This window comes from Schistocerca americana, chromosome 3 (genome assembly GCF_021461395.2).
Source record: "Schistocerca americana isolate TAMUIC-IGC-003095 chromosome 3, iqSchAmer2.1, whole genome shotgun sequence".
NCBI classification, from domain to species: domain Eukaryota; kingdom Metazoa; phylum Arthropoda; class Insecta; order Orthoptera; family Acrididae; genus Schistocerca; species Schistocerca americana.
The window spans coordinates 739997801-740493257 of record NC_060121.1 but is presented as its reverse complement, the minus strand read 5'-3'; the positions used below and the strand labels follow the sequence as shown (position 1 = coordinate 740493257).

Below are 495457 nucleotides of genomic sequence, written 5' to 3'. Positions count from 1 at the left end.
TTTTGGCACGCTGCGCTCTCCCCATACATAATACAAAAGTTTCGAGATGCATCTGCTGCCTGGCCGTCTATTAAACCTGAAAAGAACAAAGAAGCAGCAACACAAGTACTGCCGGTAATAAGTCTATTAGTTCGCAATCGGTATTATTTATTTAATGGATTGCAAAGAATAGCCAACCACCTTGACCATGGTTTCGACAGTTTTACAACTGCCATCTTCAGAATGTATTGCACCTATTAACAAATCTTACGACACAGCGTGTACAACATACGCATACGTGTGGTATCATAACAATAAACAAAACTACAGGAAATGTTTACAAATAATTTTAGTAAAGCATACTCACGTAGAATCACATATGATCTATATTCAATGTACAAATCGTTTACTCTGTCTAGTACATATGAGTATCATCCACTTAATCACCAATTAAAATACATGATTTAAAAGTAGTAGCTCTCTACTGTAGAGCACTGTCTTAAGACTTTTGAACGTAGCACACGTAGGACAACGGAATTCTACAAAGTGTAGAGTGCCACTTGAAAGATTTGTATATATCCGATATTTAAAAATAAAACGTGGAACTGGATAGTATAGATCGAAAGTATTCTCCGATATTAAAATATCTACAGCAGGTAATACAATCAGCTTTGATATTTTCCGTAAGCCAAAAAATTCGGATAACATTATTCCAGTCGATTCTGTTCATCAACGAGCGCAAAAAATGAGCATTTTTTAATCCCGCTATGAATTGTGCTGTAACAACGCCCCTTTCTCCAAGTAACCTACAAAACGAAGTTAATATAGTAGAATCCATTGCTACGAGCAACGGATATATCCGATAGATCGTATTCTCAATAACAGAACCCCCGAAAAGTTTACAGGAGGATAACAGATTCACACACAATAAAGACACAATAATAAATTCGTTTCCATCCAGCTTTTACTCAGTGTGCTCTATAGAATTAAACGCCTCTTGGTGAGTAAATGTAAATCGAAGGTAAATATTTCTACTAACAACAACCTAAAGAAACAGAAATGCTGAGGACACGTTCTCAAATAACCCATTTACAAAATGATCAGAATCAATTGTCCCTGATACCGTATTGGACAAACTGATATAGGAATCAAGGTGTCATATAAAGAACATATATTGGGAAAGAAAGGTAGTAACGTACCAATTCTATCTTTTCAGAAGATTTATTCGTTGCTTGTCATACTCCTAAAGATTTATAGGATACCGTAATCTTACACAAAAGAACGTAGATTACAGTTATGGGAAGAGCTGGAAATTTTCAAACGATAGCTACGTTTAAATGATCAGATTCAGTTGCAAGTATACATTTCCTGGTAGGCTTTATGCCTCTATTTCAGCCGAGTAGCCAAGTTTACCATTCGGTTCTGGCCCTTGGTACGGTGTTCATTTTCTTCAAAATTCTATGTTTAGTAAGAATACGTCTTTTATTTAGTTATTTTAAGTCATCCGCAGTAAAGTTGCTGTTCAACCTTTTAGTAATGAACCAGTTTTGACCCTTCCCCCCATCCCCCGGCCGGAGTGGCCGAGCGGAGAAGGCACTACAGTCTGGAACCGCGCAACCACTACGGTCGTAGGTTCGAGTCCTGCCTCGAGCATGGATGTGTGTGATGTCCTTAGTTAGGTTTAAGTAGTCCTAAGTTCTAAGGGACTGATGACCTCAGAAGTTAAGTCCCATAGTGCTCAGAGCCATTTGAACCATTTCCCTTTTTTATTTTCAGTGTGTCTTATTCTGCCTATAACATTGTGAATTCCAAATGTATACACACTGCCTTGTGTACTTAGATTTATTCTTTATTTTCCTGGGTTTTTTGTAACACCTCCCTTTCTATTATATTTGTTCATATAGTACGGTTTATTACTAAGACCACTTCCTTCAGCATGATGATTTAGAAGTGATGATCTACCTCCAGTTCATCCTACCCCTCCCTTCCTCTTTCCCCAAACTAGATTTGTCTTTTTAATATTTGCATTTTTTCCGTCACAGTATGTTCCTTTACAGTATCCCTTCGTGCCAGGGGTCAACTTAATACTTCGCGCACTGAGCCTTTTATACACTGATAATACGTCAATGCTTGAAGCGTTATTTCTTCGGTACTCAAGCCTGTTATACAATTGGACAATCAAGCACAAGTGCTTCTCGTCCGTTTTGAGATACAGTAAAGAATTTAATTTACCGGAGACTTCCGGTTCTGTGTCAGCTATATGATTTGAACGGCACAATTTTTCTCCCTCCCCCCTCTTCATTTCAACATTTTACTTAATATGTTAATTCTGGTAATGAATATATACCTTCAGCTCACTGCAGCCACTCTCTTGCAGCTTCTCTCTTGCAGGTCACGGAGGAGCGCCCCCAACCAGAGGCGACCTGAGGATAGTGCCTCTGCTCTTCATACTCTTCAGCCAGTCGGCACACGTCACTAGCACTGTACGTAGCGCACTTACGCTCTGTAGCATCCGATGCCACGTTTTATATTTGAGCGTCATATATTTAAAGTGGCACACTACACGTTGTTGCATCTGCTGACATACGTGTGATATTTTAAAAAGTTGTAAGACAAAGCTCTAAAGTAAAAAGTTACGACTTTTAAATGATGTAATTTAAATGGTGATTAAGTGGATGACAGAGTCTACTGCTCTTGTATTACATGTAATAATATGTGACTCTACGTGAGTATCCTTTACTAAAATTATTTGTACACATTTCTTGTTTAATAACACCGTATTTTACATGTGGTTGGCCGTTATTTCCAATCCACTGAAGCTCTTGCAGGAACAGTTGCTGAAGTTCAGTCATGTTAAAAACACAAAAATTACTCACATTGCCTTTATAGACATTCAAATAATTTTAGTATTATTTGACATATCAGAATTGTTGTTTCTTAAGTATCTATGATGGAAACTTAAGTGTGTACATAAATTTGAAAAGAAATATATATATATATATATACATATATATATATATATATATTTGTCAACTGAAATATATATATATATATATATATATATATATATATATATATATATATTTCTCAACGGAAATATATATATATATATATATATATATATATATATATATATATATTTCAGTTGAGAAATTCTGCACAAATTTCTCTGGAAAAATTTACTGTAGTCCATTAACACAGACCGTACTGATATTTATGTTGCACATTACAGTTATATTATATGAAAAACGAATGAAATGCTATTTTATTATGAAACAAAAATTAATTTTCCTCTTTGAACTTCCAGGCTGTGTATACACACTGTAGAAAACGCTGCCAACGGTGCGTTGTTACAGGACGCTAGCCATTTAGATAGTACCTACACTGACTGTCAATAAAGGTACTTTTACGCTGCTAATTATTGGTTTAATCCAGCAGTGAAAAGCGGCTAGTGAGCGAATGGAATCTAAAAAGAAAAGAGACCTAAAGTTACAACAAAATTAGATACTCCTAGTCTCAGTCTGCATGTTCTATGCAGCACATGAGTGACATCCACATGCTGATTATTGCCTCTCATGTAGTGCTGGAATTGCGTACGTAGCTGCGGAGTGCACGTAATGACGCTAAGCGCGCTGTGCAGCCCTCGTGAATGGAATGTCATTACGGCAATACGAGACGCGATACACACGTCACCCTGTTAATAGTTGCTGCATCCAAGCTATACGATCTTCAATTCTTATGCTCTCTTAACAAATTAACTGTCGTACAGGCTTATAAAACAACATGGTAAATAGCGCGCAGGAAATACCATCACTTAAATCCTTCCGTGCGAACTCTGGTTTCTCTTAATATTATTAAAATGGTCATTTCTCCCTATGTTGGTTGGTGTCAAATGGTTCAAATGGCTCTGAGAACTATGGGACTTAACATCTGAGGTCATCAGTCCCCTAGAACTTAGAGCTACTTAAACCTAATTAACCTAAGGACATCACACACATTCATGCCCGAGGCAGGATTCGAACCTGCGACCGTAGCAGTCGCGCGGTTCCGGACTGAAGCGCCTAGAACCGCTTGGCCACCGCGGCCGGCGGTTGGTGTCAAAAAAATATTTTCACATTCGGAGGAGAACTGAAATTTCCTGAAAATATGTCGCCGCAATTAAAAACGCATACGTTTTAATGATTCCCACACCAACGTGTATGCCATATACTTTTCACTCTCTTCCCTATTTCGCGATAGTACAAAACGAGCTGAGCCTCTCTGAATATTTTTGAACTCATCCGCCGTCCTGTCTGGTAACAATCCCAAGCTGCTCGGCAATACTATCACAGAGTATGGAAAAACTCAGTTCGGCAGTCTATTTGGTGGACCTGTTGCGACTTCTGCTATTCCAGTAAAACCCATAACGTATTTCGATAACATTTTGATACTTGTTATGGAATTACATTTCTAGTTTTACAGTCATTCTGCTGTATGTAGGTTCAAGCAATATACGAAATAAAACAAAGATTGAAGTGGAGAATCAAAATTTAGAATGAAAAATATCAATGGTAAGTTATGCCGATGACGTCGCTATCCTCAGGGAAAGTAAATATGAATTACAAGACCTGTCGAATGGAATGAAACGTTTTGGATTGAGAGTAATCCAAACAAGAAGAAAAAGTAATGGGAATAACAGAAATAAGATTAGCTACAAACTTAGCTTCTAAACTGGCCACAACAAAGTAGACGAAGTGAAGGAATAGTACCTTAAGTAACACATGGGCAAAGTAAGTAAGGCGTAAAGAGCAGACTTCCACAAGCAAAGAGGGCGTTCCTAGGAACAAGAAGTCTACTTGCATCAAATATTGGCCTTAATTTTAGGAAGAACGTACTGAGAATGTACGTTTGGAAAACAGCACTGCGCGGAAGTGACTTACGGACTGTGGCGAAAACCAAAACAAAAGAACCAGAGCGGTTGAGATAAGAACCATGGTAAGGTAATATATAAGGAGGTTCTTCGCAGATTCGACGAGGTAAGAAACTCACACAAAATAGTGACAAGAAGAAGGAGCGGAATGATTGGCCATGAGTCAAGATGACCCCTTCTGAATGTGCGGTGTAGGGGGTGACAACTGTAGGAGAAGGGCGAGACCGTAGAAATCCAACAAATTATCAAAGAGCGGACATGGAAAACGTTCCACGTGTCGTTAAAAACGCGTTTCTACTGCTAATGTGTTCTCGTTATTCTGTTGCACGACCCTATCTTTGGACCAGGTGCCAAACCGTGGCGACACTCTTTCAAAGAGGCACTAGTAGATTTCACATGGTCATTGTGCCAGGCTGCGTTTTCCTCTGGAGTTCCAAAATTTAGAAGACATAAGAATTGGTTATGGGCAACTACAGTTCTACTACTTAAGAAGCTAACGCCGTACATCTGTACTTGTATTATCACAAATCAATCGATGCGGCTCGTATTAATGGGACTTGGAAAAAAAAAATTCTTCCTGCCACTTCGGCGAAAACCGACATTCCTGAGTGCATGACTGTGTACAAAATAAAAGTTCGTTCTTTTAAAAAAGAAAAAGAAAAAGAAAAAAAGGAAACAAAAACTGACCACTGTCGATAGTGCTGTTTATTTAGACACATATCGCCATTACCGGTTACGAAGCGGCAGCTTCATCACCATAAGGCTGTTTCCATTTACAGGGTGGTTATAACTAAGCTTTCCTTACTTAATACATTATAACACGGAAAATAATTAACCATAAGAGGACCAAACTTGGTAGCATTAATATCAAAGACATGGGGAACAGAAATAATGGAAAATCAATTTAATTGAAACAGTTTTAATATGCTGCTACGGTACATCATACCATTAGATACTGATACAAAGGGGGCTCAATCTGGTAGCCATCAGTGTCCAGAGGCGTCTGAAAGCGCAGGACTGCATTCTGCACAGCAGAACGAAGCACGTCCGTAGGTATGCTGCCTTCCTCTCTTGATACGCTGCGCTTTCGATGAGCACATGCGTGAATGTTCCCCTGGTGAATCCTGTCCTTCATGTAACCCCACAGTTAGAAATCACAGGGAGTGAGATCAGGTGATCGTGCCTGCCAAGCATTTGGAAATAATCGCTGATAGTTCGATCGGTTTCAAATGTGTTTCGGAGAAGCAGGTGAACTGCACGAACGACGTGCGGTGGGGACCCATCTTGCGTGGAACCTGTTGAGTGCAATGCGTCTCTCGCCTGTAGGGCAGGTATGACGCGCTGGTGAAGCATATCGCAGTAACGCTGGCCAGTCACACTGTACGTCTTTGGTCCTTGAGCGCCCACCTGTTCAAAAACAATGGGCCAATTATGAACGTTGCCGTGAAGCCACATCATATGGTGACACGTTAACCCTACAGAGGAAATTCATCCACAGTGACTGGAGGAGAGGACACCCATATTCGGAAATTATGTATGTCAGGAAAAAATTAGCTTCATGTGTCCATAGGATGGGCCAGGGCCAGCCCTCGTCAGCTTCAATCCTCGCGAGAAATCGGAGAGTGAAGTTAAAACGTCGTTGTGCGTCCTCTGGTGCAAGCTTCTGTACGACATGGATCTTGTACGGATACCGTTTGAGAATGGTTCTAAGCATCTTCCACACAGTGGATCACGGGATGTTGAACTCTCGTGACGCAGTACGCGCACCGCCTGACGATCGGGAATTGCAGCAGAGATAAAACCTGCAGCACAACAGCACAGCTAACTCCTTCCCGGGGGGTGGCTGATCGCTCCCCGTGCGCACCGGCTGCCATCTGCCGTCGCCGGATGAGCGTCTCCGTACGATGGGCGTTAACCACTGTCATGCAGCCGGGCGTGGTCCAGGGCCATACACAACCGTCGGGAACACACCCTCTGGCGTGAAAGTCGCGTCGCCATTCACAAAGTGTACCAAGCAGCGGCAGCGCAGATGCGTCAATAAAAGAGCTTGTTACATCGGCAGCTGCCTCTCTCTGCAGCCTCCTTGCACCGCACCTCGCTCCACCACCCGCTTGCACCTTCTGGCTCATAGCTGCCCCACCCTGCACCGGGGACCGCTGTAGTTTGGCCTCATTATTTGCAGCACTGTCTTCACACTGCACGGAATTGGAACAACGACCTACGATTTGAAGACGACGCGCTGCATACTGAACCATTTGGTTTTGTTTTGGAGCGTGCAATGGATATGGACGCGAGACGTGACGTGAAGGCTTGAAGGTTATCATGTTTAGGCCTCAAGAGCCGGTTGACTATCCTCAGTTTAATGTTAATTATTGATTGCAGAATGTGTTGCCTGTAAGGCGTACGCATCGTAACTCACGTGAGTATATTGCGCTACGCATAACGTTGACGTGGTTATATTGAAAGCTGTGTAGGGAGTCCAGGTGGGTCATGATATGAACTAAAGACTAATTTGTGCTGATAGTTTGGAGCTGTAATTTATTTTTGTATTAATGCATGGAAAGAGTGTGAGACTATCGCAATGGCAGAGTCAGACACTCCGGAAGCAGTAAAGATATCGTTGAAAAATGTAGTGCAACTTGATAATACTCAGATTCATAGGTATTTAACAGGGCTTCAGGCATGGCAGCATGATGTGGACCTAGCAACCACAGGATTAGCTGTTCCCCTTTCTGGAGAATCAGAGCAGGATGGGCAGTCGTCGGTAAAGGATCTGAGGACGTCCGTGGAGATTGATGGTTGAGGCGATAGGAAATTTCTGCTGGTGGGGGAAGCAAAAACATTCGTTAGGTGTAAAGTAGCATTGAAGAATGCAGCAAGCTGTGAGCTGTTAAAGCAGAATAGTGCGAGGTATTTTCGGGAACAGTTGAGTACTATTGCGAAAAGGCATATATTGCAAACTTTGTTGCGATATACGTAGCTGTCTGAAGAAACACACTGGACGGTTTTTGAATTGTTAATAAAAGTGATGAGAGCATGCATAGTTTCCACGTTCGGCATTGATACACTCCTGGAAATGGAAAAAAGAACACATTGACACCGGTGTGTCAGACCCACCATACTTGCTCCGGACACTGCGAGAGGGCTGTACAAGCAATGATCACACGCACGGCACAGCGGACACACCAGGAACCGCGGCGTTGGCCGTCGAATGGCGCTAGCTGCGCAGCATTTGTGCACCGCCGCCGTCAGTGTCAGCCAGTTTGCCGTGGCATACGGAGCTCCATCGCAGTCTTTAACACTGGTAGCATGCCGCGACAGCGTGGACGTGAACCGTATGTGCAGTTGACGGACTTTGAGCGAGGGCGTATAGTGGGCATGCGGGAGGCCGGGTGGACGTACCGCCGAATTGCTCAACACGTGGGGCGTGAGGTCTCCACAGTGCATCGATGTTGTCGCCAGTGGTCGGCGGAAGGTGCACGTGCCCGTCGACCTGGGACCGGACAGCAGCGACGCATGGATGCACGCCAAGACCGTAGGATCCTACGCAGTGCCGTAGGGGACCGCACCGCCACTTCCCAGCAAATTAGGGACACTGTTGCTCCTGGGGTATCGGCGAGGACCATTCGCAACCGTCTCCATGAAGCTGGGCTACGGTCCCGCACACCGTTAGGCCGTCTTCCGGTCACGCCCCAACATCGTGCAGCCCGCCTCCAGTGGTGTCGCGTCAGGCGTGAATGGAGGGACGAATGGAGACGTGTCGTCTTCAGCGATGGGAGTCGCTTCTGCCTTGGTGCCAATGATGGTCGTATGCGTGTTTGGCGCCGTGCAGGTGAGCGCCACAATCAGGACTGCATACGACCGAGGCACACAGGGCCAACACCCGGCATCATGGTGTGGGGAGCGATCTCCTACACTGGCCGTACACCACTGGTGATCGTCGAGGGGACACTGAATAGTGCACGATACATCCAAACCGTCATCGAACCCATCGTTCTACCATTCCTAGACCGGCAAGGGAACTTGCTGTTCCAACAGGACAATGCACGTCCGCATGTATCCCGTGCCACCCAACGTGCTCTAGAAGGTGTAAGTCAACTACCCTCGCCAGCAAGATCTCCGGATCTGTCCCCCATTGAGCATGTTTGGGACTGGATGAAGCGTCGTCTCACGCGGTCTGCACGTCCAGCACGAACGCTGGTCCAACTGAGGCGCCAGGTGGAAATGGCATGGCAAGCCGTTCCACAGGACTACATCCAGCATCTCTACGATCGTCTCCATGGGAGAATAGCAGCCTGCATTGCTGCGAAAGGTGGATATACACTGTACTAGTGCCGACATTGTGCATGCTCTGTTGCCTGTGTCTATGTGCCTGTGGTTCTGTCAGTGTGATCATGTGATGTATCTGACCCCAGGAATGTGTCAATAAAGTTTCCCCTTCGTGGGACAATGAATTCACGGTGTTCTTATTTCAATTTCCAGGAGTGTATGATGCACTCCATAGCTTCCTTTCTTTCCCCTTGACAATAGCCACATTTTGGTGACGAAAAAATCACTATCACTGTCGTCAGACCATGTAGGTAACGTGTTTTACGCTTAATGCTGCTGCAGCTAATGCACTCTGCTAGCGATGTGAACACCTTCAAGCAAATATTTGTCCTTAAACGTTATCAGTGGTGAGGCTATATTCAAGAGTACGAACTTTATTCCAAAGTCTTGATTATTATTTGTGTTAATTTGAATGTCGTTCTTTTAAAAAATATGAACAGCGTATAGTCGCCTTTTTGCTACTTCTTCTTCGAGCCTTGCTACTAAAAGGTTGTAAAACTGCTATCCTGTAAATGATATTGTGAAATAATAACTTATATTTAAATTATTAATGTTCTTATTTATTGGTATTATGTTTTCCGCTGTTGCACAATAAGGGTAAAGGCATCTGCCAATTTTTCATTCATTTAAATTTGTTTGAAGTGGTCAGTTTGGTGATGCAACGATGGCGCGCCATAAGCGGCCTCTAGGTTTCTCATTACTCTTCATGTTGAGCCTGCAATCCATGTTCTTAACGAAGTCAGATCATTATAATTACTACTACGGAAATCATTTCCTTTTATTGAAACCTAAGAATATCACGGTCTTGGGTCAGCAACCTCGTGTTCTTCAACCGAAACATCTGGGCCTGTTGCTATCAATCGGTTAGGTAAAGGAAAAGGTATTTTCGAGAACTTATGTTACGAGAAGATGGTGAGAAAGAATTCACGCCTTCTTTAAAATTTTTAATCAAAATTTTTCTCTCTCTTCTTGTCGGCAACATAATGCGAAATTCCCTCGTCAACATTTTATCTCCTTTCTTAAATTTAAAAAATCAGCACTGAAAGGCGGGAGGAATCGTTATAAGCTGCAGGGTAATTACTCCCGCCGAGTTGCGAGAGGCGATGTGCCACCGGTGAGCAGTGAGCTGCCAGCAATTCGTCTGAGCATAAACGTACCCTTAGAGCAGAACGGGAAGAGAAAGACAAAGGGAAAAGATATAAAAATAGGTAAACTACAAATGGACGCAGGAGAACAGTTATTCCCTGTCCTTCTGCTGGTTACTGTTTCCTTAAAGATCCATTCAGCATCCCCGTGCCCCACAGCATAATCAGTAGATTGCTGCCAAGCCTGTCTGCCAAATCGTTTACGTATACAGGGTGGTCCACTGATAGCGACCGGGCCAAATATCTCACGAAATAAGCATCAAACGAAAAAACTACAACGAACGAAACTCCTATAGCTTGAAGGGGAAACCAGATGGCGCAATGGCTGCCCCGCTACATGGCGCTGCCATAGGTCAAACGGATATCAACAGCGTTTTTTTGAATTGGAATCCCCATTTTTTACTACATATTCGTGTAGTACGTAAAGAAATACGAATGTTTTAGTTGGCCCGCTTTTTTCGCTTTGTGATAGATGGTGCCGTAATAGTCACAAATGTATAAGTACGTGGTATCACGTAACATTCCGACAGTGCGGACGGTATTTGCTTCGTGATACATTACCCGTGTTAAGATTGACCGTTTACCAATTGCGGAAAGGTCGATATCGTGTTGATGTATGGCTATTGTGATCAAAATGCCCAACGGGCGTGTGCTATGTATGCTTCTCGGTATCCTGGACGGTCATCCAAGTGTCCGGACCCTTCGCCGGATAGTTACGTTATTTAAGGAAACAGGAAGTGTTCAGCCACGTGTGAAACGTCGACCAGGACCTGCAACAAATGATGATGCCCAAGTAGGTGTTTTAGCTGCTGTCGCGGCTAATCCGCACATCAGTAGCAGACAAATTGCGCGAGAATCGGGAATCTCAAAAACGTCAGTGTTGAGAATGCTACATCAACTTCGATTGCACCCGTACCATATTTCTATGCCCCAGGAATTGCATGGCGACGACTTTGAACGTCGTGTACAGTTCTGCCACCGGGCACAAGTGAAATTACTGGACGATGACAGATATTTTGCACGCGTCCTATTTAGCGGTAATAATATGCACTATTGGGCAACGGAAAATCCACGATGGCTGCGACAAGTGGAACATCAGTGCCCTTGGTGGGTTAATGTATGGTGCGGCATTATGGGAGGAAGGATAATTGGCCCTCATCTTATCGATGGCAATCTAAATAGTGCAATGTATGCTGATTTCCTACGCGATATTCTACCAATGTTACTACAAGATGTTTCACTGCATGACAGAATGGCGATGTACTTCCAACATGATGGATGTCCGGCACATAGCTCGCGTGTGGTTGAAGCGGTATTGAATAGCATGTTTCATGACAGGTGGACTGGTCGCCGAAGCACCGTACCATGACCCGCACGTTCACCGGATCTGACGTCCCCGCATTTCTTTCTGTGGGGAAAGTTGAAGGATATTTGCTATCGTGATCCACCGACAATGCCTGACAACATACGTCAGCACATTGTAAATGCATGCACGAACATTACTGAAGGCGAACTACTCGCTGTTGAGAGTAATGTCGTTACACATATTGCCAAATGCGTTGAGAATGACGGACATGATTTTGAGAATTTATTGCATTCATGTGTTATTTTCAGGCAATCACGCTGTAACAGCGCATGTTCTCAGAAATGGTAAGTTCACAAAGGCACATGTATCACATTGGAACAACCGAAATAAAATGTTCAAACGTACCTGCGTTCTGTATTTTAATTTCAAAAACCTACCTGTTACCAACTGTTCGTCTAAAATTTTGAGCCATATGTTTGTGACTACTACAGCTAAAGTGAAAAAAGTGGTCCAACTAAAACATTCATATTTCCTTACGTACTAAACCAATATGTAATAAAAAATGAGGGTTCCTTCTTTAAAAAACGCAGTTGATATCCGTTTGACCTATGGCAGCGCCATCTAGCGGGCCAACCATAGCGCCTTCTGGTTTCCCCCTTCAAGCCAGACAAGGTTCGTTCTTTGTAGTTTTTTCGTTTGACGCTTATTTCAGGAGATATTTGGCCCGCGCACGATCAATGGACCACCCTGTATAGAGAACAAAAGTGGACTTATCACACTTCCCTGGCGTACAACTGACGATACACTTGTCCCTGATGCGCAAAATGTAAAGACAGACAAAATACTCAAAGAGAAAACATTGGAGTTCATGTGGGGAAAAGGCCGTCCACTCCGTTATTGGACGTAATTATAGCCTCAGATTTTTCGCAAATGATGAAGTTACCTACAATGACGCACTAACAAAAAATAACCAGCACAGCTACTGTCGATCTCCATAAGATGTAAAAGTGATGAAAGACTGATAGCTCGCTTTTAAGGTTCCACAATATAAATTTGTGCACTTCAAAAAACGAAAACCGCTTAGTATCCAGTGGCTACAATATCAACGAGTCACAGATGGAATCCGCTAGCTATACAAACGCTATGTAGAGATTTTAAATGAAACGATCACTTCGGATCAGTCGAAGGTAAGACACGTGGCAGAATTCGGTTAATTGGCAGAGTACTAAGGAAATTCAATCAGCCTGCAAAGGGGATCACTTGCATATCGCCCGTGTGGTCCATCCTAGAATACTGCTCAAGTTTGGAGCCACTGCTAAACAGAGAAAATAGGGTATATTGAACGTATACAGAGAAGGGTAGCACTAGTCGCCACAGGTTCCTTTCTCCAGTGGGAAAGTGTCCTATGGAAGCTGAGTGAACTGAACTGGCAGACGAAGAAAGGTACAAAATATACAGAGAAAGCCTACTTACCAAGTTTCAAGGATCGGTTTTAAATAATGACTCGAGGAAGCCCTTATGTATTGCTCCTTTGGGGATTGTGAGAACAATATAACTCACAGCGGGCACTATGGCATGCGCTCGACAGATTGTAGGTGGAGATGTAGACGACGTGAGGAGGCGGGGTAGGAGCGTTGGTTTCCCCGACAACCTGCGTCCCGGGCCGGCCGCCTACCTGCTAGGCGCTACCTGGTGCGCATGAGCAGCAGCCACCGGCTCGCCCCTGGCGGGCTGCAAGCCGCGCAACAGCGGCACTCGGCAGTGAGCGCGCGCCTGCGGCAGCGGCAGCAGCACCATGAGCTAGCGCCCGGCTTGGCACACGCGGTCGCTCGGCAAGGTGAGTCGGGGGAACTCGCGGACACTCATATGAGACTAATACGGAAAGTAAGGTTACAAGAACTTTTTGAAGTACAAAAAATTAATTTATTTTAACAAAATTTACGTGCATTTTAGTATAGTTCTTGCATTATTTTTCCACATAATCACCATTTGCTTCGAAACATTTTGTTATATGTGGAACGAGTTTTTTTTTATTTCTGCGGCCTTAAATGTCTCCAACCGCCTTTTTCAGCCAGTTCTTCACTTTGATTTTCACCTCGTTGAGTCCGGAAAAGTGTTTTCCACGAAGGTGTTCCTTCATTTTACTTAACAGATGACAGTCATTAGGTGCGAGATTGGGGCTGTGAGAGGGTGGCTTGATACATCCCTACAACATGTAGTCAGCAACTCTCTTGTGTTGCATGAACGTGTGAGGACGCGCGTTGCCATGATGAAAACAGAACACCACGGTTTTTTTTTTTTTTTTTTTTTTTTTTTTTTTTTTTTTTTTTTTGTGTGGTTGGCTCTGAGAAGTCATATCTTGCAGCATTTATTGTTTCACCACTTTCCAAAGAGTAAACGAGCAGAATCCCTTCTCTGTTCCAAAACACTGACATCATGATTTTCCTCGCTGTTAGTTTTAACTTTTTGACTGAAGACGAATGAGTGTGGTGCCACTGCATTGATTGTCTCTGGAGTATGGTGATTAGCCGAAGTTTTACATCCTGTGGTTATAGAGTTGAGGAAAGCCTCGTCATTCAGTCTCAAAACGGTCAAGAAATTCTCTAGCGGCACTGACTGGATCATTTTGTGTGCTTCGGTAAGCATCTTGGGCACCCATCGCACACCCAACTTGCGATAGTGTAGTCGATCAGTTACGTTTCCATGAACAATAGTTCGTCAAATGATTGGACAAAATGCATGCGGGTGGTCAATTGTCGAACGTTTATGAGAGAGAAGATGATCTTCAATCTCCTGCACCACATCGTCAGTCTCAATAGACGGCCTTCCGCTTCTGTCTTCATCTTGAATTTCCGTTCTTCCAAAATTGAATTCCCGTATCCATTTTGTCACATGTCCCCTCGAAATTACCTCCCCTCCATAAATTGAAAAAATTTCGCGATTAATCGCAGCACGTTCATGCCCTTAGCATTTAGGTACCAAATAACAGCGAGCACTTCGCACGTGGTGGAATCCGGAATGTGAACACTCATTTCTAACAGTCACCATAACACTAATCGACGAGCTACTGATTGTTGGAAATGCTCATTCCTTCCGCTGGCTTCCCGCTACACGGCAGTGGTACCAACTTCTTCAACGGACATTCCATGCTAAAGCTACGTGCCTTGTATCCTAAATTTTCCGATAACCGTCGTATATCTACAACTCGCAAGTCTGCGGTTGTCAGGGCCCTCACGTACACCAAATACCTGTCCTCTCCACATTCACCCACTAACGAAGCTGCGCAGTCGTGATTACAACGGACAAAAAACGTTTCGTCTCATCAATTTGTAGACGCAATTCATACTGATAAATCGAAATCTTATTTAGCCCGTAGTGCATAGCTTTGATAATCAAGTTTTTTTTAAAGTGTAGCACCAAAAATGTGTTAAAATATGTATTACTCAACAAATAGTTTCCACAATTTTATGTCATCAGCTGTCAGAGTTTGAAAGTTTAAAATTACGTGGACCACTAGGCATATATTTAACTATCGCTGGGGAAACAAGAGAACTCAACATACGCCACATCCTCCAGCCCACATTACAACTTAAATGGGACTCCATACCCAGTAACGTTGTTGGCTCTATGATGCCGTGATGAGAATGAGGCCCACTTTCATTCATAGCGCAAACATATTTCATAATCATGGATCAGTGGTACAAGAAACTTGAAACTTTCAAAATCTGCAGTTGGTGACATAAATCTGTCGGAACTAGCGCAGCATAATACAGATATTAACATCTTTTTGGTGGTATACATAAAAATTTAAAAGCAGTCGCTCTCGGTTGTTATGCTTCCTGTAGCGTTTTTAATTTCTACACTTTTGTAGATAGCTTCTCGAGGCAACAACGTATTTTACCATCAGAAAGATTTCAGACATCTTTAACCTGCCCTTTACTGATGCGGATTATTGATACCAAGTATGCCGGCCGGGATGGCCGAGCTGTTCTAGGCGGTACAGTCTGGAACCACGCGACCGCTACGGTCGCAGGTTCGAATCCTGCCTCGGGAATGGATGTATGTGATGTCCGTACGTTAGTTAGGTTTAAGTAATACTAAGTTCTTGGGGACTGATGACCTCAGAAGTTACGTCCCATTGTGCTCAGAGCCATTTGAACCACACCAAGTCATTTTCCTGATGATGCGAACGTGTCTTCCCTAAACGTCTTGGTTTTAAAGTGAAAAGCCTTAACAAACAATGTTTTTGAATAGGAATATATTTTTTGTTTAATATGTCGGTTGCCAGTGATCGTAAAATACTTTGCTTCACTAATATGCTGGCTTGTAACGCTTGTAACACTGGAGAGATTTTTCTTTTGCGGTTTAACGGTATTGTTTATTTCATTTTAGACAATGTTTTTATTTCAAATACTCCGAAGTGTTTCAGTGTTGCTCTTTGTAAATAAGTATGCTTTACGCTATAGATTATTATATTCATCATTTAACCATAAAGGGATCGTCACGTCAACGCCATTTACATGGTATGTCATACATCCAGTCAACAACAGTTCAATTTACAAAACCGGCTCAGCTCTATCCGTATTTCTTTGCTGACATTTTTATATGTACGGTCAGATGATGAATATGATCCTCTTAACATGTGTTACGAATGCAATGTAAGTTATTTTGTAAGGATATGATGAATCACATGACAATAGATATAGGTTCTACAGTGCAATACTGTCCTACGGGACGTTAAAAAAACATTAAATGGCGAAATGGTTATCAGTTACCTACATGTCTGTTTTCACTTACATACATGACTGAAAGAACATACAGCTTTGAAGATCCGTAGCAGCAAGAAATACTTCGAGATTAATTCATCATCTGTATTAGGTACCGATCTACAAACTAACAGTGACACATGAAAACTTATGGTGGACCGGGATTCAAACCCGGGTTTCCTGCTTAAGCGAGCGGTTGTCTTAACCACTTCGTCTAATCTGTGCACACTTCCAGGACATATTCAAACTTCCATATATCACACTTTCTACTAATTTCGTCACCTAATGTTTTCAACATTGCTTGGATTCCCGCAACATGGAGGATGACGCAGCATGGGGTCGAGACCAGTAATATTACTGTCGTTTGCCCAAGTGGGTTTGTAACACTTATAGGCATGTCTGAAAGAACAGACACTGTTGATTATCCACAGCTGTACGAATTAAAAGCTGATGTTAAGGAATTCAGAGTCAGAAAATTAACGTTGAATTAAATGACTGTGCCTCCTAATAATGAGTAGATCGTAAAGTGGAAGAAATTCAATGGTATCAATTCAGAATTTTAATCGGGAATACGGCCTTTAGCAGTCCAAATATTATACGACGTAATTTATGATTATACGTCTACCTCATGTAGCCACAACATCAAATTAGGGTTATTTCTTTGTTATTGCGCCAGCCATACTCTGAAGAATTTTATCATAAGAGGCTTTGATAATGAAACATTCTGTGATATGACATAATTGTGATATGTACAGCTAATACGCTACTTGTCAGAAACAACTATCTGGGTAGTTAAGCGACACCTGTCAAAGAGTTTATGTATTACTGATTTATGTACAGCAGATATTGAATCGGTCCCTACACGTCAATGCTATAAGAATCGAAAATATTGTAACAACAGAAAACAATAATTCGTAAATGTTTATGACATTCGATGAGTCAGAACCTACACCTCTCGAATGTTATCTTCGGCATGTAAAGTCAAAGTCCTACTTGCGGTATGAATGCGTTCAGTATGAATCACTTCAGAAATTTTGTTATACTCTTCTCTCTTTAACGGAGGTTTTGACCAGTCATAAGTAATACTATTTCTGCATAAACACTTCATTTGACACTGTACAAAGTCGACATTATAAGTGATACAAGGCTTTGATAAAATTTCGGATAACCAAATTGAATCTCAAATTTCAGCTAAAGGACACAAAAGATATTTCGAAAATGATTCGTAAGGGCTGAGACTGCGATATGTAGGACACTGCTGCGACGACAATTCCTGCAACTGTTGCAGAGAAATTCATTTCCTTCTTCATTAAATTTCTTGTAGCTACTTCCGATTCCTAAACGCATTTCGTGACTTTTAATTCGGTGATGTTCAGTTTAAGTTCGATTCTAGTTGTATTTTCTAAGGCTCCAGAAATGAGGCTATGCGCTAGAAATGATGTTCGTATTCTTTTCTGATTATAATTATGTCACAATGACCAAAAATATTACTGTTGAGATTTCATGCCTTGGAATATGATTCACTTTGTGGGAATTCATAAGCAGAAAACCATAAACTTCAAATCAGATGACGTAAATCGAAGTCCTTCGGTACAAATATCCGAATCTTAAGTCAAGCGCATTTGTCTTTTATAAACCACCACCATTTATTAGTTGTACGTTGATAAGTTTTTTTTTTTAGTTAGAAAAGACCATCCGATAAAGTCTCACGACCTGATATTTCGCAGATGAGTACAGGGAACCGTGAATACTGTTGATGAACTGAAAAGCATTCAGTGTCAGTTGATTCTGGTTACCAGTTTCGAGCTGGTGCATAGATCATAGTCAGGTGTGTACCTAATTCTGCAAAGCGGAGTTTGTCCAAATAGGTTACGCCGTCTGAACTCTGTAGCGCTAAATTCAAATCTGAATGTGATCTGTGCGCCAGGAGGAAATCGGTAATCAAAAATAGACTACAGTGTGTAGCTCAGAAGCTCAGAAAATGTCTTTTCGTGACATTTTACGTACTCCATTCCCTCAGCTATTAAACACATATTATATTTCTTGGTATAGTAAGAAATAATGCTTTAAATATATTTCAGATAAGGAGAAATGTGTTCAAAGTATATAGTGCGTAACGATATTTCGTAATTTTATTTTCCATTGCCATATTTCTAATAAATATTGTCATTTCTTTACAGATAACGCATCGCGGTATTCGAAAATGAAGATCTGTGGCGTTAAAGCGTTTGAGTCCAAGATTTTGATATCTTCGTGGTCACATTATCTTGAGATAACTTAATGAGTTACTGTGAAATAAATGCCTCATCGATTTACGTGAAGATCTGAACCATTCAGATAATCTGGAAACGGTAAGCGGAAAAGGATGAACTTCCAACTTTTGTTATACAATGCAGTTCATTGACGATTCGAAAGAAACCATTTGATACGAACTATCGGCGCCAACTGCTTGTCAGCTAATGCGACAAGCCATGTGACTTTTTAGAGAGAATTTGATACAAATGGTGCAACAGGGTATTTTTACGTATCGTTGTTGTTACGTGAACGTTTAGATGTCGTTTTAAAGTAGGAGGTCATTTACTAAGAGTGGGAAGGTAGTTGGCATTCAGAAGCTTTAATTATCAGTATTACCGTTTCTATGACTCAGTTGTTATACTATAGTAACTAATTCCAAATGTATTGTGTTGGTTAACAGAAGAAGGAGCTTTGTCTGTCGGATGGAACTGAGAAGTGACTCTCGTGTTAGATAATGAAGTTCTCTTTGGTGTAAAGAGTGAAAAATGATTTACTGCGCTGTTACCTGTTCTAAGAGTTCGTGTGAAATACATATCCAAACAGTATCAAATATATATCGTTGAACTTGCAGTGACTAGGTCATCGCACTGATTCTGCCTGTTTAGACAGATTTAGATGTGTTAGGCAGCTGTAGGGATGGATAAGTTGATGTGGATGACGACGCCAGCAACGTCGACCACCGTGACGTCAGAGGAAGGGTCTCCGGAAACGTGGCAGCCGAATGTGACGGCGGCCTCTGACGGCAGACAGCCGGAGGGAAGCGGCGGCGGGTGGCAGCTGGTGCTGGCCATCGCGCTCAAGTCGTCCGCCATGGGCTTCATCATCGTGGCGGCGCTGTTCGGCAACCTGCTGGTGATCGTGAGCGTGATGCGCCACCGCAAGCTGCGCGTGCTCACCAACTACTTCGTGGTGTCGCTGGCGCTGGCCGACATGCTGGTAGCGCTGTGCGCCATGTGCTTCAACGCGAGCGTCGAGCTGACGGCCGGCACCTGGCTCTTCGGCTACTTCATGTGCGACGTGTGGAACTCGCTGGACGTGTACTTCTCGACGGCGTCCATCCTGCACCTGTGCTGCATCAGCGTGGACCGCTACTACGCCATCGTGCGGCCGCTCGACTACCCGCGCATCATGACGCCGGCGCGGCTCGCCGCCATGCTGGCCGTCGTGTGGTGCTCGCCGGCGCTCGTCTCGTTCGTGCCCATCTTCCTGGGCTGGTACACCACCGACGAGCACCTCGAGTTCCGCCGCCGGCACCCGGACCGCTGCGCCTTCACCGTCAACAAGGCGTACGCCGTCGTCTCGAGCAGCGTCAGCTTCTGGGTGCCCGGCGTCATCATGATCTTCATGTACTACCGCATCTACGTAGAGGCCGACCGCCAGGAGCGCATGCTCTACAGGTAGGCGCCACGCCCTCTGCCACTCACTCTGCACTAGCGGCCATATTACCGCGGGTTGTGTACGCCGCAGCAATATAAGGAGGCGCGCGCAAAAGCATTTGAAATAACAGTACCTTAAAGCAAACTATTTTACATTCTACATCTACATCTACATCCATACTCCACAAGCCACCTGACGGTGTGTGGCGGAGGGTACCTTGAGTTCCACTATCGGTTCTCCCTTCTGTTCCAGTCTCGTATTGTTCGTGGAAAGAAGGATTGTCGGTATGCTTCTGGGTGGGCTCTGATTTTATCCTCATGGTCTCTTCGCGAGATATACATAGGGGGGAGCAATATACTGCTTGACTCTTCGGTGAAGGTATGTTCTCGAAACTTCAACAAAAGCCCGTACCGAGCTACTGAGCGTCTCTCCTGCAGAGTCTTCCACTGGAGTGTATCTACAGTCTCCGTAACGCTTCCGCGATTACTAAATGATCCTGTAACGAAGCGCGCAGCTCTCCGTTAGATCTTCTCTCTCTCTTCTATCAACCCTATGTGGTACGGATCCCACACTGCTGAGCAGTACTCAAGCAGTGGGCGAACAAGCGTACTGTAACCTACTTCCTTTGTTTTCGGATTGCATTTCCTTAGGATTCTTCCAATGAATCTCAGTCTGGCATCTGCTTTACCGACGATCCACTTTATATGATCATTCCACTTTAAACCACTCCCAGATAATTTATGGAATTAACTGCTTCCAGTTGCTGACTGGCTATATTGTAGCTAAATGATAAGGGATCTATCTTTCTATGTATTCGCAGCACATTACACTTGTCCACATTGAGATTCAATTCTGGGCATCCGCAGCTGTTGAAAGGCATGATGTAAGGAAAATTTCCGCTAACAACTCGTAAAATTGTTGTTTTTTAATACGGTTTCGCGGCCTAAAGCCTCATCATCATGTACAACAACATTAAAAGATAACAGGCATATTCATCGCTCCTAGTTGAAATTTACTATTCAGTGATATCATCAGTACCATGGCCAGTGAAAGGTCTCTTCTCCATTCCTTGAGATCTGCATGCGTCGGTGTGACGCTGGGCAACTCGATGCTGGGCAAAGTAAAAGCGGCCCGCATGAAAAACAAAGAGAGACTAGTTGGCATGCCGAACATGTAGGCAGTTGAAAGGCACGATGTTAGGAAGATCATAGGGACGACGGGTATGCTTATGATCTTTTACCGTTGTTGCGCCCGCATCTCGTGGTCGTGCGGTAGTGGTCTCGCTTCCCACGCCCGGGTTCCCGGGTTCGATTCCCGGCGGGGTCAGGGATTTTCTCTGCCTCGTGATGGCTGGGTGTTGTGTGCTGTCCTTAGGTTAGTTAGGTTTAAGTAGTTCTAAGTTCTAGGGGACTGATGACCATAGATGTTAAGTCTCATAGTGCTCAGAGCCATTTGAACCGTTGTTGCACCTGATGATGCGGCCGTAGGTCGCGACTCCCCTGTCCCCTGTCACTGTTAGCGGTTTTCTTCCTACCATCTTATAAGAGGACCGCACCCACTCGCTATCGTCGATTTCGTCCATATATGTGGTATATACAGCGTCTGACTATTTATATATAGCCGAGTGGCTAGGGCCTCCCGTCGAGCAGACCATTCGCCTGGTGCAAGTCTTTCGAGTTGACGCCACTTCGGTGACTTGCGTGTCAATGGGTATAAACTGATGATTATAAGGACAACACAACACCCAGTCCCTGAGCGGAGAAAATTTCCGACCCAGCCGGGAATCGAACCCGGGCCGTTAGGTATGACATTCCGTCGCGCTGACCACTTTTTTTTATGTCTTTATTATGTTCAAAGTTCCAGTAGATTGGTAAATTAAACAGGCATCAGAATTAATTTTTCAAAATATTTAGCAGTAAATGCATTCGAACTCGCGACCTCTCATCAATAGTACACGACACTTACCGTTACGCAACTTTTTTTTTTTTTTGCCCCGACCCAGTCGGGAATTGAACCCAGGCCCCTTTGCGCGGCATTCCGTCGCGCTGACCATTTTTTTTTTAAGATCTCCTGCTTACATGGCAGGCGCTCTATCCACCTTTTTTGTTTTTTTTATTTTTTTATTTTTCTTTTTATTTTACTTTTTTTTAAATTTTCAGTCAAGGTAAGACCTGAACCAAGGACGTCTCGTTCCTTTTTTTTTGTTTTTTTTTTTTTTTTAAATTGGAAATTATTTTCGCTGCCAACCTTTATATATATATATATATATATATATATATATATATATATATATATATATATATGGACAAAAGGCGTCTTTCAGTTACGACAAACAAAATTAGAAAATTACAGCCGTAGCAACAACAGAACAAAAGTTCCTTCTAAACTATGAAAAAGAATTTGAAACTAATAGTGTGATGATAGATAATAAAGGAAGAAAAATGTAACCAAATCCCGCACGCCATTCCATGTGCATGGCCCCTCTGCGTACAGATTCCATGTTCCAAATTGGTACAACATTTCGCGGCGTGTGGAGCCCCACGTCGGCGGTCATCCTCTGCCCGGTACTCCCCAACTGTGAGGGAGTTTGTCGAAGACACTGCGCAAATAGTTCGCAAATAGTTGTCGATATCGGGGTGTACACTCAAGTGTGCTATGACTGTCCTGGAGAAATTGCCAGTAATCAAGCACCATCTTCTCATTATCTCGAAAGAGGTAGTATATGGACATGCCTTTAAACCATGTGAGAGCGTGAGTCTTCGCAGGTGGGAAATAAGTATCCTCCGGACAAAGGAGGAGCCGTGGCTCAATTGTGCGAGGCGCGATACGTAGGTAGCAGGCGAGGATCTTCTGCACTAGCAGCCATACATCTAACGCCGATCCACATGTTAAGCGGTGTTCGTCAGTATCCACGAGGTGACAACGTGGGCAAAGGGGGGAATCCGTCATCCCAATAGCGTGCAGCCTTTGTCGTGTTACAACCTTCCCGTTCACCACCTGGTACCACGCGGCTCGTACCCGCGTGGGGAGGTACGGCTTCTGGACCGCTCTCCACACTGCCGGCCATAGGGTCGTAGGGCTCTTCCTCTCAATCACATTCCCAGGTATGGACCTTAGCAGCAGTCTGTAAACGTCTCTCGCCTTGGGAGTGCGAGTGTTGGGAAGGTCTGGGTGCATGTAACTATACTCAAGAATAAATGCCGAGAGGTGCGAGAGAGAAGGTGTAATGTGCGCAACCGTGACAGGTGCCAGAAGAGACGCCGGCAGCAATTCCTCTAACAGATGTCCCGTAAGGGAAGCATCTTTGTGGGTCCACAATTTCATCATTGTGCACAAGCATAACGCTGTAGCTCTCGCTCGTACATTTATAAGTCCCAATCCGCCATCACGCGGAGGGAGGGTGAGTGTTTCGTAGCGGATTTTGAATAGGTGTCCGGCGGTAAGGTAATATCCAAACGCTGCTTGCAATCTGTGTGCCATCGCTGTCGATATCGGTAGGACCTGGGCCATGTGGATCATCTTAGTCGCCACGTGAAGGGTGAGGTATTCCACACGCTGTAGGAGGTCCATCCGTCGAAGTAAGTTCCGGTGAACTTCTGTGCGTATGGCCTGTAGTACTCGTGCATAGTTCATGGCAGCCGTGCGGCGCACATCCTGTGTAAATGTTATGCCCAAGAACCGGATCTTGTTAACTAGTGGGAGTGGGGCTAAAGCGTCCTCCTGTAGACCTCTCCCTATCGGCATCGCTGCCGACTTGGCCACATTCATGAGGTTTCCCGCTGCCAATCCATAGCGATTGATCCATTGTATACCCGATCGTACCTCGTCACCAGATCGGACAAGTAATAGAAGGTCATCAGCATATATCCTGCAGTGAAAGGTGTGATCCCTCAATGACATTCCCGAGAGCCTGTTTTTCAACCCTCCGACAAGTGGTTCGAGTGCGATCGCGTGAAGGATCATGGAGAGTGGGCATCCTTGGCGAACTGACCGTCGGATCGGAATGGGATCCGCAATCCGTCCATTCACCAGTACACGGGATGCAGCTCCACGGAAAAGGCGCTGAAAGATGTCGAGAAAGTCAGGCGGGAAGCCCATGCGGGCCATAACGGACAGAAGGAACTTGTGGTGAACTCTGTCAAAGGCTTGGTCGAAATCAATGGAGATCAGAGCAGCTCGAAGGCGACAGCATGTGGCGATGGCTATTAAATCCCTGCATTCGCTGGTTGCCGTTTGCATGTTGGTCACTCCGCCCAGTGTCGTTTGCTCCATTGAGAGGAGTAGGGGCAGAACCTTCTTTATGCGGCTGGCGAGTAGTCGGGCGAAGATTTTATAGTCCGAGTTGAGCATTGTAATGGGCCTGTAGTCCCCGACCGTCCGACCTCTGGAAGGCTTGTGTATCGGTATAAGGAGACTTTCCACGAATGCAGGTGGCACGTGGGAACCGGGGGTCATCAGTTCTTGGTACATGCTGATCCATCGGGGCATCATTAGATCGCGGAAAGTCCGATAAAACTCGAGCGGCAGTCCGTCTGGCCCGGGAGATTTGTTGAGTGCTCCCTTGTTAAGCGCGTCCTCGATGTCGTCCCGTGTAATTCCAACTAACAGCGTCGCCGCTGCTGCATTGTCGAGGGTGTGCGACAGGTGCTGCAGTATGTCGTGATCGTCCGCTTCCTCTTCCTCTGTATTCACCTCGTCGTAAAACCGGCGATAGTGATCTGCAAAGGCTTCTGTAACCGCGGCCTGAGTCAGTACGACCCTACCACCTGGCAATACGAGGTCCGTGATCAGCTGCTGTCGGCGTCGGCGGCTGTCGAGCACGATGTGATGCATAGACGGGTTTTCTCCTTCCGCTCGGTCTTGACCTCGCGGTCGCACGACGACCCCCTCCAAACGTTTCCTCGTAAGAGACAATATTTGACCTTTAATTCGGCGGCTTTCCATTTGTCGGTTTGGAGATGGTGGTTGGCTGTCGAGTTCGCGAAGCATCGTGTAATAAAAGTCCAGTGTGAGACGATGCCAAGCTGTGATATCTTTACCGAATTGAGTTAGCACACGCCGAAACGCTGGTTTTGCACAGTCCACCCACCACGCTAGAGTCGAAGGATATCGGGGAAGACGACGTTCGCAATCCAGCCATGTGTTGGCGATAATCCGACGGCATTCCGGGGCTTGAAGATGTGCCACATTCAGCTTCCAGGGTCCTCGGCTGCGCCATATCCGCTGCTGTTGTACACTGAGTGTGCATATGAAAGCGCTATGATCGGAGAAGGCAAGCGGCCAACGTTCGGCGTCCAATACTCCCGGCGCTAGAGCTCGTGATACATAAATGCGGTCTAGGCGACTGGCTGAGTGACTAGTAAAGTATGTCGGCCCGGGACGGTCACCGTGCACTGTTTCCCACGCGTCGGTGAGAAGCAGATCACGAACCAGGAGCCGAAGTTCTTGACAAGTCGAGAAGTGTGGGACTTGGTCTTTGGGGTGGAGCACACAGTTAAAGTCGCCGCCGAAGATATATTGAGCGTAGCGGCTGATAAAGAGGGGGGCGATATCCTCCGAGTAGAACAGAGATCGTTCGCGGCGTTGGTCAGTTCCTGATGGAGCGTAAATGTTAATGATGCGCGTGCCCAGTGCTGTGATCGCCAGCCCCCTTCCTGACGGAAGGTAAGTCACTCCTTCGATGGCAATTCCGTCGCGCACTAGTATTGCCGTACCGCTGCCATTCCGGTCCGCCGCTGACATATGTGTCACATAACCGTAGAAAACGGGGAGGGCCGCTATATACACTTCTTGCAACAGGGCAATGTCAACATCCGAAGAACGAAGCATCTCACGCAGCAACTGGATCTTCACTGCCGTTCGTATCGTGTTGAGGTTAAGCGTGGCGATACGATAAGCTTGATGCCGAAACGCAGGTGTTAAGTTATCCATTAAGACTGGAATTGCCTATGGCGCTTCTGACTCTATTGACACCTCCGCATCCCCACAAACCTCACCTGCCGGCGACAATGGCGTGGGCCCTGTTGGCGTAACTTGCATGGTTCCGTCGTCGTCGTGGTCATCCGCCCACGTCTGTGAACTCAAAGCAAGATCGGCTTCCCTAGCATCGTCAGGACTCTGCATGGGTGCTTGCACTCCAGAAGGTGGTGGGCAGCATCTGTCCTGCATATCGGCATCCGATGTTGCCACTGTAGGTATATGCGGTTTGTCCTCAGTTCCGTTCGGTGGTGCCACACTGCAGCAAATGGCGGCTGCCTCTGTGGTAGCGTCGTCATTGAAGGTGGAGTCTTCGTCCTCTGGAGGCTGCGTCGCATCCCGTTCGGAAGTTACTCTACGCCTCCGCTTCCGTCGCTTCGGGGAGCGTTGCCTCCTGGTGTGTCCTTCTGTGTCAGACGACGGCAAAGATTCCCGACGTTCCGGCACAAAGGCAACTGTAGGCACAATAAGCGAGTCTACGGCCATGCTATCGTCATGTATGTTGTTATCCGTCGACGGGGGCGGCGGCATCGGAATTGAATCCGTAGCTTGTGGAACGGGTGTTTCGTCATCGCCCTGTATTGGAGGATGGAGCCGCGACCCAACAGTGGATGTCGGCTGTCGTGGTGAAGTGGTAGCTGTCGTGAGGACTGCTGCATAGGTCACTGGAAGCAGCGTCGGCTGCGATGGCGGGTCTGCGTCAGCCGGCGGCAGTTGCGTGATTCGACGTTGCAGAAATTCTGATCTAAGGTGTCCCTCCTTCCCACAACCAGAGCAGGTCTTTGGTTGCCCATCGTAGATGACGATGGCACGGCAGCCACCGATAGTCAGATATGAAGGTACATGTCATTTAAGTTCTATTCGGACCTGGCGGACTCCATGCAGCACAGGATATGTCTGGAATTGCGTCCATTTTTCCGCAATATGATCATGGACCGTGCCGTAGGGGCGCAGCGCTGTCACGACGTCCTCCGCCGGTAATTCGAAAGGAAGTTCGAAAATTCTGATCGTGCGAAGTCCCATGCCAGAATAATCGACGTGTACAGTCCCCACATTGCCATCAGCATGGCAGAAACGGAGGCCCTGTTTCGTGTCCCGAAGGATAGGTTCACATGTTACGTCGTTGATGATCTTGACATAGACGATACTACTCACAATGGACAAGTGAATGCCGAGAATGTCGGTCGCCGGGATTTTAACTTCTTCTCGTAGAAATCGTTCGACTTCGAGTGCTTTGGGCCGTGCAAATTCGTTGCGGAACGTAAATTTGAGCGTCGATTTTCTGTATTGGTGCGCCATGGTGATCTATATGCTGAGTACGGCATGCGCGAAACGGCCGAGTACGATGTAAACAACACAAGCGCTCGCTCCGCGGCAGGAACACAAACAGCGCGTCCTCACCGCAGCACAGCCAAAGGCCAACCTCCACTCAGCTACCAGGGGCGGACGTCTGACTATAAGCAAAAGTTACAGAGGTGGAAGCTCCAGATGGCCAATCGTATAGAATAGTCATGGACTGTGTGGCTGGTCCCATCGGAGGTTCGAGAACTCCCTCGGGCATCGGTGTGCGTGTTTGTCCTTAGGATAATTTAGGTTAAGTAGTGTGTAAGCTTAGGGACTGATGACCTTAGCAGTAAAGTCCCATAAGATTTCACACACATTTGAACATTTTCATATAGAACAACACAGCAGCGTTGGCGCGGATCGGGTGAAGCACGATCCCTTTGCGTTACCTTCTACAGAGAGTTTCCGTGCACGGTAAAAACTGTAGAGCGAGACTGACGTCACACAAAAAAAGTTACTGGGCAGCGTTTGGTGCAATGAAAAGAGCACTGAACGGTAATCGAAGAGTCGTGGAGTCAAGTTTGTTTTCAAGTTTTACGTCACTTACGTTGCAAATAAGCAAAAAGATTCTCAGTACAGAATGAGTTAGGGGGAAAACTACATGCTTTCAGAGGTGGGAAGATAACAGTATTAATGATTCTGAACAAAACTTCCGAATGGTTTCCGTAATAGGAAACATTATGTTTCATTTTTGTAGGTTTTTCTTGAATAACTCGAAAACCGAAAGCCTCCGGTGAAAACGTGTCGCAGTAGAAAATTTAAGTACATTAAATTTCGTACATCCTATTCGTTTTCTCTCTAGGACTTATAGTTTCTGCGATTATTGAAAATCTCGCGCAACACGCATTTTCTCTAGCTTGGGATGGTTTTGTAAGCCATTTTCAGGTAGTTTCACGACATGATAGACCATAAATTTTCGGTGTTACCGGTCGGGGTAGCCGATCGGTTCTAGGCGCTACACTCTCGAACCGCGCGACCGTTACGGTCGCAGGTTCGAATCCTGCCTCGGGCATGGATGTGTGTGATGTCCTTAGGTTAGTTAGAATTAAGTAGTTTTAAGTTCTAGGGGACTGATGACCTCAGAAGTTAAGTCCCATAGTGCTCAGAGCCATTTGAACCATTTTTTTTTGTTCGGTACCAAATTGTTCGTCTCGACTTTCTCTGCACAACGGTGCTACGTTATAAAAATGATAATGTTTGAATAACACAAAAAGAGGCCGGCCGCGGTGGTCTCGCGGTTCTAGGCGCGCAGTCAGGAACCGTGCGACTGCTGCGGTCGCAGGTTCGAATCCTGCCTCGGGCATGGATGTGTGTGCTGTCCTTAGGTTAGTTAGGTTTAAGTAGTTCTAAGTTCTAGGGGACTGATGACCACAGCAGTTGAGTCCCATAGTGCTCAGAGCCATCTGAACCATCCAACACAGAAAGAAACAAACAATGTACGTTAAATGTACTGTATCTCAAAAAAACCATTCGGTATAGGACTCGTATGCCCACTCCTCGTTTAGAATAAACTCATGCTAACACCCCTCCTTCTAACTCACTCTGAACACTGTATTTATTAACATTTTCGTAAAAGTCAGGAAAGGAAAGAGAATCGAAAATTTCAGACCGCAAGTAAATTTTCTGGAAAGCATTGTAGAGCATACACAAGGACGTCGTAAATAAAATTAATTTTTTTTGATATTTTAAAGATAACGATTTACAGGAGCTAGGGTGATATTCATCATAAAACAAGAGAAACTTTAATTTTCTTGGTATCTTTCACATTTATTATTGTAGAGTTGATTTACACAAGCTAGGGTGAAATTCATCATAAAAACAAGAGAAGCCGTAGTTTTCTTGTCATCTTGCACAAGTTGTACGCTCCGAATTTTTACAATTACACGGTGGTTTTAAAGTTTCCACAGAAAAACGAATCTGGTTTACATTCATAACAAGTTATTTACATCGTGCAGTGTAGCAGCATGCCACGCGTGATGCATCATTTAACCAAATATTGGCAGTGAGATGTATTCTGATGCAATATTCTCGGGATGTGATTTCTTTTCTTCTCTCGATGAAATCAAATTTCTAACAAGACCATAGAAATAGACATTGCAAGGTTGCGCTAGCGACTGCATTTGTGGAAAGGGGGGGGGGGGGGGGGGGCTGGAGAAATCATTTTAATACTTCATGATGGCCTTTCTTCTTCGTATTTATACAGGGAAAAAATTTCCTATAGGAGTCCACAGTAACTGAGAATATTTTGTAAATTAAATCGTATAGGTAGCGTATTAAATTTCTTTCTTTATTTATTACGACGTTTCGGCTGCTGCCATCATCAGATAGCAAATACTTTAGAACTTGTAAAAGAAGATTCTGTGTTAGTACTAAAAACTATGCCTAATCATTGTGTATAGCTTTTAGTGCTCACACAAAACCTCCTTTTAAATGTTCTACGCTTCTTGATGTCTGATGACGGCAGTATGCATATGGTTTGTAGCACTGACACAGAAACTTCTTTTAATCCTGATACTTCTGATATCTAATGACGGTAGCAGCCGTAACCTTACCATAAAGAAATTTTAATACACGATCTAGACGGTTTTATTCAGAATATCTCTTCTTCATCTTGAAAAATTTCATCGTATAGTTGTGCTTTTGTTTTTCCTTCCAGAGATCAGTTAACAGGAAAAAAATGTTCTTAATTAAATCAGTCAAAATTTTTTTGTGTAAGTTTGTTGTACGTTTATCAGATTCTCATGCAGTAGTGACGGCATTCCTATAGTTTGCCGCGTACTCATCCGCCACTTTTCCTTTTCCTTTCCTTTTCTTGCCTTTTATGAGATTAGTAGTAAATATAATACACTGAGCATCACGTCGGCTTATTTGTAGTGTAGTAATTGCTGTTCTTCGCCAAGCGCGGCCTGGAAACTGTGCTAACATAAGAAGGCTCATGCTCCACACGTGGCCCGCGAAAGATGATACTTTTTTTTTCTAAACGACTTGGCCATCTGGAGCTTTTGCTTTCATTTCTGGTCGAGCCTTGCATATACCATAAATCTGGTTGACTTCGGTGGTCGGTGGTGACGATTAGGTGCTGTCCTCTGGTTAGTTTTAATATTGTGATGCTGTTCCCTCTTATAACCATAAAAGACATAGACGCAGTTAATTTGTGCTGGCCTTTTTGACAAAGTTTCTCAGTCAACGGTTGATATGTATTTTGTTAACATTCACCTCTCAAACCTTGTGCTTCCTCGTGTCACATTTACAATGGTACTCTAGCAAATGACAGGTTGCGGGTCTGTAATCTTGTTCATACGCTGGCTATGGTCGCCCGTTAATATCGTAGCACAAGGAGTACTTTGAATGGTACCCGCTCGTGACAGAGGGCCAAAGTTCCACTGTGAGCTGTGGGGAAAGACATTTGCAACAGTGAGGGACGTTGGCAGAGCTGTTGGCAAGTTTGTGATGTCAACAGCGAAGATCTACGCAGGGGCTGAAGGACTGTTAGCAATAGGTAAGTTACCATTCTTGCTGGGGCATAAATGATGTCTTCCGGGCAACTGCTAAGGTTCGGGCGCTGTATAGTGACGATGTCGTCATCCGAGTGGCCAGTTTGGTTATAACATCAGCCGCTAAGTGTAGATTATCGTATGACATTCCCTACCACGGGCGAAAGGCGGTAAAACCGCTAAGAGTGTTCAAGGACAGTTAACGTAATTCTTGCAGTTTGAAATGAGTTAGGTATCGCAAAATCGATTCCTTCCGTACCTCATTTCATGCATCCCATACAACGTTAAACAGGTAGTAGAAAAACGTCATATATCAAACATGGATCGTACTTGCATGTGAGATATGCTCAGCGTTGTGGTTTCACTCAGTACTGAAGACAATAGTTTGAAACAACTAAGTTACGAACAAACTGTAAATGAAGTGTGGTTGCAAAATAATTAGCCACTAAGATTACCTAAGACATTAATTTTCGGACTAATTATTTTGCGAAATATTGAATGAAGTTGAATGAAATGTAGGTAAAACATATTTTTGTTGATACATTACTACTGTCATTTTGCATTTTGTCTAACAAATATTTTTGCTCACGATTACAAACTGCTGTTTTTGAAACTGAAATAATGACTTTTATATGGACACGAATCTCAGCATTTTTATTACTTAAAAAAGTTGTTCATAGCTATTTTGGTTTCAGTTCTTGGGATTTGACCTATCATCTGTGTGCACCTGTGTACTGTATTCACCATTGTGATAGTGGGCGAAGGCAATATTTTGTTCATGCTGGAGATGATGGGCCAGTATTTCCACAATTCTCCTAAACAGGTTAAAGTTTAGCCTGGCTTGACTGTTACGACGAGCGAAGGGCGAGTCCAAGGATGGCTGACGCTTTACAGCACGTAATGGAAATAAAGTTTCGAACGTCCTGACAGAAAGCATCGTTTTATCGTTTTGCAGAGTAGTAGAGGAAATTGGACGAGTTGACGATAATGTTCAAGAACTTTTAATTAATTCATTTTGTAACCTTTATTTCTGTCTCGTGTGTTAACAGAATAGCTTTCTATACTACCTAGTTTCATAATTTTTGAATATAATGAACTATTTCCCAATTTTTACAAGCTAATAGTATGGAGCAAGATGACAAAGGCCAGGAGACAAGATAAGAAAACTGACAAGAGCTGAATACAGCTTTGTTCTCAGAATGTATAAAAGTGTACGTTAATTAATTGGGTATCGCTATATACAGAGTGGTCAGAAACATTCTCTGAAGTTTTTGAGTCCGTTTAAGGAAAGGTTGTGCTGAGAAATAATTGTTAAGAAGAAATTCAGTACATTGCGCCGTTTCCGAGTTAGTTAGCATTTAAGATAGCCAATCAAGTCGTTCCTTGCGGGAATCCAAGCGGCCCACCACAGACGGTCACCAACCGTGTTCTTCGTTTGGTTTCCTAAAACCGAGCAAGAGGGCGATACAAAAACTGGACATGAGACGGCAGTATAGATCGAACTCTTGCCAAAGGCTGCGCAGTCTCGTGCGTTATGAGAACAACTGACAAAAATTGAATCTGGTGGTCCAATTGAATTTGCGTGCGCAACGTCCTGATTGGCTGACTTCAATGTTAATTAACTCGGAAACGGCATAACATACCGAATCTTTTCTTAACTCTTGTTTCTCAGTACAACCTACCCTGCAATGCCATTACAAACTTTTCACTCTGTTTCTGACCACATTGTATTTTCTATGGAATAACGTATAATGAAAGGAGTACTGAACTGAAAATTAATACAACTCAAAATCAATGTTTCATTACCAAAAAAATTAAATCTTCCTTCTTAAATGTCTGAGCAGTCGAATACCCTGACCATTACTTTGGAGGAATTTCAAAGTAGGTCTCATTACAGGCTGGACACCACATTACACTTTCTACAGTCGTTTTCCTCTGTACCTGTAAATTTTCTTATCCCGCATTGTGTGCTCCGTTATCACCCAACATCTGTTCCATTAGTGGTCTTTTTAAGACATTTCCATTTTGCGTACTGTGTCGTTTCCGTGCAGTCTATCTCCACAGGCAATAGTATGAAATTAAAACGTTTAGTCGTTGCTTGGCAGCATCATTTGAGGGAGGGTTTTGAGTTCGCCGCAGCAGAATCATGTTCATCAGACACAAGAAGATCGTAAGACTCGACGTCGCAAATTTTATACCGGTTACCTGCTTTCCTGACTGTAGTTGCTTTGCGGTAATCAGTACTCAATAGATCCTCAATAGATGATGTCATCAACTTGTCCCAATCATCGTCCCCAATCGACTTTGATCTCTGCAATGAATTAACAAGAATAGGATGTGTATGAATGGTGGGTGCGAAACACTTACTTTACGAGGCAGTTATGTATAGCGAAGTATAATAAATCTTCCCTGTTATTCGATAAGCTTGTGCTGAATGCCTTCAAAGTTATAGCTCCATCGACAAGGTACTGTACATTTACCTACCACTCACTAAACGGGAGGCAGCAGTTTCACCGCGAAGCGTCGCTAGTACCCGACAATGGTGCTACACATATTATTAGATGAAAAGTATACGGAAATACTTCTGTAAAGCGCGGAATTGACGACCAGATGTCACGATATTGGATCTGCCAGTGTCAAAGGAGGCGAGATTATTGTGATGTCAGGAGGGAAGCAGCAATCGCAAAATAGCAAGCTCAGGAGAGCTGTGTGACTCAGAACGTAGACATTGGATATCACCTTATTAACAGATTCGCCAGGAGTATTTTCACCTTCAAAAACTGCCCGAATGTTAGTTATTCGAATGTGATGTGTAAATGCGAGGGAAAAAAAAGCATCTAAGCCAAGACAGACCTTCGTGATGTGATGGACAGCGACTGTCGAGCATTGCCGTGGGTGGTTGTAAGAAATCACTCGTGGTTTCGGAGATACTGCCAGCTGTCCAGCTTATTGCATTCTAATGTGTCCGGATGATTTTGTTCACTTAATGTATATGTCGGTCGCGTTGGAAAGAACATTACAAAAACAATATACACGCCGTGCAGTGCCAGAGACTGTGTTGGCAAATTTACATACGGTGAAGGTTTTCCACTGTTGTAATTGTGTTAACGATTCTGCATACTGTAGCAGGACTGGAGAGTTAAGTAATATTTGGTCTAAATAGAACCCAGGTATTTCATGTTAAGACAAAATACACGAACGGAAAAAATCTCAGCACCAAGCAGCAGTTTTTCATTATAAAGGAAAGTTGGTAGGCGTGTTTCTTCATCTGAAAAATGATGTGTCCTCAAATTTCGCACCAGTCGCATAAGATCGGTGCTAATAGCGCCACCATGGCGATGAAATTCAGGTTTCCTTTGATCACATGCTCTAACGTTTCTAGCGTTAGTTACCTCTGAGGTTGGACGTAGTGTGATGGTGTTAGTCAAGAAAGCCTTTACGCTACATACACGTATTATCAACATCTCTCTTAGCATGAAAGAGGTCGTTTAATAAGGCTAGGAGGAGCTGGGGGTTCCTTCTGCGATTCTGCCGAATGACTTGACAGGAATGTAATCACTGTACATGACTGTTGGCAGCCATGGTCACGAGAATATACAGTAGCAAGAAAAACGGACTTGGGACGTCCACGTGAAACAGCCGAGAGGGAAGACCATTGTATTTGGCGAGTGGCTCTGGCATAACATTCTGAGCAGCAGTTGGCACCAGAGTGACACATCGGTGACAAATACATTATTTTAAGGGCAGCTGCAATCCAGACTGGCGGCCGGAGTGGCCGAGCGGTTCTTGGAGCTACAGTCTGGAACCGCATGACCGCTACGGTCGCAGGTTCGAATCCTGTCTCGGTCATGGAGGTGTGTGATGTCCTTATATTAGTTAGGTTTAAGTAGTTCTAAGTTCTAGGTGACTGATGACCTTAGACTTTAAGTCCCATAGCGCTCAGAGCCATTTGAACCATCCAATCCAGACACCTTGCAGCGTGCGCTCTACTGACCCCAAAGCATCACCATTTCTATTCCACTGACCCCAAATTACCGCCAATTGTGACTTCAGTGGTGTCAAGCAAGACCTCATTGGAGGTCAGAATGGAGGTTTGTCTGGTGAAAGCTGGTTCTGCCTCAATACCCTTAATGGCTGTGTATTGGCTAGAAGAAGCCAGTTGAGGGTCTGCAACCAACCTGTGTGCGTGCTGGACACGCTGGACATGTAGCTGGGGCTATGGTATGAGGAGCGACTTCGTAAGACAGCAGGAGCACTGTCTTAGTTATCCCACGCACGCTGTCGCAAATTTGCACGCCAGTCTGGTGATTCGACCTGTTGTGCTACCATTCATTAACAGCATTCCAGGGCGTGTTTTACGTCAGGGTGACATGCGCTCACATACCACTGTTGTAACCCAACATGAAGTGCAGAGTGTCTACCTGTTTCCTTGGCTGCTCGATCACCAGATCTGTCTTCAATCAATCACGTATGGGACATCATCGGACGGCAATCCTAGATTCATCTTCATGCTGCAATGACAGACCAAGTGCAACAGGCGTGGAACTCAGTCCCGAAAAATTAGCGTCTGATACCTGCACAAAACAATGCATGCATGCTTGCACGCTTGCATTCTACAGTCTGCCCGTTACACCGGTTATTAATGTACCAGAATTTCACATTTGCAATGACTTACCTGGTGCTTGCATTAACCTGTGATCTTGCAATGTTAATCATTTACATGTGTTACCTAAACAAATGTATTCCCAAAATTTCATTATTCAACATTAATAACATTTTGGTGTTGTGATTTTTTTGTGTTAGTGTAAAATTAATGGTATGAATGCATGAGAATTTCCTTTACTCCTAGTGAAGTATTTCATATTATGATCGTCGGTGAGGACAGATTAAACTTATTACAAAGTCTTACGCGATATGGACTTATTGCCCTTCGATTTTACTTTAAGGCTACCTATTCCTTTTCTTCTTTTGAGTTTAAAGATGGATTTACGTCCATCTTTTTATAAAAATTGAAAAAAAGTATTTTCGCCGCATTAGTTCCGTCATTTGTGCTATTTTATTTACTGACATTACAAATTACACATTTACGATAAAATTTTGAATTAAAAACAGTTTTCCTCATGCATATTTCGTACATACAATGCTGCTAGCAACGAGAGGAAAAACCATCAACAGAAAAAAAAACATTCCAGGTGTTACAGTAAGCGTAAGTGCGTATGGAAAATATTATATTCCTAAGGAAAACATATTTTTGCTCTACGTGAATGATAATTTGATAGCAATTTATCCGTACTGAGATAACCAAATGTTGTTGATGCATTATTGAAAAAGTGAAACGCCTCTCGCATTACACGCTTCTAATGCTCAGTACGATTAATAGATTTTATTAAAAAAATTGTTCCTTTATGTTTGAGAAATGATGTTGATTCAACTTCTCGGAACTTTTAGAACAGCTGCTTAATAATACAGTAGAGACGCTGAATAATAAGTTTGGTGTTCAATGATGAACGCCTGAAGTGTGGTAATGCTGACGTTTTCTGTTCACTTGCCGCAAACAATAAGCGGGAGTGGTAGAAACGTGATGAATTCTGCCGAAAGGCCTTTTATTATTTACGACTCCATTACGAACAGATTGAAAGTCGTAGGGAGGTATCTACAAACTAATTTCAGTATACAGGCGTGTCTGTCCTAAAGGAAAGCGCTGATGAAGTTTCTACATTTCCGATGCGGTAACGTTCAGCAGCACCCGAGTTCGCGTCAAAGCTCAAGACAGTGTGTGCTAGAATGTAAGAGGGACCTAAACTACACAGCCATGCATAAAACTGAGCACATTTGCAGCGATCTTTTCGGTTCATAAACAGTTATTTATAGTTCAAAAAGATAAAGGAAAACTAAAGTCTTTTTCCAGTATTCATTACTTATCCGGAAAGTGTCAGACGCAAATCATCAAGAGATGGTTCAAATGGCTGTGAGCACGATGGGACTTAACATCTGAGGTCATCAGTCCCCTAGGACTTAGAACTACGTAAACCTAACTAACCTAAGGACATCACACACATCCATGCCCGAGGCAGGATTCGAACCTGCGACCGTAGCGGTCGCGCGGTTCCAGACTGAAGGGCCTAGAACCGCTCAACCACACCGGCCGGCGCAAATCATCAAACCTAAAAAATGGAATTTAAAAAATGGGTTACTTTCACAACAGTTTACTTTTCACCAATTACTTGTTTTAAAATGCAATTGGGTTCAGATTTACTTCGATATGTATTTCTTCTTGGCGCTGATAACATTACCATTGAGAGGCCGTGAACCCCAAAAATCACAACAAAAACATATTTCTTGTTCATTTATTGATTACTAAGGGTGTCTGGGGTTCATGTTGCAGCGGCTCTAAGCAGCCGTCTATATCGAAACCTATGCTTAGTTTCGTGAATTTTCCGCCCACTTGCTGGTTACATCTTCAGTGTATGGTTGATATATATTGAAGGTCTGTGTTTCCGACGTGTTCCAGTACATTTTTTTAAAACCTCCACTTCATCTCAAACATCTTTGAACAGTACTTTACGTTAAATTCCATGATACAAGTTAACTCTTGCAGATGAGACAAAAGGAACAGGCACTTTTTACAATGCTATTTATTGTTTTAAATAGCGCTATTTACACAAATAAATAGCATTGTCGAAAGTGGCTGCTTAGTGCTAACTTCTCTATAAGAGTCAACCCATATTTCACATTTTGTACATAGCCGCGGGACCAGTATATCAGTTTAAGACAAAATATCAAATTTCATAATGGCAGACTTTCTGGTTTTAATAGCACTAAAATTTTGTGAAATTTCGTCGTCTAACCAGATGTGTATTTCTGTTTTTTTGTAGTTGGATTTGAAGTTACTGCTTTTCCAAATATATCTCATCTTCTTCTCATTCTTAAATACAGTATTTGCTATTACTATCTAAAACTTATTGCAAAACTCAATTAATCTCCCACCTCTCTCATTCCTGCTGGCAAGTCTTCCTTCTTCCTTCGCTTCAATAATGCGGGAACGAATTTTCAAGGCGAGGAAACTGTCCATCTACATATGTATCTATGAAGTTGTACTCGAAGTATTTTCGTACATGTTGACGCACTGACTCTTGAGGTGTGTCCCTGATGATACAAACTGGTACCTGCAGTATTGTGAGGCCGCTCGGAGTGGCCGTGCGGTTCTAGGCGCTACAGTCTGGAACCGCGTGACCGCTGCGGTCGCAGGTACGAATCATGCCTCGGGCATGGATGTGAGTGATGTCCTTAGGTTAGTTAGGTTTAAGTAGTTCTAAGTTCTAGGGGACTGATTACCACAGCGGTTGAGTCCCATAGTGCTCAGAGCCATTTGCAGTATTGTGAATGTAGACGAAACACCATGGCATCGACAAGGATAGCGATAAATGCAGTAAAATTAATATTGGAGTAAAAAAACGAGAAGGAATATTACATATATTCCTCCTGGAAACAGTATGGTAATGTTATTGAGCGGTCAAATTGAAAGAAATGTTAATACAATTGTTCAAATAGCTATAGTTATCACTGTGAAATGCTGATAGCTGCTGAAAATAGTGTCCACTGGTGTAGTTCTAGGAGCTTATGCCACTGCGTAGTATGATAGCGTTTCCACTGTCTTCTTCATCACACTCCTATATTTTGGCCAGGGTGGCTGACTATCACGCAGATGACGGGTAGATATAGAATAAACAGTAGTGCAGCGACAGTGGAAGACCACGCGCCAAATAATGTGGCACCGTCGCAGAATCGCAGTCCCATCGTGAAAGCTGGACGAATCCATTCTGTTCTTCCGGGGGAATTGGCATTACAGTTGAGCAGCGCGTGCCGGTTAGAAAACCCCGAGCGTCCTCCTTGCTGTCTCTTTATTGTATGGCGTGGTACCACTGCCTACGCCTACTGTTTGTAACAGGAGTAGTTATAGGGTAGTTATTGAATGCTTTGATACCACTGAAGGTTTAGCAGATCGTACATTGCCCGATACACAATATGTAATGAACAATACTTAGAAAGTATTGTTTTTCTTAATTTCAATCACCAATTACAACTGTAGGGTTCATTTATATACCAAATCAACATCATTATTTCAGATCATTTAAGTGTAATTAACAGAAAGCTATAATTAGTTAAAAACCTGGTTTTTTTAACTAACATCCTGTCGTAAATTTTAGCAACATTTGTAATTTAAATCTCTTGATTGCATTATTACATTCCCATGTTAATAGACATATCTATGTTGTAATTAAACCACTGATTAATTAACAAAATTCGTAAATATCAACTCATCTCAAAACCGGCTTCTGGAAAATTTATCAGTCATCTGATGTATTTAACGTGACTTGTGCACTTTATGTATCACGTCAATTACTAAAAATCTCTTAGATCAGTTGTAATTAACTTTTTCATTAATGATTTCCTAACAGTCTGATGTAAAGACTATTGATTTTCAATCAGTTTGATGCTACGAAATTTTCATATGGAACTTTAACCCGAAATTGTATTTCGACATTTTGTCCTGTACTTAATTTAATGTCAGGAATAAAATCCAACGTTACATCAAGACAGGTTTTGTTATTGTAACTTCATAACCAAATTTCCACACAAAAGTCAAAAGAATAATATTTAGAAATGTATTTAGAATGAATCATCATTTATTGTCTTCCAAACAGTACTAACAGTTTGTTGTAAACCACTAACTTATAGTCATAACTCAGTAAATGTGATTGTTTTTGACAGTAGGCCAAAGAGCATACATTCATAAGATAGGGTACATACTGAGCGGTGCAAAGCACTTGAAGTCAGTCGCAATTTGGCCAGTGTAATGATGCAAAACAGCTGCTGTTTTGTCAGTGAATACCTTTTTAAAGACTTACGGAAAATAGATCTGCTGTGAAAAGGATTCATCAGTGTCTTGGATAAATTATTTTAACATCCTAAGTTTTCATCACGTCCGAAAACCAGACAAATCTGCAACGTACGTCTCTTAATGGACGTTTTTGGCAGAGGAAATTCGACGGTTCAAAGCTAAGGATTCCGCTGCAGAAACTACATCACCCTCATACTACGATGAATATCTTGTAAAGTAGTTGGAGTAACATTAGACGTTGATGGAGATAAAGTTCTTCAGAATCAGGTGTGAGTGTTTTGTGTGCAACATTTTCTCATAAGAATCCTGAAGGAAGGAAAATTTCATTAAAATATGTGCTAGAAAAGGTTGAAGGAACTATTATCTATTCCAACCGTTCAGTAAAGTGAATAAAGCATAGCTACGAGGGCTTCCCAAGGCTCCACTACTTTCGAAAGAGCCGGAAGAAGGAGTAAAATATTTTATTGTTACGTAACGTCACCCATATGCGTTAATGGGATTGACTCATAACTTCGACGTAACAGATCTTCTTTATTTTACGTTGTCGATATCGTAGCAAGTGACATTGTCAGCTGGAACATTTTTTTACCCCTTTTTGTACTATGAAATTTCCTTTCAACTTTCGAACTTGTTTTGCTTTGGTTGACGCTTTGTCAATATGTTTTTCGGTACTATAGCGAGAAAATATTGAAATCTATAGTTGTTGAATATTTAGTCGTACTGACATAACTTGTCAGTACGATCGATTGCAGACTCGCTAGCTGCAGTTTACAAACTATGCAGTATATACATTTGAACTGCACCTCCTGCAACGCACTGTGATGGTTCACAGCTGATCCGCCACCTCTATCGTTTTCCCTCTCCAAAGGCTACGTCTGTGCAGGTACGGCCCAAGATTGCGAATTCTACCGTATTGTATAGTACAGTATACACTAAAACGTGATACATAACCGTGAACACCTTTATGGCCGGTGTTTGCTGACGGCAGTGACGCATTTACAAATGTATTCAATGATTTTCCAACCTCTCTGAAAACCTAATTTCAGAAACAAATCTGGTAATTTTTACTGCTGAAGAAATGGCCCGAATTTGGGGAAGAAGCGCTACTACGCACCCTGTCCCATCAAAATAATATAACCACTTGTCACAAGCAAGAATGACCACTTTTCGCAACGTGGGCCGCTTCGAGAAGTGCAGGAAGAGGCTGTAGAACGTAAACGCTTGGATATGGAGCCATTCCGCCTCCTTAACAATCAATGGTGCCAGATACAGATCAAGATGGTCCCACAGATTCCCAATTGGGTTTGAATCTGGAGGAGTTTGGTGGCTAGGGAATAGGGTAAACTCGTCCTGGTGCTCTTAGACCCACGCACGTACATTGCGAGCTGTGTGACAAATTGCATTGTCCGTGTGGCAGATGACGTCATGGCGAGGAAAATGAAATTTCCTATATGGGTGGACTTGGTGCCCAAGGATACTTTATTCATGGAGCCTTCCAGAATGAATCAGGGTATACCACGAAAACATTCCACAGACCATCACACTCCCTCCTTCGGCCTGAACACTTCCGACGACTGCAGCAGGGGTTTGCTCTCAGACGATTCATACCGGACACGCCAACGGCCATCTATCCGATGGAGCATAAACGTCATACACCTGAAGAGGCCACTGTCGCTACTGACTGGACATTTTGTCGCAGTACTGGCGTGAAAACTCCAGCCTTCGTCTCCGATGAACTGCTGCCAGCAAGGGCCAATGATCCACGCAGACCCTTTCACTGAACGGCCTTTCAGAAGACCCTGATGATATCCCTTTGGTTCATCTTGGCTGGCTCTCAGCACTATAGGACTCAGCATCTATGGTCATAAGTCCCCTAAAACTTAGAACTACTTAAACCTAACTAACCTAAGGACATCACACAACACCCAGTCATCACGAGGCAGAGAAAATCCCTGACCCCGCCGGGAATCGAACCCGGGAACCCGGGCGCGGGAAGCGAGAACGCTACCGCACGACCACGAGCTGCTGACAGGTTCATCTTGGTGGTCTCTGCAACCCTCGTTTACCCCTGTCACCTACGGCCAATGTTGCACCACGGTTGCCTCGGCGCCGGTTTTTGATAGAGCCATTTTGCCATGTACGGTAGACTTTAGCCACGGCGGCAAGCGAACAGTTTACAGATGATCCCATCGTTGGCCCAAAGGCCTATGATCTTGCCGCTTCAGATGTCAGATACGTCGCTTCGTTTCCGCATCACGAGAACGACTGGACTGTTACCCTTGTGCCCCCCAACATACTTTATTATCTTGCAGTGCTAGGTCCACCACCTGCCGTCGAACGGAGGCAGTGGTCACGTTATTGTGAATCGACCGTGCAGTTTTTTACATTCATGACGGCAAACCAGCACGAAAATTGTAAGTGAAGGTACACAACTATTTCTTTACTCGTATTGTTACAAATATCGACCCCATTATCACCGTCTGGGATACCCGCCAGTGTAGCCGAGAGCGCTGACCCGTTGCATCCTGGACTCGGGTAGGCGCGCCGGCCACGGATCGAATCCGTCCGGCGGATTAACGACGAGGGGCGGTGTGCTGGCCAGTCTGGATGTGGTTTTTAGGCGGATTTACACATCCCGCTAGGTGAATACCGGGCTGGTCCCCATGTTCCGTCTCAGTTACACGGCTCGCAGACATTTGAACACATTCGCACTGTTCCATGGGTTACACTCAACGCAACTGGGGTACACTAATTCCGTCCCGGGGGTACAGGGTGGCGGCAGGAAGGGCATCCGGCCACCCCTTAAACATTAACATGCCAAATCCGATTAACGATGGTTGACCCTGGGTAACTGCGGGACAAGGCTCAAGCGATAGAATCGCAGTCTGGGATAGAAAACAGGAAAAACTCTGCAACAGGTGTAATGGGCCACCACAGCACAATGATTCGTCACATGGAATTACTCAGTAATAAGCACTGAAGAAATTATGGTCGTTTGTCACCGGGTTTCTGACAAGGGCTGCCTGTGGACTCACTGATTAAGTGAGCGTGACATTTGTGGAAAGTGCCTCTCTCTGTAGCGAGTGGGGCGTCCGCTATCGACAGCGCGCCGGTCTGTTTGCGCCGCAGTCATGTGGCGCGACAGTCAGAGACGTGTGACAGGGGAGGCTGCTGCGGCGCGGCGCGGCGCGGCGCGGCTGTGCGATGCGGCGGGTTTTGCGATTTGTTTACCGTGGCGCTCGGCGCCATCGACCGCGGCCGCGGCCCACCAGCTGGAGGGTGGCCGCTCGCCACTCGCCGCCGCCTCTTGAGCGGGGTGGCCGGGAAGCACCACGGCTCCAGCGGCGGGCGCCGCCCGCCGTATTACCGGTTACGGATGGTGGTTTTCGTTGAAACTATCGGATTTCGGTTCCACCGGTTCTTTTCGTCTCCAGCTCCACCTGACTGTTAAAATCGCTCAAATAACCCGTATCTAAGATAAACGATTTTCGACTTTTTTTTTACTGCTATTACTTCCAGCAATGATGCTTCCGACAATGATTGAAAAGTTCTAACGAAGATGAAGGAATAGAAGATCACGAGGGATATGGGGTTGAGGCTGTCGCAGAGATCGGTCTCCTCGTCTCCACCAAAGCCTGCTGTACACTTTTGTGCTGTAAGTGTCCTTTCCAGTTTCCACTTCATTATTACATCGGGAACAGTCGACCTAGGGATATTTAGGAGTATGAAAATCTCGCTTACAGACGTATGACACAAGTGACACCCAATCGCCTGACGACGTTCAAAGTCCGTGAGTTCGGCGGAGCATCCCATTCTGCTCTCTAACGAAGTATAGTGACTACTGAGGTCGCTGATATAGAGTGCCTGGCAGTAGGTGGCAGCACAAGGCACATAATATGAAAAACGTATGTTTTTGGGGATGTCCAGATACTTTTGAACATATAGCGTACATATTGTATATTACCCGTCTCTCCCTATAGCTTGCCACTATTTTTCTCAGATTTTCGAACGTATTGCACCATTTCACATTGTCGAATGCATTTTCCAGGTTAACAAAGTCTATGAAAGTGTCTAGATTTTTCTTTAATCTTGATTCCATTATCAACCGCAACGTCAGAGCTGCCTCTATGGTGCCTTCACCTTTCCTAAAGCCAAACTGATCGTCATGTATCTCAGCCTCAGTTTTCTTTTCTCTTTTCCTGTACATTATGTCAGCAACTGGGATGCATGAGTTCTTAAACAGGTTGTCCGATAAGTCTCTCACTTTTCAGTTGTTGCAGTACTCACAACTGTGGGGATGATGTTTTCCCCGAATTCTGATGGTACGTCGCCATACATTCTACCACTAACTGGAGTAGTCGTTTTGTCGCCACTCCCCCCAATGATTTTAGAAATTTCGATAGGATGTTATCTATCCTTTCATTCTTACTTGATGTTAAGTGGTCCATAGCTGTTTTAAATTCTGTTTCAAATACTGGATCCCCTATTCCTTCCTGTCTACTCTTGTTTCCTCTTCTATTACGTCATCAGCCAAGTTCAAAAATGGTTCAAATGGCTCTGAGCACTATGGGACTTAACATCTGAGGTCATCAGTCCCATAGACTTAGAACTACTGAAACTTACTTAACCTAAGGACATCACACACATACATGCAAGTGGCAGGATTCGAACGTGCGACCGTAGCAGCAGTGAGGTTCCGGACTGAAGCCCCTACAACCGCTCGGCTACAGCGGCCGGCATCAGGCAAGTGTTCTCCCTCGTAGAGGCATTCAGTGTACTTTTTGAAACTATGCTTTTGACAGTGTAATTCCCACTGCACACTTAACGTTATCACCCTTGCTTTTCATTTCACCGACTGTTGTTTTGACTTTTTTTTATATGCTGAGTCAGCCACTGCTAGAATCATTTATATTTTCGGTTTCTTTATATTTTACATGCAGGCATTATGTCTTACCTTCCCTGCACTTTCTAATTATTTCTTTCCTAAGTGATCTGTATTTCTGTATACGTTAATTTTTCTGAACATTTTTGTACCTCCTTCTTTCGTCGTTCTGCTGAAGCGTTTCTTCTGTTATCCATGGCTACTTAGCAGTTGCCTCCCGTTTACCTTCGGGTTTTTTTTTCCTCAACTTTAGCGACTGCCCTTTTTAGATGTTTCCATTCCTCTTCAACTGAACAGCCTACTGAACTATTCATTATCTCTTTATCCAAAGTCTCAGAGAATTTCAAGCGTGCCTCTTCATTGAATAGTACTTTCATATCCCACGTCCTTCCACATTGAGTCTTCCTGGCTAGGCTCTTAAACTTCGCCCCACTCTTCATCATTACTAAATTGTGATGTGAGTCTATATCCGCTTCCAGGTAAGCCTTACAATACAATATCTGATTTCGAAATCTCTACCTGTCCACCTAAGTGAAATCTCCCCTTTTTGTGATTTGCCGGCCGCGGTGGTCTAGCGGTTCTGGCGCTGCAGTCCGGAACCGCGGGACTGCTTCGGTCGCAGGTTCGAATCCAGCCTCGGGCATGGGTGTGTGTGATGTCCTTAGGTTAGTTAGGTTTAAGGTGTTCTAAGTTCTAGGGGACTTATGACCTAAGATGTTGAGTCCCATAGTGCTCAGAGCCATTATTTTTTTGTGATTTTTCAACAGAGTATTCGCTATTACTGGCTGAAATTTATTGTATAACTCTACAAGTCTGTCTCCTCTCTCGTTCCTGCCACTACCAAGCACATATTCTTTCGTCACCTTTTCTTCTACTCCTTTCCTTACAACCGCATTTCGATCCCCCATGACTATCAGATTACGCTATGAATTACCCGTTCAATATCCTCATGTACTTTCTCTATCACTTCATCCTCTGCTTGCGACGCGGCATATATACTGAACTGTTTCTGTCAGTGTTGCTTTGCTGTCGGTTCTGATGAGAACAGACATATAACTGAACTGTTCACAGTACCTTTCTTTCTGCCCTATCTGCCTTTACCTAACGGTTCTTGCTCCCGTTGCACTCCTGCTGCTGCATCTATCGATTTCGCTGTGTTGTGACGTAGTGTTTTGGAAGTACGTCAGGTGTGAGGATACTGGACAAGCGCAGCGCAAGTAATCAGTCATGCTCAAGCTCGAAACAATGCAATGCGCTGGAAGGGGTTCTCCGATCTGCGTTTGTCCTCTGAGGTGTGAATGGGAGACGCTAGCGTATAGTATGCTAGGAAGCTGGTTCCACACGCAACTGAGTAACGAAACTGGTGGTAGGGGCGCAAGGTAACGTTATCGACTGGTGTTGGACTAGCTTTGGGTCAGGGATCGTCAGACACACAAACATTAAAGACTTAGTTTCCTCATTCCAAACACCGCAGGTTCTCTGTTGATTCACCCGAGCTACTACAGGGAATACAGAGCCTATGCGTGTCAAATAAGATGTGAGTCAAAACACAGATTCAAAATCAGTCTTGCTGATCTCAGTATCCCTCCGTTCGTACTTAGAGAATGAGCTGTTTACTTTACGTCAGGGTAAAAATTGGACAGTTGTTGAGATAACTTTCTTTACCGCTTAAAAGGCATAAGTGACGAATTTGAATATCTAGGCTTTCCAACGCTAAAAGAGAGGAAAATGGTTGTGAACACTATGGGACTTAACATCTGCGGCCATCAGTCCCCTAGAACTTAGAACTACTTAAACCTAACTAACCTAAGGACATCACACACATCCATGCCCCAGGCAGGATTCGAACCCGCGACCGTAGTGGTCGTGCGGTTCCAGCCTGAAGCGCCTAGAACCGCTCGACCACTTCGGCCGGCTGCTAAAAGAGAGAAGTTTGGTTACTAAAACTTGTGTATTTTATGTCCTGAAAATATTGTTCCGTGGAGAACAAACCTTTTTCAGATAGTACCATTGTTTCCTGCTGCACAAATCTTATCACAATTTCTGTAATCTGGAATTAGTATCACAATGCAAGAACAATACTGCCATCAGAGTAATGCACGGCTGGCGGGCCAGTTAGGCGCTGAAGCCGGAGTGCTGTCTGAGCTCCGTCTGTGTTGAGCGTTGTGAGGCGCTGCTACTCGCTGTCACCAGCTGACGGGCTCTTTGTTGTGGACCCTATTGTGCATCGATAATTATTCACCGAGTACGTAGCTCTGTCGATGCTGTTCTTCTCGAAAGATATTTTTCTGGACCGCTGACAGCCTTTAGTTTAGTGCCCCTGGACCTGAATGTTGGCAGATTCTAATCTTTCCGAGAAAATCACATTTAACGAGGACCAAGAACTGCTGGAGAAGAAAGCTTATTCGAGACCTACATAAGGGACTGCAGAGCGAATAGCGGCTTGTTAGTGGCACTAGAGCAGAGATTCCCAATCGTTGTGAGACAATTAACCCTGCGTGCTATTGGATAGTAGCACGTAACTGAACTATAGTATGAAAAACAGTTTTCTTTGAAATCTTTCATTTCTAAAATGACAAAATAGAAATGATATTTAGTTTTAGTAAGAGTTTTATTGAACAACATACTAATTATGCAATCAGGCAGCTGGTTCTGGTTATTTCTAATAACCGTTTTCTACACTGTGATGAAGGAAATCTGAATGCGTTGCGAGTGCTAACTGGAATCATTCACAGAGAAAAAAGAACTAAGTGTCCGAATAGAGGACAGACACCTCTTAGAAAATATACTTCCTCTGCACTCCTCCCCTTAGTTACACTTGCCTCAACCTTAACCTGCACCCACATTTAAAATAAACCAGGTTGAAATCTGTGCACTAAAGCCTACTCTTTGTAAATAACATTAGTGCTGGACCCCTTACTGCTGAACTGACACAAATTGGAAGACTTTAGGCTACCAATGATTTTTCGCTGACCGCTACCAGTAATAATAATAATAATAATAATAATATTGTGTGGGCCCAACATCAATGCAGTACCTATTACGTAGTTAGTGGTGTGTTGCGCCGTCAAGTAGTTCATTTACTGTGGCGAAGTGAACAGTGAAGCAATTTATGGTCCATTCCATTGTGGGAACCACCTACAACTAATAGAAGACGTTCACAAGCTATAGTCTCTAACTCAATGGTTCACGTGTTAATGCTAATATCTAAAAAACAATGTAATTTTTGATAACTTATGAATCAGTATTACAGTCTCAGAAAACAGTGAAAACTGTAGCGATCTTTTAAAAATAATTAAGTTTAGTGACCGAAGCACAATCGGACACTTTTTCTACTACCTCCCAAAAAATTTAATTTTATCCCACAGGGGGTAATTACCCCAGGTTGTGAACCACTGTCCAAGAGTCACTAGCCTGGGTCCATGTTGCGTGCAGCGACAGTGTAGACACATTTGAAGAAGGATGCAGAACGATAGTTTGTATTGTAAGTTATCTTTGTGTGAAATGTGTATGAACAAAGATCGTTGTACGGTAGAGACTCGCCGAATGCGGGAATGCAGTGGTTAAGATACTGACCTCTTATTAAGGAGGATGAAGTTAGCTGTGTCCAACCAGTTTGATGAAAGTTTCCCGTGGCTTTTCTAATTTATTTCAGGCAAACGTCGGGATACTTTCTTCACCAAGGACACGGAGCGAACACCTGTTACATCCTCCGAAAAACTTCCTTATTCCGAGTGAAGCAAAATTCTCGCTCTCGGACTCCAGAGCACGATGCCTTGCATGCTAGCTATACAGATAAGTCTCCTACAAAATTTCGCCCCGTCCATATTTTTGGTAGAAAAGGAAGGGAATTTCGCGATACTACATTTACTTGCACGACAGTATCTTCATTCAATGATGTACAGTTACGCTGCTCAGTCCTTGAAGAATGTAGAGTTTAGAGCTAGAATACTCGAGTTCGCGGGAAATATTATTATTGGTCTATGCCTGATTCTTTTTAATCTCATAATCTTAGACTGCATTATGTGATATCTGGCTTCTTAATTGTTAAACAGTAATTAAGGAATATGTTATAGAAAAGACGGGCAACTAGGTAGCACTAACACAGAAATGGGAGTACAAACGTTTTCTTTACTTATTATTTAAGTGACGACTTAGAGAAACATGATCGAGCCAGTCGCCAAACCTTTGTAAATGCAGGAAGATGGACTCGAGCGTTGTTCTGAAGACTATGTATGTTTTTTGAAAGAGGTTCTGCTACTGATGGTGCACTTGTTGAATGTAGTAGGTATGTTCAACATCTCGATACTGATAAGTTTTATTCATATTTCTGTGCTATGGCTGATGATTTATATTTAGTTGGTTGTTACCCTCGTTGTATATGACATATCTGACCAATACCAGTTACATTCAATATTTAAAAAATGTATTTGGGTGGTACACTAAAACATTATTGGATAGATCAAAATTATAAAATAAAAAAATGCAACTACGCCTAGGATAGAACACCTTAACTAGTGTATTCTCTCGCAAAACTATAAAATGTCCTAACTCGCCAGCATGGATGCATTTATTCATAGAAGTTTCCTGTTGCCAAATTGCCGTGCGTTGAAGTCTGTATATCGGCCTGTGTCATCGTTCTTACTGTGGTGTAAGATAAAAAATATGAAAAACATACTGCGTTACTGAAACTGACGTCAACAGTAAAATGCATCAGTACAGTTAACTAATTATAGTACATTGTCGAAATTCCAGATAAAATTATCCTGTGCGGAGTGCACTTTACATGTAAAAATCAAGCCACAAGAAGTTACATTACCATAGTCGACATTACAGTCTTCCCTCTAAAGAATTTGTCAAAGTTAGCTTCTGTGGCGTAATTTTGAAACACAACGTGATAAGAGATGATTAGGCGATAGTAGTGAGTGAACGTCACCGACATCATCATCTCAACTTCACGATGATCTAAAAGAAGAGCTTTACCCTAGAAATCAACGAAGCCTATGTTTATTTTTCCATACTGGCTGTCCTGTGTTTCTCATCCACTTTTTGCAGTTATTATGGATATGTATTCTAAACTGCAAAATAGATGGATGCATTACCGCAGTTACATCGCAGGAAGTGAAAATTTGGTGTTATTGCAAGCACGATTTTAAAGTATAATTTACGATTAATTTCGTACCTCTGTCAATCCACTTCCTCGTTTTCTGCATATTAATGTAATTCAGTCTTCACGTGTCTTCAGTAGTTATGTGACAATGTACTTCTTTGCTTGAAGATCAAGATTTAAGCTATTATCCATACTAATATTGTAAATGCGAAAGTAACCCTGTCTGTTACGCTTTCACGACTAAGTCCCTGAACCGATTTTGATGAAATCTAGTGTGGAGACAGCTTAAACGCTGAGGAAGAACACAGGCTACCTTAGAAAGTGTTTAATACGAGATATTTATTGATTTGAAGAATATAACGCAAAATATGGAAAAATAATTACTCTCTGAAGAAGTTATTTACTATTTGACTTTAAGTCGTTTGTGAAACTGCTTTTATTGTTTGATATAAAACTAAACTCCGCCTGAACAGGGCATGAAGTCCCAACGGTACCGACAAGCCGCCATGTCATCCTCGGCCTACAGGTGTCACTGGATGGGGAAGTGGAGGGGCATGTGGTCAGCACACCACTCTCCCGTTCGTATGTCAGTTTACGACACCGGAGCCGATACTTCTCAGTCAAGTAGCTCTTCAGTTTGCCTCACAAGGGCTTCAGTGCACCGCACTTGACAACAGCTCTCGGCAGATCGAATGGTCACCCATCACCCATCCTAGTGCCGGCCCACCCCGAAACTGCTGAATCTGGATGATCTCACGGGAACCGGTGTTACCACTTAGGCAAGGCCGTGGGCTTATTGTTTGATAATTTTTTATATAATACGGTTCAGTGTAATAAACACAAAACTTACACAATCCTCAATGCGTTTAATTCATAGTTTTTCACTAATATAAGTCACTAGCCTGTCCCATCTTAATCACTGAGCGTCACGCGTCTCTTATGAGTCTCTGTCCACAGCTCGTGGTCTAGTGGCTAGCGTTGCTTCGTCTGGATCAAGGAGTCCCGCGTTCGATTCCCGGCCGGGGTGGGGATTTTCTCTACCTAGGAACTGGGTGTTTGTGTTATCTTCATCCTTTCATCATCATCATCATCATCATCATCATCTTCGTCCTCATTCGTGACAGTGGATAGATTTGGCTGTGTAAGAATTGGACTGTGAAAAAATTGAGACTTTATACTGGTGCTGATGACCGCGCAACAAACCAGACACCATCATTAAGAGCTTCTGAGACGCTTTAAGATGCAAAACAACGACGATCTTTAAATTATGCATGGCAAATAGAGAGATGTCGCACATTTACATGTAGTACGTGGAAGGCTATTAGTGAAGCTGTTTTTTATCATATATGCAAACGCAGATGCGTGTAACAGACAGAAACGTGAGGACAGCTGATAATAATGCACGTACAATTGATATAAGATTTGCGCTACACGGAACTAAAGATTATTTATTGTCGTTCCTCGTCAGTTTCGCGCTATTTGATAATTGTAGGAAGTCGACATTCTATTTCAGTGCCGTCACCATCACTTTTGATTAGCGTTGCTGGCCCTTGATCATGGAGTCCCGGGTTCGATTCCAACACGGGTAGGATTTCCTCCGCTCGTTATGAGTATGTGTGTTGTTTTTCTTTTATCATTAACGACGCGCAGCTCGCCCAAGTGGGGTCAAATAAAAAGACTTGCACCAATTCTCCAAACATCACGAACAGTGTCTCCTGGTCAATAAACGATACGCACATTTTATTTCATTTTGCTGATATGTGAGAGCAGCTGCGGCTTACAGACCGTCTTTTAGTAAAATCCCGGCAATCTTTGTAGCAGCTAGTACTGAATGTGGCTTCGGCCGCCGTTGTTGCCTTCTTTCCAGTGACAAGTACAAGGTCACTAGTGAGTTAGAAGTGAATTACGTAAAAGGAAGAGCAAGTAGAGTTCCAGTCCATGACGAGATCCAGTACCGCATTGGGTCTCAGCCTAGCAGGACAGAGCATAGCAACTCCCCTTTCACGTGTACTGTTTATTGCGGGATACAAGCGTCACGGTTATTACTGAAGCCACGTCAACAGGAAAGCAACCTTTAGTGTCACTGCTACATAAAAAAGAATCTGTGCTTACGTATTTGCCAGAAGTTTGATCGAGGAATATGACAGATATTTTATTTGTGGGAAGAACGTTTTCCCCTAAGTAGACATTTGAAGAAAATTAATCACCCGCAGAGGATACCTAAGTTGCTCTAGGCATCTACAGTATCAGCTTGTGCTCCTCTCCCTGTAATAATTGGAAGTGCTCACAGACGTTATTTTCAACTGGACTTTCGTTTACCTTTCTAGTGGGGCATTTATTTCGTACTATCTGTGCATCTTTTAAAATTCAGAGCATTGTAAAGTGCGGATGAAGTCGACGAAAACGATTCACCAGAATCATAGGGATTGTGAATCTTGTCGCTACTGCTTTGGACGCCAATTGAAATTACTTGCGCACAGGACTCGCACGTACAATCACTACAGTTATCCCAGCTATTTCAGATGCTATAAGAATACTCGTCAATATTTTATCTGTGTCTGTTCATAATGGAACAGAAGTATTGAAGTCCCTTAGAGACAACTTAATTACGCTCAGTAAATGTTTCGGACAAACTAACGTCCTGTTAACAGTAATATAATTTGAAGAAAGGTATACTTGTGAACTGGCCAAGAGATGCTGACTTGAGAAGTCATTACACAGTTGTTGTTTCAATCATTTGATCACCTTCAGGTAACATAAAAATATATGCAGCAACCTGTACAGCAGTTTGGCTTCAAATGAAATAAGACCATTCTAAGAAATAGGTGGAAGTGATGCACGATGGTTTTTATTTTATTTAAGGTTGCATAATAGGTACAATGTTTTTGTTTTGCTGATTTCTGTTTAAATTTTAATTAGTTTTCGGCTTATTAGGCCTTATTCAGGAAACAACTGACTCAAGTCTGGAAGTAACACTAGCCCTTAGGTAACCAAACTTAATAAGCAAAAATAGAATGGACTCTCACACAATGTTGTGTACCAAATTTGTTTCTCAACGTTGATATTACATTTTACGCAATGGGCAATATTAACCGTAATAGGTAATTAAACTATACACTATTATAGTATTACTGCTTCTATACAGGGTTATTCACGAAGATATGCAAATATTTTAGTATTTTATTCTACAAGTAAAACTGAAGAAAAAACTTCATATAAATATAGGTCCGCAAATGTTTAGTTACGGAGTTACGACTAATAAAAGATTTTGTCCGAAATTTAGCAAAACCGCTAATATGAAGCCTCGCGAAACTGTACGAGGTAAAAGTAAAGCTCGATTTCCATTTATTTTGTTGTTATTGGTCTGGTGAATCTAATAAAACATGTCACAGACGTGTATCTGCAGTAGGTTTTCAGAACATCGAAATTAAGAACAACCCTGTGAAACTGAAACGAGCAACAAAATCTGATCATGCTCGTGGAGCTAAATGCATAGCACTCGGTGGAGACATTTTTGAACGTTTATTGTGAATGTACTGTGAAATTGTGTGTACACTGTACAAAATCCTTAACACAGCTTTGTTTTTTCCGCTTTAACATGAATTCACGTGTGCTATAGTGTTAATAAAAGCAGATTATCTGACACATTCATACAGTTTCTGTTAACATTATTACCATCATTTTTACAACATTAAATTCTCTACAACTTCTGTTGAAAACTTTATGGAATTGTCTGCAGTTTAAAAAACAAATTGGACCAAGTAGCTAATAAATTAAAAATTTTACGAAATTATATCTTGCTTCTCTGGATGTTCCAGAAAACTACTGCAGATACGCATCGGGGACATGTTTTTTAGATTCACCAGAGCGATAACAACAAAATAAATGGAAATCCTGCTTTACTTTAACGTCATACAGTTTTGCGATGGCTTCATACGAAACCTTCCCGTCTCCTCTACATCTTTTTTGCTACGCAACCTTCCCTTCTAGAATAACCTATGAAACCTTCCCTTAGGATTTCTATCTCTTGCTTAATAATAACAAATGAAATCTTCCCTTTGAAATTAATTCTCTTTCTCAATAAGTGCAATCTACGCATACAAATTTAAATGTTGATTATTAAAAGTGATTTGCTGATTATTTCGACGAAACATAGAATGTGTCGTCGTCGTGGCCCTCAGTCGTTACCTGCAGTAACCCAAAACTGGTCCTCACCTTTTTTACTGTTACTGGATCGCCATCTGACCGCCACGTCGAACTGCGACGTGAATATACTTACTCTGTTTTACTATACTCTACTAGCAGCTGGTGGGCTGTCATAATAAGTGGCTGTATTTATTGCCAAAGCTGACGTTATTCTTTAATAGCAAAGTTGACGTTATCCTTAAATTAATTTGACTGAAGTTACGTAATTCATAGTTAAACTTTTTCTTGGCCACAATAAAATTTTACAAAGTTTTCGTTGATGGGTTTTTGGATGGATTATAATCAGTAATGCAATATTGCTGGCAAAAATTAATTATATTCTGAAAACGATTCTTCAAATATTTACTGTTGGTAATGAAATGATTTTACAAACGTTCAAATGGGACTTACTTTTTACAATAATCTTGCAACTAGCATTGCGCAAACATACCTTCAGTAGTCTTGAGTTTCTCCAAAAAAAAAAAAAAAAAAAAAAAAAAATATTAGTTCCTCTGATGACAATAGTTAGCTGATGTCTCTGTACATCCGTTTATAATCTCTTGTAAATCATAGCTGGTGGCTGGCAGGCACACCGCTCCTCTCAACCTCTCGCTTCAGACCTGCTACCTACTCGCTTCACATCTCGCTTACTACTGACTTCCTACGAACACTCCAAGTGCGGTCTCTACCGCCAACAATGCTTTCGGTGCAGACAATCCCTGCTACCATTACAAAATGTATCAATGCGCGGTCTTTCCCTCTCTTTTCTTAAAATGTATCCATACGCGGTCTCTCCTGCCCTTTTTAAAATTACTTCAATGTGCGGTCTCTCCCGCCAACAATACTTTGGTGCAGTCAGTCCCTGCTACCACAATTATTTCCAAAATGACAAATATTAATTATTCCTACTTCATCCTCTTAATAAAATATAAACATCTTTCATTAATTGTGGTTTGACAATAGACAATAGAAATATACACGTCTTACACGTATTAGCGAAGTTGCTAAATTTCAGGTAAAATCTTTTATTAGCCTTAACTAAACATTTTCGGACCTATGTATATATGAACTTTTTCTTTAGTTTTACTTGCAGAATAACATATTAAAGTATTTGCCTATCTCCGTGAATCACCCTGTAGTTATAATGCTAAAATTGGTAAGGTCTTGTCCTTGGCTGAGAAGCTGTCGCAGAGCATTCTTCGTTTATGTTGTACCCCAAACGTATTTAAGTTTACTTTACGCTTTGGTGAGTACAGTGCCATACAGGCTACTGTAAAGAAAACTGTCTGTATAGAAATGCGATTTTTGTTTCAGATACATATGATCCGTGCAGGATCACCAGCACAAAATAATATTCTTGTTCTTTGTTTTCATAATTGTTAATTACTTTTTCCACTGTCCTTGTGACTTTTGGCCTTGTCAGAAAAACGAAGCAAAGATACTGTACTGCAGTAAAGGCTGATCTCGAATCCCAAAATTAACTAATAGTGTGGCTATTAGGCAATTACGTATCCCGTGGACGTACCAATGAGCTGCAAAGTTCCGGAGCAATGTTTGTGTCTCTCGCTGTGGAGTCGGACTCCGAGTTGCGTACTGTGGAAGCCGCGAAGCCTTAGGAAGTGAGCCGCGCGGCCGCAACGCGGTCAGCCGCCTGAGTTTGCCGGCTGTGGTGTGAACCGCGGCGGCGGGCATCGATTGGCTGACCGGCAGGCAGCGGCTGCTTCCGCCCGTCTCGCAGGCCGTCCGCTGTAGGGACCGGCCGGGAGTTACCGCCGACCACATCAAGCGCTTCCGTGCCGACGCCGCTAAACAAGCAATTCGGCCTCTGGGTCTGCAGTGTCGCGGCACTATGCTAACATCTGTTGATTGCTACAATCGATGTCACAGGTTGCCCTCCTCATCCCGCTCATACCAGACTCCTTCGCCTTTTGGAGCACAATCACAGGTATATCTGAAGTACCCTGACGTTTTAAAATGAGCTTTAAGGCTTTGTGGCATTTACGACATTCAACTCACAACTATACCGGAAGCATAAAATGAAAGAGAAACTCACACAGCTTTGTTTTTGTACCTGTCCGCTTAGGGGAGGGTATGGAAAGAACAAGAGAGACTGAAGAACGTGTTGAACGTGTAAGAGTATGTCACGTGAAAAAAAAAAAAAAAAAAAATTCGGGAAGCTAGTCGTGAATTAGCAGTTCCAGTGACTTCAGTGTAGAGACTTTTAAGGAGACGGTTACAATGACGTTATTTCGTTTGCAGTGCAAGTATCGACATAACGTAACGTGCACATCTAGGGGTGTTCAAATCCACACGGTAGAGCACTTGCCCGAGAAAGGCAAAGGTCCCGAGTTCGAGTCTCGGCCGGGCACACAGTTTTAATCTGCCAGGAAGCAACTACAACCGGTGTTTCTTGACGTCCTAAAACTATGGCTATTTCCTCAATTGGAAGCAGCTGAACTACAGTGTTTTATTTGGCAGCAAGGTTTTGCGCCGCCTCTCTGGCGTTGCTCGAGTACGCAATTGGTTAAACCACGTACTACCCGACCACTGGATTGGCCGCAAGGGGCCGGATAACAGAGTCTGTTTTGCATGATCGCCACGTCATTTTTACCTTTGGGGGTTCATAAAGAATCATGTGTATGTGCTTCCGCTACCAGCTGATCTACATGACTATACAAATTCCAGTGTTGAAACAATTAATCCAGACATACTGACCAGGGTTTGGGAAGAACTAGCATATCGACTCGATGTGTGATGAACACATGTAAGAGAATCTCTTCGAGATTCCCTTTCATCTGTTGCGCTATTTATAATTTTAACTTCAATATAATAAATGTAACGGCAGCCTTCAGTTTACATATTCTGTACACGCCGAACAAAAATTTTTTTTGGTAAGATACTATAAGATCTTAGACCACTGCACTACTTCTTAAATTTCTTCCTACAGAAACGACGTTTCGACTCCTCTGCCGGGCTGTTCTTCAGGATGTTGTAGTGTTCCCGGTGAGCTATCCAAGACGCTACTTCCAACATTCTATGTGATCAAGTGATTTACTTTGAATCTTCATTGTGAGAGTAATGTGTAAATTTTCCACTCGCAAGATGACATCAGCCCTATTCATGAGATTGCACGCATACGTTTCTGCTTTGATGAACACACAGGTACACTATTTCTCCTGGACTTGCTCATTAGATCTCCCTACATTACAGTAGAAAATATTTGGGACTGTTTGGAACAACGAATCTTACACGGAGATTTAGTATCTCCATGGTCTCTTGAAGAAATTTGTGGCAATGTTACAGAACATTATGTGCTGCGTCCTCGGGTAGCTAAATATTTTATTTAAGTCGTTGTTCAAACTCCCGTCGCGTATTTCAACCTTCATTCTAGTTTCTGAGTTGAATCGCGATCCTCGTAGAAAGCTTTATAGCTGACGTATAGTATACCGATCAAGCATTCCCACTGGCGATTGCTCTAGTTAAGATAATCCTTTCCTGGATTACCTTAGTGAAACAATGTATAGGGTTCCCTCCTAGCTTTACTCCATGAAGCTCTCATAGATGATGTTCGCAAAAGCAGACATAGCAGTGCATTCGATTTTTCAGCAGATGTAAGCAGGCTACCAACGATTCTAATTAGTGCTGTAGGTAGCTACTTTCTACGAAGTAAGTCACGTTTATTTGCAAACACCGTAAAATATTAACGGTTTATTGTTAAAAAAAAACGACTGCTCTCACAAAGTTAATAACCTCAGACAGGATGGAAAAGCCGAATATTAGATGTGAACAGTATATTACATTGTAACATTTCCGAAGCCATTCCAACATCTTCAGTAAATTAATAATATTCGTCCGTTTATTGAATTTACGGGTTTACTGCATATCGTTTTTGCTATAGTGGAGCCCCGATGACCCATAGCCTTCTCCTACTACCAGTTATGTCAAAAGAGCAAATTAATGATTAATATTTAATAAAGTAAAACCGGCATTTCGTGCCAGAAAACGAGTGGTTCCACTGCATCTCTGCTGTCGATTAAGAGCCGTTTTCAAGGATCGCATTTCTGTCTCTACTCTCGTGATTCATCATCGTACCATATAGTCCAGTTGCTACCTCTGCCTTCGTAGGAACCGGCTAACTGCGCAGGGTCGGCTTATTCTGCAGCACAGCTTAATGTACTGAATTGACTTTGGATACCTGTCGTGTTTCAGTAAACCCAAAATTTGGAATAACAAATTCCTTCCTAAAGAAGGGACACCTCACAGTTATCACTGAAGGTAGAATCCTTATTAGGACGCATCATATCCCTCCTCAGTTTCTTTGTGTACAAACGATGTTTTGATACGTCTCTGGTGCTCCTGGTAATGTCTCCACGTCGACTATCTTACCGCCCTCATTTTATACAACCCACTGAGATATGGTGTTTTACATAGTCCATCTAAAGCGCTGAAAACTAGCACAGAACTCTTGTCAGTATGTGACCAATGTTTTGCCCAAGAAACTGCCTATTTTTGTTGAGCCTTTATCCCTCCGAAAACTACGGACTCGATAGTAGCTGGATTATGTTATTGGGAGAGGAGTACACAACAGGACCTGAATGTTAACGAGTTATTAAAAAATATTACAATAACATGCGAAAATAATACATGGAAACAGTAGTGTTAGAAGATCGGCGGATACAATATCGTACAGCATATAAGTAATATCAGAGCTACATTTCCCATGGTTGATTAGGTCACTACAGCAGAGCACAAGCTTCAGTTGGAGATGGATGGGACAAAAATTGGGAGCGCTCTTTCCAATGGAACATTATACAGCATTTGCCTTACGCTATTTATGGAAATCGGAGAAAATCTAAATGCGGTGGGCGAGGAATAAGATTTGAGCGGCCGTCCCCTGTTTGGAGTCCATTGTCTCACCACGGCGCCACGCGATGTCGCTTCCTTCAAGCTTGCTGACAACTTGGCGTGTAGACGACGCTAATGACTTGGGAAAAATCTTTTGCACTCACACGTTATGGAAACCCGATATACACTTTCACAAGTCCATTGAATAAAAGTTTTATTTTGTACGGAAGCTATTTTTCAATAGTTCGGGAGTATAATGATATGTGTCAGTACTTAACGATGTAATACTGCAGTGATTGCGGCGGTACGAAATGGGCATTAGCTTACCGATGCGGAGGCACCAAAGAGTGAAAATTCGAGTATGCCATATGTTTAATGCAAGGTGTGCCACATTTGTGATAAATACAAATTGTATATCTGATGTGGAAAATTGCAGTGAAGTTGTTTATGATGTTTCATAATCACCGCGAGATCAGTCAGCGTCCGTGGAAACATTTCAACGCTCTTCGGTATCCAAGAAAATCATACTGTTAACTTTGTAGAGTATTTCCTCCACAGTGGATACTGTGTCTTATGAAGTTGCTTCGATATATTCACAGTAAGATAAGTGTTCGTAATAGAAGAGCCTCAAGAGCAAAATTACGCTCATTTATTGCATTCGTTACCAAAAATTACTGCTTCATAATTGTTAAGATAAATTTTATCTTGACTATTCGTTTTAACTTTCAAAAGTTTCTTAAAATGCAGTCTAGTTTTCTTAACACCTGTATTATCTCCATTGTGACTTGGTACAGAGACACTCAGCACATAGTTCCTGGGTGGGAAGTAGACTGTGAAAAAGTCGAATGACGTGAGGTTGAAATGCCACAAGAAGGGCAGCACTGTGCGTGGATGGAGCATGAACATTGTACTGTTCATGGCAGTGCTGCCCTCAGTAAAACGGTATTTCATGTGCTGAAAGAGTGAATGACTACAACTATCAAGCTGCTGAGATATAGATCCAGTAAGTATTGGAGTGTTACTGGTAAGGCTTCTAGATGTAATTAACAGAATTACAGCGAGTCCTGTAAATGGATGGACGATCAGCTGAAGACTTCCGAAGCATGATGAAAATTTGGTGTGTGCTTTATATCAGTGTTAGTCCTTGTAGTAAGTAATACTCCTCGCACACATGATGACCTTCACCACTAGCCGCCCTCTCGCTGCCCACCCCCCACTCTTTGTGCATACCTCCTGCCCCTCTTTCTGTCTATCTCTTCCTCCCCCCTCTCTGTCCATCTGCTCCTACCCTGTCTGTCCATTTGCTTGTTCCCCGTCATGTTCCTCTACATCCAATTCCATCTCCTCCTCCCCATCTCTCTGTCAATCTCCTCCTCCTCGTCTTATCTGGGCATATGTTCTCTTTCCTTCAAGCCGTCTGTCCAACTCCTCATCCTCCCTTCTCCCTCCACGTTATCACACTGACCCCGAAAAGACGCTGGTGTTCTTACCTCTACAGAATATCTTTCCAGATATTAACTTATAAGTATCAAAGTCGTTCCAGGGGTTTAAGATGAGCATTCTACCTGTGCCTTTGCTTTTATACGAAAATGTAAAACACACTGAAGAGCCAAAGAAACTGGTACACCTGCCTAATATCGTCTTGGGTCCCCGCGAGCACACAAAATTGTCGCAGCACGACGTGGTATGGGCTCGACTAATGACTGAAGTAGTGCTGGAGGGAACTGCAACCATGAATTCTGCAGGGCTGTCCATAAATCCGAAAGAGTACAAGGGGGTGGAGATCTCTTCTGAACAGCACGTTGCAAGGCATCCCAAATATGCTCAATAATGTCGTGTCTGGGGAGTTTAGTGGCCAGCGGAAGTGTTTAAACTCAGAAGAGTGTTCCTGCAGGCACTCTGTACAAGTTCAAGACGTGTGGGGTGTCACATTGTCCCGCTGGAATTCCCCAAGTCCGTCGAAATGCACAACGGACATGAATGGTTGCAGGTGGTCAGACAGGATGTTTACGTATGTGTCACCTGTCAGAGTCGTATCTAGACGTATCACAGCACTCCAACTGCATCCGTCCGACACCATTACAGAGCCTCCACCAGTTTGAGCGGTATTCTGTTGACATGCAGGGTCCATGGATTGATGAGGTTGTCACTATACCCGCTCATCCGCTCAATACTATTTGAAACGAGATTTGGCCCACCAGGCAACATGTTTCCAGTCATCAAGAGTCCAGTATCGGTGTTGACGGTTCCAGCCGAGGCATAAAGCTTTGTGTCGTGCAGTCATCAAGAGTACACGAGCAGGCCTTCGGGTCCGAAAGCACATCTCGATGACGTTTCGTTGAATGATTCGCACGGTGACACTTTTTGATGGTCCAGCATTGGAATCAGCAGCAATTTGCGGAAGGATTGCACTTCTGTCCCGCTGAAGGTTTCTCTTCAGTCAAATGTTCAAATGTGTGTGAAATCTTATGGGACTTAACTGCTAAGGTCATCAGTTCCTAAGCTTACACACTACTTAACCTAAATAATGCTAAGGACAAACACACACACCCATGCTCGAAGGAGGACTCGAACCTCCGCCGGGACCAGCCGCACAGTTCTTGACTGCAGCGCCTGAGACCGCTCGGCTAATCCAGCGCGGCTCTGTTCAGTCGTCTTTGGTCCCGGTCTTGCAGCATCTCTTTCCTGCCGCAGCGATGTCGGAGACTTGATGTTTTACCGAATTCCTGATATTCATGGTACATTCGTCAAATTGTCGTACGGGAAAATCTCCACTTCATCGCTACCTCCGAGATACTGTGTCCCATCGCTCGTGCGCCGACTATAACAGCACGTTGAAACTCACTTAAATCTGGATAACCTGCCATTGTAGCAGTAGTAACCGATCTAACAACTGCGCAAAACACTTGTCTTATACAGGTGTTTCCGATCGGAGTACCGTATTATGCTTTACATATCTCTGTATTTGAATACGTATTTCTGTCAGTTTCTTTTACGTTTCATTGTAGATTTCACATATATTTAACATACTTCATGCGTATTTGTACACATATATATCACCAGTATTTCGAGCGAAATTCGCCCTGCATTTTATTTTTACGCAGCTTGATGTTTATAAGGTATCACCTGATCTATGTGCTGTACAGTCATATAATTTTGCATTTAGATCCTGTGTTATATGTGGCGACTGTGCGCGAAATGTGCTGCGAATAGATTTTTACTAGTAAAGAAGTAAAAATACGTCGTATTTAATGCGGTTGTTTCTCAGTATCTCACTGTTTATGATGTCTTATTTCCTTAACTATGTCTCATACAACGATATACTTTTCTAGGTACATTTACCATCATCTATGGGTGCTGCCAGCGAAATATGTTACGAAGAGAGTTAGTAGCAAATAAGTAAGAAATGAAAACGTCATACATGATATGGCAGTTCTTTGCGTATCTCAGTATTTGACGTCATATTCTTTTCTTTCTTTCTTTTGCTACTGCCTTTATTGGGCACAGGGTCGGCAGAGTTAAGTACGGAATTGGCTCAGTTAATTTTAACGGGTGGGCGGATGTCCTTCCTGCCGCCAAACCATAACCTCCAGGACCGAAGTAGTGTACCCCAGCTGTCTGTGTCTAGTGTAAATCGTGAAATAGTGTGATTGTGTTGCAAATGTCTGCGAGTCGTGTAACTGAGGCTTGACGTGGGGACCTGCCCAGTATTCCCCAAGTAGGATGTGAAAAACCGCCTAAAAACCACATCCAGGCTGGCTGGCACACCGGCCGTCGTTGTTAATTCGCCGGGTGGATTCTATCCGGGGCCGGCGCGCCTACCCGAGTCCAGGAAGCAGAGCGTTAGCGCTCTGGGCTACCCTGGCGGGTTAGTATTTGATATCATATATCCTAAACTATGTGTCATACAATGCTATATTTTTGTAGGTACATTCAGCGGCATGTGGGGTTACAGTCTGCGAAAAGTGTTGTGAGTGCAGTTAGTAATAAACAAGCAATAAACTAAAATGTCATGCTTGATGTGTGAATTTTAATGTATGAACAGGGAAAATGTAGTAACCGATAAAGATTTTTTCCTTTCATAATTTTGTGGGCGTCGTCAGCGATGGGAAGTTTCGTAAAGATTTGAAATTGTGTGCAAAGTTTTTCGTATCTCTCTCAGTGCTGTCACTCTCAAATACAGGATGAATAATGTATGGGCGTTTATGTGTCGCAGGATGTACCGCTTTTTCACTACCACCCTAACCCTTTTCGTAAGATGTCCTACCAACCGGTCCCTTCTTCTTGTCAAGTTGTGCCACAAACTCCTCTGCTCCCCAATTCTATTCAATACCTCCTCATCACCTATTTGATCTACCCATCTAATCTTCAGCATTCTTCTGTAGCATCACATTTCGAAAGACTCTATTCTCTTCTTGTCTAAACTATTTATCGTCCACGTTTCACTTCCATACGTGGCTACACTCCATACAAATACTTTCAGAAACGACTTCTTGACACTTAAATCTATACTCGCTGTTAGCAAATTTTTCTTCTTCAGAAACGCTTTCCTTGCCATTGCCAGTCTATATTTTGTATCTTCCCTACTTCGACCACAATCAGTTATTTTGCTCCCCAAATAGCAAAACTCCTTTACTACTTTAAGTGTCCCATTTCCTAATCTAATTCCCCCAGCATCACCCGACTTAATTCGACTACATTCCATTATCACCGTTTTGCTTTTGTTGTTGTTCATCTTAAATCCTCCTTTCAAGATACTGTCCATTCCGTTAAACTGCTCTTCCAAGTCCGTTGCTGTCTCTGACAAAATTACAATGTCATCGGTTAATCTCAAAGTTTTCATTTCTTCTCCATGGATTTTAATACCTAATCCGAATTTTTTTTTTGTTTCCTTTACTGCGTGCTCAATATACAGATTGAATAATATCGGGGAGAGGCTACAACCCTGTCTCACTCCCTTCTCAACCACTGCTTCTCTTTCATGCCCCTCGACTCTTATAACTGCTATCTGGTTTCTGTACAAATTGTAAATAGCCTTTCGCTCCCTGTATCTTACCCCTGCTACCTTTAGAATTTGAAAGATAGTATTCCTGTCCACATTGTCAAAAGCTTTCTCTAAGTCTACAATTGCTAGAAACGTAGGTTTGCCTTTCCTTAATCTTTCTTCTATGATAAGTCGTAAGGTCAGTATTGCCTTACGTATATATATATATATATATATATATATATATATATATATATATATATATATTCTCGTCTACAGGCAATATCACGTGATTTAGAGCTTAGTACAAGCAGTTTCCAACTTTATCGGGCCAGGTTTCAATTTCAGACCACCAGCTAAATTATCACTGTGATGTAATCATATCGATAGCTGAATAGCGAATATAGAAGCAGCGACATTGACCCGCAAACTGCTGACGTAGTGTTTCGTAGAAACGTTTTCTGTGCGCTATGAGATATTTTTTAATTTTTTATATTTACGATGCTCGCAAGACCATTCTGGATTCAGAACGACTTTTAGAAATGCGATACATCGAACGATTTTATAACTAGATCGAAGGTGCCTGAACGCTCGATGCATACTGTCCATACGGCAAGTCATCAACGCCTTCTATCACGGGTTGAGGGAGGGGGTGGGGCGTGGGGGGGGGGGGGGGGGTAGAGTTAGAAGGAAGGCAGTTCCGCCAGGGACGTGGTGCGGCGGAAGCAGATCGAGTAACGGGCGGAGGCGTGACAGCTATCGCGGAGGCAGACGCGCGTCCGTATTCGTCACGGCCGCCCCACGCCGGCATCGATCTCCTTGGCGGACGCAGCCTGCAGGCAGGCAGGCAGGCACCTGTGGCTCGCCTCAGCGAGTGCCGGCAGCGAGCAGGGAGGCACGCGAAGCCTTGGGCCGGACCGACCGCGGGAGCCAAGTCTGTGACCCACTAACCGACATCTGCGCCTCTGCTGTTAAGCCATAAGCTGTTCACGGAGCTAATTTCAATGTACTATCAAACGCAGATTACATGGAATGCATGCAACACTGTCATTCGACAGCTACCTTTAAAAACATCTGAAGATAAGCATTTTTATAGGCGTCAGTTGCACACGTACAACTTTATTCTTCATCGGTTTCGGTTCTTATTAGGTGTATGAGAAAAGTAATGAGACCGATTTTTTATGTACCAAAGTACTTTTTTTCAAACTAGTTTTTCGAACTAGTTCACTTCGGCAACCACACAACGGCGGAGACGTTATTTCTAGTTCTGGTAGCAGCGCTGCAAGGCTTCAATTGGTAGGTCCTTAAACACGTCGGTCACATTCTTTTGAATGTTCTCCAGAGCCCCAAAATGACGTCTTCAGACATTTTTCAATTTCTGGAAAGAAAACAGTAAGAAGAACTCACAAATGGTTCAAATGGTTCTGAGCACTATGGGACTTAACATCTAAGGTCATCAGTCCCCTAGAACTTAGAACTACTTAAACCTAATTAACCTAAGGATATCAAACACATCCACGCCCGAGGCAGGATTCGAACCTGCGGCCGTAGCGGTCGCGCGGTTCCAAACTGCAGTGCCTACAACCGTTTGGCCACCCCGGCCGGCAAGAACCCACAAGGGAAGTCCCCAAGGGTGGGATCGAGTTTTAGAAAGCAACTATACTATGTTGTAGGTTATGGTCCCAGGTATCACGCCAAGAGTCCATTCAGCTTGGTTGGCCCTCGTTTGCGACTAATCGATGAAATAAAGTTTCGTAACTTCGCGTGACGTTCTAGTACGCTACAATTGCCGACTAAATGATGGTGCTGTGGTAGTGTAGTGGTAAGCATACAAAACTGACGTCCTTAAAGATGAAGGTTCAAATCACAGCAGGTTTTTCAGAATTATTTTCATTTGTAAATTCTTACTGGAGTGACTGACAATTATTTTTATTCACTTATTTAATTTAAACGTAGTACTTTTAAAAATTCATAACCCTCTCCGCGACATTTTAATCATCGTGTTAACCTTTGCATTTACTCCTATTCTTTCTTCGTACCTTTCTTCTTCATTTGGAATCTTCGTGCATGTGATTTTAATGATTCTGTTTGTATTAATTTCGATTTAAATTCTTCTGTACGATCGTCTCACGTGTTCTTCCATGTTATTTCATTCATTATTTCTATTCTTCATTTTGCTCATTTATTTATAATCCCTTCTGTATTTTATATCATGAGCTACATTGATTGGTCCTTACTGGAACAAGAATTTCTATTTTCAGTGTTTGTGGGAGGATTACCATACAAAAAATACATCTTGTACATAACAAAATTACATTTTTGACACCACTGAACAGCCAACATAAATAACTTAATTCGTCATTCGTTTTTTAACTGACGTGTAGATATTGTTACAGACGAATAAAAACAATTAAAATCGTGTGAACGAAGATCCCAAATGGAATCAGAATGATAGGACCAAAAAATTATGATTAAAATGACGTCACAAATGATTAGAAATTTTTAAAAAGTTACATTTAAACCAATTTATTGAAGAAAAGTAGTGATCAAAGTCGTTTCGATAAGTATTTAAACGTAAATATTTTGAAGAACATAACGAGATATGAACTTCAACCTTTCCAACGTCAGTCTCGCATTCTAACCATAGGATACAGCAATATTAAAGCATAATCAGCATTTTTAATGCCCTAGAATATCACAAAAACGTGAATTATTTCGTTTAGTATTTGCAAACAAGGATGAAAGGCTGCAGGGCGAGATATTTGGGACACTAACCTACTTCACCGTTCAGAAGTCGTACCCACAACCGGAGATGTATCCTTGTCAGGTCAGATGAATAGGAGGACTATGGAATTGCAGGAATTCCTTTTGAGGTCAAGCATTCCGTAATGGAAGTGGTCGTGTGACACGGGGCTTTGCTATGACGCAACATCCACTTGTCTGCAATGTCCGATTTAATTCGATTCACCCTTTTCCCAAACTTTTCAAGGAAATCTGTAACACACTTGGTTGACAATTTGTCCTGGAGGTACAATTTCAATATGCACGGTACCCCTACTGTAAAAAGCGAATAAGTACTGTTTAGATCTTTGATTTGTTCATTCGAGCTTTTTTCGTTCAATGAGACTTCTCAGTACACCACTCCCCACTTTGCCGCCTTGCGTCAGGATCGTAGTGAAAAATCCTGGATTCATCACTTGTGATCACACTACTGGAACATTGCTGGTCGTTGGGAATCCTCTCAAGAAGATCAACCCAGACCATTCTTTGATTGTCCTTCTGATCAGTTGTGAAGGTTTCCGATAACATTTTGGCACGAAATCTTTCGCTAGTGCAAAATTTCAGTGAAAATTTGATGTACGGAGGAAGTGTTTAAGTTTAACAGGTCACCCATCACCCTTATTGTTAAACGCCGATCTGGTCTCACAAGCCTCGTGATGACTGGGTGTTCTGTGATGTCCTTAGGTTAGTTAGGTTTAAGTCTAGGGGACTAATGACCATAGATGTTAAGTCTCATAGTGCTCAGAGCTATTTGAACTTTTTTTTTCTGTTGCTCTCACAAGAGTACGTACAGGTTCAAAGTTATAGCCAGTTTTTGAAGTTGATGGTCTCTCTGAGCGAGATTCATCTTCAACGTGTTCTCGGCCTTCCAAAAATGATTTCTGGCAGCGAAAAACCTGCGCTATTTGTAAGGATTGTTCCCCATGGATCTGTTACAACTTTTCTAAGGTCATACTTGCATATTCCCCAAAATTAATAGGAAAACTGACGGCCTAGCTAACTCCGCTACTCCATTTTCGTAACACACAACAGAAACACAACTTCACTGTTGGCGTTCTCAAAGATCACGTGATGGCTGTAAGGAACGGAAACTCGGATTGAGAATCTGGAAGGGATAAACACACAGGTCTACCTTAGTACAAAGCAGATCACTTGAAGTGGAGTCAGTCTTATTATTTTCCTCCCGCACCATCAGTAGTGTAAGATTAAACAACAAAAACGAAAAACAAATGTCGTGTACACAGACTAAAATAGAGAAGTGTAGTTATGTACATCAAAATGGTTGTGAGTTGTCACAAAGCAGTACATCGGACAGGGCAAAGCTGAATACCGTTTATAAATGAGACATCAGCATTCCATAGTGGTGTGTAAAATACACGTAACTGGACTAGTGCAGGAATCACGGAAGTGGTTTAAAATCCGTCATCAAAAATGTCATCATAGACACCGTTAGGAAAACATCACCAAAGTGTACAGTATCAGAGATCAAAATAAATGAAGATCTGTAATACAGTCATTGTAGGAAGTCTGACAGTACTATTAATACAAGATCAGATTACTGTTGGTTAAATGTCGCCGATATTATCAACAAACTACATAGCATAAAGAGAACTGGCAGAACTAGCCTAGTTGACGCTACCTCGTAAAATATGGCAATCCATTTAATCGTACACTGAACTGACACAACTAATCCACTTTTACGGATCGCTGTAGAATCGCATGCACAAGGTACAGAAGGGCAGTGCATTGGTGGATCTGTCTTCTGTACTCAGGTGATTCACTTGAAAAGAGATTTCAAGCGTGATTGTGTCTGCAGGACGGGAATTAACAGACCTTAAACGTGGAATGGTAATTGGAACTAGACGCATGAAACATTCCATTTCGGAACTCGTCAGGGAATTCAATTCATATTTCGAGAGCCACTGTTTCAGGAGTGTGCAGAGAACATCAGATTTCAGGCATTTCCTCTCTTCATGGACAACATACTGGCCGACGGCCTTCACTTAACTATCGAGAGCAGCGGCGTTTACGTAGAGTTGCCAGTGCTAAGAGACATGCAAGACTGCATGAAATTATCGCAGAAATCAATGTGGGACCTGCGACAAACGTATTCGTTAGGACAGTGCAGCGAACTCTGGCGTTCACGCGCTACGGCAGCAGACGACCGACGCGAGTGCCTTTGCTAACAGCACATCGCTTGCAGCGCCTCTCCTACACTGGTGACCTTATCGGTTTGAACATATACTACTGGAAACAGAGGCAGATTTCTGCATCCACATTTACACGGATACTCTGAAAATCATATTTAAGTGTCTGGCAGGGGGTTCATCGAACCACCTTCACACTTCTCTATTATTCCAATTTCATAGGTCGCGCGGAAAGAGCGAACAAATATATCTGTCCGTAGGAGCTGTGATTTCCCTTATTTTATCATGGTGATCGTTCCTCCTTATGTAGGTCGACGTCGACAAAGTATTTTCGCATTCTTAGGAGAAAGTTGGTGATTGTAATTTCTTGAGAAGATTGCTCTGCAACTAAAAAACGTCTTTGTTTTAAGTATGTCCAACCCAAATCCTGTACCATTTCAGTGACGCTCTCCCCCCATTTCGAGATAATACAAAATCTCCTGTCCTTGTTTGAACTTTTTCGATGCACTCCGTCAGTCCTATCTGGTAAGGATCCCACGCTGCGCAGGAGTATTCTAAAAGAGGACGGAAAGAGTAGTGTAGGCAGGCTCCTTAGTAGATCTGTTATAAATTCTTAATGTCCTGACAATAAAATGCACTCTTTGTTTAGCCTTCCTCACAACATTTTCTATGTGTTCTTTCCGATTTACGTTGTCCGTAATTGTAATTCCTTCGTGTTTAGCTGAATTTGCGGCCGTTAGATTTAACTGATTTATTGTGTGACCGACGTATAGCGGATTCCTTTTAGCACTCGTGTGGATGACTTCACACTTTTCGTTATTTAGGGTCAATCGCCAATTTTCGCACCATACAGGTATCTTTTCTAAATCGCTATTCAATTTGTTTTGATATTCTGATGACTTTAGTAGTCGATAGTCGACAGCGTCATTTGAAAAGAACCTAAGACGGCTGCTCAAATTGCTTCACAAATCGTTTATATAGATAAGAAACAGCAAAGGGCCCATAACACTACCTTCGAGAACACCAAAAATCACTTCTGTCTTACTCGAAGACTTTCCGTCAATTACTACGAACTGTGACCTCTCCGACAGAAAATCACGAATCCAGTCACATAACTGAGACGATATCTCATATGCATGCAATTTCGCTACACGCTCTTTGTGTGATAAAGCGTCAAAAGCCTTCCGGAAATCCAGAAATATGGAATCAGTTTCAATTCCTTTATCTATAAAACTCTACACTTCATGCGAGTAAAGAGCTAGTTGTGTTTCACAAGAACGATGTCTTCTAAATCCGTGTCGACTCTGTGTCAATAGACCGTTTCCTTCGAGGAAGTTCTAAATGATCGAACACAGTAACACAGTAACACAGTACCTGGCAGTAGGTGGCAGCACAATGCAGCTAATATGAAAAACGTATGTTTTTGGGGGTGGCCGGATACTGTTGATCACGTAGTGTATGTTCCAAATTCGTTCTACATATCGAGGTTAATGATATACCTCTGTAATTTAGTGGATTACTCCTATTACCTTTCTTGAATATTGATGTGACCTGTGCAACTTACCAGTCTTTGTGTCCGGATCTTTAATAGAGCGAACGGTTCAATATGATTGTTAAGTATGGAGCTATTGCATCAGCATACTCTGAAAGGAACCTGACTGGTATACAGTCTGGACCAGAAGACTCGCTTTTATTAAGTGTTTTAAGTTGCTTCGCTACTCCGTTGATATCTACTTCTACGTTACTCATGTTAGCAGCTGTTCTTAATTCGAATTCTGGAATATTTACTTCTACTTCTTTTGTAAAGGCATTTCGGAAGGCTGTTTTTAGTAACTCTGTTTTGGCAGCAGTCCGCTGCTCGTGGTCGTGCGGTAGCGTTCTCGCTTCCCGCTCCCGGGTTCCCGGGTTTGATTCCCGGCGGGGTCAGGGATTTTCTCTGCCTCGTGATGACTGGGTGTTGTGTGATGCCCTTAGGCTAGTTAAGTTTAAGTAGTTCTAAGTTCTATGGGACTGATGACCATAGATGTTAAGTCCCATAGTGCTCAGAGCCATGTGAACAATTTTATTTGGCAGCATTGTCTTCGATAGTATCTCTATTGCTGTCTCGGATAGAAGGTATTGATGGTGTCTTGAGGCTAACATACTTCACATACGACCAGAATTTCTTTGGATTTTCTGCCAGTTTTCGAGACAAGGTTTCCTTCTGGAAACTAATATAAGCATCATGCACTTAAGTCCGTGCTAAATTTCGAGCTTCTGTAAAAGATCGCAAATCTTGGAGATTTTGCGTCTGCTTAAATTTGGTATGGTTTTTTCGTTGTACCTGCAACAGTGTTCTGATCCGTTTTGTGTGCCAAGGAGGATCAGCTCCGTCGTTTGTTAATTAATTTTGTACAAATCTCTCAATTGCTGCCGATCTATTTCTCTTAATTCATGCCATATCTGGTCTACACTTACATTAAATTGTAAGGAGTGGAGATTGTGTTTCAGGAAGACATGAAGTGAATTTTTACCTGCTTTTTTGAATAGGTATATTTTTCGTTTATTTTTGGAGGTTTTGGGGCTTACAGTATTCAATGTCGCTACGACAACCCTCTGTTCACTAATCCCTGTATCCGTTTTGATGCTGGTTATTAACTCAGGATTATTTGTTGCTAAGAGGTGAAGTTTGTCTTCACAACCTTCTACCATCGACGTGGGCTCATGAATTAACTGCTCGAAATAATTTTCAGAGAGTGATTTTAGCACAATTTCGGATGATGTTTTGTGCGTGCCTCTGAAATTAAACATGTATTATCACCAACATATCGAGGGTACATTAAAGTCACCACCAACTACAATTGTCTGAATTGGGTACTTGTTTGAAATCAAACTCAAGTTTTGTTTAAACCTTTCAGCAACTATGTCATCTGAGTTTGGAGGTCGGTAAAAGGATCCAATTATTATTTTATTCCGGTTTCCATCAATGACCTCTGCCCATACTAACTCACAGGAGCTTTCTATGTCAATTTCACGACAAGATAAACTACATGTAACAGCAACAAACACGCCACCGCCAACCGTGTTTAGCCTATCCTTTCGTAACACCGTTAGATTCTTCGCAAAGATTTCGGTTGAGCTTATCTCCAGCTTTAGCCAGCTTTCAGTGTCCATAAAGATTTGAGCATCAGTACTTTCTATTAGCGCATGGAAATCTGGCACTTTCCCAACACAGTTACAACGATATGCAACTGTTATAACGATGGTTCCTGTATCTACGTTCTTCTTGTGTTCGGCCTGCACCCTTTTTCACTGAAACCCTTTTTGTTTTTTCCCGAGTCCCTTTAACCTAAAACACTGCCCAGTCAACGTTAGACAGCCCCTGCTAACTGTGTAGTCGACTCCTGCGTCTAGTGGACTCATGACTTATTCAGCAGAACTCGAAACTCAATCACACTATGACGCATGTCGAGGAATCTGCAGCCTTCACGATCGTATAACCGTATGAGCGTCTGATTCAGACCCTCCACTCGACTCTGTACCGGAGGTTCGCAATCGGTCCTGTCCATCATGCTGAAAATGGTCTGCATTCATCTCGCAAGGAAGACGCAGCCTGCACCACTTCTGTTAGCCGCTCGAAACCAGAGACAATCTCCTCTGATCCAAATTGACACACACGTTTCTGTAGTCAATGCTGTGTGGCTCTTGATGTGGTGCAAAGAGAGAGAGACGCCACTGGGCGCATGTTTTGGAGTGATGAATTACGATAGACCCCGGGCAATGTGTGAAAAGGTTTTAGTTTGCCAAATGCCTTGAGAACGTTACCTGCGATCATGTGTGATATACAGGGCAGGTGGTGGTGCGGTACAAGGATATTTTCAATCGTTAAGGCATTGTCCCCTTGTCGCTTTTATGAAAGTGCTAAATGGGGAAGGAAATGATCACATTTTACAGTATAGCATTTATAGCATTTGCGTGCAGTAGAGGGACACTTCGAATACTATGATTGTATCAGCATGGAAATCCGACTTATCGTAAGGCAACATCTGTGAGGCAATGGTTTGCGGACAGTAAAGTTGCTGAAGTGTACTGTCCTGTCTAGAGCACCTACTTTAATCCAATGGTATATTTTTGAGATGCGTACGAACGTCGACTACATTCCAGACCACAGCGTCCAACATCGCTACCTCTTAGGCTTCTGCTCTTGAAGGATGGTTGGTCATTCCTCCAGAGACTTCAGATAACGCATTGAAAGTGTCCACAGCAAAAGTCAAGCGATCACAAATGTAAAGGTTGGACACACACCACATTAATGTCAACAAATTTGTGTCCGGATACTTTTAGTAACTCTTGCATACTGACGATATCCATTTGAACCTAAGCGCCAGCCACTTATGGCTGACAGTGTGTTCATTACCACGGGAAACTCAAAATCTGGCCCTTAAATTGAATTGTAAGCAGTCAACGGTCATCCTCACATCAGACCGATACTTTATCAGCGGACATTTTTGAGCGACATTTCCAGCAAGACTTCTTAATGCTATCCAGGCACTTTTTCAATAAAAAGAGTGAAACATCTTGGTCTAATCTTTTGAATGGAAATCTAAACTGGGAAGAACATACTGTGACAGCGTGCAGGAAATCTGTCTCCTGACTATATGCAGTCCAAAACCTCGCAAAAGTATTTCCACTTCAAATTTAATTAGTCCAGTCGCTAGCGCTAACAAATCGTACTCACTTCGATATGGCACAAATAGTGAAAACTCTAGAGGACTTGAGCTAGAGATGAACGCCGGTGTAAGAAATGTGTGCAGATTCGGTCGTTTGAGAATATTTTTCCTTCCTATACTCAGTTAGGTTCGATGCGACTGGATAGATGGCATGGTTTTCACACGCAAACCTTTTCTCGTTCCATAACTGCAATACGAGATAGGATACGTCCAGTATCTTAGGTCATCCCTTGCATACTACTATATCTCTCTCCACTTTCTTCTCCGTTTCAGCCATACGACTGTGGAAGAAGTTACCCTCCAACCTGCCTCTGGTCCAGAACCACTCGGCGTTCAAGAGGAGATTAAAGTTGTATCTTTCATCTTCGGCATAACTTTCCTCTCGGCGTAAACAAGATTTTTTTTATTTCTTTCACTGTGAACTATCTACGCTTTACTCACTCGTTATGCTCCTCCTATTTTCGTCTCATGTCATCCATTAACATTATCCTCCTATTTCTTGCTCCTCCTTAGGCCAGTCAACTTCTCCTCCACATTTATTCCTTCCATATCAATGTCATAGACTTCTTCTGGTCACCACACACATTCGACGAGAACTTAAAAACGAAATTAATGAACTTTAATAAGATCGACATTTCTTAAATTTCACGTATTCATTACTACAAATTTCGTTACTGTTATTACTAATTTTTATTAATAGTATTATATGTTGATCATGTGCTATATAAATTCTAATGTTTACTCACTGAGGAGGTCTGGTAAGATATTGGGATGGGCCTGGAGACCCTAATTTTGACAGCTGAAATAGCTCTACAAATAAATAAACAAAATGTACTGTGAGTTCTTCTAAAACGTACAACAAGAAAGTGGAAGGTACCAATTAAAATACATTTATTCGCCACCAAAATAACCTCCAGTGACCACAATAAAACGGTACGGAGATTTGCAAAGGTTCTGCAAACTTTCAGCAAAGACCTATGGATTAACGTAAAAATGTGGTGTTGGTAGATGTAAAACGCGGCAGTAACACTTGAATTCTCTACCTGGACAGTAGTGCTAATACCAGGCATCTCATGCGAATCACTACTGTAATATTCAAAGAACCGTGACTGACGCCAGAACAACAGGGAACTAACATGCATCAAGATTAAAAAATAGTACACTGACAATGGCTAGGAGCTAGCCGAAATCTGGATTTGGGTAATAAAACCTGCAATAAAAGGGTCGACTGTTTGCTGCACTCTATCGTTTTTGAGTTAGATAACAGTACCTGAGTGCATCCACTTCCCTAAGGAAAGGAAACCTGCGGAATAAAACTGAGCTGATGAGCAGAACGACGTGTTTCGCGAACGTGAGTAAATTAATCCACAAGTTTCGACAGCGAGAATCGAGGGGCGATTATCGGATTAGTCGGTAAGCCGATAAGCAGGCACGATCCGCAGTTCACATGTCAACATAATGAGGTAACCTTGAATCCGCTGTGTGTAGTAACTATGCAACCTAAAAATCGGTCGCAAAGTGTTTCATGGGAGAATTACACTTCCCTAGGAGTCTTTCAAAGTATCTCAGCCTGTTACCTGATTTTTAAATAATGTGTTCTATGTCGCTATTCCATTTTAGGTCGCTTCGGAGGCTTACTTCTTCGTATTTTCCAGTGATAACTGTTTCCGTTGATTAGTCACCAACAGTGTAATCTTAGCGTAGTGGGTTTCGTCGCCTATTTATGCACAATACTTTACATTTATTTACATTCAGGGCCATTCCCCGCACTAGTCAACCTCCCTGCAGTTCTGGGGCTGCTATACCTTATTGTAGATAACGACAACATATGCTTTATGAAGCTTCCGACTTGATACACTACATCATTTACACATGCGTATAGCAGTCAGTAACGTTCCTAAAGAACTACCTCGTGGTACTACTGAAATTAATTATACATCTGTCGATCATGTTCCGTTAAGAGCGATGTGTTAAGTTTGGTTAGTGCCAAAGTCGTGTACATAATTACAAATCCGGTCCGATGCTCGCTACACGACAGAGCGGAACTGTATCAGTTGGCTTCGAGAAACCAAGGAACACAGTATCAATGCAAATGTGAAGAGTATATCAGGGAATTAAAACTTCAAAGGTACTGTTTCTGGCGTGAAGGGAGTAAATGCCCATAATTAATTGCAGTACCTTATTATTAAGCATATCCTTCATTAACAGATCACGCTGCGTTTGGTATCGTAATACTAAAACACTAAATTGCTACAAAGCTACAGTAGAGTTTACTACTCCACATTTTATTCGAATGAAGTCATAATATACAGTTATGCATGACGTAACTACGATTACTAGATCACCAGTGGTGCGTTCATGCCAAATTAAGTACATAAAGTCCTGCTTCATACCCTACAGCAGTCGTAAATTTTGTGAGGGCTTAGTAATCTAGGATTACTGACATTTGTACATCATACTGATTATCAGTACTTCTTGGTAAATGGCGAAAATAACGATGTCGATGGTTTTAGGTTTCGCTTAAATCCGTTTTCATTGTACTACTGGGTGGTTGTAATTAGAGTGCAAGTAACTCATAGAGGTCCAGTGTGGGCTGTAATTATCGTATGGCAGTAAAAATTTGGTAGACATTGTAGTGCTTTGATGTGGAACCGATTTACGCTGAAAAAGTAAATTACTTCCAGTTTTAGCTACCAAATGTAAATCAGGCGCTGTACAGCGTATAGCCAACGACCCTGGAGCTCATACTGAACACACTGCGTAAGCGGCGGTTATGCCTTTATGCCTTGTTTGACCTTTTCTGCCCCCTGCCCCAGTAGCATTCCAAATCCATTACGTAAAGGAACTCTTTTATACTACTTTCGTTCACAGAGGCAGATTTGCACCTGGTGGCCGAAACTTGAACAAAGTTTTTTTGTGTCGTAAATCGCTTCCGCTTTAACGCATCAGAATATCTATCAAACTTAGCTTCCATATGATAACTATAGTCCACGCTGGACCTCTGTGAATAGCTGCACTTCAATACCACACTTGGAATTATATCATAGACAACAGGAACACGAAGGAGGAAAGAAAAATTAAAGTTTAACGTCTCATAGTCGACAGACGAAGATTACAGATGGAGCACAAGGTCGCACTGGACTACAGGTTTTGAAGAGTGTTTTAAAGTATTGAAATATGTGACATAAACGGCCCTATATTTTAATTACATTGTCTTAGAAACTTAAATTTTTGCAGTGCCAAGGGACAGTAGACCTCAGTACACCGTAGACCTTACTACCTGACATAAAGCTGAATTGGACAACTTAACATTTGGACAGACAGACAGACAGGCAGGCAGGCCGGCAGACGGGCAGCAAAGCCATCCTTTAGGGGTACCGGAAGCACGGAAACCTAAAAACGAGAGAGGAGGTGTAGTACTTAAATAGTTGGACTTAAATTTCGTACAACAAATTTTGGAATGAAAAATTGACTTCCAGGAAGAACCATTAAACAAGATAATTAGATATTCGGCCCCCAATTCAGACTTCACTAACATTCAAGAGTAATATATTGACGGCCCATGAAACAGCCTGAAAATACATCCACTTCTCCATCATCGCAGTAGTCTGACGTGTCTGAATCCTGCAAAGCATTACTAGCATAGTCCGTTTGTGAAATACTAGCAACACACTGTAATAACTCATCCGCAAATTTGCCAAATGCCCCGTAACCGACCTGACATCATAAATTTTTCCTGGCGCAGATTGAACGAATTCTGTAATAAAATTGCAATACGGGCAAGCGAATGATATACAAATCTGTTCGCATGCATCTCCGTAGATAATGCCGTGAACGATCTGGTTTGTACAATTAGCTGCTTGCGATTAATCTAAGCTTCTTCAGGTGTAAGATTCTTTCCTTTCCACATAGTTTGGAAAGAACAACGTTGCCCCTAACGTCAACGAGCCCTGGATATCTAAAGACAGTGGAAGTTTTAGGATACGGTCTGTAACGCAGGTTGTAGCTGCTCTTTATTCGGCATTTCCATTCTTAAAAGTCACGTCAAATGCGTAACGTCTCATCAGCAAAGAAAAGAAAAAAATGGTTCAAATGGCTCTGAGCACTATGGGACTCAACTGCTGAGGTCATTAGTCCCCTAGAACTTAGAACTCTTTAAACCTAACTAACCTAAGGACATCACAAACATCCATGCCCGAGGCAGGATTCGAACCTGCGACCGTAGCGGTCTTGCGGTTCCAGACTGCAGCGCCTTTAACCGCACGGCCACTTCGGCCGGCGAAAGAAAAGAAAAGTCTGAGAACTAAGAAACTCATTCAAGTATACATATACAAACCTTCATTTATGACAAAATAACAAAATATTTAATGACATGCCACATTTTACCATTTGCCATTACAAAGCTTAATAACATTATAGGGTTTTGAAAGATGGAAGAAATCGTGTCCAGCCCACGGAGATTTCCAGCGAGGACTGCCTGCACGGTATCAGAATGTATATTAATACAATTCATTGTGTGCCATCCTAAAACACATAATTGTTTCAAACAGAAATTACGGTAACTATGGCCTGTCATGGAATTTACGCCAACAACCGCTTTTGGAATTCAAATAAGAAAAGCTTGTTGACGTCATAATAGTATCTAAATGTCAAAATGTTATCTCAGAAATTGTATTTAGCAAATCAGGTATGTCCTTTTGTGTATTCTTTCCCTCAGTTCATGAGGAGAGAAACTCATGTATGCAGTTTTATGCTGAGCAAGAACCGAGTGCCAGGTCAGACTTCAGAACTACAGCTTTTCATTTCCACAAAATTATACCACGAGGAACAGGAAAATAAGGGAATTGACGCATTTGAAACGTGGCGTTAGACAAGGATGCGAAAATTAAAATGGGCTTATAATGAATGAAATGTTTCGTAGAATCTGTGTGAGAAACACTCAACAGTAAAATGAATAGGTAGGTAGGACGTGTGTTAAGATGTTAGGGAATAAGTTCCGTCATGGTAGTTGGAGCCATAGACACTAGAATCTACAGGAAAGAAGAGGTTATAATGTTTTCAGATGTTGGTGTAACCGCTCCTCTGAAATGGAAAGGTTAGCACAGGCTTTGGTCTATTCAAATGTAGTTTCTACTACTTATTATAACATGAATGATGTTCGCTGTCAGACACAAGAAGAAACTTTTTCAATGTATCTGTCGATATTTACAGCTTTAGTATATGACGCTAACTGTCTGGACGTAATGCTGCGCATTAGTATGTGCAGTCTTTTGTTATAATTGTCCTAATAGCCCACAAAACGGAATATGTTAATGTGCGTGTATGATACTGATCAGCACGTTGCCTTACAACAGGCTTCACACATTTAGGAAATTTTTTGCCAATTTTTCTTTCTTTCTCCTGTTGAACTACGGCATTCTGCTAGAAATGTCGACCGTTTATGTGTTTGAGCCCTGAGATTTCAGTCTTTCTTTTAAATTTTGGACGTTGGCACGCTTACACCATTTCATATTCCGTACTCCCCGCCTCCCGCCTCCTTATATCATGAGTTTATAATCGTCTACGAGTGAAGGAAGCCATATCATGTTAACAACGAAAGCGTCAGCCTCTAGCAATCGCCGTAACATGTACGCCATGTAGCACACTATTACACGCATTTAACATTCGACTTTCAATTTTTAAGGAACCGAACTAGGCAATCAACACCAAAATATATTCAACAAACTACGCACTGTACTCCAGAAAGTCAGTATCAGAGCTAAATCCCAGGACCACACAAGAATTTTTGACTGCTTTATCGAGTGGGCTGATTCGACAACTCCAAACGAAGCTCTTCCATTTTTCCTAGATCGAATAGTGATGTATTTCGTATTACGGTATTGGTGGTAATCGTTATGGAAATACGACCGATTACCTGGAGACTGACTTCAAAGATTCGCAAGCAAAAACAAGTGCAAACGAACCTCATAGAAGCATGCTATTAAGAGTCGACAGTCGTTCACCGCACTTTCTGTAGGTTATACTTGGCAACAACTTTGCTTGTCCTGTTCAAAGATGGTTCAATGTTGTAAGGAGTCTCATTCTACAACAAAAATAAAAAATAACGAACAACAGTCAGACTTATTTCGGTCACACACATCTTTTGTGACGCTTCGGTATAGACTGCTGCATTTAGTTTCCAGTTTGACCATGCGCGCACACCCTCACGACAGTCTTGAAATGTGAACATGATCTGTTACCTGCCGTTTCTTTCATTAATGCACCATTATATGATTCAGGTAATATCGTTGATTTAACACCACAACTAACTTCTCCTTTCAGGGAGCACCGTACTGAAACCTATCTGGGATGGATCTGATAAGGTAAATTATACCTTGTAACTCGAAATCACCGTCTGAATGTGTTGTATGTGAAAACCTGCACAGAGACCTCGGAAGGCCCCATGGAACCGACCGACCGCAGTGTCATTCTTAGCCAATAGGAGTCACTGGATGCGGATACGGAGAAGCATGTGGTTAGCACATCGCGCTCCCCGCCGTTGCCAGTTTTCGTGACCAGAGCCGCTATTTCTCAGTCAAGTACTCCTTAATTGGCCTCACATGGGGTGACTGCACCCTGCGTGTCAACAGAGCTCGGCAGAGACGGAAGGTCACCCATCCAAGTGATAGCCAAGCCCGGCAACGCTTAACTGACGGAAACCTGTGTTACGACTGCGGGAAGGCCAATGGTACCATAATGACTACACCGTCAGTAAATTTGATGGAGTTGAAATTATGCAACGGGCATAAGGCGAACTCCATATAGGCTACGTTACAAACATAAGATTCCTTAGAGATTATTGAAGCTGTACTTCGCTGTGTAATGATGAGCAACTACATACTTGGTAACAGCGCTGCTTTGCGGTCGTGAAGTGAATACCATCTGACACAAACCGGCTACTGTGTTACTGTCAGTCAGTGTCGTTATTTGATTTGAAGAGACATGGGATCAGCACATCTTCCAGTCGTTGTTAGCTTTCCAGCCCTTGAAGTCACTCTTCTCTTTGTAGTAGTTCCTCAATTGGAATTACGAGGTTGATGCATTTCATTTCATTCTTATCACCGAAGAGAGTCCTTAATAATACCAGACACTGAAACCGGATCAGTCACAATGACCACCTAACTTCAAACATTGGAGCTGACAAATACTTACTGTTAAATATGTGTTCAGTACGTTTGATCAGTCACTAGCGACATGTTTATGGCAGAAAAAATCGAACAAAAATAATAACAACTTTATTGAGATAACACATAATCATTATTCTTCATATTTGTGATGCATTTGCGAGTTGCGGTTTCCTCTAAAATTTATGTAGTGAGTGACGAACAAACCTCAGTTCGCTATTTTTTCGTCTACCACAGATTTCTAGCATTCAGGATGAACCGTCCATTTCAATAATTACAGTGACACTGAAAATGACTCTACTGGTGCGTATGCACCACGAATTGAAACTGTTCGTTTTGGCATCTGCTGCTGCGAAAAGATTCCTATAGTTCAAGAATGGATTCATTTCGACATCAGAAGACTATACCACCATTAGTCGCACTGACGCTCTAATCTGCTGGGAAGACATCTTTATGGTAGCTTGGTACAGCAGTTATATGAATCCTAATTGTGCAATAAACGGTACGAAAGTGGCTAAATCTGTTTAGCTGGATCTTTGTGTAGTATTCAAAGGTCTCGTTAGTACCTAAATTATTGCGAAAATAGTTTGATACGTGCTAAGGAAACTTAGCGCTAAGGTTTACTGATCTTAATTTTCCAGGCGCTGGGTGAGGCATTGTTATGTTTCCGTGAGTAAAGTACTTTCTCTCCTATATCTCTTCATTCACTAGTATAGCTATGGGTGACGTTTGATTCCTCGTCCCAATGCTTCTTGGCAGTTTTAGCTTCCAGTGTCCAGAGTAGGCGATGCGGCAACACCTGGGATCGCCATCAGTGATTTCCTGCACTATTTTTTAAATGCTGTAAAATAATTATGCAGAATCACGAGATTCCAAACAGTATATTCGGCATCAAAACTAGAAACTATAAGACACAAAGACAACAAATAGTACACGAATAGAACACAGGACTAAATAATTCCCAGTTAACATCGACAGTGTACACAAAATGCGTTAATTGTGTATGATTTCAAATTGGTTCGGCGTAAGTGTTCCGGAAGAGATGATAACATGAAACAGTAACCTGTCAAAACACTTATTGATGACATCCTCATCTGACATCACGTTGTTGCATTTCGAACCTTAGATACCACAGAATCCAGTAAATGAAACTATCGATAAAAGCAACAATTTCACAATATGTATGGTTCCTGCTTTCTTGTCTAAGACTTTTATCTTCGTCCCTCCCTCTCTCTCTCTCTCTCTCTCTCTCTCTATCTCTCTCCCCCCCCCCTCTCTCTCTCCGTGTCTCCCTCTCCCTCCATTCCCTTCCCACCTCTCCCTCACTTTATCTCCTTCTCTCCCCTCCCCCCTCTCTCTCGCCGTCTCTTTCTCTTTCTTTCTCCCTGTGTGTGTGTGTGTGTGTGTGTGTGTGTGTGTGTGTGTGTGAGGGGAATGGATGCGGGGCAGCGGCGTGCTTGCACGTTCCTGCGTACCCTCTGCAGAATCGTACTGGTTACGAGAAGGGTATAAAAATGGACAAAGTGCTAAATTTTCATATACCTGGCAAGCATATTTACGTTGCTCCGAAGAGATCATAGCAGAGACCGGAAAGTGCTACTGCAGCAATCGAACGAGGAATTGGACTCGAGAGACAGCGTTGGAAGTCACAGTGGTACAGTAATTTTGCCGTAACGTGGGAAGGGTATCAGGTATCGCTCTTTTACTACGCCTCTGTGAACTATATAAATGGAAATTTTGCGTGAATATGTTTCTCGTTGACACGGCTCTATTATGTGGAGCTAGGGTGGCCGCGGAATCGCACCTGAGAGCGGTATAACTCCTCTTATACCCATGAGTACTAGTTCATCTATCGTCCGTAGTCCCACTTTATTCATAAATTTGTAACTTTCACCCTTCTCTGAAACTAACAAAGGCCTAATTCGCTTTTGCTTTTACACTTTTTGTGTTGAGTTACATATGTACCGTGTACACAGAGACAGTACGTTCTTTTTAACGCATTGTGTAACATGAAGAACTTCATACAAAACTTTTTGGTCATGACGTGAAAGCAACTATTCATTTACGTTCGCAACGTTGTAAGTTTCTTTCACGCAAGCTACAGTACCTACCCAAAGTTAACTATTTAACTAACAGGCCACGAAGGCCCAACGGTACCGACCGGCCGCCGTGTCATCCTAAGCCCACATACGTCAGTGGATGCGGGTATGGAGGGATATGGGGTCAGCACACCGCTCTCCCGGCCGTATGTCAGTTTACGAGACCGCACTGATGAGGATAGGGACGGAAAATGAGAGAATGACAGCGGGAAAATTCACCGCAGAACTGAACGTCTCATTTGTAAATCCTGTGGGCGCCAAAACATGACAATGGCAATTCCATAATGGTGGAATTTAAGCTGGAATTCCAAAACCGTTCATGGGTGGTAGAAATGCTCGTAACAGGACAAGATGGTGCCGAAGCCATATAACAGTGACTATGAAACAATGGAAAAAATAATTTCATTGGATGAGTACTGTTGCATACTCATTGCGACTTCTGGCTGTTCAGTCCCGATAGTAGAACATGGCGGGTTTCGGTGATCATTTGACATCCATATCATGCTATTTTATGGGTCCCATATGTGCTCTGAAGCTGACGGTACTTCCAGGGATCAGGTGTCATTTTCGCTGATCTGGTACATCTGATGGTACAATTTGTTTTTGCCAGTGGTGATCTTGTGACCCAAGACATTAGAGGTCACTCCACACAGCTCATATGTCCGCAACAGGGTTTGTCAGGTCGAGGATGAATTATCACATCTACTTAGGCAACAACAGTCACCGGAAGTAAATATTATTGAGCTTATGTGGTGTACTTTGAAAAGAAGGGTACGTATTGCTGTCGCTCTCCATCATTCTTACCTTAACTTATCACTGTTTTCCAAGGAGAATGTATGGGTATTTACTTCAACACCATGCAGGATCTATATTTATCGATTCCAAGAAAAGTGGAAGCTGTTTTGAATGGCAAAACTACTACGGCATTAGGCATGGTTATATGTTGTTTCGCAATGCACGGAGAGGGGGTTGGATGGTGCTGTCTGCTGCTTCCTGGTGTGAAGTTAATGTGCTTTTAACAAGTCAGTTTTTAACCTGGTAAGTTTGGTCTATGATGTCCTGCTTGTTACGGGTATTTTATTTTGAGAAGGTAGATTCCCCCTCATTTCCGTATCATGAGTTTAATGTTTTGCTGACGTATATACAACTGAAGATGTGATTAGATCTCACGAAACCGGTCGTGCTCCTTTAAATATAAGTTCACATACAGCTGAAAAAAGTTTATTCCTGAAACGTCGATTACTTCAGCCGTGGTTACCCTCAACAAAAAACTGTTTGTAACATTATAGCGTACATCTCGCTGTGGAGTGTAACATTCATTCCGGCTACACTTTTTGTTAAAATATGAGGACTCACAGGACGTCCGGAGTCATACACAAGTGTTCACCCTGTAATTGATTTTTGCACACTGAACAAATTACTCTTAAATTCTGCAGTAACATTAATGCAAAGGCTCTTGCCAGTGACATCTGTCTTCATAATAGTGTATGGAGGAATCAAATTACGTATTAAAATATGACATACACTTATCATATATCGTATTCTCATACTGTCATTTTATTGTCTGCTAGCAATATCTAAGCAGATAACGTACAATTTAGAACAGAAAGCGTTTTTTTTAATCTCCCTACAGTCATTCCTTATACTCGTACTGTCACATGCGTAATCGTAATGAAATAGACGGTACTTATTTGAGACAGTGCTCTCGAGTAACGATTTTTCTGATTCTGCCATCAAGATGGGGAAGCAGTCTTCCTGTACCTCACATGCACCGATATAGAGCTGATAACGAATTAATATCGTTAGTTGGGACTCTTGGAAGAGAGTTATGAAAACCCGCTTGCCCTAGAACCAAAATAGCCTACGCGCCTGCATTACTCATTTGTTCAGAGTAATCAATAAGGTAGTTACATCGATCTCGACCTGCGACATGAAACTTGTAGTTTAGTTTCTGCTGGTATACCAGTCGATTAGCGAGAAGAATTCACCGGTACTACGTGGAAGAATTTACATGGTTTCAGATCAGTCTTCACAGTTTGCTTGCTATTGACGTATTCCTTATTTAGGGTTCAATACGGCAGAAAAATTCACTTCACAGACAGATCTGTCAGATTAAACATTTCATGAATGAGAGAGAGAATACTATTGTGAAAGAAAGAAAGAAAGAGAGAGAAAAAGAAACGAATAGATAGATGCAAGAAGATAAGAAGAGAAATAAACGAAACTCAATTGTAGATGAATATCGATGAGTTAAGCCGGCCAATGTGGCCGTGCGGTTAAAGGCGCTTCAGTCTGGAACCGCGTGACCGCTACGGTCGCAGGTTCGAATCCTGCCTCGGGCATGGATGTGTGTGATGTCCTTAGGTTAGTTAGGTTTAAGTAGTTCTAAGTTCTAGGCGACTGATGACCTCAGAAGTTAAGTCGCATAGTGCTCAGAGCCATTTGAACCATCGATGAGTTAGTGTGATACAGATTTGAGTTTCTACATTTAAGTTTTATTCCAGTACTTTTATAATATGTAGGAAGGTGAAAACAGAGCATTCTGAAACTAAAAGTCGGAAGTCGTTAAAGTATAATAGGAAGAAACGGGCACGAGAGTGACTCCTGCGGTTCCTTGTCTGAGTACCTCTAATTCCGATTTCCTACCAGCTTTTGATGCACATGTTTTCTGTCTTGTATCTAAGATGTGTACACTGTATCGGGTATGTTAATTATTCCATAGCATTCCTCTTTTTACTGGGGAATTGCTAGTTAAACAATAAAAACACGTACCAAAAATACAGTATAACAAATTATCTGCTTGCAATATGGGTAAGATAATATGTTCAGTGGTCACTTCCACATTAACTGTACACAGAATGTCTCTTAAACGGCTTTCTTTTATGTTCCTAAACCCTATTGTACACCAACTTGTAAGCATATCTTCAAGTAAGTGAGCTCGATAGCTATGTTCTACTTAACTCTCTTTCATTGTGAAGACAACAGTAAGTAGAATTACGTAAGACAAACAAAAGCAAAACCGATATTTATTTTATCCATTACTTCATGTGTAGCACATTATAGGTGAAAAAGATTTATGTATTATTGAACTCATAGCACAGAAGAAGAACCTCAGTTATAACGTATTTGATAATACTGAAAACTGTTTTTGACGACATGATGTGGTGACGAATTTTAACAGGCTTCTCTGAAGATATTACTTTTACAACCTATTCCCTATGGAAGTGATTAGTCGTAAATCATCTGTTACTGAGAGACCAAAGTGTTTGAAAGTGTTGATAAATTTAGCGCTTTAGTTGTCCAATTCATCATTTAGATGTAAAGCAGTTTCCTCATTCCTTTGACTTATTTGCAGTTCTTCCTTTTACTTCCTAGACAGATTTATTCCTGTTGTTAGAGGGTCCTACTTTTTCCTTTGAAATGTTAATTGTTATTCGTTCTGATCACAGGAAAGTCTGTAATATGGTTTAATCCTGAAGTCGTTCGTTTCCCTGTTCCTTTAATCACGATGATATCATGATGCTTTTTCGGGCCTCCATATAATGTCCAGTAGTCTACACACGTGAGACAACATTTTTAGACAATTGGCATAAGCGTTGCAGTATACAACAGATGTCTAATTTCTTACAGGCAAATCGTCCACTGTTTTTATGTATGTAAACCGGCATTCCTTAACAGCTTTTTTTGTTTATTACCTGTGCAATGTCGTCCTTCTTGTCATTACCGTACCAGCTGAACGTTATGACCTTAAATATCGTTAATAGCTGGGGTCATTGTGGAACTAAGAATGAAAACGTTACCATTAGCTGTTGCTCTCATTACCTTGGTTAAAGCTATATTTTATGAAATGGGATTATATGAGACGATTAGGAACTACAATAAAGCTCTGGAATATTGTTGTTCAGTAGAATATGGATTAAAATCTGTATTAGTTGGACATTAAAGAGGTTATTGAAGTAGGCGGGTAATTCATGGGCAGTTTGAAACGTGCAGGTACAACGGTGTATGCTGTATTTACCTCATCTTCCCTTAAATATTCTGTGGCGCAGGCCGAGTTTAAATCTATTAACCATGCTTGATAATATATGTGTGATTGTATAAATCACGGTAAATAAATCTGTAAATAGTTGATTAATGTTAAATTGGAAAATGTAATCAAAACCTGTGGCAAAGAAATAAAAGGAGCAAATATTGACGAATCGTGTGCAGATAACATTCATTCGGAGTGTTTGGTCTTTGCAGACGACCGACCATTTTTCATCCTCAACAGAATAAAAAGTCACCCCATAAATGACTCAAAAGTCCACCTTGTTTTTTGAGTCATCAGTCTTCTTCTGACTGGTTTTATGCGGCTCGTCACGAGTTCCTCTCCTGTGCCAGTTTTTTCATTTTAGCGTAGCACTTGTACCCTGCATCCACAATTTTTTGCCGGATGTATTCTAGCACCAGTCATCATTCTTTCGTCGTTTAATTGATATATTTTTTGTGTTACCTACCGTTTGTTCGCAGTAACCTTCTTTGTATCTACAGGGTGGTCCATTGATCGTGACCGGGTCAAATATCTCACGAAATATGCGTCAAACGAAAAAACTACAAAGAACAAAACTTGTCTAGCTTGAAGGGGGAAACCAGATGGTGCTATGGTTGGCCCGCTAAATGGCGCTGCCATAGTACAAACAGATATCAGTTGCGTTTTTTAATTTAGGGACCCCCATTTTTATTACATATTCGTGTAGTACGTAAAGAAATATGAATGTTTTAGTTGGACCACTTCTTCCCTTTGTGATAGATGGCTCTGTAATATTCACAAACATATGGCTCAAAATTTTAGAAAACAGGTGGTAACAGGTAGGATTTTTAAATTAAAATACAGAACGTAGGTACGTTTGAACATATTATTTAGGTTTCTGAGAACGTATGCTGTTACAGCGTGATTACCTGTAAATGCCACATTAATGCAATAAATGCTCAAAATAATGTCCGTCAACCTCAATGCATTTGGCAGTACGTGTAACGGCATTCCTCTCTACAGCGAGTAGTTCGCCTTCCATAATGTTGGTACATGCATTGACAATGCGCTGTCGCATGTTGTCAGGCGTTGTCGGTGGATCACGATAGCAAATATCCTACAACATTCCCCACAAAAAGAAATCCGGGTACGTCAGATCCGGTGAACGTGCGGGCCATGCTATGGTGCTTCGACTACCAATCCACCTGTCATTAAATATGCTAATCAATACCGCTTCAGCCGCACGCGAGCTATGTGCCGGACATCCATCATGTTGGAAGTACATCGCCATTCTGTCATGCAGTAAAACATATTGTAGTAACATCGGTAGAACGATACGTAGGAAATCAGCATACATTGCACAATTTAGAGTGCCATGGGTAAAATGGGGGCCAATTATCCTTCCACCCACAATGCCGCACCATACATTAACCGGCCAACGTCGCAGATATTCCACTTGTCGCAGCCATCGTGAATTTTCTGTTGCCCAGTAGTGCATATTATGCCGGTTTGCGTTACCGCTGTTGGTGAATGACGCTTCGTTGCTAAATAGAACGCGTGAAAAAAATCTATCCCGATTCCCGTGCAATTTGTTGGCTACTGATGCGCGGATTAGCCGCGACAGCAGCTAAAACACATACTTGGGCATCATCATTTCTTGTAGGTCGTGTTTGACGTTTCACATGTGGCTGAACACTTCCTGTTTCCTTAAATAACGTAAGTATCCGGCGAACGGTTTGTACACTAGGATGAAGTCGTCCAGGATACCCAGCAGCATACATAGCACACGCCCGTTGGGTATTTTGATCACAATAGGCGTACATCAACACGATATCGACCTTTTCCGAAATTGGTAAACGGTCCGTTTTAACACGGGTAATGTATCACGAAGCAAATACCGTTCGCACTGGCGGAATGTTACGTGATACCACGTACTTATACGTTTGTGACTATTACAGCGCCATCTATCCCAAAGCGAAAAAAGTGGTTCATTTAAAACTTTCATATTTATTTACGTACTACACGAATATGTAATAAAAATCGGGGTTCCTACTTAAAAAAAAAAAAAAAAACGCTGTTGATATCCGTTTGACCTATGGCAGCGCTATCTACCGGGCCAACCATAGTGCCGTCTGGTTTCCCCCTTCAAGCTAGACGAGTTTCTCTCTTTGTAGTTTTTTTGTTTGACGCTTATTTCGTGAGATATTTGGTCGCTATCAATGGAAAAACCCCCTCCCGTATGTTTTCTTTCCAAATTTTACTGCCGCTCGTTTTAGAGATGTCTTCCCCTCTTCAACTGAATACTGAAATATTGTTATCGTAGGATCTGTAGTCTCAGAGGTTTTCATGCGTGTCTCTTCATTTCTTAGCACCCGGTGCAGAGGGCGATGCGAAACCTTACACCACGCTCCCATAATCAACACAGGACTGTATGCAGCTGCTATGCAGCCTGCACTGGCACCTTACTGCTGTTCAATGTTCATCGCAGAGGACTGGCAGACGGACGCCACCCCTCCTGTCTTCCCTTCTCAGGGATGGAGTAAGCATTGCGATTGGGAGATGCCATGTTCTGACACAGTCCTGCGGCATTTCGGCATTTTGGTGGACGCTGTTTTCGTGCATGGCCTTTCGTGCTGGACGATTGCATTGACTGACGCTGTGCAACAACAAAGGCTTCGGTTGGTACGATAAATGAATCGACTGTCATCCTACTACCGGCGGTGCCTGCAGTTTTTGGTGGTAATGGTGGGATTGTACGGAGTTCTGCCACTGGCCAGGAAGACTGCTTGGACAGGTGTCGGTCCGCAGTGGCTTGTTCTGGTACAACAACGTAGGTCTGTTGCGTCTGAACGGTAGGAGACGTCGTAAGAGCCACCGTGTAAATCACTGGGATATGGGATGATCAAATGGTTCAAATGGCTCTGAGCACTATGGGACTTAACATCTATGGTCATCAGTCTCCTAGAACTTAGAACTACTTAAACCTAACTAATCTAAGGACATCACACAACACCCAGTCATCACGAGGCAGAGAGAAAATCCCTGACCCCACCGGGAATCGAACCCGGGAACCAGAGAGCGGTAGCGAGAACGCTACCTGGCATGATCGTCATCGTCGGTGGAAGTGCAACGTCCTCTGATGAAGGTTATGCGATCCGACGCTGGAGGCACTCAGAACGTACAGTAGGTGATTCTTGCCCATGAAGAACACGTTTTCTGTTGACCATCTTAAATATTATGGCCTCCTATCAGGAGCTATGATGATACGTGTCGTCTGAGTTCAATACGCACTTGGCCTACTCCATTGTCGACTGGATACGTCTTAAATTGGGTCCACTTCTCTGTCATGTGTTCTTGTACCGTGCCGTAGGAACGGCGCCGTGCCACGACGTCTGCTACAGTACGTGTATAGTCCGCTATGTCTTATCAGCGTGATTCACCTCGCGGAGCCCTTGTTTCATCTCTCACCGAATAGCCTTGTCACATGTGGCGTAGTTAATAAGTTTCACGTAGAGCATGTGACTGACGATGGAATAATGGATGCCGACGATGTCGGCAGCCGGATCGTGACCTCCTCCTTTTAAAAGCACTCGACTTCGTGTGCTTTTGACCTACCAAAGCCGTTTGCAAACACGAATTTCAGTGTGGCTTTTCTGTCTTGTGTCGCCATGATCTAGTCCCGATAAAGCATCACATTAGTATGGGCCGGAGGAAGTAAACAAGGCGAGTGTGCTGGAGCTGCAGGCGAAAACAGACGGGATTTCCGCTCCGCTTGGCTGGTGATGTCGGATAGCCTCTAGACCACCTGTGTTCGCTGGTACAAGCTCAACGTACGGAAGGATTAAATTGACAAAATTACTCGAGTACCTAAATTCAAAAGTTTAGGAGAAATCAACTAATCTTTAGGATTAAATCGTTAGACAACAAAATGGCACTTCAGTCTGGAACAGCGCGACTGCTGCGGTCGCAGGTTCGAATCCTGCCTCGCGCATGGATGTATGTGATGTCCTTAGGTTAGTTAGGTTTAAGTAGTTCTAAGTTCTGGGGGACTGATGACCTCAGACGTTAAGTCCCATAGTCTTCAGAGCCATTTTGCACAAAGTGGTCACCTGAAAATTATAAGAACTCTGCAGAATCATATGAAATAGATGTAACAAGAAAATTCAGCACCCAGAATGGAGACAGATGCGTAATCCAAGATATAAAAAAGTTAGAAAGGTAATTTTGTCACTGTCTGCCTGAATGGAAATTCGATGAAAAGCATTCTAAGAAAGTCTCATAAGCTTTCAAGAAGAATCTATTAAAATCTTACACATTGCCAGAATGAATGATGATAGGCTGACCAAATGAATTCTGAGTATTGTCGTCTCAGCGACAAAAATAACTGATAGCTAGAAATAGACCTTGAGAAAACCGGTATGACCGTTTACTTAGCCCAAAATCAACCAATATGGAACACTTATTAAGAATTTTCAGTTTCCAAACAAACTAACTGAGAACTAGAACCAACAGAGACTGGACAGAAAAAAGGGAAGGAAAACTTCAGCGGGAAGCAGAGTGTCAAGCGAGACAGAAGAGGATACCGTTTACTCGTTGCCCGCGAGTACCCGCCACGGCTAGCGTTATCGGTTAGGACTGAAAGAACGCTCCCGTCATCGTAGAGTGCACACGATATTCTGTGTCCTGCTCTCTCGATGCTATTACGTTATTAACAAGTGCTCAACAAACATAAAAGTACCTAAGCACAACCGTACACCTAGTAACACAATTACTTTCATGTATGTTAACGTTAAAAGTAGAGTAGGGGAGAAACACTGATTAACTGGGACGCTTTGTGGTGCATCCCTAATCGTCAGTCAAAAAAGAGTTTTGTTTTATATGTCATCACATGTATCATACATAGTACATTACTCCTCTTCTCATACTACATCTGACATTACACTTTATAAAAATATAATCCTTCTCCTTTGACAAAGCAATAAGCCGATCAACACCAGAACTTGTTTGGCAGGTGTTGTAATACCTTTAGAGCTATAAACAACAGACCAATATTTGCAGAGAAATCTTACATCCACTCAGTTCTCCAAAACAGTCAATCATTTCGCCGCAGAGTAAAGAAGCATCAACAATAGAAACACCAGAAACACTGTCTGGAATGGCAGCAACGCAGATTTTAGCTTATACAAATAAACTAACGAACCCCTCAGTGATTCGCAGTTGGTAAACACATATGGCAATTGAATATATATCCTAATCTCCATCTGTCCAACTCCTCCTCTCCTCCACATTTTTCCCATCTCCTTCTCAATCCCATCATATCTCTGTCCTCCTTCTTCCTCTCAGTGTCCTCATCTCGCCCCCACTCCTCAACCCGGACCCCACTCTTGCTGAACTTGAGCCTTCTTTGTTGTTATTGCCAATCAAACCTTGACTGAAGATGAAACCTCTTCAAATAATCAGTTGATAGTTTGATACCATTGACATACGGGATATGAAAGACGTCTAACGCTGCTGTATCTGTGTGGATAGTAGATTCAATGATATTATTTCGCATGGTTTTAATCCGCAAACTGTTAAGATTTACAGTTTCGAACGATTCATTCCTTAGTAATACTCGAATCATAAGCTAATGAACCATAAATGCAACTTTCCTATTATCTTTTAAAGCAAACTGCGAGAAAGAAAAAAGAGACAGCCCACAGTGTTGTAAGCAGTTTATGTTTACAATCATGTATAAGGAGAACGAACTGCTATAATATTTAAAAATGGCTCCAAGAAAGGAAAAAATCCACACATTTCCGCAGCGTTGCTTAGCCGAAATATTTGAACTTTTTTTAGCAACTTTCCAATGTAAAGTATTATGTATGTTTATATGTCACATATGTGACAGCCTATGGCTGCCCGAACATTATTAGAGTATCGGGTAAGAATCTGAAGTAAGTCGTTCAGGAACTTCCAGAGACTTTATCAGTCAATATTGTATAAAAATTTGAAGTAAATGGGTCAAGAGTTTTTCGAAACATTTGCTACCAACATTACCCCTTTATGTAGAGAATATACATTGAATCGCCATAGAAACTGGTATTGGAATGCTTATTCAAATGCACAGATACGTAAACAGGCAGAAGTCGGCGCTGCGGTCGGCAAAAAGTGTATGACGCAAGTTGTTAGATCGGTTATTGCTGCTACAGTGGCAGGTTATCAAGATTTAAGTGAGTTTCAACGTGGTGTTAGAGTCGGCGCACGAGCGATGGGAAGCAGAAGCTCCGAGATAGTGATGAAGCGGGGATTTACCGTACGACCATTTCACAACTGTATCGTGATTATCAGGAGTCCGGTAAAAAATCACATCTCCGACATCGCTGCGGACGGAAAAAGATCCTGCAAGAACGGTACCAACGGCGACTGAAGAGATTCGTTCAACGCGACAGAAGAACAACCCTTCAGCAAATTTCTGCAGATTTGCTGGTCCATCAACAAGTGTCATCGGGCGAACCATTAACGAAACATCATCGATGTGGGTGGTGGTGGTGGTGGTTAGTGTTTAACGTCCCGTCGACAACGAGGTCATTAGAGACGGAGCGCAAGCTCGGGTTAGGGAAGGATTGGGAAGGAAATCGGCCGTGCCCTTTCAAAGGAACCATCCCGGCATTTGCCTGAAACGATTTAGGGAAATCACGGAAAACCTAAATCAGGATGGCTGGAGACGGGATTGAACCGTCGTCCTCCCGAATGCGAGTCCAGTGTGCAAACCACTGCGCCACCTCGCTCGGTCTCATCGATGTGGGCTTTCGGAGACGAAGGCCCACTCTTGTACCCTTGATGACTGCACGACACAAAGATTTGCTCCTCGCCTGGGCCCGTCAACACCGAAATTCCACTTTTGATGACTGGAAACATGTTGTCTGATAGTACGACTCTCGTTTCAAATTGTATAGAGCAGATGGACGTGTACGGGTATGGAGACAAACTCATGAATCCATGGATCCTGCATGGCAGCAGGGATTGTTCAAGCTGGTGGAGGCTCTCTAATGGTGGGGGTGGGGGGGGGGGGGGGGCAGTAATATGTGACTGCTTATACGTACGTCTAGATACGACTCTGACAGGTGACACGTACGTAACCGTCCTGTCTGATCAACTGCATGCATTCATGTCCATTGTGCATTCCGATGGACTTGGGCAATTCCAGCAGGACAATGGCACACCCCACATGTCCAGAATTCCTACAGAGTGGCTCCAGGAACACTCTTCTGAGTTTAAACACTTCCGCTGGCCACCGAACTCTCCAGACATGAACATGATTGAGCATATCTGGGATATCCTGCAACGTGCTGTTCAGGAGAGACCTTCAGCCTCTCGTAATCTTACGGTTTTGTGGAAATCCCTGCAGGATTCATGGTGTCATACCCTCCACAACTACTTCTGACATTTGTCGACTCTGGGCCACGTCGTGTTGGAGCACTTCTGCGTCCTCGCGGGACTCTACCCTATATTAGGTAGGTGTACCAGTTTATTTGGGTCTTCAGTGTCTAAATACGTATCGCATGTTCGTTCGAACGTCCAGTAGCGTATCGTGTAAAAATTTGCATTAAATCAATAAAGAACGCTTAGAGACTTTTTATAACAAATCTAAATGTTGACTTGCCTTTTTATAGTATTATAGACACTAAATATATATTTGTACATCACATACATTAAAAAGATGTGTAGCTTATGTCCGTCTGAAGGTTTTTTAGAGCATCGTGCAAAAATTTGAAGTTAAGCGTTCAAGACGTTTCGAGATTTTTGATAACCACTTTTACGTTCATCACTAAAATAATTCCTCCGCTCGCTATGTGGGACAGCAACAGACAAGCTGCATCGGTAGCGACAGTGTTAGTAACAAGGTCGTGGCAGCCTTAGACACACACGTGCCTCTGTGTACGACAAAGCCCCTACATATGAAGAACATATCAGTAGGATAGTGATAACGAAGACAGAGTGCAAATAATTGAAGAAGATGGTAGCAAAATAAGGTACGCACGTGCTCACGCTGATCTGTGGGCATAATGACAGAAAAAGAGCACGCTTTTCTCAGTTGCAAGCTTACTCTGAAAACAATACTGATTTAGTGGTCACGATGCTGTAGGACATAGAAAGGCGTTACCTGCCTCCAGCGTGAACTGATATACCCAGCAACTAACTGCCGCGCTGCAGGTTGATCTACAGTCCAAAAGCAGTGGCAAACTATTCATTTTTCGTTTACATAAGGGATTTCCAGAGATGAAAGTCGAGTGCAGCAGAATATCTAAGTAGTTGCTGCGTTTTTATTTCCTTTATTGTTGTTCCCTGCCTCCTTCTCACTTAACGGGCAAGAGTGAACTGGCAGCAGTCCACCATACTGGTCTGCTGCCAGAAACGTTCAAAACATATCAGTATGAAGCCTTATTATTAACGGCTTTATTTGTTTATTTTTTTTAGTCAAAAGTGCTGTACACAAAATAGACAAAGTTCATGAAATATATAAAATTAATACATACAAATAAAATATAGATATGATGTGAGTCAGTTAGAGACATATAATAATAGTTATTGATAAACAAATGACAAACACTCGGCGGCATTCTCCCTGGTCCTCAATACGTCCTCCAGCGTGCAGGAAACTGAACACAGAGGATAGCTGAACAGGTGCCTGGCGGTTTGTTCTGTTCCACATTCGCATAAAGTTAATGGGTTTCATGTGGCCATATTATCCTTTCCTCTAACCAACCCATTCTTAGTCTGTTAAGGGGCTTTCCCGTTTTCCATTGCAGATTTTCGCCTAGGGGGAGTGCCTCAGGAGGTGGGATCCGTAATAAGATATCTGAATTTCTGTTTGTCCACAGGTTTTGTCACGCCATTGACGATGACGCACTATCATCGATGAAAGTTTTTAAAAACGCCTTTCTAGATTTCAGCCTGCTTACAGTAGGCTGGTGTCCATGAAACTGGTGAGCAACGTTTAGTTCTACTTTGAGTCTCTCCGTTTTCGCGTCAACTTCCCGTCTTATATCTGGTGAGGCTATCTCCGCAAGGCTACAGAGGTCGTAGTTTGGCCTTGCCCTCAAGCATCCTGATGTCATTCTACGTGCCTCGTTGAGGACAACATGCAGATGCCCGGCATGAACAGAACTGTACCAAACAGAGTACGCGTATTGATCAGCAGAGTAACATCATACTAGTGCCGATGTTCTGAGTACAGTCATTTGAGCACCCGATCCGGTACTTGTGAGATATCTGATGATGTTATTGAGGGCAGGTACTTTTTGCTTTGTGTTTAGGCAGTGCTTCCTAAATGTGAGGGCACGGTTCAGCGTGAGCCCAGATACTTTTTATCATGGCAGTGCTCCCGCGTTCTTGAGGTGTAGCCGGATTCAGTTTCGGGTAATTATTTTGGTAGTTTGCCGCGAGAGTGTGACGTCCATTTGTTAGACGCTTCTTTACTGTTTCGAAATCTTCGGCTTGAGATATTAACTCCAGATCGTCAGCATAGATGAGGCTTTTCGTTTTAAGACGCTGTGGCTAATCGTTACTATAGATGTTAGACAAGGCTGGTGCTAGGACACTACCTTGAGGCAGACCTTTTCTTTGTATCCTCCACCTACTTTTCTTACGATATTACAGTGCCTTTCTTATTCCGAATTACAATGCAATGATCATTCCGACATGCGTGCATGTCCTAAAAACAGGCACTGCAACGAATACAGCCCTTATGAAATACATGAAACGTATCTCGCTGTTGCCAATATGGACAACGATACTTTTCTTGCCGTCTAGTTTGACACAGTGCCTACTGTTCTCAAGGAGAGTACGTGTTGGGGTTCTTGGTGCGAAGCCAGGAGTGATGTAGACAGGATAGTAGTATGAACCTCTTCATACTACTATCCGATAGCGGAAGATGGGGCAGGCAAGCGTGATTCATAACGGAGATTATAGTTAACAGGAAGAGGTTATCATTGTCTGGAAGGGAGGATCAGCTGATGCGTTCGGATATGCTATGGAGAGCGTATAGGATTGGTGGAATGTGCCAGTATACGCGCAGTAGCATAATTTGTTTGTATTATAGAAGGGTGAAAACTGCACTGTTCAGGTGAAGTCTGCAGATGGTGTAGGATATACGGGGGTATTATAAGTGAGGAAAGGTGGGAATTCCTTGTGATGGTAAAGGTTCTGTGTGCCTGAAAGTTAGTGGATAAGGGAAGTACGCCACAGAGCGTGACGTTCGAGGATTTGACCGAGCGTGGTGGCGCAGTGGTTAGGACACTGGACTCGCATTCGGGAGGACGACGGTTCAATCCCGTCTCCGGCCATCCTGATTTAGGTTTTCCGTGATTTTCCTAAATCGCTTCAGGCAAATGCCGGGATGGTTCCTTTGAAAGGGCACGGCCGATTTCCTTCCCCATCCTTCCCTCACCCGAGCTTGCGCTCCGTCTCTAATGACCTCGTTGTCGACGGGACGTTAAACACTAAGCTCTTCCTCCTCCTCCTCGAGGATTTGAAGGGAGTTGATTGGCTGGGGAAGGGGACCAAACTCTGAGGTCATGGGTCACACCAGATTAGGGAACGCCAGGGAAGGAAGTCGGCTATGCGATTTAGGAAAACCATGGAAAATCTAAATCAAGATGGCCGAATGTGAATTCGAATCGTCGTCCTCGCGAATGCGAATCAAGTGTGGTAACCATTGCGCAACCTCGCTCTTTTTAAAGAGAGTGATGGAAAGTTGGTAGAGCGGATAACCAAGCAACATTCGCATACGAGAGGGAAGGTTGGATCAGTGGCATAGGAGAGGAAAGGTTGGATAAATGTTTTGTAGGTGTCGACAATAGTGAAGGGATGCAGTCCACATGTCTGGCCAGCTAATAGCTTCAGTCTATTAGAAGTTGGACCACTTTTTTTGCTTTGTGATAGATGGCGCTTTAATGGTCACAAACATAAGGCTAACAATTTTAGACGAACAGTTGGTAACAGGTAGGTTTTTTAAATTAAAATACAGAACGTAGGTACGATTGAACATTTTATTTCGGATGTTCCAATGTGATACATGTACCTTTGTGAACTTATCATTTCTGAGAACGCATGCTGTTACAGCGTGATTACCTGTAAATACCAAATTAATGCAATAAATGCTCAAAATGATGTCTGTCAGCCTAGATGCATTTGGCAATACGTGTAACGGCATTCCTCTCAACAGCGAGTAGTTCGCCTTCCGTAATGTTGGCACATGCTTTGACAATGCGCTGACGCCTGTGGATCACGATAGCAAATATCCTTCAACTTTTCCCACAGGAAGAAATCCGGGGATGTCAGATCCGGTGAACGTGCGGGCCATGGTAAGGTGCTTCGACGACCAATCCACCTGTCATGACATATGCTATTCCATACCGCTTCAACCGCAAGCGAGCTATGTGCCGGACATCTATCATGTTGGAAGTACATCGTCATTATGTCATGCAGTGAAACATCTTGTAGTAATATCGGTAGAACATTACGTAGGAAATCAGCATACATTGTACCATTTAGATTGCCATATATGGGGGCCAATTATCCTTCCTCCCATAATGCCGCACCATACATTAACCCGCCAAGGGCGCTGATGTTCCACTTGTCGCAGCCATCGTGGAGTTTCCGTTGTCCAATAGTGCATATTATGCCGGTTTACGTTACCGCTGTTGGTGAATGACGCTTCGTCGCTAAACTGAACGCGTGCAAAAAATCTGTCATCGTCCCGCAATTTCTCTTGTGCCAAGTGGCAGAACTGTACACGACGTTCAAAGTCGTCGCCATACAATTCCTGGTGCATAGAAATATGGTACTGGTGCAGTCGATGTTGGTGTAACATTTTCGACACCGACGTTTTTGAGATTCCCGAGTCTCGCGCAATTTGTTTGCTACTGATGTGCGGGGTCGCCGCGACAGCAGCTAAAGCCCCTACTTGGGCATCATCATTTGTTGCAAGTCGTGATTGACTTTTTTACATGTGGCTGAACACTTCCTGTTTCCTTAAATAACGTAATTATCCGGCGGACGGTCCGGACACTTGGATGTCGTCCAGGATATCGAGCAGCATACTTAGCACACGCCCGTTGGGCATTTTGATCACAATAGCCATACATCAACACGATATCGACCTTTTCCGCAATTGGTAAATGGTCCATTTTAACACGGGCATTGTATCACGAAGCAAATACCGTCCGCTTGGGCGGACTGTTTGGTGATACCACGTACTTATACGTTTGTGACTATTACAGCGCCATGTATCACAGAGCGAAAATAGTGGTCCAACTAAAACGTTCATATTTCTTTACGTACTACACGAATATGTGATAAAAAATTGGGGTTCCTATATTTAAAAAAAACGCTGTTGATATCCGTTTGACCTATGGCAGCGCCATGTAGCGGGCCAACCATAGCGCCATCTGGTTTCCCCCTTCATACTAGACGAGTTTCGTTCTTTGCAGGTTTTTCGTTTGACGCTTATTTCGTGAGATATTTTGCCCGGTCACTATCAATGGACCACCCTGAGTAATGATTGTTTCCATCGTACTTAACAAGCTTTCCACTGTAAAGTCTTCGAGCGCGAACAGAACACTAGAACGCCAGTCTGCGGGTGTCAATAAAACAGTTGAGCGCTGATATAGTAAAATAAAAGCGGCTGGGCTGCGAAGTCAGGAGGTGTGGTTTAGAGGGCGCCACAAAGGGCTGCCGTGCGTTTTTCCGCACACTTTAAATAACTCGTGTGGCCCGCCGGCCGGCGCGCCCCCTGTGCCTACCTCCCGGCGGCCACCCCTCCCCTACCACCACTCAGCCACTTCGCGATCCACTCCACTTTATGGAAGAATGAAGCTAATGCTTTGACGCTCGCGACTTCACCAGCAAAGCGATAAAAATAAATGCGCGCCGGGCAGGACCGACACCGACGCCGACGCCGGCGCCGAGGCGGGCACGGGCCGGTTCGGCCACCAGCCGTTCGATAACGCGCGCCACGCAAAATTATCCGCCGTCGCCCGAGAGCACGCACTCCCTGCCGCCGCGGCCGTCTGCTGCGGATCCCGGCTGTGAGGACTGCCATCACTGTAAACACTGGTCGCTTTGCTGCCGCTGACGAAACATCGACAAGTAAAAGCACCCGCTCTGTACACTGTATTCTACTCCACATTAGGTGGTTTCAAACCGCGATGAAGCAAATGTTACTGTTGTGTGTGTTAAAAAAAGAATGGTCAAATGCGAGTTGGACTCGTGCACTGAGGGCTCGGTAGAAACTTAACTACGTGTACAGGGTGAAAAGTGTTTAAACCGACAAACTCTGGTAGGTTGTACGGGACATCAAAACAAATATTTTCCCCTAATGTCATTTTTTCCTATGAGGAGTATTTAAACCGGTAGAGGAAGATTTCTCTGGCGGCAAATTATTTAAACCAACAAACACTTTTCCATTTTTTATGACCAAGAGACAACACATTAACAAAACCCAATTTCTATTACAGTAGATTTTCAGAAATGCCTCCATTAACATGTAAACAAAGGTTACACCGTCGGATCATGTTCTATCTGACACGGGCAAAATCCCCAGGAGTATCCTGAATTGTTCCTGCTGCTGTTACTATCCGGGAAACCAGATCCTCTTCTGATGCAACAGGAGTTGCGTAAACTAGGTTGCGCATCTCTCCCCACACAAAACAGTCCAGAGGGGACACATCTGGGGATCGAGCAGGCCATAGTACAGGACCACCTCTGCCAAACCACGTTTCTGGGAACCGTTGGTCCAGGAATCGACACATACCACGACTTAAATGTGCCGGCGCCCCGTCATATTGGAACCACATGCATTGTCTTGTACGGAGCTGGACGTCTTCCAGCAATTCTGGCAATGCTCTGACGAGAAAATTCTAATAGTGCCTGCCATTTAATGGCCTAGGTAGCAGATACTGCCCAATTAAACAGTCCCCAACAACACCGACCCACACATTAACGAAGAACCGCACTTGATGAGCGCTAGTAACTGTGGCATGTGGGTTATCCTCACTCCAAACAAGCGAATTCTGCACGTTGAAGGCTCCATCATGCCCGAACTTTGCTTCATCGGTAAAAAGCACAGAGGATGGAAATGTAGGATGCATTTCACACTGTTCCAGGTACCACTGCGAGAACTTTGCTCTGGGTGGATAACCAACTGGTTCCAGGTTGTGAACACGTTGTAAGTGAAATGGACGTAACAATTGCTCTCGAAGGACTGTTCTTACATTCGTCTGATTCGTCCCCATGTTACGTGCAATTGCACGAGTGCTGATAGAAGTGTTGCAAGACATCTTCCTCAAATTGGAGCGTTCTTACCGTGCGACGGCGTCCCTGTCCAGGTAATCTGATAAATGACCCGGTCTCACGCAGACGTTGGTACACAGCAGCATAGGTCGTATGATGCGGGATACGGTGATTAGGATATTGTTGTTGATAAACCCGCTGTGCAGCTCGTCCGTTGTGGTGCGCTACGTACTACGTAATCCGGCCCCCACCGGTTTAAGTAATTCTCATAGTAAAAAATGACTTTAGGGAAAAATATATGTTTTGATGTGCCCTACAACCTCCCAGAGTTTGTCGGTTTAAATACCTTTCACCCATAATAAACTGCCGGAAAAAATTAGATTATTGCAACAGTGCAAACGGAGTACATGAAATGATTACATTTAAAGATCAATAACACAGGTGGTTCTGAGGTACCCATGCTGAAACCGTATTAGTGCGTTGTGTACACTCCACGAGCGGCAATGCAGACGCTCGCTCTGGCATCTAGTAGATCATACAGACGGCGGATACTGTTCCTGGATACGTTGTGCCACGATTGATTGACCTGTTCAGGTAGTTCGACAAGAGTTGTCGGTTGACGAGTCGCACGAGTTACTTCTCTTACCATCATATCCGACACGTGTTCGTCTGCTGGAGACAAGTCTGGAGATGGTGCTGACCAGGGAAGCTGCTGCACGTCCTGCAGAGCACGGCGACTTTCAAGCGCAGTGTATGGGCGAGCATTACCTTTTGGAACAACACGTCACCTTCCTGTTAGGCCGGAAGAACAGGTCTAATGACGTCCTGCGCGTAACGAGCGCTTCTTAGCGTCCCCTCTTGAAACACAACAGGTGAAGGAGAGCTGCAGGTTATCGCACCCCATACCGCTAGACCTGGAGTGCCCTCAGTGGGTCTTGGATTATCGCACTCAGTGACTATCACTTGCGAGCCGGCAGAATCTGCATCCGTCTCTGAAGACTGTTCCATCTTGCAAGTGATCCCCTGACAGCACGAGTCGGACCGCGCACGTCCATGCTGTAGTTTGAGTGGAAGACAGGCTAGAGGTGTACGTGCCTGTAGTCCAACTGCTAATAACTTGTTCGCAACATTTCTTGTTGACACGTATGGACACACAAGCCCCTTATCTGTGATGCAGTAACTGTACGATCTGCCTCTGCTGCCCTTAAAATATGACGATCCTGGCGGACGTTTGTGCTGCGTGGATGTCTAGAAACTTATCTATGGATATTAGAATGGTCATGTGATGATGTTGATGATTTTGGGGCGCCCAACTGCACGGTCATCAGCGCCCATACAAAGACCCAACTTTTATACAGTCCAGTTTCCTTTTACACAATCCAATATAGCCACTCTCACGAATAATGATGATGATGATGATGATGATGATGATGATGATGACGATGATGAAATGATGAAGACACAGGAACACCCAGTACTCGGGCAGAGAAAATCCCCAACCTGGCTGGAAATCGACCCCGGGACCCCGTGATCCAGAGTCAGTAATGCTAGCCACTACACTGAGGACAATGTTCATGTGAGCAATGATACCAGCTCTCCAGATAATGATACTGAAGCGATCCAGATGTCTCACGTCCATGATCACTCGCGATTTGCATCTTCCCTGACGTGTGTATTCTGATAAATTACTATGCCATCTCTTGTAAATCCTGCCTCATATGTTAATAAAGTGCAAGTTGTTAACTACAGTCTATTGTAGAAGACATTAGCAAAAAGATAATATCGCATGGTTCTCTGCTGACCGTAAAGCCTATAAAGGCACATTTGCATGCCGTGCGTGAGTTTCCTCGGAAACGCGAAATCTTAATTAAATAATTAATCTGTGAGAAATAAATAAAGCCTATGGCACAGAACTGCAGCGCTGTGTCGCTGATAAAACAAAAACACAATTACGATACTCTTATGTTGGATTAAGGAGAGAGAGGACTTGGATAAGTGGTGCGGGAAGCACGTATATTTTATTGACTGGCACACCGCCATATTTAATGTTATATAAGATCACTGCGAGTTGCAATCTTACTAGGCACTCGAATCTGTAAGGAATTTATATTTATGAAAGTAAGTAGAATTATTTAACTGTAGGCTTATTCGTTGAATATATCTGATTTAACTAACTGTGTAAACTTTTTATGTTTAGTAGACAGTCACCTCTGTACGACGTATTGACATGGCTGGCAAATTATTCTAATATTGAGATTTAGATTTGAGTCCGCACCTACCGCAGCAGTCTTTGGAAACGATTTAAATACGAAGTCCGATTATTTGAGTCTTATTTCACGGTCAACTACGAATAACATTACATTTACGAAAAAGCCATTGTCAAGCGTCTGATACCGAATAATTAAACGTCACGTAAATATTAATTACAACCAATCACTATCATACAATAATACATAATTAATATTTTATTTTATTTTATTTATTTTATATTGGCGACTGCGTGTCGGACTTGTTATTTTGTCATTTGTTACATTGTTCTCTTTGTTTCATATGAAAACCTGGACGTGAATGTATGAGAAATAACAAAGATCTGAAGATATTTGCCAATTATAAAATTTTGCGGGAAGACGCAATGAAGCTTCCAGCAAAATAAGGTAAGACGCAGCATCTTTGCATTGGCAGGCTTGACCAGACGCATAATTCAGTGTATTAGCTCTTCAGTAGATTCTGTAGTATTTCTTTCGCGCGTAGCAGTTTTCAGTGATAAATTTCATTCTCAGTATTTTTCCTTAAACAATAACTTCTGCAACAATACCAATACACGAGTGTACAATATGGCCGATTTCTGTACGATACGTTGTAACATGGACAGCAGCCATTAACAATAATCCCATATTCAGTTTACATTTTTAAATTAACAAACAGCCATTGTTGCTACGAGCGATTCATGCTCAACTGCATTTTATTTTAAAACCAGTGTCAAACATTAATTTCTTGAAATATATATCACGTGTGGCATGGTCATAACTAGAAAACAATACGCAAAGATGGAACAGCAAAGACATACTATTCAGACGCAATCCGACTCGGACGAGAGACAAGTGTTAGAAAATGACTTTACGACAGCAACCGGTAGTGACGATTCATCAAATATTGACGCAAGTGTTAACGGAAGTTTTGACAATAGGCCGTCCACCACAAAAATTTCAAAGTCTCAGTCAGAGCCCATGTTAATACATGACGTCACGTCTAATGACGCGGCGGGGGCAGAGACCTTGCAAACAGTAAACATTGCCAACATGTTACAAATGCTAATGAAACAGAACGCGGAAAACATGGCAACCTTAAAGACACAAAATGACGAAATTAAATCTGACCTCATAACAATCAAGGCATGTAATGACACTTTGTGTAAACGTGTGGAACTTATAGACGCCACACTGACCAAACAGATGACTGAACTCAGTGCGAAATTTTCCAAGCTTAATACGAGACAAGAAAAGACTACAAATGACGTAGCACTTTTACAGACACAATTAAAAAACCTTAATGTCACGTGTGAAGCTCTTACTGAACAAATTCAAACATATCCTTCAGTACACGACAACCTTGAAAAACGAATTACTGACGTGCAGAATAAATTTGACGATGTTGAACAACACCTGACTGACATCTTACAATCTGATGCCACAGCTCATTTTCAAAATATTAATAAAGAATTTCATGATTGGGTAGAGAACAAAGACAAACATTTTGATAGATGCATACGTGAAAATTTACCAACAATTGTGCACGACTCCGTAGCGGAATACATCACTAATAACAAACAGCTGATTAGTGACGCAGTACAATCCGTCACTGCACCCATGAGACAATTCACCGATCAACCACAGTCTGAATGTAACGAAAATATCAGTCAAAATGTGCAGTTCAGAAATCAATATACATTCGAGTATGACGCACACATACCGCACACGACAAACACACAAGAACAAAACACACCACGACTACAACACATACCACGACGTGCAACCACAAACACAAGCTATTATCATGGTAAACCACAGCAACATTATCGTAATTACTCGCCAGCTGAGCATTGCAGTAATTACAGTGGAACAAATCCATATCATAATGCAAAGGAAGAAGAAAGCTTAATGAAACACAGGCAATTTCAGGCTTTTATCCCAGAAAAACGAACCATTCATCCGGTGATTTTTCTTAAATCTTTTAGTAACGCATTTCCACGCACTTGGAGTGACCGGAAAAAGATTTCATATATTGTCGGTTACATCCAAGGCGATGCAGCTGTCTGGGCATACAGTCAAGCTGACGTATGTACCACGTACAGTGAGTTTGAGCGTGCTTTTCTGAACAAATTCTGGTCGCAATCCGTCCAGGAGCGACTCAGAAGACAAATTTTAGAACCTGAAACTTTTAACAGTAAAAATGGTAACTTACGCAGATATTTTGAAAAATACTTGAACATGGGACATTTTTTAGACGGACCAGTCGCAACGCGTGATATACTCCGAGCGTTGAAGGCCAAATTGCCTTTCAACATTAAGGAAAAACTTCTACATATTCCGGATGACGATTCAGATTATTTTTTAACAGCTTTAGATTCGGTTGACATGTTACTTGAAGATCAGCGCTTCGCGCGGCAAAACAGCAGCCACAATGTTTACACTAGTGGTATGCAAAACATGCAGGCTTGCCAACACAATTCTGGCGCGCCCACAGTTGGATACGCGGTACAGCAAAAACAGCAAACTCACATGCCGTCTCAATACGGAAATCAAAATCAACACGCGTATTCCAATACAAACAACAATTACAACAGTAATAACACTTCATGCGGCAATCCATACAAAAGGCACCGCGGTAATAACAACAACGGTAACAACGGATACAAATGTAACAACAAAAACACAAACAGAAATAGAAATAATAATAACTACGAGCCAAGACAGCATCAAGGCTGGACTCGTAGCGATCAATACTTTCATTCAAATACTGCTTTACCACAGCAGCCACCAGGACAAAATTGGAGCATACCTTACGACCGACAGGTAAGTTATAATGCGCAACAGCAACAACAACCGCAAAAGTTTGGAGATCATAATAGGCAATATCCGAATGTGAATATAATAGAAATGACACCTGATGCACAACCCCAATCTGTGTCAGTACCTAGTACAAATGATAATCCAACAAACTAGAAACAGTCACTACTTTGCCCCAGGTCGTGGCTGAAGAATTCTTGGGGGGCGACTTCAATGTTAATCAGTTATTTGACACCACACTTGAACAACAGAATAATGATATGCCGAGTAATTCTAAACAAAAACTACCTGTTTTATTTATAAGATACAACCACAATAACAATATATCAGATGAACTTTTGCAAGACAGTACACAATGTCGTTTAAACACAAATGAAATTGTTTTAGCATCTACTACTGGTGTAGTAGGTGGGATTCCAACTACTATTATCCTAGATACAGGTGCAGCTGTGAGCGTTTTGTCTTTTAATTTCTATAAAAAGATGTGTGAATTGGAACCTGTGCCTGAGTTTCCTGCCCAAAACTGTAAAATAACTACTGCACTAGGTAATAAGTCATGTAGGGTTACGAAGCAAGTTTTTGTAAACGTTAAAATAGGTAATGGAACCGTACAATGGCCATTCCTGGTTGTACAAAACCTTGTGACAAATTGCATATTAGGAATAGATATTATGAGCGAGAAGGACTGCATTATAGACTTCTCCAAAGGTAAATGTATTTTAAATGATAAAGGCAGTGTAATTATTATTGATTTGGACAGGAGAACTCTAAAGCATGACAAACACTGTACAGGGTACAAGGTTCAGTTAGTACTTGACAAAGACATTCAAGACATGCAAACACACTCATCTGACACAGAGCTAATGGACTTGAAAACATTGCTTGATCATAAGATAAGTGAAGCTACAGCTCTCAGTGTACATGAACGTATAAAACTACAGGAAGTGTTATCCAAGTATTTACAAGTTTTTACCAAACGATTAGGTGTTATCAACACGTATGTGTACAAGATTGAAGTTAAGCCTCACAAGATCTTCTACCATAAGACATATAACGTACCGTTATCTCAACGACCTGCTGTGTGGCAAGAATTAAAACAAATGTTAGACTGGAAGGTCATTGAACCATCCACCTCACCTTATTGTAGTCCTCTACTTGTTGTCAAAAAATCAAATGGAAGCATTAGGTTAGTGTTAGACGCACGAGCTATTAATGAAATAATTTTACCGGTTCACACAAAACCTGAAAATTTAGAAGAGCAATTACAGAAATTTCTAGATGCAAAATATTTTTCCACAATAGATCTCGCTAATTCGTTTTGGCAGGTGGGTATCACTCCTGATTCTCGGAAATATACTGCATTTATGTTCGGGGGGCGAACCTATCAGTTTTGTGTTCTACCCTTCGGACTGAATGTCAGCTCTGGGGTATTCATTACAGCCCTGGATACCGTACTTGGCGACGATTTAGTTGAGACAGTCACACACTATGTAGATGATATACTGATAGCTACACAATCTTGGAATGAACACGTTGACACTCTTCAAAGAATTTTAAACAAATTTGCACAAGCTGGAGTCACAGCCAACCTAAGAAAATCAAAATTTGGTTGCAGTGAGATAAAGTATTTAGGACATATCATTAATTCACTGGGCATACGTCCGGATCCCAGTAAATTAGATGCTATCAGAAACTTTCCTAGCCCTCGAACTAAAAAGCAGTTAAAATCATTCCTTGGGCTATGTTCATTTTTCAGGCGTTTTTTGCCACAACCACTTTTGAACAGTAAACATCTGCTAAATCTACTCAGAAAGAATCAAGTTTGGATCTGGTCGGAACAGTGCCAGAATGACTTTAATACAATTAAACATGCTTTAGTGAATGCTAACATTTTGAGCCATCCAGATTTCAATTTAGATTTTTGTATGACTTGTGACGCTTCACGTACTGGCTTGGGCTGTTGCTTATTTCAAGTTGTAAAGAATAAAGAGGAGGAACAGATAAGAATTATTGGGTTTGCGAGTCGCACTCTAACTGAATGTGAGCGTACATACTCCACTACTGAGTTAGAAACACTTTCCATAGTATGGGCATTCAATAAATTCAATTATTATTTATTTGGAAAACATACGGTAATTTACACCGATCACCAGGCCCTGACATTTTTGTTAACTTGTAAACTTGTACATCCTAGACTATCACGATGGGCAGTTACACTTCAGAACTACTGCTTTGAAATTAAGTACATAAGAGGTAAGGACAACACCATTGCAGACACTTTGTCTAGACTTCCACAAGGTATGAATGATACCAACAGTGACTCAGAAAATATAAATGACTACAGGATTCTCTTAATGCAAGACAAGCAGTATCACCAATATTATATTGATATGTGCAGAAACATGGCTGAATTACAAAAATCTGATCCTCACTGGTATAAGATAATAACATTACTGGTAGAAAAACACAACCATCCTTTGACTAAGTATTACAAGTTACACAATGATGTGTTATTTTACCGCCGACATCCAAATGTTACTAACTGGTGTGTATGCATTCCTAAAGAGTCTGAACGTAATCTAATTTGGCACACACACTTAGTTTGGGGTCATTACGGGACGAAAAAGTGTTTGGCAAAGCTCAGTACATACTGTTATTTTAGCAATATGAGAAGAAAAATTTATAGGGAACTAAAAACATGTGTTATATGTCAAAAATCAAAACCTCAGAATTTATCCACAAAAACAGATTTACATTCTATTTTACCTAGTAAACCCCTGGAAATTCTGTGTACTGACATCAGTGGACCGCATCCAGCAAGCTCTGGAGGCGTCAAATATATCTTAGCTTTTTACGATATATTTTCTAAACATGTAAAACTTTATGCTTTAAAATCCGCCACTGCAAATGCTATAATACGAAGATTCTCAAGTGATTACCTGACGCACGTGGGAAAACCTAAAGCAATTCTGTCAGATAATGCAGCATACTACTCTGGGTACAAATGGAGAAATTTCTTGAAGGACAATAACATTAAAAGTATATTTATTTCAAAGTTTAGTCCACAATGTAACGCGACTGAGAGACTTTTCCGAGAACTAAACCGATTCATGAGGACCTATATTTCATCAAAACATACTAATTGGGTGTCCTACCTAAGTCTTTTCGAGGACGTACACAATAACTTAAATATTTACAATACAAATTACACACCTAACGAGATCATGTTCAGTTGCAAACAGAACGATCAATGGATAGAACCATTACCTAAGTTGTCAGACATGGAAATCACACCTGAACAGAAAATAAAAGAAGTATTGACTACACTGACACATCACGCACAGATACGAAACAAACATCACAGAAACATAATAAAAAGAAAACAAAAATTCGAGGTAGGAATGCTTGTACTACTTCGTACTCATCACAAATCTGTAGCACTCAAACGACGCAATGCTAAGTGGCGTCTGCTATATGAAGGACCTTATATAATTGTTAACATACCGCATCCTGGTGCGTATCTGTTACAACATCCTAGAACTAACAAAATTATTGGGCTATACGCACACTGAGATCTTAGAGCATTTCATGCCAAATAATGTCAAAGTCATACCCATGAAAACATTGCTAAGCAACTCGCAAAACTCTGTTTGCTACAACACAGATAATAAGCAGTATAGAAATTTTCATTTCAGCGGTTCCAGTGACGCAGTTGAAGACAGAAGAACTTTTCTTTCAACGCCGCGGCACCACCGAGAAGACTGAATATTAAAGTAAAATTTATGATTACGTAGCAGTGAATGATATATAAATTTTTCACGGAACATTTGTGACTGTAGGTACCACTGACTTGGTATGACACCTGACGAACCGACAGACGTCATCTGTGAAGCGATCTTTCACTTCGAGAAATAGATTAGACGCACATCTCTCAGCAAGAAAAGCATCTACCAGTAGCCAAGGCCACACAGACACTATACACACACGCACAAAACGCGAGGAATCTAACAGCTTTCCGTCTCTTATTATTTTGAATATTTATTGAGTAGTGAAAACGCCTGGTCTTGCCTACTGATGTAATGAATGTTGTGTCTAACCTATCTTAATTTCAGATGACATCACAAAAAAAAAAAAAAAAAAAACATCGATAAAATCCCAGCAAAACCGTTAAAGAGGACGTAAATATCTGCAATCCATGTAATCAAATGTGACACAATGTAATAATTTATAGCTATGTAATAATGATGAAAACATGTTTATGTGTAACTGTATTATGTTTATGCTAAGAAAATATGTGACGTGTATATGTATGATTACTTATGTTTTTTTTTAAACTGATGTATAATGTAACTGTTACTGTGTGAAAATTTGAACGATAACGAGTGCCAAAATGTGAAAAACTTTAAAAAAAAAAAAAAAAAACCCTCAATATGTGAAGTGCATAATTCGTGCATCGTCTAGTGACATTACTACAGTACCCAACTTCAAGATGTTAACTGGATTAAATGGACACAAAGTGCCAGTCCAGAAAACAACACGACGGGTGGAAGAATTTTGGTTGGAACTTCAGAGAATGAAATGTTCTCGAAATGTGACGGACACTCTTACCTGGACTGTCCAAGGATCGACGCCAGCTATGTGCCGTCCGAGGTTCTGCAACCAAGCTTCCACGGAATATCGAAAACGAACTGCATATGGACTAATTACTCGACGGGTCACGTCTGATCTGTAATAAACAATGCTTTTTGTCACAACGAACTGCATCACAACGACTATAATGGAAATAGGAAATGGACATGCTTATGTATCAATCACGTTGTTATACAGCGATGTTACTGTGATCAAAAAACTTTACCACGACGACACTAACCTGTGAAACAGTACTGCACAGTAGATGAATATGAACTGTAATAACGACACGATGTGTATAGGTCAACGCACATGAAACAACAGAACATTTTTCGTTGAACCATTTCATTGCAATGCTATGTAACTAAGAACATTCAACAATCTAAAGTTGTATTGTATTATAACAAATATTGTAATTTTAAAACTAAGTTACCTGTCATAGAATGTAGTCTTCATATGTAATCTTGGTGGAATATTTTCTTTGTGCAACGACTAAGAAATGCGCGCGCACACGAACAATATGAACTGCAATACTGTGCCGCGTGATCTAAATTTACGAAATAACGGCAGTGCCGCAGTTACACAGACGCTTCTGCGCATGCGCGCACTCTATCTGCCAACATAAGAACTTTTACGGCGCACCCGCGTCATTCAAATTTTGTATATAATGTGTATAATGTGTAATGTAAGTCATGTAAATAGTTGTAGATAACTTAGATTTTCTTGTGCCTTTAGGTGAATTGCTCGCCTGCAGGTGTGTCCTTTCGCCTCGCAATTCAGGGGGCAATATAAAGGCACATTTGCATGCCGTGCGTGAGTTTCCTCGGAAACGCGAAATCTTAATTAAATAATTAATCTGTGAGAAATAAATAAAGCCTATGGCACAGAACTGCAGCGCTGTGTCGCTGATAAAACAAAAACACAATTACGATACTCTTATGTTGGATTAAGGAGAGAGAGGACTTGGATAAGTGGTGCGGGAAGCACGTATATTTTATTGACTGGCACACCGCCATATTTAATGTTATATAAGATCACTGCGAGTTGCAATCTTACTAGGCACTCGAATCTGTAAAGAATTTATATTTATGAAAGTAAGTAGAATTATTTAACTGTAGGCTTATTCGTTGAATATATCTGATTTAACTAACTGTGTAAACTTTTTATGTTTAGTAGACAGTCACCTCTGTACGACGTATTGACATGGCTGGCAAATTATTCTAATATTGAGATTTAGATTTGAGTCCGCACCTACCGCAGCAGTCTTTGGAAACGATTTAAATACGAAGTCCGATTATTTGAGTCTTATTTCACGGTCAACTACGAATAACATTACATTTACGAAAAAGCCATTGTCAAGCGTCTGATACCGAATAATTAAACGTCACGTAAATATTAATTACAACCAATCACTATCATACAATAATACATAATTAATATTTTATTTTATTTTATTTTATTTATTTTATAAGCCTGCACTCATTGTGTATGATAGTGATTCTGCTCGTGCGGAACCGACCACACAAGAGTATGGCTGGTACCTATAGCAATTCCCATAATCCCCACACTTGTTTCAAGATAATCTTCTGCACGTCGCAATACCTGTTTCTCGTCTTCTAGCATGCGAACTGTGCAAGGCCTACTGCGGTCTATTGTTCTTGTTGCGACTGAGCAATCACCCAGGAGTCACTACAATACTGTCGGCCGGCATTAAGTTGCATAGATGCTATGAAACCAATGGCTAACTACGCAGATGCGTCTAAGTGGTCATAAAACCAGTTCAGTTTGCTTTAAAATGAACACTGCGCGTGTTCTGTGATTGTTCTTGCCATGGCATCGGAAGCCACGTGGTCACTGACCACTCTAGTTTCTTATGTAACCCTCTTGTCTGGAGCTACACTAGGCTTATGAGTCGTTAGAAACCCAAAGCCATGATATAAAGTAAATTATCTGCGGCTCCCAAGATTTTTTTGTAGTACAGAATGATAGGCTGCCAACTGTTTTTAACTTCTGTCTCTTTGGAATCGCCATGTGATTGCAACCCAGTAATTCTCCCAAACGTATGAAAATGTTTTCATTGCTGAATTCCCAAGCTAAATTAACGTGATCCATTCCTCCTTCCTGTGCACACATGGGATGTAGACGAGTAAAGCTGTGTCTCCACCTGCGTCACACTCGTAAGTAAACATTGTAATAAACGACCGATGCTCTGAATGGAGCCACCTTGTCATTTAAGAATGTCTCGCATCCTTTGCCTCAGGAATCTTTGAGTCACGAACCAGAAACTATCAAAGACAACACTCAGTAAATACACGTAAATAGCTCGTCGCTGCATCCTATGGACGAATCCTAGCTTCTCCGTTGAGTTATTTAGCTGTTTTGTGTTGCTTTGCTCTGAATCAGTTACTCAATGTAAGGCCTAGATGTGTTAGTTCATGAAACAAAATCCTGGACGACCCTTCCACATGCAGTGAGTGACGTACACGCGCTCTCCAATTTCTGGATAGCGAATCTGCTCGAGTTTGCGTATTAACTAAGCGCAAATAAAGCCTTTGCTTGTGCACACATCTTCACTATTTATCCTCTCTCGATGGGCACTGAGGTGGAAATTTTGCGTCCCCCACCCACGACGTATGACGTGGTGTAGAGGACGCAGCGTTACGGAACAGCAAACAAAGAAACGCGCTTCCCATTGACGCTAGTACTCGTTTAAACCGGACCAGAATCAAATACAAGAATTCATACTTTCACTCATCGCTCGACCTGTTCACTGCACCTATAGAACGAGCTAACGTCGTTTCATTCCACATTCACGAACTATGTATCTCCAAAGCATGGAGACAGCCACAGCAAGACGTCGGAAACTTTCAAGGAACCTAGGGGTTTAAGACGTGTAATTTAAGAAAGTTGTTCAAGAACATAATTGTCTCTTTCGAAGTTCGAACAAAACGGCGGATGAAACGTAACGTGAAATCGACGTGTAACCATCAAAGGGGAAAAAACAGATAATTTATGTCGTTCAGTATATACGATATTGATTCGAAGAAGGAAAAGGAAAAAAAAGCAAAACACCGTCCGAACAGATCTCGAAGGCCCAACTTTACCGATCGGCCGCCATGTCAACCCTAGCATTTGGGCATCACCTACATCTAAATTTACATTTATACTCCGCAGGCCACCCAAGGGTGTATGGCGGAGGGCACTTTACGTGCCACTGTCATTACCTTCCCTTCCTGTTCCACGCGCGTATGGTTCACGGGAAGAACGACTGCCGAAAAACCTCCGTGCGCGCTCGAATCTCTCTAATTTTACATTCGTGATTTCCTCTGGAGGTATAAGTAGGGGGAAGCAATATATTCAATACCTCATCCAGAAACGCACCCTCTCGAAACCTGAACAGCAAGCTACAACGCGATTGTCCAAATGGTTCAAATGGCTCTGAGCACTATGGGACTTAACTTCTGAGGTCATCAGTCCCTAAAACTTAGAACTACTTAAACCTAACAAAGCTAAGGACATCACATACATCCATGCCCGAGGCAGGATTCGAACCTGCGACCGTAGTGGTCGCGCGGTTCCAGACTGAAGCGCCTAGAACCACTCAGCCTCTCATGCCGGCACACCACGATGCAGAGCGCCTCTCTTGCAGTGTCTGCCCCTTGAGTTTGCTAAACATCTCAGTAACGCTATCACGCTTACCAAATAACCCTGTGACGAAACGCGCCGCTCTTCTTTGGATCTTCTCTGTCTCCTCTGTCACCCCGACCTGGTACGAATCCCATACTGCAATACTCAAGTATAGGTCGAACGAGTGTTTTGTAAGCCACCTCCTTTGTTGATGGACTACATTTTCTAAGCACTCTCCCAATGAATCTCAACCTGGTACCCGCCTTACCAACAATTAATTTTATATGATCATTCCACTTCAAATCGTTCCGCACGCGTACTCCCAGATATTTTACAGAAGTAACTGCTACCAGGGTTTGTTCCGCTATCATATACTCATACAATAAAGGATCCTTCTTTCTATGTATTCGCAATACATTGCATTTGTCTATGTTAAGGGTCAGTTGCCACTCCCGGCACCAACTGCCTATCCGCTGTAGATCTTCCTGCATTTCGCTGAAATTTTCTAATTCAAATTCTCTGTACACTACAGCATCATCCGCGAAATGCCGCATGGAACTTCCGACACTATCTACTAAGTCATTTATATATACTGTGAAAAGCAATAGTCCCATAACACTCCCCTGTGGCACGCCAGAGGTTACTTTAACGTCTGTAGACGTCTCTCCATTGAGAACAATATGCTGTGTTCTGTTTGCTAAAAACTCTTGAATCCAGCCACACAGCTGGTCTGATTTTCCATAGGCTCTTACTTTGTTTTTCAGGCGACAGTGCGGAACTGCATCGAGCCCCTTCCGGAATTCAAGGAAAATGGAATCTACCTGGGAGCCTGTATCTAATATTTTCTGGGTCTCATGAACAAGTAAAGCGAGTTGGGTCTCACACATCCCTGTTTCCGGAATCCATGTTGATTCCTACAGAGTAGATTCTGGGTTTCCAGAAATGACATGATACGCGAGCAAAAAAATGTTCTAAAATTCTACAACAGATCGATGTCAGAGATATAGGCCTACAGTTTTGCGCATCTGCTCGACGACCCTTCTTGAAAACTGGAACTACCTGTGCTCATTTCCAATCATTTGGAACCTTCTGTTCCTCTAGAGACTTGAGGTACACGGCTGTTAGAAGGGGGGCACGTTCTTTCGCGCATTCTGTGTAGAATAGAATTGGTATCCCGTCAGGTCCAGTGGACTTTCCTCTATTGAGTGATTTCAGTTACTTTTCTATTCCTTGGACACTTATTTCGATGTCAGCCATTTTTTCGTTCGTGCTAGTATTTAGAGAGGGAGTGCAGTGCGGTCTTCCTTTGTGAAACAGCTTTGGAAAAAGGTGTTTATATTTCAGCTTTACTCGTGTCATCCTCTGCTTCAATGACATTATCATCCCAGAGTGTCTGTATATGCTGTTTCGATCAAGTTTTTTGATTTAACATAGGACCAGAACATCCTAGAATTTTGTTTTCGAATTCACTGAACGCTTCACGCGTAGCCCTCCTAACGCTAACTTTGACATCGTTTAGCTTCTGTTTGTCTGAGAGGTTTTGGCTGCGTTTAAATTTGCAGTGAAGCTCTCTTTGCTTTCGCAATAATTTCCTAACTTTGTTGTTGAACCACGGTGGGTTTTTCCGGTGCCTCACAGTTTTAGTCGGCACATACCTGTCTAAAACGAATTTTTCGATTGCATTGAACTTTTTCACATAAACACTCAACATTGTCAGTGTCGGAACAGAAATTTTCGTTTTGATCTGTTAGGTAGTCTGAAATCTGCCTCCTATTATTCTTGCTAAAGAGATAAATCTTCCTCCCTTTTTTAATATTCCTATTTACTTCCATATTCAGGGATGATGCAACGGCCTTATGATCACTGATCCCTGTTCTGCTCTTATAGAGTCGAAAAGTTCGGGTCTGTTTGTTATCAGTAGGTCCAAAATGTTATCTCTGTTTAATTGCTCGAGGTAATTTTCGGATAGTGCACTCAGTATAATTTTAGTCGATGGTCTGTCCCTACCACCCGTTCTAAACATCTGAGTGTCCCAGTCTATATCTGGTAAATTGAAATCTCCACCTAAGACTATAACATACTGAGGAAATTTATGTGTAATGTATTCCAGATTTTCTCTCAGTTCTTCTGCCACTAATGCTGAATCACCGAGGGGCATGAGGGGAACGCACTGCTCTCCTGGCCGTTGTCAGCTTTGTGAATGGTGTCGCTGCTGAGGGCACCCCACTTACCAACAGCACTCGGCAGGACGATGAATCGTCCAAGTTGTAGCCAAGCCCGACAGCGCATAACTTCGGTGATCTGACGGGAATCGGTGTTACCACTTCGGTAAGGCCGTAGGCAAGAATCTGACATCAAAACGGAAATGTAACTTAGTGATGTACAAGGGTGTTCAAAGCTTGAGGACGAAAGTAACTTTCGCATGATGTGTCACCACCAAGTAGCATAGTTGGATGAAACTTGGACCACACGTAGAAACTGCTACAGTGTAGTACAGAAGGTAACTGAAAGAGTCATGCAATGGGACGACCATAAATAACACTTTTATTCAAAGACAATAATTACACTGAAGTCACCGCGGTTTATGGTGATCCCCTTAACATTGCAGAAGGTCGGACATGATTTTTAATAGGATGTGTGATTATCACTGACGGAAGTGTATTCTGTAACGCTCTCACATGTTAGCCGAATGGTTGGTAAAGAGTTTTTGTGGTCGGACGCTCCGTTCCTCCGCTAGCTAGACTGACATCCGCTGGATGGTCGTTGGTGCCTGTGGACGTGCTGCAATACGACTGCTCTGCGCATCCCGAATGATGGAATTTACGTCGGCGGAATGGGCAGGCCGGTACACTGTGGTTGTAATTACATCTTCCTTATTTATACCAGAGTAGACATACCACTGTTTGCCATATGGGTACCATACTTCGTGAGAATGATGTTCAAACAGTGCTCTGCAGGATCTGAGTTGTTAGTAGTGGCAGTGAGATTACTGTCGTTAGGCGCCAGTACTAATACGGTGATGTAGGTTTGGAACACTAGCATCAGAGTCCATTATAGTTGCAGACAGTCAACAAGTGTGGGGACAAGCTGAGCAGAGTTTTATTCAAACAGCTGTCTTATCAAAATAATAGCAGTAGTGCTTCTGCTCGTAACAAGTATCGACGCATTAAAGGAATAGGTAGAGGTACCTTTCCCACAACAAGGCTGAAGCTGTTACCAAGGTCGAGAATGCTGGACTCAATACGCGATCTTCAAATTTCGCACGAACTGTGTCAAGACAACTGAACATTCCATGTTCCACGCTCGATAAGTGTTGCTAACAATTGTGAAATGGTATCTACTGTGCGATGGCAGGCTATCGTGGATTCTGATGGTCGTCACACTGAGCAACGTTTATGACCTGGAACGAAAGCATGGTATACAATTAACAACTTTTACTCTCTCATCTGGAAACTGATGCTTTTCCTTGAATGGTGTACTTGTTACTTCTCTTCCTCATGTCCTTACAAATGTTTCCAGGAAGTTTCATTCACCTGCGATCACTCGTTTTTCATGGGGTCCCTCTTAAATAGCTAAAATTTAATTACAGCCCCCTGTACATTCGCCGAATGTCCTCCTGTATCAAGACCTCCTCCACTTGTGCTTTTCGATGCGCTTTGTCATCCGCAAATTGCGGTTACTTCAGTTACTTCCTGCACTATACTGCTTTCCATGTATGGTCCAATTTCCATCGAGCTCCATCGAGCTATGTTACTTTGCAGCGACAGATTATATGAAGTTTACATTTTTTCCTAAGTCTTGCACACCAGTGCACTATTTTTCATTGTGTCAGTGACACTGATGTCATATCGCATAAACTGAATCATATTAACCATACAAAGAGAAAGAAAATAAATGAACACAGTGTTGCTGTAAAGAGAGTCACAAGGAACCACTTGTCTGCAGCTTTTAGGCTGGAAGTAGAACCATTAGCAGTGAGGAATATAACACTGTACTTTTGTAAACTGAAGAATTAAAAACGCATCGCCAAAGCGTGTCACTACCACATTAAATACATTTTAAAGCTGCTAACTTTACTATCAAGTTAAAAGTCGTTTCAGAAAAGGCAGAACGGTGTGACATATTCAACTCCCTTCTAAGTGGCTTCTCTAAATCACTTTAGTCAGATGGCGAAATCTTTACATCGAAATGTATATCTTTAGTCACAGCTTTTTCTCCATCTTTTATGACGTCACTTGTTATGAGGACGTAGGGTTATAATAATCTTTCGGTTTCCTTTTTTATATACAAATGCGAATTTAACAATAAGAATAATAATCCCCTTGCGCCTCATAGAATCATCCTGCATACAAAAGAATGAGCTACTGCTAAAGATATATCAGAGTTTCAGCTTCAATACACCTGAAACCTGTTACGGCATGTGACACACATAAAAAGTCTTATAATTTCTGCACTGCACCCGAAATAAGATCGCCAAATTAAGTCCAACAAGAGTAAATTGTGTTAGTCTGCTCAATAGTTAAGGCGCTGGATTCACATTGTGAGGTGTTGGATTCGAGTATCCTTTTATTAAGATTGAGGATTCAAATTTTTCCAGGAAAATGCTAGGTTTGGATCTTTTGAAAAGCTGTAGGCCATTTTTTGTACTAGTCTTGTTCAATCCAATCACGCTGCACTTCTAACGACTTGTCACTAGCGAAGTATAATCATTTTCCCTCCCTCCTTTTTTAACAAGTATAAAAAAAATCACGAATGAAGTACAGATAGTGAGAAAGGACAATTTACATGCATGCCACTTAGTGGATAAATTCAGGAAAATTGTTTAACAGAAATTTCTTTTCATTCCGTTTTTTGGTTCTTTGCTAATGAATAGTGTATACGATATATATCACCCCCACGGGTGTTGCCCTCAGACTTGCCGAAGACGAATCAAGAAAGTAATTCACGTAATTTATAAATGTGGTAAGAAGCAAGAAGAGTACCGCTGGTCTTATGGACACTGTATGGAGTGCTTTAGTGCGTCTATTGGAGAGAAATTTTATTGTAAATTTAGCATTTATAATGTTATGAATAATGTTGCGACATGCTCCTCACGTATGTCCCTTTCGCGAGATGTTGTCTGTACCATCTTTCCTTAACGGTGTTGGGCTACAGTCTACCACTTGCGTATCGGTATTATTATAGACCGTCGTGTGCAGCTTATCTTCGCGGCTGTTATCGCAATAAACATCAGTTGGGGATGAAGTTGGTAAGCGGATGTTGGGGGACTTACAGGCTTAATCGATGTATTCTTAGAAAGCTATTAGGCCTAAGCTTCGGAGCCTTTACTGAGGTGTATTTTGTCCCATCCAAAAAGGAACGGTCCGAATTTTACGTACGCTTTCCAGTCGGTGCCTAATGAAATTACTCATACTTTTCCACGACCCCGGTCACAAATTACAGATAAAATGCTACTCGCTGCCTCGCATTTCTGCCGCTCAGCACCAGTAGTAACATGCAGATATGAGGAGGGAGCTCACGCAAGATAAAAAGTTAACAATATACACTGATTTTAGTGCAGTTTCATTGACAATGGATTCGTATAGCTACATTGTTCACATCTTTACGTAATATGAAACGCAGCCCCTAGACACACCTCGTCTCAAACGCACACACAAATTTTCAGTTGGTGATTCCCAGTCCGTCTGTGCATTGCTCCCCCTCAATCGTTACCCCCCACCCACCCTTCCTCTCCCCCTCCTATCACAGATATTGCTGCGAGCACTCCGTTCCCTAGGGGTGAGAAATCTATGCTTGCAAGTTGTCATCGATGTCAAAGTTGTAACAAGTGAGAATCGGAAGGTAACACAAATTCGTGTGACCGTTTCGGAGATAAAACTACTTACTACAGAAGGTGCACATTGTACACTGGCCAACTGCCCTCCATCGTTTAATGGCTTAGTACGTGACTATTTCCCGAATTTGCGCAGACACATTTTTATTCTGTAAAGAAGGAAATCATTCAAGCCACCAGTCACGAGATCCAATTACGAACGCCGGAGATGGAAAATTTTCTGCGGCCTAGGGCACTCCCGTCTGCCAGTCGCCAACGCCGCATGAAGTGAACTTTCTGCCTGGCGGACTAATATCTGTACTGCACCTGGGTCTTGCCATACCAGATCCAGGGCACGCGTATGTCACCAATTTGACAATTTAGTTTCGGTATATTTTTGTACAATGCAAGCAAGTCTCAGCCTTTCATTTTTCTGCTGTTCTCCACGTTCCACAGACGTGATTCTTGATAATTTATCAGTAATCATTCCGCTTGCTTCATTATAGGTCTTACCAATTAGTTTTCTCGGTTGTTGTTGCTTCTCTTGCCAAACGAAAATAACCGGTTAACACAATAAAAGTAGTATTGTAGAACAAAAGCAAACTGGTGCTTTTCATTTATTATAATGTTGTTCTACCAAGAGCCGACGGATGATTCTGTTAACACAAACAATAATACTGTAGTTGCGTTTATTAAACGCCTCAGGAACTTCAAGCAAAACTAACTTTAGAAATATCCATTCCATACTCCATTTTATTTAATTTTTTAAACATTTACCTGCTGCATTTTAAATGTTTCCCACTTGTATCCACTAAGCCTTATTCGGAATATCACTCTCGTCTTACCAAGGTCAGCGTTTCCTCTTTCAACTCTATATCAAGGCCTAAAAAAGTAAGCTTTCCTTTCTTCAATAACTCCTCTTTATCAACACAAGCCACTTTTGAATGAATGTGTGCATTCAATTGTCTTTTCCATTTATAGTTTAGGAAAAAGAAATTGAAACACATTTATATACATTTCCGCACGTTAGAACTGTAAATTACTATGGCTCAGAACATGAACACCGACGATTAATGGAATATTTGTGCAGTAGGGTCCTAGATATCATCAAATGGCTCAGTACTATTCTCATTCAAACAACTGGCGACAAGTCGATGCTATATGGTACACAATGATAGAATATATATTAAGACATCAGGAAATAACCTCCATGGTACTAGAGGGAATTGTAGAGGGTAAAACCTGCAGGAGAACATAGAGATTGTGGGCTTCAAGAAGAGGAAATCACCGCAAGAGAGGAAGACAAGCACAAGTCATGCGATTTTAAGCGTTGATTATTGCCTCCTAAGATAGATTTCCTACTCCTCGCCGTAAATAATGAAAAGCTGGGTCAATCATCAACGCACACGTTTTCTGCAGCAAAGTGTGATGCTTGATAATGAAAACACAGCAATGTATACCGGGGATTTCTTGGCTACTGTTCCATTTAATGAAATGTGCATCACACGAGCACCGGTGATGAGAGTAGCGGCCTAACCTTGTCTAAGTCCTATTATTTAACCGCTGGCGCCTGTTGTGGCATTTGGCCTTACACGCACTGTGGTACGACAAGGGAAAGACTGCCTGACCAGAGTGATATACGACGCTCTCCTATCCAGGTGGCTACAAACCATGCTACAATGCCGTCCCTCACGCTTTAGATTAAGCGCAGGTCGCTTTGTGCTACTATCCTATTCACCGACGTTCAAAGAGTTCTTGTGTTGCTGTTGACTTTGCTTCCAATAGTATGACACCCCCTTTATTCACTGATAACAAAAGTAAATTGCCCTCCGTCTGTCCGCTCAATGACGCTTTATCTCCCGCTAAGCGCTAGGTATCATCTTTCCGTGAATATATTCGTTCATCTTAGAGAGCTGAAATACTCGATCACGGCTGTTAGTTATAGACAATAAACTTTATATAACTGAATGTATTTGATACATATTTCAACTGTAATATTGCTGAAGAACAGTGTCACTAAAAAATGAAAGAAAATAGAGTGCCTATCGCGTGAGGCAAATGATTAATCAAGGATTCCTCGATATATATACCGCCATGTTATCACTGTCAGGCGTCACCTTTTGATGTACGGAATGATTGTGCTGCTTTTTGACATTATTTTCGGTAACGAGTTCATGTCCATGTTAGGAGGAAGCAATCAGCATTTAAGGACGTGGCGCTAGGGTGTGTGTCCTGTACACTTTATGCAGCGTCACTGACTTCCCACCTCGACAATAACAGCACATGCAGCCGCCATTAATAACTACTATACCTCACCCACGAGATTACACAGCACGATTTCAGACAAGTTCGTCGGCTTGTGCTGATTGTTAGACTACATTGTGATTTCCTTGACTGCACCTAACATTCTTTGTTCACCTCTTCGATCCTCCTGCCATGTTTCCTTTTGTAGCTGAAAGTAGCAAAGGAAACGTAGAAATTTTGAGCACCGTTTTCAAATGTTACTTTACAAAGGAGAATACAGGATTATTGCCCAACTCAGTCATCACATCACTGTAATGATACGGGAAGAAGGAAGATCAGTGTTTAATGTCCGGTCGATATCTAGGTAGTTAGAGACGAAGCACAAGCTCGGATTGATTTAAGGGTGGGGAAGGAAATCGGTCGTGCCCTGTCACAGAAACCATTCTGACATTTGCCTGGAGTGAATTGGGGAAATCACGGGGAACCTAATCAGGATTGCCGTATGTGGGTTTCAAACTGGACCTTACTAATGCAAAAAAATAAGGTAAGCGAAATAGATTTGAGCAGCAGCCAAGTTGAGAAACAGTTTAGATCGTTCAAACTGAACAAAGCTCACAGCTCGATGGAATATCTGCCTGATCCTATACGCGCAGTCAAATGAAAACAAGACAGAAGGAATAAAAAGTATCATTTCAAAAGCAATTCCCTTAACTTGTAGAGTATTTATCCCACTGTGAGACACGAAGGTGTGTCTACATAGGAAAATGTTTGCGATACCTACGGAACCATTACTTTACCCAGGGGTGCACCTCCTCGTCCGAAGTAAATCGACGATCGCGAATGCCTTTCATCAGGCTAGAAAACATGGAAGTAGTATGGGAACAGATTGGAAATGTATGGGCAGTGCGAAAGGCCTTCCAAGCGAAACTTGTGGTGTCGGTGGACCCACATGTAGACAAGGTTATTTTGACTACGCTGGAGAAGTTTCGCCAAGAAGCCCATACACAACCTCGACACACTGTCAATCACTCCACTTCCAATTTCCATAAATTTAGAGCCTTGGATAAAAAGATTCGTGGCCGCTGATTTGCTTCAGAGGAAGACCTACACGTTTGGACACAATCATCGTTCCTTAGGCAGTAGGAAACATTTTTCCATAAAGGCATTGAGTCATGTCTCACAGTGGAGTGATTGTATTAACAGTTATGACGATTACTTTTGGAATAATAAACAGTTTGCTTACTTTTCTTTCCCTCTGCCTCGTTTCCATTTGACTACCTCTTTTGTACTGACGAAAAAAACTGCAACACCAAAAAAATTATTGACGAAGAGTATTGAAATTTCGGGAATACTCAGTGGAATGCTGTTCATCGCTGCTGTCCATCGCTGAACCTCTGTAGCAGGTAGCGCACTCCAAGCAACCGAGATGAGATTTTTTTTAGTACAGTCTCGCGAATAATAAGAAGAAGCAGATTAAACGAGGGACCAGCCAACAGAATGTAGGAATTAACAACTTAAATGAAATGATTAAGGAATACGGAACAAAAAATGGAAAGATCATACAGAAATAATGGGTGACGAACGTGTACTCTAAAACAAATGACCGACGCACCACGAACCATCTAGCCGAATGGAACCGAAAGCGGTGTATGTGACCTACATTCACAATTTCAGAAAAATCGAATGATCTGTTCAAGAGGAAAAGTTGCACTAATGGAGACGTCAGATGCGCGTTGGTTCATCTCTGGCCTTTGTGCAAGTAGCTATTCTACAGTCTGCAGAGACGTCTTCGCTGGTTATAGGGTGATGTGTTGGATTCTGCCTACTTACCAAACGGTTCACGAGAGTCCGACGTTTAAAACCAAACCTATCCACAGTGACTTTTGTGATGGGATAATGTTGTCTACTTCTGTCTGACGAATCTGAAGCTCGCTTTGCGCTCGGTAACCTCTGGAGGAACTCGAGAGCACTCTGTCGCAAAGAGCATCACTTTCCTGTGTCGTCCATCTTTATCAGCGTGAGTGATTATACACTGTTGTTAGCTGCAGTGCGTTGATCCGCCTGGACAGCAAACGTGGAGAAACAATGATCTTTCTTTCTAAAATCTTACTGTTGTCACCGTCTTTAGTGAGTTCTCAGATTTATCATTCAAAGCAAAAATCCCATTTATCCTTCAACTGTGTCATTTTTGATGCACTCTACTCTTACAGATTTATGAAATTCCTTGTGAAATGACGTTTCACTAGTCTGGATTCCGATTTGCCTCTCGACGTTTCTTATCGAAAGTTCACAACCATAAAATGGGTTTTAGACTTTGATATTTGTGTTTTACTCATAGTGTAAACTTATTTGTTCTAACCGTTTCTAAAAGGTACTATTCGTTTCATCTACTTTTCCGTTTTGATTCTTCACAGTTGTATCGAACGGCGAGGTTACTCAATATCCACTCCCTCCCCCCACAAAACTGTAATGCACTACACATACTCATTGCAAGAATCTTCGCCAAAAAACGTTGTAACTGGACGAAAGGCTGCACTCAGCGTTAGAAAATTAAAGAAAGAAAGGTATGATTTTAAGACAAGTAGGGTCAACTTCCAGTTACTAATTATTTGGCTGCCGTGACTGTTACTATACAGCAATTACAAACGTTTCAAGAAACGGCTTCAAGTACATTCAGTTCATTTATTCCCCTTCTGGTTTCAGTGTCTCCAGTCATTTTGAAGATAATGCCTGAGTAAGTATTTACAAACAGAAATGTTGTTTATGCGTACCGAAAACAATTAGTATAGCTTGTAGTAAAACCCTATAAATATTTTTAGCGTGTGAAGTCGGGGATACAACGTCCACTGCCAAACGTAGGAAATATACAGAGAATCTGCGCAGCCAGGAGCTCATTTGAAGAAATCCAGCTCTGCTCTGGACGAAAAGTAATAGTTTCGTGGACTTTGACTATAAAACCCGAAAATTCACCAGTAGGTGAGACATCGGGTTGTGAAAGAATTCATTGTATGTGCAGAGATAGCTCAGTTCCTACTGGTAGGGAAAAAAATTCATCACCAGTATCAGACCGGCAAATAAACGAGAGTTATTTGCGTCAAGAGCCTAATCACCACACCCTACGCCAAGTTATTGGATAAAATTGCAAACCAATTACCAGTGTGTCTTGCAACACGGAAATGAGCAACTGTTGGTAGCAATCCATTCATTGGCCACCTTGTTACTGTTAGCAGGGAGTAAGCTACTTGCTGGCTGCGGGTTCGAATGCATATTCAACAAGAGCACAGCAAGAAGACGCTAAACGCCCTTATTGCAATCTACCCACAACGGGTTTATTTAGAAGACTTGTAGGTCGAGAAGGGAAGATATCATTAAACGAGACGAAAGAAACTTTCCTTTTGTAGACTCCCACTGCCTAATGCCTTATGTCTAAGTGCGTAACGTTGTTTGCAATGGGAAACAAAACGAAGTTTCTGTCGTCACTGGGCGTCACATGAACGACGTGATGAGCACTGTTTGTCTGGTCTGACTGCGGCTATGCAATTCAGAAACGAAACTGCAAATATCTGCCGAAGCACCCGAGAAAATGCACCTGACGACTCTTTAGGAGAATGATGTGCATAAAAGGGTGGTTAGAAACAGTCTGCAAAGCTTATGAGAATGTGTCAGGAGAGGTTGTGCTGAGAAATAATTTTTAAGACAAAATTCGTTACGTTGCGCATTTTCCGAGTCATTCAGCGTTGAAGTTAGCCAATTAGGTTGTCCCGCTCGCAATTTCAAGTAATTGCACGCTCTGAACAGTGGTAATGCACAGAAATATGTGTTACCACTTGTTGGAAAGTTTATTACTAGTTAAAAATGTGCCTTTCTAAGAAGTGATAAATTTAAGCTGCGTGAGCAGAAGTTACGTTGGTTCGGCTTGAGGAAACCAATCGACGAATACGGTTGGGGCACCACCTCTGGCAGGCTGCGTGAATACGCGTTCCCAGCGACCTGATTGGTTAACTTCAATGCTAAATAACTCGGAAACGCTGCAACGTATAGAATTATTTTCTTAACATTTGTTTCTGAGTACAACGTACCCTAAAACACGCATACAAACTTTTCAAATTGTTTTTTATCACCATGTACATACAGTATGTATTTTAATTCACATTTAGAAATTCTTCTATGGATTTGGTTCTTTGTGTTTTAAACTACTTACTTTATCAATTAAGATTTTACATCGCTCTGCAAACGGTCAAAGAATTTTATGGTTAAATACCTAACTCTTCTTTGTGTGACATTAAAACTCACCACAATCAAAGGTACTTCTGGAATTATATTTACGAGTATTGCCGCTGTTTTCGAACTGCGCTTGACTGTGGACAACAACTCTCTTAAGGGATTAAATGTAATGTACGGGGAAGCTAAGACAACATGAGAGTATTACAGAAATGGAGGAAAAAAAGAGTGCCAGAAGGGACACTGGGCACGCCAATCAGCGGAAGTATATATAGACCAATATATAATCTGAAGATGGAGAGTTTTGCATGACAAAATGTAGAGGTGTCGTATTTACTCGACGACCGTAGCTGATAGATGGTACATTCCATGATGAAGCTGAACTCTAAAAAGCAGCTGGTGCTACCTTAAAGAGATACGTGAAACATTATTCTTTGAAGAGTAGCGGATATATCATATTTCTCCAACGTGCAATTTTATTTGCTGAACACACACAATGGAAAATCAACATTTAGAAAGCATTCTCAAAATAACTGAATAAAAGATTTCCCCTCGCCGATAAATCAAAACATGTAGCGAAATTTATCTCTCTGCTGTTTTCGGGCCACTGTATCTGATCAGTCGCCATGCAATACGCATTTGTGTGAAAGGAAAGCCAATTTCGACTGAATTTTGGAATGCACGGTGCTGGAATCGTATTTGAAAGGAAAAGGGGAGCCAGATTCCGTCTGATAGCTTCTGGTACAGCGGCCTTAGCTCTCACGAAGTTAATAGAGAATAACATTTTTGGGATTCTGATTCCGGCAACTTTCTAGATCAATATTTTCAAGAATGGCCAGTGAATGCAACCTCTGTTTCTCCTACGGATAGTTGTAGATTTGAATTAAATGTCTTTTGAATAACTGGAAACCTTCGTATGTTTTTGAGCTTACTTTTTGGTTGCTAGTGCCATTGTCTGCTAGCGCGAAATGCAGTGGATAGAATGTGACATTCATGCATGTCATGATAATATAAATGACAATTGAATCAGCAACCCTTCATAAAAAAAAGTACAAAATCTTTCACAAGCAAAGTAAACAATCATAAAAGTAGTAAAAACTGCTTTTGATTATTTTGATTTTTTTTCATCATTGAAAAATTTCTCTTAAATTTAAGGAATGTATTGAAGTAATGTAAGAGCTTAAGCTGACTTGGATAAAGTCCGTTTTAATAAAATCTTTCCGGGTGTGACGGCGTCTAATGTAAAAGGACTACCAACGTTTTGGTGGCTGTTGCAGGTAGCCTTCATCAGATTAATTCTGATGAAATATGACGCATTCTGACACTCTGCGGGATTTTATTGAAATGACATAAAGCAGTTTTCAAAAAAACCGTTGTACAATATCACAACATACTATTCCCGTCCGCAACTCGTGGTCGTGCGGTAGCGTTCTCGCTTCCCGCGCCCGGGTTCCCGGGTTCGATTCCCATCGGGGTCAGGGATTTTCTCTGCCTCGTGATGACTGGGTGTTGTGTGATGTCCTTAAGTTAGTTAGGTTTAAGTAGTTCTAAGTTCTAGGGGCCTGATGACCGTAGATGTCAAGTCCCATAGTGCTCGGAGCCATTTGAACCATTTTTTACTATTTCCAGAACTTATTTTCAGAAACGATGACCATAGGGCTTTGCAATATGTGTTCTAAATGGTTTCCAAGGATAGAACGAATCCTGTCGGTATGATAAAATAACTTCGGAGTTTTCTAAATATAAAACATAGGCATTAATTTAATGAATAAATTTATGAGAATGTATGTATGGAGAGAAGCATTGTACGGTAGTGAAACATGGACCTTGGAAAACCTAGAAAAGAAGAGAATCGAAGCGGCAGAGATGTGGCGCTACAGAAGAATGTTAAAAATTATGTGGATTGATGAGGTAGGATATGAAGAGTTTCTCCGGAGAATTAGCGTGGAATTAAATACATGGAAAATACTGACAAGAAGAAGGAACAGGATAGTAAGGCATCTGCTAAGACATCACGTAATAACTTCCACGATACTAAAGGGGGCAGTTGAGGGTAAGAATTGTGGAGGAAAACAGAGATTGGAATAGCTCCAGCAAATAATCGAGGACATATATTCCCGGTACTACTCTGAGATGACGAGATTGGCACAGGAGAGTAATTCCTTGCGGGCTGCATCAGTCAGAAAACTGATGAATCAGAAAATAATTAAAAATTGTGTAAGCTTTTTGCAAACTGATACAAGCTCTTCAGTAACCATAGCTCATCTATAGGTTCTGATGCTTGGGTTTGCCAGTATCAAAACATGTGACGTAAATGGGCGTCTCTTTTCACTGCATTGACTTAGAAGCTTCTGTAGACCTCAGCACGTACACACATATTAACTTGGTACCTCCATCCGTTCCAGAGACCCTACAACAAAGTGATCCTGTAATGGTTTACTTTTTATCGATTAAGGTACCGAAATCTAATAAAGTCCGTTATTTACCATTATGGAATGGGAAGGAGATCAGTTGCTTGTTATGTGAAGAGTTACTAAACTATTATCGTCTTACAAATTTAACCTCGATAAGCCGTCACTTTCTTCCTGAATTTACTATACTTGTTTTTTAACGTTATTTGACTGCTGTTGTGTAGTTCCCTTGCTACACACTTTATAATTTCATGCACAACAAAGAGCCAACTTTAAAACAATAATCATGATCCGTTCTGTTCCATGACCACATACAAGAACGTACAAATAACAAAATATCCACGCTAGAACTTACAGTATGAAACCCTTCATCAACGTATATCAAGGGTACGTGATTAATTCTGGTGAAAAGTAAGAATCTGCAATAAAATAAATTTGCCGGCAAATGTATTCATATACATAGTAACACTAATTAATGTGATCACCGCCTATTTTCTACGTCGATGTGCAATAACCATTCACATACAGCAAGTGGCAGCACTAACATTGGTGGGTATGTGAAGCTCGTGGGGGGTGGGGGGGGGGGGGGGGAGGGAGGGGGGAGCTGTCCTTTTGCGGAAACGGAAGGATTTATCTTAGTCCAAAAGGGCGCGACGATTGCTTTCGGGCAAGGTGAAAGCATTCCCAAACGGCAAACTGCAAAGCATGTAAACTGTTCGCGCACCACCGTGATTAATGTATACCGCACGTGACAAATTGGTGCTATCCCAAAACCGGAGCCGACGGAACTGTAGTGCACAGCTGGCCGTAATGGCCTAGACGAACCAAGGACCTACCGACTGCGTCTCCTGAACGACCGTTCGATATAGCCTGTACACCTGTGAACACGTGTGCATTGAAATTTTAGGGAATAGCGAAAGGAAGAATAGCCTTACGAAACAAAGCAAAACAAAAACTATTTTCCTGTGCAGTGAAAACAGAAAATTATGATCAAAACAGGAACAGTCTGAAGGTGCGGAAATTCAATTTTTTCACAATTATCAAATCAAAATGTACTGCAAGCAATACTGAGTTACTCCGTACATTGCAGCACGCTTAGATTGACTTCTGCATGCAGCCCTCAAGGTTGTCGACATTTCTCTGCTCAAACCTGCCGCACTCTTCGACGGCGGTGCTGAGGTCATCCAGCGTGTGACGTCGGTCCCAGTGGCACGCACTAGGAGCTTCCGCCGTTGCCATGCGTAGTAAATCCGATTCTTGTCAGCAGATATCGCAAAACATTTCATGCAGCCGATTGAAAGAGCCGGAAAGACTCACCATCAGATACCTAAGAACAAAGTACAACTCTGCAAATGGATGCTTGCACATACTGCTACATATATAACACGACACCGAGCAGCAATGTAATCTAACTATTTATCTTACACTGAAAATGATCAAAAATGGTTCTAATGGCTCTGAGCACTATGGGGCTCAACTACTGTGGTCATCAGTCCCCTAGAACTTAGAACTACTTAAACCTAACTAACCTAAGGACATCACACACATCCATGCCCGAGGCAGCATTCGAACCTGCGACCGTAGTAGTCGCACGGTTCCAGACTACGCACCTAGAACCGCGAGACCACCGCGGGCGGCTGAAAATGATCACTGGAAAATCGTGACGTACGTGGAGTATATCGAATGCTTATCAACATGCTAACTATAATGAATACGCCACAAATACAAGAAGAAGGTAAAGAAGAGGTTGACTTGAAATTATTTTCAAGTGACGAAAAAAAAACTATTTTTTTTATTTAATTTGAATATATCTGTACACTGTATACAAATTGTACAACTGCTAAGCGTCGTATCGTGTGAAGTGCGAGGTCCCAGATTACAGTTGATAGGTCACAGCGGCACCGCAAGTTAAAGACAGTCGCTACCAGACGCAGCCAGGAATTCGAGTCGTCGATGAAGATACACCTTCAAGATACTCAACACGCCGCCGCTCGCCCCACTTTGTCATCGTCATTGAATACAGTATCATCAGCACATTCTAGATCCGGTAGAGCTTGTACTAATAGTAAAACTACACTACTGGCCATTAAAATTGCTACACCACGAAGACGCCAAATTTAACCGATAGGAAGAAGATGCTGTGATATGCAAATGATTAGCTTTTCAGAGCATTCACACAAGGTTGGCGCCGGTGGCGACACCTACAACGTGCAGACATGAGGAAAGTTTCCAACCGATTTCTCATACACAAACAGCAGCTGACCGTTATTGCCTGGTGAAGCGTTGTTGTGATACCTCGTGTAAGGAGGAGAAATGCTTACCATCACGTTTCCGACTTTGATAAAGGTCGGATTGCACCCTATCGCGATTGCGGTTTATCGTATCGCCACATTGCTGCTCGCGTTAGTCGAGATCCATTGACTGTTAGCAGAATATGGAGTTGCTGGGTTCAGGAGGGTAATACGGAACGCCGTGCTGGATCACAACGGCCTCGTATCACTAGCAGTCGAGATGACAGGCATCTTATCCGCCTGACTGTAACGGATCGTGTGGCCACGTCTCGATCCCTGAGTCAACAGATGGGGACGTTTGCAAGACAACAATCTTCTGCACGAACAGTTCGACGACGTTTACAACAGCAGGGACTATCAGCTCGGAGACCATGGATGCACTTACCCTTGACACTGCATCACAGACACGAGCGCCTGCGATGGTATACTCAACGACGAACCTGGTGTACGAATGGCAAAACGTCGTTTTTTTCGGATGAATCCAGGTTCTGTTTACAGCATCATGATGGTTGCATTCGTGTTTGGCGACATCGCGGTGAACGCACATTAGGAGCGTGTATTGGTCATCGCCAGACTGGCGTATCACCCGGCGTGATGGTATGGGGTGCCATTGGTTACAAGTCTCGGTCACCTCTTTATTCGCATTGCCGGTACTTTGAACAGTGGACGTTACATTTGAGATGTGGTACGTCCCGTGGCTCTACCCTTCATTCGATCCCTGCGGAACCCTACATTTCAGGAGGATAATGCACGACCGCATGTTGCAGTTTCTGTACGGGACTTTCTAGATACAGAAAATGTTCGACTGCTGCCCTGGCAAGCACATTCTCCAGATCTCTCACCTTCTGAAAACGTCTGGTCAATGATGACCGAGCAACTGGCTCGTCACAATACGCCAGTCACTACTCTTGATGAACTGTGGTATCGTGTTGAAGCTGCATGGGCAGCTGTACCTGTACACGCTCTGTTTGACTCAATGCCCAGGCGTATCAAGGCCGTTATTACGGGCAGAGGTGCTTCTGGGTACTGATTTCTCAGGATCTATGCACCTAAATTGCGTTAAAATGTAATCACATGGCAGTTCTAGCACAATATATTTGTCCAATAAATACCCTTTTACCATCTGCATTTCTTCTTGGTGTAGCAATTTTAATGGCCAGTAGCGTATTATCAAAGTGAGAAGTTAAATTAATGTGTGATAGTTCTCCAAGAGCATTACGGTATAAAAAGTATTCTTATTCTCGGCGACGGTTGTAAATAGATATTTTTCTATATTAAAGGGCTATCATGAAATGGACTAATATTTTATATGTATTGTGGTAATCATCAGACTTTAGCCATAAGGGAAAGGAACTTCATGGTTTAACGTTGACCAGATAATTTGTGAGTGAAAATTGAAGTACTCCTGCATGCTGAAGGAGGATATTCATGTGTTGGAAGCGGTGTGTTCGTGCTTTATGATGTTGAAAGACGACCGAATAACCTAAATGTTGACTGCAATATTGGGTAATATATTAGAGGATTCTGTCTTGATGCTGCACTGCTGCCAATCACTATCGATACCAATGAGGGGCGTTCAACATTTGTGAAGGATGCTATCCCACGCATGACTGACACATCTTTTACGCCGATCATCAGGCGTCAGTTAAATTCTGCGTTCGTCATGATGAGAACTCGACACCATTGGTCCGTGTTTCATTCCAGGTGTTCCCTTTGCCATCCTCGCCGCGCACCACGGTAGTGAGTGTTTGGACTTGCTCATAACGACCGCCTAGAGGTCAAATTGACAGTTGAAAAACCGTTACGTAGTATTTGGAGCGGTGCCGTTCTTATAAGTGCTTCCGAAGTGGCAGTGCACAGTTCCTTTGCCTTTTCTTCGGGACTCTAACGGGCAAAAAGTTTAGGTAGCGGTTACCAGTTGGTGTTATTGACTGCTGGCGACGGCTCTGCGCCTGACGACCGCGGTTGTGTTACCGAATGCAGTCGTTGTGGTGGATGTCAATTTGGCAGACGACTTCTTTTGCGTATAAATGACCTCAAGCACCCGATAATAACTGGAAGTGCCCCTTCGAGGCTTGTTTGCGCTTTGCCCTTCACGACTGGAAACACAACTCTATTTAATTTCACTGACAATACCGATTTACTTTTATCTCCATTACATGTGTGGCTGTAGGAAGCGATTACGGTCAAATGAGTTTTGAGAAAGAAGTTTCCGACAATAAAACTACAACTAGAGGCAAATTATTCCGTAGGTAAAATAGTCCTCCATTCGGAACTCAGAGCATGGACTACTCACGGGGACTTCATTATCAGGAGAAAGAAAACTGGCGCTCCACGAATCGGAGCGTGGAATGTCAGATCGCTTAATCGGGCAGGTAGGTTAGAAAATTTGAAAATGAATACACAAAGCAGATTCAGAATTATGTACATTGCAGTAGTTACTCGGAGATGAAGAAGGTTGCGCAGGATAGAGTAGCATGGAGAGCTGTATCAGACCAGTCTCTGGACTGAAGACCATATTACATATATAACGATAGCCATCACCAATAGAGATTAAGTACTGAAGCGCGTGGTTGTTTGACGATTAGGAATGAAGAGGGATGGATACATAAAGTTATAGAAGTCCTTCATCTGCTTCACATGAGGCCTCGTGATGATACAGAGTGTATCGTAAACTGACAATATTTTATGGCTGTTTCTTCTCAATAAAACACGGTGTATATCTTGTACTCGTACATCCTCTAATGTATCGCTTTGAATTATTGTTCAAAGATTATTTTACAACTTGACATAATATGTTTCAGTTATTATCTCATACGAATATCTCATCGGGTCAGTGAACCACAAAATGAAATGTTCAAAATGTCTTCCTCCACCCAGGTAAGCTGAAAATTGTATCTACAAGCTCTACTCATTGGTGGGATGGGAGACATTCACATACCTAGCGAGGCAGAAAAGGGTTACATGACATGCATTTACGCGAATTGTGATGATTGGTATTTACTTAAGATTTATTTACTTTCCAAGCGCTGCCTCATGTCTCTACCTACAAAGTCGTTTGTTAAAAAAGTGCTAAAGGTCAGTGGTCGTCAAACTGCGGCACGCGTGCCAAATGCGGCCCAAATAAAGTAATCGTGCGGCCCGTGTTTCTCAATTGTATTTTATAAAAAATGGCTCTAAGTACTATGGGACTTAACATCTGAGGTCATCAGTCCCCTGGATTTAGAACTACTTAAATCTAACTAACCTAAGGACAGCACACATATCCATGCCCGAGGCAGAATTCGAACCTGCGACCGTAGCAGCAGCGCAGTTCCTGACTGAAGCGCCTAGAACCGCTCGGCCACAGCGGACGGCTTCTATTTTATTATACCAGGGTAATCCCAAAAGCACGGTCTCCTATTTTTTATAAGTACAAAGACCTGTTTATTCCTACAATGGTTTACATCAGTTCACTGCTTGAACATTTAGCTGTTTTTCGACATAATCACCATTTCTGTCGACGCATTTTTGTAGACACTGTGGCAGTTTTTGTATGCCCATGTCATACCAGCTAGCCACCATGCTGTTCAGAAAGTTATGAACCTCTTCTTTTCCATTAAAATTCTGTGAGCGGTGCTTCCGGAAACCTCAGCAACCAACCTGCAGAGAACATCCAGGGCCATCAGCCGATCTTCATGCATGCTCAAACTTCAACATTGTCTCCTCACAATTGACGGTCTCCCGCTCCTTTGTGTATCGTGAATTTCGGTCCGACCAGCTGCAAACTCTCTACACCACTTAAGAACATTTTTGACATTCATGCACGACTCACCATACACTTCCGTCAATTGGCGATGGATTTCAATCGGCGCAGTGCCCTTTGCGTTCAAAAACCGAATAACTGCGCCCAATTCGCACTTGGCAGTAACATCCAACGGGAGCTCCATTCTCAACGGCTGACAAGCCAAGACTGAGCACCTCAGTGCGGAGTGCTCATGTTAACACACAGCGCGTGAAGCACTCTTCATAACAGTGTGACCAACTGCCACACAGACAGAGTTCTGTACTTACAAAAAAATAGGAGACATTACTTTTGGGATTACCCTCGTAACATGCATCTAGCAACTAGGGGCCGAATCTAAAAACGTCAACTAACGTTAAGAGCTTCCTAAGAGGGTAGTTTTCCCGCTCAGCGACAAACAACAATGTTAACAGAGGTAGTAATGTTTTACGATGTGCCTAGTTTTAGTCGGCGTTGCTGAATTTGGCTGTGAATTAAGTAAATTTGGGCGCTTACCTCAGGGGCAGAGGGGTAGGTATCGTTGCCACTGCGGAATTAATAGAAGGGAGTGCGGGAATTATTTTATTGTTTGTCTTCCAGTACCGACGACTAACAGACGCGAGCGACTCGCAACTATCAGCTTCATGGTGTATATTTTCACAGGGAAGTAACAAGGATTCCTGAATGCAATTTGCAGAGCTAGTCGTCTTCAAATACGGTGCATATTTGTAATAAAGAATATGAAATTAAATTAAGGATGTAATACAGCATAATGAGTAGAATATGTTAACACAGATGATCGTGTTTCATATTTTAGAATGCATTTTTTTATAAGTACAATACTGTTATTAATCAATCAGTCATTCGCTCACAAACACAACAAGACTTGGTGAGCCAAACACAGTGTAGCAGCTTCGGGGTCGCTCTGAAACAGCGGAAGTCGACGCGGAGTGTACCGAATGGTGCCATGGTGCCGATGTTTAATGGTCAGTTTTTGGGAGCCGGCGGCCAATTTATTGAGCGCTTTTGTATTACGCTGTTGGTACCTCTTAATATGCCTATTTATGCAGGTTACCAATTGACAGTTATAAGAGTCGAAGGGCATAAAAAGTAAGAAGCTGTTGACAGGGAAATGAGACAGTGTGCCTATCGCCGACATTATTACATCTGTACATTGATCAAGCAGCAAAGAAAACAAAAAAGAATTACAATAGGAATTTGAGTCCAGGAAGAACAAGTAAAAACTTTGAGGTTTGCCGATTACTTCGTATTTCTATTAGAGAGTGAAAAGAACTAGGAAGAGCAATTAAACGCAATGGACAGGATCTTGAAAGGAGAACGTAAGATGATCATCAGAAGCAAAACTAGGCTAATGGAATGTTACAGAATTAAATCAGGTGATGCTAAGAGAATCCGATTAGGAAACAAGGCACTAAAAGTATTAGAGTTTTCTATTTGGGGAAAAAAATAGCTGATGGTGGGCGAAGTAGAGTGGATATAAAACGTGGATTAGCAATTGCAAGAAAAGAGTTTCTAAAGAAGGGAGGTTTGTCAACATTGTATATAGATTAAGTGTCTGGAAGCTTATTCTGAAATATCTGTGAGGAGTGTAGCTAGGTATTGAAGATAAATATGGACGATAAACAGTTTAAACAAGAAGAGAAAAATGGTTCGAATGGCTCCGAGCACTATGGGACTTATCTTCTAAGGTCATCAGTCCCCTAGAACTAAGAACTACTTAAACGTAACTAACCTAAGGACATCACACACGTCCATGCCCGAGGCAGGATTCGAACCTGCGTCCGTTGTGGTCGCACGGTTCCAGACTGTAGCGCCTAGAACCTCTCGGTCACCCCGGCCTGCCAAGAAGAGGATAGAAGCTTTTGAAATGTTGTGCCCTACTGAATAGATTTGGTAAGGAAAGAAATTTTTGAATCAACTCGACTAGATCGCATAGGACACATTCTGAGACATCAAGGGATTGTCAATTAGTACTCTGGGCAGGGTGGGGTGGGAGGTTTGTGGAGGGGGACCAAGATAAGAATATAGTAAGCAGATTCAAAAAGACGTCGATTACAGTAGTTATTCGGTGATGAAGAGGCCTCCACAGGGCGAAGTAGCATGGAAAGCTGCATCAAGCCACAACAACAACCAAGTATATGTGCGGCGCGAGGTGAAACCCCACAATGCCAGTATTGGCTCTTGAGCAAAATACTCTGGCGACCACTGTACCAGATCGTCGGGAACAGATCGAAATGTTAATCTGAGAAATCTGATTCCTGTATGGTGCACCCTGAATTTATATTTACCGAAGAATATGGTTTTCTCTCTGCATCTCCTCCTCATAAATTCGTCGGCGAAGTAGGGTTTGCGCCTGGAAGCGCGAGCAGGTACGTGGCCGTCGCCGGGGACGAATCTGTCGCGGCCGGCGATTAGGGTCAATTAAGGGCGGCTAATCGAGTCAGCCCAGCAGGGGCGGTGGGTAGCCAGCAGCCGCGTCCCTATTCGGACGCCTTGGCCTCCATAGGCCCTGCCGCGCGTGTCGGCACGGCGTCCTGTGCGAACCGCCCTTTCACCGGCGCTGCCTTTTCTCTCTTCCAGGACGCGCAGCCCGTCTCCAGTAGAAGGCTTTCATGCGGCTGAAGCATCGAATCATTGTTATATCTATTCAGTACCATAATTAGTTACCAGGTCAGCAACGCACGTTGTAAAATTTATCTTCTACGGTGGTGAGCTGCTAGGACGGAGGCACTGCAGAATTTGCAAGCTGTCTGACTCCGTGCGGAGAAGCTGTCTGAATGATTTCTTTCTCTTTCTTTTCTCCTTAAGTCATGAGTCGTCTGACTTGTTGTTGCGGCCCTCTTCGATTTCCGCTCCTGTGCCATCATTTTCATCTCAGAGCAGCACTTGCAACCTATGGCCTCAATTATATGCAGCATGTGTCCCACTTGGTTCTTGTACTTATGCTATATTACCTGACTGTATAAAACAGGCAACCGGTTACCGCAAAATTTTCCCTTTCCTGTTTCCGATACCCATTATGGGTGACTTCACATTTTAATTAAGTAATTTATGTGACGAGAGCATTATTGGCTTTAAATTCTCCCCTCTACAGCTTTCTCTAGTACCACGCAAGTTATTCTCTGATGTCTTAGAAGATGTCCTATAATTCTGTCCCTTCTTCTTGTCAGTGTTTCTATACATTCTTTTCCTCACCGATTCTCCGAAAAACCTCCTCATTCCTTACCTTTTCAGACCACCTAACTTGAAACATTCTTCTGTAGCACCACATCTCAAAGACTTCGAGTCTCTTTTGCTCCAACTTTTTCACAACGTGCTGCCACACAACGCAGTTCTCCAAACTTACATTGGCAGATAATTCGTCCTCAAAGTAAGACATGTGTTTGATACGAATATACTTTTGTTGGCCAGGATTGCCCATGTTGCCATAGTTAGTCTGCATTTTACGTCCTCCTTGCTCCGTCCACGATGGATTATATTGCTGTCTAGGTAGCAAAATTTCTTAACTTCATGATTCAAAATTCTGATGTTAGGTTTCTCATTGTTGCAATTTCTGCTACTTCTCAATACTTTATCGTTCTTCCATTTAATTCTTCTTCATTTTCACTGACTACAGCACTGCCATCACCGAATCCTATCACTGGTATCCTTTCACCCTGTATTTTAATCTCAGACTTGAACCTTCCTTTCGTATCTCTCATTGCTTTTTCGGTATATAGAATGAACAGTAGGGGTGAAAGACAGCATCCCTGTCTTACACTCTTTCTAACCTGAGCACTTCGTTCTTCGTCTTCCAATATTATTATTCCCACTTGGTTCTTGTACTTATTCTGTATTACCTGACTGTTCTGATACGTATAAAACAGGCAGCCGGTTACCACAAAATATTCCCTTCCCTTTTTCCGACACCCAATAGCGGTGTCTTCACGTCTTAATAAAGTAAATTATGTGACGAGAGTATTATTGGCTTTAAATTCGTTCGTCAGTTACTACATGTAATCGTGATTTTTGTGATGAAGACACCCATAGTCGGTGTCGAAACCTGTTGAAAGTAAAATCTTGTTGTAGCCGGTTCGGTATTTTATACCCCCCATATTCTCGCATTGTTGCTGCCTCACAGCCACGTTTAAAATAGCTACCTGAGTCAGTGTGCTGAAGCATGTTTACCTCGCGGCTTGGTTCATGTGATGCTGCCAATGCCGGTCGATACCAACAGCATACTTAAGTGGCACTAATTTCACTGACACTCACGAAAATTCAGTGAAGGATGTGTGCTGGACCTCTGGCGTTTATGAATGACGAACTGTTATTTAACCATTTATGTAGCATATTAAGTGGGCGACCACTTGGTGAATCATACACTAATATGTTTAAAGAGGATATTTTGTTAGATTGCAGTACTTTTTGTACCATAGCTCTATAGTGAGGAAATCGTCCAAGATATGTAACATATAATAATAAGAAAATACATAAAGAGTGTTTACGAAAATGAAAGACTCATGCCTCTTCCACAGATCCTAAGCAAAAGGTCCGCATTGATGAGGAATAAGCAGCAAAAATCTTTAACATATCATCATGTAATAGTTAGTAACAAACTTGTCACAAAACATGAAAATATTCAGTACTCTGGTGTGCATATGATAATTCTTAAACTATTACAGTCATAATCAAATAGTCCATCTTTTTACGACACTTACTTACAGTGATACTCTGCAAAAGTCAAACACTCGGAAAAATCAAAGTGTTGGAAGCAGCCGACCAAGGACGATGCGCAGACCATTATATTGTGTGGACACGGCAGAGATGGTATCCCACAAGGCAAGTACCAACGGTATTAAATGAAGACAACTTGATGCTAATGTATTGCTAATGGACGTAGCGGACTATTCTGAACAATGGTCGTTAAAGAAATTTTCGTTTTACTCAAACAGACAATGCATTTCCTTTTACCACAGTCTGGTGCTATCCTCTGTGGTGAGACGCTAGGTACTGAGCTGTTTATATTTAAATGCCGCAACTGGCTGTGAGCAAAAATATAGCAAGTCTCTGGAAGAAAGTTTTAATTATTGACAATGGGCATCTTGCAATGACCAGAATTTTCCGTCGGGTATATTTTCTCCTTAATGTCGCATGGGTACAAATGCGACTGAGGAAAGTTGGGCTTTGCTTAAACAGACTTGTCAAGAAAGATCTTAAAGCAACTGTGTATAGAACTAAGATCAAGTTTACCACATACAGCTTTACTTATATAGTTATGAACGTTATTAGCGCCAACGCGTCATCCACGTTGCACCCAAAATTCGTAGAATTTCAGACCTAGTGTGATGGCGCAGTGAATAAGACGCATGACTTATATCCCGGAGCAGTGGTTCTCAGAGTCCAGCTCAGTCATGTTTAAGTTTGCTGTGCCTTTAATGAGCATACGTCATATTTTATGCAACAGTCACATTATTTGAAATTTTTAATAATATTTCCACATCAATCGATTCTTCTAAGAAGATATTGAAGGAGTTGGTCACCAATATATCACTAAGCCTCTTCTCACTCTGAATTTTATTAGTAGTTAAACATTAACAGCTGCCGACAACTTACTGTTTTTTTTTTTTTTTTGAGCAGTGGACACTTTTTTGAACCAAAGTACCTGACAGTAGCTCTTTGTGAAGATTATTCTTATTTCTTGTACTGATTCCACGATCTGAACTGAGCTGCTGATCTGAAAGAGAGAGATATTCACTACGGGAAACTTCATGAAGGAGTAAATAAAGAAAGAAGTAGTTAGCATAGCCAGCTCTTCGAATAGGCCGCTGCAGGACATTCCACACTACATACATAAATCGCTTTACACGCTTTTGGACTCCGAGGACCTCCGCTTGTCAAACAAGCAGTCAACTGCTCCCCGGAGTGTGAACACACTGCCTCTCTATAGCTGTATCCTTTCTCTAACAATCCCTACAAGCTTAAAGTATGACCCTGTAACTGAATAAGAGTCCTTAAAATGATCCCTAGCATTTCCTCTCGCTATGACGCCTAAAAGCGATCTGTGGTTCCCTCAAAAAGTGACTCGACTCAGATTCGTTTCCGCCCTGAGACCTACCCGGTCCAAAAAGAGTCTACATCCAGTACAAAGATACCTATGTGAATGTGATCAAATCGGAAACGCTATGATTCTGAATTAACTGATTCTGTGGCCAGACAGTGAACGGCAACACAAACACTTTACACAAACAAAAATAGATCCTAACTGGCATGGACTCCTTTCACCAGGAACGCCCCATAAACTTTACAGCCCAAATTCCTAAACTAAGAGTGCAACAACTGCAGTGTGTATGAAAAGCAATCGGGGAAACTACGTAGACTGGTCGTACATATCAAAACCAGGAAAAGAATATGCATCACACATCCAGTATTGCTTTTGTTTTGGAATAATCATCGAAAGAATTACCTTACAGATTGGTCAACCAATTAACTGTTCACAGTTTGCTTATGCAAGAGTCCTATGAGCAATAAAATGATGTAGTATATACATAATTGGACAGTATAGTGCTTCGTACATACATACCGATGACTTAAATAACATGTGGACAGGCAGGGAAACGTCAGTTCCAGGGCGTAACCTGAGTCATAAGCAACATCTCATAAAAAATTGTGTATCTTTTCCAGAACGACAGAGGATATTTTAAACTGCACCACAAAATTATTTCCTGTCTGCTGACAAGTATTTGGATGTTTTGAAAATTTTCTATGATATTTTATAAAGTAATGACACAATGGAAAATCTTCATGAGCCAGTTACTGGGAACAAAGAATAAGCACGGTGTAACGGGTGTAAGTGCAGATATTACTATTGGTAATTGAGGAGAGTGTGCTGAACAACATTGTGTCAGTATTTACATCATTTTCAGGCTAAAAATTAGAGATATTAGAAGTTGTATATTTTTACTTTGGTTAGAAACTCCAGGTACATGTGGTAAGAGCAAGCCATTGGTGCTTATTTTCCCCTGGGCAGCAGCTCAGGTGTTGAAATGTCGATGTGTTGATGCAAAACCGTTAGTCTATGCTGACAGATGCAGTCCATTTAATGGTGCAATACGACCGGGCAGAAAAATCAGGTCATAAGGTTTGTGACGTCTTTATGGGAGCACTGTTCTAAGCAGAGAAAAAGTAAGCAAGACACTCGTGAGTGTACATATCTGCACTTATACCCGTTAGATCCTGTACAAGATTCTCCGAATAGTAACTAAGGAACGATGTCTTTTGCAATGTGACTTCACAGTATACTCCTTATTTTGGTGAAAAGAAACAGCTGTTACAGTTATTCCAGGTATTTGTAATACACTCTGTATATTGCTGGCCGTTCATGAACATCAATAAATTAACCAGCGCTTTTCGTCCTCTGATATGGATAACTGAAATAAAAAGGATATTATAAACTAGTGTGGGACATTGTTGACGACATGTATTTGTAAAACTAACGTTTTAGAATTGCGTCGCGTCATTCAAAAACCATGAAAAGTGAGATGAGCTTTTGAATTGACTGACTACCTGATAATGACAGATACTGTCTCCACGTAGAGTGACAGTTGAAAAAGGAAGTATTCGATTTGCTTCTTTTAGATTTTTTCTTTATTTTGCTGCGCATACATCGGAGCAGCACCTGGTCAGGTGATAAGAGTGATTGGTGTGGAAATTCCTAGCAGGTTAAAATTGTGTGTCAGACCGAAACTCGAACACAGGACCTTTGCCTTTAGAAGGCAAGTGCTTTACCGACTGAGATACCCGAGCACGACTCAACACTTGTCCTCACACCTTCACTTCCGCCATCTTCACTTTCGCCATTTCCTCGCCCTCTACCTTCTAAACTTCACAAAGTTCTTCAGCGAAACTTTCAAGACCAGCACTCCCTTCTTCCAGGAGATCTTCTGACGGGTCGCGAGTCGTGCTTGTTTAGATAGCTTAGTAGAGCATTTGTCCACTACGGTCGCAGGTTCGAATCCTGCCTCGGGCGTGGATGTGTGTGATGTCCTTAGGTTAGTTAGGTTTAATTAGTTCTAAGTTCTAGGGGACTGATGACCACAGAAGTTAAATCCCATAGTGCTCAGAGCCATTTGAACCATTTTAACCAAGCATTTGTCCGCGAAAGGCAAAGGTCACCAGTTCGGTCTCGGTGCGGTACATAGTTTTAATTGACAAGAAGATTCATGTCAATGCACACTCCACTGCAAAGTGAAAAATTTCATTGTGGAGTGATTTATGCGTTTAGGAACATTAAGCTATAAAACAGAGTCTCATTCAGCTTCCAAAATCTGTTACGCAGTGTCAGGAAATGTATCGTCGCTTTCACTTAACAAATGGTTTCGATGAAAATAAAATAACGCAATACAATATGAGGTAGAAAGATAACGCATAACAATGTAATCTAAACCATAAATTACGCGCACTAACCCCGTCCCTGATGTGAATTCGCGTGAAAAACACCAGGTATGTTCATGTATCGTTCACCTGTAGGGTTAAACAATACTCTAACAATAATGTTACTGGTATCGGCATATTCAACGTTCATACGTAACTTCCTGCCTGGTATCTACCGATACATTCTATTCGTACATAAACTTAAAACAAACAATTATTTTAGGATAGATACAGACAGGATACCCCGGAGTGAAAGATCCTCTTTATGCTGCTTAAGATAGTTCATGTAAATATGCACTGTTACCAAAGATGTTAGTGTAACCTACGTGGAAATCAGCTGCAGGCTATCACCAAAATACACTTAGGGATGCATCTCAGAAACACACAAACGTGCACTTAGAGCTCCTTATTATTCGGTGACTTGTGACATCATAAAGCTTCCTTCCGTTGCTCCATAGCCTGATGTCGGCCTGATTTCTATCTCATCAAACAAGGTTTTGCATTGTTTGTAGTGACCAATAGCTTCCGGCCAACAGCGCTGCTGCAGAAAGCCATTCTCATTGCCTCTCCACGTATAGTTTTTTTTATTCTAGTTTGTAATCAAATTTCAACGGAAGCTCTGCGCATCAACCGATGCAGGAGGTTGGCCAAAAATTCGCACTGCACATAGAGTTCGTAATACTGGGAGACTTCGTAGAAAAAAAGGCCTGCCAGAGGGACTTCTCGAGTAAGCACTTCAAACTAACTTCGACAACATGGCCCCTAGGTAAATATGAGTACCACGAAATCTCTTTGACTCGATTTTCCAACTTCCGAGTCCAACAAATACGGCCCGTTCACATCGTCCAGGACTTCTCCGTGATTACGAGGTGCATTCAAGTTCTAAGGGCTCCGATTTTTTTTCTAATTAACTACTCACCCGAAATCGATGGAACTAGCGTTACTTCTCGACGTAATCGCCCTGCAGACGTACACATTTTTCACAAAGCTGACGCCATGATTCCATGGCAGCGGCGAAGGCTTCTTTAGGAGTCTGTTTTGACCACTGGAAAACCGCTGAGGCAATAGCAGCATGGCTGGTGAATGTGCGGCCACGGAGAGTGTCTTTCATTGTTGAAAAAAGCCGAAAGTCACTAGGAGCCAGGTCAGGTGAGTAGGGAGCATGAGGAATCACTTGATAGTTGTTATCACGAAGAAACTGTAGCGTAACGTTAGCTAGATGTGCGGGTGCGTTGTCTTGGTGAAACAGCACACGCGCAGCCCTTCCCGGACGCTTTGTTGCAGTGCAGGAAGGAATTTGTTGTTCAAAACATTTTCGTAGGATGCACCTGTTACCGTAGTGCCCTTTGGAGCGCAATGGGTAAGGATTACGCCCTCGCTGTCCCAGAACATGGACACCATCATTTTTTCAGCACTGGCGGTTACCCGAAATTTTTTTGGTGGCGGTGAATCTGTGTGCTTCCATTGATCTGATTGGCGCTTTGTTTCTGGATTGAAAAATGGCATCCAGGTCTCATCCATTGTCACATTCATGCTGTCGTTGCTCATCAACATTGCTTGGCAACATGCCACACGGGCAGCCATGTGGTCGTCCGTCAGCATTCGTGGCACCCACCTGGATGACACTTTTCGCATTTTCAGGTCGTCATGCAGGATTGTGTGCACCGAACCCACAGAAATGCCAACTCTGGAGGCGATCTGTTCAACAGTCATTCGGTGATCCCCCAAGACAATTCTCTCCACTTTCTCGATCATGTCGTCAGACCGGCTTGTGCGAGCTCGAGGTTGTTTCGGTTTGTTGTCACACGATGTTCTGCCTTCATTAAACTGTTGCACCCACGAACGCACTTTCGACGCATCCATAACTCCATCACCACATGTCTCCTTCAACTGTCGATGAATTTCAATTGGTTTCACACCACGCAAATTCAGAAAACGAATGATTGCACGCTGTTCAAGTAAGGAAAACGTCTCCATTTTAAGTATTTAAAACAGTTCTCATTCTCGCCGCTGGCGGTAAAATTCCATCTGCCATACGGTGCTACCATCTCTGGGACGTATTGACAATGATCGCGGCCTCATTTTAAAACAATGCGCATGTTTCTATCTCTTTCCAGTCCGGAGAACAAAAATCGGCGGCCTTAGAACTTGAATGCACCTCTTAATTCAGAGAGAATATCTGCTAGTAGTTACGTGCCTGACATATGGCCCATTATCATACAGCGAATTCAGTGGCCTGCATGTGGGGATTTGAACGTCCGTGTAGCCTGGTTGTAGTCAAGCGAAAAGACAAGTCGTGGATTTGTTCTACATCTACATGGATACGCTGCAAATCACATTTAAGTGCCTGGCAGGGATGCTGCGTGTCATTATTCTAGGAGGTAAATTCCCTGATACGAATCAACTGGGTTGTGATTGTTCATTGTTGGGCACCATTCTCGCGATATGTCATGTTGTATTTCGAAAACACTTTGGGACAACTTTATTTGATGCCATAGAGAACATCTAGTCCAATACGCCAATAGAAATTCAACCAGAAGCAGAGGAAATGAAACAAATTGATAGGAATATAAAAATTGAATGCTCTTAGGGAACGGATTAAAGTTGCATAAATGAAACATATTAATGAGGCTACGATAACTAAGCTTAGGGTACGAATTTTACTGAAATACAGCAGGAACGGGGTAATACCTAGCTTCTGGGCATTTTAAGCAGATGCTAAGATACACTGTGTGATATTTATTAAACGTTGTGAAGATATTCATCACATAACAGGTATTAGGTGAATAAACTTTCATTTTATTCGGAACTGTAGTCTGTTATCAACAACGGTATTAAATGTAACTCCCACAGGCACGTGTACACTCTTGTACACTTTATAGCTTCTAAAAGCCTCAGAATGTCACCTTAACGATCTTCTTTCCATTGAGGAAACAATCACTGTCAGTTAAAGAACTGGAGAGTGGTATGAAAGATTGCTTCTTCCCATCGCATGCAAGACGCTGTTCATCTTGTAAGGAAATTAAAGTAGATAGTGTGAGTACAGGCAATACTCGATAAAACAGCATGCCGGATTTCAAACAACACAAAATCTCCAAGATTAGGGACGTTTTACTGAATCTCGATACTTAGCACGAACTTGAATGAGAGATGCTATTAATAGTTTACACAGCGAAACTCTGTCTCTAAATCTGGCAAAAATTTCAAACAGTTTCTGATCGTATGCGAAGTATGCCAACGGCAAGGCACAATCAATATCTTCATTGCGTGATCGTAATGGCGTGATCGTAATAGCGACACAGAAGCAGAGTCAGTAAACACGGATTGCTGGAACTAGTTCACAAAAGGAAATACAGTAAATATGCCAGCACGCCTATCAAAAATAGCGGCCACAATGAGCAATTGAGAAACAGATACATCCAACTTAGCGAAGTAACTCAAGATAATAAAGCCACGTGTTCCAGTCTAGATTGCACATCAATTAGGTTGTTTTCGGAGTATGCTGATGAAACAGATCTAGTTGTAACGATCATATACAACCGCTAGCTAGACGATAGATTCGTACATGAAGAATGGAAAGTTGCAAATGTGACACCAGTACACAAGAAAGGAACTACTAGTAATCCGCTGACCTGGAGACCCATATCTCTGATTCCAGTTCGCAGTAGAATACCAGGACATGCAGAGTGCTCCAACATTACGAAATATCTCGACAAAAGTGATCTATTGATGCATAACCAGCACGGATTAAGAATATGTCATTCTTGTAAGACAGTACTACCTCTTATCTTATTTCTCTATTATCATAAAGGTCACAGTCGAAATAACTGACGGGAAGCTACCTAGTGAAAACGAGTGAGATCTGCCATTCCGCTAGGGAGTGTTATAGTTCCTCTGCTGTTCTTAATCAATATAAATAATTTAGGAGACAAAATGAGCAGCTCGCTTCAAGTGTTTTCGTCTGGTAAAAGCATCAGGAAATCAAAGCTAATAGCAAAATGATTTAGAAAAGGTGTCTAAATGGGGTCAAAAGTGGTCACTGACCGTAATCAATAAAAATTGTGTGGACATCCACATGGATACTAAAATAAATCCGTTAAATATCGATTACATAATAAATCACACCAAATTAAATTTATAGGTTCAGTTAAATACCTAAGGATTACAATTACAAATTTAAGTTCAAACCGCCACAGAGAAACTGATGTATGAAAGGTGAACCAAATACTGCGTGTTATTGCCTGAACACTTATAAGATGCAACGAACCTACTGTCTGCATACATTTGCCAGACAGAAATGACGGAACGCGTATAGAAAGTTCAAAGAAGGGCAAATCTTCGTGTATTATCGCCAAATAGGGGAGGGAGGTGACAGAGGCCTTTTTCCAATGTGGCGACGTCTTTTTACGAAATTTCAGTCATCGAGTTCCTGCCCCGAAGACCAAAATACAGGGTGTACCCCTATTTTGTTGACCACTACCTACATAGGGTGAAATAAGCATCTTAATAAAATAAGGGGAATCAGAACACGCAAGGGAAGATTTAGGTGGTCTCATTTAGGCTACCATATGTTGTCCCAGGGCGAAACAGTAGAAAAATAGTCTGAAAGCGGTTCTATGAACCCATTGCCAAACACATAAGTGTGAACAGCAGAGTAATCATGTATATGTAGATGCACTCTTTGGAGACAAGTCAGGAAACAAAGCAGACCAGTCGAAGATGCCTAACTACACACTGGCGAATATACAACTATTGATAAATCTGTCCTGTTGTTATTCCCAATCACTCCCCAAATCACGGAGAGGAGTGGGTCTGGAGCTGCGACCTTTCGCTAGGTCGTCTACGGACTCGTTGACGTCGAGCTGGTAGTCTCACCCAGCGTCCCAGTCGATTCTGGCTGTGCACTGTGCAAGTCTTCGTTGTCTATGGTATGGTGTCAGCAGTAAGTGACGCATTGTAACTCAAGATATCATCCTAGGTTCTAGTAGTATTTTCCATGCGTTTCGTCGGGAAACCGCCTGAAACATCTTCCCGTGCTTCAGCTGTTCTCATCTGTCTGTCAGTCTGTGGAACAGTAATACGGTGATGATGTCTTTCTGTAAGGATTCGTACCTAGTCTTGTTGCCACACAATCTCGTCACCACTAATTCTGCAAGCAAAGCCCCTCATGCCAATTGTTCTACCTTTCTAACAAAAAAATGACGTGAGCTGCTCATGTACGTTCTAACCATGCTGAGTTTCTTCACATGGAATGTTCCTATAACCCAGCACCCATCATATACTCTCGTAATTCTTCATCTTTAGGAATGCATTTCATGTACTGAAAATATGCTGGCACATGGATGTGATTTTAGTCAAGGCGTCCCACTGACAAGGAAATACTGGTGTATCAATTTAGTAGAGTTATGTGAAGGTGTTCACGGGGTAAGAATTCCCATTCCCGTTAGTGTAGTATTTTCTCAAATACAGGGCTACCGTTAGATATTGTAGGTATGTCTAGCTCATGGGAATACTAATGTCTATTAGAAGTTTTAGTTGGTAGCTTATCGGCTTCACCTTTTTTCTTACAAATGAAATAACGCTTTTGCTCTCATGAGGTCCTGGTTGTTGCTCAAGAACTATTGCCATCTTCACTGACATAAATAAAGATTCTGTTACCGGACTGAAACTGATACCCAAGAACCAACAGCCTATTATCTAGTTTCTTTCTATAGAAACTACCAGTACACTTTATAATATCTCTCCTTATTTGTCTGCCTTTACATATCTATACTTGTAACCACCCTCCTCATCTTTAAGTTCGTACCTTTTTACAACGGAAAGGCGTCAACATGTTACTTTGTATTGCTTCAAGAAGATGATGGAGTAGTCAGACAAGTGCTAAAGATTTATCTGTGGCTTTTCTTCTACAACAATAATTTATGTGTGGTTTGATTAACAAAAATAAAGGATGGGGAAGGTGGCAATTAAATTAAGAACTTGCCAATATATTCAGAATTAAAGTTACATCTTAGAATGTGGCGTAGTACTACCTTGAAAAACTATGTAAAACAATAGACTTGACAGACGAAAGAAGCAAGCGGTAACAGTGATACAACTGCTCAAATATAGCGTCCTACAAGAAAAATACCATCACGAGACAACATAATCTCCGGAGGAACTGCAGCTGACGCGAGAGGTGCGTATATCACAACTACCGAGCTGTCTGCAGTCCAGCTATTTTTATTACGACTCGACTAGTTTCTGAATTATTTTACCGGCACTGGGCGTTAAAAACACATACACTGAAGAGCCAAAGAAACTGGTACACCTGCCTAATATCGTGTAGGGCCCCCGCGAGCACGCAGAAGTGTCGCAGCACGGCGTAGGATGGATTGGACTAATGTCTGTAATTCTGGAGGAACTAATACCATGAATCCTGCAGGGCTGTCCATAAATCCGTAAGAGTACGAGACGGTGGAGATCTCTTCTCAACGGCACGTTGCAAGGCATCCCAGATATGCTCAATAATGTTATGTCAGGGGAGTCTGGCGGAAGTGTTTAAACTCAGAAGAGTGTTCCTGCAGCCACTCGGTAACAGTGCTGGACATGAGGGGTGTCGCATTGTCTTGCTGGAATGACCCGAGTCCGTCGGAACGCTCAATGGACATGATTGGATGCGGGTGATCAGATAGGATGCTTACTTACGTGTCACGTGTCAGAGTCGTATTTAGTCTTACCAAGGGTTCCATATCATTCTAGTTGCACACGCCCCACACCATTACACAGCCTCCACCAGCTTGAACAGTCCTCTGCTGACATGCAGGGCCAATGGATTCAGAAGGTTGGCTTAATACCCGAACACGTCCATCCACTCTACAGAAATTTAAACGAGACTCGTTCGACCGGGCAACTTGTTTGCAGTCATTAACAGTCCAATATCGGCGTTGACGGGCCCAGGCGAGGCGTAAAGATTTATGTTGTGCAGTTGTCAAGCGTACACGAGTGGGCCTTCAACTCCGAAAACTCATATCGATGATGTTTCGTTGACTGGTTCGCACAATGACACTTGTTGCTGGCCCAGAACTGAAATCTGCAGAAACTTGCGGAAGGGTTGCACTTGTGTCACACTGAACAATTCTCTTCTTGAGTCGTCGTTGGTCCGGTTCTTGCAGGATCATTTTCTGGCAACAGAGATGTGGTAGATTTCATGTTTCAACGGATTCCTGATATTCAAGGGACTCTCGTCAAATGATCGTACAGGAAAAACCACACTTTCATCGCTACCTTGGAGACACTGTGTCCCATCGCCCGTGCGCCGATTTTAACATCACATTCAGACTTACTTAAATCTTGGCAACAGGTCATTGTATCAGCAGTAACCGATCTAACAACTGCGCCAGTCACTTGTTATCTTACATAGGCGCTGCCGACCACAGCGCCGTATTCTGCCAGTTTACACATCTCTGTATTTGAATATGCGTGCCTATACGAGTTTCTCTGGCGCTTCAGCGTAGAACGATAAAGAACACTGCCCAATCGTAATCTTATAATTAGAAACCTCAAATGTCTTTGCTGTAAAAAACAGCATAAAAAATTACTCCAAGGACATGTTAACCATGATAATGATGTTAAAAAGTACGCAAGTTTATCTTGACTTATTACATACCCAGCTGGAACCACTCAGCTGTGATTAAATCTTATAGAGCTACCATACCGGAGGATGTTGACTGCTACGTTTTACATCATGATCCAAGTAATCCCAGATAGTTTCTTTGGGATTAAGATAGGGTAAGTTAACGAGGCAATCGACGTGCGATTGGAAGCGTGAATGTATGCTGCCCGGAAAGGACATAATTTCGTACACACGCCATACACACTCGAATCTCCTATGAGAACACCACTCACAATCATACGTGCACAGTCTCAACTTCTTTTTCAGCATTGTTTATTGACGAAGCGTAGGTGGATTCTAGTCGCACACTTCCGCTGCAGAATGATTGACATGGATCTGAACTGACTGGTAGCAGCGGTTCCTGTTATGTTTGACGCTGACTGCCACTGACAAGTCGTGATATTTGTCTCTTGTCCTTGTCGGTTACAACTTTTTAGAAAACTGTTCTTATAATGCATTACATGGCATTGAATAGTACACTGCCGGCCGGAGTGGCCGTGCGGTTCTGGGCGCTACAGTCTGGAGCCGAGCGACCGCTACGGTCGCAGGTTCGAATCCTGCCTCAGGCATTGATGTGTGTGATGTCCTTAGGTTAGTTAGGTTTAATTAGTTCTACGTTCTAGGCGACTGATGACCTCAGAAGTTAAGTCGCATAGTGCTCAGAGCCATTTGAACCATTTGAATAGTACACTATTCTTGTTGACAATTTGTACAGGCCAACTTCAATTACGGTTGCAGCTTATATGCAACAAATATGTAACGTAGCTAACGTCAATATTGCAGCAGCAGCGGCTAATATTGCCTATGGTTGTCTGTGAAACTGGACTTGATAAGCAACCTGAGCTATCAGTAAATGGAATGTAACCTGCATAACGCTGTGTATGAGTTGTATGAGTGTCAGTTTCATTGTCATTTCAGCCCTCAACAGATCGTTATATGAAAAACTTAAAACTAACATTTGCGTAAGCTATCTCACTGCGGTTTTGAACAAGAATTTTACGAGTGATACAGAATCTGAATTGTGCAACGGAATTTACTGGACTAGGGTACATGAATGTTGTGGTGTCTCAGTGTCTCCGTTTTGGCCCTACGTTTTTCACTCGCCTCTTTAGATGACTGCCTTTTTCCATGTGTTTTGCAGCAACGCGCAGCAGCATGCAGGAGCAGCGGCTAAAGCTTATTGTTACTAAGAATAAATTTAATAAAAAGGTGTTTGATTGGGTCCTGTTAACTACTAAAGAAATTCTGAGAAGGGATCTCATAAATTAAGTCTATTTAAAACTTCATATCCATCATGAACAATTACTAATAATGACAATGACAAATGACGTATGTATCAATAATGGCTGAGTGGCAGATTAACAAATTATTTCAATTTCAACATTGCATTAACATCTAGTAACTACAGTATATATTTAGATGTGGAGCGTAAATAGTGTTATTTGTTGGAAAAAGAGGATTCTTTCGGTGACAAGCAAAACATGGGATTATTACAAACTCATGCTAACATTCACGAGCCTAAGAATCCAATTGCTTTTGCGCTATGCTTGCGAATTTTACCTTGAATTCCATCTTCAAGCATAGTTAAGGGTAATTAGAGCGGAAAAGCTATTTTCGCGTTTTCAGATTTTTATCTCATTATAAAATTTGCAATTTTCCGAATAAAATTATATATATATATATATATATATATATATATATATATATATATATATATATATATATATATCACTTCTAAACTCACATAGGAAGTATTTTATCTTATTTTTTTAAACATAATCTGCACCAGTTGAAGCTGTTAAGATTTTTACGTGCATTACTTCAAAATATAATAAAATCGGTAATTTTTTGAATAGAAGGCTGTGGATTGCTGTGTTATAAAGGTTAAATTACGTGTTTGTATTGGCAGCACTGTCAAAAACAGTATCGTATCGTTTCATTGTATAAACATGCGTTTTTTTTTTCGTCATCAGTCTACTGACTGGTTTGATGCGGCCCGCCACGAATTCCTTTCCTGTGCTAACCTCTTCATCTCAGAGTAGCACTTGCAACCTACGTCCTCAATTATTTGCTTGATGTATTCCAATCTCTGTCTTCCTCTACAGTTTTTGCCCTCTACAGCTCCCTCTAGCACAATGGAAGTCATTCCCTCATGTCTTAGCAAATGTCCTATCATCCTGTCCCTTCTCCTTATCAGTGTTTTCCACATATTCCTTTCCTCTCCTTTCCTCTCCTCATTCCTTACCTTATCAGTCCACCTAATTTTCAACATTCATCTATAGCATCACATCTCAAATGCTTCGATCCACTTCTGTTCCGGTTTTCCCACAGTCCATGGTTCACTACCATACAATGCTGTACTCCAAACGTACATCCTCAGAAATTTCTTCCTCAAATTAAGGCCGGTATTTGATATTAGTAGACTTCTCTTGTCCAGAAATGCCTTTTTTGCCATAGCGAGTCTGCTTTTGATGTCCTCCTTGCTCCGTCCGTCATTGGTTATTTTACGGCCTAGGTAGCAGAATTCCTTAACTTCATTGACTTCGTGACCATGAATCCTGATGTTAAGTTTCTCGCTGTTCTCATTTCTACTACTTCTCATTACCTTGGTCTTTCTCCGATTTACTCTGAAACCATTCTGTGTACTCATTAGACTGTTCATTCCGTTCAGCAGATCATTTAATCCTTCTTCACTTTCACTCAGGATAGCAATGTCATCATTGAATCGCATCATTGATATCCCTTCACGTTGTATTTTAATTCCACTCCTGAATCCTTCTTTTATTTCCATCATTGCTTCCTCAATGTACTGATTGAAGAGTAGGGGCGAAAGGCTACAGCCTTGTCTTACACCTTTCTTAATACGAGCACTTCGTTCTTGATCGTTCACTCTTATTATTCCCTCTTGGTTGTTGTACATATTGTATATGATCCGTCTCTCCCTATAGCTTACCCCTACTTTTTTCAGAATCTCGAACAGCTTGCACCATTTTATATTGTCGAACGCTTTTTCCAGGTCGACAAATCCTATGAAAGTGTCTTGATTTTTCTTTAGCCTTGCTTCCATTATTAGCCGTAACGTCAGAATTGCCTCTCTCGTCCCTTTACTTTTCCTGAAGCCAAGCTGACCGTCACCTAGCGCATTCTCAATTGTCTTTTCCATTCTTCTGTATATTATTCTTGTAAGCAGCTTCGATGCATGAGCTGTTAAGCTGATTGTGCGATAATTCTCGCACTTGTCAGCTCTTGCCGTCTACGGAATTGTGTGGATGATGCTTTTCCGAAAGTCAGATGGTATATCGCCAGACTCATATATTCTACACACCAACGTGAATAGTCGTTTTGTTGCCATTTCCCCAATGATTTTAGAAATTCTGATGGAATGTTATCTATCCCTTCTGCCTTATTTGACCGCAATCCTCCAAAGCTCTTTTAAATTCCGATTCTAATACTGGATCCCCTATCTCTTCTAAATCGACTCCTGTTTCTTCTTCTATCGCATCAGACAAATCGTCACTCTCATAGAGGCTTTCAATGTATTCTTTCCACCTATCTGCTCTCTCCTCTGCATTTAACAGTGGAATTCCCATTGCACTCTTAATGTTACCACCGTTGCTTTAAATGTCACCAAAGGTTATTTTGACTTTCCTGTATGCTGAGTCTGTCCTTCCGACAATCATATTTTTTTCGATGTCTTCACATTTTTCCTGCAGCCATTTCGTCTTAGCTTCCCTGCACTTCCTATTTATTTCATTCCTCAGCGACTTGTACTTCTGTATTCCTGATTTTCCCGGAACATGTTTGTACTTCCTCTTTTCATCAATCAACTGAAGTATTTCTTCTGTTACCCACGTTTTTTTCGCAGCTACCTTCTTTGTACCTACGTTTTCCTTCCCAACTTCTGTGATGGCCCTTTTTAGAGATGTCAATTCCTCTTCAACTGTACTGCCTACTGCGCTATTCCTTATTGCTGTATCTATAGCGTTAGAGAACTTCAAACGTATCTCGTCATTCTTTAGTACTTCCGTATCCCAGTTCTTTGTGTATTGATTCTTCCTGACTAATGTCTTGAACATCAGCCTACTCTTCATCACTACTATATTGTGAACTGAGTCTATATCTGATCCTGGGTACACCTTACTATCCAGTATCTGATTTCGGAATCTCTGTCTGACCATGATGTAATCTAATTGAAATCTTCCCGTATCTCCCGGCCTTTTCCAAGTATACCTCCTCCTCTTGTGATTCTTGAACAGGGTATTCGCTATTACTAGCTGAAACTTGTTACAAAACTCAATTAGTCTTTCTCCTCTTTCATTCCTTGTCCCAGGCCCATATTCTCCTGTAACCTTTTCTTCTACTCCTTCCCCTACAACTGCATTCCAGTCGCCCATGACTATTAGATTTTCGTCCCCCTTTACATACTGCATTACCCTTTCAATATCCTCATACACTTTCTTTATCTGTTCATCTTCAGCTTGCGACGTCGGCATGTATACCTGAACGATCGTTGTCGGTGTTGGTCTGCTGTCGATTCTGATTAGAACAACCCGGTCACTGAACTGTTCACAGTAACACATCCTCTGCCCTACCTTCCTATTCATAACGAATCCTACACCTGTTATACCATTTTCTGCTGCTGTTGATATTACCCGATACTCATCTGACCAGAAATCCTTGTCTTCCTTCCACTTCACTTCACTGACCCCTACTATATCTAGATCGAGCCTTTGCATTTCCCTTTTCAGATTTTCTAGTTTCCCTACCACGTTCAAGCTTCTGACATTCCACACCCCGACTCGTAGAACGTTATCCTTTCGTAGATTATTCAGTCTTTTTCTCATTGTAAACTCCCCCTTGGCAGTCCCCTCCAGGAGATCCGAATGGGGGACTATTCCGGAATCTTTTGCCGGTGGAGAGATCATCATGACACTTCTTCAATTACAGGCCACATGTCCTGTGGATACACGTTACGTGTCTTTAATGCAGTGGTTTCCATTGCCCTCTGCATCCTCATGTCGTTGATCATTGCTGATTCTTCCGCCTTTAGGGGCAATTTCCCACCCCTAGGACAAGAGAGTGCCCTGAACCTCTATCCGCTTCTCCGCCCTCTTTGACAAGGCCGTTGGCAGAATGAGGGTGACTTCTTATGCCGGAAGTCTTCTGCCGCTAATGCTGATTATTTACCAAAATTTAGGCAGTGGCGGGGATCGAACCCGGGACCCAAGATGTTTTGATTATGGATCAAAGACGCCACACCTTTTTTTTTGTACATATTTTTCAACTGACATTTAAAAGTAATAAACCACGGGTACAGTTTACATGCGTTGTATATCAAAATGCTATCGTTTTTCCGAGGAAAAGTTACGAATAGATTGGCAAATTTCTCAAAAAGTACAGTATGACGCCAAAACGAAGTGTTTTTAAGTAACGTGGGTTTCATGGTAATAGATTTTCGAATAAAGGGAAACATTGTGTTCAAAATGTGGCGTGTGAAGTTACAGACAATGGAATACAGGCAAACTCATCAGTATCTAGAGAAACACCCGTTAGTGCTTCGAAGATTAAAATAAAACGCAGTTATACACAGATTACTCAGAACTGAAGTGATGTAAATGGTAGGTTAGGTTATATTGTGACAAATTTACACATCCTAATAAGGATGTTAGGTGAATGTGTGTGTTGTAAAATATGTGAAGGGGCAGTTAGTTTACATGAAGACGGTGAGGTATCAAATGGACTACCCAGAAAACTTATCATTAATTGTGTCAGTTGTACATATACTCATTCATTTTGGAATTCTGATAAGTGTAAAGATAATTATTTTGAAGTAAATGTTAGGTGGTTTTATGGATTGAGAGCTATTGGCAAAGGAGACACAGCAGCAGAAACAATGTGTGCTGTGATGAATATGCCACGCCCACCTGGTACAATCGACAAGTATGCAGGATTTATTGGAGCTACTGTGGAATCTGTTGCATGTGAGTCAATGAAGGATGCGGCAAACGAAGCTATTGAAATAAATGATGGTATGACTGATACACTCTAGCTTTTGATGGCACTTGGCAGAAGCGCAGCTACAGTTCTAAGAATTCTGTTGCTATGGTGACCAGTGTGCATATTGGAAAGGTAATAGATTTCCAGATTTTAACAAAACATTGTCATAAGTAATTTTTTTTAATAATCCGAGGCGACAGTCATAATATATTTCATTAAAGCCAGTACCGCCATGTTAGGCACTGTGTAACACTTAAAACACTTGATAATGACACTTTGAAGCGGAAATCATGTTCATGTAAGTGTAACTGTAACACTGCAAGTAAACAACAGTCTAATGGTGGTACTGACATTAAAAAAATTGTCATAAGTGTCAATCAGGGAATGAAGAAGGGCATATTTGTGACAGAAATTATGAAGGAACAAGTGGTTGTGCGGAGACCTCTGCAGCTATTGAAATTTTTAGTCGATCTGTGAACGAAGGGGAAGTGCGTTACTAGGTTCTCAGTTGACGGAGACTCAAAAGCATATAATAGTGGAGTAGGTGCTCAGCCGTATGGTGAAAAGATTATCACAAAACTGGAATGTGTTGGTCATGTACAGAAGAGGATTGGCACCAGGTTGAGGAAGATGACACAAGAAACTTTCTGATGGTAAAACAATAAGAGGCAGGCTGTCAGACAAAATGATTGATGACAAAACAGCAGTATTATAGGATGGCTATTGGAAATAATACTGAGGATTTGTTGAAAATGAAGCAGGCGGTATGGGCTACCCTATTCCATGTTTCTGCGTTTATTCCATACACACGGCACTGAAACATTAGCTCGCCGCCATGGCCTATGACAGCCGAGGAGAGTCGCACTTCTAACCTACAGAACTCCAAAGTGAAAAGTATTCACTTTTTGTGTGTGTATGTGTGGGGGCGGGGGGGGGGGGGGGGGGGGGGGGGGGGAGGGAGGGGACTCTTAGACAGCCTGACAAAAAAAGTTCGTACACGTACACAGAATCGGCGGGTATGTAAATGATTAGAGTTGCAACTCTTTGTGACAGGTTGAACGGTCGCCAGAGTGCGTTAGTATTGTTTGGGTTTAATGTTGTTACCAGACCTGCTAGGGTATATTAGGGAAGTGAACAGCTTCATATGTTGAGTGATAGTTCTCAAAGACACGCAGACGCTGGGTAACCGTGTGATACAGCTTTATTACCACCTGACAGAGTTCTAAAGGGGCCTCACAATGTGACTCCATCTGGTCGGCTGATCGAATCGTAATAATTGTGGGGTATTCGGTTATGACAGTGGTATAGTGTTGGACTACTTGGAGACGTGAGGGTACGCATAAACAGTCTGTCCCGCAGGAAAGGTGGCTGATATGAAATAAAATACAAGACGTTGTTTATTTTCTTGCCTACATTACTTTCTACTCAAAAGTGGCTCGTTCTGAGTAAATACGCAACTGGAAGCGTTGGAAAAACCGTTCGAAAGAATCTGATATTCGAGCTTTGAATCTGCTTGCTGTACCACGGTCGTAGCCTTCTGGATATTTGAAATCGTGTCGAAATGCTTTCTATTCGTTGCCATTTTCAGTTTTTGAAATGACCAGAAGTCTCGAGGAGACAAATCAGGCGTGGAAGGAGGGCATTTTGAGCCACGAAGTCGCGTAAGACCTTGTCGTAATGCAACAAACACCACGTTCTTTAACCCTTTCACCCCGGCGCCGTGATACGGCGCATTTTTCGCGCTGCCCGCGGCGCTACTCGGCCCTACTTTCACACTCGTTGTGTTATCGAAATTATTGTACTTAATGCTATATATTTATTCGGGAAAATATTTATACAAATCACACAGGTTTTTGATATGTGTATCGTGTCTGTGCACAAATCCAGGTCTGGGGATGTCAATGGAACACCTGGAATAGCACGTGTACTTCATGTAGATGCAGCTACAACAGGTGTTTCGTATTCATCGTCAGATTCGGACGATGAGTTGCTTTCAAGTCTCTATCCAGTATGAGAGAAAGAGCCACGGTATATCACTTATCACTTATAGTAGAAACTAATTCAGGCTAACAATATGCCACTTGAGTGACTCTGTTGTTGACTAAAGACTTTGAACAACGCCGCTAGATGGTGCATAGGAAAGACTTCCACACAATTCGTGCGTAGTGAAGCGGAGTAATATGGCGCGAGGCGGAACTGCTACAGCAGGCTGGGCGGCACATGCCGCACTCGACTGCTGCAGCGGCCCATAGGTTGAGCGACACATCGCTCCCGACTGCAGAAGTTCACCGTAGCGAAAGGGTTAGTTGCGGTATTCAGGAGTAACACAAATAGTAATCAGCAATCATAAATTGGAAATCTGTGCTAAGTTTCTATGGGACCAAACTGCTAAGGTCATCTATCTCTAGGTTTACACAAATCTAACTTAAACGAACGCTAAGGACAACTCGCGCGCATACACACACACACACACACACACACACACACACACACACACATGCCCGAGGGAGGGACCGAACCAGCGACGGGGGAAGCCGCGCGAACCGTGGCAAGTTGCTTGAGACCGCGCCGCTTCCCCGCGCGCCAATCTGCAGTTACCATATCACCTTCTGTAGAAAATTCCTTTTGAATCATAGAAAACAGTGAGTAGTGTTTTGTCACGACTCTAGTCCAACTGCAGTTTTCTCACTCTGAACTTCCCTTTCCGAGATTCGGCGCATTGTAAGCGACTCGTACTGAAAACACCATTTTTCACCACCTGTTGCGATGCAAGACACATAGTCTGGATCCCTAGCGGCTGATCTTTTCATGTCTCCGCAGTATTCCAATCTGTACTCTCTTTGCTCGTCAGTGAGTGAGTGAGGTCACAAAGCGACAGAAAATCTTTTTGCACAAATTTTCAATTATAATAAGATGCATAGTTGTTTTACGAATTCCTGTGAGCTCCTTAATTGACCTGGTACATGCACAGCGATCGTTTGGGAGAATTTCAGCTGCTATTTTAACATTTTCTACGACTCGAATTGTCGATGATGTTCCTGGACGTGAATCATCTTCAGTGTTCTCTCTACCGTGACGGGATTTTGCATACCACCTAGAAACGTTCTGTACGACTCAGTACTTTTCATAAACAGTCAGTACCATTTCAAAAATATCTTTAGAGTTTTTATCTAATTCAAAAGGAAACTTACTGTTCGTACATTGCTCGATTCACAACAGAAGTTTAAAACTTACTGCTAAAAATTCGGTTATTACAGCAGTCTCTGATACCTACTCTGTCAAATTTAAAACGGAAGAAAGTCGAAATAACACTCTAGTTAATTTATGTAGCCCTCCACATGTGGCATTAGTATTTACACAAACGTAAATTCAGTCACTTTTCCTGTGGGACGGACTGTGTACATGTCGTGAAGGTTGCAGTCGACCACGTCTGACCGCCATTGTCGTATTGTGAACGAAGCATATCGCATCTCCTTCATACATGCACCTTCCATCTTTGACCAAGCAGTGGACTCCATGAAACTTTGTGTGCCATCCCTCACCATTGCTCAGAGACAGCCGGCCTAGAGAATTAGAGTCCCGCACATAGACTGCCATCAACACCACAACAGAAACGGCTGCTATGGAGTAGTTCCGTGACTAGGAAGAATGGATTGCTGATAAACTACGTCGCACTGTGTTCAGCGATAACCGGCGGTTCTATGCAACCTCGGCTTACATTGTCGGTCAATATGTTGGCGATGTGAGGAGAGGTCGCACTCTTCCAGTGCTTTGAAGAGGCACAGCGCTGTTCCTCGTGGCGTCGTTGTGTGGGCAGCCATCGGGCATTACTGCACGGCACGGATGGAAGCGATTGAGGGAACTCTGACGGCGAGACGTATGTCACTAACACCCAGTGTCCTCCTGTCATGCACTCACTTGACGGTATCGCAGTATCATTTTTCAACAGGACAATGGCCGTCCGCACTTGCTCATGTGTCTACTAACTGTCTTCTTGATAATGAGGTACCCCCACAGCCGGCAAGATCTCCAGATTTTTCCTCAATAGAAGTGTGGGATCGGCTCGTACATCACCTCCGATCCATTCCAAATATCCAAGACACCATTGTTACAACAGCTGTGGGCCAGCTTGTCCCAGGATAGGATACAATGGCCATATGACACTCTTCCCAAACGAATCAGTGCATGCATCGGGGCCGAAGGTGGTACACCGTCATACGAGAAGTGAGCTTATACTACCTGTTCTTTGTAAATGTACCTCGGTTTTGTAATCACTGCAATAACTTTAGATACTCTCTCAACGCGTAAAGTTCCATTTCGTTTCCTCCTCCTCTTCCGAGTGCTTAATTTTCCTTGTCGTACAGTGTCAATAAGTATTGTTTTTTTCTGAAAGAAATTTATTTATTCGGGATTCCAGTGCACCATATTCTTGCTCACTCTTTTGGCTCCAAAATCCTACTTTTCAGCATAATCTTCTTTCAATACGATGGCCTTACAGCACCTTACTGGAAGGGCCTGTATGCCCGCACGGTACCACTCCACTGGTCGACGTCGGAACCAACGTCTTGCTGCATGACTAACCTCCCCGTCATCCACGTGGAGTGTACCTTCCATTGCACCAAACAGGTATATGTGGGAAAATGCGATATGCGGGTCGTATGGTGGACGAGGAAGAACAGTCCAATGAAGTTTTAGGAACTCCTCTCGGGTGCTCAAGCTTGTATGAGGTATTGAGTTGTCATGGAGAAGGAGAAGATCGTTTATATTTTTGTGGCGACGAACACGCTGAAGTCGTTTATTCAGTTTCGTGTGAGTAGCACAACGCATTTCAGAGTTGATCGTTGCACGATGAGGAAGGATATGAATGGAAATGAGCCTACAGAGTCCCAGAGGACCATCGCCATGATTTTACTGGCTGAGGGTGCAACTTTGAACTTTTTCTTCGAAGGACGGCGAAGAAGGGTGTGGCGCCATCCGTAGATTGCCGTTTTGTATTCTGAAGGTGGCAGAGGTAAAATACAAGGAGCGAAAGGCTATTTACAATTTGTACAGAAATCAGATAGCACTTATAAGAGTCGAGGGACATGAAAGGGAAGCGGTGGTTGGGAATGGAGTGAGACAGGGTTGTAGCCTATCCCCGATGTTATTCAATCTGTATATTGAGCAAGCAATAAGGGAAACAAAAGAAAAATTCGGAGTAGGTATTAAAATCCATGGAGAAGAAATAAAAGCTTTGAGGTTCGCCGATGACATTGTAATTCTGGCAGAGACAGCAAGGGACTTGAAAGAGCAGTTGAACGGAATGGACAGTGTCTTGAAAGGACGGTATAAGATGAACATCAACAAAAGCAAAACGAGGATAATGGAATGTAGTCGAATTAAGTCGGGTGATGCTGAGGGAATTAGATTAGGAAATGAGACACTTAAAGTAGTAAAGGAGTTTTGCTATTTGGGGAGCAAAATAACTGATGATGGTCGAAATAGAGAGGATATAAAATGTTGACTGGCAATGGCAAGGAAAGCGTTTCTGAAGAAGAAAAATTTGTTAACATCGAGTATGGATTTAAATGTCAGGAATTCGTTTCTGAAAGTATTTGTATGGAGTGTAGCCATGTATGGAAGTGAAACGTGGACGATAAATAGTTTAGACAACAAGAGAATAGAGGCATTCGAAATGTGGTGCTACAGAAGAATGCTGAAGATTAGATGGGTAGATCACATACCTAATGAGGAGGTATTGAATAGAATTGGGGAGAAGAGGAGCTTGTGGCACAACTTGACTCGAAGAAGGACCGGTTGGTAGGACATGTTCTGAGACATCGAGGGATCACCAATTTAGTATTGGAGGGCAACGTGGAAGGTAAAAATCGGAGAGGGAGACCAAGAGATGAATACACTAAGCAGATTCAGAAGGATGTAGGCTGCAGTAGGTACTGGGAGATGAAGAGGCTTGCACAGGATAAAGTAGCATGGAGACCTGCATCAAACCAGTCTCAGGACTGAAGACCAGAACAACAACAACAACAACATCCGGTTCGAATTGACGAGCACATGTTTCATCGCCTGTGATGATGTTCGACAAAAATTTGTAAGGGTGAGCGTCGTAACGCGTTAGAAATTCCGCACAGATCGTTCTTCATTACTCCTTACGGTCTTCTGCAGCGCACATCTCTGAGTATCCCAAGTGGTTGACGAGTATATTAACACAACAGAGGCGTCCAGTTGAGCAGCGAAGTGTTGGATTGTGAGCCGTTGATTACCTTGAATGAGTGTCTCCATAAGTGCAGAAGTCAGCTGTGAGCTGACAGCTGGCACGCTGCAGATCGGACAAGTTTGCACGACATTGTTGCAATCATGACAAGCGCCTCGCCCAACGACTCACCGTGCTTTGGTCCAGATCTCCTTAGACGTTCTGCGAGCGCCTATGTATACCTGCGATACTCTGGTTTTCGACCAAAAGAAAGCAAATGACAGATCCTGCTTGGAACGCACCTACATCTACATCTACATCTACATTTATACTCCGCAAGCAACCCAACGGTGTGTGATGGAGGGCACTTTACGTGCCACTGTCATTACCTCCCTTTCCTGTTCCAGTCGCGTATGGTTCGCGGGAAGAACGACTGTCTGAAAGCCTCCGTGCGCGCTCTAATCTCTCTAATTTTACATTCGTGATCTCCTCTGGAGGTATAAGTAGGGGGAAGCAATATATTCGATACCTCATCGAGAAACGCACCCTCTCGAAACCTGGACAGCAAGCTACAGCGTGATGCAGAGCACCTCTCTTGCAGAGTCTGCCACTTGAGTTTGTTCAATATCTCCGTAACGCTATCACGCATACCAAATAACCCTGTGACGAAACGCGCCGCTCTTCTTTCGATCTTCTCTATCTCCTCCGTCAACCCGATCTCGTACGGATCCCACACTGATGAGCAATACCCAAGTATAGGTCGAACCAGTGTTTTGTAAGCCACCTCCTTTGTTGATGGACTACATTTTCTAAGGACTCTCCCAATGAATCTCAACCTGGTACCCGCCTTACCAACAATTAATTTTATATGATCATTCCACTTCAAATCGTTCCGCACGCATACTCCCAGATATTTTACAGAAGTAATTGCTACCAGTGTTTGTTCCGCCATCATATAATCATACAATAAAGGATCCTTCTTTCTATGTATTCGCAATACATTACATTTGTCTATGTTAAGGGTCAGTTGCCACTCCCTGCACCAAGTGCCTATCCGCTACAGATCTTCCTGCATTTCGCTACAATTTTCTAATGCTGCAACTTCTCTGTATACTACAGCATCATCCGCGAAAAGCCGCATGGAACTTCCGACACTATCTAATAGGTCATTTATATATACTGTGAAAAGCAATGGTCCCATAACACTCCCCTGTGGCACGCCAGAGGTTACTTTAACGTCTGTAGACGTCTCTCCATTGATAACCTCCATTGATAACCTCCGTTACAGACGCCAATTTGAAGTCTACGAATAGCGTCACTAGCTATTGGAACCTCATGGAGCTATAGAGTCTGGAGCAGGAAACTTACACGATGCCCCACAACAAATTCGACATTTTTTCAACCTAAACTGGTGAGAAAAAAAAGTGTTGCATTACTTGCTGACGTTCCTCGTATTTTGTCGTGTGAGCTTATTGTGGTGTTGTTTCTCCGAGTCTGCTTCTGTATTATTCAGCACTGTAGAAATGAGCGACAGCATGAGGCATGACACCGTGGTAAAACACTATCTCTTCGGTCGCAGTTGGGAGCCACAAAACCAGTCCGGATTAAATCTGCGGCCAGGCAGATTATCGAATGAATACTGACGCCGGCGCCGCCCGCATATTGGCGTTCCGCTGGCCAGCCTCCCATAATTAAATAGCTACGCGCCGCAAAGTGGCGGCCGCGGTGCCACATCAAGCGAGCTGTGCGATCAGATAACGCCGCGGGCCTCGCCGGAGCACCCCGTGTGGATGCACATCAAATTTCCCATAAAGCACTCGCTGCTACCCCATTTGCTTCACTTAAAAGCGAGTTTGGTTTCACTTTCCCTTTATACTGCATTATCACTCTGTTTAGGAACGCTCACCTACTACTTACTTTCGTTGTGGATTTTAATATTCTGTATTTATTATTTTATTTGCTATTTTCTTTTAATCTCATACGAGAACAGACGAAATCTTGCATCAAACGGTAGATATGAATCTAAAGTATAATACACACATCAAAGAAAGTTTTGCATTACTCCTGTTCCCAGAACTCAAGAAGACAGACGTTGACTGTAGATATTGTATCACAGACACAGTCCATTTGACTGTTCAGAGACGTCACTAAACTCGCCCCAAGATCAGCAGCGCTTATTAGACGGAGGGGGTCCGACAGTCGATCAGTTCCAGTCATTCCAACAGGAAGCAGGTACACGGCTCGTGTTGTCTGTAGTTCAGCCGTGCCTAGACGGCCAATACCGCGGTTCGATCGCGACCGCATTGTAACTTTCTACCAGGAAAGATTCTCAACAAGGAAAGTGTCCAGGCATCTGAGAGTGAACCAAAGCTATGTTGTTCGGACATGGAGGAGATACAGAGAGAGAGGAACCGTCAATGACATGCCTCGCTCTGGCCGCCCAAGCGCTACTACCGCAGTGGATGGCCGCTACCTACGGATTGTGGATCGGAGGAACTCTGACAGCAACGGTATCACGTTGAATAACGCTTTTCGTGCAGCCACAGGAAGTCGTGTTACGACTCAAACTGTGCGCAACAGACTGCATGATGCGCAACTTCACTCTCAACGTGCATGGCGACGTCCATCTTTGCAACCACGACAACATGCAGCGCGGTACAGATTATATCTTCAACCAGACAATCGTCGGAGACGTGTTTGGAGGCAACCAGGTTAGGCTGAACGCCTTAGACACACTGTCCAGCGAGTGCAGCAAGGTGCAGCTTTCCTGATGTTTTGGGGTGGCTTTATGTGGAGCCGACTTACACCGCTGGTGGTCGTGGAAGGATCCGTAACGGCTGTACGATACATGAATTCCATCCTCCGATCGAGAGTGAAACCATATCGGCAGCATAATGGCTAGGCATTCGTCTTCATGGACGAAAGTTCGCGCCCTCATCGTGCACATCTTGTGAATGACTTCCTTCAAGATAGTGACATCGCTCGACTAGAGTGGCCAGCCATGAACCCTATCGAACATGCCTGGGACACATTGAAAACGGCTGTTTATGGACGACGTGACCCACCAACCAATCTGAGGGATCTATGCCGAATCGCCGTTGAGGAGTGGATCAATCTGGACCAACGATGCCTTAATGAACTTGCGGATAGTATGCCACGACGAGTACAGGCATGCATCAATGCAAGAGGACGTATACTGGGTATTAGAGGTACTGGTGTGTACAGCAATCTGGACCACCACCTCTGAAGGTCTCGCTGTGTGATGGTACAACATGCAACACGTGGTTTTCATGAGCAATAAAAAGGGTGGAGATGATGCGTAAGTTGCTCTCTATTCCAAATTTCTGTACAGGGTTCGGAACTCGCGGAAGCGGGGTGATGCAAAACGTTTCTTTATGTGTGTATTATAACATATTAACAGATCATGCTGATTAAGAAAAAAATCCACATAAAATATGTATAGTGAGCAGTCTGCTGACCACTTTGAAGCGGCCCATCCACTAATTCGTCTCCTATGCTAACCTTTTCATGTCAGGGTAGCACTCGCAACCTACCTCCTTGCCGCGCGGGGTTAGCCAAGCGCTCTCAGGCGCTACAGTTGTAGACTGTGCGGCTGGTCCCGGTGGAGGTTCGAGTCCTCCCTCGGGCATGGGTGTGTGTATTTGTCCTTAGCATAATTTAGGTTAAGTAGTGTGTAAGCTTAGGGACTGATGACCTTAGCAGTTAAGTCCCATAAGATTTCACACACATTTGAACATTTTGAACCTACCTTCTCAATTATGTGCAGGATGTACTCCGATCTCGATATTTCTCTACTGCTTTTGCCCTCTTCACCTCCCTCTAGTCTTAATATGTGTCCTACCATCCTGTCCCTTCTTCTCGCCAGTGTTTACCATATACTTCCTTCCTTGTCCATTCTGTGGAGCGCCTCCTCATTCCTTACATTAGTAGTTCACCTAATTTTCAACGCTCTTCTGTAGCAGCATGCCTCTAATGCTACTATTCTTCTCTGTTCCAATTTTCCCTCAGTCCTGACTGCTACACAGTGTTGGGCTCCTGGTATACACTCTCAGAAATTTCTTTCTCAAGTTTAGACCTACGTCTGATACTAGTAGACTTCCATAAGCCAGGAATGCCTTTCTTGCCACTGCTAGTTCGCTTTTCATGTCCTCCTTGCTCCATCCTACATGGGTTATTTGGTACCTAGGTAGCACAATGCTTGTGTTTAGTTTCTCGCTGAATTAATTTTTGCTACTTTCCATTACTTTTGCCTTTCTTCGATGTACTCTCAAACAATATTCTGTACTCATTGGAGTTTTCATTCCATTCAACGAATCCTGCCATTCTCCTTCACATTCACTGAAGATAGGAATGTCATCAGCAAATCTTAACATTAATATCCTCTTGCCTTGAATTTTACTCCCACTCTTGAACCTTTCTTTTATTTCTCTATAGATTGAACAGCAGGGGTGGAAGACTACATCCCTGTGTTAACTGCTCTCAATCTGTGCACTTCGTTCTTGTTCTTCCACTCTTATTGCTCCCTCTTGGTTCTTGACGTATGGTATATTACCCGTCTTCCCTATAGTTTACCCCTCTTTTCCTCAGGATTTCGAACAACTTGCACCATTCTGTGTTTTAGAATGCATTTTACAGGTCACCAGTGCTACTTTCGTTATCAATCGCAACGTCAGAACTGCGTTCTGGTGCCTTTACCTTGCCTAATGCCTAATTAATTGTCCCCTATTATCCAAGTTTTCTTTTTCATTCTTCCGTATGTTATTCTTGTCAGCAACTTGGATACTCGCCTTAACGACCAGCAGATTAGCTTCCAAGCATACTCGTAACCCCGTTTATCTTCGTCACATGTTACGAAAAATTGAGGTTTTTGCGCGAGCCAGAACGCGATATCCTCATTGCAAATCTGGCTAACTGGCTACAGCATCACGTGCTTGATTCAGGAGGGCCATACTTGATGTGTACACATCTAAAGCAACTAATTAATCACAACAGTATTTATTGTGTCAAAAAAAGGAGATCTCCAAAAACGGTTACAGAAAGCCGCAGATGACTGAACCCATTCGGATGGTGATTTGCTTATACAAAAAAAGGATAGAAAGTAAAATCGAGTATCTGTTAGATGACGATCAGTTTTACTGTGGACGCAAGAAGGAGCAGTAAATAAAAATTTAGACAAAAGATTTATCGCCCACTAAACAGCGTTGTACAATGTTATGAGATGCAAGTTTTTGTAAATCCTCAAACAAAGGGTACGCATGGAAAAAGTAATACAGAATATTTACAACAACCAAAAACTCCTAAGTCGGGTCTGTCCTCTGGCAAACATCATTTCATTGCTGATGGCCTTTATGGTTTCCTTGAGTCAAGGCAAGATGATAATATTAATACAATAAAAATTATTAATATGTAAATAACATTAATAAATGATTGCATATAAAGAAAGTGATGCAGGAAATACATAGTTTCTTGCCTTTATTCCAGTTGATTATCACAAAAATTTTCGCTAGACTACCGATTTCGGTCCATTCCTCTTTAGATCTGATGACAGGTAACAAGGCACAAACATCGAGTCTTATTACCTGTTACCTAAAACAGAGAAACAGACGCAGCCGATGTCGGTGCTAGAGAACGGAACAGAAGTCGTGAAAACTTGTTTAAGGTTGGAAAGTATTGATGGTACACAACCTTCATTGTTGGCGGTCGACAAGCTTAACAACAAAGAACACATAGTGGAACAATGTCGGCGACTACCTCTGCGTTTGACGTCCAACGAACTGTGGTTTAGCTGGGACACGGTTCATAAAATTTTATCTAAATGATTGATCTGTACCCAATTTGTGCACCATATACTGGTAGACGAGCATAAAGTGCCACATTTGGAAACTGATGGCGACATGACTGACAAGTGGGTTAGTGACCAATTCTCAGGTTACGCAATGTTACAGGGAATGAGACCTGCTGCTACCAGCTCCGTCGGGAGAGCGGCGAGCAATCACCACCTGTACAGTACAGAATTGTCCGTACTGCATTTGACGAATATCCAAGGATTACTTATCTGTTTCAGTACAATCGACCCAACTTCAGTAGTGGGTATATCAACCAGCGCAGACCTCTCTGAATGCAGACGAAGGTTTGTATATTCATATTTCTTACGCTTTTATGAGAGAGACGGCTGTTGCTGTTAACGAACTGAAATAATGACACTGAATTACAGTTCACAACCTATTAATTCCTCTATGTTAAACTTCTTTTAGTAACTCAGAAGTTCGATGTAACAATTTCTGTCCCGGCAGACCAAATACGATGATCTGGCTAAATTTATGACTAATTTCCTTCAATAGGATTCCGATAACTCCATAGCTCAGCAGACTACTCCCATCCCTCCCCCCCCCCCCGGATAACCCCACCCCCTCCCCCCTGGGCCGCAGTGCAGCACCGGCGAGGCCGGCTAGCCACGTGCCGCGCGGTTTGCGCTCTCGGGGCATGTTTATTTTGCTGCGCCAGGCTGCTATTCACTATGTACGGGTCCCGGGGCGCTATCAATCGCTAGCAATCTATTGCACAACGAAATTCAATTTTCAAGACCAAGCACCGCGCTCCATCAACATAAAGCGATTGGCGATTTGAAACGAGACAAGTATTAAACAACTGCAGTAGGGCGCCTGCTATTTAACTTCTCTCGTATGAGCCGGTATTCAGCCCCGATGTAACGAATGGAGAAAATCTAAAGCCAAATTTTTCATCTGAGAGTTCGATATATGTCTTTTAGGTGAGAAAAATCTGCAAAATTTCCTCACATAAAATTTATGTGATCGTATTCGGTACGGTGAGGATTCAGATCCAGGCCCAGCTAATCGAATCTCGGTTTCCCGCGATTTTCCAGAATGACTTAAGATGAATATCGAGATTACCGGTTTCCATCCTCATCCTTCCCCAAGCGCAGTAGATAGCGAACATCTACGTACACAATCAGTAATATACACATGAAGCATTAATTAAGCTGAGCCTTACTTACATGACTGGCCTGTAAGATACTGTGGAGCACAGTACAAAAGAGTTGTTCCCTCCAGGGACCGTGACCACATCACCTTTAACCGACGTTGCAGAAATATAAGGTCAGAGTATAAGTTCGTTGCCTTTATATAATAGTTTAATAAACACAACAGATAAACATAACACAGACTATAGCCATCAATAACATATTTTCCCTCCTATTTACAACAGTCTGCCAACAATCGTGTAACTTTAAGATTTCGCTACTGCACGCGGTTTTGAGGCGCAGAACTCATAGAGCCTCGTTACGAGGGCACTTTTCATCCGGGAAGGTAGTTCCTTGAAGAGTGCTCGAGAAAGAATGAAGAAGGTAAGAATCTGAGGGCGCCAAGTCAGGCGAACAAGGTGGGTGAGGCACGACTTCCCAACTCAGTTGCTACATAGTGTTTCTTGTCAGTCTAGCAGAATTCAGGCGGGAGTTATCATGGGGCAACATCGTGGTCGCTGTTCATGGACTGCGTTGCTAGGCGTCTCAGTTACTGACTGTGTCAGCCGTGGTCGTCACACCCCGGGGAAGCAATTCGTAATACACCACGCCGTCACTGTTCCACCAGATGCATAACATTGCCTTTTGTCCATGCGCGCAGTTCTTCATACGGGGAATTGAAATTTTTCTTTTTTTGGCTCAACCATTTCTTTCTTTTCATTATGTTAGCATAAATACACCATTTCTCGTCGCCAGTAACGATGCAGGATAAGAATGGTCGGTGTTGCTCACGAGCCAATTGATGATGAGTAAGCAGAGACGACACCTGCAGATTTTTCTGATTTTCGCTTACAGTATGCGGTAATCATATGCCCTACTTTTTAACCTTCCCCTAGCATTGAAATGTCGCACTATGGTTCAAAGTGGTTCAAATGGCTCTGAGCACTATGGGACTTAACAGCTGTGGTTATCAGTCCCCTAGAACTTAGAACTACTTAAACCTAACTAACCTAAGGACATCACACACATCCGTGCCCGAGGCAGGATTCGAACCTGCGACCGTAGCAGTCGCGCGGTTCCGGACTGCGCGCCTAGAACCGCGAGACCACCGCGGCCGGCTCGCACTATGGTGGTATTGATCGCAATTGATCACATTTGCCAGTTCTTGCGTACACTTATGTGGACCATTAAAAGAATTAATGCGTTTGAAAGATCTTCATCAAACCCCGAAGGTCTTCCTGAACGTTGACACTCACTAACATCAAGAAGATCCCCCTTAAAACGAGAAAACCGGTTTCTTGCCGTGCGCTGTCTAGTGGCATTATCCCCACACACGGCGAAAATATTCCTGGCTGCTCCCACTGCTGTCACGCCTCTACTGAACTCAAATAGAAGAATACGATAGAAATGTTTCTCCACTTGGCACTATATTTTCTAGCGCCAACAGCTCCACTCACTATCTCCAAATGACAAAATGGCCATACGTAAACGCAAATAGCAGCAAAGAACTGCAAACTAAAAATGACAATCGATAAGCAAACACATAGCAACAGGCATATCAACATGCAAAACGAAAAAGCAACAAACTTACGCACCAACCTAATGATTCAGAACTTAATATATGCATGTGACTCGACAATGATCAAGGCATGGAAGTACAAGGTTGACTGCAACAAGAAGACATCCGTGCATCGCAAAAGAAATGAAACGACTAAATGTTGCAGTCATTAATGATGTTATTATGACGTTCCTAGAAGTCACTTGAGGCCTCATCAACTACCCTATCCCGTCTCAGCTGGATTCAAATACCGGAACGAGGCACACTTACCGGTCTCAGCAGTGACATAGTCGGTCTCCGAAAATCGAAAAACTTCCTAGTGTCCTAGTTACGACAACGACCAATCATAGCTCATAGATATTTGTTGGTCTGTCAGAGAAGAGAAAATTGTCGTTTTGCACTAAGTTTTCTTCAATTTGATAAAAGTGTGCGTCTAAAATATCCGCAGCCAATGAAAGCCCTTGGCTCGTTGTTAACCTGTGAGACAAGATAAAACGCTTTCGCGATTCTCTTCTCTTCTGAGACTTTTGTAATATCTGACTAGACCAACCGCACACCAAATATGGCGCTTTAACGATTTACACTCTCAACGGCTAATTCTAGCTCCAAGGTATTGGGCAATAATTCTAACCCAAACTGATCGTTGCGGACCGCTGCTCGACGTGAAAGAGACGTACCAAAAAAGGCGTTGTGGAAGGAGTCTGCCAGTGTCTGTGGACACCAACAGTTCGGTTACCCGGAAAGCACGCGACTCAGGAAGAAAAGTGGAAACCGAATGGGCAGAAGTCACTTAAGATGGGAATACAGCACCTTTAATAAAATCTGAATTGAACATTTCTTGTATAATTAGAGGCTCCTCTCAACATTACATGAACGGCGAGTGAAGAAAATCCTTGTCAGAGATCTACTCTGCGTAATTTTGGCCGTGAATTTTGATTATGTAAACTCAATGAATGTCAAGAGCTCCGATGAAAACCCATTTCTAAGCAAAGAAGGGAAAGCAGAAAGGTGGAAGGAGTATATAGAGGGTCTATACAAGGGCGATGTACTTGAGGACTATATTATGGAAATGGAAGAGGGTGTAGATGAAGATGAAATGGGAGATACGATACTGCGTGAAGAGTTTGACAGAGCACTGAAAGACCTGCGTCGAAATAAGGCCCCGGGAGTAGACAACATTCAATTAGAACTACTGAGAGCCTTAGGAGAGCCGATCCTGACAAAACTCTACCATCTGGTGAGCAAGATGTATGAGACAGTCGAAATACCGTCAACTTCAAGAAGAATACAATAATTCCAATCACAAAGAAAGTAGATGTTGACAGATGTGAACATTACCGAACTATCAGTTTACTAAGTCACAGATGCAAAATACTAACGCGAATTCTGAACAGACGAATGGAAAAACTGGTAGAGGCCGACCTCGGGGAACATCAGTTTGGATTCCGCAGAAATGTTGGAACACGTGAGGAAATACTGACCTTACGACTTATTTTAGAAGAAATATTAACGAAAGGCAAACCTACATTTCTATCTTTTGACAATGTTGCCTGGAATACTCTCTTTCAAATTCTAAAAGTGTCAGGGGTAAAATACAGGGAGCGAAAGGCTATTTACAATTTGTACAGATACATGATGGCAGTTATAAGAGTCGAGGGGCATGAAAGGGAAGCAGTGATTGGGAAGGGATTGAGACCGTGTGGTAGCCTCTCCCCGATGTTATTCAGTCTGCATATTGAGCAAGCAGTAAAGGAAACAAAAGAAAAATTCGCAGTAGGTATTAAAATCCGCGGAGAAGAAATACAAACTTTGAGGTTCACCGATGACATTGTAATTCTGTCAGAGACAGCAAACGACTTGGAAGAGCAGTTGAACGGAATGGACAGTATCTTGAAAGGAGGATATAAGATGAACATCAACAAAAGCAAAATGAGCGTAATGGAATGTAGTCAGAGTAAGTCGGGTGATGCTGAAGGAATTAGATTAGGAAATGAGACACTTAAAGCTGTAAAGGAGTTTTGCTATTTGGGGAGCAAAATAACTGATGATGGTGGAAGTAGAGAGGATATAAAAGGTAGACTGGCAATTGCAAGGAAAGCGTTTCTGAAGAAGAGAAATTTGTTAACATCGAGTATAGATTGAAGTGTCAGGAAGTCGTTTCTGAAAGTATTTCTGTGGAGTGTAGCCATGTATGGAAGTGAAACACGGGCGATAAATAGTTTGGACAAGAAGAGAATAGAAGCTTTCGAAATGTGGTGCTACAGAAGAATGCTGAGGATTAGATGGGTAGATCACATAACTAATGAGGAGGTACTGAATGGAATTGGGGAGAATAGGAGTTTGAGGCACAACTTGACAAGAAGAAGGGACCGGTTGGTAAGACATGTTCTGAGGCATCAAGGGATCACAAATTTAGCATTGGAGGGCAGCGTGGAGAGTAAAAATCGTAGAGGGAGACCAAGAGATGAATACACTAAGCAGATTCAGAAGGATGTAGGTTGCAGTAAGTACTGGGAGATGATGAAGCTTGCACAGGATAGAGTAGCATGGAGAACTGCATCAAACTAGTCTCAGGACTGAAGTCCACAACAACAACAACAAACTCATTGAAAAACCCATTATACTTACCAAACTTAAGAAGTTTAACCACATCAGAGTTTGGCAACGAACATCAAAAGAACATATAAAATGAATTCGTGAGTAATTAAGGGAACGATTTTAATTTTGATTAGGTATAACTGAAACAGCTGAATAAACACGCATTTGGTAATGAGAATGCCGTAATTCCACATCTTATTGAATGGAAACACAGTTTACGTAGTTGCCAGCTGTCAAAATCGCACTTACCGCTGGCAGTCTTCTTTGTACTAATAGCGAGCAAGTAGTTTTGCTATTATTGGTCTGTGCCCCCGTTCTAATAGCTATTGCGGACGCCACAACTTAAGCGGACTGGAACATACCATAAGCAAAACACATGAAAATACACATTCCAAAAGTCAGTGGCAGTTCGTTAGTACTGACGGCTTAATTATTACGACTCCATTAGTCAAGAAGCTGCTATGGATACATCCTTTTGATTAGTATAGGATCCACCACGCAAAAAAATTATCCTCATTTGCGTTTCTGTTTTCAGAGGATGGTTGGACATAATTTCTGTTTTGTACACCCAGTTTCGTATTTGAGCGATTAGAATGTTCCATGCACACACATTTATGTTTCTAACGTCCCGTACACAGTTTTAAAACGGTATAGTGCTCAATTCCACTCGACGATCACGTTATTACAGTCCGCACACTTTTAGCAATCACGATCGCGAATTTACAGTTCTGGCGAAAACAGTGCCACACGTTACGATCAGTCGGCAAGTCGCCACGGCGACAGTTAATGTTTTTCCCCGTGCGATAGCTCATCAAGTTGCACAAGAAATAGTAACTGCAAAGTGTACTACTTCGCGTAGTTCGGTTAGCTGCGAATAATTCAGTTTTCACAACGGCAAACACAGTTCATTCGCGCAAGCATTGTCACTGCCGTTTATGGTACTCCTAGAAAGTCACTGCACTCACGAAGCGTAACATTTTGTTTCGCAACATCCATGTTTAAGTGTAGTTTAAGACGTGACCAAAAATATAAGAACGTGGCTATGAATTCTGTGTAGGACGATCACACAAAACAAACCGCTCATTCGCCACGACGCTGCGCACTTTCTGATTGTTGTCATCTCGGAAGACTGTAGAGAACATATCATCATGTAGTGAATCCTTCACAAGTCTCTGTGATATCACATAGCATGCAAGTTACCAATAAAATCGTCCTACATTAGGCTCCAAAAATGTAGTGAATCCTTCAATATCCCCTGTGTAATCATACAGCGTGCAAATAACCAATGAGATAGGCCAATATTCGGCGCCAAAATGTAATAAATTCAAAAATCTTGCCTTTTGCACGAAATGACATGCACATTACTAATGAGATCGCTCGACCCTGGGAGCCAATAATTGAAATTAATAATTAAGTGAAAACAAACATAAGAAGGTTATGAGATTAATGCACTGATAAGCGGATGAAACAGATTAATTGTATGGTTAGGACATGCATTTTTGCCTTTATTACACTGCCGTTTCTACAAAAAATTGCAAATGGACACGACACTGTTATTAAGAGGAAGGAGGATGGAACAGATCATCTCGCCATTCTTCGTAATCATTTGCCGTGTGGTGGTATACGCGGGTGGAACACATCATCTCAGCGTTCCTCGTAATCATTTGCCATACAGTGGTTCACGCGGCAGGCGGTGGTTAGGTCCCACACTTAGCTTAGGAGCTGTGCGGCGCGAGTCAGCAGCCTGCAACAGAGTTCCACGGCTGTGCGGGAGAGTCCTGGACCGGTCTCTGCATTGTCAGGTAGCCGTGGGTTTCGTCGTCGAAGTAGCGTTATCACGATGTCGGTGGGCAGATGTTAGCCAGTCAGATGCTTCATTGTCAGCCACAGGACTGTAAGATTTCTTCAATGAACATGGAACAAGAAAAGAATATGTCAAAAGGGACACCCATTCAGACGGGTGTAGCGAGCAGATTCTAAGTCCGCAGACTATGTAGGTGATTCGTGTAAGAGCCTCCACGCGCTCTCGTTTTCGCGCCTTCTCGCTCACTGTCCCCCTCTTTTGATCACTCTGCTTAGCTCACAGACTCCTCGATTTTTCCTCCTTGCCAACCAGTGACTGACAGCCGTCTCGTAACGACGCCTCCCAGTGCAGGGCCGAAATTTTCTCTCTTGCGTGTGCTGGTGCGTGACTCTAGAACTGGCTTCTTCGTCACGTGTATATAGTCGAGGCTATTCCCAGCATGGGTCGTACATTGCCCCGTTGTTTTTCATGAAACCTTAGTCGCTGCGAAAGCAGCCACGCTACACTTCCCTGCGTGAGGCCTGGACAGTCTTACGTCTTTGCTTTTTCTAAGAATTTTCTGGCCTTCGTGATTTATGTGCAACCTTCTTACTGTACAGCAAACATTTGGTTTAAGCAAGCTGATTTCTTCCGTAGCTCCAGAGTTTCGCAAGCCTCCCTGTGCGAATCCTTGGCGCTTTGTGTCTACGCTCCATCCCAGAGCCTGCAGGGTTTCACTATCAGCACGTTTCTCGCTTTTCAAGGCAGTTCTACACTGCGCTGCCACTCAGAAGTTTCATACGCTTCCACGAGTGCATTCTTTACGTTTTCGTGTCTGTGCTTTATCTGAGCACCTGTAGGGGTCCACGAACTACCAGAACGTTCCTCATTGACCGCCAGAACATTCGCAAGACGTCCGTTCTCAAGAGTGCCGAGAGCATCCACTATCCTGCCACTTGTGTAGCTGTAGAATGCCCCTCGTGCCCGCGCCTCTGGCTCTCGCTGTACCAGGTCCCATTTTCTCCTCGTCCCGGGGTGCTAGCGCTGAAGTTTCCACCGGCTGAGGTATCACAGCCCTCAATACGATGACGTAGAGGAATGAAGGTCATTTGTTCACCGCGTTTGTTGAAATAATCTTCGAAGCGGAACACTGAATGAGTAGATCCCCATCATGATATGAAGAACACTCTCAAAACATACAGCGCTACCTTTGACCTGTACTGCAGATACACTTTCCACATTAAATCTGTTCACAGTTCGCTGTGTGTTGGATTGACGGCAGCGAAAATCTGTTACGGAGCGGCATTCAGACTTGGATTTCCCGCTTATAGCGAGCTGCCTCCTTACCAGCTGTGTGGCTGGATTGAAGAGTTTTTAGCAAACAGAAGACAGCATATTGTTCTCAGTGGAGAGACGTCTACAGACGTTAAAGTAACCTCTGGCGTGCCACAGGGGAGTTTTATGGGGCCATTGTTTTTCACAATATATATAATTGACCTATTAGATAGTGTCGGTTGTTCCACGCGGCTTTTCGCAGGTGATGCTGTAGTGTACAGAGAAGTTGCAGCATTAGAAAATTGTAGCGAAATGCAAGAAGATCTGCAGCGGATAGGCAATTAGTACAGGGAGTGGAAACTGACCCTTAACATAGACAAATGTAATGTATTGCGAATACATAGAAAGAAGGATCCTTTATTGCATGATTATATGATAGCGGAACAAACACTGGTAGCAGTTACTACTGTAAAATATCAGGGAGTATGCGTGCGGAACGATTTGAAGTGGAATGATCATATAAAATTAGTTGTTGGTAAGGCGGGTACCAGGTTGAGATTCATTGGGAGAGTCCTTAGAAAATGTAGTCCATCAACAAAGGAGGTGGCTTACAAAACACTCGTTCGACCTATACTTGAGTATTGCTCATCAGTGTGGGATCCGTACCAGATCGGTTTGACGGAGGAGATAGAGAAGATCCAAAGAAGAGCGGCGCGTTTTGTCACAGCGTTATTTGGTAAGCGTGATGGCATTACGGAGATGTTTAGCAAACTCAAGTGGCAGACTCCGCAAGAGGCGCTCTGCATCGCGGTGTAGCTTGCTGTCCAGGTTTCGAGAGGGTGCGTTTCTGGATGAGGTATCGAATATATTGCTTCCCCCTACTTATACCTCCAGAGGAGATCACGAATGTAAAATTAGAGAGATTCGAGTGCGCTCGGAGGCTTTGCGGCAGTCGTTATTCCAGCGAACCATACGTGACTGGAACAGAAAAGAGAGGTAATGACAGTGGCACGTTAAGTGCCCTCCGCCACACACCGTTGGGTGGCTTGCGGAGTACAAATGTAGATGTAGATGTAGATGTACCACTGATTATCAGATCATGACTCACAGCCAGAACTAAAGTTCTGTATATCGTCAGCCAAGTCTCTACAACCTGCACTTGTGTGTTCCGTATGTACTTCCCTGTGCAGGCGAGATACTTTAATTGCAAATCGCTTGCCCGTTGTCGGCGGATAAATACGTTATTGCAGTGGCTGTGTCGTTCAGAAGTACGACGCGTGTTCTAAGGAACGTTGCGTCGTACTTCTGAACGACACAGGCACTGCAGTATCGTACATACACCACCCACAGACAGAGCTAAACGAGTCAGTAGACCTCGAGTTCTCTCGATGCCACGCATTATTTGATAACAGGCAAAATCGTGGCTTGTCGGATCAGAGTACAACCTTCAAGTCAGCTATTATTCAGTTCCTCTGTTGTTTGAAAAAGTGAATTTGTGCAGCTATTCACGGCAGTGGAAAATAGCCTTTTGCGGGGTACGCGATTCCGTTGCATGCAACTATCTTTGCAATGTTCGATCGGAAACTGGTTGGGATGAACCTTCATTCACAGGCACAAGACTGACACCGACTATCATTCTCAGAGCGAGGTAACAGTCTCCGGTCCCTGGCAGTTAAGTTCTTTTACCGCATCTCTCCTGAAGCAGTGTTACATGCCGGCAAATGGTAAACCCTCCCTAGTAGACACGTTGGAGAGTGTGCGTGGATATACCAACTATCGGGTACCTTCATTCATGAACACCCAGTCAATGTCAGCGGTTGAGTATCACATGGCCATCTTTTGCTGGTTCTACACCGTTTACATCGCTCCAAAGCGACCGGTGTGATCTTTTAAGAGGGGTACTAATATCTAGTACATTGAGTTTAATGTAGACAATACAAGGCTTACGAAGTAGTCTGTCTTCCTACCCTTACGAAAAGACTGCTTAATTTTGTAGAATAGCGTGTCAGCTGTAAATTCTGTACTTATGTGACTATGAATATATAATACGATGAGAAACGACTGACTCCACCTTTCAGTGGCATAGCGTATCATATGTACCGTGCATAAAACCTTATGAAAATAAATCTAGCACTTTTTCACTGTACGGACCTCTTTACACTAATGTATTTTTAATTTGCTTGAAATTCGCGGCCGGCCGGAGTGGCCGTGCGGTTCTAGGCGCTTCAGTCTGGAGCCGTGCGACCACTACGGTTGCAGGTTCGAATCCTGTCTCGGGCATGGATGTGTATGATGTCCTTATATTAGTTAGGTTTAATTAGTTCTAAGTTCTAGGCGACGGATGACCTCAGAAGTTAAGTCGCATAGTACTCAGAGCCATTTGAACCATTTGAAATTCGCGAAAATTAATATACTCACCCCCCCCCCCCTTTTCCCGGCCCCGCAGCACACACACCCCTCCTTCTTGTTTTTCTTCCGTATGGCGCAGTAGGTCGAAATAATCTACAACACATAATCATTGTTACCTATTACTAACGTATTCCAATAATCTGCAGATTCATTCCAGCAGCAACAGAAAATAAAATGATTTAAATAATTCACCACTTGACTCGTTATTTTTGTTTTCACAATATGTTCAGTTTCCTTCGTATAAGACAAATTTTATCTATTGTTCTTCTGCCAGTACGTTTAATAAGTTTTCAATGTTTAGCTTATTCAGTGTAAACTTGCAAATTTTAATCGTGTCGTACTTGTTTCTAGTTCTTTATGTATTCCCTGTACGTAACTTTGAATCAGCTGTTACGTTTTGACATTACACATTATCTTAAAAAATTTATATTTATGTTTATTGTCTTTGATGGTATTCTAATCGATTTGGGTTGGTGAAATATACACCGGATCACCTGTGAATGACAATGCCCTATAGAGTAAGTATAATTTTCCAAAAATCGTACATCAGAACATCTTTCAGATGGTGTTGGTCACTACGACAGCTAACCTCTCATTCACAGAAGTCGTGTTGCCGCTGGAGTTATTCCGAGGACATTTCAGTGACATCTACTTTTTTGTGTTCTTTTCACTTATATATTTATTTGTTTTTCACTTTTTGACACAGGTCGCGGCCTACTTCTTCAACAAAAGAAATAACGAACTCGAGTCTGATCTAGAACTGCGCACTTTGAGCAGCGCTCCTCGGGGACGGAACTCTTCAACATTCGCGAAATATTGCAGACGCGAGGAACTCTAGCGCAAAGTTGTGCTGTACAGAACGAAGAGCATTTCCTTTGTAATACCTCGAACCTTCCTCCTGCGGCATCTCTAGATTCGCAACTGCTTCAGGAGATCGGAAAAGAAAAAAGAATCACATGTGAAATTGCCTGTCGAGAAAGGCAGGCAGCTACCCAAGCGCAATCCCGGTCGCCGCCGCGGTTGAAAAGAAGCAGATCAGAGCCAAGATGGGGGGACGGGGGCTGTCCTACGGGAGTTCCGCCGCCGCTGCCGCCGCCGCCGCCGCCGTCAGGGCCGGACCCGAGGGATCAATGTGCTGCCGGTTACAGCAGCCGCCCTCTACAGGCGAACGAAGGAGGGCCTCCGGCGCTAGACACTCACCTCTTGCCTCAGCGCTAACTAATTATCCGTCCACCAGCGCGGCTGTGAGGTTTCAAAGTGCTCTATTACCTGCCAGATCTCGGAGGTTCTTCAGAGAGGTATACACGTAGCGGCGTCACAGCTACTGTAGTGATCGAAGCGGTTCCACAGAAGCATTGGCTGCGGGCAGGCGTATGCAGCTTCAAAATGGCTCTGAGCACTATGGGACTTAACTTCTAAGGTCATCAGTCCCCTAGAACTTAGAACTATCTAAACCCAACTAACCTAAAGACAACACACACATCCATGCCCGAGGCAGGATTCGAACCTGCGACCGTAGCGGTCGCGTGATTCCAGACTGTAGTGCCTAGAACCGCTCGGCCACCCCGGCTGGCTATGCAGCTACCAGATGTAGACAACCACATAATTCTTGGCAATGTTTGTTTGCGCACAATTATCGCTTTCGCACATAAAACGAAACACTAATAGGTTTATTGTCCAAGCTGCTACTCCAGGCGGGTGTAAAAATGAATGTCAGCAACGGAAAATAATAAACGCTAAAATTATGATTTGGCCCTGTCTGACTACTCACTGAAGCAGATCTTAGGATGTATTGATGCTCATTTTTACAAATAAATTACAATCTAAATATAAATGAATGCTGAAGGCAGCTAATACTACTAAATGATAAACTTTGTTGTTCAATAAATATATATTATAGATTAAATTCAAGCCTTTAAGTACAATTGTCTATATTTTTTAACTAAAATTATTAAGAAATTGCCCAACTCTGTCCCTTATTATGATTGCACGGCCTAACATCACTAACGCGAAATTACTGACATCATCTACGTACCAAACACTAGAAGACACTACTTTCGAAGATGATCTACGGTGATGTGGAACCTCAGTGGTAATAAACTAACGTGATCACAACTGTTTACCTTTATAGCCCTAATAAGCTGAAGCAATTTGCGATATCAATTTATGTACTGCGTCCGGTGCGTCGAAGTGCTGGTTCTCGTACTCGTCTGCGACGATGGAAGAACTCCAGCCACAAATAAACTCTTTCGAACACTAGGATGGCAAAAGGCGGTCCTCTGACTAACATACTCTAGTACTGTCTTCTCCTCTCTGAGTTCTACAGACGACGAACGCGAACTCCCAGCCACAAGGACAGAGTTCAGATAACGTCTCAACGTAAGTATAGGCAGAATAAGTGCTCTCAATCACTGAATGCTGCGTACTCAACGACGGCTTCCAACCCAGAGGTGAAGTCCAGAATCGTATAGGTTCGCAACAGTACAATGTCTAACTGTTCTAACTAAAAACTCTCCTGAAAGCAAAGACAGCAAGTCCGCCTGTACCAACAAAGCTGATACCGAGAGACCGTCACACATGGGCGCTCACAACGGAAGACCTCGTCTCTCCACTGCTGGCTACCCAGCAAGGCTCGGCTCCCACCCTCGTATTTCCGAAAACGAATCATATTCCCAAAACCATGGAATATCCTCCCTCTCTACAGATTCTTCCGAATGCCGACCAACCATATTTTAGTCTTTTGTCGTCCAGCGCAGAAAGTTTGCGAGGAAAAACCTATACTCGTACAATGGTAGACTTCTGAGTAAAAGTCCTTAGTAATAACCCAGTCTGCGTGGTTTCCGAGGTGACACTTCTTCGTTCCTCTCAGCTGCGTCCAAGCTTTCCAGAGTTCGGAAGTATTATCAGGTTGTCTCTCCGGCCCTACTACAATAGCGGCCGGCTGCCCCTGTATTGTGTCATCGCGCCCAGGTTTCCAGACCGTCCGTCTTGGCACTTCCTGTGTGGAGCTGGACCACCACACCACACCTTCCACCCAGGGCTTGAGTTCCTCCTGCCGTTTCATTTCCACTCTCGTTCCAACCTCTACTAGTACAGGCAATCATCATTCATTACGACGTTCTGATAATAAAGACACCCCGTCACCTTTCATGCAATAAGCGTTAACAATTATTTACAAGGCGTACGTGACAATGTCAGTCTTCTTTATATATTCATATATACGATCTATAACCTATCAAATGATACCTAATTGTGGTTGTAGTTCATGGCAAATTATGTGGATGAGTGCTTGTAAGGTGCGAAATTATAGCCACCTTACAACTTTGTTGTCCGTTGTCTGTCTGTCCGTCTATGTATCCATCCGTCCGATCGTTAAAAGCGCTTTATGTCAGGAACAGACAGACGTACAAGTCGAAATTTATGTCACAAAGGCCTACAGTCCCTTCACGATGAAATAAACTTCTAGGTTAATGGAATCAAAAGGAACGACCACATATGTCACATGCTTTGATACTCGCAAAATTAGTTATCAAATTCTATTGGATGCTTCCTGTTAACACAGAATCGCGAAATTTACCAAGAAGAAAGTTTTTCACTACAATCAAAGGAAAATAAACGAAAATTGTTAATTTCTAAATTCATCAGACGAAAACAATATTTCTCATGTCATTCGTCATCCGACTTCAGTCTTGAAAGTAAATCACACTCGCAAGTGCTAAAATCCCTGGCACCGATTTCTTGCCCGTGTCACTGTGGATAAAAGGCAAAAATCGTCAAGACCCTCGATTCCCGGAATGGATCAACAGTTAACATATACAATTAAAGCTGTACTGAAATCGCACCTTGCTAGGTTTTTGCAATTCCACTCCCTAGTCATGTTCTGGAAGAACGACTTTGGTAAGCATCTGTACGAGTTTGTATTTCTTTTTTTACCATCATGATGTTCTTGTAAGATGTGTGACAGAAGTAACAACATATGCTCGAAAAAATTTAACAGAAAGACCAGACCGCAATGCACAACACTTCACGCTGCCATTGGATGAGTATCTCCGCAACGCTGTTATGTCTGTTAAACGAACCTGTCAAGAATGGTGCTGCTTTTCTTTGGACCTTTTCTTTCACGATTTGTGATTGAGTTACAGTAAAAGCCCACAATGATCCACGATTCCAGTTACAGAGCGCAATATTTTGTATGAGGTAATTAATTTCGGTCTTATATGAGAATGTTCAGATCTGACTGCAAACAATTTTTCAATCACATCAAGCCGTTACATGTAAACATTGTACAATCAAAGTAATAACCAAATAAGCTTCGTGATTTCTCTTTCTATTAGCCTTTCCTACTAAGGATCACAGATGGAGCAGCATTACTGAATTATAAGTCGAATGATAGATTTGTAAGTTATCTTCTTTGGAAGGGAATATATTACCTGAGAACCCTTCCAGTGACTAGCAATCTGAGAATAATTCGAATGAATCACACTCTGACACCTTCCTACAGTAACGACACGAACTAAAGCCATCGTCCAGTGACGAGATAAACACTTATTGTCAGAGACAATGGCCTGCTGGCACAGCACCCGACTACAAGCAGATGCTCCAACCTCCTTTCCTGGGGCAACGACAGTCTAGTACATTGGTCACACCTTTGGGAAACTTCCGTATTTGCAAGTGGCTTCGATGATGCAGGGAGATGCGGCAGTGGTACCCCTTCCGCATGGTCAGCTGCCATACAACAATATTCATGCCATATTTATGCCCCCTGAGTGCACCAATTTCCAATGACTGGATGGCACCACGGGTTAGAGGGGGGGAGGGGGGGAGGATAATTACGTCTGTCCGGCGGCTGACCATACAGTTATTATCAAGACAGTAGTAACTGACCTATGCTGTAACGCCTAGCCAGTGCCAGTCAATGATGTACTGAAGATACAGCTGATACCACCCTCATCGGGCCTCAAAACTCCGACCACTGTCCTGGTTGGCGATGCAGTTACGTCAAGGTCCAAATGTGGCCATTCATCCTCCAGTACAAAGGACCTGGGTCGGCTGCCATTTTTTCTGTGCCAACAGCAGAAGCCTGGACGCCTAGGTAAGTGTCAGTAAATCGAGACATCAACTGACACACCAGCTGCAGCAGCACACGGAATTCGCTACCATTGGCCAGTCTGGCACGGAGACGCCGATGCACTGGGCGATGCTGCAACGGTGTACTCGCTGCATTCACCAGGAATCAACAACAAGTAGCACCAGAGGCTAAATCATTCCATATAGTAAACAATAATGAAAGTTTTCTATCCATGAGCCACTTCTTCTGCTCGTCCTCATATATTTCCGATAGAGAATCGCTTCCCCACACTAAGTCATGTCAACGCCCATTACATTTTGTGTCAAATGAAGTTACTGATGATGAAAATTAACAACCGACGGAATACACCACTGAAACTGCAACAGAGCTACGCAAAATGTAAATGCGACTTCAGAATTGTTTCGTTATGAATGATTGTTCTTCCTATCCTCTCTTCTTTCTTGTTGTTTTGGGTATACTAAGTATACTGGTAGTAAGTGAGCAAAAATTTCTTAAGAAGTTTCCGACCTGGATGAGATTCCGTATCTGCTGGATCAGGAAACTCAGTTACAAGCAGATAATTTAGAATTACCGCAGGAAATGGAAAGACTAAGGATGATAAGGAGGGAATGGTAACATCGTATCCTACGTGTACTCGGCACTAACACCGCTTTATTTGTAACCCCATTTTCCTTTAAGTATTCTTCTTGATAACTTTGATATAGCTACCAACTTGAGAAATTCGAATGATGAACAGTGACGAACAGCTATTAAGAGCAGCTACAGCAAAATTGGAAAGGGATGCCAGGTATCTTGCAATGTGCCGTTAAAAATTAAAGGATGCATAGTGATTTAACGACTTAAGAGAAGGGTTAGTAGAAAGATATAAACGAGTTTCTCGCGAGGATGTGAAAGCCAAAGGATTGTCTTTCGTAGACCGTGTTATTCCCTTCTTCACAGCATGGTAGGGATGCGGTATGGAGGAGTATATCGTCAGCATACCGCTCTCCCCGTCGTTTTGCAGGCTTCGCAGACAGTGGAGCCGCTATTGCTCTATCAAGCAGCTTCTCAATCGGCATCACGAGGCTGTCTGAATACTGTATCAGCGTTCCAACCACGGAAACAGCTGGGAATCGAGCTCGCTTCCTCCACATGGCAGCCGTTTACCCCGACCGCTCAGCTACGGAGACCAACAGTTAAAAGATGTAGGAGGACGTACATATATGAATACATTTCATTGCTTGTGTTACACTCAGTTCCCCAAGCAAGAATATGCTGATACCGATGTTTCCAAGGAGGGAGGAAATGTAACAGCACGAGCCAAGGCGCTAAGTTCTGCGCACTGACTCACACAGTTCATGAATTCCTGCCTCCCGACTCATGTTACGTGGCCAACTGCTTTGGGTTTCTCGGTTGAGGATCTATGGCGTGAACAGCACAGTCGGGATGTTCCCACAGATTCTCGGTAGGGTTTAAATCCGATGAGTCTGGTGGCTAGTGGTGTACGGTAAACTAATTCTGGTGCTCTTCGAACCACACACGTGTACTGTGAAGTGTATGAGACCTTGTATTGCTGGTAGATGGCATCGTGCCTCGGAAAACCAAACAAACTGTAGGGTTGGACATGGTCCCAAGTATAGATGCATATTTATATTGATACACTATGGCTTCCAAAATGAGGAGATCGCCCAGGGTATTCTATACTGCCCAGACCATTCTGTGAGTGTTGCAGCATGTTTGCTTTCAGACGTTTCAGGTCGTACACGCCAAGGGTCATCTGTCTGGTGGAGCATAAAATGTGATTCATATGAAATGAGCCCCTGTCGCCATTTAGTGGACGACTAGTTGCGTTATTGACGTGAAAACTCCAGCCTTCATCACCGATGAACACCAGGTGTATGAACCAGGCATCTGCTGCGGAGGTTCATTCGCAGCAACGTTTGAGGTACCGTCGTTGAGAAGACACTGTTGGTTCATTCGGGCACTCGGTTGTTCAACAGCGGCACGTCTGTTCGCCCGCATACATCCCCCACAGCCGTCGTTCAACCTCGTCATCTACGACCCGTGGTGCACTGCAGTTGCTTCGGTGCCGGTTCTAGATAGAGCCATTTTTCCTTGCACAATATAGGTACTTTAACCACGGCGGCACGCGAACAGTTTACATACTTAGACGTTTCGGAAATCCTTCCACACTTGGCCCTAAAGCTAACGGTTAAGCCATTTTGGACGTCACATAAATGTTTGCCCTTCCGCGTTACGACAACGACACGCTGTCTATACCTTCCAGTGCTAGTGCTCCCACCTGTGCCATTGTTGATTGGTTCTTGCACGTTGACGCCCAACGTTTATTTCACGTCTGTGTTTTTTCCTTTGTGCCATCAGTGTTCTGACTGGTTCGATGCGGCCCGCCATGAATTCCTCTCCTGTGCCAACCTTTTCGTCTCACAGTAGCGCTTCGGCCCTTCCTCCTTAATTATTTTCTGTATGTATTCTAAACTCTGTTTTTCTCTCCAGTTTGTACCCTCTACAGGTCCCTCTGGTATTCTCTGATACATTAACAGATGTCCTGTCATTCTGTCTCTTCGTCTTGTGAGTGTTTTCCGCACATTCATTCCCTCGCCTATTCTACGGGGGAATTGCTCATTTCTTACCTAATCAGTATACCTAATTTTAAACTTTCTTCTTTAGCACCACGTCTAAATGCTTAAAATTTCTTCTATCTCGCTTTTCCCCCAGTCTATGTTCCACTTCCATACAACAGTATGCTCAAAACATACATTCCCATAAATTTCTTCCTGAAGTTAAGGTTAATATTTCATGCTAGTAGATTTCTCTTGGCAGTACATGCTGACTCTTTCCGAAAGGAAATCTTGAGTTCTGTCGCGAAGTTAATTTGATGTTTGATATGCTAATATTTTGCTCATTCTGTGGAAGTGGGGTTGTAAATCGAATGTCATTCGGAAATGAATTCTGTAATTACTTGAGTGCTGGTATGTGTAGCCTTCTGGGGTTGGTGAGCAAGCAGAGCGACGTGGATTTACAAAAGTCGCTAATCGTTGAATGTTGATGGCCACCGATGAAAATTTCGGTCTCGAGAATGGTCAGATTTCGAGTATACATGACTAGAGACATTTTTTAAACTTTGACGGAAATAAGAAATATACCAGGAAATAATCAGTCTGCTATTTATCAAATTTTGTAAACGTCTTCGTCACTTAATGGTTAACAAGTGAGTATACTCTCACCCCATTGGAAACTTATGCCCGTCATCCACAAGAGACCCGTTGTGAACTCATAAATCTTGTTATTCGTTGTGGCACGGAAGCAAATAGCCTCAGAATGTCATGTTGAAGAATTTCGTATCATACGTCTGAAACGTAAACTGCTTCAGTTCGCGAAAGTTTTGGCTAGTGTCTGGTATGAAAATGTAAGACTTCCTATAGCGTCACAGATGTACTCTATGTGTGACTCATTGGGTAATCTGGAAGGCCAGTCAAGTGTCGTTGCACTTCTCTAGGTGTTTGTGGAGCGAACTGCTGTGGGCGTTGCATTACCTTTTTGGAAGATGGCATTTGTTACTCTCGTCGTGGAGAGTATGACAATAGAATTTACCATACTCATCACATACAGGCAGCATTCAGCCTCACTTCTGCTATTACCACATCAGTCTTGTTGGAATTGCCAATGAGTCGCCAACTTAAACAAACAGGAGCAAAAAGTCACTGAACACCACAAATTTATTGTACCAATTGAGATAGCTTGATGTATGTTGCATAAATGCTTTGTGAGAGGTAGCAGTGATTTAGTTGTTCTGTAGTAACACTTTTGTCTTGACCACAATTTTTACTTTGTTACACCTTATGCGTTTCGGAGTTAGCCATTTTCCAAGTATCGAATGTCGCGTGGACTAACAATATCTAGAACGAATTTGTGCAACATACCCTCTAAAACAAAAGGAACGACGTACCACGAAGAAGTAATTCAAATGGGACTGATATCGGTAAATGTGATATCCATGTACATATAGACTAATGATTTAAATTTCAGAGTAATTAGACAGTTTACTCGAGAGAAAGAGCTTCATAGACTGGGTCATTTGCGGGCAGGCATTACCTTGATGGAATGTTAGCTTCTGGAGAGTCGCCTTGAAGGAAACAAAACGGCGCGTAGAGTATCGTCGACAGGCCGCTGTACTGTAAGGATGATGCGGATGACAATCAAAGAGATTCTGCTTTGAAAAACAAAAAAAAAAAGACACCCCAGACCATAATTCCAGGCTGTTGGTCCATTGGTGGGCGTTAGTCATGTTCGTATGCCACCACTGTCAGGGCCGTCTACAAACACGTCGTTGTATTGGAGTCTCATTGACTGGAGTAGAACTGTCTTCACCGATGTATATCGCTTCTAACTGTGCCCCAGTGACCAACGAAGTCATAGCCAAGGAACTCATGATAGAACACGTTTACAATTTTAATGTTGCTCAGGTAAAGGAAATACGCAGTGATATTATTACGAGCAGTAGCGCTACACATTAAGACGAGTGAACCTCTTCTCAATGATGTCTACGCTCTCCCGAGAAAGCAATGTCTTGCAAAGTATGCCCTATTTCTCGCAGTAGGATTTGCAAACCAACAGTTTGAAAACCAGAATTCTTCCCTGATACTTCCTCAGAAATACAAGTAAAACAAACCGCACACTATTTAGGCCTCATTATGGACCCCACCCTCTCATGGAAACCACACATTGATGAGGTGATTACAAAAGCCAGGAGGATAGAAGGACTGCTTAAGTTGATCAAAGGCAGATTCAGCGGAGCCCCAAACGACACACTAGTATATACATATAAGTCACTCATCAGACCAGTACTAGAATACGCAGCACCAATATGGATAGCAAACGCATACCAAACCGATAGGATACTAAGTACAGAGAGGCGCATCCTAAGACTAGCCACAAGATCTGGCACCTATACAAGAAACAGTGAAGTCTATGACACAGCAAAAATCACAACGCTAAAAAGTCGACTTATCAAACTGGCAAGCAAGATTGGCCTGAATAGACTGCACTCCAGCACATTGACAACTTAGCTGCTACAAGAAAACATCATCACTTTCGACTTCCCCAAATATCAATATAAATATCCGTCACACACCATAATTCAATGCATTAGACACACACAAGAAGATTTTGACGAACTTAACTTACAGACAGGACCAGAAGATAATATTGGACACTTACTAGAAGAAGACAATCTAAACAGAAACCAATAATCCCAGGTGAGGTTTTAGAGGGGTTTCCCTTACCTGTAAGGCAAATGCCGGGATTATAAATCCACCCCCTCAGAGAGACAGAAAGAAAGAGCATATATAACATAAGGAAGTATGAATCAAATGAATCGATCATCTTCTTCTCCCAAATTACAAATAAATGGAGCCCCAACAGCAGAAATATCCCACGGCTGAAAAGAGCAAAGCTCTAACACCAGCCCTCTCTCTCTCATGAGAGAGAATGAAAGATGAAAAAAAAAGCCCAAATTAATATCCACTAAGAATATCGTAAACGAGCTTTTCCTATTAATATATTTGCGCTAATAGATACCGTCTTGTCTGCCAAATGCGCTCTCTGTAACAGAGCTTCAGTTAAAGTGAATATTACGAAGGCTGATTCGCAATTTTCGAACTTAAATTAACTTTGTCTGTGCTATTTATTGATGACTCACAAAAATTCGTGCCTGACCGCGACTCCAATATGGATCTCCCACTTTAGGCGAGCGACCTGCTTAATCGTTTCAGCTAGGCAATTCTGCCCTCACATGCATGCATGTCTGAAAGAATAGGCACTGCGAGGCGGTCCACGGATGGAAGCCCCTGTCGGTAGTGAGAGCAGAATTGGCTAGCTGCAGCGATTAAAGAGACCGCTCACCTAAAGAGGGAAATCCACATTGGAGTCCGGGTCCGGCACGAATTTTTGCGAGTCATCAATAAATAGCACAGATGAAGTTAATTTAGATTCGAAAATTGCGATTCAGCCTTCGTAATATTCACTTTAACTGAAACTCTGTCACAGAGAGCGCATTTGGCAGACAAGACAGTCACTCGTTGACCACGATGGCACCGAAACAGAGGACGACCGAAGAAAGGCAGAAATACTGAATTCAGTGTTCCGAAACTGTTTCACTGCGGAAAATCGTAACACGGTCCCTGACTTCAGCCGCCGTACGGACGCCAAAATGGAAAATATTGAAATAAACGATATCGGAATTGAAAAACAACTGCTATCACTTAGTAGCGGAAAAGCATCAGGACCAGACGAAATACCCTTAAGATTCTACAGTGATTATGCTAAAGAACTTGCCCCCTTTCTATCAGCAATTTATCGTAGATCGCTGGAAGAACGTAAAGTACCTAGCGACTGGAAGAAAGCGCAGGTCGTTCCCATTTTCAAGAAGGGTCATAAATCAGATGCGAATAATTATAGGCCTATTTCGCTTACGTCAATCTGTTGTAGAATAATGGAACATGTTTTGTGTTCTCGTATTATGACGTTCTTAGATAATACAAATCTCCTTCATCATAACCAACATGGATTCCGCAAACAGAGATCATGTGAAACTCAGCTCGCCCTATTTGCCCAAGAAATTCACAGTACCGTAGACACTGGCGAGCAGATTGATGCCGTATTCCTGGACTTCAGGAAGGCATTTGATACGGTTCCGCACTTACGTTTAGTGAAAAAAATACGAGCTTACGGAATATCGGACCAGGTTTGTGATTGGATTCAGGATTTCCTAGAAGAAAGAACACAACATGTCATTCTTAACGGTTCAAAATCTGCAGATGTAGAGGTAATTTCGGGAGTACCGCAGGGAAGCGTGATAGGACCTTTATTGTTTACAATATACATAAATGACTTAGTTGACAACATCGGTAGCTCCGTGAGGCTATTTGCAGATGACACGGTTGTCTACAAGAAAGTAGCAACATCAGAAGACTCGTACGTACTCCAGGAGGACCTGCAGAGGATTAATGCATGGTGCGACAGCTGGCAGCTTTCCCTAAACGTAGATAAATGTAATATAATGCGCATACATAGGGGCAGAAATCCATTCCAGTACGATTATGCCATAGGTGGTAAATCATTGGAAGCGGTAACGACCGTAAAATACTTAGGAGTTACTATCCGGAGCGATCTGAAGTGGAATGATCACATAAAACAAATAGTGGGAAAAGCAGGCGCCAGGTTGAGATTCATAGGAAGAATTCTAAGAAAATGTGACTCATCGACGAAAGAATTAGCTTACAAAACGCTTGTTCGTCCGATTCTTGAGTATTGCTCATCAGTATGGGACCCTTACCAGATTGGATTAATAGAAGAGATAGACATGATCCAGCGAAAAGCAGCGCGATTCGTCATGGGGACATTTAGTCAGCGCGAGAGCGTTACGGAGATGCTGAACAAGCTCCAGTGGCGGACACTTCAAGAAAGGCGTTACGCAATACGGAGAGGTTTATTATCGAAATTACGAGAGAGCACATTCCGGGAAGAGATGGGCAACATATTACTACCGCCCACATATATCTCGCGTAATGATCACAACGAAAAGATCCGAGAAATTAGAGCAAATACGGAGACTTACAAGCAGTCGTTCTTCCCACGCACAATTCGTGAATGGAACAGGGAAGGGGGGATCAGATAGTGGTACAATAAGTACCCTCCGCCACACACCGTAAGGTGGCTCGCGGAGTATAGATGTAGATGTAGATCTGAAACTTCCTGGCAGATCAAAACTGTGTGCCCGACCGAGACTCAAAATCGGGACCTTTGCCTTTCGCGGGCAAGTGCTCTACCATCTGAGCTTCCGAAGCACGACTCACGCCCGATACTCACAGCTTTACTTCTGCCAGTATCTCTTACCGCAAATATATTAATGGGCAGAGCTCTTGTGCGATATTTTAACTGGGTAATATGGATATTGTACAATTACATAATAAATTATTTAAACTGATTGGCGTGTGACGACGTTTAAGGTGAATCGTTGTGACGCTGTAACACAAAGCAGCTTGCAGACAGCCAAGACAGCGCTCCGGTTTTCACGGTGACGCCAGTGTTGCCACTGAACGCTCCACTGTCACCCTGCTGGAAATCTATGATGCCCTACACGCTGTCGCACTTTTCGTCTCTGTACTTGTCGGACTGCAGAAGAAGCCCACTTCCTGACTATGGGCACGTCGCGTTAGTGTACAACCCTACCCAGCTGAGCGAACAGTAAGTCCGTCGTCTCAGACACTAGTCGCAAACGCCCATTGAGATCCTTCTTGGCACTGAATATATCGTTTCTGAAGCCACTAATCACTCATTCGCTTGGTTGCCATGGAATTCCGACCACCAAGAACAGGAATATCGCGAACGCTAAACTGCAGCCCCGACACGCCACAATCCTGCCGCCGTAGACAGTTGTTGATTGACGACTATCCCTCTCGCATGAAGCATAACACGATACTCTCATATACCACCAACATTCAGATAAGATTTGTGAATGATAAAACTTCAGTGTAATGCTGCCTTGTATAGGGTGATTTTTTTTTTATATGGGAGAGCGAAATGTCTCAGAACTGCGCATCGAATTAAAAAAACCGCAAAAGATACTTATCCAACATTTTTAAAAATGGTATCCACCAACAACAATGTTGATCCCCTGCCCCACGTCCAGCGAGTGGCGTTTTTATTGTAGAATTGGATTCAACGGGAAAAACTCGTAACTTTTCTATGTAACACTTTTGATGTGGTGCGATAGACTGCGCTGTAATCGACGAAAAACGCACTTGAGAAACAGTATTTTCCCGAGAAAAAAGCACTGGACCAAAAACATAGAAACACAAGTGTCCCAAAGAACTCAGTATTTTGCAGTTCTCTTCGTGTAGCTGTTTTGAAACATTCATTATTTAACTTGATCTAGTTGCGTGCACAGCATTCCTCTTTTCTTAAATACGTTCTTTCATATACTGTTATTAGAATACAGGCTTTTACGACAGGAGAGCTGAAATGGTTTTCGTTTAGGAAGAAACTGGCACTAATGTCTATAATGCCGTAACCCTTTATGCCCAACATTTTCTATATTGCGATCAGGCGCTTCTCTTTTTCTGGTTATCGGAAATTACACTACTGCTTACCGAATTTTGAAATGTACAAAATATCATCCGTTTCCTTTCTCCTTCCATCAGAAACATGATTTCTGGAACCGAGTAACATTTTGTCATACAGAGAGTACCGATTTTCTTTTCCTGAGTGTTGTACTAAGACTACGGTGCGATTAATCGACCCAGCATGCGCTATAGCTATGTGACAGTGTGTTGTGGAATAATTGCTAGAAACCTCGTTGGTCCATTCTTCATCAAAGCCACCTTAAATGGTGAACAGTATCGAACTTTTCCCGGAGGTAGTACTTCCAGTATTGCTTGCAAACCTTCCCCGATTTGCGGTACGCAATGTGGTTTCAACTTGATGGCTATCGAGGATTTTATTCTGTAGCAGCATGGGAAGTCTTCTCCTTCTCGCTTTTGTCGAATCATTCCATGACCAAATTATTTCTCTTTCGCAATCTTTACTAACCTCACAAGATATTACCGTTTTTTTATAGCTACGAACACCTCTCGACCATCAGCGTTCAGTCTATCATATTGTATGTAGTCCAATCAGAATTTAGAATATTACTGCTGTTGACATCTGGTTTCAGCCAGCTTTTCTCCCTAGTGCTCTGCGGTCATAGTTACCTTTTATAAGCGAAATTAGCTCCGGGACATTTCCATACAGGCTCCTGCAGTTAGCTGTTACTATATTAACATTATCTTTTTACGATCTGCTATGACGAACGCTTCTCTGTCTGGAATCAGAAGGCATCTTATCGCGCATGTGGAGGGACTTCTCTATCCTAAAAAAAATCCACCTGTGTACGCTGCTCGTACTCCGCTACCCTAGTAGCCGCCTACTGCATGCGGTGCACGGCTCACCTGTTAGGTTGTAAATCTCCATTCGATAGCGGAGGACGAGAAACTTGCACCCGATCTCACTGCATCATCTTAGCCCCTGGTTTAGAACTCCCACTATGCTCCAAAAGAAACGACCATTTTCGGTTCTGGGAATGATGCCGCAAGACGATAACTCTGCCTCCACTCCACAGACTATCTTCATCAAATCAGCCACCTACCCTTAGGAATGGAAGATGATCTCTGAAACCAGGCACAGGCGCCGTGAAGAGCCAAGATTTGCAGCCAGGTGCACTCAGTGCTCTCAGTCGCTGCCGGCACCGCCTCTTCCTTATCTCTAGAGCCCTCAGCAGGCAAAGAAAGTGGATTCTGGCCTTCTTTCCCTACTTGCCTGCTATTTTACTCACAGGCGCCATCACAGACCTAACACTGGAGCTTCAAGTGACAAGTAATCCCACCCTCTGCATTTGTCCAGACCTCTCAAGAAGTTCGGCCAATGTCCCAACAGGCGAGGCGTCACATGATGGTTCATATCGTACTTTCAGCAGCAGGCAAAACATCAAACCTGATCTCAAGACGCGAGGCCGGTACCCCTTTCGCATTCCGACACCCAGATGTGCCATGACATTTATTTCAGGTTTCTCAAAGCTACCACAGGAGACGGTAGCAGCCTGAAGCCTGTCGACTGACCCAAAAAAGCTCCAACTGCTTACGGACAGTGCCTCTTTTCCCCTGCAATCAGTTCTTAACAGGTTCGGTTCCTATTCATCTTCAATTCTTTTTTGTCTCACCCACAGGTAATATCACACTAACCCAGGAAAACTGAACTCGCTCAGCACAAACGATTGAAAAATATGCAACCGATTTCACAGAAACACACAGACAAATAATAACCTATTGTTTACTTCCCTTCAGAAATAAGTATAAATACGTCTAAGCTAAAATATGTAAGCAATATGAACGCAAACGATAAACAGCTTCTGCTGCTCCTTCTGACTGCGCTCTGCCTCGAGGTTGCAGCTCCACCGAATATTTACCATTTGCAAAGCTCACCATATAAAGTGAATAAAGAGACACTAACGACTTCTACGCTGGGAAAATACACCAGTGTCGGTTTACCGTAAGTGAGAGTACGTCGCGAGTTCCTGATGCTAATAAGGCGAGTAGACCGTTCGTTTATGATATATTTTTACGAGCTTCAAACAGGAACGACTCAGTTATCTGTGTAGTTATTAGTTTAATTTTGTAATTTCTTGCATGTTTGAATGCTTACTAGACACAAATATTTTAATAACAGTGTAGCGTAGAGTACCTCCGTTGTTGTCGACCCTTGTATCGACCCTCGTATCTTACAGGCTTTTGTTTGTGTTGGTTAGAACACCTCAGAGTCGGTTAGACAGTCAGTGAGAGAGCACCGCGAGTTCCTGCTGATAATGAGGCAAGCACACCGTTCGTATATTACATATTTTTACGAGATTCAAACAGCAGCGACTTAAGTAATGGACAGGAACTATGACTGCAGTGTACAGATGCGAGTTGAGTTGTTGACCCTTCCCTCACAGCTCCAGGCTGTATTGGCTTTCTTCACACGGACTGAGGATGCTGCCAAGTGGCATCACTGTGGGGGTTCAGATGAGGGTATGCCAGGGGAAGTCGAGCACGTCCCACGTGTTCCCCGATCGGTCATCTGCCCCAGGTAGGGTCTGCACTAAGGCTGATCCCTCACCCGTGGTCAAGTGGGAGATCATTCGAAGGTCTGGCAGGCAGCCGATCGTAGGGCTTCTCCAGTTCGTTTGACGAACAGGTTTCAGGCTTGATCTATGGCTGACGTCGTGGTCGTGCGGTAGCGTTCTCGCTTCCCACGCCCGGATTCCTGGGTTCGATTCCCGGAGGGGTCAGGGATTTTCTCTGCCTCGTGATGACTGGGTGTTGTGTGCTGTCCTTAGGTTAGTTAGGTTTAAGTGGTTCTAATTTCTAGGGGACTGATGACCACAGATGTTATGTTCCATAGTACTCAGAGCCATTTGAACCATTTTTATGGCTGACGATGTCTCTGAGCCGGAAGCAGTCGTTCACCCTGTTCTGGAGGAAGCTTCCTGGTCCGCAAGGTCTGGCCATTCACAGAGGTGGGTTTGCTAGTAGTTGGGAGTTCAAACGTTAGTCACGTAATGGGGCCCCTTAGGGACACGGCTGCCAAGGAGGGGAAGGAAGGCAGTGTGCACTCCGTGTGCATAGTGGGGGGGGGGGGGGGGTAATTTGGGATGTGGAAAGGGTGCATCCGGATGCCATGAAGAGTACAGGGTGCAGCCAACTGAAGGTGGTGGCCCATGTCGGTACCAATGACTTGTGTCGCTTTGGATCGGAGGAGTTTCTCTCTGGTTTCGGGCGGTTAGTGAAAATGGTAAAGACTGCCAGTCTTACTTGCGAGATTAAGGCGGAGCTTACCATCTGCAGCATCGGCGACAGAGCCGACTGTGGTCCTTTGGTGCAGAGCCGAGTGGAGGGTGTGAATCAGAGGCTCAGGCGGTTCTGTGACCGTGTAGGCTGCAGATTCCTTGACTTGAGCCATCGGGTTGTGGGTTTCCGGGTTCCGCTTAATAGGTCAATAGTCCACTACACACAGGAAGCGGCTACACAGGTAGCTGGGGCAGTGTGGATGGGGCTGGGCGGTTTTTGTAGGTTAGAGGGTCTCAGGAAACCACAGAAAGGGCGTCCGTCTAAAAGGAGCAGGTAAAACACAGTAACGTAGTTGTAAAAACGATTGGTATTGTGGTTGTAAATTGTCGTAGCTACGTTGGGAAAGAACCAGAGTTCCAAGCCCCAAGTGGCAGGTACGGAAAGCTGGCTAAAGCCGGAAATAAGTTCAGCAGAAATTTTTTCAAACGACCTAACAGTGCTCAGAAAGGATAGATTAAATGTAGTTGGTGGTGGAGTATTTATTTCTGTCAGAATAAGTTTACCTTGTAGTGAAATTGAAGTACTTAGTAACTGAAAATAGTATCGGTAGAGGTTATACTTAACAATCGGACTGAACTATTAACTGGATCATTTTACCGAACCCCCGACTCAGGAGATGTAGTTGCTGTTCAGTTCAAAGAAAACTTGAGTGTTATCTCAAATAGGTACCCCACTCATACAATTGCAGTCGGTGGCGACTTCAACTACCCTCGATATGCTGAAAAAATTATATGTTTAAAGCCGACGGCGGGCATAAAGCGTCATCCGAAATAGTACTGAATGCTTTCTCAGAAAATTATTTTGAACGATTAGTTCATGAGTCCACTTGCAGCGAAAATGTATGCGAAAGCATACTTGACACAGCAACAAATAGTCGTGGACAAATAGGCAGTATCATGATGAATACAGGGATTAGCGCCCACAAGGCAGTTGCTGCTAGGCTGAATACCGTAACACCTACAACCATCAAAAAGAAACGCAGAGTACATCTATTTAAAAAAGCTGATAAATATGTTCTTAACGCTTTTCTAAGAGACACTCTTCACTCTTTCCAATCTGATCACGTAAGTGTAGAAAAGAAATGGAATGATTTCAAAGAGATAGTATGGACGGCAATTGAGAGCTACATACTACATAAAATAGTAAGTGATGGTACCGATCCCCCATGGTACACAAAACGGGTTACATCGCTGTTGCAGAAGCAACGAGAAAAGGATGCCGAATTTAAAATGACGCAAAATCCCACAGATTGGCAAAGTTTTGCAGAAGATCGAAAGATAGCGCTTACTTCAGTGCGAGATGCTTATAATAATTTCCATAACGAAACTCTGTCTGGGAATCTGGCAGGAAACCAAAGAGGTTCTGGTCATACATATTGCACACCAGTGGCAAGTGGCAATCAGTACCTCAACTGCGAGATAACAACGGTGAAGTCACTGATGACAGTGCGACTAAAGCAGAGTTATTAAACACGGTTTTCCGAAACTCCTTCATTATTGAAGACGAAGTAAATATGCCTGAATTCCAATAAAGAACAACTGCCAAGATGAGTAACACGGAAGTAGATGTCCTTGGTGTAGCAAAGCAGCTTAAATATCTTAATAAACGCAAGGCCTCCTGTCCAGGTTGTATGCCAGTCAGGTTCCTTTCAGAGTGCGCTGATACAATAGCCCCATATTTATCAGTTATATACAACCACTCGCACACAGGAAGATCCTTATCTAAAGACTGGAAAATTGCTCAAGTCGCACCGGTATCCAAAAGGGAATTAGGAGAAATCCGCTGAATTACAGGCCCATATCATTAACGTCGATTTTCAGTAGGGGTTTGGAACATACAACGTGTTCGAACATTATGAACTACCTAGAAGAAAACGATTTATTGAAAAACAGCCAGCACGGATTCAGAAAAATTCGTTCTTGTGAAACACAACTAGCTCTTTATACTCTTGAAGTAATGAGTTCTATCGACATGGGATGTCAAATTGATACCATATTTTCTGATTTCCAGAAGGCTTTTGACCAAACAGCGTGCCTATGGAATATCGATGTCGCTTCAATTGTGCGGCTGGATTCGTGATTTCCTGACAGGAAGGTCACAGTTCCTAGTAATAGACGGAAAGTCATCGATTAAAACAGAAATAATATCCTGTGTTCCCCAGGGAAGGGTCATAGGCCCTCTGTTGTTCCTGATCTATGTTAACGACATAGGAGGCTATCCTGAGTAGACCTATTAGATTGTTTGCAGATGATACTGTCGTTTACCGTCTTGTAAAGTCATCAGACGACCAAAACGAATTGAACGAATTGCAAAATGGTTTAAATAAAGTATCTGTATGTTGCGAAAAGTGGCATTGACTCTGAATAAAGAGAAGTGTGAAGTTATTAACATGAGTACTGAAAGAAACCCGCTAAATTTCGATTAGGCTATAACTCACACAAATTTTAAGGCTGTAAATTCTACTAAATACTTATGGATTAAAATTACAAATAACCTAAACTGGAACAATCATATAGATAATGCTGTGGGTAGAGCAAACCAAAGACTGCGATTCATTTGTAGAATACTTAGAAGGTGCAACAAGTCTACTAAAGAGACTGCTTGTCCGCCCTATTCTGGAGTGTTGCTCTGCGGTGTGGGATCCGCATCAGGTGGGACTGAAGGACAACACCGAAAAAGTTCAAAGAAGGGCGGCTTGTTTTGTACTATAGGCGAAATAAGGGAGATAGTGCCACAGACATGATACGTGAATTGGAGTGGTAATCATTAAAACAAAGGCATTTTTCGTTGCGACGTGATCTTCTCATGAAATTTCAGTCACCAGTTTTCTCCCCCGATTGCACCCTCCTACATTAGAAGAAATGATCATCATGATAAAATAAGAGAAATCAGGGCTCGCACAGAAAAATTTAAGTGCTCGTTTTTCCTGCGCGCCGTTCGAGGGTGGAGCGGTAGAGAGACCACTTGAAGGTGGTTCATTGAACCCTCTTCGAGGCACTTTATTGCGGATAGCAGAGTAATCACGTAGATGTAGATGTACATTGTAACACTTAGACACACCCTAGCAAATACCATTGAGATCGCACGAAACTTATCTTGAAAGTATCCTGGAGAGAAGAGTTTCTTCGTTGGCATATGGAGTTACATACAGCAGGCAGACAAAAATTTGGAAACACCAAAAAGATATCACAATACCAACCCTAATCAGCTGTAGGAATCCCACTGGCATTCAGAACAGCTTCTGTCGCCTAGGAATAAATAAGTATAGGAGCTGTATGTGTTTCAAGGGAAGCATATTGGCGCCTATCTAACCAGCAACCAACAATACATCCAAGGAAGATGATCACATATGTCGTAGGGGCCAGTCTTCTCATAGGCAGACGCAACTTGGCCATATCCGCCCTGTCACCAGACGGCGTCCCACGCGCCGATAGACGTCTATGGATCTATTCTCCTCCACGGGCTAGGTGACTGAACGTAGTACCTACAGTGTAGTAGTGTCCGAGCTGTAGTTAGTCTGGTGTCCGAGCCACGACGAGCTGTGGGCTAGGTGTCGAGTACAATCGCATTCCATCAATCAGGAATTCATTCTGGAGCCGCTGCAATGACCACGCTATGTTCTGTGTCAGTAATCAGTTAGAGGACTTAGTGATATTTCACTACTTGGGAAGAGACTTTCTATTCAGTTCTGTTTATTCGTTATTCAAGAAGTAATTTTTTTCTCAAGTGATTAATTCTGACATTGTAATAAAATGTATCTTGGAGAAAACGTATTCTCTCTTGTTACTAAATTTTTTTACACCAAATGTACGATAATATCTCTTGTCTGCCAAACCAGGCGGACAAAAATGGTTCAAATGGCTCTGAGCACGATGGGACTTAACATCTGAGGTCATCAGTCCCCTAGAACTTAGAACTACTTAATCCTATCTAACCTAAGGACATCACACACGGCCATGCCCGAGGCAGGATTCGTACCTGCGACCGTAGCGGTCTTGCGGTTCCAGACCGAAGCGCCTAGAACCGCTCGACCATAGCGGCCGGCCCAGGCAGACACAACAGATTGTCTGCAAACATTTCCCATGACTGTTGGTGTTGAAGTTTTCTACGCATGTCCTACGCTCACATTTGGCGTTTTCTTGTGTGACTGTTTCAGATTCATATGACATATCTTTTCATTTTCACGCTTTCTGCCGCTAGCTTCTCGTTACCGATCTGCAGCATTTTGTCCTACCATACCATTAGCCAGCAAGTATGTTCATCTTCGAAATAGAGGCAACTTCTCAGCCTCTAGCGCAACATGCATCAGGCGCAGGGACGCATTTTGGAGAAGCTGCCAGCATCGAAAAGACACCAGAGCTACCCAGCCGCCATCCTCGCCTCAAAAAACAGTTATGGATGACAAGCTATGTGAACGTTGCCAGTAATCATATCTTGCAGAGTAAACATGGGGCCCATTTAATACCACAATGTGGCTCCCCAAATAACTACCACATCGCATTTTAGTTCCCTAAGTATGGAACTCAATCCTTGCCTTTTGTGCTGATAAGTTTCACGAGTGCGACAATCAGCTGTGCAGTGGCTTTTACAATCCGTCCTCTTATTTTTAGTCGCGAACATCTTCAATGATTGTCTGTCACGATCACTGAACGCATTTTTAACACAATGTTTCTCCGCGTTGCGATATAGCGGATAATTTATTCCGCTTTCTCTGTATGTGATATATCTTCAATACGATGGCTCTCGAAACACCAAACATTTAGGTTCCCTTGGTTGCTGAGCACCTGCCATACGACCGCCACAATTTCCCACACTCGAATTCACTTAGTTCTGCACTCACCACTACACAAACACTGTTATGACCACGTCTAACACTAGAAACGTATCGAAAACATTGAGCAGTGTTGTTAAAATACAACAGTGCAGCCTGTAGGCTTAGCTATCATCTGCATTTATATCCGGGAATGAATTTCTCATGTTGTTCCCTTATTTTTGCCCAGCCCCTGCTGACGAGGCTTGGCGGCAGTACTCTAAAAAAGAAGGTGAACATGCGTATGGCCTTGCAGTTGGATCTTCATATGTGAGTCGACTCGTGCGACATAGGACGTTCAGTACGTCACGTATTTTCACGGGAATATTTACAGGTGCACTGTTTAGTTGCACACACAACTGATGAAGCACGTTAAATTGTACGTTCTCTACCAGTTCAGGAAGAAATTGTTAGATGAAGACTTTGTATTTCACTACATTAGAGCATGGTCACAGGAGCCATGTTCTAGTAACGTGATCGCCGATGATGCCTACCCAAACAACCTTTGCAAACGATTATTGATGGTGGTGGATTGTGTGTCCAACCCAGATGTGGCTGTTACGAGATTTAAAAAACCACCTCTGGTAAACTGTGCCTCACCAGTGAACAATGAATGGCTTAGATAATTTTGCTCATCTGACAATGCTGAACAGTCTATCCAAAACCGAACTCTTTGTTGAAAATCATCCACTCACTAGGCGTGACAACGGTGCAACTGGTTATGATGGGGGACAGGCCACACACTACTCTGAGACCTATCCAAGGTATGAGCGAAGGCACGCGTGCTCCTAGATAGTTGTTCTTCTTCCCTATCGACTGCTCAAGTACTCCATGGGCAGCCTTCATAACAAAATGGATCGAACGCCTCTGCCTATATGGGTGGGTGGTGAACAGTCTGAAACATTCCATTCTTTAGTTTAAGTCTGTTTCGATATTGAGAGCAGTAAAGCCGCCGAGCTCTATGTGCGATGCCAGTGGACCTACAGTACGTCAAATGTATGTTCTGCAAATTTGTACCATTTCATTCCCTAAACACAAACACGGCTGTTACCTTCGATAATGCCACAGTGTACACTACAAATTCGTAGCAGCACTACAAAACAAACAGCCCATTTGTCTGAGAGAGCACTGATGAAAAGCATATACACCCCTGGAAATGGAAAAAAGAACACATCGACACCGGTGTGTCAGACCCACCATACTTTCTCCGGACACTGCGAGAGGGCTGTACAAGCAATGATCACACGCACGGCACAGCGGACACACCAGGAACCGCGGTGTTCGCCGTCGAATGGCGCTAGCTGCGCAGCATTTGTGCACCGCCGCCGTCAGTGTCAGCCAGTTTGCCGTGGCATACGGAGCTCCATCGCAGTCTTTAACACTGGTAGCATGCCGCGACAGCGTGGACGTGAACCGTATGTGCAGTTGACGGACTTTGAGCGAGGGCGTATAGTGGGCATGCGGGAGGCCGGGTGGACGTACCGCCGAGTTGCTCAACACGTGGGGCGTAAGGTCTCCACAGTACATCGATGTTGTCGCCAGTGGTCGGCGGAAGGTGCACGTGCCCGTCGACCTGGGACCGGACCGCAGCGACGCACGGATGCACGCCAAGACCGTAGGATCCTACACAGTGCCGTAGGGGACCGCACCGCCACTGCCCAGCAAATTAGGGACACTGTTGCTCCTGGGGTATCGGCGAGGACCATTCGCAACCGTCTCCATGAAGCTGGGCTACGGTCCCGCACACCGTTAGGCCGTCTTCCGGTCACGCCCCAACATCGTGCAGCCCGCCTCCAGTGGTGTCGCGACAGGCGTGAATGGAGGGACGAATGGAGACGTGTCGTCTTCAGCGATGAGAGTCGCTTCTGCCTGGGTGCCAATGATGGTCGTATGCGTGTTTGGCGCCGTGCAGGTGAGCGCCACAATCAGGACTGCATACGACCGAGGCACACAGGGCCAACACCCGGCATCATGGTGAGAGGAGCGATCTCCTACACTGGCCGTACACCACTGGTGATCGTCGAGGGGACACTGAATAGTGCACGGTACATCCAAACCGTCATCGAACCCATCGTTCTACCATTCCTAGACCGGCAAGGGAACTTGCTGTTCCAACAGGACAATGTACGTCCGCATGTATCCCGTGCCACCCAACGTGCTCTAGAAGGTGTAAGTCAACTACCTTGGCCAGCAAGATCTCCGGATCTGTCCCCCATTGAGCATGTTTGGGACTGGATGAAGCGTCGTCTCACGCGGTCTGCACGTCCAGCACGAACGCTGGTCCAACTGAGGAGCCAGGTGGAAATGGCATGGCAAGCCGTTCCACAGGACTACATCCAGCATCTCTACGATCGTCTCCATGGGAGAATAGCAGCCTGCATTGCTGCGAAAGGTGGATATACACTGTACTAGTGTCGACATTGTGCATGCTCTGTTGCCTGTGTCTATGTGCCTGTGGTTCTGTCAGTGTGATCATGTGATGTATCTGACCCCAGGAATGTGTCAATAAAGTTTCCCCTTCCTGGGACAATGAATTCACGGTGTTCTTATTTCAATTTCCAGGAGTGTATATGTGCACATCAACTGATGAACAAGACCTTTACGTCATGACAACAGACGGAACGCGCTTTAATAACAAGCAGATGCGCGAACACGGTAACAGTACTTTGTCTTCGATGAAGTTACGATGCATGGAGTAGACGGTCTTTGTCATTCCAAATGTTGCATAGTTTCGTGATTACTTCGAAAAAGCCAACGTCCTGTCCCCGATTCCTCTACCAGTTCCTTCAATCAATGGACAACCTTTTGATCTATCCTATAACATACGCATAAAAGAGTAACCCAAATTTACTGTTGTCAGCTGCTTATTTGTTCGTTACGGGTACCATGGAGGAAATCCATACGTCGAGAGAACCTACATTTATAGATATATTGAATACTGTGGTAAAAGTCACGTTGATAAAATCGACCAAAGAATGTCTATTATCCTTAATTGAATCACCTAAGCATTCTTTCTGCTTATAATTTAAAGTGGGAAAGGCTCGCTGTACCGTACAGAAAAACACAATCACGTGAACATAATTCTTACTGATAGAAGTGTTGTACCACGCGCGAGGTGTAAACATGGAATACTTGCTTGATTTTTGTTTAGTGTTGGAATCATTACGTTTGAGTGCATGTCACTTTTAATCACGGTACGCAGAGCTGCGACGCTTAACAATTACTGCATTGCCAATACTTGTCTACGTTAGTAGGCCCACGTTAATTTTGCCAATGAAACAGTAAACTATCATCGACGCTAATATGTAGCAGCAGTTAATTACTGCAGTGAATGCAGCTTGTCAACAGAATTACGTCAGGTCAGACAGATGATCAATTCAGACGGCTTACAGCTTTCGGTTATCTATTACTGATCAGTGCAGGAGCGGATAGAATAAACGCCTGCAGCATCACACGTATTTAATAATTGGGAGTGCGAAACACGGGAACGTAATAGCTGTTAGTGCTTACCTGTAGTCCATGTAACGTTTGACGTATTATTCGGTTTCTTATATTCTAAATATTTTGGGCTAGTTCAATGTAGGATGAAAACTCTTTACACATATAAGCGATTATGTTGGCAGTTATAATTAATAGTCAGTCCGTATTATGATTTATTGGATCACCTTCTATAGTTAATGTGCATCGACAAACACCATGCTCAAAAATCTGTTACAGCAGAAAGTAAATTGCAATGAGAAATATCTAATATAATACGCCAACTACTTGAACAAAATATTACAGTTTCGTAACTGAAATAAATACAGTTGGGATTAGTACGTATACATACTAGCAATAAGTGCTGCTGTGATGCATGTATAATTCTAAGTATAAGCAAAACACATCACTTCCCACCAGATTACGCTAAAAGAAACATTCTAAGATGCGATATACTTTAAAATAAAAAATAAAAATTATATGTGCAGGTAAAATACTAATTCTAACCACTGCATTAAAAAAGGACAATAAATGACAATTCTTTTGATCGCTTACTATGCGATGAGTTTATATACGAATGAGAAATGTTGTCCTCAGTTTCGTTTTTTAACACTGTCGCCTTTGGAATACAAATGCAGATGACAAACAGAAAGATCATGGACATCAAAAGTAAGTTAATAAGAAACAATTATCTCAACACTGAAACTAGAAAAAATTCATCAAGACATTCATCTGAAACATTTTAGGCTATGGCCTTAAGAAAACAGGAAAAGATTAGGGGCAACAGAAATATAGGCATCGGGAACAGTCACAAAAAAGTCCTCGACTGAATGAAAATATAATGAAAAAATACTAAAGAAAATTATAGAGAAAAATACATAACTGAGAGAAAAAAATTAAGTAGTAGCACACCTCACTCAACGTTATAACTTAATAAAGAACGTCTTAGAAGGAGAAATAGTTTGATAACTCTAAGAGGTACGCTCAGAGCATCAGCATTAGAAAATGTTATCAGTAGAACATGGCAGCAACTACAACTAAACCGGAAAAATGTCGAGCAGCAGAGAAGGATGGCTACATCAACAAAGCGTTGCTGATGACGATATCTAATTTTTCTTATTGCTTTCCTATTTCATCGAATATTTATTTGCTTAAAGTTGAAAAACTTCTATTCTACATAAATCTAGAAGATATGAGGTTTAGCCTTATTTCTTTCTACCGAATTTATGGTTTTATTTTAGATTTACCTCACAGAGTATTAGGAGCTACGCCGTTCTCAGTTGCATTTCTGGTTGGTAGGTAAAAGTACTAGTTATCACATGATACCTTCTATCCATTGAATTAATATTTCTGGTACGTTTAGTCTTTCGTGAAGACAGTAATTTGTAATTAGAAATTAATCTTCACTCTAATGTGGTTTTTGCTATAACATATTCTGATCTAGGTGTTCACAGATAGGCGTTAATTTTATGAGATGATTCAATAAAGTTCTTTGTAAGTGTTGCAGCAGAGGTGAGATACGAACAAATTTAGTATCTATAAGAGACATTGACAAGAAATTGAGAATTGTGAGATTAGTAAACAGGCATCAATTAGTAGTGATCGTCATATGAGCTGACATTTCAACATACCAATTACGTACCCTTATATTTTAAGTAATATAGGTCTGTTACTTAATTTTTAATCCTAAGCTATTTTGTTTGGTGACGTATACTCTCCGAACGCTTGATATTGACTGTGTGTCGGAATTACAAACGTGATAAATAACAAATTTTAGGAGCGACATGAAAAACATCTGCGTTAACTAACTATACTAAAGCTTTGGACTCAGCCCTTTCGAAAATTCTGGATTCGTTATCCAGCAAGGTAATAGGTAAACACATTAAACAAATATTAATATGTTCATTAATTTACAAAAACAGTTCGTTGAAATTTGATACTAAAAATAGGCAGAGAAAAATGATTGAATAGATGATATTCTTTTTAGCTAATTAGGTATCAGAAATCTCTTCTGACTCCTCTGAGCTGAAACAATGTGTTTTAAGCTCTTTGTTTAAATTAGGTATTATTACACACAGACGTATCATTTTTTTATTTTCATATTCGTTGTAATTGTTTTCGATTACTCTGTACGTCATTAAAGCCACGAAGCCGTGAACATTTTTCACTGCGTAAAAATATTGACTTAAATTAAGCTCTGATTTTCGATCCTTTACCATATCTGATATTCACAGCATATTGGTGGTGCAGCGGCGACGAACATGAGACGATACTGCACTGTCGACTTTCTGTTCATAAACACGGTTCCCATCGACTTAACAAGGAAAAAACAGAGGTCACGTCAAGCGTTCCACGTGATTGACACACCGTGCAATTACCTTCTAGTTCCATCTGCATGGGCGTGATTTGGGAGTAATTGATCCAATAAGAACGGGGCGGCACTTCATAATTACTTGCGTAATTGAGAGGCTGTTAATGTCCTTACCCGACAGTGATTTATCTTTCTCGTCCATTTCTGTATATTAACGGAAAAGGGTTTTCTGTATTATACATTTTAAGCGTTGCTCGTGGTGAAATATAATGCTGTTGTTTTTAAATTCTCCTGCACTATAAATTAAAACTTCCAGGTAATATAAGGTAGATGTCCTAAGAAATGTGGGTCTCGTGCTTCGGAGATGATCGTGTAAAACAGTATCTCCCATTCTCCCGCAACTGCTAGATGAAGGAGGGACAGCAATTTACAGCGATTCTGGTAATTAGCGCAAGCTTAGTCCTCTGATTACAGTGATATCAATACGCAGTGCTGAATAACAAATGAAAGCCACAGCATATGCGAGACACATGACGTACTCCTCCTTCTCTGTTCTTTTACTGACAGTGAAACAGCAGCCATGTTGTTTTTCTATTTTCTGCGTATATTGTCATTTGCCTTTTACGCCCTCTTGATTGAAATTAGTGATTTTTCCATCCCCAATCTGTTCATTTTCGCGTTTCACTCCTAGTGCTTCCTGAATTCCTCCTGTTGTCGGTATGCACCCAGTTACTCTTCGAGACAACCCCGACAGCAATTAACAGCACGAAACGCTGCTATCTCGTGGAATACCTTTCTGCCTACGTCGTTGTTGTTTTTCTGGTCTTCAGTCCGAAAACTGGTTTAATACAGTTGACTATTCTAGGCTATCATGCACCAGCTTCTTCATCTCCGAACTAGTTTTGCAACCTACACCCATTTCATTCTGATGGCTCTATTCATTGCTTGGTCTTCAATTGTCCTCCCTCCGTCACCTCCCGTTCTTCCCTCTTCATACTTCCTTTACCAAACTAACGATTACATGGCTCAGGGCGTGTCACGTCAACCAATGCCTGCTTTTAGTGAAGTTGTGCCACAAATTTCTTTTCTCCTAACACCTATCTTTTGGGGATACTGGGACAAGAACTGGTTTTATATCTTATATGTAGTTAAAGTAATACGATCATTTATATTTAATGGTTGTATTCATAAGCAGCCGGCTTCAGTGTTACCGTACACCATTTTCAGGCGCTTCTGTGGCTGAAACGGGTGACGTCAATACTGGGAATCATGTATACGTCTTGTGGAAGGTCCCAAACATCAGTGTCCTCTAAACTTCTTATCACCTATCTTGTGTATTGTGACAATACATCAATTCAGCTGCAGTTTCAATCAACACTCAAACATCTTCAGGTGTAGAAAAAAAAACTCCCAGTGTCTACTTTCCACTGGTTTACAATAGGTAGAAAATTATTACAGATAACTATTCCATTTACTTTTGTAGTTGCTAGGCAATCTGTCGTCTCCGTACTGAGCTAGACATGAGAATACTGTGGCCTGCAGCTGTGGACTGTAGTGTCAATAAATAACTGGTGTAAGGGTAGAACAGCGAGGGAACAGAGTGGAGAATGAAGGGCAGAATGTAGGGGGAAAGGGTGTGGGGAAGGAGAGTAAGAGAGGTGACAGAAGACAGGGAGTAGGAGTTGGAGGGATAACATCAACGTACCGCATTTACATGAGTAAAAAGTTATATTAATGTGTAACTTGTGTTACCTAAAGATTCGGTTCGATTTTGTGGATACTTCAGATCATCTACAAGGAAACACAAAAGGTTGCTTCGTCTGTTATATGCTATCCGACTTCCGAGATAGAAATCGTTTACTCCGTCTACTTCGAGGTTCCAAGAGTTTGTTGGCAAGTTTTTCGCTACTCTCATTTCTGCTACTCCTGATTACTTTTGCTTTTGTCTTTCTTCAGTTTTCCCCCAATTCATATTCAGTCTTCAATGGACTATTCATTTATTTCAGAATGCCCTGTAAATCTTCCTCTCTTTGATAGATGCTAGCAATGTTATCAGCGAATTTTATCGTTGATATCCTTCCGATCACTACCGATACGTATATCACACAAAGTCTCATCCCCCACCCTATCTTTCAACTTTTTTACATATTGACGATATTTTCTACGTTTCCCTCCCTCAGATTGTGATGAACAACTACGAAAGCCAAATTTGCAATTTTCAGTTTCGTCTTCCATTCTTAGACGCTTGCGCTCTAAATGGACTGCTGCGTATCTGCGTGCCGACTTGCGCTGCTCTGTGGCGCGCGTTTGCGTGCGACGCGGCACGTCCGGCGTGGATGAAGCTTTGCGTCGCCGTCCAAGGTCATTTGATACCAATGCGCATTGAAGCAATCGACATAGCTCGCCGTGAAGTCACTGCTCTTGTGACATGAAGACCTCGGCAGTACGGTTATCAAATGGGTTCACGCTCAAGTTTTCAGCAACTTTGTTCGGAGGTATTGTGACAAGAATGGGATATCATTTGTTTTCACGACACCGACTCCTTCAGGTGAAACGTACGCTGAACGGATAGTACAGATATTTAAGAAGTGATCGAAGAAGTACGTGGCAGTGCATCCACTGAAAAACACTCGCCGGCCGCGGTGGCCGAGCGGTTCTAGGCGCTACAATCCGGAAACGCGCTGCTGCTACGGTCGCAGGTTCGAATCCTGCCTCGGGGATGGATGTGTGTGATGTCCTTAGGTTAGTTAGGTTTAAGTAGTTCTAAGTCTAGGGGACTGACGACCTCAGATGTTAAGTCCCACAGTGCTCAGAGCCATTTTTGAGCCATTTGAAAAACTCTCCAATACCTCTTGGGCGCATGGAAATGAATATTTTTCATGAGTAGGGTTGCCACCTTTGTTTGACCAAATAACCTGTACTGTTTGTTAAAGGTATGGAAAAAAGTACATGTATCAAAATAAAGCATTATTTGGTATGCTTAATTATTTTTTTAAAATAACAGTTTATTGCGTTTGACAATATTTAACAAAAAAGCTTTCACTGCTAAACATATTTGCAGTGTATGTTTAAGATATATAAATAATAATTTTTTTATCAATTTCAGACACTTTGTCTGTTTCGTTGCGTTCATCATAGGAAAAAGTTTCGCCATGAAAGCTGAATAGTTAGGACTCGACAACAGAAATGAAATTGATTTAACACATTTACAGAATCATAATCTGTCTTATTAAACACTTTATCCCACTTGTCTTCCGTGGCTAATCCTGCTAATCCTTCAGAAGTATACTTTCAATCGTACAATTTCTTAATAGCGTCATTTACCATAAAGATCACCGAACTTTAAATTTTTGCAGTTTTACATTTTCAGCTGCGTTAAAAAAATAATCTGCTTTTTAAATTTGTATTGGTGGGTGTAAATAACACGTTTGTCGCTAAAATCACACCATTTACGTACGCACTCTAATGCAGTGTCAACAAATAATAAATACTGCGCATTTTACTAGTCACTTCAAGTTAATACAACGTTTTTAATATTTTTGGCTGTTTCACATGCAAAGAAGAGATTTTGTCTTCTTTTTCTTAGTCCGTTTTTAAGATTATCCCATGTGCTACACACATCCAAAATTAATCTTAATTTTGTTAAACAAACTTAAAATATAGTTCATTGATCTAGGGGAACACAATTCCACCTTGTGCACAGAGCGTAAAGGTCATTAGTTTCTCGCCTGGTCATAGCGTCGTAAGCGTTTGGACAGCCTTTCCTAAGTCTTGTTTGTATCTTCGTGTGTATCGCGTCGTTGTTTGGTCCGTAGAGTTTGCTCCTGTGAGTAGTCCACTCATGTCCGCCATGGGGTACGAAGTGTGTTGCAAGAAAACGTACAGTCAGCCTTAGCTGCGAAGAATCTACGCATTCCGTGCAGCCCAGATCTTTGGAGATTCATGATTAGCTCGTTGATGCAATTCATGTAGCATCTGATCAGATTTATACTCTCCATTTTGATTCTGACAACTGTGTCTTTATCGTAAAGTTTTTGAATCCACTACAAGTAGGTTGCTTTTGCTTCATAGCCCACAAGTTCCCTTTAAGCATCATGATTGTCCCATAAGTATGGTGCTTCTTCCTAATAGATTATATCAATCTCTGAGTGTTCAGCCTCCCATTGGAAGTCGTCGACAGTTTACTTAAGGAGGTGTTGTTCCTTTCTGGCAGGAGAGCGCTGGTACTCTCAACACGGGTTGCAACGTTGTAGCTGAATTCCTTCAGTGAAGATGGTAGTTAAAAGAAACAATCACTTCCATATAGGGGTCTGAAGTTACTACGTTCATGTCGCGTATAGCGGGAAAATGGGGACATGCATTCTCGGCAACGCAAGTGGCTACGGTAGATGTAAATGCCTGCGGTGGGTACTTGTATTGAAGTCTACATTTGAACAGCGTAGAAAATTGACGTTATGTGATCTCTCACGAGGTCGATGTCATGTCTTCCCCGGGCACGATGGAACAACAGAGGCATAGGCAGTTTACTGCTCCCGACTTTCCGCCTTCACCCTCGTAACACAGTTCCTCCCCCATCCCTCCTTGAAGTAACTTCGTCGGTTTATGTGTCTTGTAGTGGTGAGTCGATAGTGTGAAAACGGCTACTGAGGTCTCTTGTGTTACTATTTCTCCTGGTATTCTTCCCGCAGTTTAGATAACTTCTCCGGTACCACCCATGGGTGGGGACGTCGTTGAGTCCTCTGATGTTCCAATGATCCAGCGTCAACAAATTGAGGCGTTCCTAAAATTAACTGTTCCCTTGATGTCAGCCATTCAGGTTACGTCGAAACGACAAACTGTTGTTACGCCAATGGGGGCGATAGGTGGCCATGAAATCGTTCCTTTCGATTCAGATATTGTGGTATCTGACCGCTTTCTCAATTGCAAGGATTCCATCCCACTGAGTGGACCTTTGCGACTCCTTGTCTGTCACCTGCTCTGGGTAATGTTCAAGATCCACCTAAGTCCCCGACTGCCGATGCAGCACTGCATCGCAGTCGTAAACAACGCATCCAACAGGAGCGGATCATGTGAAGAACATAAAGATTCCAGAGGTGTGACTGGGATCCTCTGATTCGTCAGTGGACTCGTCAATGGATCTTGATACTCACTGATGACGTAATTCATTTGATCACCACGTCGCCTTTCGTTTCTTGTTAAAATATGCATCCTTGTACGTACCTTTCCTTGACTGTTGATAGGTGGAATCGAATCGGTGGCTCGCTCCGTTGCGCCTGTTTATCTGTGATTCATGTGCGGATGTATTTTTAAAAGAAGTACAATTTACTCTTTTTCTCTCCCTGGTTTTTGCACTGTGTTTAATGTGGCTCCCGAATGTTCCTCAGGGACTGTGCTGCCTTGTTTTGTAGGGAGGGCATTCCCGTTGAAGGGACTGAAGTTCTTGATAATGTTAGAGGAATAGGATATATATTTTTTTCATTAGAATCTTTGGTAACCGGCGCACTTTGACCATTTCAGATTTTATAACGAAGAGATGGTCTATTTGTTACGGAAAAGTCCGCAGAACATTGTAGTATGTGGTGATTTTAACTGTGTGTTGCACGCTGTAGATCAGTCTCCCAATTTTAAATTAAATTCTTTCGGAAATTACATACTTGAGTTCTTTCCTTGAAACTGCAATATATTTGGGTCTGAAAATATCCGACTCTTGTCAGATATATCTATTTTACTGTTGCTCCTAGCAGTAGGCTTGACAGATTTCATTTATCTGATAGGATTTGCGATAGAATTGTGGCTGTCGATGCCATCTCCTCCAGCTTCACTGACCATTCTGCAGTGACTGTTACCATAAATCACACTCGACAATCGGCGAAATTGTTTCAATCGCCCTGCATGCTAAACGTGGAGCACTTGGAGAATCTCTCACTCAACGGTGTGATCCGGGAGGAGTGGGACAAGTCTCCGTTCAACTGCGCTATACGCCTCTATATTGGAATGGTGGGTTCAGCTGGCAAGGCTGAAGCTCAGACAAATGCCGATACGATTCTACGATGATAGAGCCCGGGAATTTCGGAGAGCGCAAGATTTTTACTACTCTTACACGGACGTTTATGAAATTGTTCATCAGGCTACGAAATGTATTGCAGATATCAGGCGCTTGAAGGCGCAATTGTTACGGTTGAAGCAGCGTCAAATCGAAGGGTTGAGGATGCGAGCCAAACCACGTACCGTGGCAGTAGATGAATTGACTTCTTTATATCATCTCATTCGACATCACATCTCTCAAGGAAAAGCACGGCGATGTGGTGACGATACAAAAGTCAAATGGCGTGCTCTGCATCAATTCTATGTTGGGCTGTATGAGATAACCGATCATCCGATTTATTTGTTCGGGCCCTGGATTGTACTCGTAGATTTATAGCTGCTCGTAATGCTACGTTCTTAGAAGCTTTTCAATGTGATCATGTCTATGACATTGTCAGATCACCTTCTCGCTAGCTGCCTAAGGAATTTTACGTGAGTTTTTGGCCGTTCTTGGGTACTACTTTTACATTGCTTTTGCGTCGAGAGGAGTATTTTTAACAGACTCATTTGAAGACGCCAAATTGTCTTAATTCCAAAATTTTCTCGTCAGGCGGCAACTCACTAATTTCGCTCGATAGCCTTATTAAATTTGGATTACGAGACTGTGAGGTTGGGGGAAAAGGGGGGGGGGCTGAATAGCCGGCTGTCTGTGTTGCTGGGTAAATTTGTCGCTGACCATCAAAGCCGTATTACTGGTTGTACTATTCTGACCCCGGCAGCAGAACGCCGTGATATTAAACTACTTGCCGCTGTTATTTTTGTTCCTGGTACGATGGTATTTTCGGACATTGACAAGGTGTTCGACCGGGTCAGCCTATCCTATTTCGGGTACTGTAAGCCGCTGGGTTCACAACTGATGTAGTTTGCTGACGGGTATCCAAGTTTCGAACTCTGCCAATTGCCAACTGATACCCGCTATTATCATCCGTAGGGGTTTTCCTCAGGGAAGTCCGCTTTCAATGTCATTGTGTGTTCTGTCACTTGAGCACCTTCTTCGGAGAACCGTCGAGCAGTTACAGGGATGGACACTTTTGGGCGAGACGATCTCGATGCGCGCATACGTGAATGATGTAGAGGTGGTACTGCGTTCTCCCGCTGAGATTCCATTGTTCAATGCTCATTTTCCTTGTATCTGGTGCTCGCATTAACGAAGGCAAATGCCGATCGATGAAATTACAGGCGTGGGATAATGCTGTCGTTTCGTACGTGACTGTGGTCGATAGACGTAAATGTCTGGGAGTCATAATTGTCCGCTCTTCACTTCAAATGGCTACACTTAATTGGATGTCGCTTATGGAGAAAATACAAGGAGCAGTTGTGGAACGCGAACGGCGTTCTCTTTACCTGCTTCAAAAGGTTCTGATTCTGGATACACACGTCTTGTGCAAATCATATTACAACGCTCAGATCTATATCCTCTTACCACGACGATGGCTAGGAAAGTGAAACAGCTGTTTTGTCGTTTTTTGTAGAATTATCACATTTTCCGATTGTGATATGAGGTGATCGCGCGAGCACGTTCTCTCGGCTGTTTGGCACTTCCCAATGTTCACAGGAAAGCGTCTGTGTCATTTGTTCGGCGCACCTATCTCTCAAGCAATCCAAACATTCACGTCTCGGTTATTTTACTGTCTGCGGTCGGGCAGTTTTGATGCGCCTGTCGATGTTTGTCGAGTGAATTTCCAGTTAAAACAAGTCCGTGAATTTTATATTGCTGTCAGTTATTTGGGGTCTGACATTCCACGGAGGCAGCATCTCACTACCACATTTCTGTTAATGCGCGGGAGAGAGATTGACTGTACGGCGCCGGCTGAACGGGCATGGCCGCAAACTTCTTGTAAGACTGCGTGGTGTCATCTGAGCCTTCCTGTTTTACCAATGACGACGGTGTCCTCATGGTACCACTTGGTATACCATTAGTTATCCACCAACGAGCACCTGTTTTGTACTGGACATAGTGTCACACTCTACAACATAAATTTACGTGCCGTGGTCATGAAGCGAACTGGAACTGGCTTAAAAAAACATTTAACGTTTCTAGCTCGATCCGTTAAGACTGCCTTTCAGCTAACATCTTATTGGGTCCAGACTCTTCCTACTTTCCATGAGCAAAGTCATATACCACTACATAGTTGTTAGACAACTACGTTCATTGTATTGAAGATGGAGGGCCCCTACGTACACACTCACCTTCCACCAGTCCATGGCCACTGCAAATGCGAAGTGTTTATGCCTGTCACGGCATCGTAACTTATTCGCCATTTTATTGAACCATGCATTTCGCCGTCGACGTATTGGTTGAGATAACCGAGCCTGGTGGTATTCTCATCATGGTCCGGTTCAGCAATATTTTTATGAAGTCCATTTCATTCTTGTGGCCCTGGTTGCCTTGGTTTTCTTCTTCAATTAATAAAAAGAAAATAAACAATATTTTTCTTTTTTAAGTTGAGGAATCAAAGCGGGGTGAACTCTGATTCTGTGGTTTTTTTATCCTTTTTTTTTGTAGCAAGTTGTAAGGGTTCGTAAGAAAAATATGAAAAAATAAAGATAAAAATTAAAAAAAGCTAGTAACATAGGGACCAGCACAGTGGCAGGCGGGCGGGAGGCGTCGTGGTCTGGCCTCGGAGTTCGACCCCTGCCCTCCTTGTCTTCACCCAACCTGAGGCTCACTGTGTTTCGGCTGCCGAAGAATTCTCCCTCATTTTTTCCAACGGCCATGTCAAATATGGTGGAGGGGCGGGCAGAAGTTCAGGGCATTCTCTTGCCCTTTGGGTGGGAAACTGCCCCTAAAAGGCGTAAGAGCCAGCAGTGTCAACGATATGAGGGTAGAGAAAGCAAAAGGAAACCACTGCATTGAAGATACGTAATGTGTATGCACAGGACTTGTGGCGTATAATTGAAACAGTGTCACGATAGTCTCTCCTTTGGCAAAATATTCCGGACTAGGCTCTCAGGGAGGAGACTGCCAAGTGAGAGGGATGAATATAAGAAAAAGGTTGAATAATCAACGAAAGGAGAAATGTTCAACGAGTCGGGGCGTGGAACGTCAGAAATTTGAACGTTGTTCGGAATACAGAAAATCTCGGAAGGCGAACGCTAAGACTAAGTCTAGATATAGTGGAAGGAACTTAATTCAAATGAAAGGGAAAATGATAATGGAGAGGTAATATTCGTTAGGCATAGTTTTGCAAACTCACGTCGCCAGTTTTGTAAAGGCCTCATCGTTAGTGCTGTGGAGCCCGAGTTGTCACTGTTGTTGCGGTAGGCAGAGTTTATGAGTTCGTGAAACGGCTTCTAAGGCAGTACGCCGCTAACACGATCTCTCCTTGCCATTATTACACGGCTATGTCTCAGGCTGAACTGACAGGATATGAGAACGAAGGTTCTACAACACTCCAATAAATTACTAAAAACGTCACAGAAATGAGCTCAGAAGGTTTACTTATCTTTGAGGCTTGTTGAATGATGCTTGTAATATGATGCTTGTAATATAACACAAGAAGGCCCTCAATGACTAAGTGCAAATAATCGTACGTAAACTTCACCATAGATAGCAAACGCAGTTTACAACTGTCTGTTCACTTCTAAGAGTTCGCTATACGACGTCCCGTGTCTAAGTCAGCCCTGGACGATGACCTATCACCAAGTGGACGAAAGCTGCTCTTCTGTCTTACGAGCAAGCTTCTGCCCGTTGTCATCCGGTCACTGGCGGATTGTAATCGACCGACAATTGGAGAGGCGAGGACGGTATCATCTTCCTCAGCGCCGCCCGTGGTGCTGGTGGAACTCGCGCAAGTGGCGAGTCTCTATGGCAGTGGCACCAGCTCACGTCTTTGTGCTTGTGATACATTTTCCCTGGCCGTGTCTTGTTCGAACGACACAGCATATAGGAAGATAGGACAGAGAGTGAGCTACAGATAATAAATAGTTGAGTAACAGGGTTGTTCTCATCACAATCGTCAGCAAACCAATATCGACAACAATAGTTCACGTGTACATGTGGATGTCGCACGCAGGAGATGAAGAGACTGAGAACACATATGAGGATACTGAAACGGAGTTCAGTAGGGATAGAGAGATGAAAATCTAATAGTCATGGGGCAATGGAAGGCGGTTGTAGGGGAAGGATTAGAAGAAAGGGAACCGAAGAGTATGCGCTCAATGGGGACAATGAGAAAGACTAATTGAGTTCTTCAAGAATTTCAGATGGTTAGGGCGAATATTATGTTCAAGCATCGCAAGAGGAGGAGGTATTCTTGGCCGGGAATACAGGAGATTCAGTTAGATTACTTCATGATCAGGCAGAGATTTCGAAATCAGATATTTGATTTGAAAGTTACCCAAGATCAGATATAGATCCTTGTCATAATTTAGTAATCATGAAGAGTAGGCCGAAGTGCAAGGGACTCGTCAGCAAGAACAATGCACATGGAAGTGGGATACGGAAGTATTTAGGAATAAAGAGATACACTCGAAGTCCTCCGGCCTACAGATACTACGATAACGAATAACTCCGTAGACGGTTCAGTTGAAGAGAGCTATCATAGAAGTTGGAAGGAGAAACACAGGTACAAAGAAAATCACTGCGAAGAAGCCATGAATAACACAAGAAGTGCTTCAGTTCATCGACGAAAGAAAGAAGAACAAAAATGGACACTGAAATTAGGGAATACTTTCATGGAACTTGATGGAGCTGTAGAGGTAAAAACAGTAGAGGAAAGCAGAGAGTGGAACGCACTCGGCAAATAACTGAGGGCGTAGTTTGGAAGTGCTACACTGAGATAAAAAGGTTCGTTGTAAAAATGTAAGCAAATTTCAGTCAAGCCACTGCCATTGTTCAGTCCAGTTAGGTTTACAAATTCAGTTTACATTTTTCTCTTACGCTTACAAAATATCTACCTATGGTTTTCCAGTTCATTAATGTGTCCATGCATGGTGAAAGAGAGATGCATCTTCTTCCCACATGGCGTTTCACTTCACGAAAGTCTCCATCCACTCATTCTATGATGTTTCCCAGTTCTCTTTTTACTGTATAGTGAGAAGAATGAGTATCAATTTACAAAATTAGTCTCTAATTCGTATTATAAAAAACTCATGTCATGTCTCAAGCAGTTTTTCACTGTGTGTGCATGACAATTTCCCTTAATCAAATCTGTACCAAAAGTCTCATGTTTGTTGACAAAGAATTCCTAATTCCAAAACAATCATTTGTGTTGCAGCACTTAGCCCAGATACATTATGAAAAGATCATTTGCTTTTTCTCCTGAAATGTTTGACTAGCTTCGATATGTAGTTGTTTCTAGTTGCAAGGAATACGAAATCAATGGGTTCTCACTCTTTCTCAATTAAAACTTTGACAAGAAACATCGACTCTGAAAATTTTGTGATCTGAGGCGGGTTACGTTAAATAACGGATACTTAGTTCATGGTTCGGTTCCTCAACCGATCTTTTATCTGCAGAACTACGATCCACTTTTGTGATCTTTTAATGATTCACGTAAATGATCCTTGGAAAAATCAAACTATGTGAAATAATTTTCGCTTACTTTATCTTTCTCATAAAATGTAAGGAACAATTCCACGAAATCACCTACATAATTTTATTATGAAGTACAGATGACAACCCTATTGAAGAGTGGTAGCTAAGTGTAACAGACAGCTCAGAAGAATGGCTCACATTAGTGAGACGAGGAACTGAGAGCAAGAAAACAGTGCCTAATCTCACTTGGCTGTCCGAAAAATACTGTCTTATTAGTAATCTTCATTGGCGAACTTGTCGTATCGCATTTTTCTCTGTTAAAGATCCTTCTTCTTTCTTCCTTCTTATCTAAAGGACGAATGAACCGATGAGCAAGTGGAAACTATACGCAGACATCACATCCATTTGTAAATAACAAACGGCCAAAAACCTGCCGTAGGTACGTCACCTTTTCGTGACGAAAGGATACATTTCAGTATCAGCGAATACAGCGCCGTATTGGCATGTTATAACCCTCAGATTATTTAAGGGAAATAAATTTTACTTTCGCAAGCTAATAACTGAATTAATTTGAAGAACGGAATTAAAAATGTATGTCAGGTTTTCATTAGAAACAAAATCACTGCAACTCTAAGTAACTTGCTGGGGAAAATTAGCCTCAACGTTACTGGTAGATTTCAGTCCATGAATAATATTTATTAAATGATCTGTGTTCAGAAATAAGTATTTCAGTGTTTGATGTGAGCTTAAATTAAGTGAGTATTGTAACCAATATTTTATAAGGCAAAGCTTAGGAAAAAAGTGCAGCTGCAAACGTCTCACGTTCCACTTTGCGTTTTCAGTACTTACGCTTACGAGGAGAACACGGCAAGTGCCATAACGCTGTTTTCCAGAAACTTCATTCAGTGGAAGAGGTGTAAAAATAACTAACACATATTTAGTTTTATCCGTAGATACTCGACTGCTTCTGAGAAAGGTTTTTGACTTATTTACAGTGAGTAAACAGACCAACCAAAGTGGCTAGCGCCGCTGGTTTGCAGTTTCGAGCCCCGTGGTTGAAACTTGATTATTATTTTCATTTCTATTTTTCATTTATCTGCCCTAATCCCTAGAAGATTGCTGCACGATTATTTTCCAGTGTGTACTGAAGTAACGCTGTCCGTGTTCTTCTGCTAAGCCTACATATGGTGAATGAGTTTAAAAAAAGGATGAAAAGAACGGAAAAACTTTTCAAAATTGTTTTCGGTGCCATTCCTGTAGTGTCCCTTGATCCATGATCAATTTCAAGCATCAGGTTTTTGAAAAACGAACCATTATGCGTGGTTTGCCGTGGAATTATTTCTAACGATTGAGATCTTCAGCAATACTAGTGGTGATCCTTTCCCGAGTGAGAGTCATACGAAAAAATGTTACTGCTGCAAACCTGCTTTCGCGCGATGTTCGTGATGTTCGGTATTTCTATATTTCGAATCTTTCTACAATCGGATACTGAAGAACAAACATAAGACAAAATATAAGAATTAATAATTGATATAAGAATGAAATGTAAGAATCTGATAATTTAAAAAGAGTGTAATCCCTGCAAATACAATGCACACATTTTTTTATAATAAATATGAAACTCAGTTGTAATTTACAATTAATATAATTACCTTTTATCCTCTACCTAGATGAGAAACATTCGTCTTGTAACCTTCTACGGGCATGAGCAGATAAATGAAAAAAATAAAATAAAAGAAATTAAAAAAATAATCGGATTTCGAACAATGGACGCAAAAGCGTGAGACCGTGACGCTAGTAGTTATGCGAGACGAGTTGGGCTGAATATAGCGCTTTCTGAAATGCATCTAAATTGCGTGGAAAACTTTGACGGTTGTTTTCTGTCAATTGATCTACGGGTAAGCCGAAATACGTATTCTCTTATTTTGGCTCCTCTTCCACTGAGAGAAATTTCTGGAAAATCGGGTGATGGCCGTGTTGGCTGAGCGGCTCTAGGCGCTACAGTCTGGAACCGCGAGACCGCTGCGGTCGCAGGTTCGAATCCTGCCTCGGACATGGGTGTGTGTGATGTCCTTAGGTTAGTTAGGTTTAAGTAGTTCTAAGTTCTAGGGGACTAATGACCTCAGAAGTTAAGTCGCATAGTGCTCAGAGCCATTGGAACCATTTTGTAAATCGGGTAATGGCACTTGCTGTGCTGTCATCGTTAGCCGAAAGACATCATTATTTATCAGAGAAACCCATACTTAGTTCTCCTTTGCCCAATTCATTCGGAAATAACGTCATCGACAGCATAATCCTTTATAAGAACAGGTTTTTCGTGAGGACGCTGAGGCTAGTACGATCCTTGCAGGCGCATAGGTTCAGCGCTTACAGTATGCGAGTTCTGTGGTCTCCGCTGCTGAAATTCGAAGCAGCCGCGTGCTATTCCGGCCACGTAGCTCGCCTCCCGCAGCGGACTATGCAAGTTTTAGTGATGTCGTCGCCCTGTCGGCGTCCTGCTGCACGCGTGACCTCTCAGAGCACACGTGCGTACAGACACGTGGTGCGTTCCCGCAGCAAATTCAGCTCACTGCTGCCACATACCAGCAGTCAATTTAGACATGCTGAAAAAGCACAGCCTAACATCGTATAGGGCCGTCGTGAGCAAGCATAAGTGCCGCAACAAAACGTGGCATGGACTCGACTAATGTCTCAATTAGAGCTGGAGGGAATTGATGCCATGAATACTGCAGGGCTGTCCGCAAATCCGTAAGAGTGCAAAGGGGTGGAGGCCTCTACTGAACAGCACGTTGCAAGGCATCCCAGATATGCTCAATAACGTTCATGTCTGGGGAGATTGGTGGGCAGCGGAAATGTTTAAACCCAGGAGAGTGTTTCTGGAGCAACTCAATACCAATTCTGGACGTCTGGGTTGTAGCATTACTGTGCTGTAATTACCCACGTCCGTCGGGATGCACAATGGCCATAAACGGATGCAATGATCAGACAGAATGCTTACGTACGTGTCACCTGTCAGAATCGAATCTATACCTATCAGGTGCCCCATATCACTCAAGCTGCACACGACTCACACCATTACAGAGCCTCCATCAGCCTGACATGCAGGGTCCATGAATTCATCAGGTTGTCTCAATACCCGAACACGTCCATCCACTTGATACAAGTTTAAACGAGACTCGTCCGACCAGGCAACATGTTTCCAGTCATCAACAGTCCAATGTCGTTGTTGACGGGCCCAGGCGAGGAGTAAAACTTCGTGTCGTGCAGATATCAAGGGTACAGTAGTGGACCTTCGGCTCCGAAAGCCCACATCGATGATGTTTCGTTGAATGGTTCCCACGCTCACACTTTTTCATGGTCCAGCACTGAAATATGCAGCAATCTTCAGAAGGGTTGCACTTAAGTAACGCTGAATAGCTCCCTTCAGTCGTCGTCGGTCCCATTCTTGCAGGATCTTTTTCCAGCCACAGCGATGTCGAAGATTTGATGTTTTTCCGGATTCCTGATATTCGCGGTACACTCGTGAAGTGGTCGTACGCGAAAATCCCCACTTCACCGCTACTTCGGAGATGCTGTGTCCCATCACTCGTGGGCCGACTATAACCCCGCGTTCAAACTCATTAACATCATAGCAGCAGTAACCGATCTAAAAACTGCGCCAGGCACTTGTTGTCTTACATCGACGTTGCCAAACGCAGCACCGTATTCTGCCTGTTTGCATATTTCTGTATTTGAATACGTATGCCTTGACCCGTTTCTTTGGCTAAAACTATAGTTAACTATCCTTCTTCAAAGAATTAAATAAAGTCCCAGCGTCACTTAAAGGCCCGATCGATCGATTTGAAATAAACGAACAAGTGTTAGAGAGTTAGAAGGTTATGTAGTCAGTGAATTGCGTGTAACAAAATGATCAGAAGATTTCCCTAAACACGAAATCAGCAAGGTAAGAGTATAACAAAATTTCCGCGGATGCACGTGTTTGTTTCTTTCCAGAGCCTTAGTTAAAACGTGGAACTGTCAGTACAGAGATATTTCTGTGCATGCTGCAGAGTTTTTTTTCGTGATATTGCCTCTGAATGTATCAGCAGATCATAGTCCATTGCAAGAGAATCTTTGCTTGGGAGTCGAATAGTACAGACAGCTACAGAGGAGGAAACTGATGTTCCGTCATAACAATGATACACTCGAAACGTGTGCAGTATAGCGTGACGCTGATGCAGGTGGATAGCAGAGGTATGCGTTTAGTGCTTTATATTCTGACGACAACGGTGACGGGAGTAACGTCGGTCGCGACGCCCGCGGCTTGTTCTACCCAAGTTTTATGTCATGCTGGACATCAGATGACGTAATGGAAAGACACTGAGAATTGGCATAAATGAGGAGTGTGTTATTTTATCGAGTCGTTTTCTCCTTGAGGAAGAGAACCTTTACATTCTTTTGATTTTTTTTATCTAAATTTATAAGGGAAAAGAACGAAATTGTTTCGTACAAAATTATTACACTTCCATTCTTTGCCGCAAACTACTACGGTATAAATAGCTACATAGTGAATACACAATAACGATGTGAAATAGAAACTTATGTTAGTATGTTCGATCTCGCTGTCACGTTCTCTCCAACATTTAACATCGCTGCTGTACGTGAGACTTTACACGACCACGTAAAAGTATGAGGAACATCTGGCATTCCTCACGGTTTGCTCTTAGTGGACTCCTCAGGTATCGATCTTGCAAAAGTCAACAGTCTTGACAAGTCGGTTTATAAGTTTCAAGTGAGGTTTAAATTAACATGATGACACACAGAGTCTATACAGAAAATAATATCTTCAACACTTCACGGCTCTGTCAGCAACTGTATAAATATTAATTTTAATTTTAACAATCAACAGCCTCAGTTGCACCGTTTACCTAGGATTTACGTAGGTTTCAGTCGGGATAACCCAACTCTCTTCAGATTAACAGTAACTACCGTTCGTCCATAGTGGATATCGTCAAGCTAAAACTACAAATCCATAAATTGTCGTCAGACTGTGAAAACTTATCTGAAACTGCCTCGGCCCCACTTCGCGACCGCGATGCGGCAGCCACAAGTGCTGTATTGGAACGATGTCCACTATGGACGAACGGTAGTTACTGTTATTCTGAAGAAGGTTGAGGTATCCCAACTGAAACCTAGGTAAATTCTAGGTAAACGTTGCAACTGAGTCTGTTGATTATTAAAATTAAAAATTTCTATACAGAAAAATTACAGATATCCTCAGCAGATTAAAGCTCTGTGCGAGACCGGGAATCGATTCCAGAAAGCTGAGACTTAGTCTCTAATAACATTGTCGTCCACGGAACAATCGTCACCGAAATAATTCCTAAACATTCTTCTTCAATGAAACAAGTAGAGCTACGGTGTTGTCTGGAGGTGCGGATCGACTTGAAAAGTCACCGAAAACGTAGGTTCGAGGTCACATTCTCGTGAATTTGCTTAAATAGATATTTCGTATTTCGTCACACATTGATGACTAAAGATTTCTGAAGTCAGCTGTAGTTAAAAAAACTGAATTTCACATCGGAAAATTGTTTATAAATCACTTTAATCATACAGAGGTGTGTAGCCACGCCCGTCTTCCTGCTACATACACACGTCGAATTATCGTGTATGGTATGTGAAGTGCCTTGGAGGTAGGGACTCAAAAAGGGCGATGAATGCCTTATGAAAACAGTGTAAGGACTGAGACCTGGTGTATGTTGGGCATATGCAAAAGACGTTGGATCTACTGATAATGTATATGAGAGGGAAAAACTGAATGATGGTCATATTATAAGTGGTCGTGATAACATCATAAAGGAAGAAGCAGATAGCCTTCAGCTTCCTTAAGAAGGAATCATGGTGTTGTAGGGGCAACGAGGAATGTAGTTTGGTTTGCCTTTCCTCCACAACCTTCGGGAGAGCCACATCATGATCTCCGTGACATTGGCGTGGACTCGGGATGTGGATAAGTAAAAGCACTTACAACTGCTGAAGTGAATGTGCATGATTATTCCGAGCAATCTGCAATATTGGAAGCAACTGCGTCCATACACAGGAACCTAACTGACAATAAACTACTCTCATAATACTGGCATGGGAAGACAAAACATGAACGAATGTTTCTACTATTCTTTATTGCTGAAATCGTTGTTTGTTGGTTTCAAAACCATTATATTAGGAGTGCTAGATGCTGTAATTTCCTTTAATGATGGAACTTGGGTGTGAAATTTCAGCGATGCTAATAATATCTCCTGGGTTCGATAGAAACAATCACTGGTGGCAACTGACTCCGAGAGTGTGGCCGAATATATAAAAACTTCTGAGGCACTTAACGAGGCCAGTACAACAAGGCGGAACAAGATAAGCAGGAGAGTAGATGAGGAACGTCTAAACCCAAAAGAAATGGCTCCGAGAATGCATTAAAAGCAACACCGAAGAGTCATACGTCAATCTATACATTAAATATAATTTCCCAACGATTAAAATTTCTGGGGAATTTTTCAGGCTTATATCTTTCAGTGTTTTGATGAATTGTTCTCGCAGTATTATATCTCATAACTCATTTTTATCTACTTCCTCTTCCCTTCATTTCGTTATCAGGAAATGCTGGATACCCATTCTTTGCTTGTGAGTCGTGTGCTGTGGTGACGACCGAGGGAAGTAGCACATTAGTCAAGACCTGAGGTAGATGAGGAATTTAATCTTCTGTCAGCAATCCTTTTCAGGTATCCACGGCTACGGGTAAATGAGAAGATGTACGTACAACAAAGGGCGCAACGAACAGTCCACCGTGAAGCCTCTTACGGTGGTAGCGCCTACCTGATAGACCCTTCGGGTATTCCCCCTGGGTGTGAGTCAGCACGACACGGGCGAGAGAAGTGAAGGCTAATCCGCAGGGGCGGACGGCCCTGAGTACAATAGCCGGTCTGATCAGCCGCTGACCCTGCAACACGCTCGCTCTCGCCTCACTGTCTCGCCTCCAGGTACACAACGTGGACCACATTTCACCGCAGCGCAAAACGTTTTCTCGAACACCTACCTTGACTGGAGCGGCCGTTGAAGAAGGAGTACAGCGCTCTGCAGTTCTTCTCTTTCTCCTTTAAACAGAACCTGTTTCACATTTAGTATCAAAAACAGACAAAAGTGAAATTATACGATAATAGAAGAACAAATGACTCAATAAACATGGGTCCAGAAATCAGCGAGATAACCGGGAATGTGTGTTTCCAAGCTACCAATTAGTTCGTTGTGAATTAGGATTATTAACACACTACTGGCCATTACAATTGCTACACCACGAAGATGACGTGCTACAGACGCGAAATATAACCGTCAGGAAGAGGATGCTGTAATACGCAAATGACTAGCTTTTCAGAGCATTCACACAAAGTTGGCGCCGGTGGTGACATCTACAACGTGCTGACATGAGGAAACTTTCCAACCGATTTCTCATACACAAACAGCAGTTGAACGGAGTTGCCTGATGAAACGTTGTTGTGATGCCTCGTGTAACTAAGAGAAATGCGTACCATCACGTTTCCGACTTTGATAAAGGTCGGCTTGTAGCCTATCGCGATTTCGGTTTATCGTATCGTAACATCACTGCTCGCGTTGGTCGAGATCGCATGACTGTTAGCAGATTTTGGAATCGGTGGGTTTAGGAGGGTAGTACGGAACGCCGTGCTGGACCCCAACGGCCTCGTATCACTAGCAGTCGAGATGACAGGCATCTTATCCGCATGGCTGTAACGGATCGTGCAGCCACGTCTCGATCCCTGAGTCAACAGATGGGGACGTTTGCAAGACAGCAACAATCTGCACGAACAGTTCGACGACGTTTGCAGCAGCATGGACTATCAGATCGGAGACCATGGCTGCGGCTACCCTTGACGGTGCATCACAGACAGGAGCGCCTGCGATGGTGTACTCAATGACGAACCTGGGTGCACGAATGGCAACACGTCATTTTTTGGGATGAATCCATGTTCTGTTTACAGCATCATGATGGTCGCTTCCGTGTTGGTGACATCGGGGTGAACGCACATTGCAAGCGTGTATTCGTTATCGCCATACTTGCATAGCACCCGGCGTGATGGAATGGGGTGTCATAGGTTACACGTCTCGGTCACCTCTTGTTCGCATTGACGGCACTTTGAACAGTGGACATTTCTGATGTGTTACGACCCGTGGCTCTACCGTTCATTCGATCCCTGCGAAACCCTACATTTCAGCAGGATAATGCACGACCGCATGTTGCAGGTCCTGTACGGGCCTTTTTGGATAGAGAAAATGTTCGACTGCTGCCCTGGCCAGCACGTTCTCCAGATCTCTCACCAATTGAAAACGTCTGGCCAATGGTGGCCGAGCAACTGGCTCGTCACAATACGCCAGTCACTACTCTCGATGAACTGTGGCATCGTGTTGAAACTGCATGGGCAGCCATACCTGTACACGCCATCCAAGCTCTGTTTGATTCAATGCCCAGGCGTATCAGGACCGTTATTACGGTCAGAGGTGGTTTTTCCGGGTACTGATTTCTCAGAATCTATGCACCAAAATTGCGTGAAAATGTAATCACATGTCAGTTTTAGTATAATATATTTGTCCAATGAATACCCGTTTTTCATCTGCATTTCTTCTGGGTGTAGCAATTTTGATGGCCAGTAGTGTAAGTACCTCGAAGGTTTCAGAAGATCACTGCACGAAAACTACAAATGGAGAGAAAAGAGACGCAGTACAATATGTACAGTGTCTTTCCAAGTTTTTAACACACGTTAAAGGAGCACAATAGGGGCACCGTCTGTGACGCAACAAACGTCAATACCGAAATAGTCGGGATTTTGATTCTGGGAGGTGCTGACCCATTTTTAAATAAAAGCTCCTAATAATATTTATTTACCTCAGCAGTGTTTTAAGACAGACAAAAGAAACAAGTTATAAAGGCCGCTCTGAAATCCTCAGAAATAAAAATTTTCCGAAAACTTAGAATGTTGCACGCATGTATTTCAGATAAAATAAAGAGTTGTAGGGTTTCTAGTTTATTTTTGGTATTCAAGAAAAGTTGTGTAAGCTCGATGTGTCATATTTCACGACTGCATACTGAATACTTTTTTAAACAGAAGTTTTCGGTAGTCGGTATGTTACGCCACAGTGGTTGTGGGTACGTGCACTGCGATGTTTGATTGCCAGTAGTGTTGTAGCAGTAATTTTTGTCAGCTAATCTACTGAGTGAGTCGTGTGTCTGAATTTAAAACAACTAGCAGTTATTTCCTTTAGTAAAAGAATTTTTTTGGGCCTTATGGTTTAGCTTGTGACAAAACTTAGTTGCAAAACACAATTTATCTTATTTCTTTAAAAAAAAAGAGAAGCTTGAAGAAAAGACTTTGCAGATATTCTACCTGTTCAATGCAAATACTTTAGACAGAATAATTTGTCAAAGGACTAAGAAGCCTGACGGCAGCGAAAGGAGTTGATATTCTTTGAATGGTTGAAAACACCAGAAACATTATTTACAAGCTACAGTTCTAAATTCAGAAAAAATTTCTAGAGGTAAAGTACATGGATCAGCTACAGTACTGCTCAAAATTATCAGCCTTCCGCTGTCGTAGACCCACTTCGTTGTACTGGTCACTCCGCAACGCGTGAGGAACAGCGCAGCCGGCTTAGAAAACGACAAGTTCCTCCTACACTGGTATAGCACGCGTATTCAAATACACAGATATGCAAACAGGTGGAATTCGACGCTGCGGTCGGCAACGCCTGTAGGAGACAATAAGTGTCTGGTGCAATTGTTAGATCGGTCACTGCTGCTACAATGGCAACTTATCAAGATTTAAGTGAGTTTCAACGTGGTTTTATAGTCGGCGCACGAGCGATGGGACAGATCTCCAAGGTAGCGATGAAGTGGGTATTTTCCTATACGACCATTTCACGAGTGTACCGTAAATATTAGGAATTAAGTAAAACATCAGATCTCCGACATCGCTGCGGCCAACAAAAGATCCTAAAAGAACGGGACCAACGACGACTGAAGAAAATCGTTGAACTTGAGAAGAGTGCAACTCTTCCACAATTTGATGTATATTTCAATGTTGGGCCATCAACAAGTGTCAGCGTGCGAACCATTCAACGAAACATCATCGATATTAGCCAACTCACTTACCCTTGAGACTGCACGACACAAAGTTTTACGCCTCGCTGTGCCCAACACCGACATTGGACTGTTGATGACTGGAAACATGTTGCCTGGTCGGAAGAGACCTGTTTCAAATTTTATCTAGCGGATAGACGTGTATGGGTATGGAGATAACCTCATGAATCCATGGACCCTGCATGTCAGCAGGGGACTGTTCAAGCTGGTGAAGGCTCTGTAATGGTGTGGGGCGTGTGCAGTTGGAGTGATACGGGACCCCTAATACGTCTATATACGACTCTGACAGGTGACACGTACGTAAGCATCCTGTCTGATTACCTGCATCCATTCACGTCCATTGTGCATTCCGACGGACTTGGACAATTCCAGCAGGACAATACGACACTCCACACGTCGAGAATTGCTACCGAGTGGCTCTTCTGAGTTTGAAAACTTCCGCTGGCCACCAAACGCCCCAGACATAAACATTGTTGAGCATAACTCTGATACATTGCAACGTGCTGTTCAGAAGAGATCTCCAACCCGTCGTACTCTTACAGATATATGGACAGCAGGATTCATGGTGTCAGTTCCCTCCAGCACTACTTCAGACATTAGTCGAGTCCATGCCACGACGTGTTGCGTCACTTCTGCGTGCTCGCGGGGTCCCTAAACGATATTAGGCAGGTGTACCAGTTTCTTTGCCTCTTCAGTGTATAACACACAAAACAAACTGTTAGAACATTGCCCGTTTTGCGGCGACTGTGAAGCCAGCCACCCTTTTGCAGCCAAGATGTTAAATGAGATATTAAAGTACAACCTTGCAAACAGCTTATAAGCCCGAAGTTCTTTAAAGCAAATTGCGATTATTTAAAGCACGTAAAACATTGTCATTGCTACTTTAACTATCATATGATTGAAGTAGGAAGCTTATTGAAATACTCTAGCAATGCGCAAAGGATTAAAAGAACAATTCACTACAGGGTTAAGATAAAACCAACAAAACTACACCTTTAGAATTAAATTCGAATCGCACCGCGCGCGTCTCAATAGGCGATCGCGACCAATCGCACCGTATGAGGAAGGGTCTATTCCGAAATCTAATACATTTCAGTGGTTCGAACGCCTGCTGTCTTTTGGAGCGACGCAGATCGCTGCCAAATCCATCATTTTACTCTTCGTAATATAACTATTAATATACGTATCCATATGTTGGGTGATGCACATTTAATGAAACATTGTGCTATCAGTTTCATCCTGTAGCATCGATGTGTGGTATTATTGAACCGATACCGCCACTGAATCAGTACACGTTGGGTTCCCATGCTCCTCCAGAATCACTTTCCCTGCGTGTGACTCAATGGTTCTCATAGAGAGTGTTGTACGCTGTCTAACTTGGAACAACGTATATAGCTCTCGTCTTGAGTCAGTTTTCACGGGAAAACCGTAACCTCATCCATCCGAATATCATATATTAAGATAACAGATGTGAACGCTCCCACTCAGCTCGTTGAAAATATCAGGAGATCGGTCCCTTGGCAGTAATATCCACCAGCTTTTCTAGTTTGCAGGCTTCCAGATGTACTTAACAATAGCTGGGAAATGCTGTGCGAAGGACCGTTTCTTACAGCTGTCGCATGTTGTTGTACAAAACGATTTTGAGAGTGACACTGTATCCTCAGTACCATACATACTTCACAGGTGGTAAAAAGGGAAATACTTATAATACACCACAGAGATTCTTCCACAATGATCTTCCTGTTGCTGGTATTGAAAGAAAACTTGACGTAAAGTACCATAGCCACCGATATTAGAGCAGGTAAGCTCAAAACCGTCGTAGTTCTTGCTACCTCCTTACACTACATTTGCAGTAATGGCAAACTTCTTTCCTATTTGTTTCTTTCTTTCTACGTTTGTTTCCATTCCTTCATTCTCACATTTACTGTTATTATATGTTTTGTAGCGCTAGGAAGAGGAAAGTTTTAATGGGAAATTATAATCCTTAAGTCAGAGTATGGATCAAATGGCTCTGAGCACTATGGGACTTAACTTCTGAGGTCATCAGTCCCCTAGAACTTAGAACTATTTAAACCTAACTAACCTAAGGACATCACACACATCCACGCCCGAGGCAGGATTCGAACCTGCGACCGAAGAGGTCGCGGGGTTCCAGACTGTAGCGCCTAGAACCGCTCGGCCACACCGGCCGGCTTAAGTCAGAGTAATATATTAATAGTTAACGTCCGGTTAGTTTTTATAGGATAAAAGCAGAGAGCGTCACACTCTATCGGAACGGTCGACCACCGGCAGGGAATGAGCAAGAAGTGTGCAGTAGATACTTTAAGAACGAACAATAAAATTTATGTCTGCTTCGTACAACTTGTTTAACTCCACTGAGCAAGCTAGGTGATGGAAATTCGGTAATACATATGAAAGAACGTATAAAGCTTCACGGAAAAAATGCAGCTTTTATTCTTAAAACTTGAAGTGGAGATGATTATGTGTGTAAAAAAGAATACGTAATAATCAAAATTTACGTACTCCTGTAGAAGAAAACATATACCATGGGACAATGGCATCTCTGGCAGTAATATTTATCTGCATGCAACCGTTTTATGTCCAATACGTAATTCAGCAAAGGGTTCTGGAGGACAATTTTCCTGTCATCCGGCTGTCAAATTCAGCTTAAGAGATTAATACACTAAAAAGTCTATCAGCACACTTGCGGCGTTCATAGAATGAGACAGTAAAAACCACATGGAACTGTGGATCCACGCCTTACAATGAAATCGTCAACTTCTTAACTTTAACATCTGGACACCGGGAGAATCGTCAGCTTGAAACTTCTGCAGCCTGATAATGAGGATGCGATTTACGGTGCAGTGCGAGATGGGGCGACTATGGGCAGATTTTAATATAAGAGGAGGATCCACGGTTCTTTTTATGAACAAGGCAAATGTGTTGGTAGACATTTCAGAACTTTTTTAGAACTTTAAGCTAATGAGCTTGGTTTGACAACCTGGTGATAGCATTGCCTCCAGAAACGCATTGTTCATTTTTGTGTAGGACATAAGACAGTTTAGTGTAACCAGTTATTACTGTAAGAATATAACGTCTCCTACATCAAGTCCTTAAAATGGATTCTATTAAAATGATCCGTCTTATTTAATTTAATGTCTTTCAGAAAATGAAGAAGAACAAGCATACAAGATAGGCGTTTGGGAATTCCTGAAAAATTTCGGCGGTGGATCTCATAGGCATTTTAATAAAACATCCTTGTAGCAGCGTTGCTACGCTATGAATAGAATCATCAACCAAGAAGAACTCCTGTCTAAAACCTGAAATAATACGTTGTAAGCTGTATGTAGTTTTTATCTCTGATGTACAGCTCGTGGGTTTGTGACAGTATTTATGAGAACTGATATGATATGGGGTACAAGTACGATATAGCAAAACTCAAAATTCGACTGACGACCCGTTAACTTCGGAGTAACTTATAAATAAATGAAAATAACTTGTAAACTCTGTAACGGACACTTTGTGATAGCACACATTTGTCTTCTTCTTCTTTTTGTGAGTTTCCTACACCATGCAGCATCTCTCCCAGCCAGGTTTCCGTCTCCTTGTATCTTGCTGGACGCCTTCTTGCTCATCACTCCGATTTAGCCAGAGTCTTCCTTCTTTTCTATGTCGTGGAGGTCTCTGGTGTCATATTTTAGAGGGCCATCTTTCCCTTAATCTTCTTCTAAGGAGTCAATAGTATTTTATTTTCAGTTTTGTCTTCAATATATTTTTAATTCCCATCTATTCTAGTAGCTCTTCATTTCTCATATTGTCTATTCTTGTTAAAACACAACTTCGTCTCTGATACTCAATTTCCATTGCCTTTAACTTCTCCTCTTTGACCCATGAGACTTCCCACAGTTCAGCACCATACGAAGCAATGCTCTGAACCACAGTTTATTATATTCTTCCACCTCGTGCTTTATTTCCTCTTTACTTCCACACTTATCCGAAATGATTGTCCTTAAATATTTATATCAACGTACGTTCTCATTTATTTGCTGGATGTATTCCAAACTCGCCTCCCTCCCCATCACCCAAGAGCGCCATCGACGTTTGTCGTCGGTGGGGTGGTTTCCGTTCCTCAGCGAAACAGACAGCCGTACAGTAGTTGCAACCACAACGGTGGGTTAACCGTTGGGAGCCCAGACAAAGGTCTTGTCCCTGAAGAGGCGCAGCAGTCTTTTCAGTTGTTTCGGGTGTAACAGTGTGGCTTATTGACTGATCTGGCGTTGTAATGTCAAGCAAAACAGCCTTGCTGTGCTGGTACTGCGAACAGCTGAAAGCAAAGTCTGCTACTGCGAGCCGCGGAATTTGAATCCGCGCCAGACGTCATGGACGTCGAAGACCCATAGAAGTCTCTGCACCATCGCGCTGTAAGCTGTGGCGGAGCGCGCCTCCTGGCCCGCTTTTAGTGTGGGGGCGCCACAGTGGAATATGTGGTCCCAGTGGTCAATAGCGGCGCCCCCGATCATGTATTTAAGCGCCTGCCTCACGCCCAGCCACTCCCCCCCCCCCTCCATCTCTTTTTTCGCCACCACCCTCTCTCTGCTCCCCTTCTCTCCCCCGAGTCCTTTTGCATTTCTCTCCTCTGCCTTTTCCCATTCCCTCTCGCGTCTGCCCTGCCCCTCTCCCCCCTTATGTGTTCTCTCCCTCCTTTGGTCCCCCCCCCTTTCGTTTTTCCTCTCCCCTCCATCCTTGTTTTCCCCATCATCTGTCCCGGTCCACCCCCCCCCCCCCTCCCACATCTGCCCTAGGCTATGGTGTGTCCTCTTTGTGCCGACATTTTAGTGCAGTGTTTACAGTAAGTGTTGAGTGTTGTGTGTCTTTTCCGACGTATTGCGAACGGCCATCATACTGTCGCTGAGTGTGATTTTATATCTATTGCGAGCAGAAGCCAGACTATCGCCATGATTTTTAATTGTGTGTCTACTATGTTACCTGTCTGCATCCAGTGTATTTTATTCGCTTTGCCTCCCCTGTGCTTTATGTTTTAGCTTTCCACAATTTTCCGCCGTTTTACAATTTAAGTCCCCGTTTTATAGCCTGCCATTATTGTTTCTTAACTTCTCCTCACGTTTTAAAAATTCTGTAGGCTGCAGAGCAGCTTAATAAGCTGCTGCCAGCCCGCCCCCTTCGGGGGGAATCGACATACAATAAAGGAAAAAAAAGACAAGCTCAGCCAGCAGTCTAACGTCACGTTGCGTCTCAGGTCATATCGTCTCAGACAGCGTATTGACTTCGTGTTTATATTCCAGTGGACGTGGTTGTCTTGCTTGGTTCGTTACTCTGTTGTCTGTTCTTGCTGTGTCGTAAGGTCCTCCGTTGGTCGTGTCCGTCCTCTCCCGTTGTGTTGTTGTTCGCGGGCGGCTCCACGGGTCCCGCCGCGTTTCCGTCACTACTACCCCTCGACCGTTCCAGTCGCCGTTACAACACAAAGAGAAACTACAGCATTAGTTTTTCCCGATGGCATGAAGCTCTACTAAATGCTCAAATAATGATGGCGTGATCTTGCGTAAAATATTATTGAGGTAGAAAGCTCCCATTCGGATCCCTGGGTTGGGCTACACAGGGGCATTTCGTTATCGGGAGAAACAAAACTGGTATTCTGGATCGGAGCGTCAATGTTAGACGCCTTAATCGGGCAGGTAGATTACAAAATTTAAAAAGGGAAATTGATAGGCTTCAGTTAGATACAATCGGAATTAGTGGAGTTCGGTGGCAGTACGAACAGTACTTCTGCTCAGGTGTATACAGGGTTATAAATACGAAGTAAAATTTGGGTAATGCAGGAGTGGGTTTAATAATGTATAAGAGAAAGAGAATGCGGATAAACTACTATCAACAGCGTAGTGAACACATTATCGTAACGGAGACAGACACAAAGCCCACACCTTCCACAGTAGTACGAGTTTATATGCCAACTAGCTTCACAGATAATGAAGAGATTGAAGAAATTTATGATGAGGAAAAGGAAATTATTCAGGTAATTAAACGAGACGATAATGTAACTGCGATACTGAACTGGAATTCGATAGCACAAAAAGGAAGAGAAGGAAAAATATTAGGTGAATATCGACTGGGGGGAAACGAATGAAAGAGGGAGTCGTCTGGTATTGTTTTGCACAGAGCATAATTTAATCATCGCTAAAACTTGGTTTAAGAATCATGAAGGAGGGTTGTATATGCAGAAGAGACCTGTAGGCACCGGAAGGTTTCAGATTGATTATGTAATGGTTAGACAGAGATTTAGGAATCACATTTTAAATTATAAGGCATTTCCAGGAGCAGATGTGGACTCTGACCACAATTTGTTGGTTATGAACTGCAGATTAAAACTGAAGAAATTGCAAAAAGGTGGAAAATTAAGGAGATGAGACGTGGATAAGTTGAAAGAACCAGAGGTTGTTTGTACAGAGTTCCAGAGGGAGCATTAGGCAAGAGTTGACTAAAACAGCGGAAAGGAATACGCTAAACATAGAATGGGTAGCTGTGAGGGATACTATAGTGTAGACAGTAGATGATCAAACAGGTGCAAAGACGTGGTCTAGCAGAAATCCTTGGGTAACACAAGAGGTATTGGATCTAACTGATGAAAGGAGAAAATTTAAAACTGCAGGAAATGAAGCAGGCGAAAGGGAATACTAAAGTTCAAAAAATGAGAATGACAATAATTGTAGAATGGCTAAGCAGGAATGGCTAGATATCAAATGTAAGAATTTAGAAGCAAATTTTACTAGGGGAAGATAGATAAGGCCTACAGGAAAATTAAAAAGGCCTTTGGGGAAAAGAGAGGCAGTTCCATGAATGTCAAGAGCTCGGATGGTAAACCAGTCTTGAGTAAAGAAGGGAAAACTTAAACGTTGAAGGAGTATGCAGAGTGTCTATACAAGGGAGATGAACTTGAATGCAATATTATAAAAATGAAAGTGGACGTAGCTGGAGATGAGATAGGAGGTATGATACCACGATAAGTATTTTACCGAGTTCTGAAAGATCTAAGTCGAAACAAGGCCCCAGAGGAACTACTGTTAGCCATGGGAGAGCCAACCACGTCGAAACTCTTCCATCTGGTGCGCAAGATATATATGACAGATGAAATATGCGCGGACTTAAAGAAGAATGCACTAAAATTCCAAAGAGAGTAGTTGCTGACAGCGTTGAAAATTTTCGACCTATCAGTTTAATAAGTCATAGTTGCAGAATACTAACACGATATCGTTACAGAAAAATGGAAAACTGATAGAGTCGGACGTATGGAAACGTCAGTTTGGAATCCGGAGAAATTTAGGAACACGAGAGGCAGTACTGATCCTACGGCGACTTCTTTTAGAAGATATGTTGAGGAAAGGCAAACCTAAGTTTACAGTATTTGTAGATTTACAGAAAGCTTTTGATGGTGCTGACTGGAAGACTCTCTTTGAATTTCTGAAGGTAGTAGAGAGTGAAAGGCTATTCACAACTTGTACAAAAACCAGACGTCAGTTACTAGAGTCGAAGGGCGGGAAACGGAGGCAGTAGGTGAGAAGGGAGTGAGGCAGGAATGTTTCCTATTCCCGAAGTTATTCAATCTGTACACTGAACAAGCATTAAAAGAAACCAAAGAAAATTTTGGAGTAGGAAATAAAGTTCAGGGAGAAGAAATAAAAACTTTAAGGTTTGCAGGTGGCACTGTTATTCTGTCATAGACAGCAAGGCAATTTGAACAGCAATTGAACGGAGTAGACGGCGTCTTGAAAGATGGATGTAAGATGAACATCAACAAAAGCAAAAAAAAAAAAAAAAAAAAAAAAAAAAAAAAGGTAACAGAATCTAGTCGAATTGAATCAGAAGATGCTAAGGGAATTACATTAGGAATCATGACACTTAACATAGTAAATGTGTTTTGATATTTGGACAGCAAAATAAGTGATAAAATAACTGATGATGGCTGAAGCAGAGAGTACGTAAAACGTATACTCGCTACGGAAAGAAATGCATCTATGAAGAAGGGAAATTTGTTAACGTGGAATATAGGTTTAAGTATTCAGCAATCTTTTTCTGAAGTAGTCATGTATGGAAGTGAAACAAGGACGGTTAATAATTTAGACGAGAAGAGAATTGAGGCTTTCAAAATTAGTGCTACAGATGAATGTTGAAAATTTGATGGGTCGATTACGTAACTGATGAGGAGGTATTCAATGGGACTGAGGAGACAAGAAATTTGTGGCACAACTTGACCAGAAGAAGCGACTGGTCGACAGGACACATTCTGAGACGTCGAGGGATCACCAGTTTAGTTTTGGAGGGGAGCGTGGGAGGTAAAACTCGTAGAGGGAGAGTGAGAGACGAATTCAGTAATCAGATTCAGAAGGATGTAGGTTGCAGTAGTAATTTGGAGACGAAGAGGCTCGCACAGGATAGAGTAGCACGGAGAGCTGCACCAAACTAGTCTTCGGACTAAAGGCCACTACAAAAACATTCCAGCCTCCGTCTTCCTCTACCGTTTTTACCCCCTACAGCTCACTCTAGTGGCATGGAAGTTATTCCTTGATGTCTTAACAGGTCTTACCACCACGGTCCTTCTTCTTGTTAGTGTTTTCCATGTATTCCCTTTCTCGCTGATTTCCGGAGAACCCCTTCATACCTTACCTTGTTAGCCCACCTAATTTTCAACACCACATCTCAGTAGTTGTATTCTCAATTTTCTCGTTTCCCCACAGTTCATGTTGCACCACCGTTCAACGCTGTGCTCCATACGAACATTTTCAGATATTTCTACCTCAAATCAAAGCCTATATTTGATACTAGCAGACTTCTCTTGGCCAGAAATACCCTTTCTGCCAGTGCGAATCCGCGTCTTATATATTCGTTACTCCGTCCGAGATGGGTTATTTTCCTGCCTAGGTAGGAGAATTCCTTGGTCTGCTTTGTAATCACCAATTCTGATGTTAATTTTCTCGCTCTTCTCATTTCTGATACTTCTCATTACTGGCGTCTTTCTTCGATTCACACTCTGTACGCTTCTGTGCACATTAAACTGTTCAATCGGTTCAGAAAACCCTGTAATTTTTCTTCTCTTTTACTGAGGACAGAAATGTCATCATCGAATCTTATCATTGATATCATTTCACCTAGAAATTTAATTCCACTCCTTTCTTTCATTTCCGTCATTGCTTCTTCGATGTATGGACTGAACTGCAGGGCCAAAAGACTACATCCCTGTACCAGTCCCGTTTTAGTCCAACCCTTCGTTCTTCGTCTTCCACTCTCATTGTACCTTCTTGGTTCCTATACATTTCGAATATTAACCGTCTTCCCCAGTAGTTTACAACTATTTTTATCACAATTTCAAAAACCTTGCACTGCATTAAACTGTCGAATACTTTTTAGAGATCGACAAATCCGATAATCGCGCCTCGATTTTTCTTTATTCTTCTTAAACTATCAGCCGCAACGTCAGAAGTGCCTCTCTTGTGCCTTTCCTGAAGCCAAACTGGTCCTCAATTTTTCTTTTCCATTCTTTATTATTTTATTACTGTCAGAAACTTGGAAGCAGGAGCTATTAAGCTGGTTGTGCTATTATTCTCGCACTTGTCGACATTTGCTATCTTCGGAATTGTATACATGATGTTTTTCCAAAAGTGAGATGATGTATCGCCAGACTCATACATTCTACACACCAACGTGAATTGCCGTTTTGTTGCCATTTCTCAGAATGATTTAAGAAATTACGATGGAGCGTTATCCATTTCTACCGCCTTATTCTTCCAAAGCTCATTTAATTGAGATTCTAATACTGTAGCCGTAACATTGAACTGTTCACAGTCATTTTGTTCAGTATCGACTTCTTTTTCTATCCCGTCATCAGAAAAGTCTTCGTCTTCATAGAGGCCTTCAATGTACTCTTTCCGCGTATCCACAATCTCCCCTGCATTTGACAGTGGAATTCCCATTGTACTCTTAATGTTACCACCGTTTCTTATGATTTCACCGACGGTTGTTTTGACTTCGCTATCTGCCGAGTCAGTACGTCCGCTAGCAATTCCATTTTTGATATCTTCGCTTCCCTGTACCTCCTGTTCGTTTCATTCCAAAGTCACTTGTATTTTTGTAATTCCGAATTTCCCGGAACATTTTTGTGCTTCCTTCTTTCGTCGATTGACTAATTCTTTTTTTTTTTTTTTTTTTTTTTTTAACCCATTGTTTCTTTGCAGTTACCTTGTTCATCCTTATGCTCTTCTTCTTTTCAACCTCTGTGAAAGTCGCTCATAGAGGTGTTTATTCCTCTTCAACCGAACTTCCTACAAAGCTATTCCTTACCTCAGAATCTACAGCGTCAGCGAACTTCAAGCGTATCTCTTCACTTCTTCTTCGCTTGCGTATCTCATTTATTTGCAATCTCATTCTTCCTGACTAGCCCCTTAAACTTCAGCATACTCCCCTTCATTTCTAAATTGTGATCCGAGTCTATATCTGCGTCGTGTTACGCCTTAAAATCCAGAACCTGATTTCGGAATCCTTGCCTGACCATGGAGTAATCTAACTGAAATCTTCCTGTATCTCCCGGCCTTTTCCAAGTATACCTCCTCTTGTTACGATTCTTGAACAGGGCATTCGTTATTACTAGCTGAAATTTATTACAGAACTTAGTATTCCTCCAGTCTCATTCCTAGTATCTAGCCCATATTCTCCCGTAAACCTTCCTCCAACTCCTTTCCCTACAATCGCATTTCAATTCCCAATCATTCATCTACTCTTACGTAAATTTCTATTTCAATATCCTCACATACTTTGTGTATCTCTCCATCTTCGGCTTGCGAACTCCGCGTTTATACATGAATTATCGTCGTCGATGTTGGTTTTCTGTCGATTCTCATGATAACAACCATATCACTGAACTGTTCCCAGTAACACACTCTATGCTCTACCTCCCTATTCATAATGAGCCCTACTCCCGTTATACCATTTTCTGCTGCTGTTGGTATTAGCCTGTACTCATTCGACCAGAAATCCTTGTGTTCTTTCCATTTCACTTCACTGACCCCCACTACATCTAGATTGAGTCTTAGCATTTTGCTTTTCAAATTTTTTTCCTGCCACGTTCAAACCTTTGTCGTTTCACGCGCAACTCTTAGAACATTACTCTTTCGTTAGTTATTCAGTCTTTTTCCCATGGTCAGCTCCACCTTGACAATCCTCTTCCAGAGATACGAATGGGGGACTATTCCAGAATCTTTTGAAAATGGAGAGATCATCATGGCATTTTTTCATTAAATGCCAGATGTCCTGTGCATGCTTCTTATGTGTATTTAATGCAGTGATTTTCATTGCCTTCTGCATCCTGATGCAATAGGTCATCAATGATTATTCTGTCTCTAGGGACAGTTCCCCACCCTAAAGTTAACAGAGTGGCCAGAAACTCTGTCGGCTCCTCTGCCCTCTTCGACAAGGCTGTTGGAGGAATGAGGATCTCTTTACTTGCTGTGTAGCGTATCGACCGTATTATGTCGAAAAGTATGCCAGAGCGGAAGTGAGTTGCGTTAGCGTCAGCGACAGGCAGGCAAGAGTGTTACTTGTTGCGAAACAAAACACAGCTGACAGGCGTTGTAAAGCAGTGCCAGATGGGTGTGGTATAGCAACAGCCAGTGCTGCAATACTCTAGCGGAAATACAAACGCCACTCGTCACTTTCCACCAAGGAACTTTTTAGGGTACGTGCCTTAAGCCCTAAACAAACGTAGTCTGGAGTGTATAAGCACTCAGCCATTCGTGTAGTAAAACGTTCTTGTCTCAGTATCGCAGACTACACCACGAACCTGGAATGCAGTAAGGGGTCCGTTGTTCGACCACGGGACATGTCAGCCCGCGAGAGAACAGCCTGTTCGCTGAAGAAAGGTCACATTCACTCTCGCGCTATTTTCAACTGTGCAGCCGCACCGTCTTCACGGTCGCAGTCGCAGATCCCGCCGAGAGTGTCACTAGGGCAGTGATGCCACCCCGAGCCCAATTCCTTGCGCTGTCAGCAATGCCAGATGTCTGTTGTTTCACAGGAGCGGTTTTTGGTCATGTTCAATATGTTATTTCTGACGTACTACGGCCGATGGAGAAATAAAGAAGTTTATTAAATAAATCTACTCTCGTCCTGCCGTCTCATTTCTCTCTTCACGGGTGAAATCAGAAGGTCATCTAACAGCCAGAACTCTTCAGCCATCATTGCTGATGATTTTTGTTCAAACTTTAAGCGGTGGCAGAGTTAGAACCCAGGACCGAGGACCTTGCGATTACTAATCAAAGACGCTACCCTTTTTATTTTCTCTTCATTTTGTTCATTATTTTTCGTTGCATTTGGTTGGGGCGGATTTCATATGACGCTCTTTTAAGTTCATTGTTGATTAGTCATTTTTTGTAATACAGAGGGCAGCCAGCCCATCGACCGATCATGCCGAACTATCGTCCTGCCCTCCTGGATTATGGGTTCTTATCGCAGGAACGGCTACACTTACATTACTGTAAGTGCTTCGTCCATAACAAGATCCCTTAACACACCTCCGACAACAATAAAGTTTATTTTCATGCCCCAGTGCTTGTACTTTTCTTTAAGCTTTATTCTTTCTGACGAAGATGACCAGATCGTCGGCGGAATGTAGGGAAAGCAGGATGGCATCACCTGCTCTAATTCCCACGATTCTGCACTTCCTTTCTCAATTTTTCGGCCCTCCATTAAAAAATATTTTAAAGAGTGTAGGCGCTAAACAGCATCATTCTCTCAGTCCTTTCCTAATCTTAAGTTTCTGTAACAGTACGTTTCCAACTTTAACACGACAAGTATTATAGATACAGCTCTTTAACGGCTTCTACATAACACTTGTAAATGTTCTGGATGTTCATAGCTTCCCGCATCCTAGGAGGTGCTACATTGCCATAGGTCCTTTGCAAGTCTATAAAAACCATGTGTGCCTCCAATTTATCTACACTCCTGGAAATGGAAAAAAGAACACATTGACACCGGTGTGTCAGACCCACCATACTTGCTCCGGACACTGCGAGAGGGCTGTACAAGCAATGATCACACGCACGGCACAACGGGCACACCAGGAACCGCGGTGTTGGCCGTCGAATGGCGCTAGCTGCGCAGCATTTGTGCACCGCCGCCGTCAGTGTCAGCCAGTTTGCCGTGGCATACGGAGCTCCATCGCAGTCTTTAACACTGGTAGCATGCCGCGACAGCGTGGACGTGAACCGTATGTGCAGTTGACGGACTTTGAGCGAGGGCGTATAGTGGGCATGCGGGAGGCCGGGTGGACGTACCGCCGAATTGCTCAACACGTGGGGCGTGAGGTCTCCACAGTACATCGATGTTGTCGCCAGTGGTCGGCGGAAAGTGCACGTGCCCGTCGACCTGGGACCGGACCGCAGCGACGCACGGATGCACGCCAAGACCGTAGGATCCTACGCAGTGCCGTAGGGGACCGCACCGCCACTTCCCAGCAAATTAAGGACACTGTTGCTCCTGGGGTATCGGCGAGGACCATTCGCAACCGTCTCCATGAAGCTGGGCTACGGTCCCACACACCGTTGGGCCGTCTTCCGCTCACGCCCCAACATCGTGCAGCCCGCCTCCAGTGGTGTCGCGACAGGTGTGAATGGAGGGACGAATGGAGACGTGTCGCCTTCAGCGATGAGAGTCGCTTCTGCCTTGGTGCCAATGATGGTCGTATGCGTGTTTGGCGCCGTGCAGGTGAGCGCCACAATCAGGACTGCATACGACCGAGGCACACAGGGCCAACACCCGGCATCATGGTGTGGGGAGCGATCTCCTACACTGGCCGTACACCACTGGTGATCGTCGAGGGGACACTGAATAGTGCACGGTACATCCAAACCGTCATCGAACCCATCGTTCTACCATTCCTAGACCGGCAAGGGAACTTGCTGTTCCAACAGGACAATGCACGTCTGCATGTATCCCGTGCCACCCAACGTGCTCTAGAAGGTGTAAGTCAACTACCCTGGCCAGCAAGATTTCCGGATCTGTCCCCCATTGAGCATGTTTGGGACTGGATGAAGCGTCGTCTCACGCGGTCTGCACGTCCAGCATGAACGCTGGTTCAACTGAGGCGCCAGGTGGAAATGGCATGGCAAGCCGTTCCACAGGACTACATCCAGCATCTCTACGATCGTCTCCATGGGAGAATAGCAGCCTGCATTTCTGCGAAAGGTGGATATACACTGTACTAGTGCCGACATTGTGCATGCTCTGTTGCCTATGTCTATGTGCCTGTGGTTCTGTCAGTGTGATCATGTGATGTATCTGACCCCAGGAATGTGTCAATAAGGTTTCCCCTTCCTAGGACAATGAATTCACGGTGTTCTTATTTCAATTTCCAGGAGTGTAGTTTTGTCTTGCCAGTAACCTGTCTCATCCTACAGATATTATCAGTACTAGATCTTTCTGCCTGAAAACCTCTGCTTCTCCTTCGTTAACTTCTCTAATAATTCTACTATTGAATATCTTACTATATAGTCTCGATTTAGAACTGAGAACTGTGATGCCTCGATAATTTTCGCAGTCTTCTTTGCTTCCGTTTTTAAACATGTTTGGATGAACCCCTCTTTAAGCCGACAGGGATTTCCTCACCACTAAAACAGCAGTGAAATACCTCTGCGACATGTTCAAATAACACGTTTTGCCCAGCATTCAACAACTCCATATACACAGCTCCAGGTCCTTGTGCCTTGCCATTTTTTAATTGCTTTATTGTTTCCTGCACTTCCGCAGTTGTTATCTCCTAGATTTATGTGTCATTTGGGTTGCCTGCAAAGGATCATATTTTTGAAATTCGGATCGATCTTCTTTAAACATTGCTTCATAGTATGTTTTTCACCTATCTAGGCTTATCAGCTGCAAGTTTATACTAGTTCTGTCAATTGTTCTCAGCTGTTTTGTCAGCTTCCATGCTTGTCTGGGCTTTGAGCTTCCTATGCAGTTATTCATTCCTTCACATTGAATGTCCCATATAGCATTTTTCACTCTAATTATTGCTTTCTTTGCCCCCCCCCCTCAGTCTTACATACTTACATCTACTATCAGGCTTATTGCACTGTTGTATGCCTCCTTTCCCTCCTTCGTCTTTCGGCAATATCATCATCCCCCCAATCACTTTTAAATTTGGCAGCCAAATTTTCAACTGCTCCTAGACTTTCAGGGGCGCCTTCATGAATCGCTCTCACAAATGTCCTATGCGTTACTTCCACTGTTGTATCATGACACTGATGCAGCTACCCACTCACTCTAAGCTTGTATAAGAAGGCGATTGAAGGATCCTGCAGTAAATTTAACTTAAACTGTGATTTTTCCAGATTTACTCTATTCTCATTACAATTGTTTTGGTACCTGCTAATTGTTTGCGAGGGGAACCATAGTGCACACCGAAGCAGGAAATGATCAGATTCACATTCTCGTCCACTGTAGACTCCCCAGTTTTCCACCAAAGTTCAATCATTTTCTTTCCCTATAGCATAATCAATTATAGATTTTACTTCCTTGTAGGCTATGTCCAGGTATATTTACGAATCTCTTTGTGTTGAAAAGAGCCATTCCATGTCTTCAGACAGTACTGTCCACCCATTCCTAGCAGCCTCTCTCCATTATCGTTCACAATGTCGTTATTGTTGACACCAACATGTCTTCAGTCCAGTGACTGGGTTGATGCAGCTCTCCATGCTACTCTATCCTGTGCAAGCTTTTTCATCTCCATGTACCTACTGCAACCTACATCCTTCTGAATTTGCTTAATGTTTTCATCTCTTGGTCTACCTCTACAATTTTACCCTCCACGCTGCCCTCCAATACTAAACTGGTGATCCCTTGATGAATCAGAACGTCCTATCAACCGATTCCTTCTTCTAGTCAAGTTGTGCCACAAATTTCTCTTCTCCTCGAACCTATTCAGTAGCTACTCATTCATTACGGGATCTACCCATCTAATTTTCAGCATTCTTCTGAAGCACCACATTTCGAAAGCTTCTATTGTCTTCTTGTCTAAACTATTTATCGTCCGATCTTCGTACATCCATAATTGAAATGGAGGACAGTGGGACAGCAGCTGGTATAAATATATATTAAAAATGAAAAAATTCTTCCAGCTGTATTTAAGGTGTCGATTCTATTTTGGCAACTAATTTCAACGTTGTAACAACGTCATCTTCAGACCCATACTCTTGTTGACGTCAACTACATGCTACTGATACTAGAAGTCAGTGGTGAGATAATAAACTAGCATACTAGATACTAACCACCTTCCACACGGAACACGTCCTTATCTCACCAATGTCTAGTATACTAGTTACTAACCACCTTCCACACGGAGCACGTCCTTATCTCACCACTGACTTCTAGTATCAGCAGCACGCAATTGACGTCAACAAGTGTATGGGCCTGAAGATGACGTTGTTACAACGTTGAAACTAGTTGCCAAAACAAAATCAACATCTTAAATACAGCTATAGGAATTTCTTCATTTTTAATATAAATTTATCATCCGTGTATCACTTCCATATAGTGCTACACGCCATACAAGTACTTTCTGTGTCGCTGAGGCACACAAGCCTCCCCACCAACGACAAGGTCCATGGTTCACAATATCCTCAACAAATCTACCTATAACCTTTCTGTTAAGCTGCCTAATCACTCGTCTTTATATCATTATTGTAGTGAAACAATGTTGTCATTTAAAAGAAGTGACGAGAAAAAGTTGGAAAAGACATTAGCAGCGATGTGCGCAAGGACTGTTACATTCTGTATAGAGCTGAATAAATAGTTATCTAGTCGAGGAGTTAGTAACAGCAAATGATCAAAGCAGACGGCGAGGGCCTTACATAGGCACTCACTTAACACGTTTACAGTCCGCCCCAGTAGCTGAGTGGTCAGCGTGACGGATTGCCGTCCTCTGGGCCCGGGTTCGATTCCCGGCTGGGTCGGAGATTTTCTCCGCTCAGGGACTGGGTGTTGTGTTGTGTTCATCATCATTTCATCCCCATCCGGCGTGCAGGTCGCCCAATGTGGCGCCGAATGTAATAAGACCTGCGATATGGCGGCCGGACCTGCCCCGCGAGGGGCCTCCCGGCCATTGACGCCAAACGCTCATTTCCATTTCCATTTTCCAACACGTTTACAGAAAAATCGCTTTATTAATTTTGCATGACTGGAGAACGGTCAAAGCGCAGTTTCTCCCATTATTCAATCAGGAATGTTTCAAAACCCTAAATGTGTCAAACATAACTCCTGTTTAGGAGTACGTAGTTTTCACGTAATGGAATGCTGTTATGTTGTGCTTTGCTATGTAAAATTACTTAACAACACAACATGAAATTAGCCTTCTGTAAAGTTTAACTATTGTAAGGTAGTTGCACATCGACGGAAATGGAGAATGTTAAAACGTGATCAGCACGACCGAAATCTATCAAAATGATATCCTGCTCATCCTGTATCTGTTAAATGTACTGGTTATCGTTTCATCCATACGCCCATACGCGAGATAATTTTCTATACAAAAAAAGACATTCCTACAGACGAAGAATGTACACTGTCCAGTCACGTTAATGTGACCACCTGTCAAACGCCTGGATAACCATCTTTTACATCGCGGACCGCTACAGGACATACAGGTATAGAGTAATTGGGGTTCTGGAAGGTACCGAAATGAATGTGGCGCCACGCTGACTTCAGTGCCGTGACCAACTGCACCACGCTTCTCGGTTGCGAGCCCTTGGCCCTAACGGCCCGATCTCACGATTGAGGTGACCCCACAGATTCTCCAACTGGTTAAAATTCGAGGAGTTTGGCTACGGCAGTAGACTCATCCAGATGCACTTCGAACCATGCACGTACACTGTGAGCTGTGAGTACGTTGCGTTGTCCTAGTGGTAGAAGCCATCGTGCCTAGGAAAAACGAAACTATGTGTATTGGTGCAAATGGTCAACAAGGACAAATTCCTTCTTATGTTACTCCATTGGGCCTTGCAGAATGATGAGATCACCCAGTGAGTGCCACGAAAACATTTAGCAGATCACAACGTTCCCTCCTGCGTCCTGGCCCTTCTGACTATTGTTGCGGGGTGTTCGCGTTGAGAAGATTCATTCCACGCACGCCAACGGTCATTTGTCCTGTAGAGTGATTCATCTTAATGGGCCATCTGTCTTCACACACAGGAAGCCCAGTTTCGGCATTGCCGTGAAAATTCCAGCCTTCGCCGGCAAGAACAGCTGTCAGCATGGATGCATGAACCAGGCGTCTGCTGCGGAGGCTCATACGCAGCAACTTTCTCTGAACGGTTGTTGAGGAATCGCTGTTGGTAGGCCCTTAGTTCATCTGGTTGCTCAGTTGCTGCACAGTTGCACATCTAGCGCCCTTACACGTCTCCGCAGCTGCCGTTTACCTATGTCATCTACGCTATGTGATCAAAAGTATTCTGACACCCCCAAAAACATACGTGTGCACTCACTGCCAGGTACTCCATATCAGCGACCTCAGTAGTCATTAGACATCATGTGAGAGCAGAATGGGGCGCTCTGCGGAACTCACGGACTTATAACGTGGTCAGGTGATTGGGTGTCACTTGTGTCATACGTCTGTAAGCAAGATTTCCACACTCCTAAACATCCCTAGGTCCACTTTTTACGATGTGATAGTGAGGTGGAAATGTGAAGGGACACTTACAGCACAAAAGCTTACAGGCTGAAAAGTCAGTTGACTGACAGGAACAGTGTAAAGTTGAAGAGGCTCGTAATGTGTAATAGGCAGACATCTATCCAGAGCATCACACAGGAATTCCAAACTGCACAGGATCCACTGCAAGTACTATCACAGTTAGGCAGGAGGTGAGAAAACTTGGATTTCATGGCCGAGCGGCTGCTCATAAACTACACAACACGCTGGTAAATGCCAAACGACGCCTCGCTTGGTTTAAGTAGCGTAAACACTGGACTATTGAACAATGGAAAAACGTTGTGTGGAGTGACGAACCACGGTACACAATGTGGCGATCCGATGTCTGGGTGTGGGTATCGTGAATGCCCGGTGAACGTCATCTGCCGGCGTGTGAAGTCCCAACAGTAAAATTCGGAGGCGGTGGGGTTATGGTGAGGTCGAGTTTTTCATGGAGGCGCTTGCACCCCTTGTTGTTTTGCGTGGATCTATCACATCACAGGCCTACATTGATGTTTTAAGCACCTTTTAAGCACCTTTTTGTTTCCCACTGTTGAAGAGCAAGTCGGGGATGTCGATTGCATCTTTGAACACGATCGAGCACCTGTTCGTAATGCACGGCCTGTGATGGAGTGGTTACACGACAGTAAAATCCCTGTAATGGACTGGCCTGCATTGAGTCTGGACCTGAATCCTATCGAACATTTTGGGGTGTTTTGGAACGCCGACTTCGACCCAGACCTCACTGACTGACATCAATACCTCTCCTCAGTGTAGCACTCCATGAAGAATGGGCTGCCATTCCTCAAGAAACCTCCAGCATCTGTTTGAACGTAGGCCTACGAGAGTGGAAGCTGTCATCAAGGCTAAGGGTGGGCCCACCATATTGAATCCCAGCATTACCGAAGTAGGGCTGTACTTGTAAGTAATTTTCAGCCTGGTGTCCGGATACTTTTGATCATAGTGTGTGGCCAGTGGTGCACCACAAGTTTCTCGGCACAGGTTTTGCATAGTGCCAGTAACCGCAGTGGCCTGCGAACTGTTTACAAACTGATCTGTTTTGGAAACACTTCCACTGTTGATCCTAAAACCAATGATCGAGCCGTTTTGGATGTTAAATAAATCGCTATGTTTCCGCATTTTGACAACTACTTCACTGGTTTCCACGTCTCCCGAGACGCTTTATATACCCTCCATTGCTAGTGCTGCCACCAGCCCTCTGTTAGTGTGTATTACACGTTGACGTCGGACATAGGCGGTGGTCACGTTCATGTGACTGGACCGTGTATGTAACGGCCGTTGAATGCGTCTAAGGTTGCAAGAAAGTCTCATGAGGAAATCGTAATACAGCATGGACAAGAGGGCGTGAAGCTTATCTCAAACTTTCGGGCAGTGGGAAAAGTAGAAGCATTGAGAAGAGGGAAATGGGAACTACGTAGCGATAGATCTCGCAGACAGTTGCCTGTTGGACATTTCCTGAATAAGAGTAGTGAGGTAATGGGCTAAGGGCATCAGTGTGCCAAGAAAGGCTCGAGGTCCTATAGAAGAACTACTCCGCGAGAAATTCATAAAATTTTTCTACTTACTGTGACGACTAAATGGATAACAATTACTGCAATTCAGACACAAGTCTCACCACGAACCGTGGGGAACCTATTATTAGAGGCTTGGTTAACATCTCTAGTTATCATGCGTCTTTTACGGCTGACATCATACCAAAGGAAACAGACACTTCCACGGTGCAAATGCAGAATCAACTGTAATACTGAGCAGCATTCTGGTTTCCCACCGATGAGTTTTCTTCCATTAGGTTCTTTTAAATAGATGGCAAATGTAATGTAAAGGAGCAGATGAAAAGTCACAGAAAGCTGCGATTCACGAAACCCTTACCACTCCAACCCTTGTAACGATGTTGCGGAGAGCTACAGGTTGTGAGAACAGGACTGCTCTTGTAACGTTTGAATAGTCACTAGCATGAGACTAGAGAATAAATCGTGCCTTATTCTTCATCACTAAAAATACAAGCAAGATAATGTCAGATTCCACGTTACACTTCACACCAAAGACGATTGACTAGATTGTTAATCTCTTGATTTGCGACTCATAGGACATGTTTGGGGTCCGATTGGAAAAGTATAATTTCATAAAAGCCTCCGGATAGCAATCCTCAAGTACTGACGTAGCAAGTGTTTCAATCACGGAAAGAAATTCATCATGACATACGGAGGGTATTTGCTTCCCGAGTATATTCGTTTCGTGGTGACTACATCTTATTTTGTTATGGATGACGCACATGCCATCTGAGTGAGTGTTCAGTCATTTTAAGCCTGATGAGTGGTAAACATTTCCACAACATTTGATGTATGTGGAAAGGGTGATCCATTGCGCAACACTTCCCATTTCTAACAGTTTACAAAAAGTTTGTTTTTTCATCTCTCTACAGTGCACGACTACCGTAAAATAAATTGTTTGTTAATGGTTACTAAACTGAGACTCAGCGCAGTACCGGGAAGTACCAGATCTTATTCGGTAAAATACTGCAGCCAATAATATATATTCTGGGCAAGTATTTTTTGCTGTGATAAGATGCAGCTTCAGATACAAGGGCGAATGCAATTCATTTTGAGATTTTTCTTTTTCGCGCTGTTGTTTTCCGATTAACAATTTGTGTTCTCATCAACAGAGATCAATTACGCAAGACAATCGATTTCTCCTACCATTAATTTGCTTAATTGTTACTTTGTGACTTTTCCCGTAGCATCAGCGGAAACAGTTATTAAAAGTTTCACGTCCTTTAAGAAACTTAATCCGACAATTGTAATGATACAGAATGAGATTTTCACTCTGCAGCGGAGTGTGCGCTGATATGAAACTACCTGGCAGATTAAAACTGTGTGCCCGGCCGAGACCGAACTCGGGACCTTTGCCTTTCGCGGGCAAGTGCTCTACCATCTGAGCTACCGAAGCACGATCACGCCCGGTAATCACAGCTTTACTTCTGCCAGTATCTCGTCTCCTACCTTCCAAACTTTACAGAAGCTCCCGGTCGGGCACACAGTTTTAATCTGCCAGGAAGTTTCTGTAATGATACAGTTTGTTTGAGTTAGTATCATGTCTGCATTCACTAAATACGGAATAACTGTACGTTACAGTGCTCTGCAGAGTGAAAATTAGCATAAAGTATATTATTACTGGTTCAGTGCCCACCCAAAAGATTAGTTAAATACTAGCAATAGACGACAGTATACTACTACTGCATTACAGCTGGTACGCGAAAAGTAAAAGCCAGCGTCCTCCCGCTAGTAATTCAAAGTCATACGCCAGTCCTTACAGCGGCAACGCTAATATTACCTAAAGAGGACGACGAGAGTAGTTCTTCATATATTTGACCATCTGGCTGCTCGGAATGACGTCAGTAATCTCTGTGGGTTATTCTGGGGCGGACGTGGTGGTGCAGGATAGTAATCGAAGTACAACGTAATGTTTCTCTTGAAACTTGACGTTGTGGAACACTCTCAAATGCATTGTAGCTTATATTAGGCTTAAAAGTAGCGATTGATTTCGCAAGTTGCAATCAAGTGTGACATTTTACGTAAATAAACTAAAAGTTTTAGCCAATACATTCAATTCAGTTGATCTATGTTTTCCTTTTCGTTGATTTCTAATATCAACTGTAGTGAACAGCTGTTAGTGGTCGGTACTTTGGCGTTTTCAATCATTCCCTAGGCAGCAAATTCACTCAGTCAAATATAGTGGATACTGCCTATTGATGCTATGCCCTGCGTGGATTTTCAACCTCAGGACTGACTGAAAATGCCAATGCCCAAAACTGAAACTTGTATATCTATTAATCAAATTCTTCGCAAAACGAATGTCAAAGGATTCTTTCACCACAAAGATGACGTCGGTGATAGAATTCCGACATTTTCATACCGCGTTGTGTGACCGGTGTTGGTGCAGTGTTCTGTCGCAGCTGGTTTATTGGGCTGTTAGAGCCGGTGAGTGGGACAAAGCTTTGGACGTAAGCAAGCGGTTTATGTAGTTTATAACAGCCGAAGTGGTAACATTAAGAGTGCAACGGGAATTCTGCTGTCAAATACAGAGGAGAGGCGGATATGTGGAAAGAGTATATTAAAGGCCTCTATGACTCTATGACTGGGAAGATTTGTCTGTTGTGACAGAACAAGGAATGGGAATCTATTTAGAGGAGGTAGGGAATTCAATATTAGAATCAGATTCTGAAAGGGCTTTGGAAGACTTAAAATCAGATAAGGCAGAAGGGAGAGATAACATTCCATCAGAATTTCTAAAATCATTGGTGGGAGGGTTAACAATACGACAATTATCTTTGGTGTGTAGAATGTATAAGTCAGGTGGTCATGTGACATTCGGAAAAATATCATCGACACAATTCCGAAGACTGCAAGAGCTGACAAGTGGGCGAATTATCGCACAATCAGCTTAACAGCTAATTCGTCCAAGGTGCTGTCAAGAATAATTTACAGAAGAATTGAAAGAAATTGTGGATCTGCTAGATGACGATGAGGTTGGTTTTTAGACAACATAAAGGCAGGGGAAAGGCAGTTATGACGCTGCGGTTGATAATTGACGCAAGACTACAGAAAAAACAAGACAGCTCCATGGGATTTGTCGCCCTGCAACAAGCATTCGACAATGTCAAATGCCGCAAGATGTTCGAAACGCTGTAGAGAATAGTGGTTACCTATAGGGAGAGGGGCGAATATACAACATGTACAAGAGCCAAGAAGGATTAATAACAGTGCAAGACTAACAACGAAGTACTCGAATTAAAAAGGGTTGTAAGATAGGGCTGTAGTCTCTCACCCCTGTTGTTCAGTCTATATATCGAAGAAGCAATGAGGGAAATGAAAGGAAGATTCAAGACTAAAACTAAAATTCAAGGTGAAAGGGTATCAGTGATACAATTTGTGTGCTCTGGGTATTTGGCGGCGTCATGACTGAATAAATTCTTTCCGGTTTCCAAGCTGCATCAATTCGAATAAAATTTGCGAACTCTCGTTGGCTAGCTCCGCCATCGCCGTCAGGAGTAGAACCACTGGCTGCTGGGACTGGCATTGTTTTCCGCTTACAAACCCACGATTACGATCGCTGGCGCCAATCAGAGAGGGCTGACACGACGCGTGGGCAGAAGGTGAGTTGGGCCGATCCTAGCAACTCCAGAACGCCACCGGACCGAGTGACGTCAGATGGCGCGAAGGACCAGCATCACGTTTGAAATTGCCACTCCCGCTTCCCTACAAGCGTTATGCATCCGTCGTTGTTTCCTTTCAACATCCAAAGCGCGCTCCTACTTACTACTCAGTGACTAGCCCTGGTCTCTGTTGAAGCTGTTGCTGCTCATTCTAATCTCAGCCGCCTTTTTTACACTACTGGCAATTAAAATTACTACACCACGAAGATGACGTGCTACAGACACGAAATTTAACTGACAGGAAGAAGATGCTGTGATATGCAAATGATTAGCTTTTCAGAGCATTCACACAAGATTTCTCATACACAAACAGCAGTTGACCGACGTTGCCTGGTGAAACGCTGTTGTGATGCCTCGTGTAAGGAGGAGAAATGCGTACAATCACGTTTCCGACTTTGATAAAGGTAGGATTTTAGCCTATCAGGATTGCGGTTTATCGTATGGCGACATTGCTGCTGGCGTTGGTCGTGATCCAATGACTGTTAGCAGAATATGGAATCGGTGGGTTCAGTAGGGTAATATGGAACGCCGTGCTGGATCTCAATGGCCTCGTATCACTAACAATCGAGATGACAGGCATCTTATCAGCATGGCAGTAACTGATCGTGAAGCCACGTCTCGGTCCCTGAGTCAACAGATGGGGACGTTTGCAAGACAACAACCGTCTGCACGAACAGGCCGACGACGTTTGCAGCAGCATGTACTATCAGCTCGGAGACCATGGCTGCGGTTACCACTGACGCTGCATCACAGACAGGAGCGCCTGCGATGGTGTACCCAACGAAGAACCTGGGTGCACGAATGGCAAAACGTTATTTTTTTCGGATGAATCCATGTTCTGTTTACAGCATCCGTGTTTGGTGACATCGGGTTGACCGCACATTGGAAGCGTGTATTCGTCACCGCCATACCCGGCGTGATGGTATGGGGTGCCATTGGTTACACGTCTGTCACCTCTTGTTCGCATAGACGGCACTTCGGACACTGGGCGTTACATTTCAGATGTGTTACGGCCCGTGGCTCTACCCTTCATTCGATCCCTGCGAAACCTTACATTTCAGCAGGATAATGCACGACCGCATGTTGCAGGTCCTGTACAGGCGTTTCTGGATACAGAAAATGTACTAATGCTGCCCTGGCCAGCACGTTCTCCAGACCTCTCACCAACTGAAAACGTCTGGTCAATGGTGGCCGAGCAACTGGCTCGTCACAATACGCCAGTCAGTACTCTTGATGAACTGTGGTATCGTGTTGAAGCTGCATGGACAGCTGTACCTGTACACGCCATCCAAGCTCTGTTTGACTCAATTCCGAGGCGTATCAAGGCCGTTGTTACGGCCAGAGGTGGTTGTTCTGGATACTTATTTCTCAGGATCTATGCATCCAAAATGCGTGAAAATGTAATCACACGTCAGTTCTAGTATAATATATTTATCCAATGAATACCCATTTATCATCTGCATTTCTTCTTGGTGTAGCAATTTTAGTGGCCAATAGAGTATAACGGAGTCCTCGTGTGTTGACGCGTGAGACAAGATTCTCGTGTTCTCAAACTGTATTTTGTGTCCGTTTTCGAGGCAATGCCGTGCTTTTGCTGACTTCTCGAGATCTCTTTGCTTAATGGGTCTCTTGTGCTCTGTACAACGCTCTGAGACTGTGCGATTCGTCTGGCCTATATAGATGCTGCCGCACTCGCAAGGGACACAATTGACTCCGGGCACACGAAGAGCTATGTTGTCTTTAACAGGGCGCAACGTATCTCTTATATTTGGGGTTCAGGAGCGGAATTAAAATTCAAGGTGAAAGGATGTCAATTATACTATTAGCGCAGTATACTGCTATCCTGAACGTAAATGAAGAAGAATTACGTGGTCTGCCGATTGTACTGAGCAGTGTAATGAGTACAGAATATGAATTGAGAGTAAATCGTTGAAAGACGAAAGTAATGAGGAGGAGGAGGAATGAGAACAGCGAGAAACTTAACATCAGGATTGGTGGTGCCGAAGCTGATAAAGTTAAGGAATTCTACTACCTAGGCAGCAAAACAACCCTAACGGATGGAGCAAGGAGGACATCGCAGGGAAAAAAGGCATTCCAGCCCAAGGGATGTCTACTAGTATCAAACATTGGCCTTAATTTGAGTAAGGTATTGCTGAGAATGTACCTTTGGAACACAGCATTGTATGATACGAATGGACTGTGGGAAAGTCCCAACAAAAGGTAATCTAAGAATCTGAGCTGTGGTCCTACCAAAGGATGTTGAAAATTAAATGGACTGAAAAGGAATGAATGAGGAGATTCTGCGCAGAATTGGAGAGGTAAGGAATACAGGGAAAACACTTTTAAGAAGAAGGGTTAGGATTGTAGGACATCTATTAAGATTTCAGGGAATAACTTACATAGTACTAAAGGGAACTGTAGAGGGTAAAAATTGTAGAGGAAGAGAGAGACTGGAATACATCTAGCAAATAATTTAGGACATATGTTGGAAGTAGCGCTCTGAAATTTTTTATGTTTTTTCTTTTTATCTGGCACTGGAATAAGCCTTCGACAGAGATTCAAACAACACAAAATGTGTGGAACTTGATCTAATAGTAACTAGGGAAGAGCGCTCTATGTACCACCATCAAGAGGAGTGGTCACTCTATTATTTTCCTTATAAGAAAATAAATTCAAACACAGAAGTAAGATACGACTCGTGTGTTTATTAGTGTGACTGTCATCTCAGAATGTTGCTGTTATACAAATCCATACAGAAAATACTGCACGTTGATATCTCATCTAAACAGAACCCAAGATTATCAGAAAACTTACTATTTCACTTAGGGACAATTTGTTCTTTACATAGTGATGAAATTCTTAGAAACCTACAGCCATATTTATTTCCACTCAACAACCGTTCGCATGTGATGCGCGACTTTGCTCAGTAAATCCGAGAGAAAATGTACAGAACGGCTTAGTTCGAATGTTCTTGTCCATCTAAAAACGCGGGACTAATTCATCTATATTTTGGGCTGGATGCAGTCACCGACTCGGTTGCTAAGGCCGTAATATCCTCTTCTGAGGCAATGAGTCAAGTTGGCGCAAACAAAAAAATTGTAGAAGTATGCGAAAGACCATAAAATATTTTACTATATACTTTTTATCTGGCACAGGAGGACTAAGTTGCGAGTGCAGCGAGCTACCTTAATTTAAGTATTAACTGTATATTTCTTACTTGTCACTTCTTCTTCCGTGTGTTTTTGCTTTTAGGAAGCTTTAATTGTCGAGCGCTAGTAATAGTGTTCCATAGATTTCGTGTTTGTTTTGAATACAGTCAGAGAGAGTCCCTTTAGTCAACCATAGTGCCAGTAGTGCTAGTGTTTGTTTTCAATACAGTCCAGAGACAGGTTGTGCTATTTTCATTGTTTTCTACAAGAAGTGGCTAGGAACCACAGTTTAGTCAACAATCAGCCGCCTTAAGTGAATTAGCAGTCTAGTTAAAAGTTGATTAACTCTCTACAGTAAATTGATTTCTTAGGATGGATAGGATGTGTGACTGCTGTGTACGGACGCAGGAGGAGCTGGCCACTGTTCGCGAACAGCTGAACGTGTTGATGACGGCGGTCAGCCGTCTTCAGGCTGCTGCCTCGGAGTGTAGCGGCAGTGGGGAGTCTGGTGCGTCGCATGGTATACCCCAGGGTTTACATGCTTCACCCACCGTCCCTACTGTCGAGACATCTTCTCGGGTACCGGGCGCGGTTGGGCCACCCTCTCCCCAAGGGGAGTGGCGAGTTCGGCGGCGTTCGCGGCGCACGAGGCGGAGGGTCGATGTGGAGGCTGGGCGTGTGGCATCGCCCGCTCTGCCTGTGGGTGGACATGTGGCCACTCTCTCAGCAAGGTCCGAGCAGGCACACGGGGGGAGGGGTTTATTAGTTATTGGGAGCTCCAACGTTAGGCGGGTGATGGAGCCCCTTAGGGAAACAGCGGAAAGGTCGGTGAAGAAAGGCAGTGTTCACTCTGTCTGCTTGCCGGGGGGTCTCATCCGAGATTTGGAGGAGGCCCTGTCGGCGGCGATAGAGAGCACTGGGTGCACCCGACTACAAATTGTTGCTCGTGTCGCCACCAATGACTCCTGCTGTCTGGGTTCAGAGGTCATCCTCAGTTCGTACAGGCGGTTGGCGGAATTGGTGAAGGCGGAAAGCCTCGCTCGCGGGGTGGAATCAGAGCTAACTATTTGTAGTATCGTTCCCAGAACTGATCGCGGTCCTCTGGTTTGGAGCCGAGTGGAAGGCTTAAACCAGAGGCTCAGACGATTCTGCGGAGATCTGGGGTGCAAATTTCTCGACCTCCGCTATCGGGTGGAGAAATGTAGGGTCCCCCTGAATAGGTCAGGCCTGCACTACACGCCGGAAGCGGCTACAAGGGTAGCGGAGTACGTGTGGAGTGCACACGTGGGTTTTTTAGGTTAGAGAATTCCCTCCCTAGGCCCGGCAAGACGCCTCCTGAGACGCGGCAAGGTAGGAATAGGCAAAATGCAACAGGGAATAACAATGCAGATGTTTAGGACGGGTGGTAGGGACAGAGCATCGAGTGACATTATACTGAGTGCACTATCCGAAAATTACCTCGAGCAATTTAACAGAGAACCGACTCGTGGAGATAACATCTTGGACCTACTGATAACAAACAGACCCGAACTTTTCGACTCTTTAAGTGCAGAGCAGGGAATCAGTGATCATAAGGCCGTTGCAGCATCCCTGAATATGGAAGTTAATAGGAATATAAAAAAAGGGAGGAAGGTTTATCTGTTTAGCAAGAGTAATAGAAGGCAGATTTCAGACTACCTAACAGATCAAAACGAAAATTTCTGTTCCGGCACTGACAATGTTGAGTGTTTATGGAAAAAGTTCAAGGCAATCGTAAAATGCGTTTTAGACAGGTACGTGCCGAGTAAAACTGTGAGGGACGGGAAAAACCCACCGTGGTACAACAACAAAGTTAGGAAACTACTGCGAAAGCAAAGAGAGCTTCACTCCAAGTTTAAACGCAGCCAAAACCTCTCAGACAAACAGCAGCTAAACGATGTCAAAGTTAGCGTAAGGAGGGCTATGCGTGAAGCGTTCAGTGAATTCGAAAGTAAAATTCTATGTACCGACTTGACAGAAAATCCTAGGAAGTTCTGGTCTTACGTTAAATCAGTAAGTGGCTCGAAACAGCATATCCAGACACTCCGGGATGATGATGGCATTGAAACAGAGGATGACACGCGTAAAGCTGAAATACTAAACACCTTTTTCCAAAGCTGTTTCACAGAGGAAGACCGCACTGCAGTTCCTTCTCTAAATCCTCGCACAAACGAAAAAATGGCTGACATCGAAATAAGTGTCCAAGGAATAGAAAAGCAACTGGAATCACTCAATAGAGGAAAGTCCACTGGACCTGACGGGATACCAATTCGATTCTACACAGAGTACGCGAAAGAACTTGCCCCCCTTCTAACAGCCGTGTACCGCAAGTCTCTAGAGGAACGGAGAGTTCCAAATGATTGGAAAAGAGCACAGGTAGTCCCAGTCTTCAAGAAGGGTCGTCGAGCAGATGCGCAAAACTATAGACCTATATCTCTGACGTCGATCTGTTGTAGAATTTTAGAACATGTGTTTTGCTCGAGTATCATGTCGTTTTTGGAAACCCAGAGTCTACTATGTAGGAATCAGCATGGATTCCGGAAACAGCGATCGTGTGAGACTCAACTCGCTTTATTTGTTCATGAGACCCAGAAAATATTAGATACAGGCTCCCAGGTAGATGCTATTTTTCTTGACTTCCGGAAAGCGTTCGATACAGTTCCGCACTGTCGCCTGATAAACAAAGTAAGAGCCTACGGAATATCAGACCAGCTGTGTGGCTGGATTGAAGAGTTTTTATCAAACAGAACACAGCATGTTGTTATCAATGGAGAGACGTCTACAGACGTTAAAGTAACCTCTGGCGTGCCACAGGAGAGTGTTATGGGACCATTGCTTTTCACAATATATATAAATTACCTAGTAGATAGTGTCGGAAGTTCCATGCGGCTTTTCGCGGATGATGCTGTAGTATACAAAGAAGTTGCAGCATTCGAAAATTGTAGCGAAATGCAGGAAGATCTGCAGCGGATAGGCACTTGGTGCAGGGAGTGGCAACTGTCCCTTAAAATAGACAAATGTAATGTATCGCGAATACATAGAAAGAAGGATCCTTTATTATATGATTATATGATAGCGGAACAAACACTGGTAGCAGTTACTTCTGTAAAATATCTGGGAGTATGCGTGCGGAACGATTTGAAGTGGAATGATCATATAAAATTTATTGTTGGTAAGAACGGTACCAGGTTGAGATTCATTGGGAGAGTCCTTAGAAAATGTAGTCTATCAACAAAGGAGGTGGCTTACAAAACACTCGTTCGACCTATACTTGAGTATTGCTCATCAGTGTGGGATCCGTACCAGATCGGTTTGACGGAGGAGATAGAGAAGATCCAAAGAAGAGCGGCGCGTTTCGTCACATGGTTATTTGGTAACCGTGATAGCGTTACGGAGATGTTTAATAAACTCAAGTGGCAGACTCTGCAAGAGAGGCGCTCTGCATGGCGGTGTAGATTGCTCGCCAGGTTTCGAGAGGGTGCGTTTCTGGATGAGGTATCGAATATATTGCTTCCCCCTACTTATACCTCCCGAGGAGATCACGAATGTAAAATGAGAGAGATTAGAGCGGGCACGGAGGCTTTCAGACAGTCGTTCTTCCCGCGAACCATACGCGACTGGAACAGGAAAGGGAGGTAATGACAGTGGCACGTAAAGTGCCCTCCGCCACACACCGTTGGGTGGCTTGCGGGGTATAAATGTAGATGTAGAATATTAATGTGCGAATAGTAAACTGCAGGGGCGTCTGTATAAAGGTCCCAGAACTGCTCTCATTAATAAACGGTAACAACGCCCACATAGTACTAGGGACAGAAAGTTGGCTGAAACCAGACGTAAACAGTAATGAAATCCTAAACTCAGATTGGAATGTATACAGCAGAGACAGGCTGGACAGTGAAGGGGGAGGCGTGTTTATAGCGATAAGAAGTGCAATAGTATCGAAGGAAATTGACGGAGATCCGAAATGTGAAATAATTTGGGTGAAGGTCACGGTTAAAGCAGGCTCAGACATGGTAATTGGATGTCTCTATAGGCCCCCTGGCTCATCAGCTGTTGTGACTGAGCACCTGAAGGATAATTTGGAAAATATTTCGAGTAGATTTCCCCACCATGTTATAGTTCTGGGTGGAGATTTTAATTTGCCGGATATAGACTGGGAGACTCAAACGTTCATAACGGGTGGCAAAGAACCCAGTGAATTTTTTTTAAGTGCTTTATCTGAAAATTACCTTGAGCAGTTAAACAGAGGACCGACTCGTGGCGATAACATATTAGACCTTCTGGTGACAAACAGAGCCGAACTATTTGAAACATTTAACGTAAATTAGGGAATCAGTGATCATAAAGCAGTTACTGCATCGATGATTTCAGCCGTAAATAGAAATATTAAAAAAAGGTAGGAAGATTTTTCTGTATAGCAAAAGTGACAAAAAGCAGATTACAGAGTACCTGACGGCTCAACACAAAAGTTTTGTCTCAAGTACAGATAGTGTTGAGGATCAGTGGACAAAGTTCAAAACCATCGTACAATATGCGTTAGATGAGTATGTGCCAAGCAAGATCGTAAGAGATGGAAAAGAGCCGCAGTGGTACAACAACCGAGTTAGTAAACTGCTGCGGAAGCAAAGGGAACTTCACAGCAAACATAAACATAGCCAAACAAAAATTACGCGAAGAGAAATGTAGTGTGAGGAGGGCTATGCGAGAGGCGTTCAATGAATTCGAAAGTAAAGTTCTATGTACTGCCTTGGCAGAAAATCCTAAGAAATTTTGGTCTTATGTCAAAGCGGTAGGTGGATCAAAACAAAATGTCCTGACACACTGTGACCAGAATGGTACTGAAACAGAGAATGACAGACTAAAGGCCGAAATACTAAATGTCTTTTTCCAAAGCTGTTTCACAGAGGAAGACTGCACTGTAATTCCTTCACTAGATTGTCGCGCAGATGACAAAATGGTAGATATCGAAATATACGACAGAGTGATAGAGAAACAATGAAAATCGCTCAAAAGAGGAAAGGCCGCTGGACCTGATGGGATACCAGTTCGATTTTACACAGAGTACGCGAAGGAACTTGCCCCCCCTTCTTGCAGCGGTGTACCGTAGGTCTCTAGAAGAGCGTAGCGTTCCAAAGGATTGGAAAAGGGCGCAGGTCATCCCCGTTTTCAAGAAGGGGTGTCGAACAGATGTGCAGAACTATAGACCTATATCTCTAACGTCGATTAGTTGCAGAATTTTGGAACACGTATTATGTTCGAGTATAATGACTTTTCTGGAGACTAGAAATCTACTCTGTAGAAATCAGCATGGATTTCGAAAAAGACGGTCGTGTGAAACCCAGCTCGCGCTATTCGTCCACGAGACTCAGAGGACCATAGACACGGGTTTACAGGTAGATGCCGTGTTTCTTGACTTCCGCAAGGCGTTCGATACAGTTCCCCACAGTCGTTTAATGAACAAAGTAAGAGCATATGGGCTATCAGACCAATTGTGTGATTAAATTGAAGAGTTCCTAGATAACAGAACGCAGCATGTCATTCTCAATGGAGAGAAGTCTTCCGAAGTAAGAGTGATTTCAGGTGTGCCACAGGGGAGTGTCATAGGACCGTTGCTATTCAAAAAAAATGGTTCTAATGGCTCTGAGCACTATGGGACTTAACATCTGTGGTCATCAGTCCCCTAGAACTTAGAACTACTTTAAACCTAACTAAACTAAGGACATCACAAACATCCATGCCCGCGGCAGGATTCGAACCTGCGACCGTAGCAGTCGCGCGGTTCCCGACTGAGTGCCTAGAACCGCTAGACCACCGGGGCCGGCGTTGCTATTCACAATATACATAAATGACCTTGTGGATGACATCGGAAGTTCACTGAAGCATTTTGCGGATGATGCTGTGGTGTATCGAGAGGTTGTAACAATGGAAAATTGTACTGAAATGCAGGAGGATCTGCAGCGAATTGACGTATGGTGCAGGGAATGGCAATTGAATCTCAATGTAGACAAGTATAATGTGCTGCGAATACATAGAAAGATAGTTCCCTTATCTTTTAGCTACAAAATAGCAGGTCAGCAACTGGAAGCAATTAATTCCATAAATTATCTGGGAGTACGCATTAGGAGTGATTTAAAATGGAATGATCATATCAAGTTGATCGCCGGTAAAGCAGATGCCACACTGAGATTCGTTGGAAGAATCCTAAGGAAATGCAATCCGAAAACAAAGGAAGTAGGTTACAGTACGCTTGTTCGCCCACTGCTTGAATACTGCTCAGCAGTGTGGGATCCGTACCAGATAGGGTTGATAGAAGAGATAGAGAAGATGCCACGGAGAGCAGCGCGCTTCGTTACAGGATCATTTAGTAATCGCGAAAGCGTTACGGAGATGATAGATAAACTCCAGTGGAAGACTCTGCAGGAGAGACGCTCAGTAGCTCGGTACGGGCTTTTGTTAAAGTTTCGAGAACATACCTTCACCGAAGAGTCAAGCTCTCCCCTACGTATATCTCGCGAAGAGACCACGAGGACAAAATCAGAGAGATTAGAGCCCACACAGAAGCATACCGACAATCCTTCTTTCCACGAACCATACGAGACTGGAATAGAAGGGAGAACCGATAGAGGTACTCAGGGTACCCTCCGCCACACACGGTCAGGTGGCTTGCGGAGTATGGATGTAGATGTAGATGTAGAAGTGCTACTCTGAGATGAACAGGTTGGCACCGGAGAGGAATTCGTGGTGGGCCGCATCAAACCAGCCGAATGCCGACTGAAATTGGAGTACCGCAACATCACGCACACAACTCAGTGAGACACAGGTGACATGTGATTCAGCATTGTCCTGCCCGATGAGTGGTACCCAAAATACAGTCACATGGTAGGTAACACATGTGGAAGCATGTGTTATTTGTTCCTAAGTGTGCCGAAGTACAGTAAAACTCCACTACTCACAGCATTCTTCTGTCGTTCGTCACTGTACTTCGCTCAGTGGAATTCAACCATGCATGTTTAATAACAGAAGCTATCAAACCTGTATTCAGGACAGCGGAAATTAAAATGTCCTGTAGTGCCTCTCCTGCTGTCAGTCGGCCTGTTTGACATCCCATCGCCCGCAAAAAAAAAAAAAAAAAAAAAAAAAAAAAAAAAAAAAAAAAAAAAAAAAAAAAAAAAAAAAAAAATATATATATATAAAAAAATTGCAACCGTGAAAATAAGAACTCTTCAGAAAATCTGCACTCTTTACTGCGGTAAAGGAGTCATGCAAGGCTTTACACATTTCTTCAATCCTCAGATACCAGCATTTTTTATCTCAAATCCTCCTACATCTTTACACGGCGTGTATTCCTATCTGCGAAAGAATCTATTACCTCATCGAAGTTCGTCTCATAGCCAATTTTATTGTCGATGGCTAGGATCGTGAGGCCAGATAGACGTTCCTGACCACTGTTGAACGCAGATAGCTTTTAATTATCTTCATTTCGCTGAAGCTTCGCTCATAGCTTGCAGATGTCGTCGGTTTTGTGCAGTTTATCCTTAAAGCTTTTCTAATATTGGGAAAAACCTCTTGCAAGCCCTGCTTGCACAAATGTTGTAATAGGTCGAACGCACTCGATTTTTATTAATTTCCGTTACTAACTTATTTAAAACTGCGAATTCCAGCCAAAAATCAACTGCATTCATGTATTTCGAATGTTTTCGTGCTAGAGCAGCTCCATTTTTCTACAGATTCTCAATCGACGTATATAAAAATGCGTGGCCACTTAGGACGGCGAAATTTTCATATAGACTCTTTGCGCTCCATCACTGTTTCGATTTGTACTACATTTCATCAAATAATACGTTCATACCTGTGGGAAACAAGTCTTAGTCGGGTCTAGTGCTCTTAATTCATCCTCGCAGATTTCGTCGTGTTGCCTTCTCTTTCTGGGGGTTCGTTTGCTTTTGAGAACAAGCTCGACATCCATTGATCTATTCGCTTCCCTCTCATTTCTTGCAAAATCTTAACATGGCTTTGCATTAGTACCACAGAGCGCGAAATAATAATGGCGTCTTTCTCTATTTCGACGTTCACTCTAATACTCTCCCGAAGAATACCAGCCCTAATAGTTAAGTTGAAGATAAACTTAAAATCCATCACCGCATGTAGTAGATGACCAGTTTCATACTTACATACTTAGATTCTGCGAAAAGAGACGAGTATTCAATCTCAACCACAGCTTTGACAACTTCTGTAAATTATTTAATAGCGCTGTAACAGTAGGTGCTTAGTTGACGTTATTGTTTGACTACTTGCTTTTAAGTTGGTTTTTGTAGAACTTTCCCATTATTTTCACCGCGTGGTGGATCTAGTAAAAAAGCTTCTATACAACCCCAACCAGGCTGACTGCTTCTGTATATGATGACGCAGAATGCACGCCCAAAATATTCAAAGAGTATGCTAAAAATGATAAAAACTCTGCTAGAAATCGGTGGAATAAGCTAACCACGACGCAACCTGGGGCTCTCATTTTACGACGTCATTTTATTCTCCGGTTAATCTGAAAGAGTGTACCCGTCCAGTTAAGCTGACAACAACAGCAGAGCACGCTGCGTAATTTCATATAAGTCATTCGTATTTAAAGCCCTAATTACACGGTACACCTATGAAATACAAATATGCAGCGGAGCACCTAGCGTACATGTCTGGAACTGCAGACTGGCTCACGTTTACCGATCACACGATATACGTGGAGTATCCATGGCGTGAATTCGCGCATGCGCACTAGTGGAATAACATGCAAAATCAGAAGTGAAATGAACGATTTCTTATATAGCCGTAATGACGGCCACAGAAATACACACATCAAAAAAAGTTTTGCAACATTTCGGTTCCCAGAGTTCCGGAACCTGTACCAAAAATTGGAATAGAGATCAACACAAACATCATTTCCCCCCTTTTTTTCGCTCATGAAAACCACACATTGCATGTTGTACCTCCATACAGGGAGACATTCAGAGGTGGTGGCCCAGACTGCTGTAGACATCGGTACCTCCAATAGTGAATAGCACGTCCTCTTGTATTGATGCATGCCTATTTTCGTCGTGGCGTACTATCCACAAGTTCATCCAGGCACTGTTGGTCCAGATTGTCCCACTTCGGAACGCCGATTCGGCGTAGATCCCTCAGAGTGGTTTGTGGGTCACGTCGTCCATAAACAGCTCTTTTCAATACATCCTAGGCATGTTCGATAGGATTCATTTCTGGAGAACATGCTCGCCACTCTAGTAGAGCGATGTCGTTATCCTGAAGGAAGTCATTCACAAGATGTGCACGATGGGGGTGCGAATCGTCGTCCATGAAGAAAATGCCTCGCCTACATGCTGCCGATATAGTTGCACTATCGGTCGGAGGATGGCAGTCACGTATCGTACAGCCGTTACGGCGCCTCCATGAACACCAACGGCGTACGTCGTCCCCACATAAAGCCACCCCAAAGCATCAGGAAACCCCCACCTTGCTGCACTCACTGGAGAGTGGCACATGCACAGTCCTTACCATCTGTCTACCAGGATCAAAAACGTCATATTTCATATCGAGATGCCATCTGCATTCGATCTCACTCTGACACAAATCCATCCATGAAGATCAAATTCTTCCACTGCAAAGAAAGTAATTGGGCGAAGGGAGTTCGATAAGTAACGTCACACTTTTTTTTTTTTTTTTTTTTTGAAAGATGGTTGGTTTCATTTGGGGTTACAATAGAGCTTATAATTCCACACTCTTTTCGCTACAAAACCCTGTTTTGACCATAGTCTCCATTCAGTGTGACGGCCTTAGGCCGCCTTACTGCTTCCCGCGGAGTGCATCCTTCACTGGGCCAGACAGATGCTGCCTACGGTCTTCCGTTAGACGGCGAGGAATCCTGTGGGTACTTACCTTTGAATATCCCAACTGGTGAACGAGTGTGTCGGCACCACTAACAGAGACGTCCAGCTGAGCAGCGTAGTTTTTTGTGATCCGTCGATCACCTAGGAGCTACAGGAGCTGCAGGAGCTACAACTGCGTGCGACCAGCTGGCAGGCGGGAAATCGGACAGGTTTGCGTGACCTCATTGCGATGATGACAGACGCCTGTCCCAGCGACTCACCGTGCTTTTGTAGACATTCTACAACCACCTACGAATATCTGCTATGACGTGGTTTTCCGCCAAACGAAACTCGATGACAGCTCTCTGCTTGAAATGAACCTGCGTTATAGACGCCATTTTAAAGGCTACATATAGTGCCGCCACCTAGCGAAACTTCATGGAACTATACAGGCTGAAGAGGGAGCATTCCACGACGTCTCACAGCGAATTCCGCATTTTTTCAGCTTAAAGTGGCCGAGAAAACGTGTGTTGCATTGTTCGTTGAACGCACTCGTATTAAACAAATACATTAATTTTAACGAAAATTACTGAATCTTTACTCTGCGCATTTACTTCCATCCTACTTAGCGCATTTTTTATGAATTTGTACTAGCTATGATTAAATTTCATACTGGAATTAGTGGTGGATTCGAAGCACAAATTCCCTGTTACCTCACAAAATGCTCGTTTGCGGACGCATGTTTACTAGAAAGCTATGTTACCGGTTATCCTATAGCTTCACCCGTGTCAGTTCTCGCTATTAACTGTGGTAGTATTCTTTACATGCTAGACGTCTAAATAAACATAATCTCGACAAGAATTACGACTTAGCCGAGACCGTTGTGCGTGCTTCATCATCACAGCGGACACTGAGCAGACTCTTTCCCATCCTCCGGGCTTGTTTCATCTGCGCCGTTCCCGGGCGGGACGTTTGCACTGTGCGCACCCCTTCCGCTCAGCAGCCACTGCCCCCCCCCCCCCCCTCCTCCCTCCACCGTAGCTAATTGCTGGGATTTCAGGCGCCCGCAGAGCGACCTCTCGGGTCGCAGCGCGTATTTGCATAGCGTAGTGGAGCGCAGCCGGCAAAACGGTGCTGCCACTTGTGTAAGGAGCGATGAGGCGACATGGCCACGGCGCGCCAAAGGGCGGAGAGGCAATTTCCGTCTCTGCTTTTATCGTCTTTTCGTTTCACCTCAGCTCCTGAATGAACGGCAAGCGCTCTACTGCTTGCGAACTAATCCGACTGTCATTTGAGCTCTTTGGAAGATACAGTACACCCCATACCATCACGCCAGGTCATACGCCAGTATGGCGGTGACGAAAACACGCTTCCATTGTGCGTTCCTTTCGATGTCGCCAAACACGGATGCGACCATCATGATGCTGTTAACAGAACCTGGATTCATCCGAAAAGATGACGTTCTGCGATTCGTGCATCCAGGTTCGTCGATGAGTACACCATAGCAGGCGCTCCTGTCTGTGACGCAGCGTCAAGGGTAACCGCAGTCATGGTCTCGGAGCTGATAGTCGATGCTGCTGCAAACGTCGTCGAACTGTTCGTGCAGAAGGTTGTTGTCTTGCATACGTCCCCATCTGTTAACTCAGAGATCGAGGCGTGGCAACACAATCTGTTATAGCCGTGCGGATAAGATGCCTGTCATCTCGACTGCTAGTGATACGAGGCCGTTGAGATCCAGCACGGCGTTCCGTATTACTCTCCTGAACCCACCGATTCCATATTCTGCTATCAGCCATTGGATCTCGACCAACGCGAGTAGCTACGTCGCGATAAAATAAACCGCAATCGCGATAGGCTACAATCCGACCTTCATCAAAGTCGGAAACGTGATGGTACGTATTTCTCCTCCTTACAAGAGGCATCACAACTACGTTTCACCAGGCAACGCCGGTCAACTGCTGTTTGTGTATGAGAAATCGGTTGGAAACTTTCCTCATGTCAGCACTTTGTAGGTGTCGCCACCGGCGCCAATTTGTGTGAACGCTCTGAAAAGCTAATCATTTGCATATCACAGCATCTTCTTCCTGTTGGTTAAATCTCGCGTCTGTAGCACGTCATCTTCGTGGTGTAACAATTTTAATGGCCAGTATGTGTTAAATGCACTAATGATATGTATCTGCTCTCTACGTAGTGAAAAGTGTATATTTTTAACTTGCCAGCCGTTCAGTTGAAAACGTGGTGTGGAATGCGAGTTCCTCGGGACGGTAACACCAATCCTCACCTGACCGGTATGTCAGCGGGCTGTAACGGTTAGGACTTGGCGGAGTGTTATAAGCATGACTGCATATTAGATGTGGGATTTTCTGGTTACTTATAATTTAAGAAATATTGTACTATATCCGCTTAAATACTAATAAGTCGAAAAGCTAATTGAACTTCTCTTATTGATACGGAACATAATGAAAGTTTGAATCTTAGCTAGTCACATAGTTGACGAAAACAGAGAGTATTTTCGTATATTATGGAAACTTGGGAAATTTCGTATTCTGAATTAAGTGTTAATTAACGGCTTTCTGTTAACTTCACATCAAACGGCATGAACACTAGTGCCAATACACGTCCTGAATCGACGCTAATACCCGTATTACCAACAGACTATCCCGGAACCAGCAACCCCATTTCAGTTACAAGCTGCCTTTCTAGCAGCTTCCAGGGGCAACAAAAATATGATTTTCAATATTTCGTGTAATTACTGGTCTAATATAAAAATGTAAAAAGATATCATAATGTTCTCGTTAAGAGGTACAATCTTCCGTTAAAAGATAAGTATTATTGTTAGAATCTGTGTGTTTTTCTTGAGGTAGCGTGTCTGACAGTTTGCAAATACATGGATATTATTCATCCATTGTTATGACCAGACCAAACTACAATCGTCCGGCCATTGCTAAAGGTTTCTTTGATGTCTCTGGGAGATGGACCATTGGACTACAATATATGAAACATTAGTTCACTTTAATACGTGAAGGATAAAGCTGTTCTAGGCGCTTCAGTCCGGAACTGCGCTGCTGCTACGGTCGCAGGTTCGAATCCTGCCCCGGGTATGGATGTGTGTGATGTCTTAGGTTACTTAGGTTTAAGTAGTTCTAAGTCTAAGGGACTGATGACCCCAGATGTTGAGTCCCATAGTGCTTAAAGCCATTAGATATACTTAACTTGATACAGTCCTTTGCCTTAGGATTGCCAGACAATTTACATCATTGACTATTTAAGTATCACTTGAAACACTATTTAACAATCTTTTGCTTGTAGTACGATGTTCAGAATTTACAGAAGTGCTTTTCCATCTGAGACTTGAATAAATCTTTACTTGGGAACGTGTTTAGATTCTGAGATCGCCTCCTATAAAGATGACAGTTTCAGGTAATAATCATCTTCACTCCTACTCGATGATGTTGACTGCTTCAGCTTAGGTCACGCACTAGGGCAAAGGTTTTTGGTGTTCGGCTCTATATTGACCTCTGTCGAGGACGCTGCTGAGGAGTGAGAGAGACAGAAAGAGAGAGGGTGTGTCGTCTTTAGTCTCTCTCCCTTTCGTCGTTGCGTATAGGAGCGAGACATCGAAAATACCTGTCATATCTCTGTACGCTGCCGACTTTGATATGGTACCACGATCTCTGGGCGATGCCATATACAATGTTTGAGAATGAGAGCACTTAGCAACACACTTTACACGAAGTTTAAAATATTAGCGGAACTTTTTTCCTATGATACCCATCGTAAAATTATAAAAGCGGAAAAGTTTATCGCTTACAACAATTTTTGCTGTTCACGTTTAGGCATCACACATGACGTTTTAGTTAATTACTTCTTCACTACCCACTCGATTCACAACACTCTTTCTAGGCAGTTTCCACATATACCGTTCGATATACCTACAGAGTTATATAACTGTACGTCACATAATTCAGAAAATATTACTTAATAACATTTATAAGCTTGAAAAATCTGTTTTCCCCATAAAATAACCGAGCTCAAATCACTTAGAGTGGATTGATTTATAATGAGAGCGCTTAGAAACTTCCAACGAACTTTGACGATAATTTCATTTTCTAACTTTTTCTCTCTTACATGATTAACGTCAAATATTTAACACATTAGCTCATTTGTGAAGTAATCAGAGTTTTGAAGCTGCTCTGTATGGGGGAGTCCGATTCGCTAAAGAATCAGGAGTTAACTGTCCATTTGTTCATTCCCTAATACAATATATGTACCACTTGCTTCCAGACCAACGCCCGTATCTAATGACCTCGTTGTCGACGGGACGTTAAACGCTAACCCTCTTTCCTTTCTTGCAGACACACAAAGTAACCAAATGAATTCTGAATTTCAGTGCGAATAATTTAGTTGTGCATGCCGCATATTATCATTTACTTTAGTTACGTGGCTGTAGACGTATTATTCTTCGTTGTAATTGAATGTGATACACTATCTTGAATGTAATTCATATTGCATTCCAGAAACTTCAAGTGCGCTCGATTCTTTAATGCAGAACCAACGCTGGTATCTTTTGTCTGCAGCATTCACGGAAGTTCACTTATCTCCAGTGAGAGAAACCGTTTGAATGTGCAACATCTGTATCAGTCTTCTTAGATCTGTCTTGAATGTCCGTCTTCATTCTCTGTTTCAGACTAACGCTGTGAAATTTTTCTGTGTTCATTGCAGTTAATCCTAACCAAGAAGCTAATCATCTTCCGCAGAGACAGTTACAATGTAAGACAGGAAGCGAAGTCACAGCTGATCTATAATATGACAAATTAGAGTTATTAAGAAAGTTTTTTGTTTCGGATGGGAGTAGGATAAACTTGGGTTCTTACTAACAAAGGTCAAAAACTATGAACCTGTTATCTTAGCAGTGAATGTTTTCTCCTTGGGGTTTTACCACAACTGTATAAAGTATATTGTGCCATATTTGATGTAAGTTCCTTAGTAAACACTGTTACCAAAATCATGCGTTGTTCCTACAATCTATCATCTGTGTTTTAGGCTTTCATATCTTACTTACGACATTTCATTACCTCCAGAACATTTTCTGTTACTCGATGACATCGTCTCATCTTCATTTTCGTACTAAAATGCTTTCTTCTAAATTTTTATTGGAGACATAAATTTTCTCCTCGCTTCAGTCATCATCATACACGTTTCAGACTTTTAAAGGTTTCTGTAACCACATACTTTCATCTGATTAAAGCTTTGCCTGAGATTCGGCCAGCATGTCCCATTCGATTCCACGCTGAGACGCTATTGCGATATTGTTGGAGTGCCTCTGCAATGCTGTTCGAGTCTGGGGGAAATGCCAAGTGGTCTGAGGGGTGAGTGGGATTTCGTATTGAGGAGGAAGGCGTGCTAGTATACTCCGTACGGTTGTGCGAAGCTATTGTCCCAGGGTGACGTGGTAATTAGCGCATCTGCCTGTGAAGCAGGAGATCCGTGTTCGAATCCCCGCCTTGATAGAAATTTTCGTTTGTCGCTTCAGTCTGCGATGAGAATATCTACATGATATATTTTTGAGCTTTTAAAAGCCCTTTGGATCCATACCATTTAATTTGATAAACAAAAATGTTAGTCTTGGGCTTCTGGGTATTAAGTGGTAGGTGTCGTACGTTTCTTTAAAGCTCCTCAATTTTCTTCATTATATATCCATCTGGTCTTCGTTAATATCATCGAGAGACACTTCACCGTCGTCTCCAGCGCTTCTTGTTGTTGTTAAAAGTGTCCGATTTCTACAGCCATACAGCGCGTGATCTTGTATCTTTATTTCTTTCCCGGAACGTTTATCCTTTCGATTATCGAGTCCACTTTTTCAGGATTTTACTATTTTTAATTCATTATTTAACTTTGTGGCAAGATGTCCTTCCTGATGCTACACTCGTCAAAGCAATAGAAAAGAGGGAAGCCGTTTGCGTCATATGTGGTGTGAATCGTGTCACATTTGTTCTGTGTGTTATCGTATTTTAACTATGTTTTATTGCATTTTACTTGTATATCACATTCTCTCATGCAGAATGTGGGGACCAGACCAACATTGGCTAAATGAGTGGGAACAGTCGCCTACAAACCACACTCAATCTGGCCGGTTTGCCAGTCCGCGGTCGTTAACCGTTGTGCGGATTCTATCCGGGTATAGATCATGTTACTTTCTTGTAAGATATCGCGCTGCATTTTCTGCTATACGAGCATGCCACATAACACCCGCTACAGCTAATTTCTGTTGTATTTCTAGCACCTGTGAATGTGAATACGTCGAGCAAGAAAGAAAGTTTAATGGCTATATTTACGTAATATAAGGTATGTTTCAGTAGGCATTGCCACTGAAGTTGTTTTATCACTCTGTATGTTCAATTGATGGCGGTCGAAGTACTTACAAATAAACATTAGGTACAGTAGGTTCTGTGTGGCCTGGTCGTATAGCGTAACGCACAGATCCCTCATTTAGAACATCTCCGTAGTCAAATGGTTAAAAAAAATTTCAAAAATTTTGGTATAGTTGCCTTCGGTGCTGAAGAGCATAGCTTCTATTGCTGGTATTTTCTTAGACTTTTTTGTGAGTTAGGTATGACTGGAACAGGGTCCACACACCTTCGTGAGGTCAAATGAGGAGCTGTTTGCATAGAGAGACAGCAGCATCAGTATTCATCCACAACAAACTCGGTTGGAGCGATCGGCGACATGTTGACCGTGTGCTGGCCAGTCGAGGAAGCCTAAGGCGTAACCCGCAGTGGTGTTTCTCTCTGTTTGCTTGTGTTTTAAATTGTTCAGCTCGTTTTGTTTTCCTTGTGTTCACGTTCTGAGATCGATCCCACACTAAGCTCTAAGCGAATAAATTAATTAAGTTTTGTGCTACCTTCTTCTTCACTGCATGAATTAAAAAAAATGCTTGTTTCGGTATCCGATTTTCTTCTAATTTCCTTTTTTTCGTTTTGGTTATATATTTGTAAATCTTTCTTACGCCTTCTTTCCTTACGATCTTCCATGGTACATCTTGCCACTCTTCCTGTACATATCTTGAGCCTGCAATATACTTTCTCGGTTTCTTGTTGTCGTCCATACCTCACCATCAGAAGTAATGGCTGGCACTGCTACGGGTTTATAAAGCTTCATCTGGGTTTCTGCCCTGGCCTTATTCTGCAAACCTTTAACGATCATTCCACATATGGAATGTCATGGTTGTATTCACACGCGCGGGCGCGCGGTTACACCTTAAGCGCGCACGCGCGTGTGCGTGTGTGTGTGTGTGTGTGTGTGTGTGTGTGAGTTAGGGGCGCTCAACATCGAGGTTATCAGCTCAAGTGTTGTCGCTTCTTAGACATTTAAAATGTTTAACTTTTGTCAAGATTTTATTATTCAAGACTAGTTTAGATTTTTGGGGATTTATGACCTTCAATGGCATCACTTTCATTTTGTGTACAGAAAACTTTCGTTGTAATCTGAGGCCATCCGTTGTAACTTAGAGACCCCTATTTGAAGTTCATCTTCATTATTTCAATCTGAGGTAACTCATCTGCATAAAAAATTACATTTTTTCTAGTCTCATCTTTTTTATTTGACTTTTCCCATTTACCGATCACTTCATTTGTGTGTATATTGAACAGCGTAGGAGATATACCTCACCCTTCTAGTACCCCACTGTGACTTTATTTCCAATATCAATAACAATTGTGGTGTTTCTGTATAGGCTCGGTATTGGATCTTTTATGAGGTGAGATGGTTAACCTCTTTCAGATATCATACCTCATTTCTCTGTTTAAATTATGAAATAGCTTTTCAAAATTTGTTAAAGAAAGATGGGTTACCCTATCGAATTCTCGTCTGTTTTCCATATTGTGAATAGTTGATCAGCCCTTTCTAAATCTGATTGTTCTTCAGATATTATTTTTTCCGTGATATTTTTAATCTTTCGTTCAAGTTCTTCGCGTATATTTTATAGACTGAAACCAGGAAGCTTATTCCTTTACAGTCACTACCATTATTTTTATTACCCTTTTTAAATATAGATATTACTTTGGATTTTAGAAAGTCTGTTGGTACCTTCTTATTTCTCCATTATTGGTTAAAGATTTGAAGAAGCTTTAGATGTAGAAATAATCCGCCGTACTTACACAGTTCCATACTATTACCGTCCAAACAAGTGCCTTTCTTATTCTTAGTAACTTTTAGAGCTTCCATCAAATTTCTCAGAACAATATGACCTAGGCCTTTTGTGTTATTTAGTTCAAATGAGGTTTCAATTATAGTATCATCAGACCATAATTTTTTATATTGAGGAATAGATACATACTGTCCTATATTATTGACACATATACGATTCTTTCTTTCTGCGTTGACTGATCTCATGACTTAAAAGTGATAGTTTTTCGGCCAGGCCAATCAAGCTCTGTATTGCTAAGAAAGCGTTCCCATGATTCTGTGAATGTTTTTCGAGTTGTGTGTTATGCGTTTTTCTTTTCTCTACAAATTCATAATAGTTTTAATTTGTGGGATTGTTTGTGTAGGCCTTGAAAGCTTCTTGTTTTTCCGTGATTGCTGTTTCCATCTCCTCTGTCCTAATTATAACTCATCTACATGTCCTGTAGTCCTTTTGCTTCCCTGAGATTTCATTAGTTATGCTTGATATGGGTGACATTTTTTCTTCATTAAAGTGATACACATGAAATTGTATCACCAGACCTCAGGAATATGAATTTGGATTCTGATTTTGTCATCGCTCCATATTTCTACATCAGCGTTTTGATCCATTCACATTAACTGAGAAACTGTTTTGTGTGAGAAATTAGATGTTTGAATCAAAGTATTTTGACCTTCTGCATCAACTGAGGCAGTGTAATTGCTTCAACAAGCTGATTCAGAAATGCATAATAAACTAAGCAGTATAGTGCTCTCATGTTGTCATTTTTGGTGGAATTAATTCATGGAAGCTGTGCCCCAAAAGAGTTGTTATTCCAAGGTAAGTAAAGGTAATCATTACTCTGACCGAATGTAATATCACACATGTTTTACAAATGTAATCTAAAAGTGAAATTTGTAGTCACGTAGTACAGATGATAAAGTAAATATACGTAAAATAAAGGATGTGAAAAGAAATAGAGAACTAGAAGCAATGTTCTATTTTAAAAGTCAAAATTATACGGTTTTTTACATGAGAGCCTCATTTTAATAGATGAAATTGTGTGTTAGGGAATTAAGAAACCTTAGACTGATAGATTTGGTACCGATAGCTTGCTCGATATCGATTCTTTGGTGTTGTAAGGGGTAGACAGAAGAGAATCGTAACACAAGCAAAATGTTCCAGGTGAATGTGTAGATAAAAAAATGCTTTCCATTTAAACGTGAGTACTGATAGTGGTCTCATTTCTGAAAATCACTTTCCTCTGTTACTGCGCTTTTCTTCGTATGTTTTCGTACCTGTTGCCTATCCTACATAAAATGTTTAACATTTTATGTCATGTCAGATATACCTATATTACTGGATTTGCACTTCAGCACTATGTCCACCAATATTAGAAAAATGGATGGATGTGTGTACCTGTACGCGCGAGCGCGCGCGCGCGCGCGCGCGTGTCTGTGTCTGTGTGTGTGTGTGTGTGTGTGTGTGCGTGTAAGTGTTGTTGTATCTGTCTGTGTGTACCACATCTCCGTCTACAGCACTAGGTCGATTTCAGACAAACTTGGTCCAACCACCCTTACTGTCTGGTAATCGTCGCTGATGTGGTAATAACCACCTACAGTCCCCGTAGGATATGGTGGCTGATGCACAGTGACCAGTTTTCGTCCAAAGCGTTGGGCATATACTGCCGCATTATGAATGACGATTACTACATTTGTGCTACTAACTGTATTCACAAAAAAGTTCATAGACAATACCCACATGAGCCGCTAAATGCACCAACAAGATGCAAGATATGACATCGTATATACATATGTGAAAAAGTGCCGCATCACGCATGATGTTTAAATTTGTACTTCTTTGGCACTAATTCTACTCACAACACATTTTACAGAAAGTATTCACAATTGTCGCTGAATGTATCTATCATATTAAATCATTTTGTGACTCATAGTTGATGAGGTATGGTACTATGAACATTGACGTTCGTGAAAAACTTTCGCACTGTGCATTACATTTAACTTTATTATTTCTTTGCCACTAAGTCCATTAGTAGCGTATTTAGCAGACAGTATCCATAAATGTTGAAGAACGTATCTACACAAATATATCGTTGTACGACAACATGCGGCAATGCAACGCAATTTCCAGCAGCGATTTTGCATAAATGTGTGGTGTGGTATAATCAAATGATGATACACGTGTCGGACATGTTTCATTAGATTCACCATATCAATAACAACAAAATAAATTGAAATAGTGGTTTACTTTAACCTTTTACAGTTTTGCTAAGTTTCAGGCAAAATACTTTATTAGCTGTAACTCTGTAACTAAATATTTGGGGACCTATGTTTATATGAACTTTTTTCTTTAGTTTTACTTGTAGAATAACATATTAAAATATTTTCATATCTTCGTGAATCACCCTGTATTTACTCTTTACTACGAAGATACTACTGTCGAGTCAACTCCAGGAAATCTCTGCCACATGGCAGCACCTTTGGCAGCTTTAAACTGTGAAAATCGAACGGCTATAGTCGAAAACAACAGCCGTCATTAATTCTCTGCTGGACTTAAGTAGCAGCAGTAGCAGTGTTCTCCTGAAGGTGGCAGACAGTTGGATCTCCGAAATATTGAACCGAGCTGATTTTATGATCTGTCAGCAAACCCGAAAAGACTTTCAAGCCATGTACAGAGCTCTGAAGAGGCATTGGCGCCGAAACATTCACAAAATCGCATTTTAGACACGTGAAACAGCTGCGTCCAGCGTACAGAAATTGTCCGGGATATCGTACTTACACATTTGTACACTATGCGTATTTCTTGGTACGACTGTTCCATAATTTGAAAGGTGGTTTCACGAAAACATGGAAAAGAATTTTTTTATGGTTCAAATGTCTCTGAGTGTGGTGTCACCGCCAGACACCAAACTTGCTAGGTGGTAGCCTTTAAATCGGCCGCGGTTCGTTAGTATGCGTCGGACCCGGGTGTCGCCACTATCAGTAATTGCAGACCGAGCGCCGCCACACGGCAGGTCTAGTCTAGAGAGAGACCCTAGCACTCACCCCAGTTGTACAGCCGACTTTACTAGCGATGGTTCACTGTCTACATACGCTCTCATTTGCAGAGACGACAGTTTAGCATAGCCTTCAGCTACGTCATTTGCTGCGACCTTGTAAGGCGCCATATTCAAATTACTATCTTCAAGAATGTATTCTGAACAGATAATATTGTGTATCATGTACTGTCAAGAGCGACGTTCATCATTAATGGAATAATGTTAACTATCAAACTAATGACGTCCGCTTTCTGATTTCTCAATCCTTGTCATGTTTCAGACCTCATGTCAGTGTAGTTCTTACCTCCTCACGCCAGCCTGCGTGAGCTAAAAGGCGTGCATTTCGGCCTCCACTCGTAACACGGTGTTGGCTCTTCTGCTTACACAAAACTTAGCGCTATGGGACTTAACATCTGAGGTCATCAGTCCCCTATAACTTAGAACTACTTAAACCTGACTAACCTAAGCACATCACACACATCCATGCCCGAGGCAGGATTCGAACCGGCGACAGTAGTAGTCGCGCGGTTCCGGACTGAAGCACCTAGAACCGCTCGGCCACAGCGGCCTTCAGTTTTCATTTTATATTACACTACAAACACAGTTCATTCTCTGTTTCTGCTTATAACAGAAAATTAGCAAAATGGATGTCCGGATAACGCTGGGCTTGTCGGCCTGTATGTGATAAAGAAGTAAAGGACAGATCACGACGCACAGCATTTATAGACTCGTCGTGTGTTGCGCTCAAAATAGCTACATGACAGACATGCTGCTGGACATTTATTGGCAGTTAGTTCTCCTAACAGCGAGACACGCTTTCAACCATGAAATACAAAAAACAATTGTGTTTCACGAAGCCCCTGAGGCAGGCGCTGCGGCGATCACAGAACGTGAACAAAAGCGCTGCATTTGTCTCCGGAGCACGGAGTACGAAGTTAAAGCCGAGCTGCACATTCGCTTTTCTCGGGCGATCGCTGCGGAGGTCAACTGGTGACTTTTATAGCTTTTTTCATCGTTGGCCTGGAGGCGGAAGAGATACAACAGCGCCGCGCTCGACTTGAGTTCCCCTCACTGGATTGCCGGCCGATTCAGTTATACTCTGTGTCTCGCTGCCCGCTGTTCGCCCACAGTGATCGCCCCTCCCCCTCCCCACTCACCCCTTCCCTCACCCTTCGCGGTTCCCTGTATCTCTGAAGTGCAGCGTCGACTCTGAAAGGCGAACCTTCGCAGCGCTGCGCTTTGCTCTGTGCCGATACGTCAGAAGGGTCTTACAAAGTTACTAAAAAGCAATATCAAATGAAATGTATCACGAGAGGATTTGAAACGTCCCCTTAGAAAAATTAATGAATTACTGTGCTGGTAAACCTCTTACGTCATTTGATTTTCAAACAGCTGAGCAGAACTGAACGTACTCAGACATTTCTCTCCTTGCTTATTCTGATCAACACTAAACTGACACACAATATTTTTAGCGCAACGCAATCTGACTTTCAATAATCCCTACAAAAGAATGGCCTGACTAACAATAACCTATACCTTTCATTAATCACTTATCTCACAAAAATCTTCGTTACTCGAACTACTGCAATACAGCGAGCGCCAATACTGCCAGCTAAATAAAAGATTCTAACTACTGAAGGCACTAACTACTGATGGGCATAATTAGCAAATGAAAGATTTTGATAGAGAACAAACAATGTATTTACCTTAACAATATTCAAAAGACATCATATATATATATATATATATATATATATATATATATATATATATATATATACTTACTTATCGCGAATGGACCCAGAAGGATCACGCAAAGCTTTCTGACGTCGTTTCTTCCATACTTCTTTCATTCGTTCTCCATGTTTTCTTTTTCTTTCTTCTGTCCATTTTGTTCCTGGTCTCTTTAGTGCTTCCTTCTCCGACAATACAATCCACTTTTCCACCTTATTTCTAAAAGTTTTTCTATCTTTGACATCTTTAAGTTCAATATTTGCTTTTTGTAAATCTAATTTTACTTGGCTAATCCATGGTGTTGTTGATTTGACTTTTTCTATGTAAGTGAGAATTCTGTTGGTGAGTCGTGTGGGGGGAAGTCTAGTGACATGTCCATAAAATTTTAATCTTCGCCTTCTTATGTCTGCTGCCAGGTTTGATATAGTTTCTGTGGTTCTTCTTGATTGTATCCGGTATCCTTCTTCTGTTAATTTTGGACCTAAAATCTTTCTCATAATTTTACGTTCTTCTTTTAGTATTTTTTCTAAATCACATTTTGTGTGGAGTGTGAGCGTTTCACTAGCATATAGTGCTGCTGGCTTAATTACTGCGCAGTAGTGTCTGATTTTTGTGTTCGAGGAGATGCATTTTTTATTCTATATTTCATGTGTCATACCATATGCTCTCTTCATTTTCTGTTGTCTGATCTTCTGTGCAACTTTCTCTCCTCCGGTTGGCTCCAAAATTTCACCTAGGTATTTAAAATGTTTTACTCTATTTACTTTTCCATATTTTGTGTTCAAACTGTGTATATGGAATTTCGTACAGAAAAATTCTGTCTTTTGAAACGAAATTTGTAAACCTACTTTATCCGCGCATTCCTTAAGGATCTCTATCTGTTTGGTGGCGATTTCTTCATCATCTGCAAGTATGGCCAAGTCGTCCGCGAATGCTAAACAAGATATCTCCACGTTATCTTTGGTTCTACCAAGATGGATTGGTTTCCAGTAGGATTGATTTTTTAATTCTTTTTCCCATTCCTTAATGACTTTATCCAGGACTATATTAAACAGAAGTGGAGATAGCCCGTCACCTTGACGTACTCCAGTTTTTATGAGAAAAGGTTCAGAGATTTCTCCCCTGAATTTAACTTTAGATACAGTGTCTGTCAGTGATTCTTTGATAAGCCTTAGTGTTTTGGAGTCAAGTCCAAGTTCCTCTAAAATGTTAAACAAAGATTGCCGGTCAATTGAGTCATAGGCTTTCTTAAAATCTACAAATGTACAAATTATGGGGGCATTTCTAATTGCTTTGTGTTTTAATATTGTCTTTAAATTAAATATTTGTTCTATGCATGAGCGACCGGGGCGGAAGCCTGCTTGATAATCACCAATTTGGCGTTCCAGCTGCTCTTGTGTTCTTTTCAGCAGGCATGTTGAGAGAATTTTGTAGGTGACTTGTAGAAGTGAGATTCCCCTGTAGTTATTGACATTTGTTCTGTCTCCTTTTTTATGTAACGGGTGAATAAGGGCACATTTCCAATCCTCTGGTAATTTTTCTCTTTCCCATATTTTTGTTATTATTTTTGTGAGCTCTTGCAACGTCTTTGGTCCTAGGTTTTTTAATAGCTCTGCAACAATGCCATCTTCGCCAGATGTTCTATTATTTTTTAAGTTTTTAATGTGACATTTGATTTCTTCCTGTGTTGGTGGTAATGAATCCGGTTGAGCGTTGGCACTGATTTCTTTGGGAAACCTTAAACTAGGTTCTGGGCAATTTAGTAGGTTAGAAAAATATTGAGCCAATACTTGACAGTTTTCCTGGTTTGTTAGGGCTACTTTACCATCTGGTTTTCTGAAACATAAATTTTGAGGGATATATCCTCGTATTTTATCTGCGAAAGTTCTATAGAAGTCTCTTGTATTATAGTTTTGGAAATTTTCTTCTATGGCATCCAGTTGTGCCTTTGTGTACTTCCTTTTTGCTTGCCTAATAGATTTTGAAACCTGTTTTCTAACCTCGTTAAATAAATGTAGACTTTCTTGTGATTTTTTACTGTTATATTCTTGAAATGCCTTTTTTCTCCTTTCCAATGCATTTTCACAGTCTGAATCCCACCAAGGGTGTTTGAATATCTTTTTCAAGGGAATAGTTTCCTTAGCTATTCGCGTGATTTTAGAATGAAATTCTTCCCATGTGTTTGCCTTTTCCTTCTCCCATTCTTCTTTTACTTTAGGTTCTTTAATCTTCTTGGTGTCATATTTCTGTATTTCTGTTTTCTTCTGATGACTTCTTCGTGCTGTAAACTTGATTTTAATTCTAGTTAGGTAATGGTCTGAATCAATGTTTGCTCCTCTGCGTACTTGGACGTCGTAAATTTCTTTTTGTACTGGGTATGAAATCGCCACATGATCTATTTGAAACTCGCCAATTTGTTGTATAGGAGATCTCCATGTCTTTTGTTTTCTTGGACATTTTCTTAGAGATGTTGACATTATCTTCAGATTATTCTGCTTACATAGTTCGACGAGCCTTGTACCATTTTTATTGGTAAATTTATGTGCAGGATATTTGCCTACGGTTTTTTGGTGGATTTTCTCTCTACCAATTTGGGCATTAAAATCGCCGAGTAGAACTTTTGTATCATCTTTTGGAATCTTGGCCATTATATTCTCCAAATTTTCCCAGAACTTTTCTGTTTCTATGGGGTTTTTCTTGTTGTCTCCGTTTGTGGGAGCATGAACATTAACCATTGTGTATGTTTTGTTGGCACATTGTAAGCGCATCGTCATTATCCTATTATTTACGGGAGTAACTTCCTTGATGGAGCTGAGCACGCTCTTGTGTATGATAAACGCCATCCCGAGATGGGGGGCTCCTCTTCCGATTCGTTTATCCGTCTTGCTCATAAAGATGCGATAGTTGCCATAATCTGATGTTTCTTCATCTGTAAAACGTGTCTCCTCTAAAGCTAGTATTACTATCTTTTGCCTTTCAAGTTCTGTTGTAAGGTTTAGAAGTTTTCCTGGTTGGATTAATGTATTTATGTTAAAGGTTCCAATGTATATATATATATATATATATATATATATATATATATATATATATATATATATACCAGTTCATGATATATAGTATTTCAAATTTATTCATTCTGATGGACACACGTCCAGATCATCCGCTCTCAAAATACTGCCACCTCTCTCCGACATCCACCACTACTGGCGGCTCACCTCCAACTGCGCAACGCTACGCGCTGTTCACATCCAACTGCCCAACACTACAATAGCAAATATTCCAACAATGCAAACCAGCCACAGACTTCATACAGCACAGTCAGTGATTTTCATATAGAGCGCTACGTGGCGTTACCATCATAAAAACCTAAACAACCTTCTTGCAGATTCGATAAGCCTAAAAAATCTCAACAATTTTGCGAGAAATTTTCGTAATTTATATAACGGTATAATTCAAATCTCCCATACGGACACTAAGCACAGCTAAAGACTGGCAAATATTTTAACCGATAGCCGGCCGCGGTGGCCGTGCGGTTCTGGCGCTGCAGTCCGGAACCGCGGGACTGCTGCGGTCGCAGGTTCGAATCCTGCTTCGGGCATGGGTGTGTGTGATGTCCTTAGGTTGGTTAGGTTTAAGTAGTTCCAAGTTCTAGGGGACTTATGACCTAAGATGTTGAGTCCCATAGTGCTCAGAGCCATTTGAACCATTTTTTTGAATTCAGTAAACACATTCGCTTCCAGAGGAATACGGCGTAGCACATGTGTGCCGGTTTCCTTACACATGAGCGAGCTCGTTACATGAATGATGCCATCACTTTTAAGGAAAACAACTACAGTTGTTGGACGAGTCTGGGTGTGCCTAACTGTGTGGGGCTCCTTGTGTTCCTCTGAACGTATCATGCGTGTTCCCATTTGTGATTTCGGCATTACTTGTCTGCTGATCAGCATGTGGCTTCAGGATTGCCGTTGTGCGTTTTGAGTGGTTTTAAAAATCGAGTACCTAGTCACCTTGTGGGTCGCTGTCTGAACATGTTTTATGTTTGTCCATGTTGCTTATTTTATGGACGTGGCCGTAGTTGTTGAGCCCATGCAATATGTAATTAACAACGGACGTGTGTTCATTATCGCCGTAGTCCACTTTCTCAGTGGTGGTCTTCGTGTCATATGCTTTTAAGTCTTACACAGAGAACTGTTCTAATTTTTTGCGATTAATTAGCCTGTGTTGCTTATGATGGGTACCGCTGTAGTGCAGGCGGGACTTACTGTTACTGAGGCTAGAGCCTGATTAGTCATAAAGTGGTTAGGGGGTTGTTTGGGGAAGGAGACCAGACAGCGAGGTCATCGGTCTCATCGGATTAGGGAAGGAAGTCGGCCGTGCCCTTTGAAAGGAACCATCCCGGCATTTGCCTGAAGCGATTTAGGGAAATCACGGAAAACCTAAATCAGGATGGCCGGACGCGGGATTGAACCGTCGTCCTCCCGAATGCGAGTCCAGTGTCTAACCACTGCGCCATCACGCTCGGTTAGGTTCGCGTCTTCAACTGAAGACGTAGTTCGAGCTAATACTGGAGCCGATCAGCGTACTGACAACTGGTCGAAAATGCCCTGTGACCTAGATGTAAGTGACTCAAACCTAATTAAAGTTATCTAAATTTGAGAGGTGTAGTTTAAGTAGCTTGGGAGCAGTTAGAACGGCCGCTACTGTATCTACTAATGTCTGGTAACATTCGGTAGTAACTGGCTACCTGGAGAGATGCTACCTATATCACGACTTAACGGTGAGTGCTCGTTTCTTATACTGTCCACTTGTTCATTTCACGTTTGGTACTTATTGAAGTGTGTGTGTGTGTGAAATCTTATGGGACTTAACTCCTAAGGTCATCAGTCCCTAAGCTTACACACTACTTAACCTAAATTATCTTAAGGACAAACACACACACTCATGCCAGAGGGAGGACTCGAGCCTCCACAGGGACCAGCCGCACAGTCCATGACTGCAGCGCCTAAGAGCGCTCGGCTAATCCCGCGCGGCACTTATTGAAGTCAGAACATTGTTAATGTTTCCCTGATTACGGCAAGACTCAGGTGATTGTTTTTTATCCGCTTTGAAACCTCGTTGGACAATGGGACTGCTTGATCTGAGACCTAGTAACTTATCAATGGCGTCCCGCTTTCCGTGTGTCTTGCTCTCCAGGTAGTTGGGGAGCGTATAGCAAGATCTCTACTTGCACCATCGACAATCCAGCGGTTGTCAACCATGTTGATCGAGGAATGTAATGCCTCTCCACGAGAACTTCTTACTAACCTTGTAGCCATTCATGGGAGCACTGTGCAGAGCTTGTATTGTCGTGATGACCACAAACCCTATAAGAACCATGTCCCGCACTTCGTAATGTCCAGGGGACCATCATTCATCAGAGTGAGTTCAGTAAAATTATTACCTTTGAATAGTTTCATTGCGTCTTCTTTCAGTTACCTTGCGTTCCTACTGTTCCCATTTACGGCCCATGTTTCATCGAGCTGTGTTACTTGGCAGTGATACATCACGCAAACGTTAAATTCGATGTTTTGCACTCCAGTGTATTTTCTGTTGAGCCGGCCGCTGTGGCCGAGCGGTTCTAGGCGCTTCAGTCCGGACCCACGCGGCTGCTACGCTCGCAGGTTTGAATCCTGCCTCGGGTATGGATGTGTGTGATGTCCTTAGGTTAGTTAGGTTTATGTAGTTCTAAGTCTAGAGACGACTTCAGATGGTAAGTCCCATAGTGCTTAGAACCATTTATTTCCTGTTGTTCGATGTTTCGTAGCAGTAGGGTGGGCTTGTTATTGACCACAGATTCTCAGTATTTCACACTGTTCAGTCCTTGCGTAGCCGCAGCAATCCAGAAGTTTGTTATCCGCCAGCCTCGCAACTTGCACCAAACTTGTAACTGCTGTTTCGTACGAGGGACGTTCAAAAAGTATTACAACAAATTTTTGTTCCAGCTTCAGTTGAAAACATTCTGGATTTCTTGTGGGATTTCGTGGAATATTCTCTCCTTACCCCGTATAGTTTCATGACGTTACGACTGACGTAGCCTTCAGAATGGCGTCTGTAACGGAGGTGCGCTCCAAGCAGAGAGCTGTCATTGAGTTTCTTCTGGCGGAAAACCAAAGCATCGCAGATATTCATAGGCGCTTGAACAGTGTCTGAAAACGGAGACTTGGCAGTTGACAAAAGCAGGGTGAGTCGTTGCGCGAGACATCTGTGATCATCGCAACAAGGTCGCGCAAGTCTGTCCCATCTCCCGCGTGCCGGCAGCGCACAGCTGTGACTCCTGCAGTGCTGGAACGTACGGATGATTTCATTCGAGGTGACAGACGGGTCTCAATCAAACACCTCCCTGCTCAACTGGACGTATCTGTTGGTGGTGCTGATACATTTGACCAGCAGTTACGGTACTCAAAGGTGAGAGCCCGGTGGGTTCTTGGTCGTCAAACAGAAGACCATAAAGAGCAACGAAGCACCATGTGCGCGGAATTGCTTGCAGGTTACAAGGCTGATAGTGACAGTTTTTACTCGTCAGGGGCGACGTGTTCATCATCTCGAACCGGAAACAAAACAGGCACTACATCTCCTCCGAAGAAAAAGTTCAAAGCTGCATTCCCAGTCATGGCGATAGTCTCCTGGACTCTGAAGGGGCTATTCTGTTTGATGTTCTCCCTAATGTGGCAACGATCAAATTAGAGGTGTATTGTGCTACCCTCAGGAATCCGAAGAAACGACTTTAGCGACTTCGTCGCCGCGAAACTGCTAACAAACTTCTCCTTCTCCATGACAACGCAAGGTTTCACACAAGTTTGCGCACTCGAGAGGAACTCACAAAACTGCATTGGACTGTTCTTCCTCACCCACACTACCGACTGCCCTCTGTTTGGCCCAATAAAGGATGCACTGCGCAGGAAGCAGTACGTCAATGATGGTGAGGTCTTGATGCGTTTAGATGTTGGCTCCGACGTCGACTAGCAGAGTGGTACCATGCAGGCATACAGGTGTAAAGCCGTCGCATTGAACGGAAGATAATTTGAAAAATAGCATTTCGTAGCCAGAAGAGAGAGGAATAAAACGTTGTATTGAATCCTGAATAAAACCAACTTCCTTTCAGAAAAAAAGTGTTGCATCAATTACTAAAGGCCTCTCGTGCTTCTCTCTACTTCCCCTTTCCACTTCTTTCCTTTTTTTGGATGTCACAAAACAGCGTAATTACGGAAATGGCATTCAAGGGATGTGTCCCGACTAACATATCCTTATTTCGCCACTGATTAGACAACCAGGTCGCACCACATGGTGGTAGTGTTACCGCAACTATATTCCACTTACTTCTCTTCGCTGTAACTATTCATACTGATATCGGCTAAGAAAAAGACGAAGGAATGAGTTGGCCCCATCTGGAAAGCTGGGAAATAAATCTGTAGCCGGCACCGGGGCTGTACTTGGTGGCGGGATTCTTCGTCTCGACAGAGCAGGCGGGGCTTCCACTACGCTCCGTGTGGTCCAGCAATATCCGGACAGCAGCAGCAGCTGCAGGAAAAGGAGCAGGCAGTGGGTACCACCTCAGGGACAGCAGCGCCGCCATGTTGGCAGGCACTGCAGCCAGCGCCTCCGGCAAATATTCACTTAGCCTGCTTCCCGTTCCCAGTGGGCAAGCAGTCTCAACTTTGCAGAGGCGCACCGTAGTATTTAGTTTACAATGTGTTTCAGAAACGTCCATCTGACCTCACGAGAAATGAATGAAGACAGAAACTTGGCTTAAGTCTTAATTCCGCATAGGTCAAGAGAATATTTATTTTCAAAAGAAACGTTCAACTTTACAAGCCTTAATCTTATACAGTCGATCTTCAATCAGTCCATTCCTCCTTCTTCTCTCTTTGCCCAGCTCCTCCCCTCCCCTCCCATTCTCTTTGTTCACCTCCTCCTCCACAATCTCTCTTCTTCCCCCTATATCTATACATCTTCATCTCCTCCTTTCCATCTCGCTGTCCATCTTCTCCTACCACCCCTCTCTCTCTGTCCATTCCCCCCTCCCCTATCATTGTTCATCTCCTCCTCCTCCACCTATTTCCCCCTTCCCCCTCACTGCTTGTCATCTCCTCGTCCTCGCTTCTCTCTCCACACCTACCTGAAAGGGGGGCTGGTGGTTCTCACCCCTATAGAATTTATTTCTAGACTATGGCTAATATATGTACCAAATTTGGGTGATGTCGTTCCAGGGGCTTAGGATAAATTTTTTTCCGGTGGCTTTGCTCGCAATCGTGTATGTCAAATATATTGACAAGTATTTCACGTGTATTTGTACACATATTTCAGGTGTACGTCTAGCGAATTTCGCCCTGCAGTTCCAGAGATTAATGTTTATGGAATCGAATCTCCTGAACTGTGTGCTGTACAATGATATTCTTTTGCAGGTGTATCCAGTGACAAACGTACTTACTGCACTTTATAGTGAATAGAGTTAGTAGTAAATCAAAACGACACGCATGGTGCGGCGGTTTCTTACGGGTCGCAGATTTTATGACGTCATATCCCCTACACAATGTGTGGTAGAAATCGGTATTTTTCTTGTTACTTTCAGCGGCATAAAACGATGCTCTCTGCGAAATGAGTTGCGACTAGTTTGTAGCATAGTAGTAATAAATTAAAATATCATGCATGGTGACGTAATTTTTCTTTGCGTCTCAACATTTGACGTCATATGTCTCGAACTGTATGTCGTACAGTGATATATTTTTCTACGTATAGATGTGGGTATTGTCTACGATGCGAGTTTCGAATAGTCAGTACCAATGAAGTAATAAATTTAAACATCTGGCATTATGCCGTCTTGCGTGATGCGGTAGTTTATCGCGAATTAAGTGTTCATGACTCGTATCTCCTGCAAAAAGTGTCGTACAATGATCTAATTTTTCAGGTACATTCAGTGGTATATATGAATATTGTCTGCAAAATGTGTCACGAATGCAGTTAATAGCAAAGAAGCAATATATTAAAGCGTCATGGTTCATGTGGCAGTTTTACTGAATGAACAGCGGAAAAGTAGTAACGCTAAATTGGTTTCCCTCAATCATTTTGTGGGAGTCGCCAACCAGAAAAGTTTCGTTGACCATTATCACATACTGGACGACAATAGTATGGGTATACCCGCGCCGTAGGCTACACAGCTTTTTCACCCGCATCCCCACCCCTTTGATAGGTGGGTGGCTCTTACCACTGTAGTTATTCTTTTCGAACGGTAACGGATACTGTGCCAAATTTGGTTGACATCGGTCCAGTGGTTTAGGAGACGTGAAACATACATATACATTGATACACACATTTTTATAAAATGTGTGGATGCACATAAAACTTTGGTTATATTTTACAATCCCGTTTAGTATCTAAATTGTCATAACCCTTCACATCCTTCAACGGACTCATGATAAGCATCCATTCGGGATACGTGCAGTGTCTCAGACTCTTGCTTCCACGATATTTCGGCACAACGTCTTCTGAACAACCTTAGGTGCACTCTGGTGGAAGTCACTCAGCTCACCTATTGCAGATCTCCGTTCGCGCATGCGTGAAATACTCGTACATACTTGTCACTGCGTATGCGTTGCTTGACCGCATGCGCTACCATTGCTAGTCTGTGCACTGCTCAGAGTGCCTCTGTGATGCAATTTCACATCAGTTATACCATATCGATCGTCTTCGATTCACCGTGCCAGACTCTTCACCTCAGACTAGCACTTACATCCAACGTCCTCAATTACGTTTTGGATGTGTTCCCATCTCCGTTACCCCCTACAGTTTTTACCCTCTTCAGGTCACTCTAATACAATTGAAGTTATTTTCTGATGGCTTAACACATGTGCTAGCATCATATTCTTTCTACTCCCACGGCAGTTCTGCGAAGAACCTGGTCATTTACTCTCTTAGCAATCCACCTAATTCCCAACACCTTCCTACAGCACCACATCACAAACGCTTCGGTTCTCTTCTCCTGCGTTTAGGCACAGTACATCATACACATCTGGTCAGTCCACCAAATACAGGTGTTTCAGAATTCCTATTACAGGCTTCTACAAAGTGTAGAGGGAACTAATGAGACAGAGTTTTGATAATGAACATATGTCTGGATGTGTACCGTTTGAAAAGTACTGAGTTGGTGCGTACGTTCGTAGTGTGTCAGTAGTATATTGTCGTTTACCCTTTGCAACAGTCTGCCAACGGTGAGGTACATCTTAAATTCCGTGACTGTATAAAACACTTGGTTTTGAGGCGAGCCATGTTCGGAGTCACTTTCATCGGGAAAGAAAGTTCATTGAAGGTTGTTCGATAGAGAGCAGAAAAGGTGAAAATCTGCATGCGCAAGATCAATTGAATAAGGTGAGTGCCGAATGATTACCTAACACAACTCATCTATAGTGTTTTGTCTCATTCTAGCAGACTGTGGGCGGGTGTTATCGTGGAGTAGGGTCAATTCACGCAGTCGTTACGGTCGTTGTTCTTCGACTGCGTTTGCAAGACGTTACAGTGATTGACAATAAATGTCAGCAATGATAGTTACATTTCAGGGAAACAATTCGTAGCAGACCACAGGGTCGCTTTTCTACCATACACACAACACTATTTTTGTGGATCCGCGCAAGGCATTGTGCGGGAAGTTCACACATGGCTCTGAGCACTATGGGACTTAACTTCTGAGGTCATCAGTCCCCTAGAACTTAGAACTACTTAAACCTAACTAATCTAAGGACATCACACACATCCATGCCCCAGGCAGGATTCGAATCTGCGACCATAGCGGTCGCGCGGTTCCAAACTGTAGCGCCTAGAACCGCTCGGCCACACCGGCCGGCTGTACGGGAAGTTGCTGCTTTGTTTGGGCTCAACGATTCTTCATATAGGCATCATTTTTCGCCAGAAGTAACGATACAGGATAGGAAGGGTCAATATTGTCCATGAGCCAATTTATGGCAAACAAGCAGGGAGGCACATATGGGAATCCGCTGATTTTTGCGGTTTTGACTTAGAGCTTGCGCTACCCAAGTACCCGATTTTTGGACCTTCCCCACTGCATGCAAGTGTCACACAATGGTGGAATGATCATATTTCATCACATTTAGCAGATCTCGAGTACACTGACGTAGATAATTGCGCATTAATGGCTTTAAGCGATCATAATCAAAGCTAGAATTAAACTTACCAGCTGATCATAAAAGTGGAAAGTCACTGTCAAAATGATCTTCCTTAAATAGACAAAAACATTTTCTTTCCGTGCTCTGTCCAGTGGCGTAAATCCCATAAAGGGGCAAATGTTTCTGGTCGCCCCTGTACTAAACTCAAACAGAAGAATGTGTCCGAAATGTTCCAGTGTCTCCACTTGGCACTCCACCTTCTAGCGTCCACAGCTCCACTCACTGTCTCCAAATTACAAAATGACGATGCGTAAACTCAAATGATAACTGTGAACTACACATAAAAAATAATGATCGATATATAAACCCATAGCAACTGGAATACCAACGTGCAAAACAAAAACGCTATGAACGTATGCACTACTGTTATCAGTTAACATTTTACAACCCTCTGTTTGGTACAGACCCTCTATCATGATAAAAGGCTAGTTTCGAACTTGGAATGCAGTAACTGGATACTACGTGTTCGTCTACTGTGACCAGGAGGAACAAACGAAGGTAAAAAGAGCAACCTACAAGTAGTATGGTCTAAACATTAGGGACCAGATCAGTCTACAGTAATAACAAACAAACATTAGGAGCCAGATGTCGAAATCACAGGGCAATCGTTGTATCGGCAACTTTCACCATGCCTACAATTTATTGTACCATTAAAACTCGTCCACCAAGCACCTGCCAATATATTTTGCAGAGCTGTGTGCAGTGAAGAAGGCACTGGAGTAATGTTTCTTCGTGCAGGGAAGTTTCTTGTCTGCACCCATTCCCTGAGAAAACTGCAGCGGCTTCAGTAAATGTTCCCACCAGACAGTGTAGTTGAGATCGCTCAGGAAACTACCCAGTTCCTGCGCCGGCAAAAGAAAAGGGTGGCCAGCTGGAACCTGGACACGTGGGGATCTTGGGGGAGAAGAACGTTGACAGAGCAGCGAAAGCAGCCTGCCAGGAAAATAACTCACTTCAACAAGTCTGAAGATCGAATCACTTTCAAATATGTTGTTTGACTGAACTGAAAAGTACTGTCCCGAAATTTCGATACTAAATCTCTCCGTGATGAACAACGTCTCTCTTATAACATCTGCCGATGTGTTTAGCATCTCCGTAACGCTCTCTCGACAGTTGAACTATCATGTGACGAAACGCGCCCCTCTTCGTTTGATCTTCTCTATCTCCACTATCAGCCCTACCTGATAGAGATCCCAGGTATATGAACACTACTCAAGAATCGGGCGAACAAGCGCCTTATAAGCCACTTCTTTCGTGAATTAGTTACATATCGTTGTGATTTTTCCGATGAATCTCAGTCTTGTGTCTGCTATTCCCACTACCTGTTTTATTTGGTCATTCCACTTAAGGTCGCTCTGGATAGTTACACCTAGATATTTTACGGCAAACGCTGTCTCCAGCTGTTTGTCATCAATAGTGTAGCTGTACAGTAATTGATTTCTTTTCCTATATATGCGCAATATGTTAAATTTATTTACGTTCAGGGTCTACTGCCAGAGTTTGCACCATTCATCCATTCTCTGCAGATCGTTCTGCAAATTCTTACTATCTTCTGGCGTTGCTGCTTTGGTATAAACAACTGCATCATTTGCAAATAGCCTTAAAGAGCATCCGACGCTTTCAACTAGATCATTTATACAACGGTCCTATCACTCTTACTTGTGGTACTCCGGATATTACCTTTACATCTGTCTCTTTAATTCCGTTAAGAACGACGTGTTGAGTTCTATCTGCAAGAAAGTCTTGAATGCAATCGCAGGTCTGCTCCGATACTCCGTAAGCACGTATTTTTTTTCGTTAAACGGCATTACGGGACGGTGTCGAATGCCTTACTGAAATCAGGGCCAGCTGCTGTGACCGAGTGGTTCAAGGCGCTTTAGTCCGGAACGGCGCTGCTGCTACGGTCGCAGGTTCGAATCCTACCTTGGGCATGACTGTGTGTGATGTCCTTAGGTTAGTTAGGTTTAAACAGTTCTAAGTCTAGGGGACTGATGACCTCAGATGTTAAGTTCCATAGTGCTTACAGCCATTTGAACCATTTGAAATCAAGGAACACGGCCTCAGCCGAGCGCCGTTGTCCATTGCGCTGAGGACCTCATGGAGGAACAGAGCGAGCTGAGTTTCGCAGGATCTCTGTTTGCGGAATCCATGTTGATTTTTATAGAGGAGCTGTTCATTTTCCAAGAACGTCATAATTCTTGGGCATAAAACATGTTCCATAATTCTATATCAGATTGGCGTCAACGGTTTAGGTCCATAATTGTGTGGATCTGTCTTACGACCTTTCTTAAAAACAGGGAATGACCTGCGCTTCTTTCCAGTCCTTAGCTACCTTTATTTGCTCAAGCGATCTACCATAAATTACTGCTGGAAGGGGAGTAAGTTCTTTCGCACAATCTTTATAGAGTCTTATAGGTATCTTGGCCCTGAAGCCTTTCGGCTACTAAGTGATTGTAGCAGCTTTTCAGTTCCACGATCGTTTATCTCAATATCTGCCATTTCGACGTTCGCAAGACGACTGAAAGGAAGTATAGTTTTACGATCTTCTGCGGTGAAACAACTTCGGAATACCGAATTCAGCATTTCGGCCTTCTCTCTGTTATCTACCGTTTCGGTGCCGGTGTGGTCGCTCAGAGAATGATTAGATTGATTTTGACCCACTTACTGATTTTACATACGACCAAAATCTCCTAGGGTTTTTACTGAGGTCGGTTGAGAACGTCTTACTTTCGAAATCATTGAACGCTTCTCTCATTGCTCTGCTTAAGCTCATTTTCGCTTCGTCCAGCTTTTGTTCTTCAGCTAGGTTTTCACTTCACTTGAATCTGAGATCAAGTGCTCTTTGTTTCTGTAGCGCTTTTCTAACACGGCGATTAAACCATGGTGGATCTTTCCCATCCCTTAAAAACTTACTCCGAACGTACTTGTCTTGGGCATATTGAACGATGCGTTTGAATTTTTTTATTTGTTCTCCACATCTTCGTCCTCATCGCGGAATATTTGATGCTGACTGCTGAGATATTTTGAAATTTGTATCCTGTCAGCCTTGCTGAGTTCATATGTCTTCCTACCTTTCTTAACATTCCTTGCAGGATCCGTCGTCATAGATCTTATCACAGCATTATGATCACTGATACCTTCATCTACGTTAACTGATTCGATAAGTTCAGGTCTGTTTGCTGCAAGGAGGTATAAGAAGTTACCCTGACGAGTTGGTTCTCTATCTGCTCAAGGTAATTTTTGGACAAAACATCCAGAACAATGCCACACGGTTCCCTGTCTCGGGCACCAGGTTTGATGGCATAACACTCACAACCTATACCTGGCAAGCTGAAGTCACCCCCTATTACAACGGCATGATCAGGAAAATTACTAATGATTGTAACCTACCCGCAGAATTTTGTAAATGACAATAATTAAATGTAAATGGGCATCGTGCTAAACGTAACCTCCCAGCAGAAATAAAAGAAAAGTCTATGATAATGAAAACGTGCCAAAAGTTAGTTCCCCACAAGATTGCTGAATAATAATGACACAAATGTAAACTCGACACAAAAATTGAGAAATGAAGATTAATTATTAAACCCACAGTAATAGGGCTGCATCGCTGACCTTAGGCCCTGTGCAATAATTAACCTGATAAATTGATTCTGTGAGGAAAAACATAGGAAATATTGTTTCAATTGTAATGATTCTTTTCTTAAAAACCATTGCATTGAAAACAAAATTATTATTGGGGCATTTCTTGAACAAATTAATTACAATTAACATACATTACATTATCAGATGTGCGCAATGCTGCTTCATTACCTTATTTAACAATATACCTCGTCCCGAACCTTGACCAGAGATGTAAAGGGCGCGCGCCGCCGACCCATGCCGACGCCCGCTCAGTACTACCGTCCACTCGCTACTACAGTCGGCTGACTACAGCCTACTCGCTCTGCCGACTCCACTCACACTACTTCCGACTGAGTACAACTCGCAACTGAACTCTAGCGCAGTCAAGTGGAGCCTAGACACGATAAATAACTCTCTGGTCAGAGGTTCTGTCATGCCTCGCCATCGCTGGTTGAAACGTACGCGTTTCATAACCCTCCACTGGGGGGGGGGAGGCAAAAATTTGGCAGCGATGGTGAGTCATTTGGACTTGCCATGCGCAACAAATTTTTTCTCGACTAATTAACTTTACAATCACAGAATATACAGATGTAGAACATCAAGTAAATGTGGTGCACATGCACCGAGTACAAAACATATTAGGCAATAACAAAAGGTGAGTACAAAACATATTAACAAATGACATAAGTGCACACGCACTGAAAAACTCTCTAGCATTTTCACAAAAAATAAACGTAATGGCAAAAAATCATGTTGACAAGTGACATAAGTGCACATGCACTGTAGTTCAGAATATATCGAAAAAATGTATAGGCCATGAATATAAATCATGTTAGCAAAAATGATTTTCACTATGTTACAAGAATTAGGATAGGAAAGGGAAGGATTGCACCATGGTTGTAGCACTTTAGGTTGCACGCAGCTGCACTGAAAGTCCATATCTTTCCACAGAAGTACAACACCAAGTGAGACAATCTGAAGTTCTTTTCCCAGAAGTGTTTATCAGCGTAGCCAAGACACTGAAATGTCGTAGTAATATTCCATGTTATCATTCTGGCAGTACATCAGGTACACCAAACAATGGGATCATAATAACGTCTCCATCGCTCACGGTGGTGGACAGCATGTCGTGTCAACACCACGCTCTTACAAGGCACACCAACGTAGAATTAGTGCAAAAACCAATTATAGTGCTCCATGATCAAGAGGATATACAGGACAATTGGATATTGCAGTAATTCAAGGTAGTTAGGTCAGAAGGTGAAGGACATTAAGTCACATACTAGTCTTCATCGGGAATTACATTAGTAGTTTGCGGCAGTCATAGCCCAGTTATTGAACATTTCTGTACCATGTATGTAGTATTACAGAAAAATGTTCATTAATTGTTTTACAGAGAACATTGGCACTCATTCTCTAATTACAAATCATAGAAGTCATTCGTTTTACAGAGAACGTTTTACAGAGAACATTGGCATTCATTCCCTAATTACAAATCATCAGAAGTCATTACTTAAAACAGGAGGTAGTCAATAACATAGTATTACAGAATAATGTTGATAATCAATCATTGGTCATACCAATACAGTAATCAGTAGCATTCATTTCCCAGTTACAAAGCATTATTAATTAATCATTGGTCATCCCAATACAATAATCACTAGCATTCATGTCCCAGTTACAAAGCATTATTAATTAATCATTGATCATCTCAATACAGTAATCAGTAGCATTCATTTCCCAGTTACAAAGCATTATTAATTAATCATTGGTCATCTCAATACAGTAATTAGTAGCATTCATTTCCCAGTTACAAAGCATTATTAATTAATCATTGGTCATCTCAATACAGTAATGAAATTATGCGCATAGTATTTATGCATTCATTATTCATGTGACATACTATTCAGAGCTAATCAGAATTACTCAGAACTCTCTTAAACTGGTATCATTATTTGGGACTGGTAATACAGAGATTTTGTAAATGACAAGAATTAAATGTAAATGGGCATCGTGCTAAACGTAACCTCCCAGCAGAAATAAAAGAAAAGTCTATGATAATGAAAACGTGCCAAAAGTTAGTTCCCCATAAGATTACTGAATAATAATGACACAAATGTAAACTCGACACAAAAATTGAGAAATGAAGATTAATCATTAAACCCACAGTAATAGGGCAGCATCGCTGACCTTAGGCCCTGTGCAATAATTAACCTGATAAACAAGGAAAAACATAGGAAATATTGTTTCAATTGTAATGATTCTTTTCTTAAAAACCATTGCTTTGAAAACGAAATTATTATTGGGGCATTTCTTGAACAAATTAATTACAATTGACATACATTACATTATCAGATGTGCGCAATGCTGCTTCATTACCTTATTTAACAATATACCTCGTCCCGAACCTTGACCAGAGATGTAAAGGGCGCACGCCGCCGACCCATGCCGACGCCCGCTCAGTACTACCGTCCACTCGCTACTACAGTCGGCTGACTACAGCCTACTCGCTCTGCCGACTCCACACACACTACTTCCGACTGAGTACAACTCGCAACTGAACTCTCGCGCAGTCAAGCAGAGACTAGACACGATAAATAACTCTCCGGTCAGAGATTCTGTCATGCCTTGCCATCGCTGGTTGAAACGTACGCGTTTCATGATATTCTGCAAGTTCTCGCTGAAGTGCTCTACAACTACAGATCCTGGCCCAGGTGCTCACCATTTTTGACCGTTCCTTGATACTCAGTTTCACCCAGATTAATTCACATTCGGAATCCGTGATAACCTCTCTAGATTTCATTGAATTTTGTAATGCAATAAACACACCGCCATCATTGGCGACTAACCTATCCTTACGATAGATATTCCAGTCTGAACTTAGAATTTCCTTGTCATTGACGTCTGGCTTCAACCAGTTTTCTGTTCTCAATACTGTCTGTGCATTATAACCTTCAATAAGCGATATTAATTATGAGCCCTTTCGTGGATGCTCCTGATGTTTACTAAAATCATATTAACGTTTCTGTTTATGATCTGCGAGGGCCTAGATTCTCTGTGGCCGCTGAGGCTGATTTAACAGGCAAATCGTGTTCGCTCCCAACGTAGGGGTCCTCTGACCTAAAAAAGCCCCATGTGCACGCCACACTCCGCTACCATAGTAGCCGCTTCCTGCGTGTAGTCCACGTCTGACCTACTAAGGGAACCCTTCAATTCTGCTCCCGATAGCGGAGGTCGGAAATTCGCATCCGACACCGTCGCAAAGCCTTCGGAGCCTCTGGTTCAGGGCTTCCACTCTGCTCCAAACCAGAGGACCACGATCAACCATAGGTACGATGAGACCTTAGCCAGCACCGCGCGCGCGTTGCTAGTTGCCTTCACCAAATCAGCCAGCCGCCGAAAGGAACCGAGGATGGCCTCATAACCCAAGCGGCAGGCGTCATTCATGTCGACATGTGCCACTACATCCAGCCAGTTGCACCCAATGCGCTCGATAGCCGCCGGCAGGGCATCCTCCACATCACCGGATGAGACGTCCCGGCAAACATGCCGAATGCGCAGTAGAATTCTTTCTCGCCTTGCCTGCTATCTCCCTGAGGGGCTCCATCACCCGCCTGACATTGGAACTCCCAATGACTAGCGTACCCATCCTCTGTACTTGTCCGGATTGGGCAGGAAAATCGACCGCTGGCCCAACAGGAGAGGCATCTCGTGCTGCTCAGAGTTATCATCAACAGTGGGAAGCACCTCGTACCTGTTGCTAAGACGTAGGGAGCCAGCCGCATGGCCAGCTGCCTCTTTCGCCTTCCGCCCAGTGACACACGAACCCACCACTATCTTCCACCCACTCTGGAGTGGGGACGGACTGATCAGATGTTGCGTATCGGAAGCCGCAGTGACGTCCAGGCCACCAGGGGATGTCAGCGACGCCAACGGTGTCGCAAGTCTCATCACTGGTGCTCCGACATGACCGCAACTTCGAGCATTAGCTAGAAGCTTGTCAACGGTAGCCAGCGCAGCTGTTTACGGACAGCAGCCAACCCTCCTTGTGTCCGCTCACCAGCACAGTCCCTAGCCATATCGTGCTGTGTGTGAAATAGATATAAGGTCCCAAATGGCGCTACTGAGTTTGAAAGTATACCAAAGGAGAAGAAAGTAACACTAAAAGTTGGTGTGCAGATTTCTCACTGGACTCCGAGACCGCAAACTATTAAACAGAAATAAATTTCTCTACGCCGAAAATTTACACTAGGAAGCCGCCCTACACAAGGATAGTCACAAGACTTAACGAAAAGAAAACTACGATTAATATTCTAATCGCTAGTCTACAAAATACACACATACAGTTCACTTCTTTGCAGAAGCACATGGACAAGAAACAAAGATTAATTTACAGTTTATCACACAAGTGCTGCTGCTGCTCTGCTGAGCGTTCTCTCGGCTAGGCGGCTGCCACTACACTCTTAGTTAATCACGAAATGACAGCCTTCAGGCGTACACGAAGTTGAAGTGAGTCATTTTCCTGGCAGGCTGCTTTCGCTGCACTGTCAGCGTTCTCCTTCCCTAAGATCCCCACGTGTCGATGGCCCAGCTGGCCACCCTTTTCTTTTGCCGGTGCAGGAGCTGGGTAGTTTCCTGAACGATCTCAACTACCCTGCCTGGTGGTAACATTTACTGAAGAGACTGCAGTGCACTCAGGAGTGGGTGCAGACAAGAAACTTCCCTGCACAAGAAACCTCATTGCTCCAGTGCCTTCTTCACTGCACACAGCTCTGCATAATGTATTGACAGGTGCTTCGTGGACGAGTTTTAATGATGCAATAAATGGTAGGCATGGTGAACGTCGCCGATACAATGATTGCGCTGTGATTGCGACATTTGGCTCCTAACGTATGTGTGTTCTTACTATAGACTGATCTGGTCCCTAATGTTTGGACCATACCACTACACTCTATTTATCTTCATTTGTTCCTCCTGATCACAGTAGATAAACAAGTAGTAACCATTTACTACATTCCAAGATCGAAACTAGCCTTGTATCATGATAGACGATGGGCACCAAACAGAGGGTTGTAAAAAGTTAACTGATAACAATCGTCTTGAATAATTGTCAGTTTATTATATCTTTCTTTAATCATCAGTCTTTTGATGTATGCCGACATAATGCATTTCCCAAAAGTAATGTACTTAACAGGTGAACAAGCGACACAAACCAAAGAATATATACGTGTTATTATTTTTAAAAGTGTAGTAGATAAACGATTATTAACTTTATATTGTTCATTACACAAATATTTTTGACCCACGAAAGACGAAACTTAGGTGCCGAAACATTCCTTGGTGAAAAAAAAATAGTGTTTTACATAAGGTGGAATTAAGGAAAAAAATTTAGTTGCCAAACATGGAAAAACGTAAAGAGGAGTTTCTAACCTGAAAAAGATGATTCTTATACAATGTTAATTTTTTTGTAGGTTGAATGTGTAGTAAACGTTTTGAGCATCATATTCTTGAGAGTGCTATCGGTGCGCTCAGCCAGGTTCATATTTGAAAAAGTGGTGTAGTTACTACTCTTGAGACGTTGCATCAACTTTTTAAAACTAGCATCGTAAAATTCCTTTCTTAAATCAGTTAGTAAATAGATATTTTGCCTCTTTTTGGTGTCCATTTTTAAGTTCATCTGCTACTTCCTCAGCAGCTTCAGTTTCCTGGAGACTAGAATGAAGTTCGAGAGATTCGTAGAGAAGAATCAGGGTGGATAGAGGCGGGATACTGAAGTACTGAGGAATGATGATAAGTGCTGGAAGTTCGCTAAGAATGTGGATACTGTGATAGTGAATGTCACAATGGACAGTTCAGTTGAAGATATCTAAAAAGGGCAATCACAGATGTTCGACATCAGACATAGGTAAAACGTAGGTAACTCTGAAGGAACTTTCGGCAGCAGAAGAAATGCTTAAATTGATCAACGAAAGGAGAAAGTAGAAAAATATTCTAGGATTGACAGAAATACCGGAGTGCAAATCACTTAGAAATGAAACACATATGAACGGGCGGTAGGCAAGGTGAAATGGCTGCAGAAAAATGTAAAGAAACCGAAAAATAAATGATCGTTGGAAGAATTTTGCTCGACTCTTACAACAATCAAAACAAACTTTGGTGAAATTAAAAGCAAGGGTTCTAACATTAATACTGCCAAGTTAATACCACTGTTAAATGCAGAGGAGAGAGCAGGTAGTTGGTCCGATACATATGGCACAATCAGCTTAACATTTATACATCTAAGCTGCTGGCAAGATCATACACTGCAGAAAGGAAAGGGAAATTGAAAAGAGTACACTAGTGTGACATGGTGCAAAATGTTAGACATTCTGAGAAAAATAGGAGTAAGCTATAGGGAAAGTAGGGTGAAATACATTATATATACAAGAACCAAGAGGGAACAATAAAACTGGAAGATCAAGTACAAAATGATTGGATTAGAGTGTAAGACAGGAATGAGACATTCGACGCTACTCTCCTATCTGTACATCGAAGAAGCAATGACGGAAATAAAAGAAATGTTCCAGAGTGGGATTAAAATTCATGGTGAAAGAATATCAACGATAAGATTCCCTAATGACATTGCTATTTTCAGTGGAAGTAAAGCGGAACTGCAGGATCTGTTGAATGGAATGAAGTCTAATAATTACAGAATATGGTTTGAGAGTAAACCGGAAAAACACAAAAGTAATGAGGAGCAGAAGTGAGAATAACGAGAAACGCAACATTAAAATTGTGGAGCAAAAAGTTGACGATGTTAAGGAATTCTGCTACCTTGGGAGGAAAATAACCCATGACGGAGTAAGGACATAAGAAGCAGACTAATACGGGCAAAAGAGACATTCCTGGCCAAGAAATATCTACCGTTACCCAATTTAGTTCTTAATTGAGAAAGAAGTGTCTGAGAATGTGCTTTTTTAGCAAAGCATTTTATTGTACCCAATCGCGGAAGATCGAAGAGAATCGAAGTCCTTGAGCTGTGGTACCATAGAAAAATACTGAAAATCTGACGGACTGATAATATAAGGAATGAGGAAGTTCTCCGCAGAATCAGTGAAGGAAGGAACATCTGGAAAACATTGACAAGAAGAAAGGGCAGGATGAAGGAACATGTGTTAAGGCGTCAGTGGTTGACCTTCATTGTACTAGAGGGGCGGAAGAGACTGAAATACATCCGTATAATAATTGAGGGCGTTGGGTGGAACAGCTGCTCCGAATGAAGAAGTTGACGCAATAGAGCAAATTCGTGGCGCACCGACGTAGTCAAAACATTCGCATATTTTCCACGGCCTTCCATTCCCCACTTCTCATAGCCATAGCTTTGTTTTAACATTTTTCCTGAAGGACTGCTACATCCTAAAGATAAAATTATTACCACCATCATTAAAGCCTTGATCTATTGCTCGGAAAAATCTGGTCGGTGTAACAGCCTTGAATGCAAGTTTTCCACAAGCAACTCTGTTTATAAGAAACTCTCAATGCTGTTCAAGTGCGTCTATGTCTGAGAGTTTATTAACATATATGCTAGTGCATAAAAGAAACACCGAGTTCGATTACACATAAGACTGTAAGAATACTCTGGATACGTTGGAGTAAGCTAAAAATGTCTCTTGTCGTTCCACTTACACAAAAACACACAAACACACACACACACACACACACACGTGCAAATGTCTCTTGTCGTTTCACTTACACACAAAAACACAAACATACGCACACACACACACACACACACACACACACACACACACACACACACACACACACACACACACACACACACGTGCGCACGTACGCTCACCTAGAGGAGATAGAAGATGGCTAGGAAAGAGGACTGAATAAAAGGGGAAAAGATAACAGATACAGATGCACCCTCCTTTGCAGAGGGTGTGTCATTTACCAGGCAGAGAATCTTCAGACAATAGTAACTAGTCGCTGTCACCATGTTAAGGCAGAAACTGCGATTAACTTTTATGAAATGCCCACTTTATGTACTGCAGACCATAACTTAACGTAATGCGTGTGTGTTTGTGTGTGTATAAGCATAAATGTTGAACGAACCTCTATAAACATTACAGTCAACGCATAGGTCGTTAACATTCTGGATACTTACCGGATGTTCTGTTGCCCTTAAGATTTATTATTTTTGAGCCGGCCAGTGTGGCCGAGCGGTTCTAGGCGCTTCAGTCTGGAACCGGGCGACCGCTACGGTCGCAGGTTCGAATCCTGCCTCGGGCATGGATGTGTGTGATGTCTGTAGGTTAGTTAGGTTTAAGTAGTTCTACGTTCTAGGGGACTGATGACCTCAGATGTTAAGTTCCATGGTGCTCAGAGCCATTTGAGCCATTTTTATTTTTGAATTAAATTTCTCACTAAACATAAAACTAATCCTGTTTACTACCCAGCTTATAATCAATATATACATTACTCAGCATCTCACAGTGGTTGTGAGTTTCATTGCAATTTCTTATTGTTCACTTTTCTGATGATAATAAACTTTCAATTGCGACACCTTCGTTATAATTCCTGATGTATAAGTCTATTTCCCTCAACAATGTGACAAAATGTCATGGAAATCATAAGTTCCACGTTTTAACGCTACGCAGCTCAGAAATTCCTGATCGCCTATCTGGCTATCGAGTTAGAACTTATTGTTTCTGGACGTAATGGAATTGTAGTTAAGTAAGTTACCTGAGGAAATTTCGTACTCCTGATAACAAAACTGTAGTGTTGGGTTAAAATCAACATGTAATCGAGTTTTCATATTACAGGCTAAACATTACACTTTGACGGCATTCATTGCGATTCAAAAATGGTTCAAATGGCTCTGAGCACTATGGGACTTAACATCTATGGTCATCAGTCCCCCAGAACTTTGAACTACTTAAACCTAACTAACCTAAGGACATTGCGATTCAAAACGTGATAAAAGACTATTTTATTATTCTAAAGTTCAGAAACTTTAAACATAATAAGCCACACCTGTGGCTTAAACGATTGAAATATATTATAGTTATCGATTACTGTTTAGTTTCAGAAATACCTCATTATTTCCGGAGGAGGCAGTGAATTGCAAAAGCTACTGAACTAATGTTCGACAGGGGCCTTATTCTGGTCAGATACCCAGTGACCAAGGTACAATTTCTGTCAGAAGGTTAAAAATAAATCTCTTACACCTTTTAGTCTTATTGGGTAAACATTCACGAAAATGAGTCCTAATTTTTAGCATAAAACAGTTTTAGCCATCCGTCGGATTGGGGTACAGTTTAAGGAGAACGTTTTTCTTATTATATACAGAAAAAAATATATTTTTGCTATGCCTTCCTAAATACAGCCCAGAACGTTCATATCTGCCGTGAGATTACTGCATGGCTTCATACATTGAAGACTACTTATTGTGCTCTTTACTTTCTCTTTGATCTCGCTTTCACATCTACGCCCATTTTAGCTTCAGCTTTCATTGCACCAGTTACTACTAAAGTATGTAATTTAACTAAACTTGGCAAATTTTGTTTTCACATTTAGCCATGTTGTATCAGCCAGATTTCACTCGCTGTCACACAAACTGTCTGAGTGCATTGCGTGAGTGATGTCATGTCCCTTTCATGATTCATCTAATAAGTTGGCTTCAGCATAACCTTTTTAGTCGGTCAGTCAACTTTATTTCTCGACGGCTGTATTGGTAGCTAGGAGTTTGAAGTTCTATGAGTAAGTTGTCAGCGACATCATTAAAGAGAGATAAGCCTCCTTCTTCTTGTTATTGTTTAAGTTGTACCTTGTGATTGATGTATTGGATCTAGACCATGGTCTTAAGTGCAGGTAGTTGCATTTAAACTTCCACTACTTGAGCCAATGTAGATAGAAAACTATTTACCGTATGGGTACCCAATTTTATAGGACTGATGTTCAGAACGTGCGCTGTAGAAATTGCGTTCTTAGTCGTGTTAGCATCATGTTTTGCTGTCAGCCACTTGTACTTGCGTAGCGACGTAGGGCTGAAACACAGGCATCAGTCTGCATTACAGCTGCAAACAGTTGTGAGTTAACGAGAATTTCACTCTCATTTAAGTATATGGCCGAAAAAGTCAGCCATCAGAAGTTGTGAAACGAACCCTGTCGTCCAGGACCGTGTGCCACAGAGAGCGCAGATTCACCACGAGATGAGGAAATTCACAGGCGTCTATCGTGCTGAATGAGGCCTAAGCGCTGTAGTGTGAAAGAGACACAGACGAGAACCTACGTCGTAGGGAATGTGTGTGTGAAATCTTATTGGACTTCACTGCTAAGGTCATCAGTCCCTAAGCTTACACACAACTTAACCGAAATTATCCTAAGGACAAACACACACACCAATGTCCGAGGGAGGACTAGCCGCACAGTCCATGACTGCAGCGCCTAAGACCGCTCGGCTAATCCCGCGCGGCTCGTCGTAGGGAAACCCCCGTAGAAGCTGTTTGTGGCCAGGGAGACGTAGCAGTGTTAAACATGGCGGACCTAAGATTGGCCAAAAAGAGAAACATTAATGAAAACTATTTAATTCTGTAGTAATTCAGGGAATGAAGCCGCAGTAATTTTAATCTACCTCTCTTCATAAATTTTAATGGTGATCGCAATAAAACTTGAATATTGATCATTTCTATAATAGTTTAGGATTTATTGTTAAAGTGAAATTAACAAGTTTTGTAACAGAGACCTGAATGCTAAAATCTGAACGCTGTGGTCGATCTTAACGATCGTCATTTCATTTAGAAGGGCATCATTAAAACGACAAATGTTGTAAATAGCAACTCTGTAACTTTATTTGTTTAAAAGATATAGTAAATTTAAATTAACAGTATTTTCAGTTAAGCATCAGATCATCATTTCCTCTATCCGAAACACACTGAACGATGAGTCATTAGGTAATAGAATATTTGTTGTAAACTTTAGTGCATAATAGTTACCTTTGTTCTTTTTATATATTAGAAAGCACATTGGTGCAAGGCTGTTGGCCATGGCATTCAAAGCTAAGAAGGAATTTGTATTGGTTTTATATAAAAGAATTTAACGTTTATTATGTAGTGGATATTATTGTTACTTTATTTAGAACGTGAAAGTGATCAAGCTTTGATTATTTAAATATATTAAAATGTAAAATAGCGGAGAAAACCAAAAGTTTCCTAGCGGTACCATTCTTGTTCCTGTGTTTGTCTGTCCATCATCTTTAAGTGCCCTTATTGGAGATGTCCACTCCTCTCGAACTGGAATTTCTATCGTGCTATTCATTATTGGCATATCTATAACGTAAGAGAACTAAAAACGTTTTTCCTCAACTTCCTTCTTTCCACATATTTTTTTCTGGATGGTTCTCAAACTTTAGTCTATTCCTCGTTATTATTAAATTGTGATCCGAGGCTCTGCCAGATCCTACATACATCAATGTGTGAAATCAGAATTTCTGTCTGACCCTGTTGTCACCCACGGTCTTTTACAAATATACCTTCTCATCTTATGATTTTTGAACACTGTATTTACTATTACTGTCTGAAATTCATTCAATTATTTTTCTACGCCCTTATTTCTTCTACGTAGGCCATAATGCTACGTTACTCGATCTATTATTCCTTTCTCTACTGTCGGAATTCAGTCCCCTGCGATAGTTAGTCATCACCATTTACGTAAAGGAACTGCCTGTTTAATATTCTCATGTATTTTCTCTATCTCGTCATCTTCTGCTTGTGTCGTCAGCATGCACAACTGAGCTGTTGTTGTTGGCCTTGTCTGCTGTTGATTCTGATAAGAACAACCCTGTCACTGAACTTTTCACAGTAAGTAACTTCACTTAGCTCATAACAAAAATACTTCACAGATTACTTAAATATTTGAAAAAAAAAGTTTACTATGTGAGTTGCGGTGTGTTAGTGATGTGGCTTCTGCCATTTAAATTTATCATTTACCAACGACAGCACCCATGTCCTGTAGACGCGGAAGCCAAAGTGGCGGAGTGTGTCTGACCAGTCTGAGCAGTGCTATATGGAGCCAGTAGAAAGCTGTGCATTATCACGAAACTAAAACATTACGGAATGTAACAATGTAAATAATCTGAGTAACTGAAAGACAAGGAAAATAATGTATTTTCTGTCTAATAAATAGATGTGAGGGTCGTATACCTCACGCAGAGACAGTGCTGTGGCTTCTGTCATTTCAATTTCGTCTTCTGTATTGTGAAATACTGGATGCCATTTAATTATATTTCTACCTTTTAAAAGCAGCAGAGGTTTCTATCCTCTCCGCTGTGACGATCATCAGTAAATATCAAGACCTGTAATGTCGAACTATCACAAATAAGGTCGAATGAGATACATAGATATAATACGGGAAACTGATTACATTACAGTCAGATAATTTGCCTAGAAGTTGTCGATTCATTCGTTATGTAGGTATTACTCTCCAGTGTCGTTCGGAACGTGTTTTTGGATACATTCTGTTGACTAAATTTTAAATTTCTGAACATTTGTTTCAAATAGTATCGATGCGAGTGATGCCATATTATTGTTTCTGGATGATGGGATGGATGGATGTATGTACAGAAGAAATAACGGACACCTCAAAGAGGCAGACCAGACCTGCTAATTGATACTGCTGTGTGGATGGTGCCTTGGTACCATTGACACATGATGAAGAATAGCTGAATGTCTCCTCGGCACATCTCAGGACGTAAGCGGCAAAAATTCAATATACGCTGGAGAAAGAGACCAACGCACGACTTAATTTTCCAAATAGTCCAGTAATCAAAGACGTGGAAGGGACTAAGGGATCCAACCAACACCGAACACATAAAAGAAGTTCAGTAAATCCTTGGCGCAAAAGAAAATAAAATGCCATGAATTAGATTTTAAGGAAAGCTGGTGCTGCTATTGTTAAGATGAGGATCCTTTTCACCTGCCGCACATTTGTCCAGGATTCGGAACAACTTCATCGTCTGCATCTAAAGACATCTGTGGAGTTACACTACAATTCATGGAACTGGACTGATGGTATAGCCAAGTCCGACTGGGTTCATGAGGTAGCAACGTCTGGACAGATGGAAAAGTGTAGCCGGCTTGAGAGGTTTTCGTATCAAGAAACTGTTTTTCGACGCTTCGTTATTAATATGACGGATAAAAATTTGAACGACTCTACGATGATGGTTTTAAGTAAAGGACTGAACTTTGAACCCAAGATAAAGATTTTACAAATACCAGCTTTCACCAGTTCCGCTGAAGAAGCTGTTCGTCCTCTTTATACGGAATCAGCAGAACAAATTAGACGCGAAACTTGTCGAGCAGTTAACAAGGTTCGCCCACAAAGGAGTAACAAATCTGTAGGAGAGAGGGCTGCACTACGTAAACTTCGCCAGGATACCGAGGTGGTGCTTCTTCCAGCTGAGAAAGGTTATGTCACTGTTTTAACGTCTCGTGACGACTATCGTGATAAAATGGTTTACTGAGTGACAGCACATACGGGGAAAGTAAAGACCCCACCAACCAGGTGGTAAGAAAGACTGCTTCGCTTCTGAAAGCCTCCCACCTTCCACCAGAAGTTGTGCGAAGATTGAAACCAAGTGTTGCGGTTCCTCAAAGGCTTTGTGGACTTCGAAAGATCCACAAGAATGGTGTTCCTGTGAGTACGTTAGTAACATCGGCACTCCAACCTATGATTGTGCAAAACACTGGGCGTCGTTATTACGGTCTCTGGTGGGAAAATGCCCTCATCACATACGTAACTCTGTGGACTTCATTAGCAAACTGAAATCTCTCAAACTGAGCAATTGTGATATGTTAGTTTGGATGTAGTGTCGTGATCACAAAGGTTCCTCTATCGGAATCATTGTTTCTCATTGGAAAAACTTTCCACGGCAAGATTTCAGCTTTTCTTGTACATGTTTTGACCTAGAAATATTTTTAATTCAATAAATAATTTTATGAACAGACTGACGATGTCTCTATGGGTGGTTTTTGTCGCGCTTGGTAGCCAACTTTTATAGGAATTCGAGGAGAAGGCGCTGGAATCTGCTAGCTTGAATCCCACAGATTTTGAAGGTATGCTGATGACACGTCTGTAGTGTGGCCTCATGGTGAAGACAAATTAAAAGAATTTTTAAATCATCTGAATTCCATCCACAGACAAATTCAGTTCACGATGGAAGTCGAAAAAGATTGATGCCTTCCATATTTGGATGTGTTGGTACGGTGCAAAGATAACTGCACTTTGGGACACGCAGTATATCGAAAACCGACCCACACGGATTTATATTTACGTGCAAATAGCTGTCATTATCCTTCGTAGACGATGAGTGCTCTGAGAACTCTGGTACACATAGCACACGTCACTGATGGCGAGAGCAGTCTGGAGGACGAGTTTCTACACCTGAGGAAGTGTTTTGGAAGCCAATGAGTACTCTCCACAGCAGATACGTAAGGAACTAGATAGGAAATCAACAGTGGGTATAGGAAAAGCAGAAAAAGACACGGAAAGCCTTAAATTCATGGATTTTCTGCCACATGTGGAAAGCCTTTCGTGAAAAATAAGACGGATACTCAGTAAGGACAAAGTGATAGTGATGTTTCGCCCTCCACCAAAGACAGCAGTACTCCTGGGATCCGTTAAAGATGATTTGGTGCTTCGAAGGCTTGGTGTTTACAAGATCCCCTGTGAATGCGGCCATTCATGTATCGGACGGACGACACGTACTGTCCAGCACAGATGCACAGAGCGCCGCAGGTACACCCGGCTGTTACAACCTGATAAATCTGCAGTGGCAGAGCATTGTATTGACACTGGGCCCTCTATACTGTGCGATAACTTCGACATTTTAGCCTGGACTTTATCGTTCTGGGTCTCAGTAGCGACGGAAGCAATTGAAATTCAGTCGGCGACGAATCTAATTAATAGAAATAGCGGCTTCAGCTTGGACATTACAAAAATGTCGCGATGGTGCTGCTCGCAGTGATACGTTGGTATCACCGTGTGGATCGACAGCGCAGCCCTAACTCTAATTCCATGCATATGTCTTACCTCTCTGGCGCCTTGTGTATCTGTGGCCGCATGCGCAGTGGTGCGGCTTGTAGGTTTAAAAGGACGGAGCAAATGCTGGAGCGTCAGTCACCTCGGCTCACTTTGAACATAGCTGGACGGTATTCAGCCGAAATATCAGAAGAAGAAGTCGAATTTATGTGGCTGCACACACGAAATTTTATGCATCAGTCTTTGCACCCCGAAAATATGAAGATACACATCAAAATAAAATTTATTTGCTGATTTAAGTTTCAGATGTGCTGAATCACTAACAGTCAGCATTCAAGAAAAATTGTTTCTCCAGTTAGGAGATTGATAGAGGACGCAGTACAATAAGCAAGAAAGCCAGGACTAATGAGGAACGCCAGGTGATAAATGAGGAAGTTTTCCTCCCTTTTATCAGAGAAATTACGGATCAGGAATGTGTTGGTCAAGCATTGGGAGAGTCCTTAGAAAATGTAGTCCATCAACGAAGGAGGTGGCTTAGAAAACACTCGTTCGACCTAAAATGAGTATTGCTCATCAGTATGGGATCCGTACCAGGTCGGGTTGACAGACGAGATAGAGAAGATCCAAAGAAGAACGGCGCGTTTCGTCACAGGGTTATTTGGTAAGCGTGATAGCGTTACGGAGATGTTTAGCAAACTCAATTGGCAGACTCTGCAAGAGAGGCGCTCTGCATCGCGGTGTAGCTTGCTGTCCAGGTTTCGAGAGGGTGCGTTTCTGGATGAAGTATCTAATATATTGCTTCCCCCTACTTATACCTTCCGAGGAGATCACGAATGTAAATTAGAGCTTCGAGCGCGCACGGAGGCTTTCCGTCAGTCGTTCTTCCCGCGAATCATACGCGACTGGAACAGGAAAGGGAGATAATGACAGTGGCACGTAAAGTGCCCTCCGCCACACACCGTTGGGTGGCTTGCAGAGTATAAATGTAGCTGTAGAAGAACAGTAGACGGTGTTCGGCATCCATTAGCAATACTTGGTGTGTATAAAACACTGTGTGAGTGCGGGCAAGTATACGTTGGAATGAAAAAAATATGTTTGGGAACCTGATCATCAGAACACAAAAGGAACTTCAAATGTATTCGCAACTGCGAATGAGGACAATCATCAACTATAAAATGGAATGACGACAATGAAAATTTGTGCCGCACCGGGACACGAACCCGGATTTGCCGCTTATCGCGAGCGGTCACCTTCCCATTTGTATATCTGTGCACGACTCACGGTTAGATCCATACTTCCAGATGTCGTCAACAATGCGTACATCCCGAGATGTAAACCACTAAATAAAATTCAGTGAGACTAGCGTTTTAACAAAGACAACACAGTATCGAGCACGCAAGAACAGAGCGCACATAGGCATTTACAAACACCATAATAATTTTATCAGAATAGAAGACAAAATTAAGTTAAATAAAACAGGGCAGCCGAGTTTTCACCAATAGAATCGAGAACGATGGTGTCAGATAGATATAATCACGTATTCGTTACCACGTAATAGTGCCCTATATACAGCTCCATAATTGCGGCAGCCCCTCGGCACCTTCGTGCAGTTGCCGTTTTACTTCCGAAGATGTCTCCCGCTGCCGGAGACGAAACGTCAAGTTAAAAATTTACACCGTCCGGTCACATTAATGTCACCAGCCGTCAAAAGCCTGAATAAATAGCTTTTGCAGCGCGGTCCCCTGCGGAATGTACAGGAAGATAGTGAATGAGGTTCTGGAAGCTAGCGACAGGGATGTGGAACCATGACGACTCCAGTGCCGCGGCCAATTGCGGAGGGTTTCTCGGTTGAGAATCCATGGCGGGAAGAGTCTGCTGGAGGTGGTCGCACAGATTCTCGATTAGGTTTATATCCGGGGAGTTTGTAAACCAGGGGATTACTGTAAACACATCTTGGTGCTCTTCGAACCACACACGGAAACAGCGATCTGTGTGACACGTTGCAATGTCCAGCTGGCGAAAAAACTACTGTGCCTTCCACAATGACGAGATCACCAATGGAATGCTATGAGAACATTCTCCAGACGATAACGCTCCCTCATCCGGCCTGGACCATTCCGGCAATTATTGCAGGGTGTTTGCTTTCAGATGTTTCACGACGTACACACCAACGACCGTCTGTCCAATGGAACATAAACTATGATTCATCCGTAAAGGCTACGCGCTGCCACTCTACGGACGTTCAGCTGCGGCACTGGCGAGCAAATTCCAGTTTGTGTCGCGGATGATCAAGTGTCGCAATGGGTGCTGCGGAGGGCGGAAAGCAGCAACATTCGCTGAATGGTCGTTGAAGAGCCGTCAGTCGCTTAAGAGGTGCACATCTACTCCCCGTATGCATCTCCATTCACCACTGTCACATATGGGCTGTAAGGCCGGTTTTGTACAACGCCACTTTGCCATGCATGGTATAGTTCGACCACGGCTGCACACGAACAGGTTACAAACAGCCGTTTCGGAAATGCTTCCATCCTTGGCTCAAAAGTCACTAATTATGCCCTTTTGGAGGTCAGATAAACCACTCCGTTTGCGTCCTCCCGACATGCTTTATACAGGGTGTAAACGGTGCAAGGCGCCAAAATTATACACATGGCACATCTCGCAATGCTTGACAAAAAAGTCTAGTAACATGTTTGCGTAATTCCTACGCTTGTCCCAGAAAATAACAGTTCGTCTCAGGATAATGGTTTTGGAAAAGTAGTACTTGGCCGTGCACGTACGTAATCAATCGGTTCCTGTTATTGCCCGCTGCGGGTATTGACATCGCGAGCGTAAATCGTAAACACATAGGCAACTGCGGCCTGAGTGGCTGCGTCATTGTAATACGCCGGCCGAAGCGGCCGCGCGGTTCTGGCGCTGCAGTCTGGAACCGCGAGACCTCTACGGTCGCAGGTTCGAATCCTGCTTCGGGCATGGATGTGTGTGATGTCCTTAGGTTAGTTAGGTTTAACTAGTTCTAAGTTCTAGGGGACTAATGACCACAGCAGTTGAGTCCCATAGTGCTCAGAGCCATTTGAACCATTGTAATACACCGAGCGACGACAGTAGGCGAGTAACCTGTGCAGATGTTACTGCAACTCTGCTAACTGTTAGTATGGAAAGGAGATTTACTATAGCTGAACTATGCGATATGCATTTAATTTATGGCGATGCCAAAGGTGTTGCGCGGGCAGCTGTACGAATTTATCGAGAACGCTTCCCGCAACAACGACTTCCTGCTCGAAAGACATTTGCTGCTGTGCACCAAAGGTTTGTGTCATTGTAATTCTCTACTTGTATGCGATTATTATGCATTTACATCTTAATAAAGTACAGTAGTTATCTGCACCTTTGTAAATTTTCGTCCGTATGCGAAACGTATCTTCTGTTCTGATATGCTTCCCGTTTTTGTTACATCGTGACAGAATACAACTGACGAGTACGTATTTAATTTCCTTAGATTGAGAGATACTGGCTCTTTACTGCCCCACGCAGAAGGCAGAGGCCGACAACGCGCCGATCGTACATTGGAAGCTGAGGAAAGAGTTCTGGACCGCATCCAGGAGGATCCTTCTCAGAGTACTAGAAGCATCACCCGCAACGTGGGTGTATCGCACACTGTCGTTCATCGCACTTTGCAAGAGGAGCGTCTGTGGCCATACCACATTCAACGCGTACAAGCATTGCAAAACAAGATTTCCCTCCACGACGTGAGTTCTCAGAGTGGTTATTGTTACACAGTGCGCAGCATGATTTTGTCAACAAAATTCTCGTCACAGATGAAGCGTGTTTCACTCGCGCCGGAATAATTAATTTCCACAACATGCACACGTGGAGTGTACACAATCCTCGCCACGTAGTGGCAACACATTTTCAGCGACGAGTTTCCGTAAATGTGTGGTCGGGTATGCTCGATAATTACATTACTGAGCCCTATGTTTTACCTGCACGTTTGACTGGTAACTAATACCGAACGTTTCTAGAGGAAACATAGTTACCAACGTCGTTAGAAGACATTCCGTTAGGCATATGTCATAACATGTGGTTCCTCCACGATGGTGCTCCACCCCACATTGGTCACAGAGTACGCAGATTTTTGGATAGTCGATTTCCAGGACGATGGATCGGGCGTTCGGGTCCACGTCGATGGCCAGCACGCAGCCCTGTTTTAAATCCACTGGATTTTTACTTTTGGGGCCATATGAAGGAACTTGTTTATGCTGAGCCAGTAAATAATGTGGACGAATTGACGCAGAAGATTTTAGATGCTGCCAATACCATAAAGGCCAATGTGCAAGTGTGTGAAGCAGTGCGACGAAACTGGGTTCGCCGTAATGAAGCATGTGTAGAAGCGAATGGTGATCATTTCGAACATTTATTGTAGTATTGGTGTAAGAGGAAACGAAGTAATGGGTTTGTTTTTCGTTACTATGTTGTTGTACAGAAGGAAAAGAATGTGAATTTAGTATTTGTTATGGCATTGCCGTAAAAAGATGAAACAGTTGCTTGTAATTAATGCACAACTATCTACTTGGTGATTGATTGAATTTGTACTAATGGAAATACATTGTGTTTGATATTAGCTTGTCATTACTACTACGACCTTCGTTATCGACTTATTGAGAAACAGGCTGGTAGTATTCAATTCAAGTAAAGCGAATTATACATTCTTGACAACCCAAATCCGTTTACATTCCTTTCTTCGGTACCACCTGATTATCACACCACGTCGTTGTACACGTCTAATGATTTCAATCCTCTGGTCGGCTCGTTGCCTTTCTCTGGCCGCCCCGTCATTGTAGGCAATAAACTCGGTACGCCGTGTACTGTCGGTTGACTACGTAAACAGAAATGCGTATACTATCTATCCTACGAACATTAGGTTTTAATGATACAAAAATAAAGTACATGATACAAGAAAATGTCATTAGAGTTTTTTGTCAAGCACACCGAGATGTACCATCTGTATAATTTTGGCGCCTTTTACCGTTTACACCCTGTATACTCACCACCTCTTGTGCTGCGACCTGCCACCTGTGAGTGTTATTGGACATTGATGTCGAAGATTTATGATGATCACATTGATATGACTGTACCGTGCATATATCGACAGTGGCGCCTCGCCCTGTAGGTTTTAAATGAAGTAAACTCGGGACGTGAGACGCTACATTTTAATGAGATGAAACTGAAGAGTAAATCTGTTACTGGAAATAGTAGATGTATGGAATAATCGATAGTGTTTAATGCCTGCGAGGGTTCCTCATCTTTAATGTGGTAGTGGACTTCTTCCCAGCAGCAGCAGTTCTCTCATTAACAACGCCCAGTGCGAACCACGCCCTCCATTCGTGTCAGCCAGGCGAACGCCTTCAGCGCTAATGCCCGCCATCTCTCCTTCGTCTTGACTTGGCCAGCATTAAGCACCATCAGATGTAGTAGGACCGCGTCGTTGCTACTTTTCTTCTAATCAAATGGATTCGCAACCAAGGCAACTTCTGCGACAGCGAGACAGCTTCTGCAAGTTATTTAGAGATACATTAGTATTCAAGTTAAATAAATGTAAAACGTAAAATCACATAAACGTACAATAAACACCTAGATTTAAAACGAAAAAGAATCAAGCAGCAGTTCACTTTTCATCATTCCGCTCCCAAGTTCCAGTTGTTCATATATCGAAACAAAAATAAAAGAAATAAATCAGAAGTTTTAGGATGTGTGCTATACAATGGTAAAACCAAATAACAGCAAAAACTAACATTAAAGGAAAAATGAAAGACGTTGACGATAAAATCTTGGTCAACTTGCTTATACCATTTTCATTTTCGCTACACGTCGCATACGAAAAAATGTACGTGGTGATTGTAAAATGTTTCGGTTTCATCAAATGTGAAAATAACAAGTGATGCTCAATTATATTTTGTCATGACTTATCAAACCCACACAACCTCATTTGTGGACTTGTACGAGGTGTGTGAGAAAAAAGTCTCAGTATGGCCGCAGGTGACGGTCGTTTGACGGGTCTGTAGCCACAACAGGTTGGCATCAAAGTGAATACCGCTGTGGGTTGACAACACTGCGAGCGATTTGGCAACGCTCTATTGATCTATTTGCCTAGACCAGTGTGTTCATCCCTTCCAGATTTTTAGCACCGCACAGCCATCACGCGGTTTTTAGAGCGCCATCAGTGAACTTGTGTTTATTTTGTATGTTACTGAAATGGAGGTGTGAAATTTAGAGCGACAATGTGCCATCCCTTTATATTAAAATTAGTGAATCCGTGACCGTGACCTCTGAAAAGTTGAATCAGGTCTTGTTAAGGGTACAAGTTGTTCACTGCGATACATTATTTTTGGAAGGCCGAGAGTACATATAACATGATATCCGACCAGGGAGACCTTCAATTTCAAAAACAGACGAAAACGTCGAACGTGTGCCTGCCCTTGTTAGCTTGCTTTTCCTGGACAAAGACTCAACCAAGCGTTTTTCAAACATGTTATGGAATGGCTCATGTAAACTATAAATCGAGTGAGGCTGGACCTTGCAGACAAGTATGCTGCATCATGACAACATTCCATGTTGCTCGGCTACTTCACTTACGGAAGTTCTGACCTCAAAAGGCATTATTATTGTCCCCCAACCCTCCGCCCAACTCCCACCCTCTACTTACCTGATCTGAGTCCTTGTGAATCATTTCTTTAACAAAAATTGGGAAACGTCATAAAAGGACATCATTGTGGGATTGGAGAACATTCAAAAGAATGTGACCGACATGTTAAAGGCCGTACTAGTTGAGGGCTTTCAGCTCTGCTACCAAGACTGGGAACAGCGATTCCTCCGGTGTATAGCCGCCGAAGGAACAACTTTGAAGGGGACAATATAGTTGTTTGAAAAAATAAAAATAAAATGATAATTAAAAATCGGTCTCGTTACTTTTCTCACACATCTCTTATTCGATTGACGTGGATAATCACGCACACACATGTGTGCAAGAAGGATGAGCGGAAAATAATTTTCGTTAATGGCATTGTTGGTAAAGCACCTCTCGAAGAGACAATTAAGGAAACTCTTAGGTCACCAAAACATCTACACGCGTCCCTGATTCACATATAGGGACATAGCTAATACTGGCATTGCAACCATTAAGTGAGCGTCTGTCTGAGACGTTCTTATTTACATTGTTTGCTATTAAAACTGTAACAACAAGAAGTATAGCAAATAACGAATGTTAATATTTTTATAAACAACGTAATGGAATGTATGATTAAATTTGTAGATGGTTCAAATGGCTCTGAGCACTATGGGACTTAACATCTATGGTCATCAGTCCTCTAGAACTTAAAACTACTTAAACCTAACTAACCTAACGACATCACACAACACCCAGTCATCAGGAGGCAGAGAAAATTCCTGACCCCGCCGGGAATCGAACCCGGGAACACGGGCGTGGGAAGAGGGAACGCTACCGCACGACCACGAGCTGTGGACATTTGTAGATGATAGGGGAGTATACCGAGTGCGAAATTTATTACACACACCTGCCCTCTATGGGAACCACAATGACTCAAAACAGGCTGACACAGAGCTGAAGTGAACTTGCATGACACATCAGTAGGTCATTCCGTGCTGGCTCAACTATGTCACAGTTCATGAATTGTACTGGTTTGCGATTACTTGTCAGGTAAATGCACTACGTATCGAAGTAGCTCACGCTTGCATGGCGACATGTGGTCATTAGTTATTTTGTTGGAAGAGAATGCCATACACACCTCGAAGATGGGGTACAGCGAGCGGCCTCAAAGCGTCAGATATGTAACGGCTGCTGCGCAAATTTCCAGCTGTGCGAACAAGTGGTGATAGTGTTTTGTACCCAATGTCATCTTATGCCATCATACTAAGTGCTGGGCCCCTATGGCAATGAAAAATGCAATCGGGCAAAATTCGTTCTCCTTGGAGCCTCCACATACGTACAAGTCTATCTAATGCTGTAAGCGAAATAGTGACTCGTCTGAAAGGACGACGCAAGGCTTACTTGATCCGCTAAAAACAGTTCGAAAGTGCATCAGATAGTGGTGTACAATTTCCGGCGATTAACGCAATTAATAAATATTGAGCAAACTGACTTCAGGCTTAATTTCTAATCCTAGGGCATTACATAACAAAATCCCTGTAATTAATTTCGTGATCATCGAAGCCCCAAATGCCCCCATCCTTTGTTTCTTGCGTAGACTCAGCTAAATGCTCCGGCACGCATATCTTCAATTCTTTTACCCGTGTGGGAGTAGATGAGAAATACTCCGTAATAGTGATTTTTCTCATTTTCGCTTTCTTTTATACCAGAAACTGTCGTATCCTCTACTGCTTCCCATATTTTTTTGCTCAGTGCACCGGCCTGCAGCTAGCACTTCCTGCACTACTACTCTAACGAAAGGCAATCTGGATAGCTCAACTGTGACGTAGTTTTCGGTTAATGATTTTCAGCTTATAGTCCTGTAAGTTGAGTGCCAAACGGGTTAAATGCCAATGAATCAGTTCGCAGGTAGTGCAGACTGCTGCGGACCATGTAGACTTTTGTAACATTTCGAACAGTTAAGTGCGGATACTCCTAAAAGCCAGTACGTTCACAGGAACTTCCGCCTGTCTTACCGAATAGCATTACCCATTGTTGACAGAGTTTGTTGCGAAAGTGAGAGACAAATTAAAATTCGTATTCCCAACAAAAGTGTATCGGTATCGCAATGCTATTTTTATTCTTCATGAAGCCTTCTGACACCTTCTATTCACATTCTAGACAAAATTTTTCTTCCATAACAGCGATGTTTAAACATCGGTAAACTTGTAACGTCACATATTTATAATCAAGACAAGCCTGATGAAGTTTTGTAACTGTGTCTTCGATCTGTTTGTTTAATAATTGCTGATCGCTATCGAATTTCCCTTGTCATGTCGGGTGCCGACGGACTTGATGTAGCGTACCTACAACAAATATAGCCAGACCATGTTCATCTGTGAAAATGGACTCGATAAGCAACCTAAGCTATCCGTTATCCGAATCTAACCTGCATAACACTGTGTGCGTGATGTATGAATGTCAGTTTCACTGTCATTTAAGCCCTCGACAGATCGTTAAATGAAAAACTTAAAACTGACATTTGAATAAGCTATCTGACTGCGTATTCAATAAGAATTTACAATTGATACAAAATCTGACTTGCACAACGGAATTTATTGGATTAGGTTACTTGCCATGTTAAGATGTATCAGTGTCTCTGTTTTGGCCCTAAATTCTGCACTCGCCTCGTTACATGACTACCTTTTTTCAAGTGGTTTACAACAAAAAGGAGTTTGCTTGGGTCCTGTTAACTACTAAATAACTTGTAAGAAGGAATTCCATAAATTATGTCTCACAAATCATCACGACCAATAAGTATCAATAATGGCCGAGTGTTAGATTAACAAACTATTTCAATTTGAATGTTGCACTAACATTTAATAACTACAGCATATTTATGAATTAGATATGGAGGATAATTATTATTATTTGGAGGATCAGGAGGTTTGTTTCACTGACAAGCAAAACACAGGATTATTGCAAACTCGCACTAACATTCACGAGCCTAACCCTGAAATTGCTCTCTACGCTATGCCTCCGAATTTTTCCTTGTATTCCATCTTCAAGCGTAGTTAAGCCATCTGAATCTCTCCAGGCAATATAAATGAAATTAGGCCTTGAGTGTGGTTTGATCTGCCATCACCGACGTGAGGGCAGCATGTCACGTCTTCTGTCTCCGAGTTCTCGACCAGCACTACCTTGTCTCACAACAATGCTTGGGATCGCGCTCCCACGTTTCGCCCTCAGACTGTTACTACAGTATCGATATCTGAGTGCTTATTTATTTCCAGTCTTACACAATGCAAAGAATAGCCTTAAGTTGGCTATATTGTTTCCGATACTCAATGTACGCTACTGGCAAGTAAAATTGCTACACCACGAAGATGACGTGCTACAGACGAGAAATTTAACAGACAGGAAGAAGATGCTGTGATATGCAAATCATTAGGTTTTCAGAGCATTCACACAAGGTTGGCGCCGGTGGCGACACCTACATCGAGCTAACATGAGGAAAGTTTCCTACCGATGTCTCATACAAAAACAGCAGTTGACCAGCGTTGCCTGGTGAAACGTTGTTGTGATGCCTCGTGTAAGGAGGCAACATGCGTACCATCACGTTTCAGACTTTGATAAAGGTCGGATTGTAGCCTATCGCGAACGCGGTTTATCGTATCGCGACATTGCTGCTCTCGTTGGTCGAGATCGCATGATTGTTGGCAGAATATGGAATCGTCGGGTTCAGGAGGATAATACGGAACGCCGTGCTGGATCCCAACGGCCTCGTATCACTAGCAGTCGAGATGACAGGCATCTTATCGGCATGGCTGTAACAGATTGTGCAGACACGTCTCGATCCCTGAGTCAACAGATGGGGACGTTTGCAAGACAACAACCATCTGCACGAACAGTTCGACGACGTTTGCAGCAGCATGGACTATCAGCTCGGAGACCATGGCTGCGGTAACCCTTGACGCTGCATCACAGACAGGAGCGCCTGAGATGGTGTACTCAACGACGAACCTGGGTGCACGAATGGCAAAATGTCATCTTTTCGGATGAACCCAGGTTCTGTTTACAGCATCATGACGGTCGCATCCGTGTTTGGCGACATCGTGGTGAACGCACATTGGAAGCGTGTATTCGTCATCGCCATACTGGCGTATCACCCGGCGTGATGGTATGGGCTGCCATTGGTTACACATCTCGATCACCTCCTGTTCACAATGACGGCACTTTGAACAGTGGACGTTACATTTCAGATGTGTTACCACCCGTGGCTCTACCCTTCATTCGATCCCTGCGAAACCCTACATTTCGGAGGATAATGCACGACCGCATGTTGCAGATCCTGTACGGGCCTCACTGGATACAGAAAATGTTCGACTGCTGCCATGACCAGCACATTCTCCAGATCTCTCACCAACTAAAAACGTCTGTTCGATGGTGGCCGAGCAACTGGCTCGTCACAATACGCCAGTCACTACTCTTGATGAACTGTGATATCGTGTTGAAGCTGCATTGGCAGCTGTACCTGTGCACATCATCCAAGCTCTGTTTGACTCAATGCCCAGGCGTATCAAGGCCGTTATTACGGCCAGAGGTGGTTGCTCTGGGTACTGATTTCTCAGGATCTATGCACCCAAATTGCGTGAAAATGTAATCACATGTCAGTCCTAGTATAATATATTTGTCCAATGAATACTCGTTTATCATCTGCATTTCTTCTTGGTGTAGCAATTTTAATGGCCAGTAGTGTAATATTTAATCAATATAATGGTGAGTTCTGACACACTCTTTACAGTGAGCAGGTAACACAAATATTTAAATTCTTCATTCCTATCATAGCGCTCTCTGCTCGCTGTAATATGTCTTTAACATCTTGAAATTCAGTTCTGACGTCTCTGGAATGTCCTTTACGTAGCAGCAGAAAGACACTGGGAACTCTGATACCAGTACGTATTCTGCTGCTAGTAAACAACACGCTTCTGAGTTTCAGTTTAACACCTTGTGATTTGACAAGCACAGGAGAGAGCGATACGACGTTTATATTTAATAATCTCTTGAAAACAAGCAGCAGGAGTAAATTAAAAGCGATGTCCAAAAGCTTTGAATACATAATATAAATTTAATTTCCCACCGCGTTTTCCTGTCTGTATACGAAGGCTAATCTCAGGGACTGTAGTAGAGATTTTGATAAGGTTATCACTTAGAGAGTGATTCTCGAGGAAGGTTTGTCTATGTTATCACCGCTACACCAGACAATTTGTCTGGCCGTAAGCAGTTCTGACCGTGTGAGGCCTGGCGTGTCGCTAAGTACCTATTTACTCTATGTATGCTCCACACGCAACTGGAAGGCGGTGGTTACCTATTGGCATTTCTCTCTTATACAATTTCCTCTAATTTCTTCATAAATAAGGCATAAATAAGTTACCAAACGTAGCGAAAATGGTTTTCCTTAATGCGAAGCCTTATTGAGAAGAGCCCCGTTTCCACGTTCAGTGAACTTCTCAGAAATCGAAATTGGCAAAAAAAAAAAAAAAAAAAAAAAAAGAAATTCCCAGATCCCTGCAATCTGGAGCGCGATATTGTGAGGGTTGGGGTAGTGTCTCTCAAGTGTCTCACTCGCGCTCCGAGTGTTACGTAAAAGTTAATTACGTATGTAGAAAGTTCATCCATCATCAAAAATCTAAACTGTTTTTGCGTATTGTCGATTTCGATACGGGGACCATATCCGTTCTGGGAATTCCAAGACTTTCGAGAATATTTTAAATTTAAACCTGAAATTTTTGTGAAATTTTTCATTTATTTTCTTAATATTGGAGATACATTAACAAGCTACCGTAATTGATGATTGCAGATGCGTTGATTTCGACTTCTCTCGTCCCTCTTGCGATTGGTGGTACGATTTGATGGAAGAGTTCTGAGAAGAGAATGGCGCAGCCTTTGTTGTTACGCAAATGTCGAAATGTTCTGCGAACGGCTTCAACGGATATTGTGTGGGAAATTGGAACTGCACACCAAACAATGAAAGTGGAATACAACATCAGCTACCAGTATCAACTTGCTTTGAAACTGCAATTTGCAATTGCTAGCATAGCGCAGTGATCGGGTGGCCTTACAGCTATTCCCAGTAGACGGGAAAGGTATCGTTTTCACAGCAGCAGCGGGCTTCACATCGTCACAGCTCAGCTAACTAGCACGAAATACTTGTAATTTATATATGAAAACTTACCTCGTGTATTACTCTACATATTACTGAATACCATTTCAAAATCCCTACATTAGTTACCTGAGATTTTTTTAAGGATTACTAATGCAGTGTAAGTTTGTAATGGCAAAAAATATTGCTTATGTGATAATTACATATTAACAATTTTCGCATTTTTCCCCTCTACTTGTAGGTGTGAAACCTTGCCTATTGCCAAATTTCATGATTCTAGGCCAGTGGGAGCTACTCCGTAGGTTATGATGAGTGAGTTTGCGATTCTCAACATATGTGACAGAAATGGCCGTACATTTTGATTGCGTTGCCTTAGAAGGTAACGTTTATTATACCGCCAAGGAACGACAGATGCCACAAATTGCAGTTTGATACATCTACCCCGTGATGTAGGGGTAGCGTCTTTAATCCACAATCAAAACTTCGATTCCGGGTTAGAATGCCGCCACTGCTTAAATTTTGATTAATAATCAGCATTGGCAGCCGAAGACATCCGGCATAAGAAGTCACCCTCAGTCTGCCAACGGCCTTGACAAAGAAGGCGAAGGTGCGGACAGAGTTTCGGGGCACACTCTTGTCCTAGGGGTGGGAAACTGCCCTAATAGGCGGAAGAATCAGCAATGATCAAATGCGTGAAGATGGAGAAGGCAATGGAAACCACTGCATTAGATACACGTAACGTGTATCCACAGGACATGTGGCCTGTAATTGATGATCTCTCCATTGGCAAAACATTCCGCCAAAAGATAATCCCCCATTCGGATCACAGGGAGGGACTGCCAAGGGGGAGATTACCATGTGAAAAAGATTGAATAATCAACGAAAGGATAACGTTCTACGAGTCGGGATGTGGAATGTCAGAAGTTTGAACGAAGTAGAGAAACTAGAAAATCTGAAAAGGTAAATGAAAAGGCTCAATCTAGATGTAGTAGGGGTCAGTGAAGTGAATTGGAAAGAAGACGAGGATTTCAGGTCAGCTGAGTAAAGGGTAATATCAACACCAGCAAACATGGTATAACGAGAGTAGGATTCGTTATGAACAGGAAGTTAGGGCAGAGAGTGTGTTACTGTGAACAGTTCAGTGACAGGGTTGTTCTTATTACAATGGACAACAAACCAATAACGACAACGATAGTTCAGATACACATGCCGACGTCGCAAGCTGAAGATGAAGAGGTAGAGAAAGTGTATGAGGATATTACAAGGATAATACAGTACGTAGAGGGATATGAAAGTCTATTAGTCGTGGGGGACTGGAATGCAGTTGTAGCGGAAGGTTACAGGAGAATATGGGCTTGGGACAAGGAATGAGAGCGAAGAAAGACTAATTGAGTTCTGTAAGACGTTTCAGCTAGTAATAGGGAATACTGTGTTCAAGGATCACAAAAGGAGGCGGTATATTAGGAAAAGGCCGGGTGATACGGGAAGATTTCAGTTACATTACATCATAGTCACACAGAGATTCAGAAATCAGATACTGGATTGTAAGACGTACTCAGGAGCAGCCGTAGACTCAGATCACAATATAGTAATGATGAAGAGTAGGCTGAAGTTTAAGACATTAGTCAGGAAGAACCACTACGCAAAGAAGTGGGATACGGAAGTACTAAGGAACGACGAGATACGGTTGAAGTTCTCTAAGGCTGCAGATAAGGAATAGCTTAGTAGGCAGTACAGTTGAAGAGGAATGTGCATCTCTAAAAAGGGCCATCACCGAAGTTGGGAAGGAAAACTTAGGTAGATGACGATCAGTTTGGCTTTAGGAAAGGTAAAGGCACGAGAGAGGCAATTCTGACGTTGCGCTCAACAATGGAAGCCAGACAAAAAAAAAAAAAAAAAAAAAAAACAAGACACGTTCATAGGATTCGCCGACCTGGAAAAGGCGTTCGACAATGTAAAGTGGTGCAATATGTTCGAAATTCTGAGGAAAGTCGGGATAAGCTGTAAGGAGAGACGGGTCATGTACAATATGTACAACAGCCTAGAGGGAATAATAAGAGTGGACGAACAAAAACGAAGTGCTCGTATTAAAAAGGGTGTAAGACAAGAATTAGCCTTTCACCCCTACTGTTCAATCTGCACATAGAGGGAGCAATTATGGAATTAAAATAAAGGTTCAGGTGTGGAATTAAAATTCAAGGTGAAAATTTATCGATGATACGATTCGCTGATGACATTGCTATCCTGAGCGAAAGTGAAGAAGAATTACATGATCTGCTGAGCGGAATGAAGAGTCTAATGAGTAAAGATTAAGGATTGAGAGAAAATCGAAGAAAGACGAAGGTAATGAGAAGTAGTAGAAATAAGAACAGCGAAAAACGTAACATCAGGATTGATGGTTACGAAGTAGATGAAGTTAAGGAATTTTGCTATGTAATCAGTAAAATAACCAACGACGGATGTGGCAAGGAGGACATCAAAAGCAGACTAGCAGTGGCAAAAAGGGCATTCCTGACCAAGATAAGTCTACTAATATCATATATCGGCCTTAATTTGGAGAAGAAATTTCTGAGAATGTACGTCTGGTGTACAGCATTGTGTGGTAGTGAAACATGGACTATGGGAAAACTGGAACAGAAGAGATGTGATGTTACAGACGAATGTTGAAAATTAGGTGGACTGATAACGTAAGGAATGAGGAGGTTCTGTGCAGAATCAGAGAGGAAAGGAAAATGTCGAAAACACTGATAAGGAGAAGGGACAGGATGATAGGACATTTCTTAAGACATGAGGGAACGACTGCTATGGTACTAGAGGGAGCTGTAGAGGGATAAACTGTACAGGAAGACAGAGATTGGAATTCATGCAACAAATAATAGATGACGGCGCACAGTTTTAATCTGCCAGGAAGTTTCATATCATTAAACACTCCGCTGCCTGGAACCGCGCGATCGCTACTGTCGCAGGTTCGAATCCTGCATCGGGCATGGATGTGTGTGATGTCCTTAGGTTAGTTAGGTTTAAGTAGTTCTAAGTTCTAGGGGACTGATGACCTTAGAAGTTTAGTCCCATAGTGCTGAGAGCCATTTGAACCATTTGAACCACTCCGCTGCAGAGGACGTAGGCTGCAAGTGCTACTTTGAGATGAAGAGGTTAGCATAGGAGAGAAATTCGTGGCGGGCCGCATCAAACCAGTCAGACGGCTGATGACCAAAAAAGAAACATCTACCCCTTCCAGACAAAAATGGGTCTTAACAGGTGGACAGACAAATAAAAAAGACAAAAAATTACTTGTGATATAATTAAAAATTAAAATTTTTCGAATTTTTTCCTCTATTTCTACTGCGTACCTTGTTTCTTGCCAGATTTGACTTGGGACATTAAATTTTGTGCCCCGCCAAGTGGATATAGACCTTAGTTAGTGACATGAATTTGAACTTTCTACTTCTACGTTCCTGAGGAAAAAGCGCCTGAACAGTAATAGAGACACACAGTCAAAGTGATCTAGTACTGCTTCCGTTTTTACCCGATGTGGTACGGAACCCTAAACACGTACGTAAGACGCATCAAGAAGTCTGTACCTACGTCCTTTTTGTGTATCGAATCACCCAGCGATCATTAGCTTTAAACACGTGGATCAGTTTTCCGAATGTAAAATTCTACGCAGCCATCAATCATATAACCATTAGAATTTGAGCCATTTGTTTGAAATTTATTAACGTGAAGCTTCAGGCAATTAATGTATTCGTTTTGGCTGTATTTGAAACGCTTTTAAGAATATTGTTGATGTGTTCACATTATTAGCCCACTCTAAAACGTAAGGTATTTTCCCTTGGCCGCATTGAGTAGCTTAGTTTACAGCACATGTTGCATAGTAGGCGCTTCTCTTCTTGCATTTTAGATAGTGGGAAGCATACCTTATCCCGAAACTGCTCTTAGCCTTTTGTAGACCGATTTATACTTTTTATGAACAGGTAATATGTGATATTGTGAAACAGCGTGTATGACAACTTTTTTGCTCTGTTCGATATGTCTGCCTAATATAAGATTTCCAAAATTTCCAAGTTTGTTTTTGACCGAACACAAAAAGTTCCTAAGTTTTGCTGGTGTCCGGAAAACACTCTTCATGTCGCGTCTCTTGAGGATTCTTTCTGTTCTTAAAGACGTGCCATCAAAATACCACAAGAACGCCGTTACATGGAACTAAATGCATAGCTTATCTGCCTATCAGAACATCTGTTTTGTTTGAACACCGTCAGTAGTTGTTGTAGCTCACCAGGCAGACTTTCGGTGTATGAGACCACATGTGCTCTATGTACCAAAGAGCGTAAGACATTACCGCTTTGTCAGAATGATAACAGATTGTGGCCTGCAAGTATAACTCTGTATGTGTGTGTGTTGGCTTGTAGTACACCCTATGTTCTACTCTATCGTCGACTTTTCTTCTAGCCATGACACCCAGAAATGGTAAGATGCCACCTTTTTCCATTTCCTTGGTGTACTGTATATTCGGATGGATCGAGTTCAGACTCTGGAGTAACATGGGCACAGTGTCTATTCCGTGCGACCACTCCAAAAATATACCTTCTACACACCGCTAGAATCAGGAATGTTATGGATTTGGCAACTGCAGTGCTTTTTCCACAAAGTCTTCCCTAAAATAATTGGCCACCATGGGGGACACTATAGCGACACTGACCACTTGTTCAAAATGCTGGTTGTCTAATAAGAAATCAGTTGAGGTTAGCATATACACTCCTGGAAATGGAAAAAAGAACACATTGACACCGGTGTGTCAGACCCACCATACTTGCTCCGGACACTGCGAGAGGGCTGTACAAGCAATGATCACACGCACGGCACAGCGGACACACCAGGAACCGCGGTGTTGGCCGTCGAATGGCGCTAGCTGCGCAGCATTTGTGCACCGCCGCCGTCAGTGTCAGCCAGTTTGCCGTGGCATACGGAGCTCCATCGCAGTCTTTAACACTGGTAGCATGCCGCGACAGCGTGGACGTGAACCGTATGTGCAGTTGACGGACTTTGAGCGAGGGCGTATAGTGGGCATGCGGGAGGCCGGGTGGACGTACCGCCGAATTGCTCAACACGTGGGGCGTGAGGTCTCCACAGTACATCGATGTTGTCGCCAGTGGTCGGCGGAAGGTGCACGTGCCCGTCGACCTGGGACCGGACCGCAGCGACGCACGGATGCACGCCAAGACCGTAGGATCCTACGCAGTGCCGTAGGGGACCGCACCGCCACTTCCCAGCAAATTAGGGACACTGTTGCTCCTGGGGTATCGGCGAGGGCCATTCGCAACCGTCTCCATGAAGCTGGGCTACGGTCCCGCACACCGTTAGGCCGTCTTCCGCTCACGCCCCAACATCGTGCAGCCCGCCTCCAGTGGTGTCGCGACAGGCGTGAATGGAGGGACGAATGGAGACGTGTCGTCCTCAGCGATGAGAGTCGCTTCTGCCTTGGTGCCAATGATGGTCGTATGCGTGTTTGGCGCCGTGCAGGTGAGCGCCACAATCAGGACAGCATACGACCGAGGCACACAGAGCCAACACCCGGCATCATGGTGTGGGGAGCGATCTCCTACACTGGCCGTACACCACTGGTGATCGTCGAGGGGACACTGAATAGTGCACGGTACATCCAAACCGTCATCGAACCCATCGTTCTACCATTCCTAGACCGGCAAGGGAACTTGCTGTTCCAACAGGACAATGCACGTCCGCATGTATCCCGTGCCACCCAACGTGCTCTAGAAGGTGTAAGTCAACTACCCTGTCCAGCAAGATCTCCGGATCTGTCCCCCATTGAGCATGTTTGGGACTGGATGAAGCGTCGTCTCACGCGGTCTGCACGTCCAGCACGAACGCTGGTCCAACTGAGACGCCAGGTGGAAATGGCATGGCAAGCCGTTCCACAGGACTACATCCAGCATCTCTACGATCGTCTCCATGGGAGAATAGCAGCCTGCATTGCTGCGAAAGGTGGATATACACTGTACTAGTGCCGACATTGTGCATGCTCTGTTGCCTGTGTCTATGTGCCTGTAGTTTTGTCAGTGTGATCATGTGATGTATCTGACCCCAGGAATGTGTCAATAAAGTTTCCCCTTCCTGGGACAATGAATTCACGGTGTTCTTATTTCAATTTCCAGGAGTGTATTTTAAGACTGCCATAATGTCTTTTCTGACTTGCTGCTGGGAATCTGCAATGAGTCCTGCAGAGGTAGTTTCGTCAATAAAGTTACGTCAAAGCTAACCAAAAGATCAGATGGTTGCAGCTTAAAATAGAGGCGCTGCTGTACGATCCTGATTATGGCAGGCTAAGAGAGGATCCGACTGGCAAGATTCAGAGGAAAACATCAAATTTTCTGAATATGCGTTCTGTTCCAAATAAATTTATCAAGGACCTGCTCCAATAGGGTGCAGTTTCCCCCAAGATTGTACGGCTAGCCAAAGATACATAAGGCTATGTTCCCTCTTCGCCCAATAGTAGCTGTATTTGAGCCCATACCTATTTCCTCACTAAACATCTCACTTTGCTGTTGGGTCCTCTCGTAGGCAAATGTGAGCATTATATCTAGACGCCTGAAGACACTTAATCTACAACAGCCTAACCGAACTACCTCTGCAGGACACATTGGAGCTTATCAGCTGCAAGTTTGAGAAAGACATTGTGGCATTGTTCAAACATGTGCTCACCTCAAGTTATTTCTTATTCGGTAACCGTATTTTGAACAAGTGGACGGTGTCGCCAAGAGAAGCCCTCTGTCTCCCATGGTGGCCGACTATTTTATGGAAGATTTTGAGGTAAGGGCTCTGCAGTCGACAAATTTCCCACCTTCATACTTCTGGCAGTATACAGATGCTACATTCGTGGTGTGGCCCCACGGAACAGACACGTTGCCGACGTTTCTCCATAGTTTGAACTCGCTCCATCAGAACGTACAGTTTAGCTTGGAAGTGAAAAATACGGCATTTTATCATTCCTGGATTTCATAACAGAAATGTCCACGTACACTGACCAGCTCACACAGAGTTTGTCCAGAGTAGAAGGTGTAGTCATCCTGCACAATGCGGTAATGTTATACACTATTTGGTGCGTAGACAACATGTGGTCTCATATACCGACAGTCTGCCCGGTGACCTTCAACAGCAAAGAACGATGTTCAAACAAAACAGCTATTCCGATAGACAGACTCGTTATGATTTCCGTTCGGTGCAGGTTCAAAAGAAGGGACGTAAATGAAGATTCGGAGACACCCACTGCAAAGGTGTTCTTGCCATATTTTGGCGGCTTGTCTTCAAGAAGAGAAAGAAGCCTCAAGAGACACGATATCAAGTGTGTTTTCTGGCCACCAGCAAAATTGAGGAATTTTTTGTGTTCGGTCAAAGACGATCGTGACCTTATGAAATGTGGTGTATATAAGATCACAAGCAAATTTGGGAAATCTTATATTGGCCAGTCATGTCGAACCGTGCACGAACAACGTCATCTTACATGCTGGTGTCTGGAGGCTGGGTGTGGAGCACTGCCTAGACACGTGGCAATACATGCTTTACGAGAACACTGAAGTTTTATCCTCGGCATCATCTTTCTGAACCTGTGTTTTTACGTATCCCTAAGGCGGACAATCCTATCAACAGGAATGCAGGTTTTCAATTAAGCGCCGGCTGGAATCCAGCACTGGCTGCCATTAAATCAAAGCAGTGAAACGAGAACTTCCGACAACGACTCGATGCAGCGCACTGATGAGATTTATTTGAGCTTTTAACAGCAGGAGCGTCTGGCAGCAAAGGCATTGCCCACAGTGCACGCACGAAAGGCCTTTCTACGGCTCCCGGCAGAGCGCCACTACGAGTGTCGTCCCCTGCACGCACACTGCCTGCTCCTTGCCCTACATTTCGACGCCGCCGTGTGCCTATTGTCAGTGACGTCTTGCACAACTGACAACAGCAGCTGTAAACACCTGAAGATGGCGACGAAATACTGTGTGATTTCCACTTGTGATCCAACGGCGAACCTGTCAAGGGTATTTGCTACAGATCCGTCGGGAAAGCCCAATCAGATCAGTTATGTAAACATAGAATTATTCCGTGGGGCACTCCTGACGATATCCCTGTCTCTCATGAACACTCGCTGTCAACGACAAAGTACTGGTTCCATTACTTCAGAAGTCTTCGACCCATTTACATATCTGGAAACATATTTCGCATACTCACGACTTAATCAACAGTCTGCAGTGGGTTACCATATCAAATGCTTTCCGGATATCTAGGCTTATAGAATCTGGTTATTACACATTACCCATAGTTGGCAGGTTACTGTGTGAGAAGCTGAGTTTCGCATGAGCAATGCTTTCCAAATCCATGCTGGTTTGTGGACAGAAAATGTACTGGATCTAGAAAATTTATTGTATTCCAACTGAGAAAATGTTCAAGAATTCTGCAGCATATCGATCGGCTGTTTTGTATATTCTTTCTTTTACCCTGCTTATTGGCAGTAGATTCCTGCGCCTCTATGCAATCGCTTGGGCCCCTGTGACTTTCCACCTTGGTTGTACGCAGTAGTCATCTGCGCCTTTCTGCAGTCGCTTGGGTTTTTTTAAGGAACGAGAGATTCCCAGTAGATGCGACCTAGGTAATTGGCCATTACCTTTGAGCATTCTCCGTAAAACCGAATTGCTATTCCATTCGAACGTGACGACTTACTTGTTTTCAACACTTTCACTTGGTTCTCTACGTAATTAATGTATGTTACAGTACCCTTCGTACAGATATCTATGCGACGGTCAAAAGAGGATACGACTGTATGATTCTCCTGTGCGAATGAGTTCTTAAACGCAAAATTTAGAACTTCAGTTTTCCTTTTGCTGTCCTCTATTGCCACAAGAGTTTGGTCGACGCGAGAATGGGTAGAAGCCTTCGGCACGCGTAGTGATCTTCCGTAAGATAGGAATTTTCTCGGGTTCTCAATATTTCTCTGATGTATGACGGTGCAAGTTATTATATCTTCGACATAGATCTTTATAAAAAAAAAAAAAGAATTTCTACCATCTTTTTCCTGGCGACATTTCCGATTCTTTTTTGAACCGACCGAGCGCGGGTGCAGCAGTGGTTAGGACACTGTACTCGCATTCGGCTGGACGACGGTTCAGATCCGCGTCCGACCACACCGATTCATGTTTTCCGTGATTTCTCTGAATCGCTCCCAGGGATGGTTCCTTCAGCAGGGAACGGTCGAAATCCTTTCACATTCCTCAAAACAATTCAAGCTTGTGTTCCGTCTCAAACGACCTCGTTGTCGACGGGACGTTAAACCCTAGTCTTCATTTCCTCCTTTTTAAACCGAGAGTGTGTCTCTGCCTCCTTAGCGTTTTCCGAATTTTGTTATTAAACCACGGTGGGTCTTTTCCATCCTTAATCCGCTTGTTCGGCACATACTTCTCCATGCACGATTTACAATCCTCTTAAACTTGCCATCTCTTCTTGTGTTACCAGAGTATTCGCTTTTACCACCTGAAATACATTGCAAAACACAATTAGTCTCTCACCTCTTCCTACTACAGAGCTCATATTTTCCGATGTTATGTCTTCTATTTCGCCGGCCGCTGTGGCCGAGAGGTTCTAGGCGCTTCAGTCCGGAACCGCGTAACCGCTATAGCTGCAGGTTCGACTCCTGGCTCGGGCCTGGATGTGTGTGATGTCCTTAGGTTAGTTAGGTTTAAGTAGTTCTAAGTTCTAGGGGACTGATGACCTCAGATGTTAAGTCCCATAGTGCTCAGAGCCATTTGAACCATTTTTTCTTCTATTTCTTCCCGTAATACAGCCTTCGAATCCAACATGATCTTAAATTCTCATCTCCCTTTAAGTATTAACTTACACATTGATTACTTTTTCTATCTCTTCATGACCAGGTTGTGACTTCGGCTGGTATAACTGAACTGCTGTTCTCGGTTTTCTGCCGATTCAGACGAGAATAATACCGTCACTGAACTATTCACCACGGCTGACCGTGTGCCCTACATTTCTGTTTATTACGATTCTGTTCCCGCTACATTTTTTGCTTCTGTTGATATTACCCTATATTTGTCTGACCATAAATCGATATATTCTTTCCATTTCACTTCACTGACACCCGCTGTGCATAGACGGAGCCTTTCTATTCCGCTTTTATGATTTTCTATCTTCTCCACTACATTTACACTTCTGAAACTCCACGTTCCGACTCGTAGAATGATGACATTTTCTTAGTTACTTAATCTTTCTTCATGAACAGCTTCCCCTTTATAATCTCCTCCCGGAGATCCGAATGAATGACCAACGTTTGTTTGACAATGTAGAGATCATCATGAAATGTTTCCAATTACAGGCCGCATATCCTGTGTGCCTCTAATGCAGAGATTCCCACTGCCTTTTCCGTCTTGATCCTGTTGATCGCCGCTGATTCTGCCACATTTCAGGGGGCAGTTTGCCAGAGGGTGACCTAAACTTTAGTCCTCTCCTCCGCCCGCTTTGACAAGGCCGTTGGCAGTACGAGGGTGCCTCCTTATGTCGGGTATTTCAGACCGGCATTGTCATGATTTTTCATTAAAAATGTTTGCAGTGGCTAGACTCGAGCACTCGACCTAGGATGTTATGGAAACTGAAAAAAGACGCTACCCTAGATCACAGTATGTTGCGTAATTTGTTTCGCCGGCTGCACATTGCTAAGAGTGCACGGGTTCTGTCCGCCACCGCGTTTGACGCCACGGAAGCTCCGAAGATGGACGAATCTTCATATGGATGGAAGATAGTTGTCGTCATTGTTCTTACAAATCCGTACACCTCAGTTAACCTTAATAGAGAACCTTAGTAAATCTGAGCATTGTGATTTTTTCCCGTATCTGATTAAGGCATACAACTGTGGTTCAACTTAATCATCGTTCGTCATTCAAAAATTTTATGAATTTTATCACGTCGACTTTCTAATGTTTGTGCAGTAGAAGCGGTACTGGAATGTCCTCCAATAGGCAGTGAAGGGGAGGACGTCCAGCGGATCATTAAACGGTGCTGTACCGGCTAAAGGCGAGAACCACCCGCTACGTGTTTCTCTCAGTCGTCCTCTCCTACGCTATATGGCGGTCCTTCCTCCAAGCTGGCAGAGTTACGGCTGGCGTTGGTGTCAGCGACAGTAATCAGAACACACGGCACGCGGTGGCCAGCGACACTGAAGCCGAGTGGTCCGTCCGGAGAAGGTCTGCCGCAAAAGGCACGCTCCCTTGTAGTACACCACTAATTACGCCACGGCCACGAAATGCAGACTTACAACTTTCACCTTGTGCGCTTGGATTCGTGAGTTCCCATCAGAAAGGTCACAGTTCGTAGTAACCGACGGAAAGTCAACGGCTAAAATAGGAGAAATATCTGGTGCTCACCAAGAAAGTGTTATAGGTCCTCTGCTGTTCCTGAGCTGCATAAACGAGATAGGAGACAATCTGAGCAGCCCTTTTAGGTTGTTTTCAGATGATACGGCCTTGTAAAGTTATCAGATGAGCAAACCCAATTGGAAAATGATATAGACAAGATGGGGGTATAATGCGAAAAGTGGCAGTTGACTCTAAACAATGAAAGGTGTGGAGTCGGCCACATGATCACTGAAAGAAATCCGCTAAATTTTGGTTACACGTCATCACATAAATCTAAGGGCTGTAAATTCAACTGAATACGTGTGGATTACAGTTGCGAGTAACTGAAATTGGAACGATCACATAGACTGTGTTATGGTTTAAGGAAACCAAAGACTCCGATTTCTTTGCAGAACACGTAGCAGCAGATCTACTAAAGAGTCTGCTTACACCACTGTTGTCCACCCTCTTGTGGTGTATTACTGTGCGGTGTGGGACCCGCATCAGGTGTGACTGGTGGAGGACATTGAAGAGGTTCAAAGAAGGGCAGATCGTTTTGTATGATCATGAAATCACACCTGTATTGGGATGGCAATCATTAAAACGACGGCCTTTTTTGTTGCGCCGTGATCTTTTCGTGAAATATCACTCACCAACTTTCTCCTTCGATTGCGAAAATATTCTGTTGACGTCCACCTACGAAGGGAGAAATGATCATCATAATAAAATAAAAAAGAGCTCGCACAGAAAGATTTAAGTGCTCGTTTTTACCTCACGCCGTGTGATAGTCGAACGGGAGAGAAGTGCCTTGAAGGTGGTTTGGCGAACCCTCTGCCAGGACTTATTTGTGATCTGCAGAGCAATCATGTAGGTGCAGATTTAGGTGTAGACGCTGGGAAAGGCTCATATGTTCAAGAAACTATAACTGTCGTCGGAATATTTGTATTGTCATTTTTGTACTCCAGGGTTACGAATTTACCGTTCACATTACGTCCGCGAATTTATTTCTCTTTAACAGGAAATACATATAACACGGCTTATGAATCATTCAGATAACTGCAGAGACCGGGGGTATTGCTCCGTTACATTTACAATAATAGACTCACATTTTCTCCGCAATATGAAGGCCTAACTGTGTCATTTAAACACTTGAAATTCATTTTAAACGTTTTAAGCTGTACAACTATCATAACAGTCTTCATACAGTGATTGACAGTTAATGACTTTGCTTCATAACTTAGATATTGAAAGAAATCATTTCTGTACTCTACGTATAAAGATTATTGTTCATTCTTGCTGCCTTTTTCATCTTGACTTACATGTTGTTTTAGTAATTGTTCTGAAGATGGCTTAATGCAGCTCTCCGCTGTAACTGACCCCGTGCAGATATTTTTGTATCTTAGTACTTAAGACATCCCACATCCATCTGTGTCTGCTTACTGCATACAAATCTTGGCCATGCTCTACAATTTTCACCCCCCACTTTTCGCCCATTACGGCATTATGTATTCCTTTACGCCTAAGGAAGCGAGCAATCACATTTAGTTAAATGGGCCTAAAAATATAGTTAAGGCTTGTAGAAGCATTCTTTCAGCTGCCACTGTATCATGTACAAAAATAACCTATCTTCTTCAACTCAATATATTATTTACTTTTACCTAAAACGTTTCTCCTGTTCATGCTAGGCAATGAAGTTGCACTGGTTTTTGTGTTCTTTTCACGTATCTAAGTGTTGTCCTGTTCATAAAAATCTTTAAGCCTCAAATCCGTTCAGTAACTGTTTATTTTTTACTACCTCAAGATCACAGGACCGGATCGGAAAAGTTCTTCGCTCTGGTTCTGGGTGTTTGTGTTGTTTTAATCATTTAATAACTTTTCTGCAGAAAGATCCGCAATTCTTGAAGTGGCGGAAAACAGAAGGACATGCACCAGGCGTCCGTACAACTCCAGACCGGGTCTCTCGGCTCATAATGTCATACGATCTTTACATTTCAGTTCAAGCGTAACACCATATTTCAAAAGCTTCTCTTCTTGTCTGTATTGATTATCACATTACAGTTCCGAACTTGAAACCCTCGATTCTTTAAAGAATCCAACTCCCAGGTATCAAACAGCTTTAAACGTGTGATTGCTTTACGAAGGAGAGAGTGTAAATAATTTCACATTAAGCTTATAAGCGAGAAATACTTCAAGTTTTTTGGAAGTCGGTAATTGCTCTCATTATGAATATATGCTGGAAATTTGCGCACCGTCAATTACGCTGCATCAGGACAAACACACGATTTCTAACTGCAATACCTGTAGGATATTTTTACATTTTAGTAACAGATATAATTCTTAATGAGTAGATTACGACAGCATTTTCAAATTTTTAATTCGGTCAATAAGATTGCAAAATATTGAAAATCAAATTTTTGTTGCCCTTGATGCCGTCACGTACAACTGTTATCGGCTTCTGGGACAGCGGTTTGGTGATATACGTAAGGATAAAATAGAAATACTTTCATAAAAGACTTCGCAACACATACATTTATGCTACGTAGGCCTCCGCCGGTGCTAAGATGATTACAATTTTTCTGGGTGTTGTACAATGTCATTGTATAAAATACTTGAACTATAAACTACAAAAGCAACGTTTCGATCGTATTAAAACGTCCTTCCTGAGGGCAATACTGCTCTGAGGAAGGCCCTTACAACACAGCCGAATAGTCGCTTTTGTAGTTCATAGTTAAAATTTTTCATATAATGACGCATTACGGCACCCAGAAGAATTTGAATTATCGTATGTTCGATGGTAATTTATTTTCCCTTTTCCAGGTAAACGTTACCAATTTCTCAGTTGCTTTGCTACCAAATAGCTAACCTAGCCTACTACAGTCAGCATTCTATTTACTAGTGCATTTCCTTCAGTTTCACCTCACTTCATTACACTATATTGTACTGTACTTTACCGGCCGGAGTGGCCGAGCGGTTCTAGGCGCTACTGTTTGGAACCGCGGGACCGCTACGGTCGCAGGTTCGTATCCTGCCTCGGGCATGGATGTGTGTGATGTCCTTAGGTTAGTTAGGTTTAAGTAGTTCTAAGTTCTAGGGGACTGACGACCTCAGAAATTAAGTCCCATAGTGCTCAGAGCCATTTTGTACTGTACTTGTTTTACCTTTACTCCTGTTAATTTTATAGCCATTTTCAAGACACTTTCCATTCTGTTCAACTAATATTCCAAGCCCCTTGCCGTCTCTGACACTTATGGTGTCATCAGGACGCAGAAGTATTTATATCTTCTCTCTGAATCTCAGTTTCTTTCTGATACATCACGAGTGTGATTGGGAGGTAGGAAGTAAAATGAGCTGAGGGTTTACTAGGTATAGTTCCAAATTATCATTTACTAGTAAACATATTACCACCATAATACATTTGGTGGTAAGAGCGATTTTACAACCATCCATTACCCCCAAATTTGGCAGAAATTTGCGTTAGGGTGACACCGACGAATGAGTTAAGCAAATCTTTCATCTTGCCAGTCACACAAAAAGAATTTACAACAGACCTTTTAAAAATATTCTTCGACACATATTGAAACATACATAACAAACATACGAATTTATTTCACAGATCACAAAGGCTTCTTATGGTTCTAGTGCAACGAGCACTCCAAACCTTAACGTAGTCGATCAATTACCCAACAAACACCGGGTGACCATGAAATTAAACTTTGACTCACTCCAGCTCTCTCATATACATAGATACATGGTACAATCTGTACGCTCTGACGGCATTAGCAAAGCACAAAACAATAAAACGGGACTGCTTCCGTAAATCCAGAAACACCACATTTGTTTTCATGACTTAAAGACGGTTGGGAACGGACAAAAAAAATATTGTCAGCATAAACAAACCCCACATTTGTGCTAGATCCAAATACACTGATATACATAATTAGCTTAACTAGACACGAATTCACAGTAGAACGGAAGTAATGTGAAGCAATGCTTGATGCAAACGTGAACAAGACAAGACCACTGACTAGGACAATGCTGTAATAGCACAATGCGTCCCAAGCAGTGTTATTCAAAATTGAACGACACACAGACTGGTAAACAACGTGGCTTAAACACTGTTAACCCACACGCTAGAAACACATCACACTGCTGTACCAGCGCACAGGAGTAAACAGAACAGACACATAGCGTCTACGAGAAGGGAAACTCTTTGAACAACAATAAACAGACCATTAATACACTCTGGGAATCACAGACGTGGTGGATATTTGTCCTCTTGCAGCCACAAACGCAAATCCTACTGAAACCGAGTAGTTATAATTAATGTTCAGCTACCCACCTAAGTCCAGTGCAGGTCCCGGTTATCGTATTTCAGTGGAAATTGCTGGATGTGGTAATGAATAGCGCGGAACCGATTTGTGCAGGACAACAGATTAGTTCCATTTGTGGCCACCTGTTGCGTATCTGGCGCTGTGCACTCTTTGTAGGATGGTATGACATCCAAGCTGCCGTTTGACAAGCCGTAGCGTTAGTGAACAGTACGCTTATCGATAAGAAACACCGTGATCCATTAGTGAAATTGTTTTATGTGAACGGCGCAATGACCGGTGAAGCATTGGAGGAGTACTGCCCACTTAATGGACTGAGGAGAGACCCAATGTAATTAATTGATTTATAGAAAATGATAACGAAATTTGAAAACACGGGTGAGCTTGATGTGGCATCTGGAAGAGAAAAGCGTCCAATCCAGGTGGAATTTATTAACGAGATTACACTAACATACATACACTACTGGCCATTAAAGTTACTACTCCAAGAAGAAATGCAGATGATAAACGGGTATTGATTGGACAAATATATTATATTAGAACTGACATGTGATTACATTTTCACGCAATTTGGGTGCATAGATCCTGAGAAATCAGTACCCAGAACAACCACCTCTGGCCGTAACAACGGCCTTGATACGCCTCGGAATTGAGTCAAACAGAGCTTGGATGGCGTGTACAGGTACAGCTGCCCATGCAGCTTCAACACGATACCACAGTTCATCAAGAGTAGTGACTGGCGTATTGTGACGAGCCAGTTGCTCGGCTACCATTGACCAGACGTTTTCAATTGGTGAGTGATCTGGAGAATGTGCTGGCCATGCTGGCCAGGGCAGCAGTCGAACATTTTCCGTATCCAGAAAGGCCCGTAAAGGACCTGCAACATGCGGTCGTGCATTATCATGCTGAAATGTAGGGTTTCGCAGGGATCGAATGAACGGTAGAGCCACGGGTCGTAACACATCAGAAATGTAACGTCCACTGTTCAAAGTGTCGTCAATGTGAACAAGAGCTGACCGAGACGTGTACCCAATGGCACCCCATACCATCACGCCGGGTGATACGCCAGTATGGCGATGACGAATACACACTTCCAATGTGCGTTCACCGCGATGTCGCCAAATACGAATGCGACCATCATGATGCTGTAAACAGAACCTGAATTCATCAGAAAAAATGATATTTTGCCATTCGTGCACCCAGGTTCGCCGTTGAGTACACCATGGCAGGCGCTCCTGTCATTGATGCAGCGTCAACGGTAACCGCAGCTATGGTCTCCGAGCTGATAGTCCATGCTGCTGCAAGCGTCGTCGAACTGTTCGTGCAGATGGTTGTCTTGCAAACGTCCCCATCTGTTGACTAAGGGATCGGGACGTGGCTGCACGATCCGTTGCAGCCATGCGGACAACATGCCTTTCATCTCGACTGCTAGTGATACGAGGCCGTTGGGATCCAGCAAGGCGTTCCTTATCACCCTCCTGAACCCACAGATTCCATATTCTACTAACAGTCATTGGATCTCGACCAACGCGAGCAGCAATGTCACGATACGATAAACCGCAATCGCGATAGGCTACAATCCGACCTTTATCAAAGTCGGAAACTTGATGGTACGCATTTCTCCTCCTTACACGAGGCATCGCCACAACGTTTCACCAGGCAACGCCGGTCAACTGCCGTTTGTGTATGAGAAATCGGTTGGTAACTTTCCTCATGTCAGCACGTTGTAGGTGTCGCCACCGGCGCCAACCTTGTGTGAATGCTCTGAAAAGCTAATCATTTGCATATCACAGCATCTTCTTCCTGTCGGTTAAATTTCGCGTCTGTAGTACGTCATCTTCGTGCTGTAGCAATTTCAATGGCCAGTAGTGTATATAATGAACTAGACACGAATTCACAGTAGAAGGGAAGTAATGTGAAGCAATGTGATGTAGTGATCGCACAGTATCACGAGAATTGCTCGTTCTATGGTCAACAGTACGCAAAATTTGCTGTCTATTTTACACAGGGGCCGTACAAGATGTAGACGGTGCAGCATATGAAACCTCACGAGCCACAGCCACAGCAACGCTCTGAATTTGCTCTCCGGTTTCTGTCACTGGTGGAAGTTGATGACAAATGGCCGGACAATACTCAGTAGAGTGACGAGGCACATTTTACACTACAGAGAGCGTTGAATACAAAGGACTACCTAATTTGAGGTAATGTTAAACCGGGTGTTGTGCATGAACAGCCATTGCACTCGCCCTATATGACTGCGTGGTATGGATTCACATTCACGTTCATTCTCAATCCATTCTTCTTCGAAGAGAATACGCCCATAGGGTCTGTCAGGTGTAGCGTAACATCTGCACATTGTCGAGATCTCCTTGTACAACACGTAAATCCTGTTTGGGAAAAGCCCAGCCGTGTGGAGATCACTGTATTCATGAAAGATGGGGCAAGTACCTCATGTCGCTAGCCCAGTGAAACATCTGCTTGATAACTACGTACGTTGATAATTTTCATTTCGGCTGGAGCCAAAGTCATGGTAATTTTTTTGAATGATGCTGCCGCCATTTGATGCAATATTTTTTATTTTATTGTTCTACGATCCAAATTTCGGTCTTGGCCCATTTTGAAGTATGCCTTTTGACATGCAAATACGTTTTGGTGCTTGCAAATGGCCTAAGGTCAAAAGCTGAATCGTATAGCAAAGAAACAAAAATTATTAGTCAAATGGCGGCAGCATCATTAAAAAAAATCCACGAATGTATTATCTGCAGAGGTTTTCCTGATGCATGGGCAGTAAGATCGCCTGATCTGCATCCAGTTGATTTTTGACTCTGGGGGTATCTAAAAGAATAGTTTTACCAGAGAGATGTTCGGTCTCCACCTGACCTGAAGGCCAGTATAGAGGAACAAGTTGCTGATATTCCACTGCAGCTGCTGCGAGCCACTGTTGATAACGTCGTTATATCTATGAAGCATCTTCTTGACGTCTCTGGTGGTGACACAGAATAAACTGCGTAAGAGGCAGTTAATAATGAAATTAACATAATGGCATTCTCAACTGTATGATCTTTTCTCCCCACGTTCCGTTCCTAATCCATTACATATGGAGACATTCCTATACGTCTTCCTTGCATTCACAGTGTCAGATTTTCACCAGGTGGCCAGAAATGAAAGTTTTTTTTCTGTGTAAGTGCATTAGTGCATTAGCATATCTACCTAGTTTCGCTGACATACCATAGTTACAACCTGCACTAACCCTCCGTCAGTGTCTGCACTTTAATTACAACCACCCGCTATGTTTTGGTCGCTCCGTCCGAATATGACAAGTGTAGCATGAACAGGAACAGCATACGTCGAACACGGCAGCGCGAAAATGGCAGGAGATAGCCTGCGCTCTTTTCTTGTAATTCCGCAGCATTTGTCTGGGCATCGTCACAGTACACAGCAGCGTAAAAGGACAGGCACACAGCCTGCATTCGGTTCCGGTATGTGCGCGTCATCCATACGGACCTCGTGCAGCAAACATGGCGGCGAGCAAAAGACTGACTGACGAACTGTACCCGTTGCCAGAGGCTCGACTCTGCCGCCATGAGGCAGCGGTCACACTTCGGCGGCTCCGAACATACAAAACACAACACGACCTACCGTAAATCCATGCGGACACGAAACAAACGATTATTCGCTTTTTGTAGTTGACATTTGTGAACATTTTTCGGAATATAGTCTACAGAAACAAAGATAAATCAAAAAGACACTCCACGAAGATCAGTTTAGTCCCAGAAAAGTAAGGGTGCAACGGAAAAAGTTATGATATGGTGTGTATAGAGCTTTTGTATCCCACTTCTTTGAGCATTGACCTGGGTAATAACGAAAGAACGTCTTATAAGCAGACAGGTGGTGAAATGTGGCTTAGCGGAGCTCTTATAACATTCGGACCTATTGCACATAATTCAGCATCGACATGCTTGTGGGAAAAGATATTACTATGTTGCCCCTCTTACTCTTTCGCATGAGACAAGTTGGGATGTCGGGTACAGTCTCAGGTATGATCGCGATGTCTTCAGGTTAACAGTGAAGTTTTCAATTACAGTATTTTATTTCCTTTCTTTTAACAAGGATAAATGGTTCAACACATCTTTATATTAGAATTCATTCACCATAAACATCAGCTGGTTCCCTAATACACGATGGTTTAGATCTAATGGAACATTAATCTAAGACGACGGGAAATGAGCTCTACGCCGAAGAACTGACGTATTCGTTTGTGATAAAAGAAGAGTGTTTTAGTCTCCCGCATTTCTTGCACATACGCTTAGAAATCATGTCATAATGTCGTTCACTGTTCGCTACGGAAATTCAGTGGTGATAGAGTGGATAGAGAACACTGCTTTGATAGTTGGATGGGGGTGGAAGGGAGGGGGGGGGGGGGGGGGGGGTTGGGCGGAACCTGTAGTCCAAATAAACTCTTAAAAATTCTAAAAAGTCACTGTCATGCCCTAATTCTAGCACGATGTAGATACTTGTTCTGCCCAATACCCCCAGCTCCCTGCGCTGCATCAGGGCAATGACGAATTGCATAGGAAACACCAACATATACTGCTTACTTAAGCAAGCACAGGAACTCATTACAACTCATTACCGAAAGGAAATCGGCCTGAGTTCTTCCACATAAAAGACTGACCAATTTGACAAAAGTTACAATGAAGGGTCTCAGACAATAATTAGAGATTACCCACTTGTAGACGGTTTCTGTGATAATCTTCCCAAGCACACCAAAATACCGTCAGAAAAGCGATTAGTAACACGAAAGAGTTCCCTATCATAACAAGACAGAAATAAAAGGAAATAAAAACGATAAATTACAAAACTGGCATTCTGATACGGTCCTCCCAAGACCAGACAGGTTTGGTGCGGAACGCACGTCTCTCAGCAAACCGAACTCTGAAAGGAATACTAGAAAGCGACTTCGGCTACCAAAATTGCTCCACTTTCATAAAAAAGGGCAGGAGAGAGATTCGTTGAATTTCAAATGTTCAACCACTTCTCTCGCACCAGGTTTAGATTTTTCATCCTTATCATGTTATCATGGCCTGTTACCCTTTCTCTGTCGTGTCTAAAACGTCGGTAGCTACAGCACGGTTTCTCTGCTTAAAAAGCGGAGGGGAGAGATCGTTAAGTTTCGAATGCCCAACCAACTCCCTCGCCCCGTGCTCAGCTGCTTCCTTCTACATCCCATTTCTTTTTTTATTTTGTGATTTAACACTCACGCCATTTTTCAGCAGAAACACTCATGGAATACAGGACGAAGGAGAAATGGAATCCACTAGGTGTAAGTCAAAGAAAGCTATTAGCTTGGTACACCTTTTCTCTTGAGGTTCTGTGCAATCATTCCCTGGGAAAAACTAGAATGGTACACTCGATAAAGGCGCAACAAACAAGATGTGCAAGTGACAAAAGATGTAGTTTCATGAAAGAATCCCGTGGACTTAAGCTGAAACGTGTCCGTAACGCTGCGTATCGCTTGGTGACGAGAGGACTGGGTGACACAAATAAATTTTAAATACACTTTATTACAATGACAATGTCAGCAAAAGCTTGAAAGAATAAGTTTCAATTCGGGACGATTTACTTGCTAGACTGGTCAAGAAAATCAGATATCATTTCTTTCTGAAACACAAACCTTAAACAACTTGAAATGCATACAGTAGCAAGAGATCCAGTTAACACTTTAAACCTTGTTATTCATCACATGAGCCTTCTTTTAAAAACAAACTGAATTATGCTTCACTGCAATCAATACCAAGAAAAATGTTCAACAACGGACAAGCGTTCAAAACGCGAGTTAGCAACACACGTGAAGTAATTATCAGTCACTTCAAAAGGCAAATTGAACCAATACAAACATCAATAGCAACAATTTCAAAACTTTGGAATTACTTTAAATAAGGACTCTACAGACAAAAGTTAAATAGCAAACGCACGTGAGCAAAGAAGCGGTTACATGAAATGCTTTGAATTAAATACGTATCAATTTCTTTAGCAATGTGAGCTACAACCAAACAAACGGCACGGCAAGGCAGTAAATAAGAAAAGGAAAGCGCCCACCTTCTTCGTCGTCTTAACGTGGGGCCTACAGTACCTTAAGTTACCCAGCCAAAAAGGATGACATTTCCCGTTAACACACTTTGAAAGGGAGCTGAATTTACGCACCCAATTGCACAAGTTATTCAGATTAACAGTCCATACAGGTGAAGCACAAGCGGGAGTGCATTACAGAATTGTTTTAGATATCACAAAAAACATAATACTTACAAAAATCAGAAATACACTTTAAGGAAGGCAGAGCTACACCATATACAAATTTAAAAGTCTGGAGCGTCCTTGTATGGCCTAAAACCAAATTAACTCTAGTCAGCGACGCGAGGAGGAGAATGCAAGCATCTTCAATTAAAGCCACTGAAAAGATCAAAAGAAAGAAGAATCTTGCCCCAAGACCACAACGTGCTACGCAACGAACTAAACCATAGGGAAAGTTTCGAAACCTTCTCACCCGTAATAAGTGTCCGACATGCTGCTAGAGGTCACAGGCTGACTTCGGTATAAGAGGAGCTTTTCCCCAGTGGTAGAACTCCTTCTCTGCTAGCTGCTGCCGACAACAACACCGTTACGGCTATAAACATCAGGCGACATGCTCCGCTCATCCGGCCCCACTCTCATCTGCTCAAGTCCCCACGGCCACACGCCCCGTGTGCACCAGGAGGGTCTTCGGCGACGAACCGAGGACCCAGAATACGAAACCACTCGAGTCAACACGGAGCAAGATTGTGACCAACTTCCGACTCTGCTCCTCAGCGAACCTCGCTGTCCGACAGCCGAACCTCAAGGGAGCGAGGCTCATTGCCACGTGGCGTCTCAGACCGCCAGCCACGACTTCTGGCCAAAGATGAATTCACTTGCGAGCGCGACGCTACACATCGTTTCGCTACATCGCTAAATGTCAGGCTGTATAGTTTATGAGAACAAAAAGCGATGATGACAGATTTATTAAAATAGTACTTTATGATCGAAGACTCCTATAAAAATGCGTCCAAACAAATATACAACCAATAATCAATCTTACAAAGATTTTATGTCATTTATTGACAAATTAGGTAAGCCACGAACGGTATGTGGATCGCACTCCTCCCAGATGCGTCTAGCCTTTTAACTACTGTGACACATTGTCCAGTCACTGATGCTGTTAAACGTAACTGCTCTGGGTGAACGGAGAAACCTTAAGTCACACTGACAGCTAATGAACAGAATATTCGTAAATTATAGAACGCTCCGCTGTACTGCTACGCGGAAAATCGATTCTTAGTTTTCGTGTATGACAGTTGCGCCATTCTTCTGGGAGATGCAGCTTCGATCACAAAAGCTGTTGTTTTTTCATTAGACAGACAGACAGTACCTGTACGGACATTGCACCTAGCCCAACAGAAACAGGCACTTTTACAGGGGCAAAAAGACAGCACATGCCCGTCCCACCTGCTGAGAAGCCGCCCCTTCCAGCTAAATCCGTTATCTTCCTAATACCACACACCGTAACCTGCCCTCGTAGGGGTTTCCTTTGTATCAAGGAGTGCGTTGCGCCGGTATAGGGGTTATTTCTGGTGAGGCGCATACAGTGTGCGTACAGGCATAGTCCGTCTGTAACCTGAAGAGCGAGCAGCGTTTGTGGTGTGGGAAATTGCCTTTCCCGGAAGAAAGCTACAGCTGCCGTGCGGGATGACTAAGAACCAATTTCGCGTCTAGCAGTACAGGGCATTGTGCATTGATTCACATAGACTCTGCGCGCACGCGTTTCCTGCATTGATTATACACTACTTGGCAACTGCTAAGGAAAAACTGACGCTTGCTAAGGAACAACTGCCATTCACTATGGAAGAACCGACAATTGCTACGAACACCCGACCAATAACACTAAAAGTAATTTTTGGGATGGAACGTGTTAGTGACAGTTCATCCAATACGATGTTTGATGAAGGGAGTTGTGGAACTGATTAGTGCAAGCTTCCTTGCGGTACGGCAACATGCCTGCAAGACATCAGTTCAGTGCTTACGATCGCGGACGAGCAGTTGGAGGGCTCGAAGCCGGTTAAATGTCACTATTGTGGCCGCAGGAATGGGTGTGTCCAAAAGCGTCGTCTCTTGATTAAGAAAGGTCTCTGAAGGCGTAAATATTTTGCGGAATTATGCCATCTGACCGTTAGGGTATCTATACGTAGTGTAGTGCCAAAAAAGTGCAGATAGCTCACTCCTAGCCAGATCGCTGCACACCTTGCAACCACTCTCGGTATTTACACATATGTGAGACGGAACCACATCACGACGATTAATATCAGGTTGATTTGTGTGCTCAGAATCCTATTAGATGCACCCAGTTCAACGTCGAGGGAGAATTCGTTGGTGAAGGGAGCATATCGGTTGGAGTCAGCAACGACGGTCCGGAGTGATGTGCTCTGACGAATCTAGCTTCACTGTAGCAAGTGTGGAGAGAGGGGAACACGTTACATATCACAGATTGTTCATGAACGTTCACGGTATGGCCTAGGCGTTGAGGTGTGGGCAGGCATTGCTCACAATGACTGAACACGTTTGCACATATTGGCGCGAGATACTGTTGCAGCACTGCGGTATTGCAGAAAGATTATTCTGGATCGAGTCGTCTGTTTAGGGATGTGGTAGGTCCCGATTTTCTGTTAACGACGACAAAGTCCACCCGCACAGGACCTCTGAGGTGTCGCACACAAAGGGAAGTCAAGATGTTGAACGTATGGAATGGCCTACTTACTACTGAACTAATACCCGTCAGCGAAGCGTGAAAGACCTGTAAACCACCATGAGAAAGGAGTGGGACAATATCCCCCTAGGATTCCTCAACAGTTTGACAACCAGTATGAGCAACTGTTGGAAAATGTGCTTTAGTGCCCGAGGACGGAATATGCCTTACTGAGAGCCCGATGTCATGATCTGTGTGTGATTCCTGTCCAACAATGTCTCTGTTCGGTATCAATTGTCAAGAAAGGTATTGTCACGTAATTTGAAGTTGGAGGGGGAGAAGGGAAAGGAACTCATGTCAGTATACACTGGTGCAAAATGTGCTTTAGTGCCTGAGGACTTAATATTCCTTACTGAGAACCCGATGTCATGACTTGTGTGCGATTCCTGTCCAACAATGTCTCTGTTCGGTATCAATTGTCAAGAAAGGTATTGTCACGTAATTTGAAGTTGGAGGGGGAGAAGGGAAAGGAACTCATGTCAGTATACACTGGTGCAAAATGTGCTTTAGTGCCTGAGGACGGAATATTCCTTACTGAGAACCCGATGTCATGACTTGTGTGCGATTCCTGTCCAACAATGTCTCTGTTCGGTATCAATTGTCAAGAAAGGTATTGTCACGTAATTTGAAGTTGGAGGGGGAGAAGGGAAAGGAACTCATGTCAGTATACACTGGTGCAAAATGTGCTTTAGTGCCTGAGGACGGAATATTCCTTACTGAGAACCCGATGTCATGACTTGTGTGCGATTCCTGTCCAACAATGTCTCTGTTCGGTAGCAATTGTCAAGAAATATAATGTTACGTAAATTGGAGGGGGCAGAAAGGGAAGGAACTCATGATGTCAGCTGCATTGGAAATTTTCACGAACCCAGGATCTCCTGTTTACTAGACAGCTGCGTCAAACACTGCGCCACTCGGACACAGTATTTATCGCAACTGTGCAGACTCTCGGCCCCTCGGCCGACCCACACTCCCACCTAATGTCACCTATACGCTGCCCCCGTTCAGGTCCTCCATGCTCACTGCTTTGAGATTCCTGTAGGAGGTCGACCGTAACGCACATTTGCACTGAAGGTGTTGGATTCACAGGCGTTACTAATATCTGTGTTCCGTACGCTGTTTAAGCACTGAGCGGATGATAAACACTTATCGAGCGTGTCTGCGCACTGTATCGACACTGATATAAGGGTTTGCTCTGGAAGGGTCGGTATAGCGTTGTGAAGAAGTCTGTAGTTGCTTCGTGTAACGTAGTAGCTTTGTAGACAGAGTGGGGACTCGCCTGCCCGCTCTCGAGTCTGCAGGAAGAGTACCGTGTAACTGGATGAGAGGGGGCAGGCTCGTCACACTTGTCTCTCGAGATAATCCAGTGGCGACAGCCGCGAGCCCCGCTGATCCAGAAGCCGGCTCGCCTACCACAGGGTTCCGCCAGCGGGCCTTCATAATTCACCGCGCGGGCACTGAATAATCGACGTCGTCTCGCGCTGCGGCGAACTGAAGGCTACGCTAAGTTCCTGAGGCTCCATCCCCCTCACAGGTCACCGTCGCTTTAACACGACGCAGAGTAAGGAACCGCGGTTCTACAGCGAGCTTTCCGGTTAAAGAACATCTCTCTTGAGTTAGCCGATTTTATACGTGCGTCGAAGGCTATAAGTATAAACCTGAACTGCACTGTATTCGTGTAATATACTCGTTATAAAATAAAATGAGTATTACACTTTGACTCACAACGGCAACGGTAGAAAGATCTTGTTCGGAGCAAATACGGTGCTACACATCAACAGCAAATTGTGTGTCATTGTTACTGCACGGCCTTATTGCTCTTTTACGGTGCTTAATATCTATAATACAATAGTGTTTCAAGGATGTTCTCGCATGTATCCAATTGACGAAGATCAAAAGGAGCGCAAATTTTCTCTCCAGATTTTCAAGAAAACTATAACACAAAGGTACTCACACAGACATTTCTTCTGAACATGTCGTAGGATTCCATTTGTAAGGTTTCGACTGTTATGTCTGATTTATACATGTTCGTTACTGTACAACCATTTAATTTAATGATTCTGACAAATGTGTGGCGTGCATATAAAAACAGCACGTTGTTGTAGTTATCTTTGTTAATCATAGTTGCTACATGAATGGAATTGGAAACGTTGTAACTGCAGAATTTATAAAATAACGGTCTCTCGAAAGTACCATAAACTTACCTCAACCTTCGATATACTGAGATAAAACATTTTTCTCTTTTACTGAGTTGATGCATTTTATATCTACTACGTCCTTTTTTAAAAAATAATTTGAAGCGTATTTTACATTGTACTTTATTGTTTAAACTTTATTATGATTGCAATCTGGCATTTTGTCATAGTTTTGGACGTTATTTATAGAGTGTGGCGTGTAAAGATAAATTAAATTACATTTTTTATTCCAAATTATTGCAAGTACAGTATTTTAGAATCAAAATTTAATTTAAATGTTACAGTGTGGTGTTATTCCATTTCTTTTGTCGCCAAAGAGAAAATTTAATTTGAAACAGCGACAACAGTTAGGAACAATTTTTGTACACTACACGGATTACCTTTGAGACTGATCGTTGCAAACGCATTCATTTTTTTCGTCACATTCCTGATTGACAGATGAAGCATTTTCCTCGTGGCCTGTGTTAACGTTTTCCTATTGTTCGGGGTTGTTGAGTTTCCTTACATACACCCACCAAATTCTTCGAACTGAGGACATGTTTGCCAACGTTCTTCCAACTTTTTGCTCTTTGTAGATGTGAGGTATCACCATTTCTTCTTCCAACGCTTGCAGAAACAGGCGCCGGTGCTATTCCTTCTTTTGCCGCCAGGTTGGGTATTTTGTCATCCGGAGAACAAAAACAACCACACAGGCAACATCAATCAAACTGAAGAAGAGTTTCATAGGCCATCACCTATGGATCTCGAGCGTGTACCTTCCTTCATCTACTTGTCGAGCACATTAACACAACTTTTGGTAGCATTATAATGCATGAAATTTCCGGCTTGAGATAACTTGCTTCGTTATCACATCAGCCATCATGAAGTTGCTAAGAGAGAAATGTAACCCCTGTTGTCATTGGTGGTACATGAGATGCCACCGTTTTTTCATTGGTAAAACCAAAGACGGAAGAGTGTATCGTCCACTGTTTATTTTTCAAAAATAATACTGGAATCTCTGGTTTATTATGTTGCGTTATGCTTACCAACGTCGTATTCTTTGTTAATTGTAACTCTGGAAGCTCGCGGCTAGTAGAATTTTTGTTAGTAGTGGCGCCCCTGCCTGTGCCATACAAATTACTGAAGAGATCCGTGTCTCCAAGAGCCTTTGCTTACCTTCTCTCCCTCCTTTATTTTTGCAATATATACATGCGTACTGCGTTCATAGAAAGTCTGGGCATTTGCTGCGACCAAAATTTTCATCCCATGTTTTCCTGGTTTTGTTTTCATGAAAAAAGAAACGAGCATCCAGCCCTAAATGCAACCATTTGTTCGTCTACTGTAGTGGTTCCCAGCCTGGGGGTAATTACCCCCTGAGGGATAAAATGAAATTTTCTGAGGGCTAAAAACTAAACAATTACATAACGAGTGAGTCAGGAAACTAAATTATTTTTAAAAGATCATTACTATTATCACTATTCTGTAAGGCTCTAATACTGGTTACATAAGTTATCAATAATTACTTTTTCTTAGTTAGTAGCATTAATGTGGTGGAGGTTACAGATTCCTCACGTAGTCCATTCACCACGCACATATATTGTGATTTTTCCCGTACATTGCTGATGATAAGAGTGAGACATACATGTAACAGATCCTAAACATCACAAGAAAATGTCTTCTCCTAGTTGTAGATACTACTGCAGTAGTCCATAAATTGTTTTATTACCACCCTCTAAATAGATAAATAAATTAACTGACAGCATGACAGAGCTGTAACTACGTAAGGGCTACTATAGTGCTGTACGCAGTTTCATTATTATTATTATTATTATTATTAGAGTGTTCAGACACAAAGCATTAACAGCCTGAATTGGCCCAATTTCAGTCAGCATAGAGGTAAGAAGTGCAGCAGTGAAGTGATTTACGAAAAAAATGGTTGAAATGGCTCTGAGCACTATGGGACGCAACTGCTGTGGTCATCAGTCCCCTAGAACTTAGAACTACTTAAACCTAACTAACCTAAGGACATCACACACACCCATGCCCGAGCCAGGATTCGAACCTGCGACCGTAGCAGTCGCATGGTTCCGGACTGCGCGCCTAGAACCGCGAGACCACCGCGGCCGGCGAAGTGATTTACGAACTTGTTTGATTTTAAATGGGGTTTCAGCCTGAATGTCAAGCAAGTGCCGCGGTTGAGAGAAGTAATGAAGGGGAAGCATGCTTTGTACGATGTGTGTACCCTCAATGTGGATAGTTTGCTTTCATTTTTGAGAATTAGTTTTGGGTAGCACTTGTGATCCACCACGAATTCCTTAGTCATTCATTCTAAGGCGCACACACATACACACACACACACACACACACACACACACACACACACACACGCATACAGACTCACACACACACACACACACACACACACACACACACACACAAATTAAATATCATTCATCTTTCATCAATTTTAAAGTAAAAGTGTGCCAAGAAGAGTCTTTCATTCTACAGTTTGGATCAGTGTTAAAGTTGGTGATAAATTACGGGAAGGGGGGCGGGCGAAAACAGATGGCAGAGGCGGCCGATCTAATAGCTAATGTCTGACTGCACTCAACGATAATGGTCTAAAAATCGATGGGAGACACTGATCTGCTGTAACGTAACGATTTGAAATCCAGTCTTTACCCTCTTAACTTTTTTTGTGTTTGGTGGTAATTTCTCAGACATTCTTATGATCACGTCTTGTGGTTTTAGCATTAAATCGAAGGAATGTAAAATTTAAACAAATGTGTACCTTCCCATTGTTGCAGTAAATACTAGTCTTGAAAATGCAGGACATTTGAACCATAAATTTACCACTGATTCTTTTGCCAGTCTCAGAAAACACGCAAGAAAATCTAGTAAATGCTAGCAGCTCTTCTGTAGTAACATCATTTCATGAAAATGGGATTTTAGAAGAGTCCTCAGAATTAGTGTGCAGACAAATTTCGTTCAGTATGTCAACAGTAAAAAAAGTTTCATGTTGTGATATACTTTTGAAATGTTTTCGCTGAAAGCTGTCAGCCCGAGCTTACCTGTTGTCTCCTTTCAGGAGGAGGTAACTCTTTCCACAATTTACCATTTTATCGTATGTAAATTTCGCCCATTTCGTTGTCACCAGATTCTGCAATTTCATAATTTTCATCATCCATGTCAGAATAGTCTTCATTTGCGGATACGGGTTTCATTCTTTCTATGCCTAAATGTTCGCTCGGTACATCGATATCATTCTCATAATCATCACCGCCAAAGATACCGGTATCACTATCACCATGTAAATTTGCATCTCGTAGCAACTCATATAACAATTTTCTATCGCTTTCGCACTTTTTGTAGGAAACCATTTTCGCTAAGTAAATGCCTGCTGTTGTTAGTGTGTCACTTGTCAACAATCAGCTGACTGTGTGGTTTGTTTTTAAATGATCAGGTTAGCCAAGCTACCAGTAAAATTATAACAAGGAAAAACTTGTATATATATTACCAGCTGGCCCACGCACTTCATCCTCAGTTGACGTTAAGTGATCCCGGATCCCACTGACGCCGAAAGGTTAGCCTAACCAGAACTGTAAACAGCATTCCACACCACCACAGAGGAGACCCTGCTAAACACTAGACCAGAGTTGATAAAAGACGCTTTATAGCTATAACTGGTCCTATTGATCCTCACTAGAAAACTAGTTTGCTGTAGGAGAGGTGCCAGGTTTGATTCCTGGGCCGATAAAGGTGTCAGTGTAGAAGAATCTCACTGACCAAAGCAATATTCACAAAGGCCAAAGTATACTGGTTTTCTGTTTCAAGGCATATCAGCATGTGACAGCTAATTTATTAACAACACATAAGGCACCAGTTCGTGCTTCACAGCTGGCAGTATTAAATAAATGCTATCATACCTTTGATTGCAATGAAGGACAATGAATATAACGAATATCACAAATTATGTTCCTTTAAACCTATGTTACAGACACTGATCATTATAATTGCATTATTCATAATACAAATATTCAAATGCATGTTCTCGTTGTTGTATGCATTGATGTAAGCGCGTCTCGGTGTTAGTACGGACACCTCTTAATATTTCCGCAGATATTGAAGCCCAAGCTTGACGTATTCGTTCTTTTAACACCACTGGATTTTGCGGTTCCGTTTCATAGACCCTGGCTTTGACATAACGTCACAAGAAAAGAATCCAAGGGCATTAAATCAGGCGATTTCGCTGGCTGTCGAATGCAACCACAACGACCTATCCATCGTTTGGGGTACACATTGTTGAGATATTCCCTATTCCCTCTACAGTAATGGGATGGTGCATACTCGTACTGAAACCAGTGCCTCACAGCTGACTGCAGTGGTATGTTTCCTAGGAGATGTCCAAGATTCAGCTCATTCTGTAGGAATTGCAAATACAGCCGACCAGTTATTCTGGGAGCCAAATTAACTGCTCCAATGATGTGGTCTTCTTGAATACTGCACCATACGTCAACACCTCAGTGCGATAGTATGTGAAGTGGTCGTAGCCATGGAGGATTTACAGGAACCCAGTAATGTAGATGTGTCTATTGAGATTGGTGTCATTGACGAAATTCCATTCATCTCTCCATAAAAACTGCCCGATAAAACCCGGATTTACGTCTACTTTATGTACGAGGAGTCTGCAGAACGACAGCCGAATTTGGAAATCATTTCCAAGTAGCTGTTGCTGTAGGTGCAGGTTAAAGAGATGCCGTTTTCGCTCCTACAGAATCCTTTGTATTGTAGACCTCGATATCCCCAGGTCCACTACAGCTGTTCTTTGCACTATTTCCGATGAGGAATAGGTGTTACTGGACGAGATCTAATGACTTTCATAATATTAATAACAACGACCCTATTATTATTATTATGGTTCAAATGGCCCTGAGCACTATGGGACTTAACATCTGAGGTCATCAGTCCCCTAGAACTTAGAACTACTTAAACCTAACTAACCTAAGGACATCACACACATCCATGCCCGAGGCAGGATTATTATTATTATTTCTTTCTTGTCTCAGACGTTATGTCTGGTTAAAAATGGAAGGTGACACGGACCATGATCAAGCGTGACTTCCTTTTAACTGTACGGTATATGTTACATTGCATTTAGGAACTTTCGGGTAATTGAACAAGTGTCAATAATTACAGATTTCTGTAGTTGTATATATAAGTTTGGATGTAGCTGTATTGCATTGATGTACTGGTGGATATTGTGTGGTATGACTCCTGTAGTTGATATTATAATTGGTATAATGTCAACTTTATCCTGATGCCACATGTCCTTGACTTCCTCAGCCAGTTGGATGTATTTTTCAATTTTTTCTCCTGTTTTATTTTGTATATTTGTTGTATTGGGTATTGATATTTCGATTAGTTGTGTTAATTTCTTCTTTTTATTGGTGAGTATGATGTCAGGTTTGTTATGTGGTGTTGTTTTATCTGTTATAATGGTTCTGTTCCAGTATAATTTGTATTCATCGTTCTCCAGTACATTTTGTGGTGCATACTTGTATGTGGGAACATGTTGTATTATAAGTTTATGTTGTAAGGCAAGCTGTTGATGTATTATTTTTGCTACATTGTCATGTCTTATGGGGTATTCTGTATTTGCTAGTATTGTACATCCGCTTGTGATGTGATCTACTGTTTCTATTTGTTGTTTGCAAAGTCTGCATTTATCTGTTGTGGTATTGGGATCTTTAATAATATGCTTGCTGTAATATCTGGTGTTTATTGTTTGATCCTGTACTGCAATCATGAATCCTTCCGTCTCACTGTATATACTGCCTTTTCTTAGCCATGTGTTGGATGCGTCTTGATCGATGTGTGGCTGTGTTAGATGATATGGGTGCTTGCCATGTAGTGTTTTTTTTTCCAATTTACTTTCTTCGTATCTGTTGATGTTATGTGATCTAAAGGGTTGTAGAAGTGGTTATGAAATTGCAGTGGTGTAGCCGATGTATTTATATGAGTGATTGCTTTGTGTATTTTGCTAGTTTCTGCTCGTTCTATATAGAATTTTCTTAAATTGTCTACCTGTCCATAATGTAGGTTTCTTAAGTCGATAAATCCCCTTCCTCCTTCCTTTCTGCTTAATGTGAATCTTTCAGTTGCTGAATGTATGTGATGTATTCTATATTTGTGGCATTGTGATCGCGTAAGTGTATTGAGTGCTTCTAGGTCTGTGTTACTCCATTTCACTACTCCAAATGAGTAGGTCAATATTGGTATAGCATAAGTATTTATTGCTTTTGTTTTGTTTCTTGCTGTCAATTCTGTTTTCAGTATTTTTGTTAGTCTTTGTCTATATTTTTCTTTTAGTTCTTCTTTAATATTTGTATTATCTATTCCTATTTTTTGTCTGTATCCTAGATATTTATAGGCATCTATTTTTTCCATCGCTTCTATGCAGTCGCTGTGGTTATCCAATATGTAATCTTCTTGTTTAGTATGTTTTCCCTTGACTATGCTATTTTTCTTACATTTGTCTGTTCCAAAAGCCATATTTATATCATTGCTGAATACTTCTGTTATCTTTAGTAATTGGTTGAGTTGTTGATTTGTTGCTGCCAGTAGTTTTAGATCATCCATGTATAGCAGATGTGTGATCTTGTGTGGGTATGTTCCAGTAATATTGTATCCATAATTTGTGTTATTTATCATGTTGGATAGTGGGTTCAGAGCAAGGCAGACCCAGAAAGGACTTATGAGTCTCCTTGGTATATTCCATGTTTAATCTGTATTGGCTGTGATGTGATATTATTTGAATTTGTTTGGATATTAAGTGTGGTTTTCCAATTTTTCATTACTATGTTTAGCAACTGTATCAATTTAGGATCTACTTTGTATATTTCCAATATTTGTAGTAACAATGAGTGGGGTACACTATCAAAAGCTTTTTGGTAATCAATGTATGCATAGTATAGCGACCTTTGTTTGGTTTTAGCTTGATATGTCACCTCTGCATCTATTATCAGTTGCTCTTTACATCCTCGTGCTTCTTTGCAACAGACTTTTTGTTCTTCATCTATAATTTTGTTCTGTATTGTATGTGTCATTAATTTTTGTGTAATGACTGAAGTTAATATTTTGTATATCGTTGGTAGGCATGTTATGGGGCGATATTTAGCTGAGTTTGCTGTATCTGCTTGATCTTTAGGTTTCAGATAAGTTATTCCATGTGTAAGTGTATCAGGGAATGTGTATGGGTCTGCAATGTAACTGCTAAATAATTTAGTTAGATGTGAATATGTTGAGGTGAATTTATTTAGCCAGAAATTTGCTATTTTATCTTTTACATTGGCTTTCCAATTGTGAGTAGAATTAATTGCTTGGGTGACTTCATGTTGCAAAGTTATCACTTCAGGCATTTATGGTATCATCTTGTATGTATCTGTTTCTGCTTGTATCCACCGTTCATGCCTGTTATGTTGTACCGGGTTTGACCATATGTTGCTCCAGAAGTGTTCCATGTCTGTTATGTTTGGTGGATTGTCTATTTTAATGTGTGAGTAGTCTATTGTCTGGTAAAATTTCCTTTGGTTTGTGTTGAATGTTTGGTTTTGTTTCCTTCTATTTTCACTTTTTTTTGTATCTTCTAAGTCGTTTGGTCAATGCTTGTAATTTCTGCTTCTTTTCATCTAACTGTTCTATCGCTTCTTGTTGTGAGATTTTACCAAACCTTTTTCGTTTTTTATCTGACTTTTCATTTCTTATAAATTGTGTTAGCTGTCCGATGTCTTTTCTGTTTTTCTATTCTGATCTGTAGCCTGTGTTGCCATGCTGGTTTTGTGGGTTTCTTTTGTATGTTGGTTGGTTCTGATCTCTGCCTAGTGTGTATATTTAGTGTAGTGAGTGCTCCTATATAAACCAGTAGTTGTAACTCTTCCATAGTTGTGTTTTCATTTATTTTCTTGTGTATGATCGTGTTTATAGTTTTTATTGTTGTTTCGACTTGTGGGTTATTTGGCGGTCTATGCAAGAATGGTCTAATGTCTTTATTTGTGTCTTTGTATTCTATATATGTCAGCTGAAATTTTTCTTCCGTACCTAACATGTGTGTCACTTCGTGTTCTATTTGTGTTTGTTCTGGTGGCTGTCTTAAGATTTCGTTTTCCTCTGACTGTTTAATTGATGCGTGTTGTTCTTTGTTTGCTCTGGCATGTTTGAGTCAATTACTGTATTTTCTTCTTCTTCTGATTGCACCTTATTTTGTTCCAGGATTTGTTGTACTTGTTGTTTGATGTTTTCTAATTCTGACTGGTGTATCCTGTTATTTATGATTATTACACGGATCTGATCAGTTAGTCGTTGTTCTGTTAAAAATTTTAATTCTGGGTATCTGGTAATAAATGTTGTGTGTACTTGTGATCTGTATCCAGTTGTGTTGGTTCCTAGGTTTGTTGCTTGGTAATAACAGAACATGAGGTGTCGATTAACTTCACCTGACCATCTCATCCTCTGTCTTTGATTCCTTCTAGGGTGGTTGCAGGAAGCATATCCTGCAAAACACCTCTATTTGGATTTGAATCATTTTCCAGTTGGCTAGCAGTGTCGTTACCATTGTGGGCGGGCATAGGGTTCAAGCGTCGTCCCCGACCATGACGGCGCTTGTCTGAGGCTTCTTTAGTTCTGTCCTGAACCAACTAATCACACTAAAAGGGGGGTTAGCCCTATTAGTGGTTTGTTCTTTTCGTCGCCTTTTACAACTGGCAGAACATACCGGAGGTCTATTCTTTATTATTATTATTATTATTATTATTATTATTATTATAGGTACAAATAATACTGCAACCTAAATGCGACAACACGATAACGCTTTCGTTTATAATACGGGGGTTGCGTTGAAAGCAATGCACCGCTTTTTTTTTATTATCCGATACAATGCTACGAATGCGAAACATTGCGTATGTATTATTTGACGTCCTCTGAGTGAGCGCGACAAGTTTCCGTCACTTCCACAGGTATCGTAAATACAGGACAGTTTCAAAATGGCGTCTGTAGGTGACGTACATTTCAAGCGACGGGCCGTCATTCAGTTTCTTACTGCAGAGGAAGAAACTGTGGGCAATATTCACAAGCGCTTGTGCAAAGTCTATGAAGCATACGCTGTCGACAGAAGTAAAGTTAGTGGTTGGGCACGGAGGGTGAGCCGGCCGAAGTGGCCGTGCGGTTAAAGGCGCTGCAGTCTGGAACCGCAAGACCGCTACGGTCACCGGTTCGAATCCTGCCTCGGGCATGGATGTTTGTGATGTCCTTAGGTTAGTAGGTTTAACTAGTTCTAAGTTCTAGGGGACTAATGACCTCAGCAGTTGAGTCCCATAGTGCTCAGAGCCATTTGACCACTGAGGGTGAGGTCATCAGAAGGTGGTTCGGTGGAGCTCCACGATTTGCAGCGGCCGGGGAGACCATCCATGGCTGTCGCACCTGATATATTGCAGTTGATGTCACTGGCGAGGACAGACGCATTACGACTCGGCAACTGGCGCTGCATCTGTCAATGAAGAGGTGATTCACCTAGTGAAGCACTGGCTCCGCAAGCAGGCTAGGACTGGTACCGACAGGGCATACACGCCCTTGTTTCGCGTTCGAGGAAGCCTAGAGAACAGGATGCAAATTACGTGGAAAAATAGAGTGTGTACATAAAACACCCTTCTTTCGTGTGTGTAATTTTCATTATGTTCAATAAAAAATTGTTGATGAAAATAATGCGGTTTATTACTTTCTGGGCTACGCTTTCTGTGCAATGGATGTTCTTCAAAATACCCAGTAACCTTCAGGGCAACATCGGGTGCGTCAGGGTTTGGTCTTTCCGCGACACGTTGTACCTGGAAAGCTCCTCAGTCCTCAAAGGCATCTCTGTATGTCTGAAAACATGCGCAGAAGGTAGACGTCGCGTTGGAAATGAGAAAACAGCCTTCGGGCCTTAGCCGCATTGCAGTGCACGTCCCCATAGGTAAGTGTATCATATCGGTGTAGACGTCACTGGAGTACACTGCAGTTGTCATCCTGTTTGACTATAAAACCTGACTCGAACAACAAACAGATGGCCACGTGACCTTTTCACAGAGCGGAACCAGGAGGAAAACGCACGCAGATGGCGGCACAGCTCGGTGGAAGTTCGCCTGTGCGTGAATTCCCCGTTTGGATAGCAGTGACGAGGTAACCGTTCTTGCACTAACGAATGGGGAAAAGGAACTACAGAGGATGGCTTGAGTGTGCCACCAAGTTTGATCATATGTATGAAAATGAATGAAATAACAAAACCTTAAATCAAAAATACACAATCTGCTTTCAAGTCTCTTTCAGAGAACCGAATAAAACAAATGGCTCTGACACTATGGGACTTAACATCTGAGGTCATCAGTCCCCTAGAACTTAGAACTACTTAAACCTAACTAACCTAAGGACATCACACACATCCATGCCCGAGGCAGGATTCGAACCTGCGACCGTAGAGGTCGCGCGGTTCCAGACTGTAGCACCTAGAACCGCTCGGCCACGCCGGCCGGCTTGAACCGAATAAAAATTAATAAACATATGACCCGTGTACAATACGTCCCCGCGTTGTAAATCAATGATTAAGCCTGGGAATCAGCCTAGATGCAAGCCACTGTGACAAAAATCTAATGACGCAAGAGATTTTGTAAATACCGCAACAGCGCCAATAGTATCTACAAACCAGCTCCAGTAACTACACAAGTCTCACTCTAATTTTATGAATAGAAAGCATGAACAGAAGCACAATTTAAAAAGTGAAAGAATTGTCACTTGAGTCTTAGAGAGGACGGTGGTAAAGGAAAGAAAAAAAACAGAAGAAATTTTAGATAGTAGAACCGAATCAATTACTGGCCAAAACGCGATGCATTTAGAAGGGAAGGAGGAAACGAAATGAAACCTAAGGTATAATGAGGGTATATTATCCTATTCCAGTGATCACGAAAAAGGGTATTATCTATAAAGAACTTGGCAGCACAAACCCACTTAGCAGTATGACGTTTCATCAAATCTGGCCTGGAGGTACCCACTGATTCGGTTGGATACGTTGTCATGAAGCTGTTGCATCTTCTCCTGACCCACAGTGTTCCACAGCCATTGTAACCGACACCAACATCACGCAGACATATCACAGAAACAGGTTCAAATGGTTCAAATGGCTCTGGGTACTATTGGACTTAACATCTGAGGTCATCAGTCCCCTAGAACTTAGAACTACTTAAACCTAACTAACCTAAGGAGATCACACACATTCATGCCCACGGCAGGTTTCGAACCTGCGACCGTAGCAGTCGCGCGGTTCGGGACTGAAGCGCCTAGAACCGCTCGATCACCGCGGCCGGCACAGAAAGAGGTTTCATGTATGAACGAAGAAATGGAACTTCGATGCCGTCTCATGAGCACCTAGGATGTCCGTGAAGTACCAATGTACCGTCAGAGTTCCCGCAATCAGTATCGGCCATAGCCAGAAGACATGCTCGATGCCTTCACGTACCATGACGACAACACACTGGAAGAGTGGGACATCTTGCCAACGATGGTCATCCGTGGTACCACGTGTCATCACTGTACACCATGGGACACCAGTCATTGGCAGTCCATTCTTCTTCATCTCGGCGCCACTCCAAATGTAGCCGTTTGTACTGTGGTGGCAACTATGGACTACGCGTGGGACGGTAATTCCCCACTTAGCTCCGACCTATCATGCATGTTGATTCAGCATGTTGCAGAGATAGGTAAATCTGAAGTTGAGAGGTGCGGGAAGAAAGAGAAGGAAAGGGGAGTGGTTACTGATGTCAGCTGCATCGGGACATTCCGCGGGGATCGGCCGCGACGAGTGAATACTAGTACTGGATCGGGATCCGAACCCGAGATCTCCTGCTTACTAGGCAGGTGCGTTAGCTACTGTCCCATCCTGGACACAGTATTATCGCAACTGCGCGGACTGTCTCAGCACGCTTCACGGCCGACCCACATTCCCACCAATCTGGAGACCCGATGCAGCAACCTCTTCCCTTTCCCTTGCTCCTCGTCAGACCCCACCCCCGCTCCCGCACGTCCCACACCCATCGTCCCCGAAAGAGTAGACGCCACGCATTCACATATTGCAGATGGTCCAGTAATTACTGACAGGCACATGTTTTCGAAGTTCCTGTTTTACAACACAGTGAGCATCCCTTGTAGTGGTCAGATGAAGTCGACTTGGAATGTGACGAATATGCTTTCGTCACATTCCCATGCAGTCTGACATTGGGCACTGTCACTCTCGCATCCAAATGCCCTTCACATATTGACAGCGCTTGGTTCGATCAGCCGGCCAAGTGGATACCTGCAACGAGGCCTGTTTCAACATGCGTCAGATGCTGATAACGCAGTACGTGGCACCTCCGTGTCCAGCACAGTGATTACTCAACATCTGACGCTGTTCACGCCTTTTATTTACCCTACTAGTAATGATAGAAACTCTAAACACGAAAAACGCCAATGTACTTAGGCGACCTTTCAACCTGTCAAAGAGAATTGCTGCTTTAATCATTTACATACACTAGTGGCCATTAAAACTGCTACACCAAGAATAAATGCAGATGATAAACGGGTATTCATTGGACAAATATACTATACTAGAACTGACATGTGATTACATTTTCACCTAATTTGGGTGCATGGATCCTGAGAAATCAGTACCCAGAGCAACCACCTCTGGCCGTAATAACGCCCTTGATAAGTCTGGGCATTGAGTCAAACAGAGCTTGGATGGCGTGTACAGGTGCAGCTGCCCATGCAGCTCCAATACGATACCACAGTTCAGCAAGAGTAGTGACTGGCGTATTGTGACGAGCCAGTTGCTCTGCCATCATTGACCAGACGTTTTCTATTGGTGAGAGATCAGGAGAATGTGCTGGCCAGGGCAGCAGTCGACTATTTTCTGTATCCAGAAAGACCCGTACAGGACCTGCAACATGCGGTCGTGCATTATCCTGCTGAAATGTAGGGTTTCGCAGAGATCGAATGGAGGGTAGAGCCACGGAGCGTAACACATCTGCAATGTAACGTCCACTGTTCAAAGTGCTGTCAGTGCGAACAACAGGTGACCGAGACGTGTAAACAATGGCATACCATACCATCACGCCAGGTGATGCCAGTATGGCGATGACGGAAACACGCTTCCAATGTGCGTTCACCGCGATGTCGCCAAACACGGAAGCGACCATCAGGATGCTGTAAACTGAACCTGGATATATCCGAAAAAATGACGTTTTGCGATTCGTGTACCCACGTTCGTCGTTGAGTACACCATCGCAAGCGCTCCTGTCTGTGATGCAGCGTCGAGGGTAATCGCAGCCGTGGTCTCCGAGCTGATAGTCTTTGCTGCTGCAAACATCGTCGAACTGTTCGTGTAGATGGTTGTTGTCTTAACAAACGTCCCCATCTTTTGACTCAGGGATCGAGACGTGGTTGCACGATCCGTTACAACCATGCTGATAATATGCCTGTCATCTCGACTTCTAGTGACACGATACCGTTGGGATCCAGCACGGCGTTCCGTATTACCCTCCTGAACACACCGATTCCATGTTCTGCTAAAAGTCGTTGGATCTCGACCAACGCGAGCACCTATGTCGCGATACTATAAACCGCGTCCGCGATAGGCTACAATCCGACCTCTATCAAAGTCGGAATATCGTTTCACCAGGCAACGCCGGTCAACTGCTGTTTGTGTATGAGAAATCGGTTGGAAACTTTCCTCATGTCAGCACGTTGTTGGTGTCGCCTCCGGCGCCAATCTTGTGTGAATGCTCTGAAAAGCTAATACTTTGCATATCACAGCATCTTCTTGCTGTCGGTTAAATTTCCGCGTCTGTAGCACGTCATCTTCATGGTGTAGCAATTTTAATGGCGAATAGTGTATGTGCAAGTCGTGTGTTTGTGTACCTTGACATGCGTCGATGTTTCTGTCAGACTGTCTCCTTTGGAAAATACGAAAGACATCAAGCTACGAAATGTCGAGTAAACAAAGTTGATATATTGTGAAGTACTCTCTCGCCCTTGTACCATAATTTTTCATGAAGGAGAAGAAATAGGGAGAAGGAAAGCCTTAACGATTTAAAACAGTCTAATACAAGGCGCGATCAAATGAAAACGAGGCTATGGAAAACGAGTGAGTAAATGATTCATTACTTCAAATGTAATGGCAATACCTGTTAATACATTTATCGCGCTGTGGGACAAGAAGGGTAATGCCATTATGGAAAACATATTGCGACTGCCTATGGCACCCTGATTGTACCCGAGTAATCCACCTCTTCGTCCAAAGCAAATCGGCGGCCACGAAAATCTCCTCTTAGGTCTACAAAACTATGGAAGTTCCATGGGGAGAGATAGCGACTGCATGGATGACGTGTAAGGGCTTCCCAGCGAAAATTCTGCAACGTACTCGGCACAACAGGCACGCCACCTCCAGGAAGCCACGGTGGCCTTTCACTCTGATTGCGAGGACCCGCTGCTCATTGAATTGCTGGAACACTGCGACACAATTAATGCACAGCGATACCTGAACACATTACAAAAACTGAACCAAGCCATCAAGTCCAAACGCTCAGGAATTTCGACGGGCGGTATCATTCTGATGCAAGTTAATGCCCACACAAATGTGTACAACAAGTTGATTTCAATGAAGCTGCAGAAGTTGCTCTGGGAAGCCCTCATACATCCTCCATGCAGTTACGATCCCTCTCCATGCGATTACTATATTTTTGGAATCTTGAAGAAAAACATTCGTGGCCGTGGATTTGCTTCGGGCAAATAGGTGCATAACTGGCCTGGATACAATCATGGTTCCGTAGGAAACCGCAAACATTTTCCATCAAGGAATTGAAAGTATTGTCTCATAGAGGGTTAAATGTATTAACAGTTATGGAGATTCTACATCTACATCTACATCCATATTCCGCAAGCCACCCGACGGTGTATGGCGGAGGGTACCTTGAGTACCTCTATCGGTTCTCCCTTCTGTTCCAGTCTCGTATTGTTCATGGATAGAAGGATTGTCGGTATGCCTCTGTGTGGGCGCAAATCTCTCTGATTTTATCATCATGGTCTCTTTGCGAGATACACGTGAAGGGAGCATTATACTGCTTGACTCCTCGGTGAAGGTATGTTCTCGAAACGTCAACAAAAGCCCGTACCGAGCTACTGAGCGTCCTCCTGCAGAGTCTTCCACTGTAGTATAACTATCATCTCCGTAACGCTTTCGTGATTACTAAATGATCCTGTAAAGAAGCGCGCTGCTCTCCGTTGGATCTTCTCTATCTCTTCTATCAACCCTATCTGGTACGGATCCCACACTGCTGAGCAGTATTCAAACAGTGGGCAAACAAGGGTACTGTAACCTACATCCTTTGTTTTCGGATTGCATTTCCTTAGGATTGTTCCAATGAATCTCAGTCTGGCATCTGCTTTACCGACGATCAACTTCATATGATCATTCCATTTTAAATCACTCCCAATGCATACTCCCAGATAATCTATTGAATTAACTGCTTCCAGTTGCTGACCTGCTATATTGTAGCTAAATGATAAGGGATCTTTCTTTCTATGTATTCACAGCACATTACACTTGTCTACAGTGAGATTCAGTTGCCATTTCCTGCACCATGCGTCAATTCGCTGCAGATCCTCCTGCATTTAAGTACAATTGTCCATTGTTACAACCTCTCTATATACTACAGCATCATCCGCGAAAAGCCTCAATGGACTTCCGATGTCATCCACAAGGTCATTTATGCATATTGTGATTAGCAACGGTCCTACGACACTCCCCTGCGGCACACCTGAAATCACTCTTACTTCGGAAGACTTCTCTCCATTGAGAATGACATGCTGCGTTCTGTTATCTAGGAACTCTTCAATCCAGTCACACATTTGGTCTGATAGTCCATGTGCTCTTACTTTGTTCATTAAACGACTGTGGGGAACTGTATCGAACGCCTTGCGGAAGTCAAGAAACACGGCACCTACCTGGGAACCCGTGTCTATGGCCCTCTGAGTCTCGTGGACGAATAGCGCGAGCTGGGTTTCACACGATCGTCTTTTTCGAAACCCATGCTGATTCCTACAGAGTAGATTTCTAGTCTCCAGAAAAGTCTTTATACTCGAACATAATACGTGTTCCAAAATTCTACAACTGATCGACGTTAGAGATTATAGTTCTTCACATCTGTTCGACGTCCCTTTTTGAAAACGGAGATGACCTGTGCCCTTTTCCAATCCTTTGGAACGCTACGCTCTTCTAGAGACCTACGGTACACCGCTGTAAGAGGGGGGGGGGGGGGGGGCAAGTTCCTTCGCGTACTCTGTGTAAAATCGAACTAGTATCCCATCAGGTCCAGCGGCCTTTCCTCTTTTGAGCGTTTTTAATTGTTTTTCTATCCCTCTGTCGCTTATTTCGATACCTACCATTTGTTATCTGTGCGACAATCTAGAGAAGGAACTACAGTGTAGTCTTCCTCTGTGAAACAGCTTTGGAAAAAGACATTTAGTATTTCGGTCTTTAGTCTGTCATCCTCTGTTTCAGTACCATTTTGGTCACAGAGTATATGGACATTTTGTTTTGATCCATCTACCGCTTTGATATAACACTAAAATTTCTTAGGATTTTCTGCGAAGTCAGTACATTTGATTACATTTGAAATAATAAATAGTTTACTTACCTTCGTCCTGGACTCTCACTGACTGAAGTAGAATTGTCTTGTGTTATGAGCCCCACTTCGAACTGAGCCCCGATGACCTGCGAAGACATGTCTGGAGAAACTCCGGGCAGTGGTGGGATACCGACCTGTCTGCAGCCCACCATACAGCCCGACAACCAGGTGTGGTGGTCTGGGATGCCAGTTCATAGGAGGACCCCTTCTGCTGTCATTCGTGGCATCATTACCTCACAGCGGTACGTCGTCGATAATCTATGCCTCATATTGTTGCCCTTCATGGCAAGCCATCCTGGGCTTACATTTCAGATAGATAATGCCCGTCGGCACTTACTTAGAGTTTCTACACTTGTCTACGTTAATGCCAGACCATATCTTGGCTAGCAAGGTTGCCGGACCCCTCCTCAATTGAGAAAGTTTGCAGCATTATATGCAGGGCCTTCCAACGAGCTCGGGAAGCCACGACTCACAAGCCGCTTTTTAAGCCAGGCTGTGGAACAGCTATCAATTCTTGTTACTGTGGCAGATATTTTTCTGACTATAATAGCTTCTATACAGTTGCATGCAATGGGCATTTGAAGCCATTTTTACTCGTGCTACTGGCCAATTTCCTTCTTTATAGCCGGAATGTGTTGCCGAACGGTTCTAGGCGCTTCAGTCTGGAACCGGCCAACCACCTCGGGCATGGATATGTGTGATGTCCTTAGGTTAGTTAGGTTTACGTAGTTTTAAGTTCTAGGGGACTGATGACCTCAGATGTTAAGTCCCATAGTGCTCAGAACCATTTGAACCTTCTTAATTACTTGCATCTTGTGAAATTATTGTTTACAACGTTGCTCGCTTTCGATTATCCTTTTAACTTCGTTCTGGCATGTCATTGCATCACTGTTGCTAGTGATGATGTTTTTCAGTGCATATTAATATAAATCGCGGTCTAGTCATTAATATTAAACTTTTTTATTCAATAAATTTAGATCACTTTCTCTTCCCTGACAAAGACAATCTTCGCCAAGGTCAGTAAGATGTAGCAATTGATTTCCATTTAAATGATGACTTTTGCCTCAATCTACATTTCTTTTCAACGAAGAAAAGAAGACATAAAAGAGAGAGCTAGAGAAGGATAAGGAGAGGAAAAGGAGACTTTGTTATATGGCAGTTTATATTTTGCTGGCTTCATTCTATTCTGGTACTCAACTGTCTGTTGTAGAAGGCGCAAGAATGTGCACTGTGACCTCTAGAACGCACACGCCACTGCAGTGGCTTGTTGTCGTAGGTTCGACCTCATTTACTGTGAATCGTCGTCAGTCTATTCATGCCGGAGTGACGTCCTCGAAGCCGGAAAGTAGTGCCGTTGTCCTCGTGAGAGGCTGTGTTTGCTGCGCGGTTGCTGCTTCGCCCTAGCGCGGGAACACGGCAGTGGGAGGGGGAGAGAGGAAGAGTCGCGCGCCTTTGTTGGAGCTGATGACGTCGGCTGCACCACGTTCACAGGGCCGTGGCCGCTTGGCGAGTCGCTGCTCTTTCGCTGCTCGCATCTCGCTAGCGCTGTTCGCCTGCTATTCACGTGTTCCGCGGCTGACGCGGGCGACTGGTCGTGAAGAAAGATGTCATCACCGCAACCGCCTATGTTAGAACAGACCGCTGCGGAAGCCGAAGGGATGCTCTGCCTTGCGGTGACAGAGAGTGGGTACCAGTTCACTTCTCCTCGTTTTCAACATCTGCACTTTTATCACAGCATTCTACTGAATATTTCGGGTACACGGAGCTACAATATCAGGTTCTTTATATGAGTTTATCAGGATGAGTACTAATGTAAGCAACCGAAAATGTTGCGTAGGGACCTGAAGATGGCGCTTATGAAGCGCCGAAACTAGTAGCATAAATAAAATTTTTTGCAGGAAATACGGATTTTGGTATCCTGTTTCTACGAGTTATTGACCACTCACAGTCCCGCATCCACATCTACAGGGTGTTACAAAAAGGTATGGCCGAACTTTCAGGAAACATTCCTCACACACAAATAAAGAAAAGATGTTATGTGGACATGTATCCTGAAACGCTTAATTTCCATGTTAGAGCCCATTTTAGTTTCATCAGTATGTACTGTACTTCCTCGATTCACCGCCAGTTGGCCCGATTGAAGGAAGGTGATGTTGACTTCGGTACTTGTTTTGACATGCAACTCATTGCTCTACGGTACTAGCATCAAGCACATCAGTACGTAGGATCAACAGGTTAGTGTTCATCACGAACGTGGTTTTGCAGTCAGTGCAGTGTTTCCAAATGCGGAGTTGGCAGATGCCTATTTGATGTATGGATTAGCACGGAGCAATAGCCGTGGCGCGGTACGTTTGTATCGAGACAGATTTCCAGAACGAAGGTGTCCGGACAGGAAGACGTTCGAAGCAATTGACCGGCGTCTTAGGGAGCACGGAACATTCCAGCCTATGACTCGCGACTGGGGAAGACCTAGAACGACGAGAACACGTGCAATGCACGAGACAATTCTTCGTGCAGTTGACGATAACCCTAATGTCAGCGTCAGAGAAATTGCTGCTGTGCAAGGTAACGTTGACCACGTCACTTATGGAGAGTGCTACGGGAGAACCAGTTGTTTCCGTACCATGTACAGCGTGTGCAGGCACTATCAGCAGCTGATTGGCCTCCACGGGTACACTTCTGCGAATGGTTCATCCAATAATGTGTCAATCCTCATTTCAGTGCAAATGTTCTCTTTACGGATGAGGCTTCACTCCAACGTGATCAAATTGTAAATTTTCACAATCAACATTTGTGGGCTGACTAGAATCCGCACGCAATTGTGCAATCACGTCATCAACACAGATTTTCTGTGAACGTTTGGGCAGGCATTGTTGGTGATGTCTTGATTGGGCCCCATGTTCTTCCACCTACGCTCAATGGAGCACGTTATCATGATTTCATACGGGATACTCTACCTGTGCTGCTAGAACATGTTCCTTTACAAGTACGACTAAACATGTGGTTCATGCACGATGGAGCTCCTGCACATTTCAGTCGAAGTGGTCGTACGCTTCTCAACAACAGATTCGGTGACCGATGGATTGGTAGAGGCGGCCCAATTGCATGGCCTCCACGCTCTCCTGACCTCAACCCTCTTGACTTTCATTTATGGGAGCATTTGAAAGCTCTTGTCTACGCAACCCCGGTACCAAATGTAGAGACTCTTCGTGCTCGTATTGTGGACGGCTGTGATACAATACGCCATTCTCCAGGGCTGCATCAGCGCATCAGGGATTCCATGCGACGGAGGACGGATGCATGTATCCTCGCTAACGGAGGACATTTTGAACATTTCCTGTAACAAAGTGTTTGAAGTCACGCTGGTACGTTCTGTTGCTGTGTGTTTCCATTCCATGATTAATGTGATTTGAAGAGAAGTAATAAAATGAGCTCTCACATGGAAAGTAAACGTTTCTGGACACATGTCCACATAACAAATTTTCTTTCTTTGTGTGTGAGGAATGTTTCCTGAAAGTTTAAAAAATTGGTTCAAATGGCTCTGAGCACTATGGGACTCAACATCTTAGGTCATAAGTCCCCTAGAACTTAGAACTACTTAAACCTAACTAAGCTAAGGACATCACACACACCCATGCCCGAGGCAGGATTCGAACCTGCGACCGTAGCAACCTCGCGGTTCCGGACTGCAGCGCCAGAACCGCACGGCCACAGCGGCCGGCCCTGAAAGTTTGGGCGTACCTTTTTTTAACACCCTGTATGTCATGCATCTACAAAGACTTATGTCAAACGGATAAAATCAAAGACAAGACCATTACATGTGGTTACTGCGAAAAATGATTTTGAAATCTTGAGTGAGTGCAGCGAAACCTTAGTAAAAGGAGAAAGATTTGTGGGTTTGCGTGTTTTAATTCCTTAGAAATCCGCCTCATAGCCGAGGAAGCTAATGTATGTCCCTGTGATAGGACTTGACTCGCAGACAAGCAGGTTAGAATCACGGTGACAGATGAAATTTTCACTGCCAATATTTGGATGGTTAGGGGATGAGGGTTATGGCGTAAATTTCCTGGCCACCAGATTTTGTGCTTATATCTTGGATGAAATGGCAAATCTCTCTGCAGTTTCTCGTGAAGTGAGGACATGTCATACTTTTGATGGTGATCCGTCAGTAGGATGGCGACGAGATCGAGGGTGATATTCGACAGGAGCAGGTAGGATTAAGCTCTGTGCCAGCACAGCGCGTCACCCTTTCTCTTGGCAACACACACGTAACACCACATTGCACACACACCTATTACATTCAGATATATCTCACAAATAGAGGTAAGATAAGACTCTCACATAGCCGCAAAGATAGAACCTTTTGTACGCGACGGTGGAAAACCCGTACTGGCTCTCTTAGTGTGTTCAAAATTACTTTAAAAGGCACGGATCGCATTCAGCAAGTCCCAAGATATCTGTAGCTGCAGCAAACACCCGATGTTGCTAAGCCTTCACCCCACCACCACAGTACTCCCAACTTGTAATGCGTTGCCCACACAGCAAGCCGTGCGGTCTAAAGCGCTGCTTCCCGGGCGGGAAGGCGTGCGAGTCCCCGGCACGAATCCGCCCGGCGGATTAGTGTCGAGGTCCGATATGCCGGCCAGTCTGTGGATGGTTTTTAAGTCGGTTTTCCATCTGCCTCGGCGAATGCGGGCTGGTTCAGGCCTTATTCCGCCTCAGTTACTCTATGTCGGCGATTGCAGCGCAAACACTGTCTGCACGTATGCGTACATCATGATTACCACGCAAACATTTGTGTTAGGCTCATCTGGTATGAGATTTTCCCGCGGGGGGGGGGGGGGGGAGGAGTTGCGAACCGCACAATAACCCTGGGTTCGGTGTGGGGCGGCGGTGGGGTGAGTGGACTGCTGTAGCCTGTTGTGGGGTTACACAATACACTGTGTTTGAGTTTCAGGCAGCTTGCTGTCCTGCGTGAGCGTTGCACCCTGTGATTTTGTTTTTTGTCGTTTATACTGCTTCAGGAGTTATCTGATTTGTTGTCGTTGTTATTTATTGTGTGATACTGAACAACACTGGAAGTAGTTCGTCGAAAGTTATGAATGGGAATGTTCCATGTCGTTCTCTAGGCCAGCGGATTGCTGTAGGAGGTTAGTCGAGATATGTGTATTACGTTATGTGCCTACTTTGAGAAGAAAAAGTTTGATTGCCCACTTCTCTCCGCTAAGAATGTAATCGAGAGAACGGCTGCAGCTCTAAACATAAATTCGTCGTCCTGTTTATGACTATTATCACCGACAGGATAATCTGACACTCAGGAAGATACTGGTCACCGACAAGGAACCATCTCTTTTTCTGGGTAGTCACACATGGTTCCATTTGTCTGCTGTAGGCGCCATAGTCGGTTACAGGTACCCAGCTAATATGAAACTGATAGGCTGATCTTCCTATAATCCTCGTAAATTGCTTATGATTGGGGCCTTCTAACCCGATATAGCATCTTTCGAATTTCCCATGAAGGAAAGTGTTTTCCAGCGCCTCTTCGTAAAATTTCTGGAAAGCCCTGCTGAGAAGCAACACTTCCTGAAGAATTTTTATCTGCATGGGTGGGATGTGGTCAATGAAACTGCCTTCATTCTACTCCCTGAATCTTGTTGGTTGGAAAGCCGTTACGTAAACAATAATTATAGCGGAGCTGCCTAAAGCTCGCATAGTTATTTTGTTCGTGCGGAACCACACCGGAATTTGAAAGTGCATTCACATGCATGGCCACCAAATTCGGCTTATATTCCAGGGTTCTGGGCAAGTTTTGTGATCCAGAGAGCTAGCACGTGCTCGCTACACAAAGGTCTCGTCAAAATCTGGGGGACTGGATAGCTGTAGGTAGTTTTCGATGATAGTTACGGGCTTAGCTAGCTGTAATTATGCCGATAAATTATGTATATATATTACTCAAAACTTAGAGTTTCGTGTTTCCTGCATGACATTTATCCCTTTTGACGAACTGTGTCCTGTTTTGTTCGTAGAGAAAATTGTCGGTGGAAGACCATAGAAACCAAAGTGGTGTGGTGTAGTGACTGTTGTCGGGGTGCGCATCTGAGGGTATGTCTGAATGTTGTTGGGTTACTATAGGGCATTTATTAGTGGTATAGGGTAGTGACAATGTTTTTTTTTGCGGTCCAAAGCGAGGCTGGAAAACTATTTACTAGGCTGATTCAGTAGTGTAGTAGTGTAGACGCTTAATCCAGATACGCTAGCAAATACTTAAAAAGTAAATCTGCTGATCAGGTCATCACATAAAGAGACTTGCACAGCGCACATTGCCAAGACATAGTTCACTCTGCTTAGTGACGGGAACAATCGAGTGAAACCAATCTACTCATTCGATTGCTGGAAAACAATCATTCATTCGGTAGTATTTTTACGTATTGGTTCAGTTATTCTTTCATTCCTTTGGGTAAAACCAATACACGGCAGCAACCGAAAGCGAAAAATCTATTCAGTCAATTGTAGTTTTGCGTATAACTTGGACTATTCATGCATTCCTTTTGAGTGAAACCAGTCTATGGGAGCACTCGAATGAAAACAGTCCTCGCAATCCGCCGTATTTAGTTATCAGCCAGAACAATAGATTGTTTTTCTCCTGTAGAAATATTATTACCAACTTAATTTTGCTATCACCATCTTTACCGTTACTGTAGCTTTTAGTTGAGTTCTTCGTCCATGTTCATAAATAGGTGTTTTATTAATAGTGAACCTAGTGCCTGGATCAGAATGCAAACCGACCTGTGGTGTGGGAATGAAGGAGATATGACTCGATTAAAAATGATCCTCTAAATTCAACGTGTTAGGCAGTACCTGCAAAATAGTAAAGTCGGGTGTTTTTCTTTTAAGAAAATTATTTAAAAAGTCGGTATTACGAACGTTTTCAACAGAGCCGGAACTAGAGAAATTTTATGGCTACTTACAAGCCGCTATTTGTCTTCCAAAATATTAATAATACCCAATACCCCCAGTCCAGGCACCCTCCTACAAAATATCGTGTAGCCGCCCTTGGTTATAGGCTCAGACAGTTCAGAAGACAGAGAACGATCTTCACTAAATATAAATAACAAGCTGTTTATTCATTTATTAAATCATAACATTATAATGTAGCACCAGTTACTAACTTCTTAAAACCAACCAAGATTCCATTTTAATGCTAGAAGAACGGAAGTTATTATTTAAGGAAATGAATACAGAAATTTTGAAAATACTTCATTTTTAGAAGCATACTTTTTATTCGTCTCATCTTGACATAGGATACGCTATTTGTCTCTAAAATTGTTAGTGATGGTTCACTTATAACGGAAGAGGCTGAAAAAGTGTGTAAATGAAATCTCTAAAACCTGGAGACAATGTGAAATTATTTATATAACTGACTGAGACGTCAGAGAGTTTTGTCAGTCGGTTGTCTCACATTGACGGACACCTCTCAAACCCGGAGAGTGAGTGAAAACATTCATATAACTGATTTAGGCGCAGAGACTAGTTTAATGCGGTTCTTTATTCCGACAGAAAAAATTAACTCAGTGAAAAGACAATCCACTGGACAGTCGGTAGTTGAAATCATTTGGTTGCTCCTTCACAAACTATGGCCCCGTCCGCGAATGAAAATGTATATATGGGTAGTCGGACGCTGTTTCGAAACACATTAGAGCACAGTGCGAATCCTGTATAGAAACAGTTTATTCTCTATTTACAACCAATCGGCCGTTATATTTGACACTCGATTCACAAGTGATGTACAGAAAAGTTTTTTATGGCAATAGGGAAGTATTTAGCACCTAACTTCATTCCGATATGAGCAAAAAGCAATTTTCCTTCAAATTTACTTCCATTAATATATGACTCCCGGCACCGACAAAGCGAACATTACACAACCATATCAATTCATTAAACTAAACTGCTAATGCTGCATGACATGTGCACGTAAAAAATACTTACGAAAAATTAACCACATTACCACTAGATATTCAAGTAATGCGCAATGATACATTACATGTAGACATGCATCATAAGCAAGAGGCACAAGTAAAGTTTAAGCGGACGTGCTTTCTTCTCGGAGCTAATGCCATTCTCATCTGAAGCCAAGAGCCTCATTCCTCAATTACGAAAGGCTGAGATTCCCTAATGAAGGCAGTTAGAAGACCAACTTCCTCAACATTTCTCAAGGTTTTAATGAAGTATCCTATTAACTTAGCGAAATGAATCTGAATTTATCTCTTTTAAGAAACTTCGCGCATTCGTTATTTTAACACAAGTAGCTACTTCAGCTGGACCTTCGAAAACATTAAGCATTTTTGTAATGTGAAATTAATTGTGACTACTGTAGATTTTTATACGATATGCAGTTTCTTTCCACTCAAAACATAGAAAAGATATGGTGTAAACTTATCATCAGAGATCTGTTTCTGGAGGAGCAGGACAATTACAATTACGATGCCGGTGATAGACGTAGATTCTAGAACAAATGGCTAGCGCAGTCGAAGTACTGTAAGAACGCTAAACTAATAGAATTCACTGGGATATTTCTCTTGTTACATCCTCAATATAATAATATCAGGAGTGTTCAAATGGAATGATACGAAAAGTCGTAACAACAAAACCAGCTGAAATTTGCATATTACGTTTTAGGATACCGTAGGGAGACATCTAGGGAAGCGAATTTTGTGTCCTGGGCGTCCCTAAAAAATTCTAAACTTTTGCCATCAGCAGAAAAGGTAATGCGATCTTTTTCGACGTCCGAGATCCGAAAATCGTAGAATTCCTCGAGCACGGAAAACCATTCACAGTGACGTGAGCTGCGGGCCACTTCGCCGCCTACGCAAGTCCATAAAGTCCAAACGGCCTGGGCTGCTCGCGGAAGCAGTGATTCTGTTCCACGAAACCGCATGTCATACAAAGTGTAATGGTCAAGTGCAAGTGGGAGCAGCATGTGCATTCGTCCTGCGACTTTAATGTCGGCTTAAAGTCTCAAAGGGAACTGCTTCAACTTAGACGACGAACTAAAGGAAACGGTGCGGACTAGCTCCTGCCACAGCCGCGGCATTTCTGGGAATAGGGAACCCACCGGCTCATGAAACAGTGGGATAGTTGTGCTTAGGTCACTGGTGATTAATCTGAACAACGAGTTCAATTATACACTCACTGTTGCTTCGTGCATTTTCTTTTGAACATCTTTCATACCTTTAGCGTAAGTAGATGTTACTGATTAAATGAATATTTTCGTGAATCAATCCTGAGTGTTCACTTGACACCGGAACTACTACACAAATTGTGCTGGAAACATTCCTTCTGTATTATCGTTTGAGTCCAGTGAGCTTCCGGTCCTAACATATATTGTGTTAATGATTTTCGTCAACCAGAACACGATAAACAGATCGAAGCTAATTGTAAAAAAATTAATATCCACAAAAACCTAAATTGCTTAAATAGGATAACTAGGAAACCAACGTATATTTATATTAAGTAGCTTTACATTGGACGCTCTTAATTCACGCAGTTACTTGTTTGTTACTCATCAGTCATGTGACGAGCCAATGTTGATGTTCTGAAACCGATTTAATTAAATTCAACTGAAAATTGTCATAATTATCAGTATATATAAGAATATACAGCCTACAGTTGCAGGTTAACTTTGTCGTTTACCTAAGTTTCAACGTTAGTAATAACGTCTTCTTCAGAACATAAATTATTATTTAAATGTTTGCCTAAAACAGGCCATGTCCTAAGTCAACTTCGTAAAACTTGATGTATAACCATAAGGTATTGTCACTTCTATTAAACCAACTGTAGAAATTCACTTTAAGCCCGTTGTATGGGCCACGACACACCCTGCAGCAACAACACAACCATGGCCCGTGCGGACTGGTATCGCCATGAAGCGGCGCTGCTGAGTTGCTGCTGGAATTCTAGATATTTCTCGTTTTTACCAATCCTGTTACTACATACTAGTAAAAACACATACTAATAAAAGGAAAATCACGTACTAGAACTTTCGGAGACCACTATATGGGATGGGCACGTAGAATTCTATTTTCAAAATCATTCTGTTTTTAACGGGAGACAAGCCAACGCTTTCCGTTGACATTGGGCACTCCATGAACGATGTGGCGAGCTGTATTTGTCTGTACTGACTTCGGTTACACACTGCAAATATCTGACTAAACATCACAGAAAATGCGCCTGACGACTGTTAGGACCGACACCCAGTACACATTGACAATAAAGCTTCAACTCAAAAGCCGGCCTTGCTGGCCGAAGCCGGCGCGGTAGCTCAGCGTGTTCGATCAGAGGGTTAGCAGCCCTCTGTAATAAAAAAAAAACTGAGCTAACCGATCAACAACGAACTTAAACGGATGTTTTACGACGTCCGCCCCGAGCAGATGCAACGAACAATAGCGAACAAAAATGAGATTAAAAAAAAAAAAAGCGGTTCTAGGCTCTTTAGTCTGGAGCCGCGCGACCGCTACGGTCGCAGGTTCGAATCCTGCCTCGGGCATGGATGTGTGTGATGTCCTTAGGTTAGTAGTTCTAGGGGACTGATGACCTCAGATGTTAAGTCCCATAGTGCTCGCAGCGATTTTCAACTCAAACAAGATCTTTTTCTTTGTACATGTCGACGTATTGAAAGTCACGCAGACATAAAAGAAAAGAAAGAAAATAAAATATATAATTTTCGAAAAACAAACAAAGATTTGTGTACAAACTTTACACAAAACTCCATTTGTTTTTCAAATCTGTAAATACTTTCTTACAGTATTACAAGGGTAAACGGAATCAGAACTCTCACGGATCGATATAGGTGTTCATTTTTTCCGAGCGCTCTTCAAGAGTGGAATGACAGAGAATTATTGTGAGGGTGGTTAGATGAACGCTCTGCCAGGAACTTAAGTGTGATCAGTACAGTAGATGTAGATGTACATGAGCAGATCTACAGGCGCCGCAGTCGTTGATAATTGTGACGATAATAGCAGGTAAACTTATCTTTTTTCTTTCTTAACTATTCTGAAAAATTTTAAATGACTAATGTTATCGACTCAACTATCAAAAACTGACATGCTAAGTAACATCGTTCTCGTTCTTAAAAGTAAGTGATCGTTAACTGTCATATATTCCTTGCCTACATGGCTGATATTGCTCACTACGTAAGCTATATTTTTATATTGTATTTCTCTTTGTTTTTGTAGATAAAAATAATTCTTGTATTTACATCTGTTATTCATTATGTATTTCACTCGTTTTACTTGTTAGGTTCTTAGCTTTATGTATTTTTGATTTATTTTTTACAAATGGTGCCTGTACAGCACCAATACTAAGACTACTTCTTCAAAGCGCGGAGACTAAATCGTCATGCAAGAATTCCTACCTCGTCTTCTCATTATTCGAAAGTATTTTCTTCCGGACATAGAGAAGGAACAGTGTATGAGTTTTTTTTTTCTGCTTTGAATGGCAAGCTGTGTTAATGCGTAGTAACACAGCTGCTATACCAGTATAATTTTTGATATTAAGGATCTCCTATAAATTATTACAGTTGTTGCTCACAGTGTTCGACAAATTGGGGCTTTGGTACTCGAACCACTGAGTAGCATATCTCAAATGTTCTTCCCATAAAACCACGTTCTTTTCCTTCCCCCACTACTGCAAAACTCAACTAACGGTCATTCTGCAATTACTTCCACATGGAATAAATGCTCCACTCTATTCCTCCTTGTATTACTTCCCACGAAAAAACTCAGTAGATTCTAATAATTTTACGACGCGCCTCTAAGCCATACCTTACATTAAAAATAATGATTAAATTTCACAGTTTGCAAATTAGGACAGTCTAGAAATTTTACCTTTCTTGTATCGTCCCTTACAAAACTGTGTAGATTCTAATGCGCACCTTCTAAGGAATACCGTACTTAAAAAAGACGTTGAAGTTACACTAATGGTCAGATACGATATTCTTTAGAGATTTTACCTTTATTGTATTATCTAACAATAGTAATTATAAAATGAACATTACTAAATTTTTTATAGTTACTCTTATCACTAGATATATTCAGTTACTTGTCTCTGCATGTTTCATGTAATAGCGACAATGGAAGATAAGAGTTGTAATGTAGAAACAGTGACGAAGTAAAAATATTTGTAAATATATTACTCTTTGAACGCCGCCAAGAGAAATTACGTACTTTCACCCCTTGAATGGTCTTCCATTTAGCAAATTTTTGAGAGACGCGTTTTTCACATACACGATTACAGTTATAACTGATATTTCTCACTTCAGAAATCTTGATCTCTTACATTCATATGTTATTACACGAAAGTTAAAAATGTACTTTTCCTTGAAGTTGAAATATTTTGCTCTTGCTGCTCTCCCCCCATACAATAAACACGTTCCTTTCCTTCAAAAAACTTAAAAACCTTCTCACAAATCCAGAAGTATAGGTCTATTTTCATTCCTTGTTGCTGTGGTGCCGCCTGTGTTAAACAGCTTGCCAGCCTGGTAGCGTGTGATCCCCGCACTTAGCCATTAGCTATGCCATGGGGCGTTAAATTAACATAAGGTGCTTAATATCAATGATACGTTAATAATTTGATAAATACGGCACATTAGGCATTAACCTTTGGTGTAATTATATTTTACTTATAGCCCAGGTTGCAATCCGATACCAGATAAGAGGTTGCCAGTGGATATTTTTCTAAAAAGTCTGCCGTGAGTTATAAACAAAAGCTTATGGATTAAGAGTGACACATTCGAGAGATATTTTTCTAAGATAAATCTTTGTTCCATTCCAGGAATAGCCTACACGGCAGTAGAAGGTATGTAAACTATTTCTTGCGAGTACAGTGTTTAAGAATTTTCCCTGGCATCGTGACCCCTACTTAGAATCGAATCGACACTGTTATTGTCGCTGTTTCCCTGCATTACAGCCCCCGATACTTCGCAATTACTGTTTCCATCAAGTGAGCGTATAGTGTGAATGAATACAAGACATTGGTCATTTGTCTTCGCTTCAAGCCTATACCTCATCAATTTTCTCAATGTTCGCATGCGAGCAATATCTATATTTACGAGTACGCAGCTGTGGCTTTACAACGTAGTACCAGGCATTTGTTACGCATCCTGATAAAGGTGGTCCATTTGTAACCCAAAATCCGTATTTGAATTGCAAAATATCCCGCATTTGTTGAGTACTAACAATCAAAGAATGCATCACGCACTGCCCCATTTATTCTCTTGCATGCTCGTTAAGGTTAGCATTCGAGTCCTTCGTATTTCTGGCCAGTCTCGTTCTACATGTGTCCTGTTGTTTGGCAGTTTCCTTGTACTACCTATGTTGAGGGATTTCAATTTAAACACACTATAATAACTGCCAGTATTTCGGATAACACGCTTTTTAATGTTTCCGAATTATTGACTTTCTCATAGCTACTCCCTGCATTTGTTGCTTTTATAGAATATGCTTCCTGTCATTACTTTCAGAAGAGGAAAAAATATTTCGTCCTAGTTTTTCAACTTTTTGTGTAATTCAGAATTGAAATTTGTTTAAAAATTTCGGATTTATGAAAGTGCATGGGAATCTCACGATTTCCAGTGTTTTACTCAGGTGTCTTCCTCAGGTTTATAGATGAAACAAACTACTCGCAGAATTCAGGAATATAATCTAAGCCACAGCGGGGCGAAGCTGTGGAGTTCAGAATATGCTTTACTGCATTCCTCGCAGTGCGTCTCGCCTGGAGGTAAGCCTGAGGATGTGGCAACGCCGACAGAGAGTTGAAATATTTCATCCAAACATAGTCTCTCTCTGTAAATCGCATAATCTTAATTTGAAGAGAAAACTTACCGGTGTATGAAAGCTGTATGGCGGTGCGGAATTCGAACCCGGAAGCTTTGCCTTTCGAGGGCAAATATTCTTACCGACCAGCTCTCGTAGATTTAATTCCGCCAGCATCACTCCTCTTTTTATATATGATTTTGCATTTCGGCTGTTTGTGTGTTCCTGAATATGGCAAACCACCTAAAATAAAAATATGGTTGGTAAATGTATAATACCATTGGCCGTTCTTCGGGGTACACTGTGAAAGCAATGGATATGCTGTTAAAAGCAGATTAAAAATCGTGATTGCCTCTGCGTTTCACGTGAAAAGGAGATTCGGTCATTCATCCTACAGATTTCGCAAGTGTTTCTAACTGAAATATCGTCCCGCAAACTTATTTTTGTAGTTTCAGTAAGAACATTAAAATGGGTATAATAGCTGCAAAGCAGGAAGTACAACACGTTCAGGAAACTCAAGAATGTGGAATATACGTCATTTAATGTTTATTAACGAAATTGTGATCATATTGATTACGAAACGAGATTTAAGGTTGGGTTGGAGATTTGTTGGTAGGCAGGACGCAATATTTTATTTTGGAATATAGTGTCATCGACAGTGGAAGAAATATCTTCAGGCATAACCTAGAGAAAAAATATATGTTGTTCCACTTTTTCAAGTTCACATTCGCCATTAATGCTGTTTGCAAGATCTTTGGCAAATGTTTTTATTTTTCAGCATTAATTTAAAGTAAAGGGGGATTTTGCAAAATTTTTGATTAATACAAAAGCTGATTCTACAGTTTTCAAGAACGTTAACTACATTTTAACTTCTATGTGAGATACATTTTTTTGAGTGTCATTGTTTCCAAGATATTTTCTCTAAACTCTGAATGCCAAATTTTCTTCCAGGGTGTGTTTTACCGCTTAAAAGTGGAACTGGACAAAAACGAATAAATACGTTTTACATTATTTTGATCTCCCTACATACTAGCCCAGTTTAAACAAGAAAGGAGTTGATACCCTCTCGAAAGTACGCAAATTGTTAGCGAAAGGATATTACGGAAGTTCAGTAACAAGTATTAAGTGAGGAATCGTGATTCATTCTTAATTTCCCTCCACCTCGCTCCAGAAGGAACTGTATGGAAAAAATTAGACTCATTACAACACATACTGAGGCATTTAAGCAGCCATTGTCTCCACGCATCAAACGCGGTTGTCACGTGGAGAAACCGTAACATGCGATACCATAATAAAAAACTTCAGCCATGCACTTCAGTGTGCGATACGATCTGTTTGGAGTTAGATGTATACAGTAGGTTAATTATACGAAGAAATGACATTAATAGCAAGTGCGTGAAAGCTAAACGAAATGGCTCCCCCCAAAAAAAGTGAAGTAATCGAACGGAAAATCGTCGTTGTAGGGATAGATTCAGCATATACAAAATTTAAGGGACCATGCGGTTAAATTCAATGCAAAGATGTTGGAAAGAGTACACTGAAAAGTCTACCATGGCTGGAAAGTATCTGCTGAGTGATAAAAGAAGAAATGGGTATCGATTTGGAAGACACATTGATAACGGAAGAGTAAATGAAGAAAAAGGGACCTTGGTAGGATTTTTAAATCTATGAAAACGTAGATGTTTAAAACTCTCTAAAAATACGCATTATCTATGGTGAAACAGGGTGACAAAAGTCAGGGATAGTGATATACACGTAGACAGAGGGCAGCAATATCGCGTACACAAGGTACAAAAGCAGTGCATTGACGGAGCTGTCATTTGCACTCAGCTAATTCATGTGGAAAGGTTTCCGGCATTGTTACGGCTGCAAGACTGGTATTAACAGACTTATAACGCAGAATGGCGGTTGAAGCTAGGAGTATTTGACATCCCATTTCAGAAATAGAGATCCACAGTATCAAGAGTACGCCAAGAATACCAAATTTCAGGCATTTCCTCTCAACACGCACAACCTTCACTTAACGACTGAGAGGAGGAGGAGAAGAGTAATGCCCCGTCGACAGCGAGGTCATTAGAGACGGAGCACAGATTCCAATTCGGGAAGGGAATCGGCCGTCCTCTTCCAAAGGAAACATCCCGGCATTTGCCTGAAGCGAGTTAGGGAAATCTACATCTACATCTACATCTACACTCCGCGAGCCACCTTACGGTGTGTGGCGGAGGGTACTTATTGTACCACTATCTGATCCCCCCTTCCCTGTTCCATTCACGAATTGTGCGTGGGAAGAACGACTGCTTGTAAGTCTCCGTATTTGCTCTAATTTCTCGGATCTTTTCGTTGTGATCATTACGCGAGATATATGTGGGCGGTAGTAATATGTTGCCCATCTCTTCCCGGAATGTGCTCTCTCGTAATTTCGATAATAAACCTCTCCGTATTGCGTAACGCCTTTCTTGAAGTGTCCGCCACTGGAGCTTGTTCAGCATCTCCGTAACGCTCTCGCGCTGACTAAATGTCCCCATGACGAATCGCGCTGCTTTTCGCTGGATCATGTCTATCTCTTCTATTAATCCAACCTGGTAAGGGTCCCATACTGATGAGCAATACTCAAGAATCGGACGAACAAGCGTTTTGTAAGCTACTTCTTTCGTCGATGAGTCACATTTTCTTAGAATTCTTCCTATGAATCTCAACCTGGCGCCTGCTTTTCCCACTATTTGTTTTATGTGATCATTCCACTTCAGATCGCTCCGGATAGTAACTCCTAAGTATTTTACGGTCGTTACCGCTTCCAATGATTTACCACCTATGGCATAATCGTACTGGAATGGATTTCTGCCCCTATGTATGCGCATTATATTACATTTATCTACGTTTAGGGAAAGCTGCCAACTGTCGCACCATGCATTAATACTCCTCCTGGAGTACGTACCAGTCTTCTGATGTTGCTACTTTCTTGTAGACAACCGTGTCATCTGCAAATAGCCTCACGGAGCTACCGATGTTGTCAACTAAGTCATTTATGTATATTGTAAACAATAAAGGTCCTATCACGCTTCCCTGCGGTACTCCCGAAATTACCTCTACATCTGCAGATTTTGAACCGTTAAGAATGACATGTTGTGTTCTTTCTTCTAGGAAATCCTGAATCCAATCACAAACCTGGTCCAATATTCCGTAAGCTCGTATTTTTTTCACTAAACGTAAGTGCGGAACCGTATCAAATGCCTTCCTGAAGTCCAGGAATACGGCATCAATCTGCTCGCCAGTGTCTACGGCACTGTGAATTTCTTGGGCAAATAGGGCGAGCTGAGTTTCACATGATCTCTGTTTGCGGAATCCATGTTGGTTATGATGAAGGAGATTTGTACTATCTAAGAACGTCATAATACGAGAACACAAAACATGTTCCATTATTCTACAACAGATTGACGTAAGCGAAATAGGCCTATAATTATTCGCATCTGATTTATGACCCTTCTTGAAAATGGGAACGACCTGCGCTTTCTTCCAGTCGCTAGGTACTTTACGTTCTTCCAGCGATCTACGATAAATTGCTGATAGAAAGGGGGCAAGTTCTTTAGCATAATCACTGTAGAATCTTAAGGGTATCTCGTCTGGTCCGGATGCTTTTCCGCTACTAAGTGATAGCAGTTGTTTTTCAATTCCGATATCGTTTATTTCAATATTTTCCATTTTGGCGTCCGTGCGACGGCTGAAGTCAGGGACCGTGTTACGATTTTCCGCAGTGAAACAGTTTCGGAACACTGAATTCAGTATTTCTGCCTTTCTTCGGTCGTCCTCTGTTTCGGTGCCATCGTGGTCAACGAGTGACTGAATAGGGGATTTAGATCCGCTTACCGATTTTACATATGACCAAAACTTTTTAGGGTTCTTGTTTAGATTGTTTGCCAATGTTTTATGTTCGAATTCGTTGAATGCTTCTCTCATTGCTCTCTTTACGCTCTTTTTCGCTTCGTTCAGCTTTTCCTTATCAGCTATGATTCGACTACTCTTAAACCTATGATGAAGCCTTCTTTGTTTCCGTAGTACCTTTCGTACATGATTGTTATACCACGGTGGATCTTTCCCCTCGCTTTGGACCTTAGTCGGTACGAACTTATCTAAGGCGTACTGGACGATGTTTCTGAATTTTTTCCATTTTTGTTCCACATCCTCTTCCTCAGAAATGAACGTTTGATGGTGGTCACTCAGATATTCTGCGATTTGTGCCCTATCACTCTTGTTAAGCAAATATATTTTCCTTCCTTTCTTGGCATTTCTTATTACACTTGTAGTCATTGATGCAACCACTGACTTATGATCACTGATACCCTCTTCTACATTCACGGAGTCGAAAAGTTCCGGTCTATTTGTTGCTATGAGGTCTAAAACGTTAGCTTCACGAGTTGGTTCTCTAACTATCTGCTCGAAGTAATTCTCGGACAAGGCAGTCAGGATAATGTCACAAGAGTCTCTGTCCCTGGCTCCAGTTCTGATTGTGTGACTATCCCATTCTATACCTGGTAGATTGAAGTCTCCCCCTATTACAATAGTATGATCACGAAACTTCTTCACGACGTTCTGCAGGTTCTCTCTGAGGCGCTCAACTATTACGGTTGCTGATGCAGGTGGTCTATAGAAGCATCCGACTATCATATCTGACCCACCTTTGATACTTAACTTAACCCAGATTATTTCACATTCGCATTCGCTAATAACTGCACTGGATATTATTGAATTCTTTACTGCTATAAATACTCCTCCACCATTGGCGTTTATCCTATCCTTGCGGTATATATTCCATTCTGTGTCTAGGATTTCGTTACTGTTCACTTCCGGTTTTAACCAACTTTCCGTTCCTAATACTATATGCGCACTATTTCCTTCAATAAGAGATACTAATTCAGGAACCTTTCCCTGGATACTCCTGCAGTTTACCAATATTACGTTAACTTTTCCTGTTTTTGGTCTCTGAGGACGGACGTTCTTTATCAACGATGATAATGTCCTCTCTGGTAAGCCGTCAGGTATTTTATCGTTTCGCCCAAGGGGGGGTCCCTCTAACCTAAAAAACCCCCGTGTGCACGCCACACGTACTCTGCTACCCTAGTAGCTACTTCCGGTGTGTAGTGCACGCCTGACCTGTCTAGGGGGGCCCTACAGTTCTCCACCCAATAACGGAGGTCGATGAATTTGCAACCATTATAGTCGCAGAGTCGTCTGAGCCTCTGGTTTAGACCCTCCACACGGCTCCAAACCAGAGGACCGCGATCGACTCTGGGCACTATGCTGCAGATATTAAGCTCAGCTTGCACTGCGCGTGCGATGCTGGTTGTCTTCACCAAATCAGCCAGCCGCCGGAAGGAACCAAGGATGGCCTCAGAACCCAAGCGGCAGGCGTCATTCGTTCCGACATGTGCTACTATCTTCAGCCGGTCACACCCAGTGCGTTCAATAGCTGCCGGAAGGGCCTCCTCCACATTACGGACGAGACCCCCCGGCAAGCACACCGAGTGCACACTGGCATTCTTCCCCGACCTACCCGCTATTTTCCTGAGGGGCTCCATAACCCGCCTAACGTTGGAGCTCCCTATAACTAATAGGCCCGCCCTCTGTGACTGTCGGGGCCTTGCCGTAGAATCAGCCACTGGCCCAACAGGCGAGGCATCCTGTGGTGGCTCGGAAACGATGTCATCACCACTAGGAAGCACCCCGTACCTGTTGGAAAGGGGTAAGGCAGCTGCCACGCGGCCAGATCCCACCTTCGCCTTTCGGCCAGGCACGCGCGAGCCCACCACTGTCCGCCATTCACCCTGGAGTGATGGCTGACCGGTAAGATGCTCTCTGCCGGAAGACGCAGCGACATCAGGGGTTCCATGTGATTCCAAGGCCACCGAAGTAGGCATAGGTCTCACGGAAAACCTAAATCCGGATGGCTGGACGCGGGTTAGAACCGTCGTTCTTTCGAGTGCGAGTCCAGTGTGCTAACCACTATGCCACCACGCTCGGATAACGATCGAGAGCAGCGGCGTATGGATAGAGTTGTCAGAGCCAAAAGGCAAGCAACACTGCGTGAAATAGCCGCGAATATCACTGTGGGATGCGTGACGAACGTATTTGTGAGGACAGTGCGGCGAAATTCTGTGCTAGTGGTATATGGCGGCAGGCGACCGACGGGAGTGGGATTGCTGACAGCGCGACATCGCTTGCAGCGCCTCTTCTGGACTCGTGACCATATCGGTTGGACCTTAGACGACTGGAAAACCGTAGCCTCGTAAGATGAGTCCCTATTTCAGTTGGTAAGAGCTGAGGGTAGGGATCGAGTGTGGCTAGACCTCACGATGCTATGGACCCAAGTTGTCAACAAGGCACTGAGTAAGCTGGTGATCTGTCCATAATGGTGTGTGCTGTGTTTACAAGGAATGAACTGGGTACTTTGGTCCGAATAAATCGATCATTTACTGTAAATGGTTATGTTCGGCTAGTTGGAGATCATTTGTTGCCGTTCATGGACTTCATGTTCCCAAACAGCGACGGAATTTTTATGAATGACAATATGCTATGTCAGCGGGACACACTGGTTCGCGATTGGTTCGAAGAACTTTCTGGACAGTTGGAGAGTATGATTTGACCACGAAGATGGCCCGGCATGAATCCCATCGAAATTTTATGGGGCATAGTCAAAATGTCAGTTTCTGCACAAGATTCTACACCGGCAACACCTTCGCACCTATGGGCGGCTATACTTTTGCATCCTCAGTGAAAGTGAAGAAGAATTGCAGGATGTCTTGAATGGAATGAACAGCCTATTGACCACAGAATGCGGAATGAGAGTAAACAAAAAAAAAGTAGCAGATACGAGATGATGTTTTGGTTTGTTGGGCGCTCAACTGCGCGGTTATCAGCGCCTGTACAAATTCCCAACCTTCGCCCAGTCCAAACTTGCCACATTCATCATGAATGATGATGAAGTGATGAGTACAACACAAATACCCAGTCATCTTGAGGCAGGTGAAAATCCCTGACCCCGCCGGAAATCGAACCTGGGACTCCGTGCTCGGGAAGCGAGAATGCGACCGCGAGACCACGAGCTGCGTACATAGCAGATACGGGGAACAGACGAGGTCAAAAACTTCTGCTACCTTGTAAATAAAATTAAGCATGAGGAACGAAGCTTGAAAAAGGAAAAAAGATCGAATGATTTAAGAAGTGGTGCTACAGAGGGATGTTGAAAATTAGGTGGACCGATAAAATAAGAAATTAGGCACTCCATAGAATCAGCGAGCGAAGCATTGCGGAAGACTTGAACATTGTTTGACTGACAAAATATGATTCAATATATTTACACACTACACCAACCTGAAAATCAACTTACACCACTCCAAAATTAGTCAAGATCCCTACAGCGAATAGACTCTCATACGACAGTTCAATTTATCATTTTTTTCTTGAGTTGTAAATACTAAATTCTTTCCCGTCAACAATGTTCAAAAAATTTCAGGGAGAATAAAAGCATTTTTCTGAAAAATTGAACTATTACAATCCACTTTTATTGTTAAATCAATGAACACTCTACACAGAAAATGGGAATGAAGCCGGACTCTCATTGTTAAATAATAATAACATTTCATGGATTTTACAATTTACTTTTAATTATGAACAACACCGCCCTTCCTCTATTAGGTATGTTATTTTCACACAAAAAAAACGAAGTAATAGGAACGAAACCATAACACACTACAAATTTACGCTTCCCGTCTCCCTTCTCATTCCCGTCGTTGTTCTTCTTCCGTCTTCGACCTCCATATCGACTTCTGGACAGTAGACAGCAGAGCTATAGAGGGCTACAGCAATTGCAAACTGCAGCTCATTAACGTAAGGTTCGCCAAACCCGAAGTCATATACAGAATACTGAGATCTCTGAGGGTATCGCCATTTAGTATTATCCAAGTGTTACTTGGGGAATGCTACAGTCCCGTGAAGGAAAAGCGGTTCTCTTGTTAACATTTTCCGTCATTCGTCAAACACATTACATGGTTCTTTCGTTCATTGCTGCAACAGAATTTCTTGTTTTTACTTTGGTACTAAACTTCGTCTAATTTCCTTCAGTTTCATGCTCTCTTAACAGGTGTTGAAAAGTGACAGATGAAAAACCGTCTGGTATGTTTGCTTATTATCCTGAAACTTCAGGGATGTATCTCATGCAAAGACTACACTATCTAGCACCTCCGTTTGCTGTGCTGAAAATTTTGATGTGAGTGTACTGGAAATACTAAAATTCGGTTCACACCAAGAAGATTGTATTGACATTTTCACCCATTCAGGCCATTACAAACCAACTCTGCTAAATTTCAATCGAGTCCCCAAACCTCCGTAACCTCTCTTCCATTACACACACACACACACACACACACACACACACACACACACACACATACACTCACAAACACACGCACACACACACACACACACACACACACACACACACACACACACGCACACACGCACATACGCACACATTTTGCCTCTGTCTTCTGCCTGACTTCCGTAAGCTCTCAAGGTTGTACATATCCGCCAGTGCGGTTGAAATTACGTCATAATCCAAAGTGGTAGTGCTGCTAGGATATAAAACTTTCATTTCAAACACATCGCAATAGAGGACCCTTCAACAATTCTCTCTTCCCAGTTAATAAACTATTCCGGGCTATCACGCCATGGTCGAATGGATTTCACTTTAAGACCCAAAGTTTCGTTCTCTTCTGCGGATGACATTTTCAAGGGGGATCGCAACTTCTTTTAGTGTCCCATTCGCACCCTGGCTCTCTACTGACAGCAGCAAATTTCCGTTTACGAGTGTTCCCGCGCGCAATAGGCCTTTGTCGGCTGCCGTCGTCCGTTGTTGCTATCACCCACTGGTGGAAGACTCCTACACATCTTCTTCAGCATCAGGTTCCAAATGTCATTCAATTTCAAGCCCTCCTCCTTCCTGCTGAAATTGCTGGGGTGTTTAACAATCTTTATGGTCTCTCTGTAACACGGTATTCGCTTGTGGATACCAGTAACTACGTCCTATTAAAATGAACGTGGTGGTCTCCTGACTACAAATCATGTTCCGCAACAGCTGTCCCCTCACTCTCCCCCCTTTTACAGACCTTCTGCAGTTCTTCTAGTAATTTTTTGACCGTTCTTTATTTAGTACCCAACAATTATTCTGAATCCTATAAATTCCTGCTCTTGTCAGCGGTTTGCGAGAATCTTGGCCTATTTTAGGTGTCCTCATTTCTTCCTGTTTGGTTTATGGATTACCAAGATGTTCCGTTTTTTCAAGATTTTTCGTATGCAGCCAGTAACGTTCTTAATGAAAGGCAGGAGAACTTTCCACTTTACAAACGTTTGTGCATTTCTATGAATTTTCAGCAGCGATCTTAAAGCACTTTTTACCTCCGTGTACGAATAACGATCCTTGAGGAGCACATTGGTTAGTTTCTTTCATTCCTCGTCAAACAGCCTTTTATGATCCTTCGTTTTGGTTGTGGGTGGTGCTTCGAATCCAGACGTAGATGGTGTGTGTGCGTGGTTTTTTGGTGACCTGTGTGGCCTAGACTAACATCTTTCTTGAAAAGTAGAGCCGGCCGGTGTGGCCGAGCGGTTCTAGGCGCTTCAGTCTGGAACCGCGCGACCGCTACGATCGCAGGTTCAAATCCTGCCTCGGGTATGGATGTGTGTGATGTCCTTAGGTTAGTTAGGTTTAAGTATTTCTAAGTTCTAGGGGACTGATGACCTCAGATGTTGTGTCCCATAGTGCTCACAGCCATTTTTGAATTTGAAAATTAGCGTGTCAAGAAAATTTGATATTTAGCCTGCCACCTCTTCCATGGTAAACTGAATCTTCGGATTAACCCTTGAGATGTTTGTGAAAATGACGTAATTCCTCTCTGTCACGATTCCATAAACCAAACATATCATTTACGTAGCGGAATCAAACATTCAGCTTTCTTTGTTGGCAGTTTCCAATAATGCCTGCTGTCCGAATTTTTCCATAAATATATTCGCTACAACTGGGCTTAAGTGGTTTTAATCGGAAATCAATTCGACCACGGCGTAATAGCCCGAATCACTTTATTAATTGGGACATTTGGCTGTGAAAGTTTTCATTTACAATTTTCCCCTCGTCATCTACTATTGACCTGGCGGTAGATTACCGGTCTGTAATTACAAGTAAATAGCAAATACGAATAGCAAAACGAACTGCTTACCATGGGTAGTGGTGTACAGTTCCAAAGCAGACATACTCGTGCCCCATATATTCTCAAGGCAGTCATATCAAAAGTCAACCTTGAGTGACCATTTTACGCTTCATAATATTGTCTGTGGAATGTTGTACACAGTTGTACTTAGTAAATACGACTTGAGTGCATTACTAAAAGCTGTTCCTATGAATAGTCATTCACAAACAACCAGTTTCCATGAAGCAACCATCGTCAAGTTACGTACCGACACTACACCCAGTTTAAAGAAGGTTCCCTGGTGTAGCATACGTAAGTGGATTTAGCTACATCATTTGTACACACACGTGGACTGTCCATTTTTTACTCGATGACTAGTGAAAAAAGTATAACATATGCACCTACATGTGTCACAGATTCTGCTTCTAAAACCAATTATGTGTGACGGGCAGTCAAATGAAAATCGAACACCCCTAACAACGGGACCATGAAACGTTGTTTTCGTTGTGGTCTTCAGTCCTGAGACTGGTTTGATACAGCTCTCCATGCTACTGTATCCTTCATATCACAGTACTTACTGCAACCTACATCCTTCTGAACCTGTGTATTCATCTCTTGGTCTCCCTCTATGATTTTTACCCTCCACGCTGCCTACAATGCTAAATTTGTGATCCCCTGATGCCTCAGAACATGTCCTACCAACCGGTCTCTTCTTCTTGTCACGTTGTGCCACAAACTGCTTTTCTCCCCAGTTCTGTTCCGTACATCCTCGTTAGTTATGTGATCTACCCATCTAGTCTTCAGCATTCTTCTGTAGCACCACATTTCGAAAGCTTCTATTCTCTTCTTGTCCAAACTGTTTATCGTACATGTTTCACTTCCATACATGGCTACACTCCATACAAATACTTTCAGAAACGACTTCCTGACACTTAAATCTATACTCGATGTTAACAAATTGCTCTTCTTCAGAAACGCTTTCCTTGCCATTGCCGGTCTACATTTTATATCCTATCTACTTCGACCATCATCAGTTATTTTGCTCCCCAAATAGCAAAACTCCTTTACTACTTTAAGTGTCACATTTCCTAATCTTAATTCCCTCAGCATCACTCGACTTAATTCGACTACATTCCATTATCCTCGTTTTACTTTTGTTGATGTTCATCTCATATCCTCGTTTCATGACACTGTCCATTCCGTTCAACTGCTCTTCCAATCCTTTGCTGTCTCTGACAGAATTACAATGTCATCGGCGAACCTCAAAGTTTTTATTTCCTCTCCATGGATTTTAATACCTACTCCAAAATTTCCTTTTGTTTCCTTTACTGCTTGCTCAATATTCGGATTGAATAACTTCGAGGAGAGGCTACAACCCTGTCTCACTCCCTTCCGAACCGAAATGAAGAGTAATTAACACGAGAGTTAACACATTTATCTCGCTGGGAGAAGAGAAGATCAGTTCCTGATTCGTAGAACGCGGTCTGCCACTGGCAGATACACAACAGCACCCACTCTTGCTCTTCCTCGTCTGACAGAAACCGACGCCCACGAATGTATTTATTCAGGTCGTCAAAGACGTGGAAATCACACGGTAAAATATCCAGACTTTACGGAGGATGTCGCAGTGTCTCTCAGCCAAATCGCTGAAGCACAGCCTTCGTCCCATTGGCAGTATGGGACAGGCGTTACCATGCAAAAGAATGATTCCGTCGTACATCACTCCTGGGCGTTTTCACTTAATGGTACGACGCTGTTTCATGAAAAGTGTCTTCATGACGCAGGACGATGACTGTGGTTCCACGCTCGAGGATCTCGATGCGCAGAGGAAGCATCCTGTTGAAAGATAACACACGCTCCCACACTGCCAACTGGACGAAAGCTAAGCTTCGGCGATTTGGTTGGGGAACACTGTAATATCCTCTATACAGCCACTACCTTTACAGACAGGATCTTCTACTGTGTGATTTTCACATCTCTTGCGACCTCAATGAAGACTTGCCCGAACGTCAGTTTCAGTTGGACGAGGAAGAACAAGTGAGGGTGCGGTTGCGGGTCTGTAAGCGGCCGACCGCGTTCCCCGAATCGCGAATTGATCGTCACTTCTCCCAGTGATATAAGTGTCTTAATGCGTGTGATGATTACTTTTGAATTGAACCATTCTATGGTCCCATTGTCTTCGATTTTCATTTGACTGCTGTTGTACCTCACACCATGTAACCTTATTTAAACTTGATGTAATTGTGGTTCATGACCTGAAGATAATTGCTTAATCAAAATTAAGTATCTGTGAATAAATAACTATCGCAACAGATTTTGGTTGTTAAGAATGTCATCCTTCTGACTCAGCAGAGATCATTTATCACTGGGGTACCGAATTTCATACTTCCGACTGAAAATTTTATCAGGTTATAACACTTCTGTCCGTTACTGCTATACAATTACCTTCAAGTCGGAGGCAGGTCGCGAAATAAAACTATCTTGTTAAAGCAATTATGGTATAAAGCAACAGAGCAGTGTTACCCTCTGAGAGGAATTTTGTTATGTTGACCGTGTTGTACCTAATGGTGGTGGCTTATCGGAAGTGAAAGTCAGAATTACGTAAATATTTAAACAGTAAAAAAAAAATATTTTACCTATCTACACTGTTCACAGAATAAGGAAAACGGTCGCCAGCGTAATTAGGCGTAAGAATGATTAACATTCTTGTTCAAGAAAACAGTTATTAGTAACTATAACGGACACACACAACCTATACTTTGCCACACGCGAGTGCAATGAACTCTGACACCTGCGTATGTTAAAGTTAAGGTTAGAACTAACAGCTAGAGCAGAACAAACTATTTACATAAATATAACAGATAACAATACACACTATTACTTTCAGGGCTTACTCAAACTGAATGGTGTTTATAACTATACTGTTGATATTCACTGTAGAATCATAAATTGGACATAGGTTCAGTATTACTTTTCAAACATATTCCTAGCTGACATAAAATTGTAAATGTAGTTCACTGCAAAATTTTGAACTGATCACGGGTTAAGTCTCTCTCAGCTAAATACTTTTCTATTTAGAATGAAAGTTAAATGGAATTCACTAACAGGTTACTTCTCGCTGTCTTTTGAATAAAGAAATTATTGTTTTCATAGATAGTGGTCTTTCTAATAATCGTTATCAAGCATGAGCACAATAGACTAACTGTTGATCCTGTTACACCATTAATATGCACTTTTAATACACAAGGGGAGTCCAATATTGTACAGAAGTTCATGAATAGGAAGAGTAACTGAAATTTGCTATAATTAAGTAACTTTGTGTATTTGAACTACTTTCAGTGGAGGGGGGGGGGCCTTAATCTTGACCACTGTAGCAGAGCATACTAAACACACTTTCAATACACTAAAGAAACAAGCCCTTAACAAGTATGAACATGTAACCTCAACAGTATTAGTTCTCATCTCTTACTGTGGTAGAACACAACTTGACTAATCTGTAAGAAACTGACTCACCTTTTGCGATTAACAACTGGCAGCATTGTGATCATTTACTAAGCAAAACTTTGTAAGCCTCAGTTTTAAGAACTTTTAATTTTGAATATGGCAACAACATATTAATAAGCAGTTTTAATAGAAAAATTATTTTCAGCAAGTATCATGTACTTAAGCTCACTCTCTTGCCACGTTAACTTTAACTTTCTTTCAATAAAGGACACTCGGTAAGCAGTTTAGCGTGGGAGGGACACTAAGTGGATATGTGACTGAGGATAAATCACGGTCGGTACAAAAGTTCAGTTAAAAATTACCTTGTATTTGAGTACAGTAAACATCCAATGAGCTGATCCTTCGCTGTACATTACTATAGTGTTCCATTACAGTGATTGCGCAATGTGGTGGCGATTGCATGTTAATAGGTGGATTTGCAGGTAGAATTGCCGGACTCTGTCATTTCTTGGTGGCGATGATGGACATCAATTCCAGAATAGTTCCAGCTCTTTATCCATCCATCCGAGGCATTGGAAAGCGTCACGTAAAGCCTCTCTCGGCACCAGCACTATATACAAGTTCTACATGAGCAGTTGACAGTTTGGTAGCTCGTCCCCGACTGACTCTTGTTCCACCTTTTCTACCTAGGCCAACCACAATTTGCGCGCGCTATACAGTTCCGTTCCAGAGGGGAACCACAACACCTTTTACATACAAAATAACTAAGAACCCTAAGTGAAGGTCAGCAGTTTACATAAGAGCAAACAAACATTTTAAATAAAACAGAACCTTTGCGCATATTGACATTTGTAAAAAAATGTTTTAAACAAATTCCAAATATACACAGTAAGCTTCGTCTCCCTCCAATTGGGACAAAGAATTTAAATGACAGATACACTACATTGCATAGAATCAAATAATGTCATCAAAGTTTTTACAAAGAAAGGAGTATACAATTTTGTGTTATCTATTCAGTCAAACACATTTATAGATGTTCAACGATTTAACATTAAATAAAATAGAAGGCAAAATAACTCTGTAGAGTATTAGAGCTATGGTGTTACAAGGTAGCACCCTAAGTTGACAAGCACCATGAAAAAGGCGTGTTAGTCGTAGCCAGACATCCCTTCATTAGTTCACTATAGCTTCGGTCAGTGTCGGTGAATATTTGATATATAGAGAATATTTAATATGTGGCACACGCGGTCTCTCGAAAGCCTCTTCCCAGAAGGAGTACAGGTGGCGCGGGCCGCTAGAGCTTGCACTGTGCGCATGTTCCCAGGACGAAGGTGGCGGCGGCGCTGCTGAACAAGCACCTGCAGATCAACGGCATCGGCGGCGGCATTAGCACGCTCAACGGCGACGCGGCCGAGGCCTCGGCGGGGGCGGCGGCAGGCCCGGGGGCGGCCCCGGGGGCGGCCCCGGGGGCGGCTGTTGCATCTCTGCCACCGCCGTCGCCGGCCGCTACGGTGGAGCCGCTCGCCTCCAGCAAGATGCGCCGCGAGCGCAAGGCGGCGCGCACGCTCGGCATCATCATGTCCGCCTTCCTCGCCTGCTGGCTGCCCTTCTTCCTCTGGTGAGTCCACCTACCTGTTCGAGTTTCATTTTTTTTTGTCCTACTTCTGCCTAGTGTCTCGTTTGATACGGCCTAACATGAATTCCTCTCCTGTGTCAAGCATTTCATCTTATAAGGGAACCTCCGCACCCCTCTCATATATAGTTATAAGTTGGCACAGTGGATAGGCCTTGAAAAACTGAACACAGATCAATCGAGAAAACAGGAAGAAGTTGTGCGGAAGTCTGAAAAAAATAAGCAAAATGTACAAACTGAGTACTCCATGCGTAAGATAGGCAACATCTAGGAGAGAATGAGCCCAGGAGCGCCGTGGTCCCGTGGTTAGCGTGAGCAGCTGCGGAACGATAGGTGCGTCGTTCAAGTCTTCCCTCGAGTGAAAAGTTAAATTTTTTATGTTCAGACATTTATCAAAGTTCAGGCACTCACACATAATCAACTTTGCTCTCCAAAATTCCAGGACATTTTCATATTTGCTTGGACATATGCAGGATTTGACGGTCCACACACGGAAAAATTTGAAAACGTTAAAAACAAATGTTTTGACAGAGCACAGGGAAAACTGTGCGACTGTGAAACTGTTGCATTCATTTGTTGCAGTTTATGTGACACACTCTTATGTTTTCATCACCTTTTTGAGAGTGATTATCGCATCCACAAGAAAACCTAAATCGGGCAAGGTAGAAGAATCTTTTTACCCATTCGCCAAGTGTACAAGTTAGGTGGGTCGACAACATATTCCTGTCATGTGAGGCACATGACGTCGCCAGTGTCGTATAGAATATATAAGACGTGTTTTCCTGTGGAGGAATCGGTTGACCTATGACCTTGCTATCAAATGTTTTCGGTTCCCATTGGAGAGGCAAGTCCTTTCGTCTACCAATCGCACGGTTTTGCGGTGCGGTCGCAAAACACAGACACTAAACTTATTACAGTGAACAGAGACGTCAATGAACGAACGGACAGATCATAACTTTGCGAAAATAAAGAATGTAAACTTTTCACTCGAGGGAAGACTTGAACCAAGGACCTCTCGTTCCGCAGCTGCTCACGCTAACCACGGGACCACGGCGATCCTGCGCTCATACTCTCCTTGATGTTGCCTATCTTGCGCATGGACTACTCACTTTGTATATTTTGCTTATTTTTTTCATAGTTTCACACAACTTCTCCCCGTTTTATCTATTGATCTGTGTTCAGTTTTTCAGGACCTATCCACTGTGCCAACTTATAACTAAATCTGAGGGGGGTGCGATGGGGAGGTTCCCTTGTTAGGGCTACACTTCCACCTAAATTATTAAATTACTTGGTGAATATTGCCACGGAAGTTCCTGATTAATGCCTTAACACATACCCTATCATCCTGTCCCCTACTCTTGTCAATGTTCTACATATGTTCCATATTTTCCCCGATTCTGTGGGGAACCACTTCATTGTTTACCTTATATATCCTCAAATCTACAGCACATCTCGAACATTTTGAATCTCTTCCGTTCCGGTTTTTCCACAGTCAGTTATTCACTTCCATAAAATGCTGCGCTCCAAGCGTACATTCTCAGGAATTTCTTCCTCAAATTAAGGCTAATGCCCTCTTTTCCTGTCCTAAACTGCTTCGTAGGTGAAGTTTACAAGGTTTCAGCTCAACTGATGAAACCATATTCCAGAAACAATATTTATTTAAAAGAAAGTTATTTTATGTTACAGATTCACGAGCAAGGAGGGTCTCCTTTGCACTATAATTGAAATTTTTAGAATAATTTATATTTCATTTGCTAGTAGTCCGTAAGCGGCAGACTTTGATGTCTGCCTTTATAATTTGCTCTGCGATGCTTTCTTAAAGAAAACAGTATGTATTGTTTCGCCATTATGGACATAAAAAGACTATCAACAAACATGTTGTGCCTTTTGTGGCTATGGGTGACTTTGGAAACGTTAAAGGCTTTGCTGTAAGGTGAATTGCCCCCTCGGTTTATTGATTGGATAGCCACTGAATTGCTATTTATTCATTTAATGGGATAATAATAATTATTAATAGGTGGCAATTTTATTTAAGCGCCGGTTTTTTACTCTTTCGATTGTTGCGAGTCAGCGATAGTACAATGCAGATCGCTTTGGAGAATACACATTTTATAATAATTATTTGATCCAGGAAACACTTTTGCGATCACGGTTGCGATTTAGACAGTATTTGCGTAATTGTACCGATTAAAAGTTATCGTTTCCGAAAGACGCAGGTTCAATTAAAGCTGTGTTCACTTTTGCGCGTATAATGAAAATATTCATAACGCGTTGCGTAACAAAAAGAAACATGCGAATCACAACCGTGGTCAAACGAAGAAAATATATGATAACATAAATGTTCTTCGCTGTTATTCAGGACAGGCTCAGATTAGACCTTGCTATTTTTTAGTTATAGGAAATGATAAGGCGTTACACTTGGGAGATATTTGTTTTGAATAACTTGTATTTACCTTCTCTCTCTCTCTCCTTTTTACAGCCTTTATACCTTCACATCGATTAAGGAACTTTTCCTTCTCTACCGACCAGTACGAGAACAAAATTCAGACTCCACAAAATGTCTTACATCGGATTATTACGTGCTTAACCCTTGACAATCATATATAGTTTCGTAGTACAAACAATGCTCATTTGTTCCGTGCACTAGAAAGTCTTTGATACACTGAGCACAAAAATGAAAATAATAAAATTATAATTACATTTTTAATATCATGAATACCTCTTTAAATCATGAAAATAAGTTTTGACATCGTCGTAATATTAATTTTCTTCGTTGTAGCACTACAAAGGGACGGTTCACCGATTAATTTAGTAGTAACGCAGGCTCGGTATCATGTCATATGAAGTACCTACCCACAAGTGACTGATAGGAATGACAGCAAAATATCGTTAGTCTTCATTTTGTCATATTAATAAAATGTAATTAGATTACTTGAATGTTTGAGAGAATCAGCAAACCAGTTGCAGGAATCAACTATTATTTGCAATCCTTGGCCAGGGTTTCAATGATTATAAAAGTCTTCAGAAGTATCTGACAGTTAAAAAGAATTATCAAAGTGAAAGGATATACAAAATCTCCTCTGGAGCTGTGCTAAGCGTAGATGTCATCACATTAACATGTTGTCAGAAGGCAGTGAAGTGGCCCATATGTGGCTGGTGCCAGGCAGCGACTGGCAAAGTTGTTGCAGTGCCGTATGTGCGCGAAAACATATACGCATAACAAACAGATGAAGTGCAATCTGTCATTCGCCATGCTGTATTGGAAAGAGACTGAGAAAATTTCTAGGCAGGAAAACGGGGGAAGATAAGACGTAGGCAGGAGGAGGGTAAACTTTAAAAATGAAATATAACGGTAAAAAAAAAACGAGTAAATGGAAAGAGAGAAATTATTTTACAAGAAACATAGAAATTTGATGAGAATGAACGACAAGCGGGGACCACCAACGAACTGTTAATACATTAACCGGTCTGAAGTACCGGCTGAAGACCTTCAAGAAACTGTAGAGTCGCAAATTGCAAAAAAATGGCTCTGAGCACTATGGGACTTAACATCTATGGTCATCAGTCCCCTAGAACTTAGAACTACTTAAACCTAACTAACCTAAGGACATCACACAACACCCAGTCATCACGAGGCAGAGAAACGCAAGTTGCAGCTGATCATTTACCATCACTACTGAATGTGCCTTTAAAAATTTCCAGTTCTTCACGTAAGTCTAATTTCCGCCCTTTAACATCCTTATATAAAATTACGGTTTCTCTGAGACATTTAGGCCAATGATGGATAAATATTCAGAAAATCTGGAGTGTTGCATATTACCACCATTCTTTCCTGGTAAATGTCCTTTATACCTCACTTTGATCGCAATGAAAGTTTCACCAATATAATATCAGGAGCAGTTATTACAAATCATTTTATAAACATCTGACATAGGAAAGGGATCATTCACATTGTCAACTATTTTTTAAACTGTTGTCAGTAAAGAAGGCTATATTGCATTTGTATTTATTCACTAAAAAGAGTTTTATCCAGCAGGATTCATTTCCATGAAAGGAAAATAAATTTGTTTACTATCTTTCGCTTTGTTGGCACCAGGTGCATTTCTCTGTAAGGTAGAACAATTTTAGAGGTTTGTAGAGGTATTCTTATTCATGGTGGGATCAACTAAATTCTTATCATATTCATTGATAAGAGCAATACATTTTATAAGAGCTATTTCATTCTGCAAATTAATCGGGGAATGGGGCGTCTTTAACTATGATGTGAAAAAATTTCCTCAATAGGTTCAGGTAATTCAGAAGAATTGTTAATACCGTGGTCAACGGATATTAATAAACCTTTATACTTGCAACTGGTTTGCTGACTGCTCGTATCATTCATTTACGGTCTCCGTCGAAGGACTGTAGCTATGTTCAAAACTTTAAAAAATTTAATTAGATTATGTTATATATTATCGTAATTAAATAAGTTGTAGATAAAACAAACTTTGTTATTGGCATCCATACATAAGTCCTTACATAAGCATCTATGTATTACGGGTGTGTAAGGTTGTAAGAGCTTACAAGCTGTTGCACTAATTGGACGAACTGCGAATAGTTAATTTGAAAGTACAAAATCATCAGAATCAAAGGCGAATGAATCTGACTACGCTTCCGACAGTACACGGCTGTTATGAATAAATGTGTTGGTCGACCTGCCCCTCCCTCGGGCATGGGTGTGTGTGTTTGTCCTTAGGATAATTTAGGTTAAGTCGTGTGTAAGCTTAGGGACTGATGACCTTAGCAGTTAAGTCCCATAAGATTTCACACACATTTCATTTGGTCGATCTGCCAGGAGTGAATGTAGACGCCTGAATGGACTCGCTACTGTCGCTCATTGGAGAGGGTTGCATCCAGTTACATTAAAGAAGTACCTTTAACCTTTCACAAGGTTATAGGCCTGTGGCTTGAGTGGTGTTAGACGCCGCGCTGGAAGCACAAATTTCATCTTCACTGGACAGTTTTTTCTGATCCGTCTACTTTAGTTCATTATTTTTCGATTTTCACTCTTCAGATATCAACATAGGATACTGCACAAAAACTGAGCATGTTTTAATACGACTAGATTTCCTCAGTTTCTACGAAGTCATTCAAATGCCGCAACTACAGAGTTCGACGTAACAAGACACACAAAATTTTCGCCTGCTGTCCGTGGTATAAGAGGGCATTCTGAAAAGTAATGCCTCTGAATTTTTAAGTTCTTTTTTAAAAGAAACAGAAATTATTACCTTTCAACATCATTATTCTTCATGTGTACATATTTGCAGCCATTTGCCGCTATAGGGCTCCAAATTGTAGCGTGTAGCGTGGTGTTGTGCAACGCAACTACGTCAGCACGTGAGAAATAGCGTGTTGTAATCGAGTTTCGATTTCGAAGACTTCGTCCACATGGAGCACCTTCCCCTCCAGCATGACAATTCCATATCACACACATCTAAAGCAATCCGACATCTTGGGTTCACTGTCATCGAATATCCTCCACGCAGTCCCGATTTCACCCAATCGGATATTCTTCTGTTTTCAAAACTTAATTAAAACCTTCCAAAACTTCAGTGTGATAGTTATGAAGCGTTAGAAGCATAGGTAAGTTCTCGGTTCCGCCAGTAAAATAAGCATTTTATGGTGGCGGTATCAACAAACAGGTCTCCAGTTGGCAGAAACGTGTTTGTCGCTAGGGAGACCATGTTGAAAAATAAATACATATACATGAAGAACAAAAGTTGCAGAATGTTAATAACGTTTCCTGTATTTAAAAAGCTTTAAGAGTGTACACATAAAATGTTCGAAGGCGTTACCTTTCAGCAAGTCCTTGTATATCAGTAAATACTGTTATCAGTGGCAAGGCGGTGGCGTACACTACTCGCCACATTCTCTTGTATGTTATTACCACCCAACGCTTTATATTCAGTATTCATGTGGTGCTTCGAGTGATGTGAAGTAATCCCAGGAGACGACTATTTCATGTTGATGGAAGGATGTAGCTTTGCAGCGCCTCATATAACCAACCGCCATTCTCCCGTAGATGGAAAGAAAATATCAAAATATTCTGCGCACATTTGTAACCGGCTCTATGGCACGAGGAAGCTCTGTGTGAGAACTTCAGATCTCAAATTTTCCACTCATACAGCTCGAATAACTGCGCCAACCTCTTCATTTCACAATAACCCTTGGTCCCTACATCCTCAGTTATTTGCTGAATATATTCCAACCTCTGTCTTCCCTTACAGTTTTTACCCTCTAAAGCTTCCACTAGCACCATGGAAATTATTCCTTAAGTCTTAATATATGTTCAATCATCCCGTCCCTTCTTCTTGTATTGCTTTCCATGTGTTCCTTTCTTCGCCGATTCAGCGAAGAAGCTCCCATTCCTTGCCTTATGAATGAACGTGATTTTCAAGATTTTTCTGTAGCATCACATCACAAATGTTTCGATTCTGTGCCGTTCCAGTTTGTACACTGTCCATATTTCACTACAATGCAATGAAGCGCTCCAATGGTACATTCTCATAATTTTTTACTAAAATTAAGCCCCATGATTGATACCAGCAGACTTTTCTTGACCAAGAACGTATTTTTAAACGTGCTAGTCTGCTTCTTATGCCTTCCTTGCTTCAAAGGCAGCAGAAAGCTTACCGTAGTCTACTTTATGATCAGAAGTTTTCATATTAAGTTACTTCCTCTGAATATTGAAAAGGAAAAACACTTCCTAATGATCTTCAAAATCCTATTTATTTGCCAGTGAAACGGCTTTCGGCTTTATGTGCCATCTTCATTTGACAACAAAATGTCGCTAACACAGATATATATGTCTGACTTACACAAATACTATTCGTAGAGAAGACACAAAAACGACTGTGTGTTTGCGTAGAAAAGCATTATAATAATTGCATTAACTAAAAAGGGTGTAAGCAAAGTTTTTATGTGATGGTTAATTTACAAATGATGAGATGTAGGTGGTGTGGATAAAATTACTTGCGAGCACTGTGAGAAAAGGTATACTGGTCAGTCAGGCACAGCTGTAGCAATGAGACTACGTAAACATAAGAGAAACTGGCAACTGAAGAACAATAATTTGACCTTTGCTCATCATTTTTTAGTAGAAAACCATTCGTATAATACAGAATTTGAAGTTTTGCATTCCATCTAAAAAAGTGGAATAATGGCCCTACTGGAAATACTGGAAATGAACAGACACATGGCACAGAATGTCGGCGCACGGCGCAACATCCAAGATCAGATTTTTTTTTAAATTATGGTTGTTTAGGGCGCAAAATAAAGAATAGACTCCATTTCCATTTTCTCCTTTGTTAAAATAAGATTTCATTACAAATACCAGTTTCATAATGTAAATTCATCTTATTTCTAATCATTTGTTAAATTTATCTCCACATAAATGCTTTGTTTTCATCCTGTTTTAGTTAATGTAATTATCGTACTGATTTCCCTATGTAAACAGTTTATCATTTTTGTTTCTTCTGTACAAATAATATCTATGTGAGTCATTATGTATGTCTGTAATTGCGACAGTTGTCACCTGAAGCCGACAAGTGAGCAAATAAATATAATTTTGCAGGACACTAGAAAGTGTGTTTCCTTTTTAATATTATCAACATATTCTGCCAAGCATCGAGGGAAGATTCAGTTAATACTTCTCCGTATGTCGTGTCTGCTACCTTTAATTGCTTTTGTAGTTTTTCGGTTTACTCTCAAGCCGTATTCTGTATTCATTAGACTGTTAATTCCATTCAACACGTCATATAATTGTACTCCACCTTCACTTGGGATAGCAATATCATTATCGAATCCTGTCACTGATATTCTTTCACTCAGAATTTTTATCCCACTTTTGAAGATTTCTTTTATTTCCGTCATTGCTTCTTTGATGTATAAATTGAACAATAGAGGCGAAGGTTTCATCCCTGTATTACACCATTTTCAATCCAAGCGCTTCGTTCTCGTCTTCCAAACAAATAGTTACCCTTGGCTCTTGTACTATTGTATAGTACTCGTCTTTCTCTACAACTTTCCCCTGTTATTCTCATAATTTTGAATATCTTACACCATTTTACATTGTCGAACGCTTTCTCCAGGTACAATTCCTATGAACGTGTCCTGATTTTTCTTCACTCTTGATTCCATTACAAAGCACCAAATCAGAACTACCTCTCTGCTGCTTGTACCGTTCTATAACGAAACATGTCGTTATCTAATTGATTCCAGATTTTCTTTTCGTGTCTTCTGTCTATTATTCTTGTTATCATCTTCGATGCTTAAGATGTGAAGCTGATTGTGTGATAGTTTTCGTATTTATCTGCTCTTCCTGTCTTCCGAATCGTGCGAATGATATTTTTCCGAAGTCTGATGGTACTTCGCCAGTCTCACAGTTTCTATACACCGGCTTCAATTGAGGTCTGGTTACAATTTTCCCAAATTATTTTAGAAATTGCAGTGCAATGTTGTCTGTCCCTTCAGAGCTCTTTTCAATTTTGACTCTAATACTGGATCGCCTATATCTTCCTCATGGACTCTTGTTTCTTCTACCACACGTCATCAGACAAGTCGTCTCCCTCATAGATGCTTTCAGTTCCCTCTTTCCACTTCCCCACTCTGTCCTCCGGGTTTAATATTGAAATTACCATCACAATCTTCATTTTACGGGCCTCACTTTCTTTCAATTTCATAGAAGGATGTTTTGACTTTCCTGTATCCTGAGTCAGTTTTTCAGACGATCATTTCTTTTACGAATGTGTCACATTTTTCCTGCAGCCACTTCGCCTTGGCTGCCCTGCACCTCCTGTCTATTTCTTTATTTCATTCCTAAGTGATTTATATTTATGCATAATTCCCTGAACAGTTTCGTACTCCGCCCTTTCGTCGATCAGTGTTTCGTGAGGTTTCTGCGGATTTAACTTCCTTGTCTCTACGTCTCACTGTCCAACATCTGTGGTTGCCATTTTAGAGATATCCACTCCTCTTCAACTTAATTGTATACTGAGATATTTCTCAAACGCAGTAGTCACATGCTTTGCGTATTTGAAACTCATCTCATCTTTCTCCAGGATTCAAGATCCCAATTCCCTCGACAGTCATTATCGCATGAGATTCTCTTAAACTGCTGTGATCTCAACATCGTCACTAAATTGTAGTCTGTGTCTGCATCTTCTTCTGGCTGCGTGTTGCTTTCAAACATCTGATTTCGAAGTTTCTACCTGACCACAACTTAATCCAACTGGAATCTTTCCGTGCGTCCACGTCATATCCAAGTTTACCTATTCCTCTTGTGATTCCTGAACAGAGTATTCGCTACTACCTTCTGAAACTTATAAGAGTACTCAATTAGTCTTTCTCTTCTCTAATTCCTGCCGCCAAACCCATGTTCTCCCGTACCCTTTCTTCTACTGCTTCTCTTACACCCGCGTCCCTATCGCTTACGATTACTCGATTTTCATCTCCGTTTATATCCTGAATTACTCGTTCAGTATCCTCATATACTGTCTCTGGCTCTTCATTTCCTGATTGCGATGTCGTTATACAGGGTGTTACAAAAAGGTACGACCAAACTTTCCGGAAACATTCCTCACACACAAAGAAAGAAAATATGTTATGTGGACATGTGTGCGGAATGTTTCCGAACACATGTAAACATAACATCTTTTCTTTATTTGCGTGTGAGGGATTGTTCCTGAAAGTTTGGCCGTACCTTTTTGTAACACCCTCTATATATATATATATATATATATATATATATATATATATATATATATATATATATATATCTGAACCATCCTATACAACGTTGGTTTGCTGACGAATCTCATGAGAAAAATCAGAAACATCCTTATCACTAAACAGTTCATAGTAACTCACTCTCTGCCTTAATTTCCTATTCACGATGAATCCTACTCCTATTACACCATTTTCCGCCGCTGTCGATATTAATTTGTATTTTTCTGAACAAAATTGCTTATCTTCCTTCCACTTCACGGCATTGACTACCACTTACCTAGACCGAGTTTTTGCATTTCCCTTTTCAGCACTTCTGGCTTTCCTAGTATGTTCAAACTTTTGGTAACTCATGCTCCGACGCGAATAATGTTACGCCTTCGTTGGTTGTTCGGGCTTTTTCTCGTGCTTATCTCCCCTTTGGCAGTCACTTCACAGAAGTCGGCAATCTTTTGTCAATGAAGAGATCGTCATGACATTTTTCCAATTACTGGCCACATGTTCTGTATATACAGGGCGTTTCAAAAAGAAAGAGCAGATTTCAAACATTTATTTCTCAAAAACTACAAATGATAGAAACACAATTCAAACGTTTCTTGTCAGAGAAAGGTTCAAAGTTTTTCAATGGTCCGCGCAGAAGTTCCATGCAAATCCGCAGTGGCGCTGGCGTTTGTTTGTAGGAAAATGGCGACGACACCACAGGAACGATCATTTTGTGTGCTGCAATTTGCAAAGTTAGAGTCCATTGTTGGTGTGCAACGTGCATTCCGCCGTCAATTCAACAAACAGCCGCCTCGTCATAAGCAAATTTATGAGTGGCATCACAGATTCGTAGAAGATGGTTGCATCTGCAAGCGAAAAAGCACGGGTCGTCCACGCACATCGGATGAAAATGTCGAGCGTGTCCGTGCAGCTTACGAAAGGAGCCCTAGAAAATCCACGACACGGGCAAGTCACGAACTAAACATGTCTAAAACAACGGTATGGCGCGTTCTGAGTAAGCGTCTGCACATGAAGCCGTACAAACTGCAGTTATTGCAAGCATTGCGTCCTGACGACCACAACAAAAGGTTCGAATTTTCAACTGCAATTCTACAGGACATGGAAGAGGACAATTTTGCCGAACGATTAATTTTTTCAGATGAATCAACGTTTCACATTTCTGGTAAAGTTAATCGGCATAACGTACGAATTTGGGCGAGTGAAACTCCGAGGGACGTTATTCAACATGAAAGAGACTCACCAAAGGTTAACGTCTTTTGTGCAATTTCGGTAAACAAAGTTTATGGACCTTTCTTTTTCATGGAGAAAACTATCACAGGAACCATTTACCTGGACATGTTAGAAAACTGGCTATTTCCTCAACTTCAGGAAGATTCAAATCACTTCATCTTCATGCAGGATGGCGCCCCACCACACTTCTCTGAACCTGTACGACGGTACCTAAATAACACCATTCCAGGACGGTGGATTGGAAGAGCAGGAGCACAAGATCAATGTCATCGTCTGTGGCCTCCCAGGTCACCAGACCTTACTCCCTGCGATTTTTATTTGTGGGGGTACATAAAGGACTGTGTTTATGTCCCACCTATGCCCGCTACTCTTCAAGAGGTACGACATCGAATTGTTGCGGCCGTGAATTCGGTAACTAAAGACCAGTTGCGTCGTGTGTGGCAAGAAATGAGATACCGGTTTGATATTTGTCGTGTAACAAATGGTGCTCATATTGAGGTACAGTTTTGATATTTGTTGTGTAACATTTGGTACTCATATTGAGTGAAGGACCGTTGGAATTGTGTTTCTATCATTTGTAGTTTTTGAGAAATAAATGTTTGAAATCTGCTCTTTCTTTTTGAAACGCCCTGTATATACATTATGTGTCTTTAAGGCAGTAGTTCTCATTGCCTTCTGCATCTTCATGCCGTTGGTCATCGCTGGTTCTTATTTTTGGAGCAGTTTTCCATTCCAACGGCAAGTTAGTGCCCAGAACCTCTGTCGGCTTCTTCGCCCTTCCCGACGAGCCCATTGGCCAAGCGAAGATGATTTCTTACACCAGAAGGTTTCGGCAGCCATTGTTGATGTTCGTTATTTAAAATTTAAGCAGTGGCTTGGTGCTAATTCGGGGTGCATGACGTTTTCATCACTAGTTAAAGACGCTACTCCTCAACCACGAGAACATCGGTCCTTCTTTTCTTTGAAATTATATTCTGTCCTTTCCTTTCCAATCTTTCAGGTTCCTTTCCTTTCCTTTCCTTTCAAATTTACTTTACTTTCTATGCTTCTTCTCCTCCGAAATTTTCTTCAACACCCTTCCCAACAGCTGTAGTTGTGTGGAGGTTTACTACGGTACAACATGTTAGCTGATTGTTTATAATTTACTTGACTAAATGTCTTTATTTAAAACTCAGTCACACAGAATTTTTTAATATGGCTTCATTTAGTCGCTTTTAGTAGTGCTACCTGTTTTAAAGTTTCGCAGTTTGAACCAACAAGTGGTAATACACAGCATCTGAGCGTTTAATAGTGTCCATAATTTTTCTTTTATTTATTTTGAATGGTTTTGTTTAAATTAGAGTTTTATATCACTATTTTGTGCAGTGTTCTACTTCACACAGAACAAGGAACTGCAAAACATCTTCATTGAACTCAATCTAAAGTAATTTTTATTTGCTTGTGTGAGGCTAGAAACGCCAGCAGGTTACCGCTTGAGAGTATATATTTTATTTGCTGTTGCGCCAAGTGCAGCTTTCATAAAAGAATCAGGTAGGTTACAAATGTACAGTTCGTGTGTACTGATCGAGCTGGAAAGAAAGTCACTTTACTTCTATTTTTGAGTACATATTCTTATTGAGAGGAATTATTGTATGGACTGGACTTCTCATCTTCAAAATCATACCGTAATGAACTTCATCTTTACCTCCACTTTCTCTTGAAACGTCTTGTTCTCCGCGTTGGGCAGCCTTACTATATATTTTTCGTGTCCCTGTGTTTCATACGCACCAATATGTTAATTTTCCATTATGATTGGCAGATCACCTGCTTTTCAGTGTTAACGGTGCTTTAGGGGCTATGTACTACTCTTATTTATAAATTTATCCAGGTAAGAATCTCCGTTTTCTAATTCTTCCAAATGCATTTCAATGCCGATAGAAATAGCATGCATTCGGGGAATTCAATTTTCATCAAAAAGAATCTAGTATTTGCAAATATGCGTCTAGCGTGATTCACTAGTTTTCATAGTTGCGAGTAATTGATTTCTTTGTTTCCTTTTTAACTAAAACTGACGTTCTCTGTTCAACTTCCAACAGTCTTTCCAGTCTTTTATAAACAGTGGTTTGCCGGCCGCGGTGGTCTCGCGGTTAAGGCGTTCAGTCCAGAACCGCGCGACTGCTACGGTCGCAGGTTCGAATCCTGCCTCGGGCATGGATGTGTGTGATGTCCTTAGGTTAGGTTAGGTTTAAGTAGTCCTAAGTTCTAGGGAACTGATGACCACAGAAGTTAAGTCCCATAGTGCTCAGAGCCAAACAGTGTTTGCACCTTGCAGCCATGACTTACTGAACTGATGATATTGATAACTGTCAGCAACTGTCTCGTTTAAAATTGGAATTATTACATTCTTGAGGACTGAGGGTATTTAGCCCGTTTCACAAACTGTATATTCCGTTCCAGGTAGTATAGTTTCACCTAAGGATTTTAGTATATCTGAGGGAAGGTCTCATACGCTAGATGGTTTGTTTCGGCTTAAATCGGTGTTCTGTCTGCTTCGTTTCGCAGTATGGTATCTTCTATCTTTTCTTCACGTACTCTTTCTTCCCTTTCCATAATATTCTCTTGATGTTTGTTTATTTTGTACAGCCTTTTTGTATATACCTGCCGGCCGGAGTGGCCGAGTGGTTCTAGGCACTTCAGTCTGGAACCGCGTGAACGCTACGGTCGCAGGTTCGAATACTGCCTCGGGCGTGGATGTGTGAGATGTCCTTAGGTTAGTTAGGTTTAAGTAGTTCTAAGTTCTATGGGACTGATGACCTCAACTGCTAAGTCCCATAGTGCTCAGAGCCGTTTGAACCATTTGTATATACCTGTCGTATGTCAAATTTCACATTTTTGTTTAGTACTGCCTTGTACGAGCTCTTAACATTCATATAGATTCTTCTCCCTTCATGTAGGCGACATCTGTCTTTCCCATAGTCACGCATGCTTCAACAGCTGGACAATCTCATCTGTTCACTCATGCTTTGTCACTTTGCACCTATTGTCATTTTCATCTTTTAGATGTCTGTACCCCCTTTTACCTGATGTGTTTTTTATATTTTTTTCCTTTCATCAGTCAAGTTCAATATAGTGTGTACCTAGACGCACTTCTGTCACCTTTACTACATATCTCTCTTCCATTGTATTCCTTTGCCCTGTGTCTTTCAACTGTTGCCTGTCACTTCCTTTGAAACTCTCAATAACCTCTACTTTTTTTTCAGTTTCATCACCTTAGTTTCCTACCATTCTGCGGTATCCAGAGATTTTATTAGCAGTTCATAAGAAATAAAATACGATCGGAAAATACATCTGCATCAGGGAATGTTTGTATTTTTTAACCTGCTCTCAAAATCATTACCTATCATTATATAATTTATCTGAGAGTTTCGCGTGTGTATATAAATTTATTTCATTAATCTTAAACCAATGTTTGCACAATTACATTGTGCTCAGCACAAAAGTCTACCAGGTGCCTCCCGATTCCTTTCTTCCAGTCCATGTTCTCCTACTGTATTTCCTTCCCTTTCTTTTCCTACTATCGAATTCAAATCCCCCTTGGCAATTATATTTTCGTGAGCAATAATGAGATGAATATTTTTTTTCCTCTTATCATATACGCCTTCAGTCTCTACATCTGAGGAGCTTGTGGGTATATACACTTGGACTACTGCGATGCGTCTTATCTGTGTGTCTCTCTTGATTAAGACATGCATTCACTACGGCCTGGTCATACTAGTTAACGCACATTTCAGTTTTCGTAGTAGTTACTAGTCCTGATCCTACGAGAATCCCGTTTCAATTTTGTGTTGATATTCTTGTACTTACCTGAAACTCACTAATTCACGGTTAGCAGAAAAGCATAATGAGAATATTACATTTCTTCTGAGCCTATAGCGTACTATAGGAACTGTTACTTCTTACTGTAGTAAAAATAGATGTTTAACGTGGTATATTCTCCACAGTACAATTGCGACTGTAGAAACCACTTCCTCCTTCGTGACTCATATTACACTTGGGTACTGACCTTTCTTATTATTTCACAAAATTGAAGTAACTTACATGGCAAATATTTAATTGCTATTATACTTGATTAGTGAACGATGACAAAAGAACTATAAAGAAGTTTGCATTGTCTGATACATTCATACAATGATATGTGTTTTCCAGCGTTTACCCAAGGATGAATCAAATACAAAAGGTATTTAACGACTCTTTCTTATTGGACCTTCAATTTTGTTACTCAGTTGTTATCATCAGTGGTTAATGCGATCACAAGCAAAGGATGTTGGCACAGCAGTATTGTTCATACCTATCACGTAACCTACGGTACCACTATTGGTACATGAAAAACGTTTTCGTGCATTTTCAGTGTGTTACATTCGTCTGACACTGCTAACAGAAACATCAATTAGTCCTTTTTCTGCTAGAATCAGATTACAGCGCACTATTGCTGCTCTCTTGCTGCTCTGGTAGCGTTGGAAGTCCGGTAATATCTCACTTATGCGGGTCCAGTCTGTTCCAAACGGCGCTGTTTCCCTGTATAACCATTTGTTTCACCGTACCTCATTTCGCCATTGACGCTTGGAATGCGAATCGGTGTTAAAATGTGTTTCTTTCCTCATGTAAGAACATTGATGTAATTGAATGAGATTGGGATTTTTTTTTTTTTTTTTTTTTTTTTTTTTTTTTTTTTTTTTTTTTTTTTTTTGTCATCAATCTACTGACTGGTTTGATGCGGCCCGCCACGAATTCCTTTCCTGTGCTAACCTCTTCATCTCAGAGTAGCACTTGCAGCCTAAGTCCTAAATTATTTGCTTGACATATTACAATCTCTGTCTTCCTCTACAGTTTTTGCCCTCTACAGCTCCCTCTAGTACCATGGAAGTCATTCCCTCATGTCTTAGCAGATGTCCTATCATCCGGCCCCTTCTCCTTTTCAGTGTTTTCTACATATTCCTTTCCTCTCCGATTCTGCGTAGAACCTCCTCATTCCTTACCTTATCAGTCCACCTAATTTTCGACATTCATCTATAGCACCACATCTCAAATGCTTCGATTCTCTTCTGTTCCGGTTTTCCCACACTCCATGTTTCACTACCATACAATGCTGTACTCCAGAAGTACATCCTCAGAAATTTCTTCCTCAAATTAAGGCCGGTATTTGATATTAGTAGACTTCTCTTGGCCAGAAATGCCTTTTTTGCCATAGCGAGTCTGCTTTTGATGTCCTCCTTGCTCCGTCCGTCATTGGTTATTTTACTGCCTAGGTAGCAGAATTCCTTAACTTCATTGACTTCGTGACCATCAATCCTGATGTTAAGTTTCTCGCTCTTCTCATTTCTACTACTTCTCATTACCTCCGTCTTTCTCCGATTTACTCTCAAACCATACTGTGTACTCATTAGACTGTTAATTCCGTTCAGCAGATCATTTAATTCTTCTTCACTTTCACTCAGGATAACAATGTCATCAGCGAATCGTATCATTGATATCCTTTCACCTTGTATTTTAATTCCACTCCTGAACATTTTTTTTTAATTTCCATCATTGCTTCCTCGATGAACAGATTGAAGAATAGCGGCGAAAGGCTACAGCCTTGTCTTACACCCTTCTTAATACGAGAACTTCGTTCTTGATCGTCCACTCTTATTATTCCCTCTTGGTTCTTGTACATATTGTATATGACCCGTCTCTCCCTATAGCTTAACCCTGCTTGTTTCAGAATCTCGAACAGCTTGCACCAATTTATATTGTCGAACGCTTTTTCCAGGTCGACAAATCCTATGAAAGTGTCTTGATTTTTCTTTAGCCTTGCTTCCATTATTAGCCGTAACGTCAGAATTGCCTCTCTCGTCCCTTTACTTTTCCTAAAGCCAAACTGATAGTCACCTAGCGCATTCTCAATTTTCTTTTCCATTCTTCTGTATATTATTCTTGTAAGCAGCTTAGATGCATGAGCTGTTCAGCTGATTGTGCGATAATTCTCGCACATGTCAGCTCTTGCCGTCTTCGGAATTGTGTGGATGATGCCTTTCCGAAAGTCAGATGGTATATCGCCAGACTCATATATTCTACACACCAACGTGAATAGTCGTTTTGTTGCCACTTCCCCCAATGATTTTAGAAATTCCGATGGAATGTTATCTATCCCTTCTGCCTTATTTGACTGTAAGTCCTCTAAAGCTCTTTTAAATTCCGATTCTAATACTGGATCCCCTACATCTTCTAAATCGACCTCTGTTTCTTCTTCTATCACATCAGACAAATCTTCACCCTCATAGAGGCTTTCAAAAATGGCTCTGAGCACTATGGGACTCAACATCTTAGGTCATAAGTCCCCTAGAACTTAGAACTACTTAGACCTAACTAACCTAAGGACATCACACACACCCATGCTCGAGGCAGGATTCGAACCTGCGACCGTAGCAGTCCCGCGGTTCCGGACTGCAGCGCCAGAACCGCACGGCCACCGCGGTCGGCTAGAGGCTTTCAATGTATTCTTTCCACCTATCTACTCTCTCCTCTGCAATTAACAGTGGAATTCCAGTTTCACCCTTAATGTTACCACCGTTGCTTTTAATGTCACCAGAGGTTGTTTTGACTTTCCTGTATGCTGAGTCTGTCCTCCCGACAATCATATCTTTTTCGGTGTCTTCACACTTTTCCACCAGCCATTTCGTCTTAGCTTCCCTGCACTTCCTATTTATTTCATTCCTCAGCGACTTGTATTTCTGTATTCCTGATTTTCCCGGGACCTGTTTGTACTTCCTCTTTCATCAATCAACTGAGGTATTTCTTCTGTTACCCATGGTTTCTTCGCAACTACCTTCTTTGTACCTATGTTTTTCTTCCCAACTTCTGTGATGGCCCTTTTTAGAGATGTCCATTCCTCTTCAACTGTACTGCCTACTGCGCTATTCTTTATTGCTGTATCTATAGCGTTAGAGAACTTCAAACTTATCTCGTCATTCCTTAGTACTTCCGTATCCCACTTCTTTGCGTATTGAGTCGTCCTGACTAATGTCTTGAACTTCAGCCTACTCTTCATCACTACTATATTGTGATCTGAGTCTGTATCTGCTCCTGGGAAAGCCTTACAATCCAGTATCTGATTTTGGAATCTATGTCTGACCATGATGTAAACTAATTGAAATCTTCCCGTATCTCCCGGCCTTTTCCATGTATACCTCCTCCTCTTGTGATTCTTGAACAGGGTATTCGCTATTACTAGCTGAAACTTGTTACAGAACTCAATTAGTCTTTCTCCTCTTTCATTCCTTGTCCCAAGCCCATATTCTCCTGTAACCTTTTCTTCTACTTCTTCCCCTACAACTGCATTCCAGTCGCCCATGACTATTAGATTTTCGTCCCCCTTTACATACTGCATTACCCTTTCAATATCCTCGTACACTTTATCTATCTGTTCATCTTCAGCTTGCGACGTCGGTATGTATACCTGAACTATCGTAGTCGGTGTTGGTCTGCTGTCGATTCTGATTAGAACAACCCGGTCACTGAACTGTTCACAGTAACACACCCTCTGCCCTACCTTCCTATTCATAACGAATCCTACACCTGTTATACCATTTTCTGCTGCTGTTTATATTACCCGATACTCATCTGACCAGAAATCCTTGCCTTCCTTCCACTTCACTTCACTGACCCCTACTGTATCTAGATTGAGCCTTTGCATTTCCCTTTTCAGATTTTCTAGTTTCCCTACCACGTTCAAGCTTGTGACATTCCACGCCCCGACTCGTAGAACGTTATCCTTTCGTTGATTATTCAATCTTTTTCTCATGGTAACCTCCCCCTCGGCAGTCCCCTCCCGGAGATCCGAATGGGGGACTATTTTCCTGGGATATTATTGTTTATACAACTGTGTAACATTTTTTTCGTTTGGGTATTTAACCATCTACGTGTGTGGATGTGCGTGCGCCTTCAAGTCTGTATTAAAATAATAGGATCTATCATTTATAGTTGGGGCAGTTATCTTGCTTAAATGCGGCCCGCCACAACTACCTCGCCCGTGACAATTTCTTCATCAGAGAGTAGCAATCATTTACACTGGACGCGTACTCTGATCCTGCTGGGAATGGTGTCAAAAATCGGTTGCATCCTCTCCTGAGAAAACCTGGCCATAACTCTTGTAACTAGCCTTGTCGTGAGTACTGGCACAGGGGTTGAGCTTATGTCCGACACTGCACGACACATGTTCTATCAGGGACACAGCTGGTTGTCATGACGGCCATGGGAGTACTTCAACATCACGCAGGTAATTCATACAGACACTATCATGTGGGGACGAGCGTTTACCTGTTGAAAAACTGCACCACGAAGGAGTCGCATGAGGAAGCAGGATGTCCGTGGCGTACCGTTGCTCCAGCAGATCTCCGCCTTAGTTCCGCCACTTACAACAGTCGTGACCTGAACTCATACCCGTTGAATACCCACATCATGACGTCAGAAGTAACACCGCTGTGTCTCTCCAGAACACTGTGAGAATGAGACCTCTGCTGAGGTCATAGTCGCCGACGAAGGTTATCCAGAGTAGTGCAGAATCATCTCTGAACAAAATGCGACTCTATTCATCGAACGTCTATGCTTCCCTGCCACAGCACGACTCAGATTTCAAGTGTTTGTGTTGCGTTAAAGGAAGCCTAAGCATGGGGAGGTAATCCCCTAGTCCGGCACCGCTAGTCTCCGACCAGTGGCGCGAGATGTTGCAGGGAGACTAACACCTGTTCTCGGTTGGCAGGCTCAACTGTAAAGGTACTATGATACGCTTGACGCACTCTTGTGGTGATCAGATGCGGTCGACTGGACCCTTGACGACAAGTACGCCTACCGTCAAGTGCCCATGCATCGGGCTGTCACATCCGGAGGCCTCACAAAATTGGATAAAACGCAATTTCAAGAATCGACCGAATGGAGACCCACAATAATAAATAATCTGGTCTCATACGAGTGCACGGTATCTATGTTTCGTTTAAAATGATCACGCAACATCTGACGCTGTTCAACCCCATTATACATCTAACCAGACCTGCTAAAAACACTGAACGCCACATTAACGCTCTCTGGTGACTGTTCTACTTCTCACAGAGAATTAAACTGTAATCGATTACACACCGGCCGATGGTGAGTACGTGCACTGACTTACATTGACATTCAACCATAGGCTCTGGGTGCTTCGCTTTTTCTTTTGTAGAAAGTGTATTTGTTGGATGTAGGCATCTCTGTCTTCCTCTGTTGTTATTGTCTTCAGTGCCTGTTTCTAGTATCGTGCAACTTATTCTTCGATTTCTAAAAAAGTGGCCTATCCTTAAGAACTTCCCTGTAGTCTGTTTTCCATTTAAGCCTCCGGTGCTTTGTAATATCATATCTCAAGCAATTCGACTCTCTTCTTTTCTCGATTTCCTCGCAGGCCATCATTTACTTGCATAAAGACGTTCACTCACAGAAATTCATCTTGAAATTAAGCTTAGTAACTGATAGTAGATTCAGTGAGGAATGGTGTCTTCGCCTGCATTAATCATGTTCAGACAATATCACGTTGTCTCGCTCATTTTTACATGTCGCCAAAATGGGTGTCTTGATTCTTCTTTTGTTTTATATCCATTGTTATGAGGAAAGGAACAATAGAGCCAAATCTATAGTGCCTTTCTCTTTCATAAATATAACCTGTCGTCTTCTAATAGATCACAAATTTTGTTGTGCATTCGTCGATCCGCAACCTGGATGCATCAGCTGTTACCCTGATTTTGTGATCTTACCATTTGTCTGCCTTTAATATCTTCCAGATTGTGTGGATGACATTTTCCGAAGATTCCAAATAGTTCAAATGGCTCTGAGCACTATGAGACTTAACTTCTGAGATCATCAGTCCCCTAGAACTTAGAACCATTTAAACCTGACTAACCTAAGGACATCACACACATCCATGCCCGAGGCAGGATTTGGATCTGCGACCGTAGCGGTCGCGCGGCTTCAGACTGTAGGGTCTAGAACCGCTCTTCCAAGAGTCTGATGGTCTGTGTCCAGTCTCACAAATCCTGCGCACTGACACGAATAATCGTTAAATTGCCACATCTAATGATTTTAGAAATTCTGAGGAACGTTATCTAAACAATCTGCCTTGTCTAATAGCTTGTATTCCAAAATTGTTTCAGTCTCTGAGTCCAACATTTGTCTTCTTCCTAATTTACACCTACTTCTTGCGCCATTTTGTCAGCAGTCCCTCCTCATAGTGGCCTACAGAGGAGCTTTTTTCACCTGCCTGATCTGTCATCAGTTTTAACAGTGGAATTAGTTTCTCACATTTTCAGTATTGATTCATTTTTCTTTTAACTTTATCAAAAGTTGTTTGGTATTTGGCCATACTACCCAGCTTTTCAGTAAATTCCTGAGCTTGATTTTGTGCAACTTAAATTTCTACAGAATTGTTAAATTGACTCCTGCACATTTTCATGACGGCTGAAGCCTGCTTCAGAATGTAACATACTAAATTATATGAAATTGATAAATATTACGAGTAACTATTGTAGGTAACGCAAGGTGTCATTAACAGGGATGAGAAAGGACAGAAGGTGTTAATGGTAAAGAATAACCGTAGCTGCATAAGCTGTTATTTATTGATGGTTATAAATTTCCTGACAGGGAAAGAAAACAGACTGAAATTTCGCCTGCCCTCAAAATTTTCACTCGTGTCCGCGAGATGTAACGTTTGACAATTCAGTGTCGGTTGTCATTGTCACACCTGATGAACATCATGTGCGTATATGAAGTGATACAAAAGTAATTGTTACTTGAAGTGCTACATTCTTATTTAATGAATAACAAGGACTGCTGCCTTATTGTTGTTGTTGTTGTTGTGGTCTTCAGTGCAGAGACTGTGCAAGCTCCTTCATCTCCGAGCAACTACTGCAACCTACATCCTGAATCTGCTTAGTGTATCCGATCTCGGTCTCCCTCTACAATTTTTACCCTCCAAGCCTCGTTCCATTACTAAATAGGCGATTACTTGGTGATTCTGAATGAATCCTGCCAACCGATCACTTCCTCTAGGCAAGTTGTGCCACAAATTCCTCTTCTCCCCAATTCTATGCAGTACCTCTTCATATGTTACGTCATCTACCCACGCAATTTTCAGCATTCTTCTGTACCACCTCATTTCGAAAGTTTCTATTGTCTGCTCGTCTACATTATTTATCATCCATGTTTCACTCCCATACATGGCTACACTCCATACATATACTTGCAGACAAGAGTTCCTGGCATTTAAATCTATAATCGACGTTAGCAAATTAAACACACGGAATATGTGGATACGATTGAAACGTTGAAACGAACCATTATGCATTTACACTCTTCATATCGAGAATGGCATAATTGGTCAAGTGGCGATTGTGAATAAAATCATTTAATAAAATATCAGGGGGTGGGAATATTATTACTTATAAATTCATTCTACGAAAAAAGGATGCAACACGAAGGAAATATTCTAATGGGACAGAAATCGGTATAAGTGATGTACATGTACAGACAAGCAAACGTTAACAATTTCAGAACATTTGGATGATTAATTCAAGAGAAAGAGCTCCACAAATTTAGCAAGTCAACAACGTGGTGGTCGATCTCAGTTTCTTATGCAAGAAGTCATTCGGCTTGGCATTGTAAATAAAGCTGTTGGATGTCCTCTTGAATGGTAGTGGGTCAAATTCTGTGCAATTTGCGCGTCAGATCGTCAAAGTCCGGAGAAAGTTGGAGGGCCCTACCGATAATGCTCCAAAGTTTCTGAGTCGGGTAGTGATCCGGAGTTTTGCGGGACAAAGCAGGATTTGACAAGCAGGAAGACAAGTAGTACAAGCTCTCGCCGTGTGCGAGCGGCCATTATCTGGCCGAAATAAAAGTTTTGGATGACTTTCCCGAAGGGCAACAAAACGAGAAGTTGAATGTCGTCATTGTTGCACGGAAGATAACCGAAGGGGTCCTGTTACCAAAAGAAATGATACCCCAGGACATCACTCCAGGTTTTCGGGCCAATACGGCGGGCGACAGTAAGGCTGGTGTCCGACCGCTGTCTGGGGCGACGTCTTCACTTGTCATTGGGCCTCAGTTACAAACGGTACTTATCACTGATGACAGTTTTACTCCAGTCAGTGATATTCCAGGCTGAAGAGCTACATGAAGTCACCCCAGACAGTGATGGGATACCAGCCTGTTTGTCGCCTGCCACGCGGCCTGGCATTCAGGAGTGATGGTCTGGGGTAACATTTGTTTTCATAGAAAGTCCCCTATGGTTGTCGTATGTGGCACCCTTAAAGTCCCGTGGTACGACGCCCCTATTCTACGCCCCGTTCTGCTGCCCTTCATGGCGAGCCGTCCTGAGCTTACTATTTCGGTAAGATAATTCCCACCCGCACACGGCAAGAGTTGTCTTCATGCATGCCAGAAAGGTCGCCGGATCCTCTCGCGTCCGTCGGCCGTCGAAATTTAATATATTATTTATTGGTAACGTTGATTGTTGCTGACTTCATTTTAATTTTGATTTATAATTAAACGCTTTTGTGAAGTTCTCTTTTTTTAACAATATTGATCTTCAGTGGAATTAGACTCGCTGAATCTTGAAACATGAGTATAAATGTTGAACAATGGAATAAACTTTTCATTTTAATTTCCTCGGCTAGTTAGTTCACTTTAAAGCAAAAAATCTTTAGTTATTAATTACAATTGCGGCCAACAGACGCGCGAGGGTATTTCTTCTTACCTCCGTTAACCATAGCATTGTAGTCGGAGTCCTGGCTCTGGCTCTCGGCTGTGGTACTGAAAATAAGAATCTTAAAGCTACGTGTTTTCTGCAACGTCGGGCGGGTGTGGAGAAAAACGTATATTATGTTAATAGCCTGCGCGTTTTTCGCTTCCACTAATTGTTTATAAGTTAATATCGCCACGTAATGGCGTCGTTGGCTGCATCGGCCGCTGAGATTGTTGAACTGTAAATTAATCGAATGAAGGTTAATTCAAAGGAAGGCAGACATGAAATCGGGATCACTTCTTACAAATTAAAAGTGAGCAATGATATTAAATCCATATATCATCTGCTTAATTAATACAAATATGCTTACACTGGCCAGCACTCTGCATGCAACCAAGACAAGAGAAAAAGTGAAGACGACTAAAAGATTAACAAAAGAGCATATCTTGTCGTCTCTTTAGATCATTTTGTTGTATTTCTTTAACCTCCAAACTTACACAGATACGTTAAGGGGAGGAATTTCACTAACTGGGAAAGTCAGTAACACGGCGGTCACCATCTTGCCCAGTTTGTGAAATTCCTCCTCTTAAATTGTTCTTAAAATGTAGTCATTGTTTGTCTGTATGTGAATATAGCGTCTACCGATTCCCGTCCCATTCACACAGCTCCTTCTTGGTACGTTCAAAAATGGTTCTAAGCACTATGGGACTTAACATCTATGGTCATCAGTCCCCTAGACTTAGAAACTGCTTAAACCTAACTAACCTAATTACATCACACACATCCATGCCCGAGGCAGGATTCGAACCTGCGACCGTAGCAGCTGCGTGGATCCGGACTGAAGGGCCTAGAACCGCTCAGCTATCGCGGCCAGTTCTTGGTACGTGGTGGGACCTCTTTTATCTTAGAGTGTACTGAATGGTAGTGGACAGAAGTACACCGAGGCTAATCGAATTTAAACGTTGTAAGGCATGCATGCAAACATGTGATCACTTGACGGTAGGTTACTGGATGATGGGGTGGCCCCCCGTTCAGTGTGAAATAGTAAGCGAAAGTTTGGCAATATGTGTGTGTGCAGGTACATCATCACGACGCTGTGCGGCGAGGAGCGGTGCTACTGCCCGCCCGTGGTGGTGGCGGCCGTCTTCTGGGTCGGCTACTTCAACTCGGCGCTGAACCCGCTCATCTACGCCTACTTCAACCGCGACTTCCGCGCCGCCTTCAAGCTGACGCTGCAGGCGTGCTGCGTGTGGCTGCTGCTGGGCCACGGCCACCTCGCCTGTCTGCGCTCGCGGGGGCGGACCAGGGGGCGGCGCGCCAACGCCGCCCCCGGCAACGGCGCCGCCGCCGGCGACAGCAACGGCTCCTCCGACGGCCTGCCCAACCACCAGCAGCTGCGCGGCGCCGCCACCACCGAAGTCAGCATCAACAACGTCCAGTCGGAGGACGTCATCTGAGGCGACACCGGCGGGGACGCAAGTCGTCCCACTGCCACGGAACCCACAAGTCGTCCGGAGTGGCTATAACAAAAATACTCAGGCTGTATACTCAAACAGTTAAACTACCGGTTATGTGACTGATTCGCCCACTTTCAGAAAGAGAACCTCGTAAACAGAACTGTCCGTGTGACATTCTCGTCAGTCACCAACTCAATACAACTTGCAAATATTCATTGCATACAAACGACCGTAGAGGTTTGTTCATAATACAAACTACCGCAATAGTCGTGCAAAAGTTTTATTATTAAAGTTATACGCTATTATTGAAGTTATACGCAACCCGGTTACTGAGTCTCAGCTCCATCTTCAGGTGCAGCTGTAAATTAAAAATGAAACCATAAGACAGAGCAATCAAACCCATGACGGGCTAACAGTAATAAAAAAACAAAGATGGTCACAAATATATAAGCTACGATGACAAACGTAAAATCAGTACAATGTGTACATGTCCAAGTTACGTCAAACCGCCACACTTCTAACATACATGGTTCATCAGATGGAGTATGGAAAAGTGAACACGATGAAACAAGATTTCAAATGTGTCCGAAGGAAGTCAGTCATATGCTGCAAGCGCCGGCGACGGCATAGAGCCTGTATAAACGCAAATAGAGCCGAATCTGATTCTATATGAAACGCCAGGAGCATCAGACAAGGGCTAAAACTAAGTCATTAATAGCTACACTTCCGAAAGGCTAACCGATGATAAGTTTGGTCTACCACAATTGTAACTACTTATTAACTTCTCAGGTATATAGTTCCATTTTTAATTTGTTATTCTACCTGCAGATGGCGCAGAGACCCCGAATCGGGACTGTGCATAACTTCAGTAATAAACATTTTGTACAACTGCAGCATTTGTTTCAATTATGAACAATATCCATAACCGTTGTAGATGTCCCACTAACATAAATTTATATTTCTAGAGCTTTGGCTTCAATTTTGTACCACTCCATGAGTCTCAAATAACTTCAGCAACCACACGCATGACAGTAATTGCATGAAAATCAAACTGTAGAACTTTGGAGCTCAGATTCAGTTAATGAACTTCAACTAATGTCAATGGTTTAATCCGAGGAAAGAAGTGGACCAAATTAGATGAAACCGTTGATATTTTGGCTTTATCTGCCCTCAGCCTAGTATCTATGGTTTCATGAGACCCATTCCTAAACTAATGCCTCCAATTTATTTTCATGATAAATGCAACAAGTACAGGAAGCACAAGAGCAGCAAGATTTCAGCTAGATATTGACATTTTGACATAGTTACGAGTGCCAGTATACACTTTTTCCAATAACGAACCAAAGCAGCAATATCGCGTTCGTAAAAACCTGAACCAATGTGGCTAGCCACTGTCTTGGCGGGCGACAGTGGATGTCGTTGGACAATCTACACAAACTTGTGACGAATCCGTGAACGCAAAGCCGTTGTTTGGATGGCGGTATCTTGTTGCAAGCTAAAACTGGTCCCCATTCCTGGCTCGACTCTGGAATTTCGGGTTTTCTACGCGGTCAATATCAACTTGTGGCAGCCTTGTGATGTAGTCTCCAAGATTCCTAAGAGAAGCACATTCTGCCGACCGCTAACGGCTTGGAATTTCAGTTTTACTGCAGACAGCTGTGTTCCGAACGTTTCTTCTGTTGAAGGATTCTCATGTCGACAGTCCATGGATTGTGTTTTGTGTTTCGGCCAGTAGTCGTGCTACCACGTCTCATTTTCCGCCCTTATGATGTAAGAAAATTGTTATCTTCATCCCTGTATTGGTCCCGAAGATTCTGACAAATTTGCATGCAGCGACCTTTCTTTGTCCTGTGAAAACATGCGCAAGATCCATCTAGCATACACACTGTGTTAATTAAGATTACGTAACATCTTCTCGAAGGCATAGCAGCCGATATTCAGCTGTACACACAATTCCTTCTTCGTAATCCAGCGATCATCGCGGATGAGTTTATCGAAAATCTGTTCATGATGACGAATGGCTGCTGACCAGAATCAATCGGGGCCTAGCTTGTGCATTTGATTTTCACTTCTGAAACGCAGTATCCACCGCCTCAGATTATTAACATTTACTATATTGTCCCCACATTACTCAAATAAGCGTCGATGTATTGCACTTGGCATAGTTTGTACAACACATTACAAGTTCAGTGACACATAAATGTTTGAATATTTCGTCCATAAAGGCCTACATCATGAGACGTTGGACTATTGATAATATAAATAAAACAGTTTACTACGTCGATCACTTACTTATTTTTCCACTACGCTTTTCAACAGATCACACCATGACGTTCGGATGCAGTTACATTGCTGACGTTACAGCACTGGTACCTTTCTATAGCAGCACACCAAGGGCAAGGCATGTTATGCTGCGTCTTTTGAATGCAAGTAGAGTCGAAAATATACTGCATACTAGTACTCGTGGCATGTTTTCTTCACTGTACATTTGTTTATACTGTCACTGCAAACATGTTTTGCTATAACATCTTTGAGTGACAGTGAAAATAAATGTACAGTCAAGAACAGTTGCCCATGCTGTTTAGCGCCCGAAAACCTCAAACAACACACAAGAACAGTTGCTGTATGTTGCAGTATGCAGTATTTTTTCAACGCTACTTCCGTTCAAACTATCAAAACTAGCCCGACTTGCATTTGGTCTGCTGCAATGAGAAAGCGTCTGTGCTCTTCACAAACACCAACAGTGTAACTACATAGTACTCCTCTTGGAGATGAGGGTGTAAACCATCGAAACGCCTCGAGGAAAAATAAATAAGTGACTGACGCCCAAATACAGTTTTGTGTACATATATGTTCTTATACCTCACTAGGTACCATTCTGGAGCGACCCCTTGCTGCTGTTACCTCTCGCAGGACGTCGAAAGAATTATATATTAGCAAGAAAATTCAAAAATTCTTTCTACACCAATATAGCTCAGACACTTAGCTAACACAGAAAAAAATCGGAGGCGTTCCTTTCGGAATGGTTCTTGTGACCGTCGTAGGCCACCATGAAATTTGTGGTCCCAGCAGTTACTAACTACATGCAGAAAGGAAATAGCATCTTCCGTTTCTCGCACCATAGGAATCATGCAACAGATGCCACAAATATCAGTGTCTGAAACTCTTAACGTAGTGGTCTCAGTGGTGGTGCAAGCAGAAATGACGTCAGACAGCTGCAGCTTTGTGACGTAAGCAATAGGAAGTGTCCTCAAACAACTTCGTGTTCAGCGGAGCTCTGGGTGTTAACACAAAAAGTTATCATCTTGAAATACTGTAATAACATATGAATAACTATTATAATATTTGTACACCATATGACCTGTTGTCAGGATCAGCGAAAGAAATGTTGTGGTTCTAATTTTGTCATTCAAGTCTGAAATTGCGTTTGACGAAGTATGACGAACCTTAACAGATTTACAGTGGCTTTGGTGACAATGCATAATCATCTAGTATATACCATTCGCACAACATACGGAGACTTTAACAGAACTCTGCTTCATGTTCATCGCTCACTATTCGTCGCTGAAGGACTCTAATAATGAAAATCCCTAAAAGGCATTCCGAATATAATAATGTAATAGTGAATTTTGAGTGTGTACTCCAGCAGGTATAATGTGGTTTCACAGTTACGCTACAGTATTGTTTCGGAGGAACAAGGTAGTCTTAGTCCTTGAAAAAGCAAGACGTTTTATATGCATTTTAAAATTTTGTATAAAATTATGCGAACTAAAGAAAACAAGACTTTAGGTCTCACTCAGCTTAAAAGCCCTTCAGCGGACTGATGATTATTTTATGGCACATAAAAGGTCATTGTTTCAAGAAAGCCTGTCGTACAAACAAGCATATTTTTCGCAACGTATCCACCGCTTTTCTTGCCGTGCATTTAGTCAGGCTAAAAGTACTGACGACCATTACAGAACGCCCCATCTACAAATTCACACGGCTTAATTTTCTTCCAATTTTAAGAGCGAATCCGGACTGGACCTTTGTGCGAAGTGCAAATTCCATAGAAGGAAAGAGAGATTAGATCTACTCATAAATGTTATGAAGTCCTCAAAAGGTACAGGATGATTGTCGAATGTAAATTTATAGTAACGTCTGGCTTTTGTTGTTATTTTTAAATGAATTCACTGCCATTGTACTTGTAACTGTTTCTTTCCCTCTTTGTCCTACTTACAGATACTGGGACAAATTAAATAGGAGGTCTTTGAAAATTCAGTCCCCGTTCCATAAATTTTATTGGACGCAAAAAGTTCGAATTACGCAGTGGTAACAAGAATTATAAATTTTCATTATAACCTGCTATGTCGAATCTGTTTTGTCTTTGTTCACGCCCTCAAAGAGAATGCATTAGCGCGACATTGGCAATAACAAAGTAGGAAAAACTCATTTGGTAACAAAACCTTTACACTGTGGAACTGTTTATGAAGGGGCGACTAAAGAATATTTATTCAGTAGCTACTTTCTCTTTTGTAATCGAAAGTGCTTCCAAGTTTTTACTTCAGCTGTGAATTCTGTCATCAGCAACAAGGAAACCACTGTCAACGGAACCAGTCACTTTATACATATCCATTAGGGGCAAAATATTTCCTTAACCGTTGCGATCATTTTCCTCGGCCCAGAAAAACGAAACGCTTTGCAAATCCGTACCTATCTAAGAAATAATACGATAGTAATTATATGCATTTTTCCATAAAGTGGCAGGGCAAAGTTCTGTCAGAAGTTCTTTACTTCAGTGATAAAGGGATACATGGGTCTTTGTGTATTCCATAAAGAACAATAAATGCTAAATGAGCCTGTCACCAATAGAGATATTTAATAGAGGAACATTATACGCCGAGTGAATCAAAATAGAAAAATATGTACACGAATTTTTAGATTGAATGGATATGTAAATATAGTATGGTGTATAAATTAAGACGCATGGTAAAGTGGTGTCTAATTATTTCTGAACTTTATTTTTGGATCACGTACAATTAATGCAGTACAATCAATAATAAGTGTGAAAGTTGTTGTAATCAAGCAATCGTCAATTGCTGCGTTAAGCGTAACTAAATGCTAGAACGTAATCCACTGTAATTTAAAACGGGTTTAAAGAGAATGAAATAATAAATGTTCCAAAGATGTTGAGTTTATATGTCTCTATATCTCCTCTGAGTTTATAAAAAGCGTAATTTTCATTAGTGTAAGAGATGTGATTTATTTTTTATCAGAGGATTTACGACTTTTCAAACGTTCCCTGTATTATTGCAGTATATCAATTCATCGTACGAGAAGCTCAAATTTACTTTATAACCGTTATGTGCCACAGAGATTTCGCAAATAGTACTACACAGATACAGAAACACATGTTCCATACCACTTAGAAACAAAGTACTACGATGCTTAGGTGTAATTTTGGTGTTTGTTTTAACATGGCAAAATCATCTGTCCAAAATGTTTTCCCCACCCTTTCCCACTGCTTCAGTATTAGTGATTAGGTGTTTGATTCTTACTATTCGTATATTGAAGAGCAACGGCCAGTTGACGCTGCTTGTCAGTTGTAACCAAAGTCCAAATTCTAAGTGTAAAAGGAGTTCCTGAAACTAACTGTTCTTTCTCCCGATACTCCGTGCAATAGAAAATTTCATATTCTTCTACTAATGTTCTTCGTATACGTGTAAAGGTGTGTATTTTTTTCTGTAATGTTAATAACTTCAGCGGTGTTAGAGCCATACAAAACCTTAAGAACTATTCTTGTACCTAAACGGTGTGTTCCCTTCTTTCATCTCATGTTTAGTACAGCCTTGTATTTTAATTCTCGTTTCATACATGCCCATAATTATGTAAAGTATGACAGTTTCACCGTCACTACTCAGAAACACAATTGCTGTAAGTTTTGTGTACTGTCTGTAATCTGGCCTAAGTTCTGTTTTATGTCATTTAGATGTTAGAAACCAGAAAAAATCACTGTTTCTTCCCAGTAAATGTTTTATTGAACAATAAAATATATAAATCACGACTAGCATTTTATTAAAAAAACACACATCCCTGATATTCCATGTATATTCCTTGACTCAATAGTCATAATTTCAGAGCACCAATCAACGAAATAATGGCAAAACATGTTAATAGCACACATTCTCGAGTTAAGTGATCAAATACGCAGAGAATGCGACTGTATATAGCCTATACCATTACTTAAACTACATCGCAAGTAGTTGCATGAATTGTACATGACACCTTCTTTTTTTTCCTTTCTATACGTGAAAATATTTCAAGTCAGCCATAATTATCTACATTACTCCCAAACATACTTAGAGACGTTTGAGACTTTTTATAAGTTCACAACACGACTACTAGGGCGTGCTACATTACGACGATGTTATTGCATCTCTCAACTCTATTAATTTAAAAAACACATATTCCAATGTCTGATGATTTAAGAAAGCGGATAATGGCACATTCGATTACCAGTTGTTACTGTTGGTAGATCACGAATTTTACGGTTTATTCCTGAAAGCATTACTCATAGCGAACACTTATAAATACGCACAGGCTAGCGTTATTCCACACACCACCATACGACATCGACCTTTTCACTCAGAAACTATCAAGTAAACAAATGCAGCATGGATAATCACATTCAAGCGAATTAACCATTTCATTCGAATAGTGTCTGAACCCTATCTCTGGGCACGTAACCTAAGACTGTATTCCGCTAGACTGATAAGCTAAGTGCTCGTGGTTCAACCATAACTATCAGGATTTATTCAAAACACTGTTAGAGGGCAGCAAATACTTAGTAATTCTACTTCGGCAAAACCAGAAGTAGCTGTAAAATAACATTGCGAAGAATCAGGTCGATCATATGTTCATATAATGAGAAATATTTCGACATCTGAGGATATAGGATCCACACCTATCCCCATACCTCAAAAAATAAATTTCGACTGGAAATGTATGGCGACATAAAGTTTCAGTGTGATGTTGATCACTTATGAAGAGCCTCAGTAGGCAGAAAAGACAGAACAGAACTTTAATACGTACTGTTAAATGGACAATCTTCTAAAATATTCACGATGAGTACTTAAACCACATAAAATTATGTCCTTACAGGTAAAGCGTCCGTGATATTGTTAGCAAATTCTTTACATTATAACCATGAAAATATTGGTAGAGAAAGATAAAAAATAAAACTGTTAGCCTTAAGCGCCTGTGACAAACAACAACATATCACTTAATTAACAGGCACGTATTAATGCAGCATTTCTATGTTTATACGTCCATAAAAACGTATTATTTCATCTGTAATGCAGATGAGTGGATACCACTTTGCTTAGTCCATAATTAGAATATCATCAGAGTAAACGAAAGTTAAATTGTTGAGTGGGAACTAAGGAAAATAATCTCAACATATTTAAAATGGATGCACAAAATAAATAATCTAAAAGTTTACTAAAAGTAATGGGTAATAAACTGAGAGATAGAAAAAGAAAATACAAGGAGGCTATATTAGCGTTGTGGCATGCATTCTACAGATTCAATTACATGAATAAAGATATACCTCAAAATCCGATATGTTCCGATATGTACCTGTTGTGCAGCAAAGGACTTGGAAGAGCAGTTGAACGGAATGGACAGTGTCTTGATAGGAGGATATAAGATGAACATCAACAAAAGTAAAACGAGGATAATGGCATGTAGTCGAATTAAGTCGGGTGATGCTGAGGGAATTAGATTAGGAAATGAGACACTTAAAGTAGTAAAGTAGTTGTGCTATTTGGGGAGCAAAATAACTGATGATGGTCGAAGTAGAGAAGATATAAAATGTAGACTGGCAAAGGCAAGGAAAGCGTTTTTGAAGAAGAGAAATTTGTTGACATCAAGTGTAGATTTAAGTGTCAGGAAGTCGTTTTCTGAAAGTATTTGTATGGAGTGTAGCCATGTATGGAAGTGAAACATGGACGATAAATAGTTTGGACAAGAAGAGAATAGAAGCTTTCGAAATGTGGTGCTACAGAAGAATGCTGAAGATTAGATGGGTAGATCACATAACTAATGATGAAGTACTGAACAGAATTGGGGAGATGAGGAGTATATGGCACAACTTGACAAAAAGAAGGGACCGGTTAGTAGGACATGGTCTGAGGCATCAAGGGATCACAAATTTAGCATCGGAGGGCAGCGTGGAGGGTAAAAACCGTAGAAGGAGACCAAGAGATGAATACACTAAGCAGATTCAGAAGTATTTTGGTTGCAGTAAGTACTGGGAGATGAAGATGCTTGCACAAGATAGGCTAGCATGGAGAGCTGCATCAAACCAGTCTCAGGACTGAAGACCACAGCAACAACAACGTGTTGCGGATTTTTATCACACTTTTTCCTTGTAGTCGTGGGTACTCTGTAATTTTTTATAGTAGCCTAACAAAAAATATAATCGCGTCACATGAAACTGAAGCGTCGCATCGTCACCCAGACCCATTATGACTGTGTTGATAAACAAACGGGCACCATGCTACCTTCTGACGATGCCGCAGCCAGCTATGCAGAGCTGTCACGTAAGTAGCTGTTGCGTGCAGCATGGATCAGTGCACCTATCTGTGGAAGGTTCGCTAATTGTTGAACATGTGTGTTGTGACATCATAGATCTCCCCTTACCCTCCTTCTTGCTCGATCCGATGTAGCGTCACATCTCGTCGCAGATTGGTACCTCGTGAACACGGAGAGGGAACAGCGATCAGTATCATCTCAAAACAAAACTCACACTGGGGCGTCATGAGGTTAACAATCAAACGCAAGTCTTGACGTAACGTGAGATACAGTATAGTTCGGCCAACCACCTACTGCCATTTTGCACACACTAAATAAATCTGCCCTCTAATCAGCCATTACTGACAATTCACTAACAACTAACAGGGGAAATCCTCAACCAGTTTCTTATATTACACCCGAAGACAAGCATGACATGACGATATCGTTTCTACAATATTATTCATTTACATATTTATTCTCTTTCATGTATCGAGAGTACAATTTAATATTCTCCAAAGCATGAAGTACAATATAATTTTCGCTATTAAATTTCTCTAACTCAACGGAATTTGGACACACTGTCCTCCAAGTTCTAAATGGCCCCGGGTAATAATGCAAAAATTTCTTAATTTCGACCTTTGCCAATGAAGATTTGAAACGTGAAAGTATTACAACGGATTTCACCAAAACGGCCATATCTATCTTTCCTTGTCATTGCTGTCTTGTCCATCTGGTTAAAGGTCATTTGGTTTCCTTCTTTGGCGGTTAATTCAGTTTGTGAAGGAAAATTAATCATCTCATAGAAAATACTGTCAAGTTCTTTTCCATGTAAAACTGTGCAAGACGGCAGGTCAGTAGTATCATGCACCAAATTATTCATCACATCTCCAAAATCAGCTACCTTATTAGTCGAGTTCTTGTATTTCTTTCTGCAGTATGCTCAGAACAATCGTTCCAGTTCGTGTATTGTAAATTTAGCAGGTTTTGACACAGGCCTGTACAATGATGAATATCTACATCTACATCGATATTCTGCAAGCCACCACACAGCACGTGGCAGACGGTACCCCCGTACCACTACTCGTCATTTCCTTTCCTCTTACACTCGTAAACAGAACAGGGAAAACGACTATCTACATGCCTCCGAATAAGCCCTTATTTTTCGTACCTTGTATTCGTGGTCCTTACGTGCAATGTTTGATGCAGACAGTAGAATAGGTCTGCATTCAGCTTCGCGTTCTCTAAATTTTCTCAATACTATGCCTCGAAAAGAACATCTCCTTCCCTCGAGAGATTCGAGTTCGAGTTCCCGAAGCATCTCCAAAACACATGCTTGTTATTCGAACGCTCTCGTAACAGATCTAGCAACCCTCCTCTGAATTGCTTCGATGTCTTTCCTTATCCAACCTCTTACGGATCCTAAACACTCTCACGAACAGGTCGCATTAACGTCCTATACATGTTCCCTTTTACAGGTGAACCACACTTTCCTAGAATTCTCCCAGTCAGCCGAAGTCCACTACAGGGTTATTACAAATGATTGAAGCGATTTCACAGCTCTACAAGAACTTTATTATTTGAGATATTTTCACAATGCTTTGCACACACATACAAAAACTCAAAAAGTTTTTTTAGGCATTCACAAATGTTCGATATGTGCCCCTTTAGTGATTCGGCAGACATCAAGCCGATAATCAAGTTTCTCCCACACTCGGCGCAGCATGTCCCCACCAATGAGTTCGAAAGCATCATTGATGCGAGCTCGCAGTTCTGGCACGTTTATTGGTAGAGGAGGTTTAAACACTGAATCTTTCACATAACCCCACAGAAAGAAATCGCATGTGGTTAAGTCGGGAGAGCGTGGAGGCCATGACATGAATTGCTGATCATGATCTCCACCACGACCGATCCATCGGTTTTCCAATCTCCTGTTTAAGAAATGCCGAACATCATGATGGAAGTGCGGTGGAGCACCATCCTGTTGAAAGATGAAGTCGACGCTGTCGGTCTCCAGTTGTGGCATGAGCCAATTTTCCAGCATGTCCAGATACACGTGTCCTGTAACGTTTTTTTCGCAGAAGAAAAAGGGGCCGTAAACTTTAAACCGTGAGATTGCACAAAACACGTTAACTTTTGGTGAATTGCGAATTTGCTGCACGAATGCGTGAGGATTCTCTACCGCCCAGATTCGCACATTGTGTCTGTTCACTTCACCATTAAGAAAAAATGTTGCTTCACCACTGAAAACAAGTTTCGCACTGAACGCATCCTCTTCCATGAGCTGTTGCAACCGCGCCGAAAATTCAAAGCGTTTGACTTTGTCATCGGGTGTCAGGGCTTGTAGCAATTGTAAACGGTAAGGCTTCTGTTTTAGCCTTTTCCGTAAGATTTTCCAAACCGTCGGCTGTGGTAGGTTTAGCTCCCTGCTTGCTTTATTCGTCGACTTCCGCGGGCTACGCGTGAAACTTGCCCACACGCGTTCAACCGTTTCTTCGCTCACTGCAGGCCGACCCGTTGATTTCCCATTACAGAGGCATCCAGAAGCTTTAAACTGCGCATACAATCGCCGAGTGGAGTTAGCAGTTGGTGGATCTTTGTTGAACTTCGTCCTGAAGTGTCGTTGCACTGTTATGACTGACTGATGTGAGTGCATTTCAAGCACGACATACGCTTTCTCGGCTCCTGTCGCCATTTTGTCTTACTGCGCTCTCGAGCGCTCTGGCGGCAGAAACTTGAAGTGCGGCTGCAGCCAAACAAAACTTCATGAGTTTTTCTACGTATCTGTAGTGTGTCGTGACCATATGTCAATGAATGGAGCTACAGTGAATTTATGAAATCGCTTCAATCATTTGTAATAGCCCTGTATTTGCCCTTCCTACCACAATTCACACAGGCTAGTTCCATTTCATATCGCGTTGCAATGTTATAACCAGATATTTAAACGACATAACTGAGCCAAGCAGGGCACTAATAACGATGTGTCCGAGTATTTACGGATTTTTTTCTGCTCGTTAGCATTAATTTGCATTTTGCTACATGTAGCTGAAGTTCATCACGCCAACTATAAACTTTGTCTAAGCCGTATCCTCCTCCAGTCACTAAGTCATCTTGTACCCTCCTATAGTCACTCAAATTCGACAGCTTATCGTACACTACACCATCATCAGAAAACAACTGCAGATTGCTGCCCACGCTATCCGTCAAATGATGTATGTATATAGAGTATGAAAGCAGTCCTATCACGCTTCCCTGGGGAACTCCTGAGATGTATCCACTGCGGTAAGACCGTTGCTATTGTGTCAAAAGCATTCCGAAAATCTAGAAATATGGAATCTGCCTGCTGCCATTCATCCATAGTTCGCAGTATATCTTGTGAGAAAAGAACAAGCTGAATTTGACACAAACGATTATTTTTAAAACCGTGATGATTCGTGGGCATAAGCTTCTCGGCCTGAAGAAAATTTATTGTATTCAAGTTGAGGATAGGTCCCAGGATTCTGCAGCAGACTGATGCCAGGGATACTGGTCTGTAATTTTGGGGATTCGTTGGTTTGCCCTCCTTATACAGGGGCCCAAAACACTTCTTTCCACTCGCTTGCGCCTGTACACTGAGTGAGACAATCACGATAAATGCACGCTAAGTAAGGGACCAAAGCCTAAGAGTACTCTCTGAATAACCGAATTGAGATTCCTCCGAACCTGATAATTTATTTGTTTTCAGCTTCTTCAGTTGTTTCTCTACGCCAGGGATGCTTATTACTGTGCCGTCCATACGGGAGTCTGTTCGGTGTTCAAACAATGGTATGTTTGTGCGATTCTCCGGTGTGAACGGTTTCTTGAACGTGGAATTTAAAACCTCGGCTTTCGTTTTGCTGTATTCGACTGCCACACCAGACTAGTTCAAATGGTTCAAATGGCTCTGAGCACTATGGGACTTAACATCTGAGGTCATCAGTCCCCTAGAACTTAGAACTACTTAAACCTAACTAATCTAAGGACATCACAAACATCCATGCCCGAGGCAGGATTCGAACCTGCTACCATAACGGTCGCGCGGTTTCAGATTGAAGCGCCTAGAACCGCTCGGGCACTCCAGCCGGCCACCAGACTAGTGAACAAGAGACTTGATCGAAGCCTTAGACCCACTTAGCGATTTTATATAGGACTAGAATTTTCTCGGGTTCTCTGTCAGATCTTCAGATCTTTCGCTAAGGTGTGGCGATGGTAATAGTTGTATGCATCGCGCATAGATCTTTTCACAAAAGGACGAATCTTTACCACCCTTATCTGTTAGTAAATAATTTACAGACCTTAGAGCGAAACTGTCTTTTTTATCTGACAAAACACTATGTGGCTGAATGGTATTCGGGAAATGTTCTCCTTTCAACTTTCTAACTACAATCTTACAGTTAGGTTCTCTCAGTAGCGAAAAAAATTTTGAAAATAGCCCACAACTAGTACGATTTGCGCGAAATTTTCATGAGGTTTTGGAAGGGGGCGAAAAGATGCAAACCAGTGATATCACCTATTGTTTCTGGAACAATATTGTTCATGAATCCTTTATGTAGCGTTGTAGACACTTTGGTACACTGACATAAGTCACATTCTTTCACAGTTCTTCATACTCACTGAGATATATTATCATCACTTATTTTTAAAGTTGCTGTAAATTTTTATTTGGACCAAAATTTTTAAACATTATGGATACACTTGAGAAGATCATGGATAACATGTTTTGGTTTGCAAATTCTCTAAGATTTAGAATTTAAGTCCTTTCTTCGGTACAAGACATCGTTATGAATTAAATAAGATTGTCGATTTGTAATCTCGGCTTCTTCTGGATAAACTGTCTGTCTTCATCAATTTTAATAACTCATCTGCTTGTTGCTCTGCTTTGATATTACATAAAAATTAACGAATTTTGTATTCTCCTTCTACACCTTTCACGAAATTAAAGTAGATTTCTTTTATATATGATGTTTCAGTGCAAACACATTCTAAATACATTTTTATACTCTGTTGTACTGTGGCCGCACAACATTCGCCATGTGGCCACTCTAAACACAATTTAACCACATGGTGAATCCTATCTTTACAGGTTCTTGATGTATGGAGACTGGCTAAGCAATGACAACGCCATTCACTATCACTGATAGCGCTGTAAAAGCGTCATAAATCGCTCTATGTGCTCTAACCTGCGGTCACAAAAAAGGCTGCGGCCTTCAGTAATACTACTTTTGATATATCAAACGGTCGACTTTTTTTATTCGTTAGCCTTTCGATTTATACAACAACCTACCTTTACTTGTGAGAGGTAGAAACAATGAATGTTGGGAACAGTAAGCCCAGAAGGAATAAGAAACTTATCCATTGGACCGACTGATATGTATAAGGCTTACCAGAATGCAATACTGATATTAGCTATCGATTCTCCCTCAAAATAAATGATTACGCTTCTTATCTTGTCAACAGTTTTATTAAATTTTTGGAAATATTTTTAACTAAGTGATTTTCCTAAGAGAGCAGTTCCTCATTTTGAAATAACCACACTAATGCATAATTTCGCAACTAGGCAATTTCTTTCTCTAGCGTGTTATCAAGCTACATAAAAACAACAGTTGTTTTGTGCACAGTAAAACTCACTGTGGGCTGGGGATAGGATCTTTGAATTACAGTCAAGTCGCCCTGGGGCCCACTTTCGACACCAACCACTGATTTTCATACGTTAGCATCATAAATGGCTTTCATCTCTAGCGTGTTATCAAGCTACATAAAAACAACAGTTGTTTTGTGCACAGTATAACTCACTGTGGTCTGGGGATAGCATCTTTAAATTACAGTCAAATCGTCCTGGGGCCCACTTTAGACACCAACCACAGATTTTCATACATTAGCATCATAAATGGCTTTCATCTCACCCATTCATCCTCCTTCTGGTAGCGGTATTGTCAAAGAGACCAAATGAGTGGACATTGGTCCAGGGCACTGTCTTGTCGCTGAGGTGGGAAACTGCTCTTAAAAAGGAAGAAGCATGAGCAATGATCAGTGAGGATACGAAAGTGTACCCGTAGGATAACTGGTCTGCAATTGCAAAAGCGTCCATTCCAAAAATAATCCATAGTCCCCCCTTCGGACCCCCGGGAGAAGGTGATCTGAAAACGATGCAATAACGAACAAAAGAGTTACGTTATACGATTCAAAAGTCTAACCATAGTAAGGAAGATGTAAAATCTTAAAATGGGCATGCAAAGGATCAGACTAGGTGCAATCGGTTTACATGATGTACAATGGAAAGAAAATAAGGATTTTTTAATCAGACGAATATAAGGTAATATGAGAAACAACAGAAGATAGTATAATTGGAGTAGAATTAGTTGTGAATAGCAAGTTAAGGCTGAGAGTGACTTACTGTGAACAGATCAGGGACAGGATTATTCTCAGCAGAATCGGCAGAAAACTGTTTCTGCAACAGGCCTCCGAGCAGACTTCAAAATGCAAGGCGAAGCCAGATATCTGGCTCTGAAATCCTTTCACCGGGGCTGGAATACTGCTGAAACGGCATGGTCTGAGACACCAGTTCGCAACATAGGCGAGTTGAATTTTCTCTGCTGCGCTGCATTTGTCATCTACGTGACCAATGTTGGGGACCTGTGGCCCTGTCACACCAGATTTCGGCAGAGTCGCTATAAATACCCGCCATTCAGCTCTAGCTGAACACTGTCTTCGGTTATTAACAACGCCGAGACGTACCGCACAACAGTCGACAGTCCCATGTGGGCCACTGAGCTTCATCTTTGCCTACCTGCTTCATCCACTAGGTATCACTCTACGAACCGATGTAAATCTGATGAGTACGAGTCTTAGGCTGCAGTCACCGAGAGTGGCAGCTTCCACAGAAGCTTCATGCAGTCTGGTTACCTCCAAGTTGCCTTGTGTACGAAATCTAGTGTACCAGCACGCCATATGACTGCTCGACTGCTGAAGCAAGTCAGCAGCCCAGCACACACTCGCCTCGCTGCATGCCAACACCCGATATCAGGTCGACGTCTGCAAGGCCATCACCAGAAGCAGACACTTCCGTGAGACAGCACTCCTGCCCTGCGACTCCAGTCAGCCGAGACCCAACACGCTGCCTATTGTCACGCCGAGGTAGGCTCCGCTGCATGAGGATACACACATGCCTTCGAGACGCCATCAACCAATGTTCGATCGGTTTACTAAGTTCAAATGGCTCTGAGCACTATGCGACTTGACTTCTGAAGTCATCAGTCGCCTAGAACTCAGAACTAATTAAACCTAACTAACCTAAGGACACCACACACATCCATGCCCGAGGCAGGATTCGAACCTGCGACCGCAGCGGTCGCCCGGCTCCAGACTGTAGCGCCTAGAACCGCACGGCCACTCCGGCCGGAGGTTTACTAAATAAAGAAGGTAATTGCTCTCCTGATTCCACCGTCGCTGTGTTCTCTATACTACACAACCCACTGTCTGGTCACGAGATTCTGGGTTAGAAACGACCATCCGGAAAATCAGTGGTGCTCTCACCCCCGACACTATTAACCAACGAAGAGGGTAACATTCTGCCAATCTGACTGTGGAAAGTCAGCAGCCGAAATACGGCACAGAAGCTCGACTATGTGGAAAAAGAAACGGAAAGTCTCAAAGTAGATACGAGGGGTTCAGTGGAGTGGAATGGAAAGGAAAGAGGGCAGCGAGTTATGTTCACTCAATTATATGGTAGTATTAATGGAAGCAGAAAATAGTGTAATGGGAGCAGGATTTACTATGAATAAGAAGTTATGGCAGAATACTGCTTCGAACAATCCGGCACAGCATTGTTATCATCATAATCTGAAAGTATTTGTATGGAGTGTAACCATTTATGGAAGTGAAACATGGACGATAAATTGTTTATCCAAGAAGAGAATAGAAACTTTCGAAATGTAGTGCTACAAAAGAAAGCTGAAAATTAGATGGATATATCCCGTAACTAATGAGGAGGTAGTGAACAGAATTGAGGAGAAGAAGATTTTGAGGCACAACTTGACTAGAAGAAGGCATGGGTTGGTAGGACATGTTCTGAGGCATCAAGGGATCACCAATTTAGTACTGGAGGGCAGCGTGGAGGGCAAAAATCGGAGAGGGAGATCAAGAGATGAATACGTTAAGCAGATTAAGAAAGATGTAGGTGGCAGTTACTTGGAGATGAAGAAGCTTGCACAGGATGGAGTAGCATGGAGAGCTGCATCAATCCAGTCAGTAGACTGAAAACTACAACAACAACAATTGACAGCGAACTGTTGCGGCAACAGAAATAATCAAATATATACAGTGACGTCAGACGCAGAAGATAAAGGTATAGAGAGAGTATATTAGTGCAAATTATATCCTAATAATCATGAGGAATTGGAACGCTGTTATGGGGTCCAGAAGCAGGAGTTATGAGAGAATATGGATTTGATAGTACGAACGAGAGGGGAGGAACACCAACAGAGTTCTGCAGTTGTCTTCAGTTCATTATAAAAAATACTTTTTTCAAAGATTGTACACTTGGCGAAGACGCGAGAAGATACCAGTGAATTACTCGTATATCACCACAGAGAATCCGAAATGAGACATTCGATTGTAGGCCATATCCACGAGCAGATACAGAGGCAATAATTTAATAATGGTAAAGAGTAGACGGGAATTTAAGAGAATCGCTGCGAAGAATCAGTGTGAAAGAAGTCGGATACTGTTGATGTCCTTGTTCATTACAACACATACTGCAAAATATTAAAGATAGTAACGCAGATGTCAAAGCAAATACATTACGAGAAAAAAATTAATCACATTACTTAACACAATAAAGTCGTTATGTGATATAGTGAGGTAGGGGACTGGTAGCGCCAGAGATGAAGAGCAGCACACAGCTTTATGAGTAAATCACACATTGTAACCGATGTGTGCAACTTTGCAAAACTTTTTAACTACCATTTCATAACTGTTACTGAAAATATGTGGTTGTTAGGTTGCTGCCACGGAATTTTCGAGACCAGTCATTACAAATAGCTTCAGTAATATGAATATGATTATCACTACTCCAGTAGAAGTAATGACCACCAAAAAATCTAATACTCGAAATAAATAAATACATAAAAAATAACCAAAATGTTAATTGTAGAGTGCGGTTTGGAGTTTAGAAATTTACCTGTGTAACCAGTCATTTTGGTTGAAATATGCTGAAATTACGCATTTATTTAAGGCAGGAGATAACTAAATACCGTCAAATTTCCGACCAGTTTCACTTTTGCCGGCGTTTCCGAAAATTTTAGTAAAGATAAATACAACAGGCTTCTTAACCGTCTGACATCAAACATATGTTGTTAAAGTGACATTTCGCGTTTCTAAACCGTTTAGATATTGAATGTGTTATTCTCGGTTCACTACACAGTAAATCACAGGCGACTGATGTATTTTTTAATCTTTCAAAGCAATCTGACCGTATAAATCACAATATACTCTCGATTACGATGACGTGACAGAAGTCCTAGGATACCATCTAACATCGTGTCAGACCTCCTTTTTCCCGCGTAGTGCAGCAACACAACGTGGCATAGACTCAACAAGTCGTTGGAAGTCCCTGCAGAAATAGTGAGCTTTGCCGCCTCTGAAGCCGTCCATAATTGCGGAAGTTTTGCTGGTGCAGGGTTTTGTGCACGAACTGACCACTCGATTACGTCCCATCAATTTTCGATGGGATTCATATCAGGCGATCTGGGTCGCCAGATCTTTCGTTCAAATTGTCCAGTGTTCTGGCATGGGGCACTATCATCCATAAAAATTCCATCGTTGTGAGGGAACATGAAGTATGCCGTAGTCCAGTCTGTCAGTCAGTTGACGCCAGCCAACACAGAACAGCAACACAGAAGTAACCGATTTTGTGACGTTTTACGGGTTCCTAGCCAGGAGCAAATTACTTAGTTTCATTTGTGTGCTTTGGTAGTTTCTGCGTGTTCATTAAATATCTGTTACACGCTGTTCTCCCGTTTTCGTTTCTGTTGGAAAGGGAACCGATTTTGTGGAATTCTTAAAGTTCCTAACCAAGAGGGAATTATTTAGTCATACCTGTGTACTTCGATAGTCTAGTTTTTGAATCTCTGCGTGCTAATCTTACTTATTAGACACAGTTCTTTCGTTTTCGTCAGTGTCTACAGTAGATTTCCTAAACGTGTGTCGATATGTTTGATTGTGTAGTTTTACACAGTCTTTATTATGGATAGGGACTCCGATTGCTGTGTGCGGATGCTAACCGAGTTGGTGATACTTCGTTCTCTCCTCCACGCTGCGTTGGCTTCGGTTATACAGCTTGAGGCTGCAGTTGATGGACATCACTGTTGTGGATCGGCAGTGGCCAGCTCAGTTAGTGCTCGCATTGAGAGTGACTCCTCACCTGTAGTCGAGTAAGAGGCGTGGCAGACGGGAAAAGACTCCTCACAGGGCGAAACGTAACCCCCCCCCCCCGCGTTAGTTTGACAGACCGGTTCCAGCTTCTGTCTGTGGCTTTCCACCAGTCAGATCAGTCCTGTTTCATAGGAAACCTCGCAACCTGCAAAATCAAGGCAGTTAGAAAGAATGTGATTGTTGGTGGCTGAAAGCTCCGATATTATGTGCGTTACGGGGCGATTAGGGACATGGCCGCATAATAGGGGAAGAAAGCCAGTGTGCACTCCGTGTGCTTACCCGCTGAAGTAGTTCCTGACATGGAATGGGTCCTTCCGTATGCCATGAAGAGCACAGAGTGAAGCCAACTGCAAGTGGTGGTACCAATGAGGTGCGTCGCTTTGGATCGGAAGAGATTCTCTCTCTTTTCGAGCGGCTATCGCAGGGGCTGCCAGTCTTGCTCGTGAGACAGAAGCAGAGCTCACCATTTGCAGCATAATCGACAGAAACGATTGCAGACCTATGGTACACAGCGGAGTGGCGAGTCTGAATCAGACGCTCAGACGGTCCTGCGACAATGTAAAATGCAGATTCCTCGATTTGCGTCCTACAGTAATGGAGTTTCGGGTTCTGCTAGATAGGTCAGGAGTCGGTAATAGGTAGAAGGAGGTTTCACTGGCAGCAAGGGTCGTGTGACGCGGGTAGGACTTTTTTTTAGGTTGGGGGTCTCGGGGAAACACAAAAAGGGCTCCAGTGTCTTAGGATACGGCTGAACTCAGGGAGATCGTAGATCTATTCACAATCGGTATAGCAATTGTAAGTTGTTGTAGCTGTGCTGGAAAAGTACCAGAGCTCCAAACGCAAACAGAAAGCACTGATGCTGAAACCGGTATAGGCACTGAAAGGTAGCTGAAGCGGGAGATAAGTCCAGCTGATATTTTTGCAAAGAATCTAATGGTGTTCAGAAGGGAGAAGGAGGATGAGATTAGCTTTTGAGGTCTCGTCGACAAGAGGTCATTAGAGACGGAGCACAAGCTCAGATTAGGAAAGGATGGAGAAGGAGGGCGTGTGTGCCCTTTCGAAGCAACCATCCCGACATTTGTCTTAAGTGATTTAGAGAAATCATGGAAAAACTAAATCAGGATGGCAGGGTTTAAACTGGCCTCCTTCCGAATGTGAGTCCATTGAGCTAACCGCTGGGCTAACCTGCTCGGTGGTGGCTTCTGGCGAATTTGAAGTAGACATGTCTTGTGATTTGGTATAGACAGATGTCACTCTTGGCAACAGGAATAAAATAATAACTGTGACCTTTAAGGGACCTCCCAACTTCGGTGAGACAGCTGCTGAAAGTTTTAAAGAAAACTAAGAGTCTAATTTCAAACATGTACCCGATTCACACAATTATAATCAGTGGTGACTTCAATTAACCCTCGATATGTTGGCGAAAACCCAAGTTTAAATCCGCAGGTACGCATAAATCACCATCCGAAATTGTGATTAACTAATTCTCTGAAAATAATTAGTGCATGAGCCTACTCGAATAATAAACGGTTGTGGAAGCACACTTGACCTCGTAGCAGCAAATAATCCTGAGCAAATAACGAGTATCAAAACGGATACGGGGATTAACGAACACAGGGGTTCCATAGGAAGACTAGATACCGTAGCTCCGAAATCAAACGAAAAATATATCTGTTCAGAAAAGCAGAAAAAAATTTGCTTGACGCCCTCCTGACGTACCATCCGCACTACTTCCACATTAACAACTAATTGAGGCTTGAATTCAAAGAAATAGTATCGACAGCAATTGAGAGATTTATACCGAATAAATTATAAAACGACAGAGGTGGTCCCATGGTCCACAAAACAGGCCACAACACTGTCGGAGAACCAACAAAAAAAAGCGTGCCAAATTTAAACGAACGCAAAATACCCAACACTGGCGATCTTTCACAGAAGATCGAAATTTAGCGCAGCCTCCCCAACGAAGCCTTGTGTTGAAACCTGGCAGAAAATCCAAAGAGATTCTGGTCGTACATAAAGTATGCTATCGGCAAGATACAATCAATGCTTTCTCTGCGCAATAGCAATGGAAGTATTAGAGATGACAGTGCTGCTAAAGGAGAGTTACTAAACACAGCCTTCCAAATCCCTCCACCAAAGAAGAAGCAAATACTGCAAAATTCGAATCAAGAACAGCTACGAACAAGAATAACTTAAAAGTTGATATCCTTGGAGTACGGGAGCAGGTTAAATGACTTAATAAAACAAAGTCTTCCGATGCAGACTGCGTACTAATTACGTTCCTTTCAGAGTATGCTGATGCAATAGCTCCATATTTAACAGTCATATATTACAGCTCGTACCCAAAGACTGGAAAGCTGCACGCATCACGTCAATATTCAAGAAAGGCAATAGGAGTAATTCACTAAAGTACAGGCCCATGTCATTAACATCATTATGCAGCAAGATTTTGCAATATATTTTGTGTTCAGACTTCACGAATTACCTCGACGAGAACGACCTATTGACATACAGTGAACAGGGATCCAGAAAATATCGTTCTTGTGAAACACAACTAGCTCTTTACTTGCACGAAGTGTTACATGCCACCGATGAGAGATTTCAAACTGATTCTGTATTTCTAGATGGCTTTCGACACCGTTCCTCATAAGCGGCTTGTAATGAAATTGCGTGCTTACGGAATATCATCTCAGTTATGCAACTGGATTTGTTATTTCCTATCAGAGGGGTCACAGTTCGTAGTAACTAACGGCAAGTCACCGACCAAAATACCTCAAACTGGTTTCTGGCTTTTCCCTAGGTAGCGTTATAGGGTCTCTGCTCTTCCTTATCTGTCGAGGGTGATTTTTTTCACCGTCTTTCACCGTCTTGAAAATGGTTCCCATGTGCCTCAACGCATGCGTGTACGTGGCGTTACGTGTTCTATCCCATAGCTGCACATCGACCAGGATGCGTCCGATGTGTCAAAGGCAGCACGAATACGCTGCTTCAGTGTCTCCACATCTGGAATGGGCTCCGCATACACAACACTACCGAGATGGCCCCATAATCAGAAATGGCACGGCTTGAAATCTGGTGAACGAGCAGGCCGCGCAACTAAACCGCTTCGTCAGATCCTTCGATCAGAGAAGACATGTTTGAGATGAGTCGGGACGTTAACGGAGAAATGCGCTGGAACACCACCATATGGCAGCCCCATAACCCTTCGAATTATTAATGACACATCTTCCATCATGGGAGGTAGTGTCACCCGCCAGAAACGCCGTTATTTCCGGCATGTCAGGCAACGTGGAAGGAAGACTTTTGCCAAAATACAGTCGCCACTTATCCCGGCCGACAAATTCCGGCTGCACCGATGTGGATGTTTCGCTGTCACCATAACATGGGGGTTCTTCATACTATCTCACAGATGACTGTTACGAAAGTTGAAGACACGACTCCGCGTAGAGGTGGCTTCATCTGTGAATAGGATGGAGGACTCAAATCCCGGAATCATGGAATCAGCCGTGTACCGCAAGTCTCTAGAGGAACGGAGGGTTCCAAATGATTGGAAAAGAGCACAGGTAGTCCCAGTCTTCAAGATGGGTCGTCGAGCAGATGCGCAAAACTATAGACCTATATCTCTGACGTCGATCTGTTGTAGAATTTTAGAACATGTTTTTTGCTCGAGTATCATGTCGTTTTTGGAAACCCAGAATCTACTATGTAGGAATCAACATGGATTCCGGAAACAGCGATCGTGTGAGACCCAACTCGCTTTATTTGTTCATGAGACCCAGAAAATATTAGATACAGGCTCCCAGGTAGATGCTATTTTTCTTGACTTCCGGAAGGCGTTCGATACAGTTCCGCACTGTCGCCTGATAAACAAAGTAAGAGCCTACGGAATATCAGACCAGCTGTGTGGCTGGATTGAAGAGTTTTTAGCAAACAGAACACAGCATGTTGTTATCAATGGAGAGACGTCTACAGACGTTAAAGTAACCTCTGGCGTGCCACAGGGGAGTGTTATGGGACCATTGCTTTTCACAATATATATAAATGACCTAGTAGATAGTGTCGGAAGTTCCATGCGGCTTTTCGCGGATGATGCTGTAGTATACAGAGAAGTTGCAGCATTAGAAAATTGTAGCGAAATGCAGGAAGATCTGCAGCGGATAGGCACTTGGTGCAGGGAGTGGCAACTGTCCCTTAACATAGACAAATGTAATGTATTGCGAATACATAGAAAGAAGGATCCTTTATTATATGATTATATGATAGCGGAACAAACACTGGTAGCAGTTACTTCTGTAAAATATCTGGGAGTATGCGTGCGGAACGATTTGAAGTGGAATGATCATATAAAATTAATTGTTGATAAGGCGGGTACCAGGTTGAGATTCATTGGGAGAGTGCTTAGAAAATGTAGTCCATCAACAAAGGAGGTGGCCTACAAAACACTCGTTCGACCTATACTTGAGTATTGCTCATCAGTGTGGGATCCGTACCAGATCGGTTTGACGGAGGAGATAGAGAAGATCCAAAGAAGAGCGGCGCGTTTCGTCACATGGTTATTTGGTAACCGTGATAGCGTTACGGAGATGTTTAATAAACTCAAGTGGCAGACTCTGCAAGAGAGGCGCTCTGCATCGCGGTGTAGCTTGCTCGCCAGGTTTCGAGAGGGTGCGTTTCTGGATGAGGTATCGAATATATTGCTTCCCCCTACTTATACCTCCCGAGGAGATTACGAATGTAAAATTAGAGAGATTAGAGCGCGCACGGAGGCTTTCAGATAGTCGTTCTTCCCGCGAACCATACGAGACTGGAACAGGAAAGGGAGGTGATGACAGTGGCACGTAAAGTGCCCTCCGCCACACACCGTTGGGTGGCTTGCGGAGTATAAATGTAGATGTAGATGTAGACTGGTGAAGAAACCAGTGACAGAAACTGCTCCCGATCGATGAGGGAAGTCAGTCGCTAGTAAGCACTGCACACGCTGTATGTGATACGCGTAGTAAAAATTGTCGTGGATGGTGTTCCACACGGTCGTCGGGCTTACCCTGTGCTGGCGGGTCAATGCCTGATACCGACACAACGGTCGCCTTCCACAGTGTTAATCTCATTTTCCTCCGAGGCTGGTGTCCGAACATTTCGGGTATGTACTTCACGATTTCCTGCTTCTTGAAACGACCCTGTCTCAGACAAACGGCGAAACATTGTTGCAAACATTGAATGCTGTTGTTGTTGTCGGCGGGGATAGGTCTCCTGATACAATCTCGCTGCACGCCGCCTGTCGCCATTTCCCTTTCCGTACGTAACCATCATTTCGGCACGCTCTCGATTCGAATACGGAACAACTGTGTACTAGCTGTATCACATCCACTACAAGGTGAGTTAGCAAGCGAAGTGAATCGGTCACAACATTACCAATTACTATGACAGGAGAGGGTGTTAGGGCATGATGTATGAGTAACAGCACCACCCTCTAGGAGGAAACCATGCATACTGTAATTGTGACTGCATGGCATAGCATGTATTAAACTGCAGTCTCTGTAACAAAATATGATAGAATAAATGCTCTCTAGCATGGAAATCACGGATTTCCGGACCGAAGTTCATTACATCAATTTTTTCGTATTCTCTCATCGATCAATCCCTAGAGTTTGCACACGGTAGCAAAAATCACCCTGTGTAAGCCATTTAGGAGACAATCTGAGCAGCACTCTTTGATTGTTTGCAAATGACTCTGTCGTGTCCCGCCCAGTGAAGTCATCACAAGATGAAAACAATTTACAAATCGATTTAGAAAAGACATCTGTAAGATGCGAAAATTGTAAACTGACCCTAAATATTTAAAAATGTCAGCCCATCCACATGCGAACCAAAAAAGGAATCTGTTAAACTTAGGTTACACTATAAATAAATCAAATCTAAAGGTCGTAATTTCAACGAAATACTTAGGAAACGCAGTTACGAAGAGCTTGAATTGGAAAGGACACGTAGGAAAGTTGTGCGGACGGCGAACGAAAAACCGCGTTTTATTCGCAGAACACGTAGAAGATGCAGCAGATCTATTAAACACACTGCCTACACTATGCTTGTCGTCCTCTTTTGGAGTACTGCGGCGTGATGTGGGACCCTTACCAGGTTGGATTAACGGAGCACATCGAGAAAGTTCAGTGGAGGGCAGCATGTTTTGTATTATCGAGAAATAGGGGAGATAGTGTCATGGACATGATACAGGATTTAGGGTGCACATTATTAAAACAAAGGAGTTTATCGCTGTGGCGGGATCTTTTCAGGAGAGATCAATCACCAACTTTCTCCTTCGAATGCGAGAACGTTTCGTAGACGCCAACCTGCAGAGGGAGAAACAATGATTATTATAAAAATAATGGAAATTAGAGCTCTCACGGAAAGATGTATGTGTTCGTTTTTTCCACGCGCTGTCAAGAGTGAAGGCGGTTCGACGAACCCCCTGCCAGGCAGTTAAGTGTGATTTGCAGAGTATCCATGTAGATGTAGATGTAGGTGTTGATTGAGTGGCTGCAAATGGCCTCGAAGTATCCGAACGAAACCATTTCAGTCAATGATCGGTTCAGTTGGACCAGAGCACACAGTCCATTCTATGTAAACACAGCCCACACCACTATGGAGCCAAAATCAGCTTGCACAGTGCAACTCGGGTCCATGGACTCGTGGGGTCTGCACCACACTTGAACAATTCTAGCAGCTCCTACCATCTGAAATTGTGAATCATCTGACCAGACTACAATTTTCCAGTCTTCTAGGGTCCAACCGATACGGCCACGAGAAAAGGCAGTCGCGTCGGCTATCTGCTGACATAGCCCATTAACGCCCAGTTTCACAGCTTCTCTCTAAAAGAATCTTCCGTCGTACGTCCCACATTGATTTCTGCGGTTATTTCAGTCAGTGTTGCTTGTCTGTCATTCCTACGCAAACGCTGCTACTCTCGTTCGTTAACTGAAGGCTGTCGGCCACTGTGTTGTCCGTCGTGAAAGGTAATGCCTGATATATGGCATTGTCGGCACATTCTTGACACTTCGGATATCGGAATATTGAATTCCCAAACGATTTTTGATATGGAATATCCAGCTGCCACTCCGTATTCAGAGTCTCTTACTTCCCGTCGTGCGGCCATGATCGCGTCGGAAACATTTTCACATGAATCATCTCAGTGCAAATGACAGCTCTGCCAATGCACTCCCCTTTTATTCTTTGTGTAAGCGATACTTATATGTGCATATTGCTATCCCATGACTTTTGTCAGCTGTGTGTAAGAATATTACTGCAGCAGAAAGTACTGCAAAATGATCCAAATCCCTTATCTCTGACATCAAACGAAGGGTTGCAGAAGGACCAGTTGTGTACTGAGCTATAAGGCGTCACCTAACTGGAACTAATTACGTGTGTTGTCATATTTCCTTTCTTGTGGTGTCCCTTGCTGTCTCTTGCGTAATCAATCATCTTTCATAAATAACATTACCAGATGCCAACTTAGTTTTCTTTGCCAATTGTACAAATATTGTAATAAACAGCAAATCGAATATAATCTTAGAAATACCTATTAATGGACATTAATAAACGGTTCTAGCCAATTCTTTGTCACCAAACTTTTAAAAAACACGCGGTATGTTCCGAGCTTGTAAGAGTTTTCCCTCCAGTATTTGCCTAAAATACCGCGACAAACATATAGAAGACATTTATTGGCAACGTTAAATTCTTGGAATTACAGTTTGATAATTAAACTGAACTGGGAGGAATACAATACAGAATTTCTGAAGACCCTAAACAAATCTCTATTTGCTTTGTAAATGTTGCCAGACATGGGTAATATAGAAATAATAAAACTTGCACACTTTGCTTATTTTCATTCCACTATTTTATACGGTATTATGTTTTGATTGATACGTCAACAAGCCGAGAATAATTTCTGTGTATCCAGAATGTGTAATAACAATTATCTGTGATGTGAACTCAATAACGTCTTACAATGACCTGTTTAAGGAACTAGACATGCTAATCATCGGTTCGCATTACACTTATACCTTAACGAAATGCTGATTAAAACATATCTCTTTTTCAAAGTAACAGCTCAGTTCGTGGAATCCATACTAAAAACTAGATAACATCTTGGACCTACTGATAACAAACAGACCCGATTTTTTCGACTCTGTAAGCGCAGAACAGGGAATGAGTGATCATAAGGCCGTTGCAGCATCCCTGAATATGGAAGTAAATAGGAATATAAAAAGGGAGGGAGGTTTACCTGTTTAGCAAGAGTACTAGAAAGCAGATTTCAGACTACCTAACAGATCAAAATTAAAATTTCTGTCCCGTGTGCATTTCTAAGGAGTACACTAACTAATAGTTTAACTGCTAATAAAGTTAAACTTAGGAAGACCCTAAAAGATTTATTGGTGGCGCCCCTTCAACTCCATTGCTGAATTTCTTGGCAGGACCAAATGATGTGCATATTTTATTAACAATATCAAGTAATTGGAGTTTTCCATGCAATGTGGTTTCTGTACCAATTTAGTGCAGTAATGCGATTATCATAAATTAGTGCTAAATTCGATTTTCCTATTTGATGATGCGTGTCAACAATAGCCAATGAATTACGATTTGTACCTCAGTGCAATGAAGAATTACAAGTTTTGCAACGAGTTCGTTATTAGCTTTTACACTGAAGCGTCAAACAAACTGCTATAGGTATACGATATGTAAACAGGCAGAATAGGGCGCTGCGGTCGGCAACAATTATGTAAGACAACAAGCGTCTGGCACCGTTGTTAGATCGATTACTGCTGCTTCAGTGGCAAGTTATCACGATTTAAGCGCGTTTGAACGTGGTGTTACAGTCGGTGCACGAATGATGGGCTACAGCATCTCAGAGGTAGCGATGAAGTGGGGAATTTCCCGCATGTCCATTTCACGAGTGTAAGGTGACTATCAGGAATCCAGTGAAACATTAAATCTCCGACATCGCAGCGATCGGAAAAAGATCTTTCAAAAACGGGACCGACGACAACTGAAGAGAGTCGTTCAACGTGACAGAGGTGGAACCCTTCCGCAGATTGCTACAGATTTCAGTGCTGGGCCATCAGCAAGTGTCAACGTGGGAACCATTCAGTGAAACATCATCGATATGAGCTTTCGGACCTGAAGGCCCACTCGTGTACCCTTGATGAATGCGCGACACAAATCGTTACGCCTCTTCTGGGTGCGTCTATACCGACATTGGACTGTTGATGACTGGAAACATTTTGCCTCGTCGGACGAGTCTCGTTTCAAATTTTATAGAGCGGATGGACATGTACGGGTATGGAGAAGACATCATGAATCCATGGACCTTGCATATTAACAGGGAACTGTTCAAGCTGGTGGAGGTTCTGAGTAAAGGTGACGGGTGTATGCAGTTGGAGTGAATGGGACCCCTGATACGTCCAGATACGACTCTGACAGGTGACATGTACGTAAGAATCCTGTCTGATCACCTACATCCATTCATGTCCATTATGCATTCCAACAGGACATGGCGACACCCCACACATCCAGAATTGCAACAGAGTTGCTCCAGGAACACTCTTCTGAGTTTAAACACTTCTGCTGGCCACCGAACCCCCTTAGACATGAACATTATTGAGCATATCTGGGATGCCTTGCAACGTCCTGTTCAGAAAAGATATCTCTACCTCCTGGTACTCTTACGGATTTGTAGACAGCCCTGCAGGATTCGTGATATCAGTTCCCTCCAGCACTACTTCAGACATTAGTCGAGTCCATGCCACGTCGTGTTGCGGCACTTCTGCGTGCTAGCGGGGGCCCTACACGACATTAGGTTGATGTACCATTTTCTTTGGCTCTTCAGTGTAAATCAAAATATGTTCAAAATTTTTGTCTGATTCCCCACCTATGAGATTTCACTTTCGAGCTGTGGAAAGTATATTGTCACATCTCTTTTCCTTTCTTGAGGGTATTTTTTGTTCTGTCGTTGCAACTACAAAAACGTGTGATTTTTTTCACCGCTTTATTGAGGTAAAGCATCATCAGTGGTGGTGATTTTTCAGCCGATTTCTAGCTTACTTCGGAAAATGCTGTCTGCTAGCACATCGTTGTTTTTCTGTGTCAGACACTGATAATTTTGGTCTAATTTTTAGATGTTCTTAACACTGTGCATTTCTTATATTTTTCATAACACACTTTTATGCACACCACTGTATTTTATTTATAAATATTTATTGTGTACAGTTGTTTTTTATTGTACTTTCTACTGCCTGGAGGATATCCTCTTAGGGATATATTGGAAATAAAAGTACAGCTAATCTGAAGTTAACGCACGATTTTCACCAGATAGAAACGAAGTCAGTCTGACAATAGTTATACAATTTAGTATGCCAACAACCTCCGCAGGAGCTCAAGAGATCGGAAAAATTTATGATGAGATAATAGAAATTAGATATTTAAGGGAGAAAAGAAATTAATTGTGCTAGGGTACTGAAATCTGATAACAGAAAAAGTAATAAATGAAAGAGCAACGAGTCTCATAGTATTTTGAATAGAACATAATTTAATCAATGCTAATATTTGCTTTAAGAATAACTTGTACGTGGAAGAGATGGGAAGATACCGTGAGGTTTCAGACTGATTATGTGATGGTAAGGCTTAGGTTTATAAACCAAAATTTAAAATGTTAGACATTTACAGATGCTGATACGGGTTCTAAGCGTAATTTAGCGCTTATGAAGTGTCGTCCAAAACCCAGGAATTTACAAAAGGAGAGATGGAAAGTTGAGAGAATGGGACCTGAATAATGAGAGATTATTGACAGTTTCAGAAAGAGCATTAGGCAATGTTTGACTGAAACAACGAAGGGGATACTGAAGAATTTGAATGGCTAGCTTTGAGAGATGTAAAAATCCAGGTCCTAGTAGAAATCCTTCGATAAAACAAGATAGATTTTACGTAATTGATGAAAGTAGTATATATAAAATGCAGCAAATGAAGGAGGCAGGAGGGCCTACATATGTCTGGAAAATGAGGTTGGCAGAAAGTGTCAGATGCCTAAGCCTAAATGGCCAGAGGACAAATAACAGGCTGTAGAAGCCTCGGTAACTAGAGTATTTAAATAGATACCATGTATAGCAGAGAAATTTCAAAGTTCTTCCACAGCGACGTCAGAGACCAGGTAGAATAACAGCGACGAAGAAGCGCTGATAGTGCCGCACCAGAAACGGAAGATACTGAACCTGAATGAGCTCAGCACCCCAGCAAACAACGTAGCAAAAAAACATGACGACAAAAGCAGGTGGTCATAATGGCAACTGCGTAAAGAATCACAAGAAAGCTCCAGTCAGGCACAATATTAGCTATTCACTTTACTGACGTGGCAGAAGAGAGCGTCTAAAGAGCGCAGATGTGAAATTTTGAGGCGACCAAGAGAGCTGAATTAACAGTAAAACGAGTCGAATGGTGTTATTAGTACCTCACTGTAGCAGAACACGCGAGCTCTTCCTAAATATATACTACTTCTATTGTGGTAGAGTTCCGTTACATCTGCAGCCACCCTGTCGAGAGGTAATGTCTCTGTCAGGAGACCCTCTGCTCGTCTAGTCGCCTTTGATTTTCTATGGAGCAGCAGCTCCTGTCTGGAGAGAGTTGGTCACTGTGAGCTGGAGCGCCGACTACCGACTCGTAAATGATGGGAATCTGTGACTGTCACTGTCAGATAGGTCTTCTGGAGGCCTAAAGAGCTTAGTCTGGGAGCAGACCGTCAGCTGCCATGATGTGGATGAGCCACTGCCGTTGCACGCCTCCCTTCTTGTTGTCAACTTCAATCGTGCCAAGCTCTCTATCTCTCTCTCGATGGGAGGCCACGGCATTCTCTGGACGACTTGACGTACGCCATACAGAGCCGATAGACTGCTTCTCAGAGTGCAATCTACAATGGAGTCATGGGTGCCAAGCCCATCATCTCCCAGGAGCTGTGTGCAGCTGCATTTGGCGAGAACATGGCTGAGCCTCGTGACGTTGCAGCTGCTGGGACGAAGCGCCGGCGTCTGCATGCAAAAATGCTGACCGTCGCATTCAGCGGCAGTACGCTACAGCCAGCCTTGCGTGTTCGGACGCCTGAACTTCATAGCATCAACTGTTGTACTCTGTGAACAGTAAATGAATAATATTGAAACACAATATCACCAACGCACTCGTGAGCCAAGGGTGGCGCTCCATCAGCCTTCTGACCTCGATCTGACCTCCTTACACCACCCACCATTGCTTCCTATGCCCATACTGTAGTACTATGGAAAAGATGTTTAACCTATTTTGATTTAGTACTCTGCTTCACAGGAATATTTGTAATAGCCTGCTGTCCAATAACGAACGATGTACGTTTGGTCAGGTGATACCAGCTATTTTCTATTAGAATAAGTTAATGACATATGTGAACTAACCAAGCGATTCCAATAGAGTGTGCAAGATGTACATTGTCTGTTTACTCTTTCATTGATCCTGTGATCGATTAATTTAACTACGTATCATAATATGTTTTTCCTTGTTTTCATGTCTGTGGAGTAATACCGAAGCCCAGAGGAAGTATTCGTGTAACCTGCCTTTTATTTTTAATCTTTAAGTAGTCGGTGGCATAATTCAGAAAGGTACCAGCCGCATGTGAAGATCTAGTAGTCGTCATCCCAAGGCAGTACCGTCTTCGCATTAGCTTGCACAGGGATAGATTAAGATCGCTTCATTATAAATCAAAGCCTAAACATTTCATTTTCAGTGGACAGAACTCCGTGCGGCCATTGCACTTAGGGTTGACGAACGATTTAAAATTATAACAAAAAGTTGGGATTTGTGATGATGGAAGACACTGATATATTCTTATAAGCCAGAAACGATCATCTGTTAACGCTTCTCAAGCTTTGCTAGTGACACCCCCAGACGTCTACGACGATTTTTACTACCGTTAATCGTCACTAAGCAAAAAGTACCTGTCGGGTGTTAAGAATTAACAAGAATTCCAAAAACTTTGTTTTCGCCGAAGCTGCATTTACTACTCAGTATAATTGTCGGTCTCCCCGACACTTTTATTTTCCTCAATTTAACCATAAATTTTTAAACTTAGGGGCTCCAGAACAAGGAAAATAATTGAAAACCGAAATTGTTATGAAATACGTCTTCGTCCGACTTACACTGAGAGAGAGTATTACAGCGAGGTCCCTTTAACTTTCAGAAGTCAACGTGATGCAAGTTTTCTCAGTAAAACCGCTATAGTTCCTAAATCTCTCATGGGACCAAATTTTCATTTTATGAAATTATAGTATTGGTCTGACAGGAATGATCCGATACTAGCGCTTTTCGGATTATGCACAACTGTCAACATCACCAAGATAGCTTCGCCCATGTCCAGGTGGAGATCCTTGTACATTTACCAGATTGCGTTTTGACAAGCCTCTGAGCTGCTGCGACGGAGTAATACTGTGGAGTACCCCTGTTTAATTATTCAACGCTGTTGGAAGCTTACTGTGCCTGATATGCGATCAGGCACGACTCAAGCGCCTCGAACCGCTCCGCCACACCGGCCGGCCTTTCTTTAAGCTGAATCAGCCGTATAGACTATCATTTCTTTTTCTCCTGCAGCCATTTCGTCTTGGTTGCCCTACATTTGCTGTTTATATTATTCCATAGGGATTTATGTTGCTGTAATCCTGTCTTTCCCTGAACTATTTTGTAATTTTTCTTTTGTCGATCAATTTAAGTATGTCATCGCAGCTAGAATTCCTTCCCCTGAAACCACGTTACAAGCCCGCATGACTTTTAGAGGTTCATTTCCCTTTACGTACTGAATATGCCAATCTCTTCATCTGCTGTTTGCAGCGTTGGCATATATACTCGAACTATCATTGTCTGTGTAGGTTTTCTGTCGAATCTGATGAAAACAATATATCACTGAACTGTTCACAATAGCTCACTCTCTGCCCTCCTTTAATATTCATAACGAATCCTACTCCCGCTGTACAATTTTCTGTTGCTGTTAAGTTCCCTATATTCATGTGACCAGAAATTATTATTTTCTTTCCAATTCACTTTACAGGCGCCTTCTACTTCTGTACTGCGACTTTGCTTTGCAGATTTTCTAGCTTTCCAACTACGTTCAAACCTCCGATATTCTTTACTCCAACTCGTAGAACGTTATCCTATCGTTTGTTACCCCATATTTTTACCCTTGGTCACTTCCTCCTTGGCAATCCCCTCTCGGAGATCCAAATGAGGAACCAATCCGGAATCGCTTGGCAATGGAGAGAAAATGATCACACTTTCCTAGTTACTGTCCATACGTGTCTTTAATGCAATGTTTACCATTTTCTTTTGCATCCTCATGCCGTTGATGACTGTTGATTCTTCTGCCTTTTAGGAGGAGTTCTCACAGCACTCTTTCAGAAAGTCGTTGACACAAAGAGGATGACTTATTACTGTTTTTACCCTCTACAGCTAGAGATGTCCTGTTACCCTGTCATTCTTCTTGTCAGTATTTCCATGTATTCCTTTCCTCGCCGTCTTCCTCTCTCATTCCTTACCTTATAAGTCCACCAAATTTTCAACATTCTTCTGTAACATTTACACCTGAAATGGTTCGATTATCTTGTTTTTCGGTTTTCCCAAAGTCCAAGTTTCACTACTATACAGTACTGCCCTAAATTTTTAAGTCAGTTCCCCTAAGCAACGAATATGGTAGGCCGGCACTGGCTTGCCATACCAGTTGGCACGACTTCGGACTTCGAAGTAGACCCACCGAGTCTCATGTTGAACTTCCGTTGACTTCCAATCTCTATGTGCTGTTTTCTGGCCGTGCAGCCCCATAAGTACTCGTCGGGTGGTAGGATAGTGAGGAAAACTGTACATCTAGCCACGTGACCGGTGGAGGAAAGTAGTATGAAAAAGGTGGCGCCTTCTGCGTCCCCAATGCGACCTGTGTACGCCCACTGTGTAGGTAACCCGTCAGATTCCGCTGTACCGCATGGAGCCTCTGCGCCCCGTGCGTACAGCGGTTTCTGCATTACCAGTTGCTACTTCTAAAATCCATGAATTCTGCAACCATGATTAATGAAAACTCGTTGCACTAATAAGTTCCTCGTCGTACTCTTCTAAGAAATACTATATTTAGTCAATATGGTCGTTGCAGCCCAGCTGCAATGACACGAAGCTTCAAATGTGTGTCACTTACTAAGTCATCAAACTGCTGAGGTCATCGGTCCCTAGACTTACACACGACTTAAACTAACTTACTCTAAGGACAAAACACACACCCGTGCCCGAGGAAGGATCCGAGCCTCTGGAGGGAGGGGCCGAGCGACTCGTGACGTGGCGCCTCTAACCACGCGGCCACGCCGCGCGGCCAGCGTGCTTCGTGAGCAGACAGCGAGCACAGGCCTGATGGCAACGTGTACGTACTGCAGCTTCTTCATCGTCACAGGGAGCAGGGTGATAAATAGTGTGGAGATTTGTGTAAACGAGGAAATCGATCCTGAGTGAAGTGCTTGGAGTAATCTAGACTGTCTTTAAATTCCCTATAGCGTTGCAGAGTAGTTATCTGAACCTGGATCAGCGAGGAATGGGTACTGGAAGCTTTTACATTTTGCGCTACCAATCCTTGTTTATTGTCGAACATGCCTCGTGCTCCCTCTGTAGAAACACAAATTAGTAAATTCCACGAGAAACCTAAAATTCTGTAATTTCTTCCCTCGATCCCCACCTCGCCGCAACTGCTCTACTTGCTTATAAGACCGTGAGCAAGGGCGAGTGGTCACGCTCAAAACCACCGACCTGTTAAGCCGTGCATTACACACCTCGTCAAACGAAATAAACATGGTACTTTGTCTAATATTCACTCCTATCTTGCTCCTTTGACACAATATTTACAATCCTCAATTTCTGTTAACTTTGCGCCCACATTACCGAGCAATGCCACTCGCCATATACAGCTGACTCGCCGACGCTGTTCTTCCCTCTGTGACTGCCGCCACCTTCAGGCTGCCGAACCGTTGTACCTGTATCACTGCCTCTGCAACTATCCCTCACGCTCTGGCCACGTGAGTACATCGTAATGGTTCACAGTAGCATAACATTTGTTTCTCAGACGGTGGTCTAGGGAGGACGACACTTTTCTTACCAATTTCTTTGGTCTCAGTTCTGTTGTAATAAAAATAAATAAATAAACCAATCAAAGGGGCAGTGAAGCCAGGGTTATATTCGGAACAAATTTACATTTAAAAGTTAGTAAAATATTACTGAAATGGTTATGCATTGTAATATAAAGTTTTATATTTTGTCAAATCAACTGTTTCATCAGGCCATGTGGGAGAGCACAGTTTAAGTTGAAAGCCAGTCGCCACAGTAAACTCAAACCCGTGACTTCCTACGATACTATGATTCCAGGTTTAATAATTTGAAACATTCCACTTTCAAAGAAATTTCACCCATACCGGTAAGTGAATAACAACGCGATGTTAGTGACTTTTGCTGTGTATGCTGTTGTGACCAGGAACTTTCTCACAATGCAACAGAATAGTAAAAGGAGAATTTAACGTAAGTTAAACCAAGATAATAGGACACTGTGACGTTTCCAGCATCTATCATCTAGCTACTCCCTATCATTGATGAATCAGTCTTCCTAAGACTATTTCGTGAAGTGGAAATGCACTTGCACATGGTATCCTACAAGATGTAACCAACTGAAAATCAGCTCATTTAGTGCCTAACTGTCGACGTCTTCGTCAGTGCAAACACCTACCTTGAAGTTCCACTGTCAGACACGGTTATTTGCTGGAAGTTGCGTTTAGAAATAAAACTATCTCACTAGTGAAGGTACTTCATTTCATTTCTTCTTGAAGTGTAATTAAACTGAAAGTAATTCTACGTGAGCGTCGCTTTGCAGTGAGCACATGTAAGAATTTAATCGTAGATTAGAGGAGTGGAAAATGACTTCGCAAGAGTCGCAGATTATGTGAACACTGAACAGGCTAGGCTGTGTGCATGATGAATCAGAACTCTAGCGGCAAACTTTCAGAGGTTACTCAGGGTAGCTTCTGAGTACTTTGGTACGAAGTAACGAAGGTCTCCAGCTGCTCTCTAGAGAATATTAATGCAGTTACGATTTATTCCAACTTAAAATTAAAAGTCTTGAATGGAATAAAATATTTATTCCATTATAATTGTTAATTTAAAACATTCCTTTAAGACTGCTATTTTGTTCTTCACAAAAATGCTTCGAAAAATTACGATTTATTCGGTTTCTTACCGCAGCATCCTTGTTTTTGTGAAAGTTCCTTCACAACAGTTCAATAAGCGAAACGTACAACACACACAACAGCCCTTGAGTAAACAAGTACACGTTTATTACAATGTGTTCAATCTGTTGTGCAGCATGTAACAAATCGAGAAACGTTCAATTGGAGGTATTGTTCAAAATATGGACCATTATGATCATGGTAGAGTGCACAACGAGGCACCATCAACTGTCTTACACACTCGAGAATTCCAGCAGTTCGGTGCACTATTTCTGTGGTTTCTGTGGCTTCGAACTTCCCAACTACGACGTTTGTGGGAATATTGGCCGGAATGTGTTAAACTAGACTCTTCATGTGTCCCTAGGAGAAGAAGTCCACTGGTGTCATTTAGGGTGACCAAGCTGGCCAGTGAGCAGACCACAGCGACCAATCGATTGTCGTCCAAACTATACGCCAATTTGGTTCCCAACATCGAGTGTAATTCGTGCCGGCACACCGTCATGTTGAAGCCACATACATACATCGTATAAAAACTGTTGGAGAGCATGTTGAAGATATGTTTTTCACACGGCTCCTTGCAGTATATCGGGAAGTAGCTAAGATCCAATTACAAAATCAATAACAAGACCATCTCATACATTCATAGCACACATCTGCTGATAGGTCCAGCAGACCATTGTATGTGGATTGTCATCCCATTCATGATTGTTACTACTGTTGAACATGCCCTCTCTTGTAAACATGATTTCGTCAGTAAACAACATGAAAGCAAGAAAATTTGGTTTTACAGTACATTGTCACAGGGACCGATTTGCAAACGCCACTTGAAGCGAGACTGCAGTGATTGCTCCTTGTACGGAAATTACGAGTGCAGTTGTTGTTAATGTAAGACTCTCAAGACAGTTGATTGGCTAGAGTTCAGAGCTCATGCAACGTGCCGAATACTGGAGGCAGGATTGCCACCAATCACGTCTCACACGCACTCTCTACCATGTCGAGTGTTCTAGCACACCAGCACAGGCAGTTTCTTCCATTCTAACATATAAGAATTCAGTTTCTTGTTGGTGCCTATGTACAAATGCAAAACTACTGTGATGTGGTTGCCGTTGGTGAGGAAACATTAGCAGAGCATCGTAGCGTTCATCTTCCATTACATTCAATGAACCCTTAACGAGGTATGTAACAACCGGCTCTTCATCAGTAAACCTATCCACCACTGTTAATGTGCAGCTAATACTGCTATAAAACAAAAACTTAGACCGAACCTAGCAGTGCTGAACCAAGAGGGCAGTGAGGTAAGGACGGCATCACTGCTGCCAACAACAGGTACCGTGAGCGAGTAAAACCAAGGCAAAGAGCGCATATCGTCGAGATTTGACTTTCATGAACTATTTTCAGTGCTATACAGATACAAAGTTGAGTGAGGCAAGAAACCAAACTAAATGCAATAACTCTGTAACGTGCCAATGGAGACTGCCGATCCTTTCTTACAAAATACTTAGAAGGTATCCCAGATAAATCTCTCAAATTTCGTCTGTGGAATTCTGGTTCATCCTGTCTATTACGCAGGAAAATAGTACAAACAGTCTCAAACGTTCCGTACTGGTGCCCTTTTGTGGACCATATGATTTTACATTACCACACAGCTACAAATTCCAGAAAAATAATCCTGTATTCATACCAAACCACATAATGTTACTTAAAGAATAGTAAAGCAATGGGAGAAATTACTCGCTGATTCAGATAAGAGAAGTGAAAGTCGCTAGTAATTCCCGCATATTCCAACCAAGTTGAGAAACCTAACAAAGAAACTAACCTTGCTCACACGAAATGCAATTGCAGAGTATCTCACATGAATGCACCTGAAGCACATCACGTAAGGTGACTCAAAGGCCACACGATCAATATGTCACTTCACAATGTTCTCGGATGTCGTCGCTTCAATGTGCCCATTTCCGTGTCACAAGAGGAGCATCTGTACTAAATAATACAGAACGTCCCAGCAGGAAAGCAGAGCGTGTTGACGGGAGCAGCAGGAAGCGAATGATATGATCACTTTGCCACCAATGGAGTGTGATCGCTGTAACCTGATCCCCATGATCACTATTGCTTGGATAATCTCTACTCTCGTACATGTCTCTGCGGTTCTCCATCAAAGATGAAGCTACTCTAGCAGACAAAAGACTACATCTTACTTGAGACATGCAACTGCATGTAGCCACATGTATGAATACACACAGTGTCCAGTGACATTAATGTGACAAGCTGTAAAAAATCTGAATAACCAGCTTTTAAAGTGCGGACTGCTGCGAGAAGTGTAGGAGGAGAGTCAGTCAGGTTGCGCAACATGACGGCAGTGATGTGGAGCTATGCCTCCGTGGCCAGCTGTACTTGATTTCTCGGTTGAGGATCCAGTCGAGGTGGACACACAGATTCTCGACTGGGTTCAAGTCCGGGAGTTTGGTGGCCAGGGAAATACAATAAACTCATCCTGGCGCTCTTCAGGTAACACACTTACACTGCGAGCGGTGTCCTGTTGGTAGCTGCTACTGTGCCGAGGAATACGAAACAACATGTACGGGTGAACGGGGTCCCAAAGATAGATGCATACTTGTGTTGATCCATTGTTCCTTCCAGAAAGGTGAGATGATCCAGGGAATGTCGCGAAAACATTACGTAGACCACAGTGCTGTCCCATCCAGCCTGTATCCTTCAAGCGATGGTTGAGGGTTCAAATCAAATGGCTCTTAGCACTATGGGACTTAACTGCTATGGTCATCAGTCCCCTAGAACTTAGAACTACTTAAACCTAACTAACCTAAGGACATCACACACATCCATGCCCGAGGCAGGACTCGAACCTGCGACCGTAGCAACAGTGCGGTTCCAGACTGTAGCGCCTTTAACCGCTCGGCCACTCCGGCCGGCGATGGTTGAGGGTGTTTGTATTCAGTCCGATGGAGCAAAAAGCGTGATTCATCTGAACAGGCCCCCTGTCGCATCTTAGTGGACGTCCAGTCTCTGAATGGTGGTTGAGCAGACACTGTTGGTAGCCGTTGGATCGTCTGGGAGGGACTCTGATCTATAGCTGAACGTCTGTTCATCCGTACACACCTCCGAAGCCGTCGTTCACCCTTGTCATCTATGGCCACAGTAGCCTCGGCGCAAGTTTTGGATAACATTTTACCTTGCGTGGTATATTGCAAACACGGCGGCACGTGAACAGTTCACAAACTTAGCCGTTTCGGAAAAGATCAGTTTACAAACTTAGCCGTTTCGGAAATGCTCAGTTTACAAACTTAGCCGTTTGGAGATGCTTCCACCTTTCGCCCGAAAGCAACTGATCATGCTCTTTTGGACGTCAAATGTATAGTTACTTTTCCGCATAACGACAATGACTATACTGTTATCCAGATCACACCGATCGCTTAATATACCATCCACTGCTATTGTTGCCACCTGCCATCTGTGAGTGGTTATTACACGTCAAAAATCGGTAGTGATCACGTTAATATGACTAGAATGTGTAGTATTAAAGATATCAACAGCAGAGGGGTTTCAAAGTTTATCAGCAGCTTTATGAATTCACTCATTTGCGCCAACAACATTTGTGACTAAAATCAGAAGTGATTTATGTAATTTTCTTCCTATTGAATTGTTGTTGTAGTTGTTGTTGTTGTAGTCTTCAGTCCTGAGACTGGTTTGATGCAGCTCTCCATGCTACTCTATCCTGTGCAAGCTTGTTGTAGTTGTTGTTGTTGTAGTCTTCAGTCCTGAGACTGGGTTGATGCAGCTCTCCATGCTACTCTATCCTGTGCAAGCTTCGTCATCTCCCAGTACCTACTGCAGCCTACATCCTTCTGAATCTGCTTAGTGTATTCATCTCTTGGTCTCCCTCTACGATTTTTACCACCCACGCTGCCCTCTAGTACTAAATTAGTGATCCCTTGATGCCTCAGAACATGTCCTACCAATCGATCCCTTCTTCTAGTCAAGTTGTGCCACAAACTCCTCTTCTCCCCAATTCTATTCAGTGCCTCCTCATTAGTTATGTACTCTACCCATCTAATCTTCAGCATTCTTCTGTAGCTCCACATTTCGCAAGCTTCTATTCTCTTCTTGTACAAACTATTTATCGTCCACGTTTCACTCCCATACATGGCTACATTCCATACAAATGCTTTCAGAAACGACTTCCTGACACTTAAATCAATTCTCGATGTTAACAAATTTCTCTTCTTCAAAAACGCTTTCCTTGCCATTGCCAGTCTCCATTTTATATCCTCTCTACTTCGACCATCATCAGTTATTTTGCTCCCCAAATAGCAAAACTCCTTCACTACTTTAAGTGTCTCACATCTTAATCTGATTCCCTCAGCATCACCCGACTTAATTCGACGACATTCCATTATCCTCGTTTTGCTTTTGTTGATGTTCGTCTTATACTCTCCTTTCAAGACACTGTCCATTCCGTTATACTGCTCTTCCAAGCCGTTTGCTGTTTCTGACAGAATTATTATTATTAATAAATTTAATTTGTGTTCTGAAGTTTAGGTAAAGTTCTAAGCAACGTAGATGCACAACATTCTAATGAGCACAGTAACCTCACATTGTAATGAATAGTGTGGAACTGAACTGACAACCTTATGCTCTACTTCAGAGCGCTGGAGGCTCTTAAATTCGATTATCCAGGCAGAAAATATTCAGATCGTCCTAATTGATCGTATACAGGAGACCGGAACTGTCCGTCATTACGTTTAGAATTCCGTTTAATCAGATGGCTAATCTGTTGGTACAGTGGGCCCACCGGTACCATATTGCCTACGGTCATACTCTGTTGATTTCCACTTCGATGACTCGTGCCGATGCAGTACGATAGGATTCCCATCCGGGCAGCCTCGCGTTTGGGGCGTTCCTCCGGCTGTGCCGGCGTCCCGTTCCGGAAAGAAGACCTGCTGCCTCAGCCGGCGCGCAGTCGATAAATCGCGGCTCCAAATAACGTTAGTATTGCCGGGCGAGCCGTGATTTATCGCCGCTCCGCGCCGGCCGCTGGCAGTGATGTACTGCGCGCAGCCGCCACAAAAACCCGCGCGCTGCCGCGGTCGAGGGCCGGCGCCGCAAAGCGAAGGCCGCACCGGCCTTAATTGCGGCCTGCTAATGAGAATCCCGCAGCCTGCTCTGTCTGTCTGTCCTCCCGCAGCGCTCTCTCTCTCCCCGATATTGTCGCCTGGGGCTAACAGACGACACAAAGAGTGCTCACTGGGAAAGTGGTGCAATCCCAGCGGTATGCCAAACAACGCTGTGAGCTGGTCTTTGAGTCAATGGCCCGTTAACAGAACATTAAACGCCACTGTTTATGTTTCTCCCCCATCTTGGTGCTGTTGTAATCTTCAGTCCGAAAAGTAGTTTGGTGCAGCTCCTCACGGTACTTGTTCCTGTGCAAGCTTCTTCATCTCTGAATAACTACTACAGTTGACATTCATTTTCAACTGATTAATTCATCCCTCTGTCTCCCTCCATAATTTTGGGCCCACATGCTTCCTTCCATCACAAATGCGGCGGTTCCCTGAAGCCTCAGGATGTGCCCCATCAACCTATCGTTCTTTTAGTCGAGTTATGCTATAAAGTTATTTTGTCCCCAATTGGATTCAGTATCGCCTCATTACTTATTCCATCTGTGGATCTGATTCTCCAGCTTTCTTTTTTAGTAGCACAGTTCAAAAACTTCTATTCTCCTTCCTGCTAAACTGATTACTGTGCGCGATTCACTTCCGTACAAGGGTAAATTTGAAGCAAATACCTTTATAGAAGACTTCCTAATACTCGGCATTAGATAACAAATTTCTCTGTCTCAGAAGTATCCCTTCCTATTGTCAGTCTGCATTTTGCATCCACTCTTCTTCAGCCATGTTGCTCAAACAGCAAAACCCATCTATAATTTATAGTGTCTCACTTCTTAATAATCTCATAAGTGTCATTGTTTAAGTTTTTGCGGCTGCCCTATAGGGTTGAAAGCTAAAATGTAAGCTCTGCCATTCACAATACAAAAATAATAATCCAGCGCGTCTTTCAGCCTTAACGCACCAAGCCTAACTCGTCGAAGTTATTTACCAAGCGGGGAGTCTTGTGGGGTCCCCAATTTCTTCTTAATTTCTCAACATAGTAGTGTAGACTATCAATGAGATTAGGTTCTTTGGATGTCTAAAAATATATTGAAATTAAATAAGCAATGTTGACGTATTGCTTTGTCGTTAAACTGAAAAATACAGCAAATCGATTGCGTGCCTTGGCAACAGTAAAAACTGCACGGTAAATATTTCCATCAGTTGTCCACATTATATAAGAGCTCCAGCAATCAATATCACACCAAAGAACACTCTCCGTTGGGTGGAATCTATATCTGTCCTAATTCACATTCTGTTCACGAGTTGCACTGTAATGCCGAACAATACTTGACACTTCAGCATTGGTGAAGTTGCATATAGAATCTAGAATTTGGTCATGAAAGAACACGTTGAAAACATCGGCCGTTATGGGTGCAAGATCACTGGCTTTCGTTGGCCTGGGAGGGATTTTGACAATGTTATATTGACGAGAGAAAGTCACGGGGACACTGAAATTGTCCGTTTTGGTCATGACTTTGCAATAAATTCATCTCTTTCGTAGGAAACCCCATCAGAATTTTGACACTTTCTCATGATTTCATATCAAGGTTATCTTGCGATTTTAGCGGATCTTGTTCTGGAATAAAGTCCTCGTCAGGTTCACTCGAGACGTCTTTCGAGTCACTGAGATCACATCCATCCAGTGTGCGAAAAACGTCATCATGTGAGATTTGATTGGATGCCATTTTTTAGATTTTATTGTGTTCACATTGCGAAAACCAACAAAAAATAAATTCATAAAATTTGCAAGATCGTGTACCAAGCGGGGTCCCGCCAGGCCCTTAAGCTTCAAGTGCTTTTTTTTCCGAACGCTGCATCTAATGGTGCAATATATTTCTCTGGCAGATGCACGATACACCTAAAAATCAAGAATCAATTGGCTCTCACATCTGTAGCACAATATTACCAGTCATCACTGGCTGTAGCCTCTAGAGGACCCCAGGACTCCCCTCCTACCTTCCACCCAAACCCCCAACCCTCCCCGCCAGAACAACACCCGCCGTCAACGGCTACGTGGGGTTTCCTATCGTGGGGATTCCTACAAGGGTGCATCAGGTAGCGAAGCTGTCCCGAGCAACCGGTTCCCTAACGAGGTGTTTGCGAACTGAGCCTCCCCCACTGCTTGTTTACCACAGTCGCTCACCCTTAGTGCAGGTGTTGTCACCGTTTCTCAGACAGTGTCGTCGATAGCTTTCATTCGGTGCGTTTTCCTATACGACTTCTGTTCTATGCAGTGTACACTCTCTCACAACACTTACTCCTTCTCTCCATCCTCCTCATCCTCCTCTCCTTCTCCATCCATCTTCCCGTCTCTGGCCACCTCCTCCTGCGCTCTTTCTAATAGTACCTCAAATTCACAATAACACCCCTAATTCATGTATTTATTACAGTGATCCATTAGTCATTCACCACCTTCCCCCTTTCTCTGTTTACCTGCTGCTCCCTCTCTCTTTTAATTTGCTTCTCTGATTTCTCTGGATGCACTTCCTCCTCCCTCCCTGCCCCCATCACGTTTTCCTCTCTCCGTATATCTCCTCGTCCGCCTCTGTCATGCCATCTCCTCTTTCCCTGCCTATAAAAAAATACATATATCTGCCAACTTTCATGCTGATTGACGAAACGATGTTGAACTCATTTTAAGGTAGGTCAACCCTCCGCCATCCAGAATACGTTGGCTTGTATAAATACCTTCACCACGTAAACATACATACATGAGCCAACTTCCATGATGATCAGTCAAACGGTGTGTAATTCTGTTGTTAGGTACCCTCCGCCATACACCATATGAAATTTCACGTAGACGGTGAGGTTCCCCTTGGTTTGAAGATGAAATGTACAAAATTTCATCAAGAGTGGAGTAACACTGTGGCTTTTGTTGAAATCGGTAACTAAAGTACCATCCACCATACACTGAACGAAGTTTTATGTAGATAATGACCTTCCTCTTGGTTTGGAAAATAGGGATTCATTTTTATACACCCCACTCGCTCTATGCCTACTTAGTTGCGAAACATAAATAATAGATTCGAACAACCTCAGTAAGGCCGTCCTTGACCCCACAGGTAGCGATCACCTCCCTGTCCTTCTCACCATAACGACTGCAAACCGCCCCCCTCCGGCTCCGCAACCAGCACCCCCTCCCAAGGTCGTCCATGACTATCGCTGTGCCAACTGGGATGCCTACCGGGACTCCATCTCCACCCAGGGCGAAAGCCACCCTCTTACCTATCGCCATCCTGACGACATCATCCGCGCCTCGTCCTTCCTTCAGATGGTAATTACTGACGCCGTGGAGGCCCATGTTCCTACTAAAACCATCCACCCACACCGTCCCACTCTCCCTCCGCGGGCTGTCCTCCTCCTCCGTGAATCCCGCCGCCTCTATCGCTCCTTCCTCCGCACTCGTGACAGGGATACACTCCAACGCCACCGGCAAATACAGCAACACGTACAGAACCTTATTACAGCAACGAAACGCCGGGACTGGCGCCAGACCTGCACACGACTCAATGCCACCCTCCCTATCAACTCCTCCAAGTACTGGTCCGCCTTCCATCGTCTTACTGGTTCCCTTTCCGCTCCCCACTACCCCCTTTTCCATAACGATCGCCCCCTTCCAGACAACCTCAGTAAGGCCAACCACTTCGCTTCCCACCTTTCCGAGGTCTTCTCCATCCCCGATGATCCCCACTTTGATTATTCTCTTTTCCCCACCGTCATGGCACTTGCTGATACCTCAGTCGCTCCACTTGCTCCTAGTCTCCAGTACTTGGGGCAGTTGCCCCCTTCCGACATCAACACTCCCATCACAGCACAAGACATTAAACTTCTCCTCCAGTCCAAACGCAACACGGCCCCTGGTCACGACTGTGTCACCTACCGTCACCTTCGAGATAGCCCCTATTCCTTAATAACTGTCCTCGCCCATCTCTATAATGTCATCCTCTCTACTGGCTTCTACCCTGACCTGTGGAAGACCTCCCGCGTCCTCCTATTCCTCAAACCCAACAAACCCCCTTCTGCCGCCTCTTCCTATCGTCCCATCTGCCTCACCTCCGTCTTCAGTAAGGTCTTTGAATCCATCCTCTCCCACCGTATCCATCGGCACCTTGCTCAACACCACCTCCTCCCTCTTACCCAGTGTGGCTTCCGACCCTCCTTCTCTGCTGACGACCAACTCCTCAACCTTGTTCACCTTCTGTCCCTCCAGGTCAACTCCCATCGCTCCGCCATTTTTGTTTCCCTTGACCTCCAAAATGCCTATGACCATGTATGGCATCCCGGTCTCCTCTTTAAATTCCAAACCTACGCCCTGCCTATCAATTTTGTCCGTCTGGTCGCTTCCTTCCTCTCGCACTGTCCTTCCTATGTCACCCTCCACAAGACCAACTCCCGTATCTTTTATCCCACGGCTGGCGTCCCCCAGGGTTCTGTCCTCTCCCCTCTCCTTTATCTCTTGTATACAGCTAATATGCCCAAGCCACCCCCACCAGTCCACCTTCTCCAATATGCTGATGACACCGCCTTCCTGGCTCTCTATCCTACCCTTCAACGGTCTCAACGTACCCTCCAAACCCACTTTAAACAGTTCACCTCTTGGTGTAACCAGTGGCTCCTCCGTCTCAACCCCTCCAAAACCCAGGCAATCATCATAGGCCGCACCACTCGCTCCTTTCGCCTCCATGATTTCTACCTCACCCTTTATGGTCATCCTATCCAACTCACCCCCACCCTGAAATACCTTGGCCTCACCCTTTACCGACACCTCACCTGGACCCCTCATCTCCTGACCATCCAGCAGAAAGCCCATTCCCGCCTCTGCCTGCTGAAACTCCTGTCCGGCCGGACATGGGGATTGCATCCTTCTACCATCCTCCACACCTACAAATCCCTCATCCGTCCTATCCTCTGTTATGCCAGCATTGCCTGGATCTCTGCCCCCACCCGCTTTTACAAGGCCCTCCAAATCCTTGAACGCCATGCACTCCACCTTGCCTTCCGTATCCGCCTTCCTTCCCCCACACGGCTCCTGTATGAACTGATCCCCTTCCCCCACCTCCTCTTGTTCCTCCAACATCTCCACATCCTTTACATTGTTCGCAGGGTTGATCCCCCCCACCCTCTGGTTTCCTCCTTCCTCTCCACCCCCCGCCCGTTGCCGCGCCTCTATCGCTGTATCCCTCCCTCTCTCCACCTCCACACCCTCCATCTCCTTCATCAGGGCAATTTCCATCGCCTCCCCCTCCCGGATGACGAACTTCGCCGTGACATATACCCTTCCTTCCAACTATAACCCGGCCTTGTTCCCCCCCTCCCCTCCCCAGGGCCCCCTTCTCCTCTTTCCTCCTTCTCCCAGAGCGGATTTTCCTCCATCCCCCCCTCCCCTGAGACCCTGCACCCCATACTTGCCTCTCTCCTTCCCACATCCCTCCCTACCTGGCCCTCTTCCGCGCCCCCCCATTCCCCTCCCCCATCTCTTCCCCTCCCTCCCTTCTTCAGGTCTCCCTCATCTCCTTGAACCTGGCAGATCTTCTGTATTGATCATCATCAGTGTGCCACATCAGTGTTGTGTTTAGTGCTGTTTCTCGTGTGCGTCAAGAGGTGTGATGTTAATTGTGTACTGCCTTGAGGTTCGCCGTCAGTGTTACGTTGTGTGCTATGCCATCCGTCAACACCTTTATGCTCCAGTCATACTGTGCCTTGTGTTCTTTTAATCGTCGCAGTGTGTGGCTTTTTGTGTGTGCTACTTTTAAACAGTTTTTTATCTCCATTTTACAGTCACCCCGTTTTTATCTTTGTCTATTGCCTTCCATGATGTTCTCCCTTTTTATATCTATGTTCGCCTTCTTCTCTCCTTTGCTGTTTTTAAATGTCTTCTATTGTTTTTTTTTTTTCTATGTCTTTCGGCTGAAGAGCAGCGCATATGCTGCTGCCAGCCCGCCCCGATGGGGAATTGAAATACAATAAAGAAAAAAAAAAAATCTTCACTCGTGTTTCATACCTTAATATATATTACGATGTTCATTGTCCCCAGGCCGTCTTCTGAAGAAGATAGATTTATATCTATTGAAACCTAGGTAAAGATTACTTTATCCTTTGCAACTGGTCGGCTGCTCTTAGTCTGATTTACGTGGAACCGTTGCTGTAGCGCAGCTATGTTTAAAGTACTGAAATTCTTGCCTGCCGAGGTATCAAAAGCTGCATCCAGATATATGGACATCAAATTAAAAATTGTGAAAGCAGGTATGGCTATTGACTTTAATCACCAGTTCCTAGAGAAAGACATTATCCCTGATTATGTGAAGGCGTACGTAAATTTTAAACAGTGTAACAGAGTGCCTTCTATTAAAAAGAAGCTAGTGCATTTAGTCATTTCCGAGAGCACAGTAAATTTGTACAAGAAAAAAGATGTCCTTAATAGTGAAGCCTAGTGTATACACCTATTTTTAACTAAAGCCTTTAAAGATCTTTGTAATTTTCAAATTGACCACCTGTGGAATAGTATTAATGAATGGCTCTCTAATCGTAAAGAAATAATCAAGGCCAGACATGAAAGAAAGCTTTTAAAGTTTAGTAATAGGACCACAAGTAAAAGTGATAATACAGCAGACAACAGTGTTAAGCACCTATTTTACGATAGAGTACTAAATAAAACCAATATTTCTTTCACGCAGGCCGAAAATGACTTGTTGTATAAAGGCCTTAAATATAACTTGCCTGCTAAACTCGATAAATATCCAGTTATTTGTAATCTCATTGTAGATCTAAAAATCGGTTTAGAATCTCTGAAATTAGAGAAAACGGAGCAAGTCAAATGTGCCTACGAATGTAACAACATAATAGAAAAAGAAATTAAATTATCTCCTAATAAGCAATCGGGCGAATATAGTATAATAAAAAGCATTAATTCTAAACTTAGAGAGCTCGACGCATTAGTCACTAAGAGTGACAAAGGGAACACTGTGGTCGTGGCTAATAAAAATGAATATATAGAGAAGACTGTAAAGTTTTTTGAGGAAACCGACATCACTGAAGTTACTGTAGATCCTACTACTGAACTGCAAAATGAAATCCGGCGTACTTTAACGAATTCCGTCAGCTTGTTCAATAAGTTCCAAAAGAAAGGGCTTATAAATATGAACCCTAAACCACCAGTGCTCAGAAGTCAGTTTAAACTGCATAAACAAAATCACCCAATCCGCCCTATAGTGAATGATATAGGCAGTCCACATCACACGCTTGCTAGGCGCCTCCATTTTAAAATGCTTTCACATTTGAAAATAATTTTTCTGTAAAAAACAGTAAGGAATTAACTAACAATATTCAATCCATAAGTTGTACACCTGACACTAGACTGGTGTCCTTTGACATCGTCAGCCTTTACACAAATGTTCCGGTTGATGAAACCATAGACCTTGTAAAAGAGAATCTTCTTAAACATAAAAAATTAAGTGAAACTCAGATTGCCGAACTCATTGGTTTGCTTAAGGTCATTTTAAAATACAATTACTTCACATTTAACGGGAAAATGTATGTACAGCCAGATGGTCTAGCAATGGGTAGCCCCCTCGCCGGTATTCTAGCAGAGGTTTTCATTAACGCCCTGGAAACAACGTTCTTCAATTCAAGTTCAGAATTACGCTACAAAATCCGCTATTATGCACGGTATGTTGATGACATTTTCATTGCTTTTGATGGCACTGATCATGAGTTAGAGCATCTCTTTAACACTTTCAACGGTTTACATGAAAAAATTTCCTTCACAAAAGAACTTCAAAATGATAAACGTGGACTTAATTTTCTCGATTTAACAATTTCTATAGAAGATAATTCCTTCCATTTTAATATCTTCCGCAAGGAAACATATTCAGATAATGTCATTCCTGCTGACTCAACCCATCCAAAAGCTCATAAATTTGCATTTTTTCATTCCGCCATTCACCGAATGGTAACCACTCCTTTATCACCTGCGGATCAAAAAAAGGAATTGAATGTCATCAAAGCGATTGCGGTTAATAATGGGTATAACCAGAATATGATCGATTACCTGCTCAATAAGAAAATCTCCCAAAAATGTTCGACTTTGAGAAATATTCTCCCCACGGATACCACAGAAACTAAAAAATTTATTTCCATCCCTTTCCTGGGTAACTTATCGTATAGGATTAAACGTCTTCTAAATAAAAAATATAACTGTAACGTCTCCTTTTCTACAGATAACAGTTTAAAAAGAAATCTTGTACAGTCAGTAGAGATTGCCAGCGATTGGTTTTCTAATTCAGGTATTTACAAGCTAACCTGTAATAACTGCCCCTCTTATTATATTGGTCAAACCGGCAGAGCTGTGAAAACACGATATAAAGAACATCATTTAGGTAAAAAAGGAACGAATATTCGCAACTCTACCTTTGCTGAACACCTTTTGATAACCGGCCATACGCCTAAACAGTTAGAAGACACGGTTATCCTGCATAGACAGGTCAAAGGACGGAGACTAGATCTGTGGGAAGAGCTATTTATTTTTAAACATCTAGAGCTCAAAGACGGCAATATACTGAATGATCAGTTGAACCTAGCCTGTAAACAATTTTTCGAAGGCTTTAAACCCGTATTGTTTAATATATAACATTAATGCTAGTAACCTCAGTAGTCTATTTCCTCAGGAAGCTATAATGCACTTTCAAATCTTTCAGTTTACTACCGTTTATATAATGTGTTCTTCTCACGATGTATGGCTGCCACTACAGCGGCCCTCATGTAATTTTCTCTTATTCTATATTACGTAGTAACTGGATTGTAGACCAGGTCTCGTAATTTTCTTAATAGCCATTACTGATTGTTCTTGATGTTTTGACTTATATACGTTCTATGGGCTTCACTAATATGGTAATATAACTTTTTTTTTTCTTTATTGTGATTTTAACACCTTATACAAAGGCGGGCTGGCAGCAGCACAATACGCCGCTCTTCAGCCTTGAGTGTTACAACAAGAAGTACATAAAGGTGGCACAGAGTAGACAGTAAAAACGGTGGGCAAAAAAAAATGTAGACACTGAAAATCGAAAAAACATGGAGCCGTTCACGCTGGACGAGAAACATCACTAACACTGGGCGACACGATGCACAGAACATGGATGATGGCGACGGCACGTGAACGGTGGGGGCGTGACGGCGAGCAACACTACACACAAACGAAGGCACACACACGAAACACTGACGGCGATGATCTCCGGCGCGCGAATGTTCACTGAGCGTGTACGAGTCCGGGGACCTGCTAAGAGAGGAGGTGGAGGAGGAGGAATGGGAAGGGGAATGGGAGAGGGGGGAGCAGAGATGCCATGGGCAAAGGAGAGAGGGGGAGGGAGGAAGGGGGAGGGGAAGCCCGGTGGAGAGGGGAGGAGGGAGGGAGGAAAGGAAAGAGGAGGGAAGGGAAGGGAGGGAGGAAGGGTGCCTAAAGGAGAGGACACAGGAGGTGGGGGGGAGGATCAAAGTTGATAAGAGGGGTAGATGGAGGGAACGAGGACATCATCAGGGAGGGGGAGCTGGCGGAAGCCACCTTGGGAGAGGGTAAGGAGGATGGAGAGATGGAGACCGGGTGGGACGTGGGAATACAGGCGCGGCAGCGGGCGGGGCTGGGAGAGGATCGGGGACACGAGCGGGTGAGGAGGATCAAGTTTACGGGAGGTGTACAGGATCCGTATCCTTTCAAGGAAAAGGAGGAGGTGGGGGAAGGGGATGAGATCATAAAGGATCCGCGTGGGGGAGGGCAGACGGATGCGATAGGCTAGGCGGAGAGCATGGCGTTCAAGGATTTGAAGGGATTTATAAAAGGTAGGGGGAGTGGAGATCCATGCTGGATGGGCATAACAAAGGATAGGGCGGATGAGGGATTTATAGGTGTGGAGGATGGTGGAGGGGTCCAGACCCCACGTACGGCCGGAAAGGAGCTTGAGGAGATGGAGGCGGGAACGTGCCTTGGCTTGGATGGTCTGGAGATGGGGAGTCCAGGAGAGGCGACGGTCGAGGGTGACGCCAAGGTACTTAAGGGTGGGAGTGAGGGCGATGGGACGGCCATAGACGGTGAGATAGAAATCAAGGAGGCGGAAGGAAGGGGTGGTTTTGCCTACAATGATCGCCTGGGTTTTGGAAGGATTGACCTTGAGCAACCACTGGTTGCACCAAGCGGTGAACCGGTCAAGATGGGATTGGAGAAGGCATTGGGAGCGCTGTAGGGTGGGGGCAAGGGCAAGGAAGGCGGTGTCATCGGCAAACTGGAGAAGGTGGACGGGAGGTGACGGCGGCGGCATGTCCGACGTGTACAACAGGTACAGAAGGGGGGAGAGGACGGAGCCTTGGGGCACACCGGCGGAGGGGAAAAAGGTGTAGGAATCGGTGTTATGGATGGTGACATAGGAAGGACGGCGGGAGAGAAAGGAACGGATCAGACGGACGTAGTTAATGGGAAAGGCAAAGGTTTGGAGCTTGAAGAGGAGACCGGAATGACAGACGCAGTCATAAGCGCGTTCGAGGTCAAGGGAGAGGAAGATTGCGGAGCGACGGGAATTAAGCTGTTCAGAAAGGAGATGAGTGAGGTGAAGGAGAAGATCGTCGGAAGAGAAGGATGGCCGAAAGCCACACTGGGTGACGGGAAGGAGGCGGTGCTGGCGGAGATGCTGGTGGATGCGACGGGTGAGGATAGATTCCAGGACCTTGCTGAAGACCGAGGTAAGGCTGATGGGACGGTAGGAGGAGACGGCGGACGGCGGTTTGCCAGGTTTAAGGAACATGAGGATACGGGAGGTTTTCCACAGGTCGGGGTAGTAACCGGTGGACAGCACTACATTGTAGAGCCTGGCCAGGGTGGAGAGGAAAGAGACAGGAGCTTCACGAAGGTGATGGTAGGTGGCACGATCGTGACCAGGAGCGGTGTTGCGTTTGGTGCGGAGTGTATCAGTGAGATCCTGGGTAGTGATAGGGGCATTGAGTTCCGTGTGTGTAATGTTGTCCAAGTACTGGAAACCAGGAGCGAGGGGAGGGACAGAGGTGTCAGTTCGATCGCGGAAATCCGGGAAGAGGGAGTAATCGAACTGGGGATCATCGGGGATGGAGAAAACATCGGAGAGGTAGGAGGCAAAGTGATTGGCCTTACTAAGGGTGTCAGGGAAGGGGTGATCATCGTGGAGAAGAGGATAGTAGGGGGAGGGTTTAGTTCCGGTAAGGCGACGGAAGGCCGACCAGAACTTGGACGAGTTGATTGGTAGGGTTGCATTTAAACGGGTGCATGTCTGTCGCCAGTCCCGGCGTTTCTTAGCCGCGATCAAATTACGAACGTGTCGCTGGAGTTGCTGGTGGCGTCGTAGTGTGTCCGGGTCACGCGTGCGGAGGAAGGCACGGTAGAGACGACGGAATTCATGGAGGAGGAGAACGGCCTGTGGGGGTAAGGTAGGACGGTGGGGGGGCATGGCGACAGTAGGAACGTGGGCCTCCACGGCCTCAGACAAGGTCTGCTGGAGAAAGGAGGCGGCATGGGTGACATCGTCAGGGTGGTGGTAGGTGAGAGGGTGGCTATCGACCTGGGTGGAAAGGGTATCCCGGTAGGCATTCCAGTCAGCTCGGGAATAGTCGTGGACATACTTAGGGGAGGATCAGTACGAGGATCGGGGCGAGGGCGACGACCATCTGAAATGGTGAGGAGGACAGGGAGATGGTCGCTACCAATAGGTTCCAGGACATCCACCGTTATGCAGCCAAGGAGGTTGGGGGAGGAGAGTATAACATCAGGAGTGGAGTTGGATTCGGGACGGGTATGCTGGGGGATGGGGACGAGGTCGCCTTGAAGGGTGGAGAGGAACCGATGCCACCGCCGTAACAGGGCAGCGGAACGACTATGGATGTTGAGGTCGGCGGCGATCACGTAGGAGGAAAAGGTACGATCGACGTGGGAGAGGAAGTCGAAGGGAATAGGAGCGTTGGGGCGGACATAGATGGTGGCGCAGGTAACGGTAAGTCCGGGGAAGAAGAGACTAAGGACCAGGTGTTCGGTGGGGTCGGGAAGGAGAGGTAGGAGCCGAACGGGGATCTGGCGGTGGTGACCAATGGCAACTCCGCCACGCGCAATTGGGAGGGGATTATCGGAGCGGTGGAGGAGGTAGGGCGAAGTGTGGACGGTATGGTGGGGTTGGAGGAAGGTTTCATTAAGGAGGAAGGCATCCACGCGGTGGGTGGCAAGGGTGTGCAGGAAGAGGTTCCCGTTGGCGGGTAGGGAGCGGATGTTGTTGAAAAGGATACGTTGCTGTCGCGCCATGATAGTGATTTAGACGAGGGTGTCAAGGCCGGAGAAGGTGAAATGGGCCTGGTTGTTGGAGTAGGTGGCGTACATCTTGAGTTGGAAGATGGAACGGGCAGCAAGGGAGATCTGCTGGAGGGTGTGAGGGCGCTGAAAGGGATGAACATTCTGGAGGACGATGGTAAGGAACCTAATGACGTCCTCAGCGGTGGGGGGGGACGAAGGGAATTGCCAGGAGGGGTGGGGGCGTCCAGGGGACGGAAAGGGACGGTGAGTTCAGGAGTGGTTGGAGGGGGTCGGGCTTTACACTTTTGGGAGTAGGTGGGATGGGGGAGATTGCAGGTATTGCAGGAAGGAGGGGATTGGAGGTTAGGGCACTGCCTGAGGAAGTGCGCTTGCCGACAATGCGGGCAGGTGGGGGCCTCGCGGCACTCAGCTGTGGGGTGCGCGTTATAGTGCAGACACCTCTGGCAGCGCAGGGATCGAGGAGGGGAACAGGAGGGGTCGACATTGTAACGCTGGTTAAAAAGGAGGGCACCCTCCTTCAGGAGACGGTCAATGGAGGGGGCGTGCTCAGAAAAAACCCGCATAAGGCGGGTGGGGCCGGCAGCGTTAAGTATGCGGTGAACCGCATGCACCTCCAAATGGGGATGCGCCTTGAGCTCCGCCAACACCTCCTCCTCCGTGATCACTGGACTAAGCCGAGTGATCACGGCGGTGAGAGTTGGCGGGCGACGCGGAGGTTGGGGTTGGCGGGAGGGAGGTGGTGAGGGAGCAGGGGTGAGAGAGGCATGAGGGCCGAAGTGGGTGACAGGGATGCGGGAAAGGAGGTATGTGTGGAGGGTTGGGCTGGGGAGGAGATGAGGACCGAATCTCGGCGAGGAGTGAGGAGGGAGATGGGGGCACCAGGACAATGCTGGCGAAGGAAGAGGGTGAGGTTCCGGGCTTCAAGGAGAGAGGGATCAGGACGGGAGAGGAGGTAGCGGTAGGAGGAGGGGCTAGAGGAGGAGGATGAGGGGGCAAGGACAGGCGGGGAGACATCCATGGCATCATGGGTGGGGGAAGGAGGACGAGGCGGAGCCTTTTTGGAAGCAGAGGAAGCAGGGGTGCCACTGGGGCGCTTGACGGCGGTGGAGGAGGTGTGGGGGATGGGAACAACGGGAATGTGGCGGGGAGGGGCAGGTCCTGGGGCCGGAGTCGGCGCCGGAGATGGTGACGGTGACGGTGAAGGCGAAGGCGACGGCGACGATGACGATGACGGTGGCAGTGGCGGTGGTGATGGCGAAGGTGACGGCGAGAGCTGGGCGTGGACAGTGGCCCGACGGGCCACCACCCGAGCCGGAGCTGCAGTGACAGGCTGGGGGAGTGGGGGGAAAGGATCAGAACGAGAGGAGCGAGAGGAAGAAGCGGGAGAGGGGGCGACAAAGATAGAGGGCGAAGGGAGAGTGAGGAGAGGTGGGATGGAAGGACGGGGGTGGGACTGGGCACACCAAGTTATAGTGGTGGAGTCGGCGGAAGGGTATGTGTAGACGATGGCGGTGGTGGTAGTAGTAGTGACAGTGGTGGTGGGGGCGGACATGACGACAGGAAGAAAAAACGCACAGCACGAAAAGGAAAGGACACAAACTGGGAAACGGCGAAGACGCAGACGGACGAGGACCGGCGAAGACGCAGACGTACGCAGACCAGGGTCGGACGGCCAGGGCGGACGGCGGCGGCGACGGCGGCGGCGGCGACGGCGGCGGCGGCGGCGAGCACCGGCTGGCGGCGGCGGCGAGCACCGGCGGCGGCAGCGGCGGCGAACACCGGCTGGCGGCTGCGGCGGCGGCGGCGGCGGCGGCGGCGAACAGACGGACGGACGGACGGACAGCAGGCGGCGGCGGCGAACAGACGGACGGACGGACAGCAGGCGAGACGGACAGCGAGCAGGCAGGCAGGCAGGCGGACGGACGGACGGACGGACGAACAGCTACAACAGTAAGCGGCGGGCAGACAGACAGACAGACAGACAGACACAATCTTCGAACGCGAAGATTCCAACCAGGGAGTAGCCCAGGCCTTGGAAACTGGCGCCTTCGAATGAGAGAATCCAACCCTCTGATGGGTAATATAACTTTTACATTTTGGCTATATAGACCACTGCATGTAGCTCACGGCGGAAGGGCCACCTGTCTTTTTGATGTATGTGTCTACGTTATTGTTCCTATACCTCCCACAATGTTATAACGGGAGTGTTAAATGCTTGCCATTTTATTTACTATCACTCCATTTAAGAACGCATTTAATATTGATGTTTCAAATGTTACTTCAGTACGCCTATCGGCACATACACTCCTGGAAATGGAAATAAGAACACCGTGAATTCATTGTCCCAGGAAGGGGAAACTTTATTGACACATTCCTGGGGTCAGATACATCACATGATCACACTGACAGAACCACAGGTACATAGACACAGGCAACAGAGCATGCACAATGTCGGCACTAGTACAGTGTGTATTTACCTTTCGCAGCAATGCAGGCTGCTATTCTCCCATGGAGACGATCGTAGAGATGCTGGATGTAGTCCTGTGGAACGGCTTGCCATGCCATTTCCACCTGGCGCCTCAGTTGGACCAGCGTTCGTGCTGGACGTGCAGACCGCGTGAGACGACGCTTCATCCAGTCCCAAACATGCTCAATGGGGGACAGATCCGGAGATCTTGCTGGCCAGGGTAGTTGACTTACACCTTCTAGAGCACGTTGGGTGGCACTGGATACATGCGGACGTGCATTGTCCTGTTGGAACAGCAAGTTCCCTTGCCGGTCTAGGAATGGTAAAACGATGGGTTCGATGACGGTTTGGATGTACCGTGCACTATTCAGTGTCCCCTCAACGATCACCAGTGGTGTACGGCCAGTGTAGGAGATCGCTCCCCACACCATGATGCCAGGTGTTGGCCCTGTGTGCCTCAGTCGTATGCAGTCCTGATTGTGGCGCTCACCTGCACGGCGCCAAACACGCATACGACCATCATTGGCACCAAGGCAGAAGCGACTCTCATCGCTGAAGACGACACGTCTCCATTCGTCCCTCCATTCACGCCTGTCGCGACACCACTGGAGGCGGGCTGCACAATGTTGGGGCGTGAGCGGAAGACGGCCTAACGGTGTGCGGGACCGTAGCCCAGCTTCATGGAGACGGTTGCGAATGGTCCTCGCCGATACCCCAGGAGCAACAGTGTCCCTAATTTGCTGGGAAGTGGCGGTGCGGTCCCCTACGGCACTGCGTAGGATCCTATGGTCTTGGCGTGCATCCGTGCGTCGCTGCGGTCCAGTCCCAAGTCGACGGGCACGTGCACCTTCCGCCGACCACTGGCGACAACATCGATGTACTGTGGAGACCTCACGCCCCACGTGTTGAGCAATTCGGCGGTACGTCCACCCGGCCTCCCGCATGCCCACTATACGCCCTCGCTCAAAGTCCGTCAACTGCACATACGGTTCACGTCCACGCTGTCGCGGCATGCTACCAGTGTTAAAGACTGCGATGGAGCTCCGTATGCCACGGCAAACTGGCTGACACTGACGGCGGCGGTGCACAAATGCTGCGCAGCTAGCGCCATTCGACGGCCAACACCGCGGTTCCTGGTGTGTCCGCTGTGCCGTGCGTGTGATCATTGCTTGTACAGCCCTCTCGCAGTGTCCGGAGCAAGTATGGTGGGTCTGACACACCGGTGTCAATGTGTTCTTTTTTCCATTTCCAGGAGTGTAGTTCGCGACATGAGCGCCACCTGCCCTGGCCGCTGTGCTACTACGCTGGCCGATTTTACTCAGTCGCTTAGGCGCTCTGCAACTTCTATGTACCTATTTTATTTGTCTGACAAACCCTGTTTTCAGGGCTATATTTTATATGATTAATGTAACTATGCAGATGTTTGCCTAAACGATAAGGACATATCACTTCATGTTGTTATAATACTGTAAGTACCAAGAATCTTTCTCACATCTTGTAATACAATATTTTCCTAATATATGTTAAACTTCATTCTTGACTCATGCATTCGAGGGTTGGATTCCCTCTCTTCTTCATCGAAGAGTTTCACTGCCTGGGCTACTCTCAGGGTGCGCCTTCGACGTGGAAGATCCCTGCCGTGTCGTCTGCTTGCCGCCGCCGCCGCCGCCGCTTGGTCGCCGCCTTCCGGTCCTCGCCGCCGCCGCCGCCGTCGCCGCCTGCCGGGGCTCGCCGCCCCCGCCTGGTCGACGCCTGCCGGTGCTCGCCGCCACCGCCGCCACCGCCGCCGCCGCCGCCGTCGCCGCCTGCCGGGGCTCGCCGCCGCCGCCGCCGCCTGCCGGGGCTCGCCGCCGCCATCCGGTACCCGCCGCTGCCGCCATCCGGTGCCGCCTGGTCGCCGCCATCGCCGCCGTCCTGACCCTGGTCTACGGCCGTCTTCGTCTCCATCCGTCTTCGTCTTTGTCTCTCCCCAGCTTCTGTCCTCTCCTCTTCGTTCTGTTCGTTCTTGTTTCTCTCTCCCGTCATGTCCGCCCCCACCACCACTGTCACTACTACCACCACCGCCATTGTCTATACCTCCCCTTCCGCCGCCTCCACCACTATAACTTGGTGTGCCCAGTCCCACCCCCCTCCTTCCATTCCACCTCTCCTCAATCTCCCTTCACCCTCTATCTTTGTCGCCCCCTCTCCCGCTTCTTCCTCCCGCTCCTCTCGTTCTGATCCCTTCCCCCCACTCCCCCAGCCTGTCACTGCAGCTCCGGCTCGGGTGGTGGCCCGTCGGGCCACTGCCCACGCCCAGCTCTCCCCGTCACCTTCGCCATCACCGCCGCCACTGCCACCGTCATCGTCATCGTCGCCGTCGCCTTCGCCTTCACCGTCACCGTCACCATCTCCGGCGCCGACTCTGGCCCCGGGACCTGCCCCTCCCCTCCACATTCCCGTTGTTCCCATCCCCCACACCTCCTCCACCGCCGTCAAGCGCCCCGGTGGCACTCCTGCTTCCTCTGCTTCCAAAAAGGCTGCGTCTCGTCCTCCTTCCCCCACCCATGATGTCATGGAAGTCTCCCCGCCTGTCCCTGCCCCCTCATCCTCCTCCTCTCCCCCTTCCTCCTACCGCTACCTCCTCTCCCGTCCTGATCCCTCTCTCCTTGAAGCCCGGAACCTCACCCTCTTCCTTCGCCAGCATTGTCCTGGTGCCCCCATCTCCCTCCTCACTCCTCGCCGAGATTCGGTCCTCATCTCCTCCCCCATCCCAACCCTCCACACCTACCTCCTTTCCCGCATCCCTGTCACCTGCTTTGGCCCTCATGCCTCTCTCACCCCTGCTCCTTCACCACCTCCCTCCCGCCAACCCTAACCTCCGCGTCGCCCGCCAACTCACACCGCCGTCATCACTCGGCTTAGTCCAGTGATCACGGAGGAGGAGGTGTTGGCGGAGCTCCAGGCGCATCCCCATTTGGAGGTGCATGCGGTTCGCCGCATACATTATGCTGCCGGCCCCACCCTCCTTATGCGGGTTTTCTCTGAGCACGCCCCCTCCATTGACCGTCTCCTGAAGGAGGGTGCCCTCCTTTTTAACCACCGGTACAAGGTCGACCCCTCCCGCTCCCCTCCTCAATCCCTGCGCTGCCAGAGGTGTCTACTCTATAACGCCCACCCCACAGCTGAGTGCCGTGAGGCCCCCACCTGCCCACATTGTCGGCAAGCGCACTTCCTCAGGCAGTGCCCCAAACTCCAATCCCCTCCTTCCTGAATACCTGCAATCTGCCCCATCAAACCTACTCCCAAAAGTGTAAAGCCCGACCCCCTCCAACCACTCCTGAACTCACCGTCCCTGTCCATCCCCTGGACGCCCCCACCCCTCCTGGAAATTCCCTTCGTCCCCCCCCCCCACCACTGAGGACATCATCAGGTTCCTTACCATCGTCCTCCAGAATGTTCATCCCTTTCAGCGCCCACACACCCTCCAACAGATCTCCCTCGCCGCCCGTTCCATATTCCAACTCAAGATGTACGCCACCTACTCCAACAACCAGGCCCATTTCACCTTCTCCCGCCTCGACACCCTCGTCTAAATCCCTATCATGGCGCGACAGCAACGTATCCTTTTCAACAACATCCGCACCCTACCCACCAACAGGAACCTCTTCCTGCACACCCTTGCCACCCACCGCGTGGATGCCTTCCTCCTTAATGAAACCTTCCTCCAACCCCACCACACCATTCACACTTCGCCCTACCTCCTCCACCGCTCCGATAATCCCCTCCCAATTGCGCGTGGCGGAGTTGCCATTGGTCACCACCGCCAGATCCCCGTTCGGCTCCAACCTCTCCTTCCCGACCCCACCGAACACCTGATCCTTAGTCTCTTCTTCCCTGGCCTTACCGTTACCTGCGCCACCATCTATGTCCGCCCCAACGCTCCTATTCCTTTCGACTTCCTCTCCCATGTCGATCGTACCTTTTCCTCCTACGTGATCGCCGCCGACCTCGACATCCATAGTCGTTCCGCTGCCCAATTACGGCGATGGCATCGGTTCCTCTCCACCCTTCAAGGTGACCTCGTCCCCATCCCCCGGCATACCCGTCCTGAATCCAACTCCACTCCTGATGTTATCCTCTCCTCTCCCAACCTCCTTGGCCGCATAACAGTGGATGTCCTGGAGCCTATTGGTAGCGACCATCTCCCTGTCCTCCTCACCGTTTCAGACGGTCGTCGCCCTCGCCCCGACCCTCGTACTGACCCTCCCCCTAAGTATGTCCACGACTATTCCCGAGCCGACTGGAATGCCTACCGGGATACCCTTTCCACCCAGGTCGATAGCTACCCTCTCACCTACCACCACCCTGACGATGGTGGGATGCCGCCTCCTTTCTCCAGCAGACCTTGTCTGAGGCCGTGGAGGCCCACGTTCCTACTGTCGCCATCCACCCCCACCCTCACCGTCCTACCTTACCCCCAGAGGCCGTTCTCCTCCTCAGTGAATCCCGTCGTCTCTACCGTGCCTTCCTCCGCACGCGTGACCCGGACACACTACGACGCCACCGGCAACTCCAGTGACACGTTCCTAATTTGCTCGCGGCTAAGAAACGCCGGGACTGGCGACAGACATGCACCCATTTAAATGCAACCCTACCAATCAACTCGTCCAAGTTCTGGACGGCCTTCCGTCGCCTTACCAGAACTAAACCCTCCCCCTACTATCCTCTTCTCCACGATGATCACCCCTTCCCTGACACCCTTAGTAAGGCCAATCACTTTGCCTCCTACCTCTCCGATGTCTTCTCCATCCCCGACGATCCCCAGTTCGATTACTCACTATTCCCGGATATCCGCGATCGAACTGACACCTCTGTCCCTCCCCTCGCTCCTGGTTTCCAGTACTTGGACAACATTACACACACGGAACTCAATGCCCCTATCACTACACAAGATCTCATTGTTACACTCCGCACCAAACGCAACACCACTCCTGGTCACGATCGTGTCACCTACCGTCACCTTCGTGAAGCTCCTGTCTCTTTCCTCTCCACCCTGGCCAGGCTCTACAATGTTGTCCTGTCCACCGGTTACTACCCCGACCTGTGGAAAACCTCCCGTATCCTCATGTTCCTTAAACCTGGCAAACCGCCGTCCGCCGTCTCCTCCTACCGTCCCATCAGCCTTACCTCGGTCTTCAGCAAGGTCCTGGAATCTATCCTCACCCGTCGCATCCACCAGCATCTCCGCCAGCACCGCCTCCTTCCCGTCACCCAGTGTGGCTTTCGGCCGTCCTTCTCTTCCGACGACCTTCTCCTTCACCTCACTCATCTCCTTTCCGAACAGCTTAATTCCCGTCGCTCCGCAATCTTCCTCTCCCTGGACCTCGAACGTGCATATGACCGCGTATGGCATTCCGGTCTCCTCTTCAAGCTCCAAACCTTCGCCCTTCCCATCAACTACGTCCGTCTGATCGGCTCCTTTCTCTCCCACCGTCCTTCCTATGTCACCATCCATAACACCGATTCCTACACCTTTTTCCCCTCCGCCGGTGTGCCCCAAGGCTCCGTCCTCTCCCCCCTTCTGTACCTGTTGTACACGTCGGACATGCCGCCGCCGTCACCCCCCGTCCACCTTTTCCAGTTTGCCGATGACACCGCCTTCCTTGCCCTTGCCCCCACCCTACAGCGCTCCCAATGCCTTCTCCAATCCCATCTTGACCGGTTCACCGCTTGGTGCAACCAGTGGTTGCTCAAGGTCAATCCTTCCAAAAACCAGGCGATCATTGTAGGCAAAACCACCCCTTCCTTCCGCCTCCTTGATTTCTATCTCACCGTCTATGGCCGTCCCATCGCCCTCACTCCCACCCTTAAGTACCTTGGCGTCACCCTCGACCGTCGCCTCTCCTGGACTCCCCATCTCCAGACCATCCAAGCCAAGGCACGTTCCCACCTCCGTCTCCTCAAGCTCCTTTCCGGCCGTACGTGGGGTCTGGACCCCTCCACCATTCTCCACACCTATAAATCCCTCATCCGCCCTATCCTTTGTTATGCCCATCCAGCATGGATCTTTGCTCCCCCTACCTTTTATAAATCCATCCAAATCCTTGAACGCCATGCTCTCCGCCTCGCCTATCGCATCCGTCTCCCCTCCCCCACGCGGATCCTCTACGATCTCATCCCCTTCCCCCACCTCCTCCTTTTCCTTGAAAGGATACGGATCCTGTACACCTCCCGCAAACTCGATCCTCCTCACCCGCTCGTCTCCCCGATCCTCTCCCACCCCCGCCCGCTGCCGCGCCTGTATTCGCACGTCCCACCCGGTCTCCATCTCTCCACCCTCCTTACCCTCTCCCAAGGTGGCTTCCGCCAGCTCCCCCTCCCTGATGATGCCCTCCTCCCTTCCATCTACCCCTCCTACCAACTTTGATCCTCCCGCCCTCCTCCTGTACTTCTTCCTCCGGGCACCCTCCCTCCCTCCTCTCTCTTTTCCCTCCCTCCTCCTTTTCTCCCCCCCTCCTCCCCCGGGCCTCCCCTCCCCTGTTCATCTCCTCGTGCCCCCGACTCCTCAGCCATTGGCATCCTTTTTCTCCCCTCTCCCCCACCTCCCCCTTCTACCCCTCTTGGCAGGTCCCCGGACTCGCACATGTTACGTGGACATTCGCGCGCCGGAGGTCGCCGCCATCAGTGTTTTGTGTGTTTAGTGTTTAGTGTTTAGTGTTCACCGTCCCCTCCATCGTTCACCAGTGCCATCATCATCTTCAGTGGTTGTGCGTCGTCTCATCAGCTAGCAGTGTGGATTATCGACGAGTGTGAACGGCTCCGTGATTGTCTCTATGTGTCTCCTGTTTTATTGCCCACCGCTCTGTGACTTATGTGTCTTCTCCCTGTTTTTGCTGCTTGTGTCTTCTATGGCTGAAGAGCAGCGTAGTGTGCTGCTGGCAGCCTGCCTGTTGTACAGGTTTTAAAATAACAATAAAGTAAAAAAAAAGAAAAAAAAAACTTGACTCATGTTTCATACCTTAATATATATTACGATGTTCATTGTCCCCAGGCCGTCTTCTGAAGAAGATAGATTTATATCTATTGAAACCTAGGTAAAGATTACTTTATCCTTTGCAACTGGTCGGCTGCTCTTAGTCTGATTTAATATAATAAACAGTACGAGTGTGGTGTAGGAAAGTAAAAAGAAGAGCCAAGCTCTGCACATAATTTGACAGTGTGTTAACCTCCATGGAGCGGTGGAAGAGCCACTCTTCTAATTTATAATATGGTATTGAGATCCATGGTTCGGCAAGATCTGTGGCAGTACGGAGGAAGGGAAGATAACTGAAACAAGATAGACAGTGTGCACGTAAACTTTATTTCTACAACAAGCTGCAGTAGTTACATGTATGCCCTCTCCTCACAATTGTTCACAAAAGCGTTCTTCCGGTTCTCCGCCAAAATGACATGTTCCTTCTACCACACAGAGTTCGTTAAAGACAGCCCGGTATCCTGCTAACACCGGAGATACTATGTATATTGTGACCTTTGGCGTTCGCGCATAGAGCGGCTCTTCAAAGCACTCGGCTGTTTCATCATCCAAGGAGGAGCCCTCTCCAGAATCTTCCCGCGAATTCGATCGAGTGTTGCTTCCCTCGGCAGATTTTATTACCTCATTTCTCGCAACTCATTATGAAAAGGAAAACTACATTACATCTACATCTACATTTAGACTCCGCAAGCCACCCAACGGTGTGTGGCGGAGGGCACATTACGTGCCATTGTCAATACCTCACTTTCCTGTTCCAGTCGCGTATGGTTCGCGGGAAGAACGACTGCCGGAAAGCCTCCGAACTCGCTCGAATCTCTAGTTTTACATTCGTGATCTCCTCGGGATGTATAAGTAGGGGCAAGCAATATATTCGATACCTCATCCAGAAACGCACTCGAAACCTGGACAGCAAGCTACACCGCGATGCAGAGCGCCTCTCTTGCAGCGTCTGCCACTTTACTTTGCTAAACATCTCCGTAACGCTATCACGGTTACCAAATAACCCTGTGACGAAACGCGCCGCTCTTCTTTGGATCTTCTCTATCTCCTCTTTCAACACGACCTGGTACGGATCCCACACTGATGTATCTCACTGGCAATAGTACATACTTCACTTATTGGTGAGGATAAGTTACTCCGATTTGATGTGTCTTTTTAATGCTGGATATAAATCAGTTACGAGACAATTTGGGAAAAAACGGTCGCGTAACAATGGCTGTCCAGCGGATACTGGAGCCACCCGTTCACTGCTCTTTACGAGAGACTTGCCAAGCATCGACGTAACATGTGGCACATTCTGCACGTCGGCTGTGTCATCGGCTGTGTTACTTTGTTACAGTAAATGGAACACCGTACTTGGAATTTCGCTGAAGCATTTTGTCGCAACACACCTCCCGATTTCCGCAGAATTGCGCCCATAATTTAGCTCCAACGATACAAGCAACAGTTTAAACTTTGCCTTATTTACTTGAACAGTCGCGTTGTCTATTTAGTGGTAGAGGCACAAGGTGGAGACCGACACCAAAATCCGAAAGCTTGCTACCACCCGTAAGGTCAGCACTTCCAGCTCCACAGTCACGATCCAAGTTCTGTTCCATAACCGGTGTTTCGAGACATATCGATGGTGTTTCGCGGGATGCGTACCTGACCTAAACCGCAATGAGAGTTCTCTTGTGTTGAATAAAAGCAGACCACATGTGTGCCTGGAAACAGCCGGGCTACTTATCAGCATTTGCTGTGTGTTGGCTTCCGGCAGCGTCCATTCGTCGCCTCGTAGGGACTCCTACTGGAGTCCAGCCGCAGCCATAATACTCGTAGACGAGAAGGCGAGCGAACGTTCAGCTTCAGCCACAGGAGCCCGCCAGCATCTGCTGCCGTGTACAAGACACTGGTCCCATGTCCGACCCCTCTGCGCCACCGCAATCCATAGCTGCAGCCGCGCACCAGCCCGTTCTGACTGCAGGTATGAGAGCGGAAACACGCATCGTGACGCTGCACGGAGCCGAAATAAGCACCACTAACAAGGTCGACAGAGAGGAGCCCGATACACTGTATTCGGTTTCCCGAAGCTGTTTCACTACAGAAGAACGTAATACAGTAGCTCCTTGCTGTTGTCATACGAACATCATGGCTGGCATTGAGTTAACTGATAGCGGAACAGAAACCATAGCCGCTTTGTAGTGAAAAGGTATCAGGATCATATAAGATAACTGTAGATTCTACAGAGAAATAGGAAAGAACATGTACCCCTCGCAGCAGCAGTTTACCGTAGGGCGCTATAACAACGAATGATCCCTATCGACTAGAAAAAAGCGCAGGTCATTGCTGTTTTCCGCAGGGATCGTAGACAGATGCACAAAATTTGAGGCCTATATTGCTGGCATTGTAGAAATTTGTAACGTGTTTTTTGCTCATGCATTATGACTTTCTGGGAGAACGAAAATCTCCACTATCAAAAATCAACACTGATTTCTGAAGCTGAGATCTCGCAAAAAATGTCGCTCTGTTCGTCCATGAGGTCCACAGGGCTATAGACAAAGGCGCCCAGGTAGACACCATGTTCCCAGGCTGCAGCAAGCCACCGGGTACTGGCCCGCACTAACGATTAGTGGCTTTCAGAGTACTGATGTGGATGTAGATTTTGTTCACACCGTGCCGTACTGACGCAAGGGCTGCCACCGGTGCGTTTTTGTCTGACGTACCAAACTGGGTCGCCGATTCGCTCCCGCTCACGTCGTGTGGACACTACGTCTACAACTGTCCAACTAAAGAGCCAATAAATTGTCACCAGTTATTGCCTGAATTTTCTGTACTATCCCACCATCTCGAATTGAAAACAGCTCCCTCACGCCAAGTGAAAACCTTCAAAGGTTAAATTCACAATAGCCCCAATTTCTGTTTGACTGTCAGCAATGATGATTGAAAATGGGATAAAAATACTGCTTGTGCGACACATATTTTCATTAAAGTCAAATAGTAATGCTTCCTGATAGAGTCCGTTAATGAATTCGAGTAAAGATACAAAGACAGTTGTCAATATTATCGCTTCATAACTAGCGACCTAATATTTTTGCCAGTAATATGTTTTGAAGTAGAAGAATCCGAACTCCGTTTTCTTCTTCAATGAAACAGGGAACTTAGTAAACGAAAAATAAATTTTATTACGGGATTTCTCATTGCCACAGTACTGAATTGGGAGATGAACAAAGGGATGGTCATGGCGAACTAGTAGAATACTACGTAAATTATAGTGAAATCTTTCTTTTTCACGACAACAAACTATCATCTTCTTCCAAAAGTGGCCCTTGGCGAAGAGGATTTCATCCAGACCTGATTTTCATCGTTATTAGCTTAACACAACAATACAGCAAAACAATATACAGCCATATCCCTGTCTCAGCACTGACCTTCCTCGTGTCAGCTTCATTCGGCTATCCTACCACAATGTGTTCCCAATCGCTGCAGAAATAACTTCAGAAGAGCAGCATCATCTAAATTCTCTTGTATACTGGACGCCATGGTCCAAACATCTAACTTACTAGTTCCTGAAGCATACGACCAGTTCGCCAAGGCTGTTAAGATCAGTTCCTATAAGTCTGTTCCTTGCGGATGTCACGTCAAGTAAATGGAGAGCGTCATTTCAGATGTGATCTGAACAGTCTTTTCGAAAATACAACTTTTTTCGGAAATACAACTTTTTAATTACACTGTTAAAGTTTTGTGTACTTTTTTGTGTGTGATCCTAAATAATTTTAATTATACGTAACATTATGTTCTTATTTTAGTTCGAGAGACTCAGGATATGTATGGTATTACTACCTGAAAATTTGAATACTCTACTCGAAGTGGTTTCTGAGATTTAGGGAAGAATGCAAAAGGAAATGTAAATTTTCAGGACCGGCTTCTAAAGTTTCAAAAGACTGTAAATCACTTAGTATATGCTTATTTTTTTATTTTTAGTCACTCAAAAGAACCCTGCACCATTGTGTGTATCATCCTCTTGATCGTTTTTTAAGTTTTTTCTTCTTTTCTTCTTTCTGAACTCCTTAGTAGCCAACTGTGCTGCATACTCTTCTTTATCAATGCGAACCGTGTCCATGCGTTCAAGTTCTCTGATGCAGTTTCCTCCAGGATTAATTCCCATATGCTGTAGCCCTTTCCCCCTACCAATGTTCCCATCATTAAAAGCAATAACAGCATCACTGACCCCCATTTTAGTGTCTTCATTGCAACAAAAACATTTTTTTGATAAGCGAGTCAATGTAAGATTATTGAACGACTCATTGGAATTTTGAGGCTGACAATGCAGGCACTTCTTCAGTAATTCTGGATTTTCCAGGTCTCTGTAAATAAGATTTATGATGTCCATGACTGCAGCTGGGATGGAATGTTTATGGCTGCATGAACTGTTAGAGTACTGGACATTGCGGTAACTGCACCATGAATCAGGTCCAGAAGGGCAAAGGTGGAGTACTGGTTTTTCAGCAGTTGACAGTTTGTGGAAGAAGGTAACCCATACTGCCTGCTTAATTTTCAACAAATCCTCAGTATTATTTCTAATGGTCATCGCATAACACTGCTGTAGTTCATCAATCATTTTGTCTGTCAGCCTTCCTCTGATGGTTTTACCATCAGAAAGTTTCTTGTCTCTCAAACTTTGTTTCAACTTCCTCAACCTAGTACCCATGCCCTTCTGGACATGACCTTTATAACACAGCAATCCACAGCCTTCTCTATAAAAAATTACCAATTTTATTAGATCTTGAAGTAATGCACGCTAAAATTTTAACATTTTCACCCGGTGTAGATTATATCTAAAAAAATAAAATACTTCCCATGTGAGTTTATATATACTGCAAATTTTATAATGAGATAATAAGCCACAAATCTGAAAAAAAATTTCCAAACTCCCCTTAACTGTTGTCCTTCAATATGGAAAGGACTGCAGAAACCTCAGAAGCTATAGTACACTATGTTCCCTGTCTCATCCAAGGAAGATTTTTGAAAAAATCCTGCAGGCTATTGACAAACTCCTCATTTCAGAAAAGGCAGACTTTACACCAGCCGAAAATACTGTCGCACACATTCTTAACCTCATTCAGCATAGTGGGGATAGATATTAAAATCAATAACCACAGGAGTAGCTTTCATTGACCTCAGTGCTGCATACGACACAGTGAAGCACGGTATACTGTCACCAAGATTTTCACACTCACGAAAGTCTCCAAACTCATTAGTTTGATGTCAACCTTGATACAGATGCGCAGGAGATTTGTTGACTTGCAAGGTTAGCAGCGTAAATAGAGAATAAAGGAAAAACGATTGCTTCAATAAAACGTGGACCGTTACTGTTCAATACTTACACTAATGACCAACCACACCCAAACAACACAAGAAGTTTTATCTATGCAGATGACCCTGCACTAACTTGCCAGAGAGCAACCTCCGAAGAGGCAAAACTCACCCTCGCTGGTGGCCTGAAGGAACTGGAATTTTATCTGCAAGTGGATTTTGTGAATTTATTTGTCTTGTTAATTTATGTTTTTGTAGTCTTTTAATATGTATTTATGACTATTAAGTAATCATTTATATAAGGCACTGTAAATGTTTAGCATGCTTCTGGAACGGGGAAGAAGATGGAAAAATCACAATGTAAGATTGTACTGATTCTCACTGTGATCTACTGCGCGTCTCTGTATCATTGGAATAACTGAGGTTGGCAGAGCATAATGAATGTGAAGTGCTTTAGAGAACAACCCACCCTAGCATCTGTTAAAATATTCTGAATGATTTTAACGGCTGCTTTTTTAGAAATTTTAACTGGTTTAGGCTAGCGTTAAACGTTTTCTAAGTCAAAAACCATTAAACATTTAATTAAAAGTAGCCCACCGCAATGTTAAGCTGTCGCCACATTAATTAATTCTTATGTGAAGACAACACGTGTGCAGCGTTGCGTGCTTTTGGCAGTTTTCCGTTTAACAGTCGAGGTTTAACAAACATAAAACTAAAACTAAATTAAAAGAAAGTAAAAATAAAACTGCTCGCTTAGTATCCGTACTGATTCTTGATTCCATTGCTATATTAGTTTGCGTTATTTATTATTCTACTCATTTCTCTTCACTTTATGTAAATGTTTTGTTTAAAAATGGAAACTTAGTGGGTGCCTCAACAGAAAAATGTGGAATATAACAAAGGCGAAGTTATGCTCTCTGAAACAGGTAAAGCTAGAAAGAAAGTTGCTTGCCTCAGATTCTTAACTGTTTAATTTCCTAAATGAGAGCTTACAATAAGCGGTCTACTTAAAGCTGTAAATTCACGGCAGTCTTAAGAAAACCCGTAACAGACGAACTGCAAGTGGAAAAGCAAGAACTTCGCATTTAAGTTTATAATTAGATTCGTGGGTTGACGTGACTCCTAAACAGAGTTAAAATTACTCGCTAGTTTTGCTGTCAAAAGCAGCGTTATTTTTCAAGTGCCACTCACTACTGTTTGTTAAAAAGGTGCGACGATGTTCATGGTATAATTGGGCTCTTGCACTTCCGAATCTTAATAAGTGAAATAATATCTAGTCGGTAGCGTTCTTTACGTAATGAACTGTAGTGTATTCCAGTTGCTTGAGGGCCAAGGGATGTTTATACCATTACACTGTGGGTGGTCTACCCCGAATTGGATACATATGTCGGCAGTTGTGAACCACAGCGAAACATATACATCGAAACGTATCGTAAACACTGAAGCAGTGCGTATTAAGAATCAGTTTAGAGATTCGTGATAATGTGGAAACCACAGCTTCCACTAAAAGAAATGCAGATGACGAAGTGCATAGAGGTAACGGATGTACTGCACAAGACAAACAGCGAAACGAAAAATCAAATGTCCTGTTAAGTAGAATATAGCGATACTCTCTGATAATTTCTTAGGAAGTATTAGTAAACAGAGATGAAAAGGAAAGAAACAGTGTTTTTCCCAAGGAGGAATCATTAGAACATAGTGCTTAACATAACAGGTGAAGCACCAAGAAGATATAGTCGGATGTCAGGTTAACTTTCTATACGTGCACACAATAGGTAGATACTCATTAATGTTGCAATTCTCTGTGATAGGTTATAGGCAATTCGTGTTTAGTGTTGTTACCAGGGAAATCCAAAGGCACGACGTAAATACAGTGGATGTCAGTGAATTGAAATGGAAAGAAGATAAAGATTTGTGATCAGACAAATCAGACAAATAAAGGCAAATAAAGCAGCAGCAGGAAATGATGTAACGGAAGTAGAATTCATTATGAAGAGGAAAGTTGGGCGGAGAGTGAGCTATTGTCAGTAGTTCAATGAACAGTTTTTATCCACAGATTAGACAGCAAACCAGTGCCGAAATCGTTAGTTCTGGTATACGTGCCAACGTCGCAAACAGCAAATGAACAGATAGAGCAAGTATGTGACGATATTCAACGAGTAATTCACTTCGTAAACGGAGATTAAAATCTAATACTTATGAGGGGTAGGAACGGGGCTGTAGGGTAAAGAACAGAGGAAAATATTACGGGAGAATTTAGTCTAAGCAGAAGGGATGAGAGAAAAGAAAGACTAATTGAGTGCTGTAGAAAATTTCAGATGGCAAAAGCGAATACTCTGTTCAAGAATAACGAGAGGTGAAGGTATACTCGGAAAAGACAGGACACACGGGATTGTTGCAACTGTATTAAATTATGGTTAGGCAATGATTCAGATTTCACATATTGGAACGTAAAGCGTACCCTGGAGCAGATGTAGACGCAAACAATAATACACTAATGATGAAGAACAGGCCTCCCAGTTGGACGTGCAGTCTAACGCACTGCTTTCCGGGCGGGAAGGCATGCCGGTCCCCGGCACTTATCTGTCCGGCGGATTAGTGTCGAGGTCCGATGTGCCGGCCAGTTTGTGGATGGTTTTTAAGGCGGTTTTCCATCTGCCTCGGCGAATGCGGTCTGGTTCCCCATATTCAGCTTCAGTTACAATATGTCAGCGATTGCTGCGCAAACACTGTCTCCACGTATGCGTACACCATAATTACTCTACCACGCAAACATTTGGGTTTACACTCGTCTGATGTGAGACGTTCCCGGGAGGTCCAATGGGGGCCGAACCGCGCAATAACCCAGGGTTAGATGTGGGGCGGTGGTGGGGTGAGTGGACTGCTGTAACCTGTTGTAGGGTTGTGTACTACTGAGGGCAACGACGGGGACGAAGCCTCTCCGTCGTTTCTAGGACCCCAGTTCAATACAATACAATACAATACAATACAACACACAATGATGAAGAACAGACAGGAGTTTAAGAGAATCATGTGAAAGGATCAGTGTGGGAGGAAATTGGATACTGAACTAGTGGGTAATAATGAGACGCACGTGAAGTTCCCTAGTATTGATAAAAGTTAGGTAACTCCGAGATATCCTTGGGCAACAGAAAAAGTACTTCAACTGATAGGCGGAAGAAGAGAAAGAATGTTCGAGGAATGACATAAATATGAAGTGCAAGGCAGCGAAGGCGAAATAGCTGCAGGAAAGATAAGAAGAAATTGAAAAAGAAATGATTGTCGGAAGGACTGATTTAGCGCAAGGACACGTGAAAACAATGAAAACGGTGAAATGAAAGCAACGGTTGTAGCATGAAGAGCGTAACGGCAGTAACACTGCTAAACGCAGACGAAAGCGCACCTAGGTGAATTGAGTAAATTGAACGCCTCTATGAGGGGGCCACTTGTCTGACGACTTGATAGGAGAAGAAATTGGGTAAAGAAGAGGTAGGCGATCAAGTATTAGAGTCAAAATGTAGAAGAAGAACTCAGGAAGACTTGAGATCAAATAAAGCAGAAAAAAAAGATGAAGCTCCATCGGAAATTCTAAAATCTCGGGAGGGGGGGGGGGGGGGGGGGGGGGGATGGCAAGTGGTAAAATGGTAGAATCCATGAGACTGACGACGTTCCTTCATACATTCAGAAAAATATTAATCACATAGTTCCGAAGACAGCAAGCGCAGATAAGTGCGAAACAATCGCTTAGTTAGCTTAACATCTCATGCTTCAGAGCTGCTGTCAAGAATAATATACAGAAGAATGAAAGAGGAAATTGAAGATAGATGACAATCAGCTTGGATCAGCTTGGCTGTAGCAAATGTAAACGCTCCAGAGAGGCTGTTCTCACCTTATCTATGTTACTGGGTGCAAGACTGGAGGAAAATCAGGACACGCTCATACGATTTGACAATCTAAAGAAAGGTTTGACGATTTCAAATGGTGCAACATGTTATAAACTCACAGGAAAACAGATATTGGTTCTGCTCAGTACAACTGTCCACTCGCTACTACTGTCGACTGACTACTACTGCAGACACGGGCAGACTGACTTCTACTGCCGACTCGCTCCACACAACTACTGACAGAGTACAACTGAACACTCGCGCGGTCAAGCGCAGACTAGCAACGATAAATAACTCTCTGGTCAGAGATTCTGTCATGCATCGCCATCGCTGGTAATGAATACATACGTGTTTCAATATATAAGGTATAGGGAAAGACAGCTGATATACAGAGTGTACAAGAACCATGAGGGAACAATGAGATTGGAAGATCAAGATCGAAGTACTCTGATTAAAATGGATCTAAGACAGGGATGTAGTCTTTCGTCCCTACTGTTCAGTTTATACATAGAAGAAACAATGACCGAAATAAAAGAAAGTTTCACGGATGGAATTAAAATTCAAGGGGACATGTTATCAATGATAAGATTCACGGGTGACCTTGCTATTCACTATGAAAATAAAGAAGAATTACAGGACCTGCTGAATCCAATAAACATTTTACTGTGTACTGAACACGAATTGAGAGGAAATCGAAGAAGAACGAAAATAATGAGAAGTAGCAGAAATAAGAACAGCGAGGTACGTAACATCGGGATTAGTGATCACGAAGTAGATGAAGGAAATCTGCTGCCTAGGCTGCTAACTAATCCATGACAGTCGGAGGAAGGGGGAGATAAAAGGCAGACTAGCACTGGCAAAAAGGAAATTTCAAACATAGGCCTTAATTTGAGGAAGAAATTTCTGATAATGTACTTATGGAGCAGGGCATTGTATGGTAGAAGATCATGGACAGTGGGAAAACCGGAACAGAAGAGAATCGAAGCGTTTGAAATGTATTGCTGCAGAAGAATGTCACGAATCAGGTGGCTCGATAAGGTAAGACATGAAGAGGTTCTCAGAATTGGCGAAGAACGGAACGTATGGACGTTACTGACAAGAAAAAGGTCTGGATGGTAGATGTGTTAAGACATCAGGGAACAGCCTCCATAGTACTGGAAAGACTCCCCGTTCCACGCTCATAGGCAACACACCGTGCCTGGTACACGCGGCCCTCGGGGACCACAGCACAGCTGCGACACTTGAGGATGGGCTTATAACAGTCCGAAACCGGTCGCATGAAAATAAAGTAATTTACAACTGAAGCGGTATTAATAACCTCTGTTATAATGCTCAGTTGCGGATGTTCTGCCAACAGGATTGTTTGTAGTGGAAAGAGCTGTAGAGAGTAAAAGCTATAGAGGAGTACATTCAGCAAATAACTGAGAATGTAGCGTGTAAGTGCTTCTCTGAAAAATGACGAGGTTGACGCAGCAGATGGATTCAGAGCGGGCCTGAGCAAATCAGTCAGACGAATTATGGGATTAAAAAGAAGAAAAAAAAGAAAAACAAGCGTGGTAGGGCATAATATAAAGGGTGAAAGCGCGTCAATGCCGTTTCGATGGAGAGTGATCACTTTGAACGACACAAAGGTAGCACGTTCTCACGTCAGAAAGTGTTATTGCCATCTGATCTAGTTTAAAAGGGTGTCTGTGTTGGACTCCGTTTGGTTGGTTTGTCGAATGGTGCTGCTTAGAGATTTGTTAAGCACTCAGATGTGACAGTGACACGAACTAGAAGGCAGTCATTCTCGTCGTCAAGTTTCCAATCGAAGAAGTCTGACCACGGCAAGAGAGGTTCGTCCTACTGTGCGTCAACCACACTGTATCCTCTCCACATCAGTGCCTGCCGTCTGAGAACAAGGAAGGACCTCCCTTCAACATTGTGTGTCATCCTGGAGAGTAGCAGTAGCAGCAGCAGAACTTCGGCATTGCCGTTCCATTCACGGTGTTGCGTTAACACCACAACGCTGACTCTCACTGACTTCTACACTACTCAGATTTTACACTGCTACACCAAGAAGAAATGTAGATGAAAAACGGGTATTCATTGGACAAATATATTATACTAGAACTGACATGTGATTATATTTTTACGCAATTTGGATGCATAGATCCTGAGAAATCAATACCCAGAAATACCCAGAACAACCACCTCTGGCCGTAATAACGGCCTTGATATGCCTGGGCATTGAGTCAAACAGAGCTTGGATGGCGTTTACAGGTACAGCTGCCCATGCAGCTTCAACACGATACCACAGTTCATCAAGAGTAGTGACTGGCGTAATGTGACGAGCCAGTTGCTCGGCCACCATTGACTAGACGTTTTCATTTGGTGAGAGATCTGGAGAATGTGCTGGCCAGGGCAGCAGTCGAACATTTTCTGTATCCAGAAAGGCCCGTGCAGGACCTGCAACATGGGTTCGTGCATTATCCTGCTGAAATGTAGGGTTTCGCAGGGATCGAATGAAGGGTAGAGCCACGGGTCGTAACACATCTGAAATGTAACGTCCACTGTTCAAAATGCCGTCAATGCGAACAAGAGGTGACCGAAACGTGTAACCAATGGCACCCCATACCATCACGCCGGGTGATACGCCAGTATGGCGATGATGAATACGCGCTAACAATGTGCGTTCACCGCCATGTGGCCAGACAGGGATGCGACCATCATGATGCTGTAAACATAACCTGGATTCATCCGAAAAAATGACGTTTTGCCATTCTTGCACCCAGATTCGTCGTTGAGTATACCATCGCAGGAACTCCTGTC

General features: G+C 43.0%; 1 protein-coding gene across 1 annotated transcript; it reads left to right on the top strand.

The window, feature by feature from the left end:
• Window positions 1-14430: 14430 nt before the first annotated feature.
• Window positions 14431-420214, top strand: LOC124606355 (octopamine receptor beta-1R-like; the record flags this gene model as incomplete). Its single annotated transcript, XM_047138336.1, has 5 exons — window positions 14431-14463; window positions 19507-20126; window positions 394679-394972; window positions 419836-420069; window positions 420115-420214. Coding segments are annotated over 5 exons (1281 nt in total), but the record flags the coding sequence as incomplete, so codon positions are not given.
• Window positions 420215-495457: the final 75243 nt, after the last annotated feature.